The 576,716-nt window shown below is 43.4% G+C and overlaps 1 protein-coding gene across 1 annotated transcript; it reads right to left on the bottom strand.

Moving 5' to 3' along the window:
* Positions 1–133,349: 133,349 nt before the first annotated feature.
* Positions 133,350–544,851, bottom strand: GALR1 (galanin receptor 1). The gene is made up of 3 exons (XM_040433266.1): positions 543,984–544,851; positions 317,016–317,081; positions 133,350–134,193 (listed from the first exon to the last, which is right to left on the bottom strand). The coding sequence occupies exons 1-3, from the start codon at positions 544,653–544,655 to the stop codon at positions 133,876–133,878; spliced, it is 1,056 nt and encodes a 351-aa protein (XP_040289200.1). The 5' UTR covers positions 544,656–544,851; the 3' UTR covers positions 133,350–133,875.
* Between the last annotated feature and the right edge of the window lie 31,865 nt (positions 544,852–576,716).

The following is a 576,716-nucleotide window of genomic DNA, read 5'->3' as shown; positions in this document are numbered from 1 at the left end:
TGCCACAGCCTTGCTGACTGGATCCCTGAGCAACAGGAATCCAGAACCGTAAACTGCACAAAAGTGACAAGGAAGGTCCCAACAGAACATCACATACAACATGACATACAAGAAGCATAAACATAAACTTAAATCTATGACCACAGTGGTGGCTCTCACAGGCAGATGGAAAAACACAGGAGGCTGCTATCAGCAAGCATGCTGAAGCAACCTCCTGAGCCCTGCCACAGAGAGAGGTTATATAGGCCCAAAGTGGCCACACCCAAAGGAAGGACACACCCAGAGACATCACACACACACTGGGAAGGGAGTTAACCCTACACACACCACAGAAGGGAAACTCACAAAAAGGAAAAGTGTCCAACAGAACACACTGTGGCCGTTGCCGCAAGCAACGACATGGGTGGCACACGTGTCCAAGGAGTCAGCCCGAAGGCCGGGACACTGCCACCACATGTACAAAATACTACCTAAGGTTGCCACGGGTAACCTCAGTGCGGGGAATGATGTCCGTGCGCACACAAACATAAAACACAGTGCACACCAGACATACAAACGTGCATCCACAACAACTCCCCGGGAACCGCACACAAGGCTGTTGTGCGCGGCAACCGCACCGAGGCCAACTACATAATGCCTCAGCTGCGGTTGAAACAACAACCAAAACCGCGGGCAACTGTATGCGACTCCCAAGGAGTCACGACCATAACCGTGGCCGTGACACTCCCACCCCTCAAAGCCCCCCCCACCAAAAAAAAATACGTGAGGGACTCAGACAAGGGGATAGGAGAAGGGGACGTCCACTCTCAGTCACGGTTCCCAAAATGTCACTGTCAGCTGCATCCTCTCCCAGCACACAACACAGCCAGTCCGACGAGGCCTGCAGCCCGCACCAGCGACACAGGGAGGAGAACCACAGAGAGTGAACGAGGGGACTCTCCACTCACGTCCCCACTCCAGTCGCTGCCAGCAGACACTCCTAACCAGCACGCAGCCGGACCACTTACGGAGTGCTGCCAGCAGACGACCAGAGATGGGAACATGGAGAGGGACGAGGGATCCCCAACACGGACACGGAAGGTAAGGTGGCGGGGAATAAGCCACCAACCGTGCCGTTAACGGAGAACCCCCAGGAACGCTCTCCCTCCGGAGAACGCGCATGCAGACCACAAGGGTATGGCACTGCATGCTGCACCCTCTTTCGAAGGTATGCACACGCATACCGAAACAACACCCACACACCAAAAAACACCAGGGTGAGGGGATAAAAAACAACAGGGGACGCCAAACGAACACGGTGAGGAAAGGGCGGGGAAAAGCCACTCACCGCGCCGTAAGCGGCGAAACCCCCCATAACGCTCTACCTCCGAAGAGCGCGCATGCACCCCATCCGTAGATAGCGGTGCATGCTCTACCCTCTTTCGAGGGAAAAACGCCACATGAGATGCCTTTGTGGTCATACTGTCACGGCTGAGGATGGGGGAAATCCTCAGCCGTGCAATGCCAGATGCTGTAGGCCTACTCGGCCAGGAGAACAGGATAGGGAGCAGGTCACCTCCTAACAGCGTCCCTACCCTGACCCTAACTCCTAACTGCATGGGCCGACCTTAAAGGTAGGAGGACCCATGCGCAGGAACCTTGGATCCCTAACTCACCCTCCGTCCGGTCCCTGCGCTAGGAGTCAGGGTAAGACGACCTACTCCTCCTAGACGCGGAGGAGCAGGAGTCTCACTGGCCAAGCTGTTGGGAAAAAGGGGAACACAAACAGTTTTACGGGTATGGCAGGCGAACTAGAAGTTCCTCCAACCTGCCACAGCATGGCTGACTGGATCCCTGAGCAACAGGAATCCAGAACCGTAAACTGCACAAAAGTGACAAGGAAGGTCCCAACAGAACATCACATACAACATGACATAGAAGAAGCATAAACATAAACTTAAATCTGTGACCACAGTGGTGGCTCTCACAGGCAGATGGAAAAACACAGGAGGCTGCTATCAGCAAGCATGCTGAAGCAACCTTCTGAGCCCTGCCACAGAGAGAGGTTATATAGGCCCAAAGTGGCCACACCCAAAGGAAGGACACACCCAGAGACATCACACACACACTGGGAAGGGAGTTAACCCTACACACACCACAGAAGGGAAACTCACAAAAAGGAAAAGTGTCCAACAGAACACACTGTGGCCGTTGCCGCAAGCAACGACATGGGTGGCACACGTGTCCAAGGAGTCAGCCCGAAGGCCGGGACACTGCCACCACATGTACAAAATACTACCTAAGGTTGCCACGGGTAACCTCAGTGCGGGGAATGATGTCCGTGCGCACACAAACATAAAACACAGTGCACACCAGACATACAAACGTGCATCCACAACAACTCCCCGGGAACCGCACACAAGGCTGTTGTCCGCGGCAACCGCAGCGAGGCCAACTACATAATGCCTCAGCTGCGGTTGAAACAACAACCAAAACCGCGGGCAACTGTATGCGACTCCCAAGGAGTCACGACCATAACCGTGGCCGTGACACCCAAGCCATCACTACTTCTCAAAAAAGGTTGTACCAGCCCTGTACACGTATGTTGAACAGAAGTTGGGTTGGTCCTTGGTAGTTCCTGCCCATCCACACCTCAGGTGACAGCACTTCCGCCTCCACGTTCTCAATCTGTTGGTCCTGCGCCAATATCCTCCCCTGCCTCTTCATCCTCAGCCTGCAGGCACAATTCCGAGTGCTACTCCAGCATACCACCTATGCAGAGCACGATGAAGTCACGCTGTTCTGCACCTAGTTTTCCTGGGCAAACTGAGTCACACCAGGGAGCAACTGCTCCGCATCCTTTAAGAGAAAATCAAATCCTGACTGTCTCCTTGCCAACTTAAAATCGGAACCATGGTCACAGACAACGGGAAGAACATTGTGTTAGTGCTGCATCAAGGAGGGCTGACCCATGCGCCCTGCATGGCACACATCTTTTAATCTTGTTGTAAAGTGTTTCCACCTAACAATACATCCTGAAAATGGCTAGGAAACTGTGCATTCTCTTCAGCCACTCTTACACTGCAAAGCACACCCTTCTTGAGCTGCAAAGGCAGAATAGCATCCCCCATCATATTCTCATATGCAATGTTTCCACTTATTAGAACTCCACCCTCCACATGTTGGACCAACTATATGAGCAAAGGAAGGCCACCAACGATTTCTTGATGATGCAGGCAGACAGGAGCACTCCCCTGTGTAACTTTGACGTTAGCCAGTGGCAACTCATACGTGACACCTGCTGTTTGCTCAGGCCCTTTGAGGAGGCCACTTTATTTGTCAGGACTACGGGATGAAATATGTCATTCCACTCCTTCATGTCCTGGAGCAGATGCTGACTAATATGGCTGGACAAGGGACAGGAGATGTGGCGCCTACATCTCATGGCCATCTGAGCCCTGTGGAAGCTGAACTGGATGAGGAGGAGGAGGAGGACATTCACGTACAAGCAATGTATACAGAAATGGTTGGTTTTTCTGCACTAGTGACAGGAGAGGAGCAGGGGGAGTAGGAGGATGTAGAGGGCAATGATAAAGACCAGGCAAATGACCCCAAGACACCGTGGCAATAATCAGTGGAGATGGAGGCAGGGAGTCCCTCTGAGTCCCTTGAGCAAATGGCCAGAAGCATGCTTAGTTACTTGCATAGTGACAGCCATATTATCACTGTTCGGCAGAGGGATGACTACTGGCTCTCCACCATGTTAGACCCTCTCTACTGTGTAAAAATTGGGGCCTTATTTCCACCCACTAAGTGGGAGGATAAACTCAACTACTATGAGACATCCTATGTAGTTAGTTGGCCACTGCCTATGTGCGCCATCGCCCATCCTCACGAAGGTCTGAGCAGGGCCCTCTGCACTAAAATTCCACTGCCATGGCTGCTGGGGGGAGTGGGGGAGCAGGATCAGTACAAGCTCCATTAGCAGCAACTTAAGTCTGGAGTCTCTAATGAGCAGTTTTCTTCACCTGCCTACTGAAGAAACCACCCGCCAGCAGCAGCAGCAAGACATGGAGCAGAACCTGTATCAGCAGGTGGTGGCAAACTTAGACTGCACCCTGCTACCCAAAGTCCAAGATCCCCTGGACTACTGGCAGCCAAACTTGATTTGTGGCCGCAACTGGCCAAGGTTGCCCTGGACAAGCTTTCCTACCCGGCCAGTAGTGTGGCATCAGAGAGGGTGTTTAGTGCGGCTGGGGGCCTAGTTACCCCAAGGAGAGCTTGCCTTCCCACCCAAAATGTAGAGAGACTGACCTTGGTGAAGATGAATCAGGCGTGGATCAGCCAGGATTTCCACCACCAGTGCCAGATGCTTCAGACTAGATCATTCTAGGTGCCACACCGAAACATTGAAAAGACCCGTTTCTTCTGGTCACCTACTTCAGCCACTATTCTGATGCTGCAACCTACCTGATGCCACACACCTGCTGCTTCTTCTGCCATGTTCTCATACAGCCACCCACCATCTTGTGCTGGTACTGCCAATGCTGTTGCCTCAACCCTGTGACTGGGCCACTGTGTTGACTCCTTATGCTTTTTCCACCCTCGCCATTCTGTGACAGGGCCACTGTGTTGACTTCTCTTGCGTTTGCCACCCTTACCACTCTGTGACTGCACCACTGTGTTGACTCCTCATGTGTTTGCCACCCTCACCAATCTGTGACTGGTCCACAATGTTTCTCTCATGCGTTTGCCACCCTCACTGCTCCGTGACTGGGCCACTGTGTTGACTCCTCATGCGTTTGCCACCCTTACCGCTCTGTGACTGGGCCACTGTGCTGACTCCTCATGCCTTTGCCCCCTTCACCACTTTGTGACTGGACCACCGTGTTGACTCATCATGCATTTGCCACTCTCACTGCTCTGTGACTGACCACTGTGTTAACTCCTCATGTGGTTGCCACCTAACCACTCAATGACGGGGCCACTATTGTCCCTGTTTGGCATTGTTGACATCACTATTTATTTTGCCCTTCTACTGATCTGTCAGAAGGACGGAAAAATGAGAAACACAACAGATCCTGTCTTTGGAGCATCGGTAAGGGCTTTATCACACGGTCCCTATTTTGAAGCGGCATATCCTCATAATTTGAAAGCCAAAAGCAGGAGTGGGTGCAAATTACAGAAGGCATGCAAAGTTTCCAATCACTTGTCATCTCTGTTTTGGATCCACTCCTGTTTTTTCTTTTGGCCTTATCAATACTGATGGATTACTGAGCAAATGCTGACCGTGTGATGGGGGATGCTCAAAAGACAGGATCAGTTTTTTTGGGGTTGTTCTTATGACGGATGAGAAGAAGGGCAAAATAAACAGTGACATCAACACAAAATTACTGCTGACACCGGTCATTGACTCGGTCATTGGGGTACTATTTGTCTCAGCTTGTAACGGAACAGGTTCTGTAGAAATCTATGTGGAATCAGCTGACGATGGTGTAAAAGGAGTGCGCTCTTTCACTCTATAGTACAATATTGGGCCACTGCACGGTTATTTATTCCTGATGCTAATTTTGACCTGTAAGGCTGAGTTCCCACTTGAGTTATTTGGTCAGTTTTGGCCTCGTAACCTACTAAATAAGTGAAGTAAGAGTGACGCCTGTCAACTGCCCGTCATACAGACGCAAAGTAACTATTTCACTACAACAGCGGACTGTCTATGTATGTTTTTTAACGCAATTCATCACAAATAAATTCGGATTGAATCTTTTTGGAAAATTCGATGTACCATCCAAATAAAATTTTTGAAAAGTTTGCTCATCTCCAATGACAACCCTTTGGCCATTGTTGGGGTTTCTGTCAGGAAGGCTGACTTTTTTTTTAAATGGAATTTGCAACAGAGGATCTCCAGTGTAGATGGGAATGAATCTTAAATTGTTACTAACTTTTCATGCAACTTTGCTAGATCAATAATATAAGCAACAATAAGATATTTTTCAATATATCTTATCAGAAAGAAAGAAATGTCTACTTATCCTGTAATCATCTCTTTACTTCTCCCCCTAATTGCTAAATGCTTTCCTCTTTGAAAATTTCCTTGAAGGCATCCAGGATGGGCTCACAGAAGGATCAGATTACACGTCAATACAAGTCTTTGGAGAAGGGAGCGGGAGGCATTGAGCAAGAGCTGAGCGAGAAATGACTCCACCAGACACAACAAAGAAACTGCTGCAGCTAAATAGTTTGTATCTATGTTCAAGTGCATTATTCACATCTGTACAGGTAAGTACTTCTCAATAAAGTCTTCAAAGGTCCTGGCGCTGCTTCTGAATGAGTAAGATAAAGTTATGAAGCAAATCTCCCTCTACTTACTATGTGCAGTGGATGGGAGCCAGTCACCACCTACCAGATGTGGTAGAACTGCAAAAATAAGAAAGCTCCTAAAAATACCAGATACAAATCATATAATGGCAAGAAGTAGTGTTTTTCCTCATGTACACACAATGCACTATTGATTAATGCAAAGTTTGTAGAAACGTTAGGTACACATTAACCAATCTTTTGGTTGCAATTCAAAGCAAAAGAGGTTTAGCTGTTTTTCTGACCAAAAACTGGCATTTGTGTACTAAGTGTAATTTGAGCAGCTTAACATAATGATTGCCAGAGCCAGACATGGTTGTTTCAATATATTAGAACCTGATATCTTGAGATAATTATGCAGTCTAAGTAGTCTTTATAGTTGGTTAAAACTGAAAGGAAAGCAACAGTAACTCTAACACTCAAAAGTCAAAGCCATAGCTATATAGGTGTAGAGGTAGCCTGAGGGGGGCAAAAGGTATTTCTGTCACGTAAAAGATGTCAGCATAATCATTGCCACATGAGTGGGTACATATATTTAAGTGGTTTCTAGGAGTATTTATGTCCCTACGGAACTAGAAACTGCACTTGAAATTGTTATACCTGGAAAGACAATGCATGTAGATACTGTAGTAGTGTAATGATCAGTGTCTGTGGACCTCTGTGTGAACCAACTTGTTTGACCATGGGCTAAATGTAAGGGCATTATCCTGGCAGTCCCCTATATTCATCCTTTAACTGATACCAGCCCACTTCCTAGTGGAGTAGTCCAGTGTGGTTGACCCACAGAGACCAGAGACACCAGTGTGGGCCACCGAGGAAACAGGGAAAAGTCATAGTAAAAAATAAGCTGAGGTCAGATTTGGCCGCATATTTGCAAATCCATGAAATTGGTCCATGGTCAGCTCAAGCAGGGAATGGTCAATATGGTAATCAGGCACAGGTCAGGTCAGGCAATGGTAGGTACACAAGCAGAATGTAAGATAACAACCTTGCAAGAACTGGCATGCAAGATACACCTATTATTCAGGTACATTCTCACAGCGGAAGGTGCCTTAAATACCCTGGTTAGCCTGCCATAGACTGGGGAAGAATTAGGGTGTGTGCACTGGCCCTTTTAGAGCATGCATTCTAAAGGTAGAGGAAGCATGCTGGACTGAGAAGGGCAGCCTGCAGCCCAAGATGGAGGGTAATCCACTGTCCCTCCTCTTCCGCCTTGCAGCCGGTCCACTCGATGGACAAACACAGGAAAGGTGAATGGAGTGGCACCCATACATGCCCAGGAGAGTGGGACAGTGGTGGGCACGGGCCACTATTGTAAGTAGGATCAGAGTTTGAGGCAAGCTGAAGCAGTGAATGAGTCTATAATGCATTATATGAATTTATGAATTACTGTATTCTGTTGGTTGTGAGATAATGATATTGATTTCAAACTACGTATTTCACAATTTTTTCCATTCATATACTGGACATATCTGTGTTCAATGCTCATTTAGAATTCTGACGGTTTTGTTTGAATCATACATCAATTTAGCACAATTTCCTTTCAGACATGTGACCTAGCATCATTGAATTCTGGATTAACTTGCTCTCTGAAATTTCACAAAGATGTCATGTAATTAAAAAGTGATATGCAAAACAAATGATTTTTGAAGTTGTTCAACTTTTATGTAGACATAAAAATACAGAAAATTCGGTGGAGATTTCATTAATAAGAATGTTGTACCCAATAGAATATCCACTGGGTGCACATGCACTATATGCTGAATGCAGCAAGTCATTAGTGACTCCATGAGCTGTTGAACCATGTTCTGTTCGTTGTCATATGTGGGTAATATTTTCTCCTAGAAGCATGGCTTCTAAGGAGGGAACAACTTAGTAGTATGGCATGGGATAACATAATGGTCCATTACTGGTGAACTATGGTTAGAATCCTAAATGGTGACACCAGCTGCCTAGACCCCACAGTCCTGCCCATAGATGCATTGATACTGTAAAAAGGATATAAAGAAACAATATACATGAATAGAAGCAGGGGCGTAGAAAAGGGAAGGGGGGGCAGCTAGGGCTCGTGCCCCAGGTGATGGGGGAGGGGTACACCTGCAGGGCAGTTCATTTACATGGTGAAGAAAGGAGCTGTTCGGTCCCTGCTTCATTGTACCATTGAGCTCCGGCGATGGACATAACTACAGCGAGGGGACACAAAGGTGGGCATTACTACTGTGAAGGGTCCACAAGGAGGACATAACTACTGTGAGGGGGCACAAAGGTTGGCATAACTACTTTGAGGGGGCATAAAGGTGGGCATAACTACTGTGAAGGGGTCGCAAGGAGGACATAACTACTGTGAGGGGGCCACAAAGATGTGCATAACTACTGTGAAGAAGACACAATGTGGGCATTAGTACTGAGTGGTAGCCCTAAGGGGAAAGCAATGCTCTGGATTACCCTATTATAATATTGGGATGGCTCTTTCTTCCAGGGCAGCATGCAGCCCCCACCTAGGTATTTAACATATACAGTTACCATCCCTTCCTTATGCGATTATTAGTGTTGAGCAAGCATGCTCGGCCGAACACCGCGTCTGCTCATCCTGGTAGAAACTTTTCTGAAATACAAGCTAAATTAGATTTTAATACACTGGGGTGTCCCCAAGCACTGACTCCATATATGGACATAGCTGGGACTCCTAAGCCGCAGACTCACACTGAGGGATTTCTTCACTGTACAGCGATCTTCTGCATAGAAATAGAGGCTTGAGCAGACGTGGTGTATTTAAATCTAATTTAGCCTCTATTTCTATGCAGAAGATCGCTGTACAGTGAAGAAATCCCTCAGTGTGAGTCTGCGGCTTAGGAGTCCCAGCTATGTCCATATATGGAGTCAGTGCTTGGGGACACCCCAGTGTATTAAAATAAAATTTAGCCTGTATTTCAGAAAAGTTTCTACCAGGATTCAAACTCAAGACCTTTTGCATTAGAGGCAAGGCACTTAACCACTCAACTATAATAGCTACATAACCAGTTACTTTAATATATATATTTTTAAAAGACCTATATAGTAGAACTCTCATATTTAGTTATTTTTTAGTGACTGGCTATGCAGCTATATAGTGTAGTGTAGTTAAAGTTCTGGGCCATGATGCAGAAGCTATAAGTTAAAATCCCATAACAAACTTTTTCAGAAATAGAGGCTGAACTTAATAAAAAATAAAAATTATATATATATATATATATATATATATATATATATATATATATATATAGTACAGTATAGTAGAAGTCTCATATTATTTTTTTTTTTTTTAACTTACAAGCTATGCAGCTATATAGTGTAGTAGTTAAAGTTCTGGGCTATGATGCAGAAGCTGTGAGTTCAAATCCCAACGCAATCTTTTTCAGAAATAGAGGTTAAATTAGATTTAGATATTTTTTTTTTTTTTAGTAATTGTAAAAAATGTATGGTACAAAATAAATGTGTAATTACTATATATGTATATATATATATATATATATATATATATATATGTCACGAGACGCCGGGGCGCTCGCTCTCCTCAGCGCCGCCGGCATCCCGTTTCTGTGCAGGAGCGAGGACGCGCACAGCGTCCTCGTCTCCTTGGTGATAGGGGGCAGGACGGACCGGCCACGCATGTCTCCTCCGCGCGGCCAGCGGCCCCAGTTCCCCCAGCAACCAGACGAGGTCTGAGCACTGAGCTGGGCACTTTGTGCTCAGCTGTACTTCCTGGTGCGGGTCATGTGACGCTGGCCACGTCACATGACCCCAGCTAGCTAGTATTTAACAGGCAGCCTGCTGGCCACAGGTTGCCTGTTAATTTAGGTTCCTGACGATTTGTTTGATTCCTGTATACTTACCTGATCCTGTTCCCTGACGATCCTTTGCCTGCTCCTCCTGTACTGCGCATCCCTCCTGGTATTTTGACCTCGGCTTCCACCTGACTATTCTTTGCGGACTCCTGTTGTACTTCTCTACTCTCCTGGTATTTTACCCCAGCTTCTCCTGACCATTCTTTGCTTATCCCTCTTTAATGCATTGCTTTCCTGGTTTTGACCCGGTCCGTTCACGATCCGTTATTTGTCTTGTCTGTCCTCCCAGCACATGTTCTAAGTTAGGGACTGCCATCCAGTTGTCCTCTGTCATCAGGACTCGTGAGGCAAGTAGGCAGGTCCAGGGGTGAGGGTGGAGCGCAGTGGTCGCTATCCTCCCCCCTGTGTGTGTGTGGACGTGACCGTTACAGATTAACAGGCCCAATAACCACTGTATAATGAATCCTCTGGTGACCCTGACTGACCATATCTCTAACCTGACGCAGATGGTGCAGGAGCTAGGGGAAAAACTACGTTCTTTTAAATTAGGACAAGGTTCTTCCACTCCTCAGGCCTCCAGTCCGCATTTTGATCCCCAGATTAAGCTCCCAGAACCTTTTTCAGGAGACCGGAAGAAGTTTCTCTCCTCTAAGGAAAATTGCAAACTTTACTTCCGTTTGCACCCCATGTCCTCTGGCCCCGAGAGTCAACGCATGGGCATTATCATTTCCCGACTACAGGGTGATCCCCAGGACTGGGCATTCTCTTTACCTGCTGGCTCCAGTTGTTTAACATCTGTGGAGGGGTTTTTTCAGGCCCTGGGTACCCTCTATGATGAACCATACAGGGCTCTCTGGTAGTCGAGACGGCTCTAAAGGTACTGGTTCAGGGCAATCTACAAACCGGATTCCAAAAAAGTTGGGACACTAAACAAATTGTGAATAAAAACTGAATGCAATGTTGTGGAGATGGCAAATGTCAATATTTTATTTGTAATAGAACGTAGATGACAGATCAAACGTTTAATCCGAGTAAATGTATAATTTTAAAGGAAAAATACGTTGATTCCAATTTTCACGGTGTCAACAAATCCCCAAAAAGTTGGGACAAGTAGCAATAAGAGGCTGGAAAAAGTAAATTTGAGCATAACGAAGAGCTGGAAGACCCATTAACACTAATTAGGTAAATTGGCAACATGATTGGGTATAAAAAGAGCTTCTCAGAGTGGCAGTGTCTCTCAGAAGCCAAGATGGGTAGAGGATCACCAATTCCCACAATGTTGCGCAGAAAGATAGTGGAGCAATATCAGAAAGGTGTTACCCAGCGAAAAATTGCAAAGACTTTGCATCTATCATCATCAACTGTGCATAACATCATCCGAAGATTCAGAGAATCTGGAACAATCTCTGTGCGTAAGGGTCAAGGCCGTAAAACCATACTGGATGCCCGTGATCTCCGGGCCCTTAAACGACACTGCACCACAAACAGGAATGCTACTGTAAAGGAAATCACAGAATGGGCTCAGGAATACTTCCAGAAACCATTGTCAGTGAACACAATCCACCGTGCCATCCGCCGTTGCTAGCTGAAACTCTACAGTGCAAAGAAGAAGCCATTTCTAAGCAAGATCCACAAGCTCAGGCTTTTTCACTGGGCCAGGGATCATTTAAAATGGAGTGTGGCAAAATGGAAGACTGTTCTGTGGTCAGACGAGTCACGATTCGAAGTTCATTTTGGAAATCTGGGACGCCATGTCATCCGGACCAAAGAGGACAAGGACAACCCAAGTTGTTATCAACGCTCAGTTCAGAAGCCTGCATCTCTGCTGGTATGGGGTTGCATGAGTGCGTGTGGCATGGGCAGCTTGCATGTCTGGAAAGGCACCATCAATGCAGAAAAATATATTCAGGTTCTAGAACAACATTTGCTCCCATCCAGACGTCATCTCTTTCAGGGAAGACCCTGCATTTTTCAACAAGATAATGCCAGACCACATTCTGCATCAATCACAACATCATGGCTGCGTAGGAGAAGGATCTGGGTACTGAAATGGCCAGTCTGCAGTCCAGATCTTTCACCTATAGAGAACATTTGGCGCATCATAAAGAGGAAGGTGCAACAAAGAAGGCCCAAGACGATTGAACAGTTAGAGGCCTGTATTAGACAAGAATGGGAGAGCATTGCTATTTCTAAACTTGAGAAACTGGTCTCCTCGGTCCCCAGACGTCTGTTGAGTGTTGTAAGAAGAAGTGGAGATGCCACACAGTGGTGAAAATGGCCTTGTCCCAACTTTTTTTTTTTTTTACACCATGAAATTCTGATTCAACATATTTTTCCCTTAAAATGGTACATTTTCTCAGTTTAAACTTTTGTTCCGTGATTTATGTTCTATTTTGAATAAAATATTAGAAGTTGGCACCTCCACATCATTGCATTCAGTTTTTATTCACGATTTGTATAGTGTCCCAACTTTTTTGGAATCCGGTTTGTAATTGTTGCATCTAAGTTATTTGCATGTGTCCTTACACCACAATGCAATATTAAATAACACATTTAACAATTGAATTAAGACTTGTGCAAATCAATCTTACACAAATCAAATTTTTTATTAGTTTCCTAAATATTCAAATTTTGGCCAATCTGAAAATTTTTCTTATTCTGCCTGTGCAAATCGCTCAAATTAATTGCTATCAGTTTATAGGTCAGCAGACAGAGAAGAAGGCATCTGTCACTAAAAAAGGGATACGTTTGACTTTTTTAAAAAAATCCAACAGTCCAGTGTACATTAATCCGGCTGCTTGTTACCATCGGCTACCACCTGTTTACCCATTGCTAATGCTGTCTTGAAGTTAGGAGCTTGAAAGGGTTGGATACAAACCTAGGAGACCTAGGGCAATTGAGGCGCTTTCAATTCAGGTCAATTTTATTGGAATAATTTAAATCTAATGACCAATTAGACTGAATCAAACCTGAAATAAATTTATATAAATTCGCTTATCTCTAGTAAACTAGTGGTTTTAACTAAATTGTAAAATGTAAACTATGAGAAGTTATATCCCACTACAAAACCTGCCACAATCCAAGATTTCAAATATCTCTTTTAGAAATGAGCACAGTTTTGAAAAATTCAATTCGGCCGATTTGCCAAACATCAACAAGAAATTTGATTAGTTATGAATTAATTTGTCACAAATCGTTATAAATCAGGTATACCCAGGTCCTTCCTGAACACCGACAGTATATTTACGTTTGCAGACTGGCATTTAAAAATGGGGCCTACTGGCACGTGCTATGGACTATAAGAGAGAGAGAAAGTTTTGAGGGTCAGACAGATCTGTTGGAAGGGATTCCACTAGATCTGAAAAACTTGGAAGTAGAGTGCTAGATACTAAAGGCTGCTCTGGGTTATTCAGGTCGACATGAGTGTCTGCCTGTAAAGGATATGAGAGTATGCCGAACTAGGGGGACTGGTGGGTAATGGTACCACCCCAGTCTCGCCTGTTCTTGGAGAAACCCTTTTTAGCGCCAATAGTGGTAGGTCAGTGTCAAGCTGCTCAGGTATACAATGGATCTTACATCAACTTAAAATTTGTAAAAGAGTGTAATAAAAGATGTGTGGATATATATATAAAAAATATATAAAATATGATATATAAGATATAAAATATATATTTAAAAAAATAATATATATATATATATATATATATTGTCACGGCGGGCCTGCACTCAGACTCACAGATAACCCACCAACCAGGCTCTGGGCGAGAGACAGGGGAATGGTCTGTCACGACCGCTATCCCAGCAGCAGTCGTGTCGCACCAGACGGAGGGGAAGGGGGACCCTTATCTACGGATGGGAATAGTATGGCCACCCCTGACTAACCCTAAGCTGGCACCTGTCTGCCCTGATACCCTAGATGGGGTGTGAACCCGTGCGGCGAGCAGGATGCCTAAACCCTCAGTCACCCTAACAAGCCTAGAGTGGGGAAAGGCCGATGGGAGCACTAGTCACCATCACTCATGTCTAGGAGAACAGCAGGGGAAGACAGCAACAAACAAACTATAGCAGAGATAGACTTATCCAGTCAAGAGCAGAGAAGGCGATCCCAATCACGGCAGTCCACGCCGGACAAGAGCTCCACAGCAACACCATCAAACGATCTCCTTCAAAGGTCAGAATAGAACTAGAAGTAAGGACTATATCTGGCAATGACTGCAAGTGAAACTGAAACTAATATAGTAGCTGGGAGTGGCAGACAGGACTCACCTGAGAAGGATGCCTACAAACTCCCAGTCAGGACAAAAAGGTTCACAAGGCAAAACCCGGATGACATACCCTGAACCATGGAGCAAACTCACAAGCTATCGCGAGTAGCAAGTCGCTGCGACCTTCTCCTCCCAGACCTGTCTGGATCAGTCACAGTCGTGACAGTACCCCCCTTTCTACGAGGGGCCCCTGGACCCTCAAGATCAGGCCTCTCCGGATGGGAGCTATGAAAAGCCCGAATGAGTCTGTCCGCTTTTATCTCTGAAGCTGGAACCCACATTCTCTCTTTGGAACCATAACCTCTCCAGTGCACTAGGTACTGAAGAGAGCGGCGAACATATCGTGAGTCAACAATCTTTTCTACCTGAAACTCAAGACTGCCATCAACAACCACCGGTGGAGGCGGTAGTGGCAATGGTTCAGGAGGTTCTACATATCTCTTAAGCAGAGATCTGTGGAAGACATTATGGATCCTTAGAGTCTGAGGTAGCTCCAGACGAAAAGCCACCGGGTTAATGATCTTAATTACCCTATAAGGACCAATAAATCTCGGACCTAATTTCCACGAGGGAACCTTCAACTTGATATTTCTGGTAGACAACCACACCAAGTCATTCACCCCAAGGTCCGCACCTTCAGAGTGCCTCCTATCAGCCACACGTTTGTATCTACCACCAATTCTCTTCAAACTTTCTTGCACACTCTGCCACACTGAAGAAAGTGAAGACGCAAATCGTTCCTCCTCGGGAATCCCAGACGGCCCCCCCTCACTAAACGTACAAAACTGAGGATGGAAACCATACGCACCAAAAAATGGTGACTTATCGGTGGATTCTTGACGACGATTATTAATGGCAAACTCGGCTAACGGTAAATAAGATGACCATTCCTCCTGATTTTCGGAAACAAAGCATCTCAAATATGTCTTTAGGTTTTGATTGGTACGTTCAGTCTGACCGTTGGACTGTGGATGGAAAGATGAAGAAAACGACAGATGAACCCCTAAACGAGAACAAAAAGCTTTCCAAAATTTAGAAACGAATTGGGTACCACGATCCGAAACAATATCGGAAGGGACCCCGTGAAGCTTCACGATGTGGTCAATAAAAACCTGAGCCAGTGTGTTAGCATTAGGCAATGCGGCAAGAGCAATAAAGTACACCATTTTACTGAATCTGTCAACAACTACAAGAATAACAGTTTTCCCCGCTGATACTGGTAGATCCGTAATGAAATCCATTGATAGGTGCGTCCAAGGCCTGTTGGGGATGGCTAGAGGTAAAAGACGCCCTGCCGGACGAGTATGATCTACCTTAGAACGAGCACAGGTAGCACATGCAGACACAAAATTCAACACCTCCTGGCGCCACTTAGGCCACCAGAACCGACGAGACACTAATTCAGAGGTTGCCCTACTACCTGGGTGTCCTGCCAGTGTGGAGTTATGGTGTTCTTTTAGTATCTCCAGGTGTAAATTTTCTGGCACAAACAGTTTACCCGAGGGGCAGGAGGCCGGGGCGTCCCCCTGAGCTTACAACACCCTCCCCTCTAAACCTGAGTGTAATGCAGAGACCACCACCCCCTTTTGCAAAATAGGCTCTGGTACCTCAACATCACCCCCTCCAGGAAAACTTCGAGACAATGCATCCGCCTTAGTATTTTTTGCCCCCGGGCGATAGGTTATTACAAAATTAAACCTAGTAAAAAATAACGACCACCGAGCCTGTCTAGGGGTGAGACGTTTAGCAGACTCCAGATATAATAAGTTTTTGTGATCAGTAATCACCGTGACGGGATGAACCGCCCCCTCCAAAAAATTATGCCACTCCTCAAAAGCCAACTTAATAGCCAAAAGTTCCCTGTTGCCAATATCATAGTTCCTTTCTGCAGTAGACAATTTCTTCGAAAGGAAAGCACACGGACGCCATTCACCAGGGGACGGACCCTGAGATAGTACCGCTCCCACCCCCACCTCTGATGCGTCAACCTCTACAATAAAAGGAAGCAAGACATCTGGCTGTACGAGAATAGGGGCCGAGGTGAATCTCTCCTTCAGAGATGCAAAGGCAGTTTTGGCTGCATGTGACCATTTGGAAAAATCGGATCCCTTTCGGGTCATGTCCGTCAGTGGTTTGACCACCAAGGAATAGTTCTTTATAAACTTTCTATAAAAATTGGCAAACCCCAGGAAGCGTTGCAATGCCTTCAGGTTCTCAGGCAGATCCCAGTCTATAATCGCCCGGACTTTCTCTGGATCCATGCGGAAACCTGAATCTGACAACACATACCCCAGAAATGGCAGTTCTTTTACGGCGAACACACATTTTTCTAACTTAGCAAACAATTTGTTGGCCCTTAATATCTGCAGCACTTGTCTCACATGGATCTTATGTGTATCCAGATCCGGGGAATAGACCAGGATGTCATCAAGATATATCACAACAAATCTCTCGATAAGGTGACTAAAAATATCGTTGACAAAATGTTGGAATACCGCAGGCGCATTAGTAAGACCAAATGGCATGACCAGATTTTCATAATGCCCTTCCGGAGTATTAAAAGCCGTCTTCCACTCATCCCCCTCTTTGATGCGAACCAGGTTATAGGCTCCTCTGAGATCCATTTTGGAGAACCATTTAGCACCAGCAACCTGATTAAAGAGGTCGGGAATGAGAGGAAGAGGATAGGGATCTCGGATAGTTATCCGGTTTAATTCCCAGAAATCCAGGCAAGGACGTAGGCCCCCATCTTTCTTTTTAACGAAAAAGAACCCTGCAGCCACAGGTGAAGAAGAGGGTCTGATGTGTCCCTTAGCCAAACTCTCCGAAATATATTCTTTCATAGCCTTCCTCTCTGGGCCGGAAAGATTGTATAACCGGGTTTAGGCAGTTTTGCCCCAGGTAATAGATTAATCGGGCAATCATATGGACGATTAGGTGGTAACCCCTGACAACCCTTCTCAGAGAACACATCCATAAAATCTGACAGAAAGGCAGGTAAAGATGTTACAGAGAGTGTAGAGCACCTACTACTCAAGCAGTTGTCCTTACAATGTTCACTCCACTCCACAATGTCCCCGGCCTGCCAATCCACCACTGGATTGTAAGTCACCAGCCAGGGAAGCCCCAATACCATAGGAGCCGGAAGACCGTCCAGGACATAACAAGAGATATGCTCTTTATGGAGGTCCCCTACCTGCAGATGGATATTATGGATGATCTGAGTTAACTCTCTCTGAGTAAGAGGGGAGGAGTCGATGGCAAAAACAGGAATAGTTCTGCGTATCGGTTCCGGAGTAAAACCCAGAGCCTGAGCAAACCGTGAATCCACCAAGTTGACCCCCGCCCCACTGTCCAAAAAGACGGAACAGATCTCAGTCTTATTGCCCGCCTCAACGGTAGCGGACAACAAAAACTGAGACATGCGTATGGAGGAAACGAATACGCCCAGACTGTTATCCTCCGCACAATCTGGGGACTCTAGTTTTCCGGCGGCTCCTTTGTTTGAGGTCTCTTGGGTTCTGAGGGACAAACCTTTACAAAATGACCTCTCCCCCCACAACGAAAACAAACCTCTGACCTACGGCGGAACTTAGGAGTATTCACCCGTCTAGTGGCGCCCCCTATTTGCATTGGTTCGACTGGATCATAACAAACCGATCCCTGCCCTATAGAGGCCTCCGTAAAATTTAATAGTCTTTCCCTGAGTCGTCTGTCGATTCTTATGGACAGAGACATAGCAGCCTCCAGAGACCCAGGGACCTCGTATACCCCCAGCGCGTCTTTTAATTTTTCAGACAACCCCTGGCAGAACTGACTCCTAAGGGCCGAGTCGTTCCATAACGTATCAGTAGCCCATCTACGGAATTCGGAACAATATAGTTCAGCAGACCGGTTCTCTTGCCGAAGTCTACGTAGCTTAGACTCAGCCAGTGAGACCCTGTCCGGGTCATCATATACGAGACCCAGGGCTTCAAAAAACTCCTCCACTGATCGTAAGGCCAGAGAGTCTGATGGTAGGGAGAAAGCCCAAGCCTGCGGATCTCCTTGCAGGAGAGAAATTACAATGCCCACCCGTTGTTCCTCACCGCCGGAGGATCTAGGGCGTAACCTGAAGAACAATTTGCAAGCTTCTCTGAAGGCTACAAATTGGTCTCTCCCTCCTGAGAACCTATCAGGTAAAGCCACTTTTGGCTCAGGAGTACCTTGCTTTCCCGTAGCAACGGTGGAACCCTATGATTGCTGTTGCTGCAGCACTGTTGCTTTTAATCCTGTCACTTCAAGGGATAATCCCTGTAATTGTTTCGCCAAAACCGTAACCGGATCCATAGTGGAACAGAAAAATACAAAGCAAAACAGCAAGCAAAAAAAAAAAAAAAAGAAATGTCACTTTTTTTTTAAAAAGGTCAGATATACTGTCACGACTGCTATCCCAGAAGCAGTCGTGTCGCACCAGACGGAGGAAAAGGGGGACCCTTATCTACAGATGGGAATAGTATGGCCACCCCTGACTAACCCTAAGCTGGCACCTGTCTGCCCTGATACCCTAGACGGGGTGTGAACCCGTGCGGCGAGCAGGATGCCTAAACCCTCAGTCACCCTAACAAGCCTAGAGTGGGGAAAGGCCGATGGGAGCACTAGTCACCATCACTCATGTCTAGGAGAACAGCAGGGGAAGACAGCAACAAACAAACTATAGCAGAGATAGACTTATCCAGTCACGAGCAGAGAAGGCGATCCCAATCACGACAGTCCACGCCGGACAAGAGCTCCACAGCAACACCATCAAACGATCTCCTTCAAAGGTCAGAATAGAACTGGAAGTAAGGACTATATCTGGCAATGACTGCAAGTGAAACTGAAACTAATATAGTAGCTGGGAGTGGCAGACAGGACTCACCTGAGAAGGATGCCTACAAACTCCCAGTCAGGACAAAAAGGTTCACAAGGCAAAACCCTGATGACATACCCTGAACCATGGAGCAAACTCACAAGCTATCGCGAGTAGCAAGTCGCTGCGACCTTCTCCTCCCAGACCTGTCTGGATCAGTCACAGTCGTGATATGGTCACCTCCTAACTAATCCCTGACCTCTTTCCCTGCACTGCTCAGCCCACATGCAGACCTTTATGGTAGGTATGATGTGTCCCCGTGCCTGGGCTGAAACACCCTAAATTCCTTAAGATGGTGAAGAGGGGAAATAGGAGCAGCCTGCTCGCACAGAACCTGGATGGGAGAGATGACACAAAACAACCAAACTTGAAATCACACTTATCTTTCTGAGCTGGAACAGACAACCTTCCTTCCTAGCTTCCAAGACCACAATGATTCCTATAATCCGCTCAGAGCACTGGAATGGTGTGCTATTTAAACTAATGACTCCACCCAGTGCACCTGATGAGAGGCGGATCCAGCACAGCTCCAAAACAAACTCTAAACTCGTGCTGCTATCCTGGCCGACCTCCGCACATCGTCAGAGCGGGGCATGACATATACAAACCGGATTCCAAAAAAGTTGGGACACTATACAAATCGTGAATAAAAACTGAATGCAATGATGTGGAGGTGCCAACTTCTAATATTTTATTCAGAATAGAACATAAATCACGGAACAAAAGTTTAAACTGAGAAAATGTACCATTTTAAAGGGAAAAATATGTTGAATCAGAATTTCATGGTGTCAACAAATCCCCAAAAAGTTGGGACAAGGCCATTTTCACCACTGTGTGGCATCTCCCCTTCTTCTCACAACACTCAACAGACGTCTGGGAACCGAGGAGACCAGTTTCTCAAGTTTAGAAATAGGAATGCTCTCCCATTCTTGTCTAATACAGGCCTCTAACTGTTCTATCGTCTTGGGCCTTCTTTGTTGCACCTTCCTCTTTATGATGCGCCAAATGTTCTCTATAGGTGAAAGATCTGGACTGCAGACTGGCCATTTCAGTACCCGGATCCTTCTCCTACGCAGCCATGATGTTGTGATTGATGCAGAATGTGGTCTGGCATTATCTTGTTGAAAAATGCAGGGTCTTCCCTGAAAGAGATGACGTCTGGATGGGAGCATATGTTGTTTTAGAACCTGAATATATTTTTCTGCATTGATGGTGCCTTTCCAGACATGCAAGCTGCCCATGCCACACGCACTCATGCAACCCCATACCATCAGAGATGCAGGCTTCTGAACTGAGCGTTGATAACAACTTGGGTTGTCCTTGTCCTCTTTGGTCCGGATGACATGGCGTCCCAGATTTCCAAAAAGAACTTTGAATCGTGACTCGTCTGACCACAGAACAGTCTTCCATTTTGCCACACTCCATTTTAAATGATCCCTGGCCCAGTGAAAACGCCTGAGCTTTTGGATCTTGCTTAGAAATGGCTTCTTCTTTGCACTGTAGAGTTTCAGCTGGCAACGGTGGATGGCACGGTGGATTGTGTTCACTGACAATGGTTTCTGGAAGTATTCCTGAGCCCATTCTGTGATTTCCTTTACAGTAGCATTCCTGTTTGTGGTGCAGTGTCGTTTAAGGGCTTCCAGTATGGTTTTACAGCCTTGACCCTTACGCACAGAGATTGTTCCAGATTCTCTGAATCTTCGGATGATGTTATGCACAGTTGATGATGATAGATGCAAAGTCTTTGCAATTTTTCGCTGGGTAACACCTTTCTGATATTGCTCCACTATCTTTCTGCGCAACATTGTGGGAATTGGTGATCCTCTACCCATCTTGGCTTCTGAGAGTCACTGCCACTCTGAGAAGCTCTTTTTATACCCAATCATGTTGCCAATTGACCTAATTAGTGTTAATTGGTCTTCCAGCTCTTCGTTATGCTCAAATTTACTTTTTCCAGCCTCTTATTGCTACTTGTCCCAACTTTTTGGGGATTTGTTGACACCGTGAAAATTGGAATCAACGTGTTTTTCCTTTAAAATGATACATTTACTCGGATTAAACATTTGATCTGTCATCTACGTTCTATTACAAATAAAATATTGACATTTGCCATCTCCACATCATTGCATTCAGTTTTTATTCACAATTTGTTTAGTGTCCCAACTTTTTTGGAATCCGGTTTGTATATATAAAAAGATATACACGCAAGGTAGGAACAAATTCTGAATGGATGAGCATAAATACACTACATTCTGTCTCAAGTGCCTAAGAGACCGTAATCTGTAGTGTCATACACGACATAGTGTGGTGTAGTGGGGCGAATGGTAAAAGGATACGAGTACATATAATAAAAATACTGTAGTATCGTAGGCTTATTTACTCACTTCACGAGGGGGGCGGTTCACCAGGATAAGGCTACTTTCACACTAGCGTTCGGGGCTCCGCTTGTGAGTTCCGTTTGAAGGCTCTCACAAGCGGCCCCGAACGGATCCGTCCAGCCCTAATGCATTCTGAGTGGATGCGGATCCGCTCAGAATGCATCAGTCTGGCACCGTTTGTCCTCCGCTCAGCCGGCGGACACCTGAACGCAGCTTGCAGCTTTCGGGTGTCCGCCTGGCCGTGCGGAGGCAAACGGATCCGTCCAGACTTACAATGTAAGTCAATGGGGACGGATCCGTTTAAAGTTGACACAGTATGGCTCAATTTTCAAACGGATCCGTCCCCCATTGACTTTCAATGTAAAGTCAAAACGGATCCGTTTGCATTATCATGAACAAAAAAAAATATATATATATATATATATATATTTTTTGTTCATGGTAATGCAAACGGATCCGTTCTGAACGGATCTAAGCGTTTGCATTATATGTGCGGATCCGTCTGTGCAGATACCAGACGGATCCGCACCTAACGCAGGTGTGAAAGTAGCCTAAGCATAATACACCCGTGAACCAAACACCCCCCCAGCCTGGATCGCTTCAAGGATTTTAACGGATGAAGGCAGCCAATCACACGGGTGCTTCTCTTCAAATGTCTTTATTGCAATACATGTAAAATCCGGCTCAACGCGTTTCGGGACAGGCACGTCCCTTCATCAGGAGCAATACGTGCTATGGACGCCATGGCCGCCAGATGTCTGTTGTTTTAAAAATCAGACACCTGGAACCAATTTCTGTGACTGACGGTAATGGTGGTCGTGGACTTTTAACCTTTCAGATAGCATTACCCCATTCCAGCAACAGCCCCTGTTTGGTCACCATGTTATATGGTAGCGGGCTCCTGTCCCTTAAGGCAATAATCCAGCTGCCATGTTTGATTTATCCACCATGTTTAGCCCATCTGGTTTTAACCCTAATACATTTTGAAAGCAAAATACCACTATGTTCATAGTATGGAGGGATCCCGGACCTTATGGAGGGATCCACAAGGTTTAAAATTTCGTTGCACTGCACAGTGATCTAGAATTTGTTTAAAATTTGTCATGGCTTTTAGAGTGATGCAGAATAACATTTTTGCTAAGAGAACGTGTTAGTTAGGAATGATAAATTTGGGTCTAGTTGGTGGAGCATTTTCTCTAGTAATACCGTCATCGTTCCGACCATAAATGATTGCAATAACGAAGCAGACTAATTTTTTTGCTTAAATAACTAGCTATGATGAATTTAGGTTGAGTTGGTGGAGCAATTTGTGTGCTTCATTCTGATAACCAGCACATCAATTCTGTGCTAAGAAGTTCTTTGACCCCATGTGGCAATATATTACACCTGCAGCCACAGTAATTAAAGCTTTAGTATGTATTAACCCCTTAGGGATGCATGACATACTGGTACGGCATGTTTCCCGAGTCCTTAAGGACCCATGACGTACCGGTACGTCATGGGAGCGGCGGGTGTTAATCGGAACAGGATGCCCGCTGAAATCATTCAGCGGGCATCCTGTCACAACGCCGGGGGGTCATGTGACCCCCCGTATCGGCGATCGCCGCAAACCGCAGGTCAATTCAAACCTGCGGTTTGTGGCTTTACTTGCGGTTGCGGCGGCTGTGCAGCGGTGCCATCAGGTCCCCATGCGGCTGTGGGGGGGAACCGATGGCATGGAAGGCAGCGCGATGTCTACTCATACAGCCAATGCATTCCAATACAGAAGTATTGGAAAGCATTGTAAAGTAATATACCCCCAAAAGTTTTCCCCCCCAAATAATTAAAAGTTTCAAGTAAAAATATACAAAAACGTCATTTTCCCCAAATAAAGTTAAAAAAAATTGGTAAAAAAAAAGTATACATATTAGGTATCCCCGCGTCCGTATTGACCTTCTCTATAAACATATCACATGACCTAACCCCTCAGATGAACACCGTAAAAAATAAAAACTGTGCTAAATAAAAAAAAATTGTCACCTTACATCACAAAAAGTACAACAGCAAGCGATCAAAAAGGCGTTTGCCCACCAAAATAGTACCAATCTAACCGTCACCTCATCCCGCAATAAATGAGCCCCTACCTGAGACAATCGCCCAAAAAATAAAAAAAATATGGCTCAGAATATGGAGACACTAAAACATCATATTTTTTTTAAAAAAAAGCTGTTATTGTGTAAAACTTACATAAATAAAAAAAGTATACATATTTGCTATCGCCGTATTCGTATCGACCGGCTCTATAAAAATATCACATGACATAACCTCTCAGATGAACACCGTAAAAAAAAATAAAAAAAACTGTGCTAAATAAACAATTTTTTGTCACCTTACATCACAAAAAGTGTAAAAGCAAACGATCAAAAAGTCATATGCACCCCAAAATAGTGCCAATCAAACCATCATCTCATCCCACAAAAAATGAGACCCTAACTAAGATAATTGCCCAAAAACTGAAAAAAACTATGGCTCTCAGAATATGGAAACACTAAAACATGATTTTTTTTGCTTCAAAAATGAAATCATTGTGTAAAACTTACATAAATAAAAAAAAGTATACATATTAGGCATCGCCGCATCCGTGACAACCTGGTCTATAAAAATATCACATGATCTAACCTGTCAGATGAATGTTGTAAATAAAACAAACAAAAAATAAAAACGGCGCCAAAACAGCTATTTCTTGTTATCTTGCCTCACAAAAAGTGTAATATAGAGCAACCAAAAATCATATGTACCCTAAACTAATACCAACAATACTGCCACCCTATCCCGTAGTTTCTAAAATGGGGCCACTTTTTTGGAGTTTCTACTCTAGGGGTGCATCAGGGGCACTTCAAATGGGACATGGTGTCAAAAAAAACAGTCCAGCAAAATCTGCCTTCCAAAAACCGTATGGCATTTCTTTCCTTCTGCGCCCTGCCGTGTGCCCGTACAGCTGTTTACGACCACATATGGGGTGTTTCTGTAAACTACAGAATCAGGGCCATAAATATTGAGTTTGGTTTGGCTGTTAACCCTTGCTTTGTTACTGGGAAAAATGGATTAAAATTGAAAATTTGCCCAAAAATTTAAATTCTGAAATTTCATCTCCATTTTCCAATAACTCTTGTGGAACACCTAAAGGGTTAACGACGTTTGTAAAATCTGTTTTGAATACCTTGAGGGGTGAAGTTTGTTAGATGGGGTCACTTTTATGGAGTTTCTACTCTAGGGTTGCATCCGGGGGGCTTCAAATGGGACATGGTGTCAAAAAAAAACAGTCCAGCAAAACCTGCCTTTCAAAAACCGTATGGCATTCCTTTGCTTCTGCGCCCTGCGTGTGCCCGTACAGCGGTTTACGACCACATATGGGGTGTTTCTGTAAACTACAGAATCAGGGCCATAAATATTGAGTTTGGTTTGGCTGTTAACCCTTGCTTTGTAACTGGAAAAAAATTATTAAAATGGAAAATCTGCTAAAAAAGTAAAATTTTGAAATTGTATCTCTATTTTCCATTAATTCTTGTGGAACACCTAAAGGGTTAACAACGCTTGTAAAAATCAGTTTTGAATACCTTGAGGGGTGTAGTTTCTTAGATGGGGTCACTTTTATGGAGTTTCTACTCTAGGGGTGCATTAGGGGGCTTCAAATGGGACATGGTGTCAAAAAAACCAGTCCAGCAAAACCTGCCTTCCAAAAACTGTATGGTATTCCTTTCCTTCTGCACCCTGCCATGTGCCCATACAGCGGTTTATAACCACATATGGGGTGTTTCTGTAAACTACTGTCACGACCATGGTCATGGTCGTGACTCACGAGCTACATGCAGTTGCCTGCGGTTTGGTTTTATTGTCAACCACATGGTGAGGGCTGCTGGTATGTTGCCTCATGTGTGGTTGCCGCTGGTAACACGGTTGTACTTGGCAGTATAGCAGCCTGAGCTGTTGCTGGGCAGCTTGCTGTCAAGTGCATGCGGTAACTCCTGGTTGTGTGTGTGTGTATGTTATGCACTTTGTATGTCTGGTGTGCACGAGGTTTATGTAGGTGTGCACTGTGACACTTCCCTTCACTGTGGCTGCCCGTTGCAACGTTTGGTATGGTGTACATGTGGTGGCAGTGTCCCGGCCTTCAGGTTGACTCCCAGGACATGGTTGCCACGCATGTCGTTGCCTGTGGTAACAGCTGCAGTGTGATGTTTATTTGGACACTTTCTCCTTTAAGTGGTTGTCTTCCCTTCCCTGGTGTGAGAAGGGTTAATTCCCTTCTGTGTGTGTGAACACTGGGTGTGTCTGTGTGGGTGTGGCTACTTGGGCTATAAAGCCTCAGTGGAGACCTGAAGCTGAGAGGTACTCCAGCCTTGTTTGTAAGCTGGACGCACCCTCCTGGTTTATACCATCTGCCACTGAGAGCCACCCTTGTGGTCATAAATCTTGTTTGATGTGATGCAGATGTGTCTGTTGTATGTTTCTTATTGCAGCTTATGGTCCTGGGTTCCTGTGTGATGTGTGTTGTGTGCTGTGTCCGTTTCTGTGTTAGGACAGCAGCACTTGCGCATGGGTTCCAGACTTTGTGTCTGTGGCAGGTGGGTGTTGTGCTTATGGCATTTACCTGCCACTGCCATGAGTTGTATATGTTCCCCTTTATTGTAGCCTGGCCTGTGAGACTCCTGTTCCTCCGTGTCTAGGAGGAACAGGTCGTCTTACCCTGCTCCTAGCTTTAGGGATCTGCGGAGGGTTACAAGGGATCCGAGGTTCCGGAGCATGAGCCCTCCTACCTTCAAGGTCGGCTTATGCAGCTAGGAGTCAGGGTCAGATTAGGGATGCGATAGGAGGTGACCTGCTCCCTAATTCTGTGCTCCTGGCCAAGCAGCCACCACCATCTTCCGTCATCGCACGGCTGAGGGTTTTCCCCATCCTCAGCCGTGACAACTACAGAATCAGGGCCATAAATATTGAGTTTGGTTTGGCTGTAAACCCTTGCTTTGTAACTGGAAAAAAATTATTAAAATGGAAAATCTGCCAAAAAAGTGAAATTTTCAAATTATATCTCTATTTTCCATTAATTCTTGTGGAACACCTAAAGGGTTAACAAAGTTTGTAAAATCAGTTTTGAATACCTTGAGGGGTTTAGTTTATAGAATGGGGTCATTTTTGTGTGGTTTCTTTTATGTAAGCCTCGCAAAGTGACTTCAGACCTGAACTGGTCCCTAAAAATTGGGTTTCTGAAAAATTTCAAGATTTGCTTCTAAACTTCTATGCCTTGTAACATCCCCAAAAAATTAAATATCATTCCCATAATGATCCAAACATGAAGTAGACATATGGGGAATGTAAAGTAATAACTATTTTTGGAGGTATTACTATGTATCATAGAAGTAGAGAAATTGAAACTTGGAAATTTGCAATTTTTTACAAATTTCTGGTAAATTTGGTATTTTTTTATAAATAAAAATGAAATTTTTTGACTTCATTTTACCAGTGTCATGAAGTACAATATGTGATGAAAAAACAATCTCAGAATGGCCTGGATAAGTCAAAGCGTTTTAAAGTTATCAGCACTTAAAGTGACACTGGTCAGATTTGCAAAAAATGGCCTGGTCCTTAAGGTGAAATAGGGCTGAGTCCTTAAGGGGTTAAAGATTCATGAAGTTAAGAACCTCATACTTGGATTTTTAACCGTGGCCTAATACTGATGCTATGTAATGCTACAGCTAACAGAATTCATTCACTATGATCAATTTAGCTCCACTGCACATTTGAACAGGGAAAAATATTTAACCTTGGCCTAATACTGACGCTATGTAATGTAACAGCTAACAGAATGCATTCATTATGATAAATTTGTCTCCACCGCTCATTTGAACAGGGTAAAATATTTATCTGTGGCCTAATAATGACGCTATGTAATGCAACAGCTAATATAATGCATTTGTGATGATAAATATGGCTCATTTGAACAGGACGAAATATATAACCATGGCCTAATAGTGACACTAGATAACGCAACATCTAACAGAATGCATTTGCTATGATAAATTTGTCTCCACTGCTCATTTGAACAGGGCTAAGTATTTAATTGTGGCCTAATACTGATGCTATGTAACGCAACAGCTAACATAATGCATTCACTATGATAAATTTTGCTCGACTGCACAGTTGAATAGCGAAAAATATTTAACAGTGGCCTAATACTGACACTATGTAATGCAACAGCTAACAGAAAGCATTTTCTATGATAAATTTCGCTCCACTGCACAGTTGAACAGAGTGAAATATTACAGCATCCTGGAACATGGACGCAAACTAACAGTTTTGCTAACATAACAGATTAACTCTGAATGTGGGTGCAGTGCAACGTGCTCCACACGGTGATATATTACACCTGCCTTATATACTGAGGCAAACAGAGGGAGATTTATCAAAACTGGTGTAATGGAAAACTGGCTTGGTTGTCCATAGCAACCAATCAGATTCCAACTTTCTTTTTCGAAAGGACCTCTGCGAAATGAAAATTTTAATCTTATTGGTTGCTTTATATCAGTTTAGATAAATCTCCCCCTCTAACTGTATGAGTAAAATAACAGATTAATTCTTAATGTGGGTGCAGTAGAGAGTCATGCACATAGAAATACACTCAACCTGCAGTCTCCTTACTGTTTGCCTATAGTCTCAAAACAGTCTCCCCGAGACCGCGAGGGATGAGACTTTTATATGGCTGTGACATCACAGGAGGAAGGCTAAAAATGGATTGGCTGGCTGTATGGCATTATTATGAGTCATATTGCATTCCGGGGCTTCTTACTATCACTTTGTAACACATGCAGTTGCCATTTTAGGGAAAACTGTTTTGTTACCAGGAAATTCAGATTTGTGGCAAATTGAATTTTTCCTAAACTTCAGATTGAATTCCACTTCGGATTCCATCTACAATTCTTTCAACACTAAAATCTATTAGTGTATCTGTCATAAATGTTTAAGCTTTAGGGTAAAAGCATGCAATATCCCAAAATAGGGTGCTTGCCCTTATAGCTCTGTACAGAAAAGTCAGGCTTAACAATTCTGACTCTGCCCTTTTAGGAAGCTGGAGAATGGACTTAGGTTTGACCCTAGCTCATGCTATATGTGCACATTGCTTAGAGTTTTTCTTTTTATCATGAATGCCATGTCTACATTGCAGTACTCAGTAGAGAGAGAGAGAGAGAGAAGAGAGAGAAAGAAGGTCCATAATCTGCATGTCCAAGCACTGGAGTCAGCCAGTAAGGTACTGATTGTTTAAGGCTGATTAAGACTTTACTGCAGTGGGAAGGACATTGCCAATACACCTTTCCACACGTTGACAAAGTCTTGGCCAGTCATATCTTAAATCTGCACTCTTCAACTTGGGAATTAAAGACACGTATTGCAAGAACCTTATTGTCAGACTTGGATTCTGCAGAGAGAGAATTTGGAAAGATAAAGGGAAGGAGTGCTTGTGAGAGATAGAACTCCATCTTGTATATCCTATATGTAATGCAAGGCACCAACAAACAGACCAGTGATGAAAGCAAAAAGGTGTTTATTCACCAGAAACATAAACGTCCAGGACACTTGCTGGTAACAAGGAATAATAACAAAAACCAGGCAAGGAGATTCCAGGAATAGTCCCAACCAGTGCTGAATGATGCTGTGCACTTGGCAGTCGAGTCACTCCAGATCTTGGGTCCGCTGCAAAGGACAAAGTTCCTGGCAGTCTTCAGTCACTAGCAGTTGTGACGTATACCTGGTTGAGGGAAAATAACAGTGGGCACTGATCACCCTGAGAGACCTCCTTTTAAATGCCTGCTGACCAATCCCAGGGTGCCAAGTGTCCACTACCATAGGTGAACAAATTGCCCTGCACCTGAGTACATGGCCTAAGGCAATCACAAGTTGATTAACCCATGGCTGGCTCCCTAATCCACTTTGCTCTTGTGAGTCAGTATATTATGCGCCACTGGTCGACGAAGCGCATAAGAAGCGCGTACTCGCGACCGTGTATCCCTTTGCGAACCTGCCCTCGTGCGTACGCACGGACGCATGATTGACTCAGCGCGAGTATGCGAGCGCGTGGACCCAGATGCGGAAACGGAAGTCGCAGGAGACACCGGAGACAACCCTGGCCGCGGCGTCTTGTCACTCGCCTGGCCACTCTGTCCCCGGGACTCCGACGGTCCTCCCCTCCGATGTCCACGCGAACGCATCCCCGCACTGGCTCGCAAAGGGGTCAGCGCTGGTGCATCAGAGACACGCATAACCTGTCCCGCAACTCCACGAGGGCCCCTCTTGGTTCCCCTGGAGTGCAAAGCAGGTGAGGATCTTACACTATATCTATCTGAACCAGAGTTCAATTAGAGGTTATTAAAATGTTAGCTGAAGTGTCTCAAGTGTCAGTTTGTTGCAGGCACGTGGGGGGAATCAGCTGATAACCTCCCCCCCCCCCTTCCTGTTCTATTTTTATAAATGCTAGCTTCTGCTGTGCTAAGTTCACATCCTCTTTTATGATAAAGATGTTTCATTTCTTCTCTTTGTGGTTTTATGTGACACACAGCTGTAGGGCGTCTACCAATAATCACGGTATAAGACTGTCTGCTAATTTACAATAAAGTAGATTACTGATTACAAACATTGTGTGTTTGTATCAGCCTTCTCTGCGCACATACGCTATTTGATTTTGGAACCCATAATCATAGACGCAGGGGTAATTTCCCTTGCAAAACTTGGCCCCCAATGTGGGACTGGACTAATCAGCTCTCCCTCAACACCCCGATAACCATGGTCAGATGGTCAGAGGACCTACAGATCCACTTAAAGCAGCGCTGCAAGGTAAGAGACTTCATCTTGCTAAAATCTGTGCCTCATATCCTGTCTGTCCAAATCGGTGTGGAGTTGGAGTCTAAAAAGCTGATTTACAGTCCAGCCTGTTTTTGGTAAATAACTCTAAAGAGATGATATTCCTATGATTATTGGGCAAGACTTTTGACTATGACGTTTGAGACAGTAAACTGGGAATAGTTTGGAATGGTTTTGGGATTGCTGATATAGATATCTGTTGTCCGGTATGTTTTGCGGAAAATAACTAAGAACACCAAAAAGGGAAATCAGGAGCCTTGGAACCCCCTGAGGGGTTGAATAAGCTGAGGCTCAGTGCAGAATGCACTAGGTATATAGTGGGGAAGTTCTGTGGAAAACTGAGTTGGGTTCGCTGGAATTTTTTTTTTAGTATTCTAGAGTACACTGGTACAAGTGAGGAAGCTCTAGGTAAGGACTAGAAGAAACTGACGTCAGGAAATTGTATTCTTTGGTGTTGAATGACAAAACTTGTGGACAACTGACAGATATGGCTAATAATCTTAGTGTCCCAGAGGGTTACAAGACAGCAAAGACTTGTCACGGAACCATGAACCAGACGTACAACAAGAGATAAGTGAAAATAAGAAGGCTTTATTGAAAATAAAGCTGTAAAGCAAAAGTCCAAACGGATGGTGAAACCGAGCAGAGTCTTTGCGAAGCCAGAGGTCAGGAACCAGAAGGGTAGTCAGACGAAGCCAGGATCAGGAACCAGCAGGGTAGTCAGACGAAGCCAGGATCAGGAACCAGCAGGGTAGTCAGACGAAGCCAGGATCAGGAACCAGCAGCAGCAGCAGTCTTAGAAGCATGTGAACACAAGAGGACCAAGCAAGGAACTGAAGCCACAGACCTCCTATATATATGAGCTAGGCATCCAGCTCCTCCCAGGGGAAGGAGGAGCCGCAGGGTGGAAGGCTACAAGAAACCCAGGACCCAAGATGGCCGCCAGCACATGTCAAACGAAGGAGAGCAGCAAGCAGGTAAGACCATGACAAGACTCTAGTGGAAGTGTGCGAAAAGATCAAACAAACTTATGGTGGTTGGATTAGGGATCATGGATGCAAAGGAGTTGTTGACATATGTATAAAAGTAGTTTGTGAGGTTGAAATTGGGTGTTTGAGAGAGAATGAAACATTGGTAGCCGACATAAATGACCTCCAGGGCGTTACGAAAGGCACTTGAGAAGGGGACCGCAGCCCCATGAGAAGGTAAGCAATCTTGCCTGCCTCTAGTTGCTTTGTTTCATTACATCACGGCTGTCTTTCTACTGGAAGATGAAAATACTGTGAGTAGTAACTGGTGTTGACATTTTGGGTCTTTAGAACCAGACTGAGAAGGAAAATTTTACTCTATTGTAGATATTCTTCTCTGTTTCCTGTGTTTTGTGTTGTGTGTCAGGCGCCTCCCAGGTAGCAATTAACCAGGGCAAGAGAATTCCCCTGGCAGTAGGTTGTGCTTTGAGCGCAGGGATGGGACTGATGGATACCAAATGGGTGTTTGGATTAAATGTACATGCAATGTACATGCAAGAATTACTTCTGCAGAACCCGTAGGAACTCTGTTTGCTGAGATAGAGAACATATGGAGACGGAGAGCTGGGTACTTGCAAGGGACACCCTGTGTTGAGGTTATTATAGACCTGGTGGGTCCCCAAGGTGGGCTGTGCGTAAGTCCTGACTAGGTGAACCAGAAGGACTGTCCGAGGGAGGATGACCTAGAGTAGGTGAACCAGAAGGACTGTCTGAGGGAGGAGGACCTAGGGAACGTTTTAACTAGGTGTACCAGAAGAATTATAATCCGAGGGAGGAGGACCTAGGGGAAGCCCGGCCTGCAAATTATGTAATTCAGGATTTGGGGTGTTAAAGTGCCTTGTGATCCAGACCCAAATCCTGGGATTGGACTGAGACAGACCATGGTGACCATACCAAATAAGTCCGGGGAGCAGAAGAGGAAAACTGCCAGACAAATAGTGAGAGAGAGAGTAGGAAAGAGTTTCTTGCAGCCTTATCAGTTAACACCTTGTTATGTACCGGCTGTGGGATTTATGGGAGAAACTGTTAATCTGAGCCAGTTAAACTAAAGATAAAAGACAGTATGGTTGTTACCCAATTGTTACTAAAGAAGAAACACAGTTAAGGGCTGACTGTCAGTTACAGGATGGTTCATGTTCCTAGAGAAGTTAACAAGGTGACAATTTTGAAAACCCCAGATAGAAGGGAGGCTGTTGAAGGGATTCAAGTGCCCAAAGGAGCACAAAGCCAAAGGGAGTTTTTTGGACTGGTGTCATACTGTATTAGACATGCCTCCATGTTAATGCAGCCTCTGTTTGATTGTTTGTTATCTGACCCATTTCACCTGACAGAAGAGGCAGTGACTAATGTTCATACAATGAAGCTGTGCATAACCTCAGTTCCAGCCCTGAGTATTCCAAAATATGATGAGGAATTTAACTTGTTCTGTTCTGAAATTCAGGATCACAGTCAGCCAGGTTAGACCCTGTTGTCTGCGGCGCACCCTCCTGTGACAGGGCAGTCGCGGTAGTGCAGGCAATAAAATAAATGAGCAGCTGTGAAGATATGGCAGTTTCTGTGTATAGATAGCACCCACACGCACCCCCTTCCCCACAATTTCCTCTTTAGCAATCAGTTTGAGTTTCAGGAAGTGCGGGGGGGAGGAGGAATGGAAACATACAGTTGTGCAAACACCTCATGACATACAGGCCAGGCATTCTCACACAGGTGCAACCAAAACATATTTCTATGGCTAGACAACTCAGACTCCAATGTGTACTGCTCATTTCTTTCAAAAGATGTACTTGTATTTCTTTCAAATCCTGCTACTTTGTATCCAATTACAGATTCAGAAATAGGGGAGGGTAGCACAGGTAGCCTTTTGTCTGATTTAGCTGAAAATGATCCTCATGATTGTATACAGTTTATGCAACAAGAAACTTCTGGATTTTCTCATGAAAGAACCTTTTGATAACCCTGATTTTGAGTGTTTTGTAGATGGAAGCAGGAATATGGGAGAGGATAGCCAGTTTCACACTGGATATGCAGTGGTCAGACAGCATGAGGTAGCCATTGCTGAACCACTCCCTTCGCACATGTCTGCGCAGGAGGCAGAGCTGAAGGCACTCACTAAGGCGTGTAAATTGGCTGAGGGGAAAAAGGTGAACATCTATACAGATTCAATGTATGGTTTTGGTATTGCAAATGACTATGGACCCATATGGCAGGCTAGTGACTTTCTAACCTCTGCAGGTCAGCCTATTAAAACCAAAGACTCTGTGCTTGAACTGATGAACTCTTTACTGTTGCCAGAAGAAGTTGCTATTATAAAGGTAAAGGCTCACACAAGGTGTACCACGGTAGAGGCGAAAGGCAATGACAGAGCTGGAAAGGCGGCCAAACACGCTGCACTCCAGCCAATAAATGCTGATGCCACCTCAGTAAGAGCCTTAAAGCCTGTGGATATATCTAAAGACATTTTAATTAGTTGTTTGAGCAGGCCCCACTTGAAGAGAAAGAACCGTGGACTAAACAAGGGGCTAGGCCAGATGACCAAGGAGTATGGAAAAACATGCTCTCTGTACCCAGCTATGGCTTAGGAGGCCCATGGGCCCACTCACCTATCGAAAGGTGCCATGGAAAGTGTGGTTAATACAGGGTGGGTTGCTCCAGGGTTTTCTCTGTGCACTAAATAACCCCGGTCAAGTGGTGAAGACTCCAAGCAAGCAGACCCCCAGGCCACTTTACCCGTTTCAGAGACTGCAGATAGACTATATACAACTACCAAAGGTAGGAGTGTATGAATTTGTTCTTGTGTGTGCTGATCTCTTTTCAGGTTGGCCGGAAGCCTTCCCAATAGCCAAAACAAATGCCAAGAATACGGCAAAGAAACTGGTCAGTGAACTGATATGCAGGTAAGGTATTCCTGAAGTTATTGAGTCAGATAGAGGTTCTCATTTCGCAGTTGAAGTGATGAGGAAAGTTATGCAAGCATTAGGGGTGATCCAAGCTTTCTGAGTTGAGCGCTTGAATGCATAAAAGGCCAAGCGGGAGATCCAGAGGCCCTGGACAGAGTGCTAACCTCTGGCTCTATATTCAGTAAGGACTACCCCAAACAAGAGGATAGGGTTGTACCCATTTGAGATCCTGTTTGGAAGTGCCCCCAGGTTAGGGTTATACTTTGCCCAGCAGCTGCAGATGAATAATGACAGTCTGACCAGTTACATACCGGCCCTCGCAAAAAGGCTAGAATACACGCATAAACAGGTGTTTGCTTCACTTGCAGATCCTGACTCAGTAGAAGGAACTCACAACTTGCAGCCCGGAGACTGGGTGGTGATAAAAAGGCTTGTGAAAAAAGGACTAGTTCCAAGATTCGATGGTCCCTTTCAAGTACTGCTGACCACCCACACCTCTGTATAGATTAAGTCTTGGAACCACAGGATGAAGATCCTCCTGCTGACAGTGGCTCTGAACCTGAGCGTGTCAGCAGTGTTTCGTCCACTGAATGATGAATTGGAAAATGCTTTGATACAGCAGCATCAGGTGCTGTTTGAAGGAAAGAATGAAAATTGAGAAACTGTTGGATCTGTGAGTTCAGCCAATATGCCCTATTTCGCCGTGCCCCTCAGTTTGAACCGGCCAACTCTACTATCTTTTTCACAGGCATGAAGCAGGTTAAGTCCAAACTAAAAACTGGGGGGTACCCTTACCCGTTAAAGGATGGGCTGAGCCCCCCTGGCTCATGGTAAACAGATCAGGGCCACCAGTTGATTATAGCTCTACCCCCTTACCCCCTGGAAAGAGAACATGTGGTGCAATGTGTCATGCTTTCCAAGTTGGACACACTGTTATTGTTTGCAAATACAGTCGAAAGGTATGTCTTTTAGTCCTCATGACAAATTCGACTGCAATGACTCTAACCCGAGCAGCCTGGTGCAGTGTGTTGGTATAGATCCTGTAAAGGGTAAAAATCTGGCCTGCAAAAACCATACTTGAGTTGATTTAATTGCTGGAATAACCTCTAACCCCTCGGAGGGTCATGAAAAAGGACCAAAACTGGCAGAAGGTGTCCTACTGGCCAAATTGATAAATCAGTTGTTTAATAGTTCGGTGGTTGCAGTCCCAGAAGATATATTCCTGGTCTGTGGGCATAAGGCATACAAGTGGTTACTCAGAAATCTCACTGGTTTATGTACAATCGCCCGGCTTACTCATGCAACCCTTATAATACCCCATTCCGACATAGATATGTTTATTAATAAAGTTTGTAAGAAGGGGAAACTATATCGAGATTATTGAGAGTATCTGTGGTACTGTTCCCCCTAAAGGGAATCCTTAGGGCAGAATAGGATTAGCTTGTTCTGAAGTACCGTATTTTTCGCCCTATAAGACGCACCGGCCCATAAGATGCACCTAGGTTTTTGGGGAGGAAAATAAGAAAATAAATATTTTTAACCAAAAGGTGTGCTGTGTGTTTGGCGGGTTTGGAACTAATGGTGGTCTGTGGATGGCACTATTACTGGAGATCTGTGGATGACGGACACTGTTATGGGGGGATCTGTGGATGACGGACACTGTTATGAGGGGATCTGTGGATGACGGACACTGTTATGAGGGGATCTGTGGATGACGGACACTGTTATGAGGGGATCTGTGGATGACGGACACTGTTATGGGGGGATCTGTGGATGACGGACACTATTATGGGGGGATCTGTGGATGACGGACACTGTTATGGGGGGGATCTGTGGATGACTGACACTGTTATGGGGGGATCTGTGGATGACTGATACTGTTATGGGGGGATCTGTGGATGACGGACACTGTTATGGGGGATCTGTGGATGACGGACACTATTATGGGGGGATCTGTGGATGACGGACACTGTTATGGGGGGGATCTGTGGCTTGCACTGTTACAGGGGGATCTGTGGATGGCACTGTTACAGGGGGGATCTGTGGATGGCACTGTTACAGGGGGATCTGTGGATGGCACTGTTACAGGGGGGATCTGTGGATGGCACTGTTACAGGGTGGATCTGTGGGTGGCACTGTTACAGGGGGGATCTGTGGATGGCACTGTTATATATGTGCCATCCACAGACCCCCCCACCCCATAACAGTGCCATCCAAAGACCCCCCCAGCCCATAACTGTGCCATCCACAGACCCTCCCAGCCCATAACTGTGCCATCCACAGATGTCCCCCATAAAAATGTCATCCACAGATCCCCCCCACCGCTCCGGTATACTAATATAAGATGTCTTATTCAATTAATAGTTATTACTGCCCACCAACTCCTAATAGTACCTTACATCCTAACAGCTTCTGTACAATGCCGGCAGGCAGCGCGTCCCTCACTGACGTCACTTGCCTGCGCCGCCTGCTTCATTCATAAAGTAGGCGGCGCAGGCACGTGACATCAGGGAGTTACGCTGCCGCCCGCCCGGCCTGCCTGCCTGCATTCTACAGAAGCTGTTAGGATGTAAGGTACTATTAGGAGTGAGGGGGCATGTTTAATAACTATTAATTGAATAAGACATCTTATATTAGTATACCGGAGCAGCGGGGCGGGGCTATACTACACTGACTGCACCGCCCCGCCGCTATTGCCGGCCCCCAGCTCCTCCTCCCAGTCCCTCCCCGAGTCACCGCTCGCTCGTACATCGCAGCTTGCGATGTAAAACTGCAAGCATTCGCCCCATAAGACGCAGGGGCATTTTCCCCCCATTTTGGGGGGAGAAAAAGTGTGTCTTATGGGGCGAAAAATACGGTACCTTTGGGCGGTAACATCTCACAGATTTCTCAAAATGGGGGAATTGTGAGAGATAGAACTCCATCTTGTATATGCTATATCTATCTGAACCAGAGTTAAATTAGAGGAAATTAAAATGTTAGCTGAAGTGTCTTCTTTTTGCAGGCACGCGGGGGAAAATCAGCTGAAAACCTCCGCCCCCTTTCCTGTTCTATTTTTATAAATGCTAGCTTCTGCTGTGCTAAGTTCACATCCTCTTTTCTGATAAAGATGTTTCATTTCTTCTGTATTTGTGGTTTTATGTGACGCACGGCTGCTGGGCGTCTACCAAAATTCATGGTATAAGATTGTCTGCTAATTTACAATAAAGTAGATTACTGATTACAACCATTGTGTGTTTGTATCAGCCCTCTCTGTGCACATACGCTATTTGAATTCGGAACCCATAATCATAGACGCAGGGGTAATTGCCCTCACAGTGCTACAACCCCCATCCTTGCTGTTATTAATACATCACTATCTGGGAAAATTTGCACTGTGAATAGTTTGGAACTTTGTTTTATTTTGGTGGTAACTGGTGTTGATCGAGCATCGTAGTGCCCGGGTGCTCGGGGGCTCGGGCTGAACACATCCTGATATAATGGAAGTCAATGGGAGAACCCGAGCATTAAACCAGGTACCCCCTGCTCCGAAGAGGGGAGGGTGCCTGGTTTATAAGAAATTGTCAGAAATTGTTGGTAACACCACCAAAATGGTTCTGTAACACCCTGGGGAGGATGTATGGATGCATCTTGGACTCGCTGGTCACTGCTGGGAACTATGTTGTCCAAATAGTACGTCACTTTTAAATAATGACAATAATACGCACATAACCAAGAGGGGGAAAAAAAAAAATTTTGAGGAAAAATTGATAGAAAACCTTCTTTCCTGAATATTTACTTGTACATAAAGTGCAAGTGCTGCCAAAAATTACAAGGAATAGGCACTCTGATACACTCTTAGTTACACATAAAGGAGGGCATCATACACACCCTTTAAAAATTATAATTGATGGCCTGCTGGTGACCCTCAAAAACATTAGGAGCAAGGGCCTGCTGATCTGACTATCTAAAAGATTAGGGGCGTTGGCCTGCTGCCGCTTTGGTGACTCTAGTTAACCTGGGTCTGATGGCACGTCCCTGTGACGGCGACGATCCATTCGGATCTCAGGCCTATCAACTTTCGATGTAATTGTCAGCTAAAAACCATTGTAAACTACGGGTAACGGAGAATCAGTGTTTGATTCCGGAGAGGGAGCCTGAGAAACGGCTAACACATCCAAGGAAGGCAAGCGGATGTCGCGCAAATCACACACTCCTAACAAGTGGAGGTAGTGACGATAAATAACAATACAGGACTCTTAAGATGCCCTGTTATTGGAATGAGTAATAAAAAATGACAGGGAATGTCACTGCGGTATTTTGAATGAGGAAACATTATACACGAGAGGCCCTGCTGCCGCTTTGTTGACTCTAGATAACTTCTGCCTGATCGCACGTCCCCATGACGTCCACGATCCATTTGGATATCATCCCTATCAATTTTCGATTTTCTTTTATGCGCCTAACATGGTCACCACCGGTAACGGGGAATCATTGTTCAATTTCAGAGAGGGAGCCTGATAAATGGCTACGGCTACTACTTCAAAGCAAGGCAGCATGAGTTGCGGGCCTGCAGGTGAGCTGACCCTGTTAAAGATTTGAGTTGCGGGCCTGTAGGTGAGTTGACCCTGTAAAAGATTTTAGCTGCGGGCCTGCTGGTGAGCTGACCCTGTAAAATATTATATGCGACTGCCTGCGGGTGAGCTGACCCTGTAAAACATTATATGCAAGGGCCTGCAGCTGAGCTGACCCTCTAAAAAATTATATGCGAGGGCCTGCATGTGAGCTGACCCTGTAAAAGATTTGAATCACAGACCTGCAGCTGAGCTGACCCTGTAAAAGATTTTAGTTGCGGGCCTGCAGATGAGCTGACCCAGTAAAAGATTTTAGGTGTGGGCCTGCTGGTGTGCTGAGGTGGAACCGACAAACCCAACTTGATTTTGATGGCTGCATTAATCTGCAGGTGACCGTCATACAGCTCTACAGATTTGTTTCCATCTGCATCTTTCTGAACAATCTGTGGCCTTATTCTTTTATCCAGACTCTGTTATTGTGCCACTATGTGGCCTCCTCATGCTACCATCTCAACACCATGTCACCTTGCCACTCATTTTTATCACTATGCAGCTGCTGATGCTGCTTTAAAGGCCTTAAACTTATCACCAGGCCGACAATTTAATTAAGGTTTTGGAATCGATAAACCCAACTTGCTTTTGTGGGCTGCATCAGGGGTGAAGCTAGAAATAACTGGGCCCCACAGCAAATTTTTGAATGGGGCTCCATCTCCAAGTAATTTTTTAGCGACCCCTTCCTTTCATGCCGCCCCCATTCCTGTGGCTAGTAAAGATCGCTCTCTCAGACCAGGGCCTGGAGCTGTTCCATCCGTTTTATACACTGTCTATACTGTCACTGTATATAATTTCATTGTGTAAAAAAAGTTGCCAAATCAAAATTTTCAAAACTTCCCTTATCTTGTCCATTTTTAACCCTTATTGTGTCATTTGTATTCCACAGACACTGATCAGCTGAAAATTTCTTTCAAGAGCATTTCCTAGCAAGAATATATGAAACACGGATGCCATCCTTGTTTTGTCAGTATTTTTTCATGGACCCATAAACTATAATGGGCATGCACTATTCTTCAGTAACTTTCACTTTGAGGTGAATAAAAAAATAGAGAAACTGCTAATCAATATTCATTAGCAAACAATAGTTTGTATAACCTGCCAGTTTTAGCACTGAATCTCCTTTTATCCAGACCAATTATCATTCAAATTATTGGGGATGAGCATTTGTATAAACGGTTGTTCCCGATAATCTTCCTTTGTAAAAGGTGACGGCGATCACCCAATGAACAAGAAAACGCTAATTCATCAGATGATTGTGTCATTCTGCTGGCAGTGGTTTTCCAAACAATGATTTTCTGCCAAGGAACAATAATATTTTATAGTGACATGTGATCATTATATTGATCTCTTGTCACCATACAGTGGAGGTGCTTGCTGCATGCAAATGCAGCCCTCATCTCCACTGATGATCTGACATTTATCAGGAGCATCTGCTTTGTTTCCCATAATCTGCCAGATCATGTATACATGTTAAAGAACCCTTATTCCATCCATCTTCATGCTTTTTTTCTCTCTTGCTGTGCTTGGTACTTAGAGCAAGCATGTGTCTCCACACTTCAGCTCTCTCTTCCCTCTAACAGCATGCAGCCTCAAACACCCTTATATACACTGCAACCTACCCATTCTACTTTTTACTTTGTGCCCCCCAGAGCATCATACAAGATCTGTACTTGGAGATGACATATTAACCCCAGTTACTGAGGGAATAGAGACTGCAGAAAGGTTGTACAGGACTGTGCAACCTATCTGCACAAGTGATCTGGGTCTGTTAAGACTCATCAGCTCATGCAGACTTCCAGCCCTCCACGATCATATGACCACTGGGACTGGAGCAGGAAATGGCATTGCTGCTTCCTGATTTCTATACATAGCACTTTTTGAACAATGTATTAAGCGATGGGAAAGGCAGGGACAGTAAAACTCCATCCCTGCCTTCTTTATAGGGAGCCTTTATGTCTCAGACAGTGGGTTCTCCACTCCCGCAGCTGCATGAGTAGCGCACAGCTGTGGTCTCTGCAGAGACAATGCAGAAATATGTGGTCACTGTCCAGGTGTATGGTAAGGGGTTAAACACAACTTCATCAGAATGTGGTATGTAAGTTTTATTCTAATACCCCTGTTACCCATTCTGTTAACCCATAAATAATCAGTGTAATGCAGGTGAGAACTACTGAACATGCACACATAATGAAGAGGACTCATAAAGGAGCCTTCTCACTCCATTACAGTCTGTGAGTGAAAGAGTGTGCAACTTTGGATACGATTATTATTTCTGATGCAGCCTTGTTTACAGTCTTGACTTTTTTTGTACTTTTAAAGCCACTTCTGAATTGCCAGAATCTCTTTAAATTTTATTTTAAAAATGCTGTATGAGAGATTTTTTTAAGTAACATATATTAATCATTTAGGAATACCTTTGAATACTTTTTGATGCAGGCAGTAATAAAATGATAGATACTGTAATTTCTAACTTTAATACAAACTTGAAGTAATGCAATAGTTAAGGATGAACCTTCAACACTTTCATTTAGTCCATTAGCGTATGAAAAAAATGGCTCAAAAAGGATCTATCAATTACTGATATGTTGTCAACTGGTAAAACTTTTTCCATTATGTGTGTCAGAACACAATGGGAATCTTCTTTAAAATGAATTTTTAGTTTTAACATTTAATGTCTAATTATATGAATAATGCATGACAATTTTTGTCTGAATAGCGATTACACCCAGCAAAATATAAAAAGCATTCAAAAGTTTGAGATGAGAGCATTCCGATGTTACATAACTGAGCTAAATAATATTCTAGCAATGAACTACTTTCTACTTTGTGAACTGTCAAATGTGGTGAGAATGTTTTAAACATTTCAGTTGATGAAGTCAGAATTCAGAAATGTGTCAATACTCTATGAAGTTATCAACTTTGAGCCGGCATATGAGAAATGCATTTACCGGTATTTAGAAGGTCATTTTAACCACTTACCGTCACACTAACGCCGAAAGGCGTCATTTCTGCGGCGCTCCCAGGTCACACTAACGCCGATTGGCGTCATCTCGCGTGAGCCGAGATTTCCTGTGAACGCGCGCACACAGGCGCGCGCGCTCACAGGAACGGAAGGTAAGAGAGTGGATCTCCAGCCTGCCAGCGGCGATCGTTCGCTGGCAGGCTGGAGATGTGATTTTTTTAACCCCTAACAGGTATATTAGACGCTGTTATGATAACAGCGTCTAATATACCTGCTACCTGGTCCTCTAGTGGTCCCCTTTGTTTGGATCGACCACCAGAGGACACAGGTAGCTCAGTAAAGTAGCACCAAGCACCACTACACTACACTACACCCCCCCCGGTCACTTATTAACCCCTTATTAGCCCCTGATCACCCCATATAGACTCCCTGATCACCCCCCTGTCATTGATTACCCCCCTGTCATTGATCACACCCCTGTAAAGCTCCATTCAGATGTCCGCATGATTTTTACGGATCCACTGATAGATGGATCGGATCCGCAAAACGCACACGGACGTCTGAATGGAGCCTTACAGGGGCGTGATCAATGACTGTGTTGATCACCCCATATAGACTCCCTCATCACCCCCCTGTCATTGATCACACCCCTGTAAAGCTCCATTCAGACGTCAGCATGATTTTTACGGATCCACTGATAGATGGATCGGATCCGCAAAACGCACACGGACGTCTGAATGGAGCCTTACAGGGGCGTGATCAATGACTGTGGTGATCACCCCATATAGACTCCCTGATCACCCCCCTGTCATTGATTACCCCCCTGTCATTGATCACACCCCTGTAAAGCTCCATTCAGACGTCCGCATGATTTTTACGGATCCACTGATAGATGGATCGGATCCGCAAAACGCACACGGACGTCTGAATGGAGCCTTACAGGGGCGTGATCAATGACTGTGTTGATCACCCCATATAGACTCCCTCATCACCCCCCTGTCATTTATCACACCCCTGTAAAGCTCCATTCAGACGTCTGCATGATTTTTACGGATCCACTGATAGATGGATCGGATCCGCAAAACGCACACGGACGTCTGAATGGAGCCTTACAGGGGCGTGATCAATGACTGTGGTGATCAACCCATATAGACTCCCTGATCACCCCCTGTCATTGATTACCCCCCTGTCATTGATCACCCCCCTGTAAAGCTCCATTCAGACGTCTGCATGATTTTTACGGATCCACTGATAGATGGATCGGATCCGCAAAACGCATACGGACGTCTGAATGGAGCCTTACAGGGGCGTGATCAATGACTGTGGTGATCACCCCATATAGACTCCCTCATCACCCCCCTGTCATTGATTACACCCCTGTAAAGCTCCATTCAGACGTCCGCATGATTTTTACGGATCCACTGATAGATGGATCGGATCCGCAAAACACATACAGGCGTCTCCCTGGAGCCTTCCAGGGGGGGTGATCACCCCATATAGACTCCCTGATCACCCCCCTGTCATTGATCACCGCCCCTGTCATTGATCACCCCCCCCTGTCAGGCTGCATTCAGATGTCCGTATGATTTTTACGGATCCACGGATACATGGATCGGATCCGCAAAACACATACGGACATCTGAATGGAGCCTTATAGGGGGGTGATCAATGACAGGGGGGTGATCACCCCATATAGACTCCCTGATCACCCCCCTGTCATTGATCACCCCCCTGTCATTGATCACCCCCCTGTCATTGATCACCCCCTGTCATTGATCACCCCCCTGTCATTGATCACCCCTCTGTAAGGCTCCATTCAGACATTTTTTTGGCCCAAGTTAGCGGAAATTATTATTTTTTTCTTACAAAGTCTCATATTCCACTAACTTGTGTCAAAAAATTAAATCTCACATGAACTCACCATACCCCTCACGGAATCCAAATGCTTAAAATTTTTTAGACATTTATATTCCAGACTTCTTCTCACGCTTTAAGGCCCCTAGAATGCCAGGGCAGTATAAATACCCCACATGTGACCCCATTTCGGAAAGAAGACACCCCCAGGTATTCCGTGAGGGGCATATTGAGTCCATGAAAGATTGAAATTTTTGTCCCAAGTTAGCGGAAATGGAGACTTTGTGAGAAAAAAATAAAAAATATCAATTTCCGCTAACTTGTGCCAAAAAAAAAAAAATTCTATGAACTCGCCATGCCCCTCATTGAATACCTTGGGGTGTCTTCTTTCCAAAATGGGGTCACATGTGGGGTATTTATACTGCCCTGGCATTCTAGGGGCCCCAAAGCGTGAGAAGAAGTCTGGTATCCAAATGTCTAAAAATGCCCTCCTAAAAGGAATTTGGGCACCTTTGCGCATCTAGGCTGCAAAAAAAGGGTCACACATCTGGTATCGCCGTACTCAGGAGAAGTTGGGGAATGTGTTTTGGGGTGTCATTTTACATATACCCATGCTGGGTGAGAGAAATATCTTGGTCAAATGCCAACTTTGTATAAAAAAATGGGAAAAGTTGTCTTTTGCCAAGATATTTCTCTCACCCAGCATGGGTATATGTAAAATGACACCCCAAAACACATTCCCCAACTTCTCCTGAATACGGCGATACCACATGTGTGACACTTTTTTGCAGCCTAGGTGGGCAAAGGGGCCCATATTCCAAAGAGCACCTTTCGGATTTCACAGGTCATTTACCTGGGGGTGTCTCCCCCAAGGTATTCCATGAGGGGCATGGCGAGTTCCTAGAATTTTATATTTTTTGTCACAAGTTAGTGGAAAATGATGTTTTTTTTTTTTTTCTTACAAAGTCTTATATTCCACTAACTTGTGACAAAAAATAAAAACTTCCATGAACTCACTATGCCCATCAGCGAATACCTTCTGGTGTCTTCTTTCCAAAATGGGGTCACTTGTGGGGTAGTTATACTGCCCTGGCATTCTAGGGGCCCAAATGTGTGGTAAGGAGTTTGAAATCAAATTCTGTAAAAAATGACCAGTGAAATTCGAAAGGTGCTCTTTGGAATATGGGCCCCTTTGCCCACCTAGGCTGCAAAAAAGTGTCACACATGTGGTATCTCCGTATTCAGGAGAAGTTGGGGAATGTGTTTTGGGGTGTCATTTTACATATACCCATGCTGGGTGAGAGAAATATCTTGGCAAAAGACAACTTTTCCCATTTTTTTATACAAAGTTGGCATTTGACCAAGATATTTCTCTCACCCAGCATGGGTATATGTAAAATGACACCCCAAAACACATTCCCCAACTTCTCCTGAGTACAGCGATACCAGATGTGTGACACTTTTTTGCAGCCTAGGTGGGCAAAGGGGCCCATATTCCAAAGAGCACCTTTCGAATTTCACTGGTCATTTTTTACAGAATTTGATTTCAAACTCCTTACCACACATTTGGGCCCCTAGAATGCCAGGGCAGTATAACTACCCCACAAGTGACCCCATTTTGGAAAGAAGACATCCCAAGGTATTCGCTGATGGGCATAGTGAGTTCATGGAAGCTTTTATTTTTTGTCACAAGTTAGTGGAATATGAGACTTTGTAAGGAAAAAAAAAAAAAACATAATTTTCCGCTAACTTGTGACAAAAAATAAAAAGTTCTATGAACTCACTATGCCCATCAGCGAATACCTTAGGGTGTCTACTTTCCGAAATGGGGTCATTTGTGGGGTGTTTGTACTGTCTGGGCATTGTAGAACCTCAGGAAACATGACAGGTGCTCAGAAAGTCTGAGCTGCTTCAAAAAGCGGAAATTCACATTTTTGTACCATAGTTTGTAAACGCTATAACTTTTACCCAAACCATTTTTTTTTTTACCCAAACATTTTTTTTTTTATCAAAGACATGTAGAACAATAAATTTAGAGCAAAATTTATATATGGATGTCGTTTTTTTTGCAAAATTTTACAACTGAGAGTGAAAAATGTCATTTTTTTGCAAAAAAATCGTTAAATTTCGATTAATAACAAAAAAAGTAAAAATGTCAGCAGCAATGAAATACCACCAAATGAAAGCTCTATTAGTGAGAAGAAAAGGAGGTAAAATTCATTTGGGTGGTAAGTTGCATGACCGAGCAATAAACAGCTAAAGTTGTGGAGTGCCGATTTGTAAAAAAGGGCCTTGTCTTTAGGGGGGTATAAACCTGTGGTCCTTAAGTGGTTAAATAGAGTAACAAAAAAAAAATATGAAATAAGCATATGAGGAACATAAATTTCTGCCTGAAATTCAGCAATATGAGTCAGGGTTTCTCAGCGTGATGTGAGCCAGTGCTGTGAGGCAGAAGGCCAAAGATTTGATGAAATGCAGGCTCCCCCTGTTATACAGCCACTGATTGGAAGCTTTTTCCCTGTTACTGTGCATAGCGAGAAATGTGTCAATCAATGGCTAGTGTCCTGGATAAGCCTATATATGATGAACAGTGGACTCCTGAGTTATAGATGCCTGAATATGGTGGTTCAAAGTAATCGTTGTTTTTTTTATAGTGATTTTAAAATAAAAAAAAATAGTAAAACATAAAAAAACATATAAATGTGGCATATTCATAATTCTACTGACCTACAGAAGAAAGTAAATATGCAATTTTCACATCACAGTGAACAATATGAAAGTAAAAAGCCCTAAAAACAATGCTGTCATTGGACAGTGCTTAGGATTTTATGTTTTTATTTCTCTGCCTGAGGAGGTGGTGATGGTGAGTACAATAAAGGAATTCAAGAGGGGCTTGGATGTATTTCTGGAGTGTAATAATATTACAGGCTATTAGCTACTAGAGAGGGGTCGTTGATCCAGGGAGTTATTCTGATTGGAGTCGGGAAGAAATTTTTTATTCCCCTAAAGTGGAGAAAATTGGCTTCTACCTCACAGGGTTTTTTGCCTTCCTCTGGATCAACTTGCAGGATAACAGGCCGAACTGGATGGACAAATGTCTTTTTTCGGCCTTATGTACTATGTTACTATGTTACTATGTTACTAATATATATATATATATATATATATATATATATACAGTCCTGATCAAAAGTTTAAGACCACTTGAAAAATGGCAAAGAATCATATTTAGCATGGCTGGATCTTAACAAGGTTTCAAGTAGAGCTTCAACATGCAACAATTTTGCAGGCTGTTTTTCAGCTGATCAAAAGTTTAAGACCACACCTCCAAAAAAAAACTAAACCCCCCAAAACAGAAATTCAACTTCCAAACATGAACTCAGTAATGAGTAGCTGCGCCGTTATTGTTTATCACTTCCAAAATTTGTTTCGGCATGCTAGATGCAAGCGTTTCCATGAGGTGAGTGGGAACATTTCTCCAAGTGGTGAAGACCGCCGCACAAAGGAACTGTTGTCCATTTTTGTAAACTTCCCTTGCCATCCATCCCCAAAGGTTCTCAATTGGATTTAGATCAGGGGAACACTCAGGATGGGCCAAAAGAGTGATGTCATTCTCCTGGAAGAAGTCCCTTGTCCCGCGGACATTGTGTACTGTAGCGTAACCCAGTCGTTACCACACAGACGAGGGCCCTCAGTCATGAGGAATGTTCTCTGCAACATCTGGACATAGCCAGCGGCCGTTTGACGCCCCTGCACTTCCTGAACCTCCATTGTTCCACTGAAGGAAAAAGCACCCCAGACCATTCCATTATGGTGCCCGCTCCACTGTGGCGCGTAGAAAACATCTCAGGTGGGATCTGCTTGTCATGCCAGTAACGTTGGAAACCATCAGGACCATCAAGGTTAAATTTTTTCACATCAGAGAATAAAACTTTCTTCGATCTGGTCTTCATGTGGTCTTAAACTTTTGATCAGGACTGTATATATATATATGCACGGGGCTTTATTTTTTTTATTTTTTAGACGCCGGTCTTAATAAATCCTTGCACTGGCGGTGGATCCGCCGCAGTAATGTAGAGATGGCGGCCTCTACATAACTTCGGGGGCTTCACCACCACTTCTAAATATACAATAGCTTCCTAGCTGTCTTACATTTATACCATTTTCTACACAGAGAAAATGATAAATGAGACGGGCCTACCGGCCCATCCCCTTCCCCGCTTACACCACGCCAACTTTTTTATACCTGGTGTGAGTGGGGAAAAGTCAGAAATGTGTCAGAAATACGCCTATTATAGGGATTTTTTTTTTCAGATAATATACAATACAGAAAATATTTCTAACTCAGAATTAAAGGGCATGGAGAAGCTTTCCTGAGATCTGAGAATAGACCTTTTATTTGTTTAATCTGGATATAAAAAATGTAGATACAGGTTTATTACTTGCTCCTTTTAGAAAAAAATTTTGATTTAGGGTGTGACTACATAGCGATCTTGCCCATGACACCCAACTCATGACCAAAGATTGCTGTGTAGCAGTGCAGCCATTGAACTGAATTGGGTTGTAGCACAACTTGCAAATTATCGTCATGATAATTTGCAAGTTGTGCTACAACCCAATTCAGTTCAATGGCTGCACTGCTACACAGCAATCTTTGGTCATGAGTTGGGTGTCATGGGCAAGATCGCTATGTAGTCACACCCTAAATCAATTTTTTTTTCTAAAAGGAGCAAGTAATAAACCTGTATCTACATTTTTGTAGATGACCCAGAATCGGGAAAAAACATGGCAACTCATGAGTCACTCTTCGACCCCATTTACTTAAATGGCGGCACTTCTACAAAGTGATCTTTGACCGTGCAATTGGTTTTGCATCCAAGATTGCCATGTAGCCCCAGCTGTATATAAGAAACTCCAGAATAGCAGATTTGTGCAATCTCCAGCTCATAGGCAATGACAAACAAGGTATATTACTGGCTGAAAACTCCTACAGACTAAGTGCTCATGCACACAACCGTATGTATTTAGCGGTCCGCAAAATATGGATATGAAAAAAAAAACTGATGACATCCGTATGACATCCATATATCATCAGTTTTTTTGAGGATACATTGTAACTATGCCTGTCCTTGTCCAGAAAACAGACAAGAATAGGACATGTTCTATTGTTTTGCGGAATGGACATGCGAACACATGGAAACAGAATGTACGAGTCATTTCCATTTTTTTGCGGACCCATTGAAGTGAATGGTTCCGCATACGGACCTGTAAAAAAAATATGTTCATGCGCATGAGCCCTAAAACATACACTGAACAAAAATATAAATGCAACACTTTCGATTTTTCTCCCATTTTGCATGAGCTAAATTCAAAGATCTGAAACATTTTCTACATACACAAAAGACCCATTACTATCAAATATTGTTCACAAATCTGTCTAAATCTGTGTTAGTGAGCACTTCTCCTTTGCCGAGATAATCCATCCCACCTCACAGGTGTGGCATATCAAGGTGTTGATTAGACAGCATGAATATTGGACAGGTGTGCCTAAGACTGACCACAATAAAAGACCACTCTGAAATGTGCAGTTTGATCACACAGCATAATGCCACAGATGTCGCAACGTTTCAGGGAGCGTCATGCTGACTGCAGGAATGTCTACCAGAGCTGTTGCCAGTGGAATGAATGTTCATTTCTCTACCAAAAGCCATCTCCAAAGGCGTTTCAGAGAATTTGGCAGTTCATCCAACCAGCTTCACAACCACAGACCACGTGTAACCACACCAGCTGTAACCACACCAGCCCAGGACCTCCACATTCAGCATGTTCACCTCCATGATAGTCTGAGACCAGCCACCTGGACAGCTGCAGCAACAAACGGTTTGCATAACTAAAGAATTTCTGCACAAACTGTCAGAAACCGTCTCAGAGAAGCTCGTCTGCATGCTCGTTGTCCTCATCGGGGTCTGGACCTGACTGCAGTTCATATTCGTAACCAACTTGAGTGGGAAAATGCTCACATTCTGTGGCATCTGGAGAGGCGTTCTATTCATGGATAAGTGTCGGTTTTCACTGTTCAGGGCAGATGGCATATTGCAAGGATCTGTACACAATTCCTGGAAGCTGAAAACATCCCAGTTCTTGCATGGCCAGCATACTCACCGGACATGTTACCCAGTGAGCATGTTTGGGATGCTCTGGATCGGCGTATACGACAGCGTGTTCCAGTTACTGCCAATATTCTGCAACTTCGCACAGCTATTGAAGAGGAGTGGACCAACATTCCACAGGCCACAATCAACAACCTGATCAACTCTATGCGACGGAGATGTGTTGCACTGGTGATGCAAATGGTGGCCACACCAGATACTGACTGGTTTTCTGACCCTCCCCCCAGTAAGGCAAAACTGTGCACATTTCAGAGTGTCCTTTTATTGTGGGCAGTCTAAGGCCATTTGGCTCAGGTGCTTTTAATTAGCAGAAGTCTGCAAAGGGTCTATAAATTCCTACCAAATCTACGTTGGTGTTCCTGAGAGGCTGTGAACAGGTTAGCTCTTTGCACCAGTTCACACGCGGCGCTGGACTGTGTCCGTCGCTGCTTCTGTGCTGTGCTGGTGGAGTGATGGGACCCGGGGCCTAGGTGGCTTTGCCGCACAGTGGGGCCGCTGTGTGGCTGCTGGATCCTATTGCCTGCTGGAGCGGTGTGGAGGCGCGGTGGTCGCCGTACGGCGCCACGCCATAGTTAGAGTAGGTCCCCACTTAAAAGAGGCAACCTTGTCGTGGTAAGTGGGCCTATGCTCTTTGATCAAACTGTATACTAATGCCTCCTAATAGTGCACAGCAAATGATTGATAACAGTGCTGTATAGCCATGTTTTATCAAAAGAAATGCAGAAAATTGTAAACAGTTGTCATATCAGAAGTATAGGAATGAGGATGTGCGATTTAGATTTTCTCTACATATCAATACAGTCTAAGGCATACCTGTGCAATATTCATGCTGTCTAATCAGCACCTTGATATGCCACACCTGTGAGGTAGGATGGATTATCACGGTAAAAAAGGAGAAGTGCTCACTAACACAGATTTAGACAGATTTGTGAACAATATTTGAGAGTAATGTTTTTTTTGTGTATGTAGAAAATGTTTCAGATCTTTGAGTTCAGCTTATTCAAAATGAGAGCAAAACTGAAAGTGTTGTGTTTAGATTTTTGTTCAGTGTAGAAATGTCACTGATACTAGTTTTAACCATGCCTAAGCTCAGGTCATTAAATATATTGTTGTAAATGGGCACAAGTCCAAGATTATGTAATTCCCAAGATACACACTTGCTTGTCTATTCCCAGAATTCCATATAAATAAATGGAGCATCCCGCGAGTCGTAGTTTATCCACAGCTGGAGCGATGAAGGTTAGCCATCAATGTTATAGAATATAATATCAGACTAATAAGTTTGACATTTGACAAAATAACACAATTGATATCTAAATATACACGTGGACAAAATTGTTGGTACCCTTCTGTGAGAAATATGGATTATTATTTACTGTCAGCCATGTTCCCACACCAACCATCAGCTGTCAGATAGCAGAGGTAGTGAACTCCACAGGGGGGCCCTGCTTCAAAGACCAGCCAACTGGCAGAGAACTTCTTGCAGGCCACCTTTGTTTACAATTTCTCACTTCCATTCAGCCAGCCAGGAACCCAGCTAAGGGAACATGAAAAACCTCTCTGCACGGGGTCTAGGCCATTCCCCAGTTCAATGAACATTATCAGACATCACGGAACCGACAATTCATAAGGAATTATGAATCGCCCGTCCATCACAGGCATAAAACAGATACATATTTGGGTCCCTGTGGCCACGATGAACAGGCCCATGGTCAAAGTTTGGTGGTGGGATGCCAGGGAGCGGAGATATACATATCTCCCCACAGAAACCAAGTAACGGTACCATGCTTGGACTCTACTGGTAGCCGGAACCCAGGCGGACCCATTGGTCCCAGAACCACCTCCCTGTGACATTCTGGACTGGAGCCATGAGCCCTAATCGGTTTTGCGGCTCATGTGCTGCCAGCCCAGCAGAGGGGGTTGGACCCTTCCCAGAGGGCGGGAGGGGAGGGGCAGGCTACAGGTTAAAAGTCTTGTGCCAGCAAGCGGGCTGGTCTTTCTCTAAAGGGAGGTCACATCGTGCCATGTGTTTAGAGGGACCTGCAACCGGCTGACATCACTGCTTCCCATGACCACAGCTAAGAACTCATTGCAACCCAAAGGACTCCTATACCTGGTAAACTGACTTTTGTTCTGCTTAACCCTGTTGTAGCCTATCATCTGTATTTGTAACCTCAGACCACTGCATATATTCTTTATGTGTATGGTGTTAATTCTAGCGAGCCCTTAAGGCGATTAAATATATAATTTAATCTTGTGCTGTCTTGTATCTTGATCACGAATCCCCACGTCCGTGTTTCGTCCTAGTATTACGCTACCACGGGTTGGTTTCTTACCCTATATAATCCCGTTAGTGGACTGGGCTTATATCAAACAATAAACTGGTGGCAGTATATCCGAGTTGAGAACGCTCTGTTTCACTGGGGCAGTGAAAAGGCTCTCTCAGCTTGTTGCCTCTTTGTGCCCGTGTGGACAGGAGGAGTGTGTGAACACTGTACTAAGCTGACCTTTCCTGTTCCTCAGGGACGGCGTAACGTCACGCCAGTGACCATACCGTATCTCACTGGCTCTACGTATCAGTCGGGGTACGGTATTCGTCACACCTTCCTATAAAGAAAGAAATCCCACAATGGTCACTGAAATTACTTTAAACTAATAAGTAATAATGAAATGAAATTTTCTTAAAATCAGCTAATGAAAATCAGACATTATATTTGAATTGTGAGTCAACAGAATCATTTATAAAACAAACTAATGAAGTGGCCTGGACAAAAATGATGGTACCATTAATTTAATATTTTGTTGCACAACCTTTTGAGGCAATCAATACAATCAGGCGATTTCTGTAACTCTCAATGAGACTTCTGCACCTGTTCACAAGTATTTTTTCCCGCTCCTCATTAGAGATGTCCCGAACTATTCGCCGGCGAACAGTTCCTGGCGAACATCGCTTGTTCGCGTTCGCCGCGGCGGGCGAACATATGTGATGTTCGGTCCGCCCCTATACGTCATCATTGAACAAACTTTGACCCTGTACCTCACAGTCAGCAGACACATTCCAGCCAATCAGCAGCATACCCTCCCTCCCAGACCCTCCCACCTCCTAGGAAAAAGCAAGGACAGGATCCATCTTAGATTCATTCGGAAGCTGCAGTCTTAGTGATAGGAGGGACAGTGCAGCTGCTGCTGATTTAATAGGGAAATCGATAGCTAGGCCAGAGTATTTAGTGTCCACTACAGTCCTGAAAGACTCATCTGATCTGCTGTAAGGACAGCGTCTTGACAGCACCCCAAAAAGCCCTTTTTAGGGCTAGTACATCAGTCTGCTTTTTTTTTTTTCCTCTGTAATCTAATTGCAGTTGCCTGCCAGCGTGTGTGTCAGGCCCACAGCGTATACTGTGCCCACTTGCCCAGTGCCACCACTCATATCTGGTGTCACAGTAGCTTGCATTTAAAAAAAAAAAAAAAGTTTTCACTGTAATATAATTGCAGTTGCCTGCAAGTGTGTGTCAGGCCTACAGCATGTACTGTGCCAACTACTGCCAGTGCACAGTGCCACCACTCATGTCTGGTGTCACAGTAGATTACATTTAAAAAAAAAACAAAACTTTTTGACTGTATAATAATTGCAGTTAGTTGCCTGCAAGTGTGTGTGTCAGGCCTAAAGCGTGTACTGTGCCAACTACTGTCAGTGCACAGTGCCACCACTCATATCTGGTGTCACAGTAGATTACATAAAAAAAAAAAAAATTTTTGGACTGTAATATAATTGCAGTTAGTTGCCTGCAAGCGTGTGTGTCAGGCCTACAGCGTGTACTGTGCCAACTACTGCCAGTGCACAGTGCCACCACTCATATCTGGTGTCACAGTAGAGTACATAAAAAAATAAAATAAAATTTTGACTGTAATATAATTGCAGTTAGTTGCCTGCAAGTGTGTGTGTCAGGCCTACAGCGTGTACTGTGCCCACTACTGCCAGTGCACAGTGCCACCACTGATGTCTGGTGTCACAGTAGATTACATAAAAAAAACAAAAAACTTTTTTTGACTGTAATATAATTGCAGTTAGTTGCCTGCAAGCGTGTGTGTCAGGCCTACAGCGTGTACTGTGCCCACTACTGCCAGTGCACAGTGCCACCACTCATATCTGGTGTCACAGTAGATTACATAAAAAAAAAAAAAACTTTTTTGACTGTAATATAATTGCAGTTAGTTGCCTGCAAGCGTGTGTGTCAGGCCTACAGCGTGTACTGTGCCAACTACTGCTAGTGCACAGTGCCACCACTCATGTCTGGTGTCACAGTAGATTACATAAAAGAAAAAAAAAACTTGTTTGACTGTAATATAATTGCATTTAGTTGCCTGCAAGCGTGTGTGTCAGGCCTACAGCATGTACTGTGCCAACTACTGCCAGTGCACAGTGCCACCACTCATATCTGGTGTCACAATAGATTACAATTAAAAAATATAATAAACTTTTTTGACTGTAATATAATTGCAGTTAGTTGCCTGCAAGCGTGTGTGTCAGGCCTACAGCATGTACTGTGCCAACTACTGCCAGTGCACAGTGCAACCACTCATATCTGGTGTCACAGTAGAGTAAATTAAAAAAAATATATATATTTTATGACTGTAATATAATTGCAGTTAGTTGCCTGCAAGTGTATGTGTCAGGCCTACAGTGTGTACTGTGCCCACTACTGCCAGTGCACAGTGCCACCACTCAAATCTGGTGTCACAGTAGATTACATAAAAATAAAAAAAACTTGTTTGACTGTAATATAATTGCAGTTAGTTGCCTGCAAGCGTGTGTGTCAGGCCTACAGTGTGTGCTGTGCCAACTACTGCCAGTGCACAGTGTCACCACTCATATCTAGTGTCATAGTAGATTACATAAAATAAAATAAAAACTTGTTTGACTGTAATATAATTGCAGTTAGTTGCCTGCAAGCGTGTGTGTCAGGCCTACAGCGTGTGCTGTGCCAACTACTGCCAGTGCACAGTGCCACCACTCATATCTAGTGTCATAGTAGATTACATAAAATAAAATAAAAACTTGTTTGACTGTAATATAATTGCAGTTAGTTGCCTGCAAGCGTGTGTGTCACACCTACAGCGTGTACTGTGCCCACTACTGCCAGTGCCCAGTTGCACCACTCATATATGGTGTCACAGTAGCTTGCACGTATAGTACAACTAATCGGAAAAAAAATGACAGGCAGAGGTAGTGCTTTGACTTCCTTTGGCCCTAGAATAATGCCCAGTGTTCAGAGGCTACGTACCCTGAACTCAAAAAGTTCTGAGGACATAGTTGACTGGCTAACACAGGACACCCAATCTTCTACAGCTTCCTCTCGGAACCTTGACGCACCATCCTCCTCCACCTCAGCTTCGGGCACCTCTCAAGTTACCACTCGCCCGCCTGCCGCCACCACCAACAGTAGCACCACAGCTGCTTCACTTGATCTGTCAGAGGAGTTATTTACACATCAGTTGGAAGAAATGAGTGATGCGCAACCATTATTGCCAGAGGATGTAGATAACAGGGATATGTCTCAGTCAGGCAGCATTACACACATGGACGTACGGTGTGATGATGATGATGTTGTACCCGCTGCTGCTTCCTTTGCTGAGTTGTCAGATACAAGTGAAGCTGTTGATGATGACGATGTGTCCGTTGATGTCACGTGGGTGCCCGTTCGAAGAGAAGAAGAACAGGGGGAAAGTTCAGATGGGGAGACAGAGAGGAGAATGAGACGAGTTGGAAGCAGGGGGAGGTCATCGCAAGGAGCTAGTGGCATAGTCAGACAGCATGTATCGGCACCCGGGGTCAGCCAGACAGCACGCCAATCAACACATGCTGTTGCCACCACCAGAATGCCATCATTGCAAAGCTTTTGTGTGTCTGCCTCTGATAACAGCGATGCCATTTGCAACCTGTGCCAAAAGAAACGGAGTCGTGGGAAGTCAAACACCCACCTAGGTACAACTGCTTTGCGAAGGCACATGATCTCAAATCACAAACGCCTATGGGATCAACACATGATGAGTCCAAGCAGCACCCAAACTCAAAGCCACCATCCTCCTCCTGGTCCAGCATCTTCAGCCACGTCAACCACTGCTGTCCTCCTTGCCCCCTCTTAACCATCCGCCACTCCGCCTCTCGCCTTCAGCAGTTCCTGCTCATCTGCCCACAGTCAGGTGTCTATCAAGGAAATGTTTGAGCATAAGAAGCCAATGTCACAGAGTCACCCCCTTGCCCAGCGTCTGACAGCTGGCTTGTTGGAACTCTTAGTCCGCCAGCTTTTACCATACAAGCTGGTGGAGTCTGAGGCCTTCAAAAAATTTGTAAATATTGGAACACCGCAGTGGAAGGTACCCGGCCGAAATTTCTTTTCACAAAAGGGAATCCCCAACCTGTACTCTATTGTGGAAAAGGAACTCATGGCATGTCTGGCACACAGTGTTGGGGCAAGGGTCCATCTGACCACTGATAATTGGTCTGCAAAGCACGGTCAGGGCAGGTATATCACGTACACTGCGCATTGGGTTAACCTGCTGACGGCTGCCAAGCATGGAATGCGTGGCTCTGCAGAGGAGTTGGTGACACCGCCACGACTTGCAGGCAGGCCTGCTACCACCTCCTCTACTCCTCCTCTTCACTAACCTCCTCAGCTGAGTCCTCTTCTGCTGCTGCGTCTTGCTCCACATCAACTGCACCCCCCAGCTCCCCAGGGGCTATTCCACATCCAGGATACGACAGTGTCACGCCGTCTTGGGGTTGACTTGCCTGAAAGCAGAGAGTCACACCGGACCAGCACTCCTGTCCGCCCTGAACGCACAGGTGGATCAGTGGCTGACTCTGCACCAACTGGAGATCGGCAAAGAGGTGTGTGACAACGGAAGCAATTTGTTGGCGGCATTGAATTTGGGCAAGTTGACACATGTGCCATGCATGGCACATGTGTTGAATCTGATCGTACAACGCTTTGTGCATAAGTACCCAGGCTTACAGGACGTCCTCAAGCAGGCCAGGAAGGTGTGTGGCCATTTCAGGCGTTCCTACACGGCCATGGCGTACTTTTCAGATATTCAGCGGCAAAACAACATGTCAGTGAGGCGCTTGATTTGCGACAGCCCGACACGTTGGAATTCAACACTTCTAATGTTCGACCGCCTGCTCCAACAAGAAAAAGCCGTCAACGAGTATTTGTATGACCGGGGTGCTAGGACAGCCTCTGGGGAGCTGGGTATTTTTTTTGCCACGTTACTGGACGCTCATGCGCAATGCCTGTAGGCTCATGCATCCTTTTGAGGAGGTGACAAACCTAGTCAGTCGCACCGAAGGCACCATCAGCGACATCATCCCATTTGTTTTCTTCCTGGAGCGTGCCCTGCGAAGAGTGCTGGATCAGGCCGTAGATGAGCGTGAAGAGGAAGAGGAAGAGTTGTGGTCACCATCACCACCAGAAACAGCCTTATCAGCATCGCTTGCTGGACCTGCGGCAACGCTGGAAGAGGAGTCTGAGGAAGAGGAGTCAGAGGAGGAATGTGGCTTTGAGGAGGAGGAAGACCATCCACAGCAGGCATCCCAGGGTGCTCGTTGTCACCTATCTGGTACCCGTGGTGTTGTACTTGGCTGGGGGGAAGAACAGACCTTCAATGACATCAGTGAGGATGAGGAACGGGACATGAGTAGCTCGGCATCCAACCTTGTGCAAATGGGATCTTTCATGCTGTCATGCCTGTTGAGGAACCCTCGTATAAAAAGGCTGAAGGAGAACGACCTGTACTGGGTGTCCACGCTACTAGACCCCCGGTATAAGCAGAAAGTGCCTGAAATGTTACCCAATTACCGGAAGTCAGAAAGGATGCAGCAGTTCCAAAACAAGTAAAAAAAATATGCTTTACACAGCGTATAAGGGTGATGTCACAGCACAACGGGAATCTAACAGGGGAAGAGGTGAAAGTAATCCTCCTCCTACCACGACCACGCCGGCAAGGACAGGACGCTTTACAGACGTGTTGCTGATGGAGGACAAGCATCACCACAGCCCTTCGGGGTCCACCCTCAGAGAACAACTCGACCGACAGGTAGCAGACTATCTCGCCTTAACTGCAGAGATCGACACTCTGAGGAGCGATGAACCCCTTGACTACTGGGTGTGCAGGCTTGACCTGTGGCCTGAGCTATCCCATTTTGCGATAGAACTTCTGGCCTGCCCCGCTTCAAGTGTCCTGTCAGAAAGGACCTTCAGCGCAGCAGGAGGTATTGTCGCTGAGAAGAGAAGTCGCCTAGGTCAAAAAAGTCTAGATTACCTCACCGTTATTAAGATGAATGAGGCATGGATCCCAAAGGGACTGACAGTGGGGGATGCATTTGACTAAGAAAGGCCTGATGAGATGCCTTTGGCTATAAAATGGTCCACACGCTGCTGTATTTAATCTCTGCATGCCGGATGACTTGCGTGATTTCTCCGCTACCAACTAGGGTTCAAGCAGCAATGTTTTAGTGTACTTTTTGCCTGGAAAACAACTACAGCAGCGGCTGCAACAATACCAAATTTTTCAGGCATGTGTACATGCCTAATTTTTCTGGCCTCTGGTGCTGCACTGTGGCTGCAAAAACAAAACAAAACAAAAAGGCACATACATATGTCAATCCCCCTTCTTGATCGTTACCTTGTTGTGGTGAAGGGGCTTGCGTATCACAATTAAGCGATCACCTCTGAGTGTGTTGGCAATGGCAATGTTGGCACACCCCAGATGAGATAAGGTCGTTGCTTCATTGTGAACAGACCAAAAGTGATCGGCTGGATAATTTTGCATAGAAAAAACATTAATTTTCTTTGTGATCATCTTAGGTGATCATTAAAGCCTACTAGGCCAACAATGGGCCCACACTGCAGAATCATTGTTTTCTGGGTCACTTAACTGTCACTGAACTACCTCAGCACTACCATAGGCTTTGAAAAACCGCCATCGACTGCAATCTCCCAAACGTGCGCACGAGCACAGTCATCACTACACCAAGATTGACGCATAGAGGAATACAATTTATGTCATGAGTGTGTCAACTAACTATTGACAACTCTTTGCGGTTGTCGAAACTCTATTCCATACACGTCCCCTGATAAGGGACGTAACAGGGATTAAACTGACAGGTATAGTACTACTTAACATACCACTCATATTGGGATTGCATGGCGCACGCGCAGTGCCCCAAATTGGAAGTAAGAGGACCAACCAAGCATCTTTTTCCATTTCCCGGTTCCTAAAATCTATTCCATACACGTCCCCTGATAGGGGACATAACAGGGATTAAACTGATATGAATAGTACTACTTAACATACCACTCATATCTGGTAGCACAGTAAACTGCACGGCGCACGCGCAGTGCCCCAAATTGGAAGTAAGAGGACCAACCAAGCATCTTTTTCCATCTCCCGGGTCCTAAAATCTATTCCATACACGTCCCCTGATAGGGGACGTAACAGGGATTAAACTGATAGGAATAGTACTACTTAACATACCACTCATATCGGGTAGCACAGTAAATTGCACGGCGCACGTGCAATGCCCCAAATTGGAGGTAAGAGGACCGACCAAGCATCTTTTTCCATCTCCTGGTTCCTAAAATCTATTCCATACACCGGCCCCTGATAGGGGACGTAACAGGGATTAAACTGATAGGAATAGTACTACTTAACATACCACTCATATCTGGTAGCACAGTAAATAGCATGGCACACGTGCAGTGCCCCAAATTGGAAGTAAGAGGACCAACCAAGCATCTTTTTCCATCTCCCGGTTCCTAAAATCTATTCCATACACCGGCCCCTGATAGGGGACATAACAGGGATTAAACTGATAGGAATAGTACTACTTAACATACCACTCATATCTGGTAGCACAGTAAATTGCACGGCGCACGCGCAGTGCCCCAAATTGGAAGTAAGAGGACCAACCAAGCATCTTTTTCCATCTCCCAGTTCCTAAAATCTATTCCATACACGTCCCCTGATAGGGGACGTAACAGGGATTAAACTGATAGGAATAGTACTACTTAACATACCACTCATATCTGGTAGCACAGTAAATTGCACGGCGCAAGTGCAGTGCCCCAAATTGGAGGTAAGAGGACCGACCAAGCATCTTTTTCCATCTCCTGGTTCCTAAAATCTATTCCATACACCGGCCCCTGATAGGGGACATAACAGGGATTAAACTGATAGGAATAGTACTACTTAACATACCACTCATATCTGGTAGCACAGTAAATAGCATGGCGCACGCGCAGTGCCCCAAATTGGAAGTAAGAGGACTGACCAAGCATCTTTTTCCATCTCCCGGTTCCTAAAATCTATTCCATACACCGGCCCCTGATAGGGGACGTAACAGGGATTAAACTGATAGGAATAGTACTACTTAACATACCACTCATATCTGTTAGCACAGTAAATTGCACGGCGCACGCGCAGTGCCCCAAATTGGAAGTAAGAGGACCGACCAAGCATCTTTTTCCATCTCCCGGTTCCTAAAATCTATTCCATACACGTCCCCTGATAGGGGACGTAACAGGGATAAAACTGATAGGAATAGTACTACTTAACATACCACTCATATCGGGTAGCACAGTACATTGCACGCGCAGTGCCCCAAATTGGAAGTAAGAGGACCGACCAAGCATCTTTTTCCATCTCCCGGTTCCTAAAATCTATTCCATACACCACACCGGCCCCTGATAGGGGACAAAACAGAGATTAAACTGTAAGAACAGATTTTTTTCTATAAAAAAAAAGAGGACAGCCTCTGCGGAGCTGGGTATTTATGCCCTTTATGGATTAAAACCAGAATCGGCATCAACTGCGTAATTTTCCATGGGAGTTTTGCCATGGATCCCCCTCTGGCATGCCACAGTCCAGGTGGTAGTCCCCTTGAAACAACTTTTCCATCACTATTGTGGCCAGAAAGATTCCCTGTGGGTTTTAAAATTCAACTGCCTATTAAAGTCTATGGCGGTTCGCCCGTTCGCGAACATTTGCGGAAATTGGCGTTCGCAGTTCGCGAACAGAAAATTTTATGTTCGCGACATCTCTACTCCTCATGAGCAAACTGCTCCACCTGTCTCAGGTTTGAAGGTTGCCTTCTCCTAACTGGATGTTTCAGCTCCTTTCACAGATGTTGTAAAGGATTTAGATCACGGCTCATAGAAGACTACTTCACAATAGTCCAATACTTTGCTCTCAGCCATTCTTAGATCTTTTTAGCTATGTGTGTTTTGGGTCATTATCCTGTTGGAGGACCCATGACCTGCGACTGAGACCAAGTTTTCTGATGCTGGGCACCACATTTCGCTCCAAAATGTTTTGATAGTCTTGTGATTTCATGGTACCCTGGTATATGGTACAGATTCAAGACACTCTGTGCCAGAAGCAGCAAAGCAGCCCCAAAACATACTCCATGTTTCACAGTAGGTACAATCTTCTTTTCTTTGTATACTTTATTTTTACGTCTGTTAACATAGAGCTGATGTGACTTGCCGAAAAGCTCTAGGTTTGTCTTATCTGTCCAAAGAACATTCTCTCAGAAGCTTTGTGGTTTGTTAATATGCATTTTGGCTATTTCCAGTCTAATTTTTTACTGATTTGCTTTCAACAGTGGTTTCCTCTTCGGTCGTCTTTTATTAAGTCCACTTTAGCTAAGACAACAACGGATGGTACATCTGACACTGATGTGCTTTGACCTTGGAGTTCACCTTTATTTTCTATGAATATTCTTCTGGGCTCTTTGATGGTTACCATTTGTATTATCTGTCTCTTCAATTTGTCATCAATTTTCCTCTCGCGGCCACGTATAGGGAGGATGGCTACAGTCTTGTAGACATTAAACTTCTGAATAATATGTGCAACTGTAGTGACAGGAAAATCAAGCTGTTTGAAGATGAATGGTCTTGTATCCTTTACCTTTAATATGGTTGTCTATAATTTTCTTTATAATCTCCTGAGACAACGCTCTCCATAGCCATCTTTGGTCCATGTTTAGTGAGGTACACCATGATACCAAACAGCACAGTGACTACTTTTCAGACACCTGTCTTGCTAATTACAGGACACAGCTTAGCTTAATATATCTCTTTTCTAGGGGTGCCATAATTTTTGTCCAGGCCAGTTTTATTTGGGGTATTTCTTTCTTTAACAGAAGGGTATCAAATTTTTGGGCCACCTGTGTATATGCTGATCACTGTTTCCTTATCTTCTTTATATAAATGTGATAGTATTCTCATCTTGTAAAGTGATGGTCGGGGGCATGGGGGACAACAATAACTCAGGTCCCTCACAGTACTTTGGCATGAGGCAGTTTTCTCTATACTCAGCTTTTCCACTGCCTACATAGACATTCAAACATTGAGTGACACAAAGAATGGGTGTCTATCAGAGGGATCCTCTAGAGAAAGCACTTATCTTCAAAGTCAGATTAGAAGGATCCTATCCAATTACCAGCTATGAACGAGCACCAAAGTATTCGGGTGTTCGGCCCGAACACATTGCTATATTTGCGTGCTCGGCCGAGCACCAAAGAATAATCAAAGTCAATGGGAGACAACCAGCCACCCCCTGCTCGGAAGAGAAGAGGGTGTCTGGTTTATAATAAAAAGTTAGAAATTGATGTATACCCCATCAAAATGGTTTGGAAACAGCATTACGAGGATAGCTGGATGCATCTTAGACTCCTATTATGTACAACATACAATAGACAACCACACAAAAGCTATATGCCAAAAGCCACATATGTATGTGTCCAATCTATCCATGAGACAGATGACAGTCAGCATACCTTACAATGGCACCTTGTGCACTATGAGATATTCCAAACAGCTCTCATCTGTTGGATGGCTTGGGTGGACCAGGACACCTAGATCAATATGATTAGGGCGACAAAAAGTTTTCAGATTGTCCTAACATAATATTCAATAACCTTTCCATACAGTAAAAATTCATTTGCATAAAAATGGCCTTATGGGAAAGACATGCAAATGAGCAAAATCTGCCTTGTTTTTCAGCTGTCATAAGACTATGAAAACCAATAGATGGCGCTATGGAGTTATGAACAGCGCCCTCTATTGGTTTTACAGTCTTATGACAAGTCTAAGAATGTTTGTCTTGTCAGGAGACTATGAAACCAGGAGGGCGCTGCTCATAACTAGGGTTGAGCGAACCTGAACTGTAAAGTTCGGGTTCGTACTGAACTTTTGGATTTTTGGACCCCGGACCCAAACCCCAACTTTTCAGTAAAAGTTCGGGTTCGGTGTTTGGCGAGTTAATGGCGCTTTTTGAAAGGCTGCAGAGCAGCCAATCAGCAAGCGTTTAACTTGTGTGCCCTTAGAAGCCTACTAATGGCATGGCTATGATTGGCCAGTGCAGCATGGGATCCAGCCTCTATATAAGCTGGAGTCACATAGCGCTGCACATCACTCTGCTCTGATTAGTGTAGGGATAGGATGCTGCTGCTATGAGGGAGAGAATAGGACAGCATCTTTAATCTGAAGTGCTTGTTAACTCAGCGATCTACTTAGATTTTGTTTTGTGGGTGCAGTGCACAATTGTTTTACCCTGCCCTGAGCCCAGTGACCCAGAAAAATAACTTTTATCCGTCTGTTAGTTAGGTGGGCGGCGGTGGCAATTTTCTGCAAGTTCTGTGCACCAGCACAGCATATGTGCATTTGTGACAGTCAAATAGAAGCTAGAAATACAGCAATAATTTTCAGGGTTTTAAAAATTTTTTTACAGCCCTTGCTACATCTGTCAGTGTGAAAATTAAGCGTTATATACTGCCGTCATATTCTGTTATAAAAAAAACAAAAAACATTTAGGGCAAAATCTTAATTTTGCGGTGTTTGCTGCATCTGTCATTGTTAAAAACAAGCTTCAAATACTTCAATAATTTTCTGGGTTTTAAAAAACACCCATTTTTGTCAATACCCTCCATCTGGGGCCTTTGCCGCATTAGTCAGTGTGCAACTTAAGCTAGAAATAAAGCAATAATTTACTGGGTTTTAAAAATCACCCTTTTTGGGCAAACTACAAAATTTCACAGCCCTTGCTGCATCTGTCAGTGTGAAATTCAAGCGCTATATACTGCTGTCATATTATGTTATTAAAAAAAACACCCTTTTTGGGCAAAATACTAAATTTTACAGCCCTGGTTGCATCTGTCAGTGTGAAATACAAGCGTTAGATACTACTATCATATTCTGTTATTAAAAAAACACCCTTTTTGGGCAAAATACTAAATTTTACCACCCTTGTTGCATCTGTCAGTGTAAAATACACGCATTAGATACTGCTGTCTAGAGATGTCCCAAACTATTCGCCGGCGAACATCGCTTGTTCGCGTTCGCCATGGCGGGCGAACATATGCGATGTTCGGTCCGCCCCCTATTCGTCATCATTGTGTAAACTTTGACCCTGTACCTCACAGTCAGCAGACACATTCCAGCCAATCAGCATCATACCCTCCCTCCCAGACCCTCCCACCTCCTGGACAGCATCCATTTTAGATTCATTCGGAAGCTGCAGTGTCACAAATTTGATTGCAGGTTATATTAATCGCATTGCGAATTCAACTTAGAGCTGGATTCCTAATGGTTGTTGTAATGCTAGAATATAACGAAGATTGAGAATATAATGCTATATTCGTTATATTCGTCAATTTTAACAATACAACCATTAGGAACTCAGATCTTAGTTGTAATCGCAATGCGATTAATACAGGTTATATTAATTGCACACTGACTAATCCAGATGTTGTAGATTGCCAAAAAAAGTGTTTTTTTTGGTAACAGAATATGAAAGCTGTATATATTAAACTTGAATTTAACACTTGCAGATCAGGAAAATACAGTTTTTTGGCAAAAAAAAAGTGTGTTTTTAAAACCCCAGAAAATGATGGGTGTATTTCTAGCTTAAATTGCACACTGACTAATTCATATGTTGTAGATTGCCAAAAAAGTCTTTTTTTGGTAACACAATATTAAAACTGTATATATTAAACTTGAATTTAACACTTGCAGATCAGGAAAATAATTTTTTTGGGCAAAAAAAGTGTGTTTTTAAAACCCCAGAAAATGATGGGTGTATTTCTAGCTTAAATTGCACACTGTCTAATCCAGATGTGGCAGATTGCCAAAAAAGTCTTTTTTTTGGTAACAGAATATGAAAGCTGTATATATTAAACTAGAATTTAACACTTGCAGATCAGGAAAATACAGTTTTTTCCCTGATATCACAAGTCCAGCAGCATCCTCTCCCTACACTTGTAACAGCAGAGTGACGTGCAGCGCTATGTGACTCAAGCTTATATAAAGCTTGGGTCATATGCTGCTCTGGCCAATCACAGCCATGTCATTAGTAGGCATGGCTGTGATGGCTTCTAAGGTCAGACAGTTAATGTCACGACCATGGACATGGTCGTGACTCCTAAACACAATGCTGTTGCCTGCGGTCTCGTGTGCTTGTTTCAACCACAGGTGAGGGCCGCTTGTATGTTGCCTCACTTGTGGTTGCCGTTGGCAACATGTTCTTATTATGTTTTGGCAGTATAGCGGCCTGAGCGGTTGCTAAGCAGCTTGCTGTCAAGTGCATGCGGTTGCACCTGACTTGGTGTGTTTGTATGTTGTGCACGAGATTTTGTATGTGTGATTGTTGTTTGTGCATGAGGTTTATTTATGGGTGCACGTCCCCTTTAAGTGGCTGTCTTCCCTTCCCGGGTGTAAGAAGGGTTAGTTCCCTTCCTAGTATGTGAGCACTGGGTGTGTCTGTGTGGGTGTGGCTACTTGGGCCTATATAGCCTCTGCTGAGAGCAGTAGTCAGGGGGGTACTTCAGCCATGGTCTGCTGTAGTCATCCTCCTATCGAATACCATCTGCCAGTGAGGGCCACCCTTGTGGTCATAGCAAATGTTATGTGAAGTTTAGTCGATGTTGCTTTCCCTTTGTTATTTTATGCAGCTATGGATCTGGGTTCCTGTGTGTGTATGTGTGTTTGCTGTGTCCATTTAAGTATGGTGTGGACATCAGCGTGTCAGCACAGGGATCCAGTCAGCAAGGCTGTGGCAGATAGGTAGAACTAGTGCAGTTCACCTGCCATATCCATAGATCTGTTTTTATATCCCTTTTCCTTGCAGCTTGGCCAGTGAGACTCCTGTTCTTTCATGTCCAGGAGGAACGGGCTGTCTACCCAGTTCCTAGCTCAGGGATCGACGGAGGGTCAGTAGGGATCTGAGGTTCCTGAGCATGAGCCCTCCTACCTTCAAGGTCGGGTCATGCAGCTAGGAGTCAGGGTCAGATTAGGGAAGCTCTAGGAGGTGACCTGCTCCCTATTTCTGTCGTCCTGGCCGAGCAGCCACTAACATCTACAGGCATCGCACGGCTGAGGGTTTCCCCCATCCACAGCCGTGACAGTTAACCGCTTGGTGATTGGCTGCTCTGCAGCCTTTCAAAAAGCGCCAAGAAAGCGCCGAACACCGAACCCGTACCTGAACTTTTACTGAAATGTCTGGGGTTAGGGTCTGGGGTCCAAAAATCCTAAATTTCGGTACGAACCCATGTGAGATACACCCTCTACATACAGGGGTTTGATTCAGGCATTTGAAATACAGCCATTTGAAATACAGACTTGTTGGGCAAATAAATATTTAATTCAGGCCTACACTGGTTCAGACCGTGTGAGATACACCCTCAACATACAGGGGTTTGATTCAGGCATTTGAAATATAGCCATTTGAAAAACAGCCATTTTGTGCAAAGAAATATTTCATTCAGGCCTACACTGGTTCAGACCGTGTGAGATACACCCTCTACATACAGGGGTTTGATTCAGGCAATTGAAATACCGCCATTTGGTGCACCAATATTGAATTCAGGCCTACACTGGTTCAGGTCGTGTGAGATACACCCTCTACATACAGGGGTTTGATTCAGGCATTTGAAATACAGCCATTTGAAATACAGCCATTTTGGGAAAAGAAATATTTCATTCAGGCTTATACTGGTTCAGACCGTGTGAGATACACCCTCTACATACAGGGGTTTGATTCAGGCATTTGAAATACAGCCATTTGAAATACATCCATTTTGTGCAAAAAAATATTTAATTCAGGCCTACACTGGTTCAGATCGTTTGAGATACACCTTCTACATACAGGGGTTTGATTCAGGCATTTAAAATACAGACATTTGAAATACAGCATTGTTGGGCAAAGAAATATTTAATTCAGGCCTACACTGGTTCAGACCGTGTGAGATACACCCTCTACATACAGGGGTTTGATTCAGGCATTTGAAATACAGCCATTTTGGGCAAAAAAAATCTTTAATTGAGGCCTAGTCTGGTTCAGTCCGTGTGAGATACACCCTTTACATACAGGGGTTTGATTCAGGCAATTGAAATACCGCCATTTGGTGCACCAATAATGAATTCAGGCCTACACTGGTTCAGACCGTGTGAGATACACCCTCTACATACAGGGGTTTGATTCAGGCATTTGAAATACAGCCATTTTTGTGCAAATATATATTTAATTCAGGCCTACACTGGTTCAGACCATGTGAGATACACCCTCTACATACAAGGTGTTTTATTCAGGCATTTGAAATACAGCCATTTTGTGCAAATATATATTTAATTCAGGCCTACACTGGTTCAGATTGTGTGAGATACACCCTCTACATAGAGGGGTTTGATTCAGGCATTTGAAATACAGACATTTGAAATACAGACTTGTTGGGCAAAGAAATATTTAATAAGACCATGTGAGATACACCCTCTACATACAAGGTGTTTTATTCAGGCATTTGAAATACAGCCATTTTGTGCAAATATATATTTAATTCAGGCCTACACTGGTTCAGACCGTGTGAGATACACCCTCAACATACAGGGGTTTGATTCAGGCATTTGAAATATAGCCATTTGAAAAACAGCCATTTTGTGCAAAGAAATATTTCTTCAGGCCTACACTGGTTCAGACCGTGTGAGATACACCCTCTACATACAGGGGTTTGATTCAGGCATTTGAAATACCGCCATTTGGTGCACCAATATTGAATTCAGGCCTACACTGGTTCAGGTCGTGTGAGATACACCCTCTACATACAGGGGTTTGATTCAGGCATTTGAAATACCGCCATTTGAAATACAGCCATTTTGGGCAAGGAAATATTTCATTTAGGCCTACACTGGTTCAGACCGTGTGAGATACACCCTCTACATACATTGGTTTGATTCAGGCATTTTAAATACCGCCATTTGGTGCACCAATATTGAATTCAGGCCTACACTGGTTCAGGCCGTGTGAGATACACCCTCTACATACAGGGGTTTGAATCAGGCATTTGAAATACAGCCATTTGAAATATAGCCATTTTGGGCAAAGAAATATTTCATTCAGGCCTACACTGGTTCAGACCGTGTGAGATACACCCTCTACATACAAGGTGTTTTATTCAGGCATTTGAAATACAGCCATTTTGTGCAAATAAATATTTAATTCAGGCCTACACTGGTTCAGATCGTGTGAGATACACCCTCTACATACAGGGGTTTGATTCAGGCATTTGAAATACAGACTTGTTGGGCAACGAAATATTTAATTAAGGCCTACACTGGTTCAGACCGTGTGAGATACACCCTCAACATACAGTGGTTTGATTCAGGCATTTGAAATATAGCCATTTGAAAAACAGCCATTTTGTGCAAAGAAATATTTCTTCAGCCCTACACTGGTTCAGACCGTGTGAGATACACCCTCTACATACAGGGGTTTGATTCAGGCATTTGAAATACCGCCATTTGGTGCACCAATATTGAATTCAGGCCTACACTGGTTCAGGTCGTGTGAAATACACCCTCTACATACAGGGGTTTGATTCAGGCATTTGAAATACAGCCATTTTGGGCAAGGAAATATTTCATTTAGGCCTACACTGGTTTAGACCGTGTGAGATACACCCTCTACATACATGGGTTTGATTCAGGCATTTGAAATACCGCCATTTGGTGCACCAATATTGAATTCAGGCCTACACTGGTTCAGGCCGTGTGAGATACACCCTCTATATACAGGTGTTTAATTCAGGCATTTGATATACAGGCATTTGAAATATAGCCATTTTGGGCAAAGAAATATTTTATTCAGGCCTACACTGGTTCAGACGGTGTGAGATACACCCTCTACATACAGGTGTATTATTCAGGCATTTGAAATACAGCCATTTTGTGCAAATATATATTTAATTCAGGCCTACACTGGTTCAGATCGTGTGAGATACACCCTCTACATACAGGGGTTTGATTCAGGCATTTGAAATACAGATATTTGAAATACAGCATTGTTGGGCAAAGAAATATTTAATTCAGGCCTACACTGGTTCAGACCGTGTGAGATACACCCTCTACATACAGGGGTTTGATTCAGGCATTTGAAACACAGCCATTTTGGGCAAAAAAAATCTTTAATTGAGGCCTAGTCTGGTTCAGTCCGTGTGAGATACACCCTTTACATACAGGGGTTTGATTCAGGCAATTGAAATACCGCCATTTGGTGCACCAATAATGAATTCAGGCCTACACTGGTTCAGGCCGTGTGAGATACACCCTCTACATACAGGGGTTTGATTCAGGCATTTGAAATACAGCCATTTGAAATACAGCTATTTTGGACAAAGAAATATTTCATTCAGGCCTACACTGGTTCAGACCGTGTGAGATACACCCTCTACATACAGGGGTTTGATTCAGGCATTTGAAATACCGCCATTTGGTCCACCAATATTGAATTCAGGACTACACTGGTTCAGGTCGTGTGAGATACACCCTCTACATACAGGGGTTTGATTCAGGCATTTGAAATACGCCATTTGAAATATAGCCATTTTGGGCAAAGAAATATTTCATTCAGGCCTACACTGGTTCAGACCGTGTGAGATACACCCTCTACATACAAGGTGTTTTATTCAGGCATTTGAAATACAGCCATTTTGTGCAAATATATATTTAATTCAGGCCTACACTGGTTCAGATCGTGTGAGATACACCCTCTACATACAGGGGTTTGATTCAGGCATTTGAAATACAGACATTTGAAATACAGACTTGTTGGGCAAAGAAATATTTAATTCAGGCCTACACTGGTTCAGACCGTGTGAGATACACCCTCAACATACAGGGGTTTGATTCAGGCATTTGAAATATAGCCATTTGAAAAACAGCCATTTTGTGCAAAGAAATATTTCTTCAGGCCTACACTGGTTCAGACCGTGTGAGATACACCCTCTACATACAGGGGTTTGATTCAGGCATTTGAAATACCGCCATTTGGTGCACCAATATTGAATTCAGGCCTACACTGGTTCAGGTCGTGTGAGATACACCCTCTACATACAGGGGTTTGATTCAGGCATTTGAAATACAGCCATTTGAAATACAGACATTTTGGGCAAGGAAATATTTCATTTAGGCCTACACTGGTTCAGACCGTGTGAGATACACCCTCTACATACATTGGTTTGATTCAGGCATTTTAAATACCGCCATTTGGTGCACCAATATTGAATTCAGGCCTACACTGGTTCAGGCCGTGTGAGATACACCCTCTACATACATGGGTTTGATTCAGGCATTTGAAATACAGCCATTTGAAATACAGCCATTTTGGGCAAAGAAATATTTCATTCAGGCCTACACTGGTTCAGACCGTGTGAGATACACCCTCTACATACAGGGGTTTGATTCAGGCATTTGAAATACCGCCATTTGGTGCACCAATATTGAATTCAGGCCTACACTGGTTCAGGCCGTGTGAGATACACCCTCTATATACAGGGGTTTGATTTAGGCATTTGAAATACAGGCATTTGAAATATAGCCATTTTGGGCAAAGAAATATTTCATTCAGGCCTACACTGGTTCATACCGTGTGAGATACACCCTCTACATACAGTTGTTTTATTCAGGCATTTGAAATACATCCATTTTGTGCAAATATATATTTAATTCAGGCCTACACTGGTTCAGATCGTGTGAGATACACCCTCTACATACAGGGGTTTGATTCAGGCATTTGAAATACAGATATTTGAAATACAGCATTGTTGGGCAAAGAAATATTTAATTCAGGCCTACACTGGTTCAGACCATGTGAGATACACCCTCTACATACAGGGGTTTGATTCAGGCATTTGAAACACAGCCATTTTGGGCAAAAAAAATCTTTAATTGAGGCCTAGTCTGGTTCAGTTCGTGTGAGATACACCCTTTACATACAGGGGTTTGATTCAGGCAATTGAAATACCGCCATTTGGTGCACCAATAATGAATTCAGGCCTACACTGGTTCAGGCCGTGTGAGATACACCCTCTACATACAGGGGTTTGATTCAGGCATTTGAAATACAGCCATTTGAAATACAGCTATTTTGGACAAAGAAATATTTCATTCAGGCCTACACTGGTTCAGACCGTGTGAGATACACCCTCTACATACAGGGGTTTGATTCAGGCATTTGAAATACCGCCATTTGGTGCACCAATATTGAATTCAGGACTACACTGGTTCAGGTCGTGTGAGATACACCCTCTACATACAGGGGTTTGATTCAGGCATTTGAAATACAGCCATTTGAAATATAGCCATTTTGGGCAAAGTAATATTTCATTCAGGCCTACACTGGTTCAGACCATGTGAGATACACCCTCTACATACAAGGTGTTTTATTCAGGCATTTGAAATACAGCCATTTTGTGCAAATATATATTTAATTCAGGCCTACACTGGTTCAGACCGTGTGAGATACACCCTCTACATACAGGGGTTTGATTCAGGCATTTGAAATACAGCCATTTTGTGCAATTAAATATTTAATTCAGGCCTACACTGGTTCAGACCGTGTGAGATACACCCTCTACATAGAGGGGTTTGATTCAGGCATTTGAAATACAGCCATTTGAAATACAGACTTGTTGGGCAAATAAATATTTAATTCAGGCCTACACTGGTTCAGACCCTGTGAGATACATACAGGGGTTTGATTCAGGCATTTGAAATACAGCCATTTTGGGCAAAAAAATCTTTAATTGAGGTCTAGTCTGGTTCAGGCCATGTGATATACACCCTTTACATACTGTCGTTCTATTCTACTATTACTATTACTACCATTTAGGGCAAGATCCTAAATTTGAAAAATATGAGGAGTGCGTCAAAAAAGGGAAGTGGCCCAGGTCGTGGTGCTGCTGGTGGAGATCCTGTTGCAGGGAGAGGACGCGATCGATCTGTGCCAGCTACACGAACAAGTGAAACCCCTTCCTGAGGTGCGAGTAGGCGACAAAACCTGCAGCGGTATTTGGTTCGGGCCTAATGCTGCTCTACGAATGGTGAGGCCTGAACAAGTATAGGCGATAGTAGATTGGGTTGCTGACAGTGGATCCAGTTCCTTCACATTGTCTCCCACCAAGTCTCCTGCTGAAAGACCACGGTTGGCACCTGCAGCCGATGTCCATCAGTCTTTCACCTCACCCCTTTGCAAATCAGCCAAGCAGTCTGAGCCCCAAGTCTTGCAGCAGTCTGCTTTTTGATGACTCTGTTAGCAGGGTTTCCCAGGGCCATCCACCTAGCCCTGCCCCAGAAGTGGAAGAGATTGAGTGCACTGATGCCCAACCACTTATCTTTCAAGATGAGTACATGGGAGGACCATCGCAGCACGTTTCGGATGATGACGAAACACAGGTGCCAACTGCTGGGGCTTTTGAAAGTGTGCAGACCGACAAGGAAGGCAGGGGTGAAGACTGGGTGGAAGATGATGTGGAGGACGATGAGGTCCTCGACCCCACATGGAATTAAGGTCATTCGAGTGACCTATGTAGTTCAGAGGAAGAGGCGGTGGTCGCACAGAGCCACCAGCACAGCAGAAGAGGGAGCAGGGTTCAAAAGCGGAGCGGCCGTCCTCTAGACAGTACGCCTCCTACTGCCCACCGCAGCAAGGGACCGAGCACACCAAAGCCAGCTCCAAGGAGTTCTCTGGTGTGGCAGTTCTTCAGACAATGTGCTGACGACAAGACATGAGTGGTTTGCACGCTGTGCATTTAGAGCCTGAAGCGAGGCATAAACGCAGTGGCGTAGGGATCGCCATAGCAGCCATAGCAATGGCTATGGGGCCCTATGCCACTGGGGGCCCGCCGCGACTGAGGATAAAAAAAATGTGGCGAGTGGGCCAGGTGTGGCGCTGTGATAGGGGCAGGGCTCCAGATGGTCTCTCCCCCCTGTGCTGCTGCCGCCGCGGCCAATAAGGAGAGGGAAAGGGCAGGGGGAGGGGCTGTGGCCACTGCGCCGCCGCCACCAATGAAGATAACTGACCTGTTAATACAAATACAGGAGGCGGGTGCCGGAATCACATAGCCGGCACCCGACCTCTATGACAGAGAGCTGCGATCAGCAGCAGTTAACCCCTCAGGTGCCGCTCCCTGTCATAGAGGTCGGGTGCCGCTATTTGATTCCGGCACCCGCCTCCTGCATTTGTATTAACAGGTCAGTTATCTTCATTAACATTGAGTGCGCCCCCCCCCCCCCAGTATAATAAACATTGAGTGCGGCCCCCCCCAGTATAATTAACATTGAGTGCGGGCTGCAGCCCCCCCAGTATAATAAACATTGAGTGCGCCCCCCCCAGTATAATAAACATTGAGTGCGGCCCACCCCAGTATAATAAACATTGAGTGCGGCCCCCCCAGTATAATAAACATTGAGAGCACCCCCCCCCAGTATAATAAACATATAAACATTGGTGGGCAGTGACAATGAGGGTTAAAAAATAAAAACAAAAAATTAACTCACCTCCTCCAATTGATCGCGTAGCTGCTGACGGTCTCCTGTTCTTTCTTCAGGACCTGTGGTGACGTCACTGAGCTCCAGCCTCCATCACATGGTCCATTACCATGGTGATGTATCATGTGATGAGCTCAGTGACATCACCACAGGTCCTTTGACAGGTCCTGAAGAAAGTACAGGCGACTGGCTGCTACGCGATCAATTGGAGGTGGTGAGTTAATTTTTATTTATTTTTTTAACTCTCATTGGCACTGCCCACCAATGTTTATATGTTTATTATACTAGGGAGGGGGGGGGCGCACTGCGCCACCAATGTTTATATGTTTATTATACTAGGGAGGGGGGGCGCACTGCGCCACCAATGTTTATTATGTTGGGGGGGGCGCACTGTGCCACCAATGTTTATTATACTGGGGTGTTGGGGGGGGCGCACTGCACCACCAATGTTTATATGTTTATTATACTAGGGAGGGGGGGCGCACTGCGCCACCAATGTTTATTATGTTGGGGGGGGCGCACTGCGCCACCAATGTTTATTATGTTGGGGGGGCGCACACCACACTATTAAATAATGCAGCCAGGCTTGAGCAGGTATATGTGTGAATAGGGAAGATGCTGAGATCCGGCTGTACCTCAAAGTGAGGTACAGCCAGATCTCAGCATCTTCCCTAATCCATATTCACACATATACCTGCTCAAGCCTGGGAGGTGCAGCTGCATTATTTAAAGGGATTCTGTCAGATTTAACCCCTCTAACCTAAGCATATGCTCATGTCCAGACTAATAAGAAGAATCCTAAGCTGGCCTTATTAAACCTCACTGTGGCTCTATTTGCCCAAAAAACTGGTTTTTATAACCTGTCAATCACTTACTTAAGGTGCCCAAGGTGAGGTCCGTTAATACAGGGTGCCCGACCACACCCCTTGCCGTCTGGGACGGGGAGGATTGCGGAGGCGGCACTGAAGACAAGGAAGGCGGCGCTGGGCAACGGACAGCAAGGGGTGCGGCCGGGCACCCTGTATTAACGGACCTCACCTTGGGCACCTTAAGTAAGTGATTGACAGGTTATAAAAACCTGTTTTTTGGGCAAATAGAGCCACAGTGAGGTTTAATAAGGCCAGCTTAGGATTCTTCTTATTAGTCTGGACATGAGCATATGTTTAGGTTAGAGGGGTTAAATCTGATGACAGAATCCCTTTAATAGTGTGGTGTGGGGATGTTGGGGTGGGAGATCCGGGAGGGGGGGGCCCATAATTTTTTTTTGCTATGGGGCCCAGTCATTTCTAGCTACGCCCCTGCATAAACGTTCTCAACCTGAGCACAACCTGCATGACCAGGCATCTAAGTGCAAAGCACGAGCTGCAGTGGAGTAGACACCTCAAAAACCAAGAAAGGTCTCTGGCTCCTCCTGCTTCCTCTTCTGCTGCATTCGCGGCCTCTTCATCCACCTCTGGAGTGACAGTGCCACCTGCCACCCCTTCAAACAGAGGATCTGCCAGCAACACCAACACCTCGGTCACCAAGCATCTCCACAATGTCCCACGGAAGCGTTCAGCTCTCCATCTCCCAAACGCTGGAGAGGGAGAGGAAGTACCCCCCTACCCACCCGCGATCTCTAGCCCTGAATGCCAGCATTTCTAAATTACTGGCCTTTGAAATGCTGTCATTCCGTCTGGTGGAGACGGATAGTTTTTAAGGCCTTATGGCGGTGGCTGTCCCACAGTACGTTGTGCCCAGCCGCCAAAACTTTTCAAGGCGAGCCATCCCTTCCCTGCACAACCAAGTGGGGGACAAAATCAGTTGTGCACTGCGCAACGCCATCTGTGGAAAGGTGCACCTGACTACGGATACGTGGACCAGTAAGCATGGTCAGGGCCATTATATCACCATAACAGCACACTGGGTAAATGCAGTGGCGGCTGGGCCTGAGGCGGATAGCAGTTTGGTGCATGTCCTTCCACCACCGAGGATTGCAGGGCGGTTCAGGTTGCCTCCTGTTGCTTCCTCCTCCTACTCTGCTTCCTCATCCTCTACCAGCTCCTTATCCGGTCAGCGTAACACCTTCACCACCAACTTCAGCACAGCCAGGGGTAAACGACAGCAGGCAGTTTTAAAACGTATCTGTTTGGGGGACAAACCCCACACCACGCAGGAGCTATGGGTGGTTTGTGCCAGTCAGCCTCAAGCCCGGCCTGGTAGTGTGCAATAATGTGCAAAATCTCGTAGCAGCTCTGGGACTAGCCGGTTTGACGCACATCCCTTGCATGGCGCATGTGCTGAATTTGGTGGTGCAGAGGTTCCTTAAAAATTACCCCGATATGTCAGAGCTGCTGCATAAAGTGCGGGCCGTCTGTGCGCGCTTTCGGCGTTCTCACCCTGCTGCTGCTCGCCTGTCAGCGCAACTTCGGCCTTCCCGCTCACCGCCTTACATGCGACGTGCCCACAAGGTGGAATTTCACCTTGCACACGCTGGCCAGACTGTGCGAGCAGCAGCAGGCGATAGTGGAGTTTCAGCTGCAGCATGCACGGGTGAGTCGCTCGGCGGTACAGCACCACTTCACCACCAATGATTGGGCCTCCATGCGAAACCTGTGTTCCTTGTTGCGCTGTTTCGAGTACTCCACCAGCATGGCCAGTGCCGATAATGCCGCTCTCAGCGTTACCATCCCACTTCTATGCCTCCTTGAAAAAACGCTGCTGGCGATGATGGAAGAGGATGTGGCACAGGAGGAGGAGGAGGAGGAAGAGGGATCATTTTGTAGGGTTTCCGGCCAGTCATTCCCAAGTGGCTCCGAGGGTGGGTTCCTGCACCCACAAGCCCAAGGTACACAATTGTCCAGCCAGGGCACAGTTCTGGAGGATGAGGAGGTTGAGGATGAGGAGAAGGAGATGGAGGAGGAGGAACCATGTTCACAGAAGGGTGGCACCCAGACCAGCTTATGGTGTGTGCATCACTGGTGCGTGGCTGGGGTCAAGTTCGCGTCAAGTTCGGGTCCCGAACTCGAACCTTTTTCCGAAGTTCGGCCGAACCCATCGAACCCGAACATCCAGGTGTCCGCTCAACTCTAGTCTCTGGCTCCTCCTATATCCTCTTCTGCTGCAGTCTTGGCCTCTTCATCCACCTTTGGAATGACAGTGCGACCTGCCACCCCGCAGAGGATCTGCCAGCAACACCACCACCTGGGTCACCAAGCATCTCCACAATGTCCCATGGAAGTGTTCAGCTCTCTATCTCCCAAACTCTGGAGCGGAAGAGGAAGTACCTCCCCTACCCACCTGAGATCCCTGGCCCTGAATGCCAGCATTTCAAAATTACTGTCCTTTGAAATGCTGTCATTCCATCTGGTGGAGACGGAGAGTTTTAAAAGCCTTATGGCGGTGGCTGTCCCACAGTACATCGTGCCCAGCCGCCACTACTTTTCCAGGCGTGCCATCCCTTCCCTGCACAACCAAGTGGGGGGCAAAATCAGGTGTGCACTGCGCAATGCCATCTGTGACAAGGTCTACGTAACTACGGATACGTGGACCAGTAAGCACGGTCAGGGACGTTATATCTCCCTAACAGCACACTGAGCCTGAGGCGGATAGCAGTTTGGCGCATGTCCTTAAACCACCGAGGATTGCAGGGCACTTCTCTTTGCCTTCTGTTGCTTCCTCCTCCTACTCCGCTTCGTCATCCGCTACCAGCTCCTCATCCGGTCAGCGTAACACCTTCACCAATAACTTCAGCACATCCAGGGGTAAACGACAGCAGGCAGTTTTAAAACGTATCTGTTTGGGGGACAAACCCCACACGGCACAGGAGCTATGGACGGGCCTTGAACAACAAACAGGTGAGTAGTTGGTGCCAGTGAGCCTCAAGCCCGGCCTGGTGGTGTGCGATAATGGGCGAAATCTCGTAGCAGCTCTGGGACTAGCCAATTTGACGCACATCCTTTGCCTGGCGCATGTGCTGAATTTGGTGGTGCAGAGGTTCCTTAAAAATTACCCCGATATGTCAGAGCTGCTGTTTAAAGTGCGGGCCATCTGTGCGCGCTTTCGGCGTTCTCACCCTGCTGCTGCTCGCCCCATAGCGTTGCAGCGTAACTTAGGCCTTCCTGCTCACCGCCTCATATGCGACGTGCCCACAAGGTGAAACTCCACCTTACACATGCTGACCAGACTGTGTGAGCAGCAGCAGGCTATTGTGGAGTTTCAGCTGCAGCACACATGGGTGAGTCGCTCAGCGGAACAGCACCACTTCACCACAAATAACTGGGCCTCCATGCGAGACCTGTGTTCCTTGTTGCGCTGTTTCGAGTACTCCACCGACATGGCAAGTGCCGATAACGCTGTTCTCAGCGTTACTATTCCACTTCTAAGCCTCCTTGAAAAAACGCTGCTGGCAATGCTGGAAGAGTATGTGGCACAGAATGAGGAGGAGGAAGAGGGATCATTTCATAGGGTTTCTGGACAGTCATTCACAAGTGGCTACGAGGGTGGGTTTCTGCACCCACAAATGCCAAGTACACAATTGTCCAGCCAGGGCACAGTTCTGGAGGATGAGGAGGTGGAGGATGAGGAGGAGGAGATGGAGGAGGATGAACCGTGTTTACAGCAGGGTGGCACCCAGACCAACTCATGGCCATCACTGGTGCGTGGCTGGGGGGATACAGAGGGCACAGATGATACACCTCCCACAGAGGACAGTTATTCGTTGCCTCTGGGCAGCCTGGCTCACATGAGCGATTACATACTGCAGTGTCTCCGCAATGACCACCGAGTTGGCCACATTCTAACTTGTGCTGATTACTGGGTGGCCACGCTGCTGGATCCCCGTTACAAGGACAACATACCGTCCTTAATTCCCTCACTGGAGCGTGATCGTAAGATGCGCGAGTACAAGCGCACGCTGATAGATGCGCTGCTGGTGGCATTCATACCTGACAGCGGGGGCACAGTGGAAGCAAAAGGCGAAGGCATAGGACGAGGAAGAGGTCGCCAATGGACCTGGGGCACCACCAGCACCTCAGAAGGCAGGGTTAGCATGGCCGAAATGTGGAAAAGCTATGTCAGCACGCCACAACATCCAGCACCACCAGCTGATATGGAACCTCTTAGCAGGAGGCAGCATTTCACCAACATGGTGGAGCAGTTTGTGCGCACATGCCTACACGTACTGAATGACGGGTCTGCCCCCTTCAACTTCTGGGTGTCCAAATTGGGCACATGGCCTGAACATGCCCTTAACGCCTTGTATGTGCTGGACTGCCCTGCAGCCAGTGTATTGTCTGAACGTGTGTTTAGCATAGCAGGGGGCATTATCACAGACAAGCGTCGCCGCCTGTCCACAGCCAATGTGGACAAGCTTACGTTCATTAAAATGAACCAGGCATGGATCCCACAGGACATGTCCGTACCTAGTGCAGAATACACATGTATACCGGCCTTAACCAGCCATTGTTATACTACAGCGCAATGGCTCATTGCCGTATTTTGAATATTTCACACTATTTTGGAGTGTACCCTAATTAAAAATAAATAAATAAATAAAACAGTATTGGCTACCTCGTCCTCCGCTTCCACCTACACCGCTACGTCCACAGCCTACTCAAACTCCTACTCCCTATGGACCTCCACCTCATAAATCAAGTTTTTTTATTTTTTATTTGTACATATTTTTTTCTTTTATGTAATTTCACTAATTTATCTGTTACATTTTCAGGTGAAATTCACAAATTTTTGGGGGTGATATACCACTGCTGTACCTAGTAGACAGGTAAAAACATTTCACTAATTTGTCTGTTACATTTTCTGGTGAAATTCACCAAATTTTGGGTGTGATATACCGCTGCTATACCTAGTAGACAGGTAAAAAAAATCATTAATTTGTCTGTTATATATTCAAGTGAAATTCATCAATTTTTGGGTGTGATATACTCCTGCTCTACCTAGTAGACAGGTAACATTTCACTAATTTGTCTGTTACATATTCGGGTGAAATTCACCAATTTTTGTGTGTGATATACCCCGGCTGTACCTAGTAGACAGGTAAAAACATTTCACAAATTTGTCTGCTATATTTTTGGGTGAAATTCACCAATTTTTGGGTGTGATATACCACTGCTATACCTAGTAGACAGGTAAAAAAAAATCACTAATTTGTCTGTTACATATTCGGGTGAAATTCACCAATTTTTGAAGCGCAAATGTGGGACAAGTTGTTAAAGTTTAAGCATTAAAGGGGTTATCCCATCATAATGATCACTGTTAAATCTGTTAATGATTTGACAGTGATCATTTTTGTAAATATACTTTATTAACAAATTCCCACCGATTAGGATAAAACCCCTGCTCTACCTAGTAGACAGGTAACATTTCACTAATTTTTCTGTTACATATTCGTGTGAAATTCACCAATTTTTGGGTGTGATATACCCCGGCTATACCTAGAAGACAGGTAAAAACATTTTACTAATTTGTCTGTTACATTTTCTGGTGAAAATCAACAATTTTGGGTGTGGTATACCACTGCTATACCTAGTAGACAGGTAAAAACATTTCATTAATTTGTCTGTTACATTTTCTGGTGAAAATCACCAATTTTGGGTGTGGTATACCACTGCTATACCTAGTAGACAGGTAAACAAATTTCACTAATTTGTCTGTTACATTCTCGGGTAAAATTCACCTATTTTTGGCTGTGATATACCCCTGCTATACCTAGTAGACAGGTAAAAACATTTCACAAATTTATCTGTTCCATTCTTGGGTGACATTTGACCATTTTTGCCGTGATTAAACCCCTGCTCTGCATAGGTGATAGGGACATACATTTAATTAAAAAAAATCGTCTGTTACATTGTCAGGTGACATTTTACCAATTTTGCCGTATACAAACCCCTGCTCTTCATAGGTGACAGGGAATTAAATTTCTAAAATTCTTCTTTAATTAATGCATGCCCCCTCCTTTCATTTAAAGGGGTTATCCCACTTTGCGTTTTTTATACTTACCTGCTGCCACCGCGCGTTCACTTCCTGGATTCTGGCTGGGGGCGGGCTTCATCTTGATTGAAGTCTTCTCCCGGCCGGGCCGCGCACTGGACTGAACGCGCACGCCGCTGCGCATGCGCCATGTGACTTATTTCTGGCCAGTATAGTACAGAGCCGGCGTGCGCGTTCGCAGCTCTGTACTATTCTGGCCGGGAAGAAGTCATCGTCGCGCATGCGCGGCAGCGTGCGCGTTCAGGACAGCGAGTGGCCCGGTCGGGAGAAAAGAAGGAGTCTTCTGGGCAAGCGCGACCATCGGGATTTTGCAGAAGAGCGGTGGTCGTAACCAGGGGAGACCGAGTCACAACAATAAGGTAAGTGGGGATGAATTTTATCCTAATCGGTGGGAATTTGTTAATAAAGTATATTCACAAAAATGATCACTGTCAAATCATTAACAGATTTAACAGTAAACATTATGATGGGATAACCCCTTTAATGCTTAAACTTTAACAACTTGTCCCACATTTGCGCTTCAATAATTTGTCCCACCTTTCCGCTAGATCATATTTAATTTCAAATAATTAACCTCCCTTGGATGTGGTCTCTCTTTCTCACGCTCCCTCTCCGGTGTGGAACCCTAATTCACCGATAACCGTGATCAACATGGTAGGCTCAGAAAAGAAAATCGGAAATTGATAGAGAAGATTTCCAAATGGATCTTCAAATTGGGCACATGGCCTGAGCTTGCCCTTTATGCCTTAGAGGTGCTGACCTGCCCTGCAGCCAGTGTATTGTGTGAACGTGTGTTTAACACGACTGGAGGGGGTTATCACAGGTTATATTTCCCAATGTTTTGTGGTGTACCCTAATTTAAAAAAATTTAAATAAATTTAAAACCAAAAATCAGTGTAGGCTACTTCCTCCTCCTTCACCGCCGCTTCCACCTACACCGCAACATCCACGGCCTCCTCAACCTCCTTCTCCATATGGACCTCGTCCTCCTAGATCAAGATTATTATTTTTTATTTTTAAGTATTTTATGTTATTTAAAGTCATTTCCCTATCCACATTTGTTTGCAGAGCACTTGCCATGCTCTTAACCACATTTTGCTGGCATTTGCAGCCCTCTAGCCCTTTCTATGACATTTTTAGAGCCATTTTAGTGCTCAAAAGTTCGGGTCCCCATTGACCTTAATGGGGTTCTGGTTCGGGGTCAAGTTCATGCCCCGAACTCGAACTTTTTTGTGAAGTTCGGCCGAACCCGTCGAACCCGAACATCCAGGTGTCCGCTCAACTCTATATAAGAAGATCTCTTTCAAGTGGTGGTTCTACGTCATCATTTTGAAAAATAAAAGCAACCTCTTTATATTTTGGTGCGTTATAGCACCTTTGGTCATTTTTGCAATCTTGTACTATTGTCATGGACACTTCCTTAATAACATTGCTGTTTTTTGCAGCATCCTCTTCATATCCTTTTTAACTTGGTACATCATTTTGCAGGCCTCGGCAAAATGATTAAATTGCGCCATAAATGTACTTAAAGGGACTCTGTCACCACTTTCTAACCCCCCCTTTTAAAAGTATTGTTCTCTCCATGGCGCCCTTGTGATTACAAAGGTGTTGTTATAACATAAATTCGCCGTCTCGTTTTGATAAAAATACCTTTTATCTAACCTGTCAATCTTGTGGATAAGGTGCCCAGGGCGTTTCTGAAGGTCTGAAGCTGCCGCCCGCCGCCGCCGTTGGTGCCCAGCTCCTCCCCTGATCCTTTCAGCGCCGCCTGAATGTAAAGAAATCCGCCTCCGGCTCTCGCTCAGTGCCCCCTCCTCCTTTTCAAAGATCCCGCGCGTGCGCACAGGCCTGTGCCTGATGCGCCCGTGCGGACATTTAGAATCAGCCTCATTGAGCGAAGTGCGCATGCGCGCACTTCGCTCAACCTCCTCATAAGACGAGCACTGCAGCCAGCCACTCAGAGCCTGCCAAGCGCTGTATGGAGCCGCAGGCTCTGAGTGGCTGGCTGCAGTGCTCGTCTTATGAGGAGGTTGAGCGAAGTGCGCGCATGCGCACTTCGCTCAATGAGGCTGATTCTAAATGTCCGCACGGGCGCATCAGGCACAGGCCTGTGCGCACACGCGGAATCTTTGAAAAGGAGGAGGGGGCACTGAGCGAGAGCCGGAGGCGGATTTCTTTACATTCAGGCGGCGCTGAAAGGATCAGGGGAGGAGCTGGGCACCAACGGCGGCGGCGGCGGGCGGCAGCTTCAGACCTTCACAAACGCCCTGGGCACCTTATCCACAAGATTGACAGGTTAGATAAAAGGTATTTTTATCAAAACGAGACGGCGAATTTATGTTATAACAACACCTTTGTAATCACAAGGGCGCTATGGAGAGAACAATACTTTTAAAAGGGGGGGTTAGAAAGTGGTGACAGAGTCCCTTTAATGTTTGCATAAGCTCTGTATTTATTCCTGAGTTGGCAGAAATTTGCATTCTTGGCTCTGCAGCTTTAGCGGGATCCAAAATGTTTAATTGTGCAAACCGTCTGTTTTCACCCTGTTGAGGATGCAGTGTTCCTGCTCTGTGACAAATCGAACCATGGATTTGAAAACAGTATGGCCCATAGCCAGGAGGTGAAATAATGTTAGCTCCAATAGATGCAAATGCTAGAGCACTATTTATTGACCTTATATTTTGCATGAAATGTTTGCTATAATGATGCTGACCCATCATGGGCTGCTGTATAAAAGGATTTGTTTGAATTGGTTGAAGATTTACTTTTCCCTTTGGGCAACACTGTGTAAATTTTTGGTCAGATGGTCTTTCTCCTTCAAAATGTTTTGCTTGACAAAAATTGCATATCTGACTTAAATTTCCAAATGTGTGGGGTATAATGTTACACTCATTAATATTAACTATATCATTTATAAGTGACATTCTTTCTATTGTGGCCCTAGATTCATTTGTTTCCACTCGTTTACTTCAGGCCAGTCTCTGTAATTGTGCATGTCGCAAACATTGTAATTGTCGTTCTTCTGGTGTAAGACTTGCTGTCCTAGCTTTTTCTCTTTCAGCATGTCTCTTACGTTTTTGTCTCTCTTATATCATTTGTGGTCAGGACCTGGCGAGTGGAAGATGCCCAACCACCACCCCCCTACCTAATTGGCCTGAGGTGTGCCTTGGCCTCACTAGGTCGGTATGCCTGAAAAAGGGGGCATACCCTGGATGTGATAGTTAAATGACTGAATGAAGAATGGGAATGGGTGGGCAGGGGACGTCCGAATGCCGACGTGCTGCCTGGGAGAGGTGGACCGCTTAAAACAGGTACTGGTCCCTCCCACAAATCCAGGCTAGCCTGCGGCCAGCCTTAACACTTGTGGTCAGGACCTGGCGAGTGGAAGATGCCCAAACACCACCCCCCTACCTAATTGGCCTGAGGTGTGCCTTGGCCTCACTAGGTCGGTATGCCTGAAAAAGGGGGCAAAACCCACCAGCGAGGGAAGGATGGCCTGCCGTGCTACTCTGCCAATGTACTGAATGCTTGGACCAACTCTGCCAGTGGCTCCGGGATATACCGTACAAAGCACCTCGAGCGCCAGCGCCCCAAGTGTTTAATGATATGCGCAGGGACTCCATGCTTGGACGCTGCGGATGCCGCACCGATGCGAAAAGAATGCCCCGAGAATTGAGCCGGATTCAATCCTACACTGGACAACAGGATGCGGATATGTTTGGTGAACTGGCTGGCCGTCAGTGGACCAACAGGGAATGGAAGTAACGGGTCGGTGGGGCTGTGAAGACTAAGGGCCAGCAAAAGGTTGTCCAAGACTGCCACTGGACACCATGCGTTTGTGGTCTGGAAGAATTTGACTACATGGCCGGGACCTACCTGCCTAGTTTTGTTGTGAGGCAACTGCAAATGAAAGTCACTGCCCATCCTAACTAAGTCTCCCTTGCGGAGAGCCACAGCCCCTTGTCTGGCCTGTGTCACTTCACCTGGTCTTAAAAACCCGTAAAATGCCATGTACATCGCTGCCTTGATCACCAGGCTGGGAAGGACTCCGAATGGTGACAACGTGAGGACTTCCGACAGGCTACGAAACGTGTCCCCCGTAATTGGTTGACGGACCGACTTGACCGTGACCTGGCTTTTCTGGATGCCTCTGAGGATGGCCTTAATCGGGTGAGCTGAAAATATAGAGGGTCTGTCTGGCTCTTGAAGTGCCAAAAAATGCTGCACCCCTGCCAAATATAGCCTAATGGTGTTGTAGGATAAAGCCAATACCGAGTGACAGTAAGACACGAAAGCCACCATATACTTGACCTGACCAGTGTCACCCCTAGGATATACCAACTGGAAGTCTAAGAAAACTACCCACGCTCGGCGGTATGACTTCAATGTACTGGTCGACAAAGACTTTGTAATGAGTGAACTGGCGACCACCATCAGAGAGTCTAGTCCAAGACCAGCAGCCGCCAGTCCGGTACCGGGGTGCCCACCGAGTCTGCTTCTGGGTTCTGTAAGAAAAAGCGTGAAAAATCAAAACGAGATAAAGCATCAGCTGCAACATTGCTGACCCCGTCCAAAAACTGGGCATGGAAATGAAACCCCTGTTCCAGGGCTACCCAGGTCAACCTACGCATGAAAGACATGATGAGTAACGATTTGGACCTACCCTTGTTAATAATCTCTGCAGTCGCCATGTTGTCAGTGTGGAAAACCACCGTGTGACCCGACCACCTATGCCCCCAAACTATAGCAGCTGCTACTATAGGATAGATCTCGAACAACGCCGACGTCTGGAAAAACCCCGGCATCTGAAGTACATGCGTGGGCCATAGGCCGGCGAACCAATGTGAGCCAAATATGGCCGCAAAACCTATCGAGGCAGCTGCGTCTGAAAATACGTGTGGAGAATCCGAAGTGGCCCTTGGAATGAACATGGAAATGCCATTCCACCCGCTGAGAAATCTGTCCCACATGAACAGATCCGCTCGGGCATTGGCATGGAGATGCACTGATGCGTCCAAATCACTGGTCTGTTGGAGTAAGACCAACAATCTTGAAATAAATGATCTACCCTGAGGAATGATCCTCATGGCAAAGTTTAACTTACCCAACAGAGACTGCAATTCTCTCTTGGTGCAAACCTGAGACGTGAGCAAGGAACGGACGCCTGACTTGATCCTGTCGAGTTTGTCTTGTGGTAGACTGGCCGACATGTCGCGTGAATCCAGGGAGATCCCCAAGAATGTGACAACCTGCGCAGGCCCTTCTGTTTTGTGGGCAGCCACCGGAATGTTTAACTCCTTGAAAACTTGCAAGAGAACCTGCAAGTCAGCAGGCGCCCGTGAGGGTTCTTCTATCAACAGAAAATCATCCAGGTAGTGAATGACATTCTGGCAACCCCGTACTTCCAACAAAATCCATTCCAGGGCCTGCGCTAATTTGTCAAACAGACTGGGGCTGCTCTTGGAACCAAACGTCAACTTGGTGGCGAAATAGTATGCATCTCTCCATTTGATGCCATGCCACTGCCAGAGAGATGGGCTAATAGGCAGCAGTTTGAACGCATCAGAGACATCTGCTTTGGACAGCCAAGCACCCCTGCCTGTCTGTAGAATGACCTGGATAGCCTGGTCCACGGAAGTATACTTCAACGAAAACTCCTCAGACGGAATTAGTGAGTTAAGACTTGGAACGTGGGAAGAATGTGGAGCAGACAAGTCATAAATCAAACGGAATTTATTTGAGTATTTTCCCTGTACCACCCCCACCGGGCTCACCCTCCATGTGCAAAAAGGAGAGGACTGGAAAGGACCAATGATGAAGCCCTTCTCCAGCTCACTTGCCAACAGCAGATCCACCAGATCAGCATGTTTAGAAGCCGACTGCAGGTTGGGGCATTCATGAGTCTGCTGTGGCAAGGCGATGAGCCCAGTGTGGAACCCCCGTGAAAAACCTTCCACCAGAAAAGCGCGGAACGGCTGAACCGGGTGAAGCCGCAGCAGCTGGTCTAGTACCTCGACATTCACCCGGCTCAGTCATGCCGGCTTCACGGTGCAGACCGTGACCGGATGTGCCCTGAAACAAGTGGCACAGATATGCAGGAGCCTGCACTGGCTGAAGTTGCAGACAGCATAGTTAAAGTTGTTGCAGAGCTGGGCTTTTCCCAAGTAATGAATGGGCCTCCCCAGCTTGTCAAACTGGGTTGACTGCTGGCTAGGACCCGGGTTGATCCCACCTCTGGAGGCAGCTGTAAGGTCAGCCAATGGGCACCAGGCGGTAGTATGAGCAGGAGACTGACATGTGGCGCACACCGGGGACTTCAAACTGGCGAAGTGCCTACAAAATAGCTCCATATCAATATCGCTCCAGTCCGTGACTACCTGGAACTGGGCCCAAATGGCTGCCGCTTTGGCCGAGAAGGACCTATAATAATCATAGAACGCTGTGCTCCCGTACTTATGCGCCAAATCTACCACCCTGTAGAGGTAAATGTCCAACTCTTCTCTCCTATTGGGGCTGGCAGAACACAAAACGTCTCTGAATAGGCTGAAAGCCAAGTTGACATCCTTGCGCTCTAAGATGTCCTTTTTTATACTGGGCCTAACGAAATATATCGGCGTCACTGAAGGCACTCTCCCGCCCTGTGACAGGTTAGCTGTTGGAAGTAGAGTAGGCACGGTACCTGTGACCACAGCCGGAGGTGCCGCGCCGCCAGCCGGCCCAACTGCTGGGGGGGGGGGTCGCGATGCTGTTCCATTACTTCCATCCGGGCTTGTAAATCCTGGATGGAACTAGTGAGTGAGTTCAACACCGAGTGGATCTGTACCAAAGAATTGGTGATGGTGGTATTGTCACTGGAAGAAGCAGGCCTGGCCTGTGGTGTAGCGGGAAAAAGAAGTTTGAATAGTTCCGCCTTTCTGGCTGTAGCCGCGAACGGAATCCCTCTCCTGAGCAATTCAGCCGTCAACTTAGGCACTGTCCAAGCCCTGAGGGATGGAGTGCTGCCGTGTTCCGACCCTCTTGGAGACGGAGGCAAGGACACAAACTCCTCAATATCTGAAGGCTGAGACATGATGACTGAAACAACACAACAATAAAACAACAAAGAAGAAAGAAAAACAAAAAAAACAAAAAAAAAAGAGAGAGAAAAAAACAACCTGTTAACCCTACGACCTGCTGCCCGTAAGCCGACAGACAAACTGACAGAATCTAACCTCCCCCCCAACAGCGTGAACGTTTTAACGAGCAGCCGACGAGGCTGACAGGGAGTATGATAGTCGTTTCCACTGACGTATGAAACGAGCCCGAGTTTGTCTGAATCTGTGACGTGGCAGACTCATTAAAAACGAACACTGCGGGCTATTGAACCTACAGACGTGGTAGGTAATGTATGTAAGTATAGGATTTGTGGAAAACAGACCGTATGACGTATGACACTATTCTACGAGATGATGCGAGGTCTCTCTGACTGTCGTGCGAGAGTGTGGCTGTACTAGCGAATGTACCTATGCTAGTGGTGTATGCAAGACGCTTGGTGGAAAAAGGTTTCCACATTACATTGATTTTTTTTTTTTTTTGCCTAAGCAATCCCCCTTTTTTTTTTTTTTTTTTATTTGTAACCACGCCCCCTAATTTATTTTTATTTTTTTCGTCAAACTGTCTCATGTGCGGAACTACGTGTATAAAGGTAAGTATGTAGTGTATGTTATGAGATCAAACGTGTGCACTGTCAGAAAACCTGCAAGCAAATACACAGTAATGGCACCGGGACCCAGCTACTAGAGCCTAGACATGCCGTGCCCAGGTAACTCGCAGCCCCATGTGAACTTAGCAAATTCAGAATGAGCTGCAGGTGCTGAGCCGGCAATGAGCTCTGCGCATGTAGCAACGCTGCCCCCTGGTGTCAAGACTTGAAACCGCATGTGCCTGATCGCAAGGAGAAGCTATCCTGCCGCACACTTCCCCCTATGCTCGTGACTTCCTGCCCTCCCTCACTTACCCCACCTCTGTGAACAAACCAGCGATCCGAAAAAGATTGTGGCAGCTTGCAGGCTGAAAAGGAAAGGCACCACCCGGCGTCTAGGAGCTCCAACTCGTGCAGGACGCTTGGTGATGACGTCACACCCGGAAGTAGCGACGTCCGAATGCCGAAGTGCTGCCTGGGAGAGGTGGACCGCTTAAAACAGGTACTGGTCCCTCCCACAAATCCTGCGGCCAGCCTTAACACTTATCCTCTCCGGTGTGGCTGTTGATAGATGTGTTGTGTCTGTTTGAAGATCTGTTATCCTGCCTCTCTTTATTTTAGCTTGTTGCTGACGTAGTGTTTTTCGTTCATCTGCAGTAAGACTTACTTTCCTAAGGGCTCATGCACACGACCGTATGCCCTCCGAGACATACGGTCCGTGAGCGGGCCATATGTCCTGGAGTGGCATACATCGTGTGCACGAGAGCGCACAGCATCATAGGTTACTATGATACTGTGCGCATCGGGCCACCCGTGGGGCTTTTGTCCCGCACTCATATCATCATATGAGTGCAGGACAGTAGTCCCGCAGGCGGACCGATGCGCACAGTATCATAGTAACCTATGATGCTGTGTGCTCCCATGCACACGATGTATGCCGCTCCGGGACATATGGCCCGCTTACGGACCGTATGTCTCGGATGTAGACTTGAGCGAACACCTGGATGTTCGGGTTCGAGAAGTTCGGCCGAACTTCCCGGAAATGTTCGGGTTCGGGATCCGAACCCGACCCGAACATTCGTCCCGAACCCGAACCCCATTGAAGTCAATGGGGACCCGAACTTTTCGGCACTAAAAAGGTTGTAAAACAGCCCAGGAAAGGGCTAGAGGGCTGCAAAAGGCAGCAAAATGTAGTTAAATCCCCTGCAAACAAATGTGGATAGGGAAATGAATTAAAATTAAAATAAAATAAATAAAAATTAACCAATATCAATTGGAGAGAGGTCCCATAGCAGAGAATCAGGCTTCATGTCAGCAGAGAATCAGTCTTCATGTCATAGCAGAGAATCAGGCTTCACGTCACCCAAAACTGGAACAGTCCATTGTCAGATATTTAGGCCCCGGCACCCAGGCAGAGGAGAGAGGTCCCATAACATAGAATCTGGCTTCATGTCAGCAGAGAATCAGTCTTCATGTCATAGCAGAGAATCAGGCTTCATGTCATAGCAGAGAATCAGGCTTCACGTCACCCACCACTGGAACAATCCATTGTCAGATATTTAGGCCCAGGCACCCAGGCAGAGGAGAGAGGTCTCATAGCAGAGAATCTGGCTTCATCTCAGCAGAGAATCAGTCTTCATGTCATAGCAGAGAATCAGTATTGAGTCTTGGAGTACCGCACTCCTGTTGGGTTCACTGGTGCGTGCAAGGACTTATTCAGTCGTACTATAATAGTAAGAAGATTGCAGCACACAATTTTTCTTGTTGCTATTAAGTTTTAATTTTCCAAAAAATCTTTTTCATCACATAATTAGAGTTCCGGTGCACTAATCACAGCTATGGGCATAGAAGAAAACGACCAGACGTTTCGGCCTTTCACGGCCTTCCTCAGTGGTCTTAAATCTACAAAGATAATGTATATTTGTATGAGTTATATAATATATGCATTGGGATCTTCGTTATACGACAAAAAAATTATTATTTAGAGAGAGTTTTTTTATATACATACATTTGAACATAAGGCAAAAATTATTTACAAAGAACATAGTATAAAAACAAATGACAGCTCGTTGTCATCTGGAAGTAAATATGATCTAATCAGCGATTGTGGTTGAAGCCAATAGTCTTTAGTATACTACTGTTGGTAAATGGGTTAATACATGTGGTGTATCGCAGTCTCATGGTTGCACCCATGGGGGGAGCCTGTCCAGCGTGGGACACACTGGCACTAATGTCAAGGCATTTATTATAGATGATCCAAAATAGGTCAAGGGATCATATGAAGTATTTGTATATATATTGTAAGCCATATATAGGGTCAGTGCAATATGTCTATGGCTGGGCAGCCCCATGAGTGCATGAAACCTGGACCATTGTGGAGAAATCATACAATTGTTATTGTTGTTGCCAACATCCCCAGCGTCCTGATTAAGCATGTAAAAGCCCCATGGGAATACATATCCAGACACATAAGAAAACAATATCACCAAAATAGGATAGAGATTCAGTGGTTACCTTTTGTGCTGTGTGTCAGGGGTTCTGGGCCGGATGCACTGCAAAGGCGCTAGCTTGGCGCCTTATAAAGTGGCGAGGAACGCCACTGATCTATGGGTCATGGAGTATGTCCGGTCACATGACCTTGTTGGGGCGTGTGCGTGCGTTCCACTTGCGTGCCAGGCACGCAGATCGGCCGTTCGCTATATTGTAGTGCGCATGCGCGAGCAGAGTGGAACTGTTATGCGTTCCACCTGCGTGTCACTCGCTAACTCCGTGCATCTATTTGACAGTCAAGGGGCGGAAGTGTTATGTCATGTGACACTATTGTGTATTATGGAGCAGGGCTGCGCTAGACACCCTTAAGTGTCCAGATAGTGGGGGCCTGATATATACTATTATTATATTATTATGTATTGATACAGATACTTAGTGAAACCAGTGACTGGGGATGAATGGCACATTCAAATACACTGAAATACACAGCGGTGTACCACATATGATACCAGAGTATACTTATATAGGAATGAAATCAATATCAAGACATATTGGTTTGTGGTTAATCTATAATGTCCCTGACGTAATTGATGGTTAGTGGGGTGGATAACGGGAAAGGGAGGGGGGAAATAGGGAAGAGATCAGGAGGGGGGAGGAAGGACAGGGAGGGGAGAGAGGGAGGGAAGGGGAAAAAAAGGGGGGTGGGGGTTGTGGGGGGGGGGGTTTTGGTTATCTCACCCTCGCAGGTCGTAATATCAACGGGTCTGTAAGGAAAGATAAAACTTTGTTAATCACACATAGAAATGGTAATCATCACTGTTATACTAGACATTAATAGAAAAATCACATTCCCGATTGAGGCCATGTGGTGAGAGAGTCCCGAGTGTGTGGATCCAGTACGCCTCTCTTTGTTTTAGATGTAGGATCCGGTTTCCGCCGCGTCTTGGAGAATCGACTTGTTCCAATACCTGGAACCGTAGTTGCGATACCCGATGGTTATTTTCGTTAAAATGGTATGGGACGGGTAGCAGGGTCTGTTTGAGTCTAATGGTGGATTTGTGTTTGCTTACACGATCGCGAACATGTTGGGTTGTCTCGCCCACATACGCCAGTCCGCATGGGCATTTCAGTACATAAACTACAAAGCTGGAATCACATGTAAAAAATCCCTTGATCTGGTATGGTCGTCCAGTTCTTGGGTGGGTAACGTGTTCGCCTCTAGTCACACTTGAACATTGTGAGCAATGTAAACAAGGAAATGTCCCTTGTCGTTGACTCTTTAGGAAAGTTTGTTTCGGTAGCTTAGTAAGGCTACCTATGTCAGCTTTGACCAATTTGTCTCTGACATTGTGGGGTCTCTTATAACAAGTAATTGGAGGTTCACTAAATTCCGGAATGTTGGGGTATGCCTTTATGAGTACTGGCCAGTGCTTTCTCAATGCCTGATGGATTTTAGGTATCAAGGGATGGTATGTAGTAACGCAGGCTAGCCTTTTAGGTTCCTTTTTACGTGGTTGGACTATCTCAGTGATGTTGTTTAATGTGGAGTCAAGAAGTGTTTGTGGATAACCTCTTGTCTGGAATTTCTCAGTCATCTCCTTCAATCTAGTTTCTCTCACATCAATGTCGGTGACAATACGGTTGACCCTTATAAACTGAGATTTGGGCAGAGAGTTTTTTGTGGCCCTGGGGTGACAGCTGTTATAGTGGAGGAGACTGTTACGGTCGGTTGGTTTATTGTATAGATCTAATGTTATGTTACCTGCTGGGTCAAGTTTGACTATTGTGTCTAGGAAGCTTATTTTTTCTTTGCTTGTCTGTATGGTAAAGCATAATTCTGGATAGACAGAATTGAGGTCCTGAACAAATTTGTCAATGGCGGTGGCGGGGCCCCCCCATATGCAAAAAATATCATCAATGAATCGTAGCCACGTAATTGAAAATTGATTGAACAAGGGATGAGTGTATACGTGATCTTCCTCAAAGGCTATCATGTAGGCATTTGCATATGGTGGGGCCACATTCGATCCCATAGCGGTACCTCTTTTCTGACCGTAATATGTGTCCCCAAACATAAAGTAGTTTTTTGTCAGTATAGTTGTCAATAATTCTATACAGAATTTCTGTTGTATCATGTCGAGATTTGAATGGGTAAATAGTAATCTGGCTGTAGCTTGAATACCCTTTTCGTGTTCGATCGATGTGTACAGGCTGTTTACGTCTAAAGTGATTAATGTACAATCAGGTGGTTTGTCTATCTGTTGTAATATGGAAATGAAATCTGTTGTGTCGAGGAGAAAAGATCTGGATGTTTTAATCAGAGGAGTAAGGATTTTTTCAAGGTAAATGGCCAAAGGGGAAAATATGGAATCTGTGGAGGCGACAATGGGGCGTCCTGGAGGATCTTGTAGGTTTTTAGAAATACACAGTATTTCAGTGTATTTGAATGTGCCATTCATCCCCAGTCACTGGTTTCACTAAGTATCTGTATCAATACATAATAATATAATAATAGTATATATCAGGCCCCCACTATCTGGACACTTAAGGGTGTCTAGCGCAGCCCTGCTCCATAATACACTACAGTGTCACATGACATAACACTTCCGCCCCTTGACTGTCAAATAGATGCACGGAGTTAGCGAGTGACACGCAGGTGGAACGCATAACAGTTCCACTCTGCTCGCGCATGCGCACTACAACATAGCGAACGGCCGATCTGCGTGCCTGGCACGCAAGTGGAACGCACGCACACGCCCCAACAAGGTCATGTGACCGGACATAGTCCATGACCCATAGATCAGTGGCGTTCCTCGCCACTTTATAAGGCGCCAAGCTAGCGCCTTTGCAGTGCATCCGGCGCAGAACCCCTGACACACAGCACAAAAGGTAACCACTGAATCTCTATCCTATTTTGGTGATATTGTTTTCTTATGTGTCTGGATATGTATTCCCATGGGGCTTTTACATGCTTAATCAGGACGCTGGGGATGTTGGCAACAACAATAACAATTGTATGATTTCTCCACAATGGTCCAGGTTTCATGCACTCATGGGGCTGCCCAGCCATAGACATATTGCACTGACCCTATATATGGCTTACAATATATATACAAATACTTCATATGATCCCTTGACCTATTTTGGATCATCTATAATAAATGCCTTGACATTAGTGCCAGTGTGTCCCACGCTGGACAGGCTCCCCCCATGGGTGCAACCATGAGACTGCGATACACCACATGTATTAACCCATTTACCAACAGTAGTATACTAAAGACTATTGGCTTCAACCACAATCGCTGATTAGATCATATTTACTTCCAGATGACAACGAGCTGTCAATTGTTTTTATACTATGTTCTTTGTAAATAATTTTTGCCTTATGTTCAAATGTATGTATATAAAAAAACTCTCTCTAAATAATAATTTTTTCGTCGTATAACGAAGATCCCAATGCATATATTATATAACTCATACAAATATACATTATCTTTGTAGATTTAAGACCACTGAGGAAGGCCGTGAAAGGCCGAAACGTCTGGTCGTTTTCTTCTATGCCCATAGCTGTGATTAGTGCATCGGAACTCTAATTATGTGATGAAAAAGATTTTTGGGAAAATTAAAACTTAATAGCAACAAGAAAAATTGTGTGCTGCAATCTTCTTACTATTATAGTACGACTGAATAAGTCCTTGCACGCACCAGTGAACCCAACAGGAGTGCGGTACTCCAAGACTCAATACTATTAGCGATACTGCGAGTTACCAGCACCCTACCTGAACATGACAAATGTTTTTTCCTATGATACCAGCACCGCTGACAGCATTGTCTCTGGAGTAAACCTACCCAGCGACTTCCTTCATATACCCAGTCATGAACTGAAGATACGAGACTACGAAAGAGACCGAAAACGCCTGATAGGTTGGGAGCTCCACTGTAGCACCCTTGCCGAATATTACCGTACGAATCGTATACCGAGAGGTCTGCGATCAAGATTAAGACCCACATTATTCTCCGACAATACAGAATTCTCCACACGTTTTGAAAATATTCTGAACAAATGCTCTTTTGATATAATTTTACTCACCCTAGAACAATTACAGAAATCAATAGAGGAATTATCCAAGAAAATTGAGATCACAGAAACAACCTTAACCACAACAGCACCAGAGGAAGATTGGAAAAAAGCCAAAGAAAGGATTGATAAACAACTGAGCGAATATAAGAAACACACAGAATTGAACAAGCGACAAAAATTTGTACGCAACGCGGAGGATTATCGTCTGGACAACGTCTACCGATGAAAAAGGAACCCGCAGCATAATCCGTGGGATAACAGATACCAACATTATTCCGGCTCTTCATCCGATAGTGACCGATCAGGAAACTACAAACGTCCAGCTCATTTTTTAGGGAACCGACGGAGAGGACGGGGACCAGGACCAGGCGCACCAGGAGAGGCGGGAGGAGACGGTCAAGGAAGCCAAGTACAGACCAGATCGCAGGTAAGGAGAGCAACTTAGTTGTAAATATCTCCTCTACCAACCTATCCCCCGCACAGACTTACATACTCCAAAAGGGACTTTCCTTTTGTCCAACACCAAGCCTGAGTACATTTACCCTGGAACAGGAACTCCAGAGGTTCTATCGAACCTTAAGACTAAAGGCACACTTTAGCGAGGTGGGACCCGGACCAGTCAATACCACAGAATCACCAGGGGCATTATCCCTGGAGACACTAGGCCTTAGAAACAAAAGTTCATTCATGCCACCACGCAATAAACATCCGATAGAAACATTTATTTCCTTTGCCCAAAAATCCATACAGCAAATCATAAAAGACCACAAACAAGGTCGTTACAAACACACAAATAATTTGACAGCAGAAGAAAAGATGGCCCTAGATTCGCTACAAACACAGAGCGACATTATAATCAAACCAGCCGATAAAGGCGGTGCCCTTGTGGTAATGGACAAGACTAAATACATGTGTGAAATAAGGAGACAATTAAATGATGAAACAACATATGAAACTTTACGACAGAATCCGACATCAAAAATTCAGGAGTTGATCTCCAATATTCTCAGCACATATAATAATCTAGAGATAATTGATTCCAAGACCGTAACGTTCCTTACCAAACAAGATCCCATCATACCAGTATTTTACACCTTACCAAAAATTCATAAAAACCTACAAGATCCTCCAGGACGCCCCATTGTCGCCTCCACAGATTCCATATTTTCCCCTTTGGCCATTTACCTTGAAAAAATCCTTACTCCTCTGATTAAAACATCCAGATCTTTTCTCCTCGACACAACAGATTTCATTTCCAAATTACAACAGATAGACAAACCACCTGATTGTACATTAATCACTTTAGACGTAAACAGCCTGTACACATCGATCGAACACGAAAAGGGTATTCAAGCTACAGCCAGATTACTATTTACCCATTCAAATCTCGACATGATACAACAGGAATTCTGTATAGAATTATTGACAACTATACTGACAAAAAACTACTTTATGTTTGGGGACACATATTACGGTCAGAAAAGAGGTACCGCTATGGGATCGAATGTGGCCCCACCATATGCAAATGCCTACATGATAGCCTTTGAGGAAGATCACGTATACACTCATCCCTTGTTCAATCAATTTTCAATTACGTGGCTACGATTCATTGATGATATTTTTTGCATATGGGGGGGCCCCGCCACCGCCATTGACAAATTTGTTCAGGACCTCAATTCTGTCTATCCAGAATTATGCTTTACCATACAGACAAGCAAAGAAAAAATAAGCTTCCTAGACACAATAGTCAAACTTGACCCAGCAGGTAACATAACATTGGATCTATACAATAAACCAACCGACCGTAACAGTCTCCTCCACTATAACAGCTGTCACCCCAGGGCCACAAAAAACTCTCTGCCCAAATCTCAGTTTATAAGGGTCAACCGTATTGTCACCGACATTGATGTGAGAGAAACTAGATTGAAGGAGATGACTGAGAAATTCCAGACAAGAGGTTATCCACAAACACTTCTTGACTCCACATTAAACAACATCACTGAGATAGTCCAACCACGTAAAAAGGAACCTAAAAGGCTAGCCTGCGTTACTACATACCATCCCTTGATACCTAAAATCCATCAGGCATTGAGAAAGCACTGGCCAGTACTCATAAAGGCATACCCCAACATTCCGGAATTTAGTGAACCTCCAATTACTTGTTATAAGAGACCCCACAATGTCAGAGACAAATTGGTCAAAGCTGACATAGGTAGCCTTACTAAGCTACCGAAACAAACTTTCCTAAAGAGTCAACGACAAGGGACATTTCCTTGTTTACATTGCTCACAATGTTCAAGTGTGACTAGAGGCGAACACGTTACCCACCCAAGAACTGGACGACCATACCAGATCAAGGGATTTTTTACATGTGATTCCAGCTTTGTAGTTTATGTACTGAAATGCCCATGTGGACTGGCGTATGTGGGCGAGACAACCCAACATGTTCGCGATCGTGTAAGCAAACACAAATCCACCATTAGACTCAAACAGACCCTGCTACCCGTCCCATACCATTTTAACGAAAATAACCATCGGGTATCGCAACTACGGTTCCAGGTATTGGAACAAGTCGATTCTCCAAGACGCGGCGGAAACCGGATCCTACATCTAAAACAAAGAGAGGCGTACTGGATCCACACACTCGGGACTCTCTCACCACATGGCCTCAATCGGGAATGTGATTTTTCTATTAATGTCTAGTATAACAGTGATGATTACCATTTCTATGTGTGATTAACAAAGTTTTATCTTTCCTTACAGACCCGTTGATATTACGACCTGCGAGGGTGAGATAACCAAACCCCCCCCCCACAACCCCCACCCCCCTTTTTTTCCCCTTCCCTCCCTCTCTCCCCTCCCTGTCCTTCCTCCCCCCTCCTGATCTCTTCCCTATTTCCCCCCCCCCCTTTCCCGTTATCCACCCCACTAACCATCAATTACGTCAGGGACATTATAGATTAACCACAAACCAATATGTCTTGATATTGATTTCATTCCTATATAAGTATACTCTGGTATTATATGTGGTACACCGCTGTGTATTTCAGTGTATTTGAATGTGCCATTCATCCCCAGTCACTGGTTTCACTAAGTATCTGTATCAATACATAATAATATAATAATAGTATATATCAGGCCCCCACTATCTGGACACTTAAGGGTGTCTAGCGCAGCCCTGCTCCATAATACACTACAGTGTCACATGACATAACACTTCCGCCCCTTGACTGTCAAATAGATGCACGGAGTTAGCGAGTGACACGCAGGTGGAGCGCATAACAGTTCCACTCTGCTCGCGCATGCGCACTACAACATAGCGAACGGCCGATCTGCGTGCCTGGCACGCAAGTGGAACGCACGCACACACCCCAACAAGGTCATGTGACCGGACATAGTCCATGACCCATAGATCAGTGGCGTTCCTCGCCACTTTATAAGGCGCCAAGCTAGCGCCTTTGCAGTGCATCCGGCGCAGAACCCCTGACACACAGCACAAAAGGTAACCACTGAATCTCTATCCTATTTTGGTGATATTGTTTTCTTATGTGTCTGGATATGTATTCCCATGGGGCTTTTACATGCTTAATCAGGACGCTGGGGATGTTGGCAACAACAATAACAATTGTATGATTTCTCCACAATGGTCCAGGTTTCATGCACTCATGGGGCTGCCCAGCCATAGACATATTGCACTGACCCTATATATGGCTTACAATATATATACAAATACTTCATATGATCCCTTGACCTATTTTGGATCATCTATAATAAATGCCTTGACATTAGTGCCAGTGTGTCCCACGCTGGACAGGCTCCCCCCATGGGTGCAACCATGAGACTGCAATACACCACATGTATTAACCCATTTACCAACAGTAGTATACTAAAGACTATTGGCTTCAACCACAATCGCTGATTAGATCATATTTACTTCCAGATGACAACGAGCTGTCAATTGTTTTTATACTATGTTCTTTGTAAATAATTTTTGCCTTATGTTCAAATGTATGTATATAAAAAAACTCTCTCTAAATAATAATTTTTTCGTCGTATAACGAAGATCCCAATGCATATATTATATAACTCATACAAATATACATTATCTTTGTAGATTTAAGACCACTGAGGAAGGCCGTGAAAGGCCGAAACGTCTGGTCGTTTTCTTCTATGCCCATAGCTGTGATTAGTGCACCGGAACTCTAATTATGTGATGAAAAAGATTTTTGGGAAAATTAAAACTTAATAGCAACAAGAAAAATTGTGTGCTGCAATCTTCTTACTATTATAGTACGACTGAATAAGTCCTTGCACGCACCAGTGAACCCAACAGGAGTGCGGTACTCCAAGACTCAATACTATTAGCGATACTGCGAGTTACCAGCACCCTACCTGAACATGACAAATGTTTTTTCCTATGATACCAGCACCGCTGACAGCATTGTCTCTGGAGTAAACCTACCCAGAGACTTCCTTCATATACCCAGTCATGAACTGAAGATACGAGACTACGAAAGAGACCGAAAACGCCTGATAGGTTGGGAGCTCCACTGTAGCACCCTTGCCGAATATTACCGTACGAATCGTATACCGAGAGGTCTGCGATCAAGATTAAGACCCACATTATTCTCCGACAATACAGAATTCTCCACACGTTTTGAAAATATTCTGAACAAATGCTCTTTTGATATAATTTTACTCACCCTAGAACAATTACAGAAATCAATAGAGGAATTATCCAAGAAAATTGAGATCACAGAAACAACCTTAACCACAACAGCACCAGAGGAAGATTGGAAAAAAGCCAAAGAAAGGATTGATAAACAACTGAGCGAATATAAGAAACACACAGAATTGAACAAGCGACAAAAATTCGTACGCAACGCGGAGGATTATCGTCTGGACAACGTCTACCGATGGAAAAGGAACCCGCAGCATAATCCGTGGGATAACAGATACCAACATTATTCCGGCTCTTCATCCGATAGTGACCGATCAGGAAACTACAAACGTCCAGCTCATTTTTTAGGGAACCGACGGAGAGGACGGGGACCAGGACCAGGCGCACCAGGAGAGGCGGGAGGAGACGGTCAAGGAAGCCAAGTACAGACCAGATCGCAGGTAAGGAGAGCAACTTAGTTGTAAATATCTCCTCTACCAACCTATCCCCCGCACAGACTTACATACTCCAAAAGGGACTTTCCTTTTGTCCAACACCAAGCCTGAGTACATTTACCCTGGAACAGGAACTCCAGAGGTTCTATCGAACCTTAAGACTAAAGGCACACTTTAGCGAGGTGGGACCCGGACCAGTCAATACCACAGAATCACCAGGGGCATTATCCCTGGAGACACTAGGCCTTAGAAACAAAAGTTCATTCATGCCACCACGCAATAAACATCCGATAGAAACATTTATTTCCTTTGCCCAAAAATCCATACAGGAAATCATAAAAGACCACAAACAAGGTCGTTACAAACACACAAATAATTTGACAGCAGAAGAAAAGATGGCCCTAGATTCGCTACAAACACAGAGCGACATTATAATCAAACCAGCCGATAAAGGCGGTGCCCTTGTGGTAATGGACAAGACTAAATACATGTGTGAAATAAGGAGACAATTAAATGATGAAACAACATATGAAACTTTACGACAGAATCCGACATCAAAAATTCAGGAGTTGATCTCCAATATTCTCAGCACATATAATAATCTAGAGATAATTGATTCCAAGACCGTAACGTTCCTTACCAAACAAGATCCCATCATACCAGTATTTTACACCTTACCAAAAATTCATAAAAACCTACAAGATCCTCCAGGACGCCCCATTGTCGCCTCCACAGATTCCATATTTTCCCCTTTGGCCATTTACCTTGAAAAAATCCTTACTCCTCTGATTAAAACATCCAGATCTTTTCTCCTCGACACAACAGATTTCATTTCCAAATTACAACAGATAGACAAACCACCTGATTGTACATTAATCACTTTAGACGTAAACAGCCTGTACACATCGATCGAACACGAAAAGGGTATTCAAGCTACAGCCAGATTACTATTTACCCATTCAAATCTCGACATGATACAACAGGAATTCTGTATAGAATTATTGACAACTATACTGACAAAAAACTACTTTATGTTTGGGGACACATATTACGGTCAGAAAAGAGGTACCGCTATGGGATCGAATGTGGCCCCACCATATGCAAATGCCTACATGATAGCCTTTGAGGAAGATCACGTATACACTCATCCCTTGTTCAATCAATTTTCAATTACGTGGCTACGATTCATTGATGATATTTTTTGCATATGGGGGGGCCCCGCCACCGCCATTGACAAATTTGTTCAGGACCTCAATTCTGTCTATCCAGAATTATGCTTTACCATACAGACAAGCAAAGAAAAAATAAGCTTCCTAGACACAATAGTCAAACTTGATCCAGCAGGTAACATAACATTGGATCTATACAATAAACCAACCGACCGTAACAGTCTCCTCCACTATAACAGCTGTCACCCCAGGGCCACAAAAAACTCTCTGCCCAAATCTCAGTTTATAAGGGTCAACCGTATTGTCACCGACATTGATGTGAGAGAAACTAGATTGAAGGAGATGACTGAGAAATTCCAGACAAGAGGTTATCCACAAACACTTCTTGACTCCACATTAAACAACATCACTGAGATAGTCCAACCACGTAAAAAGGAACCTAAAAGGCTAGCCTGCGTTACTACATACCATCCCTTGATACCTAAAATCCATCAGGCATTGAGAAAGCACTGGCCAGTACTCATAAAGGCATACCCCAACATTCCGGAATTTAGTGAACCTCCAATTACTTGTTATAAGAGACCCCACAATGTCAGAGACAAATTGGTCAAAGCTGACATAGGTAGCCTTACTAAGCTACCGAAACAAACTTTCCTAAAGAGTCAACGACAAGGGACATTTCCTTGTTTACATTGCTCACAATGTTCAAGTGTGACTAGAGGCGAACACGTTACCCACCCAAGAACTGGACGACCATACCAGATCAAGGGATTTTTTACATGTGATTCCAGCTTTGTAGTTTATGTACTGAAATGCCCATGCGGACTGGCGTATGTGGGCGAGACAACCCAACATGTTCGCGATCGTGTAAGCAAACACAAATCCACCATTAGACTCAAACAGACCCTGCTACCCGTCCCATACCATTTTAACGAAAATAACCATTGGGTATCGCAACTACGGTTCCAGGTATTGGAACAAGTCGATTCTCCAAGACGCGGCGGAAACCGGATCCTACATCTAAAACAAAGAGAGGCGTACTGGATCCACACACTCGGGACTCTCTCACCACATGGCCTCAATCGGGAATGTGATTTTTCTATTAATGTCTAGTATAACAGTGATGATTACCATTTCTATGTGTGATTAACAAAGTTTTATCTTTCCTTACAGACCCGTTGATATTTACGACCTGCGAGGGTGAGATAACCAAAACCCCCCCCCCCCCCCCCACCCCCCTTTTTTTCCCCTTCCCTCCCTCTCTCCCCTCCCTGTCCTTCCTCCCCCCTCCTGATCTCTTCCCTATTTCCCCCCCCCCCCTTTCCCGTTATCCACCCCACTAACCATCAATTACGTCAGGGACATTATAGATTAACCACAAATCAATATGTCTTGATATTGATTTCATTCCTATATAAGTATACTCTGGTATTATATGTGGTACACCGCTGTGTATTTCAGTGTATTTGAATGTGCCATTCATCCCCAGTCACTGGTTTCACTAAGTATCTGTATCAATACATAATAATATAATAATAGTATATATCAGGCCCCCACTATCTGGACACTTAAGGGTGTCTAGCGCAGCCCTGCTCCATAATACACTACAGTGTCACATGACATAACACTTCCGCCCCTTGACTGTCAAATAGATGCACGGAGTTAGCGAGTGACACGCAGGTGGAACGCATAACAGTTCCACTCTGCTTGCGCATGCGCACTACAACATAGCGAACGGCCGATCTGCGTGCCTGGCACGCAAGTGGAACGCACGCACACGCCCCAACAAGGTCATGTGACCGGACATAGTCCATGACCCATAGATCAGTGGCGTTCCTCGCCACTTTATAAGGCGCCAAGCTAGCGCCTTTGCAGTGCATCCGGCGCAGAACCCCTGACACACAGCACAAAAGGTAACCACTGAATCTCTATCCTATTTTGGTGATATTGTTTTCTTATGTGTCTGGATATGTATTCCCATGGGGCTTTTACATGCTTAATCAGGACGCTGGGGATGTTGGCAACAACAATAACAATTGTATGATTTCTCCACAATGGTCCAGGTTTCATGCACTCATGGGGCTGCCCAGCCATAGACATATTGCACTGACCCTATATATGGCTTACAATATATATACAAATACTTCATATGATCCCTTGACCTATTTTGGATCATCTATAATAAATGCCTTGACATTAGTGCCAGTGTGTCCCACGCTGGACAGGCTCCCCCCATGGGTGCAACCATGAGACTGCGATACACCACATGTATTAACCCATTTACCAACAGTAGTATACTAAAGACTATTGGCTTCAACCACAATCGCTGATTAGATCATATTTACTTCCAGATGACAACGAGCTGTCAATTGTTTTTATACTATGTTCTTTGTAAATAATTTTTGCCTTATGTTCAAATGTATGTATATAAAAAAACTCTCTCTAAATAATAATTTTTTCGTCGTATAACGAAGATCCCAATGCATATATTATATAACTCATACAAATATACATTATCTTTGTAGATTTAAGACCACTGAGGAAGGCCGTGAAAGGCCGAAACGTCTGGTCGTTTTCTTCTATGCCCATAGCTGTGATTAGTGCACCGGAACTCTAATTATGTGATGAAAAAGATTTTTGGGAAAATTAAAACTTAATAGCAACAAGAAAAATTGTGTGCTGCAATCTTCTTACTATTATAGCAGAGAATCAGGCTTCACGTCACCCACCACTGGAACAGTCCATTGTCACATATTTAGGCCCAGGCACCCAGGCAGAGGAGAGAGGTCCCATAGCAGAGATTTAGGCTTCATGTCAGCAGAGAATCAGTCTTCATGTCATAGCAGAGAATCATGCTTCACGTCACCCAACATTGGAACAGTCAATTGTCATATAATTTAGGCCCCGGCACCCAGACAGAGGAGAGAGGTCCCATAACAGAGATTCAGGCTTCATGTCAGCAGAGAATCAGTCTTCATGTCATAGCAGAGAATCAGGCTTCACGTCACCCACCACTGGAACAGTCCATTGTCACATATTTAGGCCCAGGCACCCAGGCAGAGGAGAGACGTCCCATAGCAGAGAATCTGGCTTCATGTCAGCAGAGAATCAGTCTTCATGTCATAGCAGAGAATCAGGCTTCATGTCACCCACCACTGGAACAGGCCACTGTCAGGTATTTTTAGGCCCCGTCATCCAGACAGAGCAGAGAGGTCCCATAGCAGAGAATCAGGCTTCATGTCATAGCAGAGAATCAGGCTTCACGTCACCCACCACTGGAAAAGTCCATTGTCACATATTTAGGCCCAGGCACCCAGGCAGAGGAGAGAGGTCCCATAGCAGAGAATCTGGCTTCATGTCAGCAGAGAATCAGTCTTCATGTCAAAGCAGAGAATCAGGCTTCATGTCACCCACCACTGGAACAGGCCACTGTCAGATATTTTTAGGCCCCGGCACCCAGACAGAGGAGAGGTTCATTCAACTTTGGGTTGCCCCGCAATATAATGATAAAATGAAAATAAAAATAGGATTGAATGAGGAAGTGCCCTGGAGTACAATAATATATGGTTAAGGGTAGGTAGTTAATGTCTAATCTGCACAAGGGATGGACAGGTCCTGTGGGATCCATGCCTGGTTCATTTTTATGAACGTCAGCTTGTCCACATTGGCTGTAGACAGGCGGCTGCGTTTGTCTGTAATGACGCCCCTTGCCGTGCTAAATACATGTTCAGACAAAACGCTGGCCGCCGGGCAGGCCAGCACCTCCAAGGCATAAAAGGCTAGCTCTGGCCACGTGGACAATTTGGAGACCCAGAAGTTGAATGGGGCCGAACCATCAGTCAGTACATGGAGGGGTGTGCACAGGTACCGTTCCACCATGTTAGTGAAATGTTGCCTCCTGCTAACACGTTCCGTATCAGGTGGTGGTGCAGTTAGCTGTGGCGTGGTGACAAAACCTTTCCACATCTCTGCCATGCTAACCCTGCCCTCAGAGGAGCTGGCCATGACACAGCTGCGTTGGCGACCTCTTGCTCCTCCACTGCCTTCGCCTTGGGCTTCCACTTGTTCCCCTGTGACATTTGGGAATGCTCTCAGTAGCGCGTCTACCAACGTGCGCTTGTACTCGCGCATCTTCCTATCACGCTCCAGTGGAGGAAGTAAGGTGGGCACATTGTCTTTGCACCGTGGATCCAGCAGGGTGGCAACCCAGTACTCCGCACACGTTAAAATGTGGGCAACTCTGCTGTCGTTGCGCAGGCACTGCAGCATGTAGTCGCTCATGTGTGCCAGGCTGCCCAGAGGTAAGGACAAGCTGTCCTCTGTGGGAGGCGTATCGTCATCGTCCTGGGTTTCCCCCCAAGCTACGCACCAGTGATGGGCCCGAGCTGCGTTGGGTGCCACCCGGCTGTGAACATGCTTCATCCTCATCCTCCTCCACCTCCTCCTCATCCTCGTCCTCCTCGTCCTCCAGTAGTGGGCCCTGTCTGGCCACATTTGTACCTGGCCTCTGGTGTTGCAAAAAACCTCCCTCTGAGTCACTTCGAAGAGACTGGCCTGAAAGTGCTAAAAATGACCCCTCTTCCTCCTCCTCCTCCTCCTCCTGGGCCACCTCCTCTTCCATCATCGCCCTAAGTGTTTTCTCAAGGAGACATAGAAGTGGTATTGTAACGCTGATAATGGCGTCATTGCCACTGGCCATGTTGGTGGAGTACTCGAAACAGCGCAACCGGGCACACAGGTCTCGCATGGAGGCCCAGTCATTGTTGGTGAAGTGGTGCTGTTCCGCAGTGCGACTGACCCGTGCGTGCTGCAGCTGAAACTCTACTATGGCCTGCTGCTGCTCGCACAGTCTTGCCAGCATGTGCAAGGTGGAGTTCCACCTGGTGGGCACGTCGCATATGAGGCGGTGAGCGGGAAGACCGAAGTTACGCTGTAGCGCAGACAGGCGAACAGCGGCAGGATGTGAACGCCGGAAGCGTGAACAGACGGCCCGCACTTTATGCAGCAGCTCTGACATGTCGGGGTAATTGCGAATGAATTTCTGCACCACCAAATTCAGCACATGCGCCAGGCAAGAGATGTGCGTCAAATCGGCTAGTCCCAGAGCTGCAACAAGATTTCGCCCATTATCGCACACCACTAGGTCGGGCTTGAGGCTCACCAGCAGCAACCACTCGTCGGTCTGTTGTTCTATACCCCGCCACAACTCCTGTGCGGTGTGGGGCCTGTCCCCCAAACATATGAGTTTCAGAATGGCCTGCTGACATTTACCCCGGGCTGTGCTGAAGTTGGTGGTGAAGGTGTGTGGCTGACTGGATGAGCAGGTGGAAGAAGAGGAGGAGGAAGCTGAGTAGGAGGAGGAGGAGGAGACAGGAGGCAAAGAATGTTGCCCTGCGATCCTTGGCGGCGGAAGGACGTGCGCCAAACAGCTCTCCGCCTGGGGCCCAGCCGCCACTACATTTACCCAGTGTGCAGTTAGGGAGATATTGCGTCCCTGGCCGTGCTTACTGGTCCACGTATCTGTGGTTAGGTGGACCTTGCCACAGATGGCATTGCGCAGTGCACACTTGATTTTATCGGATACTTGGTTGTGCAGTGAAGGCACGGCTCTCTTGGAGAAGTAGTGCCGGCTGGGAACAACATACTGTGGGACAGCAAGCGACATGAGCTGTTTGAAGCTGTCTGTGTCCACCAGCCTAAATGACAGCATTTTATAGGCCAGTAGTTTAGAAATGCTGGCATTCAGGGCCAGGGATCGAGGGTGGCTAGGTGGTAATTTACGCTTTCTCTCAAATGTTTGTGAGATGGAGAGCTTAACGCTGCCGTGTGACATGGTTGAGATGCTTGGTGACGCAGGTGGTGGTGTTGGTGGTACATTCCATGTTTGCTGGGCGGCAGGTGCCAACGTTCCTCCAGAGGCGGAGGAAGAGGCCGAGGCGGCGGCAGCAGCAGAAGAGGCCGAGGCGGCAGCAGCAGAAGAGGTAGCAGGGGGAGCCTGAGTGACTTCCTTGTTTTTAAGGTGTTTACTCCACTGCAGTTCATGCTTTACATGCAGGTGCCTGGTCATGCAGGTTGTGCTAAGGTTCAGAACGTTAATGCCTCGCTTCAGGCTCTGATGGCACAGCGTGCAAACCACTCGGGTCTTGTCGTCAGCACATTGTTTGAAGAAGTGCCATGCCAGGGAACTCCTTGAAGCTGCCTTTGGGGTGCTCGGTCCCAGATGGCGGCGGTCAGTAGCAGGCGGAGTCTCTTGGCGGCGGGTGTTCTGCTTTTGCCCACTGCTCCCTCTTTGTCTTTTGCTACGCTGTTGGCTCGGTCTCACCACTGCCTCTTCCTCTGAACTGTGAAAGTCAGTGGCACGACCTTCATTCCATGTGGGGTCTAGGACCTCATCGTCCCCTGAATCGTCTTCCACCCAGTCTTGATCCCTGACCTCCTGTTCAGTCTGCACACTGCAGAAAGACGCAGCAGTTGGCACCTGTGTTTCGTCATTATCAGAGACGTGCTGAGGTGGTATTCCCATGTCCTCATCATCAGGAAACATAAGTGGTTGTGCGTTAGTGCATTCTATGTCTTCCACCGCTGGGGAAGGGCTAGGTGGATGCCCTTGGGAAACCCTGCCAGCAGAGTCTTCAAACAGCATAAGAGACTGCTGCATAACTTGAGGCTCAGACAGTTTCCCTGATATGCAGGGGGGTGATGTGACAGACTGATGGGCTTGGTTTTCATGCGCCATCTGTGCGCTTTCTGCAGAAGACTGGGTGGGAGATAATGTGAACGTGCTGGATGCACTGTCGGCCACCCAATTGACTAATGCCTGTACCTGCTCAGGCCTTACTATCCTTAGAACGGCATTGGGCCCCACCAAATATCCCTGTAAATTCTGGCGGCTACTGGGACCTGAGGTAGTTGGTACACTAGGACATGTGGCTGTGGCAGAACGGCCATGTCCTCTCCCAGCACCAGGGGGTCCACTAACACCACCACGACCATGTCCGCGTCCCTTATTAGATGTTTTCCTCATTGTTACCGTTCACCACAATAAGAAAAATATTATTCGGGCCAATGTATTGAATTCAAATTCAGGCCTTTTTTTACAGACACCTAACACTATCTGGCTATCTATTTAGGTACCGTATTAGACTAATACAGGCACACCAGTAATGACAGATTTAGCTGAATATAAATTTGAGGCCTATTATTTAGGCGCTGGGTGAAAGGTATACGTTTACGGACAGAATTAGACTTGGATCTGCACAGTAGTGTGTGTGAAGTTCTTGAGAATTACCCTATCAGCACCTTGAATCTAATATACCCTTTTAGGGATACATTTAAAGTAGGCCTGATACAGCTGAAACCACTAATTTAGAGAATTGCAAAATTGGGAATTGTTTTTCAACCCAGAACAAAAACTGTGCTTTGACGGACACTAAATAACTTGACCAGCTAAAGCAGTAATGACAGATTTGGATGAATATAAATGTGAGGCCTATTTTTTAGGCGCTGGGTGACAGGTATACGTTTAATCACAGAATTAGACTTGGATCTGCACTGTAGCGTGTGTGTGAAGTTCTTGAGAATTACCCTATCAGCACCTTGAATCTAATATACCCTTTTAGGGATAGATTTAAAGTAGGCCTGATACAGCAGAAACCACTAATTTAGAGAATTGCAAAATTAGGAATTGTATTTCAACCCAGAACAAAAACTGTGCTTTGACGGACACTAAATAACTTGACCAGCTAAAGCAGTAATGACAGATTTGGATGAATATAAATGTGAGGCCTATTTTTTAGGCGCTGGGTGAAAGATATACATTTAATCACAGAATTAGACTTGGATCTGCACTGTAGCGTGTGTGTGAAGTTCTTGAGAACTACCCTATCAGCACCTTGAATCTAATATACCCTTTTAGGGATAGATTTAAAGTAGGACTGATACAGCAGAAACCACTAATTTAGAGAATTGCAAAATTGGGAATTGTATTTCAACCCAGAACAAAAACTGTGCTTTGACGGACACTAAATAACTTGACCAGCTAAAGCAGTAATGACAGATTTGGATGAATATAAATGTGAGGCCTATTTTTTAGGCGCTGGGTGACAGGTATACGTTTAATCACAGAATTAGATTTGGATCTGCACTGTAGCGTGTGTGTGAAGTTCTTGAGAATTACCCTATCAGCACCTTGAATCTAATATACCCTTTTAGGGATAGATTTAAAGTAGGCCTGATACAGCAGAAACCACTAATTTAGAGAATTGCAAAATTAGGAATTGTATTTCAACCCAGAACAAAAACTGTGCTTTGACGGACACTAAATAACTTGACCAGCTAAAGCAGTAATGACAGATTTGGATGAATATAAATGTGAGGCCTATTTTTTAGGCGCTGGGTGAAAGGTATACATTTAATCACAGAATTAGACTTGGATCTGCACTGTAGCGTGTGTGTGAAGTTCTTGAGAACTACCCTATCAGCACCTTGAATCTAATATACCCTTTTAGGGATAGATTTAAAGTAGGACTGATACAGCAGAAACCACTAATTTAGAGAATTGCAAAATTGGGAATTGTATTTCAACCCAGAACAAAAACTGTGCTTTGACGGACACTAAATAACTTGACCAGCTAAAGCAGTAATGACAGATTTGGATGAATATAAATGTGAGGCCTATTTTTTAGGCGCTGGGTGACAGGTATACGTTTAATCACAGAATTAGACTTGGATCTGCACTGTAGCGTGTGTGTGAAGTTCTTGAGAATTACCCTATCAGCACCTTGAATCTAATATACCCTTTTAGGGATAGATTTAAAGTAGGCCTGATACAGCTGAAACCACTCATTTAGAGAATTGCAAAATTGGGAATTGTATTTCAACCCAGAACAAAAACTGTGCTTTGACGGACACTAAATAACTTGACCAGCTAAAGCAGTAATGACAGATTTGGATGAATATAAATGTGAGGCCTATTTTTTAGGCTCTGGGTGACAGGCTCAACTTGCCCCTGATGTAGTATATGGACAAAAAATAACCACACTATTGATGGTTAAATGCACTTGATGACAGCTTGACCCTGATGTAGGATATAGCCAAAAAATAACCACACTATTGATGGTTAAATGCACTTGGGTGACAGGCTCAGCTTGCCCCTGATGTAGTATACGGCCAAAAAATAACCACACTATTGATGGTTAAATGCACTTGATGACAGCTTGACCCTGATGTAGGATATAGCAAAAAATAACCACACTATTGATGGTTAAATGCACTTGTGTGACAGGCTCAGCTTGCCCCTGATGTAGTATATGGCCAAAAAAAAAACTACACTATTGATGGTTAAATGCACTTGATGACAGCTTGACCCTGATGTAGGATATAGCAAAAAATAACCACACTATTGATGGTTAAATGCACTTGGGTGACAGGCTCAGCTTGCCCCTGATGTAGTATATGGCCAAAAAATAACCACACTATTGATGGTTAAATGCACTTGATGACAGCTTGACCCTGATGTAGGATATAGCAAAAAATAACCACACTATTGATGGTTAAATGCACTTGGGTGACAGGCTCAGCTTGCCCCTGATGTAGTATATGGCCAAAAAATAACCACACTATTGATGGTTAAATGCACTTGATGACAGCTTGACCCTGATGTAGGATATAGCAAAAAATAACCACACTATTGATGGTTAAATGTACTTGGTGGCAGCTTGTGCTGGCGCACCACAAGCCCCAAAATGGCCGCCGATCACCCCAGACAAAAGTGACTCAAAAACGCTCTGGGCAGCCTAAAAACAGTGAGCAATTGAATAGCAGCAGTTCAATGATCCACAGCTGTAAATCGATCACTGAATGAAGTCTTTTGGAGAAGTTATTCACTGCCTAATCTCGCCCTAACGTCGCAGCTGCAACCTCTCCCTACACTTGTATCAGCAGAGTGACGTGCAGCGCTACGTGACCCAAGCTTATATAGAGGCTGGGTCACATGCTGCACTGGCCAATCACAGCCATGCCAATAGTAGGCATGGCTGTGATGGTCTCTTGGGGCAAGTAGTATGATGCTTGTTGATTGGCTTCTTTGCAGCCTTTCAAAAAGCGCCAAGAAAGCGCCGAACACCGAACCCGAACCCGGACTTTTACGAAAATATTCGGGTTCGGGTCCGTGTCACGGACACCCCAAAATTCGGTACGAACACGAACTATACAGTTCAGGTTCGCTCATCCCTACTCGGATGGCATACGGTCGTGTGGATGAGCCCTTTCTCCGTGTTTTTTGGCATTTTTCCTACGCTCATTTTCCTTTTCTTCAATTGATCTATTTGCTCGTCTTTATCTTTCTCTTAGAGATCGGTTTTTTTCGCTCATTTTCCAGTTCTTGTATATATCTATTTGCTCGTCTGAGTCTTTCTATTTTAGCTTTTTTGAGAATCTCATATTTTTTTCTTGAATTGATCTATTTTCTGTTTTTTTACTTTGTTTTTCAGCCTTCCTTTTTTTGATGTTTACTTGCTGAGCTGACCGTTTCTCCAGAAGAAGTTGCTTATGTAGCATTTCATTGTCTGTGTCTTTTGTTCTACTTGACATGTCCTTTTTTTTGGGTGGTATGTTGTTAGTAGAAAGTCTCAGTATTGCTATTGTAATACTGGCTTATATGTAGCTATAATATACGTCACTGGCACTGACTAGTATCTCTTGTTCTGTGTTGCCAAATAATTGCATTGCCAGTTTTAGTGACTCTCCAGACTGTTCATGTGATTGTGGTGTGGTTTTCCCGCATCCTAGCTATGTGATCAAGGTTCCTACAGTCAAGTTTTTCCAAAAAGCTTCTTAATCAGTATATATGATTATTCAGACTGTACTTGCATTTTTGGTGCATTTTCTGTGCCTAGAGCTTCTGGTGCTTGTACCAGTGTCCCTGACCTCAGTTGGTCAGCTGCCAACTACGCGGGGACTATCCCAAGAGGTAGCAGTCTGGTTGCTCCCCTGTGGAGAAGTCCAGATGCCTGTACAGGGGTTAAAGGGTGATTACCAAGAAAGCACTGGAAAAACTCCTTTAGGATTTAGCTCAAAGCCAAACTAGTTAGTTGGTACAGTGAGTTCACGCTCACTTGTCCACAAGCTCTGGAATGCCAAGGCATTAATAGTCTTAAAGTGGCAGCAACATATATTATATGGGTAAACACATAGTGCTGTCTGGCAAATAGCCTCTTTAACCTCTTAGGACACCACCAATTTTCACCTCAAGGACTGTGACAAATTTAGCAAATCTGACATGTCAGTTTATGTCATAATAATTTTGGACTGCTTTCACTTATCCAATCGATTCTGAAAATGTTTTCTAGTGACACATCTAGTTACTTCATGGTAAATTTGAGTCAATATGTTTCACCTTTATTTATTAAAATAAACTACATTTATTGAAATGTTAAAAAAATTCACTATTTTCTAAATTTGAATTTATCTGAATTCATCTGCATATCACATAAAATAGTAAATTAACATTCACCATATGCAAATTTTATGTCGGTATCATTTTGTAAATGTCATTTTATTTTTTGGGACGTTAGAAGGTTTAGAATTTTAGAAGCAATTTTTTACATTTTTAAGAAAATCTCGAAAACCCAATAATTAATAGTTATGAAGTCACATTGTGGGACTTACTTAGTAGAAACCACCCATAAATTACCCCATTTTAGAAACTATACCCCTCAAATCATTCAAAATTGATTTTACAAACTATGTTAACCCTTTGCATGTATTTTCAGATTTCCCATTTCAATCTTTTTTTTTTTTTCTTCATGTTAGGCAGCAAGGGCTAACAACAAAACAAAGCTCAATATTTATTACCCTGATTGTGCAGTTTACAGAAACACCCCATATGTGGTCATAAACTGCCATATGGGCAGACAGCAGGTCGAAGAATGGAAGAAGCTCCATATGGTTTTTGGAGGGCAGATTTTGCTGGAATGTTTTTTGGGCATCATGTCACATTTTTAAAGACTCTAAGGTACTACTACAGTGGAAACCCCCAAATAGTCACCAAATTTTTCAAAGTATACCCATCATGGAATTTATTGAATGGTATATTGACCGATTTGACCGCACAGGCATTTCAAAGAATTTAGCAAAACTTGGCTGTGAAAAAAAAAAATATTTATTTCCTCATATTAGAACTAATGAGGGATACCCTCTTTCTTCAAACCTCTTGGTCATTTCATCAATTCTAAGTCCCTGTATGGAGGGATTAGAGACAATATTGTCTCTAATCCCTCCATATAGGGACTTAGAATTGATGAAATTGATGAAATGACCAAGAGGTTTGAAGAAAGAGGGTATCCCTCATCAGTTCTAACAAAAACCTTGAGCGATTTGAACAATCCTTGTAGATCAGAAAAAGAAAAAGCCCAAGAGTGGCATTGATTCATAAATACCATCCTTTTAATCATAAACTAGACAACGTTGTGAGGAAACACTGGCATCTGTTGGGAAAAGCGTATCCCCAGATTGATGAATTCAAAAACCCCCCGCTTATTTGTAACAAAAAAAAAACAAGCTACAGAGATAAGCTAGTACACGCTGATATGGGGAGCACCAAAGGCACCCTAAAACAGAGTGTACTTGCTACACAGCGGAAAGGTACTTTTCCTTGTCTGCACTGCTTCCAGTGCTCAAATATAATCAAAGGACCCAATATCTATCACCCACATACTGGACGTAAATATCCGGTGGACGGTTTTTTCACCTGTGAATCTGCAAAGGTGATATATTTAATAAAATGTCCATGTGCGCTGTTATATATTGGAGAAGCAATGCAGAGCATTAGAGATCGCATTGGAAAGCATAAGTCCACCATTAGGACTAAGAACTTGTTGTTACCAATTCCCTCCCATTTTGAAAAATATAAACACACTATTGCTCAATTGAAGTTCCAGGTAATAGAACGAGTCACCAGACCCAGAAGGGGGAGGTGACATCAAGAAATTATTATTACGTCGGGAGGCTTACTGGATCCATACCCTGGACACCTTACACCCAAGGGGTCTTAACACGGATTACGAAATTATGCACATTTGAGATTGTACTTTGTAAACTAATGCACAATTTCTATTAAACGTTGGACATTTAATTTATTTATATACTATTATTGTCTTTTAGACATCTACCACCCAATGAAGGATTTCTCTGCTGTGCTGGTATTTATAATATATGTTCTGATACAATTCCTGTGTTGCTATCTGACTATGGATATTTTTTGTTACTTTGAGTGCACCACCCCTATCTGGGCGTCTGACGTTCCCTATCCTCATGCATTGATGTGTGTATATATACCTGTGTTTTGTAATGGAGACTTACCTGTTGAAAAAGGCTGCTTAGCCGAAACGCGTCCTAGAATATGGGACATATTGTTACTTTGCAATAAATTCCTAATGAGCATCAAGTCACGTCTGCTGGGACTCTTCATTTCACTGTATGGCATCAGTCTGAGGCATCTGTTAACGCATACATTTTTGGTATGCATTAAATGGATGGCAAAAATAGGATGTGAACCCAGCCCTAGTGTCAGAATAAGCACCAGTACACATCGGAGCAGTGTGGCGGAGAGGGGAGGCCACCATGTATTGACAGAGCGCTAAATGGTCCTGGTGGCCAGGGATGAGGACTGTGTTTCCCAAGCATTATTTTCTACTGGGAAATACAGGGAACAGTATAATACACTAGAATCTATATAATATAAAGATATTAGCCCTACCCTCGAATGATAATACAATTAGGTGATCATTTATTATATAGAAATACGTCTATGTTAGGCGTATTTCTGACACAGATTGTGGCGCAAAGGTCCTTAGCACCGCAATCTGCATATTTTTCCTGCTCATGCCAGATCTAAAAAGGATGGTGTGGGCAGGGAAAGGGATACAGTTATGGCCATCCAGATATTGGATACCACCGCCATACATTGACCGGATAACACCTCTGCACAGTGACTGGATAACACCGCCATACCGTGACCGGATACAAGAGTATAAGAGGGCACAGTACAGGGAATGACTAGGGGCACTGTACAGGGTGTGGTAAGAGGGCACAATGCAAGGTATAAGGGGGCACAGTACGGGGTGAGGAGCACAGTACAGGGTGGAGGGCACAGTCACATGATCCTGTGACATTAGGTCCTTATGGTGAATGCAGTTAATATGCCACCATAATGAGAGGCAGAGGAGTGAGACAAGGGTGTGATTATGTGGCTAGAGATAAAAAATTTAACTGTCGGCCAGTATAGGCCCCAAAAATTAGGTAATAGGCATTCACCTGACAGCAAAGAACTTTGGATTCTGTGGCTGGAGGTACATTAGGTGGTCACAGGATAAAAATGGAACTGTTGGCCAGTACAGGCCACAAAAATTTGCTAATTTGCATTCACCTGACAGCAAAGAACTTTGGATTCTGTGGTTGGAGGTACATTAGGCAGTCACAGGATACAAATGTAACTGTCGGCCAGTATAAGCCCCATGAATTAGGTAATAGGCATTCATCTGACAGCAAAGAACTTTGGATTCTGTGGGTGGAGGTACATTAGGCGTTCACAGTATAAATATGTAACTGTAGGCCAGTACAGGCCCCAAAAATTAGCCAATTTGCATTCACCTGACAGCAAAGAACTTTGGATTCTGTAGCTGGAGGTACATTAGGCGCTCACAGGATAAAAATGTAACTGTCAGCCAATACAGGCCCCAAAAATTATGGAAATAGCATACACCTGACAGCAAAGAACATTGGATTCTGTGGCTCGAGGTACATTAGGCGGTCACAGGATAAATATGTAACTGTCGGCCAGTACAGGCCCCAAAAATTAGCCAATTTGCAGTCACCTAACAGCAAAGAACTTTGGACTCTGTGGCTGGAGATACATTAGGCGGTCACAGGATAATTATGTAACTGTCGGCCAGTACAGGCCCCAAATATTAGCCAATTTGCATTCACCTGACAGTAAAGAACTTTGGATTCTGTGGCTGGAGGTACATTAGGCGGTCACAGGATAAAAAATGAAACTGTCGGCCAGTACAGGCCCTAAAAATTAGCCAATAGGTATCCACCTGACAGCAAAGAACTTTGAATTCTGAGGCTTGACGTACATTAGGCGATGACAGAATAAAAATATGTAACTGTAGGCCAGTACAGGCCCCAAAAATTAGGCAACAGGCATTCACCTGACAGCAAAGAACTTTGGATTCTGTCGCTGGAGGTACATTAGGCATTCACAGGATAAATATGTAACTGTCGGCCAGTACAGGCCACAAAAATTAGGCATTCAACGGACATAAAAGGCCTTTTATGCCGCTGTATTTACCTAAGACAGGGACCATGATTTGTTCTGTGTGGTGGTGGATATTTGTGAGCTGTCATGAGGAAATTCACTCAAACGTGGTCGACTCGTCACATGTGTTGAATTCCTCCGAGATCCATGCCTCATTCATTTTTAGAAAATTGAGGTAGTCCACACTGTTGTGAGCTAGGCGAGTGCGCTTATCGGTCACGATCCCCCCTGCTGCGCTGAATGTCCTTTCGGACAGGACACTGGACGAGGGGTAAGCCAAAAGTTCCATGGAAAATTGTGCCAGCTTTGGCCACAGGTCAAGCCTGCACACCCAGTAGTCCAGGGGTTCATCACTTCTCAGAGCGTCCACATCGGCCATTAAACTGTCGGTCTAGGCATTCCCTGAGGCTGGGTCCGGAGGACGGCTGTCGATGGGTTGGCTGCAAGAATGATCTCATATCAGAAGTGACCAACACATCTTCAAACCGCCCTCTTCTTGCATGCGCGGAAGGATTGGTACCCGCAACTGTTTCTCTGTGAGTGGAAATTCCTCTGCCAGCGCCAGCAAAAGCAGAATGCAGCATTTCTCGAAGCAAGGCCTGGAAGTGCTGCATTCTGACAGCCCTCTGATACTAGTAACATGTCCGCCATTTTGTTTTTGTACCGGGTGTCTAAGTACGTTGCCACCCAGTACTGGTCCTTTCCCTTTATGCTTTTTATATGGGGGTCCTACTTCAAACACTGGAGCATGAAGGCCCCCATTTGCACTAAACTGGAAGGATTGGAGTGGCCTGGCTCCTGCTCATCATCCAGGATAATGTCATCCTCGTTCTCCTTCCCCCCTGCCACGGAAACACCAGGGATCCCAGAAATGATTAAAGCATACTTTTCTTGCTCCTCCTCCGCCCCAGCACCATCCTCCTCTGACTCCACTTCAGACTCCTGTTGTTGACTTGTCTCGACTGCACGACTTAGTTCAGGACGTGTGCCATGCACGGCACATGTGTTATTTTGCCCTGTTTCAGCGCACTCAGCAGATTGGCACCGTTGTCGCACACCACTTTACCAACTGCCAAATTGAGCGGGGTTAGCCACTGATCGGCCTGTGACCACAAAGCTGAAAGGAATGCAGGACCGGTGTGGCTCTTGGCTTCCAGGCACAACAGACGCAGCACAGCATGGCAACGTCTTACCTGGCGCGTCGAATAGGTTCTGGGGAGTTTTGGGGGTGCAACAGAAGATACGGTAGCAGCGGAAAAGGAGGAGTCAGCCGAGGAGGAGAGGGAGGATGGAGTAGGAGGAGAAGAAGAGGCAGGCCTGCATGCAATCCGTGGCGGTAACACCAAATCTAAACGGGTGCCACGAGTTGCATGCTTGACGGCCATTAGAAGGTTCACCCAGTGGGCAGTAAAAGTTATGTACCTTCCCTGCCTATGTTTGCTAGACCACGTGTCTGTGGTCAGATGTATCTTGGCACCGACACTGTGTGCCAGAGATACATTCACTTGCCACTGAACATGGCCATATAGCGCTGGGATGCCCTTCTGGAAGAAATATTTCCTTCCGGGGACCTTCCATTGCGGTGTGCCAATGTGCACAAATTTTCTAAAGGACTCCGAGTCCACCAGTTTATAAGGCAGTAGTTGGCTGGATAGCAGTTCTGACAAGCCAGAGGTCAGCCGTTGGGCAAGAGGGTTATCCGGCATCATCGTATTTTTTCGCTCGAACATTTGGGGCAAGGATGCCTGCCTTTTGCCAGATGAACATGACAACGGCACGGTGGAAGGTGGAGTGGAGGACAACTGGGAGGAGAGAGGAGAAGGAGAAGAGGCAAGACGGGGAGCACCGGGAGTGGGGCTTTGTGGGTTCTGACGGTGTTGCTCCCACTGGGCCCGGTGATGGGAGGCCAGGTGCCTTCTTAAGGAGGTTATCCCTAGGTGAGTGTTGGGCTTACCGCGACTTATGCGCTGACAGCACAGGCTGCAGACAGCAACACTATTGTCAGCAGCGGACACGTTAAAAAAAGCCCACACTGTGGAGCCATGTGCCGGCGTCCTGGGAGCGCCAGATGTGACCGTGCATGGTGGATGGCTTGTTCCAGATACATTAGCAGTCTGCTTTTTGCCTCCTGTGCACTGTAAGTTCTGCCTGCTTCTCCTCCTTCTCCTCCCAATCTGCTGCTCCATCTCTCCCTTTGACCTCTTCCTCTCTTGTGGGCACCCCCGTGATGTCCATCGACATGTCATAATCGGATTTGTCACCTTCACCACCACTGACATTAGGGATCTTGGAGTAGGCAGCAACAGTGGGGACCACCCTCCTTGGGCTGATCTAGGTACTGTCGTCAGACTGCTGGGTGGCGACCGTTGATACCTCCTCTTCCTGATCCGATGCCAATAATGACTAAAGTCTTGTAATGGATGGGAAAATAATTCCTCTGACTCAAGCGGAGGGCATATGGTGGTGGTGTCTTTGTGGGTGCACACAGCAGAGAGTGAAGAGGGTGCAGTTAGAGAGGATGAGGAGGGTGCAGAAGCGGAAGGCTGAGTCAGCCACTCAACCAAGTCTGGTGCGTCCTTTGACGCAATCGCATGCACCTTCTGCAACTTCCCACTTAGGCTGCGGCCTGGTGCACCTGCCCGACCCCTACCACCCCTGTGGAATGGCCTGCCTCTTCCTCTGCCTGTCATTTTTAAAATGACCCTGTGACAAAAGTCCCTATAGAAGAGCAGTATTTGTGGAAGAAGGTAATTCACACCCCTGCCTCAATCTGTTTTTTTGGGGGGCAACTGATAAATCAAACCATTAGAAATTATTTCTTCAAATAGTGTTTTTCACTCTGTGTAGATGCGGTAACGCAGCAAAACCTCAAACAAATGCTGCACTACCTAAATGCACTATACAGAAAGTATATTATTGATATATAGCACCCTTGCTTCAATCAATTTTTATGGGGGGAATCTGGTCAATCACACCCGTAGAAATTATTTCTTCAAATAGTGTTTTTCACTCTGTGTAGATGCGGTAATGCAGCAAAACCGCAAACAAATGCTGCACTACCTAAATGCACTATATAGAAAGTATATTATTGGTATATAGCACCCCTGCTTAAATCAGTTTTTTGGGGGGGCAACTGATTAATCCCACCAGTAGAAATAATTTCTTCAAATAGTGTTTTTCACTCTGTGTAGATGCTTCAACACAGCAAAACCGCAAACAAATGCTGCACTGCCTAAATGCACTATATAGAATGTATATTATTGGTATATAGCACCCCTGCTTTAATCAGTTTTTTTGGGGGGGTAACTGGTTAATCACACCAGTAGAAATTATTTCTTCAAATAGCGTTTGTCACTCTGTGTAGATGCGGTAATGCAGCAAAACCGCAGACAAATGCTGCACTACCTGAATGCCCTATATAGAAAGCATATTATTGGTAAATAACACCCCTGTTTCAGCCAGTTTTTTTGGGGGGGGGGCAACTGGTATGTCACACCAGTAGAAATTATTAGTGTTGATCACGAATATTCGTATATATTATAGGTACTTTGAAAATTCTCGAATATTTAGAATATGGTGATATATATTCGTAATTTAGAATATTCGAGATTTTTTTATTGCAAATTTTCGGAATGCGAGTTTTAATTGCAAATTTTTCAATTGCCGTGTAAAAACATGATTCCTCCCTGCTTCTTGCTTGTGGGCCAATAACTCATTGGCCCACAAGCAAGAAGCAGGGAGGAATCATGACTTTAAATGGGAAAAATTATGAATATTCTAAAAAACGAATATATAGCACTATATTGAATATATTCTTTTTTTCGAATATTCAGAATATTCTAAAACAAGACTATATAGCAATATAGTGAATATTCGAAAAAAACATAGTGCTATAATCTTCTTTGTCTAATAGTTGTAATTTTTTTCTCATCTGAAGTTCAAAAAACAAGTTGAAAAAAAAAGATTGTAGCACTATATCAGCTAAATTGCTCTATATTCATTTCCGAATATTCGCTATATTGCTATATATTCTTGTTTTAGAATATTACGAATATTTGAAAAAATGAATATTTTCGATATAGTGCAAGAAGCAGGGAGCAGGGATGAATCATGTTTTTACTCGGCAATTGAAAAATTTGCAATAAAAATTCGCATTACGAAAATTTGCTTATTACGCGATCATTACCTTGTCGATTTTTCGAGCAAAACAAATCGTACAATATAACGAAAATTCTAAATATTCACGAAATATCGCAAATTCGAATATGACCCCTGCCGCTCATCACTAGAAATTATTTGTTCCAATAGCGTTTGGCACTCTGTGTGGCTGCAGTATTGCAGCAGAACCGCACACAACTGCTGCACAATACAATTGCACTATAATATACTTTCTATATCACAAAGTATATTATAAGTACATTACACCCCTCTGTGTATCACACCTATCGATAGCACACCTATACTAGTGCTTAAAAGGACTTTTGTGGCTCTATTAGTTAGCGTTTGGTGTCCCTAACAGCCTGTCCCTGCTGCACACAGTAACCTCTCCCTACACTGGCAAAACACTGAATGTAAAATGGAGGCCAGATCAGGTTTATTTATAAGGTAGGGGGTATGTCAATGTAAAAGAATATGGCGGGCGCAAATTTCTCCATATGTTCGGCGAATTGCGAACACGCAAAGTTCGCCTGCGAAATGACCGCCGGGCGAACCGCAAGGCCATCTCTACTGGCCAACAATCTCAGAGGTTCTTAAGTGAAATAAAAAAAGGAAAACCTAAAGAAGTGACTCTATTTTACCAATAGGTGTGGTGAACATTTTGACCCCACAGATGTTCTGCAACAATTAATTCACAGCTGATGGTGCTAAGTGAAAATTGCCATTTTTACACAGATATGTCATCTCAGTGCCCAATGTGTTGTGCCCATTGTGTGCCAGTATGAAAAGTGAGCCCTCTTTTTATTATGCTGTACTTCATCTTTGTATAACCTCCCTACATGTGACCTTCATTATTTGCCTGGACATACCACAGGGCTCAGGAGTAAAAGAGCATGTGCATTTGAATTGCGTTGATTTACATATCCTGACAATTATAGAGGCTCAGGGGTGAAAAAATAAATGCAACCCCTTAGAAGTGACCCCACTTTGGAAACTACACCCCTCATTGTGTTCATTGAGAAGTGAAGGGAGAATTTTGACACCACAGATATTTTGCAGAAATTAATGCACAAGTGGCCGATGCAAAGAGAAAAAAACTGTGAGATACCATGCCCTTTAAAATGTTAGGGAAGTTCTACGGGTTATTGAAATGCCATAAATGTGGATGTAACCTGTTGTTTGGATATGCCGCGGGGGTTCAGAAGGGAAAGACCACCTTTTGGCTTTTGCAGCACAGATTTTGATGGATTTGTTTATGGGCACAATTTTGCTATTGAACAGCCTCTAGGGTACCAGTAGATACATTTTCTGGGAATCATCCTTTTTTTAATTTTCTCTCAACTGTGTGAGAGCTTATTTTTTGGGGTAGGAGTTGCCATTATCATTAGTTCTGTTTTGGGGTACATACAACTTTTTGATCACTTTCTATTTAGCTTTTTGGAAAGCGGTTTGTTATAGCGGTGTACACTGTGAAGGAAAAAATGACACATCTTTATTTTGCTGGTCACCATGATTACAGGGATAACAATTTTATATAGTCTTTTTTTACACTTTATCATTTTTACACTAAGCATTGTCGAAAAAAAATCCTGTTTTTGTGTTGACATTTTCTGAGAGCAATATTATGTTTATTTTTAGTCCCATCGTTTTGTGTGGGGTCTCGTTTTTTGCAGGATAAGTTGATGCTTTCATTGGTACCATTTTAGAGTACATAGAACTTTTTGATTGCTTGCTCAGGAGGGGACTGTCCATTTAGGCACTCGGCAGGGAGAGAGGAGCACTTCCATTGTGGAAGCACTCATGTCTATATCCTCCGGATGGCGAAACAGATGAACAGTGGAGGGCAGGGGAGAGGCGTCTCCCTTGCCTGTTCCTCTGATACGCTACAGGCACTACGCCTGCAGCCTATCAGAGGCAGGTGCAGGTCGCATGAGCCGAACAGAGCAGGACACAGGCTCTGTAATTATTTTTAGTATAGTATGGCAAGAAGGGGGGTGGGGGCCCTATGGAGAAGGGGGGTAAGGAGAACTATGGGGGCCCCTATATACTGGCACATTATGGGGGGCACTATGGAGAAGGGGGGAAGGAGATGGCTGAAAGAAATCATCATGGCTGTTTGGTCTGAATGGAGTAGATGAAGAAAGAGAACATCTACATCAAAGGAGACGTCACTGGATGTAAGATGTATGTGGCGCTGTATTAGGCTGCCTTCACATACGCATTAGTGATTCTGGCAGGCTGTTCCAGCTGAGAACAGCCTGCCGGAATTTACTCCATTCGGCACTGCTGGATTCAGACAGAATGACCGCCGGCTCCATTAACTATAATTAACTTTTATTTTGAACATAGTGAAGAGAAAGTCTGTACTAAGTGTAGGTGATGTGGGCGGCGCAATATGTGGGAGGGGCTGTGTGTGTTTGTGGCTTGAGGGTCCCATAATCTTTGATTACCCGGGGGTCTCATGAGTTGTCAGTCCGCCCCTGTGCTCACTATTAGTCTTTTTGTAAGTCAAGGTTTTGACACCATTTTAAATTATCTATTTTTACGGAGTTCACCTGAAGGGGTAGATCATGTGCAACTTTGAGTAAGTTGTTATGGATGCATCAATACCCAATATGTTGTTTTTTTTAAGGTTTTTTTTGCAACATTACACAATAAAAGCATTTTTGAAAATAAATATCCTGTTTTTGTGTTGCCATTTTTTTATGGCCATATTTTTTATTTTACTGTTGATTGTCTTGTGTGTGGGCTTATTTTTTTGGGTTGAGTTGGCATTTTTTATTGGTACCACTTTGGGGTACATAGTATTTTTTGATCAGTTGTTATTACACTTTTTGTAAGGCAATGTAGCAAAAAAATATCTATTTTGCCACTGTTTTTACTTTACTTTACTTTATTTATTTTTTACAACGTTCATCTGACAGGATAGATAATGGGATATTTTAATAGAGACAGTCGTTACAGATGTGGCAATACCTAATATGTCTATTTTTTTTTTTTATTGTACGTACCTTGATTATTGGAAAGGGTGCTTTTTTAAAGGAAACGTAAACTTTTTTTGCTGTTTTTTTTATTTTGTATTTTTGTCCCACTATGAAACAAATGCAGTCCAATACATGCCTAATAGGCTGCTGTAGCTGCTGGGCCCCCAGGCCATTGCAAGGCTTATAGCTGCCATGGCAGCCATCAGGACCCTGCCATCTAAACACAGGGACCCGATGGGGTGAGAGAGGGTGCCCCCTCCCTCTGCAAATGTCCTATATGCTGTGGTCAGAACTGGTGGGGGAGGGTTTAATCCACCAACATCTCTGTTTTCACCGATGCAGGAAGATACAGCAGGGTCTCGGCAGCTGAACGACAGTAGAAGTATAGAACTGCAGGACAAGAATGCTCATCCTAATGCAGGAAGGACCCACTGTTTAGGGCAAGTATTCTTGTCCTGCATCTTCAACAGGCTAAAAACACACTACACTGTAGGATTTTTTTTATTTTTTTCATTTTTTTCATTTAGTCCGGTCTGCCAGTGCACTTACATACACACACTGGAGTCATGTGATCCTCTTTTTTCGTCTTTGACCCAAATTTTTCGAAAGTTCAAGTTGAATTAGATTTATTTAGAATCAATTCACTCATCTCTATTGGTGTGTTCAAGACAGCTCTGATTATCAGCTTAATCACATTATTTCTTAGCAATTTGTTTCTACAGTATCTAAAGTGAAAGAGACATATATAGAAATAATCTAATACAAGAACATAAAAAGGAAACCAGCTCATTTGATTACAGCAAGAATATATTTTTTTGGGCAGCTTATAGAGTTATCGCTTTACTAGAACTATGAATAATGAAGCTTCTCTTAAATATATGAATCACCCACATGAATCATAGTTTCTTTTTAATTGCTGAATATTGTAAAGCATTTACAGAAGACTGTGCAACAAGGAATGTGTTTAATCATAAGTAAAACAGGAGGGATTTAAGGCAGAGGAGCATTAGACACAACAATACAATATTGTCTACTGAAGCAGAAAACATTCTTACAGGCTGAATAAAAATGGAATTGATCTAAGTAGCTAAGCCATTCAAAGTACAATGGGAACAATATTTTTTATACAGAATGTACATTTCCTTAAATGCATGATTACAATGGAATGAGCAAACTGCAGTCAATACACTGGAGTCTTTTTTGTAGGAACACAACTTTAATGTGCAATACAATACAAATACCATGTGCAATTAGAGTTCTGCGCAGTAAAAATGTAGTAGCATTGTAGAACACCTTTGTTATTTCATCTATGATTATTGAGTATTGCGTATGATTGAACACATTCTATATTTGGCCTTTTTTTTAGCACATTTATAGTAACCCATTACTAGAAAAAAAACATAGGGGGTGCAGATTCTGTCACACGCCATGGTGATGCAGAATCTACAACTTCTTCCATGCTCACGCCCGATCTATAAAAGTAGGCGTGGTATGGGCGGGGAAGGGGAAGAACCCGCAGGCCCGTCTCATTGATAATTTTTTATGCCTGGTTTAAGCGTAGAAAATGGTCTAAATGTAAGACAGCAAGGAAGCTTTAGAATCGGTGCTGGATGAGTCAAAGTTATGTAGAGGCCTGCGTCTCTACATAACTTCGGAAGATCCCCCATCAGCTATAGGGGTTATTAAGATTAGCTTCTAAAACGCCGGTCTAAACAAATGTGCCCCATAAATTCAAAAACACGATTGACCCGTTCTACATTCTCAGTATACCAATTTTTTTGACCATCTTCAGAACTTATTGACTGAAATCCAGAACACATAGAGAATACCTGTAGTCTTATGAAAAACCACAGACATAGTGGTAGAATGACGAGTTGTAAGAAATTATGAACTCAACTCTACTGTGTTGCCAAATACCTGGACATCTAGAGCCTCATTTTGATAGTGAAAAGGCATATGTGGGCAGTCAATCTTCAATGTACATATAAATGTATATGAATGGGCAGTACAGATATTGGCTAATGATCTATTTTATATATATATATATATACCTAGGCTTGTAACCAGGACAATAGGGACATCCCTTACATGCAGAGGGAAAAGACAGTATAAACCTCTTTGCTAGACAATGTTTTGGTGGTTGGTTAATTGTATAAATTTAAGAGAGGCCTGAATTCTTTTCTTAAAAAATATATTTCAAGTTTTAAGTACTAGATTTCTAAAGATGAGATGAAGATTAAGGGATTTATTCAGCTTTTTGTCTTTGTAGAAAGGACGATTTTTCCATAATATGAAACAATGATGGATCCGTTTTTCAACCATATACACTATGTATAAATAGAATTATAAACCATTAAGTCATCACTTTTAAATTTATTTGCCATTGCTTTAGTTTTCTTCACTGCCTGTGATTGCCCCCTTCATGTTACAGTTATTTATGGTAGTCTGCTATCTCAAAGTCATTTGCTGATTTAAAAAAATTAAATAAAGTGATATAGTCTGAAAAAAACAAAAAACAAAACATGAATTGGATTTTTTTTTACTAGCCATGTCACTAATGAAAATATATTAGTAAATCAATTATTATAGGTTATTATATTGATGGCCTATCCTTAAGATAGGTCAACATCAGATCGGTGGGGGTCCGACTCCTTACACACCTGCTGATCAGCTGTTTGAAGAGGCTACAGCACTCTTACTAGTGACTTCTAGTTCTTTGGTCACATGGCCTAGGTGCAGCTTAGTCTCATTCCAGTGAATAGGGCTGATCTGCAATACTTCTCACAGCTGCTATACATTGGATGGCGCTGTGCTTGGTAAGCTGTGAGGAGACCACATACCTCTTAGGCTGTATTCACATCACGTTTTTATTTTATGTTTAAGATATACAAAAAACGTATCATATACGTTAAGTGGATAGCTCTGATGGATGCTGTACAGTGGCCACTGTAATAAAATGTATATATTAACGGCTTAACACATAATGTAATGTACTACACTTTATCCTTTTTTCCCAATGTATATGTTAAACAAAGGACAAAAACGTGATGTGAATGCAGCCTTAAATACTGTATATAGCAAGTTAGTCAATAAATTCATATCTAGTAAAACATTATTACCAGTTAGTAAATTGCTTTATAACTGATATGCCCACTTATATATAAAAGCTATGTTTTCTTCTTCAAGTTTACAGATACATTAGTTCAGGCACCATGGAACTATCCTTTAAATCTGGAGATCTCTAATAGCTGTATACTGTAGTTTTTGTGAACAGAATAAAAAAAAGTCACTATTACTGTATCATATAATACAATCATATAAGGTATTATATAATCTTAAATTACTAACATTATATGTCATCGAAAGACTGTGTAATATCTTTAATTTAAAAATTCACAAAAGGCCAGAGCTTAGTGTCTGGTCATTATAAAAATGAATTTTAACATGTGTACAGTTGTAAAAGAATTTTCAAAGTTTATTAGGGTAAATAAAAAGCATTCTGTTGAATTTATGGAAATCTGACCTTTTCAAATTGACTGATAGGATACAGGTGTGGCAAAAGATGTATGGTAGAGATTTCTAGATTAAACTATAAATATGATTTTGGCTCCCTAGAGCAATCAAAAATTCTTCAGGTCAAATGTAAAAAGCATTAGCTAAAGGTAACTGGACAGTTGACAAGCTTTAAATTACAATGATGTAGGCAGCAATACTTTGAGTACATTCTATTTACACGTTTGGCATACAAATATAAAATCTTGTATTTACCTTCACTGAAACTTACTGTATGTGTTAATACTTAGATTTTTTTTTATATATATCACAGTGTTTATACAATGCAACACCAAAACATGCATGTAAATTATGCTCTTATGGGATGTTATCAAGAGAATCTACACTCATTGACAAATAAAAGTAACATACCCAGGATAGAAATTTCAGATTGATGCAAAATTCGGCATGCATGTCTCAAGCAGATATGTAAATGACAGGTGTGGTCTAATTGGACAGTGGGTCTTGCCATAAGAGGCCGTAAAAGTGCTTCCTTCGCTGCCCTTCAAAAAAAGAGGCCATTTTTGGGTTGTGTACCTCATGGTGAGAAATTGTTGACTGATGAATATGCCTCTAGGAAGCATTATTGGCCTGAGAGAAGCAGGATAATTGTTTCAATGAATTGCCCACCATGTAGTTCCTTCTGACCTAGCTGTTAGAAGATGTTGGGAGCAGTAGGTATATGGGGGCACACACAAGGTGAACAGACTGCGAAAAGTCCAAACAGATCACCAGTAGAAAGGATCTGCAAAATCCATGAGCAACTCCCACAATTTCATTATCCACTGTCTAGATGCAGTAGGCACCTTCATTACATACCCAAGTCATTACCAGGTGCTTAGCTGAAGGAAATTTGATATCACAGCACCTATTATGTGTCCTGCCATTGTCAGCCAGCCAGAACCACCTTTATTTGCAGTGGTATCATGAACAAGAAATCTGGACTACTATGGACTGGAACAGTATTGTCTTTAATGTTAAATCCAGTTTGGGATCCCAAAACGGTCAGGTTTGAGTATAGAGGCCTCATCGTGATTGCTTCAATACTGCTATTGCGGGGAGCAACACACAGCCCCAATTGCTGGTGTGATGACCTAGGAAGCCATCACATTTGACAGTTTGTCCCCCTTGTAGTGATACGAGGGACACTAACAGCCTATTGATATGTGCAGGAAGGACATCCTGCGGCCACATGTGTTGCCTCTCATGACAGGGCTTCCAACTGCCATTTTTCAGCAGGTTAATGCTTGCCCATATACAACAAAGATTTCTCAAAAATGTCTGCCAGATTGCATCACTTCCTTGGCCTCCCCAGTCATTAGAAATAAACATTTATAGAAATGAATCGAGAAAGAGAAAGGACAAAAAGATCCAGAGTAGATCTTAGTTCACCTCTACAACTGCCTTAGAGATGAACAGGATTTTTGCTTTGTAATAATATATATGCTTAACCCTTAGGATACCAGCGCCATATATGTATGGCGCAGAAATGCGCCATACATCAGAGGCAGGGGTCTGGCTGTCACTGATAGCCAGACCCAGGCTGTATGCTCCGGCATTGGTCAAAACACCGATGCTGGCGCATTAACCCTTGCACAGCCGCGGTCAGCGCTAACCGCGGCACATGTGGTATCCTCACGGGTGCTGGTGTCCATTGAGTCCCTGCGCTGCTGTGACGCGGACCCCATGGCAGGGAAGGTAGCCCAATGCCTTCCTTAGGCATAGCGGCTGCCTTCCGGGAAAGCCTGTGAGATCCAACCCCCTGGATCTCCTAGGCAAGCAGGCTGTAAGCGTATTACAGTGGTAATACACTTACAGCCAGTGCATTACAATACAGAAGTATTGTAATTTTAAAGAAAACAGAGATTTTGAGCAGCTCTCACCTGCCAGGGATTCCACTGTTATAGCACGGAACAACTCCTTCACCTGAATAAGGAGAAATACGGAAGTATAAAGAAAAAATAGGTTTTGTCCAGCTTGTGGTAATCCAAAGGCTTCTTTATTGAATATTCAGTATAAAATCCAGGTACAGAAAGCAGAGTCTACATGTTTCGGGCACAATGCAATCTTAGCCCTTACTCATGACTGTTTCAAATACACTGTGAGTTACTTTTGTAGAGAGGAGGGGGAGGATCCCTCACCTGAAATAATCAGGCTGAAATTCAACCCCTCCCTTCCACAAATGTGTACATAGGTAAAAACATGCCAGAAGACAATTCATATGGTCCATAAAACAATAGATTGAAGGAAATGGGAAATAAAGGAAGAGAAGAAGAAGAGAAATAAACCGTTGGTTAATACTGCAAAATTAGATCCAGTTTCTAATTTAAACCTTGAGGCTGGCGACTTTCAAGTCGGAAAATCCAATATGATTCTCTGTTTAAGAGTTTCCTTTTTCTGTCGCCACCTCTTATTGGTTTTTTAACCTTTTCAATGCCTTGTACTGACATATAGGAGACATCACCACCATGTACCATGGCAAAATGGAGACTTGCCGCAGATATGTTGCGGTTCTCATGGTGCGGTATGTCTGATATATGTTTTCTGATGCGTGTTTTTATTGCATTTGTGGTACATCCCACATATTGTAACTTGCAACTTGTGCATGTTATGCAATAAATCGCATAGGTAGTAATTTATACTGAATATTCAATAAAGAAGCCTTTGGATTACCACAAGCTGGACAAAACCTCTTTTTTCTTTATACAGAAGTATACAGAAGTATTGTAATGTATTGTAAAGGGGATCAGACCCCCAGAAGTTGAAGTCCCCAAAAAATTTCAATAAAAATCTTTTAAAAAAAATAACGTTTAAAAAAAAAATATTTAAAGTTTCAAGTAAAAAAAAAGGTTCCTTTTCCCAAAATAAAGTTAAAAAAAAATTGTAAAAAATATGGAAAAAAAGAAAAGTAGACATATTAGGTATTGCTGCGTCTGTATCAACCGGCTCTCTAAAAATATCACAAGACCAAACCCCTTAGGTGAACACCGTAAAAAATAAAAAAATAAAAACTGTGCTAAAAAAAACATTTTTTGTCACCTTATGTCACTAAAAGTGCAACACCTAGCGATCAAAAAGTCGTATGCCCCCCAAAATAGTATAATCTAACCGTCACCTCATCCCGCAGAAAATGAGCCTCTACCTAAGAAATCGCCCAAAAAATAAAAAAAACTATGGCTCTCAGACTATGGAGACACTAAAACATGATTTCAAAAATTCTTTTATTGTGTTAAATGTAAAAATAAAAAAAGTTGACATATTAGGTATCGCTGCATTTGTAACAACCTTCTCTATAAAAATACCACATGACCTAACTCCTCGGGTGAATACCGTAAAAAAAAAAAAACTGTTGAAAAAGCTATTTTTTGTCACCTTACATCACAAAAAGTGTAATAGAAAGCGATCAAAAAGTCATACGCACCCCAAAATAGTACCAATCAAACTGTCATCTCATCCCACAAAAAATCTACCTAAGAAAATCGCCTAAAAAATAAATAAACTATGGCTCTCAGAATATGGAAACACTGAAACATGATTTTTATTTTTTATAAAAAAAAAATGCTTTTAATGTGTAAAACAGAACCTGCTGTATAAAAATATCACATGAACTAACCTTATCCCGTAGTTTCCAAAAAGGGGTCACTTGTTTGGAGTTTCTACGCTAGGGGTATATCAGGGGGTCTTTAAATGTGACATGGCAGCTTAAAATTATCCCAGTGAAATCTGCTTTCCAAAAACCATATGGCGTTCCTTTCCTTCTGCGCAATACCGTGTGCCCATACAGCAGTTTATGACCACATATGGAGTGTTTCTGTAAACTACAGATTCAGGGTAATAAATATTGAGGTTGGTTTTGCTGTTAACCCTTGCTTTGTTAGTGGAAACAAATTAATTAAAAGGGAAAATCTGCCCAAAAATTGAAATTCTGAAATTTCATCTCCATTTTCTATTAATTCTTGTGGAACATCTAAAGGGTTAAGAAAGTTTCTAAAATCTGTTTTGAATACCTTGACGGGTGTAGTTTCTAAAATAGGGTCATTTTTGGGTGGTTTCTATTATGTAAGCCTCACAAAGTGACTTCAGACCTGAACTGGTCCTTAAAAAGTGGGTTTTGGAAATTTTCAGAAAAATTTAAAGATTTGCTTCTAAACTTCTAAGCCTTCTAACGTCCCCAAAAATAAAATGGCATTCACAAAATTATCCAAACATGAAGTAGACATATGGGGAAAAGTAGTAACTATCTTTTGAGTTATTACTATTATAAAAGTAGAGAAATTGAAATTTGGAAATTTGCTTATGAAATTCTTTGACTCACTTTTACCACTGTCATGAAGTACAATATGTGACAAAAAAACAATCTCAGAACGGCCTGGATAAGTAAAAGTGTTTTAAAATTAATACCACATAAAGTGACACATGTCAGATTTGCAAAAATCGGCCTGGGATTTAAGATGAAAAGTGGCTCGGTAGTGAAGGGGTTAAAAAAAGAGCCTTAAAAGGTAATATTAGTAAATATGCAAATCGACATAAGAGATTACAATTAGAGATGAGCAAAGTTTAAAAAAAATTTAAAACTCGATTCGGCTGCTTGCTGAATTTCATCAAGAAATTTGATTCGTAATGAATCGCATTTCATTGTATGGAGTGGGCGCAATGATGGGGAACAGCGATCGCACAGATCTGTCATTTAACCTTTCAGATGCTTCAATCAGCATTGAACCCTGCACATTCAGGAGGTAAATGAGGGGTTAAAACAAAAAAATATATATACTCACCTTGATCGTGGAGAGGACATCGTGGACATCTGGATTGAAGAAAACGCATCAATTGGGCCGTGCGCTGACATCACCATGTCATCACGCTGGACGGTCACTGGTGATGTCGCCGTGCCCACCCAGCGCTATGAAATGTTGACGTCACACGTTCATGCGTTTTCTTTAATCAAGATGGGCACAACGGCCTCTTGATGCTCAAATTAATGTCTTTTTTTTTTTACCATTTCAGGAAATTTGGCTTTGCGGAAAATCACATTTTTCTGGAAATTCGGATCAAATTCTACTTTGTTAACTTCTATTCGCTCATCACCAATTACAATGCCAAATTAGTTTTTACCAGAAAATCAATGATCTAAATGAAATATGGGCATGATTATAATGCATTTAATGTGTCCACAGCATAATATAGACCTAATAAATTTACTTTGTATTAACATGGGAGCATTTAGAAATTGTAAGTATTGCACTTTATTTAAAAAGTTCAAATTAAAATAAAAAAAACACTAGGAAATACATAAGCTTTACATGCGATTCAATTGGATTTTTTAAAGTTACTGCAGGTTTCCTTTCCTTGTACTAAAATCCATTATACAGAACAGCATCACTTAAAAACAACAGCCTGTGTACATCTACAAATGCCACACTGTATTTACATCAAATTATCAATTTACTATCTTTCTGGTTGTAAGTGTATGGATTACCATCCTGTGCATGGTTTTATTTAGCAAAATGTCTTCTTACATGGAAAATATTTGAAATGTCTACAATTCTAGAATGTGATGTTAAGCGTAATAAAGTGATTTTCTTAGAAAAATGCATTTGAACACTTTGACTATGCAAAATATAGCTATAATAGATATGCAAAGCAATGGTTCAGTTTAGAAATCCAAATCCTTGACCAGAAGATAAGGCTAGACTTGGATTTCACGATTCCACTGCTTTGTTTTTATTTAATGCTTTCTTGATTGCAAGTGAAACAAAAGCAATGAATAAATAAGATCAATGTCATATAGAACAAATCTTTTACATTGAAATGATGATTTTTAGAAGTAAAGCCTTTAGTGAATTATAGTCTGAATAGTGATTTTAAGAATCAAACTAGTGATATCACGCTTCCCTATATGTCATGCATGCCCACTGCTCTACTATTTGCAGTCCATATGTTTAATTTTTTTCCACCATTAATTTTATATCAGCTTTACTTAAATGAAGATTTGCCAGTTAAATTATAGCGATAATAACATCAAATTGGCAACATAATAGTCATTTTATAGCACATTGGCGTAAGATAATTGGTTCACAGAGCACATTGCATGTTTTTACTTTAAAAATAAAAATACCATTTACAGTTTAAAATGCATCAAGATTTCCATCTCACTTCTCTTTTGATGAACAGAACGGTACTAGATCTTATTTGAGCAGCAGCAGCTTACCAGATATAACTTATAAGACATAAGCTAACTGAAACAGATGCCAACTTCATTAAGACTAGACAATGTAGTTGCAATTTTATCCAAGTATCCTTGTGCTTTGAAATCTCGCAGCTTGCATGAATGGATCTGAGCAGGAACATGATTTTTCTCTCTGTCAAACATGAGTGCAATTTGTGGAGGGTGGGGTCTCCATCTTACTTTTAATTTCCTTGACATCGCTTTGCATGGAATTGCAGCCCATCTGACATTTAAATACTTGCTTATAAGCTTTTCGGAAATTTTCAGACAGAAAAGCATAGATGATAGGATTCACAGAAGAGTTACTATATGCAAGGCAATGAGCAGTTATTCTGAAGACGAAGGAGGCTTGAGTGAGAGGAAAACTTCCAAATTCCACCCAGAGATGGATCACATGATGGGGGAGCCATGATATTCCGAATACCACCACAACAACGAGGACTGTTTGCGCAGTCTACAAAACACAAATAATATAGTGAATTAATATTATGTATCACCACTAAGACCAACAATGCATTTTGGAAAACCCCAATGTCCTACTGTACATACAGTAGCTACTATTTTACTATATAGAAATACTATTATTTTCAATATCTAAAGATGCATTTTTCCTTTACTCATTCTAGTGAAACACAGAAAACCCTGGGAAACAATATGCCATGCACTTAATAAAGTCACAGTTTTATAGTTATACTGACATTTATCATAAAAAATACAGAGAGAGTATTATTTGGTTAGACAGAAGACTGAAAGAATAACTTCATATATGTATATACATATCTGTAGTTGGGACACTTACCCAAATATTAAAGGGGTTGGCCATTTTCTGAGTAGTGTTAACCAATGAGTTTGTAAGATAATTATATGGCACTTAATAATATAACCTTTGTTGAAACTTTGCACCATTTTCTCTATTTTATAAGGTATTCCGCTTGTTTGCCGAGTCTTTTGTGACGTCCACACAGAGATCCTGTCCATAAAATGGCTACTGATGAATTGTCATAAGAATCACCTCCATGTGATGTCTCCTCCAGTCAAATATACTGCACCTGCCATCTGTACTTGCACTATTGGGAGATTAGTGTAGGCACAGTGAGTTTGAATAGAGGAGGCATCACATAGAGGTGATTTGCCAGGTCGCATGAACCTCTATCAGCAGCTATCTTATGGACAGGACCTCTATGTACACCGCACAGAAAATTTGACAATGGGGCATGGCTTATAAAATATAGCAAATGGCTCAGAATATCAACAAAGGGTACACATTGGTCACAAGTAGCCAGAAGGTGGCCAAACCCTTCAACAATTTATTTTAGAAACTTCAAATACAAATGTTTTAATATTGTTCAGTTATACTTAGTGTCTAAGTAATAATTAACAGTATCTAGGTATAAGGGTTGTTAAAAGGAACCTTTAATGTTAAAAGTGTAGTCCAATCTAAAGGCAGAATATCATAGAGTGTGTGGGGGTGGGGGGTGGGGCTGAGCAGATTGATATATACCATATTTTTCGCCCTATAAGACGCACCGGCCCATAAGACGCACCTAGGTTTTTGAGGAGGAAAATAAGAAAAAAAATATTTTGAACCAATAGGTGTGCTTTTGGTGGGTTTTGAACTAATTGTGGTCTGTGGATGGCACACTGTTATGGGGATCTGTGGATGGCGAACTGTTATGGGGGATCTGTGGGTGACGCACTGTTATGGGGGATCTGTGGGTGACGCACTGTTATGGGGGATCTGTGGGTGACACTTATGGGGGATCTGTGGGTGACACTTATGGGGGATCTGTGGGTGGCTCTTATTGGGGTCTCTGGATGGCACTGTTATGGGGATCTGTGTATGACACAGTTATGGGGGGGATCTGTGAATGACACATATATAGCATCTTATGCTATGTGTTATCCACAGATCCCCTCCATAACAGTGAATGATAGTGAATGACCCTCAATACAAGGGGTGGGGGTCGCATCTGCTTTTATAATGACAGCGGGGCCCGTGCAGTGACTGTATTTTACTACACGGGCCCGCTCACTGTATAATCGTATCTGTATTCTGTAATAGTTAATTGTGTATATAATGTAATCGCATAATCAGCGCTACTTACAACTACAAGCGCTCGGTAGGTAGCAGAGAGGAGGGAGGAGGCAGGCCGGGAGGACGGGCGCTGGCAGTGTGAGTCACTACGTCATGCGCCCACGCCGCCTGCTTCATTCATAAAGTGGGTGGCCCAGGCGCGTGACGTAGTGAGTGATGCGCCGCCCGCCCATCCTCCCGGTCTGCCTCCTCCCTCCTCTCTGCTACCTACCGAGCGCTTGTAGTTGTAAGTAGCGCTGATTATGCGATTACATTATATACACAATTAACTATTACAGAATACAGATACGATTATACAGTGAGCGGGGCCCGTGTAGTAGAATACAGTCACTGCACAGGCCCCGCTGTCATTATAAATGCAGATGCCAGCCCCCAGCCCCTCCTCCCTCACAGCTGATACACCCGCCGCACGGCATCGCGGCGGGTGTATCATTGAAAATACGGCAAAATCAGCAGCATTCGCCCCATAAGACGCACTGCTATTTTCCCCCCACTTTTGGGGGGAAAAAAGTGCGTCTTATATGGCGAAAAATACGGTAGTTTTATAGAAAAAGATTCAAAATAACTTTCCTGCTCTTAGAGATGAGCGAAGTATAAAAAAATTCAATTCAATTCAATTCAGCTACTTTGCCGAATTTTAAAAAAAATTGCTCTGTCACGAATTACTTCGTCACCAAGCGAATTTCTTTGTAAGTAGTGGATGCAATGACAGGGAGCAGCGATTGCACCGCTCCCCATCATTGTACCCCTCCGATGCTGCATTCATAGCTGATTGCAGCATCTGATATAAATAACACAGTGTAGAATCTGAATTATTATTTTTTTAAATCCTTAATTACCTCATCCATTTGCTCACGATGAGCCGGCTGCCAACATCTTGCTTGAAGATCTGGCACAAAATCTCATGTGGCCCATGATGACATAATCACGCCGGCCTATTTGGTGTCATCATATTTCACTGCGTATGGGATTTTGTGCAAGATCTTCAAGCAAGATGGCGGCAGGTGGCCCACCGCGAGCACATGGATGAGGTAAGTATGATTTTTATTTTATTTTTTACACTATTTCAGGTAAAATCTATTCGCTACCACAAAGTACAAGAAAATTCCGCTTTGCAGCAAATCAAAATTATCCTGAAATTCGGATCAAAGTTTCACTCAGAGTCAACACAAATTAGAAGCTCAGTGGATGGTTTTACTTAGTGACTGACAATTATCCATGCACACTCACACAGGAAAGATTGCTAATAACTGAGTAGAACCACCCATTGGACACCTAAGCAAAGAAAGCAGAGATTTAGAGGGATTCTCCAGGCTTTTAATATAGGACCAGTGGGGGTCCGAACACCAAGCACCCCACCTATCAGCTGTATGAAGGGAAGCGCAGAGCACACATGCCTTCTCCCTTCTCTCTTCCTGCTCATTGCTGCTATGTCTATGGCGAGCAGGAAAAGAGAAGGGAGATGCCACATGCGCACAGCACACGCCTTCCCTTCATACAGCTGATCGCTGTGGATGCCGGGTGGCGGACCTCCGCCAATCTGATATTGATGACCTATCCTGAGGATTAAATTAATGTAATACATGTTATACATGATCTTTTTCCTACAGTGCTGTGGATCAATACTATTATTTACACCAGTCAGGTGTACCGTACCTTGGGATTCCTGCTACAATACCATTTTTATGCTTACATCATTTATGTTTACATCCAAGTTTTAATTATGTGAGTATAACAATGTGCCTAGAGCAATCCATTAGGATCTGCCCGATGGTGTGATTCCAAGTGGTTGCAAGGTGAACTCAAGGCACATAAGCAAGAAAATGGACATCCAGGGTAAATCACTGAGTATCTTTTGCCCTAACTGCTGTACAGATGGCATCTTAACGCCTTCAAGCATTTGGATGTAACTGTACTTCCAAATCACCAGTAATTAAATCATTTGGAACGTACAGTCACGTCCAAACTGCTTACCGGCCCTCTGTGACTCAGTGTCAGCCCCAGAGTCTCCACTCTCCCAGAGAGCAGATACACCAGCGGAAGCTGGCAAGGGACCAGAGTGGTCCCTTGCCAGCAAGCGCTCCGATTGGTTAGTCTCTACAGACTAACCAATCGGAGCACTTTACAGTGAAAATGCCGGTCTCAGGCTGTAATCTCCATGTTGTAAGATCCCCACTGTGCTCCAAGTGCTCATTATTATATTTCCCCCAATATGCGCCCTGTATGCCTCCAAATATGGCCAATGTCCCCCAGATGCCCCCTCTGCTCCTCTGTCCACTGCCATCTCTGATGGCAGTGGCTCAGGAATGGCGGCTCGACTTACAGCTGACACTCTGCTGCTACGGCCAAAAATGATGCTGGCACCGATCTCGGCCGTTTAACCCTATAGATGCTGCAGTCAGTAGCCAACCGTGTCATCCATGGGGTTGAGAAGGAGGGAGCACCCTCTCTCTTCCATCGGGCCACTGCTGCTGCGATGGCAGCGGCCTGATGGTTGCCATGGCAATCGGATGCCTTACAAAGGCCGTATGGCTTTTTCAGTGTTTTGCGGTCTGTTTTTCACTGATCCGTTGTTCTGTTTCAGTTGTGTATCCGTTTTATGTTCCGTTTTTCCGTTCCGTTTTTCCATATGGCATATACAGTAATTACATAGAAAAAATTGGGCTGGGCATAAAATTTTCAATAGATGGTTCCGCAAAAACGGAACGGATACAGAAGATATACGGATGCATTTCCGTATGTGTTCCATTTTTTTGCGGACCAATTGACTTGAATGGAGCCACAGAACGTGATTTGTAGGGAAATACGGAAGCAGAATACATACGGAGTACATTCAGTTTTTTTTGCGGAACCATTGAAATGAATGGTTCCGTATATGGACCGTATACGGACCGTATACGGAACACAAAAAACGACCCGCAAACGGGAAAAAAACGGTTTTGTGAAAGAGGCCTTAGTGTAATTGTAGCACTGACTATACAGTGCATTGTAATAGATGACTATTGCAAAGCACTGTATAGCCATCAGGCCCACTGGATTTTCAAGATCCAAATGGGTCTTGATAAAAAAAAGTGTAAAAAAAAGTGCAAAAAAGGAAAGAAAAAATCTGATCTATAAAAGTATCATGTTACTAATTTAAAAAAAATAATTGCTGTTTTTGTCACCTCACCTCCACAAAAACATAAATAAGTGATCAAAAAGTCATATGTACTCATAATTGATACCAATAAAAACTACAGCCCATCCCACAAAAAGCAAGCCCCCACACAGCTACATTGGTGAAAAAATAAAAAAAGTTATGGACTAGTAAATGGTGATGCAAAATATAAATTTTTAACACAAAAGTGATTTTATGCTAAAAAATTAGTAAAGCATAAAAAAAACTATATAAATTTGGTTTTGCCGTCACCGCATCAACCCACAGAATAAAATTATCATATCATATTTACCGCAAGAGGAACCTCATAAAAAATAAAAATAAAAAACACTGACACAATTCCCATTTTTACCCAAATCACCTCCACAAAAAGTTGTAAAAAGTGATCAAAAAGATGTATGTACCCCAAAATGATATACCCTCAAACAGCTACATTGGTAAAATAAAATGTTATGGCCCCTAAAAACAATATCAGCAAATTACATGTTAGAAAATCCCACATGCCCCTTCTTCCCTTCTGAATGCTGCCCTGTCCCCAAAAAGCGGTTTACAAACACATATATGGTGTTGCCATATTCAGGAAAAAATGCATAACAAATTGTGGGGTGCATTTTCTCCTGTTACCCCTTGTGAAATAAAAAAATTTGGGACTAAAGCAACATTATATTGGAAATAAAAGTTAATTTCACAGCCATGTATTTCTAAATTCTATGAAACGCTTGTTGGGTCAAAGCATTCACTTCACCTCTAGATTTATTCCTTGAGGGGTGTAGTTTCCAAAATAAGGTCCCTTTTAGGGGTTTTCTTTCTAGGGATACCATCAGGGGCTCTTCAAATTAGACATGTCAACTGAAAACCATTCCAGCAAGATCTGCCCTCTGTTAACAATATGGCACTCCTTTCCTTCTGCACCCTGCCATGTGCCCATACAGCAGGTTATGACCACATATGGGATGTCATTAGTAACTACATATATAAAAATTGAAATTAGGGTCTAAATGTGACAGTTATCCTTTAAGTAATAACTATTTTATGAAATATCACTATCCGTCTTAAAAGCCAAGAAATTCAAATTCAAATGAGAGCCGCAGCCCTGCTCTAACAGCCCGGACTGGCAGGAGTGCCAATCCGGGCTATTTAACACTTTGCATGGCGCCCTCCACATGTAAATCGATGACAGAGGGAGTGGACTCCCTTTGTCTCCGATCGGTACCCCACAAATGCGATTGCGGGGTGCTGATGTGTTTGAAGACTACCTGGCTTCCGATGTAGGCCCTGGTCTCGACTGCAGTAATTTCCAGCAGGCTGCGCCTCTCTGGCGCAGCCTGGTGGTCAATGTTAACATAGCATTGCTGTAACGGGGTTCCGAAGGTGCACTCGGTCCCCCATTGCCCCAATTTCTAGGTTCCTGGCTATTTGTTGCACTACTGAATACTCACCTGATTCCGTTCCCTGACGCTCCTTTTGCCTGCTCCTCCTGCACTGTGCATCCGTCCTGGTATTGTGACCTCGGCTCCCACCTGACTAGTCTCTTAGGACTCCTCTTGTACTTCTCTACTCTCCTGGTATTTGACCCCAGCTTCTCCTGACCATTCTTTGCTTAACCCTTTGTACTGCGTAGCTCTCTTGGTTCTGACCCGGTCCGTTCATGTTCCGTATTTTGTCTTGTCTGTCTTCCCTGCACGTATCCTAAGTTAGGGACTGTCGTCCAGTTGTCCCCTGTCATCAGGACTCGTGAGGCAAGTAGGCAGGGCCAGGGGTGAGGGTGGAGCGCAGTGGTCACTATCCTTCCCCCTGTGTGTGTGTGTGGACGTGACCGTTACAATTGCTATTAAAAGCAAGCAAAATACTGTCTGTTATAGTCCCCTTGTGGGACTATTAAGTGGTAAAAAAAAAAAATATAACATTTATTAAATTAAAAAATTCTATTAAAAAATTACACCTTTTTTCCATTGAAAATACGCTTTTCAATGAAAAAAATTGCAAAAAAAATCTTTCCCGTATATTTGGTATTGCCAAGTCTATAACGACCCAGACTACAGAAAATATCACATAAATTATCCCCTACGGTGAACGTGATAAAAAAACAGAATTGAAAATTTGCTCGTTGCCACCGAAAAAACTTAATAACAAGTGATCAATATGCGCCATTTACTCCAAAAGGATACCAATGAAAAATATAAGTCATCCAGCAAAAATCAAGCCCACACGCAACTCCATAGAAAGAAAAATAAAAAAGTTTTGGGTCTTGGGAAGCGGCAATGTAAAAACATTTTTTTTTTTTTTAAAAAAGGGGTTTTATGGCAAAAAAGTAGTAAAACCTAAAAAAAACTTTATGTATTTGGTATCACTGTTATCGTACTGACCCAGAAAATAAAGATAAATAAAAAATGAACGCTGTAAAATTTATAACCCTAAAAACGCAGTGGCAGTATTGCTGTTTTTTCCCAGCTCCCTCCAAAAAAAGAGTTAATAAAAGTTAATCAGATAGTTATGTGTACCCCAAAATAGTGCCATTAAAAACTACAACTTGTCCCCCAAAAAACAAGCCCTCATAGAGCTATATAGACAGAAAAATAAAAAAGTTAATACTCTTGGAACGCGAAAACGCTTGGTCAGTAAGGCCCAAAACAGGCTGGTCACTAAGGGGTTAATGAATATAATAGAGAGAAAAGACAGATAAAGATGGCAGACCACACAGGAAAACCAGAAATCAGAAAGGAGACTTTTAGTTGGGATGAAGCAACAGTAAGAACTGTTATGATACTTGTAGACATACTAAGAAGACAGGTTGGCATCAGCAGGAGCTGCTCAAACCCACATGCAGTTGTGCATATATATAGGGGAGCAAATCCTGCACTTGTGGCCCGTTGCTAATGGCAATCCCCAGCAAAATGCATACAATGGAGGATGCCCGCGGCGAACCACAAGTACCACAATAGACATCCTACACAAGGTAACAAGTGCGGATGTGATAATTAATATAACAATATAACAAAACAATAACAAACATAGGTGCACTCTGCAGTCTCACTAATTCTCAAACTGATTTTAAAATTGAGAGATTAGTCAACATGTCCTACGGTGTAGAACATGTCTTAAGCCCGGACACCACGACAAGGTTTCTCAAGTAGCCCGGGACCCTACACTCTCCTACCTGAGCCATATGGGCAATACCAGGAGCCAGTGGGCAAATTACAGGAGCATAGGGCCGACTCGCAAACAACTCACCAGTTACCTCCAGCATGTGGCCATGCTTGCAATGGGAGGAGGGAGGAGTCTGTGAGGTGTATAAACTCCTATTTAAATGTGCCTGTTTTCCATCTACAGGTCACATTTAGGTGCACCTGTGAAGCCTGGGCTATATCAGCAAGTCTTGAGTGGGACTCACAGACTCCTCCCTCCTCCCATTGCAAGCATGGCCACATGCTGGAGGTAACTGGTGAGTTGTTTGCGAGTCGGCCCTATGCTCCTGTAATTTGCCCACTGGCTCCTGGTATTGCCCATATGGCTCAGGTAGGAGAGTGTAGGGTCCCGGGCTACTTGAGAAACCTTGTCGTGGTGTCCGGGCTTAAGACATGTTCTACACCGTAGGACATGTTGACTAATCTCTCAATTTTAAAATCAGTTTGAGAATAAGTGAGACTGCAGAGTGCACCTATGTTTGTTATTGTTTTGTTATATTGTTATATTAATTATCACATCCGCACTTGTTACCTTGTGTAGGATGTCTATTGTGGTACTTGTGGTTCGCCGCGGGCATCCTCCATTGTATGCATTTTGCTGGGGATTGCCATTAGCAACGGGCCACAAGTGCAGGATTTGCTCCCCTATATATATGCACAACTGCATGTGGGTTTGAGCAGCTCCTGCTGATGCCAACCTGTCTTCTTAGTTTGTATATATAGATTCCTGGAGGTGTATAAACTCCTATTTAAATGTGCCTGTTTTCCATCTACAGGTCACATTTAGGTGCACCTGTGAAGCCTGGGCTATATCAGCAAGTCTTGAGTGGGACTCACAGACTCCTCCCTCCTCCCATTGCAGGCATGGCCACATGCTGGAGGTAACTGGTGAGTTGTTTGCGAGTCGGCCCTATGCTCCTGTAATTTGCCCACTGGCTCCTGGTATTGCCCATATGGCTCAGGTAGGAGAGTGTAGGGTCCCGGGCTACTTGAGAAACCTTGTCGTGGTGTCCGGGCTTAAGACATGTTCTACACCGTAGGACATGTTGACTAATCTCTCAATTTTAAAATCAGTTTGAGAATTAGTGAGACTGCAGAGTGCACCTATGTTTGTTATTGTTTTGTTATATTGTTATATTAATTATCACATCCGCACTTGTTACCTTGTGTAGGATGTCTATTGTGGTACTTGTGGTTCGCCGCGGGCATCCTCCATTGTATGCATTTTGCTGGGGATTGCCATTAGCAACGGGCCACAAGTGCAGGATTTGCTCCCCTATATATATGCACAACTGCATGTGGGTTTGAGCAGCTCCTGCTGATGCCAACCTGTCTTCTTAGTTTGTATATATAGATTCCTGGAGGTGTATAAACTCCTATTTAAATGTGCCTGTTTTCCATCTACAGGTCACATTTAGGTGCACCTGTGAAGCCTGGGCTATATCAGCAAGTCTTGAGTGGGACTCACAGACTCCTCCCTCCTCCCATTGCAAGCATGGCCACATGCTGGAGGTAACTGGTGAGTTGTTTGCTAGTCGGCCCTATGCTCCTGTAATTTGCCCTATGGCTCAGGTAGGAGAGTGTAGGGTCCCGGGCTACTTGAGAAACCTTGTCGTGGTGTCCGGGCTTAAGACATGTTTTACACCGTAGGACATGTTGACTAATCTCTCAATTTTAAAATCAGTTTGAGAATTAGTGAGACTGCAGAGTGCACCTATGTTTGTTATTGTTTTGTTATATTGATTATCACATCCGCACTTGTTACCTTGTGTAGGATGTCTATTGTGGTACTTGTGGTTCGCCGCGGGCATCCTCCATTGTATGCATTTTGCTGGGGATTGCCATTAGCAACGGGCCACAAGTGCAGGATTTGCTCCCCTATATATATGCACAACTGCATGTGGGTTTGAGCAGCTCCTGCTGATGCCAACCTGTCTTCTTAGTTTGTATATATAGATTCCTGGAGGTGTATAAACTCCTATTTAAATGTGCCTGTTTTCCATCTACAGGTCACATTTAGGTGCACCTGTGAAGCCTGGGCTATATCAGCAAGTCTTGAGTGGGACTCACAGACTCCTCCCTCCTCCCATTGCAAGCATGGCCACATGCTGGAGGTAACTGGTGAGTTGTTTGCGAGTCGGCCCTATGCTCCTGTAATTTGCCCACTGGCTCCTGGTATTGCCCATATGGCTCAGGTAGGAGAGTGTAGGGTCCCGGGCTACTTGAGAAACCTTGTCGTGGTGTCCGGGCTTAAGACATGTTCTACACCGTAGGACATGTTGACTAATCTCTCAATTTTAAAATCAGTTTGAGAATTAGTGAGACTGCAGAGTGCACCTATGTTTGTTATTGTTTTGTTATATACTTGTAGACATATCTTTAGCTTTTGAGAAGAAAAATTTATAAAAATATGACAGTGCTTCTTTAAGATAGTAACAAGACTGGTATGTATAGACAGCCAGGTCATCACTACAGGAGAACACTAGTGGTGGAGATTGCTCAACACTGGAGAAGTAGAACTGACAATTTATTATATGTGCTCCACCTTTGGAGCTCCAGGACAAACTTTATTTCTGTCATTTAAAGGGAATGTGTCACTTAGATCTTTTTTGCCAGTTAAAACCAGATGACACACATCCTTTTTTCGAATCTGTTTTCATTTTCCGATCAAAGATTTTTTAATTTTATTTCCTGAACATGCCATCTTGCCTAAATTGTTGTTGACAGCATATAGAGATATGTTTTATAGCAGCCACCATGGGCCATAGACACTGTAGTCTGCAGAGGACTCTGAGAGGGTTTCCTAAGTATGCTGTGTGACCGTTGCAGAGGGCCTTATACAAAGAATGATTGTTTCTGATAGATATATATATATATTACTGTATATTCCTGCCTCTGATGATAATGAGATGACTAGTAAAAAGTGATCCGTATAGACCAAGCAATAGCACCTATTAGTAGGCTTAGTGGCCAGTGTGAAAGCTGCAAGATTTTAGGATTTTTTAAACAGACAATGATGTGGAAAAGTAAAAAAAAATCATCAAAAAATTCTGTTAAAATATCTTTAACAGAAAACTTGATTTAAAGAATAGGTAATTTTCTGATGCCACATTTACTTTAGGTAGATTCTTCCAAGCAAGGAGAGTATAATTTGTTCACACTTTTCACTATTAGAAATGATTTCTTGTACAATAAGGAAAAGTTTACCTTACATAATTAGATTATTCAAAATATTAATATATATTTTTTTATGTGTGATTATGTTTACTGTTTTATGTTTGTACTAGCAGAAGGATCCGGCTTTGCACGGGTATATTTCATCTATTTCACACGTTTGTGTGTGTCGTTAATAGATATTAACAGTATCCCCCAAAACAGTTTTATATTTGATCTTTGTACATTCCTATGTTTTCATGTAAAATTGTGCAGGTAATGCACACAATCTGATTATACTCTTACAGTTATCTTACTAGTGAATCTACTTGAATAGGAAATTGCTAGTGAACTAATTTATGTACTATACTCTCCACTTTCTTGTTCTGTTTAATTAAAATAAACATGGCATATTTTTCAAAGTCTGTAATTTAATTAAAATGGTTTCCTCTTTGAAAGTTTGCTGGATTGTCTATTCTGTTTTTGTTCTGTGTGCGTAGGTGCTAAAGTAAACTGAAAATGTATGAAGTGCAGCTTAAAGTGCTTTTATTATTTCAGAAAGATGGAAAATATGTTTCTAATTACTTAGTGTTTTCATTATAAATGTCCTTGGTCATCCATTTAACATACCCTTAAACAGCATATTTTTTGTTGTGAATATAGGTACATAGGTAGCAAATGTCTACATTATTTTAGCACACAAAAATAAAGAAGATCTATTTTTGTGTCCCAAAAGATTTTTTAACCACAATTTAATTTTAAAATCAGAAATTTAGTAACCACTTCCTAATAGAGAATGCTGTGTTCTGTTACAGCATTTCTTAAGAGTATTTCACAACAGACTCAAACTCATCAGTATTGACACGTAGAGGAGGGAAGAGTGCAGCCCTGATCTCCACCCCCACCTCTGTCCCTACCTACTTGCACGGCCCGTCCTAACTGATGGCGTACAACTTGGCGGTGGTCCCTAGCTTAGATATGTGCTGGGGCTTAAAGAGTACTAAAGTAATATGTAACAGAGTCAGGGAAGCAAAGGTCAAAGCCAGGAGATCACTCAGGTACACAAGGGAAAACACAATAGCAAGGTCAACACAAACTGAAGTCATAAGCCGAGAGGTCACGTCTATCCCAAGGAGGTAACAAGGTCGAGGTCAGAAACAAAGCCGAGGTCCAAACACAATAGCAAGGTAAATAGGAACGCTGGTGAAGGTAGAAAGACCAATCACAGGCAACCTGTGGCCAGCAGGCTGCCTGTTTAAATATCCCAGACTGGAGAGTCACATGACGTGGCCAGCGTCACGTGACTTTCATAACACAGCCCAGCATAGCCGAGCGCTGATCATCATTATCAGCGCTCAGCTCTCCTGCTGCTTTTTGTCTAGGGGACGGAGGACGCCGGCCACGCATAGGAGGCATGCACGGCCGGATCCTCCCCGCCCCCTGGTTCCCATGGAGACGAGGACGCCGCACACGTCTTTGCTCCGCTATGCTTGCGGAATGCTGCTGGCGATGCGAAAAGAGAGTGCGCCGCCGGCTGACCATGACAAGTATGGTCTTCCAACAAATTATTTTAGAGCATTGACAGCAAATGTATGATGTAGAATTTTTATAAATTCTTTTTTTTTATTAGTTGTTATACATTTATAAAATTTCGTTTTGCATTTTTGTTGTTCTCTTCTGTAAAATACATTGCTCTTTAATAAGCATTAAGTTAAAAATTATTAGCTATTTACGGTATAATTTTCTTTAAGTTCTACATTCATTTTGAAATATTGCATGTTTAACCTTTCAAATATCATATTTCTGCAGCAAACTGAAGCAAAAGCTACAAGGAAGCAATTACATCAAAATACCAATCAAGGAGAAAATCAATGTAAAACTTGAAACAATTAAAAGCTGTTTTGAAAAATGCATTAATTCTGGCACAACAGATTTCAAGAAAGACATTTTACAATATTTGCTCTTTGTACCGATTCAATTTATAAAATTTGGTAATTGAGCTGTAAGCTGCAGGTGGCTTCCTATCTTAGGTAGAGGCAAAGTAAAATGTTTCTGTGGATATTTGAAATCATTTTAGTTTCTTAAATTCATACAATTGGAAATGAAGCAAACACTTGAACAAACAAGAAAATATGCAATAAATCTTAATGTAATGTAACGGTAATACACTAGTAAAATATGGCCTTTTGGGTTTAAAAAAAAAATCACTCACCTCATCCACTTGATCACACAGAAGCAGTCCGCTCCTCTATTGACTGAAAAGTCTTGCCAAAGTACTTGCACTGAATGTTATGACTTCATCTCATGCTCACTGCGTGATCACATGGTGACGTTAAAATGTTGCACGTGTAAAAGACAACGGACGGCACTCACCAATGCTTGCAGAAAAATTTCCTTTATTCCTGGTAGAGAGCGGACAACATACACTAGTGCACCAGCTGAGTTAGCTAAGTGCTTCGTCTGGCCCATAATCAGGTAAAACAATTTACCTGCTTTTAAAAGACTCAGGCTATGACGCGATTCTCTCTGCGCCGCACCAGCGGCACGCGTCAGAGAGGATCGCGTCATTGTGAAAAACATATTGCTTAAAAAAGGTACAACATGACCCTCAAATTAACTGGTTACATGTTGGACAGAGCACCACCAGCAGCAGCGATGTTGCATACATGCTCCCAAGTACCCCGGTGACGATTGTGTCAATATAAGGGATTTACCTCGGTCGAGTGCAGTGCCACTCATTCTTTACTACAACCGCTTTTGACGTTAAAATATGCCACAGGCATATTTTTCTTAGTTTAGGCCAGTTTTTTTTTTATGTAGATGAAGGCAGAAATCAAAGGCAACTTGGATAGACTTCTGTTTGTGCACAATGACTGCCAGAAGATGCACCTAATATATGATCAGGTCTTTGTCTCCGCATAAGTTAGGTGCATCCTCTGGCAGCACAAGGGATATCATAGACCAGTCTATGATAAACTCCACCCCTTAATGTATAGACCCAGCATCTACAGTGTCTGGCATCACAACTGATATGCTGAATATATATGAATGATCCCTTAGAATTCTATGGGATCATTTCTAGCTTCAGTTTCCCTCTGGAGATTTCTGCAACACGTTGGAGGGAAACTGAGATGGATAGATGGATATGTGCAGGGATCCTAGCAATAATTTAGCATTTTTTGTCAAATTGGTCTAAACAGTATATTCTGATCTTCAAACCTGAGTTTCTTTTGTCATTTTTATTGGTATTATTATCAAAACAATTATTTCATTGTAACCTAATGTATGTACAGTATATTCAACTGCAATCTATTTTTGTGATGTTAGTTGTGTTAAACCCAAAATAAATAAATGCTTCATTTTGTGACGAAATAGGCAATGTATAAAGTATTTTTAATACATTGTTTTTTTCATCATTATTATAACCAGGGGCGTAGCTATAAAGAAGCGGCTGCTTTGGGGTCAGACTCAGAAAGGGTCCAACCAGGATGAGGACTAAAAGATATTATTGTTAAGGCCCCCTCAACAGTATTATACAATGACATTATATACAACTCACAGAATAAAAAATTTATCTTCCAAAAGAGGGTATAGACAAAATAATATCACTGAAAAAATTAACCCCTAATATTTAACCTTTACTAGATACATTTAAAAAAGATACACAAAGCCCCAAAATAGAAAATAATACACTTGTGTACACAATACATCAACAAATATCCTGTGCCTACACCTCAGTGTATAATCATATAGTGTACGCACAGTTAATCAGAGATCAGCAAGGACAATATGATGAAACTTAATCTGCATATTAAAGATCACATCTATGATGCAGAAAAAACCATGGTTGTAAACCATAACTCACGGTTACTTGATACCATTCACTGGGTGCCAGACAGTCTTCTGGGGTAGCAACCGACAAATGGGGTGGGGAGGAGGTTCTTTCCCTGGGGTGACCCTACCACTATCCCTACCTACAAGCGGAGCACCCGCCCCGAAAGGGGCGACCCCACTTCTCGGTGGCTACACCCTGAAAAGCCCTGGATGTCCCTGCTATAATCTCCTCTTCCCGACGCGTTTCCCCAAGTGGCGGTATCATTCTAGTAACTTTAAAGTCTTGTGATTTCAAGTGATTGAGGTGGTGCGTAAATCGCCAAGAGGTGGGGACTGGGATAAAAGGATTCTGTGTAAGGAGGCCCAGTGGATTCACAGACTAAAAACCATGAGACCACTGGGTCTCAATGAACAGATTTCCTTCTCCTGCTTCCTGTAGCTGCCTTGTGTTCTGTGTTGATTTGTTTTGTATACTTCTGTATTAACATAATGGGACCCAAGCGAGTGTATGGGCTGGGAACCCTGTATACTTATCATGGCCAAAAATGGCTTTTATCTGTACACAACTATCTACAGTAATTTGGTAGTTTCTAAAATGGCAGTGCTGTTCCTTCCCTTCTGAACCCTTCCATGCCCCCAAACAGCAGTTTAAAATGAAAATGAACAAATTTGGGGCTAATGCAACATTTTATTGTAAAAAAATTAATAAATTTCATTTTCACAGCCAAGTGTTACTAAATTCTATGAAACGCCTGCTGGGTCAAAGATTTCACTTGATCAATTCCTTAAGTGGTGTAGTCTTTTGGAGTTTCCTTTCTAGGGGTACCACAGGATCTCTTCAAATGTGACATAACACTCAAAACCATTCCAGCAAAATCTGCCCTAAAAAAAAACATATGACTCTCTGTTCTTTCTCAGCCCTGCCATCTGCCCATACATATAATTGGAAAGATTTTTATCAGGGAAAGGTTAATATAGAGAAGGAAGGACTAATCCCTGTCCCAGTTTACTGGCAATTTCTTCATCATAGAACCCTGCAATAAACTTATATTTTACTGGAGAGGGGGAGGGGTCTGCCTTTATGTAAAGCCCTGTCTAAAGCCCACACTCCTCAAGATATAAGTGAAAGACATGAACATGTGGGGTCACTGTGGGTAGAAATACATGGAGCTAAAAACAATAATAAATTACTAATAGGAGTTTACTATTAACCACCTAATATACCAGAGTCCACAGAAAATCTACTTCTAAACAAGATAGACAAGGCAGCAAATCATAATGAGGTGGTTATTATGGGGGACTTCAACTACCCAGATATAGACTGGGAAACTGAAAGCTGTACATCCCATAAAGGAAACAGGTTCTTGGCAATAACCAAAGACAATTACCTCTCCCAACTGGTTCAGTACCCGACTAGAGGGACGGCCATACTAGACTTAGTATTAACCATTAGGCCTGACAGAACAAGAGACGTGCAGGTTTGGGGACACCTGGGAAATAGTGACCATAAAGTAATAACCTTCCAATTATTATTCAAAAGAGCGTTTCTACAGGGAGGAACAAAAATACCAAACTTCAAAAAAAGCAAAATTTAGCCAACTAAGAGAGGCCATAGGCCTAACTAACTGGGACAAAGTCCTCAAAAATAAAAATACAGCCACAAAATGGGATATCTTTAAAAGCATCCTAAAATCTCAATGTGAGAGGTACATACCGTATGGAAATAAAAGGTTAAGGAACAAAAAGAAACCAATGTGAATAAACAGAACTGTAAAGAAAGCAATAAATGACAAAAAGAAAGCATATAAATCACTAAAACAGGAGGGTAGCATGGAAGCACTGAAAAACTATAAGGAAATAAATAGAACATGTAAAAAACTAATAAAAGCGGCCAAACTAGAGACCGAGAGATTCATTGCCAAAGAGAGTAAAACTAACCCTAAAATGTTCTTCAATTATATAAATGTTAAAAAGTATAAATCTGAATTTAAAGAGTAATGAGGGGGGAGTCGCAGAGAGCGACGAGGAGAAAGCAAAGCTGTTAAACATTTTTTTCTCCAATGTATTCACTGAGGAAAATAAACTTTCAGATGAAATGCTTAATGTAAAAATAAATTCCCCATTTAAAGTGTCCTGTCTGACCCAGGAAGTAGAGTTGAGCGAACCCGAACTGTAAAGTTCGGGTTCGTACCGAACTTTAGGTGTTTCGGCACCCGGACCCGAACCCGAACATTTACGTAAAAGTTCGGGTTCGGTGTTCGCCGATTTTTATGGCGCTTTTTGAAAGGCTGCAAAGCAGCCAATCAACAAGCGTCATACTACTTGCCCCAAAAGGCCATCACAGCCATGACTACTATTGGCATGGCTGTGATTGGCCAACTGCAGCATGTGACCCAGCCTCTATTTAAGCTGGAGTCACTTACCGCCGCCTGTCACTCTGCTCGGATTAGTGTAGGGAGAGGCTGCAGCTGCTGTGAGGGAGAGATCAGGGAGCGATCTTATCAAGAACTGGTTTATGTACTCAGCGATCTACAGAAAAAGTGTTTTGTGGGTGCAGTGCACAATTGTTTTAAGCCTGCCCTGAGCCAACTACTGCTGAAAACGAACTTTTTTTTCTTCATTTCATCAATATCAATACCTGATCGGCAGCCATTTTATGCAACAATAGTGCACCAGCATAGGCTATCTGCAAGTCCAGAAATACAGCTTTGGCATACTGGGGTGAAAAAACCCTCTAATATACTGCACATCTGGGATTAGACAAGCATATGTGACTGTCACATTTAGGCCAGAAATACGCCTTTTTGGTTACTGGGGTGAAAAAAGCCTGTAATATACTACACATCTGTGATTACACATGCATAAGTCATTGTCACATTTAGGACAGAAATACAGCTTTTTAATTACATACTGCACATCTGTAATTACACATGCATAAGTGATTGTCACATTAAGGCCAGAAATACAGCTTTTTGGTTACTGGGGTGAAAAAAGCCTCTAATATACTGCCCATCTGTGATTACACGTGCATAAGTCACTATCACATTTAGGACAGAAATACAGATTTTTGGTTAGGGTGAAAAAACCCTCTGATATACTGCACATCTGTGATTAAACGTGCATAAGTCACTGTCACATTTAGGCCAGAAATACGACTTTTTGGTTACTTGGGTGAAAAAACCCTCTGATATACTGCACATCTGTGATTATATGTGCATAAGTCACTGTCACATTTAGGACAGAAATACAGCTTTTTGGTTACTGGGGTGAAAAAAGCCTGCAATATACTGCACATCTGTGATTACACATGCATAAGTCACTGTCACATTTAGGACAGAAATACAGCTTTTTGGTTACATACTGCACATCTGTAATTACACGTGCACAAGTCACTGTCACATTTAGGACAGAAATACAGCTTTTTGGTTACTGGGGTGAAATAAGCCTCTAATATACTGCCCATCTGTGATTACACATGCATAAGTCACTGTCACATTTAGGACAGAAATACAGATTTTTTTCTTACTGGGGCGAAAAACGCTCTGATATACTGCACATCTGTGATTAAACGTGCATAAGTCACTGTCACATTTAGGACAGAAATACAGCTTTTTGGTTAGGGTGAAAAAACCCTCTGATATACTGCACATCTGTGATTACACGTGCATAAGTCACTGTCACATTTAGGACAGAAATACAGCTTTTTGGTTAGGGTGAAAAAATCCTCTGATATACTGCACATCTGTGATTACACGTGCATAAGTGATTGTCACATTAAGGCCAGAAATCCTGCTTTGGCATACTGGGGTGAAAAAACCCTCTGATATACTGCACATCTCTGATTACACATGCATACGTGATTGTCACATTAAGGCCAGAAATACAGCTGTTTTCTTACTGGGGTGAAAAAACCCTCTGATATACTGCACATCTGTGATTACACATGTATAAGTCACTGTCACATTTAGGACAGAAATACAGCTTTTTGGTTAGGGTGAAAAAACCCTCTGATATACTGCTCATCTGTGATTACACGTGCATAAGTCACTGTCACATTTAGGACAGAAATACAGCTTTTTTCTTACTGGGGTGAAAAAACCCTATGATATACTGCACATTTGTGATTACACGTTCATAAGTCACTGTCACATTTAGGACAGAAATATAGCTTTTTGGTTAGGGTAAAAACCCTCTGATATAGTGCACATTTGTGATTACACGTGCATAAGTGATTGTCACATTAAGGCCAGAAATACAGCTTTTTTCTTACTGGGGTGAAAAAACCCTCTGATATACTGCACATCTGTGATTACTCATGCATATGTCACTGTCACATTTAGGACAGAAATACAGCTTTTTGGTTAGGGTAAAAAAAACTCTCTGATATACTGCACATCTGTGATTACACGTGCATAAGTGATTGTCACATTAAGGCCAGAAATCCTGCTTTGTCATACTGGGGTGAAAAACCCTCTGACATACTGCACATCTCTGATTACACATGCATAAGTGATTGTCACATTTAGGCCAGAAATACGCCTTTTTGGTTACTGGGGTGAAAAAAGCCTCTGATATATTGCACATCTGGGATTACACGTGCATAAGTAAGTGTCACATTTAGGCCAGAAATACGCCTTTTTGGTTACTGGGGTGAAAAAAGCCTCTGATATACTGCACATCTGGGATAAGACGTGCATAAGTGAGTGTTACATTTAGGCCACAAATACCGCTGTCATATAGAGTTTTAAAAAAAAAATTTAGTGCAATACCCTACATCAGGGTTTTTATTGGCGGTTAGTTTTATTTAACAGACTTAACCACTTTTTACTTTGCTTTGTAAACGCTAACTATGAGGCAAACATCTAATAAGGGATGCGGTCATGGTCGTGGTGGTGGTGTTGGTGGAGCCTCTGGTGCAGGGAGAGGACGTGGCCGTTCTGCCACAGCTACACGTCCTACTGAACCTACTACCTCAAGTCACAGTAGCCGCCAGAATCTACAGCGATATTTGGTCGGGCCTAATGCCGTTCTAAGGATGGTAAGGCCTGAACAAGTACAGGGGCTATTCAATTGGGTGGCCGACAGTGGATCCAGCACGTTCACATTATCTCCCACCCAGTCTTCTGCAGAAAGCGCACAGGTGGCGCCTGAAAATCATGCCCATCAGTCTGTCACATCACCCCCGTGCATATCGGGGAACCTGTCTGAGCCTCAAGTCATGCAGCAGTCTCTTATGCTGTTTGAAGACTCTGCTGGCAGGGTTTCCCAAGGGAATCCACCTAGCCCTTCTCCAGGGGTGGAAGACATAGAATGCACTGATGCACAACCACTTATGTTTCCTGATGAGGACATGGGAATACCACCTCAGCACGTCTCTGATGATGATGAAACACAGGTGCCAACTGCTGCGTCTTTCTGCAGTGTGCAGACCAAAAAGGAGGTCAGGGAGGAAGACTGGGTGGAAGACGATGCAGGGGACGATGAGGTCCTAGACCCCACATAGAATGAAGGTCGTGCCACTGACTTTCAGAGTTCGGAGGAAGAGGCAGTGGTGAGACAGAGCCAACAGCGTAGCAAAAGCGGGAGCAGGGTGCAAAAGCAGAGCAGCCGTCGCCAAAACAGTTTGCCTGCTAATGGCCACCGTCACCAGGGACTGAGCACACCAAAGGCAGCTTCAAGGAGTTCCCTGGAATGGCACTTCTTCACACAATGTGCTGACGACAAGACCCAAGTGGTTTGCACGATGTGCCATCAGAGCCTGAAGCGAGGCATTAACATTCTGAACCTTAGCACAACCTGCATGACAAGGCATCTACATGCGAGACACGGGCTGCAGTGGAGTAAGCACCTTCAAAACCAAGAAAGGGCTCAGGCCTCTCCTGCTTCCTCTTCTGCTGCTGCCTCGGTCTCTTCCTCTGCCTCTGGAGGAACATTGGCACCTGCCGCCCAGCAAACAGTGGATGTGCCACCAACAACACCACCTCCGTCACCAAGCATCTCCACCATGTCACACGGAAGCGTTCAGCTCTCCATCTCACAAACCTTTGAGAGAAAGCGTAAATTCCCACCTAGCCACCCTCAATCTCTGGCCCTGAATGCCAGCATTTCTAAACTGCTGGCCTTTGAAATGCTGTCATTCAGGCTGGTGGAGACGGACGGCTTCAAACAACTCATGTCGCTTTCTGTCCCACAGTACGTCGTTCCCAGCCGCCACTACTTCTCCAGGAGAGCCGTGCCCTCCCTGCACAACCAAGTATCGGATAAAATCAAGTGTGCACTGCGCAACGCCATCTGTGGCAAGGTCCACCTAACCACAGATACGTGGACCAGTAGGCACGGCCAGGGACGCTATATCTCCCTAACTGCACACTGGGTAAATGTAGTGGCGGTTGGGCCCCAGGCGGAGAGCTGTTTGGTGCACGTCCTTCCGCCACCAAGGATCGCAGAGCATCAGTCTTTGCCTCCTGTTGCCTCCTCTTCCTACTCGGCTTCCTCCTCCTCTTCTTCCACCTCTCGTTGCAGCTCTGGGACTAGCCGGTTTGACGCACATCCCTTGCCTGGCGCATGTGCTGAATTTGGTGGTGCAGAAATTCATTCACAACTACCCCGACATGTCTGAGCTGCTGCATAAAGTGCGGGCCATCTGTGCTCGCTTTCGGCATTCTCACCCTGCTGCTGCTCGCCTGTCAGCGCTGCAGCGCAACTTCGGCCTTCCCGCCCACCGCCTCATATGCGACGTGCCCACCAGGTGGAACTCCACCTTGCACATGCTGGAGAGACTGTGTGAGCAGCAGCAGGCCATAGTGGAGTTTCAGCTGCAGCAGCACAGGTGAGTCGCACTGCGGAATAGCATCACTTCACCACCAATGACTGGGCCTCCATGCGAGACCTGTGTGCCCTGTTGCGCTGTTTCCAGTACTCCACCAACATGGCCAGTGGTGATGACGCCGTTATCAGCGTTACAATACCACTTCTATGTGACCATGAGAAAACACTCAGGGCGATGATGGAAGAGGATGTGGCACAGGACGAGGAGGAGGAAGAGGGGTCATCTCTAACACTTTCAGGCCAGTCTTTTAGAAGTGGCTCAGAAAGAGGAACAGCAGAGGCCAGGTACAAATTTGGCCAGCCAGGGCCCACTACTGGAGGATGAGAAGGAGGATGGGGATGAAGCATGTTCACAGTGGGGTGGCATCCAACGCAGCTCGGGCCCATCACTGGTGCGTGGCTGGGGGGATACAGAGGACGCAGACGATACGCCTCCCGCAGAGGACAGCTTGTCCTTACCTCTGGGCAGCCTGGCACACATGAGCGACTACATGCTGCAGTGCCTGCGCAACGACTGCAGAGTTGCCCACATTTTAACGTGTGCTGACTACTAGGTGGCCACCCTGCTGGATCCCCGTTACAAAGATCCCTCACTGGAGCGTGATCGGAAGATGCGCGACTACAGGCGGACGCTGGTAGACGCGCTCCTGAGAGCATTCCCGACTGACACCGGGGGACAAGTGGAAGCACAAGGCGAAGGCAGGGGAGGAGGAAGAGGTCACCAACGCAGCTGTGTCAGCGCCAGCACCTCAGAAGGCAGGGTTAGCATGGCCGACATGTGGAAAAGCTTTGTCACCTCGCTGCAACAACCGGCCCCTACTGCTGATATGGAGCGTGTTAGCAGGAAGCAGCCTTTGAACAACATGGTGGAACAGTACCTGTGCACACGACTACACGTACTAACTGATGGTTCTGCCCCATTAAACTTCTGGGTCTCCAAATTGTTCACATGGCCAGAGCTTGCCCTGTATGCCTTGGAGGTGCTGGCCTGCCCTGCAGCCAGTGTACTCTCTGAACGTGTATTTAGCATGGCAGGAGGCGTCATTACAGACAGACGCAGCCGCCTGTCCACAGCCAACGTGGACAAGCTCACGTTCATTAACATGAACCAGGCTTGAATTCCACAAGACTTGTCTGTACCTTGTGCAGAATAGACATTTATACCACCATCAAACATACATTCTTGTACTCAAGTCAAGTGCAATGATTCTTTGTTTTCTTTTTTTTTTATTTGTCCCAATATTTTGGGGGCTACCTACCCAATAAAAAAATGAAAAAAACATTGTTGGCTACCTTTTCCTCCTCCATTGCTGCCTCCACGTACAACACCACATTCACCGCCTCCTCAACCTCCGACTCCATATCCACCTCCTTCTCTGAGTTGCAGGTTAATAATTTGTAATTTTTTGTTATTTTATTTAATTTTAAGTTATTTCCCTATCCACATTTGTTTGCAGAGCAGTTGCCATGCTCTTAAGCACATTTTACTGCCTTTTAACATCCCTCTAGCCTTTTCAAGGACTATTTTAGACTAGAGCCATTTTAATAAAAAAAAATATATATATATTTAGTGCCCTAAATTGAAAAAATTCTTATTTTCAATTGTCGAGTGACATTTTACAATTTTTTGCGTATACAAACCCCTGCTGTGCCTGGGTGACAGGGGCCTAAATCTCTCCAAATCCTCTGTTGTATTGCTGGGTGACATGAACCCCCTTTTGCCGTGAATGAACCCCTGCTGTGCCTGGGTGACAGGGGCCTAAATATCTCAAAATCCTCTGTTGTATTGCTGGGAGACATGAACCCCCTTTTGCCGTGAATGAACCCCTGCTGTGCCTGGGTGACAGGGGCCTAAATCTCTCAAAATCCTCTGTTCTATTGCTGGGCGACATGAACCCCCTTTTGCCGTGAATGAACCCCTGCTGTGCCTGGGTGACAGGGGCCTAAATCTCTCAAAATCCTCTGTTCTATTGCTGGGTGACATGTACCCCCTTTTGCCGTGAATGAACCCCTGCTGTGCCTGGGTGTTAGGGGTCTAAATCTCTCAAAATCCTCTGTTCTATTGCTGGGTGACATGTACCCCCTTTTGCCGTGAATGAACCCCTGCTGTGCCTGGGTGACGGGATCCTAAATCTCTCAAAATCCTCTGTTCTATTGCTGGGTGACATGTACCCCCTTTTGCCGTGAATGAACCCCTGCTCTGCATTGCTGACAGGGAACTAAATTTAGTGAAAACATCTGTTACTGATCGGAAGATGCGCGACTACAAGCGCACGCTGATGATAGCATTCCCACCTGACAGCGGGGGCACAGTGGAAGCACAAGGCGAAGGCAGAGGAGGAGGAAGAGGTCGCCAATGCAGCTGGGGCACCGCCAGCACCTGAGAAGGCAGGGTTAGCATGGCCCAAATGTGGAAAAGCTTTGTCAGCCTTGGAGGTGCTGACCTGCCCTGCAACCAGTGTATAGTGTGAACGTGTGTTTAGCACGGCAGAGAGCATTATCACAGGCCACAGCCAATGTGGACAAGCTTACGTTTATTAAAATGAACCACTCATGGATCCCACAGGACTTGTCTGTACCTTGTGCAGAATAGACATTTATACCAGCCTCAACCATCCATTCTTGTACTCAAGTGCACTTATTCTTAGTTTTATTTTGTTATATGTCCCAATATTTTGGGGGATACCCCAATTTAAAAATTAAAAATAACACAAATCAGTGTTGGCTACCTATTCCTCCTTCACCGCCGCTTCCACCTACACCTCCACGTCAAACTTCACCGCCACATCCACCCATCCACCACCTCCTCAACCTCCTACTCCTAGATCCAGATTGTTATTTTAAATTTTTCTGTATTTTATGTTATTTTAAGTCATTTCCCTATCCACATTTATTTGCAGAACAGTTGCCATGCTCTTAAGCACATTTTGATGCTCTTTGCAGCCCTCTAGCCCTTTCCAGGACTATTTTAGAGCCATTTTACTGCCCAAAAGTTCGGGTCCCCATTGACTTCAAAGGGGTTCGGGGTCAAGTTCGGGTCCCGAACCCAAACTTTTTTTTCAAGTTCGGCCGAACCTGCCGAACCCGAACATCCAGGTGTCCGCTCAACTCTACCAGGAAGAAGTACAACAGCGACTTAAAAAGATTAAAATAGACAAATCACCAGGACCGGGTGGCATACACCCCCGTATCCTAAGGGAATTAACTAATGTCATAGCCAGACCCTTATTTCTGATATTTGCAGACTCTATACTGACAGGGAATGTTCCACAGGATTGGCTCATAGCAAATGTGGTGCCAATATTCAAAAAGGGTCCAAAAACAGAGCCTGGAAACTATAGGCCGGTAAGTTTATCATCTGTTGTGGGTAAACTGTTTGAAGGTTTTCTGAGAGATGCTATCTTAGAGTATCTCAACGGAAATAAGCAAGTAACGCCATATCAGCATGGCTTCATGATGGATCGGTCATGCCAAGCTAATTTAATCAGTTACTATGAGGAGGTAAGTTCTAGACTTGACAGCGGCGTATCAATGGATGTCGTATATCTGGACTTCTCCAAAGCATTTGACACTGTACCACACAAAAGGTTAGTATATAAAATGAGAATGCTTGGACTGGGAGAAAATGTCTGTATGTGGGTAAGTAACTGGCTGAGTGATAGAAAACAGAGGGTGGTTATTAACGGTACACACTCAGATTGGGTCACTGTCACTAGTGGGGTACCTCAGGGGTCAGTATTGGGCCCTATTCTCTTCAATATATTTATTAATGATCTTGTAGAAAGCTTGCATAGTAAAATATCAATTTTCGCAGATGACACTAAACTGTGTAAAGTAATTAACTCTGAAGAGGACAGTATACTGCTACAGAGGAATCTGGATAGATTGCAGACTTGGGCAGATAAGTGGCAGTTGAGGTTTAACACTGACAAATGTAAAGTTATGCACATGGGAAGGAATAATGCAAGTCACCCGTACATACTAAATGGTAAAACACTCGGATCTAGGAATTTTAATAAACAGCAAACTAAGCTGCAAAAACCAGTGTCAGGCAGCTGCTGCCAAGGCCAATGAGATAATGGGTTGCATCAAAAGGGGCATAGATGCCCGTGATAAGAACATAGTCCTACCACTTTACAAATCGCTAGTCAGACCACACATGGAGTACTGTGTACAGTTCTAGGCTCCTGTGAACAAGGCAGACATAGCAGAGCTGGAGAGGGTCCAGAGGAGGGCAACTAAAGAAATAACTGGAATGGGGCAACTACAGTACCCTGAAAGATTATCAAAATTAGGGTTATTCACTTTAGAAAAAAGACGACTGAGGGGATATCTAATTACTATGTATAAATATCAGATCAGGGGTCAGTACAGAGATCTATCCCATCATCTATTTATCCCCAGGACTGTGACGAGGGGACATCCTCTGCGTCTGGAGAAAAGAAGGTTTGTAAACAAACATAGAAGAGGATTCTTTACGGTAAGACCAGTGAGACTATGGAACTCTCTGCCTGAGGAATTCAAGTAGACCTGGATGTATTTCTGGAGTGTAATAATATTACAGGCTATAGCTACTAGAGAGGGGTCGTTGATCCAGGGAGTCATTCTGATTGCCTGAGTGGAGTCGGGAAGGATTTTTTTATTCCCCTAAAGTGGGGAAAATTGGCTTCTACCTCACAGTTTCTTTTTTTGCCTTCCTCTGGATCAACTTGCAGGATGACAGGCCAAACTGGATGGACAAATGTTTTTTTTTCGCCCTCATGTACTATGTTACTATGTTACTATGTATGAACAACCAGCTAGCTTTTATTTTTCTAAAAAAGATTTTGCGGTTCATAAGCATATTGCCACAACCCCAATAGCATAAATTCTGCTGCAAAACTTGAGGAATTGTCTTTTTTTTTTTGTTGTTGCTAAATTCCAGTTTGTAGCTACGGTTTGTAATTCAGTGCAGTATACCCAGGTTATTTAACGTGTTGTATATTACTGCAAGATACTCTTCAATGTTACAGCAAGCAGATTTTACTGCAATAACTGTATTATTACCATTGTGAAATGTCAATACCAATGTGCAGTGTGTTTGAAGAAGTCGAGGGGCATTTCATTTTGTCTCTGTCTTCAAATTACAGAGGAGACAAGCCCGGGACACCCATAAGAGCATTCAGCCAGCAAATCCACAGATAGCCATCCCCTTTGATGTCACAGCCCTATAAAAGCCTCATCCCGCACGGTCTCAGACATTGTCCTGTGAGCTGAGCAAAGGGAATGACGTGGGAAGCGCTCATGCACTAAGGACAGTGTTGCTGCAATAATCCAGTGGTCAAGGTATATACACCCACCATCTTGTGTCCCTGTTCCTTTAGGACCTTAGAAACACCCCTGGAAACACTAATGGTTATCACTGCAATTACCTGCCCATTGCCTTGATGGAACATCATATTATTGAGCATATTTGAGTTGATACACAAAAATGTGCAAACAATTCAACCACTTGTTTATGTATAATGTGAGTTTTAATTGTTAGAGTTTCATTTGTATCTTTAGGTTTTTGTGTGGTTTTCTATAATGAACAAACCATGAAGTACATTTTTCATGCTGATTATGAAGAAACATAGCAAATTACACATACAGACTAATTCTAAGTGCTACAGTATATATTTTTCCGTACACAGAATATCACCATAGAAGTCAGAGAGCATGAAGAAAAAAAGAAAGTCTGATTCATTAAATCACATATACCGTAAGTCAGCTATGCTATTACAAATAATTATGAAGCTTTCTTTTTACATATTGACTGTGTGGGAGTGATCTTTGTTTGCTTTTGTATGCTAGCCTTTTCATTTCCATTTATGTATTGCATTGATGATTCCACTCTGTGTATCCATTTGAGAAATAGTAGCCAGTAGAAGAATATGATATTGAAAAACATTGTTATATTAGTGTTAAAAACTAGCTTGAAGAAAAAACTGAAAATGTGTTTAATTCATTACTCCAAAACTGAAGACCCCCTTACACCTGCCAAGTCTAGAAATTGACCAGGAACAAATTGTTGCTGATCACTACCTGATCAATAAACATGCAACAATCATCTACTCTGTATGGGGGTTGTGGTGATAGAGGGATCAAGATATTAAAATTATTGTTAGGAGTAGGCAACCCCTCCTTTTACATTACTTTAGTGGGTCATCACCTCTTCCATGTCTATCCAGGCCAGAGATTGTAGAAATAAAAATCAGTAAGATGGAACAACTTCACAGAAACAAGAGCCCTATCATGAAATGTGAAGATGTCATGTACCAGCGTTATACAGACCAGAACCGTTAGGGGGGTCAGGAAAAGGCTAGTGTCCTTTCCACCGTGGTCACACATGAAACCCCTATCTTGCAATATACATTAAAGAAATAAGTGGACAAATCCATATTTGGGCCGCGTGCTTCCTCCTGAGAACTCAGGCCATGTACGTATGTGCGTCTACTGTATCAAAGTTAAATTGATCCCAGCTCAGTAACAGGGAGCAATTAGATAACTCCATTTATCCTGCCATTACCTCCGCCATGTTTGGTACACATGTGTGCGGGACATTCGGATAGAGTTGATGAGTGTAATATAAAATTGCTAAGGTGAATACCCGAAAAGATATTCCAACATAAAGATTTTAAGGCAGACTTGGTTTTCAGCAAGTGGTTGTAAACACGGTCATAAAAGATCATTACCATACTCACTTGCCACCTCTGATATCAGAGGTAGGGGGATTATGGGGGTATGATACTGGCCCTTTTTAACACATACAGGGAGAAAATTAAACTGTCATTTCTTTGGGGATCACTAGCTTGATGGACTGACCAATATTTCTACTCCCCCCAGGCAACCGGACTTAACTGTCGCGTAACGTATTAAATTCAGTTTTTATACCTTTTATTTTACAAACTGTTATTTTGCACTGTATGTACAGTACAGACCAAAAGTTTGGACACACCTTCTCATTCAAAGAGTTTTCTTTATTTTCATGACTATGAAGGCATCAAAACTATGAATTAACACATGTGGAATTATATACATAACAAACAAGTGTGAAACAACTGAAAATATGTCATATTCTAGGTTCTTCAAAGTAGCCACCTTTTGCTTTGATTACTGCTTTGCACACTCTTGGCATTCTCTTGATGAGCTTCAAGAGGTAGTCCCCTGAAATGGTCTTCCAACAGTCTTGAAGGAGTTCCCAGAGATGCTTAGCACTTGTTGGCCCTTTTGCCGTCACTCTGCGGTCCAGCTCACCCCAAACCATCTCGATTGGGTTCAGGTCCGGTGACTGTGGAGGCCAGGTCATCTGGCGCAGCACCCCATCAGTCTCCTTCATGGTCAAATAGCCCTTACTTTCAAAGTTTTCCCAATTTTTCGGCTGACTGACTGACCTTCATTTCTTAAAGTAATGATGGCCACTCGTTTTTCTTTACTTAGCTGCTTTTTTCTTGCCATAATACAAATTCTAACAGTCTATTCAGTAGGACTATCAGCTGTGTATCCACCTGACTTCTCCTCAATGCAACTGATGGTCCCAACCCCATTTATAAGGCAAGAAATCCCACTTATTAAACCTGACAGGGCACATCTGTGAAGTGAAAACCATTTCAGGGGACTACCTCTTGAAGCTCATCAAGAGAATGCCAAGAGTGTGCAAAGCCATAATCAAAGCAAAAGGTGGCTACTTTGAAGAACCTAGAATATGACATATTTTCAGTTGTTTCACACTTGTTTGTTATGTATATAATTCCACATGTGTTAATTCATAGTTTTGATGCCTTCAGTGTGAATCTGCAATTTTCATAGTCATGAAAATAAAGAAAACTCTTTGAATGAGAAGGTGTGTCCAAACTTTTGGTCTGTACTGTATATGTCTGTATATTTTATTTTGTCTTTTCTCTGACAACCCCCAATTGTTTGTACGCACTGTCTTTTTTTTATATTAAAACTTCACTTTAATAAGGGCCTTCTTGTGTTCTAACGATTCATGACCTTAGAAGAAGCGTTAGTTAGATTGATTTATTAACCCTGTGAATGCTAGCAGCTGTAGAGAGTGTATAAGTGTTATTTTATGCATAGGAGTCTCGTCAGCCTGATATGACGAGTGGTGGCAGCTAAGATTGATTAGTTTCAGACAAAGGAGTGCTGACAGAGGGAGGTCCAGTGTGACCCTGCAGGCTCTCCTCCTAAATCTAAGTCCCTGATCCTGACAAGGGCCAACGACCCTTATTGTGATTGCTCATTTCAATGCAAACTCATTGTTTGCAAGCAGTAGGCCCCTATTTACATAGGACAATCTGCTGCTAGCAAACAACGATTTACACTGGGTAATTATTGTTCATCCCAGTAATCAGTGATGGACGAACATCGGCTGGGACGATTCGCGAACGCGATCAAATATTCGCGAACCGCAAGTTCGTGGCAGGCCCCATTCACTTTAATGGCAGGCGAACCTGAAAAATCTTCAGGTCATTATTGCAGCCACCAAATACTTAAAAGAAGTGCACAAATCGTCCCACAACATGGACACTGACATACCAGAGGCGGATCAATGGCAAATATGGCTGCACATCGGTAAGGTCTGGGAATGGATGGAAAAATAATTGGTCTGACTCGAGTATGGTGGTGGTGTCTTTGGGGGTGCACACAGCAGAGAGTGAGGAGGGTGTAGATACAGAGGATGAGGAGGGTGCAGAAGCTGAAGGCTGAGTGAGCCACTCAACCAACTCTGGTGCATCCTTTGACGTAATTGCATGCACCTTCACCAACTTCCCACTTAGGCATCAGCCTGGTGCACCTGCCCGACCCCTACCACCCCTGAGGAATGGCCTGCCTCTTCCTCTGCCTGTCATTTTCAAAATGACCCTGTGACACAGTCCCTATAGAAGAGCAGTATTTGTGGAAGCAGGTATATTGCAGTCCTCAATCAATATTTGGTGGAATCCCCTCTATCAGTATTTTGTAGAACAGGTATATAGAACCTCTTAATGAGTATTTGCTGGAAGCTGGTGTATAAAACCCCTTAATCAATATTTGCTGGAAGCTGGTGTATGGGAGGCCTCAATCAATATTTGGTGGAAGCCAGTATATCAATCCCCTATATCAGAATTTTGCAGAAACAGGTATGTAGAACTCCTTAATGAGTATTTGCTGGAAGCCAGTATATCAAACCCCATAATCAATATTTGGTGGAAGCCGGTGTATCGCAGGCCTCAATTAATATTTTGTGGAAGCCGGTATATCAATCCTCTCTATCAGTATTTTGTGGAATCAGGTATATAGAACCCCTTAATGAGTATTTGCTGGAAGCTGGTATATCAAACCCCTAAATCAATATTTGGTAGAAGCCGGTGTATCGCTCACCTCAATCAATATTTAGTGGAAGCCGGTATATCAATCCCCTCTATCAGTATTTTGTAGAAACAAGTATATAGAACCCCTTAATTAGTATTTGCTGGAAGCAGGTAAATCAAACCCCTTAATCAATATTTTGTGGAAGCTGGTGTATCGCAGGCCTCAATCAATATTTGGTGGAAGCCGGTATATAAATTCCCTCTATCAGTATTTTGTGGAAACAGGTATATAGAACCTATTTGCTGGAAGCTGGTATATCAAACCCCTAATCAATATTTTGTGGAAGCTGGTGTATCGGAGGCCTAAATCAATATTTGGTAGAAGACGGTATATCAATCCCCTCTATCAGTATTTTGTGGAATCAGGTATATAGAACCTCTTAATAAGTATTTGCTGGAAGCTGGTATATCAAACCCCTAAATCAATATTTGGTAGAAACCGGTGTATCGCTGGCCTCAATCAATATTTAGTGTAAGCTGGTATATCAATCCCCTCTATCAGTATTTTGTGGAAACAGGTATATAGAACCCCTTAATTAGTATTTGCTGGAAGCAGGTAAATCAAATACATTTTTGGTAGAAGCCAGTGTATCACAGGCCTCAATCAATATTTGGTGGAAGCTGGTATATCAATCCCCTCTATCAGTATTTTGTGGAAACAGGTATATATAACTCCTTAATTAGTATTTGCTGGAAGCTGGTAAATCAAACCCCTTAATCAATATTTTGTGGAAGCTGGTGTATCGCAGGCCTCAATCAATATTTGGTGGAAGACGGTATATCAATCTCCTCTATCAGTATTTTGTGAAAACAGGTATATAGAACCCCTTAATGAGTATTTGCTGAAAGTCGGTAAATCAAACCCCTTAAAAAATATTTGGTGGAAGCCCGTGTATCGCAGGCCTCAATCAATACTTGGTGGAAGCCGGTATATCAATCCCCTCTATCAGTATTTTGTGAAAACAGGTATATAGAACCCCCTAATGAGTATTTGCTGGAAGCTGGTATATCAAACCCCTTAATCAATATTTGGTGGAAGCCGGTGTATCGCAGGCCTTAATCAATATTTGGTGGAAGCGGGTATATTAATCCCCTCTCCCAATATTTTGTGGAAACAGGTATATAGAACCCCTTATTGAGTATTTGCTGGAAGCTGGTATAACAAACCTCTTAATCAATTTTTGGTGGAAGCTGGTGTATCGCAGGCCTCAATCAATATTTGGTGGAAGCGGGTATATCAATCCCCTCTATTAGTATTTTGTGGAAACAGGTATATAGAACCCCTTAATGAGTATTTGCTGAAAGCTGGTATATCAAACCCCTTAATATTTGGTGGAAGCTGGTGTATCGCATGCCTTAATCAATATTTGGTGGAAGCCGGTATGTCTATCCCCTCTATCAGTATTTTGTGGAAACAGGTATATAGAACCCCTTAATGAGTATTTGCTGGAAGCCAGTATATCATACCCCTTATTCAATATTTGGTGGAGGCCGGTGTATCGCAGGCCTCAATCAATATTTTGTGGAAGCTGGTGTATCACAACCCTCACAGTATTTTGTGGAAGCAGGTATATCAAACCCCTTATACAGTATTTTGTGGAAGCAGGTATATCACACCCTTTAATCATTTTTTGGGGGGCAACAAGTATATCACACCAGTTAAAATTAGTTATTCCAATAGCGTTTATTCCTCTATCTAGCTGCGGTATCTCAGCAGAAGCACACACAATTGCTGCACAATACAAATGCACTATAATATACTTTCTATGTTAGAAGGTATATTATAGGTATTTCACACCCCTCAATAAGTTTTTTTTTCGGGGGACAACAGGTATATCACACCACCCACTAGATTTGATCACTGGGTTATAATGAATATATAGTGCTGAGAGCAGCCTAAACAATTCAATGTACTAAACACACCAAAAATTAGCGCCAAACACATGTATATATAAACATGAAAGAGTCTTTATTTAACACACATTAATTTAACATGTATAAAAATATACTTTGTAAAAACAGCAGCAAGGAAGGGGGAAACCTTCAGTGAGGAAAAAACAACCCTAGAGGAGGCTGAGGGGTCAACACACAAGGATATATAGATTGCAGAGAGAAGCCACACACAAGCAAGCCAGTAAAACAATAGAAGCCATCAGATATAAAAATCCAAAAGTAAGGCATAAACAGACCTATGTGTGGAAAGGGTAAGCAAAAAAACTACCCAAGAATGCGTGTGGAACCCTCAGCCGCCTCCTCCAGACGTCGTTTTGCCAGTAACACCTGAGGGTTCCACATGCATTCTTGGGTAGTTATTTGCTTACCCTTTCCACACATAGGTCTGTTTATGCCTTACTTTTGGATTTTTATGTCTGATGGCTTCTATTTTCTTACTGGCTTGCTTGTGTGTGGCTTCTCTCTGCAATCTATATATCCTTGTGTGTTGACCCCTCAGCCTCCTCTAGGGTTGTTTTTTCCTCACTGAAGGTTTCCCCCTTCCTTGCTGCTGTTTTTACAAAGTATATTTTTATACATGTTAAATTAATGTGTGTTAAATAAAGACTCTTTCATGTTTATATATACATGTGTTTGATGCTAATTTTTGGTGTGTTTTGGTATATCACACCAGTTGCAATTAGTTATTCCAATAGCGTTTGTCCCTCTATCTAGCTGCAGTATCGCAGCAGAACCGCACACTGCTGCACAATACAAATGCACTATAATATACTTTATATGTTAGAAATTATATTATAAGTATATTACACCCCTCAGTATTTCACACCTATCGATAGCACACCTACACCAGTCCTTAAAGGGACTTTTGTGGCCCTATTAGCTAGCGTTTGGCGTTCCAAACAGTCTGTCCCTGCTCCACACAGCAACCTCTCCCTTCACTGGCAAAAAACAGAATGTAAAATGGCTGCCAGATCGGGTTTATTTATAGGGAAGTGGGTGTGTCCATGTGTGGAAACGTCTCAATTGGCTGTCCTGTCCCACCTGATGGATGTTAGGCTTGAGAAAGACCTTTACGGTCGAAACGTCACATTTTTTTTTGCTGGTGAAATAAATTCCACTGAATTGAAGACAGGAGAGTGCTGTGGTTTCTTCTATATGACCCACCTGATGGATGTGTCATGGGTCAAAGTTTGGCACAATGCAAAAGAATATGACATCGGCGAACATCGCCACATGTTCGCCTGTTCGGCGAACCGCGAACGAGCAAAGTTGTCCGCGAAACAACCCCTGGGTGAACCGAAAGGCCATCTCTATATGTGGATATATCAATTTTGCAGAAGTCTGCATATAAGTGGAAATTGACCTGTAGCTCCTGATAGCAATGGACATGTTGTGTTAGACAAATGTTCACATGGTGCAGTACTGCGTGGTGGCCTTTGTTTTTGTGGCGCTGTGCTGGTGGGTTGGTGGGGCCCAGTGTCATGGTTGGCATTGTCAGACAGCAGGGTTGCTGTTTGACTCCTGGGTCCTGCCGCCTACTAGGGCAGTGCCGCTAAGTCACCGCATTGTGCTGTGCCTTTTTGTCAGAGTAGGTCCCACTCAAAGAGGCGACCTTGGCGTGGTGAGTAGGCTTATGCCTTAGTTTTGATCAAAATGTACACTAATGCCTCTTGTACATCATGTAGTATGGGGGGCTGTACACTTTAATATGGTGCTTAGATCAAAGCATAGCATTGTGGATGTGCGATCCAGTTCTGTTTTTCTCCCCCTGACAACTATATGTGGATATCTTATGCCTTTTTGGAGTAAAGGCCATACATTTTTTATATCTGTCAGGGTCATTTATTCAACATTTATTCCTAATTTATATTCTCATGCATTCAGCCTTATGTGCATTTTTTCTGAATGGAGAGGCTACAGTAAACCACTGCCAAGCAATGCTGATGGTGGCTTATATCCTTATGCTGCCTCGTCTATGCTTTATTCTGTGGCTACATGCCAAACAAACATCAGTTGAACATATAGAAATCATACACATTAAATGATCACTGTTACAAATGATAAATATTCATTTTAATTGCTCACACAGTTACAGTCTTTGGTTTTTATTTGTGCAGATGATAAACGTGTTTCTAAAGGAGCATACACCTATGACTTTTATGGGAACAAGAGTGGAAAAAACTTACTAAGCCTGTGTAATATCTAGGCAATGTAAATTTGGTCCAAAATATGTGATAAACTTGGTGCATTGTTAGACATCTTTGTCTAACTTTACATCACCGACTGGTTGGCTCACTTTCACCAAAGGTTTTCAGCAAAGTTTTGGTGCATGTCATCATACATCTTAAACCACTCCCGTTTCCTATCCTGCTAAGCTATGCTTCATGTCAAGCAAGACATAAAAAGTATAATTCCACCCCTGCGGTTAAGATATAAGGCAGGCTGTTCCGGCAGATGAACAGCCTCCTGAAATTCACTGTATCCAGGGCCATGCACCACCTAATGGGATCTGGCAGGGATTCAGACGGTTTCTGGCATGAGTGTTGGGTTTTGGCCAGACAAAAAACGGTGCATGCATCAGATTTTTGTCTGTCTGAAACTAGTGCTCATGCTGAAAAATGGCAGGATCACCACTGGATTCTATTATAGTCAATAGGGTCTGTCGGTGAAAGGTAGTATCCGGCTAGGTCGGATATGGTAAACTCTGGCAGGCTGTTCCTCTGCCGGAACAGCCTGCCGGTTAGCATTACCGCAGGTGTGAAAATAAAATGCTTAGTAAATCTTCCCCACTGACATTGATTGGTATTCTACACTGGAGATCCTTATTCTGAAAATGGCTCTGTTGTGTTCAATGAAACACGAGTCAATCTGAATGAGGATTATGATTTATGAATAATCATAGTGTAATACAATGAAGGTTAGAAACATGAATTTGTTGAAGAAACATGAATACAGTATATGTATTAGCTAAAGTTATTCACCATTAGTATTTTTGCAGGTAAAAAACAAATACAAATTTTGATATCTCCACTAAAGCATATATCCACAATGATTCTGCTGAGAATACTAGACTAGACTATTGTCAGTGAAGAGAGGATTAGTGAGGATATTATAACTTGAATCTCCATGAGCTAAACATAAGATCCCCTCGTGATTTCTTTTCCTTTAGACCAGCTACTGAAAAACTCTCATTACTTGCATAAGCACGAAGCACTTGCATAATTGTAGATTCACTGTAGAATATTTACACAAATATATTGTGGAATCACATAAAAATAAATTCCCCAACAAAATGTATTATCTAAATCAATTTCTTTATAAACAGGGGTATAAGATAAGATTTAGGGCTTTGTGAAATTCACATTTCCTCCCACTGTGCTGCCTATCCAACAGCAGAAAATTCTGGTCACACTCACAACCAAGCAGAATAAGCAGATTTGAAGGCCTGCTATAAAATTTGAGACTTCACATTACAGTATGTGAGTTTAATATGGGCTGCTACATCCCCATAAATATGGGACCTGTGTGTTTCACAATGCTGTAACGGTATGACTTGGTGTGTAAGGTAACTGTCCTCTGTACCGTACCGCTGTGTCAGGAGCGGTAAAATCCAGCACTGCAGAAAAACAACAAAACTTTCAAATCAACATCACTACGAAAATGTTTTGCAGTGATGAGGGCTAATAACACTGAAAGTGTTGTTTATTGGATGAATGTCCCGATATATAAAAGCTACATATTCACTTCTACCATACATCAGTAGTTCTGGGAGCCTTTTTTCTGTGTCAGAGCTCCAAAGCTTATGCATAGCCATAAAATTAAGATGTCACCAGCTATGGTCATGCACACAGGTGATGCGCCGCCTAAGCCATGCCCCCTGGTGATGCACGACCTAAGCCATGCCCCTTATTATGTGCCACTTAAGTCACACCTCCTGATGATGTGAGCGCACATGCTTGTGAGATTAGTGAGATTAGTAGTTAAATGTATCACCTCTGTATGTTTATGATGCAGACTGAGTGACAGCTCAGCCTGCCTATCTCAGGACTGCTTGTTTTCTGGTCCAGTGGGGCGCCGAGCCCCTGGACCTATCAGGTTTTGATCTAGGAACTTGGTCCTCTATTTAAATCACCTGCTGGCAATACACCCTTGCCAGTTAGAGGTTTTCCCTTGCTGTTCTCCAGTTGCTATCGTGCGTTCTTGGATCATTGGTATTTGGCTTGACTTGGACCTCTCTCTCTGCTTAGTGATTTTGTACCCTGTTTCCCATCCAGTTTTGACCCTTGGCTTGGCTATTTGTGACCACCCTCCACTCTGTCATTTGGTACTGTATTGACCTCCTGGCTGCATTGACCTCACTGTGTGTTTGTCTGTTGTGGGTTCCAGTTGTGCGAACAGGTCCCTGCAGTTTTTACAGCGGGTGCTTGGTTTGGCTCCCTGCACTTAGTTACCAGCATATGGATAGTCAACTAGTTGTGGACTTGCTGCTTAGGGCTTGCTCTGCTAGTAGGCTGGGACATCTGGTTGGGTGCAAGTTAGGGCTCACCATGTAAGTGTGTTTCCCTGTCTATGATGGTGACATAAGATATTAAAAGTTTGCTAAACAATCAATCCACTACTAGGGATAACTGACTTACAGTATACGGCCCCACTGCACTTCATGATAAATGGATGCAGTACATTTGGTAGTTGAATATACAGTACAAGAGCATTCGGTTGTTTGTGCCACAAAATGTATTAAGTATTGATGGGCACTTTGCTCTATTGTAGCTGCATTTATGTGCAGTTTCTAACCAACAGAGGGATGCAAGTTCAATAGTCCATACACATGTCTGATGCAAGGAGAGATGACAATAACTAGCACAAGCTGAAGAGGAAAAGTACTTAGCAGACATAATATACCTTTTGTAACAGCGGCTGCTGTGCGCCGCTGTTCCCCTGCTTACCGCCACGGTCCCGGGCGCCGTGTTCAGCAGTGATCTGATGCCAGTGTTTCCTTTCATCCCTAGCCACAGCATGCTTGCTGCTTGTTTCTTGCAGTATTTCCTTAAGGGCCGGCGCTGTCACGGTCCCTCAGGTGACTGATGCCAGGTAATCAAGGAGATTTGTGTGTTCAGACCTTGCGGTTTATGAAGGTTGATGTGCTTGCCCCTAGAAGGTTTATACCTGAGGTTCAGGCATTAATTTGCCTCTACAATATATACCCATGGTCTCTGCTCTATTTTATGTACACTATTATGTCTTGTATTATACACTATTTTTCATTTTATGAATGTTTTAAGTAGACTTACCCCACAGGTAACGCCCAGTGCAGCTTAATTTGTTAAAGGATACAACTGACCTATTCTATCATCCCTCCGCCATTTGAAGGAGGAGATTGAGTCTATTCTTATAAGTTAGGCTGTCTGGGTGTTCCGTGTACGTCATGAGTAAGAACCGCACGGTTCGAAACGTGTAGACTTGATTGACATCATAGGATGGTTTTGATGCTGCATGTACCTTTACACTGAAAATAAAGAAACAAACAACTCTAAAATACTCCGGTGCTGGATCCAATATTTTTTCTTTGCTACAAGTATCGAGGTCTTACCTGCGGTTTCCGTGCATGAAGGAGAAATAATTCTAGAATAGAGAAGCAGGTGAGCTGGATTTTTCTATTATTATTTGTTATATTCCCTGTTGCTTTATCTGGGCCTGAGACAGAGACTTTCATTCGTCCATCTGGGGAGGAATAGGTTGTCTCTGGTTCTATACTTATTCCAGGTCCCTATATGGAAATCAGGGCCTAGGTATACTGCTTTTGAATATTCCTACCTTCAAGGTCTATTCATATTGATAGGTAGTCAGGCCCCGGATTAGGGTTGTCTAGGAGGTGACCTGTTTCTTCCCTAGTTTCCAGGCCCAGTTACTGTTCCCTTTCCCTTCTCTGTTAACTGTGGAGTTTCCCTCCCACACTGATTGTGACAGGCGCGTGTCACTTCCTGTGTTTTATCGGTTGGATCATGTGACCTCGCCAACCAATCCTAGCCCTTCTGCACATGCTGTATATAAGTGGCTCAGTCCCCTTTCCAGAGGCCTCAGTGTCAAGGTCCTTGTGTCCTGCTAAGGTTCCTGATATCCACTTGTGTTCCTGACTCGTACTTGTGTTCCTGGACTCTGCTACCTGTTTGATCTCTGCCTCCTTGCCTTGACTCTCCTGTTACCGACCCGGATTACCTGACCTCTACCTGTGATGCCTGCCCTGACCTATTTCCTTTCTGACTTAACCTCTGCCTCATCCTTCGGTTATGCACTGTTGCTCCTGGTAATGACTCAGCCTGCTGTCAACACCTGTACCTCTGATACCTTTCTCAGGTACCTCCTTGTCCGCTTGGATCAGCTGCCTCATGTGCCTATCCTTCTCAAGAGGTAGTGACCTGGTGTTCCCCTTGGGAAAGTCTATCCCCACCATCATGGGTACTGTGAAGACTGAGGGGTTCACTTAGAGGAGGTAGGACACGTGGCTCTTTATTCTAGCAATCAGTTGAGGGCCCTTGGACCAACCTGGTATGGTAAATAACTGGCTGAAGTATGGAAGAATAGGTAACAGAAAGGGTAACAGTTACTAGTAACATACATCAGTCTCTCTCATTTCTGTTAAGTTTGTTAATATACCTGTAGGTACAGTATGTGCCTAGACTGAGATGTCAAGTTGCATGTCCTTGTGGAATGATAGCAAGAAGTGCACAGCTCTGAACCTCTGTACTGAGGGGTCTTCTGATCAGAAGAATGGAGCATAGTGATCTAATCTGTACTACAAGTGAAATTGGATGTCACATCCCAAGTCTAGGGTGAAAAATAATGTCTACACAAACTATCAGAAGGTGTTTGAAAGATACTGGGCTATGAACCAGATGTCTACCTATTGGTGTTCGATCAACCTCAAGTCAATGCTTTCAAAGGCTATCATGGTACACATCAAGACAGCAATGGAGGCTGGAATGGGGGTCTATTCTCTTCAGTGATAAACCCAACTTTTTTTATCTGGGCGCAATGATAGCTGGAGATTGGTGTGGGGACCACGTGGGCAATGTCATGAAGAGGGCTTCACAAAGGAAAGTCACATTGGTCCTTTTCCTGGTATTATGATGTGGAGTAGCATAATTCCTCAGCACGGTGGCTCAGTGGTTTCCACTGGTGCCTTGCAGTGCTGGGGTCCTAGGTTCGAATTCGACCAAGGACATGGAGTTTGTATGCTCTTCTCATTTGTGTGGGTTTCGTCCGGGTACTCTGATTATCTCCCACACTCCAAAGACATACTAATAGGGAACTTAGATTGTGAGCCCCATTGGGGACAGTATGGGGCCAATGTCTGTAAAGCGCTGCGGAATATAGTATTTCTGCGCGTAGCCCTCATAATACTGAATCAATTGAGATGTTTTGAATATTTTGGTTGCATTTTTTATCATTTGCATATCATTACCATGTCTATCATATCTACCAATCGTGTGATTTTCATAATTGACTTTTCCTTCTATGTTGAGGAGTATATGTTGTTTGTGTGACTATCAGGATTTTGTGAATCCTCTGTAAATCTGAATACTAAGAGACACAGTTAGCACTGTGACTGTTAATTCCAGTTCTGCGGTCTTGTACACAACTGGTGTTGTTACAGTAATAATAACACTTGCACCTCTTCTGCATTTTGGAGCCACTCTTCTGCAGTTTGATTTTGACTTAAAAATCTAGATGTAAAACACTAACCAAAATACTGCAATGTGAAAGTAGACTAAAGGGGAAACCTAATAAACTGGAATTAAATCCCCCTTATAGCTGCAGAGAACAGAGATCCATAATAGATAATTCATATTGTAGCTGAAATTATGCAAGTGACTGATTAATTTGCCATTTTGTGCTAATCATGCCAATTAATTTTTGAGGCTTGCTCCATGCGTCTGAGAAAGTTGTGGTGACAATTGCTTAAAATATGTGATAGTTTGTATAAAGCTTGCATTCCCAGATTGTACTCTGCATTTAGCAAAGTGTTGCAGAATGTGTTGGCCCTTCACAAATGAATAATAATAATAATAATTCACATGTTTGTAACAAAGTGAAATCAGCTGGAAAACTAAAAATGAAAATGAAGGCACAAACACAGAACCTTCAGTAGATATCAAGGTTATAAAAATACAATTAGGCTACCAAGCAGTTAAGTGGACAATTTGAGATGCTTTGCTTTGTCTTTAAGGGTGCTTTCACACACAGCAGATTTTGTGGCAGAAAAGTTAGCGACTTTGGATTCCTGCAAACCCCATTAAGGTGAATGGAACAGATTTTCAGTCATGGCATTTTCTGCCACGAAATCTCCTGCGTGAGAAGGCACCCTAATAGACAATAAGTAAAGTAAAGAAAATGCATTATTTAAAGGGACACTGACAGGGCCAAAAAGCATATTTAGGTATATATATGACATTACAGGTCTTATAAAGTGTATTAGAATCATGTAAGTATCCCCCCTGTCCACCTTATAACTACAGTAAAATGAAGTTTTATAACCTGCTTGAATCGTGTTCAATCTGCCCAAGGGGCGGCGTTTCATCTCAAATTGCGCCCAGCTAGCCTCGCCACAACTGCCGTTTGAAGCGCCGCCCAGCTCATCAATATTCACTTCGCTGGGCGGCTACTAGTGTCCCCGACGCAAGATCCGGCGCATGCCCAGTACAATCCTATGGGCATCGGCCTCCGGCTCATCGTCGGGGACACTAGTAACCACCCAGCAAAGTGATTATTGATGAGCTGGGCGGCGCTTCAAACGGCAGTTGTGGCGAGGCTGGTTGGGCGCAAGTTGAGATGAAATGCTGCCCCTTGGGCAGATTGAACACGATTCAAGCAGGTTATAAAACTTCATTTTACTGTAGTTATAAGGTGGACAGGGGGGATACTTACATGATTCTAATACACTTTATAAGACCTGTAATGTCATATATATACCTAAATATGCTTTTTGGCCCTGTCAGTGTCCCTTTAAAGAAAGAGTGATAAATACTTCTTCACAATCGCTTAACCAAGACCACATGCCTCATGAAGCAAAAAAGCTCTGACCCTGTAAAGGTGTCCTGTGGTATATGGCACAATACATTAGTAACAGATCCTTTAAGTTTTATAAACATCTGAGGTGTAGCCCCCATGATTTGAACTATTTTATTTAGTTAATTCCACAAATGCCCTAACAGATTGATATATGAAAAATTTGGAGGCCAGGTTAACACCTTGAACACTTGTGCATCATGTCCCTCAATCCATTCTTTAACCATTTTGCATTGTGGATGACACAATACCCTGCAGTTTCCATAAAGGGGTAGTCTGTCTCCAGCAAAACATTGGTCAGAGCATCACACTGCCTCCAGTAGCTTGCCTTCTTCCCATAGTGCATCTTGGTGGCTTCTGTTCCCGGGTAAGAGACAATATCCACATGATGAAAAAAAAAATATGATTCAGCAGACCAGGCCACCTTCTTCCATTGTTCCATGGTCCCGTTCTAATGCTCACATGCCCATTGTAGGCACTGTAGGTGGCACTGTGGGGATGCTAGCCAGTCTGTAATTTTGCAGCCCCATATGATGCAAGCTGCAATGCACTGTGTGTTCTGACAACTTTCTATCTCATGTTAGCCTTTGATCTACATGTGCATCTAATGAGCCTTGGGCACCCACAACAAGCTCATCAGGTATTAAAACGTGGCAAACCAAGTTAGAGAGTGACTTTTTGGCACTTTTCACTTCTTCTGGTGCTTATTCCACGAAGGTGAAGCTGCATGATTTAATGCTTGATATACTCTTGTATATAGACTCTTAGGGACTATATATAGGAGTATGAGACTGTAAATAATATCATAAGTGATAACCAGCATTGGTTTACCAAGGACAGAAGTTATCAGACTAACCTGATTTGTTTTTATGAGGAGGTGAGTAGTAGCCTGGACAGAGGGGCGGCTGTGGATGTAGCATTTCTGGATTTTGCAAAGGCTTTTGATACTGTCCCTCATAGACGTTTGATAAGTAAGATAAAGTCCACAGCCGTAGAAAATATAATTTGTAATTGGATTGAAAACTAGCTGAAGGACCATGCCCAGACAGTTGTGGTCAATGATTTCTATGCTGAATGGTACCTGGTTATAAGTGGTGTACTCCAAGGTTCTGTGCTGCGTACCCATTTATTTAACACTGTATTTTTTATCCTATAAGATGCACTTTTTCTTTCTCCAAAGTGGAGGGGGTTCAGTGAATCTTTCAAGCAAATACTATTAAGCACTTCCATCATGGAAGCATTCATTAGTACAGTAGGACTGGGGAGCGGTGAATGCAGCGCTCCCTGTATGGACTCTGTAGTCACGGCTTCCTGGTCTTCATCAACCAACACCACACACTGGGCTGTAACTTGCGCACAGTTTGAGAGCACTGGATATCAAGAGCAGTGGCTGTGTCCAGAACCGGACAGGCGAGTTTTTTTTTTGTGAGATCTGAGGGCTGATTAACACGGGTGTCTGATCTGAGGTCTGATTGGGGGTCTTGTTAACGTGTAATAACTAGTGTTGATCATGAATATTCACATTTTTATCGCGAATATAGGTACTTCGAAAATTTGCGAATATTTCGAATATATTTCGAAAATTCGTAATTTCGAATATTAATTTTTTTTTTAAATCAGTACACATGATCCCTCCCTAGCTTGTGGGCCAATGAGAAGGCTGCAGTATATTTGCCTTTAGGAGTAGTGTTGTTTGCAAATTTTCGTAATGCGATTATTTTTGTAATGCAAATTTTTCAACTTACAACTATTAGACAAAGAAGATTATAGCACTATATTAGCTAAATTGCTCTATGTTCGTTTTTTTTCTCGAATATTCGCTATATTGCTATAACTTCGTTTTTTCAAATATTTGTAATATTCTAAAACAAGAATATATAGCAATATAGCGAATATTCGAAAAAAAAGAATATAGAGCAATTTAGCTAATATAGTGCTATAATCTTCTTTGCCTAATAGTTGTAATTTTTTTCTCATCTGAAGTTCAGATTGGAAAAAAATTACAACTATAAAAAAAATATTATAGCACTATATTAGCTAAATTGCTCTATATTCGTTTTTTTTTTTTCGAATATTCGCTATATTGCTATATATTCTTGTTTTAGAATATTACGAATATTCGAAAAAACGAAGTTATAGAAATATAGCTAATATTCGAAAAAAAACGAATAAAGAGCAATTTAGCTAATATAGTGCTATAATCTTTTTTTTTAATAGTTGTAATTTTTTTCCAATCTGAACTTCAGATAAGAAAAAAATTACAACTATTAGACAAAGAAGATTATAGCACTATTCGAACAAAAAAACAAAAAAACGAATATAGAGCAATTTAGCTAATATAGTGCTATAATCTTCTTTGTCTAATAGTTTCGCAAAAATTTCGCAATAAAATTTGCATTATTACAATGGATCCGCAAAAAAAACGGATGCCATACGGAACGTCATCCGTTTTTTTTGTGGATCCGCAATTTGCGGACCGCAAAACACATACGGTCGTGTGCATGTAGCCTAAGAGGAATTTATTAAATTGCTGGACCAATTGATGGGAGGATCATGAAACCAGTCATGGAATGCCCAGTGTATAGGAGTTGAAGACACTCCTTTGTGAGTCCAGAAGACTGGAAAGCAACAAAATAGTCTCCCATTTGAAAAGTTGACCTTTCTCCCCTGGCAATTAGAGATGAGTGAATTTTATTTAAAAATTCGATTTGGCGAAAAAATTGGTTCGATCCGAATAAATTCCCAGCGAATTACGTTAAAAAACTGCTATTTCCTGGCTGCAGAGAGCCTTTATAGTGGTGTAGAACACTGTGCCTTGCAGTTACACACATATGGAGTCTGCTTTGGTAGTGAAATAATACTGTGATTTCGTATGACATGCAGATGACAGGCGTCACTCTTAGAATCACTGCACACTTCACTTATTTGGGCAGTTACGGGGCCAAATAACTCAAGTATGAACTCAGCCTTACAGGTCGATGTTAGCGCCAAGACACTCCGTGTGCTGTCCGCATCCGTTGCTCCGTTCCGTAGACCTGCACAAATTATATATTATGTCCTATTCTTGTCCGTTTTGCTGACAAGAATAGGCATTTCTATAAAGGACCATCCGTGTTTTGCGGATCCGCAATTTGAGGACTGCAAAACACGGCACGTTTGTCTGAACAAGCCCTTAATCTGAAGATATGCTAACAAATCAGAGGTCTTTGGCTAAAACTTCTCAAAGGGGTATTCCGGTAGGTGAAAGTTATCCAGCTCTATCCATTTCTATGGAAGTTCCGGAGATAGGCGAGTACAGTGATTGGCTATCTCCGGAACACCCACAGAAATGAATGGAGCGGCCGTGCGCTTGTGCGACCGGCCGCGCAGGTCATTTCAGGAGAGCAGCAGGGGGCTTGCCGGGGGTACAGGGCCCTGTTCTTGTGATTAGTGGGGGTCCCACCGGTAGTACCCCCACCAACCTGATCTGATAACTTTTTCCTACCGCAGTACCCTTTTAAAGGTATATAACTAAATTAGTACATACTGTATATCAACTAATGATTTAATACCTTGTGCAATCCATCTCTAAAAGGAGATGTTAGGATTAATATGCCTAATGTAGTTGTATATCTGATAATTCCAGTCTGGCTCAACATCTTCCTCCTTGAGTCAGCCTCCACACACTAAAGTGGTTTTCTGGGAGTTTTATACTGATGTCCTATCCTCTGGATAGGTCATCAATATCTGATCAGTGGTGGTCTGACATCCAGGACCCTCGCTGATCAGCTGTTTGAGAATGCAACAGACCTTCTCACAGTTTACCAATCAGAGCGCTGTACATTGTATAGAGCTGCGCCTAGGCCATGTGACCAATGAATGTGATGTCACATGGCCTAGGGAAAGCTGAGAAAAAGCTGTGGCACTACTGCCTTCTCAAACAGCTGATTGGCGGGGGTCCCGGGTGTAGTGAAGGACGAACATCGGCCGGGACGGTTCGCGATCGCGATCAGATGTTCGCGAACCGCAAGTTCGCGATGGGCCCCCTTGACTTTAAAGGCAGGCGAAGCTGGAATACCTCACAAATAGTCCCACAACATGGACAGGGACATACCAGATGTATTATTCGAATTTGCGATCTCCATTACAGAGGGAAACATTTTTTCTCCCCACAGCATTTAAAGGGGTTGTCCCACAAAAAAATATTCTACAGTTTTCAAACCAGCACCTGGGTCTGAATACTTTTGTATTTATATGTAATTAAAAAGTTAGCATATCCCCAGAGTTATTCAATAAAATGTGTCTGTGTAGCGTCATCTGCTGTTTCCTTTTTTTCTTATTTCTTTGACCTGCTCACTGAAGTGGCCGCACATGCTCAGTTTCATCCTTCAACTGGCTCCTGAGCTGTGATAGGGAGAGCATGGACACGCCTCCTGAGCTGTGATAGGGAGAGAACTGCAGAAGAATGGAAACGCCCCCTTAGCTGCAGCAGAAAAGACACTCCCTTTGAGCTGCCAGCTTGATATCAATCTAGCAGAGCATTGAATGGGGAGATCTCTGGATGCATGTGAGGTACAGGGCTGGTTCTAGCTTTGTTAGAAAGAGGTTGTCATGTAGATTTTTTTTACATTAGTCATGGGATAACCCCTTTAAGGATAAAACGGGGTCAGTGTCTACCTGCTTCCACCTCAGAGGATCACATAAATGTGTTTACAGTCACTCCAATAACTGTAGAATGAAGGTACCCTGGACATTATGGAGGGGTACACATGGCAATACTTGCATTGCCTGTCTATGGGCTCTGGTCACTGAGAGGTCAGTTCTCTGGCCAGTGATTAGACGTTATTTTTAGTCAAGAGGTTTTGGAGGGAAATTTTTTCCCGCTCTCCTCTGAGGATCGCTGGACAGAATTTTAATTCTGCCCGGTGATGTTCTTAATTGGTCATCTTAATGACCTATGATGTCGCTGGGATCGGGCAAAGTTTGCCCGAGCCCTGGTGACAGTGAATCATTGGTGGATTAGTGGGGTTGGGGGGCTATAAGTGTCCAGGCTCCAGGGGCTGGTTTGCCTGTTTGCCTCACCTGCCCTGGAAGCCTGGACCAGTTTGTTCCCCACCCCCCCGCCCCAATTTTGTTTGTAAAGTCAAGGTCTGTGCAGGGTGGTTGATATAGTCATCCCGGGATGGGATGGACTCTGATGTATTGATGGTTTAAACGAGTCTGAGTTTATGACTAGGCTCATGGTGTTTATATGGTTAATATTTTGAGTATATTAAAGTTGATTTGAGTTTAAATAAACAGGCCTCGGCTTATCTCCACTCTCTAGTCTCGTGTTTTTATTGCATTAAGGTTCTATAAAATAAAATACAAAATTAAAAAATGTTATTATTGTGTGTTTGGAAGCATGTGCTATGTATTGCCATGGTAGAACATGTCCTATTCTTGTCCGTTTGGGGACAAGGATTGGAAATTTCTACAGAAGTTAAAAAATAAAGGTCCGGCTTTTAGCGTATCCACCATTTACAGACAATAAAACACTTACGACTGTGTACATGAGCCCTAATATGTATATTTACTCATATTCCTATGTAGACCTACAGCCTGTCCACCTAATGCTGTGAGTAGACCTCCATACATTTCCATGGGATTAAGTGATTTGCCTGTGTGAAGATTGGTGCTCATCTTATTAAACAATACCACAATGGCCCAGTTGACCCAACATCTGGTATTAGCATAATTGAATTGGATCAAAAAATTTATGTTCCTATCACCACACAGCCTCCCAGATTCAGCGGAGCCGAAAGTCATCCTTTATCAAATACAGAAGGATCAGAACAATATGGGATACAACTCACACAATAAGATATATAATACACGCTACAAGATTGGCCGTCTATCTATAGCAGGTCCGATTCTACCTAAGCCCCACTAAAGTGAAAGGAGAGAGCAGCACAACGTCGGCCACTTCCTCCTTTTCTGGCTGTGTGTGACAGGGTCCCTTTCTTGGAAATTTTACTGCAGATTTTGATGAAATTCCACAGTGGATTTCGGTGCGGATTTACCGAAAATCTAACCCTACGCATTGCAAACGGTGAAATATACAGTGGAAATCTGTAGCATAAATTAAACCAAACAGATTCTATCTTTTATTTTGGACAGCCCCTTTGGAAAATGAAATGAGGAATCTGATTGGTTGCTATGGGCAACTAAGCCAGTTCTACTTTACACCAGTTTGATAAATGACCCCCTTAATTCTTCTCTGTACCAATCCTGATTCCTATTCGTTTTGAATGTGTACTCTTTGTGGAAGCTTCCATGGTGATTTTTTTTAGATGAGGTATTGGTCATTTCAAAGACAATGTATAAGAAACTGGTTATACTAAAATCTTGTTAATGTGATAGTTTGGTAGATCGCTACTTTTTGGCACCAAAAGAAAAGTCCACTGGAATCTGTGTAAATTCAGATGTAGCAAATGGACTTGAGGGCATGGGTGTGCATATTACACCTCAAATCTGTCATTACACTCCCTAACTTAGTATTGTTAGGGCAGCTTTTAAATGCCATAGTGATTAGGGGCCTTTCTAGTGACAAGTATATTGTAGAGTCTCCAGTCAGTCAAGAAAGGGTTAATACTTGGGACCACTGTGGCTGACTTCACAGTTAAAGTGCACGAGGTAGGTATCAATAATAAGCCCCTGTAGTAACTATGGCAACTGTGCTGTTGATGTCATAGATGCATACGTCTATGACATAAAGAAGCCACAGATGAAGGTTCCATAACAGAAGGACAAACGGCTATTTGCAGAGCAATGATTGATGTGTCTGGAGACCTGGAGCTTCACCATCTGTAGAGGGAGGAAGGGGACGCCCGCCTAGCGTGCATGCAGCATCCTCCCTGTTTTTTAAAGGGCAAGGTTTTTGAAAGGTGGGTACATTGCTTCAAAATACAGGGATGGTAGGGAAGACAAAGAATTTGAGCCATAGTTTCGGAGCGACAGCTACTACTTTGCTCCTGCGGCAGATGCTGTGGTATTCTAACATGACCTCTCCACTGTGGTGAACTAAATAGGAGGCTGCTCAGATGCAGCTTGTTACCTAAAACTGCCCAAAACCAAACTAGCCCATTGGAGTCTACGGGTCAGTGAAAACCACTTTGTTCTGTCAGTGATATTCACTGACCATTGGTAGGAGCTGTGTATATGGAATACAGATGACACCTGGAGGGCAAAAAACGGACACACGGATCCTTCACAGACATTTTCACGGATGAAAGACTGAGCAGCTTGACCCAGATGTCATCACGGACGTGCGAAAGAGATCTTATTGTTATTGGGGCATTTATATATCACGGGGCGGCCACCAGCTCTCATTTCTCTCCACCACTCTGATACTGTGGAATCAGGGCAGTGTTAGGCCTCATTCACACATCAGTGTTTGGTCAGTGATTTCCATCAGTGATTGTGAGCCAAAACCAGAAGTGGAGCCTCCACAGACATAAGGTATAAGGGAAAGATCTGCACCTGTTCTGTGGCTAGACCCGCACCTGGTTTTGGCTCAAAATCACTGATAGAAATAACTGACCAAAAGATTAGAGTGACGCGAGGTCTACCTTATCTTGCGTGTCCATGCTGTGCTCTCACTGCACTCTCTCACTCTCTCTCACTGAGTTCATTTCATTGGTGCAGAAAACCTGGCTGAATCTGCGCTGAAACCGCCTCCCATTGTATTCAATGGGAGGCCAAGCGGCAGTTCATGCAGCCGAGGGTTATTGCCCCCCACAAAGCCGTACCCGGAGCCTGCTAGTGGTTTAGCTCCATTCAGTGGCAGAAAACACAGTGCATCGGTTTCTGACGTGGGATACACAGAGGATTTTGGAGCTGACAAAACCTACCTTTAAAGGGATTGTGTCATTTCAGCAAGTGGCATTTGTCATGGTAGGAGAAAGTTAATACAAGGCATACTAATGTATTGTGATTGTCCATATTGCCTCCTTTGCTGGCTGGATTCATTTTTTTACCACATTGTACACTGCTCGTTTGCATGGTTACGACCTCCCTGCAATCCATCAGTGGTGGACGTGCTTGCACACAGTAGAAAAAAAACACCAGCCTCTCTGGTGGCTGGTACAGTGGGAGCTTATATAGGCTGGTGCTTTTTCCTATAGAGTGCAAGCACAGCCAACGCTAATGGATTGCAGGGTGGTCGTAGCCATGGAAACGAGCAGTGTATAATGTGATGGAAAAATGAATCCAGCCAGCAAAGGAGGCAATATGGACAATCACAATACATTAGTAAGTGCCTTGTATTAACTTTCTCTACATGATAAATACTATTTACTGAAGTGACACAATCCCTTTAAGGCCTCAGGCACACAGCCGTTGCCCGGCTGTGGCCATATTGCGGCCCGCAATCCAGAGCTACGGGTTCATACATGTTTTGTTTTTTTGTGGTGCGGACAAATCACAAATCCATTCAAGTTGAATAGGTCATGGCCGCTGCATGGACATTGCCCGTGCATTAGGGACCGCAAATTGCAGTCCCCAATGCATGGAACGACCACACAACGGCCGTGTGCATGAGGCCTAAGGCTGAGTTCACATGTATTTTAAGCATCTGTTATGCACATGTTGCCTTCGTTTTAGCCATTTCTGTCTACGATCAGTTATTTTAGACTACAAAAAAAAAATGTATGTAGGAATTTTTCCCTCTAAAATAACGGATCCCAGACGGAAATGGCTAAAACGGATGCAACATGTGCATAACTGAGCATAATGGATGCTTAAAATTCAGAAGAACGGAAAGCTAAACGGTGATGTGAACCTGGCCTAACAGGCACTCCAGCACTAAGATCCCGTTGGAGATTGCCACTACTTAAAAAAAAATCTGGATTTCTGTCACCTTTATATACTGCCCTCAGATAAGGCAGCACAAATAGGTGACAAACCCCCTTTAATTTCTACCTCTCCATGGCATAAAATGTAAAGATTATTTGGATTTCATTCACACTTGACATAAGTGCAGGAATTCATCAAGATTAGTATTTGAAAAGAAAAAGTGATCAGGAAGGTAATGTCCCCTTTAACTCTGATGTTGACATCACCATGGCAACTGCAGTAAACAGACAGCTATTGGTCGGCTTGAATCTAAAAATCATCAGTTGGCTCCTTGGGAGATGAAACTGATTTTATGGTTAGTGATGAATTCTGGAGACACCCGGAGGAGCTGCTTTTACGTCCACTGCTCACGGTGGGATTTCTGGGGTAAGAGACTGAGATTTATCTAACTGTTATATTCAGGTGCGGGATATCTCCGTATAAAACTGGTGTGTTTTTAGTAAGCTTCAATAAATACAATAAAACAGGAAAAGATGTTTAGCGTTTTCCCTAAATTTGAACGGTTTATTATGTGTCTAGGGAAAATAGGACTTTTGGTCAGGTCTACAACACATGTGGTGAAGTTACATAAAGAAAGGAGAAGTATAAAGAATGACAGACACTGCAGATGATTCGCACAGTCAGTGTTTGGTCAGTGATTTCCATCAGTGATTTTGAGCCAAAACCAAGTGCGGGTCCAAAACACAGAACAGGCGCAGATCTTTCCCTTCTACCTTATGTCTGTGTAGTGTCCACTCCTGGTTTTGGCTCATAATCACTGATGGAAATCACTGACCAAACACTGACTGTGTGAATGAAGCCTTAAAATGTGAAAATTCTTGGCGTCATTAAACTCATCTCATGTAGTTGCCTGTCAGTGAGGTTCTTCATATGCATTGCGGCTTTAGGCCTCATACATTCACTTCAATGGGGCCGCAAAAGATGCAGACAGCACTCCGTGTGCTGTCCGCATCCGTAGATCCGTTCCGCGGCCCCGCTAAAAAAATATAACATGTCCTATTCTTGTCCGCGCTTTGCGGACAAGTATAGGCATTTATATTGCTGGCGCAAATTGCGGAAGGCAACACGGGTGGCCACCTACTGGCCTCAATATGATCCCTTGAGCCAGTAGGTGGATCACTAAACCTACATGTCTGGTCACTACTGCAAATGTGTCCTATGTTGGGCAGTATCCCATGTGTGCAATTATGGCACTGAAATGTATTACATGCACAAACCTATTTACCTATAGCACCGTCTTAAATTCTATTGATTCAAACCGTAGTCGCTGGCATCATTGTGTTCACTCTCAGAATGCAATAAGCTGTCAATTGTTTTTATATTATGCTCTTTGTATATATTTTTTCCCCTATGTTCAATGTACATGTATATACTAAAATTTTCTCTTACAATTTTTTCACCTAACCAAAATCTTGATGCATATATTCTGTGACTCATACAAATATACATTATTATCTTTGTAGATTTAAGACCACTGAAGAAGGCCGTGACAGGCCGAAACGTCTGGTCATTTTCTTCTATACATTTAAGCGGTGAAATTTGCACTGGAACTTTAATCATGTGATGATAAAAAATTAAAATTTAATAAGCAACAAGAAAAACTGTGTGCTGCAATCTTTCTATTATTGGAGTGTGACTGAACAAGTCCTTGCAGGCACCAGTGAACCAAAACGGAGTGCGGTACTCCAAAACTCAACACTGTAAGCGATACTGCGAGTTACCAGCACCCTATTCGAACATGACAAATGTGTTTTCATATGACACCAGCACTGCCGACAGTATTGTCTCTGGAGTGAACCTACCCAGCGACTTCCTTCATATACCCAGCCACGAACTAAAGATACGAGACTATGAAAGAGACCGCAAACGTCTGATTGGTTGGGAGCTCCACTGTAGCACCCTTGCCGAATATTATAGAAACAATCGTATACCGAGAGGTCTGCGATCAAGATTAAGACCCACATTATTTGCTGACAACACAGAATTTTCCACACGTTTTGAAAATATTCTGAACAAATGCTCTTTTGATATAATCCTGCTCACCCTAGAACAACTACAAAAGTCAATAGAAGGATTATCTAAGAAAATTGAGATCACAGAAACAACTCTGACTACAACAGCACCAGAGGAAGACTGGAAAAAAGCCAAAGAGAGGATTGACAAACAATTGAGCGAATATAGGAAACACACAGAACTGAACAAACTACAATAATTTGTATGCGACGCGGAGGACTATCGTCTTGACAACGTCTATAGATGGAAAAGAAACCCTCAGTATAATCCTTGGGATAACAGACACCAACATTATTCCGGCCCTGGTTCTTCATCCGATAGTGACCGATCAGGAAGCTACAAACATCCGGCTCGTTTTTTAGGCAACCGACGGAGAGGACGGGGACCAGGACAAGGCGCACTAGGAGAGGCGGGAGGAAACGGTCAAGGAAGCCAAGTACAGACAAGATCCCAGGTAAGGAGAACAACTTAGTTGTAAATATCTCCGCTACCAACCTATCCCCTGCACAGACTTACATACTCCAAAAGGGATTATCCTTTTGCCCAACACCAAGCCTGAACACATTTACCCTGGAACAAGAACTCCAGAGGTTTTACCGGACCCTAAGACTAAAGGTACACTTTAGCGAGGCGGAACCAGGACCATCCACTATCGCGGAACCACCAGGGGCATTATCCCTAGAGGCACTAGGCCTTAGAAATAAAATCTCATTCATGCCACCACGTAACAAACATCCGGTAGAAACATTTATTTCCTTTGCCCAAAAATCTATACAGGAAATTATAAAAGATCATAGACAAGGTCATTACAAACATACAAATAATCTGACAGCAGAAGAAAAAATGGCCCTAGATTCATTACAAACACAGAGTGATATTATAATCAAACCAGCCGATAAAGGTGGTGCCCTGGTAGTAATGGACAAAACTAAATACATGTGCGAGATCAGGAGACAATTAAATGATGAGACAACATATGAGACCCTACGACAGAATCCAACAGTACAAATTCAGGAACTAATTTCAAATATCCTCAGTACATACACTAGTTTAGAGATAATCGATTCCAAGACCGCAACGTTCCTCACCAAATAAGATCCCATCATACCAGTATTTTACACCTTACCAAAGATTCATAAAAATTTGCAAGATCCCCCAGGACGCCCCATTGTCACCTCAACGGACTCAATATTTTCTCCCTTGGCCATTTACCTCGAAAAAATCCTTACCCCACTGATTAAAACATCCAGATCTTTCCTCCTCGACACAACAGATTTTATCTCCAAACTACAACAGTCAGATAGACCACCAAACTGCACACTAATTACTCTAGATGTGAACAGTTTATACACATCAATTGAACATGAAAAGGGAATTCAGGCCACGGCTAGATTACTGTTTACCCATTATAATCTCGATATGATACAACAGGAATTTTGTATTGAGTTATTGACAACCATATTAACAAAAAATTATTTCATGTTCGGTGACACATATTACGGTCAGAAAAGGGGTACCGCTATGGGATCAAATGTGGCCCCACCATATGCAAATGCCTACATGATAGCCTTTGAGGAAGACCACGTATATACTCACCCCTTGTTCAATCAATTTTCAGTTACGTGGCTACGATTCATCGATGATATTTTTTGCATATGGGGGGGCCCCATCACCACCATCGAGGAGTTTGTTCAGGACCTTAATGCCAGGACCTTAATGCTGTCTATCCAGAATTATGTTTTACCATGCAGACAAGCCAGGAAGAAATAAGCTTCCTGGACACAGTAGTTAAACTTGACCCAGTGGATAATATAACATTGGATCTCTACAACAAACCAACTGACCGTACCAGTCTTCTTCACTATAACAGCTGTCATCCCAGGGCCACAAAAAACTCTCTGACCAAATCTCAGTTTATACGGTTCAACCGCATCGTCACTGACACTAATGTGAAAAAAATCTGACTAAAAGAGATGACGGAGAAATTTCAGATAAGAGGTTATCCACAGACACTCCTTGATTCCACATTGAATAACATCACCGAGGTAGTCCAACCACGCAAAAAAGAACATAAAAGGTTAGCCTGTGTAACAACATACCACCCCTTGGTCCCCAAAATCCATCAGGCATTGAGGAAGCACTGGCCGGTACTCATAAAGGCATACCCTAACATTTCGGAATTTAGTGAACCCCCACTCACTTGCTATAAGAGACCCCACAATGTCAGAGACAAATTGGTCAAGGCTGATATAGGTAGCCTTACCAAGCTACCAAAACAAACTTTCTTGAAGAGTCGACGACAAGGAACATTCCCTTGTCTACATTGTGCACAATGTTCAAGTGTTATTAGAGGCGAACATGTCACCCACCCAAGAACTGGACGACCATACCAAATTAAGGGATTTTTTACATGTGATTCCAGTTTTGTAGTTTATGTATTGAAGTGCCCCTGCGGATTGGCGTATGTGGGAGAAACAACTCAACATGTTCGTGATCGAGTAAGTAAGCACAAATCCACCATTAGACTCGGACACACCTTGCTACCTGTCCCATACCATTTTAGCGAAAAAAAACATCGGGTTTCCCAATTGCGCTTCCAGGTATTGAAGCAAGTCGATCCTCCAAGACGCGGCGGAAACCGGATCTTACATCTAAAACAAAGAGAGGCATACTGGATCCACACACTCGGAACTCTTTCACCACACGGTCTCAATCGAGAATGTGATTTCTCTATTAATGTCTAATGTAACGGTTAAGATTATTGTGCCTATATGTAATTAACAATCTTTTCATTTTCCCTTACAGACCCGTTGAAATTACGACCTGCGAGGGTGAGATAATTTAACCCAACCCCTAACCCCCCCTTCCCCCCTCCCTTTCCCCTTTTTCCCTCCCCCTTTTCCCCTTTCCCCCCCAACCCCCCCCCTGTTTTTCCTTTATCCTTCTCTCCCGTTATCCACCCCACCCACCATTTATTACGATAGGGACATTATATATTAGTCATATATCAACAGGTCTTTACCATCGATCAATGATCATAAAAGCATGTTATGGTATTTTATATTGTGTACTGCCGTTTATTCCAGTGTGCCAATCCATCTCAAATCATTGGATTCACCAGGGATTTACATATATTAATAGTATATATCATTGCCATTCATTACCAAGAATATATACATTTGGCCCCCACAACAGATATGTCCGGATACGGACGGGTGTTCATTCAAGCCCTCCTTCAAAATACATAACAGTGTCACGTGACCAGATACTCCTGCCCCCAGAAAAACAAAATAGACGCGCGGCTTGAGCAGGTGACACGCAGGTGGAACGCACGCCTGTTCCGCCCTTGTCACGTAACTCACGCATGCGCAGCATAACAAAGTGGACGGCCAGCCTGCGTACCTGACACGCAGATGGAACGCACGCACGCTCCACCAGCGTCACGTGACCCGGACACACCTCGTGACCAATAGAGTAGTGGCGTCCCTCGCCACTTTAAAAGGCGCTCAGCCAGCATCCGTCCGGTGCATCCAGCGCAATACCCCTGAAACACAGCACCTAAGGTAATTACAGGATCATAACCCGATGTTTGTTTTCTATACAATGAGGTTCAATATGATGTTCTTCGATGCTTGATTAGGTTGCTCAGGATATACCCGGCATTAGTATTATCTATCGAATTATTTCTCTATAATGGTCAAACTATTTGCACCCAGGGGGCTGCCCAGCCGATTACACAATGCACTGACCCCATATATTTACATATACACATACTCAATATGATCCCTTGAGCCAGTAGGTGGATCACTAAACCTACATGTCTGGTCACTACTGCAAATGTGTCCTATGTTGGGCAGTATCCCATGTGTGCAATTATGGCACTGAAATGTATTACATGCACAAACCTATTTACCTATAGCACCGTCTTAAATTCTATTGATTCAAACCGTAGTCGCTGGCATCATTGTGTTCACTCTCAGAATGCAACAAGCTGTCAATTGTTTTTATATTATGCTCTTTGTATATATTTTTTCCCCTATGTTCAATGTACATGTATATACAAAAATTTTCTCTTACAATTTTTTACCTAACCAAAATCTTGATGCATATATTCTGTACAAATATACATTATTATCTTTGTAGATTTAAGACCACTGTAAAAGGCCGTGACAGGCCGAAACGTCTGGTCATTTTCTTCTATACATTTAAGCTGTGAAATTTGCACTGGAACTTTGATCATGTGATGATAAAAAATTAAAATTTAATAAGCAACAAGAAAAACTGTGTGCTGCAATCTTTCTATTATTGGAGTGTGACTGAACAAGTCCTTGCAGGCACCAGTGAACCAAAACGGAGTGCGGTACTCCAAAACTCAACACAGCACTCCGTGTGCTGTCCGCATCCGTGGCTCCGTTCCGCGGCCCCGCTAAAAAAATATAACATGTCCTATTCTTGTCCGCGCTTTGCGGACAAGTATAGGCATTTATATTGCGGAAGGCAACACGGGTGGCTTCTGTTTTTTGCGGATCCAAAGTATAGCTTTTTAGAATTGAACCCTTAAATGCAAATCTTGCTCTATTACTACAGGCACAGTGATATAAATATTGGAAAAACTCTCCCAAAAAGGGTAATTTTTTATTCAGATAGTTGGTTGGGCTGATATTAGTTAATTTGCATACTCCCCTCCAAGCCTTAGGGTGTCTGTACACAGGTGTAGGGTAAGGTGCAGAAAGTCAGCACAAATTTCTGTACGGATTTCTGTGCTCTTCTGTAACAAAAACCGCATGAGCAGAGTGGGCGCGATATCTGCCAGGTGCCTTCTGTTTTAAACTGCAGGCACCTGGGACTAATGTAATCGTAATGACCAAGAATAAAAATAATAGGTCAGTTTTAATGCATAGGAAACGGTGTTAAAAAAAACTAATATAAAACTGTTGCAGAATTGTTTATTTTTTTATAATTCCATCCCATTTGAAATTTGTTTCCGCTTCTTATTCACATTGTATGCAACTATAAATGGCGCCATTAGAAAGTACATCTTGTACTGCAAGACAAGCCCTGATACATATATATATTCTCAGTGTATAGTATATTCTTAAAGAGCGTCTGTCAGCATGATCAACCCTATTAAACCAGGCATGTTGCCTGGTAGGGTTGATCATGCCATTAAAATGATACCTTAGTATCTTTGTATATAGCAGCATTCCTGAAATATCAGTTTTTTTTATTATTATGCAAGTTCTCTCTTTCAAGCAGAAGGGGATGGCCCGAAACCTTGGTGCTCCGCTTTTGAAATGTCCATCTCCTCTCTGATTGACAGGGCCTGACATCTTGCCTAGCCCAGGATTTTCGTGCCTGTGCTGTGACTCAGTTCTTGTGGACCTGATCTTCTGCTTCCTGAGCAGATTCCGACTGCACATGAAACCGAGACACGTCAGTCCACCCTGAAGTGAAGGCGCCAGGTTCGGTGCCTTCACTTCCAGGTGTAGTCGTGCATCATTGGAGCATGCACTTTCTGGATGTGCACTGTTTGAGAAGTGGCAGCAGATCGATGTGCACAAGTGCCGAGTCACCGAGTCACAGTCCACGTCCCTGCCACAGCTCTGTTTACTCTGTTTTTATTGCAACATGTCCGCAACATGTCCTCAATATTGGAAAATAGCTGCTGCCGTAAGTAATGTCACTGTCATGTGACTTAGGGCTCATGTGTGCCGGCCTTGCCTCTGTTGCGGTCCGCATGCACTACTTTCTTGCTGTGTAGAGGCACGGACAGAAAACCCACGGAAGCACTCTGTAGAGCTTTCATGGGATTCCAATCTGTGCCTCTGTCCCGCACCGCACCATATTTTCCAGGGTGTACATACAGTAAGTGTAATCTATATTGTCTATATATAGGGTAAGTGTAGTCTATATAGTGGATGCATAGGGTAAATGAAGTCTATATAGTGGATGTATAGGGTAAGTGTAGTCTATATAGTTTGTCTATTGGTTAAGTATAGTCTACATAGTGTTAGTGTACTCTATATAGTGTGTACATAGGACAAATGTAATCTATATTGTGTCTGTATATTAGGTAAGTGTAATTTATATTGTTTCTGTATATTGGGTAAGTGTAGTGTATTTCGTGTATGTATAAAGTAAATGTAGTGTATATAGATAATATATAGGGTAAGCGTAGTCTATGTGGTATGTATTAGTGTATAAACAGTAAGTGTACTCTATGTGTTGTGTTTATAGAATATGTCAGCTTTATAGTTAGTCTGTATATAGGGTAAGTGTATATAGTGTATGAATAAGGTAGTGTGTATATAAGATTGGTGTAATCTATAATGTGTCTGTATACTGGATAAGGCTAGTGTATATAGTGTATGTATAGGGTATGTGTAGTTAATATAATGTGAGCATACGGTAAGTGTAGTGCATATAATGTGTATATATGATAATTAATGTACATAGTGTCTGTATATATGGTAAGTGTAGTGTATTTAGTGTATGTATAGTGTATATAGTGTTGTATAGGGTAAGTGCAGTGTATATAGTGCATGTGTAGTCTACATAGTGTGTACACATGTATAATCTATATAGTGCGCTTATAGAATGAGTGTAATCTATTTAATGTATGTATATAAGGTAAGTGTAGTATATATAGTGTGTATATAGGGGAAAGCAATTTATATAGTGTCTGCATATAGGATAAATGCAGTGTATATCATTTATGTATTGGGTAAGTGTATTTTATATAGTATATCTGCATATTGTAGTCTATGTAGTATGTATATAGCATAAATGTAGTATTTATGTTTTGTGTATATGATGAGTGTAATTTTTATAACTAGTCTGTATATTAGGTATGTGTAGAGTATATAGTAAATGTATAGCGTATATAGTGTTTGCACAGGGTAAGTGTTGTTTAATTTATATATTATCTGTATATAGGGTATGTGTAGTATATATATATATATATATAAATTATATGCGGGGTAAGTGCAATGTATATATTGTATGTACAGGATATGTGTAATTTATGTGTAGTCATTATAGCGTTACATACGGTAAGTGTAGTGTATATAGTGTGTATATAGGATAATTAATCTATAAAGTGCCTGTATATAGGGAAGGGTAGTATATATAGTTTTGTATAGTGTATATAGTGTGTGTATAGGGTAAGTGTAGTGTATACCGTTTATGTGTAAGGTAAGTGTAGTCTACATAGTGTGTACATAGGATAGGTGTAATCTACATAGTGTGCTTATAGGATAAGTGTAATCTATTTAATGTTTGTAAAAAAGGTAAGTGTAGTGTATATAGTGTGTATATAGGATAAGCAATCTATATAGTGTCAGCATATAGGATAAATGTAGTGTATATACCATATGTATAGTGTAGTCTATGTAGTGTGTATATAAGTGTAATCTTTATAGTTAGTCTGTATATTGAGTATGTGTAGAGTATATAGTGTATATATAGTATATGTAGTGCTTGTATAGGGTAAGTGCTGTCAATATTGTGTGTATAGGGTATGTGTACAGTATATAGTGTATGTATAAGGCAAGTATATTGTGTATATAGTGTATATTTAGGGTACATGTACTCTATGTAATGTATATATAGAGTAATAATAGTCTAGTGTATATTTACGGTAAGTGTAATCTATATAGTATATATATCAGGTAAGTGTAATGTAGTATATATATATATATATATATATATATATATATATATGAAAAAAGATACTGGGCACTCTCTAGAATAAAAGGAACCTCACAATTTATTATCAATAAGACATATAAACATATAGACAGTTCATTTAATACCATTAAAACACCATAACATAAAATCCGGATAAATATACTAAAATATAGATATAAAACTAGATTCCTAATAGTCTAAAAAATATATATACAAACTTATATGTGATATCCCTGAACTCAAAGTACCGGCACAGCAGCGGAATAAAGCATTTCAACTGAACAGTGAGTAAAGCGGGACGCCGCACAACTAAATCACTGTATTGAAAAACTGAGATTTCATTTCATTTGCGGAGGAGAAGTTATATTTGGGCTATCAATACCCTAAAGAATATTTCTACAGTATACCCAAACTCGAAGTTGGAGGAACATTTATTTAAAAGACTTTTTATCCCCGAACAATCAGAGGCGGTCTTATTCCTATATATATTTTTTAGACTATTAGGAATCTAGTTTTATATCTATATTTTAGTATATTTATCCGGATTTTATGTTATGGTGTTTTAATGGTATTAAATGAACTGTCTATATGTTTATATGTCTTATTGATAATAAATTGTGAGGTTCCTTTTATTCTAGAGAGTGCCCAGTATCTTTTTTCATTTGTACATTTTATCAAAGGAAGGGTGATTCCTTTTTACTGAGAGCACCTCTACCATAATCTGCTCCAAATCCAGTGCGTCACCTCTCTTTATCTATATATACATATATATATATATATATATATATATATATATACTGTGCATACAAATGGTAAGTGTAGTCTATATAGTGTATATGTATGTATAGGATAAGTGTAATTTTTATAGTGTCTGTATATGCGGTAAGTGTAGTGTATATAGTGTATGTATATGACATGTGTAGTTAATATAATGTGAGCATACTGTAAGTGTAGTGCATATAGTGTGTATATATGATAATCTACATATTGTCTGTATATATGGTAAGTGTAGTGTATTTAGTGTATGTATAGTGTATATAGTGTGTGTGTATAGGGTAAGTGTAGTGAATATAGTGTATGTGTAGGGTAAGTGTAGTCTACATAGTGTGTACATAGGTATATAGTGTGCTTATAGGATAAGTGTAATCTATGTAATGTCTATATATAAGGTAAGTGTAGTATATATAGTGTGTATATAGGGGTAAGCAATTTATATAGTGTCTGCATATAGGATAAATGTAGTGTATATAGTTTATGTATAGGTTAAGTGTATTGTATATAGTATATCTGCATAGTGTAGTCTATGTAGTATGTATATACTGTAGCATAAATTTAGTATTTATGTTTTGTATATATGATAAGTGTAATCTTTATAACTAGTCTGTATATTAGGTATGTGTAGAGTATATAGTAAATGTATAGTGTATATAGTGTTTGTACAGGGTAAGTGTTGTTTAATTTATATATTATCTGTATATATGGTATGTGTAATATATATATATATATATATATATAAATATATTATGTGGGGTAAGTGCAATGTATATATTGTATTTATAGGATATGCGTAATTTATATAGTTTCTGTATATGGGGTAAGTTTAGTGTATATAGTATATGTATATGACATGTGTAGTCATTATAGTGTTACATACGTCATGTGTAGTGTATATAGTGTATGTGCATATAGGATAATTAATCTATAAAGTGCCTGTATATAGGGTAAGTATAGTATATATAGTGGATGTATAGTGTATATAGTGTGTGTATAGAGTAAGTGTAGTGTATACAGTTTATGTGTAAGGTAAGTGTACTCTACATAGTGTTTACATAGGATAGGTGTAATCTATATAGTGTGCTTATAGGATAAGTGTAATCTATTTAATGTCTGTAAAAAAAGGTAAGTGTAGTGTATATAGTGTGTATATAGGATAAGTAATCTATATAGTGTCAGCATATAGGATTAATGTAGTGTATATAGTATATGTATAGTGTAGTCTATGTAGTGTGTATATAAGTGTAATCTTTATAGTTAATCTGTATATTGAGTATGTGTAGAGTATATAGTGTATATATAGTGTATGTAGTGCTTGTATAGGGTAAGTGCTGTCAATATTGTGTGTATAGGGTATGTGTACAGTATATAGTGTATGTATAAGGCAAGTATATTGTATATAGTGTATATTTAGGGTACATGTACTCTATGTAATTTATATATAGAGTAATAATAGTCTAGTGTATATTTACGGTAAGTGTAATCTATATAGTATATATATCAGGTAAGTGTAATGTAGTATATATATATGCTGACCTGCATTCCCTGGATTTTATGTGGCTGTCATGGCCCATGAACAGGTAGGAACAAGAGTTAGGGACCACTCATGAGACGACCTTGACGCGGTGAGTGGCTTACTATGCTTTGGCCAAAATATAAACCAATGTCTCATCCAGCATGGAGGGCAGAGTGCTGGATGTAGTGTGCGATCACATTTGCATTTTCCGTTTATATATGTATTTCGCCATAGTGATCTGCACCTACAGGCAGGTTGTGCTGACCCAACCCCTTATTTTTTTCTTTGTAGTATATATTGGAGGCGTGGCGATCTCCTTGGAGTCATTGCACACCTGACCAGTTAATCTGTCCTTGAGGCTGGTTTTAAAGTCAGTATAAAACTGAGTCTGCTTGTATAGAACCTACCATTAGCCATCTGGCTCCAGGAGAAGTATATGGTGGGTTCAGCATGCATGTTGGTACTTGCATCCCTGGATCCGATGAAAGCTGTAATGGCACCGGACGGGGTTACAAGCAAAGTGTACTTGGCTTGCATGCTGACCTGCATTCCCTGGATTTTATGTGGCTGTCATGGCCCATGAACAGGTAGGAACAAGAGTTAGGGACCACTCATGAGACGACCTTGACGCGGTGAGTGGCTTACTATGCTTTGGCCAAAATATAAACCAATGTCTCATCCAGCATGGAGGGCAGAGTGCTGGATGTAGTGTGCGATCACATTTGCATTTTCCGTTTATATATCTCACTTTATGTGGTAATAACTTTGGAACGCCTTTATTTATCCAAGTCATTCAGAGATTGTTTTCTCGTGACACATTGTACTTCATGATAGTCATAAATTTGAGTCAAAATATTTCACCTTTATTTATGAAAAAATCCCAAATTTACCCAAAAATTTGAAAAATTCGCAATTTTCTAAATTTCAATTTCTCTGCTTTTAAAACAGAAAGTGATACCTCATAAAATATTTATTATTTAACATTCCCCATATGTCTACTTTATGTTGGCATCATTTTGGAAATGTCATTTTATTTTTTTAGGACGTTAGAAGGCTTAGAAGTTTAGAAGGAATTCTTCAAATTTTTAAGAAAATTGCCAAAATCCACTTTATAAGGACCAGTTCAGGTCTGAAGTCACTTTGTGGGGCCTGCATAGTGGATACCCCCATAAATGACCCCATTGTAGAAACTACACCCCTCAAGGTATTCAAAACCGATTTTACAAACTTTGTTAACTCTTTAGGCGTTCCACAAGAATTAAAGGAAAATGGAGATCAAATTTTTAAATTTCACTTTTTTGGCAGATTTTCCATTTGAATCAATTTTTTTCTTTAACACATCGATGGTTAACAGCCAAACAAAACTAAATATTTATTACCCAGATTCTGCGGTTTACAGAAACACCCCACATGTGGTCATAAACTGCTGTATGGGCACACGGCAGGGCGCAGAAGAAAAGGAACTCCACATGGTTTTTAGATGCCATGTCCCATTTGAAGCCCCCTGATGCACCCTTACAGTAGAAACTCCCAAGAAGTGACCCCATTTTGGAAACTAGGGGATAAGGTGCCAGTTTTATTAGTACTATTTTTGGGTACATATGATTTTTTGATCATTCATTATAACACTTTATGGGGCAAGGTGACCAAAAAATTGGTTGTTTTAGCACAGTTTCTATTTATTTATTTTTACAGCGTTCACCTGAGGGGTTCAGTCAAGTGACATTTTTATAGAGCAGATTGTTACAGACGTGGCGATACCTAATATGTATACTTTTTCTTATTTATTAAAGTTTTACACAATAATAGCATTTTTGAAACCAAAAAATTATGTTTTAATGTGTCCATGTTCTGAGAGCTATAGTTTTTTTATTTTTTGAGAGATTTTCTTATGTAGGGGCTCATTTTTTGCGGGATGAGGTGACGGTTTTATTGGTACTATTTTGTGGGACATACGCGTTTTTGATCACTTGGTGTTGCATCTTTTGTGATGCAAGGTGACAAAAATTGCTTGTTTTGACACAGTTTTTTTTTTTTTTTTTTTACGGTGTTCACCCGAGGGGTTAGGTCATGTGATATTTTTATAGAGCTGGTTTTTACGGACGCGGCAATACCTAATATGTATACTTTTTTTATTTGTTTCACTTTAACACAATAATAGCATTTTTGTAACCAAAAAAATGATGTTTTAGTGTCTCCATGTTCTAAGAGCTATAGTTTTTTTTTTTTTGAGAGATTTTCTTATGTAGGGGCTCATTTTTTGCGGGATGAGGTGACGGTTTTATTGGTACTATTTTGTGGGACATACGCGTTTTTGATCACTTGGTGTTGCACCTTTTGTGATGCAAGGTGACAAAAATTGCTTGTTTTGACATTTTTTTTTATTTTTACGGTGTTCACCCGAGGGGTTAGGTCATGTGATATTTTTATAGAGCTGGTTTATACGGACGCGGCGATACCTAATATGTATACTTTTTTTTATTTTTTCTATTTTTAACTTTTTTTTTTCATTCCTTACTTGGGGACTTTTTTTTTTTTACATGTGAAACTTTTTTTTATTTTTTTATTTTCAACCTTTTATTTTTTATTTTTTTATTTTACACTTTTCGTCCCCCATAAGGTCATACAAGACCTCTGGGGGACATTTACTTCACTTTTTCTTTTTTTTTTCACTGTTGATTTCTCCTGTAACTGGGGCTGACATAGTAGCCCCAGTTACAGGACAAATGCACCCCTATAGAGGCTGTACAGCAGCAATCCAGCGCTGTACAGCCTCAGAGCAGGGCTGATCGAGGTCTCTGAGAGACCTCACACAGCCCCTGCACTCTCCGGTCACGGCGGTCACATGACCGCCGGGCCGGAACAGGAAGCGCACAGCGCTTCCTTCTCTGCAGACACAGCGCTCGGTGAGCGCTGTGTCTGCAGCGATCGTGAAGGCAGGGACACCTGGGAACTGTCCCTGCCTTGTCTTAGGGTTGCCCTGCTGTCACTGACAGCGGGCAACCCGATCAGCAGCTGCACGATTAGCGTGCAGCTGCTATTTCTGACAGGACGTTTTAAAACGTGCTGTCAGAAATAGACGTCCACCCATAGGACGTTTATAGTCTATGGGCGGACGTGAGGCGGTTAATTTCAACAGAACTTAAAGAGAACTTGTCACCTCACCACCTGGTGGCCAGGACTGTGGGAGTGCACATAGGCCAGTGCCTTTTCCTATATTGTGTAAGCACGATCACCATGTAACCATGGAAATGAGCAGTGTATAATGAGACTGAAAAATGAATCAAGCCAGCAAAGGAGGCAATATGAACAATAACAATACATTAGTAATAATGTTGATCACGAATATTCGAATTTCGAATTTTTATCGCGAATATAGGTACTTCGAAAATTCGTGAATATTTTGAATATTTTGAATATAGTGATATATATTCGCAATTTAGAATATTCCATTTTTTTTTAATCAGTGCACATGATCCCTCCCTGCTTCTAGCTTGTGGGCCAATGAGAAGGCTGCAGTATTTTTGACTTTAGGAGTAGTGTTGTTTGCGAATTTTCGTAATGCGATTATTTTTGTAATGCTAATTTTTATTGCGAATTTTTCAACTTACAACTAATAGACAAAGAAGATTATAGCACTATATTTTTCGAATATTCGCTATATTGCTATATATTCTTGTTTTAGAATATTACGAATATTTGAAAAAACGAAGTTATAGCAATATAGCGAATATTCGGGAAAAAAAACGAATATAGAGCAATTTAGCTAATATAGTGCTATAATCTTCTTTGTCTAATAGTTGTAAGTTGAAAATTTTGCAATAAAATTCGCATTACTAAACGAAAATTCGCATATTACACGATCATTACCTTGCCGATTTTTCGAGTGAAAAAATCGTAGAATATAACGAATATTCGAATTTGCGAATATTCGACGAATATTCTACAAAATATTCACGAAATATGGTGAATTCGAATATGACCCCTGCCGCTCATCACTCGTAATATCCTTTGCAAAGACAGGTGCACTCTGCGTTCTTACTAAACCCTCATACTGATGTTAAAATTGAGAGATTAGTCAACATATCCTACTGTGGAGGATATGTCTGAGCCCGAGCACCGCACCAAGGTTTCTCAAGTAGCTCGGGGTTAACTCAAGTAGCTTATTAATGTGGAGGACTGATCTGAGGTTCAATTGAGAGTCTTATTAACATTGGGGGTTTGATCTGAGGTCTGTTTGGGTTTTTTATTTATATCGAGGGTCTGAGATGAGGTTGGATTGGGTGTCTGATGATGTTTAATTAATATTGAGGGTGTGATCGAAGGTCTGATTGGGAGTCTGATGAAAAATATTTATATTTAATGTTATAGAGGATTGGATTAAGGGGGTTATCCCATGACTAATGTAAAAAATGAAAATCAGACATCATACAGTACATGACAATCTATTTCTAACAAAGTTAGAACTATTTATATCAAGCTGATAGCTTAAGGGGAGTGTCTTTTCTGCTGCAGCTCAGGGGGGGTGTCTCAGCTCTCCCTATTAAAACTCAGAAGGCAGTTGAAGGATGAAACTGAGCATGCGTGGCCATCTCAGTGAGCAGGTCAAAGAAATAAAAAAACAAACTGTAGGTGGCGGTATACAGATACATTTTATTCAATAACTCAGTGGCCATGCTAAATATTTAATTAAATGCAATTACAAAAGTATTCAGATGCAGGTGCTGGTTTGGAAACTGTAGAATATTTTTCGTGGGACAACCCCTTTAATAGCCTTATTTCTACTTTTGCAGATTACATCAAGCTATAAAGTATGGTGCAGTCCATAGAAGTTGTCCATAAACTAAACTCTTATCATGTTTGGGCATCAACATCAAGGTAAAGTTGTGTATCTTTATACTAATAACTAGAGATGTCCCGAATAGTTCGCCGGCGAATATTTCCCGGCGAACATAGCTTGTTCGCGTTCACCGCGGCGGGCGAACATATGCGATGTTCGGTCCGCCCCCTATACATCATCATTGAGTAAACTTTGACCCTGTACCTCACAGTCAGCAGACACATTCCAGCCAATCAGCAGCAGACCCTCCCTCCCAGACTCTCCCACCTCCTGGACAGCATCCATTCGGAAGCTGCATTCTCAGTGAGAGGAGGGACAGTGCTGCTGCTGATTCAATGGAGAAAGCGTTAGCTAGGGCAGTGTTCTGTGTCCACAGACTCATCTGCTGTAAGGACAGCATCCTGACAGCACCCCAAAAAGCCCTTTTCAGGGCTGGTACATCAGTCTGCTTTTTTTATTTTATTTTATATATATACAGCACAGACCAAAAGTTTGGACACACCTTCTCATTCAAAGAGTTTTCTTTATTTTCATGACTATGAAGGCATCAAAACTATGAATTAACACATGTGGAATTATATACATAACAAACAAGTGTGAAACAACTAAACATATGTCATATTCTAGGATCTTCAAAGTAGCCACCTTTTGCTTTGATTACTGCTTTGCACACTCTTGGCATTCTCTTGATGAACTTCAAGAGGTAGTCCCCTGAAATGGTCTTCCAACAGTCTTGAAGGAGTTCCCAGAGATGCTTAGCACTTGTTGGCCCTTTTGCCTTCACTCTGCGGTCCAGCTCACCCCAAACCATCTCGATTGGGTTCAGGTCCGGTGACTGTGGAGGCCAGGTCATCTGGCGCAGCCCCCCATCACTCTCCTTCATGGTCAAATAGCCCTTACTTTCAAAGTTTTCCCAATTTTTCGGCTGACTGACTGACCTTTATTTCTTAAAGTAATGATGGCCACTCGTTTTTCTTTACTTAGCTGCTTTTTTCTTGCCATAATACAAATTCTAACAGTCTATTCAGTAGGACTATCAGCTGTGTATCCACCTGACTTCTCCTCAACGCAACTGATGGTCCCAACCCCATTTATAAGGCAAGAAATCCCACTTATTAAACCTGACAGGACACACCTGTGAAGTGAAAACCATTTCAGGGGACTACCTCTTGAAGCTCATCAAGAGAATGCCAAGAGTGTGCAAAGCCGTAATCAAAGCAAAAGGTGGCTACTTTGAAGAACCTAGAATATGACATATTTTCAGTTGTTTCACACTTGTTTGTTATGTATATAATTCCACATGTGTTAATTCATAGTTTTGATGCCTTCAGTGTGAATCTACAATTTTCATAGTCATGAAAATAAAGAAAACTCTTTGAATGAGAAGGTGTGTCCAAACTTTTGGTCTGTACTGTATATATTGCAGTTGCCTGCCCGTGTGTGAGAGGCTGCAGGCTCAGTCACAGACAGTACTGTGTGCACACCATTCATACAGGGTGTGAGAGAAAATACCTCGCAGATAAAAAAAATCCTATTTAATCTTTTTCTGTGATATAATCACATTTGCAAGCCCGTGTGTGTCAGGCCCACACAGACTGTATTGTGGCCACTGGCTAGGCCTCCACTTATACCGTTACAGGGTGTCACTCACTCAAATAACTTTCAGATAAAAAAAATTATATTTAATATTTTTCTGTGATATAATCACATTTGCAAGCCCATGTGTGTCAGGCCCACACAGACTGTATTGTGCCCACTGCCCACCACTTATATAGGGTGGCACAGTACCTTGCACGCATAGTAACACTTACCTAATAAAAAATGACAGACAGAGGCAGGCCACCCCGCAGGGGCCGTCGTGGTCGTGGTGCTTGCTGCAGAAACAAAAATGTCCTGCTCTTTCCAACAAGATGGGACAACATGCCACACCTCACTGGCACGGATTGATGAACTGTTGATGTAGGAGCAAACTGTGAGCAAGGGGTTATGGCCACCACGTTCCTCAGACTTGTCCTCATGCAATTTTTAACTGTTGGGAAATTTAAAACAGAAAATGTCCGCTAACAATCCACATCCTTGGATGAACTGAAGGAAAATATCACAAACACTATCCGCAACATTACAAGTAGCATCAGCCGACATAATCCGACGTGCCCAAAAATGCATAGATATGAATGGGGACCACTTTCTGCATCGTGTGGCATGTGGGTTATTAAAAAAACAATCCACTTGCTCATTCATTTTGTCATACTATTGCTGGAAACTGTCTACTTTTTTGTGGGTCACCCTGTATTACCCCTTCTCAACATAGAGAAAGGATACATGATGACCTTTCTATGTGTGTCATTCCTATGCAATGACCTATTTGCGTATATTCTCCTACTAGTGACATCACTGTGTGCATTATTGCTATTTTGTGACATAACAAGATGGGTCGTGGTCGTGGTGATTTCCGTCCCTGGAATAATGTCCAGTGTTCAGAGGCCACATACCCTGAACCCTAAAAATTCGGATAAAATAGTTGACTGGCTTACACAGGACACCCAATCTTCAACATCTTCCGCTAAGAACCTTGACGCACCATCCTCCTCTAGCTCAGCTTTGGTCACCTGCTCTCAAGTTACCACTCTCTCCCCCGCCGCCACCACCACCACTACCACCACAGCCGCTTCACTTGATACCTCAGAGGAGTTATTTACACATCAGTTGGATGAAATTAGTGATGCACAACCATTATTGCCAGAGGATGGAGATAACAGGGATATGTCTCAGTCAGGCAGCATTACACACATGGACGTACAGTGTGATGATGCTGTTGAGACAGAGAGAAGGAGGAGACGAGTTGGAAGAAGGGGGAGGTCATCGCAAGGAGGTAGTGGCACAGTCAGACAGCATGTATCGGCACCCGGGGTCAGCCAGACAGCACGAAAATCAACTCATGCTGTTGCCACCACCAGAATGCTGTCATTGCAAAGCTCAGCAGTGTGGCATTTTTTTTTGTGTCTGCCTCTGACAACAACGATTCCATTTGCAACCTGTGCCAAAAGAAACTGAGTCGTGGGAAATCCAACACCCACCTAGGTACAACTGCTTTGCGAAGGCACATGATCGCACATCACAAACGCCTATGGAATCAACACATGATGACGAGTAGAAGCAGCACACAAGCTCAAAGCCACCATCCTCCTCCTGGTCCAGCATCTTCAGCCACGTCAACCACTGCTGTCCTCCTTGCCCCCTCTCAACCACCCGCCACTCCGGCTCTCACCTTCAGCAATTCCATCTCATCTGCCCACAGTCAGGTGTCTGTAAAGGAAATGTTTGAGCGTAGGAAGCCAATGTCACAGAGTCACCCCCTTGCCCGGCGTCTGACAGCTGGCTTGACGGAACTCTTAGCACGCCAGCTTTTACCATACCAGCTGGTGGAGTCTGAGGCCTTCAAAAAATTTGTCGCTATTGGGACACCACAGTGGAAGGTACCCGGATGAATTTTTTTAAAAAAAAGGCAATCCCAAACCTCTACTCAGTGATTGAAAAGGAAGTCATGGCATCTCTGGCATACAGTGTTGGGGCAAGGGTCCATCTGACCACTGATACCTGGTCTGCAAAGCACGGTCAGGGCAGGTATATCACCTACACTGCGCATTGGGTCAACCTGCTGACGGCTGCCAAGCATGGAATGCGTGGCTCTGCAGCGGAGTTGGTGACCGCCACGACTTGCAGGCAGGCCTACTGCCACCTCCTCTACTCATCCTACTCCATCCTCTTCGATAACCTCCTCGGCTGAGTCCTCTTCTGCTGCGGCATCTGGCTGCACATCAACGGAATCCCACCAGCTCTCCAGGGGCTATTCCACATCCCGGATACGACAGTGTCACGCTGTCTTGGGGTTGACTTGCCTGAAAGCAGAGAGCCACACCGGACCAGCACTCCTGTCTGCCCTGAACGCACAGGTGGATCAGTGGCTGACCCCGCACCAACTGGAGATCGGCAAAGTGGTGTGTGACAATGGAAGCAATTTGTTGGCGGCATTGAATTTGGGCAAGTTGTCACATGTGCCGTGCATGGCACATGTGTTCAATCTCATCGTACAACGTTTTGTGTCTAAGTACCTAGGCTTACAGGACGTCCTCAAGCAGGCCAGGAAGGTGTGTGGCCATTTCAGGCGTTCCTACACGGCCATGGCGCACTTTTTAGACATTCAGCGCCGAAAAAACATGCCAGTGAGGCGCTTGATTTGCGACAGCCCGACACATTGGAATTCAACACTCCTAATGTTCGACCGCCTGCTCCAACAAGAAAAAGCCGTCAACGAGTATTTGTATGACCGGGGTGCTAGGACAGCCTCTGCGGAGCTGGGAATTTTTTTGCCACGTTACTGGACGCTCATGCGCAATGCCTGTAGGCTCATGCATCCTTTCGAGGAGGTGACAAACCTAGTCAGTCGCACCGAAGGCACCATCAGCGACATCATTCCATTTGTTTTCTTCCTGGAGCGTGCCCTGCGAAAAGTGCTGGATCAGGCTGTAGATGAGCGTGAAGAGGAAGAGGAAGAGTTGTGGTCACCATCACCACCAGAAACAGCCTTGTCATCATAGCTTGCCGGACCTGCGGCAACGCTGCAAGAGACGTATGAGGAAGAGGAGTCAGAGGAGGAATGTGGCTTTGAGGAGGAGGAAGAACAACCACAGCAGGCATCCCAGGGTGCTCATTGTTGTCACCTATCTGGGACCCGTGGTGTTGTACATGACTGGGGTGAAGAACAAACCGTCAATGACATAAGTGAGGACGAGGAACGGGAAATGAGTAGCTCGGCATCCAACCTTGTGCAAATGGGGTCTTTCATGCTGTCATGTCTGTTGAGGGACCCTCGTATAAAAAGGATGAAGGAGAACGACCTGTACTGGGTGGCCACGCTTATAGACCCCCGGTATAAGCAGAAAGTGGCAGAAATGTTACCAAATTACCAAAAGTCAGAAAGGATGCAGCAGTTCAAAACAAAACAAAAAAATATGCTTTACACAGCTTATAAGGGGGATGTCACAGCACAACGGGAATCTAACAAGGGAAGAGGTGAAAGTAATCCTCCTCCTACCACGACCACGGCGGCAAGGACAGGACGCTTTACAGATGTGTTGTTGATGGAGGACATGCAGAGCTTTTTCAGTCCTACACATAGCCACAGCCCTTCGGGATCCAGCCTTAGAGAACGGCTCAACCGACAGGTAGCAGACTACCTCGCCTTAACTGCAGATATCGACACTCTGAGGAGCGATGAACCCCTTGACTACTGGGTGTGCAGGCTTGACCTGTGGCCAGAGCTATCCCAGTTTGCGATAGAACTTCTGGCCTGCCCCGCTTCAAGTGTCCTGTCAGAAAGGACCTTCAGTACAGCAGGATTCATTGTCACTGACAAAAGAAGTCGCCTCGGTCAAAAAAGTGTTGATTACCTCACCTTCATTAACCACTTAAGGACCACAGGTTTATACCCCCCTAAAGACCAGGCCCTTTTTTACAAATCGGCACTCCACAATTTTAGCGGTTTATTGCTCGGTCATGCAACTTATCACCCAAATGAATTTTACCTCCTTTTCTTCTCACTAATAGAGCTTTCATTTGGTGGTATTTCATTGCTGCTGACATTTTTACTTTTTTTGTTATTAATCGAAATTTAACGATTTTTTTGCAAAAAAATGACATTTTTCACTTTCAGTTGCAAAATTTTGCAAAAAAAAACGACATCCATATATAAATTTTTCTCTAAATTTATTGTTCTACATGTCTTTGATAAAAAAAAAATGTTTGGGTAAAAAAAAAATGGTTTGGGTAAAAGTTATAGCGTTTACAAACTATGGTACAAAAATGTGAATTTCCACTTTTTGAAGCAGCTCTGACTTTCTGAGCACCTGTCATGTTTCCTGAGGTTCTACAATGGCCAGACAGTACAAACACCCCACAAATGACCCCATTTTGGAAAGTACACACCCTAAGGTATTCGCTGATGGGCATAGTGAGTTCATAGAACTTTTTATTTTTTGTCACAAGTTAGCGGAAAATGATGATTTTTATTATTTATTTTTTTTCTTACAAAGTCTCATATTCCACTAACTTGTGACAAAAAATAAAAACTTCTATGAACTCACTATGCCCATCAGCGAATACCTTGGGGTGTCTTCTTTCCAAAATGGGGTCACTTGTGGGGTAGTTATACTGCCCTGGCATTCTAGGGGCCCAAATGTGTGGTAAGGAGTTTGAAATCAAATTCTGTAAAAAATGACCTGTGAAATCCGAAAGGTGCTCTTTGGAATATGGGCCCCTTTGCCCACCTAGGCTGCAAAAAAGTGTCACACATCTGGTATCTCCGTATTCAGGAGAAGTTGGGGAATGTGTTTTGGGGTGTCATTTTACATATACCCATGCTGGGTGAGATAAATATCTTGGTCAAATGCCAACTTTGTATAAAAAAATGGGAAAAGTTGTCTTTTGCCAAGATATTTCTCTCACCCAGCATGGGTATATGTAAAATGACACCCCAAAACACATTCCCCAACTTCTCCTGAATACAGAGATACCAGATGTGTGACACTTTTTTGCAGCCTAGGTGGGCAAAGGGGCCCATATTCCAAAGAGCACCTTTCGGATTTCACTGGTCATTTTTTACAGAATTTGATTTCAAACTCCTTACCACACATTTGGGCCCCTAGAATGCCAGGGCAGTATAACTACCCCACAAGTGACCCCATTTTGGAAAGAAGACACCCCAAGGTATTCCGTGAGGGGCATAGCGAGTTCCTAGAATTTTTTATTTTTTGTCACAAGTTAGTGGAAAATGATGATTTTTTTATTTTTTATTTTTTTCTTACAAAGTCTCATATTCCACCAACTTGTGACAAAAAATAAAAACTTCCTTGAACTCACTATGCCCATCAGTGAATACCTTGGGGTGTCTTCTTTCCAAAATGGGGTCACTTGTGGGGTAGTTATACTGCCCTGGCATTCTAGGGGCCCTAATGTGTGGTAAGGAGTTTGAAATCAAATTCTGTAAAAAATGACCAGTGAAATCCGAAAGGTGCTCTTTGGAATATGGGCCCCTTTGCCCACCTAGGCTGCAAAAAAGTGCCATACATGTGGTATCGCCGTACTCAGGAGAAGTTGGGGAATGTGTTTTGGGGTGTCATTTTACATATACCCATGCTGGGTGAGATAAATATCTTGGTCAAATGCCAACTTTGTATAAAAAAATGGGAAAAGTTGTCTTTTGCCAAGATATTTCTCTCACCCAGCATGGGTATATGTAAAATGACACCCCAAAACACATTCCCCAACTTCTCCTGAGTACGGAGATACCAGATGTAAGACACTTTCTTGCAGCCTAGGTGGGCAAAGGGGCCCATATTCCAAAGAGCACCTTTCGGATTTCACTGGTCATTTTTTACACATTTTGATTTCAAACTTCTTACCACACATTTGGGCCCCTAGAATGCCAGGGCACCATAACTACCCCACAAGTGACCGCATTTTTGGAAAGAAGACACCCCCAGGTATTTCGTGATGGGCATAGTGAGTTCATGGAAGTTTTTATTTTTTGTCACAAGTTAGTGGAATATGAGACTTTGTAAGGAAAAATAAAAAATAAAAAAATCATCATTTTCCGCTAACTTGTGACAAAAAATATAAAATTCTAGGAACTCGCCATGCCCCTCACGGAATACCTTGGGGTGTCTTCTTTCCAAAATGGGGTCACTTGTGGGGTAGTTATACTGCCCTGGCATTCTAGGGGCCCTAAAGCGTGAGAAGAAGTCTGGAATATAAATCTCTAAAAAATTTTACGCATTTGGATTCCGTGAGGGGTATGGTGAGTTCATGTGAGATTTTATTTTTTGACACAAGTTAGTGGAATATGAGACTTTGTAAGAAAAAAAAAATAATTTCCGCTAACTTGGGCCAAAAAAATGTCTGAATGGAGCCTTACAGGGGGGTGATCAATGACAGGGGGGTGATCAATGACAGGGGGGTGATCAGGGAGTCTATATGGGGTGATCACCCCCCTGTCATTGATCACCCCCCTATAAGGCTCCATTCAGATGTCCGTATGTGTTTTGCGGATCCGATCCATGTATCCGTGGATCCGTAAAAATCATACGGACATCTGAATGCAGCCTGATCAATGACAGGGGGGGTGATCAATGACAGGGGGGGTGATCAATGACAGGGGGGTGATCAATGACAGGGGGGGTGATCAATGACAGGGGGGTGATCAGGGAGTCTATATGGGGTGATCACCCCCCCTGGAAGGCTCCAGAGACGCCTGTATGTGTTTTGCGGATCCGATCCATCTATCAGTGGATCCGTAAAAATCATGCGGACGTCTGAATGGAGCTTTACAGGGGGGTGATCAATGACAGGGGGGTAATCAATGACAGGGGGGGTGATCAGGGAGTCTATATGGGGTGATCACCACAGTCATTGATCACGCCCCTGTAAGGCTCCATTCAGACGTCCGTATGCATTTTGCGGATCCGATCCATCTATCAGTAGATCCGTAAAAATCATGCGGACATCTGAATGGAGCTTTACAGGGGGGTGATCAATGACAAGGGGGTAATCAATGACAGGGGGGTGATCAGGGAGTCTATATGGGGTGATCACCACAGTCATTGATCACGCCCCTGTAAGGCTCCATTCAGACGTCCATATGCGTTTTGCGGATCCGATCCATCTATCAGTGGATCCGTAAAAATCATGCCGACGTCTGAATGGAGCTTTACAGGGGGGTGATCAATGACAGGGGGGTAATCAATGACAGGGGGGTGATCAGGGAGTCTATATGGGGTGATCACCCCCCCTGGAAGGCTCCAGAGACGCCTGTATGTGTTTTGCGGATCCGATCCATCTATCAGTGGATCCGTAAAAATCATGCGGACGTCTGAATGGAGCTTTACAGGGGGGTGATCAATGACAGGGGGGTAATCAATGACAGGGGGGGTGATCAGGGAGTCTATATGGGGTGATCACCACAGTCATTGATCACGCCCCTGTAAGGCTCCATTCAGACGTCCGTATGCGTTTTGCGGATCCGATCCATCTAATAGTGGATCCGTAAAAATCATGCGGACATCTGAATGTAGCTTTACAGGGGGGTAATCAATGACAGGGGGGTGATCAGGGAGTCTATATGGGGTGATCACCACAGTCATTGATCACGCCCCTGTAAGGCTCCATTCAGACGTCTGTATGCGTTTTGCGGATCCGATCCATCTATCAGTGGATCCGTAAAAATCATGCGGACATCTGAATGGAGCTTTACAGGGGGGTAATCAATGACAGGGGGGTGATCAGGGAGTCTATATGGGGTGATCACCACAGTCATTGATCACGCCCCTGTAAGGCTCCATTCAGACGTCCGTATGCGTTTTGCGGATCCGATCCATCTATCAGTGGATCCGTAAAAATCATGCGGACGTCTGAATAGAGCTTTACAGGGGGTTAATCAATGACAGGGGGGTAATCAATGACAGGGGGGTGATCAGGGAGTCTATATGGGGTGATCAGGGGTGATCAAGGGTGAATAAGGGGTTAATAAGTGACAGGGTGGGTGTAGTGTAGTGGTGCTTGGTGCAACATATTACTGAGCTACCTGTGTCCTCTGGTGGTCGATCCAAACAAAGGGGACCACCAGAGGACCAGGTAGCAGGTATATTAGACGCTTTTATCAAAACAGCGTCTGATATACCTTTCAGGGGTTAAAAAAAACACATCTCCAGCCTGCCAGCGAACGATCGCCGCTGGCAGGCTGGAGATCCACTCTCTTACCTTCCGTTCCTGTGAGCGCGCGCGCCTGTGTGCGCGCGTTCACAGGAAATCTCGGCTCACGCGAGATGACGCCAATCGGCGTTTCGTAGCCTGGGGGAGCCGCCGCGATGACGCCTTTCGGCGTTACAGTTGCGGCAAGTGGTTAAGATGAATGAGGCATGGATCCCGAAGGGACTGACAGTGGGGGATACGTTTGACTAACAAAAGGCCTGATGACATGCCTTGGCCTCAAAATGGTCCCCACGCTGCTGTATTTAATGTCTGCATACTGGATGACTTTCGTTAATTCTCCGCCACCAACTAGGGTTCAAGCTGCAATGTTTTAGTCACCTTTCTGCCTTGAAAACATAAATTTTTCCGGCCGCTGCTACAACAGCGGCTGCAACAGTAACATTATTTTTCAGGCATGTGTACATGCCTAATTTTTCTGGCCTCTGGTGCTGCACTGTGGCTGCAAAAAAAAAAAGGCACATACAAGTGTCAATTCCCCTTCGTGATCGTTACCTTGTTGTGGTGAAGGTGCTTGCGTATCACAATGAAGCGATCATCACCTCTATGAGTGTGTTGGCAATGTTGCCACACCCCAGATGATAAGGCCGTTGCTTCATTATGATCAGACCAAAAGCGATCGGCTGGCAAATTTTTCATAGAAAAAACATGATTTTTTTTTTTTTTTAAGTTGTATGGGTGTGTTTTTAATACATAAAATTAAAAAAATCATAATAAAGTCTCTTAATAGTTTATTAGAAATAATGCAGACAATTTAAAAAATCCACATCAATTCCAATACAAAGCAAGTACAAACCTCAGAACTAAATTATTGCAGGATGTCGTAATGGTTCGTTAATTCGACAATGGTTAATCAATTCGACACACGTCCCCAGATAGGGGACGTAACAGGGATTAAACTGATAGGAATAGTACTAGTTAAGACACCACTCATATAGGGTGTCACAGCACATTGCTCCGTGCACGCGCAGTGCCCCAACTTGGGAGTAAGAGGACCCACCAAGCTGCTTTTTCCATCTCCCGGTTCCTAAAATCAATTCAGTTTGGTGTATCAGAGTTTGGTCTGTCACTGTGAAGGCAGTCGAAGGTACCCGGCCTAAATTTTTTTCACAAAAGGCAATCCCTGATATGGGACGTAACAGGGATTAAACTGATGAGAAGAGAGAACTACAGAAAATACCACTCATATCGGGTGTGAGAGTAAATTGCACGGCGCAGACGCATTGACCGTGGGGTGGATTCAAACAAAGGGGAGGGATCCAGCGTTTTTTTAACCATCTCCCCGTTCAAAAAATCTATTTAATAAATGGATCCCAGATTGGGGATGTAACAGGGATTAAACTGATGAGAAGAGAGAACTACAGAAAATACCACTCATATTGGGTGTGACAGTAAATTGCACGGCGCAGACGCAGTACTAGTTAAGACACCACTCATATGGGGTGTCACAGCACATTGCTCCGTGCACGCACAGTGCCCCAACATGGGAGTAAGAGGACCCACCAAGCTGCTTTTTCCATCTCCCGGTTCCTAAAATCAATTCAGTTTGGTGTATCAGAGTTTGGTCTGTCACTGTGAAGGCAGTCGAAGGTACCCGGCCTAAATTTTTTTTCACAAAAGGCAATCCCTGATATGGGACCCTACAGGGATTAAACTGATGAGAATAGTACTACAGAAAATACCACTCCTGGGTATGAGAGTAAATTGCACGGCGCAGACACAGTGACCGTGGCGTGGATTCAAACAAAGGGGAGCGAGCCAGCGTTTTTTTTAACCATCTCTTCGTTCGAAAAATCAATTTAATAAATGGATCCCAGATTGGGGACCATACAGGGATTAAACTGATGAGAATAGTACTACAGAAAATACCACTCACGGGTGTGACAGTAAATTGCACGACGCAGACGCAGTGACCGTGGCATGGATTCAAACATAGGGGAGGGAGCCAGCGTTTTTTTAACCATCTCCCCGTTCGAAAAATCTATTCAATTCACCTTTCGGGGACCCTTGGTGTTGTACGTGGCTGGGTGGAGGAAGAAACCTTCAATGACATCAACGGGACATGGCTAGCTTGGTATCCAACCTTGTGCAAATGGGAAGTTTGCGGTTGGGCAAATGGACTGTTTGCGGTTGTTTGCAGTGCATTAAAAGGGGAGTTTGGTCTGTCAATGTCTGTGAAGCGGGCGTAACCCTTACACTACCTGATCGATACAACATTATACCTGATTGTATACACACACTGGATGTTTTAAACCTTGTTGTTCAAAAAATTTGGGGATTGTTAGGTGATTTATGCCCTTTATGGATTAAAATCCAACTCTGCGTCAACTATGTAATTTTCCATGGGAGTTTTGCCATGGATCCCCCTCCGGCATGCCACAGTCCAGGTGTTAGTCCCCTTGAAACAACTTTTCCATCACTACTGTGGCTAGAAAGAGTCCCTGTGGGTTTTAAAATTTAAAAAGATTTGGTGCAGCATCATCTGGGATATGCAGTTCATTTTTGGCCACCAGTCCATAGAAAGAATGTCCTGGATCTGGAAAATTACAAAAAAGAGAGAATAAAATGATAAGGGGCATCGAGAGTCTAAATGGTGTATTAGACAGCCCGATTGTTGGGAAGGAAGCATTCCTCCCTGGAAATCACCTGCTTGCTAGTGGAGGAGACGGCTGCTACTACATTCAGCCATCTCCTCTGCAGCATGGAGACAAGCGATCGCTATGCCATTGCTCGTCCCCATGCTTATAGCGGTTTGCCGGTGGCAGATCGTTATTAGACACCACAATCTGCTGCCTGCAAAATATAATTTTTTATCCTGTCAAAAGATTTGGATTGCCTGATGAATGAGCATTTGCTTGGGCAATTGGCTGTGGTATTAGAGTGCTAGATGATCGCTAACGAGCATTACTATAAACGCCCATTAGCGACATTTGCCAAAAAATCGGCAGGTGTAATACACATTTTAGTTATAAGGAAAGAATTACATTTATTTAGTCTTGAAAAGAGGTGTGTAAGGAGGACATGATTATCCTATACAAATATATAAATGGGCCATAAATATAGGGAAAAGCTGTTCCATTAAAATCACCTCAAAAGACAAGGGGGCACCGCCTCTGACTGAAGAAGAAAAAGTTCAGCCTCCAGAAGCGTCAAGGCTTCTTTACTGTAAGAACTATAAACCTGTTGTGGACAGTTTAAAAAAGACTTATGTGAATTCTTAAAATGCAATAACATTAAAGGGCTTATCCAATGATTAATGTAAAAAATGTATCAGACCATGTATGACATGACAATCTGTTTCGAACAAATCTAGAAACAACCCTGTACCTCATATGGATTCAGAGATCTTGCCTATATATGAGTGAATTTCCGCTTATGAAATAAAATTGATACTTAGTTTACTGGTAAAAGGTGAATTGCATTATGGATTCCGTTACCACGGAGCATAACGCAATTCTATGACGGAATGCATAACGGAATGCCTTTAGAGGCATTCCGTTATTCATTCCGTTATAATAGAAGTCTATGGGCTGCAAAACAGATCCGTCCCGTTTTGCGTTATGCGTTAACGGAATCCATAACGCAATTCAGCTTATACCATTAAATGAAGCATGAACGAATTTCACTCTTTAACTTCTATACAGGAATCTGAACTCTGCTGTGGGGGAACAAACAGGCCGCTACCTCCTGGGGTATTCTCAGTTCAGTGGCTGCTGTCAACAGACACCAGCGCGAAACACTGACTGATAAGGCAAAAATGTAGTCAGCAAAAACAGGCAGGACAGGCAGAATTCATGTTGTGGACAATATCCAGCTCACCTGCTGCCTCTATCCCTTGAGTCGACTTCCCTGATGCACGGAGACCTTGGTAAGACCGTGAAATTATGGAAATAAAACTATGAATCCAGCATCGAAGTTGAAAATATTGTGGGTTACTTTATTCGGTGTTGTAGAGATCCATACAGTGACAGCATCACTTCAGTGTTCCAAATGAACATCTACGCGTTTCGAATATAAATTGTAATACCACTGGGGTCATTTATGTTATCAGATGTACACAGTGTGACCTCCTTTATGTGGGAAGTACTATAAGAAGGTTGAAAAACAGAATCCTGGAACATTTGAATTATGTTACTAACTCTTCGTATGTCAAGGTAGGCATTTTATTTCGATGCATGACAAGAGTTTACGAACTTTTTCTGCCTTTGGAATTGAGCGAGTTTTTCCCTCTATTCGAGGGGGCAATTTCCAAAGGTGATTAATACAAAGGGAAGCCTTTTGGATTCTTTGATTAAAAACCCTTCTTGAACTAAGAGATAAAGAGAATATTATTGCAAAAATGGCAGACAAGGGGGGTGCAGTGGTGGTATTGAATAAAATGGTTTATAAGCAACAAATGATGGATATTGTTCTGGATACCTCCACCTACAAACAATTGAAAAATGATCCAATTGCTGATTTTCAGGCACAATATTTTGCTCTTTTGGATAAGGGCAAAGATTTAGGCTATTTTAGCCATAAACTATTTTTGTACCTACAAGTGGAGTCACCCATTACACCCATCATACATGCTTTACCCAAAATTCACAAAGAGTTAAATCCACCCCCACTGCGCCCCATTGTCTCTGGCATAGGCTCTCTGACTGAAAAATTAGGAGAGTGGTTAGACGCGATTTTACAGCCCCTTGTAAAACGAGCAACAGGTTATATTAAAGACACTGGAGACATTTTAAGAAGTTTCTATCAGAAAGAGTGGTCTTCCAGTTTCACCTGGCTCACTAGTGATGTTTCTTCGCTCTACCCTTCCATCTCCCGCGACGTGGCTTTATTCGCACTGGAATTTCGTTTGCATAAGTACAGCCATCATAAGTTGTATTTCATAGATTATGTTATAGAAGTCACTGAATTTTTACTGACTCATAATTATTTTTCTTTTGACGGTCTGTTCTTTTTGCAAATACGGGGAGTTTCGATGGGGGCTAAATTTTCCCCTTCCCTAGCGAATTTAACCATGTTGTACTGGGAAGAAAGGTATATATATATCACTGACAACCCTTTTTCAGCGGCATTGGATTGGTATGGCAGGTACATCGATGATCTGCTCATTATATGGAGCGGCGATGTGCCTGCCACACCTGATTTTATGCCCTACCTTAATGATAATCCTTACAATTTGAGATTCACTCATTCACAGGATAGCTCTATGATTAATTTTCACGATTTAACTCTCACGGGTATCCCCTGTTCGAATATACACTCAACTACTTATCGCAAACCAGTCTCTGGCAAAGCGATTTTTAGAGCTAACAGCCATCATGCTATGCATACTATCAAGTCCATACCGGTAGGCGAGATGTTGCGTGCTAGAAGATATTGTAGTGATGACGCGGCCTTCACATTAAAATGCCGACTCATCACGTCACGTATGTTGGTAAGGGGCTATCCTATTTGGATGATCAAAAGAGCTGAAAAAATAGCACAGATGAAAAGTTGCAAGACATTACTCTTTGGGAGAAGTGATAAGGTTAGGGACGATGGGAATACAGCAGGTGGGAAAGATCACAATAACCTGCCTACTTTGGTTCTTACTTATAGCAACCAATTTCAGCAGGTGAAACAGGTAGTATCGGAATGCATATCGATTTTACATGAAGACAATATTTTACATGGTTCACTACAGGATGGCTATAGAGTGGCAGCTAGACGGTCTCCCACGCTGGCTTCATCATTGTCCCCTTCACTTTTCACATCTGCTCCAAAAAGAACCCAGGCAAGTACCTGGCTTAAATACACCTGGTTCACACGGTGCGGCAGTCATCCCTGCAAAACTTGCGGCTATGTTGTGCCCACTAAAATGTTCCAGGACTCAGAACATATTTCAACCTTCTCCATTAAGTCTTATATAAATTGTAATACCACTGGGGTCATTTATGTTATCAGATGTACACAGTGTGACCTACTTTATGTGGGAAGTACTATAAGAAGGGTGAAAAACGGAATCCTGGAACATTTGAATTATGTTACTAACTCTTTGTATGTCAATATTTCGAATGCAGCTAGGCATTTTATTTCGATGCATGACAGGAGCTTACGAACTTTTTCTGCCTTTGGAATTGAGCGAGTTTTTCCCTCTATTCGAGGGGGCAATTTCCAAAGGCGATTAATACAAAGGGAAGCCTTTTGGATTCTTCGATTAAAAACGAGACTTCCGAATGGCTTGAACCTGAAAAAAGAACTCATGTATCTGTATTAGGATTTAGTCTATTCCTGGTGTGCCTATATGTTTATTGTGTTATTTCACTCAGAAGAGCAGCTATGAGGATATATTTGGCATGTTTGATTTGCATTTTTTTGTTCTGTTTTTAACATTGGAAACCACTGTTCAGACCATGCGGTTTTTTCACAGGAAAACTAGCTAACTAAAACTTACTTCTCAGGCACCTTCTCATACCAAAAAGTGCCTAAAATAACATAATAATAGAAGTTAGGGTTAGTTCACTAAGATAACTATAGATTCCCTGAAGTAGGGATGAGAAACGTAGTAATGTTTACAAATCTGCATTAGCCACATATTTTGGAACAAATGAATAAAACCATCAGGCACAGTATGCAGCGTTAAGGATACAAGTGATCATCAGCAACTGTGTATGAGCAGAATTCACCTCTTAGAACACATAGCAATATTGCTTCAAGAATCTGCTGTATATTTCAAGCGCACTCAGTCATATTCATTACTGTAGCAAAAAAACAGCAACAAACTTGTTACATAAAAAGTGAGCGTTATGAAGGCTGATTCTATATGTTAGTAAGAAATATAGTATTTCTAGACAAACTAGGAGTCAGCTGGGCTATAAGTGCATAGTTCCTCAGCCAACCTAACCCCATCACAATTCATTTTTCCATTGGAAGATAACTGGCATGAGAAATAAGCTTTTTACCTATCATTACAAGCTTAGGGGCTACCATTTTTGTTCCACTTCTTAATCGTGTTCAACTATGTGTTCTGATTTCACCTTGTCCTTCTTCCAGATAGCAGATCTTTTTAACATTTTGACAGAAACATGTTGAGTTAAGTCCCATGGGTTTCTCAGAATGTTACCTTATTTTTTTGTAACAGGAAATGCTTGTCTTTTAATTTGAACCAAATGCCATACAGTTCTACTTTTTCCAAGTACAAAAGATATTTGTTTAATCTATCGCTGTTAATATGACATATCATAATTTTTGTTAACATTTATAGAAATAAATTTGGCAATGTATAAGAAGGGCCAAATGAATTTTTCCATATATGGTGATATCACGTCCCTTATTTGTGGAAAAACATGTGAGAAAGTGTGATTAGCCAAGTTGCAATGCTATTACAAGTAGTTTTCCTCAAAGCTGCTGGTAGGACTTGAACCCTAGGCTTGTCCTTAAGAAACATCTAAACTACAATTTCAACCTGAAAGCATCTAGAGTAAATGCATTCAGCATTGGGATCTTTATAATACGAACTATTGTATTTAACAATATCAAGCCCTCTTAAAAAATGGTTTGCCTGCAGTAAAAACATGTCCAGTAAAAGACTTATGTTAGGCTCACATTTATGTTAAAAGCTCTGGCAGGAGTCTCAGTCCAGCAAACAAATAAACAAAAAAAAGGATGAAATTATAACACTTCATGCAGTGATATTTTGCCCGGTAAAATGTTGGTATTTACACCAGATACTTGATGGAAACTATGATAGAGATGGGATCTGTCAATTATATTCCAATGCAGTGCTGCCACCTTCAGGCCTGTATTGGAATATGCCAGTGATAGGCATTGAAACCTCAAGCAGGCTCCAGCCTATCACTGCAATGTAACAGCTTCCCCGATCTCAGCTCATACCAAACTATGCACATCTTGGCAGTAGTGGCTATAGAGAAAATCAAGTAAGGTAGAAGCTTTGCTGGAAAAAAAAAAAAAACACTTTGAAATTTCTCTGCAATGGAATATCCGAAAGATATCAGATTAGTTTTTATCTAAGTTGGTTCTGAACTAGGTGCAATTAGAAGCTAACACTAAGGAGTAGGAGTGAGCCATATCCATTTCTATTTAAAGCCAGTATCTTTGGCTTCCTCCTATTCATTTATAACAATTTTCCATCTTTCATGTTTTAAAGTTATTTTGAGAAGGCAGAATATACCCCTAAATCAAACACATGGACAAAAAAGGCAGTGTTATAATAATTTCTCATTTTAGGCTTTTGTGGTCCCCTTTCTCAATGTATTCAACCTATTATAAGGTTTATATGAGCAGACCCTGTCTATAGCACTGTGCCTATATAAAAGGCATTGTATGACTTCTGTGGTATGGTCTGTATATGAATAACCTAATAAAATATTATATTTTACTACCGCAAATATTTCCCCTTCTTTGTGAAACAATTTCAAACTGTATGCATTAAGAAATAGAGATGAGGTATACATATGGGCACATTTTGTTGACAAACGTAGGGACAATAGTGGAAACACAAGCTTAGAATATTCAGAATATTGTGGGAAAGGTCAACATCAAAAAGTACAATATATCATGGCCCATATGGGATATTGTTTGTAATAAGCCTGTGGAAATTTAGGAAAAACAACATATAAAAATGAGAAGTTCCAAAAAGGTTCATAAAAGAGCCTATTTGGTAGCTACCCTTAACCCATTAAGGGCAAAGCCTATTTTGGCCTTAAGGACAAAGACCCATTTTTTTAAATCTGATTTGTGTCAATTTTTGTGGTAATAACTTTAGAATGCTTTTATTTATTCAGCGATTATGAGAGTATTCTCTCGTGACACATTGTACTTTATGCTAGTGATAAATTTTGGTCAAAACATTCTTTTTATTTATTTAAAAATCTCAAATTTCATGAAAGTGTAAGAAAATTTTCAATTTTCCAAATGTGAATTTATCTGCTTTTAAGACAGTTATTGCTCACAATATACTTAATACTTACCATACGTCCCCTTTATGCTGGCATCATTATTCAATCATATTTTAAATTCTTTGGAGATGTTAAAGTGCTTTTTACAACTTTTCAAGAAAATCCAAATTTTTTAGGGACCATTTTGAAGTGGCTTGGAGAGGCCTATATATTAGAAATGCTCCATAAACCACCCCATCTTAAAAACTGCGCACTCCAAAGTATTCAAAATGGCATTTGGGAAGTTTGTTAACCCCTTAGGTGTTTCACAGGAATTTATGCAAAATGGAGCTGAAATTAAAAATGTCTTTTTTTGCAGATTTTAATTTTTAATCCTTTTTTTTTTTAAACATAGCAGGTGATAAAATATAACCAATACATAGGGCAGAGCTTATCCACTATGCTTGATGGCTGCTCTTCTCTGAACCTCTGCTACCTATTGTGCTCCATTGCAGGTCACAGTGTATCTGGCAAATAGAAAACAGATGCAGCCGGCACTCTGGTATATCAGCCTTGTGGCGCTCGCGTCCAGAGTCAGCGTCCCATAAATCAATGTAAAGTAAAGGACCGGCACTCGCAATGATAATATGATCTTCAATCTTTCTTTATTTTCGCCGTCCAAAGGACTAGATAAACGATGTGTTTCAACTCACATACTGAGTCTTTGTCAAGTCAGTGTATCTGGCAAAGTCAGAGACATCATCACCCCACTTCCAATAGCTCCTTGGTGCTACCAAAACAATGATAAAGAGGAAGACTGTTGTTCCTCGGAGATCTTCTTCAGCCCTGGCACTGGCCCTTTACAAGATGGCACTGATGCACGTGGCAGCTCTATGAATGCAGAAGAATATCTCTCCTCCACGTTCTCACAGTAAATAACCCAGCTTGCTGAGGGCTCTACTCCTCCTTTGGGCCCCTTATGTAAAGACCCGTCCAGCAAAAAGGGCTTCAGTCCTGGAACTGATCTCAGGGCTTCATTCCTTTCAAAAACCTGATGGCCCAGTTACAGTGATCCTGCTGAAAGACATGCTAAGGTCTTTGCACAAAGATATTTCTGAAGAAATATCAGGCTAACTTCTCTACCGCCCAGCGTCTACCCCTCGCTAGTCATTATGCCAGTCCATATTGTACCTCTTAATGTGAAGGAGGTGAATTCCCCTTTTAAATGCAGAATGTTTTGGAGGGAAACTCTAAGCTTGAAGTCTGATATCATCTACGCCCTTGAGACACATTTAATTCATAATAAACACCCCAAATGTTACCATTCTAAAGTCCCTCATGTTTTTAGCACTTCTGATCCACTGAGAAAAAGGAAAGGAGTACTTATTGCTATCATAGATAGTATTGCCTTCTTCTTAGACTATCAATATGCTGACCCTATTGTTTTTTTTTTTCATATTTTGTAATGTTATATTAATAACTGCCTGTATACTTTAGTTAACATTTATTTTTCACATAAGAGGCAAAATAAATTACTTTGTAAACTAATGAGACTTCTTGACAAACTGCAAGGCAGAGATTTTAATTCTGTACTAGAACGAATGTGGGACTCTTCTTCAGCTTTGAGAGTCCCATTGGCCATATTTCCTATATTGCACAAGAGGTAGCTACAGTATACTATGCCTGCCTGTGCTTTCATGATTCTGAAAGGGACTTCACCATTTTTTTCGCATTTACAAATGTCATATTCCAGAATAGATTTTTTTTTCTAGTGGAATATGATGGGTTAACCAATGTCTCTCAAGCGAAGATCCGGGCTATAACGTGGTCAGATCATGCCCCAATCTCAATCACTATAGCTGACAGCTTGGCCAACACTTCTTTATCTCAATGGAGAATTCTCATCCCGAGCACAAGAACATTCTTGAATCTGAATTACAAATGTATTTTGAATTAAATCTTAACACTTGTTTCTAGTGTGTTCTTTGTATGGGCTGCTCACAAGGCCTTCATGAGGGGTATTTGTATAAAAGAGTTCTCTCAAGCTAAAAAGAAGCAAGACCTAAATTCTTTATTAGCACAAATTTGCTGGTTATAGATTAAAAATAAAGAACACCCCTCAGATAATGTGACATCAGATCTGTCTAGAGTACGCAAGGCACATATCTCACTCGTCCCAAAAATATGATTATGCATTTAAAAACAGGCACATGATAACCTTTCAGAGGCATTGTTAGCCAATCTAAAGGGATTTAATTCTTTCACGCCCAGCATCGTACTGCTTCTTTTAGCAGACACCCGCGGCTCATGTCTGCAACCGTCAGTAATGCCGATCGCGGAATTTAACCCCTCAAATGAAGTGGTCAATCCTGACCACGGCATCTGAGCGCGCTGAAACTGAAAGTGCGCACTTTTGGTTGCGCTCCAGCTCCCCCGTGTGGCGATCGGAGGAGCCGGAGCATGTATGCAGCAGCCCCTGTCTTTATGAATGAGAGGAGGCTGCTGCATAGTATTTCCTATGGAGCCCTTGCCTGTAATAGGGCTTCACAGGAAACTAGTAAAATCAACATAGATTCCAATGCAAGTGCATTGGAATCTATGATAATAACAATCTAATGATTGATTAAAAAAGTGTTTAAAAAAAAGTTAAAAAAAGTAAAAAAAAACATAAAACAGCAAAATGGTTGCTTCATTTTCTACAAAAAAAATTAAGAAAAAGTAATCAAAAAGTCATACACATTGTATTAATGAAAAGTTTAGATCGCCCTGCAAAAAATTTGCCCCCATACAGCTCTGTAAGCATAATTTAAAAAAAGTTATAGTGGTCAAAATATAGTGACAAAAAAAGAAAACAGATTTTTTTCCCTCTTCTAATTTTTTTATCACTATCAAAAAGCAAGAAAAACTATACATATAAGGCATCGCCGGATTCGTACTGACCTGTAGAATAAAAGTAACCAGTCAGTTTTATCGCACATCGAACAAAAAAAAAAACGTAAAACTGCAGTGGAATTGTTTTTTTTTTTTTACATTTCACCCCATTTGGAATTTTGTTCCCACTTCCCACTACATAATATGAAATATTAAATGGTGGCGTTGGACAACTTGTCCTGCATAAAACAAGCCCTCATATGGCTATGTGAATAGACAAATAAAAAGTTATGGCTCTGGAAAGGCAAGGAGCGCAAAACAAAAACGCAAAAAAAAAAAACCTTAAGGGGTTAAATGCAGTGATGGCCAGTTCGCCGTGTTCGCCCGCGAACACATGCGAACTGCCATCTTAACTGACAAGTTCGGCGATGCACAGGTAAGGTCTTACCTGTGCCTGTGCGCATTTCATTTCAGACCGGCTCGCGCACAGGCACAGGTAAGGACTTACCTGTGCATCCCCGGACTTGTCAGTTAAGATGGCAGCTCGCATGTGTTCGCGGGTGAACACGGCGAACTGGCCATCACTGGTTAAATGTAAAGGATAGAGCTCCTACTTATTAGATGAGCATAGGAATAAAATTCACCATTTTCAAAAAATAGCTGACCAATTTGTCTTTTATTACTCTACCTTTTATAATCTTGAAGCTGAAGGTACTATTCCCTAGCCCACTGACACAGAGATTTCTGCATTTCTTAGTGAGATGCACTTATTGAACTTATCTCAAGGTCAACTAGAGACATTTTCTCTTCTCATCGCTGTGGATGAAGTCTATCGGGCAATAACAACCCTAAAGGCCTTTAAGTACCCTGGTCCAGATAGGCATTAAAGAAAGCATGGTTCTATCCTTGCTCCCCATTTGGCATCTGTGTTCAATAAAGAGATGGAGATTGGAAGAAATGTTGGAGGCACTTATAGAGAGGTTGCCCAAACCTGGCAAGTAGGCAACTCTGCCGGCAAATTTTCGTCCTATATATCACTCCTGATCCTGAACAGAGACGTCAAAATCTGTGCCAAGATATTATCTAACTGTATACTTCAGGTCTTGCCAAATCTAATCTTTCTGGACCAGGGGGGCTTTATCCCACAGAGGAAGGCACCTCACAGCGCTAGAGGATTTTTGGTTATAATTAAGTGGCTCATAAGTGGACAAACAGGCATTTTTCTATAATAGAGGTGTGGTCTGATTAGATACAGGGTCTTGCACTACAGGCCCCAAAAGTGCATCTCCTGCTGCCCTATAAAACATCTCTCAGAGGCTACTTTTGGGTAGAGTGCCTCTCGATGAGAGATTGTTGACTGTTGGACATGCCTCTATGACACATTAAAATACATTTTGCTCAGCTGAGAGATTTTGAGAGGGGACACTTCACTGGACTGAGAGAAGCAGGATGGTCATGCCAACTAACTGCCCACCATCTATTGTAGGCCATTTTGACCTACCTTTTAGGAACTGTTGGGAGCAGTGGTTATATGAGGGCACACACATGGCAAACAGGCTTTAAATGGCCCAGACAGACCACCAGTAGAGAGGGTCATTTGTTCCACCAACCAGCATGAACAGCTGCCACAACCATGTCTCTACCTGGACAACTTTCAGGAGCTTAACAGAAGGAAATTTGGTGTTACTGTGTTCATTACATGTCCTTCCTTTGACAGCTAGACACCATCACCAGTTTGCAGTGATCTCGTGAATGAGAAACCTGGACTGTTACATATTAAAACTGTATTGTATTTATCAATGTTTTTGCTTGGGATCTGATGATGGTCTGTTGGAGTACGTGACTGCTTCAATCCTGCCTTTGCTGTGCAGCAACATATTGCCCCAATTGTTGGTGTAATGATCTTAGAAGCCATTACATACAACAGTTGGTCATCCCTAGTAGTAATACAAGGGACAATAACAGCTCAGTAATATGTGCAGGACATCCTGTGGTCACATGGTTTGCCTCTAATGACATAGCTTCCAACTGGCAATTTTTTGGGCAGGATAATGCTTGCCACACAAAGAAAAGATTTCCCAACAATGCCTCCGGCAATTTACTAATTTCTTTGGCCTGTCCTGTTGCCAGATTTATTGCCAACCCAGCATTTATGGGACCTGCAATCTTTGTGTGTGAAGGATCTGCAGGCTTAGCTGCAACATCTGTGGGCAAATGCGCCACAGGTTACCATATGAAACCTGTATGCCTCCATGCTCAACCATATCTCATCTTGTACCCAGGCAGCCCAACAGGGTACTAGAGATTTTTTCAATTGTACAGTTTGCCCCAATAAACATATTTTTTTCACTCTAATATTGAAATCCGTTACAAAAATCATCATTACATTCATACATATCAAATTTCATTTGATTCCAACAAGTCCTTCTTAGTGCATATATATTTTTTGTCAATAAGTGCAATTTTGCCAGTACAGCTAGTTTATCCAATGTTTGTTAAAAGCAAAGTAAATATTTAACTTTAGACAGGTTTGGTTAGATATCTCACTTTGGGAGCTTTTAGTTAGGCTATAACAATAAAGATAAACCTTAAAGGGGTTGTCCACTTTTGACAATCTCTTTCTATAAGAAGAGTTCCCCCCAAAAAATCTAATCACAAAATTTGGTGCCAGTGGGATTCCAGTAATCTACAGGAGAACCAGTAATACATTAAGTATTATACAGTTCTCACAAATGAAGCATTATTCAATTTTAACTAAAATCAATACATCTGCAGAAAAAAATAAAGCATTTTATAGTGAATCTTTCAGAGCAGCTCTCCATTCTGGCTCATAGAGAAGGGTCTCAGGTGGGAGACATCCCCTATGATATTCATAAACTCTGAACAGTCATATGGACAGGAGCTTTAAAGGAAATCTGTCCCTAACTCAGGACAGCCCTTAACTTGTGATAGGAACTTTGATTAAATCAATGACTAACTTTACTTGTACTGACCTACATATTTTTTTAAAATAAGCACTGAACATCTCCAGTTTGAGTCAGTAGATGAAGTCATTGGGGGAGAAACTGGTGTAAAATAGAACTGGCTTAGTTGCCATAGCTCCTTTGGAAAATGAAAAGTGGAAGCTCATTCGTTGGTATGGGCAACTAAGCCTATTTTTAATTTTAGACCAGTTTGATAAATCTCCCCCATTGTTTTCATCTGTCAGTGTCTTTATCTCTCAGATATGGCAGAATACAACAGGTTCCTCAGAATTATTTAGTAGGATATTTGAAATAGAGTTAGAATAGAGTGTAATGCTTGCAACAGATTATTTTAGTCTTTCAATATCCATAAAATCTGAAGATTATATAGTATATTATATGTATATTTAGTTTTCCTTAGTGCTACCATCACCCTCTTTATAGAAATGGCAGGTATTTTGGAGAAACTATCTTATGGATGTGAATTAATCTTTCAAGCACATTTGCTTGTGAAATGTCTCATTAGTATTGAACATAAATGGACTATTTACTTAATGAAATCATTTTTCAGAGCTATAGCCAGATATGAAAATTGTGGTCACTATTCATATTTTAGCATATGATAACATATTCATCTTCCTTATTGATATTCATGGATTTACAAAAGTACTTTGGCCAGCCATTATTATTCTAATACGCATATCATTTTCAGAGGTAGGAATTAGATTCCAAATGTGAAACTAGTTTAATAAAAGTGAATGACCTTGTTCAATGGTCTCTTGAGGAGGTAAGGAAATATAAAGTAATATGTCAGGTCTGTAGCGTGGTTGTTAAAACTGAAATTAAGTACAATTTTAGAGATACCAATTCAATCATTTGAAACAAACTTAAAACCAATTAACTGTCCTATTTTTTTTTTATAAATCTGAAACTAACATCTGAAAACAAATTTACAACAGTTCTTAGTAAACCATAAAAATATAAAAAAACATTTATCTTGAACCCAACAGAAACAACAAGTGGATTTTATAAAACTAACCATGAGCTTTAGGTCTAATAGTTATAAAGGATAAGTACAATAGTTATGTCAATTATTCAAAATACTGTAAATTGAAAAGCAACCCAGAAAGTAGAAACTTATCTGTTTAAGGTCTATGCTCACCTGCCCAAACCTTTTATTGTATATGCTCAGTGCATCTAAAATGAAAACTATATACTTGCAAATAGTCCTTTTCAAAGTTTTGTGTCTACAGCTTCTATGCAAATGTATATACAGTATCTCTATACTGAGAGACAATATCCATGTGGTCTGATCCTGCTGTCATACTTCCTTCCATTAGTTCTTTACCTAACATTAGGGATGAGCAAATTGACACCCGAAGCCAATTCACATAAAACTTTGAATACTGTATGGAGCGAGCGCTTCTTACAGTATTAGAATGTATTTGCTCAGATGAGACAAAGTTATTACTTTGCGTAGTCTCGCATGACTTCGGGTAATAACGTAAAAAATTAATTTCTACTGTTAAAAACAGTTTCTTGAACTCAGGTTCAGTTCCAAGTGGTACCTTGGAACCGAACCAGAGTTCGGGAAAAAGGTTTTTAACAGTGGAAATTCCTTTTTGAAGTCGATTCGCTCATCCCTACCTAACATGCATTTGCCAAGCTAACAAGAAGCAGGGGACTGATGGAAAAGAGTATGCCTGCGGGATCAGACTAAACAGGATTTGTTTGTAGTCTGTTACCATGGTAACACAAAGACTGTTTGCAAAGTTGCATTGCTTAGCAGGGCGTAGGAGGAGGAGCATGCGTGCGGACGCACGCCAATGACGTGCGCACCCCCCTTCGGCGTTCGTGCTCCCAGCCTGATGCGATCCCGCTCTGAGTGAAGCCCTGATGCCGCCGCGATCTTCGCCCTGAGGCTGCTTGGGATACCGCTGTGAAACCGCTCCACTCTAGCTCCCGCAATGGTGCCGGCCATGAAGCCAGCTGATGGTGCTTGACGCCGTGCTGGTGTCACGGGTGAGGATGGGGAAAACCCTCAGCCGTGCGATGACAGAGGATGGTAGTCACGTCTTGGCCAGAACCACAGAACTAGGGAGCAGGTCACCTCCTATTGCCTCCCTAATCTGACCCTAACTCCTAGCGACATGAGCCGACCTTGAAGGTAGGAGGACTCATGCTCTGGAACCTCGGGTCCCTACTTGCCCTCCGCCGGTCCCTACGCTAGGAGCTGGGTAGACTACCTGTTCCTCCTGGACATGGAGAAATAGGAGTCAAAAGATGGCCAAACTATAAAGACAGGGGAAACGGAAACAGGCATATGGCAATGGCAGGTAAGTGCAACTAGTACTAACACCCACCTGCCACAGACACAGGGCCTGGGACCCAAATATCAGTGCTGCTGTCCACAAACACAAACGACAGAGCACTCACACCACACAGGACACCAGGAAACCATACGCTGCAAAGAATAGACATGACACACAAACACATCCTCATAACATCGTGTATAAACAATACATAACAATTTGTTTATGACCACAAGGGTGGCCCCCACTGGCAGATGGAAATACCAGGAGGGTTTCTCCAGCAAAGCATGGCTGAAGAACCCCCCAGCTTCTGATCTCCAAAGAGGCTTTATAGCCCAAAGTGGCCACACCCACACAGACACACACAGGAGAGGGAATTAACCCTTCCAACACTAACAGGGAGTGAAACCACTTAAAGGGGAAGTGTCCAAATGCACATCACACTGTAGCTGTTACCGCAGGCAACGACATGGGTGGAAACCATGTCCTGGGAGTCAGCCAGAAGGCCGAGACACTGCCACCACATGTACACATACCAAACGTTGCCACGGGCAGCCACAGTGAAGGGAAGTGTCACAGTGCACACCTAACATAAACCTAGTGCACACCAGACATACAAAGTGCATAACATACACACACACACCTAACAGAGAGGTTGCTAGTTGCAACCGCATGCACATTGCCGCAAGCTGCCTAGCACCAGCTCAGGCTGCTCTACTGTGACAATACCCAACTACTTGTTGCCCGTGGCAACCACAAGTGAGGCTACACACTAGCGGCCCTCACCTGTGGTTGAACAACTAAACCAGACCGCAGGCAACCGCATGCGGTAAAGGAGTCACGGCCATTACCATGGCCGTGACAGCTGGTTACTGCTCGCCTGCTCCTCGGCTTATTTTTCTGCTGGCCGTCTACTAATAGCCCTACGCTGAGGTCCTGCTGCCGGAAGGTCGTAATCCCACTGGTGTGGGAGGTAAGCACCTGAGGGGCCCTTTGGAAAATCACATAGAACTGAGGTGTGACAGTGAAGGGGCCTGTTGGAGGAGTGGGAGCACTCCCCTTCTTCCTTGAATTTTGTGCAGTGTGGTGCGACCTGGATGCTCTGTCACAGCCTCATTGGAACTGTGGTATCTTAACTGGACAGAATAGCAAGTGAGCGGGAGTGCGGGCTGGAGGGGTAGAGGGGGCCATAATAACAAGTTCTAAAGAATACAGGTGGAATTTGTGTGGTCCCCCCCCCCAAATTAAAGCCGGCACTTAGGCTCTAGACCACGGCAGAGGTGGAGGGAACGTTAGTGACTGGCCCAGAGGGGTTACTGGTCCAGAGGTTTGCGGTCGGGGAGAATATACCCGTGGACAGGAACAGGGTGTGTTTATAGTGCTAACTACACTTTCCTAGATAAGACTCTGACTGCAGGCACCTAAAAAGTTGAAGCGGCCTGAACTCCAACCTGACTGACCAGTGTGTTATAAAGGGGATATTGCTAACCTGTCTCAAGGCCTAATCGTTTATGGACAGGGTGGAAAGGAACCTGAAATCAGTACAGCATGCTAGCACTACCAGTGCAACTCAATTACATGAGAAAGAACGGGGACTGGTAACTGTGATCTAACAGGAACTAATCCAAATAATATAACTAATCAAGAGACTGCCTGTAACCCCTGCGAATTACTAATTTGGAACTGTTGTTGCTACTAACTGCAAAGTTTCTAATCATTTAACTGTACTATGTTATTAACAGCAAAGATGGACTGCTAATGGATAATTGCTTGTGGATATATGAAACTTGCTGATTTAAGTGCATGCGATAGAGTTACTGTTATAATATTGCTGTGGGAATGTGAATGGTCTCCCCCTGTGGACTGTATAAGGATAGAGTACCTGGGTTAGTTTGGTTAGAGGTAAAGTAGGAGAATGTCGAGACAGGGTACAGGGTAAAAGGCAAAGGGGCAAGCAGAGTTGAATACATCGGTCTCCCCAATGCCTAAAAGAATTGAAAGATCCAAACATGCCTGGATGGGGGAACTGCTCTTGGAGGGAAACCTGGAGTCGGTGTTAGCTGGGTATGATTCTCAGTCTGGGGAGAGAGGTAATAAACAGCAATGAGGCCGGAAAAAAAAGAAATCTCTTGGAGCAGGTTCCTAGCCTGCAAGATATATTTCAGGAAATTAAAAAATGTAATATGGTGATACAGGACCTCTCTCTCCAGACGGGAAATATTAGGGAATCGGTTGGACTCCTCAGGGCGGACCTACAAAATTATAAAGACAGACTGACAGAAGTGGAGAAAGGAACATCGGAAGTGGAGGACTTAGTGCAGACAGTGGTTAAAGAGAAAAATATGTTAATGGTAGAAAATAAAGTAATGAAAAACAAACTATTACAGTTGGGAAAAAAGGTCCAGGAGGTCAACTCTGAGATGCCTGGGGATCCCAGAGGGAGCAGAGGGGCAAGACCCCCGCATTTTTATACAAGAGTGGTTGAGGGAACAATTGGGTCAGGATATTTCTGAATATAAAAACTTTGTGGAGAGTGCCGGCAAAGATACCTCCTCCAGGAACGAGACCGAGGCTAATGATTTTGAATCTACTCTCTGTCAGGGATAAGGAGGAGATATTGCGTAGCGCAAGGAGGAAAGGGAGGCTGGATTATGCGGATACAACAGTTATGGTATTTCTCGATTATGCAAAATTAACAGTAAATGAAAGAAGCCGGTTTAAGGATGTGAAAAAAATATTGCGGTCAAAGAATGTGAAATACTCAATGATGTTTCCGGCCAAGTTGAGGATTGAATGGGAAAATAAATCGTGGTTTTTCGATACAGCAGAGGCGGCGGGAGAATGAGTCAAGGAAAAGATAAAGGGCTGAGCGGGGGCTGGGATGGACGGGGTGCCATAAGGGGGAATGCTAGGTTAGAGAACCAGGGCTTAGGTTTCCTGGATCATTTATGAGGAATGGGTAATGTCTATCGGTTGCACCTTTTTTTTTTTTTTCCTTCTCTCTCTCTCCTTCTTTTCTCCTCCCTTGTCTCCCTCTTTCACCCCTGCCGTGCCATCCTTCTCCTTCCTTTGTCTCAGGGCTCCTGACCCCTCTACAACATTGGGGGTCCTGCCACATCCTGGTGATGGATAGGATTATGAACAAAAAATATGAGAATTATCTCATGGAATATTAGGGGGTTGAGTAGGGGTTCAAAGAGAGTTGCGGTCTTTGATGCAATACACAGGTCTCTTCCCGCTATAGTCTGGATACAGGAAACACACCTGACGAATGAGACGATGGATGGGATAGGTAGACCATGGATGCAACATGCTTTCCACTCAGTGTATTCAGCATACGCGAGAGGAGTAAGTATATTAATACACCGGGACATAGATATAAAAATAGTGAAAGTAACTATAGATAGGGAGGGCTGCTATGTCCTATTGGATTGTATACTGGAAGGTAGGGCGTGGTTAATAGCAAGTGTGTATATACCACCACCCTTTAAAATCGACGTCCTATTAAAAATTTATGATATTGCACTTAAGGTAGGGGATAAATCACTGTTGGTGGTTGGGGATTTTAATAACGTTATGGATGCAAGAATAGATAGATGTAAATTGGGGAATATTCAGGGGCCCTGTATGGGATCCAAAGTTAAAAATATCACTAAAGAGATGCACCCTAATCTACGGAAATATTCGTGTTTTTCAAAGACTCATAGGAGTTATCACGGATCGATTTAGCTTTTACAAATGAGAAAGGCTCCCTGGAAATTGTAGGTGTGAAATATGGGCAACGGGGAGTTTCGTATCACAATCCAATTAATATAAATATTAAAACACAAAAAATAAAAAAAGAGGGATGAATATAAATATAGGGTGGAGAAATATGATGGATATACATAATAAGATCTTGCGAGAGATAGGAGAGTTCTTCGAGATGAACGAGGGATCAACGACAGTTAATATGATATGGGAGGCTGCCAAGGCCTTTATTAGGCTACTTTCACACTAGCGTTCAGAGAGGATCCGTCTGGTGTCTGCACAGACGGATCCTCTCCTATAATGCAGACGTTTGGATCCGTTCAGAACGGATGCGTCTGCATTATAGTTTAGAAAAAACTCTAAGTGTGAAAGTTGTTCAGACGGATCTGTCCAGACTTTACATTGAAAGTCAATGGGGGACGGATCCGTTTGAAAATTGAGCCATATTGTGTCAACTTCAAACGGATCCGTCCCCATTGACTTACATTGTAAGTCTGGACGGATCCGTTTACCTCCGCACGGCCAGGCAGACACCCGAACGCTGCAAGCAGCGTTCGGGTGTCCGCCTGCTGAGCGGAGCGGAGGCTGAACGCTGCCAGACTGATGCATTCTGAGCGGATCCGCATCCACTCAGAATGCATTGGGGCAGTACGGAGGCGTTCGGGCCGCCTGTGAGAGCCTTCAAACGGAGCTCATAAGCGGAGCCCCAAACGCAAATGTGAAAGTAGTCTTAGAGGGATTATTACAAAATATACAGTAATATACAAGAAAGGAACAAGGGAGAAAATAACAAAACTGGAAAGTGAGGCAGAAAAAAATGAAAAAAATTATATTGCAAACCCTACAGATCAAAATTATACTCTCTGGACAGAGAAGGCCTCTGAACTAAAGGATGAATTGCTCTTATTCGCAGAACAACAAAAAGAAAATCATGTAAGGGATAAGTAGGTTAAGGCTGACATGTCAGCCTGCATTTGTGGGAAGGGCGTAGGCGCCCTTAAAAGGAGGCATGCCCTCTCCCCATTTGCGTGCGTTTCTGGTGCCTTTTCCCGCCTGACGTCACGCCCCGTCCTGCTGTGCTGCTGTGCAGGTAAGTTTGCCGAGGGTTCCCCTCCAACGCTTCCCGCTCAGCTGTCGGGGTAAGTTTCACGCTCCGCCGCACCCATCTCCGGGCTCCGAGCTTGCGTCCCGGCCGGCCTCTGCTGTCGGGCTCTCGTCCTGGCACCGGCCGCCACAGCAGCTCAAACCCCCCTCGTCTGGCTGGTCCTGGCGCTCTCCCCACGGGCGGGTCCGTCTAGACCCAGGGGTGCCGCTTCTTTCCACGCAGCCACTGGCCGGCGGCCGGCTGCTGTTCACCAGCAATAAAGTTAAAAAAAAAAAATACAGCATTGGTTTACACACACTGGTTCTTCACAATAAGCCCCATCACAGGCCCTCGCCAGCACACGCATATCATAGCTGCTTGCCAGGGTCATGGCACACCGCTAGCTCCCACGTGCCCTCCCCTGTCTTGCTAAGCAGCAGACCAGTCAACCCTCCACACCCCACGGCAGCGGTTCCGCTACCTCACACCTCAGCTCCCACAAACACAGTCTCATCAGTTCACAGGGACACGCAGTTCCCTGGTTCAAGGGTCGTACAATGGCGTAGCAGGGGCCACCCCCCCCCCCCGCCCCCCTCACGCTACTGGTTATTGTTGCAGACTCTGGTTACTCTGCCGTGCTTGCCATCCATCGTCTGCCAAGGTTCTCAACAAATTCCACCCGCTGCGAACACCGCCATTCTGCTCTGCCACATCTACGGACGTTGTTCGGTAAATACTTATTTTTTCTATGTCATATCATGCTCCGCCATGTTTGGGGCCTATTTTGTGTTAGGTTTACGTATTACTTGTCATCTCATTGCCCTTGGCGCTACGGGCTTACGTTTTCCCTCATACCATACCGGTTCCCGGTCGCGCTTCAGGCTCACGTTTTAGTTTCGCCAGAGCCGGGGTCAGGGACAATCAGTTAAAAAAAAAAAAGGGGGGCTTATTCTCATGTTTGCTGTCTGTTTTCCGTTTGCAGGCTCACTTGTGTTCTTTCTGTTGCCAGTTACGTTTCTGGCTCACGTTTCTGTTATAACATGTCTGCTGCCTGTTACGTTTCAGGCTTACGTTTTTCTCTGTCTAGCGTCAGTCACTTTCCTGGCTCACGTTTTCCGTTATTTCATGTTTGTTGCCCGCCACGTCTGCGGGCTTACGTTTTTCCTTTTCTCTTGCCGGTTCCTCTCCGGTTCACGTTTTAATATATGTCATGCTGCCTGTCACGCTTCAGGCTTACGTTTTTCCAATTATCGCCTGTTACGCTTCAGGCTTACGTATCTACTGTACCCCGTCTGTTGCCTGTCACGTCGTCAGGCTTACGTTTCTCCCATGTTTTTATTCCCCGTCACGCTGCCGGTTTTACGTTTTCCATTACCGGTTAGAGGTCAGGATCATGCGGTTAATCACTATTCTTTGTCGCTATCATTGTTTTTCAGGTTCGATCGATATTATTTTCTACGGTACGACCCCAGGTTTGGTGTTCTTTCCATGTGTTTACTCCCCTGTCAATGGCCACGTCCTCGTAGCGCTTACGTCTTGTTTTCACTTTTAGGTTGGTAAGGTCTTCCACAGTAGTACCCCCTTCATAGCTCTAGGCACGCGCCCGCCCCAGTTCGCTCTTCATCACCATTCACGGCTCGGGTGTCGTCGTTCTGTCACGTGGGGTCTCCAGCTCAGATGTTAACTTTTTGTTTATCACCTCACAGCCACGATATGTCGCAGATTTCCAATATCGAGGAAGCCCTGTCCATCCCGGAGACACCCGCATCCGAGCGGCCCAGCTCCTCATCACTGAGGAGTTGGACGATCGCTAAGTTAATGGCGGAGCTTAACAGAAGAGGGATCCAACACCCCGCTTCCGCCCGGAAAGCCGAACTATTCAGGCTACTCACGGCGGAGCCAGCAGCCCAGGACTTGGAGCAAGTCTCCATGTCCACTCTGCAAGTGTCTCTGACACAACTGCACGCCATGATGAACACTATTGCCTCCTCAGTCTCAGACGTGCAGTCCAGACTCTTGGCTGTCGAGTCTCACCAGGGACTGACATCCGAGCGTGTTGCCGCTCCATTGCCGGTTGCCCCCGCGGCAGGGTTGGTTCCCCCAGGTAGGGTTCTTGGCGCACCCGAGGTAGCTCCGGCCCACTTTATCCCCAGCAACATCAAGAAGGACATTTTAGAGGGCAAGGACGTCAACCTGGCGTCTATTTTGATAGCAACCCATGACACAGTAGAGAGCAAGACCATTGCTTGCGGCGACATGTCCATCGTCCTCAAAGCGAGGGACCCCCGCCTCAACAGGAAGCTAACCCCCACGGAGTTTGTCCTGGCGTTTAGCTTATACAGGGACGTCATCTGCTCCGTCCACCCTGAGAGGCGGGAAGAGTTGGACACTTACCTATACAGGGTCACGGATTTGGGCCACAAGTACGGTGGGCAGGCTTTTTACGATTATCATCGCTCGTTCTCAGCTAAAGCCGCCGCCTCGCTGGTCCAATTCCAGCACCTCACGAACTGGGCGGTTATGGACATGGAGCTTTTTTGTCGACATTTTGCGTGCCTCAGGGCACCGGCATGTACGTCATGCCAGTCCATTACTCACTCGTCGGATTGGTGCCCCAACTCAGGTCCCTCCACATCCCAGGGCAGATCCCTCCGTAGTAGCTCCGGGTCCCTCCAACGACCTGGCGCTACCACGGATAAGTTAGGCCGGCCAATAGTTTTCCTGGGCAACAGCCAGGTCTGCAATAATTTTAACCAGGAGGCTTGTTATTATAACAAGTGCAGGGCTCTCCACGTCTGCGCAGGCTGTTTCAGGGCTCACCCGCAGACGGCATGTCCTCAAAGAACAAGGCCATCCTGACTAAGCGGGGTCAACGTGGTCTTGTTAGAGTCCCTGTTGCGCGAGCACCACAGCCCGCATTGGGTGCAGTTCCTGGTCTCCGGGTTCACCACCGGGTTCCACACGGGGCTGGTAGCTCTCCCACAAACTTCCTGGGAAGGGCCCAATCTACTGTCAGCAAGCAGGGACCCTGAGCCGGTGGGGACCCTGATCAAGTCAGAGTTGGAGAAGGGGTTTCTCATCGGCCCCTTCCCCTTCATTCCATTCGACCTCTGGAGGATCAACCCTATCGGTATTGTGACCAAGCAGTTCACAAATAAAAAACGTTTAATCTATGACTTGTCGGCGCCTCATGGCTCCAGTGTACCCAGTCTTAACTCCTTAGTGCCATCTGAGGAGTTCTCCATGAGCTACGCCACCATAGACGAGGCCATACAGCTGATCCTCCAAGTAGGTCGGGGGGCGTGGTTGGCAAAGGCAGATATCGCCGACGCCTTCAAGCTGCTGCCCATTCATCCACGGCTCTGGGGGTTCTACGGCATCAAGTGGCAAGATCAGTACTTCTTTGCCAATCGCCTGACGTTCAGGTCCAAGAGCAGTCCCTGGCTGTTCGACCAGTTCGCTCAGGCATTGCATTGGATCCTGGTCAACCACTGCGATTGCCCTATGACCATCCACTACTTGGATGATTTTCTCATTATCGAAAGCCCAGACCGCCAGCCTTGCAAACTCCAGGCTCTGCTGCAACTGTTCGGCCGACTCAACGTTCCGGTGGCAGCTTCAAAAACCGAAGGGCCCGCCACGGTAATCACCTTCCTAGGCATAACGCTAGATACAGGGAAGATGGAGGCCAGGCTTCCAGCCGAGAAATTGGCAAAGATCAAGGCAGCCATTTCAACTGCGGCGGGCTGCAGGACCTGCACCAAGGTCGAGTTGCAGTCCCTTTTAGGCATGCTCAACTTTGCCACCAAAGTCATGCCCCAGGGCAGGGCCTTCATGTCCAGGCTTCTCCAATTGCTCCCCTCAGCCCCAGAGCAGGACAGCCTCGTCACCTTAGACGCCCAAGCCATGGCCGACTTGTCCATGTGGGAGAACTTCCTGGCCTCTTGGAACGGAGTCTCGTTGTTTGTTCCTCGGCTAGGGCCAGAGTCCACCTTGATTTTCTCGGACGCCGCCGCCTCCGGGGGGTTCGCGGCGATCTGTGGGAACCAATGGTTCGCGGGCCCTTGGCCACCCGAGGTATCAACAGCCAGAGGCGCTTTGCAGTCATCCCCTTTGCTGGAGTTCTACCCAGTCGTGGCGGCAGCCCAGGTGTGGGGCAGCCAGTGGGCCAATTCTTCTGTGGCTTTCATCACTGATAATCAAACAGTGGTGGACATCATCACCAAGGGCAGGTCTCAGTCACCCCAGATCATGTCATTCGTCCGCAGGCTGGTCTGGCTCTCGCTGGTGTACAATTTACACGTAGCTTGCAAGCACATCCAGGGGGTTCACAATGTGGCCGCAGATGCCCTATCTCGTTTTAATTACGAAACTTTCTTCCAGGTCATGCCAGAGGCAGACCGTGTGGGGCTTCCTCCTCCGACGTACCAATTGCTAGTGTTGGATTAAACCCTTTTATTAATTCAGCAAAAACATTGATGCAGAAGTCTTTGTCTCACAACACTGCCAGGAACTACAGGACCGCCTGGAACACCTTCAACAGGTTCAGGGGCCTACACCCATGTCAAGACACCAACAAAACCACGTACATCACAGCTTTCATAGCCTTCTGTCATTTCGATCTCAAGCTGTCCTTCAACACCATTAAATTGTATTTGGCCGGAGTCCAACATTTTTCCATGTTGGAAGACCCCGAAAGCAGGTCGGTTTTTCTATCCCAAGCAGTCAGGGCAACCCTTAGGGGGGTTCAGAAAAGTAGTATCACAGCCATCCCGAGCAGGCAGCCCGTATCTGGGGAACTATTTAGGAAACTTTCAACCTCCCTAGATAGTCTTCCTTTTGGGCTCCTTCCCAGCACAGTCATCAAGGCTGCCATGTACCTTAGTTTCTATGGGTTCTTAAGACCCGGCGAAGTCACCCGCACTTCAGCTAGGTCCAAGGGCCTCACCAGGGGTCAACTAGTCTGGCACCACGACCATTTCTCCCTGCACCTCCTTACTTCCAAAACCTCGCAGGTAGGTCCACCAGTGGAGGTGGATTTCTTCCCTTCTGCCAACGCATGGTGCCCGGTCCAGGTACTCAAGCGTCTGCTGTCGGCTCTGGGGGACTCCGCCCCTGACCAACCATTGCTCCCGTTTCAGGCTGCAGCCCTCACCGCTTCGCAATTTATCTCACACGTCCGCACTCTGGCTATGGGTTGGGGTTTCGACCCCAAGGCCATTTCAGGGCACTCATTCCGCATTGGAGCTGCATCCGCAGCTTCAAAACACAACGTCCCCGGCCACATCATCCGAAAAATGGGTCGCTGGCGCTCCTCATGCTTCACACGATACATACCTAACCCCCAGGTCGAGATATCCCAGGCTTTCCACAAGTTGGTTTTGTAATTCGGTTCACTGCCAATAAAGGTTTTTTCCTCCCTACCTGTTTGTCTTTTTGCCCCCTTTTAGGCTCACCCGCGGCATGGCTAAGGGCACCTCTCCAGCCATATCAGGTAGGCATGGTGGTTTTCCTCTGTCAGGTTCGGCACGTTCAGGCACGAGCTCGGCCGTAGCCTTGACCACAAGTAGGTTAAGGCTGACATGTCAGCCTGATTTGTGGGAGGGGCGTAGGCGCCCTTAAAAGGAGGCATGCCCTCTCCCCATTTGCGTGCGTTTCTGGTGCCCCACCCACCCTCCCCTTTTCTCTTTTATACTCATCAGGGTATGCCCCCTTTTAGGCTTACCCGCGGCATGGCTAAGGGCACCTCTCCAGCCATATCAGGTAGGCATGGTGGTTTTCCTCTGTCAGGTTCGGCACGTTCAGGCACGAGCTCGGCCGTAGCCTTGACCACAACTATATATATGCACATACTCCTGGGGAAAAATTTGCGGCCTTGGTAGCGACACAAACAAAAAAGAACAAGTATATCCACTGTATAATGGATGAAATGGGACATAAAAATACTGAACAAAAAGCCAAAATAGAGCTACTCCAAAAATATTTTGTGCATATATACAGTAGTAAGATAAATAAAAATTCAGAGCAAATACAACAGTTTTTGGATGAAATTATTATTTCGAGGTTAACAACAGATCAATGTAAGTCCCTGGAAGCTCCCTTAACCCCGATAGAAGTGAAGGATATGTTAAACGGGATAACAAAGAACAAGGCCGCAGGAATAGATGGCATCCCGTTTGAGGTGAACGCTCAATATAAAGAAATATTAATTCCGAAACTGCTTAAAATCTGGGAGTCAGCGAAGCAGGTGGGAAAATTGCCAGACTCTATGCGAGAAGCCTTGATCACACTTATTTTAAAGACAGGTAAGGACCCGGCCCGGATGGATTCGTACCGTCCTATCTCATTGATCACCACCGATAATAAAATATTAGCTAAGAATTTGGCAAATAGACTTAGGAGTGTGATTTCCGCGCTTGTTCATGAGGACCAATCGGGCTTCATGTTGGGGAAAACTACCACAGAGAATATTATGAGATACTTTGTGAATACCCAGTTTGAACCCACAAATTGCGGAGAACGGCTGATTGTAACGATAGATGCCTCAAAGGCTTTTGACACAATAGAATGGCCCTTCCTGTTCAACACAATGAAGAAAATGGGATTTGGCGATCACTTTGTTACATGGGTAAAGCTATTGTATACTGAAATCTCCGCAAGGGTGATAGTAAATAGAAAACACTCAGGTCGCATACCAATTGGCAGAGGGGTTAGACAGGGATGCCCCCTCTCCCTTCTGCTATTTTCTATAGCTGTTGAACCGCTTGCAGACATGATCAGACAGGATCCGCGAATTGTGGGGTTCAGATACCGTACCCATGAGGAAAAAAGCGCTTTATACGCGGATGATATCATGTTATTTGTGGGTTCACATGGATCACTTAATAGGATATTTCTAGTATTCAAACAATTTGGTAAACATGCGGGACTCAGTATAAACTGGTCTAAATCGGCGTGTATCCCGATTGATCCTCTGAACAATTTTAGACCGGGACAGTTGGAAATTAAGAAGATTAATGAACCCGTTAAATATTTGGGAATTCAGATTACCCCGGATCCCAATGATTATGTTAGATTAAATGTGATCCCGAAAATCCAGGAAATTAAGAAGAAAATAGAGGTATGAAAAAGACTGTATATGTCGATGGCAGGATGTATTTCACTGGTTAAGATGTGTGTATTACCTGCCTTGAATTATACACCAGTGACAATCCCCAAAAGATACTTTAAAATAATAGCCAGTTTACTAACTGATTTAATATGGCGAGGAAAAAAAAACGAGGATAAAGGTACAGATACTGAGTATCCAGGAGAAGGAGGGCGGATTATCTGTACCAGATTTGGAACTTTATTTTAGTTCAGGGATTATAAAAAATATGATAGCATGGAGTAATACGCAAAATTACAAGAATATAATAGCAGGGATAAATAAAAGACTGGAGAAATGTAATATCTTTCAAGTTATGGAAACAGGTATTCTGGCCCAACAGGGATGTAAATATATACCTTTGATTCTGTTGATGGCCAAGAGGTGGGAGACGGTAAAAGAACTATGGTCCCAAACTGGGTTCTATGTAGACACCATACTATGGGACAATATTGGCATCACAGAATTAAAGTTAATTGAGCAGAAGATCTGGTGGAAATACGGAATATACAAATTAGGTCAGGTATGGGAGGAGGGGGACATAATACCTTATGAAGAGTTAAAAAGGAAATACCAATTGAAAAATATAGGGTCGAGGTTCTATTACTTACAACTAAAACACGCACTGTATAAGACGATAGGGAAAGGCACACAAATAACTACTTTGCCACAGGCTTTGGACAATATTACTAAGTTAATACTTGGCAAGAAATTTCAAGAATATACCAACGGCTGTCACATCAAAAGAATAACAGTAGAGCAGTTGATAACCTGATCCATAAATGGCAGGGTATTCTGGACCCTATGCGGGAAGATTTTTGGGACTCAGCTATACAGGCAAAGACCAGGGTTTCAAGGAATTTCTCTTATAGAATAACCCAATTTAATATATTGTATCGTCTCTACTACTCTCCTAAGAAGTTAATGAAGTACTATAGAACTAAAGTTTTACTTGTCAAAAATGTGGAGAGATAGGAGTGGATGATATACATATATTATGGACATGTATAAAAATCCAAGACTATTGGGTAAAGATAATTTAAAAAATAGAGGAATACCATCAGTTTATAGTGCCCAGACATTTTGGGGAATGCATCTTAGGGGTGATGGATGGTGTGGAAGTGCCCCAACACAGGGAAATTGCAACTAAACTACCGTTCCAAGCCAGGAAATGTATAGTTGGACATTGGGGGGGGGGGGTGCCCCTACAGTTAAAGAATGGGAGAACCGTACTAGGATGTTGCTAGCCAGAGAGGAGTTTCATTTGACTGGGATTAAGAAAAAACACAGATTTGCCAGGTTGTGGAAGAAATGGCTAAATAAAAACCGACATATTACGGGTGGGGGGTGGGGGGGGGTTGGGGAAATATGTATATGTAATTAACCAACATAATAATGCAAGAATAAGATGATTATTGAATAATTATGTAAGAATTGGAAAAATGTAATAAAGATTTATAATTTAAAAAAAAGGGGTTCTCTCACTTCAGGAAATGAAATTAATCACAAAGAGAAAGCTAATGCAAGGCATTTACTAATGTATTGTGATTGTCCATATTGCCTCCTTTGTTAGCTTGACTAATTTCTCCATCATATACCCAGGAGTTACGGCCACCACTGCAGCGCAGATATGAGCTGGCCGAGATGGGAGCTGCTGCACATGCATGCCTATGTGCATTCCCATGGTCCTGGCCACAAGAGAGGCCTGCTCTTTTTCCTATAGTGCGCAAAGTAGTGCTGGACTGCAGAGTGGTCGTAACCCCTGTAAATGAGCAATGAATATTGTGATGGAAAAATGAATCCAGCCAGAAAAGGAGGTAATATGGACATTCAAAATACATTATTAAGTACCTTGTATTAACTTTGCCACTTGCTGAAGTTAGACAACCACTTTACATTTTGCACCTGGGAGAATGCAGTATCACAAAGTAGGTTAAGTTAAAAAGTTAAGCTTATCCTTTATTACTTCAAATTACAAATTAGCAGAAAATGTCTGATGCATTTTGAGGTAGAAGGGAACCTTACTGATAGCTATGAATAAGGGTAGCATCTGCCATGTACTTATCTGCGAGCATTCCCGCAGCTCTCCCAGCTTCATTGGATTGTCCAAGTAGGTAGAGAGAGTTGTGTGGGCAGAGACTATGGGGCGTACTGTTCCCCCCGGACAGAGTGGAGAGGGTGTTAGCAGTAAGTTTCTGTTGACGTCACTGTTTTTTTATACCCTTCCGTATGATGGATCCTGTCTGTTGAGCATTTACCTTCACTCGGTCAGCATTTGGTCAGTAATTCATCAGTATTGCTAATGCAAAAAAAAAATGAGTGGATCTAAAACAGAGATGACATGTGAACTGAATACTTGCATGCCTTCTGTGTTTTCTACCCACTCCTGCTTTTGGCTACATATTCATAAGCCAATTCTGATGGGACCATTCAGGCCTTAAAGCTGCTACACAGACAGGATCCATTGTGCGTCTCATTTTTCCTTCCTTCTGACAGATCAGAAGAAAGGTCAAATAAATGATGATGTCAGCCAGGCCGAAAGACAAAATAGTGGACCAGTCATGAAGTGGGGAAGGGTGGTAACCGCATGAGAAGTCCACATAGTGGACCTATGATATAGTGGTGAAGTGGAAGCAGCATGAGGAGACCACAGATTGGCCCAATGACAGGGTCTGGAGGTAGAAGCAGTATGAGGAGGCCACCGAGTGGCACAATGACAGAGTCTGGAGTTGGCAGCAGCAGCATCAGGAGGAGGCCACAAAGTGGCACAATGATCTAGCCTGGAGGTGGCAGCAGCATGAGTAGGCCACAGACTGGCACAACGACAAAGTCTGGAGGTGGCAGCAGCATGAGTAGGCCACAGAGTGGCACAGCGACAGAGTCTGCAGGTGGCAGCAGTAGCATCAGGAGGAGGCCACAGAGTGTTAAAATAACCGAGTCTGGAGGTGGCAGCAGCATGAGTTGGCCACAGAGTGGAACAACGACAGAGTCGGGAGGTGGCAGCAGCAGCATCAGGAGGAGGCCACAGAGTGACATAATGACAGAGACTGGAGGTGGAAGCAGCATGAGTAGGCCACAGAGTGGCACAACGATAGAGTCTGGAGGTGGCAACAGCATGATTAGGCCACAGAGTGGCACAACGACAGAGTCTGGAGGTGGCAGCAGCAGCAACATCAGGAGGAGGCCACAGAGTGTCACAATGACCGAGTCTGGAGGTGGCAGCAGCATGAGTAGGCCACAGAGTGGAACAACGACAGAGTCTGGAGGTGGCAGCAGCAGCAGCAGCATCAGGAGAAGGTCACAGAGTGGCACAATGACCGTGTCTGGAGGTGGCAGCAACATGAGTAGGCCACAGAGTGGCACAACAACAGAGTCTGAAGGTGGCAGCAGCATGAGGAAACCACATAATGGCACAATGACAGAGCGACCAAGATACTTCTGGGAGAACCTGCCTGGCATGACCAGGCCTCTGTTACAGACAATGACAAGACAAAGCGTCAAGATAGCTTTGAGCCCAGAAGAGTTGCGAAGTTCATCAAGTTACGTCACTAAAGATTTTACCGCATATAACCGCAGCGCTGACCGCAGAATACATTTTGTTTTTCGACCGAAATACTTCAATGAGGATTTTACTGCATATTACTACAGCGCTGAACGCTGAATAATTTTTTCTCCCACCGAAATAAGTCACCAAAGATTTTACCGCATTTAACGGAGCACAGAGATGGAGAGGGTGTTCAGATTCCCACCCGCACTATACAGACGTTTCAGAAATGAACCGCTGCTCCCGACAGCAGCTCCTGGGACAGTCAGGGAGCGTCCCGATCATCCAGCATCTATTCGCTCCACTGAAGGATGATTTTGAAAGTGTGTAGAAGCCACATATGGCCCCCACGCTGCAGATTTATCATGGAGACATCATGGAAATTTTACTGCATATAACTGCAGCGCTGAACACTGAATACAATTTGTTTTTCCACCGAAATAAATCAATAAAGATTTTAATAAATATAACTGCGACCGAAATACGTCAATTAAGATTTTACCATATATAACAGAGCACAGAGATGGAGAGGGTTTTTGGATTCCCCCCGCACTAAACGGACGTCTCAGAAATGAACCTCTGCTTCCGACAGCAGCTCCTGGGAAGGTCAAGGAGCGTCCCAGTGATCCGGCATCTATTCGCTCCGTTGAAGGATGATTTTGAAAGTGTGTAGAAGCCACACAGGGCCCCCACGCTGCAGAATTATCATAGAGATTTTACCACATATAACCGCAGAGCTGACCGCTGAATAAATTTCATTTTTTAACCAAAATATTTCAATAAAGATTTTACCACATACAACCGCCGCACTGATTGACTGCTACCGCCGCTACTTCCGTAAACCTCTGCACCACTACTTCCCGGTTAGGTAGGCTGCAGCGAATCAGGTGCTCAACCCTGGGCATGTTTGGCTCCCGACCACCCACTGCTGCCACCCTGCTGACTCCCAGCCATGCTTTCAACACATATAACCGCAGCCGACATGAACGGAGAATGAATTTTTCTGTTTGTACTGAAATAGGCCACTAAACGCTTTAAACACATATAACCGCCGCCGACGTGAACGGAGAATGAATTTTTCTGTTTGTACTGAAATAGGCCACTAAACGCTTTAAACACATATAACCGCCGACGACATGAACTGAGAATATATTTTTCTTTTTGTACTGAAATAGGCCACTAAACGCTTTCAACGCATATAACCGCCACTGACGTGAACTGAGAATGTATTTTTCTTTTTGTACTGAAATAGGCCACTAAACGCTTTTAACACATATAACCGCCACCGACGGGAACTGAGAATGTATTTTTCTGTTTGTATTGAAATAGGCCACTAAATGCTTTCAACACATATAACCGCCGCCGATGTGAACTGAGAATGTATTTTTCTTTTTTTACTCAAATAGGCCACTAAATGTTTTCAACACAAATAACCTCCGCCAACGTGAACTGATAATGTATTTTTATTTTTGTACTGAAATACAAAATAACACATATAACCGCTGCACTGACTGACTGCTACCGCCGCTACTTCCGTGAGCCCCTGCACCACTACTTCCTGGGTAGGCAGGCTGCTGCGAAGCAGGTGCTCTACCCCAGGCACGTTTAGCTCCCGACCTCCCACTGCTGCCACCCAGCCATGCTTTCAACACATATAACCGCCGACGTGAACTGAGAATATATTTTTCTTGTTGTACTGAAATACAACCCTATACGCTTTGACCAGAAAAAACTTAAAGAGTGAACTGCGTATATATTTTTCTTGTAGTACTGAAATATGCACCTATATGCATTCACCATAGATAACTGCAACAGTTCAGTGCATATATATTTTCCTTTTTTTTACTGTAATACCCCTATACGCTTTCAACAGAAATAACTGCAGAAGTGAACTGAGTATATATTTTTCTTGTAGTACTGAATAAGATACAGATAAAAGCCACTGAAGACTTTTCAACATAGCACTTGCAGCCCAATAACAAATAGCTGGAATGACAGAGCTGTCTAATGGCCATTTGGATCCCCAAATAATCTTTCCCTGCACTTGTAAATCGCTTTCCTATAAATGTCCCTAGCGCCTTCTGAAGTCTCTAATATGCTATGAAATGATTCCTCCCTATCCTTTCCCTGCACTTAAAAAAATGGCAGAATCTAAAATGGCTGCTGTATTTATAGAGCTGTGACATCACAGGGCTGGCTGGCTGCTGATTGGCTGCATGCAGGCATGTCAATCTGGGTGATCCCACTTTCCCAGAGTTCCTTGCCCTATGTCCTCAGTCCTCACATGTGTAGCCGCCATTTTAGGAAAATTGTGATTCGTTACCACGAAACGCAAGGAAATTCGCATTTGTTTCGAATCTAATCTTTCCTGAAATTCGGATCGAATTCCACTTCATCAGCTTTGATTCACTAATCTCTAACCATATCCATACATATCAAATCGCAAATAGCACAGATCATATGTGAGAGAAGAGCACCCCCTATTTTTGAAGACTATATATTCATATGTGATTATAGTATTTACCAATATCTTCCACTGGTTCATAGTGGGACTTCTGTCTCGCATCCATGTGATTACTATGGCTTTTCGTGCCAGAAACAAGACTTTCCCTAAGAAGGTTCTAGTGTAGTGTGGATAGGTGGCTTCATCAAGAATACCAAATAAGCATACAGTAGGTTCCATAGGAACAGGAAGGTTCAATTGGTTAGATAGAAAATCCTTAATGTCTTTCCAAAACTTTTGGATATAAGCATGCCCATATAAGATGCCCAAAAAATTTCCCCCTCCACTGTGCATCAATGGCATCTAGAGTGCGAAAGCCTGCCCATTTTATATAGTCATGAGGGGGATAGGTAACTTTAGTCTATAATACATAATTGTATGAACATATTATTGATAGCAAGTGACACCAGTGGGGGTGACTCTAAAACATCACTTATATCATCATCCCTGAGGTCTGGGACCATGGCCATCCACTTATCAATACTTGGTAGCTGGACAGATTGCAATTTCGTGCCCAACAGGTGAGTATAAATAGCAAAGATGAACCCTCAGAGGCCCTGGCAACGAAACACCCCAATTAGCGGGTAGGTAGATATAGCTATCTGAGTGCTACTAAAGTGTGATTTCAGGGCTGAGTTGAAGATATCTGTAGAATGTCATTCTAGGCAGATCACAGTGAGTGCGCAGGGCATCAAATGTGGTAAATACATTGTTATTGTATGCATCATTTAGAGTGCAAATACCCTGGGTTTTTCAGAATTGGCATTCAGAAAGAGAGACCAAAGAGGTGTCTCAGCCATGTTTCCTTGAAATGCATGAATCCTTTACATGCCACCCAAACCTATATAGCCAGTCTAAGGATTGGAAGAAGCATACGGGGGAATAACTGAGGTCCCTTCAGCACTGGCCACAAGTACCTGAGATTCAAATACATAGCTAGATGTGCTTCAGAATTGGGAAGCTGGTCATAGGGAGACAGTCAGGACTTCAAGTAGCGCAGCTGACCTACCAAATAATAAAGATAGAAATCAGGTAAGGACACTCCCCCTCTCACCTTAGGATGTCATAAATTGATTTTAGAAAGTTTAGGTCCAGTAGATACCCAGATGAATGGTGATATCAAGGAGTTAAGTTGCTGGAAGAATGCCTTAGGTACTATGTATGGGGCATGCACCAGAATATAAAGGCATTTGGGTAATAGGATGATCTTGATCAGGTTAATACAGCCAACGACTGACAGTGGCAAGCCGTTCCATACCCGAAACTTGTCTCTGCAATAATCCAGGAGAGGTTGCATGTTAAAAGTGTGGAAAGAGGCGGCCTCTTTAGTAATAACTAGTCCTAAATATTTAAAGTAGGAAACCACAGGCGATTCTCCACTAGGGCAGGCCAAATCAGTATCATTCAACGGAAATAGAGCGGATTTAGACCAGTTAATCCGAAGCCCAGAATAATGACCAAAAGTATCAATTAGAGAGATAGCTTGAGGGAGAGTGTCCTCCACCTCTGACATAAAGAGCACCATATCGTCAGCATAGAGTCCCAGTTTGTCCTCCCTGTCCACTCGAACACCCCGGAACTGAGAATCCCTTCGTATGCGCATGGTTAATGGCTCTATTGTTAGGACGAATAGTAGTGGAGATAGCGGGCACCCCTGCCTAGTTCCTGTTCCAGGATGCTAGATATTGGGTGTTTGCACAGAATAGAGACCCATTTAATAAAGTTGGGCCCAAAACCAAAGCATTAAAGGGTGGCCAACAGATAGGGCCTTCTACTGAGTCAAAAGCTTTAGCCGCATCTAATGATGCCAGTGCCCATTGCTGCTAATGCCTAAGACCTATTTGAGTCACCGCCTGCACTCTCCAGATGTTATCGGTGGTGGATTTCCCTGGCATAAATCCAGACTGGTCGGGATGGATTATAGTAAGAAATATATCTGGCCAGACGAACTGCCAGTATCTTAGCCAATATTTTGTACACTAGGTTTAATAGCGATATTGGCCTGTATGATCCAGAGTCAGCAGAGTCCTTGCCTGGCTTAAGGAGTATTACAATGGTGGCATCATACAGGGATGGCGGCAAAGCCCCTCTAACAAAGGCATTGTCATACATTTTGAGTAGGGAAGGCGTCACTTCTAATGGCAGGCCATTCGCTAATGAAGCAATAGCTTCGGCAAGCTCAGGAGCAGTAATTGGGGCATCTAGCCAGTCTACAGCCTCCTGAGACAGTTTGGGGAACTTTAGTTCCCGGAGGTAGTCTAGAACCTCTGCCGAGGTGTATTCTACCTGTGCAGGTCTTAATAGAACTCATGAAACCTCTGTGCTATATCGCTAGATTCTATTAGCATACCACCATCTCCAGCTAACAGAGCATAAAGCCGGATTGCCAAAGGCATACTCTATACGGGACAGTGTATCATAGCTGGCAGATTGGCATGAGTTGACAGTAGTGCTGTGGTGTTTAAGGCTCCACATGTCCATCCACCCCACCTCCTCTAGAAGTCTGGCCAGTGGCGATAGGGAATCACCTGAACCTCCAGGCACACAATCTGAGTGGAATCTATCTAAGGTGGAGCTTAATGTCATATTACAGTCTCCCATACAAAGCACTTCATTCTTGCTACATCTGTTTCTCTTTCACCAGCATTGATGCTGACCTGCCACATATACAGCTCTGCTACATCTTTTTTTATATTCAACCAGCACTGTGTCAAAACACCCGCATATTCAGCTCTGCTACATCTGTTTCTCTTTCACCAGCATTGATGCTGACCTGCAACATATACAGGTCTGCTACCTCTGTTTTTCTATTCAACCAGCACTGTGTCAGAACAACCGCATATTCAGCTCTCCTACATCTGTTTCTCTTTCACAAGCATTGATGCTGACCTGCCACATATACAGCTCTGCTACATCTTTTTTTCTATTCAACCAGCACTGTGTCAGAACATCCGCATATTCAGCTCTGCTACATCTGTTTCTCTTTCACCAGCCCCCAAGTGCCTCCATCTGCCCCCATGTAGCCTCCATCTGACCCCATATAGCCTCCATCTGCCCCAAAAGTGCCTTTATCTGCCCCATGTAGGTTCCATCTGTCCCCATATAGCCTTCATCTGCCCCCATATAGCCCTTCATCTGCCCCATATAGCCTCCATCTGCCCCATATAGCCTCCATCTGCCCCCATATAGCCTCCATCTGCCCCATATAGCCTCCATCTGCCCCCATCTTCCCCAAAAGTGCCTCCATCTGCCCCAAAAGTGCCTCCATCTGCCCCCATGTAGCCTCCATCTGCCCCATGTAACCTCCATTTGCCCCCATATAGCCTCCATCTGCCACAAAAGTGCCTCCATCTGCCCCAAGTGCCTCCATCTGCCCCATGTAGCTTCCATCTGCCCCCATGTAGCCTCCATCTGCCCCCATGTAGCCTCCATCTGCCCCATATAGCCTCCATCTGCCCCATATAGCCTCCATCGGCCCCATATAGCCTCCATTTGCCCCCCATATGCCTCCATCTGCCCCCAATCGCATACATAACAAATACTTACCCCGCTGTTTCTCCCACGCCGTCCGCACTCGTCTTTTCCTTCCACGAACTGATCGGCCGGCCGCGCATGCGCAGATCTTTTTTCAACGCAGCTCAAAGGAAAATAGATCTGCGCATGCGCAGCCGGCCGGAGACGTGCGCGATCTCGAGAAGAATTGTGGCCGCCACTAGATCACCAGGGAATGATGTGCACAGGCGCGGTGTCACGGAACCATGAACCAGACGTACAACAAGGGATAAGTGAAAATAAGAAGGCTTTATTGAAAATAAAGCTGTAAAGCAAAAGTCCAAACGGATGGTGAAACCGAAGCAGAGTCTTTGAGAGGCCAGGGGTCAGGAACCAGAAGGGTAGTCAGACGAAGCCAGGATCAGGAACCAGCAGGGTAGTCAGACGAAGCCAGGATCAGGAACCAGCAGGGTAGTCAGACGAAGCCAGGATCAGGAACCAGCAGGGTAGTCAGACGAAGCCAGGATCAGGAACCAGCAGGGTAGTCAGACGAAGCCAGGATCAGGAACCAGAAGCAGCAGCAGTCTTAGAAGCATGTGAACACAGGAGGACCAAGCAAGGAACTGAAGCCACAGACCTCCTATATATATGAGCTAGGCATCCAGCTCCTCCCAGTGGGAAGGAGGAGCCGCAGGGTGGAAGGCTACAAGAAACCCAGAAACCAAGATGGCCGCCAGCACATGTCAAACGAAGGAGAACAGCAAGAAGGTAAGTCCATGACAGTACCTCCCCCTCAAGGGCCCCTCCTCCGCAGAGCAAAAAACGGTTTCTGAGGGAAGCGTGCGTGGAAGGCTCGGAGCAAGGCAGGAGCATGGACATCTGCGGAGGGAACCCAGGAACGCTCCTCTGGACCATAACCACGCCAATGGACCAAAAACTGCACCCGACCGCGGACCAGGCGTGAGTCCAGGATATTGCTCACCTCATACTCCTCACGATTGCCCACTCGGACCGGACGAGGCCGAGGAACCGAGGAAGTGAAACGATTACACACCAGTGGCTTCAACAGGGAGACATGAAACACGTTAGAGATCCGCATGCCAGGAGGAAGCGCAAGGGCATAGGCTACCGGGTTTACCCTGCGAAGCACTCGGAAGGGACCAACAAAGCGAGGCGCCAGCTTGGGAGTGGGCACTCGAAGGTTGAGGTTGCGGGTTGACAACCATACACGGTCTCCGACCTGGTAGGAAGGAGCAGGCGCTCGTCTGCGATCAGCCTGGAGTCTCTGGCGCTGCGCAGAGGCCTCAAGGGACTTCTGGATCTGTACCCAAGAAGCACGTAGGACGGAAAGGTGATCCTCCACAGCCGGAATATCCTGGGGAGAGAATACCTCCGGTAACACGGCAGGTTGGAACCCATAATTGGCCATGAAGGGAGACGTCCCAGAGGAAGAGTTCACCGCCGTGTTCCTGGCAAACTCAGCCCAAGGCAGGAGGTCAACCCAATTGTCTTGGTGATCGGAGACATAGCAACGAAGGAATTGCTCCAAGGCCTGATTGGATCGTTCTGCGGCACCATTGGACTGAGGGTGGTAGGCCGAGGAGAAGGAGAGATGAATCCCCAACTGGGAGCAAAAGGCGCGCCAGAACCTGGACACAAACTGACTCCCCCGATCCGACACAATCTCCTTGGGCAAACCGTGCAACCGGAAGACCTCCCTGGCAAAAATCGTGGCCAACTCTTGTGCAGAGGGTAACTTCTTGAGAGGAACACAGTGGCACATTTTGGAAAACCGATCCACAATCATGAGAATGACCGTATGGCCTCGGGATGCAGGGAGGTCCACAATGAAATCCATCCCCAGGTGTGACCATGGGCGCTCCCCGGCGGCTATGGGTTGCAGAAGGCCCAATGGAAGGTGCCGAGGGGACTTACTCTGGGCACAAACGGAGCATGCCGCTACATATGCGGCGATGTCGGAACGTAGGGAAGGCCACCAGAACAGACGTGAAACAGCCCAGGACAGCTGATTCTTTCCAGGATGCCCCGCGGTCTTGGAGTTATGGTAGGTTCGCAACAACCGAGTGCGCAACTCCTCAGGCACAAAACATCTGCCGTTGGGTCTCCCAGAGGGAGCACCAGATTGAGCCGCCAAAATCTGCTCACCCAGGGGAGAGGTCAGGCTGGTGCGAATGGCGGCCAGGATCTGATTCGGAGGTATGACCGAAGTCGGAATCGACTCCTCCCTGGACAGCTCGGAGTACTGCCGTGATAGGGCATCCGCCCTGATGTTCTTGGAACCGGGTAGGTAGGAGACCACGTAATTAAAACGTGACAAGAACAGAGCCCATCTGGCCTGACGTGGTGTCAATCTCTTGGCCTCAGAAAGGTAGGTCAGATTCTTGTGGTCCGTCAGGATGAGAACCGGAACCACCGAACCCTCGAGCAAGTGCCTCCATTCTTTAAGGGCCTGCACGATGGCCAATAACTCCCTGTCACCAATCTGATAGTTGCACTCCGCAGAAGACAGTTTCCGGGAGTAAAACCCACAAGGAAGCAGAGGACCCTCTGGTGTTCTACGCTGAGACAGAAGGGCGCCTACTCCCGTCTCAGACGCGTCCACCTCGAGGACAAAGGGCAACCCAGGGTTGGGATGCGACAGAATCGGAGCCGATACAAAAGCGGACTTTAGGGCCTCAAAAGCTCGGATGGCCTCGAGCGGCCAGACCTGGGAATTACTGCCCTTCCTGGTCAGATCCGTGAGAGGCTTGGCCAGCATGGAAAAGTCCCTGATGAACTTCCGATAATAATTGGCGAAGCCCAAAAAGCGCTGCAGGGAACGAAGACCACTGGGCTGGGGCCACTGTAAGACAGCCGAAACCTTCTCAGGATCCATGGAGAACCCCTCAGCGGAAATGATGTAACCTAAGAAGGTTACCTGGGATCGGTGAAATTCGCATTTCTCAAGCTTACCGAACAGCTTGTTCTCTCGTAACCGTTGCAACACTCGTCTGACATCCAGAATGTGGGCCTCCATGGATTCAGAATATACCAAGATGTCATCCAAATAGACCACCACACACTGCTGCAACAGGTCACGGAAAACATCGTTGATGAATTCCTGAAAGACTGCGGGCGCATTGCACAACCCAAAGGGCATAACCAAGGATTCATAATGACCGGTCCTGGTGTTAAACGCGGTCTTCCACTCATCGCCCGCCTTGATCCTTACCAGGTTATATGCCGCCCTCAGGTCGAGTTTGGTAAAGACCGTGGCCCCTTTAAGGCGATCGAACAGCTCGGAAATCAAGGGTATCGGGTAAGCGTTCTTGATCGTGATGCGATTGAGACCCCTGTAATCGATGCAAGGCCTCAACTCACCGCCCTTCTTTTTCACAAAGAAAAATCCAGCCCCTGCCGGGGACGAGGATTTGCGAATGTGTCCGCGTGAAAGCGCCTCCCTCACGTACTCCTCCATGGCCTCATTCTCCGCTACCGACAGTGGATAGACTTTGCCACGAGGAGGAACGGCACCAGGTTGTAACTCTATGGCACAATCGTATGGGCGGTGCGGAGGTAGGGCAACCGCGCGCACCTTATCGAATACATCCCGGTACTCCTCGTATTCAGGAGGCAACAGAGAGTCCGAGGAAGTACACAGCAACTTGACAGACCCATGGATGCAACTAGCCCCACACTGCGGTGACCACGAGAGGATCTCGGCCGATCTCCAATCGAAAGTCGGATTATGCTTCTGGAGCCAGGGGTACCCCAAGACCACCGAGTAGTGTGGAGACGAAATAACCTGGAGGCAGACCGACTCTCTGTGAACGGCACCAATGGCTATCCCCACTGGAAGGGTCTCATGAGTCACGTGTGGCGGCAGAAGGGGTCTGCCGTCTATCGCCTCAAGAGCCAGTGGGGAACCTCGAGCCTGCAGAGGAATGGAATTGGCGGCAGCGAACACACTATCAATGAACAAACCACCAGCACCAGAGTCCACCAACGCCTGGGTCGTCACCGAGCCCCCGACCCAGGAGAGGACAACAGTGATCAGTGGTTTGTCAACACGGGAAACCGGGGACGAGGAGACTCCACCCAAGATCTGCCCCCGACAGGATCTCAGGTGCGAGCGTTTTCCCGGACGGTTCGGACATGCCAACCGAAAATGCCCACCGAGACCACAGTACATGCATCGGCCCTCGCGTCTCCGGAGTACCCTCTCCCCCTCGGACAGGCGAGCAAACCCCAGCTGCATGGGTTCACCCCCAGACAAGTCATCCCCAGGAGGCGTGGGAGGAGAGGGAGGCACGGGTGGGACAGCAAACGTAGGCGCCAATCTGTTAGAAGACCTCCGCAGGCTCTCCTTAAAGGAAGGTCTCTCCCTGAGTCTGGTGTCAATCAAAATCAGGAAAGAAATAAGAGACTCGAGCTCCACTGGTAGGTCCTTAGCTGCAACCTCATCCTTCAAGGCATCCGAGAGACCATGAGAGAAAGCAGCGACCAGAGCCTCATTATTCCAGCCCACCTCTGCTGCCAGGGTACGAAACTCAATGGCGTATTCAGCTACGGATCGTGAACCCTGTCTGATGGACATAAGGAGCTTCGCAGCAGAGGCAGCACGAGCCGGCACATCGAATACCTTCCGAAGAGAAGCAACAAAACCGGAAAACTCGGCAACCACCGGATTGTTGTTCTCCCATAAAGGGCTGGCCCAGGCCAAGGCCTTGTCCGAGAGCAGCGAGATCAAGAAGCCCACCTTTGATCTCTCAGTAGGAAAGGCATGTGGCAGCAACTCGAAATAAATGCCCACCTGGTTAAGGAAACCTCGGCACTGAGTTGGCTCTCCCCCAAAGCGCTGTGGAAGAGGGGCAGAACCGGTCATACCCCGAAACACCGCAGGCGCAACAACAGGTGTCGGGGTAGACTCTGGCGCAACAACCGGAGCGGCAGTAGGAGCGAGCCCAGGAGCGACAACCGACCCATCGGCAACGGGAGCGAAATGAGCCGTGCGTTCAAGCAGGGTTAGCAACGCCACAGCGAACCGACCCAACAGGTGATCCTGCTGATCAAGTCTGGCAACCAGCGTGGGTAGCGAGGATGGCCCTGTACCGTCAGAATTCATGGCTTGGTCCTAATGTCACGGAACCATGAACCAGACGTACAACAAGGGATAAGTGAAAATAAGAAGGCTTTATTGAAAATAAAGCTGTAAAGCAAAAGTCCAAACGGATGGTGAAACCGAAGCAGAGTCTTTGAGAGGCCAGGGGTCAGGAACCAGAAGGGTAGTCAGACGAAGCCAGGATCAGGAACCAGCAGGGTAGTCAGACGAAGCCAGGATCAGGAACCAGCAGGGTAGTCAGACGAAGCCAGGATCAGGAACCAGCAGGGTAGTCAGACGAAGCCAGGATCAGGAACCAGCAGGGTAGTCAGACGAAGCCAGGATCAGGAACCAGAAGCAGCAGCAGTCTTAGAAGCATGTGAACACAGGAGGACCAAGCAAGGAACTGAAGCCACAGACCTCCTATATATATGAGCTAGGCATCCAGCTCCTCCCAGTGGGAAGGAGGAGCCGCAGGGTGGAAGGCTACAAGAAACCCAGAAACCAAGATGGCCGCCAGCACATGTCAAACGAAGGAGAACAGCAAGAAGGTAAGTCCATGACACGCGGCCCATGGATGCGGCCGGCGAGCGGGGGCCGTATCCATGGGCAGCGACTATAAACAATGCTACATGATTTTTCAATTTTAATCAAAACTATAGGATTTAGAAAAATTATTATATTTAGGAAAAGCCTCGGGGGAAGGGGGGGGGGGATGAAGCATGATTACCCAGATGATAATACCCTTTTAAGCAGATGGGTATGACGCTGAAAATGCCACTGCCTGGTGCAATACATGTAAAGAGGAGGGAGGGGGTACATAGATGGCCATAATCACATACAGGGTACAGTTAATATTGGCTGCATCAAAAACAAACCTCCCTTAAGGGTCAAATAGCAGCTTCTCAACCTCCTACAGCAGGGATTTGTGCACTAACCTAATCACACCCCTAGATAGGGTAGTATGACAAGAATGTTGTGCCCTTTGGACCCAGGTTTTATGGATCCTCTTAGTGAAATCTGGTGTCAAATGTGTCTCTTGTAAACACAAAATATGAGGGTTAAACTGTCTGATCGCTGAGAACACGATAGAGTGCTTGCTAGCGTACCCTAGACCCCTAGTATTCCAGGACATCACACTAGTGATGATCGAGCATGCTTGGCCGAACACCTGTTTGACTCAAGCATCTCGATGCTCGGCACATGGCGGTACTCGGCCGAGTACCGCATGTGCTCAAGCGCCATGCTCGAGTCTCCCCCCCGCACTTTTCTTGGCTGCCAATAAACGTGCAGGTAGCTACTGCCCTCACTGTAATGCCAGTAGCCAGTCATCACATCATCAAAAAGCCAATATCCACCTTTACCTCCTCCATCTTACCAGATAGGGAAGAGCGGCAAGCAGTGAAGGAGCTGCTAGTGACCTGTTTCAGGGCGGGCTTGGGCTCCTGATCAGAGTCCTCTGCATAAGGGGATGGAACAACTGGTGGCAATTGTACTGTAGTTTTACAACAGCTGGAGGAGTGCAGGTTGGCCATCCCTGCTCTAAAGAAACAACTTTTAGCACATGAAGCAGTGGAAAAATGGGTCATTGAAAAGGTTGTAGGCAGAAACCCTTCTGTCCTGTGTGGGAGGTCTGGTTTGATCCCTGCTATGCGGCCCTTACTTCTCTATGTACAGTCGTGGCCAAAAGTTTTGAGAATTACATAAATATTGGAAATTGGAAAAGTTGCTGCTTAAGTTTTTATAATAGCAATTTGCATATACTCCAGAATGTTATGAAGAGTGATCAGATGAATTGCATAGTCCTTCTTTGCCATGAAAATTTACTTAATCCCAAAAAAACCTTTCCACTGCATTTCATTGCTGTCATTAAAGGACCTGCTGAGATCATTTCAGTAATCGTCTTGTTAACTCAGGTGAGAATGTTGACGAGCACAAGGCTGGAGATCATTATGTCCGGCTGATTGGGTTAAAATGGCAGACTTGACATATTAAAAGGAGGGTGATGCTTGAAATCATTGTTCTTCCATTGTTAACCATGGTGACCTGCAAAGAAACGCGTGCAGCCATCATTTCGTTGCATAAAAATGGCTTCACAGGCAAGGATATTGTGGCTACTAAGATTGCACCTCAATCAACAATTTATAGGATCATCAAGAACTTCACGGAAAGAGGTTCAATTCTTGTTAAGAAGGCTTCAGGGCGTCCAAGAAAGTCCAGCAAGCGCCAGGATCGTCTCCTAAAGAGGATTCAGCTGCGGGATCGGAGTGCCACCAGTGCAGAGCTTGCTCAGGAATGGCAGCAGGCAGGTGTGAGCACATCTGCACGCACAGTGAGGTGAAGACTTTTGGAAGATGGCCTGGTGTCAAGAAGGCCAGAAAAGAAGCCACTTCTCTCCAAAAAAAACATCAGGGACAGATTGATCTTATGCAGAAAGTATGGTTAATGGACTGCTGAGGACTGGGGCAAAGTCATATTCTCCGATGAAGCCTCTCTCCGATTGTTTGGGGCATCTGGAAAAAGGCTTGTCCGGAGAAGAAAAGTGAGCGCTACCATCAGTCCTGTGTCATGCCAACAGTAAAGCATCCTGAGACCATCCATGTGTGGGGTTGCTTCTCATCCAAGGGAGTGGGCTCACTCACAATTTTGCCCAAAAACACAGCCATGAATAAAGAATGGTACCAAAACACCCTCCAACAGCAACTTCTTCCAACAATCCAACAACAGTTTGGTGAAGAACAATGCATTTTCCAGCACGATGGAGCACCGTGCCATAAGGCAAAAGTGATAACTAAGTGGCTTGGGGACCAAAACATTGACATTTTGGGTCCATGGCCTGGAAACTCCCCAGATCTTAATCCCATTGAGAACTTGTGGTCAATCCTCAAGAGGCGGGTGGACAAACAAAAACCCACTAATTCTGACAAACGCCAAGAAGTGATTATGAAAGAATGGGTTGCTATCAGTCAGGAATTGGCCCAGAAGTTGATTGAGAGCATGCCCAGTCGAATTGCAGAGGTCCTGAAAAAGAAGGGCCAACACTGCAAATACTGACTCTTTGCATAAATGTCATGTAATTGTCGATAAAAGCCTTTGAAACGTATGAAGTGCGTGTAATTATATTTCACTACATCACAAAAACAACTGAAACAAAGATCTAAAAGCAGTTTAGCAGCAAACTTTGTGAAAACTTTGTGTCATTCTCAAAACTTTTGGCCACGACTGTACTCCTCTTGCATGAGCTATCAAGTTTCCGAGTGTTTTCTTTCTCGCATTGCCAGCCACTATAGCCCATCATCTGGGAGGAGAGAAAGTGAACTTTGTACGAAGTGCTGATGAATGTGCTGCTATCTGTTTTTCCACTCATTAAAGGAACACATTATTTGTTCAAACATCTCTGCCTGGTTCCTTTCATCATTTCCTTTTTCACTGGACTGAACCCCAGGGAGGTCTAAAGGTAGGACACCGTGACACTACAACACTACATCAGGGCCACTACTACTCCCATCCTCTACACCAGCTTCCACAGGGGCTTGCTGTTATACTTTATGTAAAATTAACCATTAGAAATTATATTACCACATATTTTTAATTTGAGCTAATATTCTCTGTGCTGTCTCGCCTGCTTTCCGATAGCTTTTCATTGTTGTCCTTGTTTTCCTGACACTCTTAAAAAGAGTGACTCTTGGAGAATGATGACTTTATAATGAACTGAAATGTTCAGAATTTGGCAATTATATCTGAGTACTGTTTATTTGTCTTATTCTGCTTCTACGGTCATTTTCTTGTAAACATGCATTGTTTTGTTTTATCTATTAATGCTAAAATACTTTTCTGTTATTTTACAACAGAGCAACATAGGGGAAGTTCTCATAATTAGTATGTAATTATTTCCCAAGTGTTCATGTATAAAGCAATATTCAGAAGAGCCTTTTATTTTGTACAATGTTTAATTACAAGAAAACTACTCTATTTCATTTTTGCAGAGACAATTACTTAGTAGTTACAGTTACAAAAAAAAAGAGGAGCATAGGGGGCCATTTATCAAACTAGTGTAAAGTAGAACTGGCTTAGTTGGCCATAGCAACCAATCAGATTCCTCCTTTAATTTTCCAAAGGAGCTGTAAAAAATGAAAGGTGGAATCTGATTGGTTGTTATGGGCAACTAAGCCTGCTCTACTTTACACCAGTTTGATAAATGCATCCAGTAATACTTTCCATTCCAAATGATTTCGGGTAGCTATACTGAAGCATAAGTTAATGTTTTGGTTAAAAAAGAGAGATATGTCATTTGACATGATGTAAGATAAACCACATATGTAGCGAAAATGGTCTCACAGAGGGACAGTCATCTCAGATTGAAGGGTCACTGCTACATAAAAAATAAGGGAATTGAAAAAAAGTCACAGAAGAGTCTGGTGCAGCCTAAAGGGGTTGTGTCACTTCAGCAAATGGCATTCATCATGTAGAGAAAGATTATTACAAGGCACTTCCTAAGGTATTGTGATTGTCCATATTGCTTCCTTTGCTGGCTGGATTCATTTTTCCATCACATTATACACTGCCCGTTTCCATGGTTACGACAACCCTGGCCGTGCTTGCACACTATAGGTAAAAGCACCAGCCTATGTGTGCTCCCATTGTCCCGACCACCAGAGAGGCTGGCACTTCTTCCTATAGTGTGCAAGTACGACCATCACTGATGGATTGCAGAGTGGAAAATGAATCAAGCCAGCAAAGGAAACAATACGGATAATAGCAATACATTACTAAGTGCCTTCTATTAACTGTATCTACATGATAAATACCATTTGCTGAAGTGAGACAACCCCTTTAATGATGGCCGTCTCGAAAAGGGTGTGGTGTCATGAAACTTAAGAAGAAAATACAATCACAAAGCTTAGAAACGAATTCTGGTCTGAGTCTTACCCCCCAAAAGGCCCAGCAATACATACATATAATGTCATCAGGATCAGCTGACTTTCTTATGTCCCTGAAGGATTATGTCGGTGAGTGAAGGATGGGACATGTTGAAAAAGGTGATGTGTCTTATATAGGGTCTCCTTTGATTGTAGCATATTGTTAATATAAAAAACAACATAATGGTAAAGTTCATTACAGTGCAAGATTGGATGATATATAGCGAAAATAGCATGGCACTGTGTTAGGGCTCATGCACAAGAACGTATTTTTTGTCTGTGTTCATTCCATTTTTTGGGTGGTCCGTATGCGTAACCATTCACTTCAATAGGTTCACTTGGCCGTTCCGCAAAAAAGACAGAACCTCTCCTATTCTTGTCCGTTTTGCAGACAAGGCATTGTTACAATGGATCCGCCCAAAAATTAATGCAATACCGATCTCACACGGACATAATCTGTAATTTTTACGGATCCGTGTTTTGCGGACCGCAAAATACAGATGGTCGTGTGCATAAGCCCTTACCCAGAAAAATCTGTGTGATGTAAAATACGTTTGTGTTAAAAAAGACAAAAATATTATAGCAGTGATTCCTTTATTGTCTAACCAAAAAGTTTTCGGAACACAAGCTTTTTCATCAAGTATTATACAATTAAATACTGTAACTGTGAGAAAGGCACAACACTTAAAAGATGCTACAGACATTTGTACACGGGGTGACACATCATCAATATAAGGCCTCATAAACACGACCGTATGTATTTTGCAGTCCAAAAAAACGGATCCGCAAAAAATACGGATGACATCCATATGCAGTCCGTATTTTGCGGAACGGAACAGCTGGCCCCTAATAGAACAGCACTATCCTTGTCCATATTGCGGGCAATAATAGGACACGTTAAATTTTTTTTGCAGAACGGAAATACGGACATACGGAAACGGAATGCATACGGATTAACTTCCGTTTTTTTGGGCGGACCCATTGAAATGAATGGCTCCATATACAGTCCGCAAAAAAACGGAACGGACGCGGAAAGAATATACGTTTGTGTGCATGAGGCCTAAGGCTCCATTCACACGTCCGTAATAATGGGTCCACATCCGTTCTGCAAATTGCGGAACGTGTGAGGACCCATTTATTCTCTATGGGGATGGAATGGATGCAGAGAGCACAGTATGTGCTCTCTGCATTCGCATTTCCGAAGCGCGCCGCCGATCTTCCGGTCCGCGGCTCCAGAAAAAAATAGAACATGTCCTATTCTTGTCCGCAATTGCGGACAAGAATAGGCATTTCTATGGGGTTGCCAGCCGAGTGTATTGCGGATCCGCAATGCACTACTGACGTGTAAATGGACCCTAAGACAGAGCAATAAATCTAAACTTATTGTTACAGGTGGAGAGGCAACAAAGGTTAAAACTTAGAAATGAAGGATACAGTCTACTGGGGAGGGGCAGGAAGGGTGTCCATGTAGTGAGTCATAAATCAAGATATTAGCTTGAGTCCTCTTTTCAATGATTGAAATGTTGCTATCAGTTTGAATTTCCAGAGTTGTCTCTCCCAGCTGGTCTTAAAATTGCCTCTCAGTATTTAGACTTTCAACTCTTTCCTGACGGAGTGATTTTCCATTTTTGCGTTTTCGTTTTTTTACTCCCTACCTTCTTGGAGCCGTAGCTTTTTTTATTTTTTCATTCACATAGCCTTTTTAGGACTTTTTGTTTTGCGGGACAAATTGTACTTTTCTAATGGAACTATTTAATATTGCATAGTATGTAGTGGGAGCTTAGAAAAAAATTCCAAATGTGATGGAATTGGAAAAAAATGCAATTCCGTCATAGTTTTATTGGTTTAGTTTTACGGTATTTACTATGCGGTAAAACTGACTTGAGCTCTTCATTCTCCAGGTCAGTATGATTATAGCGATACCACATGTGTATAGTTTTTCTTGTGTTTTGATACTGAAAAAATAAAAACTTTGGAAAAAATTTATTTTTTCTTTTCATTGCCATATTCTGACCCCACATAACTTTTTTATAGTTAAATCTACGGAGCTGTGTAAAGGTTCACTTTTTGCAGGACAATCTGTAGATTTTATTAATGCCATTTTGGGGTGTGTATGACTTTATCAGTTTATATTAAATTTTTTTTGGGGAGGTGAAATGATGAAAGAATGGTGAATCGGCCATATTAATTTTTATTTCATTATGCCATTCACCATATGGGATTTTTTTTATATTTTAATTTTACGGGCATTTTTGGTCGTGGCCATGCCTATGATGCTTATTTTTTTATTGTTTATTTATTTTTATTTTGTTTTGGGGAAAGAGTGAATTTTTATACTTTTTTTTCTAAAATAAAAAATTTTTAGGCCCGCAAGTGGACTCCAACATCCAAAGTTAGATTGCAATATGTATATAAAGTAATGGAATTTTATCCATTACCTTATACAAAGATCGGTATATTACAATTCAGTGCTGTCACCTGGTGGCATGAATTGTAATATACAAGTAAGAAGACTATTACAGGCTCTTGCATATTACATCAATGGAATACCTTCCCCGATCTCTGTCCAGAGGATGCATTCTTGCCTGACAAGTGCGTGCTTCCGGTTTTTCGGCCTCTCAGATACCATGGTCATATTTGACCACGGCATCTGAAGGGTGTAATGGCCACAATCGGCATTACAGCCAACCACGGATATTAGCCCTGGATGTCTGTTGTGTGAAACTGCAAGCACCCAGTTGCTATGGTGCTCACTTTGCTCCAGTGCAAGTGTCAAGACCCGACATCGGCTGTACTAATATGGATGATGTTGAGAAGGGTTTAAAGTCCATGATACTGTTGCCTGATCAAGAGGTCTGTTTCCCCACAATTGTGTCCAAATTTTCCTTTATTGTGTGCCTATGTAAATTCATCCTCAAACGGAAATTTTGTATGTTTCTTCCAATATAGATACCGTCTTTGGGGCACTTTGTGCATTGTATCATGTTCACCTGATTGGACGATGCACATGAGAATGTGTCAGTGATTTTGTAGTCTCGTCATGTGTTGGGTATGTGGACAGTGTCCATTGATAAAATGTGGCTACGGGCTCTTTCACACGAGAGGATGCCGTGCGTGGAATGCGCTGCGTGAAAGACATGATTGATAATGCTCCGTTGCCTCTCTGTGACCTTTTTGCTAGAAAAATTACAGTGACAACTTTATCTCACTGTGATTTTGTAGTACAAAGATCACAGAGAGGCAACGGAGCATTATCAATCATGTTAATGCTCCATATCTCTGCTGTCCAGAGCGGGCCTTGGCTGTCTTTCATACAGCGAATTCCACGCAAGGCATCCGCTCATGTCAAAGAGCCGTACAGGTTTCGCATTTTTTACTGTTACAGTGGAATGTGCCCATCTTATATGGTGATGACAGGGCACTTCTGACCAGGAGATTCCTTAAAGTGGTTCTCCGGAAAAGAAAAAAATATGAAAAAACAAGTTATTATAAATAAATGCCTAAATTCCTTTAATTATTTATAGTGGCTCATTTTGTCTAGGGCACAATCAGTGAAGGAATTAATATGGCTGCTGTCAGATTCCTGGACATGGAATCCGTCCTCCTAATGATGCTGCAGGACGGCCTGTGTGAGAATACAGAGCAGGAGTCCTATGTAAACTCCGGTCTCTGCCTGCACCAGCACTGTTAAGCAAGGTATTATGTGCAGGTGACAGCTGAGACAAGTGCACATCTGTTGCCATGTGCTTCTGAATGGAACTAAACCCACCTCGAATTCACAAACTGAAGTGTAGTGATGAGAACTAGACACTCTGCTGTGGGGAGGATTGTCATAAGAAAACACTTCAGCTTGTGTGTTCAAGGTGAGATGACTTCAGTTCTCTTCTGAGGCAGACATACAGATAAACACTCATCTCAGCTGTCATCTGCACATAATTTCATGCTTTACAGTGCTCATACAGCCAGAGAACGGAGCCTGCAAAGGCCGTCCTGAAGTGTCATTAGGAGGATGGATTCCATGTCCAGGAATAGGACAGTGGCCATTTCAACTCCTCTACTGATTGTCCCCTAGACAAAATGAGCCATTATAAAGAATTAAAGACATTTAACAGTTTATTTATAATAACACATCCTTCAGTACTTTTATTTTTTATTTTTTCCAGAGAACCCCTTTAAGTTTGGCGGTTGTTTGAAGGTGAAGAGAGATTGATATGTGAAATCATGTTTCAGTGTGTTATCTTTGTGGAATATTGGTTGGAGATCGGCAGCATTTCTCCTAAACATGTTTATTCTGGGGTTGTAGGTAACCACAAGGGGCTGTGGGGAAACACTTCACCCAGATCATAGAATTATGGACTTAAATGTCTTAATACTGAAAGACAATTTTAGGATCAGCAAGGACAGTAAAATCTGGAAATTCAAACTAATAGCATTCCAATCATTAAAGGACAGCTGTCAGCAGACTTGTACCTATCAAACTGGCTGACCTGTTGCATATGCACTTGGCAGCTGAAGGCATCTTTGTTGGTCCCATGTTCATATGTGCCCACATTGCTGAGAAAAATGATGCTTAAATATATGCAAATGAGCCTCTAGGAGCCACAGGGGGCGTTGCCATTACTCCTAGAAGCTCTGCTCTCTCTGTAACTGCCACACCCTGCATATATTTGTATATATATATAAAAATATTTTTTTCTCAGCAATGTGGGAAAATATGAACATGGGACCAACACAGATGCCTTCAGCTGCCAAGCACACATATAACAGGTCAGTCAGTTTCATAGGTATAAATTTGCAGACAGATGCCCTTTAAGAAAATACAACATTTTGAATTACATTTTACAGTTTACATATAATCTAGAATAACTATGCACATGCAAATTATTCTGGTGTGAACTAATTTACGTACCTTGTTCCTATGGAGCATTGTCTGAACAGTAAGTAAGAACAGCACTCCCCCTTTAATTGTTGCATTCTACATATCTTAGGCTAAAAATCATTTTTACAATTGGTCTTTATTAAAAAGAGGACTCGATCTAACACCTACATTTATGACCCACAACATGGACACACAACAGCTATGGCATCCAGAGGTAATGGGTGCCTGGCACTGAACTTCTTCTCCTGTTCCCTGCATAGATTAAATGCGGCTACCATTACGTGCTCAGTTTAACAAATATATATTTATAGCTTCCACTGATATTAATGGTAACTGTATAAATTCCTATGTACTGAGCTCCTCCTAGTGATGGCTGCAGGCAACGAGTTTTATAATATAATGTGTGAAGTGAAGATTTATGCTTTTATACCAGTTGTCTGGTATAAGCGCATTGAAAAATATAGTTTTCATTTTTTCCAACATAGAAGGTATATAAGGTGGGTGAGGCTGAAGGTGACTTTTATATTATAATTTTTGTTACTAAAAATTTCTTCCGCTTAAAAAAGTGTAAATTTAAAAAAAATCTGGAGTCACTCTTTGCATTCTATGTTGTTTGGGAGTCTTTGACTCACTCTTACTGGGAAGCTGGGTGGGGTGGGGAAGTTTTATTAAGTTTTGCTATGGGGTGCTATGAGATCTCTGGATATGCCAGTAAATCAAATCATAGTGTGGACATAAAAAATACTGCAGGTGCCATAAAAGACATTGTGGGTACAAAGAAGAAACATTAGAAGCAAAGAAGAGAACACAATTCATTTATAGGGACTAAGGACGTTGATAAATAGAGGCCTATTTCTGTGTTTCTGTGATTTCATGTATATATTGTGTGGTTGTGAATACTGTATTGTTACCACAACGCCGTTCAGTCTGGGTTTGCATGGGGAATATGCATTCCGTTTGGATGAAATCAGATCATTACTTGACTGCTAAAAACTGTTCCTGTACAAGTGGTAATGAAGATGTTTCCTGGAACCCCATGGAAATGCATACACTCAGACAGAAGGGCACCTCCCACAGCAGGGGTCCAGAAGCTTTTCAGATGGACTACCAGAAGATGAAGAAAACATATCATAATAACTCACCTCTGGTACAATTCACCTACTCATAATTGTAATAGTTGCATTCCATATAATGTGGGCACCGCAGAACATCACCTTCTGGGTCCCGTATATCCATTAGTGAGGATGGGAAGAGATATTTTATGGATATTTCATGTTTGCCAGCTGAGTAAAGGAGGTGGAACCTGCACAGGTAATGAAGGCCTTCCCAGAAGGTTGGGCCGAGAGTGGGAGGGAAACTCTTCTCAGCCAGTGATGAGCGGCAGGGGAAATATTCAAATTCACGATAATTTTGCGGAAATTTGGGAGAATATTCATCATATATTGGCGAATTCAAGAATTTGTGATCTCCAGTCATTATTTTCTTGATTGTGAAAATCGGCAATCAGAAAATTCACAATAAAAATTTGCGATCAACACTACTCCTAAAGTCGAAGATATTGCAGCCTTCTCATTGGCCCACAAGCAAAAAGCAGGGAGGGATCATGGGTACCGATGGAAAAAAAATCTAGAATATTCGCGATTACGAAGATATAGCACTATATTCTAGATATTCGTGAATTCTCGAAGTTCCAATATTTGTGATAAAAAATTGCGATTAGAATATTTACAATCAACACTACTCTCAGCTCCACCCCGTGCCGAATCGGGATAAAAATGAACGATTGAGAACATTTCATTGACATAATTTTGGGGATCCGATCAGCATCGGGTTGTGTTCCACATCCTCCTGTCCCCGGAACCAGAACGGACTCTGATCAAAAATTTGTTGAGTAGTAAGAACCTTTCTGTTTTTATAACTCTTATGTGCACATGTATGTATGTCTTTTATTTCTTTTAATTTTTGTAACTAAGCACTGTACCTTTTTAGTACATTAAATCTCATATTTATGGTTTTGACTTGTGCCCTCAATGAGCCCAGTAACATCTATTTTTAAGTGCATTAGTGCGGTTTACATTACCGTGTATTTGCTATAAGTATAGCCTGTGCTACTGAGAACCTGCTTGTGATTGGGGTGCTGTGGGGTTTCCTATGAGCCCCTAATTAATTAGTGTATTAATTTAAATGTCATAGATGGTAGCAGCGTGTTGGGGTGCTTAAAAGGCTGTGTCGGAGTGTGATCTAGGTTCAATCTGAGGCCTGTATGTAGAGCGTGAGAGATTAAGTGCGTGAAATAGATCGACCCTTGGCAGTCGCGTCCGGATCACGTAAAAGGGCAGTTCCCGTATGTGACAATATTAAATAGCTGCTTTCTTATATAAGCAAACACTTTAAAAACATTATAAATTCCACCAAAATGTGATGAAATTCCGCTATAAAACATTCCTAAGAACCTAATTTAGCAATCCTTGGAAATATCTTTCTGAACAATCAAAAGACAAATATACAAACTTTTTTTTTCTAAACAAGCTGAAATATTCATGTTATTTATTGCAACATATGACTTTCTCCATTGCCAATGGGCAGTGGAGGATGTTTTTTCAATTATGTTCTTTGTTATAATCAGGTTGTTTTGACACTTTTAATTAATTCCAGTTCAGCTTAGAGATGGACTATCGCATTCAAATTCAGCAAACCTCAATTTCTCAATTTAATAGACATCACAGGACATGTACTGGCTGCTGAGTTTCCTTCATTGATCTATATTAAAAGGTTAATGTGCTAATCAAGGGAATTTCAATAACACCTAATGATTTTTTAAAGTAATATAGCCAGTGCTGGATTTACCAATAAGCATGCTATCTTGTGCACTAAAACAGAGTGCTTTGTATCAAAATTATTTCTCTTTGTTGGATTTAGAAAAAAGGGCAAGTGTTAGGTGTACACTGAAATCATACAAGGTAGACACATTTTCTTAATCCTTACGGTTTATAGTTGTGTTACAGTTAGAAAGCAAGTGTCAACCTAGAAAGGGCTTAAAGGGGTTTTTATCATCTCAGACATTGGGGGCATATCACTAAGATATGTCCCCCTGGGACTCGGCATCTATCTTTAGAATGGAGCCCATAAAGTGAAGAAGAGCATACCCGGCATAAATGGCTGCCCTCCATTCACTTCTATGGAACTGCCCAAAATAGCTGAGCACTGGCTCTGCTATTTTCTTCAACCCCATAGAAGTGAATGGAGAGGTGGCCATGCTTGAGTGGTGTGCTCTCCATTTATTTCAATGGGACTTCTGGAAAAAGCCGAGTGCACTGCTCAGCTATTTTTGGCTCTCCCATAGGACTGAATGGAGGGTAGTATGGGCTCCATTCTAAAGATAAGAGTAGGTCCCAGAGGTGGCATCCACACCTATCAGATATCGGGACATATTCTAGCAATGTGTCTAAGGCTACTTTCACACTCGCGTTTTGGGTGGATCCGTCATGGATCTGCAAAAACAGATCTGTTACAATAATACAACCGCATGCATCCGTCATGAACGGATCCGTTTGTATTATCTGTAACATAGCCAAGACGGATCCATCATGAACTCCATTGAAAGTCAATGGGAGACTGATCCGTTTTTTATTGTGCCAGATTGTGTCAGAGAAAACGTCTGGCTCAGTTTCGTCAAGCGGACAGCAAAACTCTGCAGACAGCGATTTGGTGTCCGCCTCCAGAGCGGAATGGAGACTGATCGGAGGCAAACTGATGCATTCTGAGCGGATCCTTTTCCATTCAGAATGCATTAGGGCAAAACTGATCTGTTTTGGACCACTTAGGGAGCCCTGAACGGATCTTACAAACGGAAAGTGTGAAAGTAGATGATAACTCCCTTTAAAATTACCTACAATGAAAATGTAGAAGCAGAGGTTGCAGCCAGATATCTCTTCACACGGGACAAAGAGTCAGTGTGCCGCTCCACCCCAAAAAAGGAACTAAATAAATATAAATTTAGTGGTGTTATATCACAGACAACATAGTACCACCATAACTAACACATATATAGTACTGCTGTACCACAAGCATGCATAGAACAGCATTCAAACAATAAAATCAACAGTTTTTTTTTTATCTCTTTAAAATGTACAGCAGTACAGTAGTAAAACACCAATGTGTTTTGGATGAACCAGATCACCCATAGTCGTGGCATGTTATACAAAAGCATTGATTAAAATAGTAGGAGTAGCCTGCATCATTTTCTGCATCCTGATTAAAAAAAACAAGCTAAAACTGATGTACATTAACCATGGTACACATTAGAAATAATGTGTTACAACATGAGGCAGTCTGGATTATAAAGCTAGATGGCCACCGACCCCTATAGTCTCAACACATTTACAGGAACAATGTACAGAGGTCCCTAAAGTTACAATATTAATCGGTTCCTGGACCACCATCGTATGTTGAAACCATTGTAACCTGAATCCATAACTCTATGGAGAACAATTAATTGGTTTCAAAATGCTAAAATGTCATCCCAAGATAAGATAACATTAATATTTTAAGAAAATAAGCAGATAACCAAGGCAAAAAAAAAAAAAAAAGTCATACATATAACAGTCAGGAGTAGATGCTGGAAGATGCAACTCACTTTCTATGATGAGGACTGGAGCTTCTTCAGGGTCAAGTATAGCCCTCACCTGACATCCAAAGGCACAGCTCACCCTGGCACAGACAGAGGGCAGTACAGGACATGTAGCACTGCGCAGTACTCTAAAGAGGAACAACCAGGCAGCCAATATACTGTACAAGTGTTTTACGAGTGAAATGACCATGCTGATTGGTTGGATATAAACCTGAAGCATTGTATGCTGAGTCTAGTTCAACATATGATGGCCCGGGAAAGACTATTGTATGTTGAAAATCTTATATCCTTAGGCCATTGTATCTTGAGGGATCACTGTACTGTTATTAGAACTGGTCTTCATATACATATATGCTGGCATATTGTATGGTTACTGAAGGTATATCAGGTTGCACGATTTTATAATATATGATTTTATAATATAATTTATAGCTTGTTTATTAATGTTACCACATATATATATCCCCATATTTCTAATGTGTACATCACAAGGCCAATGTGACACATAGGGTTAATGTACAACGCTTGTAGCTTGTTTTCCAGTCAGGTTGCAGGAATTGATGCAGAATAGTACTCCTGCTATTTTAACCAATGTTGCTTGTATGCATAACATGCCATGACTAAGGAACTCTGTTTCATTCGAAACGCGTTGGCCCTTTGCTACTATACTGCTGTACAGTTTAAAGAGATGAATTAAAATTTTTTGGATTTTATTGTTTGGATGCTGAGGATCCTTTTCTTACTTCTTTGGACAAGGTGGAGGAGCCGGCACAGCTTTCCTCGTTATAGGAGTCATAATGGGCACGTAAAAGACACAAAGAGTTTGTCCTGGAGCCTCCCTCTACTGTGGGGTACAGTGTCCATTTGTTTTCATAGAATAGCTATACTGCACACATAGTGTCCAATGTAACACACACAGTCATACATTGTACTGCTGGACCACAAACATGCATAGACCAGTTATACTGTACACATAGTGTCCAATGTAACACACAGTCATACATTGTACTGCTGGACCACAAACATGCATAGACCAGTTATACTGTACACATAGTCTCCAATGTAACACACACAGTCATACATTGTACTGCTGGACCACAAACATGCATAGACCAGTTATACTGCACACATAGTGTCCAATGTAACACACAGTCATACATTGTACTGCTGGACCACAAACATGCATAGACCAGTTATACTGTACACATAGTGTCCAATGTAACACACAATCATACATTGTACTGCTAGACCACAAACATGCATAGACCGGTTATACTGCACACATAGTGTCCAATGTAACACACACAGTCATACATTGTACTGCTAGACCACAAACATGCATAGACCAGTTATACTGCACACATAGTGTCCAATGTAACACACACAGTCATACATTGTACTGCTAGACCACAAACATGCATAGACCGGTTATACTGCACACATAGTGTCCAATGTAACACACACAGTCATACATTGTACTGCTAGACCACAAACATGCATAGACCAGCTATACTGCACACATAGTGTCCAATGTAACACACACAGTCGTACATTGTACTGCTAGACCACAAACATGCATAGACCAGCTATACTGCACACATAGTGTCCAATGTAACACACACAGTCGTACATTGTACTGCTAGACCACAAACATGCATAGACCAGTTATACTGTACACATAGTGTCCAATGTAACACACAATCATACATTGTACTGCTAGACCACAAACATGCATAGACCGGTTATACTGCACACATAGTGTCCAATGTAACACACACAGTCATACATTGTACTGCTAGACCACAAACATGCATAGACCAGCTATACTGCACACATAGTGTCCAATGTAACACACACAGTCGTACATTGTACTGCTAGACCACAAACATGCATAGACCAGTTATACTGTACACATAGTGTCCAATGTAACACACAGTCATACATTGTACTGCTGGACCACAAACATGCATAGACCAGCTATACTGCACACATAGTGTCCAATGTAACACACACAGTCGTACATTGTACTGCTAGACCACAAACATGCATAGACCAGTTACACTGTACACATAGTGTCCAATGTAACACACACAGTCGTACATTGTACTGCTAGACCACAAACATGCATAGACCAGTTATACTGTACACATAGTGTCCAATGTAACACACAGTCGTACATTGTACTGCTAGACCACAAACATGCATAGACCAGTTATACTGCACACATAGTGTCCAATGTAAAGCACAGTCATACATTGTACTGCTAGACCACAAACATGCATAGACCGGTTATACTGCACACATAGTGTCCAATGTAACACACAGTCATACATTGTACTGCTAGACCACAAACATGCATAGACCAGTTATACTGCACACATAGTGTCCAATGTAAAACACACAGTCATACATTGTACTGCTAGACCACAAACATGCATAGACCAGTTATACTGCACACATAGTGTCCAATGTAACACACAGTCGTACATTGTACTGCTAGACCACAAACATGCATAGACCAGCTATACTGCACACATAGTGTCCAATGTAACACACAGTCGTACATTGTACTGCTAGACCACAAACATGCATAGACCAGTTATACTGCACACATAGTGTCCAATGTAACACACAATCATACATTGTACTGCTAGACCACAAACATGCATAGACCAGCTATACTGTACACATAGTGTCCAATGTAACACACACAGTCATACATTGTACTGCTAGACCACAAACATGCATAGACCAGTTATACTGCACACATAGTGTCCAATGTAACACACAATCATACATTGTACTGCTAGACCACAAACATGCATAGACCAGCTATACTGTACACATAGTGTCCAATGTAACACACACAGTCATACATTGTACTGCTAGACCACAAACATGCATAGACCAGCTATACTGTACACATAGTGTCCAATGTAACACACAGTCGTACATTGTACTGCTAGACCACAAACATGCATAGACCAGTTATACTGCACACATAGTGTCCAATGTAACACACAGTCGTACATTGTACTGCTAGACCACAAACATGCATAGACCAGTTATACTGTACACATAGTGTCCAATGTAACACACACAGTCGTACATTGTACTGCTAGACCACAAACATGCATAGACCAGTTATACTGTACACATAGTGTCCAATGTAACACACACAGTCGTACATTGTACTGCTGGACCACAAACATGCATAGACCGGTTATACTGCACACATAGTGTCCAATGTAACACACACAGTCGTACATTGTACTGCTGGACCACAAACATGCATAGACCAGTTATACTGTACACATAGTGTCCAATGTAACACACAGTCATACATTGTACTGCTGGACCACAAACATGCATAGACCAGCTATACTGTACACATAGTGTCCAATGTAACACACACAGTCGTACATTGTACTGCTAGACCACAAACATGCATAGACCAGTTATACTGTACACATAGTGTCCAATGTAACACACACAGTCATACATTGTACTGCTAGACCACAAACATGCATAGACCAGCTATACTGTACACATAGTGTCCAATGTAACACACAGTCGTACATTGTACTGCTAGACCACAAACATGCATAGACCAGTTATACTGTACACATAGTGTCCAATGTAACACACAGTCATACATTGTACTGCTGGACCACAAACATGCATAGACCAGCTATACTGTACACATAGTGTCCAATGTAAAACACAGTCATACATTGTACTGCTGGACCACAAACATGCATAGACCAGTTATACTGCACACATAGTGTCCAATGTAACACACACAGTCGTACATTGTACTGCTGGACCACAAACATGCATAGACCAGTTATACTGCACACAGTGTCCAATGTAAAACACACAGTATATATATGAGAGCAACATAGCAGTACTATGTAACTGTGCGTTATAATAGAGTGATATAGTGTTATAATATACACTATGTGTACAGTATAACTGGTCTATGCATGTTTGTGGTCCAGCAGTACAATGTATGACTGTGTGTGTTACATTGGACACTATGTGTGCAGTATAACTGGTCTATGCATGTTTGTGGTCCAGCAGTACAATGTATGACTGTGTTTTACATTGGACACTATGTGTACAGTATAACTGGTCTATGCATGTTTGTGGTCTAGCAGTACAATGTATGACTGTGTGTGTTACATTGGACACTATGTGTACAGTATAACTGGTCTATGCATGTTTGTGGTCTAGCAGTACAATGTATGACTGTGTGTTTTACATTGGACACTATGTGTGCAGTATAGCTGGTCTATGCATGTTTGTGGTCTAGCAGTACAATGTATGATTATGACATGATTAAAAAGTATATATGCCATTAAAAAGGGGAAGGAAAGTGACAGAAAGAACGCCATCCTGGCACTGCACACACACCAAAAAGAGTATTAAACATATCTCAATAGAGTATAATTGCAGCACGTATAAACAGTAATAAATTAATTATTCATATAAGGAATGAGTCTCTACAATAACCATACTGCCTCAAATGTTGAAGATATTGGCAAGAAGGATATACAAATGCTGGGGTAAGTATTGAATAAGAGACGGGTAAAAAAAGGTAACACGGAACCAGCGAAGCCAGAAAAAAGACTCACCTCAAGATAGGTAGTGTGCAGAAACAACCAGGATGGCACTACCCCGGCGCGCGTTTCGGCATGCCTTCGTCCCTTTTGTAATGGCATATATACTTTTTAATCATGTCATAATAAAGATTTATATATTTTTATAATGGTACTGTGTGAGCTCCATTTTTCTTTAGTTGCTGGATATACTCAGGAGCTTGTACCGAGTCATTTGATTAGTTTGCCCGTTACTTTGTCAAAAAAATTTGGGGTGGGTACTTACCCTCTTTTGCAATAGGGTCACTTATGGTCTATTTTTCTATTTAATGCTCTCATATATAGTAGTGTATATGGTACACACATATATTGCACACATTTATACTGTATATGCACAATGCACACACAAGTCCACATTACATCCATACACACTCATATCGTTCATACACACATATAGTTACATACCGTATATTGCACATACTTCCCTGCACTGCCACATTCCAACAGAGCAGCACATACTTTCTGTTTGAGCTGATCTCTGTCCACCCTCCATCATCCTCCTACTGTCCAAGGCCTGTGGAATCCTCCTAATTTCTCTATTAAGATCAAATTGTGTAAGTCCATTTGCCTTATCAAGGCAAATAAAGTCATTGACATTCAGAAGGTTGCCTGTAATCATTTGCCATATCCGCCTGTTACACAGCAGTCTTCGATGGAACAAAATCGGAACTGCAAGACGGGAGCAAAGCAAATCCGAAACAAAATGGCAGATTGTTCAGCGAATTCAGGTATACTATAAGCTGCTAATGTTGATTTAAAGATGTTATCCAGATTGTGAAAACTTTAAATAACAGCTGCAAATGTTAGAAAACAAAAATTTGTTATTTTTTCCAGTACAGAAGTCATGGTGCCCATCCCGGTTATTGCTTACAAGTGGCCAGCATGTGACCAGACACAGATCTTATCAGGCCCCATAGCAATCACTCCTAGGCAATGCATGAGATTTCTGACAAAGTTATGTTGTTTTATTTTTTTTTTTTTTTTTTTACTTAAGCAGAAAATAATTTGATTAAAAAGCTGTAATAATAAAGTCAGTTTCCACCTTACTCACTGCATAAGAACTCTATGTAAAAGAAAATAATGGATTAGATACTTCATAAATATGGTGTGTATTCTGAGCACCATATTTCTCAACTGGCAAAACTTCTATTACAAAGCTGCCTGCCTACAGCCACCACAAGGGGGAGCTCAGATTATAGGTATTTATACAGTTAACGATTACTGAAAGCTGAAATAATCTCTTTGCATTGTGCCCCTTCTAGTGGTGGATGCATGAAAATGCAGTGTTTTTTGTCAAGAGGAGAAGGAGTTCAGTGCCCCACCCATGCCCCTCTCCCCTAAGCTCAGTAGCAGTCACGTGGTCTGCCTCCATTGAAGGTGCGCCACTGCGCAACATGTCTGTGCCATATTACCACCACTCAGTTATGGGAGCCATGATTTTAACAATACGGCATGTGACTGCTGTATGTGGTGGCACAGGCCACATGCGGCAGGGGCGTTGCTAGGTTAAAACATTCGGGGCCTGGGTACCTGATGTTTTGTCCCAGGTCCCGAATGTCCTGCCTGCCAGCTAGATGCAACTGTATTGAGTCTAATGCACTGGAAGAGCTGAAAGACCTGTGATGACTAGGGATAAACGAATCGACTTCGGATTAAACATCCGAAGTCAATTCGCATAAAACTTTGTTTCAATACTGTACGAAGCGGAAGCTTTGTACATTATAAGAATGTATTGGCTCCTATGAGCCAAATTTATTGCTTTGCGAAGTCTTGCGACACTTTGCATAACAACTTCAAAAAATAAATTTGTACTGTAAAAAAACATTTCCCAAACTTGGGTTCGGTTCCAAGGTATCGAGACTTCACAAAGCAATAACTTCAGCTCATGTCATCAGTACAGTATTGGAAATAAGTTTTATGCGAATCGTCTTCAGATGTTTCGGATGTGACCAGTGCAGGAGAGGGCGGCAGTTAAGAGGAGAAGTCCTGGGGGAAGAGGCTGTGGTAAGGTCTGCTACATGAGGAGAGGTAAGTGAAGGGAGAGGCAGAGCAATGCTGGGAGTTGTGGTTATTTAACTGGGACTGTATGTTAGGGCTGAAGGGAGGAATGTTATTTACATGGAACTGTGTGTTGGAGGTGGCTGGGGAGGGGTTATGTTATTTACATGGGACTGTATGTTGATGGTGGCTGTGGGAGGTAGTGTTGTTATTTACATGGGACTGTATGTCGAAGGGTGCTGGGGGAGGCAGTAATGTTATATCCATGGGACTGTATGTTGATGGTGGCTGTGGGAGGGAATTATGTTATTTACATGGGACTGAATGTTACAGGGGTCTGAGGAATGGAGTTATGTTATTTACATGGGACTGAATGTTGAGGGGGCAATGTTATTTACAGGGGACTGTATGCTGAAGGTGGCTGGTGGGGGGGAATGATGTGTTTACATGGGGCTGAGTGTTGAGGGGGTAATGTTTACATGGGACTGCATGTTGGAGGCAGCTGGGGAGGGGGTGATATTATTTACTTGGGACTGTATGTTGAAGGTGGCTGTAGAGGAGATGATGTTATTTACATGGGACTGTATTTTGGAGGGGGCTGTAAATAGAGAGCGATGTTATTTATATGGAACTATATATTGGAGGGGGCTGGAGAGATGGTGCAATGTTATTTACATGGGACTTGATGGTGGCGGGAGGGGAATAGTGTTATTTACATGGGACTATATATTGGAGGGGCTGAATGGAGGGGAGTGATGTTATTTACATAGGACTGTATTTTGGAGGGGGCAGGAGAGATGGTGTGATGTTATTTACATGGGACTGTATGGTGTAGGGAAGACTATAACTACAGGGGGCACTTCAGGGGACATTATTAATACTGGTGGCACTTCAGGGTGAGCATTATAACATCAGGGGACAGTATAAATACTCGGGGCACTGTAGGGGTATTATAAATCCAGGGGACATTATAGGCATTCTTATTACTACTGTGTACTCTATAGTAGGGACTAGAGATGAGCGAATCGAAGTTGACGAAGTGGAATTCGATCTGAATTTCAGGAAAAATTTGATTCACAATTAATATGAATTTCCTTGTGCTTCGTGGTAACAAATACATTTTTTTCCTAAAATGGCTGCTGCACGTGTTAGGACATGGAGAAAAAAACTCTGGGAATGAGGGATCACCCACAATGCCATGCAACAAACAATCAGCAGCCAGCCAGCCCTTGTGATGTCACAACCCTATAAATAGCCTCAGACATCTTGGATTCAACCATTTTACAGTGTACTTAGTGCAGGGAGAGACATCGGCAGGCGTTAGGGAGAGTGCTAGAAAATACTTCATTGTGTTGAAAAAACGATTTAGAAGTTCAGGGAAAGATTATTCAAGGTGTAGGGAAAGGATAGGGAGACATTATCCACACTATAAAAGGAGAGCAGGGTGCAATAGGAAAGTGTACAGCCTGGGTAATAGGAGCGATTCTTTTACACCTTGCTGCACTAATTGGGGATCCAAATTGCAGTTATACTGCTGCTTTTAGGTTGTTTGCACAATATGATACATCACTAATTCCTGCAAACCTTGCTTGTGATTGGGGTGCAAGTTCTGTGTGATACAGCCAATTATGGGGTGTATTAATATTAAATATACGTACAGTACGTCCTATTAACCATTCTGCGGTGAAGTTTGATTGTTTGACCTTTTTTGGGGGGTTTATTAATAGTAAAAATAATACGTCTTAATTGCTGTTCTGCAGTGAAGTTACATTGTACTACAGTTATTTACAGGGTGTATTAATAGGAAATATACCTCCTGCTGCCACATCACCACTCTGTGGTCTCCTCATGCTGCTGTCACCTCACCACTATGTCACTGGGCCACTCTGTGGTCTCCTCATGCTGCTGCCACCTCACCACTCTGTGGTCTCCTCATGATTCTGTCACCTCAACACTCTGTCACTGGGCCACTCTGTGGTCTCCTCATGCTGCTGCACCCTCAACACCCTGTCAATGTGCCACTCTGTGGTCTCCTCATGCTGTTCCTGCTTTCCCTACTCCATGACTGGGCCACTATTTTGCCTTTTTGGCCTGGTTGACATAATTATTTATTTGACCCTTCTTCTGATCTATCAGAAGGAAGGAAAAATGAGACGCACAACGGATCCTGTCTATGTAGCAGCTGTAAGGCCTGTATGACATGGTTCCTATTTTGCTTTAGAATTGGCTTATGATTTGGTAGCTAAAAGCAGGAGTGGGTACAAAACTCAAATGACATGCAAAAATCCATTCACGTGTCATCTCTGTTTTGGATCCACTCCTGTTTTTTTGGGCTTTAGCAATACTGATGGATTACTGACCAAATGCTGACCAAGTGAAGGTGGATGCTCACAAGACAGGATCCGTTTTTTGGGGATAATTATTCTGACAGATCAGAGGAAGGGCAAAATAATCATTGACGTCAACACAAACTTACTGCTGACACCCTCTCCACTCTGTCAGGGGGCTCTACTTGTATAAGTATTTAATAGAACAGGTTCTGTAGACATCTATGTGGAATCAGCTGAAGACGGTGTAAAAGGAGTGCGCTCTTTCACGCTATAGTAGAATCTTGGGCCTCTGCACGGTTCTTTATACCTGGCGCTAACATTGACCTGTAAGGCTTCACACTTGAGTTATTTGGTCAGTTTTGGCCCCATAACTGCCCAAATAACACTTGAGTTATTTGGTCAGTTTTGGCCCCATAACTGCCCAAATAAGTGAAGTGTGCAGTGATTCTAAGAGCGACGCCTGTCATCTGCATGTCATGCTGACTCACAGTATTGTTTCACTACCACAGCAGACTCCCTGTGTGCTTTTCTGCAAGGCACAGTGTTCTACACCACTATACAGTCTCTCTGCAGCCTGGAAATAGCTGTTTTTTAATGTGATTCGCCCCAAATAAATTCGTACCGAATCAAATCTTTTTGGAGAATTCAGCTAACTGACCGAATTGAATTTTTGAGAAAGTAGCTCATCTCTAGTAGGGACTTATAGATCTGCCTTATTTCTGCTAAGAGCACTATGTGGAGCCTTATTACTACTAAGGGGGTCTGGAGATAGCTTTATTACCACTGGGGGAAAAATAGGGGGCCTTATTTCTACTGTGGGCTCTGTGAGTGTATTATTAATACTAGAGGGTTCTTCTACTAATGGGGGCACTCTTGGGGAGCATTATCACAGTTGGGGGCACTGTAGGGGGCAGTATTACTAATGAGGGCATTCTAGAAGGGAATTAGTATTGGTGGGACTATGATGAGCACTATTACTATGGGGGCACTATTTTTTCTTCAGAATAGTATTTTGGTGTATTGGGGATATTGGGGAGCACAGCGAGCAGCAGGATAAAACTGTGGGGACTTGAGGTTGGGGAGTGATGATAGAAATGTGAAGAAGCTAAGATGTCTGTGTGTTACACTCTGCAGAGACGAGACGGCTGAAAGAAGTTGTAAGGACCAAATGGAGAAGATGATGACAGAGAAGATCCACATCAGACAAGACATTACCTGGGAGACCCTGGATGTAAGAGGTATGTGATGCTATACAGCAAGTACAGCAAAATGCGATGTGTGGGGGTCGGGGGGCGACTTAGAGAACTGGGACATATTTATTGGGGCTTGGGCCCCATATCTTTTGAGACCCGAGCAACTGCCCTACTGGCTCCTTATAAGCGGTCTGCTGCAGCTGATGTGCTGAGTTGCCAGGGAAAAGAAGAGCTAACTTGTTTTTTTATTTTTTTTCTAACATTTGATGTTATTGTGTTTATTTTCTCTCTTTCAGTAGTTCTGCTCATGCAATCTGTAGTTAGGTCTCCTTTGATGCCCTAGCCTACCAACATATATATTGAGGTATTTATCTGAATAATGGATCTGATAAAAGACCTACATTACTTTCAATCCATTAGATGAAAATTATACATAAATGTACAGTGTCATACCAACGCAGAGAACACATAATTAACTTTATAAGTCATACACGCCTTCCTTTAGTATATTTGCTTTTGCTTTTTATTCAATCCACAATGCTCTGTCTATAATGTATATAAAATATAGTGAAGGACCTAATGTTAGCTATATTTTAATGGCCTATTCATATATGTGCTGTCCACCAGTTTCTTTTCTTTCAGGTGTTCTGGTACTAGTTTCCTATTTGGTTAGTTATGTGTACAGTGGGATCATTTTTGCCTCTCGACATCTCTCTGAGACAAACAGACTTTATCTGGCTATGGACAACTGAAAAGTGCACAAAACTACAACTTTTGCACCAGTTCTGTCTGGCACAGGTGAAAAAGAACTGGCCATATACAAATTATAAAGGTCAATGAACAGGAAAGTGTTGTACACAATAATTTGTGAATATGTAATTTTTGTACTAATATTTCTGCAGTTAAATAGAAATGTAATATATATATATATATATATATATATATATATACAGGGAGTGCAGAATTATTAGGCAAGTTGTATTTTTGAGGATTCATTTTATTATTGAACAACAACCATGTTCTCAATGAACCCAAAAAACTCATTAATATCAAAGCTGAATATTTTTGGAAGTAGTTTTTAGTTTGTTTTTAGTTTTAGCTATTTTAGGGGGATATCTGTGTGTGCAGGTGACTATTACTGTGCATAATTATTAGGCAACTTAACAAAAAACAAATATACACCCATTTCAATTATTTATTTTTACCAGTGAAACCAATATAACATCTCAACATTCACAAATATACATTTCTGACATTCAAAAACAAAACAAAAACAAATCAGTGACCAATACAGCCACCTTTCCTTGCAAAGACACTCAAAAGCCTGCCATCCATGGATTCTGTCAGTGTTTTGATCTGTTCACTATCAACATTGCGTGCAGCAGCAACCACAGCCTCCCAGACACTGTTCAGAGAGGTGTACTGTTTTCCCTCCTTGTAAATCTCACATTTGATGATGGACCACAGGTTCTCAATGGGGTTCAGATCAGGTGAACAAGGAGGCCATGTCATTAGATTTTCTTCTTTTATACCCTTTCTTGCCAGCCACGCTGTGGAGTACTTGGACGCGTGTGATGGAGCATTGTCCTGCATGAAAATCATGTTTTTCTTGAAGGATGCAGACTTCTTCCTGTACCACTGCTTGAAGAAAGTGTCTTCCGGAAACTGGCAGTAGGACTGGGAGTTGAGCTTGACTCCATCCTCAACCCGAAAAGGCCCCACAAGCTCATCTTTGATGATACCAGCCCAAACCAGTACTCCACCTCCACCTTGCTGGCGTCTGAGTCGGACTGGAGCTCTCTGCCCTTTACCAATCCAGCCACGGGCCCATCCATCTGGCCCATCAAGACTCACTCTCATTTCATCAGTCCATAAAACCTTAGAAAATCAGTCTTGAGATATTTCTTGGCCCAGTCTTGACGTTTCAGCTTGTGTGTCTTGTTCAGTGGTGGTCGTCTTTCAGCCTTTCTTACCTTGGCCATGTCTCTGAGTATTGCACACCTTGTGCTTTTGGGCACTCCAGTGATGTTGCAGCTCTGAAATATGGCCAAACTGGTGGCAAGTGGCATCTTGACAGCTGCACGCTTGACTTTTCTCAGTTCATGGGCAGTTATTTTGCGCCTTGGTTTTTCCACACGCTTCTTGCGACCCTGTTGACTATTTTGAATGAAACGCTTGATTGTTCGATGATCACGCTTCAGAAGCTTTGCAATTTTAAGAGTGCTGCATCCCTCTGCAAGATATCTCACTATTTTTGACTTTTCTGAGCCTGTCAAGTCCTTCTTTTGACCCATTTTGCCAAAGGAAAGGAAGTTGCCTAATAATTATGCACACCTAATATAGGGTGTTGATGTCATTAGACCACACCCCTTCTCATTACAGAGATGCACATCACCCAATATGCTTAATTGGTAGTAGGCTTTCGAGCCTATACAGCTTGGAGTAAGACAACATGCATAAAGAGAATGATGTGGTCAAAATACTCATTTGCCTAATAATTCTGCACGCAGTGTATATATATATATATACACATATATATATATAGGACAGTACTCTCTATACTTATAACATTATGGCTGCTAGCGTATACAACGGTCACCAATGAACCATAAGCAGCAGCATAGAATCCAGCCCACTCCAGGGGATCAAGTGATAAAAAATGGTGTAGCTATTCACCCATATAGTACAACATTTGACTCTTCTCCAGGATCTTTCTCAAGTACAATGAATGTGAGATTAGTGCAACATTATATAGGCAGCAAATCCATAGTGACATAATCAGTTAATTAAGTCCATAATTGTAAACTGCATAAAAAACATAATCAATGTCCATGATTATAGTAAATAGATGTGTCCATAATTCATCTATAGTCCAAATCTCTGTGCAAAAGTCCTAAAGTGCTTATTGCTGTGCATAAAATATATAATTCGACATAATTCATAATTATGTAAAATACCCAGGGTCCACATGTGTTGTAAACAATATATTATCAGCCACACGCCGAAGTGCTGGCGTCCCAGAGTCCTTCTACGCATTCCCCGCTCATGGTGTACATCCTGTAGGAAACAATAATAGGCTGAAGCCACTTACATGAGCTGCGCATGCGCACTACACGCTGTCAAATGCAGCCTCCATCTTATCAAACTGTTTCTAGCATAAATCAGCTGCAGAAGTTTCAGTCGCTACCAACAAACACGCAAGAACAAGGTCCCAGAAAGCGCCCAAATCACAGACCATGAAGCAAGCAGGACTGAACAAGAAACGTTAACTATGAACAATATGGTGGTAAATATATCTTCATATACTCTTAATGATTTTGAAAATGCAAGTTCTTAACAAGGGTTTATCTTTTTACTGCCAGGCAGGGATGGATTGGTTCCAGCTCGAGTTTGACTTGAACCGCTTCTTCAGAAATATTAAACTGAGGATGTGGTTTGACTCCAAATCGGGTGGGACTAATCAACTTGTGGTGACTGAAACTTCTGCTGCTGATTTATGTTTAAAACATTATGATTTCTACAACAAAAGTGATATTTTTTGCCTATTGTAAATTTGCATGCACTGGAGACTTTCATATATGCAGTGAAAATGGATGTTGCCAGCTAAAGGTTGTACATACATGATGTGAACTTTGAACATCCAAACATGACAACTGAAGAAATAAAGGCTTTTGACCAGTTGTCCCAAAACCACAATCTCACCATTAAACCCGCAAAGGGGGTGGTATTGTGGTTACGGACACACACAAATACATTTCTGAAGTCTATAGACTCATTAACATTTAAAAAACTTGATGAGGATCCGAAATTTGCTATCTCTAAGAAGATTTCTTCCGTACTTGACAGGGCATGTGATCAGGGCATTTTTGATATATCTTTAAAGGAGTATTTGACAGTGAGTTCTCCTGTGAATCCTTTACTGTATGTCTTGCCTAAGATACATAAGAACCTGACAGACACTCCTGGTAGACCTACTGTCTCCAGGAGGGGTTCTATTTTGAGTAATATTGCCACTTTTTTTGAACAAAGCACTCAGACCATTTTAGGAAGGTGCCACATCCTATATGTCAATAACATTGCCAGAGTGGGCCACTTTGGCTTCTTTCGACATTGTAAGCCTTTACATTTCAATTGGTCACCAGAATTATTTCTCTATTGTTAAGATGGCGTTATCTAAATCCAATTATCCTGTGACAATGCAGGACTTTGTGATTGAGATATTGCAGTTGACACTGTATAACAATAATTTTTTCTTAAATGGGGATTTCTATTTGCAACAGGTGAGCATGGCAATGGGATCAAATGTCGCACCCACCTATGCCAATATTTTTGTCCGAGGTCTGGAGGTCTGGACCGATTAATCTATGCATCTCCCCACTTTCCACAAGTTCGGAGGTTGTGAATAGGGATGAGCGAACCTGAACTGTATAGTTCGGGTTCGTACCGAATTTTGGGGTGTCCGTGACACGGACCCGAACCCGAACATTTTCGTAAAAGTCCGGGTTCGGGTTCGGTGTTCGGCGCTTTCTTGGCGCTTTTTGAAAGGCTGCAAAGCAGCCAATCAACAAGCATCATACTACTTGCCCCAAGAGGCCATCACAGCCTTGCCTACTATTGGCATGGCTGTGATTGGCCAGTGCAGCATGTGACCCAGCCTCTATATAAGCTTGGGTCACGTAGCGCTGCACGTCACTCTGCTGATACAAGCGTAGGGAGAGGTTGCTGCTGCGACGTTAGGGCGAGATTAGGCAGATTAACTCCTCCAAAAGACTTAATTCAGTGATCGATCTCCAGCTGTGGATCATTGAAGTGCTGATATTGAATTGCTCACTTTTTTTAGGCTGCCCAAAGCGTTTTTATATCACTTTTTTCTGGGGTGATCTGCGGCCATTTTGTGGCTTGTGGTGTGCCAGCACAAGCTACCACCAAGTTCATTTAACCATCAATAGTGTGGTTATTTTTTGCTATATCCTACATCAGGTGCAGGCTGAGCCTGTGTCACCCAAGTGCATTTAACCATCAATAGTATGGTTATTTTTTGGCCATATACTACATCAGGGGCAAGTTGAGCCTGTCACCCAGCGCCTAAAAAATAGGCCTGATATTTCTATTCCTCCAAATCAGTACAGTTTTAGCTGGTCAAGTTATATTTAGTGACCGTAAAAGCACAGTTTTTGTTCTGGGTTGAAAAACTATTCCCAAATTTGCCATTCTCAAAATTAGTAGTTTCTGCTATATCAGGCCTACTTTAAATCTATCCCAAAAAGGATATCTTAGATTGAAGGTGCTGATAGTGTGATTCTGAAAAACTTAACACACACGCTGCAGTGCAGATACAAGTCTAATTCTGTGATTAAAGGTATATCTGTCACACAGCGCGTAAAAAATAGGCCTGACATTTATATTCAACCAAATCTGTACTGTTTTAGCTGGTCAAATTATTTGTAGTGACCGTAAAAGCACAGTTTTTGTTCTGGGTTGAAAAACTATTCCCAAATTTGCCATTCTCAAAATTAGTAGTTTCTGCTATATCAGGCCTACTTTAAATCTATCCCAAAAAGGATATCTTAGATTGAAGGTGCTGATAGTGTGATTCTGAAAAACTTAACACACACGCTACAGTGCAGATACAAGTCTAATTCTGTGATTAAAGGTATATCTGTCACACAGCGCGTAAAAAATAGGCCTCACATTTATATTCAACCAAATCTGTCATTACTTGTGTGCCTGTATAAGTGTAATACGGTACCTAAATAGATAGCCAGACAGTGTTAGGTGTCTGTAAAAAAAGGCCTGAATTTTAATTCAATACATTGGCCCGAATAATATTTTTCTTATTGTGGTGAACGGTAACAATGAGGAAAACAACTAGTAAGGGACGCGGACGTGGACATGGTTGTGGTGGTGTTAGTGGACCCTCTGGTGCTGGGAGAGGACGTGGCCGTTCTGCCACAGCCACACGTCCTAGTGTACCAACTACCTCAGGTCCCAGTAGCCGCCAGAATTTACAGGGATATTTGGTGGGGCCCAATGCCGTTCTAAGGATGGTAAGGCCTGAGCAAGTACAGGCATTAGTCAATTGGGTGGCCGACAGTGGATCCAGCACGTTCACATTATCTCCCACCCAGTCTTCTGCAGAAAGCGCACAGATGGCGCATGAAAACCAAGCCCATCAGCCCATCAGTCTGTCACATCACCCCCATGCATATCAGGGAAACTGTCTGAGCCTCAAGTTATGCAGCAGTCTCTTATGCTGTTTGAAGACTCTGCTGCCAGGGTTTCCCAAGGGCATCCACCTAGCCCTTCCCCAGGGGTGGAAGAGATAGAATGCACTAACGCACAACCACTTATGTTTCCTGATGATGAGGACATGGGAATACCACCTCAGCACGTCTCTGATGATGACAAAACACAGGTGCCAACTGCTGCGTCTTTCTGCAGTGTGCAGACTGAACAGGAGGTCAGGGATCAAGACTGGGTGGAAGACGATTCAGGGGACGATGAGGTCCTAGACCCCACATGGAATGAAGGTCGTGCCACTGACTTTCACAGTTCGGAGGAAGAGGCAGTGGTGAGACCGAGCCAACAGCGTAGCAAAAGACAAAGAGGGAGCAGTGGGCAAAATCAGAACACCCGCCGCCAAGAGACTCCGCCTGCTACTGACCGCCGCCATCTGGGACCGAGCACCCCAAAGGCAGCTTCAAGGAGTTCCCTGGCATGGCACTTCTTTAAACAATGTGCTGACGACAAGACCCGAGTGGTTTGCACGCTGTGCCATCAGAGCCTGAAGCGAGGCATTAACGTTCTGAACCTTAGCACAAACTGCATGACCAGGCACCTGCATGCAAAGCATGAACTGCAGTGGAGTAAACACCTTAAAAACAAAGAAGTCACTCAGGCTCCCCCTGCTACCTCTTCTGCTGCTGCCGCCTCGGCCTCTTCTGCTGCTGCCGCCGCCTCGGCCTCTTCCTCCGCCTCTGGAGGAACGTTGGCACCTGCCGCCCAGCAAACATGGGATGTACCACCAACACCACCACCTGCGTCACCAAGCATCTCAACCATGTCACACAGCAGCGTTCATCTCTCCATCTCACAAACATTTGAGAGAAAGCGTAAATTCCCACCTAGACACCCTCGATCCCTGGCCCTGAATGCCAGCATTTCTAAACTACTGGCCTATGAAATGCTGTCATTTAGGCTGGTGGACACAGACAGCTTCAAACAGCTCATGTCGCTTGCTGTCCCACAGTATGTTGTTCCCAGCCGGCACTACTTCTCCAAGAGAGCCGTGCCTTCCCTGCACAACCAAGTGTCCGATAAAATCAAGTGTGCACTGCGCAACGCCATCTGTGGCAAGGTCCATTTAACCACAGATATGTGGACCAGTAAGCACGGCCAGGGACGCTATATCTCCCTAACTGCACACTGGGTAAATGTAGTGGCGGCTGGGCCCCAGGCGGAGAGCTGTTTGGCGCACGTCCTTCCGCCGCCAAGGATCGCAGGGCAACATTCTTTGCCTCCTGTCTCCTCCTCCTCCTACTCAGCTTCCTCCTCCTCTTCTTCCACCTGCTCATCCAGTCAGCCACACACCTTTACCACCAACTTCAGCACAGCCCGGGGTAAACGTCAGCAGGCCGTTCTGAAACTCATATGTTTGGGGGACAGGCCCCACACCGCACAGGAGTTGTGGCGGGGTATAGAACAACAGACCGACGAGTGGTTGCTGCCGGTGAGCCTCAAGCCCGGCCTGGTGGTGTGCGATAATGGGCGAAATCTCGTTGCAGCTCTGGGACTAGCCGGCTTGACGCACATCCCTTGCCTGGCGCATGTGCTGAATTTGGTGGTGCAGAAGTTCATTCGCAACTACCCCGACATGTCAGAGCTGCTGCATAAAGTGCGGGCCGTCTGTTCGCGCTTCCGGCGTTCACACCCTGCTGCTGCACGCCTGTCTGCGCTACAGCGTAACTTCGGCCTTCCCGCTCACCGCCTCATATGCGATGTGCCCACCAGGTGGAACTCCACCTTGCACATGCTGGACAGACTGTGCGAGCAGCAGCAGGCCATAGTGGAGTTTCAGCTGCAGCACGCACGGGTCAGTCGCACTGCGGAACAGCACCACTTCACCACCAATGACTGGGCCTCCATGCGAGACCTGTGTGCCCTGTTGCGCTGTTTCGAGTACTCCACCAACATGGCCAGTGGCGATGACGCCGTTATCAGCGTTACAATACCACTTTTATGTCTCCTTGAGAAAACACTTAGGGCGATGATGGAAGAGGAGGTGGCCCAGGAGGAAGAGGAGGAAGAGGGGTCATTTTTAGCACTTTCAGGCCAGTCTCTTTGAAGTGACTCAGAGGAAGGTTTTTTGCAACACCAGAGGCCAGGTACAAATGTGGCCAGACAGGGCCCACTACTGGAGGACGAGGAGGATGAGGATGAGGAGGAGGTGGAGGAGGATGAGGATGAAGCATGTTCACAGCGGGGTGGCACCCAAAGCAGCTCGGGCCCATCACTGGTGCGTGGCTGGGGGGAAACACAGGACGATGATGATACGCCTCCCACAGAGGACAGCTTGTCCTTACCTCTGGGCAGCCTGGCACACATGAGCGACTACATGCTGCAGTGCCTGCGCAACGACAGCAGAGTTGCCCACATTTTAACGTGTGCGGACTACTGGGTTGCCACCCTGCTGGATCCCCGGTACAAAGACAATGTGCCCACCTTACTTCCTACTTGGTAGACGCGCTACTGAGAGCATTCCCAAATGTCACAGGGGAACCAGTGGAAGCCCAAGGCGAAGGCAGAGGAGGAGCAAGAGGTCGCCAACGCAGCTGTGTCACGGCCAGCTCCTCTGAGGGCAGGGTTAGCATGGCAGAGATGTGGAAAAGTTTTGTCACCACGCCACAGCTAACTGCACCACAACCTGATACAGAACGTGTTAGCAGGAGGCAACATTTCACTAACATGGTGGAACAGTACCTGTGCACACCCCTCCACATACTGACTGATGGTTCGGCCCCATTCAACTTCTGGGTCTCCAAATTGTCCACGTGGCCAGAGCTAGCCTTTTATGCCTTGGAGGTGCTGGCCTGCCCGGCGGCCAGCGTTTTGTCTGAACGTGTATTCAGCATGGCAGGGGGCGTCATTACAGACAAACCAGCCGCCTGTCTACAGCCAATGTGGACAAGCTGACGTTCATAAAAATGAACCAGGCATGGATCCCACAGGACCTGTCCATCCCTTGTGCAGATTAGACATTAACTACCTCCCCATAACAATATATTATTGTACTCCAGGGCACTTCCTCATTCAATCCGATTTTACCATTATATTGCGGGGCAACCCAAAGTTGAATGAACCTCTCCTCTGTCTGGGTGCCGGGCCTAAATGTGTGACAGTGGCCTGTTCCAGTGGTGGGTGACGTGAAGCCTGATTCTCTGCTATGACATGAAGACTGATTCTGTGCTGACATGAAGCCAGATTCACTGTTACGGGACCTCTCTCCTCTGTCTGGGTGCCGGGGCCTAAATATGTGACAGTGGCCTGTTCCAGTGGTGGGTGACGTGAAGCCTGATTCTCTGCTATGACATGAAGACTGATTCTCTGCTGACATGAAGCCTGAATCTCTGCTATGGGACCTCTCTCCTCTCTCCTCTGCCTGGGTGCCTGGGCCTAAATATGTGACAGTGGCCTGTTCCAGTGGTGGGTGACGTGAAGCCTGATTCTCTGCTATGACATGAAGACTGATTCTGTGCTGACATGAAGCCAGATTCTCTGTTACGGGACCTCTCTCCTCTGTCTGGGTGCCGGGGCCTAAATATGTGACAGTGGCCTGTTCCAGTGGTGGGTGACGTGAAGCCTGATTCTCTGCTATGACATGAAGACTGATTCTCTGCTGACATGAAGCCTGAATCTCTGTTATGGGACCTCTCTCCTCTGCCTGGGTGCCTGGGCCTAAATATGTGACAGTGGCCTGTTCCAGTGGTGGGTGACGTGAAGCCTGATTCTCTGCTATGACATGAAGACTGATTCTGTGCTGACATGAAGCCAGATTCTCTGTTATGGGACCTCTCTCCTCTGTCTGGGTGCGGGGCCTAAATATGTGACAGTGGCCTGTTCCAGTGGTGGGTGACGTGAAGCCTGATTCTCTGCTATGACATGAAGACTGATTCTGTGCTGACATGAAGCCAGATTCTCTGTTACGGGACCTCTCTCCTCTGTCTGGGTGCCAGGGCCTAAATGTGTGACAGTGGCCTGTTCCAGTGGTGGGTGACGTGAAGCCTGATTCTCTGCTATGACATGAAGACTGATTCTGTGCTGACATGAAGCCAGATTCTCTGTTACGGGACCTCTCTCCTCTGTCTGGGTGCGGGGCCTAAATATGTGACAGTGGCCTGTTCCAGTGGTGGGTGACGTGAAGCCTGATTCTCTGCTATGACATGAAGACTGATTCTGTGCTGACATGAAGCCAGATTCTCTGTTACGGGACCTCTCTCCTCTGTCTGGGTGCCAGGGCCTAAATGTGTGACAGTGGCCTGTTCCAGTGGTGGGTGACGTGAAGCCTGATTCTCTGCTATGACATGAAGACTGATTCTGTGCTGACATGAAGCCAGATTCTCTGTTACGGGACCTCTCTCCTCTGTCTGGGTGCCTGGGCCTAAATATGTGACAGTGGCCTGTTCCAGTGGTGGGTGACGTGAAGCCTGATTCTCTGCTATGACATGCAGACTGATTCTCTGCTGACATGAAGCCAGATTCTCTGTTACGGGACCTCTCTCCTCTGCCTGGGTGCCTGGGCCTAAATATCTGACAATGGACTGTTCCAGTGTTGGGTGATGTAAAGCCTGATTCTCTGCTATGAAATGCAGACTGATTCTCTGCTGACATGAATCCAGATTCTCTGTTACGGGACCTCTCTCCTCTGCCTGGGTGCCGGGGCCTAAATATATGACAATGGACTGTTACAGTGGTGGGTGACGTGAAGCCAGAATCTCTGCTATGGCATGAAGACTGATTCTCTGCTGACGTGAAGCCAGATTCTCTGCTATGGGACCTCTCTCCAATTGATATTGGTTTATTTTTATATATTTTATTTTTATTTTTATTCATTTCCCTATCCACATTTGTTTGCAGGGCATTTACCTACATGTTGCTGCCTTTTGCAGCCCTCTAGCTCTTTCCTGGGCTGTTTTACAGACTTTTTAGTGCCGAAAAGTTTGGGTCCCCATTGACTTCAATGGGGTTCGGGTTCGGGACGAAGTTCGGGTCGGGTTCGGATCCTGAACCCGAACCTTTCCGGGAAGTTCGGCCGAACTTCTCGAACCCGAACATCCAGGTGTTCGCTCAACTCTAGTTGTGAAGGTACACTCACAAACACTGCAGGCTTTCCATGTCTACCTTAATACTACAGATGACGGTATCAAATTTCCCATACACTTTCGGAAACATCATTGCAATTTTTGGACAGGTTAGTATACATTAAGCATGGTACTTTGCATACTAATTTACAGGTTTAACCGACAGATAAAAATACTTTGTTACAATACCGAAATTTCTGTCTGAGAAGAATGATGAACTCATTACCATAGAGTCAATTATTAAGGCTAGTGTTGAGCGAATTGAAATTAATTGAAATTTAAAGAAAAATTTGATTTATCACGAAGCCAAATCTCCTCATTCTTCATGGTAATTAATCTTTTTTTCCTGAAATGGTGGTAAAAAACAAATCAAAACAAACATTCTCACCTCATCCATTTTTGCTCGCGGAGAGGCCGTCGCAGCCATCTTGATTAAAGATACTTTACAAAATCTTGCACAGGCGACATGTGACATCACCATGCCAGTGTGCTGGCTGGGAGCAGCAACATAATCAGTGATGACATCACTGCGCCCGGCAGACAAAGGAATCCACTTTGTCGCAAAATAATTAGCCACAAATCAAATTACTTTGTGAAATTTGTCAAAGCAAACAAATCGAATTTTTCATAATTTCGCTCATCACTAATTACGGGTACGCTGGATTGTGGATCAGGATAAAGAAGCTGAGATGGCCCTAGACAACATGGGTAAATCCTTTATTAATAGGGGTTATCCAAGAAACTTAGCGACAGACATAAAAATCGGGTCAAGAACATTAATAGGGGTTAGTTATTGTATTTTAAAATAACTACACTGAACAAAAATATAAACGCAACACTTTTGGTTCTGCTCCCATTTTGCATGAGCTGAACTCAAAGATCTGAAACATTTTCTACATGCACAAAAGACCCATTACTCTCAAATATTGTTCACAAATCTGTCTAAATCTGTGTTAGTGAGCACCTCTCCTTTACCGAGATAATCCATCCCAACTCATAGGTGTGGCATATCAAGGTGCTGATTAGACAGCATGAATATTGTTCAGGTATGCCTTAGACTGCCCACAATAAAAGTCCACTCTGAAATGTGCAGTTTGATCACACACCACAATGCCATAGATGTCGCAACGTTTGAGGTAGCGTGTAATTGGCATGCTGACTGCAGGAATGTCTACCAGAGCTGTTGCCCGTGCAATGAATGTTCATTTCTCTACCATAAGTCATCTCCAAAGGCATTTCAGAGAATTTGGCAGTACATCCAACCGGCCTCACAATCGCAGACCACGTGTAACCACACCAGCCCAGGACCTCCACATCCAGCATGTTTACCTCCATGATCGTCTGAGACCAGCCACCCGGACAGCTGCAGCAACAATCGGTTTGCATAACCAAAGAATTTCTGCCCAAACTATCAGAAACCGTCTCAGGGAAGCTCATCTGCATGCTTGTCGTCCTCATCGGGATCTGGACCTGACTGCAGTTCGTTGTCGTAACCGACTTGAGTGGGAAAATGCTCACATTCGATGGCATCTGGAACGTTGGAGAGGCGTTCTGATCACAGATGAGTCCATGTTTTCACTGTTCAGGGCAGATGGCAGAGAGCATGTGTGGCATCGTGTAGGTTAGTGGTTTGCTGACATCAACGTTGTGGATCGAGTAGCCCATGGTGGCGGTGGGGTTATGGTATGGGCAGGCGTATGTTATGGACAATGAACACAGGTGCATTTTATTGATGGCATTCTGTGACGAGATCCTGAGGCCCATTGTTGTGCCATTCATCCACGACAATCACCTCATGTTGTAGCATGATAATGCCGGCCCCATATTGCAAGGATCTGTACATAATTCCTGGAAGCTGAAAACATCCCAGCTCTTGCATGGGCAGCATACTCACCGGACATGTCATCCATTGAGCATGTTTGGGATGCTCTGGATCGGCGTATACAACAGCGTGTTCCAGTTCTTGCCAATATTCTGCAACTTCGCACAGCTATTGAAGAGGAGTGGACCAACATTCCACAGGCCACAATCAACAACCTGATCAACTCTATGTGACGAGATGTGTTGCACTGCATGAGGCAAATGGTGGCCACACCAGATACTGACTGGTGTCCCCCCCCCCCCAGTAAGGCAAAACTGTGCACATTTCAGAGTGGCCTTTATTGTGAGAATTCTAAGGGCACACCTGTGCAATATTCATGCTGTTTAATCCGCACCGTGATATGCCACACCTGTGAGGTGGGATTGATTATCTCGGCAAAGGAGAAGTGCTCACTAACAGAGATTTAGACAGATTTGTGAACAATATTTGAGAGTAATAGGTCTTTTGTGTATGTAGAAAATGTTTCAGATCTTTGAGTTCAGCTCATGCAAAATGGGAGCAAAACCAAAAGTGTTACGTTTATATATTTGTTCAGTGTAGAACAGACGATTGGATAGGATTCCTTTCGTTACTACTGTACATTTAGTGAGTTGAGTTCCAGCATTGAGTCCATAATACGCAGACATTGGGGAGTACTCAAAAGTGAACATCCGGAAATCCCCCCCTTTTGAAAAAGCACCTCTCATGCCTTACAGACAATGCAAAAGCATCAAAGACAGATTAGTTAAATCTGATGTTACAAAAACAGATATTAGTAAACCACCATATTTGGGAACATGCACCCAGGGTTCTTTTCCCTGCCTGTAACTGTAAACTCAGGCAGACTGGGACACATTTTGTACATCCAATGACACAGGAAGTATTCCCCATTAGGAACTATCTCACCTGCAATTCATTGTGGGTGGTTTATGTGCTTTGGTGTCCGTGTGGATACATTTATGTTGTGAAAACTACGTGTGATTTAAAAACAAGACTAAATAATCACTGACTCTCTATAAACGAATAGACTTGATGGTATTTAATCACTTTAAACAAATGGGACATAGGGAACAGGACCGATTTATGGTCGTGGACCATGTAACTGTACCTAAATGAGGTGGTGACAGATTGACGCAACTTAAAAAATGTGACTACATTAGGTTTTCAGATTGAATTCACTTAAACCTAATGGCTTTAATATTGATTTCAAGGTAACTGTGGGCATGTTGATGTGGTTTGCCCTGTTCCACTTATGGTCCTGTTCACACTGCACTGCGTCTTATAATATTGAATTAATACTATTGTACTTATATTTTCTCTCTCTCTCTGTACCTTTTTAGTGCTTTTGAAACAAAGAAAAGGGAGTATAAATGGAGCCATCTACTGGAATGAATCAAATAAATGTGATGCTGGACACATGACCACACTTCATTAAATTTTCATGCATATTTTTAAATATTGCTGCTTATTTTTATTTTTTTTTTCTCCATAAGACTGACCATTGAGTATATGAATAATGCCTGTGAGAGGCAAAGCAATCTGGTGTGCATGACATGCACCTCTGCATTTATCTGACCTAGCGGTTCCCCCACACACCGTGTCCCATGGGAGTGGGTTTACTATGTAAAATGAAAGAAAGCAAAACCGCATACAAAGGCTGCACATCTTAATATTAAAAATCTATAATTTAATTAGAAACACAAAGCCAAGAATTAAAAACATTGTACACAATTACAACACTGTGTTAGGACCAACAATATGTCCAACACACATACCTAAAATCACCAAGTCCTAAATAGGAACACATATAGGCCGCCAAAGGAGTAGAAAATCCATAATATATGATAAATATAACATCAAAATAGTACAAATACTCATCAAATGTAGAGATAGGAGAAATATAGACCGGCACTCTATATCTGGGGTCACGCAGAAGTGGTTAATTAAAATAGTCTATTTATGTAATTGCATGCATAGTCATGTTAAACATATGTTGAATACATTAAAAAGATATTTAACGGTCTGTCAGACCAAAAAATCCCTTTAGGGGTCTCTAACTAATAATAAAATTTAGATCTTTATTTCATTCAGTTAAAATATATATTCAATAAGGAAACTCTAAATGTTAAAATACTCCAAACAAACAAATAACATAATGAAAAATAAAAAGACCTAAAATGTATATTCCACATTCAATGTGGACTAATCAAAAGTGTGCTGTCTAGTGTAGTAAACCACACACCTACCAGTCCCCTGATTCTAATACGCTCATAATCAGTGCATATGTGAGCCACATAGAGTTAAAATAAGGGCTGATTTAGGAATAATTCAATGAGTTGCTATCAGCAAACATCAGCAGATAGTAATTCATAAATCTTGATATCTCACTGGCGCCCTGACAATTTTAACATTTAGAGTTTCCTTATTGAACATATATTTTAACTGAATGAAATAAAGATATAAATTGAATTATTAGTTAGAGACCCCTAAAGGGATTTTTTGGTCTGACAGACCATTGAATATATTTAATATTACATCCCGAGGGTCTCTAAAGGGGCTTTAGTTTTGATTCTATGTTGAATACATGTTATAAAAATGCCAGGATAAAATTTAAAAATAATGAATAAATATGAGAACAAAAAAAGAAAGAAAAAGAGGAAAAAATGTTAAAAACAATTGTATCCTCAAATGTCCAGGATAATAGTGATAAACATTGTAGTTGGTGAAAAGTTCAGAAAAGCGCTTCCCAATACTTAATCAATCAAAGATCATCCTGGTGTAGAAGTATGCGGGTACAATAATACGCTTCACCAGACGTGTTTAGAAGTCTAGCTCTGACTTCTTCATCAGTGGTAACCCGCAACTCCTCATTTAGTGCTTTTATACCATCATACACAAAAATCCAGGATGGATGTTGGGTAGAGTTGAGCGAACACCTGGATGTTCGGGTTCGAGAAGTTCGGCCGAACTTCCCGGAAATATTCGGGTTCGGGATCCGAACCCGACCCGAACTTCGTCCCGAAGCCGAACCCCATTGAAGTCAATGGGGACCTGAACTTTTCAGCACTAAAAAGGCCGTAAAACAGCACAGGAAAGGGCTAGAGGGCTGCAAAAGGCAGCAAAATGTAGTTAAATCTCCTGCAAACAAATGTGGATAGGGAAATGAATAAAATAAAAATAAAATAAATAAAAATTAACCAATATCAATTGGAGAGAGGTCCCATGGCAGAGAATCTGGCTTCATGTCAGCAGAGAATCAGTCTTCATGTCATAGCAGAGAATCAGGCTTCACGTCACCCAACACTGGAACAGTCCATTGTCAGATATTTAGGCCCCGGCACCCAGGCAGAGGAGAGAGGTCCCATAACATAGAATCTGGCTTCATGTCAGCAGAGAATCAGTCTTCATGTCATAGCAGAGAATCAGGCTTCACGTCACCCAACATTGGAACAGTTCATTGTCATATAATTTAGGCCCCGGCACCCAGACAGAGGAGAGAGGTCCCATAACAGAGATTCAGGCTTCATGTCAGCAGAGAATCAGTCTTCAAGTCATAGCAGAGAATCATGCTTCACGTCACCCACCACTGGAACAGTCCATTGTCAGATATTTAGGCCCCGGCACCCAGGCAGAGGAGAGAGGTCCCATAGCAGAGAATCTGGCTTCATGTCAGCAGAGAATCAGTCTTCATGTCATAGCAGAGAATCAGGCTTCACGTCACCCAACACTGGAACAGTCCATTGTCAGATATTTAGGCCCCGGCACCCAGGCAGAGGAGAGAGGTCCCATAACAGAGATTCAGGCTTCATGTCAGCAGAGAATCAGTCTTCATGTCATAGCAGAGAATCATGCTTCACGTCACCCAACATTGGAACAGTTCATTGTCATATAATTTAGGCCCCGGCACCCAGACAGAGGAGAGAGGTCCCATAACAGAGAATCTGGCTTCATGTCAGCAGAGAATCAGTCTTCATGTCATAGCAGAGAATCAGGCTTCACGTTACCCACCACTGTAACAGTCCATTGTCAGAAATTTAGGCCCCGGCACCCAGGCAGAGAAGAGAGGTCCCATAACATAGAATCTGGCTTCATGTCAGCAGAGAATCAGTCTTCATGTCATAGCAGAGAATCAGGCTTCACGTCACCCAACACTGGAACAGTCCAATGTCAGATATTTAGGCCCCGGCACCCAGGCAGAGTAGAGAGGTCCCATAACAGAGATTCAGGCTTCATGTCAGCAGAGAATCAGTCTTCATGTCATAGCAGAGAATCATGCTTCACGTCACCCAACATTGGAACAGTCCATTGTCATATAATTTAGGCCCCGGCACCCAAACAGAGGAGAGAGGTCCAATAACAGAGATTCAGGCTTCATGTCAGCAGAGAATCAGTCTTCATGTCATAGCAGAGAATCAGGCTTCACGTCACCCAACATTGGAACAGTCCATTGTCAGATATTTAGGCCCCGGCACCCAGGCAGAGGAGAGAGGTCCCATAACAGAGATTCAGGCTTCATGTCAGCAGAGAATCAGTCTTCATGTCATAGCAGAGAATCAGGCTTCACGTCACCCAACACTGGAACAGTCCATTGTCAGATATTTAGGCCCAGGCACCCAGGCAGAGGAGAGAGGTCCCATAGCAGAGAATCTGGCTTCATGTCAGCAGAGAATCAGTCTTCATGTCATAGCAGAGAATCAGGCTTCACGTCACCCAACACTGGAACAGTCCATTGTCATATATTTAGGCCCTGGCACCCAGGCAGAGGAGAGAGGTCCCATAACAGAGATTCAGGCTTCATGTCAGCAGAGAATCAGTCTTCATGTCATAGCAGAGAATCATGCTTCACGTCACCCAACATTGGAACAGTCCATTGTCATATAATTTAGGCCCCGGCACCCAGACAGAGGAGAAAGGTCCCATAACAGAGATTCAGGCTTCATGTCAGCAGAGAATCAGTCTTCATGTCATAGCAGAGAATCAGGCCTTACGTCACCCAACATTGGAACAGTCCATTGTCAGATATTTAGGCCCAGGCACCCAGGCAGAGGAGAGAGGTCCCATAGCAGAGAATATGGCTTCATGTCAGCAGAGAATCAGTCTTCATGTCATAGCAGAGAATCAGGCTTCACGTCACCCACCACTGTAACAGTCCATTGTCAGATATTTAGGCCCCGGCACCCAGGCAGAGGAGAGAGGTCCCATAACATAGAATCTGGCTTCATGTCAGCAGAGAATCAGTCTTCATGTCATAGCAGAGAATCAGGCTTCACGTCACATAACACTGGAACAGTCCATTGTCAGATATTTAGGCCCCGACACCCAGACAGAGGAGAGAGGTCCCATAACAGAGATTCAGGCTTCATGTCATAGCAGAGAATCAGGCTTCACGTCACCCAACATTGGAACAGTCCATTGTCATATAATTTAGGCCCCGGCACCCAGACAGAGGAGAGAGGTCCCATAACAGAGATTCAGGATTCATGTCAGCGACTCATCAGAGAATCAGTCTTCATGTCATAGCAGAGAATCAGGCTTCATGTCACCCACCACTGGAACAGGCCACTGTCAGAAATTTTTAGGCCCCGGCACCCAGACAGAGGAAAGGTTCATTCAACTTTGGGTTGCCCCGCAATATAATGGTAAAATGAGAATAAAAATAGGATTGAATGAGGATGTGCCCTGGAGTACAATAATATATGGTCAAGGGGAGGTAATTAATGTCTAATCTGCACAAGGGATGGACAGGTCCTGTGGGATCCATGCCTGGTTCATTTTTATGAACGTCAGCTTGTCCACATTGGCTGTAGACAGGCGGCTGCGTTTGTCTGTAATGACGCCCCCTGCCGTGCTGAATACACGTTTAGACAAAACGCTGGCCGCCGGGCAGGCCAGCACCTCCAAGGCATAAAAGGCTAGCTCTGGCCACGTGGACAATTTGGAGACCCAGAAGTTGAATGGGGCCGAACCATCAGTCAGTACGTGGAGGGGTGTGCACAGGTACTGTTCCACCATGTTAGTGAAATGTTGCCTCCAGCTAACACGTTCCGTATCAGGTGGTGGTGCAGTTACCTGTGGCGTGGTGACAAAACTTTTCCACATCTCTGCCATGATAACCCTGCCCTCAGAGGAGCTGGCCGTGACACAGCTGCGTTGGCGACCTCTTGCTCCTCCTCTGCCTTCGCCTTGGGCTTCCACTTGTTCCCCTGTGACATTTGGGAATGCTCTCAGTAGCGCGTCTACCGACGTGCGCTTGTACTCGCGCATCTTCCTATCACGCTCCAGTGCAGGAAGTAAGGTGGGCACATTGTCTTTGTACCGTCGATCCAGCAGGGTGGCAACCCAGTAGTCCGCACACGTTAAAATGTGGGCAACTCTGCTGTCGTTGCGCAGGCACTGCAGCATGTAGTCGCTTATGTTTGCCAGGCTGCCCAGAGGTAAGGACAAGCTGTCCTCTGTGGGAGGCGTATCGTCATCGTCCTGCGTTTCCCCCCAACCACGCACCAGTGATGGGCCCGAGCTGCGTTGGGTGCCACCCCGCTGTGAACATGCTTCATCCTCATCCTCCTCCACCTCCTCCTAATCCTCATCCTCCTCGTCCTCCAGTAGTGGGCCCTGTCTGGCCACATTTGTACCTGGCCTCTGCTGTTGCAAAAAACCTCCCTCTGAGTCACTTCGAAGAGACTGGCCTGAAAGTGCTAAAAATGACCCCTCTTCCTCCTCCTCCTCCTCCTGGGCCACCTCCTCTTCCATCATCGCCCTAAGTGTTTTCTCAAGGAGACATAGAAGTGGTATTGTAACGCCGATAACGGCGTCATCGCCACTGGCCATGTTGGTGGAGTACTCGAAACAGCGCAACAGGGCACACAGGTCTCGCATGGAGGCCCAGTCATTGGTGGTGAAGTGGTGCTGTTCCGCAGTGCGACTGACCCGTGCGTGCAGCAGCTGAAACTCCACTATGGCCTGCTGCTGCTCGCACAGTCTGTCCAGCATGTGCAAGGTGGAGTTCCACCTGGTGGGCACGTCGCATATGAGGCGGTGAGCGGGAAGGCCGAAGTTACGCTGTAGCGCAGATAGGCGAGCAGCGGCAGGATGTGAACGCCGGAAGCGCGAACAGACGGCCCGCACTTTATGCAGCAGCTCTGACATGTCGGGGTAGTTGTGAATGAACTTCTGCACCACCAAATTCAGCACATGCGCCAGACAAGGGATGTGCGTCAAACCGGCTAGTCCCAGAGCTGCAACAAGATTTCGCCCATTATCGCACACCACCAGGCCGGGCTTGAGGCTCACCGGCAGCAACCACTCGTCTGTCTGTTGTTCTATACCCCGCCACAACTCCTGTGCGGTGTGGGGCCTGTCCCCCAAACATATGAGTTTCAGAATGGCCTGCTGACGTTTACCCCGGGCTGTGCGGAAGTTGGTGGTGAAGGTGTGTGGCTGACTGGATGAGCAGGTAGAAGAAGAGGAGGAGGAAGCCGAGTAGGAGGAGGAGGCGACAGGAGGCAAAAAATGTTGCCCTGCGATCCTTGGCGGCGGAAGGACGTGCGCCAAACAGCTCTTCGCCTGGGGCCCAGCCGCCACTACATTTACCCAGTGTGCAGTTAAGGAGATATAGCGTCCCTGGCCGTGCTTACTGGTCCACGTATCTGTGGTTAGGTGGACCTTGCCACAGATGGCGTTGCGCAGTGCACACTTGATTTTATCGGATACTTGGTTGTGCAGGGAAGGCACGGCTCTCTTGGAGAAGTAGTGGCGGCTGGGAACAACATACTGTGGGACAGCAAGCGACATGAGCTGTTTGAAGCTGTCTGTGTCCACCAGCCTGAATGACAGCATTTCATAGGCCAGTAGTTTAGAAATGCTGGCATTCAGGGCCAGGGATCGAGGGTGGCTAGGTGGGAATTTACGCTTTCTCTCAAATGTTTGTGAGATGGAGAGCTGAACGCTGCCGTGTGACATGGTTGAGATACTTGGTGACGAAGGTGGTGGTGGCGCTGTGCGGCAGGTGCCAACGTTCCTCCAGAGGAGGAGGAAGAGGCCGAGGCGGCAGCAGCAGAAGAGGTAGCAGGGGGAGCCTGAGTGACTTCCTTGTTTTTAAGGTGTTTACTCCACTGCAGTTCATGCTTTGCATGCAGGTGCCTGGTCATGCAGGTTGTGCTAAGGTTCAGAACGTTAATGCCTCGCTTCAGGCCCTGATGGCACAGCGTGCAAACCACTCGGGTCTTGTCGTCAGCACATTGTTTGAAGAACTGCCACGCCAGAGAACTCCTTGAAGCTGCCTTTGGGGTGCTCGGTCCCAAATGGCGGTGGCCAGTAGCAGACGGACTCTCTTGGCGGCGGGTGTTCTGCTTTTGCCCACTGCTCCCTCTTTTGCTACGCTATTGGCTCGGTCTCACCACTGCCTCTTCCTCCGAATTCTGAAAGTCAGTGGTACGACCTTCATTCCATGTGGGGTCTAGGACCTCATCATCCCCTGCATCGTCTTCCACCCAGTCTTCCTCCCTGACCTCCTGTTCAGTCTGCACACTGCAGAAAGACGCAGCAGTTGGCACCTGTGTTTCGTCATCATCAGAGACGTGCTGAGGTGGTATTCCCATGTCCTCATCATTAGGAAACATAAGTGGTTGTGCGTTAGTGCATTCTATCTCTTCCTCCCCTGGGGAAGGGCTAGGTGGATGCCCTTGGGAAACCCTGCCAGCAGAGTCTTCAAACAGCATAAAAGACTGCTGCATAACTTGAGGCCCAGACAGTTTCCCTGATATGGATGGGGGTGATGTGACAGACTGATGGGCTTGGTTTTCATGCGCCATCTGTGTGCTTTCTGCAGAAGACTGGGTGGGAGATAATGTGAACGTGCTGGATCCACTGTCGGCCACCCAATTGACTAATGCCTGTACCTGCTCAGGCCTTACCATCCTTAGAACGGCATTGGGCCCCACTAAATATTGCTGTAAATTCTGCTGGCTACTGGGACCTGAGGTAGTTGGTTCACTAGGACGTGTGGCTGTGGCAGAACGGCCACGTCCTCTCCCAGCACCAGAGGGTCCACTAACACCACCACGACCATGTCCGCGTCCGCGTCCCTTACTAGATGTTTTCCTCATTGTTACCGTTCACCACAATAAGAAAAAAATTATTTGGCCCAATGTATTGAATTCAAATTCAGGCCTTTTTTTACAGGCACCTAACACTATCTGGCTATCTATTTAGGTACCGTATTACACTAATACAGGCACAACAGTAACGACAGATTTAGCTAAATATAAATTTTAGGCCTATTATTTAGGCGCTGGGTGACAGGTATACGTTTTCGGACAGAATTAGACCTGGAAATGCACGTGAAGTTATTGAGAATGACCCTATCTGCACCTTCAATCTAATATACCCTTTTACGGATAGATTTAAAGTAGGCCTGATACAGCAGAAACCATTGATTTAGAGAATTGCTAAGTTGGGAATTGTATTTCAACCCAGAAGAAAAACTGTGCTTTGGCGGACACTAAATGAATTGACCAGCCTCAGCAATAAACACAGATTTAGCTGAATATAAATTTTAGGCCTATTATTTAGGCGCTGGGTGACAGGTATACGTTTACGGACAGAATTAAACTTGGAGATGCACGGTAGCGTGTGAAGTTATTGAGGATGACACTATCCGCACCTTAAATCTAATATACCCTTTTATTGATCGATTTAAACTTGGCCTGATACAGCAGAAAAAAATTATTTAGGGACTTGCTAAGTTGGGAATTGTATTTCAACCCAGAACAAAAACTGTGCTTTGGCAGACACTAAATAGATTGACCAGCCACAGCAGTATCAACAGATTTAGCTAAATATAAATTTTAGGCCTATTATTTAGGCGCTGGGTGACAGGTATACGTTTACGGACAGAATTAAACTTGGAAATGCACGGTAGCGTGTGAAGTTATTGAGGATGACACTATCCGCACCTTAAATCTAATATACCATTTTATGGATCGATTTAAACTTGGCCTGATACAGCAGAAAAAAATTATTTAGGGAATTGCGCTAAGAAAGCGCCGAACACCGAACCCAGACTTTTACGAAAATGTTCGGGTTCGGGTCCGTGGCACGGACACCCCAAAATTCGGTACGAACCCGAACTATACAGTTCGGGTTCGCTCATCCCTAATTATGAATGTTTGAAAGAAGAAGATGCCAGAAGAGAGAAAGGTTGAAGATTTCAGTTGGGTGAGTATTGACAGCTGGGGAGAGAGTCTGGAGGAGGGAAATAGGGCCAGTAGTGCATGTGCTGGGGAAAGAAGAAGAAGAGAGGATCCTGGAGATTTCTTCTTTTGCGACTGGGTTTAATGTGGAAATACATAAAATACAAAGTCAAATATTTCACATTTTTTTAACATTTCTTGGCTTATGCAATAGCTATGGCTAAATAACTGTCTTACTATGGATCTGCCAAAATAGGCCAGTCAATTCTAATGCAGTCATATGTCTTAGAGTTATGTATAAAAAGCCTTTAATAATTTAATTCATGCCTGCTACCCCTCTTGCAATGGCGAGCTAGAGCATGCTGAAAACTGAGTTATGAGTAATTGCGAGTCTTTGGAACTTGGAATCAAAATATGGCAAAATCTTGGCTTTGTATCATAGACTGTAAAATTGTCACGGCCACGGTTTTGGTCGTGACTCCTTGGGAGCCACATACAGTTGCCCGCGGTTTGGGTTGTTGTTTCAACCGCAGCTTGAGGCTTGATGTTGTTTGCCTCAAGTGCGGTTGCCGCGGACAACAGGTATGTGTGCGGTCCCTTTGGAGTTTGTGTGCGTGTATGTATGCACTGTTGTTAGTCTGTGTGCACTCTGTGTATTGTGTGGTGTGCACGGACACCTTTCCTGCACTGTGGTTGCCCGTGGCAACGTTTGGTGATGTGTACATGTGGTGGCAGTGTCCCGGCCTTTGGGGCTGACTCCCAGGACACGGTTGCCACCCATGTCGTTGCCTGCGGCAACATCCACAGTGTGTTTGTTGTGTTGGACACTGTTCCTTTAAGTTGGTGTTTTCCCTTTCCTGTGGTGCTGGAAAAGTTAACTCCCTTCCCAGTGTGTGTGATGTCACTGGGTGTGTCTGAGCGTTGGGTGTTGCCTCTTAGGCCTATAAAGCCTCTCACTTTGGCATGGCTCAGTAGGTTGCTTCAGTCATGCTTTGCTGTAGCAGCCTCCTGTGATTTCCATCTTCTTGTAAGGGCCACCCTTCCGGTCATAAGTTCTAATACCGTGATGTGTTGTTGATGTCTTGTGTCTCTGTGTTTTGTGCAGCTATGGATGTCCTGGTCCCTGTGTGTCTTCATGTGTGTGCTGTTTACCTTCTCTGTGTGGACAGCCTTTCCTTAGCACGGGTTCCAGTCAGCAAGGCTGAGACAGGTTTGTGTGGAACTGTTTGGTTCACCTGTCTTATCCATAGTCCTGTTTATGTACCCCCTTCTCCCTGCTGCTTGGCCAGTGAGACCCCTGTTCCTCCGTGCCTAGGAGGAATAGGTAGTCTTACCCTCCTCCTAGTTCAGGGCCGTCCTGAGGGCTTCCAGGGACTATTAGGTTCCAGAGTATGAGTCCTCCCACCATCAGGGTCGGCTCATGCGGACAGGAGACAGGGTCAGTGCTAGGGACGCAATAGGAGGAGACCTGCTCCCTAATGCTGTTGCCCTGGCCGAGTAGCGACCGGACATTTCTGAGCATCGCACGGCTGAGGGTTTTCCCCATCCTCAGCCGTGACAGTATGACCGGAAAGGCTCCTTGCTTGGATGCTCCCTCGAAAGAGGGCGAAGCATGTACCGCCGTCTGCGGAAGGAGAACATGCGCGCTCTTCGGAGGGAGAGCGTTCTGGGGGTTTCGCCTCTGACGGCGCGGTGAGTGGCGTTTCCCCGCCATCCCTTCACCATTGCCTCGCTTGGCGTCCCTCTGATTTTATGGCACCGGTGTGTTTGTTTGGTGTGCGGGTGCACACCTTCGAAAGAGGGTGCAGCATGCAGTGCCATCCTCTTGTGGCCTGCATGCGCGTTCTCCGGAGGGAGAGCGTTCCGGGGGGATCACCGTTAACGGCACGGTTGGTGGCTTTTCCCCGCCACCTTACCTTCCGTGTCCGTGTTGGGGATCCCTCGTCCCTCTACATGTTCCCATCTCTGGTCGTTTGCTGGCAGCACTCCGTATTTGGTCCGGCTGCGTGCTGGTTAGGAGTGTCTGCTGGCAGCGACTGGAGTGGGGACGTGTGTGGAGAGTCCCCTCGTTCATCTCTCTGGGGTTCTCCCCCCTGTGTCGCTGGTGCGGGCTGCAGGCCTCGTCGGACTGGCTGAGTTGTGTGCTGGGAGAGGATGCAGCTGACAGCGACTTTCTGGGAACCGTGTCTGAGAGTGGACGTCCACTTCTCCCATCCCCTTGTGTGAGTCCCTCACGTGTTTTTTTTTTTGGTGGTGGGGGCTTTGAGGGGTGGGAGTGTCACGGCCACGGTTTTGGTCGTGACTCCTTGGGAGCCGCATACAGTTGCCCGCGGTTTGGGTTGTTGTTTCAACCGCAGCTTGAGGCTTGATGTTGTTTGCCTCAAGTGCGGTTTTCGCAGACAACAGGTATGTGTGCGGTCCCTTTGGAGTTTGTGTGCGTGTATGTATGCACTGTTTTTAGTCTGTGTGCACTCTGTGTATTGTGTGGTGTGCACGGACACCTTTCCTGCACTGTGGTTGCCTGTGGCAACGTTTGGTGATGTGTACATGTGGTGGCAGTGTCCCGGCCTTTGGGGCTGACTCCCAGGACACGGTTGCCACCCATGTCGTTGCCTGCAGCAACATCCACAGTGTGTTTGTTGTGTTGGACACTGTTCCTTTAAGTTGGTGTTTTCCCTTTCCTGTGGTGCTGGAAGGGTTAACTCCCTTCCCAGTGTGTGTGATGTCACTGGGTGTGTCTGACCGTTGGGTGTGGCCTCTTAGGCCTATAAAGCCTCTCACTTTGGCATGGCTCAGTAGGTTGCTTCAGTCATGCTTTGCTGTAGCAGCCTCCTGTGATTTCCATCTTCTTGCAAGGGCCACCCTTCCGGTCATAAGTTCTTATACCGTGATGTGTTGTTGATGTCTTGTGTCTTTGGTTTTTGTGCAGCTATGGATGTCCTGGTCCCTGTGTGTCTTCATGTGTGTGCTGTTTACCTTTGTCTGTGTGGACAGCCTTTCCTTAACACGGGTTCCAGTCAGCAAGGCTGAGACAGGTTTGTGTGGAACTGTTTGGTTCACCTGTCTTATCCATAGTCCTGTTTATGTACCCCCCTTCTTCATGCTGCTTGGCCAGTGAGACTCAAGCTCCTCCGTGCCTAGGAGGAGTGGGTTGTCTTACCCTGCTCCTTAGCCCAGGGACCGGTCGGAGGGTAAGTCAGGGATCCGAGGTTCCTGCGCATGGGTCCTCCTACCATCAAGGTCGGCCCATGCAGGTAGGAGACAGGGTCAGCGTTAGGGACGCAACAGGAGGTGACCTGCTCCCTAATTCTGTGTTCCTGGCGAGTAGCGACTGGACATCTTACTTCACCGCACGGCTGAGGATTTCCCCCATCCTCAGCCGTGACAAAAATGTTCTGTTATATGTTTGTGCCTTCTAAAATTCAAATATAATTACCTAATGAGTACAAAATGATTGCTGCATTCCATGGGTTACACATAATTCTGACAGTGACACCCAAGATTAAAGAGTTACCAGCTTGCAAAGTAAGCAATAGAAACTAACTTACTGATGTTTATGACTACTTGTATGAGACATTATCCAGGTGTAAAGCAAATCATGCTGGGAGCTTGACTGCTGGTGTATGTTTCTACAGTACCTTATCACAAATTATTATTTCCTTACCAATCATGCTAGTTATAGATAATGCTGGTAAATACCTTCCACCCTAGTCCTAAAGCACTTTATTTTTTCTGTGGATCCCCTGCAAAAGTTGATGTTCATGAGGAAGGAAACTTATAGCAGAAAACTATAATAGGCCTTCCTGATGATTAGTATATCTGAAATAAATTTTATGTGAAATTATTTAAAGAGTTTTTTCAGGATTTGGCCTTAAAACCAATCATAAGAGGACATATAAAAAAAAAAAAAAAACACAAACCGGGATATCTACAATTTAAACGTATATTTTCTACCACAACTTGGCCCAGGCTAAACTGAGGAACGGAGTCAAAGGGAAATCCAGTTTTCACCCCTGCCCCCATGAGAAAGGATGTACATGGCTGCGCTGACTTGTAGTTGGTGACACAGGAACAAAGCCAGGAATAAGGATGGCTCAGTGGATGATGTCTGTAGGTCGGGCAGGTGCATAATCATAGATAACACAGGGATCGGAGCTAGGATGGGTTCTACAGATACCAGGCATGTTGTTCAAGGGCCAGACATAAGCATAGTCAGATACGAACCAAAGGCTCAGGATCAGGAGCCCATCAAGACCAGAGAGTAAGCAGTGTAGAAGGGTTTAATCAACAAATCAAGGTGAGAAAGAAGCCAAGTCAAAAATTATTACAGTTATTTCACAGTTTTGAAATCGAGCAACCACTGTTGGTTTAACACAGTCAAAGGTATACAGTAAAAATGTAACACTTATGTTAGATGTATAGATGTACTCGAAAACGAACCTGGCTTCGGTTCTGATTAGCACCTCGGAATGAAAGCCAAGTTCGTTTTCAAGTTTTAAAGTGGTTTCCCACTTTAAAAATCAACTACCGCGACTTCGCGAATAACTTACTTTGGCTCATCAGAGCCCATACATTCTAATACTGGAGACAGATCTCCGTACAGTATTATTCCGAAGTTTTGAATAAAGTGACTTCGGATGAAGCATCCGAAGCTCACTTCACGCAACACGAGTAGCAATGATTAACTAGACAGATGGTGCACTATGTTATTAACATAGCATTTTCACATGCTTCCTTAATAGCGCAACGTACCATCTGTCATGTTAACAATTGCTACTTCTGTATCTGTTGCAACAGAGTAGTTGCCCATTTAAACTTTCGCTATGGACCCTATGATTACTAGTTACACCCTTGCTTCTGTAGAAATACTGTAGCAGTGTTCACATCAATAAAATATAGTAACTCGATATGTTGATTTTTATATTCCTATGCATTCATAAAGATAACTCTTTATAAACATCTTACTAACTGTATAATAGCTATACATAAAAGAAGATCCACCAAAATTCTATATAATAACACTTTTTATCTATAGATATTACAAATAAAATAAACAAAACATAATACGTAAATAAAACATAAAAATATAAATAAAATAAAACAAAAATGGGGTAGTTAATAAATAATGAAGCACATGCAGTATTATAAGATGTTACAGAGGTCACAGTAAGTGTATATAAATCTGCCTATAGTCATGCATAAATATTCATATAAAGTGCTTAATGCAAAATAAGATAAAAATGTAGGACAAAAATTCATAAAGCAAAGAACAAACAAACTAACCAATGTATGTACAGACAGCTCTGTGACTCTGGTGCTCTACCTGAAGCTTGCTGTACTAAGTGGCTGCTGAATAAAGAACCAAACTTTAAGACAAGGAGCAAGATACTAAGGTTTGATAGATTTCCCTTGTGTGTTGTTGGCTTGATTCTAGCTAGTCCTTCAACTACAGCAAACAGGGTCTAAATCTTAATTCATATTTACTGTTTTTCTTCTTTACTGTTCATCCCCATTTAAACATGTGCTCCATGGACAATGCTACTAAGTGTGTGTCCTGTGCAATGTATGCGTGCCTTGAAGAGCCATTCGAAGGTGAATACATTTGTACTAGATGCAATCACGTTGCATAATGGAAGCCCAGATCCTGGATCTAAATAAGCAGCTTGAAACACTTAGGCCCCTTTCACACGAGCGAGTATTCCGCGCGGATGCGATGCGGGAGGTGAACGCATTGCACCCGCACTGAATACTGACCCATTCATTTCTATGGGGCTGTGCACACGAGCGGTGATTTTCACACATCACTTTTGCGTTGCGTGAAAATCGCAGCATGCTCCTCTTTGTGCGTTTTTCACGTAACGCAGGCCCCATAGAAATGAATGGGGTTGCGTGAAAATCGCAAGCATCCGCAAGCAAGTGCGGATGCGGTGCGATTTTCACGCACGGTTGCTAGGAGACGATCGGGATGGAGACCCGAACCTTATTATTTTCCCTTATAACATGGTTATAAGGGAAAATAATAGCATTCTGAATACAGAATGCATAGTAAAACAGGGCTGGAGGGGTTAAAAAAAAATAAAAAGTCATTTAACTCACCTTTATCCACTTGCTCGCGTAGCCGGCATCTCCGTCTGACTCTTTTACTGTCTAGGACCTGTGGAGAGCATTAACTATAGTTTAAGGACCTGGGATGACGTCACTCCGGTCATCACATGGTACGTCACATGATCTTTTACCATGGTGATTCACCATGGTAAAAGATCATGTGACGTACCATGTGATGACCAGAGTGACGTCATCCCAGGTCCTTAAACTATAGTTAATGCTCTCCACAGGTCCTAGACAGTAAAAGAGTCAGACGGAGATGCCCGGCATCGCGAGCAAGTGGATTAAGGTGAGTTAAATGATTTTTTATTTTTTTTAACCCCCTGCAGCCCTGTTTTACTTAGCATTCTGTATTCAGAATGCTATTATTTTCCCTTATAACCATGTTATAAGGGAAAATAATACTATTTACAGAACACCGATCCCAAGCCCGAACTTCTGTGAAGAAGTTCGGGTTTGGGTACCAAACACGCGCGATTTTTCTCACGCGAGTGCAAAACGCATTACAATGTTTTGCACTCGCGCGGAAAAATCGCGGGTGTTCCCGCAACGCACCCGGACATTTTTCCGCAACACCCGTGTGAAAGAGGCCTTAGGGGCATTGCAGACCTGGAGAGAGGCTTAGACCTCACTGTGCAGGCACTGACTGGGGTCAGTGAAATGGAGGTGGGAGGAGAAGGGCAAGATCAGGACTAACAGGTTAGCAGTTGGGTTAATGTAGGAAGAAGGGGTAGAGGGAAAAGTGCCAGGGAGTAATGCCCTAGTAAATATGCCTGTTTGGCTGATATTAGGGATGAAAGCCCAGGGCCAGCAACACTGCAGCAGGGCGTTTCACCTAGAAACTAGTGATGAGCGGCATAGGCAATATTCGAATTTGCAATATTTAGCAAATTTTGGGCCGAATTTTCGCCATAAATTTGCAAATTCGAGAAATCATGATCTCCAGTTATTGTTTACTTGATTACGAAAATCGGCAATGTAATATATTCGCGATAAATTTGCAATTAGAATATTCATCACTATTTGCACATCCAGTAATATACTCACTTGGCTAACTGTAGATATGGTCCAAGAGAATTTAAATAGGGTAAATAATGAACAAGGCTCCGGGTCCAGATGGATTACACCCAAGAGTGCTTAAAGAGATCATTTCAGTCATTGCTGTGCCCCTGTTTATAATTTCGAAAGATACTCTAGTGACTGGTACAGTGCCAAGCGATTGGCGGAAGGCAAATGTGGTGCCCATATTCAAAAAAAATCCTCTAGATCCTCCACAGGTAATTATAGACCAGTTAGTTTAACTTCTGCTGTGGGACAAATGTTTGAAGGACTCTTAAGGGACTATATACAGGAGTATGTGACTGTAAATAATATTATAAGTGATAACCAACATGGGTTTACCAAGGACAGAAGTTGTCAGACTAACCTGATTTGTTTTTATGAGGTGGTGAGTAGTAACCTGGACAGAGGAGCGGCTGTGGATGTAGTGTTTCTGGATTTTGCAAAGGCTTTTGATACTGTCCCTCATAGACGTTTAATAGGTACAGTAAGGTCTATTTGCTTGGAAAGTATAGTTTGTAATTGGATTGAAAACTGTCTGAAGGACCGTGTCCAGAGAGTTCTGGTAAATGATTCCTATTCAGAATGGTCCCGGGTTATAAGTGGTGTACCCCAAGGTTCAATGCTGGGTAGTGATGGACGAACATCTGCTGGGAAGGTTCGCGAACACGATCAAATGTTCCCGAACCGCAAGTTCGCAGCGGGTACCATTCATTTTAATGGCAGGCGAACTTGAAAAACCTTCAGCTCATATTTGCAGCCAAGAAATAATTACTAGAAGTGCACAAATAGTCCCACAACATGGACAGTGACATACCAGATGTATTATTCGAATTTGCGATCTCCATTAATTTTGTTTTTCAATGCGAAATATCGGCAATATAATATTCACGTACGCGCATGCGCAAATCCACTATACAGTACCCAAATGCACTATAAAGAAAGTATATTGGTATATAACACCTCACTTCAATCAGTTTTTTTTGGGGGACGACTGGTATATCACACCAGTAGAAATTATTTGTTCCAATAACGCTTGTCCCTCTATATACCTGCAGTATCGCAGCAGAACCGCACACAACTGCCGCACAATACAAATGCACTATAATATACTTTCTCACATATTAAGTATATTATAACATTGTACAAGGAAGGCAATCCATTAGAATATACATAAAGATAAAACATAAGCTTTAATAATTTTACTATGAGGGTCCATTCACACGTCCGTAAGTGTTTTGCGGATCCGCAAAACACGGACACCGGCAATGTGCATTCCGCAATTTGTGGACCGTACATCGCCGGCACTATAATAGAAAATGCCTTATCCTGTCTGCATTTGCGGACAAGAATAGGACATGTTCTATTTTTTTGCAGAAACGGAAGCACAGATGCGGAAGTGCAGATCCGCAAATGCAGATGCGGACAGCACATTCCGGCCCCATTGAAAATGAATGGGTCTGCACCCGTTCCGCAAAATTGCGGAACGGATGCAGACCCATTTTGCGGACATGTGAATAGAAAAGATATCCCTCAAAATGAAAATAAATTAAATTATTTAACTTAAGCAAAAAGCATAGATGTGGTAGGCCAGTGGTGGCGAACCTATGGCACGGGTGCCAGAGGCGGCACTCAGAGCCCTCTCTGTGGGCACCCATGAAAAAGTCTATGGTGTACCAATATGCCTTAGACTTTTCTTCAGCAGCAATGCAGGGTGCACTATGAACAGAACAGGCAGCACATTAAATGTAGACAGGCTATTATAGCTAAATGATAAAGTACATGGAAGATACTGTATTGCTATTCAAGTTAAATCGCTGTGTTGGCAATTTGCAATAAAGAAGTGGGTTTCGGGTTGCAGTTTGGGCACTTGGTCTCTAAAAGGTTCACCATCACTGTGGTAGGCAATAACAAGTGCTCGGCGGCACTAAATTAGGTGCTCGGCGGCACCAAATCAGAAACCATATGCCCTGCCACAATCCAGGGGGTTCCAGTGCACATTGATGAATCCCGGAGGGAAAGCAAAAAAACATCCATCCCTGGGCTAGAGGATGATGTGGTATTGAAGGACAGGTTGGTCAAAGAACTGTCCCTGATATTGCCCTACAGGGGGGTGCTATTCTGGCCCTGATAGCCTAACCACAGACCACCCACCCTGATAAGAGCGACCCCGCCTGGAACCTTACCCTATATAAAAATTGCCCTAGTAAGCCCCTTGCCCCTAGGCCCCTGACTTCCAGGTGATCACTATAGAGATCTATGTGTTTTTGACTAATTATAAAAGTATATTATAAGTATATCGTACCCCTCTATGTATCACACCTATCGATAGCACACCTATACCAGTCCTTAAAAGGACTTTTGTGGCCCTATTAGCTAGCGTCTGGTGTCCCTAACAGCCTGTACCTGCTCCACACAGCAACCTCTCCCTACACTGGCAAAACACTGAATGTAAAATGGCGGCCAGGTCAGGTTTATTTATAAGGTAGGGGGTATGTCCAAGAGCTGAAATGTCTCAATTGGCTGTTCTGTACCACCTGATGGATGTGTCATGGGTCAAAGTTCTTCACAATGTAAAAGAATATGGCGGGCGCGAATTTCTCCATATGTTCGCATGTTTGGCGAATCGCGAACACGCAAAGTTTACCGTGAAATGACCGCCGGGCGAACCGCAAGGCCATCTCTAATGCTGGGCCCTTTATTATTTTATTTATTTATTAATAATATCGAGGACGAGATTTATAGCACCATATCTATTTTTGCAGATGATACCAAGCTTTGTAGAACTGCACAGTCTATGGGAGATGTCCATAAACTACAAGCTGACTTGAACACTCTGAGTGATTGGGCATCAACTTGGCAAATGAAGTTCAATGTGGACTAATGTAAAGTTATGCATCTTGGTAGTAATAATTTCTGTGCTTCATATGTCCTAGGGGATGTAACACTGGGAGAGTCACTTATAGAGAAGGATTTGGGTGTCCTTGTAGATGGTAGATTAAATTACAGCATACAATGTCAATTAGCTGCTTCTAAGGCCACCAGGATACTGTCATGTATTAAATGAGGAATGGACTTGTGGGGCAGGGATGTGATATTACCACTTTACAATGCGTTGGTGCAGCCTCATCTGGAATATGCTGTTCAGTTCTGGGCACAAGTCCACAGAAAGGACGCACTACAGTTGGAAAAAGTACAGAGGAGAGTGACTAAAATGATAAGGGGAATAGAGGGTCTTAGTTATGAAGAAAGATTAAAAGAATTGAATTTATTTAATCTTGAGAGAAAAGATATCTAAGGGGGGACATGATTAACCTATATAAATATATAAATGGGCCATATAAAAAATGCGGTGAAAAACGGTTCCATGTAAAATGCGCTCAAAAGAAAGGGGCACTGCCTCCGATTGGAGAGGAAAAAGTTAAGTCTCCGGAAGCGTCAAAGCTTCTTTACTGTAAGAACGGTGAAGCTGTGGAATAGGCTACGGCCTCTTTTACACGGGCGTCCTGGATTTGCTCCGGATGCGTCGCGTGTGCAATGCGGGAAAACCGCGCGAGTAGGCACGCAATTGCAGTCAGTTTTGACTGCCATTGCGTTCCGATGTTCCGTTTTTTCCGTGCGAGTGCAATGCGTTTTGCACGCGCGTGAGAAAAAACTGAATGTGGTACCCAGACCTGAACCCGGACTTCTTCACTGAAGTTCGGGTTTAGGTTAGGTGTTCTATTCATTTTATTATTTTCCTTTATAACATGTTTATAAAGGAAAATAATAGCATTCTTAATACAGAATGCTTATTAAAATGTGGATTGAGGGGTTAAAAAAATAAATAAAAAATAACTCACCTCATCCAATTGATCGTGCAGCTGGCATCGTCTTCTTGCTTCTTCTTCTTCCAGGACCTGCAAAAGAACCTTTGATGACGTAATCGCGCTGGTCAGTGCAGGTCCTGCTGAATGAAGATATAAATCTTTTATCTTTATTCAGCAGGACCTGCGCTGACGTCACCGCGCTCACCACGTGGTGAGCGTGATTACATCATCAAAGGTCCTTTTGCAGGTCCTGGAAGAAGAAGAAGCAAGAAGACGATGCCAGCTGCACGATCAATTGGATGAGGTGAGTTAATTATTATTATTTTTTAACCCCTCAATCCACATTTTACTAAGCATTGTGTATTAAGAATGCTATTATTTTCCCTTATAACCTAAAATAATACAGTGAATACACTTTAATGGGGTCTGGGGTTGCTTTCATCCCTATCATCTCCTAGCAACCATGAGTGAAAATCGCACCGCATCCGCACTTGCTTGCGAATGCTTGCGATTTTCACACAGAACCATTTATTTCTATGGGGCCTGCGTTGCGTGAAAAACTTAGAATATAGAACATGCTACGATATTCATGCAACGCACAAGTGATGCGTGAAAATCACCGCTCATCTGAACAGTCCCATTGAAGTGAATGAGTCCGGATTCAGTGCGGGTGCAATGCATTCACCTCACACATTGCACCCGTGTGAAAGGGGCCTTCCTCAGGACGTGGTCACAGCAGAAACAGTGGACAATGTTAAAAAGGGTTTAGATGAATTCTTAAAAGTAAACAACATTAATGCTAATGAAAACGTGTAGAAATCTGAGTCTAAATTCCTTCTGGGATTTGCGTCCCCACCTATCCCTTGGTTGAGCTTGATGGACTTTTTTCAACTGTATTAACTATGTAATTATGTAACAGGTGTCTTGCTTTCACTTTTTTAAGGGGATCAAGCAAGCAAAACATGTGCTAGGGCAGGAATTATAGGGCAGTTTGGATATTCATTGTATGCACTTAATGCTTTATCTTATGGGTTACTCTGTATTGCTCTAGGGTGGTTAGTGCTTTGCTTTGTGCAATTGTGTCCTATATGTTTATCTTAATTTGTACTAAGCACTTTATATGGTCATTTATGTATGGCTATAGGCAGATTTATATACATTTATTGTGATTTCTGAAACATCTAATAGTACTGTATGTGCTCCATTATTTATTGTTTTGTTTATTTACTTCTGTACAGAAGCTGGGCAGGCACCATAACCACTGGGTGCCTGCTGTTTAACACATCAGACACCCATTGGCAGAGTCCTTGATCAGAGACAATGCTGATCACAGATTTTAACTCCTAAGACGCCATGTTCAATTGTGACCACAGCATCTGAATGGTCATTTACTGGGAGCGCTACACTCCCAGTTGCTGAAAGTCTCCTCTGCAATTGTATACCATTGCCCTCTATGCCTTAAGAGATCATTGTTAAAACACAAGAAAAATTACAAAAATGTGGTATCTCTGTAATTGTACTAAAAGTGGTTATGGGAGAACCGGATGGATTGAATGTAGAGTTTGACATCAAGGCTTGGGTAGTAGGGAGATAGAGAGGATTGCGGATACTTTACTATGGTTGCTAGATGTTTCTGTAGTCATTGGTTAGCATTAACATGTGATTGGCAGGGTCATTAGAAATGAATGTGGACTAGTAATTGAGAGAGGAACATGTGATTGGAATAAAGAGGTGGAGATAGGGATATTAGCTGGATCAATATGTTGATTTTATGGGAAGGATAATAATTGTGTGTCGTTTTATGGAGAAGCATCATAACTATAAGGTATGTGATTATTGTGTAATATAAATTGTAGTGCTATTATTATGTTTTAATACTGAATGTTTTTAAAAATTGTGGAAATTACTCTAATTGTAAAAGGAACATTTTGGTTAACGCCTACATCGCCATTAAAAGGAAGAACCGAATAGGATTTTCAGATGCCCCTGACGAAGCGGAGGCGAAACCTGGGTTCGGCAATCGGCGAGAGGAGTGCCACTTATTTTATATGACTAAGATTTTATGGAATTTGTGAGTATAATAAATGATTTTATAAAATAAAGAACTTGTGGGACTTCACTATGTTGGGCTGTCTCCTTTAATATTATAGGGATTAGGAGCACCGATTTTTGTGGAAGTCGAAGTCACTTTGTCAGATTCGACCATATCAGATGAATTTTCTGTGTGACACATTTCCTTTGAGTATGGCTATAAGCAGACTTGTAGATGCCACTTATTGTGATTTTTTTCTTTTATAATATATATATATAATCTCAAAAAAACTTTATTATAATTAATTTTCTTTGGGACTCCTTGTATGTAGAGTGATTTTTTTTCGGTGTTTCCTTGATTTAGGTGTCTGGTTTATGCCTATTTCTCTCTTCTCTGTAGTGTAGATTGGATCTTTCTAACTTTTTAAAATAAAAACTTACCTTTTTCTTTGAAGCTTCTGACTTCTTTGACATGTTCCTTAACTTCTTATGCAAATGGTTAAGAACCTGCAAGTATAAGAGAACAAGAATTTCACTAATCTCACTCAACTGAAAAATAAACCAATATGTGTCCTTTTATCATAATAAACTCCTCAAGGTAATAATAGACTTGTAAGATGCCTTGGTGTCTATAAGTTCTTTGTGTACATCCCATAAAACAAACTAATTCTATATGTCTTAAGATAATTTATTTCCCTGGCACACCACAACACACCACTTTACAAATATTTCTTTTTACTTTCAAACCTTTGGTAAAACTCAGGAAAGATCTTCTTGGTGGTAGGAGGAGATCAGAACCATATTTATTTTAAAGGATGAATATGAGGTATAGTGTGACTGATCAGTCCTGTAATGTGAAACCTCTCCTTTACAGCCCAAGAGCTACTAAGTGCTATGCTGAAAAATGTCTGTCATGGAATGTACATTTTTATGCTTGACCAAAATGGCTGATTTATGCAGGGCTGATTCATATGATAGAAAGAATAGGTGGCCACCTATGACACCACTGGAGTGGATGGTGTAATTGTAATTAAACTATAATGCCAAACTTTAAAGAGGTTTTCTAGTGGAAAATACACAAGTAATGCAATGGCTTGGGAAGGTTGATAAGAAAAAAAAAAAAGGTATATTCACCTCAAAGATAAAAACTTAAAGTTGATCCCATTTTGAAGATTCCTGGTCCCCTGTCCTTCTCTACTTCTATTACAATAATGATGTCCTGGCCCTGGGACATGTGACCACAACAGCCAATAACTGTTGTGGGTAATTTCTGTGGTCAATGATTGGCTATAGCAGCCACTTGTTCCTGTGTCCGGACATCACTGCAGCATAAAGTAAAGACTGGAGACCAGGCATCCTCAGGATAAGAGCAGTGGAAGATTCTTCAGTTGACTATGCCTTTCTTTCTTTATTTTCACCATTTTGAGCCATTGTACATATATTATTCCCCATTTAAAGGGGTTGTCTCACTTCAGCAAATGGTATTTATGATATAGACGAAGTTAACATAAGGCACTTACTAATGTATTGTGATTGTCCATATTGCCTCCGTTGCTGGCTGGATTCATTTTCCCATCACATTATACACTTTTTTTTTCCAGGAGTTACAAGCACCCAGCAATCCATCAGCCATGGCCGTGCTTCCACACTATAGGAAAAAGTGCCAGCCTATTTGATGTCTGCGACCGTGGGAGCGCACATAGGCTAGTGCTTTTTCCTATAGTGTGCAAGCACGTAACCACCACTGATGGATTGAAGGGTGGCCGTAACCATGGAAACAAGCAGTGTATAATGTGATGAAAAAATTAATCCAGCCAGCAAAGGAAGCAATATGGACAATCACAATACATTAGTAAGTGCCTTCTATTAACTTCCTCTGCATAATAAATGCTATTTGCTAAAGTGAGACAACCACTTTAGGGACTGAAGAGACATTCTTAAACTCCTGCTTATGCAATTAGGACAAATTGTCCCTCCTTTGGTCTTTCCATTCACAATATGCAATTAGGGCATGTCAAATGCCTAGTGTTTGTCATCAGCCATTATGGGGTGCCTTGTAGCGCTGGGGTCCTAGGTTCAAATCTGACCAAGGACAATATCTGCATGGAGTTTTTACGTTATTGCCATGTTTGCTAGCCACACTTGAACAAATAGAATAGCAAAAATCAACAAAATAACGCATTGACTTACTTCAGATGAAAATGCAGTGGGGGACACTTATCAAGACCGGTGTATTACATGCCGGTCTTGATCCCCCTGTGCTGCTGGAGGATAGGCCAAATTTATGCAGAAGTGCACACCTCTCATACATAGGGTGCATTTTCTGGCCGTGCAACACACTTAAATTTATGGCAGCGTCCTAGCTGCCATAGATTTAAGTTTTTCTCCATGCCAGAAAACTGAAGTGAAGAAAGATAAATGTGGCTGGCCAGCAGTGCCGTACGCCTCCTTTTCTCGCCACTTCTGAAAAATGGCATGAAGAGAGAAATGTTGTACATTTTGCCGTACAAATGGCATGTATCAAAATATGCAACCTATTTAGGTTAGTAAATGCCCTCCAGTATCTTTATATTTTGGTAGACAGTGAAGAAACCAGTGCTATCTACAGCATATAACAAATCATATGCAAATAGGGTACTGCTTGTATAACTTTCTCCTCAGGGCAGCCTTTAGCTATCCATTCAATTTTACATAAGTCGCTAAAAATAAAAAAAATATGCTTAATAAAGTGGTTTCTCACTGGACAAAATATATTATTTATGCATGATTATTGCTTCCAGATCATTTTAGCATAAAATTTGTATGTAAGTTGCACACATTTAAAAATAATTTCCACATACAATGTGGTTATAACAGTGTCAACCATCTCTGGACCCATGCAAATATTAGTTTGGCGTGAACACAACCCTATTTGCTTAATTACATATTTAAGCTACAGTAATTCTAATTATTTAGCTGAAAGTCGCCTGGAGGCAGAGTTACTAGGACTGCAGAAGAGGAGTTGCAGAAACAAATATCCTCTTTATAAAGAAAACCACACATTGCAGCAGGTCTGGCTCCAAGAATCCCGTGATTGCTGGATTGTAGGCCAATTGCCAACCCTTAAAATAAATGGTAAACAATTTAAATAGCTGCAATTGTGATAAAACAAAAAAGAAAGACTCGCCTTTTCTTTCCTCTGGAGATCCAGCACTGATGTGGTCATGAACTGGCATGTTGCAGCACTAAGGGTGATACCACCATATAAGTTAATACTAGGGATGAGAAACATCCAAAGTCGATTTACATAAAACTTTGTTCTAATATTGTACGGAGCAGGAGCTCCATACAGTATTAGAATGTATTGGCTCAGATGAGCCGAAGTTATTGCTTATTGCTACCACTTGGAACCGAAGCCGAGTTCGGGAAATGTTTTTTTACAGTACAGATTAATTTATGAAATCTCGCGAGACTCCACAAATCAATAACTTCAGCTCATCGGAGCCAATACATTCTAATACTGTACATAGCTCCTGCTCGGTACAGTATTAGAACAAAGTTTTATGCGAATCGACTTCGGATGTTTCATCCGAAGTCGATTCGCTCATCCCTAGTTACTACACCACAGTTACATCAAGTAACTGATTCGAGACATTAAGTTCCCCTTTTTTCTCTTTTTTCATGTAGACTGCCTGACAACATTGTCTCTCTAGAATTTAACGCGCAGGTATCTTAGGATTCTCACCTTTATGGTATCCTCTCCATCTCTTTCCCACCTTTTCATAAGCGCACCATCCATAGTTTCACAGATGGTTACAATGCCTCTGTGGCCCCATACAGTAATAGCACACCCTCTTTGTGCCCCACACAGTAATAGTGCCTCCATTAGCCCCTACACCATAAGTGCTCCTGCCTAGTTATAGTACCGCTTTGTGCCTCCACAGGTGATATCTCAATTGATTTGAAACATACAGTTCCTTTTTTTCTTTATCCCATGTAGACTGCCTGACAACCTCCTCCAGTGACAACTTGTCTCTCTAGAATTTAATGCACAGATATTTTAAGATTATCACTTTTCCAGTATCCTCTCCAAATCTTCATAAACTCACCATCCATAGCGCCACAGACGGTAACAATGCCTCCGTGGCCCCATACACTCATAGTACACTCCTTTTGTGTCCCACACAATAATAGTGCCCCCATTAGCCCCTATACAGTAAGTGCTTCTCTGAGTGCCATGCTCAGTAATAGCACCCATTTTTACCTCCACACATTAAGTTCCTCCTTTATGCCCACACACATAAGAATTCTCGCATTTTGTTCCCCATACAGTAATAGTGATCCTTTGGGTGTCCTACCCAGTAACATTGGTGTGCCTCCAAAGACTTTTTGTACTCGCAATACAACAATGCCTCTCTTTGTGCCACACAGTAGTAGGGCAGTACCCCGGATAGGGAGCACTGCAAAATAACACCATGTCATTGTTTATTATGGCTAGCTTTCCATGTTCCTATGTAATAAATGTCCTCCTTACTAAGAATTGTATTTTTGCAACAGGTTAACTTATATTGCATTTGATGTTAAATTCCTGGTTTCCAGAAGGTGGCATAGGTCTGGCAGAGTCCTAGAGACAAGAACGGAACTAACCATTCCATTCTTTGTTTCACTTTGGGCAGAAGTGAGCTCACCTGCTTCCCACTAAGGAAGAGGTTTTTCAGGAAGCTGTGGTCAGTTGAAGATGGAGTCCTAAGAGACAAGACATGGCGCAGCGAGGTGATGCGTTTTTCCCTTCTCCTTCTTCAGGAGCCCGGGAAGCAGCTCCTAGAACACCATCCTCATTGCTTTTGACTGAACTATAGACTTTATTTACACGAGAGGGAAAATGAGCAAGAGACACCCTATTCATTGAACAGATAACAGACTTAAAGGGAACCTGTCACCAGTTTTATGGTGTCCTAACTAAGGGCAACATAAATAAGTGACTGATTCTCTTAGCAAAATGCTGGGTCACTTTCTTTAATTGACCCAGTCAATCTGCCAACATCTTGTATTGAAAAGCTCCAGTTGATAATGATGAGTCATGAATATTTATGAGCTCCTGACTCTCCCTGCCTACCTGCTGCTGATTGACAGTTTTTTTTCCATATGAACCAGCAGCAGGTGGGCAGGGGGGTGGCTATAGCTCTGAATTAAATAAACGCTGGACTCAATGACATCACGCTGGACTCCAATCAGCTCATTAGCATGCGACATGTGGTATCTTTGTGTGTATATTATGAGGTAACCATCTGTCACACCAGTAAGTGAATACATCTAAGGTACTTTTTAGTAGTTAATGATTGTATATAATTAGTTAGATTATAATCAAATATCCACATGACAGGTTCCCTTTAAGCCAGACAGGAACTATGAGAATCATTTGGACCAACTACTGCCACCTTACACCCTGCTGGAACCAAGTGGAGTGAATTAATTCAGTAAGCTACATTCAAAATTCCCAGTCTGGATTTCTTTGTCTAATTTAACTCAATTATTACAGAAAACTACCCCTAGGGAGTGACAGCCTGAAGTAGGACCACTGTGACACAAGGAGCTCAACACAAATATTCTGGGGCTCCCCGGGGGTACGTTGCAGTAGTCCTCCTATTCCCACAATTACGCATTTTTAGTAGTAGGTACACGGTACCAGATTAAGTAGCGGAGAAGGGAGAAAATGTCTGTCTGCTCCACATAGTTTTTAACTGGATGTCAAAAAGGTGCTGAGCCCTATCCAGGCCCTTTACTCTGCCAGCCTTGTCAAGGTCACACCCTCTTCTGTCATAATTATTATACCAAAAATATTATCAGAACCACTGAGTACAGAGACCAATATACTGACTTACCTATCTGCTTCCTCTATATAGTATACCGGAAAAGGTGGCATAGTATAAATAATGCCCTATGCACACAACCATATGTTTTGCGATCCACAAACCATGGATCTGTAAAAGATTGATACCGGTTGTGTGCATGCCACCATTTTTTAAACCTCCTGTAAATATGTTCTATTCTTGTCTGCAAAACGGACAAGAATAGGAAATGTGGAACAGAAATACCTATGTGGTCAACACACTGTGTGATGTCCACATTTTTTGTGGCACAATTGAAATGAGCGGGCCCGCATCCAATCTGCAAAAAGTGTGGTTTGGATGCAGACCAAAAATACATTTGTGTGCATGGGGCTTAAAAACATTGTTATATTGACCTAACGGTATTGTTCCTCTTTTCATATGCTTTACTCTTTATGAAAAAGAACAGTTTCAGATGGAATATTTTTTTCTGTCCTTGGGAACATTTATATAAATATGACTAAAATTGTGTGCAATTATAACAAAACCTGACTACTGATGCTATAATTAAATGAAATAATGGAGATACTGAACATTTTTTATTTCAGACGACTACAATCATAATTACACAGTGCAAAATGATGAAATATTCATCTGTGAGAAATAAATTTTTCACTGCACATGGATTTACTATGGATGCATAATAAGCACATCTCCACTCCCAAAATACACACAAACATGCACACACTTACACACATGTGCACAGACTATTGCAAACACATATATGCACATACATATGTGCACACACAATTACAAGCACACACTCTTACACCCACACATGATTAAATGGGTTGTCTGAGCTACAGATATTGATTACCTATCCTCAAGATCAGTCATCATCAATATCAGATTGGTGGGGGTCGAAGGTCCAGCACCCCCACTGACCAGTTGTTTTGAGCAGCCGTAGCACTGGTGTAGTGGCCATGTCAGAGAACTGCAGCTCAGCGGACACTTCTGGTGCCTGAAACATCTGATTGGTAGGTATGTCAGGTGTCAGATCACACCAATCTGATATTACTGATCAATCACTTCTGGTAAAGGGTCATCAATATCTGTAGCCAACTCATTTAATTCTTCATTACTGTCTACTCTTTTGGCCTATGTCATCCATCCATCTTCAGTGGTTGCTGGGATACCTGTTACATTCAGTATATTAAACCATAATAACATTCCCCTTTTTAGTGCTATTTAAATCTACTGAACTAAGGATGCAATTTAATCTACATGTTGCCACTATTTATGAAAAGGATTGCCTATGAGAATACCAAGGAATCATCCTTTACTGTTGTAAACAGCGCATATAGCAGTTGGTGTACTGTATATACAGTTGCAAGAAAAAGTATGTGAACCCTTTGGAATGATATGGATTTCTACACAAATTGGTCATAAAATGTGATCTGATCTTCATCTAAGTCACAACAATAGACAATCACAGTCTGCTTAAACTAATAACACACAAAGAATTAAATGTTACCATGTTTTTATTGAACACACCATGTAAAAATTCACAGTGTAGGTGGAAAAAGTATGTGAACCCCTAGACTAATGACATCTTCAGGAGCTAATTGGAGTGAGGTGTCAGCCAACTGGAGCCCAATCAATGAGATGAGATTGGAGGTGTTGGTTACAGCTGCCCTGCCCTATAAAAAACACACACCAGTTCTGGGTTTGCTTTTCACAAGAAGCATTGCCTGATGTGAATGATGCCTCGCACATAAGAGCTCTCATTAGACCTTCAATTAAGAATTGTTGACTTGCATAAAGCTGGAAAGGGTTATAAAAGTATCTCCAAAAGCCTTGCTGTTCATCAGTCCACGGTAAGACAAATTGTCTATAAATGGAGAAAGTTCAGCACTGCTGCTACTCTCTCTAAGAGTGGCCGTCCTGTAAAGATGACTGAAAGAGCACAGCGCAGACTGCTCAATGAGGTGAAGAAGAATCCTAGAGTGTCAGCTAAAGACTTACAAAAGTCTCTGGCATATGCTAACATCCCTGTTAGCGAATCTACAATACGTAAAACACTAAACAAGAATGTATTTAATGGGAGGATACCACAGAGGAAGCCACTGCTGTCAAACAAAAATCATTGCTGCACGTTTACAGTTTGCACAAGAGCACCTGGATGTTCCACAGCAGTACAGGCAAAATAGACAGATGAAACCAAATTTGAGTTGTTTGGAAGAAACACACAACACTATGTGTGGAGAAAAAGAGGCACAGCACACCAACATCCACACCTCATCTCAACTGTGAAGTATGGTGGTGGGGCATCATGGTTTGGGGCTGCTATGCTGCGTCAGGGCCTGGACAGATTGCCGTCATCGAAGGAAAAATGAATTCCCAAGTTCATCAAGACATTTTGCAGGAGAACTTAAGGCCATCTGTCCACCAGCTAAAGCTCAACAGAAGATGGGTGTTGCAACAGGACAACGACCCAAAGCATAGAAGTAAATCAACAACAGAATGGCTTAAACAGAAGAAAATACGCCTTCTGGAGTGGCCCAGTCAGAGTCCTGACCTCAACCCGATTGAGATGCTGTGGCATGACCTCAAGAAAGCGATTCACACCAGACATCCCAAGAATATTGCTGAACTGAAACAGTTCTGTAAAGAGGAATGGTCAAGAATTACTCCTGACCGTTGTGCACGTCTGATCTGCAACTACAGGAAACGTTTGGTTGAAGTTATTGCTGTCAAAGGAGGTTCAACCAGTTATTAAATCCAAGGGTTCACATACTTTTTCCACCTGCACTGTGAATGTTTACATGGTGTGTTCAGTAAAAACATGGTAACATTTAATTCTTTGTGTGTTATTAGTTTAAGCAGACTGTGATGGTCTATTGTTATGACTTAGATGAAGATCAGATCACATTTTATGACCAATTTGTGCAGAAATCCATATCATTCCAAAGGGTTCACATACTTTTTCTTGCAACTGTATTTATATAGCACCACCATATTCCACAGCGGTTTACAATTCAGAGGGTACATGTACAAATCAAAATAGAAATCATATTGAATACTATTGAAAACAATTGAAATATTCGGAGGGAGGGCTCTGGTCGCAAGAGCTTACAGCCTATGAGGAAATGGGGGTGACCAAAAGTTAAAATTGATCGTTCCCTACCCTCAATAAATTACATTAAGGGTCCATTCACACGTCCGCAATTTCGTTCCGCAGCTTGCGAATTGCGGAACTTCACGTTGCGGACGTGTGAATGGACCTTAAAGGGATTCTTCCTCTGCCGCCCATCTGTTTTCTCTACTCCTCAGCGAGATTCCGCACCTGCGTGCTGACTTCCTTGGCCGGGGCATGTGCACTGCGATGCCCATTGCTGGCACGGCATCACAGTAGCTCATGCGCATGCGCCGGCTAACGGCGTGAAAACTGCAGAAAGGAGGTGGTCCATCGGCGCAGGAGAAGAGGAGGAAAGCAGAGTGAGAAGCTGTCACTGCAGACACAGAGAGCCAAGAGAGGTAAATTTATCTGTTTGATCCGTTAGCTGGCGCATAAGCTACTGCGATGCCGTGCCAGCAATGGGCATCGCAGTGCGCATGCCCCGGCCAAGGAAGTCAGCGCGCAGGCGCGGGATCTCGCTGAGGGGAAGAGAAAACAGATGGGTGGACAGAGGAAGAGGCTGGGCGGGGATAACAGCCGAAGAGGCAGAGCTGCCTGGGCACCAACGCGGTGGACGCCGCCCCTGGGCACTTGCAAGCCTTCATTTACATATGCATCAAAGTTCATTTTTGACAGTTTTACAAGTCCACAAAAGCACTTAAAGGTACCGTTTTAATCATCTGTGTTGCGGCTACAGCACTATGGGAACTGTTAAAAAGGGGTAAATGTGCTGACAGACTCCCTTTAATTCATAACATCCATAGTTTTAGGCACTCACTAGAAACACATCCTTTTAGGATGCAAACATGCTCGGCTGTTCTTTCAACTCCCACAGAATTGAATGAAGGATTCTGGGAGTTGTAGTTTCTGAATAGCTGGAGTGCCGGAGCTTGCTGATTCCTGCTCTAATATCACTCTTCTCCATTCACCCCCCTTCGTCATCATTCTTCTGAACATGATCCATTATGAAACATTATCCACGACACCCGTGCACTCAGAAGAAATACAGATATCAGCTGGTGACTGTCTCATGCAACTTTATATCTACTCCTCTATTGTGTTAAGATTGATGTATCTTTATTCAAAACAAGCACTTTTGACCTCATATGCCACCCCATCTCCTCACAGATTGTAAGCTCTTGGGAGAAGGACCCTCAGCTCCTCTTGTTATAATTTTTTACTTATTTGTTGCTATGTAATTTATGACTCTGTACATGAACCCTCCAAATGTTTGAGGCGCTGCAGAATATGTTGGTGCTATATCAATAAAGATTTTATTTTTTTAGTGGTCCAGCCATCTTTGCACTAAATAGAGTAGTATAGGTGGAGCTGCATGAGCTAATGAGCCAGTCTAAATGTAAGCATAAGTGTTCTGTTCATTCCCCAGTTATTGTTATTTTTATTTCTTGTACCAGGGAGTAGCTTTAATAGCTAAGGGACTATTTTATATACAAAATTGCATTTTTTTCTTTCTTTTTTTTTTTTTTAGGAAGGTATTAACAGTAGCTATCATTATTTTCACTAAGTTCTGCCCTTGAGAAAGATTCTAGGTGGACACACATTACAAAATTTCCTTTTTAGGAGTAGCGGGAATAAATCAATCCTCTCTTCAGAAATATGTAAAATAAAAGCAGCTTTCTAGAAATACCTTATTGCAGTTACACTTGAATGAAAAAGCTGTATCCTTATTACAAAGCAGATGTGTATGGGATGAGAATATAAATAGATGGGTCGATTGGAATACAATGACCTTTCTATTTAAAAGGATCATTTGTAATCTTTGCGCTTTCTTTTCTGGTCATTCTCTCAGTGTTTTGGTCCTTCTCCCTGTTTACATTGACATGATCTACAAGTCAAATCTCTGTAGAGACTTTTAGTTGACTTTTTCTTTTGATTTAGTACAAACATATATTCTGTTTACAGCCAACCGAGCTGTATCCATCTACAGGAATAGTTGTGCTCTGTTTATTTAACTTAGAGCATGCATATTTCTAGGCATCAGTGATTCTCACTTATCTTCATGATAAAAGTGCTGATGGTGTGTGTGTGTGTGAGTATTCTGGGCCTAAAACAGTCATACACATCATTATTTATTAGATAAACTGCATGGGTCATCATCACAATTACATTCATTAAAGAAAGAAGGCAAGCAACAAAAGGTACTAAAATATTCATGGACATCTCTAACCACTTTATCAAGAAGGCATCCAAATATAAAGAATAACTGTTGTTTCCTTTTTCTCCATAAATGAATAGAATAGGCTAATATAAGAAACTTTGTAATATAGCTCATCAGAGAAAGAAGCATACACTCCTATGTAAATTACCTCTCCCTTTAGACCCTGTCTTCCCATCTCCCTTTCTTCAGCATCCTACAAAATGTTCCAAGTAAAATGAAAACTATTGCTCTCATCCACATAACAACCTGCAACAATGTGTTTCTCTCTCCACTGAAGCTTCTCTTGTAGTCTGTAGGTCCTGCTCATTAGACAACCTTTTCCTGTGACATCATGCCTACAAGGAGCAACTCTACTCTAGCCAGGACCATGGCTTATGCCTGTTCTAAGTTCTGGGGCTGCCCACCTCAGCAATGAACACAGCAAAAATTGTGTGAATTGCCATGGTGGGCAAACTGGTAGCGCCAGAACTCGGAAAAGCATATACGATACAGAGGGGGCTGTGTGGCAATACAGAAGTGAAACAGAGTCCACAGAGGTGGAACATTGAAATCGAGGGTCGTGGATAATAGCCTCAGGGGCCACCTGTGGAGACAGAGATGTTTTGTGGGATGAGTTACATTTTAGCCAGATTTATCAATTGTGACTTTTTAATATGTCTCACATCCTCGGGTGGAGTAAAATGTGACAATATCAATATATAAAAAAAAAATAACATAATATTTTAGACTGCAAAATTGCTAGGTAATTCATGCAACACATTTAACAAATGGCGCGAGACAATTGGTAAATTTGTCACAAAAAATGGCAAAAAAATAGCAGGCACACCAAAGAGATGAAGTCAAATATTATCCTCATAGTCCCTTACCGCTTTAAACTAGACAGGCTAAAGATGCAACTGATTTTTCTTGAACCATGAGCCACTGTGATAAATTTGATGTATCTTTAGACTGTCTAGTGTATTCCAAATATTAGACACTATAAGTAAATTGTCCCCTCTGTACTGTTTCTTAGCGGTAGTTTTCTGAGCTGTTTGAGAGTAATGTTTACTTCCTGCACAAATCAAAGTAGGACATCTTTGTATTCAGTCAGCTGCTACATCATCATTAATGAACCTAGGACTGTTGTTGAGATCATTTTGCTCCCTTGCAGCAATATGGAAAATAACACTGTCTAATATTTATTTCCATGGAAAAATAAACAATGGAAACATCAGTCATAAAGCAGTCTTTAATTTTGCAATCTGGATATTATCCTGGATAAGATTAAAACCTTGAGAACAGATGGATAACACCGTTATACTCTTATAAGTATGCAGTGCAACAACAAAGTCTTTGATGTATCGTATGGACTTCTACATTCGTGTTCATACAGGAGATTAATCTGATCTGGCATATTACATAAAGCAAATGACAGTACTTGATGTAATATAAGTAGGTGCCTAGATGTTTTTGTTCTCTACTTTATGACTACAGATTGTTTGCCTAATGTTAACTATATGTTTGATAATAAAAGTTAAATGGTATCAGGGGCGTAACTAGAAGTGACTGGGCCCCACAGCAAATATTTGTAAGGGCCCCTCCAGCGTGCTTCGCACCTCCCTCCTCCTGTGTAAACCCCACTCCTTTGGCACAGTGTAGCGGTATACTGTATATTGTGTGGCACAGTTGATGCTATATGTGTATAACATAAACATATTTCATATGAAAACTTACAGTTACTTGACCCTTGGGGATCTCGGACACCACTTCAACAATTGGCCGGGGGCTCGGCGGAGCTGATGTTGTGCTTTATCCTAATGAGAAAGATTTCATAATAAGGATTTGGAGAAGGGGCAGAGGGATAGCAGAGCAGGGAGAGGCTGGTGCTGCTACTAGGGGGTCATACCATGGGGGGAGTAATAAAGCCCACTATAATGCCCCCCCCCCAGTAGTAATAATTTTCCTTATAATGTGACAGTGCAAAAATACCCCCTTGTAATGCCCCAGTTGAGCTAATGTCCCCATAGTGCCCCCATAGTGCCCCCATAATGTCCCAGTATAAAATACCCCTATATAGTGCCCCCAGTAAATTCCCCCATAGTGCTCCTCTCCCCCCTTTCTGCTAGTGCCCCCATAATGTACCAGTATAAAATGCCCCATATATAGTGCCCCAGTAGATGCCCCTCAGTGTCCGGCCTCTGATAGGCTGCCGGCCTAGTGTCCCCCATAATGCCCCACAATAATTGCCAGTAAGTGTCCCCATAGATGCCCCCCCATCATGTGCCAGTATCAAGTGCCTCTCTCCTCCCCCCCACATGTCCCAGTATCATAGTGCCATCTCCCCCCCAATGTGCCAGTATCAAGTGCCTCTCTCCTTCCCACCCCCATGTGCCAGTATCATAGTTCCAACCCCCCCCCCCCCCCATGTGCCAGTATCAAGTGCCTCTCTCTTCCCCCCATGTCCCAGAATCATAGTGCCATCTCCCCCCCAAAAAAGTGCCAGTATCAAGTGCCTCTTCCCCCCATGTGCCAGTATCATAGTGCCAAACCCACCCATGTGCCAGTATCATAGTTCCAACCCCCCCATGTGCCAGTATCAAGTGCCTCTCTCTTCCCCCCCATGTCCCAGTATCATAGTGCCATCTCCCCCCCCCACAAAAAAAGTGTCAGTATCAAGTGCCTCTCCCCCCCCCCATGTGCCAGTATCAGGTGCCAACCCCCCCAGGTGCCAGTATCAGGTGCCAACCCCCCTCCCCCCATGTGCCAGTATCAAGTGCCCACCGCTCCCCCCATGGCAGTAACAGTCGGGTATTAAAAAAAATAATAAACACTTCTGCTTACCTCCATGTCAGCGATGCGATGCAGCCTCTTCCTGTGTCCCGCCCTGTATTGTGTCCCGCCCTGTATGTCCATATATGGAGTCAGTGCTTGTATTTCAGAAAAGTTTCTGCTGGGATTTAAACCCACGACTTTCTGTATCAGAGGCACTTAACCACAAGACCATAAGAGCTGCCTTGCTGCTGACTGAAAAAATATGAGACTTCTACTGTTATAGCTGGCTAAGTGTACATCTATACACATGACAGCTGCTCATATATAGAGATATAGCAGAGCTGAGTGTGCTGGGACAGCTGTCATATAGAGATATAGCAGTGCTGGGTGTGTTGGGGCAGCTGTCATGTGTATAGATGTACACTTAGCCAGCTATAACAGTAGAAGTCTCATATTTTTCAATCAGTTGCAATGCAGCCTTTATGGCTGTGTGGGTAAATGCTTTGCCTCTGATACACTGATACATTGGAGGTTGTGGGTTCGAATCCCAGACACATCAGGAGACTTTAGGAGACAGTAAGTTTAGTAGCCCCTCTCCTACTAACAAACTTATGGTGCATGGGCTGATGTAGCCTAAGGTAGCGCAGAAATCCGCCACCTTTTGAAGAAGAAGTCGGCCTCAAAACGAGGCTTGGCTAAAACACTCCCACCTGACCCGGAAGACGCGGCGCATCTGCGCATGCGAGAAGAAACGGATCGCATGGAGAAAGGGGGAGGTCACTGGGCGGGCGCACGTGACAGAGGTGACGTCACCGCGCCCGATCTCGTGTGTTCATGCGAGATCACGCAACAGTTGCCAGGCAATCAGGACACGCCCAGTGACCTCCCCCTTTCTCCATGCGATCCGTTTCTTCGCGCATGTGCAGATGCGCCGCGTCTTCCGGGTCAGGTGGGAGTGTTTTAGCCAAGCCTCGTTTTGAGGCCGGCTTCTTCTTCAAAAGGTGGCGGATTTCTGCGCTACCTTAGGCTACATCAGCCCATGCACCATAAGTTTGTTAGTAGGAGAGGGGCTCAGTATCAGTTTTTTCCCCTATTACCCTACAGCTAGTTTGGCCACTATTTTCCACATCAGGATCGTGGTCACACTTTGCCTCTGTGCAGAGCACACATTGGATATCATTGTCAGTGTGCCCTGCACAGCTTCAGCCCAAGCTCCCGTGTTTCCCCTGATGAGCTTTTTACTCATCCTTTCAGCGAAACATGCGTGTAGGGATCAGGCAGGCGAGGGCTTTCTAGGGCGCACAAATTCCAGGGTTAGGTTCCTGCGTGTGACTGGTCACGGGGATCCGTGGTCAGGTCACTTAGGTCATTGTAGGTCCCTAGGGCATTACTAGGGCCAGCATACCTAGCACTCTTAACCCTGTGTTTTACAACTGCTTTCAGCGACGGTGTGCACATCCATTAACACCAGCTGGGCATTCGTTGTATCAAGGAGCACCTCATCAGAGCGGTAGGACCACATGGTTACCTTTTGGTGCCGCCGAGCACTTTTTGTTATATTCATGTGTTTTGGCTGTTAGTACCATTAATACCGATGTGGTGAACCACCGCATTGTTTCCTTTTTTGTAATTTTTGTATCCAATTATCGTGGGACCAATTTTCTATGTGTACTATATTAAATGTTAAGTTTTAAATAATTGATCACTTATTCTATAATTTCTGTCTGACTCAGGTGGTCTCTAATAATTATCTATACTGTTATTTTCTTATATGCTGTGACGCCACAAAATTTATAATGTAAAATTTCAGTGTCAGAATTTTCACAGAACCCTCCCAGAAAAAGTTAATAAAAGTTAATCAGTAAGTTTTGTGTACCCCAAAATGGCACTTTTAAAAACTACAACTTGTTTTGCCAAAAAACAAGCCCTCATATGACTACTTAGATAAAAAAAAAAGAAAAAAGTTATAGCTCTTGAAGGCGACAATAAAAAATTATAATAATAAAAAGAGTAATGAGGGGGGAGTCGCAGAGAGCGACGAGGAGAAAGCAAAGCTGTTAAATATTTTTTTCTCCAATGTATTCACTGAGGAAAATAAACTGTCAGATGAAATGCTGAATGTTGAAATAAATTCGCCATTAAAAGTGTCCTGTCTGACCCAGGAAGAAGTACAACAGCGACTTAAAAATATCAAAATAGACAAATCGCCAGGACCGGATGGCATACACCCCCGTATCCTAAGGGAATTAAGTAATGTCATAGCCAGACCCTTATTTCTGATATTTGCGGACTCTGTACTGACAGGGAATGTCCCACAGGATTGGCGCATGGCAAATGTGGTGCCAATATTCAAAAAGGGTCCAAAAACAGAGCCTGGAAACTATAGGCCGGTAAGTTTAACATCTGTTGTGGGTAAACTGTTTGAAGGTTTTCTGAGAGATGCTATGTTAGAGCATCTTAACGGAAATAAGCAAATAACGCCATATCAGCATGGCTTCGTGAGGGATCGGTCATGTCAAACTAATTTAATCAGTTTCTATGAGGAGGTAAGTTCTAGACTTGACAGCGGCGAGTCAATGGATGTCGTGTATCTGGACTTCTCCAAAGCATTTGACACTGTACCGCATAAAAGGTTAGTATATAATGAGAATGCTCGGACTCGGAGAAAACGTCTGTAAGTGGGTAAGTAACTGGCTAAATGATAGAAAACAGAGGGTGGTTATTTACGGTACATACTCAGATTGGGTCACTGTCACTAGTGGAGTACCTCAGGGGTCAGTATTGGGCCCTATTCTCTTCAATATATTTATTAATGATCTTGTAGAAGGCTTGCATAGAAAAATATCAATTTTCACAGATGACACTAAACTGTGTAAAGTAATTAACACTGAAGAGGACAGTATACTACTACAGAGGGATCTGGATAGATTGGAGGCTTGGGCACATAAGTGGCAGATGAGGTTTAACACTGACAAATGTAAAGTTATGCACATGGGAAGGAATAATGCAAGTCACCCATACATACTAAATGGAAAAACACTCGGTAACACTGACATGGAAAAGGATCTAGGAATTTTAATAAACAGCAAACTAAGCTGCAAAAAACAGTGTCAGGCAGCTGCTGCCAAGGCCAATAAGATAATGGGTTGCATCAAAAGGGGCATAGATGCCCGTGATGAGAACATATTCCTACTACTTTACAAATCACTGGTCAGACCACACATGGAGTACTGTGTACAGTTCTGGGCTCCTGTGAACAAGGCAGACATAGCAGAGCTGGAGAGGGTCCAGAGGAGGGCAACTAAAGTAATAACTGGAATGGGGCAACTACAGTACCCTGAAAGATTATCAAAATTAGGGTTATTCACGTTAGAAAAAAGACGACTGAGGGGAGATCTAATTACTATGTATAAATATATCAGGGGGCAGTACAGAGATCTATCCCATCATCTATTTATCCCCAGGACTGTGACTGTGACGAGGGGACATCCTCTGCGTTTGGAGGAAAGAAGGTTTGTACACAAACATAGAAAAGGGTTCTTTACGGTAAGAGCAGTGAGACTATGGAACTCTCTGCCTGAGGAGGTGGTGATGGTGAGTACAATAAAGGAATTCAAGAGGGGCCTGGATGTATTTCTGGAGTGTAATAATATTACAGGCTATAGCTACTAGAGAGGGGTCGTTGATCCAGGGAGTTATTCTGATTGCCTGATTGGAGTCAGGAAGGAGTTTTTTATTTCCCTAAAGTGAGGAAAATTGGCTTCTACCTCACAGGGTTTTTTTGCCTTCCTCTGGATCAACTTGTAGGATGACAGTCGAACTGGATGGACAAATGTCTTTTTTCGGCCTTATGTACTATGTTACTATGTAAAACATCTCCTGGTCAGTAAGACCCAAAATAGGCTGGGCAGTAAGGATTTAAATACATTATAAGACATTATTTTAGGAATAAAAAAATAAAAATAATATAAATAAATATATATATATATATATATATATATATATATATAGTTAGTAATGCACACCACTATTTTAACTACGTAAATATTAAATACGTAAAACAGTGCTCCCCAGTGTAATTTTCATCCTTACTCATACATTCCTGATCAAAAGTTTAAGACCACTTGAAAAATGGCAAAAAATCATATTTAGCATGGCTGGATCTTAACAGGGTTCCAAGTAGAGCTTTAACATGCAACAAGAAGAAATGGGAGTGAGACAAAACATTTTTTGAGCATTCAATTTAATGAAAACAACTAAGTTGTTTAGGACCACACCTTCAAAATAAAAATAAACCCCCCCCAAAACAGAAATCCAACTTCCAAACATGAACTCAGTAATGAGTAGCTCCGCCGTTATTGTTTATCACTTCCAAAATTCGTTTTGGCATGCTTGATGCAAGCGTTTCTATGAGGTGAGTGGGAACATTTCTCCAAGTGGTGAAGACGGCCGCACGAAGGCCATCTACTGTCTGGAACTGTTGTCCATTTTTGTAAACTTCCCTTGCCATCCATCCCCAAAGGTTCTCAATTGGATTTAGATCAGGGGAACACGCAGGATGGGCCAAAAGAGTGATGTTATTCTCCTGAAAGAAGTCCCTTGTCCTGCGGGCATTGTGTACTGTAGCGTTGTCCTGTTGAAAAACCCAGTCGTTACCACACAGACGAGGGCCCTCAGTCATGAGGAATGCTCTCTGCAACATCTGGATATAGCCAGCAGCCGTTTAACACCCTTGCACTTCCTGAAGCTCCATTGTTCCACTGAAGAAAAAAGCACCCCAGACCATTATGGCGCCCCCTCCACTGTGGCTCGTAGAAAGCATCTCAGCTGGGATCTGCTTGTCATGCCAGTAACGTTGGAAACCCTCAGGACCATCAAGGTTACATTTTTGTAGATGTCTTTGAAGATGTTTTTTGTTTTTGAAGCCCTTCAGTCTCAGATGCCATCTGATGGTTATGGGGCTGCAGTCAGCACCAGTAAGGGCCTTAATTTGGGTCGAGGATCGTCCAGTGTCTTGACGGACAGCTAATTGGATCCTCCGGCTCAGTGCTGATGAATTTTTTTTGGGTCTTCCACTTGACTTTTTTGTTCCATAACCCTCAGGATCATTTAAGAAATTCCAAATGACTGTCTTACTGCATCCCACCTCAGCAGCGATGGCGCGCTGTGAGATACCCTGCTTATGCAGTTCAACAACCCGACCACGTTCAAAAAGGGAGATTTTTTTTGCCTTTGCCATCACAATGTGTGACTACCTGACAGAAAATGACAATTAATCCACATCTTTGCACAGATTTGGCCTTTTATGTTTCAAAGAGCATTTATTGGGATTTTTAGCATAGGTGAGAACCTAGGAGAAACCTCTGGGTAAATACGGTGGAGTCTAGCAGGTACCATATATGTTCTGTGGAGGATCTTAATTGAGGTTTCTGCTAATGTGACTTGCCAGGACCCTTTCGTGAGAGTCTGGGATCTTTGATACCACTTGGAGGATGGGTATTCCTGTTGCAGGTCTTCCTCCCATGCTTTCATATAAGGTAACTTATCACCTTCAGGAAGGGTGCTAAGTGACCCATAAATCCGTGATAATAAACCTTGTCTGTATAGTGAGTAAGTAATAGATCGCTCAAACGGGGTAAATTCTACAGCTTGATTAGTTGTTTGTACGGACCTTAAGAAAGAAAACACTTGATTCATATTAAGGTATTCCTTGACAGGAGGGGAGTATTTTTCTTTAAAGTCCATAAGAGAGATTAATTTGCCTCTAACCAAGAATCTGTGCAATGTACAGAGACTATTAGTTAGCTACTAGGTGAGGTTGGGATGTTGGAGACCCGGGGGAAATGTGGGGTTCCCTAACAGTTACATTAAAGGAGATGGTCTTTATTGTAGTGCATGTTTTAATCTGACCGATCTCCAGAGTATCAGTGAGTAGTACGTCAGGAGAGAGTTAGAGCGTATGGAGTGCGGAATATGGTCCATATTCCAAATCAGGGCTCTCCAAGTACAGGGGGTAATGTTGGAGTTTTCTATCGCGATCCACAGAGGGTGCAACTTTGGGTCCAGGTGAGTCAGGAACATTTGGGCTAATCTAGCTGCTTTATAGTACTTCACAAAGTCTGGGACTGGTAGCCCTCCTAGTGACTTGTGCCTGCACATGGTTACTTTAGATATACACTGACGTTTATGTGCCCAAATGAACCTAAGTACCGGTACATCTCTTTGAATAGATCTTAGATCCTTTATGGAAATTGGAACTGGAAGGGCTCTAAATAGGTATAGTAGTCTCGGGAGGATTACCATTCTAATAATGTTTATCCTACCCACCCATGAAATCTGAAGTGATTGCCAAGATATCAAATCTTGACAAATCTTTCGATATATTGGTAGGTAATTTATTTTATAAGTTGCTTCAAGAACATTTCGCAGCGATACCCCTAGGTAAGAAATGTGTTGAGGTTTATATTGGAAAGGGAATTTTTGTAGTAATAATGCTTTAGTTGTGGTGGGGATGTTACATAGTAGCATTTCAGATTTGGTATGGTTAATTGCGAGGCCTGAGGTCTTGGTGAAGGAGTCTAAAAGATTTAAAAAGGAGGGGAAGGATATGATGGGATTGGTAATAGATAATTGTAAATCGTCGGCAAAGAGACTTAGTTTAAATTCAGTCCCCCCAATTGATAATCCTTTGATGTCATTGTGGGATCTTATGTGAATTGCTAGGGGTTCAATGGCTAGGGCAAACAGCGCAGGGGAGAGCGGACACCCCTGCCTTGTTCCTCTTTCAATCGGGATAGGGGAGGCCAATGTGCTAGGGAGTTTAAGATTGGCTTCTGGTTTGGAATAGAGTGCTTGGATAGCCATAAGGAAGGGACCCCTAATTCCCATAGTGGAGAGGACTTTATAGAGATATGGCCAGGTGACAGTATCAAAAGCCTTCTCAATATCTAGTGCCAGAAGGGCTAATGGGGTCTTGGTTGTATTAGAGGTTTGTATGATGTTCATGATTTTCCTAATATTGTCAGGTGCCTCTCTTCCCGGGATAAATCCTACCTGATCTTTGTGGATAAGATCTGGAAGTAATCTATTGAGTCTACTTGCTAGTATTGAGGTAAAAAGTTTGTTGTCTATATTCAGTAATGAAATTGGCCTATAGTTAGATGGGAGTAAAGGGTCTTTATTAGGCTTGGGTATAACCGTAATTGTATCTTTAAGGAATTCTTTAGGGGGTGCAGATCCTTGCATTAGTTGATTGAAATAATTTGTGATATGGGGAGTAAGTATAGGGGCCAGTTTCTTATAGTAGAGGGCAGTGTATCCATCTGGCCCTGGGGCTTTGCCCAATTTGAGGGACTTAATGGCGTGTTCCACTTCCTCTACTGAGACTGGTTTGCACAATTCCGACTGTGATTCTAGGGTCAATACAGGTAAACGTATTGATGATAGGAAGTCATTATCCTGGAAGCCAGAGTTTCCTCTAGGGGCAGAATAGAGCTGTTCGTAGTATTTGTGGAATGCTTTATAGATAGAATCCGGATTAGAGGTGACACGACCTGATCGAGTGCGTATTTGGAATAAGTGGTTAATCCTTTGTTTTGCTTTAAGTTGGCTAGCTAGGAATTTATCTGGCTTGTTAGCATATCTATAATAGAAGGAGCCTGTACAGCGAAGGGCTTTTTCCGTATTATTAGTGAGGATCATATTAAGTTGTTGTTTTACATCTTTTATGGCTTTTAAGAGTTATAGTGACGGGGATCTCTGATGAGCCCATACCAGCTTACTCAATTTGGATTCTAGGCCAACTTGGGTCTGGGTTCGTTCCTGTTTTCGTCTGGAAGCAATACTTATCAATTTGCCCCTAATATATGCCTTATGTGTTAAGCATAACATTATAGGTTCAGTTTCAGGGGTTGTATTATCAGCAAAGAAATTGGAAAGGTCTTCCTGCAGTTGGGTGAGTATAGTAGGGCGAGTCAGGAGGGATTCATTTAATCTCCAGAGTGGCGGAGTGTAACTTTGATTGGGGACTGTAAAATCCGAAATGACCATATCATGGTCTGACCAGGAAGACACTACATGTCTGGAATAAGACAAATAAGGGAGGAGGGATGTGGATGCTAGAATCATGTCAATACGGGAGTAAAGTTGATGGGCTGGAGAGTAGTACAGTTGTGTTCAAAATTATTCAACCCCCACTGAAATTGAGTGTTGGCCAGTTTGACATTGATTTTGATCATTTCAGTCATGTTGTTTACAATTAAATCAAAGAGGCCCTTGTAAGTCAGACAAATATAACATAACATTTATAATGAAATAACCACAAATGTGTTTTCTGTGCTCACATCATTATCAGTTTTATTCAACCCCCAAGTGACATTCAATCTTAGTACTTAGTACAACATCCTTTTCCAGTTATAACAGCTTTTAAACGTGAAGCATAGCTTGACACAAGTGTCTTGCAGCGATCTACGGGTATCTTCGCCCATTCTTCATGGGCAAAAGCCTCCAGTTCAGTCACATTCTTAGGCTTGCGCGCTGCAACTGCTTTCTTTAAGTCCCGCCAGAGGTTCTCAATCGGATTTAAGTCTGGTGACTGCGATGGCCACTTCAAAATGTTCCAGCCTTTAATCTGCAACCATGCTCTAGTGGACTTGGAGGTATGCTTGGGATCATTGTCCTGTTGAAAGGTCCAAGCCTCAGGTTTGTGACGGACTGCATCACATTTTCATCCAATATCTCCTGGTACTGAAGAGAATTCATGGTACCTTGCACACGCTGAAGCTTCCCTGTACCTGTAGAAGCAAAACAGCCCCAAAGCATGATTGACCCCCCGCCATGCTTCACAGTAGGCAAGGTATTCTTTTCTTCATAGGCCTTGTTCTTCCTCCTCCAAACATAGCGTTGATCCATGGGCCCAAACAGTTCTGATTTTGTTTCATCAGTTCACAGAACACTATCCCAAAACTTTTGTGGTTTTTCCACATGACTTTTGGCATACTGCAGTCGACTCTTCTTATTCTTTGGAGACAGCAAGGGGGTGCGCCTGGGAGTTCTAGCATGGAGGCCTTAATTACGCGCTTCAGTGTGCGCCTTATTGTCTGAGCTGAAACTTCAGTACCCACATCTGACAAATCTTTTTTCAGTTCCTCAGCAGTCACACGGGGACTTTTCTCCACTTTGCGCTTCAGGTAGCGCACAGCAGTCAAAGTCAGAATCTTCTTTCTGCCACGACCAGGTAGCGTTTCAAAAGTGCCCTTTGCCTTGAATTTGCGAATAATGCTTCCTATGGTGTTTCTTGGTATGTTTAACATCTTTGCAATCTTCTTATAGCCATTGCCCTTCCTGTGAAGAGAAATCACCTCTTCTCTTGTCTTCCTGGACCATTCTCTTGACTTCACCATGTTTGTAAACACACCAGTAAATGTCTAGAAGGAGCTGAGTATCACAGTCCTTTTAAATCTGCCTAATTGGTGCTTATTATGCTTGATTTCTGCTCCTTGACATCCACAGGTGTTTTCAATACCTGATCGAAAACACTTGAATGAACCTCTGTTCTTAAGAGTGGTAGTCTTTAAGGGGTTGAATAATTGTGTCAATGAAGAAATCACAAAAAAAACATTTAATACTGTATTACAAAAACAATTGATGTCATTTTAGTTGCATTTGGTTCTTTAAAAAGTCCTTGTAAGATTTCATTCTGAACACAATTACAAATGTACACTAAATTCCCTAAAACCCTTTACAGCATTGGGGGTTGAATAATTTTGAACACAACTGTATGTGTAACTCCTTTGTGGGCCATTATATTCCCTCCAGGTATCAGCTAAGAAGAGGGATTGCAAGACGTGATTAATCTTGTTTGTCTGGGCCATAGGGCGTGGGGTTGTGGGGGGAGCTGAACGGTCTAATACAGGGTGGAGAACAAAATTGAAATCCCCACACCATATTATTTTTTGGTAAGAGAGTGATTCGATTACCCTACGCACGCTCTCCAAAAGGTAATGGGACCATCAGTAGGAGCGTAAGTATTAATCAGACATAGAGTTTCCTCCGTGTAAGTTCCCACTAAAATGACATATCTCCCATTAGGATCAATATGTGAGTGAGTGACGACTAGGGGGAAGGATTTTTTCAGCAGCGTGAGCATTTTGATGTGAAGGTAGATGAATAATAGCTTGTATATTGTGGGTGGAAATACTTTGGGTGGGAGGTAGGGGTGAAATGCGTTTCCTGCAAACAGATGACGTTGGGCGTATGTTTAAGGTATATAGAAAAATCTGTCTTTCTCTTCCTAGGGGAATTGAAACCCCTCACATTATGAGTTAACAGTTTACCCATAGTGAAGATTTAGGAGGTGTTCTTACTATTAGGATAACGCCCGAAGTCAACTGCTCCCAGACACGCCTCCCGCTCAATGATCTGTACCGTCACAGTATCCCAAGTGGTATTCATATGTATAGTCTCCAAAAAAAAAACAATAACAAACAATCGTTAAAAGGACATAATTGAACATAAAGAGGTATAATGAGCTAGCCCAGAACAAATAACAAATGTAGATGGGAAAGGTGGGGGGAGAATCAGCCATAAGATGGCCAACAGAACCCTTCCACATAAACCCAGGGTTGGGGTCAACATGAAAGTCTGCATCGCCGATTCCCTGTAAAAAAGTAACATAGCCTTGTGAACATTTCTAGGTCATACTGCAAGAGACCCTCAAGGTTTAGATCATCATAGAGGCGAACAGCCTCGTTAACATGTTGGATATGATTCAAGAGTTATGGGAGGTTCAGGTGATCCTCGGTCTGTTCGGACCATTAGAGGCTAGGGTAACTTTGGTCCAGACTCTCGCTGGTCGTTGTGGCATCGGCGAAGAGGTTGACGATGCTTGAAGATCATAGTGTATCCCAGCCTGCTGCAATGCTTCAAATCCCTCTGACGGCGAGTGGACCGTATGAGAGCGGGAATTTAATTGGAAAGTTAGGTTGAAGGGGAATCCCCATCTGTACCTTATTTGGCGCTTTCTGTAAGGCCTGGGTAACTGGCCTCATCTCTCGTCGTCTGGGGAGTGTAGATGGAGCTAGATCCGCATAAAGGCGGACTGAAGTAGGCAGTCCCGGTAAATCGGAGAGACCTCTGCTTGCTGCTAAAATTTTATCTCTCGTTTCTGGATGGTGAAACTTGAGGATTATATCCCTTGGCAAGTCTGAACTGCGTGGCTTCCCCAGAGCCCTGTGAACCCGGTCCATCTTCAGGAGATTCAACTCTGTGTGTGGCAGTAAGATTGTAAACAGGGTGGATAGGGTGGATTGCAGATCAAGAAACAACTCAGGGAGGCTTCTGACCCGTAGGTTTCCTCTCCTGGACCTGTTCTCAAGGTCCTCTATTTTGAGTTCCAAGTCTGCCAGCTGTGCTTCGTGGGAATTAATGTCTTCCCTGTCACGGCCCAAGGCATCTGAGATGTCATCGGTTCTTGTCTCTAGTTCAGAGACTCTGTTCCCTAGATCTTGTATCTGGCGGGAAAATTCTGAGAATGCTTGGGATAACTCTGATCGAAACAGGGCTGCTATATTCTTGTATAAGTCATTCTGACCTGTGCAGCGTTCAGCAATGTCCGGCATGGGCACGCCATCACACGAGGAGGCAGGGCTGGCTGGTTCTGCAGTTGCGTCCGCCATGACAGTTTGTCTGGTCTGCCAGAAAAGTTCCGGTAAAGTCTGTTAAGGTGCGGGGGTACCCGATATTCTAGATCTCCCTTTGGTGCAGGTCATCTTCGGGGTCCCTTGCATTGGTTTTAAGGCTTAGTGGAGCTCGATAAAGGCGCTGATATAAGGATGATTTCGGCTTGCGGTGCGGAGCTCACTGAAGCATGTCCTCCTCGTGAGCCACGCGCATGCGCCCCCCCCAGATTTGGCCTTTTAACCACCTCCGGACCGTTGTACACACAGACGCGTCCTGGAGGTGGTTGATTCATTCCGAGTGGACGCGCCGGCGCGTCCTCTCGCGAGACGCGAGATTTCGGTCACAGCCGGCCCGCGCATGTGCATCGCGGGCCGGCAAAAGTTCGAGGACAATTGCATCAGCAACCTGCCAGCCAATGATCGTCGCTGGCAGGTTGCTGATTTTTAAAAAATCGAATCACAAGCCATATAACAGATCATATTAGTAAATATGATCTGTTATATGGCTTCTCTGCTCCTCTGCTGGTCCTTTTCGTCGGTTGGATCCAGCAGAGGAGCAGACTTCACAGTGAGTAGCACCAACACCACACCTTAGCCCCAGATCACCCCCCTGCACCCCAATTAACCCTTTGATTACCCCTTTGATCGCCCCTGTCAATCACTAGTGAAAGACAGAAAGTGATCAGTGTAAACTGTCACTTTTTTTTTTTCACTAGTATTGGCTGTTAGGTTTTAGGGATAGTTTAGGCCCCTTGGTTAGGTAGTTAGCGTCAGTTAGCACCCAGCCCACCGCACCGCAGTCACTTTTATTCGCTGATTAGCGTATCGCTAATCAGCATTTGTACTTTTATAGTATCTGTAAGTGATCAAAACTGATCACGGTCAGATCTATAATTGTATTAGTGTCACCTTAGCTCGCCCTCCACCCAAAACGCAGTGTTTGCCCGATCAGGCCTGATCGGTCGCCCACACGTGCGTTCACCCACGCCCGCCCCACCGCAGTGACAAAAAATTATTATTTTTTGATCACTGCACATTCATTTTACACGCACTGCGGCGATAAAAAAATCAGTTTTGATATTTTTTATCAACCGCAGCGGCCTCCGGTACTTCGCTAGCCTCCCCTTTGTAAGACAGGTTTGCTTTTTTTCTTGGGTAGTCTCAGGGAATACCCCTAAATTTAGTAGTCCAAAATGTCAAACAGGGGGTATTCTTCTGAAGAGGCCTACAGGATTCTGACCCAGTCGGATGAGGAATGGGAACCCTCATCTGACGAATCTAGCGGGTCAGAATATGAACCTGTGGAAAGCAGTGGCTCTCTAACCCAAAGTTCGGACGAGGAGGTGGAGGTCCCTGATAGCACCAGGCGTACCCGGCCCCATGTCGCTAGACCACAGGTTACGCAGGATCCGCTTCAAGAGCAGCAGAGTGGGGCTGTCGCTGCCGGATCACGTGGTGAGGCATACACCAGCAGCGCAGCCCTTCCTGGACCTAGTACCAGCACTGCCGTACAACCTGGTGAAGTAGCGAGCACCAGAAGGGCAGTTGAAGCTGGTACGGTGGCACATGCAGTAGTTACCCCGTCGCAGCCACCGCACAGACAGGCCCGTAGAGCCCCTAGAATCCCTGAGGTGCTGGCAAACCCTGATTGGCAGTCACCAACTTCAGCCGCACCAGTAGTTCCCCCTTTCACCGCCCAGTCTGGAGTTCGGGTTGAGACGGTTCGGCCCTGGGATTTTTTGAGCTGTTCTTGACTGCAGAGCTCTTGGACTTAGTCATGGCAGAGACAAACCGGTATGCCACACAATTTATAACCGCAAACCCGGGAAGCTATTATGCCCAGCCTTTCCGGTGGAAACCAGTCCAAGTTTCCGAACTTAAAATTTTTCTGGGCCTTCTCCTCAACATGGGTCTAACTAAAAAGCATGAATTGCGGTCATATTGGTCCACGAACCCGATTCATCACATGCCCATGTTCTCTGCTGCTATGTCCAGGACACGATTTGAGACCATCCTGCGTTTTCTGCATTTTAGCGACAACACCACCTCCCGTCCCAGAGGCCACCCAGCTTTTGACCGGCTCCACAAAATTCGGCCCCTCATAGACCATTTCAACCAGAAATTTGCAGATTTGTATACCCCTGAGCAAAACATCTGCGTAGACGAGTCCCTAATACATTTTACCGGGCGCCTTGGCTTCAAACAATACATCCCAAGCAAGCGTGCCCGGTATGGGGTCAAATTGTATAAGCTCTGTGAAAGGGCCACAGGCTATACCCACAAATTTCGGATCTATGAGGGAAAAGATCAGACCCTGGAGCCGGTCGGTTGCCCTGACTACCTGGGGAGCAGTGGGAAGACAGTCTGGGACTTGGTGTCACCCTTATTCGGCAAGGGGTACCATCTTTATGTGGACAATTTTTACACAAGTGTGGCCCTCTTTAGGCATTTGTTTCTAGAACGGATTTGCGCCTGTGGCACCGCGCGAACTAGTCGCGTGGGCTTCCCCCAACGGCTCGTTACCACCCGTCTTGCAAGGGGGGAGAGGGCTGCCTTGTGTAATGAAGAACTGCTCGCGGTGAAATGGAGAGACAAGCGTGACGTTTACATGCTCTCCTCCATTCACGCAGACATGACAATCCAAATTGAAAGGGCAACCCGTGTCATTGAAAAGCCCCTCTCAGTCCACGACTATAATGCGCTCATGGGAGGGGTGGACTTCAATGACCAGATGTTGGCTCCCTATTTAGTTTCCCGCAGAACCAGACACTGGTATATGAAGGTGTCTGTATATTTAATTCAATTGGCGCTGTATAATAGTTTTGTTCTCTACCGTAAGGCTGGGAGAACACGATCCTTCCTCAAATTCCAGGAAGAGATCATCGAGAACCTCCTGTATCCAGAAGGTTCCGTGGCCCCATCCACCAGTGTAGTTAGCCGTCTACACGAGCGACATTTCCCCAGTGTCGTTGCTGGTACCTCAACCCAACCGCCACCCCGAAAAAAATGTCGTGTCTGTAGCAGGAGTGGAATAAGGCGTGACACCCGCTATTTCTGTCCTGACTGTCCTGACCACCCTGCCCTATGCTTAGGAGAGTGTTTCCGGAAGTACCACACACAGGTACACCTAGCATAGGGATTGCATCTCACAGGACAGGCACACAGGGCTATTAGGGCCCTTTTACTCACAGCTGCTGCAAACCTCTCCTTTCACCTGGGATAAAGTGCATAACGTACTTTGCCACATCTTTGGGCGATTTGCGCTTTGCACATTGTCCCATGGGGAAGGAGAGGTTTGTTCTATAAAGGTAAAAAAAAATAAACAAAAAAAAAATTACCGGTAAGTAAAAAAGTTAAAAAAGTTAAAAAAAGTTAATATGTTCTGTTCTGAAGTTAATAAATTTATTGCGTTGCGGCCTGGTTTTTTCTTTTTTGTTTTGTTTTTTTTACCTTCCAGGTGGACCAACCGATCGACTAGCTGCAGCACTGATGTGCATTCTGACAGAAGCATTGCGCTGCTGTCAGATTACACGCAAGTCGGTGTATGCGGCGCTGCAAGACGAGATTTCTCCTCTGCAGTAAAAGATACGTTTGCCGAGGCATATGAGCTGAGGAGGTGGCAGTGTTCCTATGCTTTGGCAAACACTTTGTATATATATAAAAAAAAAATCCCGGCAATGATTTATTCATCCACATCGATTGATGTGAATGGAGAAATCTGGTTTGCCAGAGCATACGAGCTAAGTGGGTATGGATGTTGGGCGGAGCGCCTATGTCCTGGCAGACGCCTTTCCCCTCCTTTTTCTTTTTTTGGCAGAGATTTTTTCATCCACATTGATCGATGCGAATGAAGAAATCTGTGCCGTTCATTTTTTTCTTTCAGCCCAGAGGCTGAACGGAAAAAAAAAATCTCATTACCCGTATGCTCAATATAAGGAGAATAGCAGAAACTCCTAATGCTGGGCATACATGTAATGATTGCGGAGACCCTCAAATGACCCCAATTTGGAAAGAAGACACCCCAAGGTATTTGCTGAGGGGCTTATTGAGTCCATGAAAGATTGAAATTTTTGTCCCAAGTTAGCGGAAAGGGAGACTTTGTGAGAAAAAAATAAAAAATCAATTTCCGCTAACTTGTGCCAAAAATTTTTTTTTCTATAAACTCGCCATGCCCCTCATTGAATACCTTGGGGTGTCTTCTTTCCAAAATGGGGTCACTTGTGGGGTATTTATACTGCCCTGGCATTTTAGGGGCCCCAAAGCGTGAGAAGAAGTCTGGTATCCAAATGTCTAAAAATGCCCTCCTAAAGGGAATTTGGGCCCCTTTGCCCACCTAGGCTGCAAAAAAGTGTCACACATGTGGTATCTCCGTATTCAGGAGAAGTTGGGGAATGTGTTTTGGGGTGTCATTTTACATATACCCATGCTGGGTGAGAGAAATATCTTGGTCAAATGCCAACTTTGTATAAAAAAATGGGAAAAGTTGTCTTTTGCCAAGATATTTCTCTCACCCAGCATGGGTATATGTAAAATGACACCCCAAAACACATTGCCCAACTTCTCCTGAATACGGATATACCACATGTGTGACACTTTTTTGCAGCCTAGGTGGGCAAAGGGGCCCATATTCCAAAGAGCACCTTTCGGATTTCACTGGTCATTTTTTACAGAATTTGATTTCAAACTCCTTACCACACATTTGGGCCCCTAGAATGCCAGGGCAGTATAACTACCCCACAAGTGACCCCATTTTGGAAAGAAGACACCCCAAGGTATTCCGTGAGGGGCATGGAAAGTTCCTAGAATTTTTTATTTTTTGTCACAAGTTAGTGGAAAATTATGATTATTATTTTTTTTTTTTCATACAAAGTCTCATATTCCACTAACTTGTGACAAAAAATAAAAACTTCCATAAACTCACTATGCCCATCAGCGAATACCTTGGGGTCTCTTCTTTCCAAAATGGGGTCACTTGTGGGGTAGTTATACTGCCCTGGCATTCTAGGGGCCCAAATGTGTGGTAAGGAGTTTGAAATCAAATTCTGTAAAAAATGACCAGTGAAATCCGAAAGGTGCTCTTTGGAATATGGGCCCCTTTGCCCACCTAGGCTGCAAAAAAGTGTCACACATCTGGTATCTCCGTATTCAGGAGAAGTTGGGGAATGTGTTTTGGGGTGTCTGTTTACATATACCCTTGCTGGGTGAGATAAATATCTTGGTCAAATGCCAACTTTGTATAAAAAAATGGGAAAAGTTGTCTTTTGCCAAGATATTTCTCTCACCCAGCATGGGTATATGTAAAATGACACCCCAAAACACATTGCCCAACTTCTCCTGAATACGGAGATACCACATGTGTGACACTTTTTTGCAGCCTAGGTGGGCAAAGGGGCCCATATTCCAAAGAGCACCTTTCGGATTTCACTGGTCATTTTTTACAGAATTTGATTTCAAACTCCTTACCACACATTTGGGCCCCTAGAATGCCAGGGCAGTATAACTACCCCACAAGTGACCCCATTTTGGAAAGAAGACACCCCAAGGTATTCCGTGAGGGGCATGGCAAGTTCCTAGAATTTTTTATTTTTTGTCACAAGTTAGTGGAAAATGATGATTATTTTTTTTTTTTTTTCATACAAAGTCTCATATTCCACTAACTTGTGACAAAAAATAAAAACTTCCATGAACTCACTATGCCCATCAGCGAATACCTTGGGGTCTCTTCTTTCCAAAATGGGGTCACTTGTGGGGTAGTTATACTGCCCTGGCATTCTAGGGGCCCAAATGTGTGGTAAGGAGTTTGAAATCAAATTCTGTAAAAAATGACCAGTGAAATCCGAAAGGTGCTCTTTGGAATTTGGGCCCCTTTGCCCACCTAGGCTGCAAAAAAGTGTCACACATGTGGTATCTCCGTATTCAGGAGAAGTTGGGCAATGTGTTTTGGGGTGTTATTTTACATATACCCATGCTGGGTGAGAGAAATATCTTGGCAAAAGACAACTTTTCCCATTTTTTTATACAAAGTTGGCATTTGACCAAGATATTTCTCTCACCCAGCATGGGTATATGTAAAATGACACCCCAAAACACATTCCCCAACTTCTCCTGAATACGGAGATACCAGATGTGTGACACTTTTTTGCAGCCTAGGTGGGCAAAGGGGCCCATATTCCAAAGAGCACCTTTCGGATTTCACTGGTCATTTTTTACAGAATTTGATTTCAAACTCCTTACCACACATTTGGGCCCCTAGAATGCCAGGGCAGTATAACTACCCCACAAGTGACCCCATTTTGGAAAGAAGAGACCCCAAGGTATTCGTTGATGGGCATAGTGAGTTCATAGAACTTTTTATTTTTTGTCACAAGTTAGTGGAATATGAGACTTTGTAAGAAAAAAAAAAAAATCATCATTTTCCGCTAACTTGTGAAAAAAAATAAAAAGTTCTATGAACTCACTATGCCCATCAGCGAATACCTTAGGGTGTCTACTTTCCGAAATGGGGTCATTTGTGGGGTGTTTGTACTGTCTGGGCATTGTAGAACCTCAGGAAACATGACAGGTGCTCAGAAAGTCAGAGCTGCTTCAAAAAGCGGAAATTCACATTTTTGTACCATAGTTTGTAAATGCTATAACTTTTACCCAAACCATTTTTTTTTACCCAAACATTTTTTTTTTATCAAAGACATGTAGAACAATAAATTTAGAGCAAAATTTATATATGGATCTCGTTTTTTTTGCAAAATTTTACAACTGAAAGTGAAAAATGTCATTTTTTTGCAAAAAAAATCGTTAAATTTCGATTAATAACAAAAAAAGTAAAAATGTCAGCAGCAATGAAATACCACCAAATGAAAGCTCTATTAGTGAGAAGAAAAGGAGGTAAAATTCATTTGGGTGGTAAGTTGCATGACCGAGCAATAAACGGTGAAAGTAGTGTAGGTCAGAAGTGTAAAAAGTGGCCTGGTCTTTCAGGGTGTTTAAGCCATAGGGGCTGAGGTGGTTAAAGGCATGTGGTCCTAAAATTTGGATCAGCTGAAAAACAGCCTGTTTCAGTTTAATCGTTATTATTTCTTCTTGTTGTATGTTGAAGCTCTACTTGGAACCTTGTAAAGATCCAACAATGTAAAATATGATTTTTTTCCATTTTTCAAGTGGTCTTAAACTTTTGATCAGGACTGTATCTCTCAAGCTCTAGTCTCTTCAATTTCTGTGGGTGGGCATCAGCTCATCACATCAAGCACCTGCATCTTCTGTGATTGCAATGCATTAAGCTCTTGCTAACTCCTTCATCCCTGTATAGAAAATACTCTCACATACAGCTACAGCTATTCTCAGACGTAAAAAGAGCTATGATATGGAATGCTGTTTCTTCAGTCACTGTCTAGACATAATTATAGCTGTATATTTTTATGACTTTAGAAATGAATGAGGGTGCCTGGGCTGCTTCACTATGGATATACACCATTCAGCTGTTTGAAGGGGTATTGACAATCGGAGTGCTGCTTCCACTTCAAAATGATCTCATGCTCGATATTTGCTGATTATCAGTTCATATAAGAGGACCGCTAGTGAGCAAAGGGGTTGTCCCAACATGAATTATTATTATATCAATCAACTGAGCTAGGATGGCAGGCTTGGGCTCTTCATCTTAGGGGGTTACACGGCCAGGATCAAACATAACTCTGATTCGGGCCTCTGCAAATAAGTGTATAGTTTGCATAGTTAAGTTCCTGAACCAGCCCAACAGTGTCCTCACAGACAACTAGTGAACAGCTGTTCTACTGTAACTATAGGGGAATTTCTTATGAGAGAAGTATTTGAAGTCAGTTTTGTTTGAGTCTGTTTTGATGTACTTTATAACACATTTATCAAATGTGGCATGCTATTTGATAAATTTGTCTTATCTTTAAACCTAACACTTTTGTCTAGAAAAGCTACTTCAGTTTTCCTACTCCACTCTCCTACTGGAGTGAGATCGTGACTTTATTGGGACTCTTTAGAAAGTCTCAGAGATAAATCTGGAATGAAACTCATTAGCATAGCTAACCACGCCCACTGTGCCGTCCATATTTCAAAACTGGAGTGAGTGCTGATAAAATGCAGAACGTTGAAACATTTTTGCATAAGGGAGACAAAAAAGTCACAAAAACCCCCTTTTGCAACTTTTTGTGGCCAGAATTCTGGAGTAAAGACATGATAAATGTGTTTAGAGTTTTAACCCCTTTGTGACCAGCCTGTTTTGGGCCTTACTAACAAAGCATTTTTCTTCCTTTTTCATCATCGCGTTCCAAGAGCTATAACTTTTTTATTTTTCCGTCTATATAGGTTTATAGGTAAAAGTAAGTTGTTTTTTTGCAGGAAAAGCTGTCGTTTTTAATGGTGCCATTTTGGGGTACACATAACTTTATGATTAACTTTTATTAACTCTTTCTGGGAGGGAGATGGGAAAAACAGCAATACTGCCACTGCGTTTTTACGTTATAAATTTTACGGCGTTCATCCTTCGGTAACAAAATATCTTTATTCTCTGGGTCATTAAAATTAAAGTGATACCAAATACATATAGTTTTTTTACATTTTGCTACTTTTTTTCAATAAAAACCCTTTTTTTTTAAAGAAAAAAATGTTTTTGCATTGCAACTTTCCAAGACCATAACTTTTTTTTTTTTCTTTCTATGGAGTTGTGTGAGGGCTTGATTTTTTCAGGATTACTTGTATTTTTCATTTGTATCATTTTGGAGTAAATGGCGCTGTTTTATTGCTTTTTATTATGTTTTTTCTGTAGCAACTAAGAATAAATTAGCAATTTTGTCTTTTTTTTTTTTTTTTACGGCGTTCACCATAGGGGATAATTTACATGATATTTATGTAGTCCGGGTTTCGGATGCAGCAATACCAAATATGTGGGGAAGATTTTTATATATTTTTTTTTTATTGAAAAGCGTATTTTCAATGGCAAAAAAAGCTTATTTTTTATGGGATTTTTTTATTGAATAAATTATTATTTTTAAACTTTTTTTTACCACTTAATAGTCCCACAATGGGACTATAACAGACAGCTTTCTGATTGCTTTTAAAATGCAATGCACTATCCCTATAGTGCATTGCATTTTAATGGCAATGCTATTCTGGCATTGACCAGCTGCCTGCTGGAAATTACTCAAGGCTGGTCTGGGGCCTACATCAGACCCCATGCAGCCTTCACACAAATTGTTACCTCTCAATCGTATTTACGGTGTGCCGATGGAAGACAGAGGGAGTCCGCTCCCTCTGTCAGCACTTTACATGTGGCGGGCACCATGGCACGTAAAGTATTAAACAGCCTGGATCGGCACTCCTGCCGGTCTGGGCTGTTAGAGCCATAAAAAAGCGACAGCCCAGCCTAAGCCCCTTAGTGACCGCCATAAAAACACGTATGGGTGTTCACTAAGGGGTTACTTTGTACTCTTCAGTATTTTACTCTAATTTAAAATACATGACCTAATTTCTAATTTTACCGAGCAAAATTTACAAAACAAGTCAAAATTCTCCTTTTATTTGATTTCTGACTTTTGATACTTTTTTCTCCGCCTGCAACCTTACTGGATAATATTTTACTTCATTATTACTGCAGAAACAAGTGATGGTGGCAATAGAGTGAAAAACTATCAGTAATAAAGCAAAAAAATCCAGAGACATGCATGCTTATACTGTTCCCAGTCGTATCATTCTAGTACATTGATATATGTGAATGCATAGGCTGGTACCCAGGAGTTTTGAATATTCAGAGGTCAGCTTTTTCACTGACAAATAAAATACCAAACAAACTGCACAAAACTGAATGGAAGATAGCTGGTAAAGCAACCTATGTTTAGAGAGCAAATGTAGTGGACAAAAGTCGAAACTTAGCTGTTCAATAAATAAAAATGTCCTAGATAGATATGAGATAGATAGTTATAAGATACATAGATGAATAAATAGATATGAGAAATATAGATAGATAGATAGATAGATAGATAGATATGGATATGAGATGAATACACTGCGTGCAGAATTATTAGGTAAATGAGTATTTTGACCACATCATCCTCTTTATGCATGTTGTCTTACTCCAAGCTGTATAGGCTCGAAAGCCTACTACCAATTAAGCATATTAGGTGATGTGCATCTCTGTAATGAGAAGGGGTGTGGTCTAATGACATCAACACCCTATATCAGGTGTGCATAATTATTAGGCAACCTTTCCTTTGGCAAAATGGGTCAAAAGAAGGACTTGACAGCCTCAGAAAAGTCAAAAATAGTGAGATATCTTGCAGAGGGATGCAGCACTCTTAAAATTGCAAAACTTCTGAAGCGTGATCATCGAACAATCAAGCGTTTCATTCAAAATAGTCAACAGGGTCGCAAGAAGCGTGTGGAAAAACCAAGGCGCAAAATAACTGCCCATGAACTGAGAAAAGTCAAGCGTGCAGCTGCCAAGATGCCACTTGCCACCAGTTTGGCCATATTTCAGAGCTGCAACATCACTGGAGTGCCCAAAAGCACAAGGTGTGCAATACTCAGAGACATGGCCAAGGTAAGAAAGGCTGAAAGACGACCACCACTGAACAAGACACACAAGCTGAAACGTCAAGACTGGGCCAAGAAATATCTCAAGACTGATTTTTCTAAGGTTTTATGGACTGATGAAATGAGAGTGAGTCTTGATGGGCCAGATGGATGGGCCCGTGGCTGGATTGGTAAAGGGCAGAGAGCTCCAGTCCGACTCAGACGCCAGCAAGGTGGAGGTGGAGTACTGGTTTGGGCTGGTATCATCAAAGATGAGCTTGTGGGGCCTTTTCGGGTTGAGGATGGAGTCAAGCTCAACTCCCAGTCCTACTGCCAGTTTCTGGAAGACACCTTCTTCAAGCAGTGGTACAGGAAGAAGTCTGCATCCTTCAAGAAAAACATGATTTTCATGCAGGACAATGCTCCATCACACGCGTCCAAGTACTCCACAGCGTGGCTGGCAAGAAAGGGTATAAAAGAAGAAAATCTAATGACATGGCCTCCTTGTTCACCTGATCTGAACCCCATTGAGAACCTGTGGTCCATCATCAAATGTGAGATTTACAAGGAGGGAAAACAGTACACCTCTCTGAACAGTGTCTGGGAGGCTGTGGTTGCTGCTGCACGCAATGTTGATGGTGAACAGATCAAAACACTGACAGAATCCATGGATGGCAGGCTTTTGAGTGTCCTTGCAAAGAAAGGTGGCTATATTGGTCACTGATTTGTTTTTGTTTTGTTTTTGAATGTCAGAAATGTATATTTGTGAATGTTGAGATGTTATATTGGTTTCACTGGTAAAAATAAATAATTGAAATGGGTATATATTTGTTTTTTGTTAAGTTGCCTAATAATTATGCACAGTAATAGTCACCTGCACCCACAGATATCCCCCTAAAATAGCTAAAACTAAAAACAAACTAAAAACTACTTCCAAAAACATTCAGCTTTGATATTAATGAGTTTTTTGGGTTCATTGAGAACATGGTTGTTGTTCAATAATAAAATTAATCCTCAAAAATACAACTTGCCTAATAATTCTGCACTCCCTGTAGATAGACAGATAGATACGAGATAGACAGATAGATAGATAGATGGATAGATACATATGAGATAGATAGATACGAGATAGATAGATAGATAGATAGATAGATAGATAGATAGATAGATAGATAGATAGATAGATAGATAGGAGATAGATAGTTGGATAGATAAATATGAGATAGATAGATATGAGATAGATAATAGATAGATAATGGTGTTTAATTATCGTGGATGATACTGTCCTGCATTCTACAAAGTATCATTAAATTTGACATTATGATAACTACTGTCAAAGATAATTATCAAGCAAAGTCCAAAACATATTAAAGGACTCATGACTCACTATGGAAACCAATTTTATGATAAATTACTTTTGAAAATAAATGTGAGCTTTCCGTGATAAACACCAAGTTCTATTAAAAGATATATTTGTGTGCAATACAAGATAATGATGCTTTCCTTATCTCACCTTGTAGCAGATAATGTTTGAAATCTGTCCTCTGAATAACCATGTGATACTTAAAGGAAATGTGTCATCAGAAAAGTACCTACTGTATAAAGCAAGTTACTTTATTAAACATCATTTTTTAGAATTCTTCCTGATTTTCTGATCATTTTAATTTCACTATCTGTAAATCCTAAATTCCTCCAGCTCTCACACTGGCCACAAAGCCTATGTGTCAAGACTTCCTGTTCCGTAAAGATCACTTTTTAGTAGTTATCTCTGTATCATTACAGGCGAGATTAAAATGCCAGATATAATCTTTATATACAGTTGCAAGAAAACGTATTTGAACCCTTTGGAATGATATTGATTTCTGCACAAATTGGTCATAAAATGTGATCTGATCTTCATCTAAGTCACAACAATAGACAATCACAGTCTGCTTAAACTAATAACACACAAATAATTAAATGTTATCATGTTCTTATTGAACACACCATGTAAAACATTCACAGAGTAGGTGGAAAAAGTATGTGAACCCCTAGACTAATGACATATCCAAGAGCTAATTGGAGTGAGGTGACAGCCAACTGGTGTCCAATCAATGAGATGAGATTGGAGGTGTTGGTTACAACTACCCTTCCCTATGAAAAAACACACACCAGTTCTTGGTTTGTTTTTCACAAGAAGCATTGCCTGAAGTGAATGATGCATCGCACAAAAGAGCTCTCAGAAGACCTACGATTAAGAATTGTTGACTTTGTATCTCCAAAAGCCTTGCTGTTCATCAGTCCACGGTAAGACAAATTGTCTATAAATGGAGAAAGTTCAGCACTGCTGCTACTCTCCCTAGGAGTGGCCGTCCTGTAAAGATGACTGAAAGAGCACAGTGCAGAATGCTCAATGAGGTGAAGAAGAATGCTAGAGTGTCAGCTAAGGACTTACAAAAGTCTCTGGCATATGCTAACATCCCTGTTAGTGAATCTACGATACGTAAAACACTAAACAAGAATGGATTTCTTGGGAGGATACCACAGAGGAAGCCACTGCTGAGCAAAAAAAAACATTGCTGCACGTTTACAGTTTGCACAAGAGCACCTGGATGTTCCACAGCAGTACTAGCAAAATATTCTGTGGACAAATAGAAACCAAAGTTGAGTTGTTTGGAAGAAACACACAACACTATGTGTGGAGAATAAGAGGCACAGCACACCAACATCAAAACCTCATCCCAACTGTGAAGTATGGTGGTGGGGGCATCATGGTTTGGGGCTGCTTTGCTGCGTCAGGGCCTGGACAGATTGCTATCAAAGGAAAAATGAATTCCCAAGTTTATCAAGACATTTTGCAGGAGAACTTAAGGCCATATGTCCGCCAGCTGAAGCTCAACAGAAAATGGGTGTTGCAACAGGACAACGACCCAAAGCATAGAAGTAAATCAACAACATAATGGCTTAAACAGAAGAAAATACGCCTTCTGGAGTGGCCCAGTCAGAGTCCTGACCTCAACCCCATTGAGATGCTGTGGCATGACCTCAAGAAAGCGATTCACACCAGACATCCCAAGAATATTGCTGAACTGAAACAGTTCTGTAAAGTGGAATGGTCAAGAATTACTCCTGACCGTTGTGCACGTCTGATCTGCAACTACAGGAAACGTTTGGATGAAGTTATTAAATCCAAGGGCTCATATACTTTTTCCACCTGCACTGTGAATGTTTACATGGTGTGTTCAATAGAAACATGGTAACATTTCATTCTTTGTGTGTTATTAGTTTAAGCAGACTGTGATTGTCTATTGTTGTGACTTAGATGAAGATCAGATCACATTTTATGACCAATTTGTGCAGAAATCCATATCATTCCAAAAGGTTCACATACTTTTTCTTGCAAATGTAGATATCACATGATCCACCATTCACAATAGATAATGGTCACAGCTTATCTAACCTGTCCCCCCATACAGTGACCCATAAAGCATTCTTAAAAACACATAACAAACCTAGAAATGAAGTTTGAGAGAAAAAAAAAAATCATCCACAGTCTTGTCAGTTTGCAGAATTTCACGACTTTTACAAATGATGCAAAGAACACTTGCAGGTGTTAATTTCCTTCTAATGTCTTAGATTATCTTAGCTAAGGAGGGAGAGGGCTGGTACATCCACAGTATACAAGCAAAAAGAAAAGAAACAGATATTCACAGAGTTTAAAGCTCTTGATCGATGTGAAAATGCTGGACTTCAATCTGACACAAGCTAAGTTCATTGTTTGCCATTTGCCATTACAACATGAACAGTTATACCCCCCTAGTGACCAGGCCCTTTTTTACAAATCGGCACTCCACAACTTTAACGGTTTATTGCTCGGTCATGCAACTTACAACCCAAATGAATTTTACCTCCTTTTCTTCTCACTAATAGAGCTTTCATTTGCTGGTATTTCATTGCTGCTGACAATATAACTTTTTTTGTTATTAATCGAAATTTACCGATTTTTTTGCAAAAAAATGACATTTTTCACTTTTAGTTGTAAATTTTTTTTTTAAAAACGACATCCATATATAAATTTTTCTCTAAATTTATTGTTCTACATGTCTTTGATAAAAAAAAAATGTTTGGGTAAAAAAAAAAAATGGTTTGGGTAAAAGCTATAGCGTTTACAAACTATGGTACAAAAATGTGAATTTCCGCTTTTTGAAGCAGCTCTGACTTTCTGAGCACCTGTCATGTTTCCTGAGGTTCTACAATGCCCAGACAGTAGAAAAACCCCACAAATGACCCCATTTCGAAAAGTAGACACCCTAAGGTATTCGCTGATGGGCAAAGTGAGTTCATAGAACTTTTTATTTTTTGTCACAAGTTAGCGGAAAATGATGATTTTTTATTTTTTTTCCTTACAAAGTCTCATATTCCACTAACTTGTGACAAAAAATAAAAAATTCTAGGAACTCGCCATGCCCCTCACGGGATACCTTGGGGTGTCTTCTTTCCAAAATGGGGTCACTTGTGGGGTAGTTATACTGCCCTGGCAATTTAGGGGCCCTAATGTGTGGGAAGTAGGTTGAAATCAAAATGTGTAAAAAATTACCTGTGAAATCCTAAAGGTGCTCTTTGGAATGTGGGCCCCTTTGCCCACCTAGGCTGCAAAAAAGTGTCACACATCTGGTATCGCCGTACTCAGGAGAAGTTGGGGAATGTGTTTTGGGGTGTCATTTTGCATATACCCATGCTGGGTGAGAGAAATATCTCGGCAAAAGACAACTTTTCCCATTTTTTTATACAAAGTTGGCATTTGACCAAGATATTTATCTCACCCAGCATGGGTATATGTAAAATGACACCCCAAAACACATTGCCTACCTTCTCCTCAGTACGGCGATACCAGATGTGTGACAATTTTTTGCAGCCTAGATGCGCAAAGGGGCCCAAATTCCGTTTAGGAGGGCATTTTTAGACATTTGGATCCCAGACTTCTTCTCACGCTTTAGGGCCCCTAAAATGCCAGGGCAGTATAAATACCCCACATGTGACCCCGTTTTGGAAAGAAGACACCCCAAGGTATTCAATGAGGGGCATGGCGAGTTCATAGAAATTTTTTTTTTTTGGCACAAGTTAGCAGAAATTGATTTTTTTTGTTTTATCTCACAAAGTCTCCCTTTCCGGTAACTTGGGACAAAAATTTCAATCTTTCATGGACTCAATATGCCCCTCACGGAATACCTTGGGGTGTCTTCTTTTCAAAATGGGGTCACATGTGGGGTATTTATACTGCCCTGGCATTTTAGGGGCCCTAAAGCGTGAGAAGAAGTCTGAAATATAAATGTCTAAAAATTTTTACGCATTTGACTAGCCGCCTTTGCAGACGACGTTATGATCATGACCTCTAACCCTAAGGTCTCCCTTCCTCTAATCCAGGAGCATCTAAGGAAATACAGTGAAGTCTCTGACTTTAAGATCAATGAAAGCAAATCCATCATTATTAGTACGGGCCTATCTCCTCAACTTAAACGCTGCTTGATGGTAGACTCCCCATTCAACTGGTCATCTCCCACTGTAACTTATTTAGGTGTAAAGATTAGTCCAAACATCTCTGACCTCTTCTCTCTCAACTTTACTCCCATGAAGTCCACCCTATTTGATGCATTAGAAAAACTCAACAAATCAGCTCCGACACTTTCTTGGTTTGGCAGGAAAAATCTTCTCTCCTCCCTAGTCATTCCCCGCCTTACTTATCTACAGCAAGTCCTACCAATTCCTATCCCAAAATCTTATTACAATGCCCTCAGACAAAAATTCAGTGCATTCATATGGAATGGCAGAAGAGCAAGACTCTCCTACTCCTTTCTATCTCGATCCAGAGCCACAGGTGGAATAGGCCTGCCAGATCCTGAACTATATGGGAGAGCCATATCAATGACTAGAGTCATTGATTGGTTGAGAAACTCGAAAAACAAATCTTGGGTCGCCCTTGAACAAAACATCATTGGCATGCCAACCAGAGCTTTATGCTTAGGCTCTGACCTACCTCCTTCCACTAGCCTTCAGTCATATCCAATAATTAAAGCCACCATTGAAACATGGAAATGGTGGAACCAGTCACATTGCTCAGTCCCCTTCCCTTCCCCTTTGACCACGATTAGCGACATTCTTGGTTCAGCCTTTTCTGGACCTCGTAACACCTCCTCCAATTCAATCAGATCTTCAACAGTCCCTATATCATATCTTTTAGAGCCTCAAGGCTTACTGCCCACGTCCGACACCATCAAATCATTACTTAAACCTCAACCCTGTGATCTTACACTTATTCCGCTTATTAAAACCTTCATTCGAAAAAATAACTCAAAAGGTGAGCTCCAACGACCTCTTACATGGTTTGAAGCGTTAATTATAAATTTGCACCCACCAAAAAAACCTATCTCTCTTATCTATAATAAATTGAGATCCCCTCCCCTAATTTCCAAACCGGCTTTTATCCTTCACTGGGAGAAAGAGACGGGTCTAGAGATCCCTTTTCAAACCCTGCCTTTATTATTTGAAACCCCTCATAAATTATCTAGATGCGTAAGAGCCCAAGAAAATGGCTACAAGATACTATCGCAATGGTATATTACGCCTATTAAATCAGCTCACTTTGCCAGACCCTCCTCTAATATATGCTGGAGGTGTCATGAAGAACCAGGCACCTTCCTTCATATATGGTGGTCATGTACTCCCATTAACAAATGGTGGAAAGAGATCTTCAAATTATGCAACCAGATTTGCTCTTCAAATGTGGCCATCTCTCCATATGGGGCGCTGCTTACTCTTTTTGATAAAGAGACTTCCTTAGTTCCCTCCTACCTTTTTAAGCAACTCCTGTTAGCAGCCCGTTTACTGATCCCCAAATATTGGCTACAAACAACTGTTCCCACAATGGAACAGTGGAGGCTTAAGGTCGATCAAATGCATCGATTTGAAGAGCTAGCTTCATGGGAATCAAGATCGCACCTGAAATTTATGAAAACATGGTCACCTTGGACACAATACAGGTTCCCTTCTGCCGCTATAAACCAATCATAATCCTAAGTATATAAAATCTATAGGTCATACTAAATTGCCCTTGCAACCTTCAATCCTACTACTTCAAAAGTTTCTGGTCACGGGATTATTATTATTATCTATATATATATTATAACCCACCCATCCATAAAAAAAGGTAGTGTCCATCCACATGGAACCATGGTTTGTTTTTTCTTTTTTCTTTTCTTTTCTTTTTCTGCCATTTGCTGATTGTGATAAACAGAATAATTAGGCTGTGTTTCCTACATTCTGAACTGTAACTGTTACAGGTTTATGCTTGCACTGCCTACACCATAAATGCTCTGTATGTGCTCGGTACCATATTACACCACTGTTGGTGTTGTTCATATTGTATTTTCTTAAATTGAAAATAAAGCTTTTTAAAACCTAAAAAAAAAAAAAAAAAAAAAAAAAAAAAAAATTTTTACGCATTTGGATTCCGTGAGGGGTAGGGTGAGTTCATGTGAGATTTTATTTTTTGACACAAGTTAGTGGAATATGAGACTTTGTAAGAAAAAAATAAATAAAAAAATTCCGCTAACTTGGGCCAAAAAATGTCTGAATGGAGCCTTACAGGGGGGTGATCAATGACAGGGGGGTGATCAGGGAGTGTATATGGGGTGATCACCCCCCTGTCATTGATCACCCCCCTGAAAGGCTCCATTTAGACGTCCATATGTTTTTTACGGATCCACGTGAGGTGGTTAAATTGATGTGTAATTTGTGTGTTGTCAGCCATCTTCTCTCCTCAGATATGGTTTTTCTAACAAATCCTACATTTTCCATAATGCTTAACTTTGCAAAGACAGAGAGAGGAGAGTCTCCCCACACTGCACTGCTCGGAGTCCTCTGATGGCAGCTATATCAGATCAGTGACACAGCTGCTATCTCCTCACACAGTAGGGCCTCCATGTTCTCCTATGTGATGCTGCTTGAGCCCGTCTCCCCCCTGTGCCCTGTCATCTCTCTCTTTTTTTCTATCTCTCCTGCCAGCTGTTATATGCAGGAGGCATGAAGACCAGGTTGAAGCTACATCTCATAGAACTACACTGGAGATTCATCACACACAGATAGTACAGGCAGGCAGTGTTTGTTAATCAGGGGGTGTATATAACTGCAGCTAACCATTGTACACACTTTCCTGTTATACAGTATATCTGCAGTCCTGGTTCTTTATAGAGGAGACATTATATCTTCAACAGAATACAGAGAGGCTAAGTTTGTGTTTACACATTAGAGCAAGGTTTGCACGGCTGGTCAGACTTGAGACCACTAGACCAGGTTCCCATAATACACTGCTAGAATATTTGTGATGAATTAGCAATATATGTAAAAAAAAAAAAAAAAAAACAACTAAAAATCAAGCACTTCTTTCCAAAAGACCTGTTACCACTAAATGTAGTGTAATCTTCAGGCAGCATGTTATAGAGTAGGAGGAGCTGAGCAGATTGATATACAGTTTTGGTAGGAAAAGATTTATCAAAACTTGTCATTTATATGTTTCAATTTCTGCTATTTCTGACTTCATTGTTCGTGTACGAGGTGTTATCAGTGATTGATGGCATTCCCTGTGTAAGTGTGTATACAGAGATAGTTTCCAGTTACTGACAGCTGTATAAGGGGGAAATGTTAACAGTAATTGATAGCATTCTCTGTGTATGTGTGTATACAGATATAGCTGTCAGTCACTGATAGCTGTACATGGGATGGTGTTATCAGTGATTGATAGTGTTCTCTGTGTAAGTGTGTATATAGAGATAGCTGTCAGTCACTGATAGCTGTACACAGAGTAGGTGTTATGTGATTGATAGCATTCTCTATGTAAGTGTGTATACAAAGATAGCTGTCAGTCACTAATAGCTGTACACAGGGAGGTGTTATCAGTGATTAATAGCATTCTGTGTGAAAGAATGTATACAGAGATAGGTGTCAGTCACTGATAGCTGTACATGGGAAGGTGTTATCAGTGATTGATAGCATTCTCTGTGTAAGTGTGTATACAGAGATATATGTCAGTCACTGATAGCTGTCCACAGAGTAGGTGTTATGTGATTGATAGCATTCTCTGTGTAAGTGTGTATACAAAGATAGGTGTCAGTCACTGATAGCTGTATAAGGGGAAGGTGTTATCAGTGACTGATAGCATTCCCTGTGTAAGTGTGTATACATAGATAGCTGTCAGTCACTGATATTTGTACACAGGGAGACATTATCAGTGATTGATGGCATTCTCTGTGCAAGTGTGTATACAGAGATAGCTGTCAGTCACTGATAGCTGTACCCGGGGGATGTGTTATCAGTGATTAATACTGTTCTCTGTGTAAGTGTGTATACAGAGATAGCTTTCAGTCACTGATAGCTGTACATAAGGAGGTGTTATCAGTGATTAATAACATTCACTGTGTAAGTATGTATACAGAGGTAGCTGTCAGTCACTGATAGCTGAACACAGAGTAGGTGTTATGTGATTGATAGCATTCTATGTGTAAGTGCGTATACAAAGATAGGTGTCAGTCACTGATAGCTGAACACAGTGAGATGTTATCAGTGATTGATGGCATTACCTATGTAAGTGTGTATACAGAGACAGCTATCAGTCACTGATAGCTGTACCCGAGGGGATGAATACTGTTCTCTGTGTAAGTGTGTATACAGAGATAGCTTTCAGTTACTGATAGCTGTACATATGGAGGTGTTATCAGTGATTAGAAGCATTCTCTGTGTAAGTATCTATACAGAGATAGCTGTCAGTCACTGATTGTCACACTTCGGTGTGGGAGGGAAACGCCACACCGAGTATAGGAGAGAAGGGAGAAACAGGGAGTCAGGCCTGAGAACTAGGGATGGAAAATGGACACCTCCTAGTGAAAACCCTAACCAAAATCCTGACTGACTACTAGTATGAACAGACCCCAAAGGTAGGTGACTTCATACGCAGGAATACCTAGAGTCCTATCTAGCCATATAGGATGTGGCCATTACCAGAAACAACACATACACCTATTGATCCACAAGGAAAACCTGTCAGATGAAACCACATATTGCCAGTCTCACAGATCTCCTGCCACTCACTGACGTCCGTATGTCTCGGACGTCAGTTTTACTGAATCTTTTCCCATAGAACTATATATCAATCTGTTCAGCTTCTCTTGCTCTATAATATGTTGAGATATGTGCTTTAATTGTTCTTCCCATCTGAATGTAACAATATATTTTTCTGTTTTGGCTAACGCAGGAATGCATCCAATGGATTCTGCTGCTGCAGCCCCTACTGCTGTGGCACTGTCCTCATCATAAGTGTGTATTTACTTGTGGCATACATTTCTGATGTTCTTCCATAAATCTGAAAGAAATGAGTAAAAATACTGTGCATTCCGAAAGTCTTCAGACTCTTAATTTTTTTTCACAATTTGTTATGTTGTGGCCTTGTGCTGAAACAAAAATAATTAAGGTTTTCTCCAACAATCTCCACTTAATTCCCAAAATGAGAAAGTGAAAACAAAATGTGAAAAATGTTTGCATATTTAATAAAAAGGAAAATTTTAAGTTAAATGGACATAAGTAATCAGACTCTTTGCTAAGAAACTTAAAATTCAGCTCTGGGGGCTTCCCATCTCTCTGATTGGACATGATTTCAAAACATTATCTATATAAGGTCTGACAGCTGACAAAGCAAATCAGAGCAAGAAATAAGCCGTGAGGAGGAAAGAACTGCCTGTAGAACTCAGAGACAAGATTGTGTGGAGGCTAAGTTCTGAAGAAGGGTATAAAAAATTCTGCTGCAATGTACGTTCCTAAGATGTATGCAGAAACACAGAAAATTCTAAAGGATTCAAAAAACTTTCAAGCTCTATTATAGCTGTGTTGGTAGTGGTGGTGGCAGTAGTAGCAACTGTAGCCACTGTTATGGCAACAAGGGCAGTGGTAGCAACAGTGGAACTTGGGCAAATACAGAGCAGGGAATCAGTGACAAAGAGCACAGACAACGTATGGCCAGAACCTCCAAATAAACTGCCAGGGCCAGATCTGCTTGGCTGCTGCTAGCTCTGAGTGACTATCTAACATCTGGCACTATTTTCCACAGTGCTAGAAGAGAAAAGCATTGCTGTGTGCAAGATCTTCAGGATTAAAATAAGTTGTGGGTGTTCAAACACAAACGTAGGCATCACAGCTCTACTACAGCATCATCAGATCCTGTGGGAAAATAGAAGTGACCACCAGCTAGCACAACAAGAATGTCCTCCTTCTTCCGGTCTTTTTTAAGGCAGCCAGACACTTGCAGTGCAGTGTCATTGTCATCATTAATTACTGCTTCTACCGTTCAGACTCCTACTTCTACTCTGCCCCATCGCCAGCCATCAATATCGAAATGTGTTTCTAGGAAACAAATCTACATGCCCAGCAATCCGATTATGTGCCAGTTGAACTTCCCCCTGGCCAAGTTGCTGGCAGCACAGTCACTGCCGTTCCACTTAGTGGATTCTGCTGCATTTACGGAACTTATAGTGTACATTCAGCCTCACTGGAAGATATTTAGTTGCCATTATTTATCTAAAAAAAGCTATCTCTGCCTTTTATTGTTACATGCCGTTGCATGGGCGGCAATGTGCACACCAGAGAGTTGCTCCCACTCCGCCTCCCTGCTATCATATGTGTAAAGTAAAGCGTTACCATGCTGTATTAGAGCTGATGAGTGTCGGCAAGAGTATTTACATAGCCAATCAGTTGGTAAAGTGCATCAAGCAGCAAGCATTAAGCTGGCTATCTCCCTGCCAGCTCCAACTGGGCAAGGTGGTCAGTTTCAATGGCAGTAACTCAGTGGCTGCCCTGCATTTGGGGATATAAGATATGACCATTGCATGGCTCACATGATAAATTTAATGGTGTAATACTTAAAAAAAAAAAAAAAGTACCATGGCTTGCAGAGGGTGCTGACCATGTCCAGGAGGACTGTCCTTGCATTTCAGCCATTCTTATGTGGCAAGGAACTCTCTCCTGAACTTGCAGCAACAGAAAGGTTTGCCAATGGACTGCTCTATTTGTAACTTTCCAATTTGCTGGAATTCCACCTTGCATATGGTAGAGCATCTGTAAGAGCAGCATAAAGGGGTGAATTATTTTGTTATGCACCAGACCACCTTAGCAGGAAGCTTGTGTTGTTTTGAGATCAGGCAGTGGAAGCTCATCAGAGACACATATTATATCTTCAGGTCCTTCAAAGAGGCCACCAGATTTGTCAGTAGGGACAACTGCGGCATGAACAGCTATAATCCCACAGATATTTATCTTAGAGCAGACGCTCACACTGATGCAACAAGGGATGGAGGAATAAGAACCATGTCTGCATATTGCTGGCCATCCTATTGCTGTTGAGGAAAGTCCCATGGAGGAGGGAGTGGAGGATGAGGAGCTACCACTGGAGGAGAAAGAGTAGATGCAGGAGGCGGAAGAGTCGCTTGTGCAGGAATAAGAGGCTGGTGATGATGACATGATGACGATGAAACTGGCCACGATGGCCAATCGTCCCAATGGAGGGCGGACCCGAAAATAACTGGGTCCTTGAGCATGCTGATGAGCATGTCAAACTGTATTCTTGCTTGCTTACCTACAGACAGGTGTATCATTAAAATAAAGCAATCTGATGATTACTGGATAGCAATTACTGGATAGCAATGCTCCTCTTCATTCACTGGCAAATCAGCTATGTCCCACCATCTCCACGACCACAATCAGCAGAAGCCACAGCAGCAGCCAGTTCAGCTGTCGCTACTATTGCTGTCATTGTTACTCCTACACACTTTACCCTTTTCAGCTTCAGAACAAGTCACTGTTTCTTTTGACAATTTAAACTTGTGTGTGTATAAATATAGGTAGGTATTCTGCCCCCATTAAGAATTTTTGGATCCTTGGTCGTAACAAACCATCGTTTTTTTTCTGATAAGACCATGTGTGTTCAAACACCAGTTGCCCCCCCCCCCCCCCCAAAAAAAAACAACATAAAAAAACACTGTTTTTAACACCATCAACCCTGTGTTTACGCATTTCTAAAGGGGAAGGAGGGGGGGAGAAAAAATGTATAAAAACATAAAAAAGTGAAAGAACAACAAGAGATAAAAAAAAGGCCAATTAGAACACTTGATTTTTGTATAATCGATTCAGCCACAAATCGAATTTGTTGAAAAATTTGATGAATCGGACCTAAAACGAATTTCACTCATCTCCAGTCAGCAGCCAATAACATGGAGATTACTGCAGGAGGTAGCAGCCCTGCAGGAAAGTCCAGATTCCTGTATAGGGGTTAAAAGGTGAAAACCAGGAAACTGCCAGAATATACTGTAGCCCTATGTCAAATCTGCTGGTTGACAAAGTGGTTCCACACCCACTGATGTAACCCAAAGGTGAATATCCATAAATATGTAAGATAGAGCAACACCCATGTAGGACCACATAGCACAATTCAGTACACCTCAATACAATACTCTTTCCCACAATGCCAGTCCCCTCATACACTTAATTACCTCACAGTATCAGCTTCCTATACACTGACTCCCCACAGTATCACCCTTCATACATTCAATCACCCCACAGTGTTTGCTCCTCACATATCAAATTCTCCCTCTTACAATTAAAGGCTACGAAACCTTTGGGGGTATTTGTTTTATTATTGCATTGTACTCATTTTGAGATATCTTTTTTCAATTGGTCTTTATTAAAAATGCTGAACCTTTTCATTTTCTCTCTCCTTTTCTCTAGTAGCCTGCTGTCTATTTTCATTCTGTTCTGTCAGGCAGCTTAGCTGATGGCTCCTTATCTCTGATCTCTGACATTATAAGCACTGATTATAGCTCAAATATTATCTAACTGATAAGAATATGGCTTACATAAGTGTTTATGATCTTTTATTATTTTGGGAGAAGGGTTATTAGATGACCAGCACAAAGTGAAACTTAAACTATGATTGCCTTTGTGACAGAATGGCTAAATATTTTTAATAAAGACCAATGTAAAAAATTACTTTAGCCCAAAAATTTGTAAAATGCAATCATACAAAAACTGCCCCCTGAAGGTGTACATAGCCTTTAATACTTCCATAGCATCATCCTGATACATTGTGCAATTGTCATACACTAAATAATCCCACAGTATCCGTCGCTCGAGGATTCACTGAGCTTCTACAGTATCATTACTTTATATACTGATTTCCCACAGTTTAAGCTCTTCATACACAAAATTCCCTAAAGCATAAGACCATCACTCACAATATTAGCCTTGCACACATTGAATGCCCCCACACTGTCAGCCCCTCATAGATCATGTTATTGAAAAGGGACATACTAAGATATTACAGGTGGGTTTCTGAATGCTGAGACCAAAAGTGATCCCAAGTTCCACAAATGAGTGAAGCAGTGGTCGCACATGCTGTTCGATTCATTCTTTATGGTGCTGCCAGAAAAACCTGAGCACCGTACCTGGTAATCCCCAGTCTCAAAGAGAATGATTTGAATGGTAGGGAGCATAGTCGACCAATGCTTTATTCATACAAGAAATTCAGAACCCCCTTCTGATTATCAGTGAGGTTCCTAGATTAGATAATCGCTCCTTATCCTAGGGATAAGGGATGTTTGTATTTTGAAACAACCCTTTTAAATTACACAGACAATCTAAACCTGTTCAATGCTTATCAAATATGTTTCATCTTATGGAGACCTAATGGCTGAGATGGCCTACCCTTCTTCTCTCACAGTGTGCTGCACAGGTTGGGACTCTCAGGGTCCTGGTCTGTGATATGACTGCTGTGTTCATCAGTCTGGCTAAGAACATACAGACCTGATCAAAAGTTTAAGACCACTTGAAAAATGGAAAAAAATCATATTTAGCATTTCTGGATCTTAACAAGGTTCCAAGTAGAGCTTCAACATGCAACAAGAAGAAATGGGAGTGAGATAAAACATTTTTTGAGAATTCAATTTAATGAAAACAACGAATAAACTGAAACTGGCTGTTTTTCAGCTGATCAAAAGTTTAGGACCACACCTCCAAAAAAAAACTAAACCCCCCCAAAACAGAAATCCAACTTCCAAACATGAACTCAGTAAGGCTACTTTCACACTACCGTTCAGAGCGGGTCCGTCTGATGTCTGCTCAGACGGATCCGCTCCTATAATGCAGACGTTTGGATCCGTTCAGAACGGATCCGTCTGCATTATAGTTGAAAAAAATTTCTAAGTTTGAAAGTAGCCTGAACGGATCCGTCAAGTCAATGGGGGACGGATCCGTTTGAAGATTGAGCCATATGGTGTCATCTTCAAATGGATCCGTCCCCATTGACTTACATTGTAAGTCTGGACGGATCAGCTTGCCTCCGCACGGCCAGGCGGACACCCGAACGCTGCAAGCAGCGTTCAGGTTTCCGCTTGCTGAGCGGAGCGGAGGCTGAACGCTGCCGGACTGATGCATTCTGAGCGGATCCGCGTCCACTCAGAATGCATATGGGCAGGACGGATGCGTTCGGGGCCGCTTGTGAGCCCCTTTAAACGGAGCTCACAAGCGGACACCCGAACGCAGGTGTGAAAGTAGCCTAATCAGTAGCTCACTTCAAAAATTTGTTTCGGCATGCTTGATGCAAGCGTTTCCATGAGGTGAGTGGGAACATTTCTCCAAGTGGTGAAGATGGCCGCACAAAGGCCATCTACTGTCTGGAACTGTTGTCCATTTTTGTAAACTTCCCTTGCCATCCATCCCCAAAGGTTCTCAATTGGATTTAGATCAGGGGAACACGCAGGATGGGCCAAAAGAGTGATGTTATTCTCCTGGAAGAAGTCCCTTGTCCTGCGGGCATTGTGTACTGTAGCGTTGTCCTGTTGAAAAACCCAGTCGTTACCAAACAGACGAGGGCCCTCAGTCATGAGGAATGCTCTCTGCAACATCTGGACATAGCCAGCGGCCGTTTGACGCCCCTGCACTTCCTGAAGCTCCATTGTTCCACAGAAGGAAAAAGCACCCCAGACCATTATGGCGCCACCTCCACTGTGGCGCGTAGAAAACATCTCAGGTGGGATCTGCTTGTCATGCCAGTAACGTTGAAAAACATCAGGACCATCACGGTTACATTTTTTCTCATCAGAGAATAAAACTTTCTTCCACCTTTGAATGTCCCATGTTTGGTGCTCTCTTGCAAAGTCCAAACAAGCAGTTCTGTGGCGTTCAAGGAGACGAGGTCTTTGAAGACGTTTTTTGTTTTTGAAGCCCTTCAGTCTCAGATGCCGTCTGATGGTTATGGGGCTGCAGTCAGCACCAGTAAGGGCCTTAATTTGGGTCGAGGATCATTCAGTGTCTTGACAGACAGCCAATTGGATCCTCCGGCTCAGTGCTGATGACATTTTATTGGGTCTTCCACTTGACTTTTTTGTTCCATAACCCTCAGGATCATTTAAGAATTTAAGAAATTCCAAATGACTGTATTACTGCGTCCCACCTCAGCAGCGATGGCGCACTGTAAGAGACCCTGCTTATACAGTTCAACAACCTGACCACGTTCAAAAAGGGAAAGTTTTTTTGCCTTTGCCATCACAACATGTGACTACCTGACAGAAAATGACAATGAATCCACATCTTTGCACAGATTTGGCCTTTTAAAGGCATGTGGTCCTAAACTTTTGATCAGCTGAAAAACAGCCTGTTTCAGTTTATTCGTTGTTTTCATTAAATTGAATGCTCAAAAAATGTTTTGTCTCACTCCCATTTCTTCTTGTTGCATGTTGAAGCTCTACTTGGAACCTTGCTAAGATCCAGCCATGCTAAATATGATTCTTTGCCATTTTTCAAGTGGTCTTAAACTTTTGATCAGGACTGTATAAAGAATATGAATAAGCCCTGTCTCCTAGCAGCTGAGTAATATGTCCTTTATCATTTCTGCATTGTGACATCTTCACCATAATTTGAAGGGAAACTATGTCTTAGGTAGCTGCACTCTCGCCAATTGCTGAAAGGGTGTTGTTTCATCAAGTTAGTATCTATTTTTTAAGAATTTTGATGTTTAAACCTTTCACTGTCTATATTGAAAAAAAATCCTGAAATCTTGTAGTTTTGGCTCTGGCCGCTAAGCTTAATAATAGGCGGACATTTTCTGTTCTGTAGAGATCACTTTTCAGCAATCATCTCTTATGATCTCAGACAGGATTACAATGAACGATAACACCGATATACAGATAACACAGATGCCACTATTCACAGTTGGTGATAGTCACAGCTCAACTCATCCCCCCTCCCTGCACATGGACATCTGCACAGGTTACAGAGCATGTCTAGAAACTCCCATGTTCCTATGGTCCATGTGGCTATTGCAAAGCATATCTATGATGGCTGTAACACCTGCTCAGGCAAGATTACTTATATTAAGGACTAGCAGAAGGACCCGGCTTTGCATGGGTATACTTAATCTATTTCATTTAATGTTTGCGTGTGTTGACAGTATCCACTATAACAGTGACATCTACAGTACCCCACCCCCTTTACAGTGACCTCCATAGCCCCCCACCCCTTAACACCGACCCCCCCACAGTCCCCCGTCTCTTTAAAATGGGACCCCCACAGCAGCTCACCCCCTTAACTTTGACCTTCACAGCAGCCTGCCTATTTAACAATGAGTTCCAGAGCACCCCACTCCCTTGACAGTGACCTCAACAGGGGCCCTCCCCTTAACAGTGACCTCTACAGCACCCGACCTTTTAACACTGACCATAGGTTACAGTCCCCTTAAATGACCTCCACCATTCCCTACCCCCTTAACAGAGACCTCCATAGTGACTGCCCTTTAACAGTGACCTCACAGTACCTCACTGCACCTTTAATAGTGGCCTCCACAGTCCCCTCCTCCCTTAATAGTGACCTCAACAGTTCCTGCCCTTTAACAGTGACCTCCACAGCAGCCTTCCCCCTTAACAGTAACATCCACAGAACCCTCCCCTTTAACAGTGACGTCCACCGTGGCAGTCCTTTATTAGTGACCTCCACAGTACCCTGTCTCGTTAAAGTCATTTCCACAATAACCCGCCCCCTTAACAGTGACCTCTACAACACCCCGCCCCTTAACACTGGCCTCCATAGCGGACCGTCCCCTTAGCTGTGACCTCCACCATTCCCTGCCCCTTTAACAGAGACCTCCACAGCGCCTGCCCCTTTAACAGTGACCTCCACAGCATTCTGCCCCCTAACAGTGACCTCCACAGCAACCTGCCCCTTTAACAATGACCTCCACAATGCCGCCCCTTTATTAGTGACCTCCACAGTACCCCACCTCCTTAACATTGATTTTCACAACACCCCGCCCCCTTAACAGTGGCCTCTACAGCAATCTGCCCCTTAACACTGACCTCCATAGCGGACAGTCCCCTTCAACTGTGACCTCCCAAAGCAACCTGCCCATAGGGTGGCCAGAGCTCTGGTTTTAGGCCGGACAGTCTGGCTTTTAGACTCCCTGTCGTCCGTCCGGCGCAGGGCCTGGACAGACACAGGGATGTCCTTTCAAACAGCTCACTTTCAGGCAGTGGCACTGTGCTGTCTGAGCGTGAGCTGCAGGGAGAAAGTCACCCTCCCTCCCACCTCTGCAGCTGACAGAAGTTGATTTTTACCTTCATTTCTTCAATCCCTGTCGGCTGTGGAGTGACAGGGGGCGTGGCATAATCGGATCAGGTGCGTGGCTTAGCGGGACCTGGGTATGGGGTTTTTGAAGTCCGTCTTTTGAGGATGGCCTGAATGGCCACCCTACCTGACCTCCACAGCACTCTGCTCCCTTAACAGAATCATCCACAGCACCCTGCCCCTTTAAGGTTCCATTCACAAGTCTGCAAAATAGGTTCGCATCTGTTCTGTTTTGCGGAACGGGTGTGAACTCATTAATATTCAATTGGGCTGCACAAGATGCGGACAGCACACCATGTGCTGTCCGCATCCGCACTACCGTTCCGCAGCCCCGAAAAAATAGAACATGTCCTATTCTTGTCCGCAGCCACGGACAAGAAAAGGCATTTCTATCATAGTGTCGGCCATATGCGGTCCGCAAAATCCAGAACGCACATGGCCGGTGTCCGTGCTTTTGGTTTCTGCAATTTGATAGATAGATAGATAGATAGATAGATAGATAGATAGATAGATAGATAGATAGATAGATTATTTTACATTCACCTCATTTACATTTTACATTAAGCCTACATTTAATACATGTGTAGTATGCGTCATACCAGCTGAAGGACAGGAAATCTGTCCTCACATTCCTTTATAGATTATAAAAGTAGAAGAGGATGCCAAGCTGCTATTTGCTTGTGTCCTTGGCCAAGACATAGGCCTAGGGCATTTACTGTCATTAGCTTAAAATAATATTATTTATTAACATAAAATATGTTGATGATGATAAATATTATTATTAGAAACATTAACAATACTACACCTGGCAACAACTCAATTAGTATTACAAGAACAAAAACATGAATCTGTGCCTTCTCTATGTGTCATCCTTATAGGAAGGCCGTCCGCACTTTCCACCATGCTAAACTGCTGGAAGTACTAGGTGGGAGATGGGGAAAGCAAGACAAACATACTTTTTGGGACACTTTTCTTACCAGGAGTATTGTGAATATAAACTTTTATTCTGCCAAATTTTGCTCTTCCAAAGGCATAGGACAGGGTTTTACTGTGACGTGCTCTCAGTCTACACTAAGCTGCTTCACAACTTCTTCCTTCTGCTCTGAGTGACAGCTATTGCATCCGAGCAGGAGACCACTACAGGTGTCACTCAGAGCAGATGGGGGGGGGGGGGGGGGGGGGGGCTCTTGAAGCAGCTCAATGCAGAGAGCAGATCACAGTTAAGCTATGTAATAATTTTACAGGCTATGGCTACTAGAGATGGAGTCGGGAAGGAATGTTTTTCCCCTAAAGTGAGGAAAATGGGCTTCTACCTCACAGTTATTTTTTTGCCTTCCTCTGGATAAACTTGCAGGATAACAGGCTGAACTAGTTGGACAGATGTCTTTTTTCAGCCTTATAGACTATGTTACTATTTTAGGCCTCTTGCACACGAAGGTATTTTCATTCCATGTCCATTCCTTTTTTTTGCGGACCGTATATGAAACCATTCATTTCAATGGGTCCGCAAAAAAAAACGGAAGGTACTCCGCGTGCATTCCGTATCAGTATTTCCGTTCTGCAAAAAAGTAGAATATGTCCTATTACACTAACCTAAAGAATTATTAGGAACACCTGTTCTATTTCTTATTAATGCAATTATCTAGTCAACCAATCACATGGCAGTTGCTTCAATGCATTTAGGGGGGTGGTCCTGGTCAAGACAATCTCCTGAACTCCAAACTGAATGTCAGAATGGGAAAGAAAAGAGATTTGAGCAATTTTGAGCGTGGCATGGTTGTTGGTGCCAGACGGGCCGGTCTGAGTATTTCACAATCTGCTCAGTTACTGGGATTTTCACGCACAACCATTTCTAGGGTTTACAAAGAATGGTGTGAAAAGGGAAAAACATCCAGTATGCGGCAGTCCTGTGGGCAAAAATGCCTTGTGGATGCTAGAGGTCAGAGGAGAATGGGCCGACTGATTCAAGCTGATAGAAGAGCAACGTTGACTGAAATAACCACTCATTACAACCGAGGTATGCAGCAAAGCATTTGTGAAGCCACAACACGCACAACCTTGAGGCGGATGGGCTACAACAGCAGAAGACCCCACCGGGTACCACTCATCTCCACTACAAATAGGAAAAAGACGCTACAATTTGCACGAGCTCACCAAAATTGGACTGTTGAGGACTGGAAAAATGTTGCCTGGTCTGATGAGTCTCGATTTCTGTTGAGACATTCAAATGGTAGTGTCCGAATTTGGCGTAAACAGAATGAGAACATGTATCCATCCTCTGATGGCTACTTCCAGCAGGATAATGCACCATGTCACAAAGCTCGAATCATTTCAAATTGGTTTCTTGAACATGACAATGAGTTCACTGTACTAAAATGGCCCCCACAGTCACCAGATCTCAACCCAATAGAGCATCTTTGAGATGTGGTGGAACGGGAGCTTCGTGCCCTGGATGTGCATCTCTCAAATCTCCATCAACTGCAAGATGCTATCCTATCAATATGGGCCAACATTTCTAAAGAATGTTGGCCCATATCAGCACCTTGTTGAATCAATGCCACGTAGAATTAAGGCAGTTCTGAAGGCAAAAGGGGGTCCAACAGCGTATTAGTATGGTGTTCCTAATAATTCTTTAGGTGAGTGTATTGTCCGCATTACGGACAAGGATAGGACTGTTCTATGAAGGGCCAGCTGTTCCGTTCTGCAAAATACGGAATGCACACAGATGCAGGGCCGGCGTTAGGGGGGGGGGGGGGGGCAAACTGGGCAATTGCCCAGGGCCCCCATGGTCTAAGGGGCCCCTGCTTCAGTGCTGCTGTTCAGCTGAACATCCCTGGAGGCGGACGGGCGGACAGCTGAAAATCTACACTTTACAATGTGGTGTAAGGCCCCCTTCCTGTACACATAACACAAGTCGTTACCACAGTGCTACTCTGCAAACTAACAGCTCCAGACACCGGCAAAACACTCATCTACTGGAGCTGTAGGACCTGCCGTGATGCAGCGATGCATGGGAAGAAGTGAAGGATTCAATGCAAGTTCCAGTGAAGTGCTGGGAGTTGTAGTCCTCTACTCTTATACCTCCTGTTACGCAATATCAGGGTACATTACAGCACCCTGGATATGTTGGGAGTTGTAGACCTCTCCTCTTATTCTTTCTTTATAATGTAGTCTGATATCACATAATAACGGCTTAGACATGCTGGGAGTTGTAGTCCTCTACTGTTATACCTCCTGCGGTAATGTGCTCTGAATTAGGGTCAGGACAATGGATAGGGGAGGGCAGTCATCCACCTAGGGAGCTACTTTGCTACCCATAAAGGGTAGGGGGCGTACTCATGGCCGTCCTACTTCACAAGACTCAGGCTGCTAGGCCTCAAGCCTGTGAGGCATTAGAACAGAGCAACATCTATGCGATCTACTGCGCTAGGTCTTGCATGATAACGTGATCATGTAAGACCCGCAGCAGGAGTGGTGATGTCATTGGGACCACATGCTTCAGGACACAGCAACACAAGCCATATTTAAAAAAAAAATCTGAAAAGAAAATGGGAGTGAAATGTTTTTTTTTTTTTATATATATATACTAAATGTCCGCACAGCTGGGGGCACCAGGGAAGGGGGGAAGTAGATCATTACATATATACCATGCACTACTGGGGAGGAATGTAGGAGCATTATATACTGGCACTACGGGGTACATTATATATATACTGGCACTATGGGGGGGAGCATTATATATTGGAACTAGTGGGGAGCACTACAGGGGGACATTAAAGCCACTGGGAGCATTATGGTTACATTATTACTACTAGGGTACTGTAGGGGCACCCGGCACCCCTACCGATCAGCTGTTTTAGGAGACAGCATGCTCTGCGCGCACGTGCCGTCTCCTTTCTCTCTTCCTGCTCACTGCTGTATGTCTATGGGACAGCAGCAGTGGACAGCACGGGCCATCTGCTCAAACAGCTGATCGGCGGGGGTGTCGAGTGTTGGACGTCGGACTGTGTTTTTAGCACATTATTACATTATTTTGATTTTGTCCAGGGCCACATTTTGTCTAAAACTGGCCCTGCGCGGATGTCATCACTTTTTTTTGCGGATTCATTTTTTGCGGGCCGCAAAATACAGACGGTCGTGTGCAAGAGGCCTTACTATGTATAATGTGATGGAAAAATGAAAAACATTAGTAAGTACCTTGTATTAACTTTGCCTACATGATAAATCATTTGCTGGAGAGAGACCCTTTCATATTTGGGCAAAAAAAAAAGAAGATATACTGCATATAAAATAGGCAGTAAATACAGTCATACTTCATTCAAATGAATGCAGGAAGCATTAAAGTTATTTTATATGATGCTGAATTTCCCCCAAAGCAAATTAGCATTTTCCTTTCTGTAAGCATATGTCAAAATAGTTTCAACAAATTGTCTAAAATTTCACCAGGAAGCCAAAAGTCTACAGAGGGAGAAATTATATTCTGCATGCGTAAACAAGGCTGTTCCAATCTACTGCCCTGACACAGTGTGCGGTGCTCTGCATAAGTAACTCTATTCTGTCTTTCATCATTTTAATTATGTTAGTCATGTGTCAAGTGTTATATGCGGACACGGCCTCATCGTGCTGGACATGGAATATTTAAGCCCTTGAATTTAACAAACTAGTGTGAGTTGTGTAGATTCTCAATCTCCAATAATTCTTAAAATGTTTAGACAAATAAAAGCCATTCCGATGCGACTGAAACAGATTAAGACGGATTAAGTGATTAGGTATTAAATTGATGATATGAGCACCAGTCAAACACTAGAAAATTATTGCCTGATTCGAACATTAAAACAAAATAATAAACTTTATTGTTCTATTCATTAAAAACGGAGTCAAAGACTCAAAAACTCAAATGTGTCAGGCTAAGGTATATCCCCAAGGTGCGGGGAAGAGATATACAAATTAAACTTGCGTCTCCTATCCCTAAATGTATTAATAGGGTATAGGAAAGTAATATCTCTGAACCCTATTAAAGCTTAGTAACACTGTCAATGTCCACATCAGTATTACTCTGGAATCTGGACATCCACACCTCAATCAAAAGGTACGGTAGGTATACTGTCCAGTATCCTACAAGGATATAGGATACTGGACAGTATAACTACCTTGTGATTGAGGAGGTGTGGATGTCCAGATTCCAGAGTAAGGGACCGTTCACACGAATGTTTTTTGCGTTCCGTATACGGGCCGTTTTTTGCGTTCCGTATACGGTCCGTATATGTAACCATTAATTTCAATGGTTCCGCAAAAAAAACGGAATGTACTCCATATGCATTCTGTTTCCATATTTCAGTTTTTCCGTTCCATCGAAAGACAGAACATGTCCTATTATTGCCGTGGCTCCATTCAAGTCAATGGGTCCGCAAAAAAAATGGAGCATATATACGGAATGTACTCCGTATGTGGCCGTATCCATTCCGTTTTTGCGAAACCATCTATTGAAAATGTTATGCTCAGACCATTTTTTAATATGTAATTACTGTATACTGTATATGCCATATGGAAAAACGGAACGGAAAAACAGAACGGAACCGGAAACACTACTGAAAAAAAAAATGAAGAAAACGGATCCGGGAAAAACGGCCCGCAAAACACTGAAAAAGACATAAGGTCATGTGAACGAGCCCTAACACTGATGTGCACATTGACGGTGTTACTAAGCTTTAATAGGGTTCAGAGATATTACTTTCCTATACCCTATTAATACAGTTAGGGATTGGAGACGCAAGTTTAGTTTAATTTGTATATCTCTTCCCCACACCTTGGGGATATACCTTAGCCTGACACATTTGTGTTTTGAGTCTCCGTTTTTAATGAATAAAACAATAAAGTTTATTATTTTGTTTTTTACGTTCCATTCAGGCAGTAATTTTCTAGTGTTTAATTTTAAGGAAATCTACACCACTATTCCCACTGGATCTCTTATTTTGTTCTGCTTGGTCCTGATTCAGCGATTTTTCGTTTTGCAGTTTTGTTTTTCACTCCCTGGCTTCATGCAGCCCTAACTTTTTTATTTTTCCGTTCACATAGCCGAATGTGGCTTGATTTTGCGGGGACAAGTTTTACTTTCTAATGCCACCATTTAATATTGCATACAATGTAGTGAGAAGCAGGAAAATTTGGAATTTGGAATTTGAAAAAAAAAAAAATATTCCTCCATGGGGTTTACGGGTTTTGTTTTCATGGCATTCACTATGCAGTAAAACTTGTGTTATTCATTGTCCAGGTCAGTATGATTACGGCAATACCACGTATATATATATAGTTAAAAAAATATTCTTGTAATTGCCGTATTCTGACCTCCATAACTTTTTATAGTTATGTCTACAGAGATGTGCGAGGGCTCATATTTTGCAGGACAATCTGTAGTTTTTGATAATACCATTTTGGGGTGTGTATGACTTTTTCATCACATTTAATTCAATTTTTGGTGGAAGTAAAGTGATAAAAAGACAGCGAATCTGCAATTTTTATTGTTTGTTTGTTACGCCATTAACCATTTGGGATATTTTTTTTAAGATTTTGATAGTATGGGCGTTTTAACATGCAGCGATGTCCATGATGTTTTTTTTATTGTTTATTTCGATTTTTATATTTTTTATGTTTTTTAAAACTCTTTTTTTACTTCTTTTTTTCTGAGTTCCCTAATTGAACCCCAACTTGCAATCATCAGACTGCAATTTATATAGAATAATGGAATTTCCTCCATTATTCTATACAGAAATCACTATATTACAGTTTAGTGCTGCCACCTGTTGGCCTAGTACAAGCTCAGGTTTATTACTATGCATGAACGCCTTCCCCAATCTCTGCCCGGGGGAACGGTCCCCAATGCAAGGAACGGCCGCACAGTGGCCTTGTGCCTGAGGCCTTAGGTATATAGCCTGGCTCCTCTTCCTCTGCATTGTTAGGGTCCATTCACACGTCCGCAATTCTGTTCCGCATTTTGCGGAACAGAATTGCGGACCCATTCATTTCTATGGGGCCGCACGATGTGCAATTGCACTATTATAGTGCCGGCGATGTGTGACCCGCAAAATGCGGAACGCACATTGTCGGTGGCCGTATTTTGTGGATATGCGGATCCGTGGATCCTCAAAACACACACGGATGTGTGAATGGACCCTTACTCTGATCTTGACTCCTGATTTATCCTGACCATGACACCAGCCTTATTCCTTGATATCCTCCTGCTTCACCCTTTTGATTTTTCACCTGGTACCTGTTGTTCTACTCCTGGCTAAGACTATTGGCTCCAGTCCTGACCATCCACATCTCCAGCAAGAGATGATACACAAGTGAAAGTTAGGAAGAAGCAGGGGACAGACAGAAGGGAGTATGAACGAAGTTTCATGCTTTACAAGGCTTGTTTGGCATTGGTAACTATTAAGATGCACAGATTTGCATAAGTATATTTTAGCGAAAAAAAGTTATTTCACTTTTTCATTTCAGCTGTCTTCCAGAAATGTTTAAAATGTTTGTGAAGATGAACAAAGTCAAACAAATAAACACAAAAAATATATCCTTACTTACAGCGAATAGTAATTGTCAGCATATGAGTTTACATAAGTTATGGTTGACTTATTTCAATGTATCCTTCCAAGAAATGTACTGGAGTTTTATGTTACACAACATTCATTAGACTAAAACATAAATATCTTAATGCTGTGGTTAATTGTGACAAACATAGGCAAACAAAATGTAAAAACACAGCTCAAACTATGGGTAGACCAGTGAGGTGACTACATCAGCTTATCACCATTGTTATAAATATAACCTGTGACTGAACTTCCCTGTATCAAGCACCGCACCTTAAAAAGCATGTGTCGGCAGGATAAACCCTGTTAACCCAGGCATACTGTCTGGTAGGGTTGATCCTGCTGATTAAAAAAATAACTGTCATGTAAATTGGTTGTGACATTCCCAAGAAAAAATACTATTACTTTTATGCAAATGATGGTCTTATCCCTTTAGGCACTTTAGCTCCTCGACTTTCCAGTGCTGACTACATCTTTTTCTGCACTAAAGAATTGGATATTTTTTTCTTGGAAACAGCACAGCCAATTTTCACAATACAGGTTTGATTTTAATCAGCAGAATTAGCACTACCAAGCAGTATGTCCGTTTTAATGGAGTTGATGCTGCTCTATAAGTTATGTAATAGACATAACATAATGAAGCCGTTTGGGCCAGATTGAGAGCATTCCTTCAATTCAAACTTAATTGAGCAATATCTCATTATCATATAAGACTGCACAACTAGCTGATTGGTGATTTTATGTTTTTTTGACATACTGTAGGGAATGTTTTTTCTATAATTTTTTCTGCTAGTTAAAACCAGATGCCCTTTTATCGATTTTATCTGTTTTTATTATGAGATTGTAGATGTTTTATTCTAGTTAATGAACATAATTTTGGAGTTGCCATGTTGCCTGAGTTGTTGTTAACAGCATTTAGAGATAGGCTTTACAACAGCCACCATGGGCCATAGACACAATGGACAGGAGGGGACCTCACTGTATTCTATGGGAGAGTTTTCTGGGCATGCTCTGTGACCTGTGCAGAGATCATGATGGGTAGATAAGCTCTATAGTTTCAAATCTGTTTGACCACAGCACTCTTCCTTAACCTGGCAGAATTGGGTGCACGTCCGGGTTTATGTCTTAGCTCCACCACAAGAACTGTATACGTCGTATAGATTTAGACAGCACTCCGACAGCAGTTATGATGCTTAGTGAATTTTATTTCATATTATTTCAGCCGGGCACAGTGGTACACCAGAAGCAACGTTTCGGGCTAATATAAGCCCTTCATCAGGCAGAATCGTGACCACATTAGGGATGCAGCCGGGTAGATTAGCTCTGATATCACCAACTGTGTTATCTATATATAGATGATCTCTGTTATTCTAATCCTGTCTGTAATTACCTCTACCTATAAAAAAAAGTGTTGGCTATTATTAGGCTTAGTGACCGGTGCGAAAACAGCAGAATTTTATGATTTCTATAAATAGTTAAATGCAAAATTAAAAAGAACATCACCTAACACCACCTAAAATTCTTTATAAATATGTTTAACATAAAAAAACTTGAAGCAAACAATAAGTCATTTTCTGAATACACATTCACTTTTTCGACCCTGCAATATGTAGAAAGAACATGCTTTGGTTCAAATTGTTCTAAAGCTGCCCTTCATTGTTGATGAGCTTAATTGTCTGCCTTGTCTGTGTTTAAGGCTAAGTCTACATGACAACATTTGTCGCGTGACATTTTGTCGCACCAATGTCGCGCAACAATTTTTATAATGATAGTCTATGGTCTATTTGAAATTGATTTTTCTGCGACTGTTGCGTCACAGTCGCAGCATGTCGCATGCCACAGTGCGACACTATAGACTATCATTATAAAAATTGTCGCGCGACATTGGTGCGACAAAATGTCACGCGACAAATGTTGTCATGTAGACTTAGCCTTAAACACAGACAAGGCAGACAATTAAGCTCATCAACAATGAAGGGCAGCTTTAGAACAATTTGAACCAAAGCATGTTCTTTCTACATATTGCAGGGTCGAAAAAGTGAATGTGTATTCAGAAAATGACTTATTGTTTGCATCAAGTTTTTTGCGACATGCTGCGACGCGACAGTCGCAAAAAATCCATTCGAAATTGATTTTTCCTACGACTGTCGCTTCGCAGTGGCAGCATGTCGCATGTCGCAGTGCGATACCATAGACTATCATTATAAAAATTGTTGCGCGACATTGGTGCAACAAAATGTCGCGCGACAAATGTTGCAGTGTAGTTGTGCCCTAAAAGTTATAGACCTCACACGTACTTCCAGTAAATATGTGATAAATGAATAGGGTTCACTGGAAATTTTTCATTACATTTGTGAAGGAATCCAGCTGCACAATACATCAGGTGTCTTTATTTATTGTGTATACTGCCTTTGATATATGGCACCATAATACCTCTATGCAATCTATGTAAGGCTGCGTTCACACGGGCGAGTAATCCGCGCGGGTGCAATGCAGTAGGTGAACGTATTGCACCCGCACTGAATCCTGACCCATTCATTTCTATGGGGCTGTTCAGATGAGCGGTGATTTTCACGCGTCACTTGTGCGTTGCGTGAAAATCGCAGCATGCTCTATATTCTGCGTTTTTCACGCAACGCAGGCCCCATAGAAGTGAATGGGGTTGCGTGAAAATCGCAAGCATCCGCAAGCAAGTGCGGATGCTGTGCGATTTTCACGCATGGTTGCTAGGTGACAGTCTATTCACTGTATTATTTTCCCTTATAACATGGTTATAAGGGAAAATAACAGCATTCTGAAAACAGAATGCATAGTAAGTGATCAGTTGAGGGTTAAAAAAAATAAAAAAAATTAACTCACCTTCTCCGTTTGTTCGCGTAACCATGTTATAAGGGAAAATAATAACATCTACACAACACTGAACCCAAACCTGAACTTCTGTGAAGAAGTTCGGGTCTGGGTACCACAGTCGGTTTTTTATCACGCGCGTGCAAAACACATTGCACACGCACGATAAAAACTGAACATCGGAACGCAATCGCAGTCAAAACTGACTGCAATTGCATTCCTACTCGCGCGGGTTTGCCGCAACACACCGGGACGCATCCGGAACTAATCCGGACACGCTCTTGTGAACCCAGCCTAAGGAGAGTGTGAACTTACTCTTTGTGGAATTAAATGATTGATAAGTCATTGTCCATTACCCTGGTGTAAAGGATAAACCCTTATACAATAGGGTTTCATGTTCTGGTGTTAAAATCACACTAGTTAGATTGATGATCTGCATTTCCTTGTTTTGTTGTTGGTCAGCAGTTATGTCCCCTGTCGGTATCCCCATTTGTCCCTGTCCCTCAGCTGTATCCCAGGTACTAAAAAATGTGGCATAATTGTTTGGGTTGTGGTTCCAATTTGCCCCCCACTGGAGGTCTGGGATGGCTGTGGACAGGAGGGCAGCGACTGAGATGGTAGCTGCCCATCCCCTCCACATTGCATCCCACCCTGATTTGTAAATATGGTATTTGAACATTTTGGGTTCTCGTTAGGATTATATCTATTTTTTCTCTGTATAGGATTATATCTATTCTTTCCCCTACGTCTATTCCCTGGTTTATAGATGGAGGTACTACCCTCCGACTCTGACACTTCAGACTCCGAGATGTCGGTATACTCAGTACGATTTTTCGCGTAGTTATTTCGATAGTTTATATGGGTGTTTTTAACAATAATCTATCCTGTTTCAAAATCTCTTTTGTCCCTATTATATTTCCGATGTTTCCTTTCTTTGACCTCACTTTGTAAATATTCTATATTTTTCTGGAGTTCACTTCCTGATTTGTGAATTCTGTATGTGAGCGAAATATCTGTATAGCATTAATTTCTTTTTCCAATCGTATTGAAACTTTATTTAGTGCTCTTTTTTCATATTCTAGTAGATATGCCTGCATGCAAAGAGAGCTTTCTGTTAAGAATGCCTCCCAGCCCTTCAGGAACTCGGGATCCTCCTGATGAGAATTTGGCGTGATATGTATTCATATATTTGTATTTAATTGATATATATCATGTAAAGATGTACATTTACAGGTACATTTACTCTTAACATTTTTAAAATTATATTACCTAAAAAAATTATATTACCTCAGAAATTGTAACACATATAGTAGTAATAATAATAATAATAATAATAATAACTCCAGAACTTCTAGTGCTCACATCATATTACATGACCACTATTACAGCATGATTGATTGATAATGGAGTTTGAAATTAAGATTTAGTCTTACCGGTAAACGGTTTTCCAGGAGTCCGACATGACAGCACCCACTGGAGGATGTCCTATTGGACCTCTGTAGGGACAGGAAGCGAGAGAGGTTAAAAGGCCCCTCCCCACCCCTCATACCAGTGTTTTTCCAAATTACTACACCAGATAGGATCCAAACTGTTTTATTTGAACCTCCATGTTAACCTCACATTGGAAATTCTGTATACAAGTATAAATATATATATAATGTATATATGCATGGATCCCAGAAACAAAAATCCAAAAACAAAGGGGGGGTATTAACGGGTGCTGTCATGTCGGACTCCTGGAAAACCGTTTACCGGTAAGACTAAATCTTAATTTCCAGGACGTCCCTCCATGACAGCACCCACTGGAGAACTACCAGCTTAATAATTAGGGGGGGACCACTGCCTGAAGAACCTTACGGCCAAAGCCTAGGTCCTGGTTGGTAAGAGAGTCCAGTCTATAGTGCCTAACAAAGGTAGTGAAACTGGACCAAGTAGCGGCCCTGCAAATTTGTTCAATTGAGGCTTCTGCCTTCTCTGCCCAAGAGGTTGCCACCGCTCTGGTGGAATGGGCTTTAATGGACAATGGACAAGGTAGTCCTTTTATCACGTAGGCTTGTTGAACTGCTTCTCTGATCCAACGAGCTAAAGTTTGTTTTGAGGCCTTATTGCCCTTGTTCCTTCCTCCGAACAAGATAAAAAGATTTGAAGATTTTCTCCACGAATCCGTTTTTTGTAGATAGGCTAATACGGATCTCCTTACGTCCAGACAATGGAACTTTTCTTCCTGCACATTTTTGGGAGAGGTACAAAAGGAAGGTAGGATTATTTCCTGATTTCTATGGAACGAAGAGACAACCTTTGGTAGAAAGGACGGATCTAATTTTAAAATAATCCGGTCGTCCAACACTTTTAGATATGGTTCTCTGATAGAAAGGGCCTGAATCTCCCCTATTCTACGTGCTGTGGTAATTGCTAGCAAAAAGATGGTTTTTAGAGAGAGTAATCTATCAGATAGCTGCTCAATCGGTTCAAACGGGGGATTACATAGACTTTCTAAGACTATATTAAGATCCCAAGGTGGTACCGTCTGCCTAATAGTAGGTCTCATTCTGGAAGTAGATTTAATAAATCTTTTTATCCATCTGTGCTCAGCTAAGGGGGTGTCCAGAAAACAACTCAAAGCTGAAATCTGGACCTTGAGGGTACTGGGTTTTAAACCCAAATCAAATCCCAACTGCAGGAAATCCAGAATGTAACCTATAGATGGGTCAGAAACCCCAGGATGTGTTTGTGACAGCCATGAGGTAAATTTTTTCCAAATTTTTAAATATATCGCTGAGGTTACAGGTTTGCGGCTTTGTTGTAGGGTAGAGATTACCTTCTCTGACAGACCCTTTTTCCTTAGGATCTGCCTTTCAGGATCCAGGCTGTTAACTGCAGTTTGTCGAGGTCTGGATGTTCCAGGGGTCCCTGTAGGAGAAGGTCCTTCCTTCTCGGAAGGGGTAACGGATCTCCTATTACCATCTCCTTCAGCAACGGAAACCAGGCCCTCTTCGGCCATGCCGGAGCTATCAGAATGAGAGTCATTGAGCTTGACCTCAGCTTTTTTAGGACCGCCGGAATCAGGGGGAATGGAGGGAAGGCGTACCCCAGATCCATATCCCAAACCTGGGACAGGGCGTCTACCCCCAGCGGGTTGTCCCTTGGATTCAGAGAAAAATATTTGTTTAATTTGGTGTTTTCTCTTGCCGCAAAGAGGTCTACTTGCGGGAGTCCCCACTGATGACAGATCTGCTGAAACACTTCCTTGTTTAAAGACCATTCTCCCGGGTTGAGCGTGTGTCTGCTTAGGAAGTCGGCAGTGGAGTTTTCTACTCCTCTTAGATGGACTGCTGAAACTGAGAGCACTTTTCCCTCTGCCCAACCAAATATTTGGTCTGATAGTCCCTGAAGATGAGGGTTCCTGGTTCCTCCCTGACGTTTCAGGTAGCAAACCGTCGTCACGTTGTCCGATAGGATCTTGATGTGGTGGCCGGAGAGTGTTTGTTCTGCCCTCTTCAGGGTCTCCCAAACAGCTTTCAGCTCTCTGAAATTCGAGGATCTGCGACTGTCGAGATCTGACCATTTCCCCTGAAGGAATTGATCTCTTAGATGGGCCCCCCAGCCCCACTGGCTTGCATCTGTAGTAACTACTATCAACGGAGAAAGATTCCAGGCGACCCCCTTCCTTAGGTTTTTGGGGTTGGTCCACCAAGATAGAGAATCTAGACTTTGACTTGACAGGATTATTTTTGAGTTTAAGGACTGATGGTTTTTGTCCCAAGCACTCAGAATTGAGCTCTGTAGTAGTCTGGAATGGTACTGAGCCCATGGAATGACCGATATGCAAGATGTCATTAAACCGAGAACCTGCATGGATTCTCTTAGGGTATGGTCCCTTCTTCTCTGAAAGGCTCTTATCTTTTCCACTATCCTTTCCTGTTTTAGTAGCGGAAGGAAGGAATGCTGACTCACCGAGTCTAAGATGACACCCAAGAACTGTTTTCTGGTACTCGGAACTAGGTCCGACTTGGCATAATTTATTATCCAACCTAAGTCCTTGAAGAGGGCCAGGGTCTGTTGGACATTGTCTAGAAGACCTTGCTTTGTCTCTGCGATTAGAAGGAAATCGTCTAGATACGGGATGATCCTTATTTGCTGCTGTCTCAGGTATGCCACTATTTCTGTAATCACCTTTGTGAAAATCCGAGGAGCCGAGGATATTCCGAAGGGTAGGCACTGGAACTGATAATGGAGAATCGTGCCCCCCTGGTTGATTGCGAACCTGAGGTACTGCTGGTGGAGTGGATGTACTGGGATGTGATAATATGCATCCTTTAAATCCATTGTGCATAAGAGATCTCCTACTGATATCAGGGGGATTGATGACTTTATAGATTCCATTTTGAATTTGTGGTAGGCTACAGATCTGTTTAGGGACTTCAGATTGATAATTGTCCTGAACGAGCCGTCCGGCTTTTTTACCTGAAAAAGTCTTGAATAATGACCCCGGCCTTTTTGTTCCACTGGGACCTGTATTATTGCTTTTAGTTTTAACAGTTTTCTTATGTCGAGACATAACTGATTCTTTTGTTCTGTGGACTGAAAATTTGTTATCAGGAATCTCCACGGGGGTGGATTGCGGAACTCTATTTTCACTCCCTCTCGGATTGTACTGAGAATCCAGTAATTCTGAGAGACCCGAGTCCAGGCCTCCCAGAACAAACTGAGTCTGCCCCCGACTGGCCTGGCGTCATTGTTTGTCTGTGTTGGAAGAAGGGTTAAACAAGAAACCCCTTCCTCTACCTCCTTTGGGGTAGCTCCATCTCCCCGTTTTACCTTTCCCCCTCTGAAAGGTTGGAAACTGTTTGGAGGGTTTCCGAAAGGGCTGAGGTTTTTTTACTTTTTCCTCTGGGAAGCCCTTCTTTTTGTCGGCCGCACTTTCTAGGATGGAGTCCAGGACCTGACCAAAAAGATAGGACCCAGTAAAGGGGATTGCACAGAGCTTATTCTTTGATGCAATGTCCCCTGTCCAAGATTTGAGCCAGAGGGCCCGTCTTGCAGTATTTGTGAGCGCATCGTTCCTCGCCGCAAACCTAATTGATTCTGCCGAGGCATCCGCCATGAAAGAAGCCGCCATTTTTAATAACGGTAAGGAATCTAGAATATCTTCTCTGGATGTCCTCATCCTAAGATGATTTTCTAGTTGATCCAGCCATACACACATGGCCCGGGACACTGAGGTAGCCGCAATATTTGTATTTATAGAGGTAGCAGAAGACTCCCAAGCTTTCTTTAAAAGCCCATCCACCTTACGATCCATAGGATCCTTTAGCTGTGAGGAATCTACAAAGGGAATGGAAGTCTTCTTCACCACCTTGGCCACCTGAATATCCACTTTAGGTATCTCGTCCCAGAGTTTTGTTTCTTCTGGGTTAAAGATCAACCTGCTTTTGAATTCACGTGGAACATAAAGCTTCTTGTCACCCTCTTCCCATTCATCTTTAATTAGGTCAGTCAGGTTGGCGTTGACGGGAAAGAGTTTCCTTTTCTTCGCTCTTAGACCGCCAAACATCTCATCCTGTATAGTGCGCGTCTGCTCCTCCTCCTCCACCGCCATTGTTTGTCTAACAGCTGTCAGGAGAGGGTCTAGATCTTCAGTCGAAAACCGGAATCTCCTAGGTTCCTCTGATAAGGAAGGGGTCTGATCGTCTTCCAATTCGTCTGAATAGTACGTTGGTTCTTCCTCTGAGTCGGAATCCACCTGTACTCTAGAACGTTTCGCCGGTGGGGAAGAGGGGACCGGCAGAGAAGAGGGGACTGGAAGGGACGGGGGCTGACTTGTTCCTGCCGCCTGTATCTCCTCCCTCACTATTGCCCTTAATTCTGCCAGAAAGGATGGTTGCTCCTCCTTTAAAATTTTTGCCAAACAATCAGTGCATAGGGCCTTCTTGTATGACTCCGCCAGCTTCTTGGCGCAGGTCCCGCATTTCTTTGGTCTTTTCTTGGAGTCACCATGCGGTTTGTGACCTGGTTCTCTTTCCACCTTAACAGAAGGGGGAGAGAGAGATATAGAAACTGGGCCTGTCAGAGAAACCCTAACTGTGTAGGACCTCACTTACATTTCCCTGGACGAGGGGGTCTGCAGTGGCATCTAGCTTTGCAGATACCTGGCCTTCCATGATGTGTGCTGCATGCAGGATACATCACTCTTTTTTAAATGGACTTACCGTCCGGCCCCCCTCGATACCGCTCGGCTCCGCCTCCTCTTCTGGGGGACTCATCCCAGGAGAATCGACCCCCCCATGCGAGGCCCCAGCCCGAGGCCTCCGCATGGATGCGCGACGCCAGTGGCTCCGGCTTCCGGCTTCCTCGCGTCACTTCCGGTCACGTGGGACGTGACGCGTCGCGTCATCAGAGAAGCGCCGGAGTCGATACTGTGCCCAGAGCTCCCGCAGGAGAAGCGGCAACAGCGTCCCCATACCGCGGCTTCAGGATACAGGTACCGGGAATGCTAGGGGACCTCTTCCCAGAGAGGTGCTAGCTTTGGGCCCCATCTGAGGCTGAAGAGGAGAGGCATAAGCCCCCCGACCAGCCTCGGCCCATATCGCTCCCCACTAAAAAAGCAGGGAAACTTCCTCTCTGCTCCTATCCCTGTAGGGACAGGAAGAACACTGGTATGAGGGGTGGGGAGGGGCCTTTTAACCTCTCTCGCTTCCTGTCCCTACAGAGGTCCAATAGGACATCCTCCAGTGGGTGCTGTCATGGAGGGACGTCCTGGAAAATGTAATGTTAAATTATACTGTATCCTTTTTATTTCCAGGTACTTTTACATTTTTCCTATCATTTTCAGAGTTTAATGTGTGCTTTTGTCACGGCTGAGGATGGGGGAAATCCTCAGCCGTGTAGAGCCAGGTCATGTTATGGCCTACTCGGCCAGCAGAACAGGATAGGGAGCAGGTCACCTCCTAACAGCGTCCCTACCCTGACCCTAACTCCTAACAGCATGGGTCGACCTTAAAGGTAGGAGGACCCATGCGCAGGAACCTCGGATCCCTAACTCACCCTCCGTCCGGTCCCTGCGCTAGGAGTCAGAGTAAGACGCCCCACTCCTCCTAGGCACGGAGGAGCAGGAGTCTCAACGGCCAAGCTGTTGGGAAACACAAACAGTACTATGGATATGGCAGGTAATGTGAACTAACTCCACTTACCTGCCACAGCCTTGCTGACTGGATCCCTGTGCAGACAAGCTGAAGTCCAGACAAGATTCAATGAACCCAGCAAACACACAACCACACACAGGAACCCAGATCCATAGCTGCACAAATATACACAGGAACAAACCAACTGATCATAACATAACATAATGTATGACAATTTATGATCACAAGGGTGGCCCACACTGGCAGATGGAAAAGACCAGGAGAGTTCCTCCAGCTTACAAGGCTGGAGTACCCCGCAGAAGTCTGTCTCAACTGAGGCTTTATAGCCCAGGCAGCCACACCCACAAACGGACACACCCAGTGCACACACACTAGGAAGGAGATTAACCCTTCCATCACCAGGGAAGGGAAAACACCACTTAAAGGGGAAAGTGCACACAATGACATACAACACAGTGCACACAACACACACACCTAACAAAGGGTTGCTAGGTGTGACCGCATGCCAGGGCAGCAAGCTACCTAGCGACGCTCAGGCTGCTCTGCTGCTAAAAACAACACTGGTTGTCCGCGGCAACCACAAGTGAGGCCACAGACAAGCGGCCCTCACCCGTGGTTGAATGCCCATACAAAACCGCAGACAACCGCATGCGGTAAAGGAGTCACGGTCATGGGCATGGCCGTGACACTCCCACCCCTCAAAGCCCCCCCACCAAAAAAAGACACGTGAGGGACTCAGACAAGGGGATAGGAGAAGGGGACGTCCACTCTCAGTGCCGGTTCTAAAAAGGGGTCGCTGTCAGCTGCATCCTCTCCCGGCTCACACTAGCCAGTCCGACGAGGACTGCAGCCCGCACCAGCAACAAAGAGAAAAGAACCACTGAGAGATGGACGAGGGGACTCTCCACTCACGTCCCCACTCCAGTCGCTGCCAGCAGACACTCCTAACCAGCAAGCAGCCGGACCACCTACGGAGTGCTGCCAGCAAACGACCAGAGATGGGAACATGGAGAGGGACGAGGGATCCCCAACACGGACACGGAAGGTAAGGTGGCGGGGAATAAGCCACCAACCGTGCCGTTAACGGAGAACCCCCAGGAACGCTCTCCCTCCGGAGAACGCGCATGCAGGCCACAAGGATATGGCACTGCATGCTGCACCCTCTTTCGAAGGTATGCATACCGCATACCAGACACACACCACGTGTAGTAAAATCAGGGGGACGCCACACGAGGCAACGGTGAAGGGATGGCGGGGAAACGCCACTCACCGCGCCGTCAGAGGCAAAACCCCCAGAACGCTCTCCCTCCGAAGAGCGCGCATGTACCCCTTCGCAGACGGCGGTACATGCTTCACCCTCTTTCGAGGGAATGCATACTCCCACCCCTCAAAGCCCCTCCCAACAACAAAGGGGAAGGTTGGTGAGGCTTAGAAAACAATGGGAGGGGGGGGGAGGGGAAAGACAAACAAAGGGGACACCAACACGGACAACGGTGAGCAAGGAATGGCGGGGAATGCCACTCACCGCGCCGTAAATGGTGAAAGCCCCATAACGCTCTCCCTCCGGAGAACGCGCATGCACCCCATCCGTAGATAGCGGTGCATGCTTTACCCTCTTTCGAGGGAGCACCACGTGAGGAGCCATTGTGATCATACTGTCACGGCTGAGGATGGGGGAAATCCTCAGCCGTGTAGAGCCAGGTCATGTTATGGCCTACTCGGCCAGCAGAACAGGATAGGGAGCAGGTCACCTCCTAACAGCGTCCCTACCCTGACCCTAACTCCTAACAGCATGGGTCGACCTTAAAGGTAGGAGGACCCATGCGCAGGAACCTCGGATCCCTAACTCACCCTCCGTCCGGTCCCTGCGCTAGGAGTCAGAGTAAGACGCCCCACTCCTCCTAGGCACGGAGGAGCAGGAGTCTCAACGGCCAAGCTGTTGGGAAACACAAACAGTACTATGGATATGGCAGGTAATGTGAACTAACTCCACTTACCTGCCACAGCCTTGCTGACTGGATCCCTGTGCAGACAAGCTGAAGTCCAGACAAGATTCAATGAACCCAGCAAACACACAACCACACACAGGAACCCAGATCCATAGCTGCACAAATATACACAGGAACAAACCAACTGATCATAACATAACATAATGTATGACAATTTATGATCACAAGGGTGGCCCACACTGGCAGATGGAAAAGACCAGGAGAGTTCCTCCAGCTTACAAGGCTGGAGTACCCCGCAGAAGTCTGTCTCAACTGAGGCTTTATAGCCCAGGCAGCCACACCCACAAACGGACACACCCAGTGCACACACACTAGGAAGGAGATTAACCCTTCCATCACCAGGGAAGGGAAAACACCACTTAAAGGGGAAAGTGCACACAATGACATACAACACAGTGCACACAACACACACACCTAACAAAGGGTTGCTAGGTGTGACCGCATGCCAGGGCAGCAAGCTACCTAGCGACGCTCAGGCTGCTCTGCTGCTAAAAACAACACTGGTTGTCCGCGGCAACCACAAGTGAGGCCACAGACAAGCGGCCCTCACCCGTGGTTGAATGCCCATACAAAACCGCAGACAACCGCATGCGGTAAAGGAGTCACGGTCATGGGCATGGCCGTGACAGCTTCACAGTGCTCAGCCTGTTCACGTCTGGATTGTGGCTTCTATCTTTTTCCATCAAAGATGGCTGAAATTGCTACAGGGACAACACAAATGTGGACAAATCCTTAGATTCTCATGTACACTAACTACTACTATATGTGAAGTTTTTTCCTTTAGGGTTTAGCTACATGGCGATCTTGGACATGGCGGTCAGATATCACAGTGTAACGGTGCTAGTCTAGAAATGAATGGGGTAGCATTGCGACCCACATGCTTGATTTCTTTGCAATCCTGGGGCCTTGACTGCAGCAAATGTGCAAGTTGCACAGCAACCCCATTCATTTCTATGCTAGCACTGCTACACTGTGATCCCACTGCAATACTGGGGTGCGACAGCTGCAGCGTGGCCAATATCTCCATGTTACCAAACTGTTTAAGGTCAGTCATTTGTCTTGTCTTCTTCTTTCTTACTTGCTAACCAGAAAATGTCTGCCATGTTATTGATGTGGGTGAATAGAAAACACGCCCTGGTCACTTTGTCAAGAGGTTTGCTAGCTCACAATACTAGCTTGAATCAGTGTCAGTAGTGCTATGATTACAGGACTTTACTAGGTAGCAAGCTTTTTCTACAGACAACTTGTTCGGTAACATATTTAAGTTCTTTTAGCTACATCTTCATCTCTCTCATCGAAGAGGTGAGAAGTTGCTGTAGTAATTCGAGCCTCCTCCTAATCTCTCATTTTAAAATGACCGGAGAGCATAGCCTGGAGGTCAGTGGACTTAATAAGTGTAATGCTGGCAATCCGTGCCCACGGTAACCTACCCACTCCCCTGCTCTCATCTCCTTGCTTCTTTCCAGTAGGCACGGGTGCCAGATTGTTAGTAGCTGTGCCTACTCCACTCTAGACTCCTGTGTCTTCTTTGCTTTCTACCTGCAGTCCTCCATGCCCATAGATAATGTGCTTTCTCCAGCTTTGATCTTTGAAAGGGTCAGTGCAGATTGTAATCTGTCCCCAGCCTATGGCTAGCCTTTTCAAGGCATTTAGGCTGGGTTCACACTTGAGCGTTTTACAGCGCGTTCAAACGCGCTCCGTTCAGATCTGAAAAAAACAGTTATGCAGACGGATCCGTTCTGAACGGATGCAAGCTTTTGCATTATAGGAGCGGATCCGTCTGTACAGACACCAGATGGATCCGCTCCAAACGCAAGTGTAAAAGTAGCCTTAAAAAAGGTAAAAACCAAGATGACCACTGAAGGCAAATGTGACTCCATCTTGTCTTCTCTATGATGTACAGAATTGTTATAATATCTCACCTACGCACTTCACATCCCCCTTCCCTGTGAGTTAGGTTCACTTATCTGTCTCAGGACAGATTCTGGGAATCTCCCAGAATTAGAGCAAATGTTCTAATTCACTCAGGGTCATTCGGCAAAACTGTGTACGTTCTTATATGTGACGTATTACATACCCATAAAAGGGATGTTCCAGTAGTATCTGTATGGGCGTCAATGTTTATCATTTTATGATTGGTTTAACGCTGTTGTTATGCAAACTTTTCTGCTGCCTATATGAGGCCAAGCAATAGCATAATCAAATCAGAGTGTTTCTCAGTGATTGCCTGTGTGCGTTTCTGTTATTGCCAACTGAGAAACATCTCTCCTGATGTCAGTGACATCAAACCAAGGTGGTCGTAGAGGTCCAGAAAAACGGCCAAAATCCTTTCAGTTGGGGGCTCCGTTCCGGGATAGAGAAGGCCATCCTCGTGTCCGGTAAGAGAGACATCCCTTTTGTCCACTGCCGGGTACGAGGGCACTGGCCACATCTCTACCCGTGAGTTTTTATTATGTATCCGGGATACATTGTTATGCCTTAAAAATAAACTTCGGGAGTTTATAATGAGTACTTGGAGTACTTTCATGAATAAGGCCGGCACGGGAGATTTGTTTTGTGTCAGTGACACATCATAGGATCACATGATCCATTCCGTAAGTTGTTGTGTGTCAGGGACACACCATAGATTCTCCGGGAGGTCTATTTACTTTATCTAACTGTCGACAGAGATTTTTTTTGTACCAGAAGTACATGTAAGAGAACAGTCTCCAGGAGACTGACCTACCTTGGTTTGACGCATACCTATATTTAGAGTATAAGATACATAGAGTGTTAAGATTAATCTGTTTGTGTGAGAGCTATTGTTCTGGTGGTGAGTGTAAGAACATATCTCCCTGTAATATTATCACTCTGTCATTTGATGCATTTTTTTTACTGTGGGTGGAGGAAAATCTAAGTGTGAGTTTCCCCCTCCCAACCAGAAACTGAAGGCTGCAAAAAAACTGACAGCCAAATTCTCCTTCCTAATCTCATGTTGATTGTAAAGCAGCGCATTTTCTCATGGACCTCAGACAAAATACAAGACTTTGAGAAACATTTATATGAGAAGGAGGTAGCGGGATGCTTTGAGATCAGAAAGATTCAGACCCACACACATAGTTGCAAACGTTTAGGAAAACCGTGAGTAGACAGCTGACACATTTCTCGGTTGGTCTCAGCCATCTACTGTAGAAGCTGTCTGTTTCAGCGTGATAGACTTGAAAAATGCTTTCTTCTCTATTCCGGTTGATAAGTGGACCAGACTAATTTTGCTTTTTCCTTTGAGGGATGTAAACTCACCTGGTGCAGGATGCACCAGGGATATGCTGATTAACCTGTAGTGTACAGCATTGTCCTCCAAGCCAGTTTAAAACACTGGCACGCGCCCCAGGGTTCTATGCTCTTGCAATACGTGGATTATTTGTTATTGTGTAGTATGTCAGAGGAGGCCAATGTAACAGATGGTTTATCTTTGTTGAAATGGTTGTCTGAATGTGGACACAAGGTGTCACGCAAGAAAATGCAATGGTGTAAAAAGCAAGTTGAATACTTGGGCTTTGTTCTCACAAAGGGAGAAAGGAGAATCAGCACAGAAAGAGTCCAGTCTGATTGCGGGCCTGGTCACCCCGCACACCAAGAAAGAAATGTTATCTTTCCTTGGTGTGATAAACTACTGCAGACAATGGATTCCTGATTGCTCCTACCGTACTATGACAATGTAAAATGAGACAAGCCACTCTGGCAGACATGCCAGATCTCATCAGGTGGTCTGAGGAAATGTTTAATGTATTTGATTATTTGAAATGTTCTTTTAATGACAAGTCCAGGTTCAGGCCTCCCTGACTACAAACTCACATTCTACGTATATGCTCGACAAAATTGTAAAACCATGGCGGGTGTGCAGACATAGTATCACGGAGGCAAGTTACGTCCTTGTGCTTTTTTCTCAAAGGTGGTTCTGGCATCCGTCCAAGGAATGCCGGCCTGTCTGAGATCTCTTGCAGCCTGTGCTGTGATGGTTGAGCTTGCAACGCCACTCACAATGGGACATGAGACTATCCTGTACATCACACATGATGTAGTAGGCCTTCTCAAAGGCATACACACACAGCACTTGTCCGCACAAAGACTGTCTGGATGGGAGATTCTACTCCTCAGCAATCCCTCCCTCCAAATCAAATACGCAACACACACCTCAGGTCCAGCACCTATCTTGAATGCCCTATTAGGACTTAAAGGACCTGAGGATCACTTGACAGAGGCACATGATTGTATACACGCCATACAACATGAGACAATCACCCGCTCTGATTTACAATCTGTACCAGTAGAAGGGGCTCCTGATGTTTTTGTTGATGGATCCTGCAGCAGACCAAATGACAACACTTATCATGCAGGTTATGCTATTGTTATGCTACACATATTGTCCTGGAAGCCAGACCCATCACATACCAATCTGCACAAGCAGCAGAATTAATTGCACTCACGAGAGCATGCATACTACATGAAGGCAAGCCAGTCACCATTTACACTGACAGCAGGTATGCACATGAAGTGGTCTGGGACCACGGGGTCATTTAGCAAAGGAGACGATTCATTGCAGCTGATGGTAAGCACGTCTCACATTCACAACTTGTCATAAAACTTTTAGAAGCCATAAGATTTCCCTGACAGATTGCAATTGTCCACTGCAGGGCGCATACTGGTGGTAAAGATCATGTGTCCCAAGGCAATGGCCTGGCAGACGTGGAGGCCAAGAAGGCTGCACTGATGGCCCCGGCCACATTGCAGATGGTGAAATTAGTACCTCCTTCACTTGAGTTAACTCAGATGCTTGTGGATCTCCAGTCCTCAGCTACTGACGATGAAATGGCCGATTGGTGTTATCCAATCTTGCAGAAGAATCCTAGGACAGGATTATTCTGCAAAGAGAGGGAAACATGCATACCACAGCACAGCTCCTCTCTGTTCATTGCACATTATCATGGAGTAGGACACAACAGCATTCAAACAACACATGCTGCTAGCACAGAATTTCTATATTACAGGCATTAAACAGTTAGTGTCAGATTATGTGGGCAGGTGTATCACATGTTTGAGGAACAACCCAAGCACCAATGTAACCAGATTGATTAAAGCCCTAAGTGAAATTAAGTAAAAAAGTTGCTTGTAAGTCTCCTTGTCTTCCACAGGAACCAACTCACCCATTCCGAGTGGGAGATATCGTGCTGATAAAAAAATTAAAGAAAGGAAAATTTGCAGGAGATTTCACCTACGGACCACCGACTACAGTGGTAGCCGCGACCCGCACTGCTGTACTTACAGAAGAAGCACCTACTTGGTTCCACGCCACCAGAGTGAAACTGCTAAAGGAGGCACCCCAAAAGGAGGTAATAACGGGGACAGACAGTCCTGACCTCGAAAAAGGACAAAGTAAGGTACTAACGGGAGCAGACAGCTCTGACCTCGAAAAAGGACAATGTGAGGTACTAACGGGAGCAGACAGCTCTGACCTCCACCAGGATGCACTCCTTCAATTCTGGAAGATGACACAGACGGTCCACTTGGACTGTGGGATTACTGACGATCCTAATGACTCTGCCGGAGGATAACAAAGCTGAAGTTGCTATAACACAGAAAGGTGGAATCACTACCTTCTGGTACAATTCCTCCAGTACTCACGTTGCCACTTACTCCTTCTGTTTATGCAGCATAATGAAGTGCAGTCCTTCCACGAGATGCGGCAACCCCTATAAGAATGGACATGCCCTCAGAAACAAACAAACCCCCTCAAACCCTGTATCTTAACTTTTAACAATATGAGAGCAATATCTGACCCAACATATGAGGAGGCTCTTGCAGAAGAAACTGGGTTCTCTGATGCCAACCTATGGTTAGAATGGATGAAGTACAGCGCTGCTTCAGTAAATAAAAGTAATTGTTATATATGTGGGACAGCTAAGCCTCACCTAGGTACTGTGCCCTTAATATTGCCCTCTAGTGTTGAGGAATGTTTTTTGCAATTATTCTCAAATTAATCTAGTAACCAGTCTGCATGTGAAGAATGGAAGCAAAAATACCCACTCCTCATAAAAACTCCCGCCCTGGTGCAGGTATACATATCTATCCTGGTAACTATATCTGCCACAGAGGGGGAGATCAAGGAAGATCCCTGGGTAATTTCACTGAAGGGTACTGTGCAACTTACAGTGAAACAGATACCGCCCTCACACAGAATCAAGTATACTCGATTGGAGATGTATATTGGATCTGTGGGGATGGAAAGATAGATCTAGATAGAGGGTTCCTGGAAAGGTGAATGTGCCCTTGCTAAAGCCATCATGAACATACACATCTTCACTGAAAATGAAAAAGACTCCAACACACATATACGCAACCGTCGCGCCCTCCCAAAAGGTAGCTTCGACCCGCACGTATATATTGATGCAAGAGGGGTCCCTGAAGAATTCAAGGCCAGAGGTCAGGTGGCAGCAGGATTTGAATCCATAATTCCCAACATAACAATCAACAAAAATGTAGACTGGATCAACTATATTTACTATAATCAACAAAGGTTTGTAAACTGCACCAGGGATGCGTTACAGGGTGTAGCAGAACAGCTACAGGAGGATTCCATTATGACATTTCAAAACCGCATGGTACTCTATATGATACTTGCAGAAAGAGGTGGTGTCTGTACGGTATTGATGGACCCTCATCATGCTGCACGTTCATACCCAACAACACCGGCCCTAATAGTAAGGTCACACTGGCAATAAAGAAACTCGAGGATTTATCAATCGAGCTCAAAAGAAACTCAGGTATCGATAACCCTTGGGATCAGTATTTTGGCTGGTTCACTACCTGGAAACAGGCACTTGTACAGTTGGGAATTATTATCCTGATAATTATTATAGTAATAGCAATAGTTGCAACATGTATCATACCATGTGTACGGAAACTGATAATGAAAGGAGTATCAAATATGTCATTTTATGAGACTCTGCTGCCTAATCCCGAAGACAACTGACATGAAGGATATAGAAAATATCTGGCGGTATACAGGGAAAAGGGCAAGGGTAAGAACCATATTATCTAAGAAATTTGGTTCTTAGAGGGGATTGAAGGCAAATGTGACTCCATGTTGTCTTCTCTATGATGTACAGAATTGTTATAATATCTCACCTACGCACTTCACATCCCCCTTCCCTGTGAGTTAGGTTCACTTATCTGTCTCAGGACAGATTCTGGGAATCTCCCAGAATTAGAGCAAATGTTCTAATTCACTCAGGGTCATTCGGCACAACTGTGTACGTTCTTATATGTGACGTATTACATACCCATAAAAGGGATGTTCCAGTAGTATCTGTATGGGCGTCAATGTTTATCATTTTATGATTGGTTTAACGCTGTTGTTGTGCAAACTTTTCTGCTGCCTATATGAGCCCAAGCAATAGCATAATAAAATCAGAGTGTTTCTCAGTGATTGCCTGTGTGCGTGTCTGTTATTGCCAACTGAGAAACATCTCTCCTGACGTCAGTGACATCAAACCAAGGTGGTCGTAGAGGTCCAGAAAGGCCCAAATCCTTTCAACCACTTACATAACTTTCTTAGGAGTAGCCCTAAGCCAAATCAGTTGTATGAGGGCGATGCCCGTTTCCGTATTGCACACCGCAAAAAGATAGAACTTGCTCTATCTTTTTGCGGAACAGAAGGATCGCGGACCCATTCAAGGGAATGGGTTTTTGATCCCCATGCGCCTGCCCCACGGACAGTGCCCGTGCATTGCAGACCGCAATTTGCGGTCCACAGCATGGGCTTCACACGTTCGAGTGAACGAGCCCTGACACTGAGGGTCCACATTTGCTGTTTTACAATAATCAATATAGAACAATTATTTTCAATTCTAATTAGAAACTTGAATGAGGTTTTTAAGTGGATCAATGGAGGTACGCTTTAAGCCATCTAAAGCCATAAAGATGCATCTCTGACCTTTTTGTTTTTTGCAATCTAAATACTTAATGAAAAAGGACTGAAAAACAAAGTTATGTCAATTTTTATCAGGTTTTCAACTGAGATCACTTGCAGTGCTATTTAAAAAAAATAATAATTGTAAACCATGGTGAGCTTTGCTTAAAATGTTATTTAACTTTTAGTAGTGTACAAAAATTTCTTAGTGCCAGGTTTTCACAAGTTAAGGGTACTTTCACACTTGCGTTGTTTGATTCCGGAAGGCAGTTCCGTTGCCTGAACTGACTGCCTGATCAGGCAAACTGTATGCAAACGTATGTCATTTTTTCTGACTGATCAGGCATTTTTCAGACTGATCAGGATCCTGATCAGTCTGAATAATGCCTGATCAGTCAGAAAATACATTGCAATACCGGATCCGTTTTTTTTCAGTGTCATCAGGCAAAACGGATCCGGTATTTATTTTTTTCTCATTTTTAAAGGTCTGCGCATGCGGCACTTATACATTCCTATGGGGAAAAATTCGGCATTCAGGCAAGTCTCCCGTTTTTTTCGCCGGAGATAAAACCGTAGCATGCTGCGGTTTTCTCTTTTGCCTGATCAGTCAAAATGACTGAACTGAAGACATCCTGATGCAAACTGAACGGATTACTCTCCATTCAGAATGCATGGGGATATACCTGATCAGTTCTTTTCCGGTATAGAGCCCCTGTGACGGAACTCTATGCCGGAAAAGAAAAACGCTAGTGTGAAAGTATCCTAACTAACATAAAATTATATTATATATATAAAGAAAACAAAGACAAAAACACACAGCGCCTCATGTGCAATGTATGTCCTGATGAAGGGGATGCTCTGTCCTACAAACGCGTTGACATTTTATTATTACAATAAAGCAGAACTTCCTAACAACACTTTTCTGCATCTATACTGCTGGCAGAGCCAAATTGTGGGTTTCGTCTACTTTTCTCCACTATCTATAAAATTAAATTAGAAAGAATAGAAAAATAGTTATATATTGTATGTCTAAGAGGGCATGAGCACAATATGACACTTAGAAGGCATTCTGTGCTAGGGTAAAGCAAGAATGCATTTTCCTGAAGATAGAAGTTAGAGCAATTATCAATAAGAGTTATCACAGAAGAACAGGTCTCCTCTTGATATAATAAAAGAATACCTAACAAACAAAATGCACATATGACCTGTATATATTACTTTCAAAATATGAAATTGATTTTATATGACAGTGACTACTGAGATCACCATGTAATTCTTTTCATGCAGAGGTCGCATCAGGGGAAATAAGTGAACAGTCAGGCTTCCTCGGTGATAACATCTGATTGCTACTAGTTAGGAATTCCGGACTTATAAGAATCAGCTGATCATTGTGTCAGAATCTTTTCAAATGGGAAAATCTTTAGCAGACAATCCTTTAATGAACTTATATCACATTATTATCTAATTTACCATATGATAAGCTCACCTATATCAATCAGACACAGCATTCAATCACTAAGCGGTGAGGTGGATGGTATTGATTACCTTATGATAAGGGAGACATGAGGAGAGAAATAGAAAAGCGGCACTCACCGGCGTGGATCAAATTCTTTATTCGTACAAAAAAGGTACAGGGTAAAATCTTCGGGCTGGAGCGTGCGGTGCGACACAGCTGGAGTCAGCGGCGACGGCCGTTTCGCGCTGACTTGCGCTTCGTCAGGCCAGTGACATGGGTGCGCTCACCGGCGCTTCTTATACCCGTCACTGCGTCTGGTAATCATGGTGACCAAGACGCTTTTACTCCTTTGCGTACGCCCGCTCGATCCAGTCTAGCTGGATACACTGATTCACAAAACAACATCATGACAGACAGTTAGATAAATGTGCTCAGGTCGTTTCTATCATTTAGTTCAAGCGGCCCTACGGCATTGGCTCTAATAATCCTCATGGATTCCCTGTGTAGGAGAGCACGGTGTCTGTCCCCACCTCAGGACCTGAATGGCACCTGCTCTATCCCCGCAAAGGAAATACATTGTGGATTACCACTGTGGTCTTGACAAACGTGCTCGATGAGCCTGATACAGCCCTTGCCGGTTTTTATTGAATTCAGATGTTCTCTGAACCTCTCAAATAGGGGACGGATGGTTTTCCCTATGTAAAAGGCTCAAGATTGGCAAGTGATCAGGTAAACTACATAGTTACTTCTGCAAGTAATAAATTGGGTAACAAAATGAGAAACCCCACCAAATGATAACTGTTTCCTTTGATTATTATAGTTGCAGAAGGAGCAATTCCCACACTTGAAATTGCCCTTAGATTTACCTGATGACAGCCAATTACTGGTTACTTTGTTTTTAAACCTGCTCCCTACAATCTGGTCTTTTATGGTGTGACATTTTTTGAAAGCTATGAGTGGTCTATTATTCACAACCCCTTCTAAACCTTCCTCATTTTTTAGGATATCCCAGTTATTTCAGATGGCACGTTTTATGAGGTTTGCTGCAGGACTGTATTTAAAGGTAAAGACAAATCGTTCCATTTTCTTGTGGGCTCTTTTGTTTCTCTTATGTAACAGATCTTGTTGAGTGAAGGAACCCGCTTTCTTTTTAGCTGTGTCTATCTCCCTCTCTTTGTATCCTCTGTCTAGCAATCTACCCTTTAATTCCTCTGACTGTCTCCTATAGCCTTCTTCCGTGTTGTTTATCCGCCTCAATCGCATGAACTGGCCATAGGGTATGGATCTTTTAACACTCTCTGGGTGGAAGCTCTTGTGATGCAGAAGGGAGTTCGTGGCTGTAGGCTTACGATGACCACTAGTGGATATACCGTTCTCACCAGCCTCAACATATACATCTAAGAACTCAAGAGACTGTCCCCCGTAATTGAGGGTAAATCTCATGTTCATATTGTTACTGTTATTGAGGTAAGACACGAACTCCCCGCATTGCATCTCAGTGCCCGACCAGATCATGAATACGTTGTCGACATACCTTATAAATAGCTGTATGTGTTGCAAGTATGGATTGGCCGTGGTGAAGACATGCCTGTCTTCAAAGACGGTCAAGAAAAAATTAGCATACGTGCAAGAGACAGGCGTCCCCATGGCCGTTCCCACCCTTTGCCTATACCATTGGTCATTAAACGTGAAAACATTGCTAGAAAGAATGAAATTAAGTGCCTCTGCTATGAACTGACAATATGTATAAATCTTGTCAGTTTTGCTCAATATTTGGCTGATCGCCTGGATCCCCATGTCATGTGGTATTCTAGTATAGAGGCTTTCCACATCTAGTGACACCAACGCGAGTCTCCCTTGCGAATCAAACTGGTTGATGGCACAAAGGAAATCGCTGTTGTCACTCAGATATGTGGGAGCTTTAGATAGGAGGTGTCTAAGCAACCAGTCAACATATTGGGACAGGGGTTCTGTAAGGGACCCTATGCCCGCCACGATGGGGCGGCCTGGGGGAGCAGTTAGAGACTTGTGTATTTTGGGAACAAAATACCAGACTGGTTTGTTCGGATGTTGAGGTATCAATTTATCAAACATTCTAGGGGACAAAAAATCTGCAGCTACATATTTAGAGACTAATTTTTGTAACTGTGACAACAAACTAATAGTGGGGTCATTCCCTAATTTTTCGTAGGTGATAGTGTCATCAAGTTGCCTATGTGCCTCACTAATGTAGTATTGCTTGGTAAGTAGAACCACATTGCCCCCCTTATCGGCTGGCTTGACAACAACATCCTCCAGACTACCCAACCACTTTAAGGCGGCTTTTTGTAGGGGAGTGACATTCTCGTGACTAGCGGAATAGATGAGGGCTTTTACATCTCTCATCACGCGCTTCTGGAAAATGTCGATGCCACTGCCAGCCGACATGGGGGGAGAAAAGGTGGACCTGACATCTCCTGCGAATACATCCTTCTCAGTGATCTCATCCTCTGTCCCTTGTGAATTAATACCAGTAAGCAATTCTAAGCAGACAATTTCTTGTGCATTAAAGGGATCTGCAATGTCGAAACCTAGGTAGCTAGTGTGGGCCGGGATCTCTCCCTGTTTGGAAGGCTGCTGACAGGGAGGTAGATTTTTAAACATTTTCTTTAAGTGGAGTTTTCGCACAGCTTTGTGCAGGTCCACTTCAAACTCCACCGGATCGAATTGCTCAACCAGACTGTATCCCAGCCCCAGGTTAAGGGCTGAGACACAGTCCGGGGACAACTCGTAATCCGTGAGATTGACAACAATATTTAGTGTAGATTCAGTACACTAATGGCACTAATATAGTTATGTTCAGCTGACATTAGCACATCGCTATTGTCAGACAGCTTAATACCCATTTTTCAGGTGACAGAAACCCTTTAAACTAATATGTTTAGGTGACAAACAGCACACCGCTGCAGAGCTGTGGCAGGGTATAAGGGACCAAACTGAGCTGTGGCTCTCGCCACTCAACTTAGAGCCAGTCATTCTTGTGTCTGATAATGACTGTAACTTGGTGGCAGCATTAGAGCTCGGCAAGCTCACACACATACCACGCCTAGCCCACGTGTTCAACTTAGTTTTTTCAGCGGTTTCTCAAAACCTACCCCAATTTGCCTGAGCTACTGGTGAAGGTGCGCCTCGTGTGTGCCCATTTCTAAAAGTCATGTACAGCTGCCGCCAGTCTGGCAACGCTGCAGCAGCGCTTGCAATTGCCAGCTCACCAACTGTTGTGAGACATGAGCACGTGCTAGAACTCCACGTTAGACATGTTGGCCGGGCTTTGTGAGCAGCAGAGGGCAGTAGTGGAATACCAGCAACATGGTCGTCGCCTTTCCAGTCAGCTTCCACTCTTCACAAGCGACGAGTGGTCATGGATGCTTGACCTCTGTGTGGTTTTACGCAACTTTGAGGAATCAACACATCGATGCAGCTATTATCAGCGTAAACATCCTACTTCTGTGTCTACTGAAACGCTCGCTTCTCACACTGAAGGAGGACACTTTGCATGTGGAAGAGGTGGAAATGGGGGAAGACAGTACACAGGGTGATAGCCAGACCAAACTCCGTTTGTCATCTCAGCGTGAATTGGATGATGATGAGAAGGAGGAGGGGGAGGAGCAGGAGACAGTTGCCTCCGCTACAGAGAGTAGTACCCACAGCAGGTTTATTCTATCTGTTCAGCGTGGATGGGTCGAAGAGGAGGAAGAGGATGAGGAGATTGAGAGTCATCCTCCGAAGTCTTGTCTGTTGGGACTCTGGCACACATGGCTGACTTTATGTTATGCTTCCTTTCCCTTGACCCTTGCGTTATACCGTTATACGCATTTTGGCCAAGACCGATTACTGGTTGTTCACCCTTCTCAACCCCCGCTACAAAGAGAACTTCTCATCTCTCATTCCTGTGGTGGAGAGGACAAGCAAAATGGTGCAATCCCAGAAGGTCCTTGTGGAAAAATTGCTCCCAAAATTTCCAGCTGACAACGCTGGTAGCAGAGTACGTAGTTCCTTGGGCAACCGAGGAGCGGAGACGAGGGGAACACACAGCAGTTCCAACAGAGGCAAGACAACACTGTCCAAGGCCTGGGACAGTTTCATGACACCCCGCCAGCAACCTAACCCTGATGCGTGGCCTAGTGTCACAAGGAGAGAAAAGCTTTGGAAGATGGTGAAGGAGTACGTAGCAGACCGTGTCAGCGTCCTCAATTATCTCTCTGTGTCTTACAACTATTGGGTGTCCAAGCCTTGGAGGTGTTGGCCTGCCCTGCCGCCAGAGTTTTGTCAGAGTGCGTATTTAGTGCTGCTGGGGGCATAATAACTGATAAGCGCATCCGACTGTCAACTGAAAATGCTGACAGGTTGACTCTTATCTACTCCACCAGATGAAAGTGGCTGAACATAAAAGGCACATTAAATGTGGCTTTTATGGTGTATTGAATACACTGTACTCCCATGCACCCCTTCCACCACAAAAAAGGGTATATGGTACAATCTTCCTTTTATCATCCTCCTCATCCTCCTCCATCATATCAACATGCTTATTAGGCTGCCCTCGCTTCAAATGTTTTAGAGGGTCAGCTCAGCAGCAGGCCCTCTACTATAATTTTTTTGATGGTCAGTTCAGCAGCTGGCCCTCAAACATAATTTTTTCAATGGTCAGCTCAGCAGCAGGCCCTCAGCCATAATTTTTTCGATGGTCAGCTCAGCAGCAGGCACTCGCCCCTAATGTTTTAGAGATTCAGCTCAGCAGCCGGACCTCGCCCATAATGTTTTAGATGGTCAGCTCAGCAGCAGGCCCTCACCCATAATGTTTTAAATGGTCAGCTCAGCAGCAGGACCTCGCCCATAATGTTTTAGATGGTCAGCTCGGCAGCAGGCCCTTGCCCCTAATGTTTTAGATGGTCAGCATAGCAGCAGGCCCTCGCCCCTAATGTTTTAGATGGTCAGCTCAGGAGCAGGACCTCGCCCACAATGTTTTAGATGGTCAGCTCAGCAGCAGGCCCTCACCCATAATTTTTTCCATGGTCAGATCAGCAGCAGGCACTCGACCCTAATGTTTTAGAGTCAGCTCAGCAGCAGACCCTTAACCATAATTTTTTCGATGGTCAGCTCAGCAGCAGGCCCTCGCCCATAATTTTTTGGATGGTCAGATCAGCAGCAGGCCCTCGCCCCTAATGTTTTAAAGAGTCAGCTCACCAGCAGACCCTCAACCATAATTTTTTGGATGGTCAGCTCAGCAGCAGGCCCTCACCCCTAATGTTTTAGATAGTCAGCTAAGCAGCAGACCCTCACCCCTAATTTTTTGGATGGTCAGATCAGCAGCTATCCACCGATTCTGCTTCTTGCCACCTGCCCCAACATTGGAACTGTTACCTGGACTATGCACTACTCAGTCTGCCCTGACCTAGGACTGTGTTCCAACTAGGCGTTTTACCTTGATACTTTACACTGGTGTCTCTGACCCTCCTGGTTTGGCTGTCAACTACACCAGGCCTTCTCCAGGAGGTAGCAGCCTAGTAGATTCTCTGCGGCAAAGTCCAGGGTCCTGTACAGGGTTTAACCAGTGAATACTAGGGAACCACATGGACAACACCCTTAGGTTTAGCCCAAAGTCAAACTGGTTAGTTCAACGAAAATTTGTTTTACAATCCTATAGTTATATATATATATTAGAGCAAAACATCTTTAGTTTTAATTCACAGGTTTACAGGTAGATTTGAGGATGTGTTATGGGATTGAGATTTGCACCATCCTATGCAGACCCGTATATGTTTTTTTTTTGTTTTGTTTTTTGGCCAAATATATCTGTTTAGAGATAGAAGATTTATTAATTATTTATTGTTTATCTGGAGTGGGAGTGAGGAGGAGGCTGCTATTTTCAATTCAACAGTAATGAGTTGGGTCTATCCTTCACATATTACTACTCCCCAGACACATTGAAACTTTTAAACCTAGTTGTGTCTAAAGAACACACAGGAAAGTTTACCACAAAAACCTATTTTAAAACCATCTACATGAATCTGGATTTTAACAGCACCTATTATACACCCTGGATTAAAAATATGCCCTTCAGAGAAAAGAACTATCCTGTGAGCTTCAAAATGCGCATTTAATAGAGCTTTGGCTCTATCACAGGCTGATTGCTTGCAGCTGTCTAGTGTACATTTTATTACTACCTACAACATGGGACATAGAAAAGTTAGGAACATATTATATCACTGGCATATCTGACAGAGTGATCCATACCTTAGGGGCCACATTTCTCCAAAACTACAGCTAACGTTCAGGCGGTCCATCACATTTCATAACGTACTTGCCCCTAGTAGGTTACATAACCAGTGCTCTATATGCTTCCAAACAGTGATGGCCAGTTCGCATTGTTCGCCCGCGAACACATGCGGGCTGCCATCTTTTTTCACAAGTCCGGCGAGGCACAGGTAAGTCCTTACCTGTGCCTGTGCGCGAGCCGGTCTGAAAACAAATGAGGTCACCGGGAGCAGGCAGTTCCGAGAACAGCCCGATGAAGGCCCCCGGTGGCTTTTCTCTGAATTGCCTGCTCCCGCTGACCGCACTTGTTTTCAGACCGGCTCGCGCACAGGCACAGGTAAGGAATTACCTTTGCATCACCGGACTTGTGAAAAAAGATGGCAGCCTGCATATGTTCGCGGGCGATCAATGCGAACTGACCATTACTGCTTCCAAACATCAAGGGAGATTTTAAGTGTGAAGTAAAAAATTTGAGTCGTCTCTCTGCAGAATTGTTGTTGGGGGAGGGGGGGATTTTGTAGTATAAGAAGCATTGTGGTAACTTGCCATTTTCGCATATGTCACTGTTAAAATGAACAAACTATATGCTATGTCTATATCTTATTCAATGTACCAGAATGGGTTTTATTGTATGTTTTATTTTAATAAAAATTATATCTGATTTTTAAAAAACGGTGTGAAGTAAAATTCTGCCACTGCTGTGACTATATAACACTTAGAGCTTTTAATCTTAGTTCCACCACCACTGACAACCATATGTTCAGTGCTTGTGTAGGTTACAGTATATTGGACATTCTGTGCAACCATTGAGGTGCAGGAATAATTGCCACTGTCATAATGTACAGAAGGGTTTCCAGAAACACAGTGGGGGAGATTTATCAAACTGGTATAAAGTAGAACTGGCTTAATTGCTCATAGCAACCAATCAGATTCCACTTTTCATTTTTCAAAGGAGCTGTGAAAATGAAAGGTGGAATCTGAGTAGTTGCTATGGGCAACTAAGCCAGTTCTACTTTATACCAGTTTGATAAATCTCCTCCAGTGTGTCTCGGCACTGTTCTTCACTGCATGACTGTGATTTCAGTTTCATTCTCATTATTCCCATATAACAGGTACCATACACTGTTCCATATTGATTTTTGAGACTTACTGTAGTACGAGTCATTTTGGATATATAATGTAAGTTGGACAGCCAAATGGTCTTAATGATATGGTAGAATCATCTTTTTAAGTAAAATTTTTACATTTAATGATGCTTTTTTCTTTTCATTTCATTTTTTTTTATTATTTAATTGAGCCATTCTGTATTTTCTTATGATCTTTTTATGTGTTCTGTGTTATTTTCTTTTGTAGATTTTTCTCTTACATTGGTAGGTTGAATGATGGTTAGAGCAAAGGTCTCCCTTATTGACTTCCTGCCCCTTCCCCCTGTTTTTGCTTATATAAGCATGGGCATTTTAATGATTGTATGGCCTGGTGAAGATGCAATTTCTACATTGAAAGATGTTTCCTGTAATTTTTATTTCTCAAATTCTAATTAATTTACATTGGCAGTGATTTGTAGCCATTCCTATTATTTTTAAAGAAAGACAGATTTAGCAAATAATTTGTAATGCCTGTACATAGGAACAGATATGGACAGTGAGCACAGCCCACTTTCCCTACTTACTTGCAGTACAAGCCCTAGGTAGCAAGACCGAAACCAGTTGACAGTCTCTGTAGTACTAAGGTGCAGAGACAAAACAACACAAAAACAGGGTCATACGTAAATAGGTCAGAACTAGACAGGCTATGCAGTACCAAACAAGAGACAGAGAGTGGTTAGAAGACAAGCCGGAGTCAGAGGAAAGAGCAATCCAAAATGCACAGGAACTAGGAACACAGCTAGTGAGTCAAAAACTATCACTGGCATTGGTTTATGGCCAGAAAAGGGTTTAAATAAAGCACTGGGTTCCAGGATCAGAACCTGATAGGTCATGACTCGGCACTCCATTAATTGGAAACACTAGCACATTGGAATAGAGCATTTCCAATAGAGCTAATCTCCTCCAGCACATGCCAGCTGTGGGGAAAAACAGAGTATTGCATCCTGTTGCTAAGGATGCCGTTGCATCTCCAAGGGGCATGAATTAGCAACATGTCTCTCCCGGCGTGGCCACGCCGAAGCCAGAGATCACACCGCCGGAGCCCGGACAGGTGAGTTTGTGATAGAATTCTTTGTAAAGAGCCTAATAAGTGGAGAAAGAAGCACTTTTTCTCTGATAACTTTATTACAAAGTTTCTTCTAGTCATCTGTACTATTGAAGTATGCAAAGTTTGTTCAAAGGTTGGTAAACTTTTAAATTCATCTATATATAACACCATTCTGATATACATTTGTAAAAATCTTTATACACAATATGGCAGATATGGCATGGACATTATCACTTGACCTTTAAATAGGCAGAATGACGTGTATGCAGCAACCAATGGATACTCAAAATATGGTTGTATAGGTGAAAATATAATATTTTCAACCAAATATTTGAGATTAGGAAAGTCTTTGAGTAGTTGAGTTGGGGGTACCGGTAACAAGCAATGGATGCTTAGAACAACCACATCAGTATAATTTTTTGATAGGGCTATGAACAACTTGTTTTTGCCTCCCAATGTGATTAAAAGAGGAAGCATTTGACCATCGTGATGTATTAGTCTTATTATATTATCACTGAGGAAATACAATTACTTATATTCTCTTTTGGCATTCAGTTCAATTCAATAGCTGTAACTGGTTTCTGAAAAAGTTATTGTTAATAGATTACAGTCTTTACACCACTGTGAATAGAGAATCAATGTAATACTGCTCTTTTACATATGTCATAAATGCCATAAATGTGGTCATGCAACTCTGATGGGTTTGCAGAAATATGAAGAAGATATGAAAAAGCTGGCAAGCTCTATATTGTTTCTGAATCATATTAATTATTAAACCTTAAGCATTCACTGCTAGACGGCCCAGCGTGTGAATGGAATAAACAGGGGAAAAAAGTAACACAATTTATTATGATTGATGTCAGAGGGCATATTAAGCTACAATGTGTAAATGACTACTTATCATGGCCACAAGTGAAAAACTGGTATAAAAAACACATGACCTTGCATAACAAATCTCTGAAGAGGTACTAGCTATTTATTAAACCCTTAATATTACAATTACAATGTCCTGGTGAATATATTAATAGCCAATTTCTTATAGCACTCTCAGGCTACTTTCACATATATTTTGCATCATTATTTGTAAGCTAAAACTAGAAGCGTATACAAAACACAGAAGAAGCACAAATATTTCCATGACATTTGTTCTCTGTAGGTTCCACTCCTGGTTTTGGCTTACAATCATGACAAATACTGACTATGTATGTGAAAGTGGCCATACAGTATAAGGAGATTTTTGCAAATCGAGTATGTTCCACTTTCAACATCGCCTTAGGACCCTTTCAAATGGATGATTGCAAACTCACCCATTTCAGTCTGTGTTTTTTAAATCGATAGATGGATGATGTCTGTTATGCAGTACATTTGTTGCACAGAACCCATTCACTGGAGGGATTGTGTAATCCAGTAAAATAGGAGCAGGATGTGCAGTACCAAATTGTTTGTTATTTAGTGTAATGTGATGTTATGTCATATCATGTATTTTTATGTTATGTATTATGCCCAGCATAAGTGTGCATGGTTGGGACAACCAAACCAGGGTTAATGCTGGTTCAGCCCTTTGCAGGAGGTTGGGTGGGGATCCAATATGCGCCCCTAACTCAGACAGTCTTAGGGGGGAGTTTAGTGAGAGAGGAAGCTGTGCCTTATGCTCCCTCTTCTCAGACCTAGAAATCTCCAGAGGAACAGATCTCGGTGTGAATTAGTGCAAGATTAGGAGAAAAAGAAGGAGAGAATTGGAGATCTTAGAATCTGCATGGCTAAGCATAGAAGTCAGTAAGGTAACCTGGTACTACAGCCATTGCTGCTGTGAAAGACATCATTTGCACACCATTCACACTTGGATGTGCCTTCAGGATCCTGCATCTTGCAGTGGACACTACAGCCGTTATTACCAAGGTATTATTGCCAGCCGTAGAGTCTACTGAGAGAGACTTTTAGCAAGATAGTGTACAAAGAGGGCCATAACTCCAATATCTGCCTATATCCATACATCTGGGAAAGAATTGTACTGAGTACAGTTGGAACTGACTGCTATAGCTAGATGTGCTACAACTCCCATTTTGCACTACAATAAAGAAAGATATTTATTCTTCTACCTTTGACCTGGTTTTCTGACTACACCATATGCTGGCAATTGCATTGTACACACTCCGCCTTTTACCAATATAAACACTTAACATCACAGGCACCCTAACTACCATCAGAACCATTGTGTGCCCCGAAGGAAGAAAAGGTGCACCCTCCTTCCACTGCATGGCCCTAGGGAGAAACGGTGTGATGATTGATTGTGACAGCTAGAGCCATTACCACTCACGTCCTCTGCTCCTGCCCCTCGGGGGCTCACTGCAGATGATGCATGCTGTGATTTTTCTCCGCACAGACCAGTGGTCAGTGTGGAAAATTGCTCATGTGAAGATTCAACTAACTGGGTCAGTGTTCAATCTGGGTGATGTCTGTCCTAAACTCAGACATCACCCAGACAGAAGTACTTTCCAATTGAAAGTGCCCAATTATAATTCCCTATAGATATCGTCTACATACAATTCTATTAATGCGCTAACTTACTTATATTGTGCTGATCCTGGGATAGCACGTCTATTTTAATTCAAAACTGCATTCACAACTCCTGGACTCCTTTTTATTGTTCCTTGGTTGAATTGTGTCCTGTCTTGTTTGAGTTTGTGCTAGCTGTTCCCTGGTCCTTTCTGTATTCTTGGTCAGGATTTCCTTGCTTTGCTAACAATGGAACTGCTCATCCATCTTCTTGTCTCACCTGGGTTCTGGGATTTCCTATTTACTGCCTTTGCCTGGAAGTGTGTTTTAGACAGTAATCATGAGGGCTACAATTTGCTCATGTCATGTAGAACCTCAGAGTGGTACACATCTAGTATTAATGAAAAAGAACCTACATTCATGATCTGAACAACAGAGCTTAAACGAAATGTGTCACCAACAATGTATCTGCCAATTACGATCAGATAGAAGCACATGTCCTTTTTTACTAATCTGTTTTTATTTTCTGAATTTTATTATTCTATTTCCTGAACATGATTATGGGGGCTGCCGTCTTGCCTGAGCTGTTCTTAACAGCATTTAGAAAGCATTAAGAAAATGGGCAAGAGACCCAATGGTCAGAAGAGGACCATATTGACCTGTGCAGAGGTCATTGTAGAAGGAAAGAAGAGATAAGCTCTGGCAATTGCCTATTGTAAATGGAAGATCCTGTCTTATCTATACACAGAGGTGATATCATTACAGGCAGGATTAGAATAATATATAACTGCAGTAAAGTGATCTGTACAGACCAAGAAGTGGTGCTAATTATTAGACATAGTGGCCACTGCGAAAACTGCAGGATTTTATCTTTTTTGTTTAAAGGGTGCGGCCAGGGCCGGCGCCACCAGTAAGGCGACTTAGGCAGTCGCCTAGGGCGCCATGCAGCAGGGGGCGCCCGGCGCACGTTGCGGTAAAAAAACAAAATAAAAATTGCTTATATAAGTTCGGGCGGCCGGCGGCGCCGCCTTAGCGGCTGAGGCTGAGCGCTTGCCGCTCTAAAGAATCCTGCCTGCGCCTGCTGTGTGCTGTTAATGTAGCTTGGCCGAGCTCTGTTCGGTCCGCAGTACAGGAGCTTTTGTTTCCTGTACCCGGCCGGACTGACAGGAAGTGCTCACTTAGTGTGCACTTCATGTCAGTCCGGCCTGGTACAGGAAACAAATGCTCCTGTACCGCGGATCGAACAGAGCTCGGCCACGCTACACTAGAGGTGGGGGGAAAAGAGAGTGACAAGGGAGAGGGGGAGGGTGGTGGAAATAATGAGTGACAAGGGGGGTGGAATTAATGAGTGACAAGGGTGGAGGTGGGGTGGAAATAATGAGTGACAAGGGGGGGGGAATAATGAGTGACAAGGGGGGAGGGGGGGTGGAAATAATGAGTGACAAGGGGGGAGGGGGGGGTGGAAATAATGAGTGACAAGGGGGGGGGGGGTGGAAATAATGAGTGACAAGGGGGGAGGGGGGTGGAAATAATGAGTGGGGAGGGGGGTGGAAATAATGAGTGACAAGGGGGAGGGGGGTGGAAATAATGAGTGACAAGGGGGAGGGGGGGTGGAAATAATGAGTGACAAGGGGGGGGTGAAATAATGAGTGACAAGGGGGAGGGGGGGTGGAAATAATGAGTGACAAGGGGGGAGGGGGTGGAAATAATGAGTGACAAGGGGGAAGGGGGTGGAAATAATGAGTGACAAGGGGGGAGGGGGGGTGGAAATAATGAGTGACAAGGGGGAGGGGGTGGAAATAATGAGTGACAAGGGGGAGGGGAAATAATGAAAGTGACAAGGGAGAGGGGGGGGGAATAATGAGTGACAAGGGGGGAGGGGGGGTGGAAATAATGAGTGACAAGGGGGGAGGGGGGGGTGGAAATAATGAGTGACAAGGGGGAGGGGGGGTGGAAATAATGAGTGACAAGGGGGGAGGGGGGTGGAAATAATGAGTGGGGAGGGGGGTGGAAATAATGAGTGACAAGGGGGAGGGGGGTGGAAATAATGAGTGACAAGGGGGAGGGGGGGTGGAAATAATGAGTGACAAGGGGGAGGGGGGGTGGAAATAATGAGTGACAAGGGGGAGGGGGGGTGGAAATAATGAGTGACAAGGGGGGAGGGGGTGGAAATAATGAGTGACAAGGGGGAGGGGAAATAATGAAAGTGACAAGGGAGAGGGGGGGGAATAATGAGTGACAAGGGGGGGTGGAAATAATGAGAGTGACAAGGGAGAGGGGGGGAAATAATGAGTGACAAGGGAGGGGGGGAAATAATGAGTGACAAGGGAGGGGGGGGAATAATGAGAGTGACAAGGGAGGGGGGGGGGGGAGAGTGACAAGGGAGTCCCCAGAGCCAGACTGCAGCCAGAGACCAGATCATCTTATTGTCCTGGTGGTAAGTAGACAATGCAATATGTTTATTATGTAATTGTTTAGTTATTAATACTACATTGGAAACTAATTTACCTCACATTTAGGGTTCATTCACACATCCGTGTGTGTTTTGCGGATCCACAAAACACAGACAGCGGCAATGTGCGTTCCGCACTTTGCGGACCGCACATTGCCGGCACTATTGCGGACAAGAATAGGACATGTTCTGTTTTTTCAGGATCGGAATTGCGGATAGAAAATAGAAATGTATGGGTCCGCAATTCCGTTCCGCAAAAAGAGACGGCTACAAGAAGCTAGATTAACCCTAAGGGAAACATAGCAGTTCTTTTAATTTAAAAGCTGAGATAGGGGTGGAACATGATATGGGCAGATCATCTGATAAGGGAAGGGGGGGGGGCGTCAATTTTTATCTTGCCTAGGGCGGCAAAAATCCTTGCACCGGCCCTGGGCGCGGCAATGAGAGCTACTGAAACAGTAGAGTTCCAGAGCACAGATCCTGAGCACTCTGCTGTGTCCTGGCCTGGAGGTGGTCGGTACTGAGTCTCATGTTGCCTTAGTAACAGCAAGATGAGACAACCTCTTTAAATATATGGAATACATTGAAAACTGAAAACATCATCAAAAATTATTAAAAAATATGTTAAACATTAAAAAACGATTTACATAGCAATTTTTTGATGACACATTCCCATTAAAGATATATGGACACCTTCAGAGCACACTTTTCTTACTGATTTTCATGTAATAGCTTTTGAATTAAAAAAAAGTTGTAAAACAGCTTAAAAATGGCTCCAAAGGTGTCCATAGCCTTTAATTTTACATCTATTTCTGTGCCCTTAATAACTCACTCAGATAATTTAGTAGGTTTACTCATAGCCTTATGGTAAACCACACATTGTGAAATGCTGCTTAATTACAATAAATATTTTAGCTATAATATAATGCCTCAGCTCTGGAACACTTGGGCATATATAAACAAAAGAACATGAACACTTGCCTTTGCTGGATGAGCCTGTTATTGTGTTGGCAGCAATACTACCTGGTGACTGGCAGTATTTATATTTCCTCAACAGTTCATTAATATGGCTGGGCCATTGAACTAAATCAGCACTTTGTACTTTGTGTCACACCCTTCATTTCCTAGGTTATAAACTCTGAATTTTCATCTTCGTTTAGTTGTTACTAGATGATCAAATATTTGTTTTACAGTACATGTCATTGTGAATAATTGGCAGTGTTATAAAACTCTCTGAAATATATTTCCATTATTTAAGGTTGTATATTATTATCACTGTTAAATTATTATTATACACCCGCACACTTTATTTTTTCAAAGACATGCATATTCATTGGGTTATAATAGTCTGATTACCACACCATTCTTTCATGTCATGCTCACATTTATGAAAACACAATACAATATGATTTTACACATACAACTTAATACAGTCAATTGACATTTTCTTTGCAAACATCATGAAATTATGAAAATATGAAAAAAATCCTTGTAGATCCTTTTGCACGTTTTCTGCAGAAAAAAATCTCTTTCTCGTACATTTCTGCAGCAGAACCAGTAAATATACTGTAGTTTCATGGCTTTAGTACAGAGTGTGTGTAAAGGTCTTTGATACCTTACTGGATGGCTGCCTATACTTTATATGTCATGACTATACCAAATTTTACAGTTTTCTAACTAAATTCAGAAAATCTGGATACTGTATATAGTATATCTATCATTTTAGCAGAATATTGAGTTTTCCTGTGCCATTATTTAGATATTCTTTATCATTGATTTATTCCCTCTACACCTGTTTTTGGTGTAGAAAAGTCACAAATCCACTTGAGTCAGAGGAGTCTATGCAAGTCAGCACCATGTCCGGAAGGAACATCGTCTGAAAAATTGGGTTTTTGCCATTCAACACCCACGAAAGGGCATTTTGAATGCCTGATGATGCCCTTTGGGCTGTGTAATGACCCAGCTGTACTTCAGAATCTAGTCAATTACTTTTTTCGTGAGTTCCTGAGCAGTGACGTAGCTAGAAAAGACTGGGCCCCACAGCAAATTTTTTAATGGGGCCCCCCACCCCCAGTAATTTTTTCGCAATCCCTTCATTTCATGCCGCCCCCATTACTGTGGCTAGTAAAGATCAATCTCCCAGACCAAGCCCGGCAGCTGTTTTATCCGTCTATACTGCCACTGTATATAATTTCATTGTGTAATACTGTTGAGAGGGCCCTGACAAAATCTTTTAGTCTTCCTCCTACTAGAAAGGCTCCTTCTGGGTCAGGGCCCCAAAGCAGCAGCTTCCCCTGCTTCCCCTATAGCTACACCCCTGTTCCTGAGTAAGTTTTTAGTGGTGTATCTGGACTATATCTTGGTGTTTTCCCCAGATTGATTGTCACATGTCTTGCATCCGTTGTCAATTGGGCTAGGCTTTGCAATGGTTTCTTGGTTTCATTAATTATTATAGAAAATCTATGAAAAAAATTGGAGGGGGCTCAGCACCAAGTCACTGTGCTTATGGACCACAAAAATTAGATTTATCTGGATACGGCCAAGCTCTTAGATCACAGGGAGGCACGATAGGCCATGTTTTTGTAACGGTCATAAACAAACACACACAGACAGGGGGGAGGGAGTGACCACTGCGCTCCATACTAGCCCCTGACCCTGCCTACTTGCCTCGCAAGTCCTGATGACTAGGGACAACTGGACGGCAGTCCCTAACTTGGTGTAAGTGGAGGGAGGACAAACAGACAACAAACAGAATGAATACAGACCGAGCGAAAACCAGGAATGCAGCGCAGTACAAAGGAATAAGCAGAGAATGGTCAGGAGAAAGCCGAGGTTGTTTACCAGGAGAAGCTAGAAGTACCAAAGGAGTAACCAGGGATCGTCTGGAGCAGGCCGGGATCAGGAACCAGGAAATCAATACAGCACAGCAGGAATAGACAGGGAGACGTCGGATAAACAGGAGGTAAATACACCAGGAATCCAAGGAGACACAGGTGGAACCTGAATAACAGGCAATCTGTGGCCAGCAGATTGCCTGTTTAAATAGTGAGCCAGAGGGGTCATGTGACGTGGCCAGCGTCACATGACTCCACACAGACTACACAGCCGAACGCCGAGTGATCAGCTCGGCACTCAGCCCTAAAACCATTTGAATGAATGCGCATAGACGCACGGGGGCGCGCATAGTATTATCAGAAGCGCGGGCGACGCCGGATGCGCTGATGATGCGTGCGCTCCGGACGTGCCCGCCTCCTAGACCGCGCCATGACAGTTTTTTTATGTGGTTTAACTTTTTGTCATTTCGTCCTAGGTCTTCTAATGTGAAGATGAATGCCTTATTGCGCAGTTTTGGTATTGAAGGTTGCGTTGATACTTAACCTGGTAACATTCTGTCTCCTTGTTCTGGCAGCTGAAATATGAGGTTGGCTCCCAATGATCATCCTTCTGGTAAATTGTTTGTGCCTCTAAACTATAGCTTCAAAGTGTTGGAGGAATCTGATTGTTCTTATCAAAATATAGAAAAAGTGAATCAGTGGCACTACACCAAACCTATAGTTTATCTGGATGACGAGGAGTGATGCCTTGCGGTGGTGCTCAGCCTATAGCAGCAGTAAATATGCAGGAATATCTTCAAAGAAGAAAAACAAAACGAGCGGCACTCACTAGTTGTAGAAAGGTACGCTTTAATCCATAGCAGGAGGGGGGTGCATAAGGTGCAAACACAGCATAAGCAACAGCCGTTTCGCGCGAAACGGCTGTTGCTTATGCTGTGTTTGCACCTTATGCACCCCCCTCCTGCTATGGATTAAAGCGTACCTTTCTACAACTAGTGAGTGCCGCTCGTTTTGTTTTTCTTCTTTGAAGATATTCCTGAATCTGATTGTTCTGTTCTGGCAGGTCATCCAGGTATTGGACTAATTTATATAATATAGAAAACCGCACTGCTTCACCTTGAGTGCAGTTCACACTGAGGGAGACAAAAGGTATCTATCGATGTGATTCCTCAGTTTTGGTTACCACTAAGGTCGATGCTCAAATCTACTAAAAGTCAATGAAGAGACGGCCCAACATAGTGAAATACCGCCAACTGAGTTTAAATAACGTGATTTATGTACTCACAAGATCCATATAAAATGTGCACGTCCACTCATGAAACACCCGACCCGGGTTTTGCTTCTGATTCATTATTTAAACTCAGTTGGCGATATTTCACTATATGTTGGGCCGTCTCTTCGATGACTTTTAGGAGATTTGAGCATCTACCTTAGTGGGAACCTTAACTGAGGAATCACATTGGTAGATACATTTGTATCCCTCAGTGTGAACTGCACTCAAGTTGAAGCAGCCCAGTTTTCTATATTATATACATTGGTTATTTGTGAAGGTTACCCGCCTCACAAGAAAAACTGCAGCGCAAAAGGACAATACTGATCTGAGGACTGTAACTTTTGTTGCAGATTATTGTCTGTGTTTTGTGTTTGTAAGTGTTTATATGTGATTTTTTCCCCAGTTTTCTTGGGTATTTTTAATATTACTTTGATTGCAAGGACTTAATATTTGGTCTCCCGGGCCGATTGGTGGCTTACTTGGTCACACCTTGCTGGTACTTTTGTTTAATGTGTGTGTGCCAATTCCAAGGTATCCAGGAGACATCTTGTGGGTTTGCTTTGTCCCTTGCCTATTCCCCAGAGACATTGGACCCATATCTTTATGGACTTAAGTACGGACCTTTCACCCTACTGGGGTGGATCGATGTTTGGGTTGTCATTAGTGATGAGCGAAGTTTACAAAAATTGGATTTGGCTGCTTCAACGAATTTCACAAAGAAATTTGTTTTGTCACCAATTACTTCGTCACCAAGCGCATTTCTTTGTAAGTAGTGGGTGCAATCATAGGGAACAGCAATTGCGCCGTCCCCATCATTGAACCCCTCAGATGCTGCTTTAAAAAAAAAAAAGGTTAGACAAGAGCGGTCAGTAGACAAGCCAGAATCATAAGTACAGGATATCAAGCAGCAAATCAGGAAAAGGGAACCAGGAGCAACGCTAGCAAACCAAATAGTAATATAATTGGAATGGATTAAATGACAATAGGGGATTTAAATAGACTGGGTTCCAATACAAAACCGGTCACTTTGCCATGGTGGATGGGCACAAATGATTTTGATCAAAATATATTTGCTACGTTTTTTTATATGGTGAATACAGCATTAATTTATATATTCTATATTTCCAGAGTGCTGTTGCATTTTGTTTACTTTTACTCAAGCTGTCAAGACTAAATATACTAACAACCAAGTGAGCAGACTTTTTTCACAGAAACTCTAAATTTTTTGTCAACTTTTTTGAGCAAAAAAACACTGAGGCAAGATGTAACATGTTGGTCAGTAGGAAGTTATATATTAGGTCCTGCCTTAGGCTGAGGTTCTAGTACATGTCAGACCTGGGGGCCATTCTTAGGCACCCAACTGCAACATCATTCTATCATCACCTCATAATTACATGGCTGTGGTGCCAATGGGTTTATAGCTAGACATCCCCTACCCCTGTAAAACCACTCAGGTAATACAGTTAGTAATGACTGGCCATTGCTGCAGGGTGACAGCTGTATGTTACAGCAGACATCCACGACGGATGGTCCAGTCACAACTCCTAAGCAAATATCCCTGCATCATACATTAACACTAATGTGCAGCAACTACTTCCAGCCAGCACTATACATTTACAATGATGTGCAGGAAAGTGAGATAGGTAATACCATCTGTCAAATTTGAAAGTAACTCTTAACATAATTTGTCTGGAATTTCCCAAAAAGTATGGTATGAAATTGCAATTAGTTCAGATAAAATTGATTTGAATCTCTAGTATATATATTTATACTTATCTCTTGGTGTTTCATAGATCAATTTTCCGCACTGAGTTTTCAGTGGTAACCTCAAACTTTTCAATCAGTGCTTTTTTCATAAAAACATCTTCTCCAGTGGAGCCTCAAACTGTTCAGTCAATAATTTCTCATAATAAGATTAATCTATTGCTGCACTTGTATTACCACATAATGGCTTTCTGAAAAGAGACATCCAGCTCTTTCTGGATAACTACCCATAGCTGAGCGAACAAAATTTGATTCGCTGCCTGAGATGCCTTTTGTTGGGGTACTATTTCTGCTTATGAATGGTGCTGAGTATGCATTAGGAGTATTGTCGTAAACAAGTCAATGCTCCTCTGCGTTTATGGGAAAAATATATGAATATTAGTACTATCTTCTGGCATCATATAGGCTTAGGAAAGCAAATCTGAATATCTTTCCCAAATACTCAGAGAAGCTTTGCTTGTCCTACAATATTCCGCACACACACTACATATACTTTACTAGGCACTCTCTTTAATGAGAAAGAGTAGTCCCAGATAATGCATATATATTGCCCAGAAACCTAAAGTACTATATTCGTTTTTTTTTTCCCTCCATGACTCAATTCAAGAATGAGAGACCATAGAGGGATATACACCAAACTTTAGGGCAATTGGAGCATATTTGATTAGAGTTAAATCGATTTGTACCTGAATTGAACGTTTTCAAAAATTTGGCGAGTCAGACAAAAAGAATTTCAAGCAATTTGCTCAATCTGAACATTACGACATTGATATTTTAGCATACAAGAAAAATAAAATCAACTGAAAGTCCATCTGTAATAGGTGATATGTAAAGCAGTGTAGGAACAACTGTATATGTCTTAATGAAAAGTTCTGACAATGCAGTGTAATTCTTTGATATACATATATTACAAGTCATAATTACAATGCTGGACAGTTCTGGTTCCTTATTATGTCTACTATTTGTCACCAAAATGAGATGCCAGGGCTTTGAAATGATATAAATGTGTTTTACGCACTCGTTTGAATGAAAAAGACAGTTCAATCTGCTATTATTACACACATTAAAGTATACACGCTGATGTACTCAAGAAATTCTAAGGATCAGATGTTATCAACAAAAAGATAAACTGCAGTAAAACACATTTCTTGTTTTCATAAAAGAAAATTCAGGACACAACTATACAACATTGTATTTCGTTATAACAGCCAGATGGAAGGCAAACAGTTTAGATAACATATCATTCTTGCAAGACAATGAAGCCTATGTGAGAATTTTTATCACAGTCAGCTTCTAGGGTCCATGCTATAAATAAACTACACAAAAGAGAATAGTTGAAAAAAAAATATTGCTTGTTCACCTTTACAGGTATTTTGCACACAAAGCAAAATAAAATCTAAGGGGGTTTGGACATTTTTTATTGGAAAAGTACCCCAAAATATACAAAGAAAAAGACACAAATGCAATGGCACTCTGCAACCAGCATTCTGCCCTGCCTCTATGCTGGATGAGGCATTGGTGTACATTTTGGCCAAAGCGTAATAAGCCACTCAGCACGTCAAGGTCGCCTCTATGGAGTGGTCCCTAACACTAGTTCCTACCTGTTTGTGGGCCATGACAGCCACACAAAGTCCAGGGAATGCAGGTGCAGCATGCACGCCAAGCACACTCTGCTTTTAACCCCGTCCGGTGCCATTACAGCTTTCATCGGATCCAGGGATGCAAGTACCAACATGCATGCTGAGCCCACTATATACTTCTCCTGGAGCCAAATGGCTACTGGCAGGTGCTATATATGCAGACTCAGTTTTATACTGACTTTAAAACCAGCCTCCAGGACAGATTGACTGGTCAGGTGTGCATGACTGCATGGAGATCGCCACGCCTCCAATATATACTACAAAGAAAAAATGTGGGGGATTGAGTCAGCACAACCCTATATGTAGGTGCACATTGCTATGGCGAAATACATATACAAAGAAAAAGACACAAATGCAATGGCACTCTGCAACCAGCATTCTGCCCTGCCTCTATGCTGGATGAGGCATTGGTGTACATTTTGGCCAAAGCCCCAAAATATAAGCTGAATGCAAGTTATCCCATGGAATCCCAATTCCCGACCATAGCAATCAGCTGTAATCTATAGAGAAATCTTGCAGTGCCACCAAAGGGGAATTTAAGAAAAGCATAATGATCATATAAACGAATTAACTGTCTATACAATGCACCAATATGCTGGGTCCTCCAGATAAAGAGAGAAGCTCCTCTGTAGCCACTCTCCACTACAGCTAATTTAAGTCCTCTCTCCATATACTTCTAAAAGACTCTCTGTACAGAATCAGTAATAGAATTGAATAAAAACTGACCTTTAAAACTAGAGCAACTGTCTTAGTAAAAAGACCGCCAGTTTCTGCCCCTGATTTCCCTACAAGTCTCCTTTGTCACAAAACCTCTAACATATGTTCATATACACATCATGCAACACAACTACATAGGGGTCAGTACTCAATTTCTATTCTTACAGACATGTCTTTCCTTACTTTTTCATTTCATAATGTATAATGGGAGATGACTAACTTTGAACAAAAGCATGATTTTGTGATGCTCTGTCACAGGATGTGTATGCTATATGTGTGGCCACCTAGTGACTGTGATGTGATTCACAACCTGTCAAGGGTTTTGCTAAGATGTTGCAATATTGTATTGAATTTGCTTTGTGAGAAGTCCTTAATCAAATTCTAGCAAAAGAAAGGGATACATCTGTACTAGTGTTGAGCGAAGCCTAAAGCTAATCTGAATATCTTTCCCAGAAACCCAGAGGCGTTTTGCCTGACCTACAATACTCCGCACATGCACTACATATACTAGGCACTCTATGTAACAAGAAAGAGTACTCCCCAGAGAGATCCATCTCCATACAGTATTAGAATGTATGGGCTCCGATGAGCCGAAGTAAGATATTTGTGCAGTTGCGCATGACTTCGTTGAATAATTTCAGTAATTGATTTTTAAAATGGAAAACCACTTAAAAACTTGAAACTGAACTCGGCTTTGGTTCCAACTAGTACCTTGGAGCCTGAAGCCGAGTTCGGTTTCAAGTTTGAAAGTGGTTTTCAATCAATTGCCGAAAAATTTCAACAAAGTCACGCACGACTTCACAAATAACTTACTTCGGCTCATTGGAGCCCATATCTGTATGGAGACTGATGTTTGTACAGTATTATTCCGAAGTTTTGAATAAAGAGACTTCGAATAAAGCATCCGAAGCTCGCTTTGCTCAACACTAATCTGTACCTTCAGCTACTTCTAGTAAATAGTGCTGACTTCACAAGTAAGGAAGTATAGGGCGTGACATGCAATCAAAACTGACTGAAAGCAAGCCAAAAAAAGCCACAAAAACAAGCAGTTCCCACATTTTCCAATTTTCCGTAAGCCAAACGCTATGTTCATAAAGCTATTTAACACTTTGATCAAAAAGCCTGGCTACCCTTCCAACCAGGGGCATTGCTATGGTCTCAAAAGATCCGTGACCCAATGACTATAGTAACATAGTAACATAGTACATAAGGCCGAAAATAGACATTTGTCCATCCAGTTCGGCCTGTTATCCTGCAAGTTGATCCAGAGGAAGGCAAAAAAAAAACTGTGAGGTAGAAGCCAATTTTCCCCACTTTAGGGGAATAAAAAATTCCTTCCCGACTCCAATCAGGCAATCAGACTCCCTGGATCAACGACCCCTCTCTAGTAGCTATAGCCTGTAATATTATTACACTCCAGAAATACATCCAGGCCCCTCTTCAATTCCTTTATTGTACTCACCATCACCACCTCCTCAGGCAGAGAGTTCCATAGTCTCACTGCTCTTACCGTAAAGAATCTTCTTCTATGTTTGTGTACAAACCTTCTTTCCTCCAGACGCAGAGGATGTCCCCTCGTCACAGTCACAGTCCTGGGGATAAATAGATGCTGGGATAGATCTCTGTACTGACCCCTGATATATTTATACATATTAATTAGATCTCCCCTCAGTCGTCTTTTTTCTAAAGTGAATAACCCTAATTTTGATAATCTTTCAGGGTACTGTAGTTGCCTCATTCCAGTTATTACTTTAGTTGCCCTCCTCTGGACCTTCTCCAGCTCTGCTATGTCTGCCTTGTTTACAGGAGCCCAGAACTGTACACAGTACTCCATGTGTGGTCTGACTAGCGATTTGTGAAGTGGTAGGACTATGTTCCTATATGACCCAGCTTTCTAAGTTGACCCACTCCCTCCCCCCACACACCGCATTTTGGTGTACTTGCTATACAGCAGCACATACCTGTTACATCCAGGGCCTCCCAGGTGACGTCTCCTCCGATGTAGATCTTCTTTGTCATCATCTTCTCCATTTGGTCCGTACAACTTCTTTCAGCCACGCCTCGTCTCTGCAGAGTGTGACACACAGACATCTTAGCTTCCTCACTTTTCTATCATCATCTCCCAACTTGAAGTCCCCACAGTGTTATCCTGCTGCTCGCTGTGCTCCCCAATACCCCGGAATACTATCCTGAAGAAAAATTAGTACCATACAGATAGTCCCCCCATATTACTAGTGCATCTCATAGTCCCACAAATAGTAATTCCCTTCTAGAATGCCCTTATTAGTAATAATGCCCCCTATAGTGCCCCAACCATGATAACGCTCCCCAAGAATGCCCCCATTAGTAGAAAAGACCTCCAGTATTAATAATACCCTCACAGATCCCCCAGTAGAAATAAAGCCCCTATTATTCCCCTAGTGGTAATAAAGCTATCTACAGACCCCTCAGTAGTAATAAGGCCCCCATAGTGCTCTTAGTAGAAATAAGGTGGATCTATAAGTCCCTCCTATAGAGCCCACAGTAGTAATAAGAATGCCTATAATGTCCCCTGGATTTGCAGTGCCCTCTGTAGTTATGTTCCTCCCTCCACCATACAGTCCAATGTAAATAACATCACACCATCTCTCTTGCCCCCTCCAAAATACAGTCCTTTGTAAATAACCTCACTCCCCTCCCTTCAGCCCGTCCAACATACAGTCCCATGTAAATAACACTATTTTCCCCCCTCCGCCTTAGAGTCCCATGTAAATAACATCACACCCTTTCTCCAGCCCCCTTCAATATACAGTCCCATGTAAATGACATCCCTCTCTATCTATAGACCCCTCCAAAATACAGTCCCATGTAAATAACATCACTCCCTCCCACAGCCACCATCAACCTACAGTCCCATGTAAATAACATCACTGCCTCCCTCAGCCCCCTCTGACATACAGTCCCATGTAAATAATATCACCCTGTCCCAACTCGCTCCAACATTCAGTCCCATGTAAGTAACATCACTCCCTCCCACAGCCTCCATCAATACAGTCCCATGTAAATAACATCACTCCCTCCTCCAACATAAAATCCCATGTAAATTACATCACTCCCTCCTACAGCCACCATTATACAGTCCCATGAAAATAACATGACCCCTTCCCCAGCCACGTAAAACACACAGTTCCATGTAAATAACATCCCTCCCTTCAGTCCTAACCTACAGTCCCAGTTAAATAAACACAACTCCCACCATTGCTCTGCCTCTCCCTTCACTTACCTCTCCTCCTATAGAAGACATCACCACAGCTTCTTCCTCCGGGAATTCTCCTCCTTACTGCCGTCCTCTCCTGCACTGGTCCCATGATGGCAGAGCCTCTCCCTTCACTTACCTCTCCTCATATAAAAGACATCACCACAGCTTCTTCCCCCGGGAATTCTCCTCCTTACTGCTGTCCTGTCCTGCACTGGTCACATGATGGTGACATACTCGAAGGTCCTTCTCAACCACTGCCTGTTTTACTGGTCACATGACCTGTGATGTCAATACAGGTCCTTCAGCATTTCCAGTGCATTAGATGCAATTGTATTGCAGTCCTAAGGAGAGCAATACAGTTGTATCTAGCAGGCAGGCAGTACATTCGAGGCCTGGGACAAAACATCAGGTTCCCAGACCCTGAATGTTTCAACCTAGCAACACCCCTGCTTCCAACAAATGTTGACAGCAAATGGGTTATGTCAAGGATGATACAAAAAAAAAAACTCAGACATCATATAGTACAGTCTTTCTAAAAAAGCTAAAACCAACCCTGTACTTTACAGAGATTCAGAGATCTCCCTGTTTAGTGCTCCAGCTGCTCTGCGAGATTTGGCTGGCAGCTCAGGGTTCTCTCTTTTCTCTGGGGGTGCAGGGGGTGTGTCCTTCTACAGCAGCACCCTCCAAATCACAGCTCAGGGGGTGTTTCCTTTCTCAGAGGTGTGTCCTTCTGCTGAAGCTCTTTCCCTGTAACTGTCACAGGTTCAACAGTAGATATACAGTAGCTGGTGGCAGTTGAAAAGTAAAACTGAGCATGTGCGACCATGTTTATCCATCTCAGTAGGTAGATGGGCACATCACCATTTATTATTCATATTGAATGCCAGGGGCCACCATTATAATAAAGAGAATATCTCAAAGCTGGAGTATTTGATTTCCTTCACTGATCAAATTACAATGTAGAAGACGACATTCTCTCCCTGGGGTGTAGTAACCTGTTCTCTGGTAATTACAGAACACAGGCCAACAGCTGCCATGCAATTTCAGTACAGCAGGAATGGAAGAACACGTCTTTTGAGGATTCTTCTTCACAGGCCTTTTTACACAGGCTTATTGATGGGCAAATATGAGGAACAAACCGTTCCTTCCTGATAATAGTCTATTGTTGAACAGAGAAAACAGTCCTGGAGCGATTTTTTTTTTTTATAAGAGTTTAGCTCTTAGCAATGTCCCTGACTGCCAATGAAATGGTTTTGACCTTGTTATAATGTTTTAGTAGAACCTACGTGGTGCTAGTAGTGCACTAATGTTATATGGTGCTGACAACAGCTTGAGAGCCACATACAGGGGTCCAAATGAACAAATGCGGTTCCTGACCAACTGATTCTGATAAACTGCGTTAAATGGGTTGTTCAGGGTCAGCAAAAACAGGACAAGGGGAAAAAGTATATACATGACTAAAATACCTTAATTTACACTGGCACTCAAGTGCCATCACTCTGGTGCCCCCCTTTCTTCTGGACTTTATTTGCTATGCTATAATAATGGCATCACATCAGCACTCGAAGCTGGGCTCAGCTGTCTCCATACTGAGAAAGTAATTGGCTGCAGTGGTCATTTGTGTTGACATGCTGTAATAATTCTTTTATGACTATTCAAAATTTTTCCCCCTCGACCCATTTGTTTTCTGATCTTGGACAAGCTCAATCCCTTGATTTTTTATTTTTTATTTTAGCAAACAATCAGCTTACAATCAAATACTTCTCTGGTTCTTATGTTTACCTGTTCGCCCGTTGGTCTTTAGTTTACCTGGTTGCTGCAATGTTATGTCCACTTGAAATGTGACCTCTGCTGCAGATCACTAGTCACATCAATGATGTCATCATGCCGCTGCTACAACCAGTGATTGACTGCAATAGTTATATGTTGCCACATCTTCAATAAAGCTAAATAGAGATCTGTGACCAGGAAAATGTCAGCATGGGGACAGCAGGTGATTTGGCTGTCCCCTGTAATCCACATAACAATGTATGCACAATCAGTGGCTTTCTCTGCTTGTTCACAGATGTAGGTCCCAAATAGTGATGGGCGAACCTGAAAAACCTTCAGGTCATATTTGCAGCCACCAAATACTTACTAGAAGTGCACAAATAGTCCCACAAGATGGACAGTGACATATCAAAGGGGGATCAATAGAAACAATTCCCACAAAAAAATATGTATTTTAATCAGGGGCCATTTTTATGCGTCTTAAAGGGATACTCTCAAAAATGTGCCCTGCTGGAGCCTAGAAAGATGTACAGGTCCCAAAAATTAGGCATTCACCTGAGAGAAAAAAACAAGTGATTATGTGGCTGGAGGTACATTAGGCGGTCACTGAATAACAATTTTACTGTAGGCCACTGAAGTATATTCCCCAAACATTTGGCATTCACCTGACAGAAAAGAACAAGTGATTATGTGGCTGGGAGGTACATTAGGTGGTCACTGAATAACAATTTTACTGTAGGCCAGTGGAGTACAGGTCCCAAAAATTAGGCATTCATCTGACAGAAAAGAACAAGTGATTATGTGGCTGGAGGTATATTAGACAGTCACTGGATGACAATTTTACTATAGGCCAGTACGGGCCCCAAAAATTAGGTATTCACCTGACTGAAAAGAACAAGTGATTATGTGGCTGGAGGTACATTAGGCGGTGACTGGATAAAAATTGCACTGTAGGCCACAAAAAATAGGCATTCACCTGACAGAAAAGGCCTTTTATGTCACGGTATATACATAAGACAAGGACGATTCTTTGTTTTGAGTGGTGGCGTATAAGTGTGGGTTGGCATGAGGAAATTCAATTACACGTGGTCGTCACAGGTGTTGAATTCCTCCGAGAGCCATGCCTCATTCATTTTAAAAAATGTGAAGTAGTCCACACTGTCGTGAGCTAGGCGAGTGCGCTTATCGGTCATGATCCCCCCTGCTGCGCGGAACGTCCTTTCAGACAGGACACTTGAAGAGGGGCAAGCCAAGAGTTCCATGGCACATTGTGCCAGCTCTGGTGAAAGGTTAAGCCTGCACACCCAATAGCCCAGGGGTTCCTCGCTTCTCAGAGCGTCCACATCAGCCGTTAACCCGATGTAGTCGGACACCTGTCGGTCTAGGCGTTCCCTGAGGCTGGATCCGGAGGGCGGCTGTCGATGGGTTGGCTGCAAGAATAATCTCATATCCAAAGTGACCAACATATCTTCAAACCGCCCTCTTCTTGCAGGTGCGGTAGGATTGGTACCCACATCTGTTTTGCTGTGGGTGGAAATTCCTCTGCCAGCACCCGCAACAGCAGAATGCAGCATCTCTCACAGCAAGGCCTGGAAATGCTGCATTCTAAAAACCCTCTCTGATGCTGGTAACATGTCCCCCATTTAGTGTTTGTACCAGAGGTCTAAGTACGTTGCCACCCAGTACTGGTCCCTACCCTTGATGCTTTTTATACAGGAGTCCCTCTTCAAACACTGGAGCATGAAGGCCCCCATTTGCACTAATTTGGAAGCGGTGGAGTGCCCTGGCTCCTGCTCATCGCCCAGGAGAATGTCGTCCTCGATCTCCTCCCCCCAGCCACGGACAACACCAAAGATCCCCAAAAAGTTTAAAGTCCCCCTCAAAGCCTGCTCTTCTTGCTCCTCCTCTTCCTCCTCCCCTCAGCCACCATCCTCTGCTGACTCCACTTCACACTCCTGCTGACTTGTCTCAGATGGAGTAGCCCCCCTGGGAATTCTTTCAGCATTGTGACTTCCTCATATTCCAGCTCCTGCTCCCTGATTGCTTGATCAATGACACGATGCAATGCACGCTCCAGAAAGAAGGCATAAGGTGCGATATCACTGATGGTGCCCTGGCTATGACTGACCAGTTTGGTGATCTCATCAAATCGCCGCAGAAGTCTGCATGTGTCGCGCATGAGCAGCCACTGACGCGGTGAAAAGAAACTAAGCTACCCAGAACCTGTCCTGCTGCAGAGTTCTTACAGGTAGTCGTTAACGGCACGTTGCTGCTGAAGCAGCCTATCAAGCATATACAAGGTGGAGTTCCAGCGCATCGGACTGTCACAAATCAGACAGCTGACGGGCAGGTGGTGTCGCTGCTGAACATCAGCAAGGCGAGCTATGACCGTGTAAGATCTTCTAAAATGGCCAGAGATTTTCCTGGCCTGCCACAAAACGTCCTGGACCTTGGGGTATTTGGCAACAAATCACTGCACGACAGGTTCTGGACATGTGCCATGGCACCGTTGTCGCACACCACTTTACCAACTGTCAAATTGAGCGGGGTTAGCCACTGATCGGCCTGTGACCGCAAAGCTGAAAGCAGTGCAGGACCTGTGTGGCTCTTGGCTTCCAGGCACAACAGCTGCAGCATAGAATGGCAACATATCACCTGGCAAGTCGAATAGGTTGTGGGGAGCTTGGGGGTGCAGCGGAAGAGGCGGTAGCAGTGGAAAAAGAGGAGTCAGTTGAGGAGAAGGCGGAGGATGGAGTCGGAGAAGGAGAATAAGAATAAGAAGAAGAGGCAGACCTGCATGCAATCCGTGGTGGTAACACCAAATCTACACAGGTGCCATGGTTTACATGCTTGACGGCCGTCAGAAGTTTCACCCAGTAAAAGTTATATACCTTCCCTGCCTGTGTTTGCTAGACCACGTGTCTGTGGTCAGATGTAACTTGGCACCGACACTGTGTGCCAGAGATATATTCACTTGCCACTGAACGTGGCCATATAGCTCTGGGATGCCCTTCTGGGAGAAATATTTCCTTCCAGGGACTTTCAATTGCAGTGTGCCAATGGCCACAAATTTTCTAACAGTTTCCGAGTCCACCAGTTTATATGGCAGTACTTGGCGGGCTAGCAGTTCCAACAAGCCAGTGGTCAGCTGTTGGGCAAGAGGATTGTCTTGCATCATCAACGTTTTACGCTCGAATATTTGGGCCACGGAAGCCTACCTTCTGCCAGATGAATGCGACGACGGCACGGTGGAAGTGGATTGGAGGACAAATGGGAGGAGAGAGGAGTAGGAGAAGGAGAAGAGTCAGGACTTGGAGCACTGGGAGTGTGGCTTTGTGGGTTCTGATGGCGTTTCTCCCACTGGGCTCGGTGATGGGAGGCCAGGTGCCTTCTTAAGGCGGTTGTCCTTAGGTGAGTGTTGGGCTTACCGTGACTTATGCATCACAGGCTTCAGATGGCAACATTATTCTCAGTAGCTGACATGTTAAGAAAAGCCCACACTGCGGGGCCATGTGCTGGCGTCCTGGGAGCACAAGATGTGACCGTGCATGGAGAATGGATAGCTCCAGATCCATTTGCAGTCTGCTTTTTGCGTCCAGAGCACTGCGAGTTCTGCTTGCTTCTTCTCCTCTCTATCTGCTGCTCTGTCTCTCACTCTGAACTCCCCTCCTCTTCCTCTCTTGTAAGCACCCACGTGACATCCATCGACACGTCATCATCGTCACCTTCACCTCCACTGACATTAGAGATCTTGAAGTAGGCAGCAACTGCGGGGACCACTCTAGGTACTGTCGTCAGACCGCTGAGTGCCAATAATGGCTGCGCATCGGTAAGGTCTTATAATCGATGGGAAAATAATTCCTCTGACTTGAGTGGTGGCGCTATGGTGGTGGTGGTGGTGGTCTTTGGGGGGTGCACACAGCAGAGAGTGAGGAGGGTGCAGATACAGACGATGAGGAGGGTGCAGAAACAGAAGACTGAGTGAGCCACTCAACCAACTCTGGTGCGTCCTTTGACGTTATCGCACGAACCTTCTCCAACTTCCCACCTGGTGCACCATTTTCAAAATGACCTTTTGCCAAAGTCCCTAGAGAAGAGCAGTATTTGTGAAAGCAGGTATATAGCATGCCTCAATCAGTATTTATTGGAAGCTGGCATATCAAACACCTTAATCAATATTTTATGGAAGCTGATGTATCGCAGGCCTCAATCAATATTTGGTGGAAGCAGGTATATTAATCCCCTTAATCAGTATTTTGTTGAAGCAGGTGTATTGCAGGCCTCAATCAATATTTGGTGGAAGCAGGTATATCAATCCCCATAATCAGTATTTTGTGGAAGCAGGTGTATCGCAGGCCTCAAACAGTGTTTGGTGGAAGCCGGCATGTCAATCCCCTTCATCAGTATTTTGTGGATGCAGGTGTATTGTAGACCTCAATCAATATTTTGTGGAAGCAGGTATATCGCACCCCTCAATCAGTATTTTGTGGAAGTAGGTATATAGAACCCCTTATTAATATTTGGTGGAAGCAGGTATATTGCACCCCTCAATCTGTATTTTGTGGAAGCAGGTATATCAAACCCCTTAATCAGTATTTTGTGAAAGCTAGTATATCGCACCCCTAAATCAGTATTTTGTGGAAACAGATATATAAAACACCTTAATCATTATTTTATGGAAGCAGGTATATCGCACCCCTCAATCAGTATTTTGTGGAAGCATTTATATAGAACCCCTTAATCAATATTTGGTGGAAGCAGGTATTTCAAACCCCTCAATCTGTATTTTGTAGAAGCAGGTATATCAAACCCCTTAATCAGTATTTTTTGGAAGCAAGTATATCGCACCCCTCAATCAGTATTTTGTGGAAGCAGGTGTAACGCACCCCTCAATCAATATTTTGCAGAAGCAGGTATATAGAACCCCTTAAGCAATATTTGGTGGAAGCAGGTATATCGCTCCGCTAAATCTGTATTTTGTGTTAGAAGGTATGTCAAACCCCTTAATCAGTATTTTGTGGAAGCAAGTATATTGCACCCCTCAATCAGTATTTTGTGGAAGCAGGTGTATCGTAGGCCTCAATCAGAATTTGGTGGAAGCAGGTATATCAAACTCCTTAATCAGTATTTGGTGGAAGCAGGCGTATCGCAGGCCTCAATCGATATTTGGTGAAAGCAGGTAAATCAAACCCCTCATTCAGAATTTTGTGGAAGCAGGTATATAGGATCCCTTAATCAACATTTGGTGAAAGCAGGTATATCGCACCCCTCAATCTGTATTTTGCGGAAGCTGGTATATTGAACCCCTTAATCAATATTTTGTGGAAGCAGGTATATCGCACCCCTCAATCAGTATTTTGTGGAAGCCGGTATATCAAACCCCTTAATCAGTATTTTGTGGAAGCAGGTGTATCGCAGGCCTCAATCAATATTTAGTGAAAGCAGGTATATCAATCCCCTTAATCAGTATTTTTTGGAAGCAGGTATCTCGCAGGCCTCAATCAGTATTTGGTGGAAGCAGGTATATCAAACCCCTTAATCAGTATTTTGTGGAATCAGGTGTATCGCAGGCCTCAATTAATATTTGGTCGAAGCAGGTATATCAAACCCCTTAATCAGTATTTTGTGGAAGCAGGTTTATCGCAGGCCTCAATCAATTTTTGGTGGAAGCAGGTATATCAATCCCCTTAGTCAGTATTTTGTGGAAGAAGGTGTATCGCAGGCCTCAATCAATATTTGGTGGAAGCAGGTATATAAATCCCCTTAATCAATATTTTGTGGAAGCAGGTATATAGAACCCCTTAATCAATATTTGTTGGAAGCAGGTATATCGCAACCCTCAAACTGTATTTTGTGGAAGCAGGTATATCAAACCCCTCAATCAGTATTTTGTGGAAGCTGGTATATCGCACCCCTCAATCAATATTTTGTGGAAGCTGGTATATTAATCCCCTTAATCAGTATTTTGTGGAAGCAGGTGTATCGCAGGCCTTAATCAATATTTGGTGGAAGCAGGTATACCAATCCCCTTAATCAGTATTTTGTGGAAGCAGGTATATCGCACCCCTCAATCTGTATTTTGTGGAAGTAGGTATATAAAACCCCTTAATCAGTATTTAGCGGAAGCAGGTATATAGTGGGCCTCAATCAATATTTGGTGAAGGCAGGTATATCAATCCCCTTAATCAGTATTTTGTGGAAGCAGGTGTATCGCAGGCCTCAATCAATATTTGGTGGAATCAGGTATATCAATCCCCTTAATCAATATTTGGTGGAAGCAGGTAAATAGAACCCCTTAATCAATATTTAGTGGAAGCAGGTATATCGCAACCTTCAATCTGTATTTTGTGGAAGCAGGTATATCAAACCCCTTATTCTGTATTTTGTGGAATCAGGTGTATCGCAGGCCTCAATCAATATCTGGTGGAAGCAGGTATATCAATCCTCTTAATCAGTATTTTGTGGAAGCAGGTATATAGAACACCTTAATCAATATTTGATGGAAGCAGGTATATCGCAACCCTCAATCTGTAATTTGTGGAAGCAGGTATATCAAACCCCTCAATCAGTATTTTGTGGAAGCTAGTATATCGCACCCCTCGATCAATATTTTGTGGAAGCTGGTATATTAATCCCCTTAATCAATATTTTGTGGAAGCAGGTGTATCGCAGGCCTTAATCAATATTTGGTGGAAGCATGTATATCAATCCCCTTAATCAGTATTTTGTGGAAGCAGGTATATAGAAACCCTTAATCAGTATTTGTTGGAAGCATGTATATCGCACCCCTCAATCAGTGTTTGGTGGAAGCAGGTAAATAGAACCCCTTAATCAATATTTGGTCGAAGCAGGTATATCGCACCCCTCAATCTGTATTTTGTGGAAGTAGTTATATAAAACCCCTTAATCAGTATTTAGCGGAAGCAGGTATATCGTGGGCCTCAATCTATATTTGCTGGAAGCAGGTATATCAATCCCCTTAATCAGTATTTTGTGGAAGCAGGTGTATCGCAGGCCTCAATCAATATTTGGTGGAATCAGGTATGTCAATCCCCTTAATCAATATTTGGTGGAAGCAGGTAAATAGAACCCCTTAATCAATATTTGGTGGAAGCAGGTATATTTCAACCTTCAATCTGTATTTTGTGGAAGCAGGTATATCAAACCCCTTATTCTGTATTTTGTGGAAGCAGGTGTATCGCAGGCCTCAATCAATATCTGGTGGAAGCAGGTATATCAATCCTCTTAATCAGTATTTTGTGGAAGCAGGTATATAGAACCCCTTAATCAATATTTGATGGAAGCAGGTATATCGCAACCCTCAATCTGTATTTTGTGGAAGCAGTAATATTAAACCCCTTATTTAGTATTTGGTGGAAGCAGGTATATTGCTCCCCTCAATCAGTATTTTGTGGAAGCAGGTATATCAAACCCCTTAATCAATATTTTGTGGAAGCAGGTATATCGCACCCCTCAATCAGTATTTTGTGGAAGCAGGTATATAGAACCCCTTAATAAATATTTTGTGGAAGCAGGTATATCTCACCCCTCAATCAGTATTTTGTGGAAGCAGGTATATCAAACCCCTTAATCAATATTTTGTGGAAGCAGGTATATCGCACCCCTCAATCAGTATTTTGTAGAAGCAAGTTTATCGCAGGCCTCAATCAGTATTTGGTGGAGGCAGGTATATCAAACCCCTTAATCAGTATTTTGCAGAAGCAGGTGTATTGCACCCCTCAATCAGTATTTTGTGGAAGTAGCTATAGCAATCCCCTTAATCAGTATTTTGTGGAAGCAGGTGTATCGCAGACCTCAATCAGTATTTAGTGGAGGCAGGTATATCAAACCCCTTAATCAGTATTTTGTGGAAGCAGGTATATAGAACCCCTTAATCTGTATTTTGTGGAAGTAGGTATATCAAACTCCTTAATCAGTATTTTGTGGAAGCAGGTATATCACAGGCCACAATCAATATTTGGTGGAAGCAGGTACATCAATCCCCTTAATCAGCATTTTGTGGAAGAAGGTGTATCGCAGGCCTCAATCAATATTTGGTGGAAGCAGGTATATCAATCCCCTTAATCAGTATTTTGTGGAAGCAGGTATATAGAACCCCTTAATCAATATTTAGTGGAAGCAGGTATATCGCAACCCTCAATCTGTATTTTGTGGAAGCAGGGATATCAAACTCCTTATTCGGTATTCGGTAAGTGTATATATAATTTATTTTTTTTCATTTGCATCAGATTTGATTTGTGCATTAAAATTTTAAGGATTTTCTGTAACACAGCTATACAATCACAAACATAGGGCAGGAGAGACTCAATAACAAAGCCCATCACCAGTATTTTTCAATTTCGTATAAATGACTCAAATTTTTCTTATGTATTAAACAGTAAAGTCAGTAACTCACTGCACAAATAAAAATATGCAACACTATCAGCTATTCATAGGGTTATTACATTTTTATAGTATGTTTTAGACGATATTTTCTGATGTAAATAGCCACATAAAAATATTCATACTCTATATTTTGACTGAGATTTATTAGTCTTATAGATGATGTCAATTTATCACAGGGTCTCAGGATGAATAATGCAGGGATAGACACCTTTCTCTGACTGTATAGCAATTATTGGTTGGCTTATTTTCAGACAGATTTTTATGTCAAAATTGTGAAATTCTGCCAAATTCCTTTCCACTAAGTCCCGCCCCAATCTCGAGATGCACTAAATTGATGCCAATTTGTACCACTTTTTTGGGACTTATTTTTGGCCCAGACATGTTTGTAAATCTGGGCCTTTTTTTCAAGAACATGCATCTAATATATGACTTGGTTAGTCCAATATAAATAATAAAAGGACATTCACACAAGCATAGCAGCCTTCTTTAAATAAGTTGTGCATGATCTACATAAATAAACTGATAACTCATCTAATATACAATCAGAGGTTTTTAGCAGATATAGTGTTTGATATACAGTATCTGGGCCAACGGGTCATTGCCGTCTCACCATGAGAGGTAATAATGATAGAAATCAGTGTTTTTATGGGTTCAGCTCTCCTTGAAAATAGATGCCAATGATTGCAATAGAAATAAGTGAAAGTAGATGCCAATGATCGCAATAGAAATAGGTTTATAGTTAAGTACCCATCTGTATGGAGGTCACCTTGCTGCTGGTGAATGGGCCCAGATACTTCTTCATAAACAAAAACAAATATATGCTATGAACCTCTGATTGTATATTAGATGAGGTATTAGTTTGTATATAGATTATGCACAGTTTAAAGAATGCTGCTATGCCTGTGTGACTTTCCCTCTAACTCTGACTATTTACACCTCCATTTTTGTTCTACCATGCAGGATGCACTGATTCATTTCCTTTCTTTTTCAATATAAATAATAACCAAAAAGTTTTTGCCAGAAAAAACTGAACGTCATTTTGTTCTTATATATTTCAACATGAATGTGACGATTTAAATACATTATCAATAATTTTTGTTATTTAAAGCTTTTCTGAGTATTTTGATGGCCTTTTCAAGAAGAGGCATTACCTGATGTATTAGCATCAAAGTATTCATGGTGAAAATGTTTAATCCCAGTATAAATACAGGGGAGACACCTGGTGAAAAGCCTTTGTTAGATAATTCCTCCTGTAGGAAATATATAGTAGTATTTGGTTGTTCTGTGAGAGTTAATGACAGCAATATAAATATTTATTCTGTCTTTCTGCTGTGTGTATGGGAACAACAAACTTATTAGGAACTTCCTCATCATTATCAATCATTGCCTGTTCAGTTATATGGGGTTTATATATCTCCTTTTACTTCCTGTTTCACTGCATATGATTTTTTAGTTAAAATGCATTACATTTAATTTTGTTTGTTGCACATCAGAATCCGTTGCCAGATTTGCAGGTTATCATTCTTATTTCAACATAACATATCTACACAGGGTGGTGATTAAACAGTGAAGTGCTGACTGTTACTGCAAGTATTCCCACACTGGAATTGAGCATTTGGAACTTTAAACTTTGCATATATTTATATCCAACTATTATTTAATATTTTTAACAACATAGCATTTTTTTCCCCACAAAATTTAACCTTAGCACACTAAGTATGTTTTGTCATTTAAGAGAAGGCATCATGTATTTCAGTTATTTAACTAACAGATACCATATTTTTTGCTCAATTTGTCTCCTCAACGTAAGGGGAAAATGTCAGTGCTGCTTATGGGGTGAATACTAGTAATGAGCGCTTCTCCTGCAGGCCAGGAAGAGCGCTGGATATCAGGAGCGTCAGCACCTTGAGCAGGAGAAGTAATTCCTTTTTTTGTTTGTCTGGTCTGAGCTCTGATTAACATGGGGCTCTGATCTGAGGTCTGTATGAGGGGCTTATTTACATTGGGGCTTGATCTGAGGTCTGAATGGGGGTATTTTTCACATTGGGGTTCTGATCTAAGGTCTTATTTGGGGTCATTCCCATTGGGGGTCTGATTTGAGGTCTGATTGGAGGTCATTCACATTGGGGGTCTGATCTAAGGTCTCAATGGGGGTATTTTCCACAATGGGGTCTGAGCTGAGGTCTATTTGGGGATCCTATGAACATTGGGGGTCTGAGCTGAGGTCTGATTGTGGTCTTACTAACATTTTTTTCTTATTTTCCTCCTAGGTGCATCTCATAGGCAAGTGCGTCTTATAAGGTGAAAATATGGTAATTTGTTTAGGGTCTGCTCTAGGGTTTGATTAATTTTAGGGGTCTGTCTTGGGGTCAAATTTAATCTTAGGGGCTGGTCTGGATTCATTTTTGTGGTTTGGTCAGGGGTCTGGATTAAACGGAGTCTGTCAGCTACTTTACAAATATTAATCTACTGCCATTCCTCTGTAGATAACTTTAGTGGCTAAACCTTGTTCTGTGAACATCGGATACACAGAAAAGGGAAAGAAAGGTACAACTTGTTAACTGTTTATATCAGCTAATAGGGCAATGACAGCAGTTTAATAAGTATAAAGTAGCTGACAGACTCCTTTAACCCCTTCAGGAGCCTGCAATATTCCATTATTGCAATTTCATTTTTCACTCCCTGTCTTCCTGGAGCCATAACCTTTTTATTTTTCCATTCTCATAGCCATATGAAGGCTTGATTTTTGTGGGATAAGTTGTACTTTTTAATGGCACTATTAGATATTTCATACAATGTAGTGGGCAGCTGTCAAAAATTTTCAAGTGCTGTGGAAATGGAAAAGAAAAAATTAAATTTTGCCACCGTTTTATGGGTTTTGTTATTATGGCTAGAGATAAGCAAATCGAAGCTGACGAAGTGGAATTTGATCCAAATTTCAGAAAAAATTCGAATTGCACTGAAGCCGAATTTCCTCACGCTTCATGGTAACGAATCACATTTTTTCCTAAAATGGCTGCTGCACATGTGAGGACATGGAGAAAGGAACTCTGGGAAGGCGGGATCACCCATAATCTCATGCATTTAGTCAATCAGCCGACAGCCCTGTGATGTCACAGCCCTATAAGTAGTGGCAGCCATCTTAGATTCTGCCATTTACCAGTGTACTTAGTGCAGGGAGAGAAGTCTGCAGGCACTAGGGACAGTGATAGAAAAAACATCATTGTGCTAAAACATTATTCAAGGTGTAGGGAAAGGATAGGGAGGAATCATTCTGCAACATTTATGTTGAACAGGGTTCAGTAGGGGAGGTTACAGCCTGGGTAATAGGAACAATCCTATTACACCTTGCTGCACTGACTGGGGATCCAAATTGCCATTATACAGCTCTGTAATTCCAGCAAACCATTCTTATTAGGGTGCAAGTACTGTTTGATACAGGCATTAACAGGGTTTATTACAAGGAGATATTTCTACGTCTTATTTGCCCTTGTGCGGTGCAATTATATGTTCTAAAGCATTTTTTGGGCTTGTATTATTGGGAAAAAAGGGCTTATTAGCTGTCGTGTGGTGAATGCTAAAATTACAGCCCTTTTTGTCGTGTATTAGTGGCAAAAGTAAAATATATTTGGCGCTCAGTGGTGCAGTTATCTGTTTTAAAGACTTTTGTGGCGTGTATTAGTGGAAACAGAAAAAATATATTTGCCGGTCAGCGGTGCAGTTATATGTTTTAAAGCCTTTTGTAGCGTGTATTAGTGAAAAAATAAAAAAGATATTTGCCAGTCAGGGGTGCAGTTATATGTTTTAAAGCCTTTTGTGGCATTTATTAGTGGAAAAACAAAGAATATATTTGCCGGTCCGCGGTGCAGTTATCTCTGTTAAAGCCATTTGTGGCATGTATTAGTGGAAAAACAAAAAATATATTTGCCAGTCAGTGGTGCAGTTATCTGTTTTAATGCCTTTTGTGGCGTTTATTAGTGGAAAAATAAAAAATAAATTTGCATCTCAGCGGTGCAGTTATCTGTTCTAAAACCTTTTGTGGCATGTATTAGCGGAAAAAAAAATATATATATTTGCCGCTCAGCGGTGCAGTTATCTGTTTCAGAGCCTTTTGTGTTGTGTATAAGTGGAAAAAAATAAGGGCCTATTTTTCATTCAGCGGTGCAGTTATATGTTCTAAAGCCCTTTTTGGCGTGCATTAGTGGCACAAAAAAGTATTTGCCGTTGTGTGCTTAAGTGAAGAAAATTACAGCCCTTTTTGGCGTGTATTAGTGGAAAATAAAAAGGGCTTATTAGCCATTGTGTGCTGAATTGAGAAAATTACAGAGTTTTTTGGGGTGTTTTAATTTCCTTTTTATTTATTTATTTGATCTAACAGCATGTCAGACAGAGAAGTGCCAGGCCCTGCACAGGGGAGTGGCAGAGACCTAAATGTTTCTGGCGCAGGCAGAGGTCGCAGCAGAGTAAGGGGGCATGGCAGCAGGGGTCGCCGCGAGAGGCCTGAGCTCCCGGTGTCATCTAGCGGACGTGTCTTAACCAGCAACCCAGCGGTTGTTGAATGGTTGACTTGGTCATTCACTTCGGCCCAAGTGACATCAGACACCCCCAGCCAAGAGTCGGTGGGTTCCTCTAACACGAAGCTTAGTTGGCATGGCCCGGAAACAGGCCCTGTGCCCCACCTGTCCTGAACCTTCCTCTGTCATTTTCAGTTCCCTCACCACGAGAAGTATTATATGCCGTAGGCTCTGCTCCACTTCTCAGCGAGGACGAGCTAGTAGAGGACAGTAAGGATCTACTGCTCAGCCAATATCTAGTGCACCCTGCCAGACATCATTGAAGATCCGCTGGACTACTGGGCAGCCAAACTGGATTTGTGGCCGTAACTGGCCGAGTTTGCCCTGCAAAAGCTGTCAGCGGATGTTTAGTGCGGCGGGGGACCATAGTTACCCCAAGAAGAACTCTCCTGTCCACCCAAAATGTGGAGAGACTAACCTCTGTCAAGATGAATCAGGCGTCGATCAGCCAGGATTTTCACCCACCAATGGCTGATGCATCAGACTAGATCATCCATGGTGCCACACCAACACCTTGACAAACGAGACTGGTTTCTTCTGGCTACCTGCCTCAGTTACTATTCTGATACTGTCACCCGCCTGATGCCACACATCTGATGCCAAGTGCTCATTCTTTCACCCACCATCTTAAGCGGGTATTGGTATTGCCACCCACCTTCACACTATGTGCACTATGTCACCTTGCCACTCTGTGGCCTCCTCATGCTGCTGCCACCTCCACACTATGTCACCTTGCCACTCTGTGGTCTTTTCATATTGCTTCCATCTCTACACTATGTCACCTTGCCACTCTGTAGCCTCCTGATGCTTCTACCACCTCCACACTGTCACCTCGCCACTTTGTGGCCTCCTGATGCTGCTGCCACCTCCACACTATGTCACCTTTCCACTATGTGGCCTCCTGATGCTGATTCCACATCCACACTATGTCATATTGCTTCTCTGTGGTCTCCTCATGCTGCTGCCACCTCCATACTATGTCACCTTGCTAGTCTGTGGCCTCCTGATGCTGCTGCCACCTCCACACTATGTCACCTTGCCACTCTGTGGTCTCCTCATGCTGCTCGCAAAACTTGTAAGTAGACCGCAGCACTCACTTGCCTTCTGTACTCCAAACTTTATTCACCAACTTAGTGCGATGTTTCAACCGTCGTGGTCTTTTTCAATCACACTATGTCACCTTGCCACTCTATGGCCTCCTCATGCTGCTGCCACCTCCACACTGTCATTGTGCCACTCTGTGGCCTTCTCCTGATTCTGCTGCTGCCGCCATCTCCACACTCTGTCATTGTGCCACTCTGTGGCCTTCTCCTGATGCTACTGCTGCCGCCACCTCCACACTCTGTCATTGTGCCACTCTGTGGTCTCCTCATGCTGCTTCCACCTAACCACTGTGTCATAGGGCCACTCTGTGGACTTCTCATGCTGTTACCACCCTCCCCACTTCATGACTGGGCCACTATTTTGCCTTTCGACCTGGCTGACATCATCATTTATTTGACCCTTATTCTGATATATCAGAAGGAAGGAAAAATTACACGCACAATGGATCCTGTCTGTGTAGCAGCTTTAAGACCTGTATGGTCCCATCAGAATTGGCTTGTGATTTGGCAGCCAAAAACAGGAGTGGGTACAAACACAGAAGACATGCAAATATTTTGTTCGCGTGTCATCTCTCTTTTGGATCCACTCCTGTTTTTTTGGCATTAGCAATACTGATGGATTACTGACCAAATGCTGACCGAGTGAAGGCGGATGCTCCACAGATAGGATCCATTTTTGTGGGTTATTGTTATGACAGATCAGAGGAAGGGCAAATTAATCAGTGACGTCAACACAAACTTACTGCTCCACTCTGTCGGGGGGCTCTAATTGTATAAGCGTTTAATAGAACAGGTTCTGTAGACATCTATCTGGAATCAGCTGATGACGGTGTAAAAGGAGTGCACTTCTTCATGGCGCTAAGCTCGACCTGTAAGGCTGAGCTCATATATGAGTTATTTGGTCAGTTTTGCACCGTGACTGCCCTAATAAGTGAAGTGTGCAGTGATTCTAAGTGCGACGCCTGTCATCTGCATGTCATACGGACTCACAGTATTATTTCACTACCAAAGCAGACTCCTTAGGCGTGTTACTGCAAGGCACAGTGTTCTACACCACTATAAAGGCTCTCTGCAACCAGGAAATAGTTGTATTCTAATGAAATTCGCCTCAAATCTATTCCGATCGAACCAAATTTTTCCCCAAAAATTCGTCAAACCAGCAAATCGAATTTTTGAAAGGTTTGCTCATCTCTAATTATGGCGTTTCCTATTTGTTAAAACTGATCGATTAACTTCATTCTCCAGGTCAGTACTTTTATGGCTATACCGCATTTATATACACTGCTCAAAAAAATAAAGGGAACACAAAAATAACACATCCTAGATCTGAATTAATTAAATATTTTTCTGAAATACTTTGTTCTTTACATAGTTGAATGTGCTGACAACAAAATCACACAAAAATAAAAAAATGGAAATCAAATTTTTCAACCCATGGAGGTCTGGATTTGGAATCACACTCAAAATTAAAGTGGAAAAACACACTACAGGCTGATCCAACTTTGATGTAATGTCCTTAAAACAAGTCAAAATGAGGCTCAGTAGTGTGTGTGGCCTCCATGTGCCTGTATGACCTCCCTACAACGCCTGTGCATGCTCCTGATGAGGTGGCGGACGGTCTCCTGAGGGATCTCCTCCCAGACCTGGACTAAAGCATCTGCCAACTCCTGGACAGTCTGTTGGTGGATAGAGCGAGACATGATGTCCCAGATGTGCTCAATTGGATTCAGGTCTGGGGAACGGGCGGGCCAATCCATAGCATCAATGCCTTCGTCTTGCAGGAACTGCTGACACACTCCAGCCACATGAGGTCTAGCATTGTCTTGCATTAGGAGGAACCCAGGACCAACTGCACCAGCATATGGTCTCACAAAGGGTCTGAGGATCTCATCTCGGTAGCTAATGGCAGTCAGGCTACCTCTGGTGAGCACATAGAGGGCTGTGCGGCCCTCCAAAGAAATGCCACCCCACACCATTACTGACCCAATGCCAAACTGGTCATGCTGGAGGATGTTGCAGGCAGCAGAACGTTCTCCACGGCGTCTCAAGACTCTGTCACGTCTGTCACATGTGCTCAATGTGAACCTGCTTTCATCTGTGAAGAGCACAGGGCGCCAGTGGCAAATTTGCCAATCTTGGTGTTCTCTGGCAAATGCCAAACGTCCTGCACGGTGTTGGGCTGTAAGCACAACCCCCACCTGTGGACGTCGGGCCCTCATATCACCCTCATGGAGTCTGTTTCTGACCGTTTGAGCAGACACATGCACATTTGTGGCCTGCTGGAGGTCATTTTGCAGGGCTCTGGCAGTGCTCCTCCTGTTCCTCCTTGCACAAAGGCGGAGGTAGCGGTCCTGCTGCTGGGTTGTTGCCCTCCTACGGCCTCCTCCACGTCTCTTAATGTACTGGCCTGTCTCCTGGTAGCGCCTCCATGCTCTGGACACTACGCTGACAGACACAGCAAACTTTCTTGCCACAGCTCGCATTGATGTGCCATCCTGGATAAGCTGCACTACCTGATCCACTTGTGTGGGTTGTAGACTCCGTCTCATGCTACCACTAGAGTGAATGCACCGCCAGCATTCAAAAGTGACCAAAACATCAGCCAGGAAGCATAGGAACTGAGAAGTTGTCTGTGGTCACCACCTGCAGAACCACTCCTTTATTGGGGGTGTCTTGCTAATTGCCTATAATTTCCACCTGTTGTCTATCCCATTTGCACAACAGCATGTGAAATTGATTGTCACTCAGTGTTGCTTCCTAAGTGGACAGTTTGATTTCACAGAAGTGTGATTGACTTGGAGTTACATTGTGTTGTTTAAGTGTTCCCTTTATTTTTTTGAGCAGTGTATATATATATATATATATATATATATTATATTTTTTAAAACTGGGTCATATTCCTCCATCTCAGCCAAGGAAAGTACCTGGAAGTGTGCGGCTCCTGGTTTTACATAGTTAATACGGTTGAAAAAAGACATATCGTATTTTTTGCCCCATAAGACACCCTTTTTACCCCCCAAAAGTGTGTGGGGGGGAAATGGCAGTGCGTCTTATGGGGCGAATGCTGCCATTTTTACATTGCAGGCTGCGATGTATCAGCGGGGAGGGAGGAGGGGCTGGAGGGAACTCGCGGCGGGGCCTGGTGCAGTCACTGTACTCTTACACCGGGCCCCACACACACAAGTATTCACATGTAAACTGTAGGCAATTGATATGTTAACTGTAGGCAATCCGCGTACCTTTGTCCTCACTATTGAACGCCCGTACTTGCAGGCAGGCTGGCCAGTCACTCACTTTCTCACGGCGCATGCTCCGCACACTTTATCAATGAAGCAGGCGTGAGGAAGTGTGTGACCGGCCAGCCTGCTTGCAAGTACGGGCATTCAATAGTGAGTACTAAGGTACGCGGATTGCGCTACCTTGTAGTTTAAATATGGATTGCTTACAGTTTACATATCAATTGCCTACAGTTTACATCTGAATACTGGTGTGTGTGGGGCCCGGTGTATTAGAGTACAGTGACTGCATCGGGCCCCGCAGCGATTATAACACCAGTTGCCGGCCCCCACTTGTATTAGGGTCACTATTTACTGTATACAGGGACACTGTTATGGGGGATATCTGTAGATGATACATATATAGCATAAGATGCTATATATGTGTCATCCACAGATGCCCCCATAACAGTTTCATCCACAGATGCCCCATAAGTGCCATCCACAGATCCCCCTCATAACAATGCCATCCACAGATCCCCCCCATAACAGTGCCATCCACAGATACCCCCCATAACAGTGCCATCCACAGATCCCCCATAACAGTTTGTCCTCCACAGATCAATAACTGTGCGTCATCCACAGATCCCCCATAACAGTTTGTCCTCCACAGATCAATAACAGTGCGTCATCCACAGATCCCTCATAATAGTGTAATCCACAGACCACCATTAGTTCAAAACACACCAAAAGCACACCTTATGGTTAATTTTTTTTTTCTTATTATTTTCCTCCTCAAAAACCTAGGTGCGTCTTATAGGGCAAAAAATACGGTAAGTTTGTCAAGTTCAACCAAGGGATTGGTGGGGACGGGGATCACAGAAGGAAGTGAGACTCAGATTTCTACACATTTTCATAAGAATTAATGTAATTTACTGTCTTCTGTTCCTGCTGTGACCACGTCCTGAGAAGTCTATTCCACAGATTCGCAGAAATATCTTGTAGAGATTTCAGCAGCTGAAAATCACATTCCATATACTTAAATGGGGTTACTTCTGTAGCATGTGCATGGACCCAAAAGAACTCATTTACGTTTCTTTCAAGGCCTATTTAATTCTTTTTTTTTTCACAATCATTTCTTGCATTTTGCAGTAACTGTGTCTTCACTCTTTCCCTTTAAAAGCTTATTATAAATCTACTTTCGTGAGCAGGATATGAGCAATCATGATTACGCAACTCAAAAGTTATATAAGCATGATGGTATATACATTAACAGCAGAGAAAGGACACACATTGTACAGTATATTATATAACATCAGGTTATGAGTCTACATTATTTCAGGCAACATAAAACTCAAACATTCACTATCCCTATGTTAACATCAATGTCATTTAATTATTCCTGTAAAATGCTAATTGCCCTTGAAAATATGTATATGTTTTAAACATAATGTATAATCCAATTACAATATTATATTACCCGTTGAGCTATTGAACTGAACTATATGGAACTGTATCAAAGGGGTTTTCTGAGACTTTTCTACTGATGTCCTATCTGTTGTATAGGTCTTTAGTATCTGATTAGTGGTGGTCCGACACCCGGGATCCCTGCCGATCAGATCACCAAACACATTGCTGTCCATTTGAAATCAGCTATGCTTGGTATCGTGATCAGCCCCATTCTTTTCAACTGGGCTGAGCTGAGCTTAGGCCTTGTGACCAATGAACGTGACATCACACGGCCCAGGGAAAGCTGAGAGAAGGCCACGGCACCACTGCAAGTGCTGGTGCTGTCTCCAACAGCTAATCATCGGGGGTCCTGGGTGTTGGACCCCCACTGATCAAATGCCCCCCAAAAAAACTTTAAACATACAGGTAATGTTGTAGACTTACTCACAGTATCGCAATTTTACACTTTGTCTAAGAACACAAATCAAAGTCTTATAAATTTACTATTCTGGTGCATGGATCTTTCGAAATTTGGAGTATCATAAATCTTGTTTTCAGATTTACACTAGAATTCTGTCCATGCACCAAAAATTAGTCCGTGGGACATAAAAAATATCTAGTTTAAGTTTATGCCACCTATAAGTTGGTGAAGTTTTACTCCCAAAATGATTTTAGCATTTTTTTTTAGCGCACAAAGGTGTATAAAAGTACATTCCTTTCCCATGAAGCCACATCCCTTTCCCCTGAAGCCAAGTCCCTTTGTCAAGTGAGGTGTAAAAAAGCTTAGAAAATGTGTTAAATAGTTGGTAAATGTGATGCCTGTTTTTTGGTGCAAACTGTGCAAAAAAACTAGTAAATCCACAAATTACAGAACAGCAAAACACGGATAACAGCTGCGTGAATTCCGCATTTTGCGAAACGGAACACCCTGCCATTTATAGAATAGTCCTATCCTTGTCCATAAAACGAACAAGAATAGAACATGTTTTATATTTTTGTGGATACCACAGAATGGACATATGGATGCGGACAGCACACAGTCTGCTGTTTGCATCTTCTGAGGCCGCATTGAAGTGAATGGGTTCGCATCCGATCAGAAAAAACTGCAGGTCGGCTGCGGACAAAAATATGTTTGTGTGCATTGTAAGAAGGTACCTGGAATCATCGTGGACAGAAGGTATGTGTCACCGAGGTTCCTGGCATCGGTGAAGTAAGAGCCGGTATTTTATGTGTTGAGATTTCGCATGGCTGTCATAGCTTATCCGGGACGGCTCTCCATGGGGGTAGTCAAAGTGCTGGGTGGGTGACTACTCCCCATGTTCCAGGCTGGGTTTTGCTAGGCATAAAAACCAGCCAGCACTGCCAGGTGTGTGCATTTACCTCCCTCTGACAGTGGAGCTCAGGAGTCTGTGTGCTGTGAACTGAGGGCTGTACTGGAATTTGAGGTTTGAGCCGGGCTGGAGGACTCAGACCCCTCTAAAGGCGAACAGGCCGCCTATTGACTTGATGAGGCTGAACTACTAACAGGGTGTGAATTAACACCCAGGAGAAAAGGTTACTTTTATTGTTTATGGACTTTCCTTGTGTGTGAACAAACACCAAGCCACCTGTGTTTTGTGATACACCTTATCTGCATTTTGTTATACACCAATGTGTGAATAAACACCGCTGTTTGATTCAAGAACTGTGTACTTTGCCTCTATACTGCATACGCTAGTCCTGACTACCAGAGCGAATCCCCACTTCATGAGCCCCCTGAAGTGTAGTTTTTAAGTCAGAAACAGCTCTAGCTTCTCTAGAAACTGCATGTGTGATTCCAACCTAAAAGCAAGTTAAAGAGGACCTTTAACTAGAATAAAAAATGTAAACTAAGCATACAGACATGGAGAGCGGCGCCCAGGGATCTCCCTGCACTTACTATTATCCCTGGGCGCCGCTCCATTCTCCCGGTATAGGCTCCGGTATCTTCATATGTTCGGCTCAACTGGGAGGAGCCTGCCGGCGTCTCCTTCTCCCAGGCTGTAGCGCTGCCCAATCGCAGCGCTCAGCTCATAGCCTGAGAGGTTTTTTTTTCTCTCAGGCTATGAGCTGAGCGCTGCAATTGGCCAGCGCTACAGCCTGGGAGAAGGAGACGCCTGCAGGCTCCTCCCAGTTGAGCCGAACATATGAAGATACCGGAGCCTATACCGGGAGAACGGAGCGGCGCCCAGGGATAATAGTAAGTGCAGGGAGATCCCTGGGCGCTGCTCTCCATGTCTGTATACTTAGTTTACATTTTTGATTTTAGTGAAAGGTCCTCTTTAAGGGCTTCATAAGAACTGCAGTAGATCATTTAGAGACCTGTCAGCTAGAACATGAAGAAATTATTGTTAATAGATGGCTTCCATGAAAAGGTTACATAAAAAGCCCATAAATGACATTATCACGTCATTCCTAATATCTGTGGATATGCACAGTGAATATGCATCTATCTTGCAGGAACTGACCTAAATATACACATTTTATAGACCTAGCTTGTGCATATTTATTTACAATATACTGAACTGCAATTTAAATTTCTATCATTTGTACAGTATTCTAGTTAAACAAGAAGTATTATGATAATTCGAGACATCGGTCATAAGCAATTACACTTTTCCCAAATGGACCACTTTGGGTTAGTTTATTGGTCGGTATTTGGTCTGTGATTTCCATTAATGATTGTAAGCCAAATCCAGGTGCGGGACCTACAGTACACAGAGATAAGGTATAATGGAAAGATTCACACCTGTTCTGTGTTTTTGACCTAATCCTGGTTTTGGCTCACAATCGCTGATGAAAATCACTGACCAAACACTGATTAGGTGAAAATAGCCTTATACAATACCAATTTAAATCTGTCTGGCACTTTCTATATTTCAGTCAGACCAAATGAATGCCAAAATCTCTATACACTTCTGCTTTGCTGATACATTTTATAACCGAGTTTTAAGCACCTTTTATTTATCACATTAAAAAAACCTACGCAAAAAATTTTGTCACCAAAGCTGAAATAAATTATACATTTTATCAATCATAATGATTTAAAACCGGATGATTCACTACAACAGAAAAAATTTGGTTTTCCTGAGGGATAGTAACAAACAATATATGGCACATGTACAGTAGTATAAAATATATAGTGACTGGATGTTGGAACAATCAAAAGGCTATGAAAAATAGCTGAACAAAATAAGCGTCTAAGCCAAAATATAGCACAAAATGGCTAATCATCCCTCCAACATACCATTTAATAATTATAATTAATAATTGCAGGGCTGTAATAGTAGATAACACTTTACCCATATTAGTATATATAATAATGCATGTGCTGCAATGACAATAAATGAGGAGAAGCGCCATGTGCTTCCTTACCCATAGTCAATCTTCACGTCAGGAGAACCGCACACCCCAACGCACGTTTCGGCACACCTTCCTCTGGGTGCTTGTCCTCACGTATTGTCATTGTAATGCATACATTATTATTAGAGATAAGCACAGTTTTGGCAAATTTGATTCCGCTGCTTTGACGAATTTTACCCAAAAATATGCTTTGTGACGCATTACTTTATCACAAAGCGCTTTTTTTGTAAGTAGCGAGTGGAATGACAGGGAGATGCGAAAGCGCCGCTCCCCATCATTGTACCCCTCAGATGCCGTGTTCATACATGATCGCGGCATATGAGTATTAATACAGTTTAAAATTAACATAAAAAAATATTAAATTATTCTTATCACCTCCATTCGCTCGAGAAGGGCCGGCTGCCACCATCTTGCTTGAAGATCTTGTGCAAAATCTCTTGCGGCCTGAGATGACGCCGCCATGCCGGCTGGCGTGGTGACGTCATACGTCACCCCACACGGGATTTCAACTGAAATCTTTAATCAAGATGGCGGCCACCGGCCCGTCACAAGCAAATGGAGGAGGGAAGTATGATTTTTTTTCTTTTTTTTTCCACTAATTTAGGTTAAATCGATTTGCTACCACGAAGCATGAGGAAATTCGGCTTCACAGCAAATTAAATTTATACTGAAATTTGGATCGAATTCCACTTCATTGGATTCAATTCGCTCATCTCTAATTATTATATATACTAATGTGGGTAAAGTGTTTCTTATCTACTATTACAGCCCCCTGCAATCATTAGTAACTGGTATGGTGGGGGGATGATTAGCCATTTTGATAGTCCCCAAACATATTTCGTTCAGCTATTTTTCATATCCTTTTGATTGTTCCAACATCCAGTCACTATAGCTTTTATGCTACATGTGCCATATGTTGTTTACTATCCCTCAGGAAAACCAAATTTTTTCTATTGTAGTGATTCATCCGGTTTTAAATCTTCATGATTGTATCTAAATAAAATGTATCATTTATTTGAGCTTTGGTGACTCCATTTTTTGCGTAGTTTTTTTTTTTTGTTATAACTGAGTTGGCTCTGTACTGGAGCGTTACTATAGTTCCGTAACTATTTTTTTTATTTATCACATTAAAGTAAATCCAAGTGCCTGAAGATGCCAAATGCTGTATATGGAGTTATTTTTTGGGGGGCTGTATAGCACTACAGGACATTGGTGGCACTATGCTGGGGCAAACTGGACCTATTATCAGGAAAAGATAAGTTTTGCTAGGTAAAGAGGGGACAGGGTTTGGGAGTCCATCTTCATGCATGCATGTGAGGCAAATAGGATGGAAAGGAGATTTATTTAGCATGAAAAAAATAGTGAGACAACAAAAACAAGGAAATGGTGTTGGCAAGCTTTGGTATATGTAACTAAAGACAAACTTTGAAAAAATGAACGAAGCAGGAAAAAAATGGATGCACTTCTAAATAATTCAAGAACTGAACCAGCTTGCTTCAATGTTTTATTCTAGAATGCCTACATTGTCCTTTTCCTTTTCAAGGAGGTCTTCTGGAATCTAGATATTGATGACATATCCTCAGAATAGACACCCGATATCCCCACCGAACAGCTGTTCTCAGCAGCTGTTGGGCACCTTAAAAAACACAGAGGACTGACCTAAAAGCAGAAAACTCTGTCCACTGTGTAGTTTCTGTCCAGGTTTACGGTAGCTCAGCTCCCATTCTGGTGTTAGGTGGCTGCTGAGAACCGATGATTGGTGGGGAAGATGGGTGTCAGACCCTTAGACCTACTGTATCCTGAGGATAGGTCATCATTATCTAGAATTTAGAAAACCCATTTAAGAATTAAAACTACTGCTTGTCACTGTCAGTACTAGTGCAAGATAAAAGAGGAGAGAATATTTAAAAGAAGAAAAACTGCTACAAGAGGACATAGTTTTAAATTAGAGGGGCAAAGGTTTAAAAGTAATATCAGGAAGTATTACTTTACTGAGAGAGTAGTGGATGCATGGAATAGCCTTCCTGCAGAAGTGGTAGCTGCAAATACAGTGAAGGAGTTTAAGCATGCATGGGATAGGCATAAGGCCATCCTTCATATAAGATAGGGCCAGGGGCTATTCATAGTATTCAGTATATTGGGCAGACTAGATGGGGCCAAATGGTTCTTATCTTATCGGTTTCTATGATTCTAAGATACATTTCTAAACAGAATAAATCCAGAAATTCACCAGTCAATAAAACTCCATACTAGCCATGTATCAGTTTTTCAACTTTCAATATTCAATAACAATATTTGTCTCTCAGTTGAGTTAGGAAGTATGACTCACATTTATGGTTTCTTCTGGTCCATTTTACTACAAAATTAGGTGTTATCTGCTCTGGGACACATTTATTAACCATTGTCCCAGTCAAACCATTTGTATGGCCTTCTGCATAGTGAGGATTTAGACATATTTATGAATTGCAAATGTAAAAATTTTTTTTTTTTTGCTCAGATTCCAGCAAATGAGTGGCTTAAACTGAATAAACATCTCTAGACATACCATATTAAACCCCTTCCCAACTACTATATATGTACAATGGATGCCAAGTTTTTATAGAAAGTGCCCGCTCATGTGCTGAGTGGGAGCCATAGCCAGCGGTTGGCAGGGCAGATTTACACAGCAGCCCTCTGGTGGCAGGGCCCTTGATCAAAGACAATGCCGATTACAGACTTTTAAACCCCCAGATGCCATGGTCAACTGCAACCATGGTATCTGAGTCATCATTTACTAGTGAGATTGTGAGGGAAACGTTCGGTTGCTATGACAGCCTGAGGCCTTCTGAAGACCTCCAGGCCTACCATAGTTAAGTTCCTATTAAGCCCTACCTGTGTCTAATGATCACAAATAAATGAAAAAACTGACAGAATAACAATTTTTGGGTTGTTTTGCATCCATCAAAAAATGAATAAAAAAAAAACAAAACTCATGCATACCCCAAAATGGGGAATGGAAGTATTTACTAAAACAGACATGTCATTAGGGCTGGCAGACTGTAGTTAAAGGGAAAATTAAATTGATGGCTGCCTCAGTAATGCCAGGTCCACCAGAAGGTCTCTGCCCTGGATTAAAATATGGAGGCTTACAAATAAGAAACTCCCTTTATTAACTCGGATGGCCCTTGGAGGGTATTTGAGATACATTTTCTGAACTGCACAACTCCTGTAAATGAATGTACTAATAATGCAATAATTGTGGCATGTGTTTAATCAAATTTTGAACCTAATATTAAAGTTTGTTTCATGATTAGGAACTATTGCAAGATATCACTTACACAGTAATAAGCTGGAAGGGGATAAGTATTTTTTCACAATGGAAAATTTGTTGCATAGATTTTTCCAGTAATATGATCTAAAACTTTCCTTTACAGGTAAAATGCTAACACTGTAGATTCAAGCATCAAGATCAGCTCCCATTCATTCCTGCCAAGATCTGTCCATTGATGTACATCCTACTGCTCTCCAATAGCTGCATACATTTCCATGACAGATGTGTATGTTCCTATGGATGAATATTTATTGTGTATTAACTTCAAATATATCACAAGCTCTGCATATCTCACGGCACATGATGAATCAAAAAGCATGTCTTCCTGTTACGTAGCCTGTATTGGAAAGCTGACTGATAGAGTGAAACGTGTCGTATATGTCAGCTTTAACATGGTTCCCATGTTCACATATGACTCTTTGGCACAAAATGTAAAAATATATTTATATGCACTGAATTATTCATGCAACTAGATGATGCCTGCAATACATCATGTTAGAAGATGTATATAAAGCAGATTATCTCATAAGATATCTCAGCCAGACAATTACATTACAAATGATAGTAAAATATGCAAGTTCAGCATATTCCTTTTCAAGGTGAGTATTACTTTAGTAATAATGGACTTTCAAAGCTGATGGTAAGAAGAAAAATCCTATTGTGTCACACCATATACTGTAGCTCTCTAACCACAATAGAAGGTGTTCATATTGCATCCAGATGTATATTTTCTTACACATCTCTCAGTAACTTGACACCCATTTATTTTTTAATAAAAATATGTACTCTAAATTCCTTTCGGTTAGATATTGGGAAGCTGCCCAGAAATGGACTCAAACATACACTTTGGCACCTCCATTCTTTCCAGAAACAGCTTTCTCAAAAAAATGTAAAAAAAAAAAACTGCATTTGAGAAACATTTATTTCCTTTTATTTTTAGTAGTATGAGGTTGTTTTACAATAAAATTGCTATTATTGAGAACTTGGGATAAGCCAACAATATCAGATTAGTGGGAGCACAACTCTAGGCACCACCACAATCATTTTACGTAAGGGGCTGTTGCATTTCAATGAGCACTGCACCCTCTTCACTGTATACTAGGCATGGCAACATCCATTTTTTCAGCTGCAGAGAGCTTTAGTACTAGGCACAATAGCTACAAAATATATAGCTCACTGTGTCCTCTTTAGTCATCTGATTAGTGAGGGTTCCAGCAGTCAGGCCCCTCTAAAATGGTATTGATAGCCTAAGGATAGACTATGACTATCAAGTTTTGATAGCATATAGCACACATATAGAGCATAGACAGTTTGATCTTTTGTTCTAATAACTGTAGCGTTCCATAAACATCCTTGTCCCTCTAGAGTCCTCAAGGACAGTACAAGCTGTATTGGGTGAGTGTTAAATATGATGTGATACAAGATAACTGGTATTTGGTGAAAAAAGCTAAGTCCACACTGCTGACATAGAATTTATATTGATGCACGAGGGGGTGAAATACTGTATAGGTATGTCAAAACAAACATTTGAAACAGAAGGACATATATGTCTAAGAGATGCCTATATCTATGCCATATTTGACTGACAGTGGTAGACATGACGTTGGGCTGCTGGGGGTGTGAGGAGTGTTGGAAGACAACAAGGCACTTACATTGAGGCCACAGAAAGGGTCTCTGACCTCCAACATAATACAGGACAGTATGCTGAAGAACCTCACTGTATTATTCCTGTAATCAGTCAACTTAATGCTGGAAATAAGTGATTTTCCACAAATATTTTACAGTGAGCAGTATTAGAATTCTTTTAATTGAGTTTATATACAGGGTCACAGGCTATCGATATGTAATATAAACCTCCAAAGTAGCAGGTTTTAAAAGGGAATGAAGGTTAAAACTTTTGATACATAAGAATATGGTATCTGTTTATAATAATGAATACTTTTCTGTATATTAGTAGTTCATGTTGCTGAATCATACAGGAATGATATAAACCAAGAGCGCACTAGTTGAAAGATGAAGATCTAACCTGATATACCTAGTACACATAGACCACCTATAAATACTTTGGTTGTCAACAGGACTGCAGAACTGAACTTAGCTAATAGCTGTCATCTTTTCTGGGTACTATCAGTGTTTCCCGGTACTCAGATCCCTCCAGGACTTAAAAGGCCAAATAGTATAGCAACCATACTGACATAAGAATAATACTATGAAACATGTATCAGGTAACAAATGTACAAAAGTAGAAATTCACCCATAGATAACAACTGAATTGAATGATCATGTTAAACAGATGGATGAAGGAAAGGTCAGATAGATAATGAAGTATATAAGTGATGATTTTCACTAGTGTTGAGCGAATCGAAGTATCCGAAGTGGACTTCAATCTGAAATTCAGGGAAAATTTGATTTGTCGCAAAGCCACATTTCCTCATGCTTTGTGGTAACAAATCAATTTTGCCTGGAATGGCAGTTAAAAAAAATCATACTCACCTCATCCATTTGAGCGAGAAGAGGCCACCGCGGCAATCTTGATTGAAAATCCAGTGTGAAATCTTGTCCGCGGTGATGTATGATGTTATCACACTGGCCAGCATGATGATGTCATCACGCACTGTGTGAGATTTCGTGCAGAACCTTCAATCAAGTGGTCAAATATATTTTTTTCCTAATTTTTTATCTCGATCAGCGATGAACGCAACATCAGAGGGGTTCAAGACAGGGGTCGTGGTGGTACAATTGCCATTTCTCATCATTGCGCCCTTTACTTACAATGCAAAGCGCTTTGTGGTGAAGAAACCGAATCAAAGTTTTGTAAACTTCACTCATCTTTAATTATCACAATTTACTAATGAAGCAGATGGATAACGATAGCCATAAAGATAAATGGACAACAGCTTACTCTAATTAACTGTTCCTGAATCTCTCCCTAGATCTGCCAGTGAATGATGACCTTAAGTCAAAACCACTGACCCTAAATGTCTCTAAATATCTCCCTACTGAAGCCCTCCATACTGACCTTAGAACAACAACTGAGCGACACTGGAACAAGAAAACTAAACTGGAATTAAGAAGGACACAAACAAACTAAAAACTACAAGATGCTGAAAATAGACATTGACTAGAATAATCACAAATCTACTGGTAAAATGCATATACAAGATACAAGGATTTTCTGCATACAAACCCACAGAGTTTATGCTATCATTGACATGATCACAGCAAAGACCAAAAATATTTAAAGAAAGGCTATCAAATCAGGAACTCCTTTGCAACTGAGGCTGACCTGCTCTAGTGATCAACTGACCAACAGTAATGGATCATCTGTGTAACAGTTGCATAGCAGCTGCCCCAAACAACCTAATAAATACTGTAGGAGAAGATGACACAACAGGAACAAGACCAGCTGGTTGTAACAACACCTTATTAGAAATTTCTGTAGTTTCTGTAGTTCTTCCACTATACCAACATTGAATGTGCAGCTATTCACATATTTTGTTATAGTTCCAGATCACTTAAAATGGAATTTACTGCATAAAAAGTCTATTTGATACTTAGTGGTGATTGGAAGGAGTTTACAAAAATGGACGCCTTGATGTAATAGTATTTCTAGGTGAATAAAGCAAACCTGCATAACATAACAAACCACAATCAAGAAAAACAATGATGGTGTTACAATAGCACCCTGTGCCCACGGTAGGTAGGCACGGGTGTGGCTTCACTAACCTTCCTGTGGTTCTCTCTGGACCCTCTGCCCCTTCTCTGCGCTCCTGCAGCAGACCTGTCCGCCAGAATCCTGTCCTCCATCTCTGGGAAAAGGCTGTAGCTTGCACTCCTCAGGCCGGCCCGCTCACTCTGCCCGTAAAGCACGCTTGCTCCCTGGCTCTTAAAGGGACAGAGAGGGTGCACCATAATTCTTCACCAGTCTATGGCTGGCTACCCCTGGGTATTTAAGGCACCTTCTCCTGGGAAAAGGTACCTGAGCAATATGTTAGTTTAGTTACTACTAAGTCCTACAAAGGTGTGCTACTCTGTTTGTCTCCCCGTGTACCGACCGCTGCCTGACCTGACCCATGCCTGATCATTGTTTTGCTGTCCTGTGCTGCCTGCCCTGAACTCAGACTGTTATATTGGATTACCTGTATGTTGCTTTTCCTTAACTCAGCCTGTCTCTGACTACTCTCTCGCCAGATCCCTTTGTGTTCCCCACCGGTGTCTCTGACCTCTATGAATCAGATTTCAGTTACACTGGGGCTATTCCAGAAGGTAATAGCCTGGTGGATGCCCTGCAGCAAAGTCCAGATCTCTCTATATTGGTTAAAGTGTGAAAACCAGGGAACTGGCAGCAAAATGCCTTCAGCTTGCAAGTCTGGTTTCACGAGTCCTCATTAATTCACTATCAACAACAATTGCTGTCAGTTATAAATTGGCAATATGACATGCCTATCATTGAAATGTACAGGGAACCAGGTAACCTGGCCAGATAAGTCTGCCAAGACCAAGCGTTGCTCTCCACTTAATCTAGTACAGTATAATATTGAGTGCGGGATATCTTTCCCCTAAATCTGTATGCCTTAATAAAGGATGTGGAAAGGTGTTATCGTAATTTTTGTGGCATCCTCTGTACTCAATTCAACTGGTCAAGGTATAAATTATATAATGTACCCAATGGTAGGAAAATGGCATTATAGTTGGGGGAGATTAAATTGAGTCTTTTTTTTCTGCATTGATTCCTGATAAATAGGCAATCACATCCTCCAAGACTATTGAAAACAGGCATCCTCTTACTTTTCTCTCCTCTACAAAACATTATGTATGCAAATTAGAGGTAAAAGTGTATGCAAATAAGAGGTAACTTCTGCAATTGGTCCAACAAAAGGTTATGTGTGTTATTTGTTAAAGTACCCTCCTCCTGCAAATGAGGACATTCAACTATGGCAAGTAATCTTATGTAGCATTTTTTGAAGTTTGTGAACAGCTATGCAATTTTTTAGCCAAATTCCAGTTAAGTGGTGTTACTGTACTGTGTATTCTTGTAGTTCCAGAACTGTGTACGTAAGTAGTCATAAAGAGATGGTGTCACAATTTTTTGACTCAAACAGTATGGACCACCCTGTGGTCAGGGACTATACTCTGGTAATGAATAGTATAAGGTGGCATAAATGTTTGTACAGATGAAGACTGTTATTGTTTTAATGCATCAATGCAGCAATAATACATTACAGTAATACAAGATATTGCATTAAAGTGACCATCATGGAGCAACTGCTTTCAAAATAGGGCTGGCTACATCTATACAGCCGTGGGCGGTCAGTAGGTGATTTTGGGAAGGGCAGTGACCTAATAGTGCAAGGACCTGCAAATATCACCTAAGTGGGGTACGTTTTGTATATCCAGAGACATGACAGATTCATCTGTTAACGCTACTTATTACTGCATAATAGTCTCTTTTATTTGCTCTATTCCATGATATTCATTCCATTGTCTCCTCTTTGAATGTTTTTTTTTTTTTATTTTATTTTTAGTTCTTCAGTGTAGCCAGAGACCCACAAGCTGGCAAGCTGGACCTCTGGGGGTATTACTGATGCGGTGCACAGTCTTCTGGCACCAGTAAGGAGATGGCTATTTCCAAAGATGGAGTTGATGGTACACAATTGTTCAAAAGCGTTAACCCACCAAGTATCAGCTGTAACTACCAAGCATATTGTACCAACATTTGTGACTGTAACTACCAAGGATATTGTACCTCTGTGTGGGAAAATAAATAAAGCCTTTTGTTTAAACAAAAAGGGTCCGCAAATTTCCAATGGGGGGCTACCCCCCACCTCCCTTGCATTCTGGCTAGGATTTGTTTAGTTTTCTTCAACCACTGTTGTTCCAGCCATACACATGGAGAACACGTACAGTAAGTCAAAAAGGATATGGAATATGTTCTGCAGTAATTTATTGCTGCAATTACAACTACCAAACATTTTTAGTTGATTTACTGAAGAAAGAGTGCACAGGAACTGTCAAATTGTACCCACAATGTCATCCTTATTTAAATGCCAAAATACAGAAGCAAGCCTTGATGTTGTTCTCTAATGTCTTTCACATATGTCATACTTAGACCATATATTAGCATTAATAAGTATACAAATGTTTTTCTCAGACTGAAATCATGTACATAGTTGTCATCGGGGATCATAAATCTCCCAATATAACTAGCAGAAAAGTGTGGGAAATACCGGGATGTCATAAATGCTTAGTTTTAGCACAAGCATTCATTGCTTTATAGCTTAGAGTAAGTTTATTAAAACTGATTTTGCAATTTGTTTTCGGTGTGACAGTGGCGTACATTTTAGGTTTAAAGGGGTTGTCTGACATTTTTTAACTGATGACTTATCAACTGGATAGGTCATCAGTATCTGACCATGGGGAATCTGACACCTGGGACCCCTGCCTATCAGCTGTTTGAGAGTTAAAGCCACAGCCTTTTTGCAGCTTTGTCTAGGTGATGTGATGTCACATTCATCAGTAACATGGCCTAGGTGCAGCTTAGCCTCACTGAAATGAATGGGGATGAGCTGCAATACCAAGCACAGCCACTGTACACCGTATGGCACTGTACTTGGTGAGCTGAGAGAAGACTGCAGCACTACTGCAAGCGCCTGTGCCTATCCAGAGGATAGGTTATCCATTAAGAAATATTGGACAACCCCTTTAACACTAGTTTTCTAACATAAGTTACAGTTTTCAAACCAGCAGCTTAATCTGAATACTTTTGTAATTGCATGTAATTAAAAATTTTGTATAGCTACTGAGTTATTCAATAAAATGTATCTGTATAGGGCCACTTAAATTCTTATTTGTTTGACCGGCTCACTAAGAAGGCCACACATGCTCAGTTTCATCTTTCAACTGTCTCCTGAGATGTGATAGGCAGAGCATGGACACGCCTCCAGAAAAAACATCCCACTTGAGCTGTCAGCTTTGTTAGAAAAGGTATTGTCATGTGCTATATGATGTCTGACTTTAATTTTTTACATTATTCGTGGGATAACACCTTTAAAGAGGACCTTTCACCGATTCTTACCCTATGAACTAAGTATACATACATGTGGAGCGGCGCCCGGGGATCTCACTGCACTTACTATTATCCCCGGGCGCCGCTCCGTTCTCCTGCTATGTCCTCCGGTATCTCCGTTCCCTAAGTTATGGTAGGCGGAGTCTGCCCTAGCGCTGGCCAATCGCATTGCAGAGCTCACAGCCTGGGAGAAAATAACCTCCCAGGCTGTGAGCTCTGCGCTTCGATTGGCCAGCGCTAGGGCAGACTCCGCCTACCATAACTTAGGGACTGGTATCTCCGCCTACTATAACTTAGTGAGCGCAGATACCGGAGGGCATAGCAGGAGAACGGAGCGGCGCCCGGGGATAATAGTAAGTGCAGTGAGATCCCCGGGCGCCGCTCTACATATCTGTATAGTTAGTTCATAGGGTAAGAATCGGTGAAAGGTCCTCTTTAAATCTAATGGGCCGCATATGCCCTGTCGCTCCCGTCTTTGCCTGCTCACTCTTTGGAAAAGTGCTGAACATGGCATAATTCACAAATTTTTGCACACTACAGTCTTGTACAAAAATGTGCGACTTTTGTATGCGACAAAACTGCTATGGAATCATTGGTGAATTCCACTCATTGTTCCAACTATACATTTTGAATTTCAGTTTTGCAAAAATGGGTCTAAAATAGTAGACATTAATGAGGTGCCTTATAGGGGAATATACAAACTTGTAGAAATATATACAACACTAACACACTCACACAAGAAGAAAATCTAAAATGACACACTGAACTAAAAATTGCAATATGTTCCATTATAGATACCATTTGAACATATCAATTTTCCCTCATAGAAAACAATAAAGACTGAAAATTTAGATTGATGTCGGCTTCCTATGATTATTATTAGAGATGAGCGAATCGAATCCTTGAAGTGGAATTCGTCCTGAATTTCAGGATAAATTCGATTCGCCTCAAGGCCAAATTTCCTCGTGCTTCGTGTCAGCGAATCGATTTAACCTGAAATAGTGTCAAAAACCCAAAAATTCAAACCTTACCTCTTCCATTTGCTTGCGACCAGCCGGAGTCATAACGTAATCTCGCGCCGCTCCAGATCTTCAAGCAAGATGGCGGCGGGCTGGCCCATCACGAGAAATGGAGGCAGTAAGTTTGATTTAATTTTTCTTTATTGTTAATTTTACACAGTTTTTACACTCAGATGCCGCAATCATGTATGAACGCGGCATCTGAGGGATACAATGACGGGGACAGCACTATAGCAGCTCCCTGTCATTACACCCACTACTTATAAAAAAAATGCGCTTCGTGGCAAAGTAATTTGTCACGAAGCAAATTTCTTTGTAGAATTCGGCGAATCAGCCGAATCGAACGTTTCAATTATTCACTCATCTCTAATTGGTATTATTATTATTATTATTATTGTTATTATTATTATTTCATATGAGCACTACAAAAACATTATCTTGTTTTGATACTGAAAACATACAGAACAAAACAGAATAAACAGAGCACCTCTACTGAACGCCATATAGAAACAAGTTCTGGCACCACACAGAGAACTTTATTCTAAGGTGTTGTATTTTTTATGTGTCCATAGGGTAGTGACCTTATATTTACAAGAAGACAAATTTATTTCAGCGGTTTTGCAGTACCCCAGAGCAGGAGATATCTGCAAATGTTTGTTATTAATGGAGAACTTGGAGAAGGAAAGGACTACCACTCACATCTTCCACTCTGGCTTCTCAAGGGCTTACTGCAGCTGCTCCTACCAATAATATTTATACCACATAAAATAGACTTACTTTTTTTTTTAAAAGTGTGATACAAGTGGTTCAAACTTTTATGACATATTTAGTCTAAGGGTCCTTTTACAAGGGCCAACACACAGGGCAATGATCAAGAAGAAACTGTTCACTCCTGAGCATTACCCGATGTTCACGGGCAGTCGAGCTGCATTAACAAGCAGCAATCATCCCCTCTGTATGGGAGTGAACATTTAGGGGCGTAGCTATAGGGGAAGCAGGGGAAGCAGCTGCTTTGGGGCCCTGACCCAAAAGGGGCCCATCCAGGAGGAGGAGGACTAAAGGATTTGGTCAGGGCCCCCTCAACAGTATAACACAATGAAATGATATACAGTGACAGTATAGACAGTGTAGGAAACGGATGTACCAACTTCCGGGCCTGGTCTGAGAGAGCGATCTTTACTAGCCACAGGAATGGGGGCGGCATGAAAGAAAGGGGTTGCAAAAAAATTACTGGGGGAGGGGGGCCCCATTCAAAAATTTTCTGTGGGGCCCAGTCTTTTCTAGCTACTCCACTGCGAACATTTATTACTGCGATCATTCGTACCCATACAGATTCTTTGTTTGCCGGCAGCACACCCCTGTCTACACGGGGTGATGCACTACCGGCAAACAATGATACTAGGTGCTGTCTAAAAGATATGAACACATGATAAACAAGTATTTTCTTATTTGTCCTGTGATTGCTGGCATCTTTATTTGGGAACAATTTGTGAACAAGTTCCCATAAAAGTTAATGAAGTACTATACTGTAGTTCCACCCTGACTAGAAGTCATCTGACTTAATAGCTCATCCTGGCCCTGATCCAGAGATGGTACAGAGATTTGAACCTTTACCCAAGTGACATAAAAATGACATAGAGCCCCACAATATTGGATGACTGTGCTGTGCTGTGATTGCTTGGAACCTCACCATTCTAAAGAATTGCCATCACTTTATAAGATGGGAAAACCACTTGATGATGCAGGACGAGAATACTCACCCTAAACAGTGGGTCCTTCCTACTTTAGTATGAGAATTCTTGTTAGCCCCTTCCCCACATGTGCTATCACGATCACCTGTCGGACCCTGCTGTATATCACGATTACCTTTTGGCCCCTGCTGTATCCACCAGCATTGGTTAAAACACTGATGCCAGCAGATTAACCTCCTATATGGTGCAATCAAAGCTGACCGCAGCATACAGAAGGTTTGCAGAGGGAGGGGATTCCTTCTCTCACCCCATTGGGTCCCTGTGCACTGACAGTCAAAGTACAATACAATTGAAGTCCCATAATGAAACATAAATAAAAAGTAAAGAAAAAAAAAAGTGTTTTAGGCGCTGGTCTTAAGCCCTGCACTGGCGCCAGCCTCTACATAACTTCGGCGAATCCACCACTGCTTTTAAATGTAAGACAGCTTCCTAGTTGTTTTACATTTAGACCATTTTTTATGTCTAAAACAGGCATAGAAAATGGTAAATGAGACTGGCCTCCTAGCCCGTCCTTTTCTCCACCCAAGCCATTTTTAGACCTGGCATGAGCAGGACCTTTTGTGCCGCAATCTGCAACAGAAATACCCCTAACCTAGGAGTATTTCTGTTTAATAAATGACCACCTAAAAGTTTCAGCTTAAAAAAAAACGCCCTTTCTCATAATCAAACAATGTACAATAATTATTTTTTTCCATATAGACATATTATGTATCGCCACGTCCAAAACGGCCAGCTCTATAAAAATATCACATGATCTACCTGTAAGAAGAACGCTGCAATAAAAAAAAGCCATTTTGTGGACACATTGCCTTACAAAAATTGTCATTGTGAGTGATCAAAAAGTAATATGTTCCCCAAAATGGTACCAAAAAAATACATATTGGGTATTTCCTCATCCGTAAAAAACAACTCTATCAAAATAACACATGATCTACCCCGTCAGGTGAATGCCATAAAAAATAAAAATAAAAACATTGTCAAAATACCCATAGTAACCAGTAGAACCTGCCTAACATTTTAAAGGGCATGGTATGTCTCAGATGGTACACTCTGGGCACAAAATATTGGGCAGTGAAATGCCATATCTGTGAAAAACTTTCAATTTTCACTTTGCACGGTCCGCTGTGCATTAATTTCTTTAAAATATCTGTGGTGTCAAAATGCTCACTCCACTCCTCAAATAAACACCTTGAGGGGTGTAGTTTCCAAAATGGGGTCACTACTTGGGAGTTTCTTTTTCAGTTGTCGACCAGCGCTGTTTAAATGACCAAACTTGATCTCAAATGCACATGGTGCTCTTTCTCTTCTAAGTCCTGCGGTGTGCCCAAACAGTAGATTATGATGATATATGGGGTGTTGCCGTATTCAGGAAGAAATGGGTAAGAAATTACGGAGTCCTTTTTCTCCTGAAGCCACTTAAAAAAATAGAAAATCTGGGCCTAAAGCAACATTCTCTTGTAAAAAATGTAATATTCCATTTTTAGAGCCAAGTGTTTTTAAATTCTATGAAACGCCTATTCAATGGGGGGCGGGGGAAATGTAGTTTCCCCTTTTTGGGGGTTTCAACTGTAGGGGTACCTCAGAGTCTCTTTAAATGCCACAGGGTGCCCGGAGACCATTCCAGCAAAATCTGCCCTCCAAAAGCATATTGCACTTTTCCTTCTGAGTCTTGCATACAGCAATTTATGACAATATATGGTATGCTTCCATATTCAGTAGAATTTGCCTAACACATTGTGTTATTTTTTTCTCATGTTACCCCTTGTGAAAATGAAAAATCTGGGGCTTTAGCAACATTTTATTGGAAAAAATAGATGTTTCATTTTAATTGCCAAGTGTTTCAAAATTCCATGAATTGCCTGTGGGATCAAAGTTGTCAGTACACCCTTCAATAAATTCCTTGAGGGGTGTAGTTTCCAAAATGGGGTCACTTTTTGGGCATTTTCACTATATAGGTAGCTCAGGGTCTCTTCAAATGGGACATAGTCCCTGAAAACCATTCCAGCAAAATTTGCCCTCCAAAAACCATATGGCGCTCCTTCCCTTCTGATCTCTTCTGTGTGCCCAAACAGCAGGTTATGACCACATATGGAGTATTGTCGTGTTTCGGAGAAAATGCTTGACAAAATTTGGGGTGATTTTTATCCTATTATCCTTGTAAAAATGAAAAATGGAGAGCTTATCCAACAATTACATTTTTTATTTTTTTACAGCCATGTGTTTCTAAATTTTATGAAAAACCTGTGTGGTCAAAATGGACAGTATACCCTTCATTAAATTCTTTGAGTGGTGTAGTTTCCAAAATAGGGTAACTTTTTGGGGGTTTTCACTATAGGGGTACCTTAAGGTCTCTTAAAATGTGACGTGGCACCAAAAAATCATTCCAGCAAAATCTGCCCTCCAAGACCTATTTGGTACTTATTCCTTTCTGAGACCTGCCGTGTGCCCACATAGCAGTTTACGATCATATATGGGGTATTTCTGTAAACCGCAGACCAGAGATATAAATATTGAGGTTTGTTTTGATGTTAACCTTTGCTGCCTTACAGGAAAAAATATATAAAAATGGAAAATCTGGCCAAAAAAAAATTGAAATTTTGAAATTTCACCTGTATTTTCTTTAATTCTTGTGAAACATGTAAAGTTTGGAATGATTTGAGGGGTATAGTTTCTAAAATTGGGTCATTTATGGGTAGTTTTTTACTATATAAGCAAAGTGACTTCAGAACTGAATTAGTCCTTAAAAAAGTGGATTTTGGAAATTTTCTTAGCCTTCTAACAACCGAAAAAATAAAGTGACATTTACAAAATAATGCCAACATAAGGTTAAACATAAGGTGAATGTTAATAAATAATTATCCATCTTCAAAGCAGGAAAATTCCAATTAGAAAATAATGTATTTTTAATAAATAAAGGTGAAACATATCAACTCAAATTTACCACTAACATGAAGTCCGATGTCTCACAAGAAAACAATCTCAGAATCAATTGAATAAGTAAAAGCATTCCAAAGTTATTACAAGATAAAGTGAAAGATCAGATTAGCAAAATTTGGCTTGGTACTTAAGGTGAAATGTGGCTGTATTCTTGGTACTTAAGGTGAAAATTGACTGTATCCTTAAGGGGGTTAAAGTGCATCTGTCTGCAAATTTGTATCTATGAAACTGGCTAACCTGTTGCATGTGCACTTGGCAGCTGAAGGTATCTGTGTTGGTATTATGTTCATATGTACCTGTCTTGCTAAGAAAAATTACCGTATATACTCGAGTATAAGCCGACCCGAGTATAAGCCGAGCCCCTAATTTTACCCCAAAAAAATGGGAAAAATTATTGACTCGAGTATAAGACTAGGGTGGGAAATGCAGCTATAATGCAGAGTGTATGTGTATATAATGCACACACTCTACATTATATACACACATCTGCAAGAGGGTGACTCCCTGTATTTAATGCAGAGTGTGTGCATTATATTCACACACACACTCTGCATTAAATACAGGGAGCCATCCACAGATCTCCCCCCTAAACAGTGCCATCCACAGATCTCCCCCTAAACAGTGCCATCCACAGATCCCCCCTAAACAGTGCCATCCACAGATCCCCCCCTTCCCTAAACAGTGCCATGATGGCACTGTTTAGGGGAGGGGGGATCTGTGGATGGCACTGTAGGGGGATCTGTGGATGGCACTGCCATCCACAGATCCCCCTACAGTGCCATCCACAGATCCCCCTACAGTGCCATCCACAGATCCCCCTACAGTGCCATCCACAGATCCCCCTACAGTGCCATCCACAGATCCCCCTACAGTGCCATCCACAGATCCCCCTACAGTGCCATCCACAGATCCCCCTCCCCGACGCTCACAGCAGTATATTTAAACGATATCTTACTTTGTCTTTGCTTCGGTAATACAGGCAGTGCGGGGAGCGGCGCTCACTCACTGACGTCACGCGCCTGCTCCCACTAGGCGGCGCAGGCGCGTGATGTCAGTGAGTGAGCGCCGCCCCCCGCACTGCCTGCTATTACCGGAGCTAAGACCTAGACTCGAGTATAAGACGAGGAGGCTTTTTGAGTATATTTTAATATATCTAAATGAGACTCTAGTAGCAACAGGGCCGTTGCTGTTACTCATAGAGGCTCTGCTCTCTCTGCAACTGCTGTTCCATCTTCATTTTGATTGACATAGCCGGAGGGGTTGGGGGGCGAAATGTCTTCATACCTGGCCCTGTGAAAGTTCAGAGGGCACAGCAGTTGCAGATAGAGCTGAGCCTCTAGGTGAGCCCGTTGCTCCTAGAAGCTCATTTGCAGATATTAAAACATAATTTTTCTCAGGAATGTGGACACATATGAACATGGGACCAACACAGATGTCTTCAGCTGCTAAGCGCATATGCAACAGGTCAGCCAGTTTCATAGGTACAAATCTGCTGATAGATGCCCTGTAACCATAATATTACTAGTTTTGTATATCAGAATTTTAAGATGTACTTTATTACTGTGCATAAAACATTTTTTATTTATTTTGAAAACTTTTTATTAGTTTTCTAGCAAAAGAAAAAGTACAAACATATTTAATTGAGTAAACTCAGAAGACAGCTATGTTTCCATTTACACCCAGCCAGCTGAGACATAATGGAAAACAAAAAAGTGAGAAAAGAATAAAAGACGGCGGAGAGGAAGGTTTAGGTGCGCTATTGCGGAAAACATATCTTTCCTTGTATTCCCTCTAACTAGTGTTGGTCAAGTGCTCGTGTGCTCTGGTACTCAAGTAGAACACTTCCCGATGCTCTATGGAAGTCAATGGGAGAACCCAACCATTAAACCAGGCACCCGCTGGCACCCGCTGCTCTGAAGAGGGGAGGGTTTCGGGATTCTAGTTCGGCTTAGGAGTCCCTACCCTGACTCCATATATAGCTATGTCCACATATGGAGTCAGTGCTTGGGGACATTTTAATTCAGTCCTGAGTAAGATATTTTAGCCTTCTTACATTGGCCCACAAGCAAAAAGCAGGCCGGTAGTGGACCATTACTTGTAGGCCAATGTAAGAAGGCTAAAATATCTTAGTCAGTACTGAATTAGAATATTCTTCATTATTTAATATAGTTTATCTTATGCCAAAAATCGGCAATTAAATATGCGCATTAATCGAATCACGTAAGGGCGTTAAGCAACTTTCCTATTGAGTTGGCTTGGCAGAATTGTCGAATATGTAGAAAAACCACCCATTTCGTTACACATTGTTTGTACTCCAATGTCCTCCTCCTCCTCTTCCTCCAGTTCAGCCCCCTCACAGGGCTCATGTGGTTATGGGATGTAGGCCCCATGTCTCCAGTCCCATGACCAGACAGATTTACCAGCATCTGTTCCTGGATATGAAGCAGTGGAATGACGTTGTTCATCCCGTAGTCTTGGCGACTGACAAATAACGTCAAATGGACTGAGCAAATGGCAGGTGTCACGGGGAGTACTCCTGTCCGCTTGGATCATCAAGAAATCGTTTATGGCCTTTCTCTGTTCGTATACTGTAGTCGGTTCAACATATGGAGGGTGGAATTCCAACAGGTGAAAACATCGCATATCAGCCTATGTTGGGGGACGCCGTTCTGCCGATGCAGCTAAAGGAGGATGTGCTTGCCGGTGTACGAGTGGCATGCAGACATCCTACTGGTACACAGGTACATCCTACTGGTACCAGTGTACCAGTAGGATGTCTTGCAGATGGTTGGAATACTTCAGGAACCGCTTGACAACCAGATAGAACATCTGCACCATGCAAGTGCATGGCTCAGCCCTCCTTGAAGCAGCACCAACACCATGTTCTTCCTGTTGTCGGTCACCATGGTTCCGATTTTGAGTTGTCACGGAGAAAGCCAGGATTCGATTTCTTGATGAAGGACACGGAGCAGTTCCTCCCCTGTGTGACTCCGTTAGCCCAGGCAAACTAGGTGCAGAAACGTGTGACAACGCCGTGCCCTGCACATGTGGTATGCTGGTGGGGCACTGAGGCGGACATTGTCGCAGGACCAACGGCGTGAGAACGTGGAGGCGGAAGTGGCGTCACCTGGCCAAGTTGCTGGTTTGGCTGGGCAGGAACCACATTTAGCCAGTGGGCCGTAAAGGGCATATATTCTCCTTGACTGTAGTTATTGCTCCACATGTCAGCGCTGCCGTGCACTTTGGCAGACATTGACAGGATCACGGACTGACCCACCTTCTGTTCTACATATTTGTGCAGGGCTAGTACTGCCTTTTTGGCAAAGAAAAGATGGCTTGGGATTCTCCACCTCGGCTCGGCACAAGCCATCAGTTCTCTGAAAAGTGCAAAGTCCACCACTTGGAAAGGGAGGGACTGCAGCATCAGCAACTTGGCCAGGAGCACATTCAGCTTCTGCGCCATGAAAAAATGATCAGACGCGTATTGCTGTCTCTTAGCAATCGATTCGGTGATCGACTGCTGACAAAATGAGTGACGAGGAGTAGGAGGACGAGGAGCAGGAGCATCAGAACCTATAGATGATGGGAAGGATAGACAGCTCCCTTCAGCTGGACCACCACATCGTAGCCACGGTTCTCCCAGGCCACTTTATGGTGATGCTTCATATGTTGATGCAGGGCCATGGTGCCAACATTGGCACCCTGGCCACGTTTCACATTCTGCCCACAGATTTGGAAAATGGCCATGTTTACCTCCTCCGGCCGCTTAACAAAAAACTACCACACTGCCGAGTAGGTGATCTTACCCTCAACACTCCGCACTGATTGACTGCTACGGCTACTGCCTCCATGACCCCCTGACCCACTACTTTTAGGGCAGGTAGGCTCCTGCGAAGCGGGTGGTCTACCCCGGGCGCGTTTGGCTCCTGGCCTCCCACTGCTGCCAGCCTGCTGACTCCCGGCCATGCTACCGACTTGCTAGCTCCGCTGCTGCCTCACGCGCAAGCTGCCACCTTTTTCTCCCGATAATGAAAAAAGCCCCTAATTCACCCAGCTCCCAAGTGCGATCAGCTACATCATCATCATTGAGCACTGTCCGTACATCACTGATGTCCTCCTCAACAGTCTCTGAGCCAGGAGCCTGACCACTTGCAACACCAGCTCCCACGCCACTCTCCTCATCACTACTTGGCCACCTAGTGGAGGAAGCGGTGGATGTTTTCTTCAGATCTTGGCTGGGCAAGCTGCTGCTGATCGTACTCTAGTAGCTCGTCCTCGCTGTATAGGGGAGCTGAGCCCACAGCATATAATACTTCTCTGGCTCAACGAACAGAAAATGACAGAGGCAGGTTGAGGACAGGTGAGGCCACAGGGCTTGCCAACTAAGAGTTGTGTCTGATGAACCAACCGACTCTTGGTTGGGGTGTCTTTTTTTCCACTAATACACAACAAAAATGGCTTTAGGAACATATAACTGCACAGCTGAACTGCAAATGCCGTCTTGATTGAAGACACAACGCAAAATCTTCCACAGTAACGTGATGACGTCATCACACTGGAGGGGATCAATGATGACGTCACCTCACCCGACCAGTCTGGTGATGCACATGCAATGAGCCGGACCGTGGTACGGTTAGGCGGAAGCCAAAATTATGCAGTGGGTCCGGATATGGATATAGAAGTCTATAGTTTTTGTTCGTGACGCCAATTGCAGCGTGCACAGGGTACAGTCTCAGGGCCCTTTAAGGTGTTGCAACTCACGTACCAGGTTAGGAATGCCAGAGTGGTGTAATGTCTCTGTGTAGCAGTAGTAATAGTGTCAACGGTGTCTCCTACCTGGGTACGGCTGGACTCCTGGATCTTGGCTCACTTGCAATAAAATGAGTGTTGCTAGTAGGAGTAATTGAGGGTTTTAGTAGCAGTAAATGAGATCCAGACTTGGGATATAATTCAACTTGTCTTTACTGCAGCATTAATCCATATGAGTTACAGAAATAGTCTTGGGTTCCAGCAGGTATTGGCAATGTATGGCAGGGATCAATATCTCTTCTGCTCCTATCATGTGCCTGGAGAATATGTCCGGAATCTGTCTTCTGCTCTGTCTATCTTCTGCTGTGTATGGGACTGACTAGCTGAGGAGAAATTTGGCTTCTCCTGGCCTCTGGATGGTACTCACAGTTAGCTCACAGGGAATGGCTCTTCCTGGAGTTCTGGAGGTGCTGCTTCTTGCTTGTCACCAGCTGAGGCTGAAGGCTCAGGCTGGGCATGAAGATCTTTGGTCTCAGCTGAGACTCAATCCTGGTCTGGGATCCCTAGAACTGGGAGCTCCTACCAGCACAGCCTTCCCCTAGCCGGGGTGGCTGGCATACACACTTTAACTTCCTTTCCTCCCCATGAGACAGGACATGGGCCAGCCCACTTCTGCTCATAGAGGGGGAGCTAAACTGGAATGTACTATTCCAGTCTAGATATGCTAAACTGTTACTAAGGCCCTGCTGACACATTGCTGCCACCTGCTGGTGTACATGGAAATTACAGCAAATTACATGTAACAGGCTTAGAAAATGCACATTTGTGAGGAATATTAAATTAAATCACATTAGATGACAAGGCATATGTTACCAACAAATAGTAGCCGGGAAAAAGAGTTTAGTAACATAACTCTGGGATGTTACATTCCCACTTACTTCGAGTTAAGCCGCCCTCGGCTTATGCTTAGGAGGTAGAGGAATCAGCTCTGGGGTACCCAATAAATACAAAGTGCTGCATGAATTACATATATAGACATACATAGACAAACATGAAACGACTATCGCCAGGTTCCTGCCCGCTAGAGTAAGGTGTCCAACACACAGTTTCCTTCTCTTGTTATAACCAGTGAACCTAATACTGCACAAAGCAAACATTACTGACTGACTTTGAATGTTCTGGCCCTAAAACACCAAAGAAAGCATGGGGGTGTCTTTACTCTGTAGTCCCGCCATTGTGTAATGGAATGCCCGCAAATGAAAGGGTGGTTTTATCCTGTATTCCTTTTCCTGCACCAAAGCCTGAGAAATTTGGCTTATAGCACGATCACTATGGTGACTAAGGGGTAGCTATATTGTGTGGCTCTAAGGTTTGAGGTACCATACCGTAGGCAAAAGCCTCAGAAGGGGAGGTATTAGCGTCTCCATGTGCTTCTGGCAATGTCACAGCAAACTTTCTGAACAAAAACTTTTATGTAGATGATGGTCTTATAGGTCTAGAGTCCACAGAATCTGCAATCAAACTAGTGGAAGAAAGCCAAGAGTTATGCGCAAGAGGAAACCTGCACCTTCACAAATTTATCTCAAACAACAGAGAGGTACTGGACTCCATTAGTGACTCTGAACGTGCAGCAACAATGTAGAATGTAGATCTCAATTATGATCATTTTCCAGTTCAAAACGTACTTGGATTGGGATGAAATGTAGAGAATGACAAGTTTTTCTTTGAAGTATCTATTGAAGAGAAAGTTGCAACTAGACGCACCATTCTTTCCGCAGTGGCTTCTATATATGATCCATTTGGATTCTTGGCCCCAGTAATCCTCAGAGCAAAAGAAATAATACAAAAATTATGCAGACAGCAGTTGGGATGGGACGAGCCCATATCTGAAAATTTGAGGCTAGAGGTCAGAGGCTAGAGGTGGAAGAGTTGGATAAGAGACTTGCAAAATTTGAGAGAAGTTCGGATACCCAGATGTTTTGTACCTCATGATTTCGGAAAGTAGGATGGGATAGAAGGATGGTGTTAACCACTGCCTCCTTACAGTAAGTATAGGAAACCATAATGTTCTTCTCTCTGTCACCAGTCAAGGAGAGATCTAAAAATGGGATGGTGGAAGCACTGTGGCAGAGACTAAACTTCAAGCCACAAGTATTGTTGTTGAGGAAATTCTTCGGCCTTCTTTTCGTCCATGTTTCACCCCTTTTTACGTTACTCAGGCCTTCTTTTCGTTCATGTTTCACGCCTGTTTACGTTACTCAGGCCTCCTTTTCGTACATGTTTCACGCCTGTTTACGTTACACAGGTTTCCTTTTCGTACATGTTTCACGCCTGTTCACGATACTCAGGCCTCCTTTTCATACATGTTTCACGCCAGTTTACGTTACTCAGGCCTCCTTTTCGTTCATGTTTCACGCCTGTTTACGTTATTCAGGCCTCCTTTTTCGTACATGTTTCACGCCTGTTTACGATACTCAGGCCTCCTTTTCATACATGTTTCACACCTGTTTACGTTACTCAGGCCTCCTTTTCGTTCATGTTTCACGCCTGTTTACATTACTCAGGCCTCCTTTTCGTTCGTGTTTCACGCCTGTTTACGTTACTCAGGCCTCCTTTTTCGTACATGTTTCACGCCTGTTTACGTTACTCAGGCCTCCTTTTCGTACATGTTTTACGCCTGTTTACGTTACTCAGGCCTCCTTTCCGTCCATGTTTCACTCCTGTCAGTTCACCCAGGCTCTATGTCTTTCACGTACCTCGCCTGTCACGTCATCCAGCCTCGCCTTCACGCTCCACACCTGTTTTCGTTATTTAGGCCCTCCGTTTTTTCAATCCATGCCTGTCCACGTCACTCAGGCCCTTAATTTTCACATCATCTCATCACTAGGTCTCCTTGTCTAGGTTGTCCTTTCGGTCCACGGTCCAGGTCTAGCCCGGTCACGTCCCGCAGGCTTCATGTACCTCCTTTCTTTTCATAGGATACAGATTCGTCCTGTTCACGCTGTCAGGGGAAGCCTCTCCAACAGGGCACGGTGCACCCACCCCTTTTACTTTGCTTCTACCTTCGGCCCAGCCTATTTACTTGTCATGATTTCTTCAAGCTCGTTCGCGGTCCATTCCTACGGAACAGGAATTCCCCGAGTCGGTTCACAAATCCAGGAGCTCCAAACCATCAGGTACGTTAGTTTCTTAAACCTCCGGGCACAAGCGGCGACATAGCCCCATCACGCCTTCCTTCTTCTGGGCGGTTTCTCTTCACAATAATCGGCTCCACAGCACTCGCACGGTTCCCGGGTAAATCCTTCATCCAGTAACTGTCAATCCTTCCAAATTCCAGCATGTCTCATCTGGACAACATGGGGGAGACTTCTTCAATTCCGGAGACCCTTGCCTCAGAGCACGCCAGCGCTACTTCTCTCAGGAGTTGGACCGTGCCTAAACTGATCGCCGAGCTCAATAATAGAAGGATACCTTATCCGGCCTCCGCCAGAAAGGCGGAATTATTCAGACTGTTGATGTCCGGCTCGTCATCCCCACCCAGGGAGAATGTGTCAATGTCCACCATACAACTGTCATTGACCCAGTTACATGCCACCATCAACAGCCTGTCTTTTTCGGTTCTGGACGTTCAAAACAGGCTGTCAAAGGTGGAATCCAGGCACTTGGCAGTCGACCCACCCGAGTGTCCTTCCGTTCCAGCTCCCTCACCTCAGTCAACCTCCCCAGGTAGGGTCTCCAACCTCTCCGAGATAGCTCCAGCTCATTTCATCACAAATAGCATTAAAAAAGACATTCTGGAGGGCAAAGATGTTAATTTAGCCGCCATCTTGATAGCTACCCACGACACCGTAGCGAACAAGACAATAGCTTGCGAAAACATCTCCATAGTTCTAAAATCCAGGGACGCCCGGTTGAACAAAAAACAAACCGTTCCCGAGTTTGTCCTGGCTTTTAGCCTCTTCAGGGACATGATCTGCACCGCCCACCCTGAAAGAAGAGAGGAGTTGGACTTGTACATGTACAGAGTCACCGATCTGGGGTATAAATACAGCGGATTTGCATTTTACGATTATCACCGCTCCTTCTCGGCCAAAGCTGCCGCAGCGCTGGCTCACTTCCATCGGGTTACCAACTGGGCGTGTCTGGACATGGACCTTTTCTGCCGGCATTTTAAAAGCCCCAGCTTGCAGCTCCTGCCAGTCCATTCTCCACACCTCCGATTGGTGTCCCTCCGTTGGTCAACCGATGGCTCCCAGCAGGCCTTCGGCCGGCCCCTCCGGCACTCAGCAGAGGCACAGCAACACTGACAAATTGGGTCGCCCCATTATTTTCTTAGGCAATAATCAAATTTGCAACAACTACAACCTAGCCTCCTGCAACTATAATCAGTGCAGGGCACTACACGTCTGCTCCTCCTGCTTCCGGGCTCACCCCATCTCAGTATGCCTGCAGAGAACGGCCAAGCACAAATGACTAAGCGGGGTCAATGTGGAGCTTCTGGGCAGGCTGCTCCAGGATCACCACAGCCCCGACCAGGTCGAATTCTTGCTCACAGGTTTCAGTAAGGGCTTTCACACGGGTCTCATTGCCCTTCCTCAGTCCACCTGGGAGGGTTCCAATTTACTGTCCGCAGTCCAGGATGCAGACGCGGTGGATTCCCTCATTCAGTCGGAAGTAGAGAAGGGTTTCCTTATCGGCCCCTTCCCTCACGTTCCTTTCAACTCCTGGAGGATCAACCCCGTCGGCATTGTAACCAAAAAATTCACAAATAAAAAACGATTGATTTACGACCTGTCAGCGCCTCATGGTTCGCATATTCCCAGCCTAAACTCCTTGATTCCATCGGAAGAATTCACCATGAAATATTCTTCACTCCAGGAGGCCATTTCTCTCATTCTGTTAGCAGGCAAAGGAGCATGGTTATCTAAAGCAGACATCGCTGACGAGTTTAAACTGTTGCCCATTGACCCTCAGCTTTGGAAATTCCACGGCATCAAATGGCAGGACCGTTATTATTTTGCTACCCGTTTAACATTCGGTTCAAAGAGCAGTCCCTGGCTATTTGACCGGTTCGCCCAAGCCCTCCACTGGATCTTGGTCAATTGCTGCAAATGTCCTATGGCGCTAAATTACCTTGACGATTTCCTCCTGATCGAACAACACAGTGTTAAACCGTGCAAACTTAATAATTTCCTGAGCATTCTCAAAGATCTCCAGGTTCCGGTAGCCCCAACCAAAATCGAGGGACCCGCCACGGTAGTCACCTTTCTCGGTATCGTGCTCGATACAGAGAAAATGGAAGCTAGACTGCCAGTCGACAAGCTTCTCAAAATCAGAACAATCATTGCGCAGTTTACAGGGTCCCAGGTCCTCACCAAACGAGAGCTGCAGTCACTCCTTGGCATGTTAAATTTCGCCACCAGGATCATGCCTCAAGGGAAAGCTTTCATGTCTGGGCTCCTAGATTTATTGCCGTCAGCTCCCGAGCAGGACTCCACAGTGTTCTTAGATGCCCAGGCAATGGCTGATTTGGCCATGTGGAATTCCTTCCTCGCCCATTGGAACAGGGTTTCTTTGTTTATCCCCCAATGGAGTCCTGATTTCCCCATGGTTTTATCAGATGCCGCAGCATCCAGAGGTTTTGCGGCCATATACAACAGGCAGTGGTTTGCAGCACCGTGGCCAACTGAAATTTCTTCCTTACCTGAGTCCCTTAGGTCTTCTCCCCTGCTGGAGATCTATCCCATAGTGGCGGCGGCTCAGGTCTGGGGTAACCAATGGGCAGATTCCCCAGTCGCATTCATCACCGATAACCAAACAGTGGTGGATATCCTCAGTAAAGGGCGATCCAAATGTCCTCACATCATGTCTTTGTACGCAAGCTAGTATGGCTATCCTTACATCACAATTTCCATATCTCAGCCAGGCATATCCAGGGCATTCGAAATACCGTTGCCGACGCATTGTCCCGTTTTAACCTTCATAATTTCTTCCAGATCATGCCAGAGGCGGAATCAATGAGTCTATCGCCTGCGGATTACCACACCCTCCGCATGGATTAGGACATTTCATTTCCACAGCCAAGTCCCTCGTGTATAGCTCACTTTCCGCCAAGACGGCCAGGAATTACAGGACCGGTTGGAACATCTACAAACAGTTTTCCCGTCTTCATCCCAGAACCAACACAGATAAGTCCACGTATTTAATAGCCTTTCTAGCATATTGTCACACGCACCTCAAGCTATCCTATAAGTCCATAAAGCTGTATTTGACAGGGGTTCAGCACAACTCCATGCTGAGGGACCCAGGCAGCAAGTCAGTCTTCACTTCCCCAGTAGTCAAAGCTACCCTTAGGGGCATCCTCAAGAACAGCCGGAGCAGCGCGCCCAGCAGACAACCGGTCTCTGGGTAGCTGTTCAGAAAGCTCTCAGACTCATTAGACGGCAGTCCTTTTGGCCTTCTTCCCTCCATGGTCATTAAAGCTGCCATGTATCTGAGCTTTTATGGTTTTCTGCGCCCAGGAGAATTCACCATAGTATCATCCAAAATCAAAGGTTTAACCAAAAGCCAGCTAGTCCTGATCATCACGTACTAAATCTGCCATCCACTAAAACATTGCAATCCGGGCCACCCGTTCAAATCAAATACTTCCAAACTTTCAACAAGTGGTGCCCGGTCCAGGTTCTTAACAAACTATTGGCCCTACTGGCTCACTCCTCCGCAAACGAACTACTACTACCGTTCAAAGGAAGCTCATCAAGAGAATGCCAAGAGTGTGCAAAGCAGTAATCAAAGCAAAACGTGGCTACTTTGAAGAACCTAGAATATGACATATTTTCAGTTGTTTCACACTTGTTTGTTATGTATATAATTCCACATGTGTTAATTCATAGTTTTGATGCCTTCATAGTCATGAAAATAAAGAAAACTCTTTGAATGAGAAGGTGTGTCCAAACTTTTGGTCTGTACTGTATATGACAGCTATATCTATCTAAGCTATATGACAGCTATATGTATCTAAGCTATCTCTATATCTAAGCTTTATCTATCTAAGCTATATGACAGCCATATGTATCTAAGCTATATGACAGTTATATGTATCTAAGCTATATGACAGCTATATGTATCAAAGCTATATGACATCTATATGTATCTAAGCTATATGACAGCCATATGTATCTAAGCTATATGACAGCTATATGTATCTAAGCTATATGCCAACTATATGTATCTAAGATATATGACACCTACATCTATCTAAGCTATATGACAGCTATATGTATCTAAGCTATATGACATCTACATTTATCTAAGCTATATGACACCTACATCTATCTAAGCTATATGACACCCATATCTATCTAAGCTATATGACAACCATATGTATCTAAGCTTTATGACACCTAAATCTATCTAAGCTATATGACACCTATATCTATCTAAGCTATATGACACTTATATCTATATGAGGGTTAATGATTTACTTTGTGATGTTCCTGGGGGTGTTTTTCTTTATTTTTATAGCCAGTGGAGTAGGGCAATGGTAACTTGCTGAGGCTGCCAGATCGCCAGACGCCAGAAACAGGGGAACACTGGTGGATCACAGGGAGGGAGCGGTCACAACATTGAATCTTTCCGCCCTGCTGCCGGCACTGTTAAGGATCCCACCCAAGAGCCGCTACAGCCAGAGGAGAGAGAGGGGGCGGGCACACAAGGCTCTGACATTTTGTGTACAGAGCCAGGCCACTCCCTAAGGCAGGAAGAAGCCTGTACATGAGACGTCACCACCGGAACCTGGTGGATGACGTCAGGGGTCACGTGACCCGCATTGGCCGTTCAGAAGCACTGCAGAATAAATAATGTGAGTAAATCACAAATGTATTTTTAATAATGTTATAAGCCACCATAACATATATAGATATAACTCGGACAACTCCTTTAATTTTACCTCCGAAATTGTAACCAACTTGCTCCCCTTCAGGAAGGAGATTTAAACCAAGACCTTCAGGAAGCCCACATCTAGACACTCGTTTTTGAAGTGGGACAGCTAAAGACACTAAAGATATACCCTTACTTGCTGACCCCCGGTGGTGCTTATTCAGTTGTTCATTTTGCACTCAGTGTCCCCGTTTGTCCGCGGTGCCCCCCGCAATATTTCCCACCTTCTATGCTAATGACCCATTCGGCTCAACTGGGCGGACATGCAAAAGTTCTCCCGGGCATGTCTTTCTTCTCCCTGTCATGGAGCGCATCCAATCAGCGCGCTCCACTCTTAGCCAGGGAGAAGAAGCTCCAGTTCTCGCGAGATTCTTGCGGCTCAGGATGGATGAAATATCTCCAGTTCTCGCAAATCTTGCGAGAACTGTAGCTTCTTCTCCCTGGTTAAGAGCGGAGCGTGCTGATTGGATGTGCTCCGTGCCAGTGAAAAGAAAGACATGCCCGGGAAAACTTTTGAAGGCCCGCCCAGTTGAGCCGAATGGCTCATTAGCATAGAAGGCAGGAAATATTGCGGGGGGGCACCGCGGACAAACGGGGGCACTGAGTGCAAAATGAACAACTGAATAAGCACAATCGTGGGCCGGCAAGTAAGGGTATATCTTTAGTTTAACTTGCATTTTCAGGTGAAAGGTTCTCTTTAAGTATGTGGGTAAAACCACCCGAGAACTCCGAAGAAGAGTGGGCGAGCACCTGGGGATTATGCGTCACAAAAGGGATACTCCTCTATCAAAACATGTTGAACTCCTACATGGGGGTGATTTTTCTAAGGTGATGTTCTTGGGGATTGAAACTATCCCCCCCCCTACAAAGGGGTGGGGACTGGGATAGGAGAGTACTGCAGAGGGAGACCTGGTGGATTTTTGAGCTCCTGTGACTGCCGTGCCGGCCCCCGTCTGATCATGTGACGGCTCATGTGACTGTGATGTCATGACTCCCCAATCACGTGACGGGTCATGTGCCGAATGGGATGCGGCCTATGTGTGGCGCGGCTGTCTTTAAAAGGCCTATTTGCACGCCATTACATGCGCTGCCGCCACACGCCTGGCTGGATGACTATCAGCTTCAGAGAATGTAGAGGGTTGCGCTATGAGGGCAACGTGCTCCATTAGATTGACAAGATGGAGCCCCTGCCGCTGCTGTTAAGCTAAGTTTTACTTGTTATTTGCACTTTATCTATTGCTTAATCTTTTATTTCAATGCTGTATTTCATTGCTGTAAGTCCCCTGATAAGTTTGCCTCATGCCGATGAAACGTGACGGGCAGAGTGGTACTGGGACATAGCTATATACTACTTGATCTTTTGTGCATAAGTACATGTCTATGCCTGGGCAGGGCATCATATACCTGCCTACTTGCTTTATGTAGCTATATCTTTGTATTTCCTTTTATTGTGCCAGGTGTCAGGTTCTCCGCTTGCTCCTTTTCCCCAAAGAAGCTGGGCAGTCAATTGCCGCAGCATAGGGATATCAAGGGTTACACTAGGAGGAAGGAGACACACAGTGGGATCGCTCTGTCTAGGGTGAGCTTGTTGATCCCCAGCGTAGAGGATCACTAGAGGAGAGCTTTCTAGGAGGAAGACACCCAGTTTTCCCTCCCCCCGCCCCTTCTCTATGTCCCCTGGCACTAATATAGCAATACTGTATTTATTCACCACTGAGTGATTTGTGATAAGTGTGTTATACCCTGACTTCCTCTTGGGTATATTATTTTAATGATGTATTAAAAGTTAAGGCTTAATTGAGGTCACCCACTAATTCAGTCTTTCTTGTATTCATAATTGGGTACCCATTTATGGGTTATTAAGAGTGACCATTATCTCCCCATGGTTATTTAAATATATGGTGTTGTATTAATTAGGTTTATTTCATGTTTGACATATGTAAAATACTTTTTTATTTTTTATAAACTCTTTTATAAACTTCTTTCATTATTCTCTATTATCCTTCTAAGGTCTTGCGCTTTTTGTTATTTTAGGGGGGGGGGGGCTGGTTCCATGATGAGCGCATGCACATTTTACTGTATGCTTTAAATAATTAATTAATTATTGTATAATTTACACATTACACTTTGATACCAATCTACATATAATTATGAAATCTTTATTGTTATCAATTTAATCATGATACTATATTATAATGTTTCTACTTAAGGATTGATTTTCCTATATTGATATTCTAGCATTATGGACTTACTTAGGTGTATTAATCAGCTTTTGTTTGTATTATTTCAAAGTGCAATTGCGCTCTAAATGGAACACAGTTGCGTTCCATTAAGGAAATAGTAAATATGCATTTCCTGTTTGTGGTCACATGTCTCATGATACTTCTGGTTCACGGCCACCTTGCGCAGGCATGGCGTATGGCCTGGGACGCCACGAGCACAAAACTGTCTTTCTTTCTTACACAGGTAATTATATTCAATTATTAGTCATTATTATTTACATAGGTGTATATATAGGACACTGTTACATACAGACCTTTACCCCTGAGGAAACTGGACTTTACTGGCGATACGCGTGGGGCATTTTTCTATTGACTCAGGTCCACCTACAGTTGTGTTCCAAATTATTCAACCCCCAATGCTGTAAAGGGTTTTAGGAAATTTTGTGTACATTTGTAATTGTGTTCAGAATGAAATCTTACAAGGACTTTTTAAAGAACCAAATGCAACTAAAATGACATCAATTGTTTTTGTAATACAGTATTAAATGTTTTTTTTGTGATTTCTTCATTGACACAATTATTCAACCCCTTAAAGACTACCACTCTTAAGAACAGAGGTTCATTCAAGTGTTTTCGATCAGGTATTGAAAACACCTGTGGATGTCAAGGAGCAGCAATCAAGCATAATAAGCACCAATTAGGCAGATTTAAAAGGACTGTGATACTCAGCTCCTTCTAGACATTTACTGGTGTGTTTACAAACATGGTGAAGTCAAGAGAATGGTCCAGGAAGACAAGAGAAGAGGTGATTTCTCTTCACAGGAAGGGCAATGGCTATAAGAAGATTGCAAAGATGTTAAACATACCAAGAGACACCATAGGAAGCATCATTCGCAAATTCAAGGCAAAGTGCACTGTTGAAACGCTACCTGGTCGTGGCAGAAAGAAGATGCTGACTTCGACTGCTGTGTGCTACCTGAAGCGCAAAGTGGAGAAAAGTCCCCGTGTGACTGCTGAGGAACTGAAAAAATATTTGTCAGATGTGGGTAGTGAAGTTTCAGCTCAGACAATAAGGCGAACACTGCGTGATGAAGGCCTCCATGCCAGAACTCCCAGGCGCACCCCCTTGCTGTCTCCAAAGAATAAGAAGAGTTGACTGCAGTATGCCAAAAGTCATGTGGACAAACCACAAAAGTTTTGGGATAGTGTTCTGTGGACTGATGAAACAAAATTAGAACTGTTTGGGCCCATGGATCAACGCTATGTTTGGAGGAGGAAGAACAAGGCCTATGAAGAAAAGAACACCTTGCCTACTGTGAAGCATGGCGGGGGGTCAATCATGCTTTGGGGCTGTTTTGCTTCTACAGGTACAGGGAAGCTTCAGCGTGTGCAAGGTACCATGAATTCTCTTCAGTACCAGGAGATATTGGATGAAAATGTGATGCAGTCCGTCACAAACCTGAGGCTTGGGAGACGTTGGACCTTTCAACAGGACAATAATCCCAAGCATACCTCCAAGTCCACTAGAGCATGGTTGCAGATTAAAGGCTGGAACATTTTGAAGTGGCCATCGCAGTCACCAGACTTAAATCCGATTGAGAACCTCTGGTGGGACTTAACCCCTTAGGGACGCATGACGTACCGGTACGGCGTGTTTCCCGAGTCCTTAAGGACCCATGACGTACCGGTACGTCATGTGTTGTTCCGATCACTGCCGCCCGGCCGGCTGTGATCGGAACAAGGTGCCTGCTCAAATCATTGAGCAGGCACCTCGGCTAAATGCGCGGGGGGTCCCGTGACCCCCCCATGTCGGCGATAGCAACAAACCGCAGGTCAATTCAGACCTGCGGTTTGCTGCGCTTTCTGTAGTTTCTGATCAGAAACTTTAGTATTCCTAAAATACATATGTTTCACCCCCCCCCCTACACCCCTGAATAATTTTGCAGGGTGTTGCAGGCGGTGCGGGCGGTGCGGGAGGCGGGCGGTGCGGCAGGCGGGATCGCGATCCCCCGCCTCCCCTTAAATAATCTTTGGTGTACAGTTGGTATACCAGGGTGTCAGCACATTGCTGACACCCTGGTATAAACGGCTGACATCTGTGATGCGATGTCAGCCGTTTAACCCTTTCCATACCGCGGTCCGTACGGACCGCTGTATGGAAAAGGTTAACAGCTCAGGGAGCTCCCTCCCTCTCCCATCGGGGGGCTGCTGTGCCTTTGCAGCCCCCCGATGGAGAGGGAGAGAGCCCCCACACAGCCCCCAGACAACCCCCCTCCTTACCCTTCCCCGTCTGCGCAGTTCTGGCCACTACTGAGCAGACGGGGATGGTTCCCATTGCAACAGGACGCCTTCTCAGGCATCCTGCTGTCCATGGTGCTGAACAGATGTGTGCTAAAGGCATAGATCTGTTCAGACAAAGTGTAAGTAAAATACAGTACAAAACACTATATGGTGTACTGTACTGTATTATACAGACATCAGACCCACTGGATCTTCAAGAACCAAGTGGGTCTGGGTCAAAAGTAAAAAAAAGTGAAAAAAAAGTAAAAATCAAAAAACACATTTATCACTGATTAAAAATGAAAAAAATAAAATTCCCTACACATGTTTGGTATCGCCGCGTCCATAACGACCTGATCTATAAAACGGTCCTGTTACTTTACACGAACGGTGAACACCATTAAAATAAAAAACTATGATGAAATTGAAACTTTGCCCACCTTACTTCCCAAAAAAGGTAATAAAAGTGATCAAAAAAGTCGCATGTACGCCAAAATTGTAACAATCAAACCGTCATCTCATCCCGCAAAAATAATACCCTAACCAAGATAGTCGCCCAAAAACTGAAAAAACTATGGCTCTTAGACTATGGAAACACTAAAACATGATTTTTTTTGTTTCAAATCATTGAGTAAAACTTACATAAATAAAAAAAAAAGTATACATATTAGGTATTGCCGCGTCCGTATCGACCGGCTCTATAAAAATATCACATGACCTAATCCCTCAGGTGACCACCGTAAAAAAATAAAAATAAAAACGGTGTAAAAAAAGCCATTTTTTGTCATCTTACGTCACAAAAAGTGTAATAGCAAGTGATCTCCCAAAAACTGAAAAAACTATGGCTCTTAGACTATGGAGACACTAAAACTTTTTTTTTGTTTTAAAAATGAAATCATTGTGTAAAACTTACATAAATAAAAAAATTGTATACATATTAGGTATCGCCGTGTCTGTGACAACCTGCTCTATAAAATTACCACATGATATACACTCACCTAAAGAATTATTAGGAACACCTGTTCTATTTCTCATTAATGCAATTATCTAGTCAACCAATCACATGGCAGTTGCTTCAATGCATTTAGGGGGGTGGTCCTGGTCAAGACAATCTCCTGAACTCCAAACTGAATGTCAGAATGGGAAAGAAAGGTGATTTAAGCAATTTTGAGCGTGGCATGGTTGTTGGTGCCAGACGGGCCGGTCTGAGTATTTCACAATCTGCTCAGTTACTGGGATTTTCACACACAACCATTTCTAGGGTTTACAAAGAATGGTGTGAAAAGGGAAAAACATCCAGTATGCGGCAGTCCTGTGGGCGAAAATGCCTTGTGGATGCTAGAGGACAGAGGAGAATGGGCCGACTGATTCAAGCTGATAGAAGAGCAACGTTGACTGAAATAACCACTCGTTACAACTGAGGTATGCAGCAAAGCATTTGTGAAGCCACAACACGCACAACCTTGAGGTGGATGGGCTGCAACAGCAGAAGACCCCACCGGGTACCACTCATCCTCACTACAAATAGGAAAAAGAGGCTACAATTTGCACGAGCTCAACAAGATTGGACTGTTGAAGACTGGAAAAATGTTGCCTGGTCTGATGAGTCTCGATTTCTGTTGAGACATTCAAATGGTAGAGTCCGAATTTGGCGTAAACAGAATGAGAACATGTATCCATCCTCTGATGGCTATTTCCAGCAGGATAATGCACCATGTCACAAAGCTCGAATCATTTCAAATTGGTTTCTTGAACATGACAATGAGTTCACTGTACTAAAATGGCCCCCACAGTCACCAGATCTCAACCCAATAGAGCGTCTTTGGGATGTGGTGGAACGGGAGCTTTGTGCCCTGGATGTGCATCCCTCAAATCTCCATCAACTGCAAGATGCTATCCTATCAATATGGGCCAACATTTCTAAAGAATGCTATCAGTACCTTGTTGAATCAATGCCACGTAGAATTAAGGCAGTTCTGAAGGCAAAAGGAGGTCCAACACCGTATTAGTATGGTGTTCCTAATAATTCTTTAGGTGAGTGTAACCTGTCAGATGAATGTTGTAAATAAAAAAATTAAAAAACGGTGCCAAAAAAGCTATTTCTTGTTACCTTGCCGCACAAAAAGTGTAATATAGAGCAACCAAAAATCATATGTACCCTAAACTAGTACCAACAAAACTGCCACCCTATCCCATAGTTTCTAAAACGGGGTCACTTTTTTGGAGTTTCTACTCTAGGGGTGCATCAGGGTGGCTTCAAATGGGACATGGTGTCAAAAAAACCAGTCCAGCAAAATCTGCCTTCCAAAAACCGTATGGCATTCCTTTCCTTCTGCGCCCTGCCGTGTGCCCGTACAGCAGTTTACGACCACATATGGGGTGTGTCTGTAAACTAAAGAATCAGGGCCATAAATAATGAGCTTTGTTTGGCTGTTAACCCTTGCTTTGTAACTGGAAAAAAAATATTAAAATGGAAAATCTGCCAAAAAGTGAAATTTTGAAAATGTATCTCTATTTTCCATTAAATCTTGTGCAACATCTAAAGGGTTAACAAAGTTTGTAAAATCAATTTTGAATACCTTGAGGGGTGTAGTTTCTTAGATGGGGTCACTTTTATGGAGTTTCTACTCTAGGGGTACATCAGGGGGCTTCAAATGGGACATGGTGTCAAAAAAACCAGTCCAGCAAAATCTGCCTTCCAAAAACCGTATGGCATTCCTTTCCTTCTGCGCCCTGCCGTGTGCCCGTACAGCAGTTTACGACCACATATGGGGTGTTTCTGTAAACTACAGAATCAGGGCCATAAATAATGAGTTTTGTTTGGCTGTTAACCCTTGATTTGTAACTGGAAAAAAAATATTAAAATGGAAAATCTGCCAAAAAGTGAAATTTTTAAATTGTATCTCTATTTTCCATTAAATCTTGTGCAACACCTAAAGGGTTAACAAAGTTTGTAAAATCAATTTTGAATACCTTGAGGGGTGTAGTTTCTTAGATGGGGTCACTTTTATGGAGTTTCTACTCTAGGGGTGCATCAGGGGGCTTTTCACTCTACACCCCGCTGTGTGGCTGTACAGTAGTTTACGGCCACATATGGGGTGTTTCTGTAAACGGCAGAGTCAGGGCAATAAAGATACAGTCTTGTTTGGCTGTTAACCCTTGCTTTGTTAGTGGAAAAAATGGGTTAAAATGGAAAATTAGGCAAAAGGGTTAACGAAGTTTGTAAAATCAGTTTTGAATACCTTGAGGGGTGTAGTTTATAGAATGGGGTCATTTTTGGGTGGTTTCTATTATGTAAGCCTCGCAAAGTGACTTCAGAGCTGTAGTGGTCCCTAAAAATTGGGTTTTTGTAAATTTCTGAAAAATTTCAAGATTTGCTTCTAAACTTCTAAGCCTTGTAAAATCCCCAAAAAATAAAATATCATTCCCAAAATAATTCAAACATGAAGTAGACATATGGGGAATGTAAGGTCATCACAATTTTTTGGGGTATAACTATGTATTACAGATGTAGAGAAATTTCAACTTTGAAATTTGCACATTTTTCCACATTTTTGGTAAATTATGTATTTTTTTATTGGCCAAAAATTTTTTTTGCAACGTAATTTTACCAGTGTCATGAAGTACAATATGTGACGAAAAAACAATATCAGAATGGCCTGGATAAGTCAAAGCGTTTTGAAGTTATCACCACTTAAAATGACACTGGTCAGATTTGCAAAAAATGGCCAAGTCCTTAAGGTGAAATAGGGCTGAGTACTTAAGGGGTTAAAGAAAGCAGTTGCAGCGTGCAAGCCTAATAATGTGACTGAACTGGAGGCTTTTGCCCATAAAGAATGGGCGAAGATACCCGTAGATCGCTGCAAGACACTTGTGTCAAGCTATGCTTCACGTTTAAAAGCTGTTATAACTGGAAAAGGATGTTGTACTAAGTACTAAGATTGAATGTCACTTGGGGGTTGAATAAAACTGATAATGATGTGAGCACAGACAAGACATTTGTGGTTATTTCATTATAAATGTTATGTTATATTTGTCTGACTTACAAGGGCCTCTTTGATTTAATTGTAAACAAGATGACTGAAATGATCAAAATCAATGTCAAACTGGCCAAAACACTCAATTTCAGTGGGGGTTGAATAATTTTGAAAACAACTGTACATAGTCCGGGCTTGATACCTTAGTACTTTATCCTTTTTAGGTATTATTTCATGTCATTTGATGCTACATTATTATTTATTTATTGTTGATTCTTTATTTAACACTGCATTGTACTTGTCTCGGACTATACGTGTTGTGTCCTTATCTGTGTACTTTGGTGGATGCTGTGTTTGTGCTTGGTTTTATTCTTACCAGCACATGGTTCATTGTATACAATTTTTAAATGTCTGTATGTCTATGCAGTCTAATAAAATTGCTTAATTGATTTTACACTTTATGGATGGCGCACATTATTACGGTTCTTTGGGCCTTTTGGCTTTTTTGGGTGTTGAGCATTATATTTGACCCGTTAGTGCACTCCGTTCCATTTGTAGTGTGCCCTCTACATTTATTGTTATCCTCTGCCTTCTCATCTTCAACCTTGTCCTCCGCCTCCACTGTGTGCACAATTTAGAGTGCTCCTCCAGCATACCATCTATGCAGAGCACGGCGGTGTCACACTGTTCTGCACCTGGATTGCCTGGGTGAACTGAGTCGCAGCAGGGAAGAACTGCTCCACGTCCTTCAAGAGGAAATCGAATCATAGCTCTCTCCTCACCAACTGAAGATAGGAACCATGTTCACCGATGATAGAGATGTGGATATCATTCTTGATTAAGTAAGATGGCCCCCATATCCTCCAGCTCTCAGCTAACGCCTTATTCACTTAAGTTTCAAAAGGACCCTCTTCCCTGATCTGTCATATATGAAGAACATTCTGTCGGCACTGCATCAAGGAGGGCTGACCCATGCGCCCTGCATGGCGCATGTCTTTAATCTGGTTGTAAAGCGGCTCCTGAAGTCTTCTATCCAACTGCAAGACATATTGAAAATGGCCAAGAAACTGTGCATGCACTTCAGCCACTCTTACCCTGCAAAACACACCCTCCTTGAGCTGCAAAGGCAGAATAGCATTCCCCAACATCACCTCATATACAAAGTTTCCACCCATTGGAACTCCACCCTCGACATTGAGCAGAACCTGAACCTGCAGGTGGTGGCATACTTAGACTGCACCCTGCCACCCCAGATCTAAGATCGCCTGGACTACTGGGCAGCCAAACTTGATTTGTGGTCGCAAGTGGCTGAGTTTGCTCAAGCTTTCCTGCCTGGTCAGTAGTGTGTCATAAGAGCGGGTGTTTAGTGTGGCAGGGGGCATAGTTACCCCAAAGAGAACTCACCTTTCCACACAAATTGTTGAGAGACTAACCTTTGTAAAGATGAATCAGGCATGGATCAGCTAGTATTTCCACATGTCAGTGCCTGGTGCATCAGACTAGATGATTCTGGATGCCACACCAAAATATTGTGAAAAAAGGGCCTGTTTCTTCTGGGCATCTGCTTTAGCCACTGTTTTGATGATGCCACCTTCCTGATGTCACACATGCTGCCTCTGCTGCCATCTTCTTGTACTAACACCCACTATCTTGTGCTGCTACTGCTGTTGCCCTCCACCTCCCCACTCTGTGACGGGGCCACTATGTTGACTCCTCATGTGGTTGCCACCCTTCGCACTCTGTGATGGGGCCAGTATGTTGACTCCTCATGCGGTTTCTACCTGTGCAAACCACTTGCGTTTTGTCGTCAGCACATTGTCTGAAAAACTGCCACGCCAGGGAACTCCTTGGAGTTGGCTTTGGTGTGCTCAGTCCCTGGGTGCGGTGGGCAGTAGCAGGCGTACTGGCTAGGGGACAGCCACTCTGCTTTTGCACACTGCTCCCTCTTTTGCTGTGCGGCTGGTGCTGTGTGACCACCACCTATTCCTCCGAACTGCACACGTGACTCGCATGACCTTGATTCCATGTGGGGTCTAGGACCTCATCATCCTACACATCATCTTCCGCCCACTCTTCACCCCTGCCCTCCTTGCCGGTCTGCACACTGCAGAAAGCCGCCGCAGTTGGCACCTGTGTTTTGTCATCATCAGAGATGTGCTACGGTGGTCCTCTCATGTCCACATCCTGAAACATAAGTGGTTGGGCATCAGTGCACTCAATCTCTTCCACTTCTGGAGCAGGGCTATGTGGACCGTCCTCATTCTTTGAGGTCACCCACTGAACTAACAGACAGATTAACTAACTATATTATTTTCCCTGTCACGTATGCAGTGGAGGTGTACTTCACGCAATAAATGGGTATATGACGCACACCTAGCTAACAGACGTATTAACTATTATATTTGTGTGTCAGGGGTACAAAGTACAATGTTGCATTGCACCCACAAAAAAAAAAATCGCTGTAGGTCACCCACAGAATTAACAGCCAGATTTATGATTAGCTTTCTGTGTCAGGGATGCAAAGATGGTTAATTGCACCCACAAAAAATTGCACTAACACTGTCCCTCACTTCAGCTGCCTGCTTTCTGTCCCTTCACTACGGAGAGCTGATGGGCGGTGATACACATGATCCAGCTTGTATAGAGGCTGGGTCACATGATGCACCGGCCAATCACAGCCATGCTATTAGTAGGCATGACTGTGATGGCTTCTAAGGGCAAACAGCTTAAAAGCTTGTTGATTGGCTGCCCTGCATTATTTTCTAATGAAGAACAGAACATAGGAGAAGGGAACTTCTAAGTACAAGTATGTGAAATACTGAGCAAATGAATTTCTATTTCAAAATGACATCAGATCACTGTAAATTAGTGAATTTGGACCTAAGTATACAGAAGCAAGCATGGTAATATTTTGATGAGATATGTTGTACTCCAAGTTATTACGTTCTGATCAGATCAAGAAGGGCCAGGACTACACAGTGTACTTTTAGCAGATGCCAGTTCATACAGCTGGGTCTAATTTTTAGCAGTTTTATGTATTGTATTGTTTAGTGTACTCTTGAAGTTAACATTGGACTGATAAATGACACAATGTGAGATAGGATGCAGTGAAATGCAGAAAAATAAAACATTTATTGACTAATTTTAATGATTTTCACACAATATGTAATGTAACCATGGACAGTAACCCTTTGGCTAAAAAACTCTTCAGTGCAAGGTCTTGGCATACACATATTTCAGTCCAGACACTGGCGTAACTATAGGGGTCGCAGCTGCGACCGGGCCCCTAAGCCAGGGGGGCCCAGAGGGCCTTCCTTGCCAGTGGTTCTGTATATTTCCCTTTATAAGATGCACTGCATCTTATAAAGGGAATACTAGTGAGCGCTTCCATAACGAAAGCTCTCACTAGTCTGCAGGAGGAGGGGGAAAGAAGCGCTGTGAGCGCTGTACAGTATTTACCCCTCCTCCTCCTCGCTCTTCCCGGGGCCCGCACTGCTGTGTCCTGGCTGCCTGCAGCATCAGGACATACATAGCGCACTCTGACCTGAAGCTACAGGAGGTCAGGTGACTGCAGCGTGGGACCTGAGAAAAGATGAGAGCCCAGGAGACAGCCTGACCAGAAGACAAGCGGCACAGCAGGAGAGGTAAGTTTGTTTATTTATTTTATAGTCTGATCTGAGGTCTGATTGGGGGCCTGAAGAGTCTGATTAGGGGCCTGAAGGGTCTGATTGGGGGTCTAAAGGGTCTGAATGGGGGTCTAAATGGTCTGATTGGGGGTCTAGAGAAGTCTAATGGGCGTCTGGAGGTCTAATGGGGGTCTTATTGCGGGTCTGGAAGTCTAATGGGGGTACGATTGGGGGTCTGGAGGTCTAATGGGTGTCCAGAAGTCTGATGGGGGTCTGATTGGGGGTCTAGAGGTCTAATGGGGGTCTGATTGGGGGTCTAGAGGTCCAAAGGGGGTCTGATTGGGGTCTAGAGGTCTAATAGGGGTCAGATATGGGAGTTTGGAGGTCTGGTCTGATGTCCAATGGGGGTCTGGAGGTTTAATGGGGGTCTTATCTGAGGTTTGATATTGGGGCGGGCTCTGATATGGGGTCTGACAGAGGTCTAAAGGGGGTCTGATCTGAAATAGGGGGTCTCATATGGGGGTCTGATCTGAAAGGTAAGGGAGGAGGTATTTTTTTGTACTGCCACACTATCTGTGTGGTACCAGTATTTTCAGAAGGACTGTTTCTACAGTATAGTATTGGAGATTGGGGGGCAGAATGGGGTGTTGAAAAGGTGAGGAGGATGATGGAAAAGTAGGAAAGTAAGACGTCTGTTTGTTAAACTCTGCAGCAAGGGCGTCGTTAGGTCAAAACATTCGGGCTTGAGCCCCGGATGTTTTGTCCAATGCCCCGAATGTTATGCTGGACCCACCCCCTCCTCCTAGCTAATTTATTCACTTCACTTGCCTCTGTGTAATCTCGCAGAGGCATCGTTGAGCGAAGTGCACATGCGCCGTCTTCCAGCGCACCTCGTTCAACGATGCCTCTGCCAGTGCGCCTGTGCGAGATTAAGGCGCAATTACACAGAGGCAAGTGAAGTGAATAAATTAGCTAGGAGGCGGCGCTGGGTGGGGAGGGGATCTGTGTATGACACTAAGGGGGATCTGTGGATGACACTAAGGGGGATCTGTGGATGACACTTATGGGGGATCTGTGGATGACACTTATGGGGGATCTGTGGATGACACTTATGGGGGATCTGTGGATGACACTTATGGGGGATCTGTGGATTACACTTATGGGGCATCTGCGGATGACACTTATGGGGGATCTGCGGATGACACTTATGGAGGATCTGTGGATGACACTTATGGGGGATCTGTGGATGACACTTATGGGGGATCTGTGGATGACACTGATGAGGATCTGTGGATGTCATAGTATGTAGCTGGAGGGAGAAAATGTGGCCTTACCACAATGAAGGGTACAGTCTGTATAAATAGGTGGCCAACAAAAAAGGGGCGGGTCAAAGGGTGTGGTCAATAGGTGGAGTCAAGGGGGGCGGCAAAATTAGCTTTTTCCTAGGGTGGCAAAAATCCTTGCACCAGTCCTGCCCCTGTTGTACTTGTTCCACTACTCCCGTGCTGCGCGGGCATGAGTTCAGTCACCTCATGCGCAATCCCGCGGGATCATGCGCCGCAGGACGGGATTGCACACCGAAGTGACTGAAGTTGAACTCATGCCCATGCAGCCAGCGGAACAAGTAAAAGAGGGATGATAGGATGATCTGTGGGGTTGCCCAGATGCTAGGCCCTTCACAGTAGTTATTAACCCCTTTCAGCAGTCCCCCATTCACTGAAGGGGGTACTGCTGAAAGGGGTTAATAACTACTGTGAAGGCGGGACTGCTGAAAGGGGTTAAAGTACAATGGGGGTGGGGGGATGATCTGTGGGGTTGCCCAGATGGTTAAGCCATTTACAGTAGTTATTAACCCCTTTCAGCGGTGCCCCATTCACTGAAGGAGGGGACTGCAGAAAAGGGTTGATAACTACTGTGAAGGGGGACTGCTGAAAGGGGGTAATAACTACTGTGAAGGCCCCACCCCAGGGATGGGGTCGTGGCTTCATTGGGTGGGGGCGTGATACAGTGGGTTTGTGCCCCGGATGTTTTCAGACCTTAGCAACGCCCCTGATCTGCAGAGACGAGACGCAGCTGAAAGAAGTCACCATGGCAGTCTGGTCTGAAGGAGAAGATGAGGAAAGAATATCTACATCAGAGGAGACATCACTGGATGGAAGAGGTACATATGTGGGGCTGTATTACCCTGTATGTTCTGTAGCGCTGTATGTAATGTTTTCCAAGTATGTCTTTAAAGAGGTTGTCCACTTTATTTTTCGTACGAGCGCTGCCTTCTCTGCTCTGTTTACCTGCTCACCACTGCAATTGCTACGGTGAGCAGCTGAACAGAGCAGAGAAAGCAGCTCTCATATCAGCACTGCCCTCTCTTCAAACAGCTGATCTCCCGTACCCCTGCCGGTCTTATATTAATGACCTATCTTTAGGATAGGTCGTCAGTAGTAAAAAGAGGACAACCCCTTTAACAGTAGGACTGGAGGGAATGGGTTAGGTTGAGAATTTGGCATGGGGGGGGGGGATGTTTCAATTTTTTCCTTAGGCACCAGAAAGGCTAGGTGCACCCCTGCCCCTTGCCATAAAGCACTGAGGGAAGGTGGTGGTGGTGGGGGGCCCAAGCTGAACTCCTGCACCAGGGCCCATGAGCCTTTAGCTACGCCCCTGAGTCCAGGTCATAGCGTACTAGACCCTGGCCCATTCATACTTGTGGAATTTTGTCATAATTTTGGTGCAGAATTAGTGTCAAAACAGACAACAATCCATATTCACATACACCTCTATTTAATTCCTGGAAAACAACTTTAACGCCAGATTCACAAATGCAGTTTTTGATGCAATTTTTAAAATGGTTATTTTTATCCAAAAGCACGAGTGGACAATAAATGGAAAGGGAGTATAAAGGTCTGTTTTATTCCTTCCTGGCTTTGGCTACAAAACTGCATCCAAAATTTCCATGTGGGATCTTGCCTAAGGTCAGTGTCAGGAGGCCAGACAACAGTCACATTTTAGCTTTGATATTACATCTGCTTCACTTGGATGCCGTTGATACTACTGTCTCCACTGAAATATAACTGTGATAGGCTGGATTCACAAACAGCGATTGCAGGGTGTTTAGTGGAGTTTTATCAGCTGGGTTTTTACGTCAAAACATTGCAGCCAGATGATACTTTAAAGGGGTTTTCTGGGAAAAAAATATTGATCTATCCTTAGGAGAGTTCATCAATATCTTGTCAGTGTGGGTCCTGCCCCTGTTGACCAAATACATTCTATTGAGCGCCGCCACCTCTTTCTGTGCCACTGCTGTCACTTTCATTGGTTACGTGGCTTAGGTGCATCTCAGTCCCATTCCAGTGAATAGGCTGGGGCTGCAATACCAAGCACAGCCACTACACAATGTACGGCACTGTGTTTGGTATACCTTGTGGAGGCCCCCTTGCTCGCCGGAGCATCGCTGCCTCTTCAAATCACTGTTCAGAGAGAGAGTTGTATGTCAGTATTCTATTCCTGGAAAACCCCTTTACATTCCATAGTGAAGTTAAAAAAAAAACACACTAGATAAATGGGGTCATTTATCAAACTGGTGTAAAGTAGAACTGGCTTAGTTGCCAATAGAAACCAATCAGATTCCACCTTTCATTTTCCAAAGGAGCTGTCAAAAATAAATGGTGGATTCTGATTGGTTACTATGGGCAACTGAGCCAGTTCTACTGTACACCAGTTTGATTAATGACGCCAAAAATGTTTTTGTTTGGGGTGCTTTTGTGGTGTTTTTGCCGAGGATTAGTATGGCATTTATTCTGATATTTGTCCTTAAACTTCTCTGTAGAAAAAAAATATATTTTAAATATTTTTATCACAAAAGAAATGAGGCAACTATAAGGCTACATGCACACAACCGTTGTTTTGGTCCGCATCCAAGCCACAGTTTTTTGCGGCTTGAATGCGGACCCATTCACTTCAATGGGGCTGCAAAATATGCGGACAGCACTCTGTAAAAAATAGTGTTGAGCACGAATATTCGAATAGCTTATTTTTATCGCAAATATCGCCACTTCGAGAATTTGCGAATATTTAGAATATAGTGCTATATATTCGTTATATCGAATATTCAGCATTTTTTTCCATCTGAACACATGATTCCTCTCTGCTTCTTGCTTATGGGCCAATGAGAAGGAAGCAATCAAGTTCACAACAATACTTAGTGCACCAATCAGTAATCTGTAGTCAGACCTGCTAAAATGTGAAATTGCCCATAGTGCGAAAAAATATTCTAATCACTGCCGAATAGCGCAATCGCGAATATATTGGAGCACTTGACTCTATCTGCGTATAAAGCTATCCTAATGTTCTGCCGTGCCGACCATTTTCTCCAGTCTCGGGAAACTTATACCAGCTTCAGAAAATGTAGACAAAGTGACCCAGGCCTGTATTTTGTGATATGAATTTGCATTACGCGATTTTTACATTGCAGATTTTTTGCATTCAATAAAATAATCTCATTCTCGAAATTCGCGAATATATGATGAATATTCTACAAAATATTTGTGAAATATCGCAAATTTGAATATAGCCCCTGACGCTCATCACTAGTTAATAAATCATTTTAGCAACCATAAAAGACAAAACTTGAAAGACATAAACTAGAAGTGCTTAAAATGTCTTATTCTAGCACAAAAATATACCATCAATTGTCCAAAATGTAATAGCATATTGAATACAAACATAAAACCAACTGATGAATAAAATCCTCATGAAAAAAGGAATTATAAAATATATCAAATGTGACTATCCACTGACTGACCGTATACAGAGAATAGTATCACAGATCTCATGGGTCACCACACAACAAGTAATCATAAGGAATTATATGAAAAAGCAGTAAAAGAAAATGTCCAAATGATAAAGTGTCTATGTTCAGGGGATGGTAATGCTGAATGTATGTTTCTGGGGGCTCTCGGAGCATAACATAAATTCCAATTAGTTTTAATCCGCAGTAAAACTTTCATATATTAGAGAAAGTAGCATCTGTGCTTCAATATTAATAGCAATGTCAATAGCAAAAACCAATTACTAGCTATAAACCATATACAGCAAAATATGCAACGTCTTACAAATCACAAGTCTCAAAAAATACAGATGACGTACGTGTTGCATTTTTTAAATTCCGGACCAATTGTAACAATGCTCTTTCTTGTCAGCAAAATGGACAAGACTAGAACATGTTCTATCTTTTTTGTGGGACTGCAGAATGTACATGCGGATGTGGACAGCACACGGTGTCCTGTCTGCATTTTTTGCAACCCCTTATGGAAATGAATGGGTCCGCATCCTACGCACAAAAAAAGTGGGTTAGATGCAAAGCAAATTACGGCCGTGTGAATGGGACTTTAGAATACTAGTGGCTTCTCTGCCTCAGAACCCAGTCCTCTATCTCAGTCCTTCAGCCACAACACTCTCAGAATGCTCGGCAGGCCAGTCATCATAAATGCCGTTATGTAAACATCAGGACCTGCTGGGACCTTTAGTGCCACACGAGCCTATTGCGAGGTCGAGTGTTTATGATTTCAAGGTCAACAGCAATGAGGCTCTGACTGCAGGGTTTTGATCCAAAGAAAATCATTTGAACCTCAGACTAATGCTACATTCACATGAATGTATTTTGTTTCCGTGTCCGTTTTTTTTTTTGCGGATAGGATAAAGACCCATTCATTTCAATGGGTCCGCAAAAAATGTCCGTTCCTTAGCCCCAGAAAAAAAAATAGAATATGTCCTATTCTTGTCCGTTTTGAGGACAAGGATAGGCATTGTTACAATGGATCCGCAAAAAAAAAAAAAACGATGCCATACGGACCTCATCTGTTTTTTTTTTTTTTTTGCGGACCGCAAAACTCATTTGGTCGTGTCAATGTAGCCAAAGACGTACGGTTTGTTGGCAAAACACGTGCGACGACCATGTTGACTTGAATGGGCCCTCGATCCACAATATATGGCAAAAGATAAGACATGCCCTATATTTTGCGGAGTGGAGGCAAGGATCGGAAGCCCTTGGAATCACGCGGAAGCCCTTCTGTACCTGTGTTTTGCGGACACGTGGCTTGCAGTCCACAACATGGGCATGGCTACACCACGGTTCTTTTTAGCTCTCCTCCTCAGATGTTTAGAGGGAAACTGTCGCCTAATTTATTTATTTTTGCCAATTAAAACCAGTTAGTGACACACATTCTGTTTTTTATCTGTTTTTAATTGCTGATTGTAGATGTTTTGAATTCTGTTTTCTGTATAGTATTATAGGGATGACTATCTCGCCTGTAATATATGGGCCATAGACACATTTTACATAGAATGTTTACTGACTTCTATGGGTGGATCTCTAGACCTGTAACCTCTGCAGAGGTCACCGTACAGGGAGGGAAGTAGATAAGTTGTAACGTAACTTATTGTAAATGGTGGATTATATGTTATCTCGTCAGAGATGTTACCTGACACTGTAATCCAACCTGTAATTATAATAAGATGACTACTGAAAAGTGATCTTTACTGAACAGAAATTGTCATCTTATTATTAGGCTTAGTGGCCAGTGTGAAAATTGCAGGAGAACAGTGACATGTCACATTTGCCATACTTTAAAATCCCTGTGGAAAACTTCTGATGCATGTGAATGGGTTTGCATTCACTTGCATTCCAGGCAGATTATCACCCAGATTTGATGAAGATTTTGGTATGGAACCCATGCCAAAATGCAGGTCAAATCCTACCCATGTGAATACGAGTAGGATTTTGGATATGTGGTGTAAAGTACTTCACAAACAACAAGACATACAATGTAAAATAAAGACAATTCAGAAAGAGCTGAAAAAAATCACTTTTAGTAAACTCCATGTTAGGGAGTAACATTATCTGCAATACTTTAACACATTTTTATTACTGAATTCCCCCTTTATCTGGTTGCGAGTAAAATGAACTGTTATTTGAATTACTCGTGCACACGACCGTTGTGTGTCTTGCGGTCCGCAAATTGCGGACCCACAAAACACGGATGGCGTCCGTGTGCGTTCCGCAATTTACGGAACGGCACGGACAGCCTTTAATATAACTGCCTATTCTTGTCCGCAAAGCGCGGACATACATAGGACGGGTTCTATTTTTTTTTTTGCGTGGCGAGTGGAGTGCTGGAGTGCAGTCTGCATCTTTTGCGGCCCCATTGAAGTGAATGGGTCCGCATCCGAGCCGTCAAAACTGCGGCTCGGATGCGGACCAAAACAACGGCCGTGTGCATGAGGCCTAAGGCTGCAAAGCAGTGCACTACTTTGTACGAAATGCACATTGCTAGAACACATACAGATAGCAAAGGAAGATGTCAAAATATAATAAAAAAAAAGGTCAACATCTCAGACAAATTTGCTTAAGTAAATCAATTTGTCTTCTGAAAAAAATCAGATCAGGAGCCAGAGCAGGATGGGTAAGAGATGGAAAAGGCCTTTTAAAAAGACTCCATCGTTTCCAGAATGACAGAGTTCCTGCATCATTCATCAAAATGATGAAACTATAGAAGGCAATAAACTAATAAATTGTCAGACATTCAAATACAACAATAATGGCCGTCTGTCTGAAAATGTACAGTTGTACACTAACCATATGTCATAAGCATCATTGGGGCTTCAACTCATAGGCCCCTTTCACACGAGCGAGTATTCCGCGCGGATGCAATGCTGGAGGTGAACGCATTGCACCCGCACTGAATACCGACCCATTTATTTCTATGGGGCTGTTCACATGAGCGGTGATTTTCACGCATCACTTGTGCGTTGCGTGAAAATCGCAGCATGCTCCTCTTTATGCGTTTTTCACTTAACGCAGGCCCCATAGAAATGAATGGGGTTGCGTGAAAATCGCAAGCATCCGCAAGCAAGTGCGGATGCGGTGCGATTTTCACGCACGGTTGCTAGGAGACGATCGGGATGGAGACCCGATCATTATTATTTTCCCTTATAACATGGTTATAAGGGAAAATAATAGCATTCTGAATACAGAATGCATAGTACAACATTGCTGGAGGGGTTAAAAAAAAAAAATGTAAAAAAATGTAACTCACCTTAGTCCACTTGTTCGCGAAGCCCGGCATCTCCTTCTGGCTTCATCTGATCTCTGTGCAGCAATAGGACCTGTGGTGACGTCACTCCGGTCATCACATGGTACGTCACATGATCTTTTACCATGGTGATGGATCTTGTGATCACCGGAATGACGTCACCAAAGGTCCTGTTGCTGCACAGAGATCAGATGAAGCCAGAAGGAGATGCCGGGCCGCGAACAAGTGGACTAAGGTGAGTTAAATTTTTTTTAATTTTTTTTTAACCCCTCCAGCAATGTTTTACTATGCATTCTGTATTCAGAATGCTATTATTTTCCCTTATAACCATGTTATAAGGGAAAATAATACTATTTACAGAACACCGATCCCAAGCCTGAACTTCTGTGAAGAAGTTCGGGTTTGGGTACCAAACACGCGCGATTTTTCTCACGCGAGTACAAAACGCATTACAATGTTTTGCACTTGTGCGGAAAAATAGCGGGTGTTCCCGTAACGCACCCGCACATTTTCCCGCAACGCCCGTCTGAAAGAGGCCATAGGGTTAATAGGAGCAATGAAAAATTGTAGAAAATTTTCCTCGTGTTAGTTGCGATGTCACAAGAAAGCAGATCCAAACATCTGTCATGATTAGGAAGATGCAATTACTTTAAGGATACATTTTCTGCAGATACCAATTTAAAAAGCAATGTGATGGCAGAACCTCGGGCTAATCCCATAGAAAGGAAGTTATGGAAACTGATGGTGCCATAGAAGTGAGATGTCATTCCTTCCAGGAAACATTACAGAAATGAACTATTTTTCAACAGAGTAAAATGACTAATATATAAGGAAATATTCAATTGGAAATAGAACAATATGAACAAATGATTGCAATTATTATTGTGGTTAAATGATGGATAGATAGAAGCACTGTGGCTCCTTCAAACAGCTGAAATTTTTGAAAAACCTCTTTAATTTATAACAGAAATAGATTACAGAGTGCATATGTCGATGGATTAATGTATTTGTCTGTATCCAGGCAACTTCTTTTCACAAACAGGGCTAATTTGAATGTGTACAGAGGACATATAGCCCATGTAAGTAGCCATCTATTTTCAGGATTTTTCTAAGTGGTTGTCAAGGATTAGAAAAAAAAAAACAGACTTTTTTTTTTTTTTTTTTCAGCAACAGCATCACTATTGTCCAGGGGAATAAGCAGAAATGCTAACTATTGCCCATATAGGATTGCACCATAATATGTAGAAAAACTCAATTACTGGATCAAGACATTTTATACGGAATTAGCTGCATAAAATGTTAGCATACTAATATAGTCTGTAAGGCTGAACAAAAAACATGTGTGCATCCAGTTCGGCCTATTATCCTGCAATGTTGAAGGAAAAAAAAACAAACTATAAGGCCCCTTTCATATGAACGAGTATTCGGCGCGGGTGCAGTGCGCGATGCGAACACATTGCGCCCACACAGAATCTCGAACCGTTCATTTCAATAGGGCTGTGTACATGAGCGTTGGTTTTCACGCATCACTTGTGAGTTGTGTGAAAATCGCAGCATGTTCTATAGTCTGCGATTTTCACGCGACACTTGCCCCATAGAAGTGAATGGAGCTGCGTGAAAATCGCATCGCATCCGCAAGCAAGTGCAGATGTGATTTTCACGGATGGTTGCTAAGAGATGTTGTTTGTAAACATTCAGTTTTTTATCACGCGTGTGCAAAACGCATTAAATAGCATTGCATCCGCGTGATAAAAACGGAACAACTGAACGCGATTGCAAACAAAACTGAATAGACTTGCTTGCGAAATCGTGCAGTTTTCACTGAACGCATCCGGACCTAATCCGGATACGCTTGGCTTCAAGGGGCCTAAGGCAGAAGACCTATAAGGCAATTTTTTTTATCTAAGAAAATAATAAAATAAAAAAAATGGACACATCTCCAGCATTTTAGTAATTTCTGATATTGTTACTCTTTTCATTAAACGGGAATTTCCCATCTCAGACATTCATGGCCTCTGGCACCATCTCCAGAAAAGGCTCCCCAAAATGAAAGGAGAGCATCCGCATGGCGAATGGAGTCTGCACCACGCATGCACGGCCACCTCTCCATTCAACGCAATGGGACGGCCAGAAATATCCGAGCCAGCTTTGTGTATGGTGTAATCTCCATTCACCGCTATTGGACTTCAGAAAACAGCTGAGCACGATCACTCGGAGCTCCCATGGCAGTAAATGCTGCACATGCGCTATTTGCTCTCATTGCTTCGGGGGCCACATTCCGGACATACTGTAGGAATGTGTCCCCTAGGTGGAACTGTACCTGTCTGACATTGATGGTATATCTTAGCCATATGCCATCATTGTCTGAGATGGAGAAAACCCTTTTAACTGTGTAAACACATTGCATTCCATGTTATTCTATTATCCTTTTACAGGCTGTTTTATGGTCCAACGCTGGTTTCATAACTTCTAGAGCTGAAATCTTCCAACATTCATAGTTTTTTCTGACAATTAGAATTTTGAGAAGCATATTTTTTGCACCAAGCACTGTATCTGAGAAAGGGGAAAGTCAGGCTCCATTCACACGTCCGCAAAATGTGTCCGCATCCTTTCCGCAATTTTGCGGGAAGGGTGCAGACCCATTCATTCTCTATGGGGACGGAATGTGCTGTCCGCATCCACATTTGCGGATCCGCACTTCCGCATCCGTGCTTCCGTTTCCGCCAAAAAATAGAACATGTCCTATTCTTGTCCGCAATTGCGGACAAGAACAGGCATATTCTATTATGTCGGCAATGTGCGGTCCGCAAAATGCGGAACACACATTGCCGCTTTCCGTGTTTTGCGGATCCGTGTCTCCGTGTATCCGCAAAACACATTGCGGACGTGTGAATGGAGCCTAACTCTCCCCTGCATTACATAAGTAGGAGAACTGAGAATACAGCTCTGAAGTAATTTTGTAAATGTAACTAATTACTGCAACTACTATTCATAAAAATATTAAACTTTTAACTAAATGTACGAATTGGGGGTGGTAGGATGATTTGCCCAGAAGATGAGGGGATGATGAAAAAGAAGTAAACTAAGATTATGTTTGTGTCAGAAGTTGTGCTTTTATACAGCCATTTTATTTGATACTTTTGTTCTGCTTCTTTTTTTTTTCTCTATATTAAGGGACACTATAGTCACCAGAACCACAACAGCTTCGTAGTAGTTCTGGTGTCTATAGCATGTCTCTGCAAGCTTTTTAATGTAAACACTGCCTTTTCAGGAAAAAAAAGGTAGTATTTACATTACTGGCAAGGAACCCCTCTAGTGGCCACTCATTATTAAAGTTTACTACTCTACGAGGTGTGTGTGGATTTTTTGTGTGTGTGTGTTGTGGTGGAGGGTGTGATTGCATGCTAGGGTGTGGGAAGGCGGGATCCAGGGGGCCCAAGTAAATTTTTGCCCAGGGTCCAATCAATATTAAAGACGACCCTGCCTATAGCCAAAAATATAACATCATGGCTTCAGTGGCAGGGAGGACCAGGGCAGGGTACTGGAATGGAGTGTGTTTGGAATGGTAAGTTTTTTTTTAATTATTATTATTTTAATAGCTTTAATGCCTTTTACAAAAACAATTTCGACCAGAACAACCCTTTTATAGCAATGCTGTATATAAAAAGAAATAAAAGAGGTACTATGTAAAAATGGATGACAAGAATGAACATAAAAATAAGATCTTAAACGTGGAGGGGGTATGATTAATATAAGGGTTTATACACACGAACTTAAGGGCTCCATGCCCGTATTGAAGACTGCAAATTGCAGTCCGCAATGCACCAGCCATGTGCACTCCATGCTGCGGATGCGGACCCATTGACTTGAATCAAAGTAATTACATGTCCTATCTTTTGCAGAGCAGAGGAAAGGATCAGAAGCTCACGGAAACACTATGAAGCGCTTTCGTGGGCTTTTGGTCCATGCCTTTGCACCGCAAAAGATAGGGCTTGTCCTGTCTTTGGCCGTATCTAACAGATAGCACACCCATTCAAGTCAAAGGGTCTGCATCAGGAGCACGGAGTGCACATGGCCGGTGCCCATGCATTGTGGCCCTTTATTTGCGGTCGGCAGCATGAGCAAGGAGCCCTTACTTTCGCGTGCATGAACCCTAAGTAACATGATTTCATGCACAAGACAATAAAGATAAAAGCAAAAACAATAATCCACTTGGTCTTGCTCTTCTATTTAGCGTTTCTAGTTCAATAAGTTGTGTGGCGTAGCAGGATAGGGTATGGCTTACAGTATAGCATAGTACTGTAAATTGTGCCAAAACAGGTAATTAGTTGATGTGAAATATGGATAAGGTGTGTCTAACCATGAACCAAATTCATCATACAGTGTGAGAGACTGGGATAAATTTGGCGGACCTTTAGACTCACTAAGGCCTCATGCACACAACCGTTCTGTTTTTTGCGGTCCTCAAACCACGGATCCGCAAAAAACGGAAGCCGCTCGCGTGCCTTCCGCAATTTACGGAACGGGCGGCCTATTGTAGATATGCCTATTCTTGTTCGCAAAACATTCAAGAATAGGACATGCTATATTTTTTTTGCGGGGCCACGGAACGGAGCAATGGATGCAGGCAGCACACGGAGTGCTGTCCGCATATTTTGCGGCTCCATTGAAGTGAATGGGTCCACATCCAAGCCGCCGTTTGCGGACCCAAGCAACGGCCGTGTGCATGAGGCCTAAGGGTGTAATGTGTCAAGATGCAACTTTTTTACCTGTTTTGGAGTGTCTGCTTGGTTTGAAGTCATTTTTGTAACGAATTTATAAAATGTTGCACATCACTTGTTAAATCCCCCCCCCCCCATGCAATATATTTATCACACTTGCATTCCAAACTTCTGAGTTTAAATAAAAAGTACAGGCTTTACAACTTTTTGGCTCACTGCACACAACAATTGAGATTTTTTTGCATTTTCACATCACTCATCAGATTTTTCACTTCGGCAATAATGCAAAAAAGTTCCAAAGTCACTGCAGTAGGGGACGGGGTAGGAAAACTGGAACAATTTCTAGACAAAAGTGTTAGGTTGAAAAATGCACCAAATTTAACAATCAACATGTGAGATTAAGGCCTCCTGCACACGAACGTATTTTTTTGTGGCCCGCAAAAACGGGTCCCGTTTTTCCGTGATCCGTGACCGTTTTTTCATCCGTGGGTCTTCCTTGATTTTTGGAGGATCCACGGACATAAAAAAAAAGTCGTTTTGGTGTCCGCCTGGCCGTGCGGAGCCAAACGGATCCGTCCTGAATTACAATGCAAGTCAATGGGGACGGATCCGTTTGACGTTGACACAATATGGTGCCATTTCAAACGGATCCGTCCCCCATTGACTTTCAATGTAAAGTCTGGAGTCCCTTTTATACCATCGGATCGGAGTTTTCTCCAATCCGATGGTATATTTTAACTTGAAGCGTCCCCATCACCATGGGAACGCCTCTATGTTAGAATATACTGTCGGATATGAGTTAGATCGTGAAACCTCATTTCCGACAGTATATTCTAACACAGAGGCGTTCCCATGGTGATGGGGACGCTTCTAGTTAAAATATACTACAAACTGTGTACATGACTGCCCCCTGCTGCCTAGCAGCATCCGATCTCTTACAGGGGGCCGTGATCAGCACAATTAACCCCTCAGGTGCCGCACCTGAAGGGGTTAATTGTACTATCATATCCCCCTGTAAGAGATCAGGGCTGCCAGGCAGCAGGGGGCAGACCCCTCCCCCTCCCCAGTTTGAATATCATTGGTGGCCAGTGCGGCCCCCCCCCCTTCCTCCCTCTATTGTAATAATTCGTTGGTGGCACAGTGTGCCCCCCCCGCCCCCCCCCCCTTCCTCCCTCTATTGTAATAAATCGTTGGTGGCACAGTGTGCGCCCCCCATTGCCCCCCCTCCCTCTATAGCATTAACAACATTGGTGGCCAGTGTGCGGCCTCCCATCTCCCCCCCCCCCCCCCGATCATTAGTGGCAGCGGGTTACTAGCAATAGTACAATAGTAAAAGATTCATACTTACCTGGGAGCTGCGATGTTCGTGTCCGGCCGGGAGCTCCTCCTACTGGGAAGTGACAGTTCATTTAGCAATGCGCCGCATAGACCTGTCACTTACCAGTAGGTGGAGCTCCCGGCCGGACACGAACATCGCAGCAGCCGGTAAGTATGAATCTTCTACTATTGTACTATTGCTAAGTAACCATGGCAACCAGGACTGTAGTAGCATCCTGGTTGCCATGGTTACCTATCGGAGCCCCAGCGATTAAACTGGGACTCCGATCGGAACTCCGCTGCCACCAATGATGGGGGGGGGGAGATGGGAGGCCGCACACTGGCCACCAATGTTGTTAATGCTATAGAGGGAGGGGGGGCCGATGGGGGGCGCACACTGTGCCACCAACGAATTTTTACAATAGAGGGAGGGGGGGGGGGCGCACTGGCCACCAACCTATTATTACAATAGAGGGGGGGGGGGAGGCCACCAATGATATTCAAACTCGGGAGGGGGGGGAGGGTCTGCCCCCTGCTGCCTGGCAGCCCTGATCTCTTACAGGGGGCCGTGATCAGCACAATTAACCCCTTCAGGTGCCGCACCTAAAGGGGTTAATTGTGCTGATCACGGCCCCCTGTAAGAGATCGGGTGCTGCCAGACAGCAGGGGGCAGTCTTGTACACAGTTTGTAGTGTATTCTAACTAGAAGCGTCCCCATCACCATGGGAACGCTTCTGTGTTAGAATATACTGTCGGTTCTGAGTTTTCACGAAGTGAAAACTCAGCTTTGAAAAAGCTTTTATGCAGACGGATCTTCGGATCCGTCTGTATAAAAACTAACCTGCGGCCACGGATCACGGACGCCAATCTTGTGTGCATCCATGTTCTTTCACGGACCCATTGACTTGAATGGGTCCGTGAACCGTTGGCCGTGAAAAAAATAGGACAGGTCTTATTTTTTTCACGGCCAGGAAACACGGATCACGGATGCGGCTGCAAAACGGTGCATTTCCCGTTTTTTCCACGGACCCATTGAAAGTCAATGGGTCCGCGAAAAAAAACGGAAAACGGCACAACGGCCACGGGTGCACACAACGGTCGTGTGCAGGAGGCCTTACCCTCATGATAAATTCCCTTCAAAATGCCTATGGATTTTTTAGTAAGGGTTCATTCATACATCCATAAGTGTTTTGCGGTCTGCAAACTGTATATCCGCAAAAAACGAATACCGGTCGTGTGTGTTCCACATTTTGCAGACCGCACATGGCTGGCCCTATGATAGAAATGCCTATTCTTGTCCGCGGACAAGAACAGGACATGCTCTGTCTTTTTTTGGGGGGCTGTGGAATGAAACTACGGATGCGGACAGCACTATGGAAGCGTGAATGGACCCTAATCCTACTTATTACAAAAGTTCAGACAGTTTATACTCCCCCAGAGGACTGGAGTAACTTTTTTTGGGCAACTTTATTGCAAAAAGTCGCAATGATAAATCTGGCTAAAAATGTCATAAATAGATCATAAATTTGGAGCAAAAGGAAAAACTACAAAACAGGCTTTTCTGGCGCGTCACATTTCATACATTTCCACCTAAATTTATGCTGTCTACATTTTAGCCTGGATTTGTATATCTGCCCCAGAGGCTTCAGCATTTACAGAGATTGACTTCAGTAATAGAATATTAGAAAACCATTTAAGCCATCTAAAATCATACAGTGGTATAAAAGTCATTATTTAAGCTTACCATGGATGAAGCTTTATACTGAACAAAATGTTAATGATGTTTTCTATCAATTTAAAAGCAATGAAGTATAATAAAACCAATACTGAACAGGAAACGGATCAGATTTGTGAACTGTCAAAGGAACTGCTATATATTCCTATAGCACAGAACACAAATATAGCAACAGGTGCGGCTGAACAGTTGCCGCTGTTGACTGCATTGTGCTTTTTATTGAATTTGACTTGATGGCTTCTATACACTGGCGATGGATGATGGCTTTCCAATACTTCTGCAAATAAATAGCTCAACGTTTGCTTGTTCTATAACTTGGGTAATTGTGTCATTTTATCAAAGTCTATGACTTGCATACAACTTTTTAACCTCTTCAGGACACATGACGTACCGGTACGTCATGTGTTGTCCTGATCACTGCCGCACGGCCGGCTGTGATCAGAACAAGGTGCCTGCTCAAATCATTGAGCAGGCACCTCGGCTAAATGCGCGGGGGGGTCCCGTGACACCCCCATGTCGGCGATCGCAACAAACCGCAGGTCAATTCAGACCTGCGGTTTGTTGCGCTTTCAGCAGTTTCTGATCAGAAACTTTATATGCCTAAAATATAGTTTTATTCAACCCCCTCTTACACCAACGATTATTCAAGGGGAGGCGGGCGGGGATCACGATCCCGCCTGCCGCACCGCCCGCAACCCTCCCCCTGCACCCCCAAATGATTTTATGGCTGCGGGAGGTGCAGGGGGAGGGTTGCGGGCGGTGCGAAAGGCGGGCGGTGTGGCAGGCGGGATCGCGATCCCCCGCCCGCCTCCCCTTGAATAATCGTTGGTGTACAGTGGGTATACCAGGGTGTCAGCACATTGCTGACACCCTGGTATAAACAGCTGACATCTGTGATGTGATGTCAGCCGTTTAACCCTTTCCATACCGTGGTCCGTACGGACCGCTGTATGGAAAAAGGTTAACAGCTCAGGGAGCTCCCTCCCTCTCCCATCGGGGGGCTGCTGTGCCTTTGCAGCCCCCTGATGGAGAGGGAGAGAGCCCCCAGACAGCCCCCCTCCTTACCCTTCCCCGTCTGCGCAGTTCTGGCCACTACTGAGCAGACGGGGAAGGTTCCCATGGCAACAGGACGCCTTCTCAGGCATCCTGCTGTCCATGGTGCTGAACAGATCTGTGCTAAAGGCATAGATCTGTTCAGACAAAGTGTAAGTAAAATACAGTACAGTACACTATATATTGTACTGTACTGTATTATACAGACATAAGACCCACTGGATCTTCAAGAACCAAGTGGGTCTAGGTAAAAAAAAAAGTGAAAAAAAGTAAAAGTCAAAAAACACATTTATCACTGATTAAAAATGAAAAAAATAAAATTCCCTACACATGTTTGGTATCGCCGCGTCCGTAACAGCCTGATCTATAAAACTATCATGTTACTTTACCCGAACGGTGAACGCCATATAAATAAAAAATTAAAAACTATGATGAAATTGAAATTTTACCCACCTTACTTCCCAAAAAAGGTAATAAAAGTGATCAAAAAAGTCGCATGTACGCTAAAATTGTAACAATCAAACCATCATCTCATCCCGCAAAAATCATACCCTACCCAAGATAATCGCCCAAAAACTGAAAAAACTATGGCTCTTAGACTATGGAAACACTAAAACATGATTTTTTTGGTTTCAAAAAATAAATCATTGTGTAAAACTTACATAAATAAAAAAAAGTATACATATTAGGTATCGCCGCGTCCGTATCGACCGGCTCTATAAAAATATCACATGACCTAACCCCTCAGGTGACCACCGTAAAAAAAAAAAAACGGTGTAAAAAAAGCAATTTTTTGTCATCTTACGTCACAAAAAGTCTAATAGCAAGCGATCAAAAAGTCAAATTCACCCCAAAATAGTGCCAATCAAACCGTCATCTCATCCCTCAAAAACCTGAGACCCTACTTAAGATAATCGCCCAAAAACTGAAAAAACTATGGCTCTCAGACTATGGAGACACTAAAACTTTTTTTTGTTTTTAAAATGAAATCATTGTGTAAAAATTACATAAATATAAAAAATTCTATACATATTAGGTATCGCCGCGTCTGTGACAACCTGCTCTATAAAATTACCACATGATCTAACCTGTCAGATGAATGTTGTAAATAACAAAAAAAAAACGGTGCCAAAAAAGCTATTTCTTGTTACCTTGTCGCACAAAAAGTGTAATATAGAGCAACCAAAAATCATATGTACCCTAAACTAGTACCAACAAAACTGCCACCCTATCCCGTAGTTTCTAAAATGAGGTCACTTTTTTGGAGTTTCTACTCTAGGGGTGCATCAGGGTGGCTTCAAATGGGACATGGTGTCAAAAAAAACAGTCCAGCAAAATCTGCCTTCCAAAAACCGTATGGCATTCCTTTCCTTCTGCGCCCTGCCGTGTGCCCATACAGCAGTTTACGACCACATATGGGGTGTTTCTGTAAACTACAGAATCAGGGCCATAAATAATGAGTTTTGTTTGGCTGTTAACAGTTGCTTTGTAACTGGGAAAAAAATATTAAAATGGAAAATCTGCCAAAAAAGTGAAATTTTGAAATTGTATCTCTATTTTCCATTAAATCTTGTGCAACACCCAAAGGGTTAACTAAGTTTGTAAAACCAGTTTTTAAAACCTTGAGGGGTGTAGTTTCTTAGATGGGGTCACTTTTATGGAGTTTCTACTCTAGGGGTGCATCAGGGGGGCTTCAAATGGGACATGGTGTCAAAAAAAACTGTCCAGCAAAACCTGCCTTTCAAAAACCAAACGGCGCACCTTTCTCTCTACGCCCCGCTGTGTGGCCGTACAGTAGTTTACGGCCACATATGGGGTGTTTCTGTAAATGGCAGAGTCAGGGCAATAAAGATACAGTCTTGTTTGGCTGTTAACCCTTGCTTTGTTAGTGGAAAAAATGGGTTAAAATGGCAAATTAGGCAAAAAAATGAAATTCGCAAATTTCATCCCCATTTGCCAATAACTCTTGTGCAACACCTAAAGGGTTAACGAAGTTTTCAAAATCTGTTTTGAATACCTTGAGGGGTGTAGTTTATAGAATGGGGTCATTTTTGGGTGGTTTCTATTATGTAAGCCTCGCAAAGTGACTTCAGAGCTGTAGTGGTCCCTAAAAATTGGGTTTTTGTAAATTTCTGAAAAATTAACTTAAAGTGACACTGGTCAGATTTGCAAAAAATGGCCTGGTCCTTAAGGTGAAATAAGGCTGTGTCCCTAAGGGGTTAAGGCTACATGTACACAACAGTGGAAAAAAGGCCATTAAAAACGGACACACTGACAGTTTTTATGGCCATTTTTCAACCATTTGTGCATCCATTTTATGGCCGTCTGTTGTTAATGGCCGTGTTGTATCTATTTTCTATTGCTGTTCAAAATGTTATTTATAAATTCTATTGGCCTTTTAAAATAAAATTCTAACCCCTGTGGTATACACAATGTCCCCCATAGTGGCCCCCATCAGTAATAATGTCCCCCATAGTGGCCCCCAGCAGTAATAATGTCCCCCATAGTGGCCCCCAGCAGTAATAATGTCCCCCATAGTTGCCCCCAGAAGTAATAATGTCCCCAATAGTGGCCCCCAGCAGTAATAATCTTATAACAAGGACAAATCTAGATTCCCCTCCAAGGTGAGGGAAATAGAGAAGAGAAAAAGAAAAGGGGTGCACAATTGGGTAGTATGTTCAACCAGATAAATTAATATAGTGAGAAATATCCAAGCTCACCTTGTGGAGTTGTGCTCATGTAGGCACAACGCTAATGTAAACTTAGTAAAGATAAGACCTTTAATACCAGGACTGCAGCCGCAGATTGTATATTCTTTTGGATGGGATGTCCAGTCCCCCAAAAGGTATTTGTAGTGGAAGAAAGAAGGCTCTGCTTCGGCGCAAAATCACTGGTGAAGACTGTCTTAATGGATGTATTCGTCTTGTTTAATAGAAACAACGCGTTTCGGGGATCAGAATCTCCCATTCATCAGGTTTCACAATGATACCTCATCATTGTGAAACCTGATGAAGGGGAGATTCTGATCCCCGAAACGCGTTGTTTGTATTAAACAAGAAGAATACATCCATTAAGACCGTCTTCACCAGTGATTTTGCGCCGAAGCAGAGCCTTCTTTCTTCCACCCCAGCAGTAATAATCAGTGGCGTCGCCAGGGGGGGCCACAGGGGGCCACGGCTCCCCCTACATCATGCTGTGCCCCCCATGTGCCCCCCCAACTAAAATGCCCCCCCCCCCCCTAAGTGAGCCGCCGCCGCCGGGCACTGGGAGATGAGCGCTTCCATTGCGGCTCATCTCCATTGTAATCTGCCTGTGCCAGCGGAGGTACATGGGAGGGAGAGGCGTGTCCCTTCCCCTTCCTCTGATAGGCTGCAGGCACTAGGCTGGCAGCCTATCAGAGGCCGGCGCAGGTGGAGCGATGAAGTCATCGCGCCGCCTGAGCCTTACAGCGCGGGACACAGGAAGAGTCTGCATCGCATCACTGACACTGAGGTAAGTATAAGTGTTTTTTTGGTTTTTTTTACAATAGTGTTACTGGCACATTGGGGGGCTTATTACACTGGGGGGAGACTTAATACTGGCACATGATGGGGGGGACTTAATACTGGCACATGATGGGGGGGACTTAATACTGCCACATGATGGGGGGCTTAATACTGGCACATGATGGGGGGGGCTTAATACTGGCACATGATGGGGGGCTTAATACTGGAACATGGGAGGGCTTAATACTGGCACATGATGGGGGGGCTTAATACTGGCACGTAATGGGGGGGCTTATTACTAGCACGTAATGGGGAGGGCTTATTACTGGCACGTGATTGGGGGCTTATTACTGGCACATTGGGGGACTTATTACTGGCACGTGATGGGGGGCTTATTACTGGCATGTGATGGGGGCTTATTACTGGCACATTGGGGGGATTATTACTGGCATGTGATGGGGGGCTTATTACTGGCACGTGATGGGGGGCTTATTACTGGCACATTGGGGGGATTATTACTGGCACGTGATGGGGGGCTTATTACTGGCACGTGATGGGGGGCTTATTACTGGCACGTGATGGGGGGCTTATTACTGGCACGTGATGGGGGGCTTATTACTGGCACGTGATGGGGGGCTTATTACTGGCACGTGATGGGGGCTTATTACTGGCACGTGATGGGGGGCTTATTACTAGCACATAATGGGGGGCTTATTACTGGCACGTGATGGGGGCTCTTGTTACTGGCACGTGATGGGGGCTTATTACTGGCACATTGGGGGGCTCTTGTTACTGGCAGTGGCACGTTATTGAGGGCACTTATTGCTGGCACATTATTGGGTGGCACTATAGGGGCATCTACTGAGGCCACAAAGAAGGGGTGTTTTATATGGAGGGCTCTGTACAGTAGCATTTAATACTGGGACACATTATGGTGGGTACTATGGAGAAGGGGAGACAGGAGTACTATGGAGTCATCTACGGGGGGCACTAAGAAGGGGTATTTTATACTTGCAAATTATGGGGGACACTGAGGGCATCTACTGGGGCACGATATATGGGGCATTTTATACTGGTACATTATGGGGGGCACTAGCAGGAAGGGGGGGGAGGAGCACTATGGAGGCATTTACTGGGGCACTATATAGGGGTATTTTATACTGGCACATTATGGGGGACATTAGCTCAACTGGAAGCATAAGGGGGTATGTTTTGCACATTATAAGGAGAATTATTTCTACTGGGGGGCGTTATGGTGGGTTTTATTACTCCCCCATGGTATGACCCCCTAGTAGCAGCACCAGCCTCTCCCTGCTCTGTGACCCCTCTGCCCCTTCTCCAAATCCTTATTATGAAATCTTTCTCATTAGGATAAAACACAACATCAGCTCCGCCGAGCCCCCCAGCCAAAGTGTTGAAGTGGCGTCCGAGATCCCTAAGGGCCAAGCCAAGTAACTGTAAGTGTTCATGTGAAATATGTTTATTTTATTTTATTTTATATATGTACACTCCTGTGAGAGGCGGGGAGGGAGATCTGTGGATGACACTGTTATGGAGGGGGAAATGGGGATGACACTGTCATGGGGTGGATCTGTGGATGACACATATAGCATAAGATGCTATATGCGGTATGTGGCATCCACAGATCCCCCCCATAGCAGTGTCATCCACAGATCCCCCTCTCTATAAAAGTGTCATCCACAGACAGCTGGACTTTTTTTCCCTGTTGCGGTTTTAGGTATTAGGTAAAGTATTGCAGCATTTCTAAGCGTACTTGTGTAAATGTATCGTTGTTAAAGCTAGAGACGCCACTGGTAATAATGTCCTCCATAGTGGACACAGCAGTAATAATGTAGCCCATAGTGGCCGCCAGCAGTAATTATGTCCCTCATAGTGGCAGCCAACAGTAATAATGTCCCCCATAATGGCCCCCAGCAGTAATAATGCCCTCCATAGTGGCCACAGCTGTAATAATGTCCCCCATAATGGCAGTGGCCCATAATGTTCTCCATAGTGGCCCACAATGTCCCTCATAGTGGCCGCCAACAGTAATAATGTCCCCCATAATGGCCCCCAGCAGTAATAATGCCCTCCATAGTGGCCCACAGCTGTAATAATGTCCCCCATAATGGCAGTGGCCCATAATGTTCTCCCATGGTAGCCCACAATGTTCCCCCATGGTATCCCACAATGTTCCCCCATGGTAAAAGTGTTTCTTTGGATAGGACCGCGCTACCTCTGGAATCACAGAGAATCCACAATCGAAGCCAGCAAGATATTCACAAGCATGGGGAAGCAAACAGGCCAGTCAAAACCTCTCCTCCTCTCCTTTCCAGGCTTCTATGGAACACCAAAATTGCATCCAATAGTGAAGTACCGTCATGCAAGTCGGAGTAAAAACGGTTTTATTATACTCACAATGCACACGTATAAACAAGCAGTATACAATGGATCAAAATCACCCGACCCGGGTTTCGCTCGGTTGAGCTTCGTCAGGGGTATTCATCCCACCCACTTCAGGGCGGTCTTATAACGGGTCAGGTTGGTTTGCACCCGCCTACCCACACACATATGATCCAATCAATGGTAAATTAAATCATGCACATATACAGTCATGTGAAAAAATTAGGACACCCTTTGAAAGCATGTGGTTTTTTGTAACATTTTTAATAAATGGTTATTTCATCTCCGTTTCAACAATACAGAGAGATTAAAGTAATCCAACTAAACAAAGAAAACTGAAGAAAAGTCTTTTCAAGATCTTCTGTAAATGTCATTCTACAAAAATGCCTATTCTAACTGAGGAAAAAGATAGGACACCCTCACATGTATTCCCTCTTAAATTGGCTCAGATCTCACACAGGTATATCACACCAGGTGCACATAATTAGTAGATCGTTACTCTGCATGTTGAATGAGGCTTGCCCTATTTAAACCTCAGACATTTAGTTTGGTGTGCTCCTGACTGTTGAAGTGAGAGTGAGCACCATGGTGAGAGCAAAAGAGCTGTCAGAGGACTTCAGAAAAAAGATTGTAGCCGCCTATGAGTCTGGGAAGGGATTTAAAAAGATCTCAAAAGATTTTGAAATCAGCCATTCCACTGTCCGGAAGATAGTCTACAAGTGGAGGGCTTTCAAAACAACTGCCAACATGCCCAGGACTGGTCGCCCCAGCAAGTTCACCCCAAGAGCAGACCGCAAGATGCTAAAAGAGGTATCCAAAAACCCTAAAGTGTCATCTCGAGAACTACAGCAGGCTCTGGCTACTGTTGATGTAGAAGTACATGCCTCTACAATCAGAAAGAGACTGTACAAGTTTAACTTGCATGGGAGGTGTGCAAGGAGGAAACCTTTGCTTTCCAAGAGAAACATCGAGGCCAGACTGACATTTGCCAGCGATAAAGTTGACAAAGACCAGGACTTCTGGAATAATGTTCTTTGGACAGATGAGTCCAAAATTGAATTATTTGGACACAACAGCAGAGGACATGTTTGGCGTAAACCAAACACAGCATTCCAAGAAAAGAACCTCATACCAACTGTGAAGCATGGAGGTGGAAGTGTCATGGTTTGGGGCTGCTTTGCTGCAGCAGGACCTGGTCAGCTTACCATCATAGAATCCACGATGAATTCTACTGTGTATCAGAAGGTGCTTGAAGAACATGTGAGACCATCAGTTAGAAAATTAAAGCTGAAGCGGAACTGGACCATGCAACATGACAATGACCCAAAACATACTAGTAAATCAACCAAAGATTGGCTGAAAAAGAAGAAATGGAGAGTCCTGGAATGGCCAAGTCAAAGTCCAGATTTGAATCCCATTGAGATGCTGTGGGGTGACTTGAAAAGGGCTGTACGTGCAAGAAACCCCTCAAACATCTCACAGCTGAAAAAGTTCTGCATTGAGGAGTGGGGTAAAATTTCCTCAGACCGATGACGAAGACTGGTAGATGGCTACAAGAACCGTCTCACTGCAGTTATTTCAGCCAAAGGAGGTAACACTCGCTATTAGGGGCAAGGGTGTCCTATCTTTTTCCTCAGTTAGAATAGGCATTTTTGTAGAATGACATTTACAGAAGATCTTGAAAAGACTTTTCTTCAGTTTTCTTTGTTTAGTCGGATTACTTTAATCTCTCTGTATTGTTGAAACGGAGATGAAATAACCATTTATTAAAAATGTTACAAAAAACCACATGCTTTCAAAGGGTGTCCTAATTTTTTCACATGACTGTACATCCTTTTAAAACAATATAAAATGCATAAAATACAAATACATAAAATACATAAAACAAGGACATCTCAAAATGAATCTATCATATGTCAGTATATAATCACTTGTGGCGATCTATGCCTACTTCTATACTGTCAGTTCCGTTCATGCTACTTCCTCTTTACTATACTCTAAACCTCCCAACCAATCACAGACCACATTATCCTTCACCCTCTTTTCTCCATTCATAAAAAATGGCAACACCCCCATACCACATGATATCTCTTAGCCAGTCACAGATCAAATACGCCTAGGCCCGCCCTACTTCATTCATAAAAACAGCAACTCCCCCATATCACATGGTGCTTCCCCCATGGTAACCCACAATGTTCCCCCATGGTAACCCACAATGTTCCCCCATGGTAGCCCACAATGTCCCCCATGGTGGTCCTCAGTTGGTCACCTCATGCACTTGCACGCGCATAGGCAATCACCCCTCTATTGATTAAGGACCTGCTTAGGGACATGTGCTAAGCGTGATCACATGGTCCTAGCATGATCTCATGCTGAGGCCATATTGTTCTAGTGCATCTGTTTTAAATGGCTGCACTCCGGTCTAAGCGGCTGTTAAAAATGGTCCCTTTCATTTCAATCAGATCTGTCTGGTTGTGAAAACGGCCAAAAATAGGACATGTCTTATTTTTTGACGACGACTATTAAATGACCATTAAAAAAACAGCCATATGAATGGCCCCTATAGACTTTAATTGGTGCTAAAAATTACCATGTGATGGCCGATACTTAACTGGCCGTTTTTAATGTTCGTGTGCATGTACCCTAATGCATTCATCTATTCATTGTAAGTCAGATGGTATGGCCTTGTGTATTAGGTTTAGGCTCCGTTCACACTTCCGCGATTCTGTTCCGCATTTTGCGGAACGAAATTGCGGACCCATTCATTTCTATAGGGCCACACGATGTGCTGTCCGGATCCAGAAATGCGGACCCGCACTTCGGGGTCCGCAATTTCGTTCCCGAAAAAAATAGAACATGTCCTATTCTCGTCCGCAATTGCGGACAAGATTAGGCATTTTCTATTATAGTGCCGGACATGTACGGTCAGCAAAATGCGGAAGGCACATTGCCGGTGTCCGTGTTTTGCGGATCCGCAACACGTAGCATAGGAATAGGATTAAATAACCTGATATGCATGTTCCCATTAATCCTTTTTAACATATTTTGCATAGTTTCATTTATTTGTTTTCTTTATTTTTGTGTTCTTTGTTCTAGGCCTCCTAAGAAATAAAATGCCAAGTTATACAAAAAAAGATGTTTGCAATCTTGTCGATAAATTAGTTTTTTTTTAAGGCTGTTATATTTCTGACTTACCGATGCCCGAGGACGAGGGTTAGCTAAAAATAAGAATACATTTATCTTCTGGGAAAATATTGCATTTGGCTTCATTTCACAGATTATTTAATGTGCTTGTGTGTGGAAAATGAAAATAAATATTTTTATAATTCTTTGAAATAGAGTTCTTTCTTATTTATTGAGCGACTTACAGGAAATGCATGGCATAAAACAATAAAATACACGTTTATCATGTATGCTTACTATAGCTGTATAGTATATGTTGCAAAGTTCAAAGAAATGGAGTGAGACTGATGAAATGTATCCAATAAGATAAAAAAAAAAACATAACTGGAGGTTAGATGGGGTGGCTCACTTCTAGTTGGTAATGGTGAGGTGCTACTAACTTGAATTGAGGACACCCTGCCTCAATCAACAAAGTAGATAAATAGTAAATGGAGTAAGCTAGCACTCACACTATGGCATCAATTATATATGTTTAATATTATAGGTATAAAATATAAGATATAAAAAAGTAAGATATAGGATAAAAAAGGAACTGCAATTGGTCGACCAATCCTAGAATAGTGGCAGCATGTATACAGGAAACCGCAGTGTAAATTAATAGCAAAAATATAATAATTTGATATTACAATAGCAGCATACGGATATAATCAAGATAGAGTCAATAGGATGGTAAAAATATCAAAATAAGTGATGTAAAAATAATGTGTAGAAAAACAATGAATTTTAAAAAATTATTTTTTTGTGAGAAGTGTCCAACAAAAATGCATAAAGTGTATGACTTTCTTGGTCATTAATATCCAGGATCTTCTAATCGCGTGCAATAGGTGAGACGCTCCAAAAATAGTAGAACAAAAATGGTGTATCAAACTTAGGACTCTTAATAATTAGCTGTACGCCAATAGATGCTGGGGTTTTGCTTCCTTCCGTATCTATTAGATACAACCGCTTATAACAGATCGTCCCAATGAGTGTTGGATATATGAAACCTGTAACTCCTTGTTTCACAATATAAGTTAATATAAATTATCGAAGTCGCAATTCATCCAGTATATTCCAAATGTAGCTAGTGGTGCAGTATCGCAGTGATAATGGATACAAGGGATCTGTGCCGTCTCACTTGATGAGTGCGCTTGTGTGAGAAATATATCATAGACACAGCACCTTCATCTAAATGTTCCAATTATCTCAGATATTGAGGAAAATCACTCTTACCTCCTGTTAGTCATATCAGAAGGGACTGTTGGTGGGATATCCCGGGAGGTGAGCTGAAGACGCCACAACGCCTCACTCCTCGTGTCCTCCGTCGACCGCACCAAGTATCGCGATACTGCAGGTGGAACTTTCGCTTGGTAAGCACAATCGCCTTAGTAGTGAGTGAGTTCAATATTCGGATGTGTTCAATATTCGGATGATATGAACTTTAAGATTGCATGGCCATGCGTATAGAGTTCTTTATAACGGAGGTATTTATCGAAGTGTCCAATATACCAGACGCGTTTCGAGGTGATTCCACATCCCTTCCTCAGTGGTCATACTTGGCACTTCAAACCTCCTTCTTTTTAAATCCTTTAGGGTCCTCCATAAACTGTGGTAACTGGATTAAAATCCAAGATTGGATTGTGATTACCAACTTTCGCTTTGATGCGATTTTGTTGCAATTTTGTTGCTTTTTTTTCTTTTAGATGCGTTTTTTTTGTGTAATCAATAGATTACACTGCGGTATATAACTGTATGTAATACAAATTCGATCTGATGTTTAGAACCACACAGATACCATATAATCGGTATACAATTAAAATAGTATAGAGTATTATTAAGATGTAATTAGAAAAGAAAAAACAATATAAAATAGACAATCTAAAATCAATATGGGTGATTTGACTAAATCTCTTGAAGCAATGGACTTTGTTGTATACTATTGGATTGCAGGATTCGTGAAAATGGGAAGAGGTCCCAAACCAGAGGGCGAGTCAGTGCCGATAGATGGCCAGACATGCGACTCACCATCGGGGATGGGACATTGACCTTAAAGAAAACCAAACAATTCCAATTCAGAATTCAGTCCAAATGGTAATAGGGATCCGAATTCGTATATCTTTCTAGATTCTGCTCTAGACATTTTTTGAATGAAGTTGCCTCCTCTCCAATGTTGATTAACCTTTTCTAACGCCATAAATTTTATATCCCATGGATTGCTGTTATGTACCTCTTTATAGTGCTTCGATAAGGAATGTTTGTCATTACCTTTTTTAATATTAAATATATGTTCATTAATTCTTGTTTTAAGGGTTCGCTTGGTACGGCCTAAATATTGGCGATTGCATGGGCATTGGATTAGATATATAACTCCCGATGAGTTACAGGAGATACAATCTTTAATTTCCCATGTGTATGCAATTTGAGTTGAGTGAACCTCCAAAATTTTGTGTGGTAGGTTATTCAATTTACATCCTATACATCTTCCACATTTAAAAAATCATTTCATATTCATATCAATAGATCATACCGCAGTGTGATCTATTGATTACACAAAAAAACGCATCTAAAAGAAAAAAAAACGCACCAAAATCGCATCAAAGCGAAAGTTGGTAATCACAATCCAATCTTGGATTTTAATCCAGTTACCACAGTTTATGGAGGACCCTAAAGGATTTAAAAAGAAGGAGGTTTGAAGTGCCAGGTATGACCACTGAGGAAGGGATGTGGAATCACCTCGAAACGCGTCTGGTATATTGGACACATCGATAAATTCCTCCGTTATAAAGAACTCTATACGCATGGCCATGCAATCTTAAAGTTCATATCATCCGAATATTGAACACATCCGAATATTGAACTCACTCACTACTAAGGCGATTGTGCTTACCAAGCGAAAGTTCCACCTGCAGTATCGCGATACTTGGTGCGGTCGACGGAGGACACGAGGAGTGAGGCGTTGTGGCGTCTTCAGCTCACCTCCCGGGATATCCCACCAACAGTCCCTTCTGATATGACTAACAGGAGGTAAGAGTGATTTTCCTCAATATCTGAGATAATTGGAACATTTAGATGAAGGTGCTGTGTCTATGATATATTTCTCACACAAACGCACTATCAAGTGAGACGGCACAGATCTCTTGTATCCATTATCACTGCGATACTCCACCACTAGCTACATTTGGAATATACTGGATGAATTGCGACTTCGATAATTTATATGAACTTATATTGTGAAACAAGGAGTTACAGGTTTCATATATCCAACACTCATTGGGACGATCTGTTATAAGCGATTGTATCTAATAGATACGGAAGGAAGCAAAACCCCAGCATCTATTGGCGCATAGCTAATTATTAAGAGTCCTAAGTTTGATACACCATTTTTGTTCTACTATTTTTGGACTGTATCACCTATTGCACGCTATTAGAAGATCCTGGATATTAATGACCAAGAGAGTCATACACTTTACGCATTTTTGTTGGACACTTCTCACAAAAAATAATTTTTTTAAAATTCATAGTTTTTCTACACATTATTTTTACATCACTTATTTTTATATTTTTACCATCCTATTGATCACTATTGACTTTATCTTGATTATATCCGTATGCTGCTATTGTAATATCAAATTATTATATTGTTCCTATTAATTCACACTGCGGTTTCCTGTATACATGCTGCCTACTGGGGTTATCTCTACAACAAGTGGTTGAGGAGCCAACCCGGAGGGAGGCCATTTTGGATTTGGTATTCACAAACGGGGATTCGGTATATGATGTCATTGTAGGCGAAACCTTGGGATCTAGTGATCACCAGTCAGTGTGGTTTAATATAAGAACTGTGAAAGAGTCCCACCACACAAAAACAAAAGTTTTAGATTTTAGAAAAACAGACTTTTCAAAAATGAAATTAGTCATAAATGAGTCCTTATCAGACTGGAACGGATTACATGGAGTCCAGGAGAAATGGGACTACTTAAAAGGTGCATTATTGAAGGCAACAGAAAATTGCATTAGACTTGTCAGTAAAAGCAAAAAAAGGAGGAGACCAATGTGGTACTCAGCAGAAGTGGCCCAAATCATTAAAAATAAAAAGCTAGCATTTTGTAATTATAAAAAAAAACAGAGCAATGAAGATAAGGAAATCTACAAGATTAGGCAGAGAGAGGCCAAGCAAGTTATAAGAACTTCTAAAGCGCAGGCAGAAGAAAAACTAGCTCAGTCTATGAAAAAAGGGGATAAGACATTCTTCAGATATATAAATGAAAAAAGGAAATTAAAACAAGGAATAACTAAATTAAAAACCACGGACGGAAGGTATGTAGAAGAGAATAAAGGGCTAGCCGACTGCCTTAATGAATACTTCTGTTCAGTTTTTACAAAAGAAAAAGGAGAAGGACCTCCACTAGAAAGAATGACTATTAAATCGTTTGATGCATGTATCTTTACAGAGGAAGATGTTCTAAGTTTGCTGTCTAAGGTGAAGACAGATAAGTCACAGGGGCCTGATGAGATACACCCAAAATTATTAAAAGAGCTTAGTGGTGAGCTGGCAAAACCGTTAACAGATTTATTTAACCAATCATTAGTAACAGGAGTCGTCCCGGAAGATTGGAAATTGGCAAATGTCGTGCCCATTCACAAGAAAGGTAGTAGGGAGGAATCGAGCAACTATAGACCAGTGAGTCTGACATCAATAGTAGGCAAATTAATGGAAACCCTATTAAAGGATAGGATTGTGGAACATCTAAAATCCCATGGATTGCAAGATGAAAAACAACATGGGTTTACTTCAGGGAGATCATGTCAAACAAATCTTATAGATTTTTTTGACTGGGTGAATAAAATAATAGACGCTGGAGGTGCAGTAGACATCGCATATCTAGATTTTAGTAAGGCTTTTGACACTGTCCCACATAGAAGACTTATCAATAAACTGCAGTCATTGAGCATGGACTCCCATATTGTTGAGTGGATTAGGCAGTGGCTGAGTGACAGACAACAGAGGGTTGTAGTCAATGGAGAACATTCAAAACAAGGTAATGTTACCAGTGGGGTTCCACAGGGATCTGTACTGGGACCGATTTTGTTTAATATCTTCATAAGTGATATTGCAAAAGGCCTCGCTGGTAAGGTTTGTCTTTTTGCTGATGACACAAAGATATGTAACAGGGTTGATGTTCCTGGAGGGAAACGCCAAATGGAAAAGGATTTAGGAAAACTAGAAGAATGGTCAGAACTCTGGAAACTGAAATTTAATGTGGATAAGTGCAAGATAATGCACCTGGGGCGTAAAAACCCAAGGGCAGAATATAGAATATTTGACACAGTCCTGACCTCAGTATCTGAGGAAAGGGATTTAGGAGTAATTATTTCAGAAGACTTAAAGGTGGGAAGACAATGTAATAGAGCAGCACGAAATGCCAGCAGAATGCTTGGATGTATTGGGAGAGGTATAAGCAGTAGAAAGAGTGAAGTGCTTATGCCGCTGTTCAGAACACTGGTGAGACCTCACTTGGAGTATTGTGCGCAGTACTGGAGGCCATATCTCCAGAAGGATATAGATACTCTAGAGAGAGTTCAGAGAAGAGCTACTAAACTAGTACATGGATTGCAGGATAAAACTTACCAGGAAAGGTTAAAGGACCTTAATATGTATAGCTTGGAAGAAAGAAGAGACAGAGGGGATATGATAGAAACTTTTAAATACATAAAGGGAATCAACTCGGTAAAGGAAGAGAGCATATTTAAAAGAAGAAAAACTACCACAAGAGGACACAGTTTTAAATTAGAGGGGCAAAGGTTTAAAAGTAATATAAGGAAGTATTACTTTACTGAGAGAGTAGTGGATGCATGGAATAGCCTTCCTGCAGAAGTGGTAGCTGCAAATACAGTGAAGGGGTTTAAGCATGCATGGGATAGGCATAAGGCCATCCTTCATATAAGATAAGGGCCGGGGGCTATCCATAGTATTCAGTATATTGGGCAGACTAGATGGGCCAAATGGTTCTTATCTGCCGACACATTACAGTATATGTTTCTATGTTTCTGCTACTATTCTAGGATTGGTTGACCAATTGCAATTCCTTTTTTATCCTGTATCTTACTTTTTTATATCTTATATTTTATACCTATAATATTAAACATATATAATTGATGCCATAGTGTGAGTGCTCGCTTACTCCATTTACAAAAAAAAAAAACATACATAAAAATGAGGGGCATTCATAAAGCCTATGATAGCCTGAAAGCACAGCACAACTCATCCTTCTTGCTCAACCTGCTTTCAAGGATTTATTTAAAAGCAATAAGGCCCTGGGACAACCTACAGTTTAGAAGGTGCGATATGTTTCTTTCACAGTAAATTTCATTGGAGTGGGACAGGTTTAATGAACTGTGAAACCTAGACACAAATAACTGTCGTAACCTTGTCGCATTAGCCATTAAAAACAAAGCAATGCCACCAATTAGCTTGCAAAATACACATTTACTGTACTATGTAAATTTAACCCTTTCAGGACTCTGCTATATTTCAGCTTAAGGACCAGGCTCGTTTTTAGGCAATTTAACATGTGTCACTTTATGTGGTAATAACTTTAGAACGTTTTTAGTTATCCAAGCCATTCTGAGATTGTTTTCTCGTGACACATTGTACTTCATGATAGTGGTAAATTTCTGTCAATATTTTTCATTTTTATTTTAAAAAAATCCCAAATTTACCCCAAAATTTGAAAAATTAGCAACTTTCCAAATTTCAATTTCTCTGCTTATAAAACAGATAGTGATACCTCATATAATAGTTAATACTTTACATTTCCCATATGTCTACTTTATGTTTGGACCATTTTGTAAATGTCATTTTTTGTTTTTGAAAATTTCCAAAACCCACTTTTTTAAGGACCAGTTCAGGTCTGAAGTCACTTTCTGAGTCTTACATAATAGAAACCACCTAAAAATTACCCCATTTTAGAAACTACCCCCCTCAAGGTAGCCATAACTGATTCTACAAACTTTGTTAACCCTTTAAGTGTTCCACAAGAATTAAAGGAAAATGTAGATGACATTTCAGAATTTTACTTTTTGGGCAGATTTTCCATTTTAATAAAAAAAAATTCCAGTAACAAAGCAAGGGTTAACAGCCAAACAAAGCTCAATATTTATTAAGCCTCATTCACACGTCCGTGTCCATGCTCCCAACTTTTGAAAAGCCCAAGGATGGACATTTTTTTTACACTTCTAACTCTATCCAATGTCTATCTATACAGGCCCAATCCTGCCCAGTCCACTTTGTGTCCCCACAGTTGTTATGTACCCTTAGTGCCTTCACACTGTAATAATGCTTCCTTAGTGCCCCATATAGTAACAATGCCCTGTAAGAGCCCCACATAGTAGTCATGCTACCTTAGTACCCCCACACACTAGTTATGCCCCTTTACAGCTCTACACAGTAGTTATGCTCCCTTAGTGTTCTTACATAGTTGTTTTTTTCCCTTAGTGTTCCCGCACAGTAAGAATGCCCTGTAAGTGCACCGACACATTAGATATTCCCTCTTAGTGCCTCTTTCACAATAGATTGCTCCTTTAGTGCCCTAGTCTCCATGGTAATGATGCTCTATTAGTGCATCCACACAGTAATTATGCTCTCAGTGTACCCACACCGGAAGGGCCTTGCTAGGGCCTCAAAAGACTTGGGGCCCAAGACCCAATGCGTTTTAGATGAACAATACACTCAGAGCTTTCACACTTACAGGAAAATACAGCACCACATCCCTCTTACTGTACATCCAGTCACGTCTCCTCTGATGTAGACATTCTCTTGACTTATCTTCTCCATGCGGCTCAGACACCTCATAATGACGTCCTTCAGCCACATCTTGTCTCTAAAGAGTTTTCCACACAGACATCTTAGGTTCCTCACTTTTCTATCATTCCCTGCCCCCCCCACTTCCTGAAGCCCAAACAGTGTTATCCTGCTGTTATAATGCCTTTTATAGTGCCCCAGTAGTTATAGCGCCCCAATTGTGCTCCCATAATTTATAATGCCCTCTAGTACCCCCAGTAGATGTAATGACCTAAATAATGCCCTCAATAATTATAATGGCTCCCCGTAGTGCCCCAGTACTTATAATGCCACTAGTAATGCCCCAGTAGTTATAACTCCCCCGGTAGTGAGTCCAGTAGTTATAATTCCCCCTCTAGTGCCTCTAGTATTTGTAATGCTCACTACAGTGCCCCCAGTAGGTATAATGCCTTCTGTAGTGCCCCCAGTATATATAGTGCCCCCAAAAAGTATTATGCCCCTATCTAATGCCCCCAGTAGGTATAATGCCCCTCTGTAGTGCCCCCAGATGGTATTATGTCCCCCTACATAGTGAACCCAGTAAGTATAATACCCTCATACATAGTGCCTCCACTATGTATAATGCCCCACTTCATAGTTCCCCAGTAGGTAAAGTGCCCCTCTGCAGTGCCCCTGTAGGTATAATGACCTCTGTAGTTATAATACCCCCACATAGTACCCCAGCATTATCTTCACCTGAAGCGAGGAAGAAAAAAAAAATCCCTACCATCATTTCTATTGAAGGCCACAGAACTTATTGCTTGTGTCCTGTATTCTGGCTTCTCAGCTCAGCTGGTCATTATTGAATCAACGTGCCATCTGCATCTTGGCACAGGCGTGCAATGATGTCATTGCACAGCCTGAGACCGGGCACAGGTGGTCACGATGATGTCACCACTTTGCAACCGCCTGTGCCATTCTGATGTCTCTTGGGCCTCGAGCCTACTGGTCTCATGCCTAGGAGAATGAATGGCAGAGCTTGGAGCCATTGGCTTCCATGTCCCGTTGCAGTAAATCAACTGTATTATTGTGCTGACAGCGATACAATTGTATAGTCAGCAATAAATATATGTGGGGCCCTGAACCTAGCAACTCTCCTGTCACAAGATAATTATGCTCCCTTAGTGCCCCCACACAGTAGTTACAGTATGCCCCTTTCCTGCCCGCACATAGTACTTGTTACTCCTTAGTGTGCCACAGTTACAATCTCCGCCCACTATACAATAAATTGAGCTGTGTATGTAGTTCTGCAGATAATAGTCCTTAAAGGGGTAGTTTGGTCAGATACAGTTCAATGGGTACAGTGCTCAGTGCACAGCGTTGGACCCCATGAAGTTTGGCTATATATCATTTCCAATTTTACACTAATAAAGATTTCACATTAAATCTGCATTTTCTTTATCTACTGGTATTTACCGTATTTTTCGCCCTATAAGACGCACTCCCCCCCCCAAAAAAAGTGGGAGGAAAATGGCAGTGCATCTTATGGGGCGAAGGTTGCCATTTTTACACTGATACACCGCCAACCGCAAGCTGCACAGCGCGGCTGGCGTGTGTATCAGCAAGGAGGGAGGAGGGGCTGGGTGCCGGCCTTTAGTTTTATAATGGCAGCGGGGTCCGTTGCAGTCACTGTATTCTATTGCATCGGGCCCCGCTCACTGTACTAATGGTATCTGTAACTGTAGGCAGGCAATAGTTAACTATACATATGTTCGATACAGGACTGAGCAGCCTGTACTTACGATCATAGCAGGCTGGATGCTGGAGGCAGGAGGCTGGGCGGGCGGGCACTGGCAGCGCAACTTCCTACGTCACGTGCCTGCTCCGCCCACTTTATGAATGAAGCAGGCGACACAGGCTGCCTGCTATGATCGTAAGTACAGTTAACCATTGCCTGCCTGCAGTTACAGATACCATTAGTACAGTGAGCGGGGCCCGATGCAATGGAATACAATGACTGCACTGGGCCCCCACTTCCATTTAAAACTAGTGTAGATGCCAGCCCCTGTATTAGGGGTCATTAACAGTGGCTGACACTGTAATGGGGGGGATCTGTGGATGTCAAATAGCATAAGATGCTATTTATCTGTCATCCACAGATCCCCCCCATAGCAGTGTCATGCCATCCACAGACGCCCCCATAACAGTGCCATCCACAGACGCCCCATAACAGTGCCATCCACAGACGCCCCCATAACAGTGCCATCCACAGACGCCCCCATAACAGTGCCATTCACAGACGCCCCCATAACAGTGCCATCCACAGACGCCCCCATAACAGTGCCATCCACAGACGCCCCCATAACAGTGCCATCCACAGATGCCCCCATAACAGTGCTATCCACAGACGCCCCCATAACAGTGCCATTCACAGACGCCCCCATAACAGTGCCATCCACAGACGCCCCCATAACAGTGCCATCCACAGATGCCCCCATAACAGTGCCATCCACAGACGCCCCCATAACAGTGCCATCCACAGGCCCCCATAACAGTGTCAGCCACAGGCCCCCATAACAGTGTCAGCCACAGGCCCCCATAATATTGTCATTCACAGGCTACCATTAGTTCAAAGCCCACCAAAAGCACACCTTTTGGTTTAAAATATTTTTTTTCTTATTTTCCTCCTCAAAAACCTAGGCGCGTCTTATAGGGCGAAAAATACGGTAAATTAGCCATTTTTTAAAACCTTTATTAATGATTATTATTTATTGGTAGAATTTCAATTCCATCTGGTTGAACATATGGGTTCAAAGGATCTAGAGTTCAATTCACATGCAACTAAAATTGCAAAATAATTTTTGTGGCAGAGCTAAAAGAAAATCTAATATTATAGAGATGTTTTCATATGAACAGTATCTCTGCTTTTTCCAGGCAATGCTTGCATAAAGCATGTGTCACTGGTACAGTGCACTCTATAGGACTTCACAAATTAAATGTTACCATGTTTTTATTCAACACACTGTGTTACACAATGTAAAAATTCACAGTTCAGGTGGAAAAAGTATGTGAACCCTTGGATTTAATAACTGGTTGAACCTCCTTTGGCAGAAATAACTTCAACCAAACGTTTCCTGTAGTTGCAGATCAGACGTGCACAACGGTCAGGAGTACGGTAATTCTTGACCATTCTTCTTTACAGAACTGTTTCAGTTCAGCAATATTCTTGGGATGTCTGGTGTGAATCGCTTTCTTGAGGTCATGCCACAGCATCTCAATCGGGTTGAGGTCAGGACTCTGACTGGGCCACTCTAGAAGGCTTATTTTCTTCTGTATAAGCCATTCTGTTGTTGATTTCCTTCTATGCTTTGGGTCATTGTCCTGTTGCAACACCCATCTTCTGTTGAGCTTCAGCTGGTGGACAGATGGCCTTAAGTTCTCCTGCAAAATGTCTTGATAAATTTGGGAATAGCAATCCGTCCAGGCCCTGACGCAGCAAAGCAGCCCCAAACCATGATGCCCCCAGCACCATACTTCACAGTTGGCATGAGGTTTTGATGTTGGTGTGCTGTGCCTCTTTTTCTCCACACATAGTGTTATGTGTTTCTTCCAAGCAACTCAACTTTGGTTTAATCTGTCCACAGAATATTTTGCCAGTACTGCTGTGGAACATCCAGGTGCTCTTGTGCAAACTGTAAACGTGCAGCAATGTTTTTTTTGGACAGCAGTGGCTTCCTCTGTGGTATCCTCCCATGAAATCCATTCTTGTTTAGTGTTTTACATATCGTAGATTCAGTAACAGGGATGTTAGCATATGCCAGAGACTTTTGTAAGTCTTTAGCTGACACTCTAGGATTCTTCTTCACCTCATTGAGCAGTCTGCGCTGTGCTTTTGCAGTCATCTTTACAGGACGGCCACTCCTAGGGAGAATAGCAGCAGTGCTGAACTTTCTCCATTTATAGACAATTTGTCTTACCGTCGACTGATGAACAGCAAGGCTTTTGGAGATACTTTTATAACCCTTTCCAGCTTTATGCAAGTCAACAATTCTTAATTGTAGGTCTTCTGAGAGCTCTTTTGTGCGAGGCATCATTCACATCAGGCAATGCTTCTTATAAAAATGAAACCCAGTACTTGTGCGCAACTCCCGCTTCCGGACTGATCAGATGCCGTGGTCATATTTAACCACGGTATCTAAAGGGTAAAATGTATGCGATCAGCCTTATGGCTGATCGCATACATGTGCCGCGGGTCTCTGCAATGCAAAATAGCAGAAACCACGCGATCGGGGGCCATGTTTAAAGACCGGACCGATGACATACATGTACGTCATCAGGCATGAAGGGGATATGGAACTGCCAGAAATAGCTAGGCACTGTACCCATTGAACTGTATCTGACCTATTATCTGCAGAACTACATGGGTAGTACTGCAGATGTGGATTCCAGTTAGCCACTATCTGTAGCTCCTGTTCCCCCATTGGATGTTGGCAAAGGTCTGTTGAAATTCATATTCTGCACTGCAGAGCTCATACTAATGAGGTCATCCCGATTCGGAGCATGTGCCCAGCAGTCCAGACAATAAATTTCAGCAGAGCTTTGCTGTTGCACAGTAAGCAAATGGAGGGCAGTATGAAAATAAAAAGCAAAGATCTAGACTCATCTGTAGTTCTACTCATGAATTAAAAGGGTATTGCCATCTTAGGGCTCATTCAGATGGGTGATTTGAAACTTGTCTGTGTTAAAAAAGGACAGGTTTTTAAACAGACAGAAAAAAATGGTGTTCATATGTAATCTGTTTGTATAGTAGACCAGACAGAATGATTATTGCAGGAAAATCACACCTATGGTTCATGCAGAAAATCACATATGAGAGCTGGCCAATTAACTATAATGAGGCAGAGTTCAGTCTGGATGCTGTCTATTCTACACTTTATACAGATCAGCTCTGAATCACCATGGGTCATGAGTCTGACCACTAGGCCACCCACTAATAACTAGCAACTCTAAGCCCTTTATAACAGATTCTTGCAAGATGCATATCCAAACTACCTTTAAGCAATTTTGCCTAAAAGTCAGACTCTAACATGATTGATAATGCTCTGTGCCTCTCTGTGATCTTTTTACTACAAAATCACAGGACAACTTTATCTCACTGTGATTTTGTAGTAAAAAGATCACAGAGAGGCACAGAGCATTATCCATCATGTTTGAGCTCCGTGTCTCTGCTGTCCGGAATAGGGCTTGGCTGTCTTTCACGCAGCGGATTCCACGCACGGGATCCGCTCATGTGAAAGAGCCCTAAGGCTTCATTCACATTTCTGTCTGGTAACTCTGGTAGTCTATTCGGCAGAGAAGCATACTATCGAGTTACTGTTTCTGGCATAGATAGACACCGCCGGGCACCAGAGGATCCCCATTCCCTATAGTGACATCCGGTGGGGGAACGGTGGGGTTACTGTGTAAATGCTAGCTTTATCCTTGAAAAATAGCATTGCATTCACACATAGATTTCAAGTAAATGGGACCCATTGTTACATATCCAACTCCCTCCACTGATCTTATTTGTTCAACGTGTAAACCATGAAATGTTGCATTTTAGACAAAATATTGTCAAATATCCTAATCAACTCCTTATCTACTGTAGTTTTGGACTCATAATAAAAATGTAAATATACTGGAGGGCACTCAGTTATCTGGTGTTGCACAGAATAATCCAATATACGTTGGTATACACATATTTATTATCAAAAATATAAAGTTCAAACAAAAGGATATATAATTATAATACAATTATATAAAAGAAAACTAAAATTATAAATGAAACAGCACAAACCACAGACAAAAAAAGGACGACCATATACAATACTGATCTAAACTCCACAGCCAGTAAATGGTGGCTAGATAAGCCGTGAGGTACTGGATCAGTATGCAATCAATGCCCTTAATACTCCTAACAATATATTAAGGTGATATTGATTTTTCATATAACTAATATGTGATACAGTATCCAATCTGATCACAGTAGCTCAGTATTGTGTAAATCCCATATGCATAATTGGTTGGTCCAAGGATGAAAAATGAAATGTATATACACCGATTTCTCATATGATGAAGCAAATGGACATAAAATCAACACAACAGAATATTAATCAAGTAGCTAAGTGGCATTAATAGGCTGGCATCAAATGCAACTGACTTATGTAGAATTTAAAAGTCCACTGATGTCCATATAATGTATTGAAAAATAACAATATATTGGTGCTATATTGTATTAAGGAAAGCAAAATATAGTGGTATTGGAAATGGCAAATTAGGCTTTCTGTGACAGTGTAATAGACATTATATAGGCATAGCAGCTATTCATCTAGACGCATGAGTCACTGGTGTGATTGAAACAAACTTGCGACTTAGTATCCGATGAAGTCTCTGTAACACTTGTATGAGATCCACTGTTTGTATATGCTGATACTATGTATGAGAATAACTATCTCTTTTATACCAGCTTAGTTACATAGGAATTTGTAGCAGCTGTTCATAAGGCAAACAGTAATAGAATTCACTTGTGTAATTGTAACATACTAACAGTTACGTTACCGATCCATATGATAACAGAATATCTCTGTGTCCAAAATGGAGCGTCCCACGTGGTGTTCCACATGATCGGGAGCTATTACGCGTTTCGGAGCATCTAGCTCCTTCAGTGAAAAAGGAGCTAGATGCTCCGAAACGCGTCTGGTGAGACCCTCATATGCAGCAAATGATAGCGCATGGTACCTTAATATATTGTTAGGGGTTGTGGCAATGAGAATAGTGATGGGTGCAGTAAAGTCCTGGGGAAGCATGAAAAAGGGGTGTTGTGTGCACCAGGAGCGTGTCACCAAGGGGCCCGGCCTTGGTGGACTAAAGGCCCTAGATATAGGTGGCCACCAAGTTAGTTGGTGGACACCAAGACAGTTAGCTTAGCTGGCTCCAGCTAAACCGGGGCAGACTTTTACTTGGAACAGGCAATGTGTTGGGTGGGTGCCTGTTCCCCATGCTCCAGTCCGGGATTTTGGAATATGCCCATGTCCAGGGATGGTATTTAATCCTGTTGCTGAACTTGGGTGTGGCTCCGAGTCTGGGGAAGGTGACTGAGTTTTTGTGAAACACAGTCCTGCTGGAGGCTCTGGAAGAGTGGTCTCAGCTGGGCTGGCTGAGGGGCCACGGGGCTAGGTGCTAGCCGCATTGTTGGGGGATGCCGTGACGCTTGGGCGCAAGTGGTCACAAGGCCGGAGTCGGGAGGACTACTGGGCCACACTCCCCCTTAAAGGCACTGGACTATAGACTGTGTGTGAACGGTGCTCTGTGCAGCCAGGAGGCTGATGGACATTGTGCTGGGAAAGCCGCATGTTATGACCGTGTGTGAACTGTGCTTTAGGTGAGTCAGGTTATTTTATGTTTAGTTAGAGCCCAGCCGGGCAGGTGTTTATTTTGTATCATTTATGTTTGTTTTGCTGAGGTGCCAAATAAAGCGATGTTTGGATCTGAAACTTGGTGTCTGGTGAAGATACTTGTGTGAATGACCCCCGGGGAAGAGCTAACCCCCCACAATTGGTGGAGGATGCAAGCAAGCGTCCCTGCTGAAAGAAGGCAAAGTTGTTCCTAAGGGCAAAGTCATCACTGAAAGTAGCAGGTGCTGCTTGTGCTGTTCTGGACATTTTTTTTGCTGGGTTGCAAAGGAGTCACTGTGAGAGAGACTGACTAGAAAAAAAATTATAATAATTTTTGGGTTCTCTGGCTAAGCGGACTTGGTTGCCAAAATGTCTGTTAAAGTGACTTTCATGACGGAATATGCCATACGGTGGCAGCATATCAAACGGCAAGAAAACCTGGCCAAGGCTGGGTTGGGGCCCCAGTGAAATGGCGTGCTTTGATGTAGAGCGTGAGGCGTTGAGGGCTCAATTGCAGTGGGCCCGCGAGACCAATTCTCCAACGCTGTATGGACTCTCTGTAAACGTCCGAGGTGTCGGTGGTGTACCTGGATTTCCAAAGGAAAAGCGGATCTATGCCGTTGCCCAGGGCAACCGTCGGGAAGACAAAGAGGGGGAGAGCGGTGCGGCTCTCAGGAGTGCCTATGTTTCCTGTGATTGTGGGGTTAGCTCTTCCCCAGGGGTCATTCACACAAGTATCTTCGCCAGACACCAAGTTTCAGGTCCAAACATTGCTTTATTTGGCACCTCAGCAAAACAAACAAATGATACAAAATATACACCTGCTCGGCTGGGCTCTAACTAAACATAACACCACATTATTATTATTATTGCATACGTTTTTCACTTTCTTATGGTGGGCATCTTATTACCTGAATGATCATTCAATCGCGACTTGCGATCATGTGATCTCTCTCTTTGCGCTCCATCTTTTGGCCTAAGTGCAGCCGCTGATCATGTGATCGCAACTTGCAATCATGTGTGCCATCCCCTTGACCTCACCGACCTCGTGACAGGCCATCACGTGGCCGCCGATTATCTGCCGGGATTATTACGTCACCAAAGGTCCTTGACTACTTACTTGGTGAGCCCAGTCGTACTTGTGCGATTCGCCTCCGCAAGGACCGCCTGTGACTCCACCCCTCAGAAGGACGGCGATAGGGCAGATGGTCTCACTGACACCATCTGTCCCTATTTCACACTAATTGGTGTACTCTGATTGGAGGAGCACTCATTTAAATATAGCCCCTCTAGTAGGAAGACCGTACCCCCAGCGGAAGGTTTCCACTGAAACGCGCTTTGGGGTGTGCGGTCTCCCTGTGGAGTTATTACTTTAAATTACGGTATGTGACTTTTTTACACTTACATTGTATATACCATTCTCGTCGAGCCTTTGAATAAGCTTTTACCATGCCTTATTGCCACTGGTCTGTGGCTTGCACATGCACTTTATCATAGTATCTGTTGCACTTTACCAAATAAATGTCTACTCAAATCGATGATTTATGTACTTGCAGAGCTGCTATTTCTTACTGCCCATTTGCAGTTCGCACTTGCACTTTACAATATATGGCACCTTCTGCTTTCATCGATTGAGACATCTATATATGTATACACATATTTTATGCAGTAGATTCTTGTCTTTAGGCTCCTCTGTTAGGTCATTTGTTTTATTAAACTCTCTCAGGATTGTACCGCACTTTTTTCAATTACTGATTTGTTTGTCATCTCTCATTGTACGTTTTAATAATGTATTTCAATAAACAATATTTTTATAGCTTATCAATTCTCAGTATCCGTTTGTAGGTTTTTCTGGTTATCCCTGAGTTAGCTTTTTTGCTGAGGGGCTCTTTGCCACACCATTGCTTGACGCATTTCTTTTTTGTAACCTACTTTGTATCTAAGCATAACATAACCTGACTTACCTAAAGCACCGTTCACACACGGTCATAACATGCGGCTTTCCCAGCCCAATGTCCATCAGCCTCCTGGCTGTACAGAGCACCATTCACACACAGTGCCTTTATGGGGGAGTGTGGCCCAGTAGTCCTCTTGACTCCGGCCTTGTGACCACTTGCGCCCAAGCGTCACGGTGTCCCCGAACAATGCAGCTAGCACCTAGCCCCGTGGCCCCTCAGCCAGCCCAGCTGAGACCACTCTTCCAGAGCCTGCAGCAGGACTGTGTTTCACAAAAACTCAGTCTCCTTCCTCAGACTGGGAGCCACACAAGTCCAGAAACAGGATTAAATACCATCCCTGGACATGGGCATATTCCAAAATCCAGGACTGGAGCATGGGGAACAGGCACCCACCCAACACATTGCCTATTCCCAGTAAAAGCCCGCCCCGGATTAGCTGGAGCCAGCTAAGCAAACTGTCTTGGTGTCCACCAACTAACTTGGTGGCCACCTATATCTAGGGCCTTTAGTCCACCAAGGCCGGTCCCCTTGGTGCACGCTTCTGGTGCACACAACACCCCTTTTTCATGCTTTCCCGGGACTTTACTGCACCCATCACTATTCACATTGCCACAGGGTATAAAGGGTGTTGATTGAAAACTGATCCAGTACCTCTGGGCTTATCTAGCCATCATTTACTGGCTGTAGAGTTTGGATCAGTATTGTATATCGTCAACCTTTTTTTTTTGTCTGTGGTTTGTGATGTTTCATTTATCATTTTAGTTTTTTTTTAATATATTTTGATTATAATTCTATATCTTTTTTTTTTTTACTTTATATGTTAGATAATAAATATTTGTATAACAATGCATATTAGAGTATTCTGTGCAACACCAGATAACTGTGTGCCCTCCAGTATATTTATATTTTTATTATTTGCTCATATCGACAGTAGGTGTGTCGAGGAGAGTGCACCTATACCACAGCTCAAAGTAGGTAGAGCCACTGTAATTCAGTTAGTTTTGAACTCAATGTACCCCACTATAGTAAAAACCAAGCTCCGCATACTTGTACATGCAGGTTTAAACCAGTGTAACTTTGTGCTACAGCGGTGTGGAGTTCGAGTAAGCCAAATCATCCAATGCGGCTGTTAAGGAAAATGGCTAATATTTCAGAACAATAAGCACAGATACAAGCCTTCATCTCTGCTATAATCAAACAGTCCTTAGTCGGGAATGAGGATGCCTAGAACAACTCATTTTCTTAATGCAGTTTTCCTGACATTAAAGGGAACCTGTCATGTGGATATTTGATTATAATCTAACTAATTATATACAATCATTAACCACTAAAAAGTGCCTTAGATGTATTCACTTACTGGTGTGACAGATGGTTACCTCATAATATACACACAAATATGCCACATGCCGCATGCTAATTTGAGCTGATTTGAGTCCAGCGTGATGTCATTGAGTCCAGCGTATATTTAATTCAGAGCTATAGCCACTCCCCTGCCCACCTGCTGCTGATTCATATGGAAACAAACTGTCATTCAGCAGCAGGTGGGCGGGGAGAGTCAGGAGCTCATAAATATTCATGACTCATCATTATCAGCTGGAGCTTTTCAATACAAGATGTTGGCAGATTGACTGGGTCAATTAAAGAAAGTGACCCAGCATTTTGCTAAGAGAATCAGTCACTTATTTATGTTGCCCTTAGTTAGGACACCATAAAACTGGTGACAGGTTCCCTTTAAACTGATCGATGATAGTCAAGAAGTTTGGACTCCTAACAGCATCTCCTGCTTTTGCATCCATATTATCCTTAATGTCCATATTTGTTTTATGCCAATGTGTAATAATTATATACTATTCAGCCAATAGATCTTTACCAGACAAATAACTGAAGGAGTTGTCCCATTAGAGATTATTTCCTATCCATGGGTGGAGGGTAATTGTCTGTATGACCCCAGCCTATCACAAAAAAAGGGACTAAGTTCCACCTTTACAAAGGAGCAGCAGACCCGAATGCACCATTAAGCTCAATGGGACTGCCAGAGATAACCTAGCACAAGTGCTCAACTATCTCTAGCAGCTCCATACAGTTGAGTGGATGCGTATGTGTGTCCATCTGTCCATTCAAACATGGAACACGTGCCCCCCATTTTCACCCAGTCAACCCCCCTAATATGAGCATTGGAGCATGAAATCCATTGCACTGCGCTGAATCGCAGGCTTTTTCTGGAGATCTGGTGACTTACCGGGCTCTCCATGGGAAAAGCTAGGCGGAGGCTTCCTATAAAACGGCTAGGGCAGAGCTAAAGCCCGGCCATCAGTGCTGGTGATGTCCACGGCAACACTGCTAGGCAGAAGACTCAGCCTAGCAGTGTAAAAATATAATCAAACAGCCCTTGCCTTGTGTGATGCACGGAGATCATCAAAGCATTTCATGAGGGGCTGCCTGGGTGAAAATGGGGATATGTCCAGGTTGAGCTCGGAACCCAGACAACCCCTTTAACCTTTGGATAAGGGATAAGTTGTTGTAAAGGGAATAAGTAATTAAGACCTATGAAACTGTGGTTTTAACAAATATCTCGCTTTTTAAAACAGTCTGAACAGATTGTTTCTTCCTGAAAACTATTTGTATGTTTTACGGTTACCTTACATAAACCATGTATACAGCAAACGTTGTCAATTCACTCATAAGCTAATAGTTCAGAAAGCCCAGGCAGAATATAAATGGTATTTTCCTATATGACATGTTAAACTACACACTATCACAACCCCCTCTATCCTATGCAGCATAAATTCCCTTATAGATTCCCTTTATTCTTTTTTCTGTGGGTTATTTTGATCATTTTAGCAGTTATTTCTAATGTGCACATTTTAGATTTTAGACTTGATCAATAGCTGTGTTTGTAGCACCAACCTAGACATGTTGTTATCAGATTTTCTTCAACTGAGAAGTAGCTGAAATAATCCTCTGTAAGCTTACCTTAGCAGCGGCTGCTCAAATCTCTCCCCTGCCCTAGTCTCCAGGCTAATAGCTCTTACCTACTCTGATATAGTGTAATAAGCTCATCAGCTGAGCGAACAACCAAAAGAATGGTGGGTTTTTAACCTTGGTATGTAAATATGTTGTGTTTCCATTCGCTGTCAGCAAGCAAAAAACATTAATGGAAACTATTTTTTTCCTAACTTTTCATTAAGTGATGAAAGCAGTTTTATATCATTAAAGCTTACTTTATATATGATCCATGTTCTTCAACTTTCTCACCATTTTCAAGACATGTACTTGCTGTCAATGAATGGAAATAACCTTGCTTACATCCAGAGACTAAGCTCCAGCAGCCCTATGTGTCCTCAAAAAAAAGATACACTCAACTTCCAGGTCCCCCACCATTCCTATTCTGCAGTTTCTCAGGTCTCTCGCCAATCTCTACCTCCTGGTCCATCAGAAAATGTGATTACTCAGCCAATCACTGGGGACAGCAGTGACCCACATCAGTCAGTGCTTGGCTAAGCTGTCACATTTCTGTGTCTAGAGCAGGGATGATCAACCTGTGGACCTCCAGCTGTAGTAAAACTGCAACCCCGACCATGCCCTGCTGCAGGCTGATAGCTGTAGACTGTCTGGGAATGCTGGGAGTTGTAGTTTTGCAACAGCTGGAGGGCTGCAGGTTGAGCATGCCTGGTCTAGAGGGACCAGGAAGTGGAGACCAGCAGAGGACCCTAGGAACTGTTGCAAGCAGACTGGAAGATCTCTTTGGAACCTGGAAACCCGTTTACAGTTAAAGGACAAAAACGACCCCTGACACCGGATAGCAGGCTTCATTACAGATTAGTAGACCACGGAGTGTACAACCAATCGTAAACTATCAGAGCAGGTGTTGCTCTGTCAACCAGGATGTCTATATAACTCCCAGACTTGAAGGGTCAGACCATCCCTGATGAAGGAGCCCGACGGCTCAGAAACGCGTCGGATGAACTTTGATCTCTGGGAGCACCAGTAGTACTTTGCGGTGACGTCACACGCACAGAAGATCCTGGACGCCGAATCTGTAGTCTGCTCTCTCGCACCACACAGCTACTGGCCGGAGCAGTGTGAATGCTGGTAGGTGAGCAGTGAAGACTTACTTTTCCTTACACTTCCCTACACACAGGAACGGGAACCGTGTAAGCACTTAGTTTGTTTTGCCGGCTTACACCTAAAGAAAAGGTAACTACCACCGCGGTGATTATTTCATCGCATCGTTAATTGATACTCATTTTCTATTATAGCGGAACATTTATCTAGCCACTGTACTCGATTTGTTATATTTCTAACTACCAGCGCCAGTGTAAGTTTATACCGTAAGGTAATTAACATTTAATCAATTTTGTATCCTGGGCGGCAGCAGCAAAGCCCATCATATACACTGTGCAGCGGACCTCCAATTGGAGGTGGGTGGATTTTTTGTATGGGAGCGCAGGAGTGTTTTCTTTGTAATATCAGACTGGAAGATCATTGGTAAGGTAGAATATGCTCTGATTGTCAACCCAACCAATAAATCAAACTGGTTCTTGGAGTGCCCCAACTAGTTGGACAAGTTTTAGTCCATAATCTATTGCCAGCTCCTGCTATGTTTCTGCGTCAAGTTTCTTATTATTTCCTTAATATAAACATTCTCCTTGCCTACACATATCTACAGTGCTGCTTCCTCCTCACAATACTCGTCAATCAGGTTTGCAGGCTACAAATTAGATACAATCCAGACATGGCATAATGTGCATCCAATTTGATGGAGGCTGTCAACAATAACGTCACTCTAATACAATTTTAAGGTTTCTATGTTTCATTCATCCCTTAACCCTAGTATCATTTTAAAATCCTGCCAGCTATTCTCCTTCTCGGTCCTGGACCACTAGCTACCTAAACCGTGTAAACAAAAAAAAGAAATGATGTAAATGTCTAGTGATGGTTAGAGATGAGCGAAGTTATGAAAAATTTGATTTGGCTGTTTTGCCAAATTTCACAAAGAAGGTTGAATTGTAACTAATTACTTCATCACGGAGCGCGATCCTTTGTATGTAGCAGGCGCAATGACGGGGAATGGCAATTGCACCGCCTCCCGACCCTGAACCCCTTAGATGCCATGTTCATCTCTAATGTGGCATCTGAGATTAAAATGAAAGCCTTTCGGGGCTAATCCGGTTAAAAAAATTATAATATACTAACCTAATCCAAATGATCGCGGAGTAGCCGTCTTGATTGAAGACACAACGCAAAATCTTCCACGGTAACGTGATGACGTCATCACGCTGGAGGGGATCAATGATGACGTCACCTCACCCGACCAGCCTGGTGACGCACACGTCACCCCGCTCGAGATTTTGTGTGGTTTCTACAACTAAGATGGCCGCAACGGTCTTTTCACATGCAAATGGATGAGGTAAGTATGTTTTGGGTTTTTTAACTGCCAGATTTGTTACCACGAAGCATGAGGAAATTCGGCTCCATGGCAAATGGAATTTTTCCAGAAATTTGGATTCAAGTCCACTTGGGATACATCAATTCGCTCAACACCAGTCATGGTTAATTCATTGTAATGTTTAGAAACAACCACAGCTTTATTTGCCTAAACAATCAATGTAATGTAAAATATATAAAGAACAAAGTGTAAGTAAATATGTACTAATAAAAATAACATGACAAAGGCATTAAATAAAACAAGAAGTGGGAAATGTCCTCAATGGCCTGCAACTTGTAAAGTTGGCTCAAGGTCACTGACTAAATAAACTGTTGATTCAGAATCCAGTAGGACATTTTTAGATCACAAAAGCAGACTGCGATGTATCAGCTGGACGGGGAGGGAGGAGGGGCCGGTGTCATGCAAATGTGGCGGGGCCGGTGCGGTCACTGTACTCCGGCCCCACCGCTCACTCACTGCTTTAGTGCCTAAACATTTTATAATAATAGCTTTCATTGAAGTTCCGATCCCCAGCCCCATCTGTACTACTTACTAAATGTCCAGTAGCAGGCAGAGCAGGGCGGGCGGCCAGCCGTAACTCCCTGACATCACGTGCATACGCCGCCTACTTCATTCATAAAGTAGGCGGCGCAGGCACGTGACATAAGTGAGTTCCGGCCGCCTGCCCTGCTCTGCTCTGCCTGCTACAGGACATTTAGTAAGCAGTACAGATGGGGCTGGGGATCAGAACTTCAATGAAAGCTATTATTATAAAATGTTTAGGCAATAAAGCAGTGAGTGAGCGGTGGGGCCGGAGTACAATGATCGCACCGGCCCCGCCGCATTTGCATGATACCGGCCCCTCCCACAGGTTTACCGTAGCTCCGGTATATTAGGGCATCTGTGGATGCCACTATTATGGGGTGGGGGATATGTGGATGGCACTGTTATGGGGGGGGGGGGGATCTGTGGATGGCACTGTTATGGGGAGGGGTGATCTGTGGATGGCACTGTTATGGGGGGGGGGGGGGTGATCTGTGGATGCCACTATTATGGGGTGGGGGATATGTGGATGGCACTGTTATGGGGTGGGGGATCTGTGGGTGAGACATATATAGCAGTGCCATTCACAGATCCACCCCCCATAACAGTGCCATCCACAGATCCCCCTCCATAACAGTGCCATCCACAGATCACCCCCCCATAACAGTGCCATCCACAGATCACCCCCCCCCATAACAGTGCCATCCACAAATCACCCCCCATAACAGTGCCATCCACAGATCCCCCATAGTAGTGTCATGCACAGACCACCATTAGTTCAAAACCCACCAAAAGCACACATTTTGGTTAAAAATATATTTTTTATTATTTTCCTCCTCAAAAACCTAGGTGCGTCTTATGGGCGAAAAATACGGTACATATAGTACTGTAGACCGTGTCACTTGGTATAGTTTAAATTCAAATTTTCTCCATTGGAAAAGTATCAATTAAAAAAATGCTGCTGAAAAAAGAGTTCTACTATTCTGCACCTTCTCTGCTAAAATTCCTTGCTCAGTCCTAACAGAAGAAAGTTGCAGGTTGAACACAGAACTGGCGGGAGCAGGCACAGATCAATAACACCCTAGATTGATGGCATGCTGACACTTGACATCCTAGAACAATAACATACTGAAAGTCCAGGTCCCACTTCAAAAAAAGAACACCTGGTTTACATTATGTAGTCCTTCAATGTACTACAGGGAAGATTTTGGAGACAAGATATTAACACATACTTTTGTATAGTTATTTTGGCTACAAGATCACACGTAGGGAGGTTTATATTACACTTCTGATGATTACAGTTCTCAGGGTAGAGAGACGGTGTGTGTGCTTCAAGTCAGGGCTCGTTCACACGACCATTGGTGTCCCGTTCCCATATTGCGGACCGCATTTGCGGATATTACATGGGCACCGTTCCATTGTCATTACGTATCACGGATGCGGACCCATTCATCTCAATGGGTCCGCAAATCCGGAGATGTGGAGCGGTGCGGAAGCACTACGGAGCGCTTTCTGGGGTTCCGTTCCGTGCCTCCGCACCGCAAAAACATAGAACATTCTCTTTTTGCGGAACAGAGGGATCGCGGACCCATTCAAGTGAATGGGTCTGCGATTCCCATGCTCCTGCTCCACGGAAGGTGCCCGTGCATTGCGGACCGCATTTTGCGGTCCACAGCACGGGCACGGGCTTCCCACGTTCGTATGAACGAGCCCTCAGACATATAGATATTACTAACGGAACCCTACTAAATAGTGGTGCAAATGTTCTCTATCAGGCAAGACTAATGACTGGTTCAGCTGACATACTAAAGGTGGCAACTGTCATAACTATGCAATATATCAAGGCAGTCATAAACTAAAATAAAATAACTACTACACAAAGTGCTCAAAATGCACACAATGACATTTCTATAAATGGAAAGATACACGAATATAGAGGAGAATACAGTGGAGACCATCATGCTTCTGTATCTCATACCTACGCCTTCCAGTATAACCAGTATACACTGCTTCCTTTTTATGCACAGTGAGCTGCACATTTAACCCTTTGTAACAACTTAGAACCATTTGAAATTGATGAAACTCTTCATGTTCTCTTCTCTTGGAGGCTTTCCAGTTTGACAGACTCTTTAGGTGTGCATCTGAGTTTTTTACTGCATGATATTTTGTACTTGCTGTGATATTTCACTATGATACCTGTTAACATCTAGGGATAAATGTAAGCTTCTAAGCATTTCTGTTTACACCTCATAAAAAATGAACAGATGAAGATAATTTGAAAGGGGTTGTGAACTTTGGACAATATCGACTGTGTAGCAAGGTCACTTGATGATAAGCTTTTTGACCAGCAGTTAGCTGTAAATTGTGGAGGGAGCGTGGTATCAAATGTTAAATTCTCCCACAGTGTGGGAAAATTCAATGATGCAATATTCGCCTTGAAATCAATGAACCAAACATGAAACGCAACGCACAGCCATGCTGGGTCCTCCACGGGGAGAGAGTATGTTTGCAGCTGCTGTCTGCTAGGCTTAGAAAAAAATTGCTCCTTGAAATGACTGTTCCACTGGACAGTATTATGTCCAGTAGTTCGGCACTGCAGGTAAGTTTCATGGTGCTCGCGTCCTAGGATTGGCATCCCATAACGGTTTGATAAAGATACCTGCGAGTGTCGAAACGCGTCACAGGGATGTGTGACAATAAACAGAATTATTGAACATAACTGGAAGTGAGCCCTTCACTGCTGTTCCACTGGACAGGAGATGTGTCTGATCTGGGGTTCAACCGCTGGAACCCCAAGAAATGATGAGAATGTGGGCTCCTGTGCTCCGTTTGAATAGAGCGACAGTCATGCATGGATATTGCTGCTCCGTTCAATTCTATGGGACTGACGGAGAAAGCAGAGTTGAATCCAGCAATGTGCATGCATTTAATGCGATTAACAGGAGAAATCTTGACCAGGATATTTCAACAGACAACCTCATTAGCAATTTCTAAGGGGTTGTACGAAGATTTAAACATATGCCCTAGCAACAAGAAAGGTGATAAGGGTCTGATTGCTGCTACCTCCACCGATCTCAAGAATTGTTGTCCTGTGTTCCCCAGTATGAATGCAGAGGCAGTCAAGTTTGAGTGCTGCCATATCATTTACCTCTGTGGGACTGCTGGAGATAGGCAAGATCTCCAGCAGTCCCATAGAGATGAGTGACAGCATGTATGCTCAACCTCTGCTTCATTCATGCCAAGGCACACAGGATTCCCTAGGCATAGACGTGCACTTTTACTTATGCCAGTTTTCTGCTGTAAGTTATAGTAATTTTGGTAGTCCACGGAAAGCCCCTCGTGCTAAGCCCTGCCCCTTTAATCGCCACTATGGAAAAAATTATTTAGTAATTATATAGCTCAATATGGCAATTATAGTGCAAATATGGGTGATTGAGTCAGCACAACCCTGTATGTAGGTGCACATCACTATGGCGAAATACATATACAAACGCAAAATACAAATGTGATAGCACTCTGCAACCAGCATTCTGCCCTGCCTCTATGCTGGATGAGGCATTGGTGTACATTTTGGCCAAAGCGTATTTTGCGTTTATAGTGCAAATATGCTGTTTGCTATAATTTGCGACTTTTTATGTCACAATAGTGGTGTAATACCTTTTGATAAATTCCCCTCAGTGTCTCCTTCCTAGTGACTCGAAGCCAAAAATCTGCATTTATGGGGGAATTTATCATTGGATGTGTGTTTGAGGCTAGTTCTTAGATTGGAGTTACTATGTGCACCTGTGCCACATTTATGAAAACTGCACACAGTAACTTATTTCAGGCATGTGCAATGTGGTTACACCTATTTTAGAAAAAGTACATCTGGGCAATGCCTGGTGTGGAGTTGAGAATTTTTAAAAAGTCGCACTTTATAAATTTGTCACAATTGTGATCTACTCTGAAATGCTGACAAAACTGTAGGTTGCACTGGAAAAGTCCTGGCAAAGTGCTCAGAAAGTTGCATGTTTGTATTTTTTTTTTTTTTGCAAGTGACTCCGAAAAGTTGCAAAACCCCTACTTGTGACTTTTTAAAGCCTGCATTCTGGTCTGCAGAGCTTGATAAATTGCACCTAATATGTTTAGAAGATGTGAGGGTAAGATGTGCACTAGCAGAGGTGAGGCTGTCTTTTTATACAACAGTACTGTATAACATTGTGCTTTGACTGTTTTTACACAGGACTGTAGGTAAACCTCCTGCAGAAAGTTTTGGTAATGAGAATCAAACCATTTATAATAAAGAGTTAAATAAATGCAGATTAACTGCATCCCCCGATATTCCAGGAGAACTTAATTTTATAGGTTACTTATAAAGTGTCCATTTCACATGTTCACCAGCCAAGGTCTCAGATCTACAATCCCTCTGACTATTCAATAATGATACTGTTGTTGTGAAGTAAGAACTAGAACAAGGATTATATAGAACATCTATCCTGCTTGTGGAGATAAAGAAAATACAGTAAATTGAGAGACCTCACTGGGGACAATTTAAGAGTGTTCAATGCATAGAAAGTTAATGGATTCACTTGACTGTGTACACAAATATCCCCAGCCCTATAGAGAACCAACAGGTGTAATGAGACTGCTGGTAAAGAGTGTGCAGGAGGTAAGTGTCTCATAGAATTGTGTTCTAATGTTGCTAAATGATAAGATAGATACTGGATGTAGAAGTTGGATTACTGTATATGAATTGGACATATGCTATCTCATTAGCCTTGTGTTGCATGACCCTGTATTCAGCCTTGGTAGAAATATTCAGGACAGAAGACAAACATACAACTGTTTCATGGAATTACCTTGGCATAGCAGAAAGAAATGAGGAGCAGAGGGAGCAGGTACCCAAACACAAAGGTGCAGACAACATAAATCCTCTTGTGCTTCAGATTTGGCCAGACCTCCCAACAGAAGGTCTGGTTGTTCCTGTAGATCAGGCGTTGGTTATAGGCAACAGGACAAGCCATGGCAATGGACAGAATCCAGATGAGGATGACTCCAAGCAGGGCATGCCTTGAAACACGAATGGAAGAAGACCTCCTGGAGTGCACTATAGCTACATAGCGATCAACTGACATGGCAGAGAGGGTGAAGATGCTCACCAGCATGGATACAGTGAAGAAGTAATGGATGAACTTGCAGATGAAAGCTCCAAGCACCCAGGTTGGCAGGACATAGACAGTGGACTGGAAAGGGATGCAGAACAGGAGGTAAGCAAGGTCAGCAATGCTCAAGTTCAGTATGAAGATGTTGGTGGTGCTGCGAGGCTTTCCAGGCTTGTTTCTTGTCAACACTGTGATGACCAATGAGTTGCCCAAGACCCCCAGTGCAAATATAATGCCAAACACCACCAAAGTAATAAGATTGTCTATGCCAATGCCCAGAAGTGGCTTTACAGATGGCTGCTCATCAGATCCGTTTGATTCTAGGATGAACCCCTCACTTTGGTTCCCCAGCTCTGTAATCTGATCCATGTCTTTAGCTAATGAGATAGACAAGCACTGATCAGGAGCACTTTCAGGTACTTCTCTCTGTGTGAAGACTTTCCCCCACACAACTCTCACTATATAAGAGAGCAAGTGATGAAGACCTGCAGCTGAGGACAATCAAAGAAATAAAGTGAAATCAATTCAGCCAGTGTTAGCAAGCAGGACAGCGAGCAGGGTGCAGGCAGCAGTTCTCTCTGTGCTTCCTCTTGTGTGACTGCTCCTGTCTGCCTGGAGTCCTCACCTCCTCCCTCATGTTCTAGCAGCTGACGATGCTGAAGCTGCTTTCTAATTCGTCCACATTCTTATCAGGGCTGAAGTTGATTCTAATGAGCCAGTTTTGTTTTATTTATTATATGAATATATTGTTCATTTTGATAACTTTGTAATTATGGGAGAATTTATATATAACATAAACAATCATTGCATTAAATGCACAGGGGAGAATGAAGATGAAAATAAGATCAGAGAACAGAGGCACAGCAATGTATATCAATGTGGACAAGGGACCTCTTCTAGCAGTTGAATCCAGGCTGGACCATTCAAAGCTGGCATCAAAGTAGGCAGAGATGTTGACTTTTTTTTATGTTTCACATAAGCAACAGGTGTTTTCTAAGGGTTACATGACTGTGGACTACTGATCTTGCACTGCTAACAAGCAGACAGGCAAGCACCGGTGTCAAAATCATTTGTGTTTAGGCTGGCCCAAACTGGTTCTGGGCTTGAATACAGGCATTAAAACGGGACACATTTTACCATTTTAAAGGGAACCTGTCACCGGGACTTTGTGTATAGAGCTGAGGACATGGGCTGCTAGATGGCCGCTAGCACATCCGCAATACCCAGTCCCCATAGCTCTGTGTGCTTTCATTGTGTAAAAACAAACGATTTGATACATATGCAAATTAACCTGAGACGAGTCCTGTCCCTGAGATTAGTCCAGCGTGAAGGAGCCCAGCACATCCTCAGAATCTCCTCCTTGCTCCCCGACGTCAGAAAGCCAGAGCGCCGTAATCTTGCGATGCGCGAGCTAGCGCATGCACAGTTCCTTCGCTGAGGCTGATGCCAGCACAGGGAAGGAACACTATGACGACACTGCACATGCGCTAGCTCGCGCATTGCCAGATTACGGCGCTCTGGCTTTCTGACGTCGGGGAGCAAGGAGGAGATTCTGAGGATGCGGGGCGGGGCGGGGTGGTGCTGGGCTCCTTCACTCTGGACTCATCTCAGGGACAGGACTCATCTCAGGTTAATTTGCATATTAATCAAATCGTTTTTTTTTACACAATAAAAGCACATAGAGCTAGGGGGACTGGGTATTGCAGATGTACTAGTGGCTATCTAGCAACCCATGTCCTCAGCTCTATACATCAAATCCCGGTGACAGGTTCCCTTTAAGTAATATGTTTTAAAAGGTTAAAATGACTACGAGTCACTGATCTCATACTAGTAAAAATTGATAGGGATGGTTAATATCGAAATCATTCCTGTCCATGTTGTCCCAGAGTGGTTCTGGGCATGAATGTTGGCATTAAAATAGGTAGATGGACACAGTTTTTTGATTTCAATAAGGAACATATGTTTTTTTTTTCACAGGGTTCAGAGAATTCAGACCATTGATTCTGATGCTGCCAACACACAGACATCAAAATCCTTCAAATCCAGATTAGCCAGAAATGTGTTTGGGATTTTTATTGACATTTACATAGGTGGTCCAACTTCCACTATACACAGATTTAAATAGATAACAGATGCTTTCAAAGGGTTAAAAAAACGTTGTCATTTAGCTCACACTGATACTACACTGAATAGGATGCCTCACGTTGAATATATGCATGCCCAAGCTGATCCAAAATTGTTTTGAGATTAAAGACTGGCATCAAAGTGGGCAAATGGGCCATCATGCATTTGAATGATTCTGATGAGAGGCATATCTATCTGTATGCTGGTAGTGTAACTTTAATGACTCAAAGACTTTAACCCCTGAAGATAGCAGCCTATTTTGGTGCTTAAAGGGGTAGTGCTGAATATTGATAGCTTGTCCTCAGGATAGGCCATCAACATTAGATTGGCAGGAGGTCTGACACCCAGCACCCCTGCTGATCATCTGTTCAAGAGTAGCTTCAGCACTGGAAGCAGGCATCAGAACTACACAGCAACATCCGTTGTGCAGAGGATGGAGCTGGTTAGTGCAGAGCCGCTCTCACATCAGTTACCAGTATCATTGACTACACAATGGATAGAAAATAGTTCTGACGCCTTCTTCCTATACCAGAACTACCCCAAAAGTCTGATGCATCAGGCATTGGTGGTGGAAACTCCTGGCTGATCCACACGTGATTCATCTTGACAAAGGTCAGTTTCTCCACATTTTGGGTGAACAGACGAGTTCTTCTTGGGGTAACTATGGCCCTCGCCGCATAAAACACCCGCTCTGATGCCACACTACTGGCCTGGGCAGGACAGCATTTCCAGGACAAACTCTGCCAGTTGCAGAGGACAGGACAAATCCAGTTTGGCTGCCCAGTAGTCCAGTAGATCTTCAATGTGAAGTGGCAGGGTGCTGTTCAAGTATGTCACCACCTGCTGGTTCAGGTCCTGCTCCAGGTCTAGCTGCTGCTGCTGGTGAGTAGTTTCTTCACTAGGCTGGTGAAGAAAGCTACTGATCAGCAACTGCAGACTCAGGGTGCTGCTGATGGAGCTGGAACTGCTCCTACCCCCCACCCCACCCCAGCAGCCATGGCAGAAGAAAGTGTGCAGAGGATGGACGATGGCGCAGATAGGCAGCGGCCAACTGACTACATAGAATGTCTCTATAGTAGCTCAGTTTGTCCGCCCTTTCAGCGGGTGTAAAAAATGCCCCCATTTTGGACCGATAGCGAGGGTCAAACAAGGTGGAGAGCCAGAAGTCATCCCTCTGCCGAATGGTGACAATTCAGCTGTCACTACGCAAGCAAGTGAGCATGCATCGGGCAATTTGTGCAAGTGACTCGGAGGGACTCTGCCTCCATCTCCACTGCATACTGCCACGGTGTGTCTGGGTCCTCTGCCTCGCCTTCCTCATCACCCTGTAGCTCTACTGGCTGCTCCTGCTCCTCCTCTCCTGTCACCTGAGTAGATAAACCACCCATTTCACTACACATTGCTTGTGCTCCAATGTCCTCCTCCTCCTCCAGTTCAGCCCCCACAGGGCTAATGTGGCCGTGAGATCAAGGCGCTACGTCTCCAGTCCCCTAACCAGCCAGATTTACCAGCATCTGTTCCAGGACATGAAGCAGTGGAATGACGTTCTTTATCCCGTAGTGCTGGCGAAGGACAAATAACATGGCATAATCAAAGGGCCTGAGCAAACGGCAGGTGTCACACATGAGCTGTCACTGGTTGACATAGAAGTTACACAGGGGAGTACTCCTGTCCGCTTGGCACTAGTGGACTCAAGTGGGGGGCAATGGGGCAATCCCCCCCCCCGAGCTGCTCAGAAGTGGGGGGCGGCGGCGGCAGGGCACAGGGAGATGAGCACTTCCATTGTGGAAGCGCTCATCTCCATAATCCTCTGTATTGCCGTCCTCAAGACAGCGATACAGATGCCTGTGCTGTGGGGCAGGGGAGGGAGAGGCGTGTCTCTTCCCCTTCCTCTTATAGGCTGCAGGCACTAGGCCGGCAGCCTATCAGTGGCCGGCACAGGCGGTGCGATAATGTCATCGCGCCGCCTGAGCCGTACAGCACGGGACACAGGCCGGAAGAGGCCTGCATCGCATCGCTGACATGGAGGTAAGTATAAGTGTTTTGTTTTATTTTGGGATATGTGTACAATAGTTTTACTGGCACATTGGGGGGGCCTCTTGTTACTGGCACATTGGGGGATGCTCTTGTTACTGGCACATTGGGGGGGCTCATGTTACTGGCACATTGGGGGGGGGGGGTCTTGTTACTGGCACATTGGGGGGGCTCTTGTTACTGGCACATTGGGGGGGGCTCTTGTTACTGACACATGGGGGGGCTCTTGTTACTGGAACATTGGGGGGCTCTTGTTACTGACACATGGGGGGGATCTTGTTACTGGCACATTGGGGGGTCTCTTGTTACTGGCACATGATGGGGGGGCTCTTGTTACTGGCACATGATGGGGGAGGGCTCTTATTACTGGCACATGATGGTAGGGTGCTTATTGCTGGCACATGATGGGGGGTGTTTATTACTGGCACATGATTGGGGGCTCTTATTACTGGCACATGAAGGGGGGCCTCTTTTTACTGGCACATGATGGGGGGCTCTTATTACTGGCACATGGTGGGGGCTCTTATTACTGGCACATGGTGGGGGCTCTTATTACTGGCACATGATGGGGGGTGCTTATTACTGGCACATGATGGGGGCTCTTATTACTGGCACATGGTGGGGGCTCTTATTACTGGCACATGGTGGGGGCTCTTATTACTGGCACATGATGGGGGGTGCTTATTACTGGCACATGATGGGGGCTCTTATTACTGGCACATGATGGGGGCTCTTATTACTGGCAGATGATAGGGGCTCTTATTACTGGCACATGATGGGGGTGCTTATTACTGGCACATGATGGGGGTGCTTATTACTGGCACTTGATGGGGGGTGCTTGTTACTGGCACATGATGGGGGGCACTTATTACTGGGACATGATGGGGGGTGCTTATTACTTGCACATGATGGGGGGTGCTTATTACTGGCACATGATGGGGGCTCTTACTACTGGCTCATGATGGGGGCTCTTACTATTGGCACATGATGGGGGCTCTTATTACTGGCACATGATGGGGGGCTCTTATTACTGGCACATGATGGGGGGCTCTTATTACTGGCACATGATTGGGGGCATCTATGGGGCACATTTTTGGGGGCACTTATTACTGGCACATTATTGGTGGGCACTATAGAGGCATCTACTGAGGCCACAAAGAAGGTTTTATTTTTTTTATGGGGGCTCTGTACAGTAGCATTTTATACTGGGACACATTATGGTGGGTACTATGGGGAAGGGGGGAGAGGAGTACTATGGGGTCATCTACGGGGGGCACTAAAAAGGGGTATTTTATACTTGCAAATTATGGGGGACACTGAGGGCATCTACTGGGGCACTATATATGGGGAATTTTATACTGGTACATTATGGGAGGCACTAGGAGGAAGGGGGGAGAGGAGCACTATGGGGAAATTTACTGGGGTCACTATATAGGGGTATTTTATACTGGCACAATATGGGGGCACTATGGGGACATTAGCTCACCTGGGGGCATTACAAGGTTATTTTTTGCACTGTCACATTATAAGGAGAATTATTTCTACTGGGAGCATTATAGTGGGCTTTATTACTCCCCCATAGTATGAGCCCCCTAGTAGCAGCACCAGCCTCTCCTGCTCTGCTATCCCTCTGCCCCTTCTCCAAATCCTTATTATGAAATCTTTCTCATTAGGATAAAACACAGCCGAACCCCCCAGCCAAAGTGTTGAAGTGGTGTCCGGGATCCCCAAGGGCCAAGCCAAGTAATTGTAAGTTTTCAAGTGAAATATATTTATGTTATACACATATAGCATACACTGTGCCACACAATATACAGTATACCTCTACACTGTGTAGTCTGTTCTATAAGCACCATTGTTTTGTGGCGGCAGACAGAAAATAATCTGGAAGTGCCCCTCCCAAGACCAGGCTCTGGATCCGCCACTGCCGCTTGGATCATCAAGAAATAGTTTATGACCTTTCTCTGTTCACATAGTCGGTCCAACATATGAAGGGTAAAGTTGAGCGGACACCTGGATGTTCGGGTTCGGCAGGTTCGGCCGAACTTGAAAAAAAAGTTCGGTTTCGGGACCCGAACTTGACCCCGAGCCCCATTGAAGTCAATGGGGACCCGAACTTTTGGCCACTAAAATGGCTCTAAAATAGTCCTGGAAAGGGCTAGAGGGCTGCAAAAGGCATCAAAATGTGCTTAAGAGCATGGCAATTGTTCTGCAAACAAATGTGGATAGGGAAATGACTTAAAATAACATAAAATACAGAAAAATAAAAAATAAAAATCTGGATCTAGGAGTAGGAGGTTGAGGAGGCGGTGGATGGGTGGATGTGGCAGTGTAGGTAGACGTGGCGGTGTAGGTGCCGTGGAAGCGGCGGTGAAGGAGGAATAGGTGGCCAACACTGATTTGTGTTATTTTTTATTTTTTAATTGGGGTATCCCCCAAAATATTGGGACATATAACAAAATAAAACAAAGAATAAGCGCACTTGAGTACAAGAATGGATGGTTGAGGCTGGTATAAATGTCTATTCTGCACAAGGTACGGACAAGTCCTGTGGGATCCATGCCTGGTTCATTTTAATAAACGTACAGTTGCAAGAAAAAGTATGTGAACCCTTTGTAATCATATGGATTTCTGCACAAATTGGTCAAAAATGGGATCTGATCTTCATCTAAGTCACAACAATAGACAATCACAGTCTGCTTAAACTAATAACACACAAAGAATAAACTGTTACCATGTTTTTATTTAACACACCATGTAAACATTCACAGTGCAGGTGGAAAAAGTATGTGAACCCCTAGACTAATGACATCTCCAAGAGCTAATTGGAGTGAGGTGTCAGCCAATAAAAGTCCAATCAATGAGATGAGATTGGAGGTTTTGGTTACAGCTGCCCTGCCCTATAAAAAACACACATCAGTTCTGGGTTTGCTTTTCACAAGAAGCATTGCCTGATGTGAATGATGCCTCGCACAAAAGAGCTCTCAGAAGACCTACGATTAAGAATTGTTGACTTGCATAAAGCTGGAAAGGGTTATAAAAGTATCTCCAAAAGCCTTGTTGTTCATCAGTCCACGGTAAGACAAATTGTCTATAAATGGAGAAAGTTCAGCACTGCTGCTACTCTCCCTAGGAGTGGCCGTCCTGTAAAGATGACTGCAAGAGCACAGCGCAGACTGCTCAATGAGGTGAAGAAGAATCCTAGAGTGTCAGCTAAAGACTTACAAAAGTCTCTGGCATATGCTAACATCCCTGTTAGCAAATCTACGATACGTAAAACACTAAACAAGAATGGATTTCATGGGAGGATACCACAGAGGAAGCCACTGCTGTCCAAAAAAAACATTGCTGCACGTTTACAGTTTGTACAAGAGCACCTGGATGTTCCACAGCAGTACTGGCAAAATATTCTGTGGACAGATGAAACCAAAGTTGAGTTGTTTGGAAGAAACACACAACACTATGTGTGGAGAAAAAGAGGCACAGCACACCAACATCAAAACCTCATCCCAACTGTGAAGTATGGTGGTGGGGGCATCATGGTTTGGGGCTGCTTTGCTGCGTCAGGGCCTGGACGGATTGCTATCATCAAAGGAAAAATTAATTCCCAAGTTTATCAAGACATTTTGCAGGAGAAATTAAGGCCATCTGTCCACCAGCTGAAGCTCAACAGAAGATGGGTGTTGCAACAGGACAACGACCCAAAGCATAGAAGTAAATCAACAACAGAATGGTTTAAACAGAACAAAATACACCTTCTGGAGTGGCCCAGTCAGAGTCCTGACCTTAACCCGATTGAGATGCTGTGGCATGACCTCAAGAAAGCGATTCACACCAGACATCCCAAGAATATTGCTGAACTGAAACAGTTCTGTAAAGAGGAATGGTCAAGAATTACTCCTGACCGTTGTGCACGTCTGATCTGCAACTACAGGAAACGTTTGGTTGACGTTATTGCTGCCAAAGGAGGTTCAACCAGTTATTAAATCCAAGGGTTCACATACTTTGTCCACCTGCACAGTGAATGTTTACATGGTGTGTTCAATAAAAACATGGTAACAGTTAATTCTTTGTGTGTTATTAGTTTAAGCAGACTGTGATTGTCTATTGTTGTGACTTAGATGAAGATCAGATCACATTTTATGACCAATTTGTGCAAAAATCCATATCATTCCAAAGGGTTCACATACTTTTTCTTGCAACTGTAAGCTTGTCCACATTGTCTGCGGCCTGTGATAATGCTCTCTGCCGTGCAAAACACACGTTCACACTATACACTGGCTGCAGGGCAGGTCAGCACCTCCAAGGCTGACAAAGCTTTTCCACATTTGGGCCATGCTAACCCTGCCTTCTCAGGTGCTGGCGGTGCCACAGCTGCGTTGGCGACCTCTTCCTCCTCCTCTGCCTTCGCCTTGTGCTTCCACTGTGCCCCCGCTGTCAGGTGGGAATGCCATCAGCAGCGTGCGTTTGTAGTCGCACATCTTCTGATCAGTAACAGATGTTTTCACTAAATTTAGTTCCCTGTCAGCAATGCAGAGCAGGGGTTCATTTACGGCAAAAGTGGTTTCATGTCACCCAGCAATAGAGCAGAGGATTTTGAGAGAACGAGGCCCATGTCACCCAGGCACAGCAGGGGTTCATTCACGGCAAAAGGGGGTTCATGTCACCCAGCAATAGAACAGACGATTTTGAGAGATTTAGGCCCCTGTCACCCAGGCACAGCAGGTGTTCATTCACGGCAAAAGGGGGTTCATGTCACCCAGCAATAGAACAGACGATTTTGATAGATTTAGGCCCATGTCAACCAGGCACAGCAGGGGTTCATTCACGGCAAAAGGGGGTTTATGTCACCCAGCAATAGAACAGACGATTTTGAGAGATTTAGGCCCCTGTCACCCAGGCACAGCAGGGGTTCATTCACGGCAAAAGGGGGATCATGTCACCCAGCAATAGAACAGACGATTTTGAGAGATTTAGGCCCCTGTCACCCAGGCACTGCAGGGGTTCATTCACGGCAAAAGGGGGTTCATGTCACCCAGCAATAAAACAGACGATTTTGAGAGATTTAGGCCCCTGTCACCCAGGCACAGCAGGGGTTTGTATACGCCAAAAATGGTAAAATGTCACCCGACAATTGAAAATAAGATTTTTTTCAATTTAGGGCACTAAAATTGGCACTTTTTTGCATTAAAATGCCTCTTAAATAGTCCTTGAAAAGGCTAGAGGGATGTAAAAGGCAGTAAAATGTGCTTAAGAGCATGGCAACTGCTCTGCAAACAAATGTAACCTAATGGCCGTATTTGGGGCCTAAATGTGACTGTAATCAATGTACGTTTAATCAAAGATGACCAGTATATGAACAAACGTTTTTTTTAAACTGCAGTAACCAAATGGCCGTATTTGTGGCCTAAATGTGACTGTAATCAATGCACGTTTAATCAAAAATGACTAGTATATGAACAAACGTTTTTTTTTAAACCGCAGTAACCAAATGGCCGTATTTGTGGCCTAAATGTGACTGTAATCAATGCACGTTTAATCAAAAATGACCAGTATATGAACAAACATTTTTTTTATACCGCAGTAATCAAATGGCCGTATTTGTGGCCTAAATGTGACTAATCAATGCACGTTTAATAAAAAATGACCAATATATGAACAAACGGTCTTTTTTAACCGCAGTAACCAAATGGCCATATTTGTGGCCTAAATGTGACTGTCACCTATGCACGTGTAATCAAAGATGACCAGTATCTGAACAAACTTTTTTTAAACCATAGTAACCAAATGGCCGTATTTGTGGCCTAAATGTGACTGTAATCAATGCACGTTTAATCAAAAATGACCAGTATATGAACAAACGGTCTTTTTTAACCGCAGTAACCAAATGGCCATATTTGTGGCCTAAATGTGACTGTAATCAATGCACGTTTAATCAAAAATGACCAGTATATGAACAAACTGTCTTTTTTAACCGCATTAACCAAATGGCCATATTTGTGGCCTAAATGTGACTGTAATCAATGCACGTTTAATCAAAGATGACCAGTATATGAACAAAAAGTTTTTTTAAGCACAGTCAGCAAAAAAGCTGTATTTCTGGACTAGCAGACATGCAGATAAATAGTGCTGGTGCACTATTGTTGCATAAAATGGCTGCCGATTAGGTATTGATAGTAACAAACTGAAGTAAAAAAAGGTTAGTTTTCAGCAGAAGTTGGCTCAGTGCAGGCTTAAAAAAATTGTGCACTGCACCCACAAAACACATTGGATTTAGATCACTGAATAAAAAGGCAGTTCTTAATATTTCTCCCTGATCTCTCCCTGACAGCAGCTGCAGCCTCTCCCTACACTAATCAGAGCAGAGTGACGGGCGGCGCTACGTGACTCTAGCTTAAATAGAGGCTGGGTCACATGCTGCAGTTGGCCAATCACAGCCATGCCAATAGTAGGCATGGCTGTGATGGCTTCTAAGGGCACACAGTTAAATGCTTGTTGATTGGCTGCTGTGCAGCCTTTCAGAAAGCGCCGAACACCGAACCCGAACTTTTACGTAAATGAACTTTACAGTTCGGGTTTGCTGAACTCTAATGGAGGGTGGAATTCCAACGGGTGGAAACGTCGCATATCAGCCTAAGTTGGGGGATGCCGTTCTGCCACTGCAGCTCAAGGAGGGTGTGCTTTGCGGTGTATGAGTGGCTGAAGTGCATGCAAATTTTCCTGGTCATTTTTAGGATGTCTTGCAAATAAGTGGAAGACTTCAGAAATCGCTTGACAACCAGATTGAACACGTGTGTCATGCAGGGAGCATGGCTCAGATCTCCTTGACACAGCACCGACACCATGTTCTTCCCATTGTCAGTCACCATGGGTCTGAATTTGAGTTGTCACAGAAAAAGCCAGGATTCGATTTCTTGATGTAGGACACGGAGCAGTTCCTCCCCTGTGTAACTCGCCCAGGCAATGGAAGTTCAGAACAGTGTGACACCGCCGTTCCCTGCACATGTGGTATGCTGGAGGGGCACTGTGAATTGTCCCTGCAGTGGTGGCTGAGGACATGGAGGGGGCAGAGGCGGACATTGTCGCAGGACCAATTGCATGAGAACGTGGAGGCGGACGTGGCGTCACCTGGCCAAGTTGCTGGTGTGGCTGTGGAAGAACCACATTAACCCACTGGCCCATAAAGGACATGTATTGTCCCTAAGTATAGTTACAGCTCCACACGTCGGCGATGCCATGCAATTTGGCAGAGACCGACAGGATCAAGGACTGTCACACTTTCTGTTTTACATACTGTACGTGTGCATGGCTGGTACTGCCTTTTTGGCAAAGAAATGACCTCTTAGGACTCTCCACCTCGGCTTGGCAAAAGCCATCAGTTCTCTGAAAGGTGCAGAGTCCACCACTTGGAAAGGGAGGAACTGTAGCACCAGAAACTTGGCCAGGAGCACATTCAGCTTCTGAGCCATTGGATGAGTGCTCGCATACTGTTGTCTCTTGGCAATTGCTTCAGTGATCGATTGCTGATGGAATGACTGACGAGGAGTAGGAGGAGGAGCAGGAGCATCAGGACCAGCAGATGATAGGAAGGACAAACAGCTCCATTCGGCTGAGGTGGTGGAGCCTTGACTGCCAGAAACTGGGTGTCTGCCAGTGGGTGATGCAGTGGTTGCTGGGGCAGGCTGGACCACCACATTGGAGCCACGGTTCTCCCAGGCCACCTTATGGTAATGCTGCATATGTTGACGCAGGGCCGTGGTGCAAACATTGGCACCCTGGCCATAATTCACCTTCTGCCCACAGATTCTACAAATGGCCATGTTCATCTCCTCCTGCAGCTTAACAAAAAACTGCCACACTGCCGAGGTGATTTTACCCCCAACACTCTGACTGCTACCGCCGCTGCTTCCGTGAACCCCTGCAAAGCTGTTGAGCTACCCTGGGCACGTTTGGCTCCCGACCTCCCACTGCTGCCACCCTGCTGACTCCCAGTGACACTAGCGACTTGCTGTTTATGCAAATTCGTTTTTAAATGACAAAACTGTATAGAAAGGTTATTGAATATTATGTTAGGACAATCAGAAAACTTTTTGTCTCCCTAATGATATTGATCTAGGTGTGCAGGTCCACCCAAGCCTTCCATCAGATCTGAAGTAACTTTGAGGCTTACAGGCTCTCAGTCAGATAAGAACTGGTTTGGAATGTCTCATAGTGCACAAGGCTGCCATTGTAAGGTATGCTGACTAAGCCTGTCATCTGTCTTATTGATAGATTGATGGCTTGCATTAACCTGTCTTTTGGCATATAGTCTTTGTGTGGTTGTCTATTGTATGTCATAGACAATAGGAGTCTCAGACGCATCCAGCCATCCTCTTAATGCTGTTTCCAAATTATTTTGATGGGGTTTCCATCAATTTCTAACCTTTTTTTGTGAACCATACACCCTCTCTTCTTCAGAGGAGAGGGTGCCTGGTTTGATGCTCGGGTCTCCCACTGACTTTCATTGTATTAAATTGTACTCGAGCACCCGCAGTATTCAGACGAGCACTCGGATGTGCCAAGCATAGCAATGCTCAAGTCGAACAGCAGTTCGGCCGAGCATGCTACCTCAACACTACTATCAATCTGTCAATCCTTTCCGTGTCCGGGCCGGGTGAGGTTTGCCGTGTTGAGTCAAATTAAGCTGCAGGCTCCACTCCTGGTCGTGCCCTTCCATCAATTAGTTTAGGTTTCAGCTTTGCAAGCATACTCCCCCCGGAACCCAAAGACTTTGCTTTCCCAGAAGCTGCTCGGCGGGTCATGGGAATAATGCTGCCAGATCGCCTGTTGGATCGTCTTCGAACCTCCGACTTTCTTTGTTGATTAATTAAAACATTCTTAGCAAATGCTTTCACTGTGGTTCGTCTTGCACCGGTCCACGAATTTCACCTGTACCGGCACAATACGAATGCCACCAACCGTCCCTCTTAACCACCTCTCGACCGCCTAACGCACGGATGCGTCCGGAAGGTGGTTGATTCATTCCCCCTGGACACATCCGTGCGTCATCTCGCGAGACGCGAGATTTCCTGTGAACGCGCGCACACAGGCGCGCGCGCTCACAGGAACGGAAGGTAAAAGAGTTGATCTCCAGCCTGCCAGCGGCGATCGTTCGCTGGCAGGCTGGAGATGGGATTTTTTTAACCCCTAACAGGTATATTAGACGCTGTTATGATAACAGCGTCTAATATACCTGTTACCTGGTCCTCTGGTGGTCCCCTTTGTTTGGATCGACCACCAGAGGACACAGGTAGCTCAGTAAAGTAGCACCAACCACCACTACACTACACTACACCCCCCGTCACTTATTAACCCCTTATTCACCCCTGATCACCCCAGATCACCCCATATAGACTCCCTGATCACCCCCCTGTCATTGATCACCCCCCTGTCATTGATCACCCCCCTGTCATTGATAGCCCCCCTGTTAAGCTCCATTCAGAGGTCCGTATGAATTTTACGGATCCACAAATAGATGGATCGGATCCGCAAAACACTTACGGACGTCTGAATGGAGCCTTACAGGGGAGTGATCAATGACGGAGGTGATCACCCCATATAGACTCCCTGATCACCCCCCGGTCATTGATAACCCCCTGTAAGGCTCCATTCAGAGGTCCGTATGAATTTTACGGATCCACTGATAGATGGATCGGATCCGCAAAACACTTACGGATGTCTGAATGGAGCCTTACAGGGGAGTGATCAATGACTGTGGTGATCACCCCATATTGACTCCCTGATCACCCCCCTGTCATTGATCACCCCCCTGTCATTGATCACCCCCCTGTAAGGCTGCATTCAGACGTCCGTATGAATTTTACGGATCCACTGATAGATGGATCGGATCCGCAAAACACATACGGACGTCTGAATGGAGCCTTACAGGGGAGTGATCAATGACGGAGGTGATCACCCCATATAGACTCCCTGATCACCCCCCTGTCATTGATCACCCCCCTGTAAGGCTGCATTCAGATGTCCGTATGATTTTTACGGATCCACTGATACATGGATCGGATCCGCAAAACACATACGGACATCTGAATGGAGCCTTACAGGGGAGTGATCACCCCATATAGACTCCCTGATCACCCCCCTGTCATTGATCACCCCCCTGTCATTGATCACATCCCTGTCAGGCTGCATTCAGATGTCAGTATGTTTTTACGGATCCACTGATACATGGATCGGATCCGCAAAACACATACGGACATCTGAATGGAGCCTTATAGGGGGGTGATCAATGACAGGGGGGTGATCACCCCATATAGACTCCCTGATCACCCCCCTGTCATTGATCACCCCCCTGTCAGGCTGCATTCAGATGTCCGTATGATTTTTACGGATCCACTGATACATGGATCGGATACGCAAAACACGGACATCTGAATGGAGGCTTATAGGGGGGTGATCAATGACAGGGGGGTGATCAATGACAGGGGGGTGATCACCCCATATAGACTCCCTGATCACCCCCCTGTCATTGATCACCCCCCTGTCATTGATCACCCCCCTGTAAGGCTCCATTCAGACATTTCTTTGGCCCAAGTTAGCGGAAATTATATATTTTTTTCTTACAAAGTCTCATATTCCACTTAACTTGTGTCAAAAAATAAAATCTCACATGAACTCACCATACCCCTCACGGAATCCAAATGCGTAAAATTTTTTAGACATTTATATTCCAGACTTCTTCTCACGCTTTAGGGCCCCTAGAATGCCAGGGCAGTATAAATACCCCACATGTGACCCCATTTCGGAAAGAAGACACCCCAAGGTATTCCGTGAAGGGCATATTGAGTCCATGAAAGATTGAAATTTTTGTCCAAAGTTAGCGGAAAGGGAGACTTTGTGAGAAAAAAATAAAAAATATCAATTTCCGCTAACTTGTGCCAAAAAAAAAAAATATTCTATGAACTCGCCATGCCCCTCATTGAATACCTTGGGGTGTCTTCTTTCCGAAGACAACTTTTCCCATTTTTTTATACAAAGTTGTCCTTTGCCAAGATATTTCTCTCACCCAGCATGGGTATATGTAAAATGACACCCCAAAACACATTCCCCAACTTCTCCTGAATACGGAGATACCACATGTGTGACACTTTTTTGCAGCCTAGGTGGGCAAAGGGGCCCACATTCCAAAGAGCACCTTTCGGATTTCACCAGCCATTTTTTACAGAATTTGATTTCAAACTCCTTACCACACATTTGGGCCCCTAGAATGCCAGGGCAGTATAACTACCCCACAAGTGACCCCATTTTGGAAAGAAGACACCCCAAGGTATTCGCTGATGGGCATAGTGAGTTCATGGAAGTTTTTATTTTTTGTCACAAGTTAGTGGAATATGAGACTTTGTAAGAAAAAAAAAAAAAAAAAATCATCATTTTCCGCTAACTTGTGACAAAAAATAAAAACTTCCATGAACTCACTATGCCCATCAGCGAATACCTTAGGGTGTCTACTTTTCAAAATGGGGTCATTTGTGGGGTGTTTGTACTGTCTGGCCATTGTTGTCACGGATGGTGTACAGGAAACAAGACAATAATATAAACAATGACTCACTGGATCCACAACTAAGGAACAAAAGGGGAGACCCCTGCAAGAGACCTGCCGCTCTCCCTTATTGCTCAGCCTACGCGACCACCCCAAAGGTGGATGGGCGCATATCCACGTACCTCGACTATCTTACACCTGAAGACCCTACAATAGTGAGGGGACACGACCACCGGCTCCCTACACAGACACGGAGGGAGTCAGGGTCACCTGGATCCAGAAAACAGAAAATCATAAATACATAAACAGAACTTATCTTGCAGACGACTGGGGACTGTGGACTGGGAACAAGGAACAGCATGCACACACACTCCAGGAAGTTGTATAAGCCGCACACTACTGCATTCTGGGGAGGAACTTAAAGGGCAGCAATCAGTCCAACAGCATGACAGCTGAGATAGACTAACGAGATGAGGAACTAACCAAAACAAAGAAATTCAAGGAGGAGGATCTGAAAGGTTCCTGTCAGAGCTTCTCAACTGTCTAGCTGTGACAGTACCCCTCCCTCTACGAGTGGACTCCGGACACTCAGAGCCCACCTTCTCAGGATGGGACCTATGGAAAGCCCTGATGAGACGAGAGGCCTTAATGTCCGTCACTGGGACCCACATCCTCTCCTCAGGACCATAACCCTCCCAATGAACGAGGTACTGGAGGGAACCGCGGACAAGACGAGAATCAACAATCCTAGAGACCTGAAATTCAAGATTTCCATCAACCACAATCGGAGGAGGAGGCAAAGGCGAGGGTACAATAGGTTGAACATAAGGTTTCAATAAGGACTTATGAAAAACATTATGGATCTTCCAAGTCTGAAGAAGATCAAGACGGTAGGCAACAGGATTGATGACAGACAGGATCTTGTAAGGCCCAATAAACCTAGGACCCAACTTCCAGGAGGGAACCTTCAATCTGATATTCTTGGTAGACAACCACACCAGATCACCAACATTCAGGTCCGGACCAGGCACACGTATCTTATCTGCCACACGCTTATATCTCTCACTCATGCTCTTTAGATTATCCTGAATCTTTTGCCAAATAGATGACAAAGACGAGGAGAATCTGTCCTCATCAGGTAAACCAGAAGACCCCTCTCCCGAGAAAGTCCCAAACTGCGGATGAAACCCATATGCACCAAAAAATGGTGACTTATCAGAGGACTCCTGACGACGGTTATTTAAAGCAAACTCAGCAAGGGACAAAAAAGAACACCAATCCTTCTGATTCTCTGCCACAAAACAGCGCAGATATGTCTCCAGATTCTGATTGACTCGCTCTGTCTGGCCATTCGACTGCGGGTGGAAAGCAGAAGAGAATGACAACCGAACCCCCAAGCGAGAACAGAAAGCCTTCCAGAATCTGGAAACAAACTGCGTGCCCCTATCAGAGACTATGTCTGAAGGAATACCATGCAATTTGACAATGTGGTCAATAAATGCCTGCGCCAGCGTCTTAGCATTGGGCAAACCAGGAAAAGGGATGAAATGCACCATTTTGCTAAAACGGTCCACCACCACCAGAATCACAGTCTTCCCCGAGGAACGAGGCAAGTCCGTTATGAAGTCCATGGACAGATGTGTCCAAGGACGGGAAGGAATGGGTAATTGAAGGAGAGGACCTGATGGCCGTCAATGAGGGACTTTGGCACGAGCGCAAGTCTCGCAAGCTGCCACAAAACCCTCAACCGACTTACGAAGCGCAGGCCACCAGAATCTCCGAGAGATGAGATCCAGTGTGGCTCTTGCCCCCGGGTGCCCAGCAAGGACCGTATCGTGGTGTTCCTTAAAAATCTTGTGTCTCAAAGCGAGAGGCACAAACAACCTCCCAGGAGGACAAAGATCAGGAGCCTCTGACTGGGCTGCCTGCACCTCTGCCTCCAATTCAGGAAAAAGAGCAGAGACCACCACACCTTCAGCCAAAATGGGACCCGGGTCTTCAAAATTCCCACCTCCCAGAAAACAACGTGACAGGGCATCTGCCTTCACATTCTTAAACCCAGGGCGGAACGTGACAACAAAATTAAACCTTGAAAAGAACAAAGACCATCTGGCCTGTCTCGGGTTCAGACGCTTGGCTGACTCCAAGTATGCCAGATTTTTAGGGTCAGTAAACACAGTAATAGGGTGTCTGGCTCCCTCTAGCCAATGGCGCCATTCTTCAAAAGCCAACTTGATGGCCAACAATTTTCTATCTCCCACATCATAATTTCTCTCTGCGGAGGAGAGTTTCTTTGAGAAAAAGGCACACGGTTGCCATTTGGCAGGAGAGGAACCCTGAGACAAGACCGCACCCACCCCTACCTCAGAAGCATCAACCTCAACTATGAAGGGTAACGAAATATCAGGTTGTACCAGGATGGGAGCGGAAGCAAAACTCTGCTTGATATTAGAAAAGGCCTTACGCGCCTCTACCGACCAGGAAGAAAAATCTACCCCCTTTCTGGTCATATCAGTGAGTGATTTAACAACAGAGGAATAATTCAAAATAAATTTCCTGTAATAATTGGCAAAGCCCAAAAAACGCATCAGCGCCTTCTGATTCTCAGGAAGCTCCCACTCAAGCACAGCGCGGACCTTCTCGGGGTCCATGTGAAAACCAGAAGCGGAGAGAAGAAACCCTAGAAATTGAATTTCTGGAACTGCAAACACACATTTTTCCAGTTTCGCGTATAATTTATTCTCCCGCAGGATGAGCAAGACCTGACGTAAATGTTCCTTATGAGTCTTGAAATCAGGAGAAAAAATCAAAATGTCATCCAAATACACTAATACAAATTTTCCCATTAAATGATAAAAAATGCTGTTCACGAAATGCTGAAAAACGGCTGGGGCATTCATCAAACCAAAAGGCATAACCAAATTCTCAAAATGGCCCTCAGGGGTATTGAAAGCCGTCTTCCATTCGTCTCCTTCTCTGACCCTGACCAGGTTGTATGCCCCTCTTAGGTCTAATTTGGAAAAGACTTTAGCCCCAACAACCTGGTTAAACAGGTCCGGGATCAGAGGAAGCGGATAAGGGTCACGAATAGTGATACTGTTCAGCTCCCTGAAATCCAGACAAGGTCTTAAAGAACCATCTTTTTTCTTAACAAAGAAAAAACCAGCGGCAACAGGTGACTTCGAGGGTCGTATGTGTCCTTTTCTCAGACTCTCAGAGATATAAGCACGCATAGCGACCCTTTCAGGTTGGGAAAGATTGTATAAACGAGATTTAGGCAGCTTGGCGCCTGGGATGAGATTAATAGGGCAATCGTACTCCCTGTGCGGGGGCAAATCCTGAACTCCACTCTCAGAGAAGACATCCGAAAATTCAGAGAGGAAAGGTGGTACAGTCTTAGAAGAAACCTCAGAAACAGATGTCATGAGGCAATTCTCTCTGCAAAAGTCACTCCAACCATTTATTTGCCTCGCTTGCCAATCAATGGTGGGGTTATGTTTAGTGAGCCAGGGTAGCCCCAACACTAGAGGAGTAGGCAAACCGCTAAGGACGAAACATGACACATCCTCAACATGAGCATCACTGACAATTAAACGGATATTGTGAACTATGCCCTTTAATGATTTCTGAGAAAGTGGAGCGGAATCAATAGCAAAAACAGGAATATCCTTTCCCAAAGTGCATACCTGGAAACCATGAGTTATTGCAAATTGATTATCAATAAGATTGACAGCTGCTCCACTATCCACAAAAATCTCACAAAAAATGCTCTTGCTCTTTGCAAGGACACTCAAAAGCCTGCCATCCATGGATTCTGTCAGTGTTTTGATCTGTTCACCATCAACATTGCGTGCAGCAGCAACCACAGCCTCCCAGACACTGTTCAGAGAGGTGTACTGTTTTCTCTCCTTGTAAATCTCACATTTGATGATGGACCACAGGTTCTCAATGGGGTTCAGATCAGGTGAACAAGGAGGCCATGTCATTAGATTTTCTTCTTTTATACCCTTTCTTGCCAGCCACGCTGTGGAGTACTTGGACGCGTGTGATGGAGCATTGTCCTGCATGAAAATCATGTTTTTCTTGAAGGATGCAGACTTCTTCCTGTACCACTGCTTGAAGAAGGTGTCTTCCAGAAACTGGCAGTAGGACTGGGAGTTGAGCTTGACTCCATCCTCAACCCGAAAAGGCCCCACAAGCTCATCTTTGATGATACCAGCCCAAACCAGTACTCCACCTCCACCTTGCTGGCGTCTGAGTCGGACTGGAGCTCTCTGCCCTTTACCAATCCAGCCACGGGCCCATCCATCTGGCCCATCAAGACTCACTCTCATTTCATCAGTCCATAAAACCTTCGAAAAATCTGTCTTGAGATATTTCTTGGCCCAGTCTTGACGTTTCAGCTTGTGTGTCTTGTTCAGTGGTGGTCGTCTTTCAGCCTTTCTTACCTTGGCCATGTCTCTGAGTATTGCACACCTTGTGCTTTTGGGCACTCCAGTGATGTTGCAGCTCTGAAATATGGCCAAACTGGTGGCAAGTGGCATCTTGGCAGCTGCACGCTTGACTTTTCTCCGTTCATGGGCAGTTATTTTGCGCCTTGGTTTTTCCACACGCTTCTTGCGACCCTGTTGACTATTTTGAATGAAACGCTTGATTGTTCGATGATCACGCTTCAGAAGCTTTGCCTAATAATTCTGCACGCAGTGTATATATATATATATATATATATATATATTTCATACTTGTTAAAATGTGATACATTATTTCCAAATGCAGAAGTAGCACATCACATATCGCATCTCCAACCCCTTGGGTCCTTAGTCGTAGGCACAGTAAAAACTGTGAGGGAGATTTATCAAGATTGGTGTTTTATTAAAGGGGATATCCCATGAATAATTTAAAAAAATTAAAATTAACCATCATATAGTAAATAACGATCTCTTTCTAACAAACCTATAACCAGCCCTGTACCTCATATCGATCTAGAGATCTCCCCATTCATTGCTAGAGCTAAAAGCTCAAGGGGAGTGTCTTTTTATTCTGAAGTAAAGGGGTGTGTCCATCCTCTCCCTATCACAGCTCTGGAGGCAGTTGAAGGATGAAACTGAGCATGTGCGGCTAACAGTAGGTGGCGCTATACAAATACATTGTATTTAATAACTCAGTAGCTATGCTAAATTTTTAATTAAATGCATTTACCAAGTCTTCATATCCAGATGCTGGTTTGAAAACTGTAGAATATTTTTAATGGGACAACCCCTTTAAGATGGCTCCTAATACACTGTGCACATCTCTAGCCCTCCTTGCACAAGAAACTATGTGGCAGTTTCTGGTATAAATTATAGTAAATCTAAGACTAACAGGCCACTGTTCAGAAGCTTTGCCTAATAATTCAGAAGCTTTGCCTAATAATTCTGCACGCAGTGTATATATATATATATATATATATATATTTCATACTTGTTAAAATGTGATACATTATTTCCAAATGCAGAAGTAGCACATCACATATCGCATCTCCAACCCCTTGGGTCCTTAGTCGTAGGCACAGTAAAAACTGTGAGGGAGATTTATCAAGATTGGTGTTTTATTAAAGGGGATATCCCATGAATAATTTAAAAAAATTAAAATTAACCATCATATAGTAAATAACGATCTCTTTCTAACAAACCTATAACCAGCCCTGTACCTCATATGGATCCAGAGATCTCCCCATTCATTGCTAGAGCTAAAAGCTCAAGGGGAGTGTCTTTTTATTCTGAAGTAAAGGGGTGTGTCCATCCTCTCCCTATCACAGCTCTGGAGGCAGTTGAAGGATGAAACTGAGCATGTGCGGCTAACAGTAGGTGGCGCTATACAAATACATTGTATTTAATAACTCAGTAGCTATGCTAAATTTTTAATTAAATGCATTTACCAAGTCTTCATATCCAGATGCTGGTTTGAAAACTGTAGAATATTTTTAATGGGACAACCCCTTTAAGATGGCTCCTAATACACTGTGCACATCTCTAGCCCTCCTTGCACAAGAAACTATGTGGCAGTTTCTGGTATAAATTATAGTAAATCTAAGACTAACAGGCCACTGAGGCCCCTCCTGTTGCACTAATCCCCACCCCTATTTTGTCACTTTAGAAAAGTAGGGAAATGTTCAAAAAGTCACAAATTATGGCATATATAAATATAGCTAGAATTTTACTGACCCGCAAAATAATATTAACATGTCATTTTGCCTGTGCAGTGCACACTAAATAATAAAAAGCAAAAAGTAACGGCAGAATTGTGTTTTTCCATTCCATCTCACATAGATTTTTTTTTTTTTGTTTCCTAATACTATGTAGTCTACGAAATATGTACTGTACCCCTTAATGATGCCATTAATAATACAGTTTTTACAAGAAAAAATCAAGCCGGCATGTAGCTATGTTGATGGAAAAATAAAAATGTATGTTTCGTAGAAGGTGGGAATGAAATATAAAAAGAAAACTAAATTGGTTGTGACAGCAAGGGGTTAAAACAGTTGCAAAGGTAGAATTTCTCCATAACAGCAATCAGTGGAACAATTGTTCTGATAATTGCAACATATCTTTGAATGTAAGCTTTTTCCAATTGTTCCACACATTGATGTCTTTTAGTGCAGAAGTCAGAGCACGGACAGGTTTATCAGTGAGAAGTGCATTCTGTCAGTGCTTGTATCGTAGGAAATTAGGAATATACTCGCCCAGCTGTTCACTGTAAATTCGATTGATATGTCCAAACAGTAGTCAAAGTGCACTAAATGTATTTATTTAGGGCCGTATTTACAATTAGGCACCTGAGGTCATGTACCTATGGCACCTCCAAGTGTGAGTGGAGGGCAGGGCCAGATAGATGGTTTTCCCCACTTCTTCTTTCCCGTGCCAACAGGGTAACCAGGTCACAGGGGGGTGGCGCTCTAAAAATAATGGCTGATAACAGAGAGAACAAGAGTGCTGCAGACACAACAGCAATAACTACTGACCAGGACCTGCTCTGAATTGCTACACTGCAAGAACTGAAGGACCTGTGATTACATCACCATCATGTGATCAGTGCAGGAGGGGGTGGAGCTTAGCGGTAGAGGGGAGAAGTGTTGGTCAAGGACCTGCAATGGTCATGTGACATGAGGGGGCAGAACTTTGTATGGAGGAGAAGAAAGTGGAGAAGCAATGGAATCAATGTGAGAATCAGAGAAATGCCTGTAGTTCTCTCCTCTTATACCTCTTCCCTGTAATCTTCTCTGGTAGCATATAACAACCTGCACAGGCTGGAACTTGTAGTTCCTTCCTCTTATATCTCCTTCCTTTAATGTCTTCAAATATATATGAATTTCTACGATTGAGAAGGACATTCTGATCCACATAATGCGAAACACACATGACCGGAATCCACAATTTGCGGCCCGCAAAATACCATCGTGTGAATGAGTCCTTAAGCTGATTGGTGGAGCAGCAGTGAGTGGGAACTGCTTCTGTACCAATCTGTTCAGTCACATACACTCCAACAGTAACGGGCACCATCTGCGCTGCCAAGAAGGAAACAGGGGCGCTGTGACTACTGGACTACCTACCTGTGAGCTTTGCTGCCACCTCCTGCCCAAGGGCCTTGGTTGGCCTAAAACTGAAGCCTGAGCAGTGACTGGAGCAGCCAGCCACACAGCCCCCAATGGCATCTGAGACTCACATTCATGTCCTCAGGTGTTAATCTAGTGTTAAAAAAAATAATCACTGATGTTACAGTGCGCAGCCAACATGATCATATGGTGACGTCTTCAAGCTCGTCACAGGTCCTTTAGCGGTTTTCTTCAATCAAGACGGGAGTGGGTGGGCTCTACGCAATCAAGTGGATGAGGGGAGTATGTTTTTTTTTTTTACTTTCACCCACCATTTTAAGAGAAATTGATTCATTACCACTTTCGCTTTGTAGCGAATCAAATGTTTCCTGAAATTAGGATCGAAGTCCACTTCAGAAACTTCAATTTGCTCAACACTAATGATTATATTTACATTTGTACTGATAACATATGGACTGAGCTCATAATTTTACGGACCGAGGTGATTACATATGGTTTGGGGTATTAGATTGTCAGCTCTCAGCCTGACTCAAGTGGGAAACAATGTGCCATGTGTGCCAACAGGTCTGCAGTTGTAGGGTATAGATTATACAGATGTGTTTTCTAATGATATCTATGGTATATAATCATAATCACCGTAGCCAGTCATTAAAGGGGTTGTCTCACTTTGGCAAATGGTTAGTTCCTATACAGTTGAAAAGGAGTGTGCTGTCCCCTAGAAGTTAATGGCACAGCTTGTAATTACACCTGCTCGCCACTGCGATGTCGACAGAAATCAGGTAAACAATGAAGGAAAGACTGTGCTCGCACGAAGCGCGGTCTCCTATTCAACCAGCTGATCGGCGGGGGTGCCGGGTGTCGGACTCTCACCAACCCTTTAAGAGGACATAATGGTCCGGTGATCCCCACGGCCTGTGTCTAGGCCAGTTATGTCACGTTCATGACTCATTTTTCAAGCTTTTTGGGTCCGTATGACATTCACATTATTATTCACTGGTGCCAGTTTTGCTGGAAACTTACATATATAACTGATGTTACTGCTTTAGGCTACCTTCAATCGTTGCAGATTGTGTTTGGTTTTTCCACATACATTTTTGTGCAGGAAAAACCACAGCATATTACAGTACTAGCAAAATTTGACAAATCTCAGGAATACTTTGTGCATTTTTTATGAGTGAAAATTGACCCAAAGTGAGGATTTTAAAATGTTTAAATGCATAACATGACAACTGTTTGTGCAACTCTGAACCTTATAGGTAGTGTTTTCCCCATAAACATCAAAGGGGTTATCAACATAAACAGAAAATCTGCAACAAAAGGCCTTATGCACACGACCGTTTTTTTTTTTGCGGTCCGCAAAAACGGATTCCGTTTTTCCGTGATCCGTGTCCGTTTTTTCTTCCGTGGGTCTTCCTTGATTTTTGGAGGATCCACGGACATGAAGAAAAAGTCGTTTTGGTGTCCATCTGGCCGTGCAAAGCCAAACGGATCCTTACAATGCAAGTCATTGGGGACGGATCCGTTTGACGTTGACACAATATGGTGCAATTGCAAACGGATCCGTCCCCCATTGACTTTCAATGTAAAGTCAGGAGTTAATATACCATAGGATCAGAGTTTTCTCCAATCCGATGGTATATTTTAACTTGAAGTGTCCCCATCACCATGGGAACGCCTCTATGTTAGAATATACCATCGGATTTGAGTTAGATCGTCAAAACTCAGATCCGACAGTATATTCTAACACAGAGGCTTCAAGTTAGAATATACTAAGAATGTGTACATGACTTCCCCCTGCTGCCTGGCAGCACCCGATCTCTTACAGGGGGCTGTGATCAGCACAATTAACCCCTCAGGTGCCGCACCTAAGGGGTTAATTGTGTGTATCATAGCCCCCTGTAACAGATCAGGTGCTGCCAGGCAGGAGGGGGCAGACCCCCCTCCCCTGTATTTAACTCATTGGTGGCCAGTGCGGCCCCCCTCCCTCCCATGTATTTAACTCATTGGTGGCCAGTGCGGCCCCCCTCCCTCCCCTGTATTTAACTCATTGGTGGCCAGTGCGGCCCCTCTCCCTCCCTCCCCAGTCTTATATTCATTGGTGGCCAGTGCGGCCTACCCTCTGCCACCCCCCCTAATTAAAATCCCCCCCCCATCATTGGTGGCCAGTGCGGCCTCCCCTCTCTCCCCCCTCCCTAATTAAAATCACCCCTCCATCATTGGTGGCCAGTGCGGCCTCCCCTCTCCCTAATTAAAATCACCCCCCCATCATTGGTGGCCAGTGCGGCCTCCCCTCTCCCCCCCCTAATTAAAATCACCTTCCCCCATCTTTGGTGGCAGCGGAGAGTTTTGATCGGAGTCCCAGTTTAATCGCTGGGGCTCCAAATCGGTAACCATGGCAACCAGGATGCTACTGCAGTCCTGGTTGCCATTGTTACTTAGCAATTTTAGAAGCATTATACTTACCTTCGCTGTCTGTGACCGGCCGGGTGCTCCTCCTACTGGTAAGTGAAAGGTCTGTGCGGCGCATTGCCTATAGCACAGACCTGTCACTTACCAGTAGGAGGAGCGCCCGGTCGGTCACAGACATCGCAGGAAAGTATGATGCTTCTAAAAATTGCTAAGTAACCATGGCAACCAGGACTGCAGTAGCGCACTGGTTGCCATGGTTACCGATCGGAGCCCCAGCGATTAAACTGGGACTCCGATCGGAACTCTCCGCTGCCACCAATGATGGGGGAAGGTGATTTGAATTAAGGGGGGAGAGGAGAGGCTGCACTAGCCACCAATAATGGGGGGGTGATTTTAATTAGGGAGGGGGCGAGAGGGGAGGCCGCACTGGCCACCACTGATTGGGGGGGTGATTTTAATTAGGGAGGGGGGGGAGAGGGGAGGCCGCACTGGCCACCAATGAGTTAAATACAGGGGAGGGAGGGAGGGAGGGGGGGCCGCACTGGCCACCAATGAATGTACAGTAATACAGGGGAGGGAGGGGGGGCACACTGGCCACCGAAGAATTTAAAACTGGGGAGGGGGGTTGGGTGTTCCCCCTCCTGCCTGGCAGCACCTAATCTCTTACAAGGGGCTATGATACGCACAATAAACCTCTCAGGTGCGGTACCTAAGGGGTTAATTGTGCGGATCACAGCCCCCTGTAAGAGATCAGGTGCTGCCAGGCAGCAGGGGGCAGTCATGTACAAAGTTCTTAGTATATTCTAACTTGAAGCGTCCCCATCACCATGGGAACGCCTCTGTGTTAGAATATACTGTCGGATTTTAGTTTTCACGAAGTGAAAACTCAGCTCTGAAAAAGCTTTTATGCAGACGGATCTGCGATCCGTCTGTGTGAAAGTAGCCTACGGCCACGGATCACGGACGTGGATGCCAATCTTGTGTGCATCCGTGTTTTTTCACGGACCCATTGACTTGAATGAGTCCATGAACCGTTGTCCGTCAAAAAAATAGGACAGGTCCTATTTTTTTGACGGACAGAAAACACGGATCACGGCCGCGGATGAACAACGGTGCATTTTCCGAGTTTTCAACGGACCCATTGAAAGTCAATGGGTCCGCAGAAAATCACGGAAAACGGAACAACGGCCATGGATGCACACAACGGTCGTGTGCATGAGGCCAAAAGCGCATAAAAACGACACAAAAAAAAACCCCCATCAAAACCACAATAAATAATGTGGATTTATGTGCAGTTTTTATAACATTTTTATGTGGTTTTCAGTAAATGTTCTGCTTATATATCTGCGAGCAGGTAGCCTTAGGGTACGGCCTCACAGTCAGGTTTCTGATGCAGTTTTGAAATCCAAAACCAGGAGTGAATTCAAAAAGAGGAGAAGTTGCATCTGACCTTAAGGCCTCTTTCACACAGGCGTCATGGTTTTGGGCCGGATAAGATGCGGGTGCGACGTGGGAAAATGCGCGATTTTTCCACGCGAGTGCAAAACATTGTAATTCATTTTGCACACGCGTGAGAAAAAAAATCGGCATGTTTGGTACCCAAACCCGAACTTCTTCACAGAAGTTCGGGTTTGGGTTAGATGTTGTGTAGATTGTATTATTTTCCCTTATAACATGGTTATAAGGGAAAATAATAGCATTCTTATTACAGAATGCATAGTACAATAGGGCTGGAGTGGTTAAGAAAAAATAAATAAATAATTTAACTCACCTTAATCCACTTGTTCGCGCAGCCCGGCTACTCTTCTTTCTTCTTTCTTCAGGACCTGGTAAAGGACCTTGGATGACATCACTGCGCTCATCCCATGGTCCGTCCACACGATCCATCACCATGGTGATGGATCATGTGACGGACCATGTGATGAGCGCAGTGACGTCACCACAGGTCCTTTTCCTATTGCACAGCAAAGATGAAGACAGAAGATGGATGGATTAAGGTGAGTTAAATTATTTTTTATTTTTTTTTAACCCCTCCAGCCCTATTTTACTAAGCATTCTGTATTAAGAATGCTATCATTTTCCCTTATAACCATGTTATATGGGAAAATAATAATGATAGGGTCCCCATCCCGATTGTCTCCTAGCAACCGTGCGTGTAAATCGAACTGCATCCGCACTTGCTTGCGGATGCTTGCGATTTTCACGCAGCCCCATTCACTTCTATGGGGGCCTGCGTTGCGGGAAAAACGCACAAAGTAGAGCATGCTGCGATTTTCACGCAACGCACAATCACCGCTCATGTGCACAGCCCCATAGAAATGAATGGGTCGGTATTCAGTGCGGGTGCAATGCATTCACCCCACGCATTGCACCCACGCGGGAAAACTCGCCCGTGTGAAAGAGGCCTAATACTTTCTGTCCTGTTATGATCCACACCTAATTTTGGCTTCCAAAACTGCATCCAGAAGCCTGATCAAGTGGCTGTACCCTTATAGTGACTTGTATGGTTCTAGTGTCAGTAGGAGAGAAGATTTTTGATCAGTGACATAACCCTTGTTAGTAGAACACAGTTTGGCATACCTCATAGCAGGAATTGTTTGGACTGCCAAAAGAGATGCCTAATTTATAAAGAGATGTATGTCTTTTAATAAATTACCGTAGGTGCACCTAACTCCAGAGGGATTCTTAGTAACACTGGTGTATGAAAACATCAGCCTAAGGGTCCATTCACACGTCCGCAATGTGTTTTGCGGATACACGGAGTCACGGATCCGCAAAACACGGAAAGCGGCAATGTGCGTTCCGCATTTTGCGGACCGCACATTGCCAACATAATAAAATATGCCTGTTCTTGTCCGCAATTGCGGACAAGAATAGGACATGTTCTATTTTTTTGCGGAAACGGAACCACGGATGCGGAAGTGCGGATCCGCAAATGTGGATGCGGACAGCACATTACGTCCCCATAGAGAATGAATGGGTCCGCACCCTTTCCGCAAAATTGCGGAAAGGATGCGGACACATTTTGCGGACGTGTGAATGGAGCCTTAGGGCTCATTCACAGGACTGTATGATCGCCATGCCCATGTTGCGGACTGAAAAAGGCGGATACGCAGTGCACAGGCCCCGGCCGTGTGAAATCCATGCTGCCATGGGGACCCATTGATTTGAATGGGTCTGCGATTCGCAACTGAGATAGATCAAGTCCAGCCACGAGAAAGTGATAGAATGGTCATTTGATAAAAATAAAAAAACGCTAGAGGGTATAAGCAAGCTTGATGGCATCAGCTCAAAGTAAAAAATAATTTAAGACTGTTTTTTTTCGTTTTCAAGTGGGTGGCCTCCATCTTGGTATTTAAAAAAATGGCTGTTCTTTGAAATCAGTTTTTCATCTATTCTAAATACAGAACTTTCTACATGCAGATCATTAAAAGGGGTTATCCCATGACTAATGTAAAAAAAAAATGAAAATTCATTTAGTACATAACAATCTCTTTCTAACAAAGCTAGAACCAGCCCTGTACCTCACATGGATCCAGAGATCTCCCCTTTCATTGCTCTGCTAGATTAATATCAAGCTGACAGCTCAAGGGGAGTGTCTTTTCTGCTGCAGCTCAGGGGGTGTGTCCATTCTTCTGCAGTTCTCTCCCTATCACAGCTCAGGAGGCGTGTCCATGCTCTGCCTATCACAGCTCAGGAGGCAGTTAAAGGTTGAAGCTGAGCATGTGCGGCCTTCTCAGTGAGCAGGTCAAAAAATGACAAAAAAAACTAACTGCAGGTGGCGCTATACAGATACATTTTATCGAATAACTCAATGACTATGCAAAATTTTTAATTACATGCAGTTAGAAAAGTATACAGATCCAGGTGCTGGTTTGAATAATTTTGTGGGATAACCCCTTTGATGCATTTCTACAATCCCTTTGGTAGGTACATGTACCCTAGGGTGTACATACCATGGTATAGTGGGGACTCAAACTGTTCTGGAGTTAAGCTTTTAACAGTTGCAGCACAGTGGGAATTCATATTCTTAGGGGTGCTCTAATGTACCGTAATACCGTATTTTTCGCCCTATAAGACGCACCCCCCCCCCCCAAAAAGGGGGGGAGGCAGTGCGTCTTATGGGGCGAATGCTGCTGTTTACACTGATACACCGCCGACCGCATGCTGCACAGCACGGTCGGAGGTGTATCAGCGAGGAGGGGCTGGAGGCCGGCATCTGGTTTTGTAATAGCAGCGGGGCCCAGTGCAGTCATTGTATTCTATTGCACCGGGCCCCGCTCACTGTACTAATTGTATCTAACTGCAGGCAATGTTTAACTATAGAATATCTTCAATCCAGCAGCCTGTACTTACGTCCATAGCAGGCAGGAGGCAAGAGGCTGGGTGGGCACTGGCAGCGCAACTCAATACGTCACGCGCCTGCTCCGCCCACCCGCTCAGTCTCCTGCCTCCTGCTTGCTACGGACGTAAGTACAGGCTGCTGGATTGAAGATATTCTATAGTTAAACATTGCCTGCAGTTAGATACGATTAGTACAGTGAGCGGGGCCCGATGCAATAGAATACAATGACTGAACTGGGCCCCGCTGCCATTACAAAACTAGTGTAGATACCAGCCCCCACCCCCTGTTTTGGGGGTCATTCACAATACACAGGGACACTGTTATGGGGGGGATCTGTGGATGACACATAGCATAAAATGCTATTTATCTGTCATCCACAGATCCCCCCCCCTTAGCAGTGTCATGCCATCCACAGATGCGCCCATAACAGTGCCATCCACAGATGTGCCCATAACAGTGCCATCCACAGACGCCCATAACAGTGCCATCCACAGACGCCCATAACAGTGCCATCCACAGACGCCCATAACAGTGCCATCCACAGACGCCCATAACAGTGCCATCCACAGACGCCCATAACAGTGCCATCCACAGACGCCCATAACAGTGCCATCCACAGACGCCCATAACAATGCCATCCACAGATGCCCATAACAGTGCCATCCACAGACGCCCATAACAGTGTCAGCCACAGACGCCCATAACAGTGTCAGCCACAGACGCCCATAACAGTGTCAGCCACAGATCCCCCATAATAGTGTCATCCACAGACCACCATAAAAGTGTCATCCACAGATTTCCCATAACAGTGTCATCCACAGATCTCCCATAATAGTGTCATTCACAGGCTACCATTAGTTCAAAGCCCACCAAAAGCCCACCTTTTGGTTCAAAATTTTTTTTTTCTTATTTTCCTCCTCAAAAACCTATGTGCGTCTTATGGGCCGATGCGTCTTATATGGCGAAAAACATGGTAATTTTTTGAGTAGAGCTTAGCTACTCTAATGACTATGAAATTAGCTACTCTAATGACTATTGATTTATACTATAAATGACTATGAAAACTTGAAGGCCACAAAGGTGCTGACCTCTTCCACCATGTTGACATCAGGTGCCTCTGCTAGAAATATGCCTCTGTACAGGGAGTGCAGAATTATTAGGCAAGTTGTATTTTTGAGGATTCATTTTATTATTGAACAACAACCATGTTCTCAATGAACCCAAAAAACTCATTAATATCAAAGCTGAATATTTTTGGAAGTAGTTTTTAGTTTGTTTTTAGTTTTAGCTATTTTAGGGGGATATCTGTGTGTGCAGGTGACTATTACTGTGCATAATTATTAGGCAACTTAACAAAAAACAAATATATACCCATTTCAATTATTTATTTTTACCAGTGAAACCAATATAACATCTCAACATTCACAAATATACATTTCTGACATTCAAAAACAAAACAAAAACAAATCAGTGACCAATATAGCCACCTTTCTTTGCAAGGACACTCAAAAGCCTGCCATCCATGGATTCTGTCAGTGTTTTGATCTGTTCACCATCAACATTGCGTGCAGCAGCAACCACAGCCTCCCAGACACTGTTCAGAGAGGTGTACTGTTTTCCCTCCTTGTAAATCTCACATTTGATGATGGACCACAGGTTCTCAATGGGGTTCAGATCAGGTGAACAAGGAGGCCATGTCATTAGATTTTCTTCTTTTATACCCTTTCTTGCCAGCCACGCTGTGGAGTACTTGGACGCGTGTGATGGAGCATTGTCCTGCATGAAAATCATGTTTTTCTTGAAGGATGCAGACTTCTTCCTGTACCACTGCTTGAAGAAGGTGTCTTCCAGAAACTGGCAGTCGGACTGGGAGTTGAGCTTGACTCCATCCTCAACCCGAAAAGGCCCCACAAGCTCATCTTTGATGATACCAGCCCAAACCAGTACTCCACCTCCACCTTGCTGGCGTCTGAGTCGGACTGGAGCTCTCTGCCCTTTACCAATCCAGCCACGGGCCCATCCATCTGGCCTATCAAGACTCACTCTCATTTCATCAGTCCATAAAACCTTAGAAAAATCAGTCTTGAGATATTTCTTGGCCCAGTCTTGACGTTTCAGCTTGTGTGTCTTGTTCAGTGGTGGTCGTCTTTCAGCCTTTCTTACCTTGGCCATGTCTCTGAGTATTGCACACCTTGTGCTTTTGGGCACTCCAGTGATGTTGCAGCTCTGAAATATGGCCAAACTGGTGGCAAGTGGCATCTTGGCAGCTGCACGCTTGACTTTTCTCACTTCATGGACAGTTATTTTGCGCCTTGGTTTTTCCACACGCTTCTTGCGACCCTGTTGACTATTTTGAATGAAACGCTTGATTGTTCGATGATCACGCTTCAG

This window comes from Bufo bufo, chromosome 5 (genome assembly GCF_905171765.1).
Source record: "Bufo bufo chromosome 5, aBufBuf1.1, whole genome shotgun sequence".
NCBI classification, from domain to species: domain Eukaryota; kingdom Metazoa; phylum Chordata; class Amphibia; order Anura; family Bufonidae; genus Bufo; species Bufo bufo.
The sequence above is the reverse complement of the archived record's forward strand: the minus strand, read 5'-3'. Positions and strand labels throughout refer to the sequence as shown.

Excerpts from the sequence above, each read along its gene's own strand:
- GALR1 (XM_040433266.1), bottom strand. The coding sequence starts at position 544,655 with ATGGATCAGATTACAGAGCTGGGGAACCAAAGTGAGGGGTTCATCCTA. Across the intron at positions 317,082-543,983 it reads TTTCTTTCTGCTATGCCAAG|GTTCTTAACCATTTGCATAA; the intron begins GTAATTCCATGA and ends TTATACTTGCAG. Across the intron at positions 134,194-317,015 it reads CAGAAGCTTCAAAGAAAAAG|ACTGCGCAAACAGTCCTCGT; the intron begins GTAAGTTTTTAT and ends TGTGTTTTGTAG.